Source organism: Sturnira hondurensis, unplaced genomic scaffold, assembly GCF_014824575.4.
Source record: "Sturnira hondurensis isolate 20B ecotype Veracruz unplaced genomic scaffold, ASM1482457v3 Scaffold0004501, whole genome shotgun sequence".
NCBI lineage: Eukaryota > Metazoa > Chordata > Mammalia > Chiroptera > Phyllostomidae > Sturnira > Sturnira hondurensis.
The window spans coordinates 95,443-651,797 of record NW_028077132.1 but is presented as its reverse complement, the minus strand read 5'-3'; the positions used below and the strand labels follow the sequence as shown (position 1 = coordinate 651,797).

The 556,355-nt window shown below is 39.2% G+C and overlaps 2 protein-coding genes, 1 non-coding gene and 3 pseudogenes across 8 annotated transcripts; 4 read left to right on the top strand and 2 right to left on the bottom strand.

Annotated features, from left to right (window-relative positions):
- The first annotated feature begins 143,142 nt into the window (after positions 1 to 143,142).
- On the top strand, positions 143,143 to 353,016 carry TMEM164 (transmembrane protein 164). Of its 5 annotated transcripts, none has more exons than XM_037045904.1 (7): positions 143,143 to 143,264; positions 143,925 to 144,594; positions 240,530 to 240,579; positions 291,182 to 291,248; positions 318,400 to 318,478; positions 346,565 to 346,665; positions 348,354 to 353,016. In XM_037045904.1, exons 2-7 carry the CDS (start codon positions 144,205 to 144,207, stop codon positions 348,558 to 348,560), a joined length of 894 nt encoding a protein of 297 aa, XP_036901799.1. In that variant the 5' UTR covers positions 143,143 to 143,264; positions 143,925 to 144,204; the 3' UTR covers positions 348,561 to 353,016. The 5 variants fall into 5 exon arrangements, with proteins under 5 accessions (XP_036901799.1, XP_036901803.1, XP_036901800.1 ...); XM_037045905.1 differs by lacking the exon at positions 143,143 to 143,264 and adding an exon at positions 143,458 to 143,628; XM_037045908.1 differs by lacking the exon at positions 143,925 to 144,594 and having other exon boundaries at positions 143,145 to 143,264.
- Positions 229,130 to 230,488, top strand: LOC118986841 (keratin, type I cytoskeletal 18-like; annotated as a pseudogene).
- Positions 247,813 to 247,917, bottom strand: LOC118986846 (U6 spliceosomal RNA). The gene has a single exon (XR_005066470.1). It is a non-coding gene; the product is annotated as a U6 spliceosomal RNA (small nuclear RNA).
- LOC118986844 (ADP/ATP translocase 2-like) lies at positions 289,593 to 290,470 on the top strand (annotated as a pseudogene).
- Positions 353,017 to 368,024: 15,008 nt separating the features above from the next.
- AMMECR1 (AMMECR nuclear protein 1) lies at positions 368,025 to 508,174 on the bottom strand. 2 transcript variants are annotated; one of them, XM_037045902.1, is made up of 7 exons: positions 507,876 to 507,948; positions 507,557 to 507,801; positions 439,186 to 439,296; positions 395,884 to 395,998; positions 375,817 to 375,907; positions 374,336 to 374,432; positions 368,025 to 372,373 (listed from the first exon to the last, which is right to left on the bottom strand). In XM_037045902.1, exons 2-7 carry the CDS (start codon positions 507,658 to 507,660, stop codon positions 372,259 to 372,261), a joined length of 633 nt encoding a protein of 210 aa, XP_036901797.1. In that variant the 5' UTR covers positions 507,661 to 507,801; positions 507,876 to 507,948; the 3' UTR covers positions 368,025 to 372,258. The 2 variants fall into 2 exon arrangements, with proteins under 2 accessions (XP_036901797.1, XP_036901796.1); XM_037045901.1 differs by having other exon boundaries at positions 507,557 to 508,174.
- On the top strand, positions 381,427 to 383,055 carry LOC118986845 (lupus La protein-like; annotated as a pseudogene).
- Positions 508,175 to 556,355: the final 48,181 nt, after the last annotated feature.

Below are 556,355 nucleotides of genomic sequence, written 5' to 3'. Positions count from 1 at the left end.
GGGAATAGAACAACTGTAATGGTATAATCAATAAAATATATTTTAAAAAATTTAAAAAAAAGAGCTGAAAGAGGTGAGAGAGGGAATTATGTTGAGGATAGACTCTAAGAAGCAAAAGACAGAAGCAAGGAGAATAGTTAGGGGATATGTTACATTGGATTATTCTTAATTTTTCATTCCATTCATGTTATAGTATTGTATATGCATCCTCTTATCATTTGACTTTGCAGTATGTTCTTTTAGAGCAAGCAGCATATATTTCCACACACATTGCTGCTGAACATGGCCACATGATTTGCTATGTCCAGTGGAAATTCAGTGGACATGATGCTAGCAGAGATTTTAAACGTGCTTGACTAATTTAGCTTGACCTGTTGTGCATCTACCATCTGCTGTGGAAAGAATATGTCTCAGCTGGCTACTGGCCCCACAATGAAGAAATACACAGAGAGGATATGAACTTGACTTTCAGCCCAAGGCAGAATCATTCCAACCACCCTACAGACCCAGGAGCAAGCAAAACAAATGTTGTAAGCAATTAACATTTTGGGGTTGTTTGTCAATATCATTATAGCAATAGTCCAAAGATGGAGAAGGTCATGATGATTCAGCCAAAAGAGGATGTTTTAGGCCAAGGTGATAGCAGTGGAGATGATAGTAAATGATCAGATTCTGCATATATTTTGAAAGCAGAAATGACAGTATTTGCTGATGAATTGTATGTGGGCTATCAGAAAGAGACAGAGATGGAATATTCCAGGACAATTCTAAGAATTTGGCTTGAGCAACTGGAAAGAGGTAGTTAGCATTTAATAAAACGGAAAAGGCTGAGGTGGAGAAGGTTTCGAGGGAAGGGGAATATCAGACTCAGCTTTGGTCATGATGAGTTTGGTGTGCCTAATAGATGCCTCATAGTTCAGTGTTTCTCCCACAGACTGTTCTTCACCTCCCTGAATTGTTTGGAAAACTCCAAAGCTCTCACCCCAGCTGGTCACGTCACAGCACTTCAATTGCCCACCTAGTGCCAGTTTTGAAATTTCTGTGTTGAAGGAGCTTAAAGAAGGCAACCTATTTGGGAGGGAGCTAGGGGACTTTCCTTGAAGCTGCCTTTGCATAAAGAGAAACGCGATTTTCATTTGGATTGAGTGCTACAAGGCAGTAAAAATAGCAACTTTCTGAAGCTGCTTTTGTTTACATATTACATAATATTGAGAAAATATTAATTTTCAACATCACAGAATACAAACAATGAGTAAACTTCTTATGACCAATCTCACATTACACATTAGAACAAATTTTCCCAGGAGCCAAGGGCTATGGGGGATCATTGATAGAATAATTCACTTTATGGAACCTTGCTAGGTGCTGAGATTGCAGTGGTGCAGCACATTGTATAACTGTTTAATTTTATTTGTAACCTATGTCTGAGTTTATACCCCCATCCTATTTAACTCAGGAGAGGCCATGAAACTTACTTTTACCAATGATATGTGTGTGTGACTATGCCACTTCCAAGCAGATGCTTTCAGAGCCATATGGTTTGTCTTATCTCTGACATGAGAACACTGATATCCCGCACAGGGGTACTCTGTGAATCTGAGTCACAGACTAAAGACACGTGGGATACAGCCATAACCAATCCACAACCAATATGTAATATGAGCAAGAAATCTTTCTTTGTTTTTTTCCCATCCCCCCCCACTGCTTATTTCCTTCAGCCCTGCACACCCCCTCCCGCCCGCATTCCACCCCTTCTCAGTTCATGTCCATGGGTCATACATATAAGTTCTTTGGCTTCTCCATTTCCCATAATACTCTTAACTTCCCCCTGTCTATTTTATGCCTACCATTTATGCCACTTATTCCCTGTACCTTTTCCCCCATTCTCCCATTACCCTTCCCTGCTGATAACACTCCATGTGATCTCCATTTCTGTGATTCTCTTCTGTTAGCCTTTTGTTCTAGTTGTTTGATTACTTCATTTTATTTTTTGAGTTTTTTTAGGTTCAGTTTTTTAAAAGATTTTATTTATTTATCTTTAGAGGGGAAGGGAAGGAGAGAGGGAGAGAGAGATCAATGTACGGTTGCCTCTCATGTGTCCCCTGCTGGGAACTGGCCTGCAACCCAGGCATGTGCCCTGACTGGGAATCGAACCGTGATTGTCTGGTTTGCAGGCTTGCGCTCAATCCACTGAGCTACACCAGCCAGGGCTAGGTTCAGTTTTTGATAGCTGTGTTTATTGTCATATTACTGTTCATAGTTTTGATCTTCTTTTTCTTAGATATGTTCCTTTAACATTTCATATAATAAGGGCTTAGTGATGACGAACTTCTTTAACTTGGCCTTCTGGGACACACTTTACCTACCCTTCCATTCTAAATGATAGCTTTGCTGGATAGAGTAATCTTGGATGTAGGTCATTGCTTTTTATGACTTTGAATACTTCTTTCCAGCCCCTTCCTGTGTGTAAGGTCTCTTTTGAGAAATCAGCTGAAAGTCTGATTGGAACTCTTTTGTAGGTAACTGTCTTTTTCTCTTGCTGCTTTTAAGATTCTGTCCTTATCTTTAGTCTTGGGTAGTATAATTATGACGTGTCTTGGTGTGTTCCTCCTTGGGTCCAACTTTTTGGGGACTCTCTGAGTTTCCTGGACTTCCTGGAAGTCTATTTCCTTTGCCAGGTTGGGGAATTTCTCCTTCATTATTTTTTCAAATAAGTTTTCAATTTCTTGCTTTTTCCTTCCCCTTCTGGCATCCCTATGATTCTGATGCTGGAGTGCTTAAAGTTGTCCCAGAGGTTCCTAAGCCTCTCCTCATTTTTTTTGAATTCTTTTTTCTTCATTCTCTTCTGGTTGAATGTTTATTTCTTCCTTCTGCTCCAAATCGTTGATTTGAGTTCCATCACTATTGGTTTCCTGTACATTTTCCTTTATTTCACCTAGCATAGCCTTCATTTTTTTCTCTAATTTGTGACCATATTCAACCAATTCTGTTAGCATCCTGATTACCAGTGTTTTGAATTGTACATCAGATAGGTTGGCTACCTCTTCATCGCCTAGTTGTATTTTTTTCCTGGAGTTTTGATCTGTTCTTTCATTTGGCCCACTTTTTTTTTTTTTGGTTTGGGCATGCCTGTTATGTAGTAAGGGGTGGAGCCTCAGGTATTCACCAGGGTGAGGCAACGCATGTTGCTGTGCTGTGGTGCTGTGCAGAGGGGAGGGGTCCAAGAGGGAACAATGAGGCTTGCTTAGCTCTCTGCCAGCTTTCAGTCTCCACTGTTGCTAACCACAATCAAATTGTGTTCTTTTGGCGGTAATCCCCAGGTGGGTGGTTTTGTGTACATTCTAGGACCCTGTGGGTCTCTCCAACAAACTCTCCTATGAGTCTGGGAGTTTCTCCCACCCCCACAATTACCACAGATTTTTACAGTCATAGGTCTTGAAGCTTTACCTTCCTGCACTGAAACCCTGGGTTGCATGAACTGTCTTGCTCCCCAGTTGTTTCCTGGTCTATCTGCATGCAAATGTGGGACTGCCCACTCCACCAGCTGCCACCTCACCCAGTCCTCCAGCCACCGCCTTCCATGAGTCCTTTCCACCCAGCTACCCATTTCCACCCCTCCTACCTTTCTGGATGAATGTTTCTTCTTTAACTCCTTGGTTGTCAGACTTCCTTCCATACAGTTCGATTTTGTGGCAGTTCTTGTAGTTTTCTGTTTTGAATTTTTTTTGTTGTCCTTCTTTTGGTTGTGTGAGGAGGTACAGTATATCCATCCATGCCTCCATCTTCAAAATCTTTGTTTTGGAGAGTCATTTGTTACTGCAGCAGAAGCTAACTTAAACTGAGTATTACAAGTTGTAAATGAGACGGATGTGGTCACTGTTGTCATGGAACTTACAATTCAATGAAGAAAGCAGTAATTAAGAAAGGAAAATTAGAGAGAGAGAAATAAAATTACTTCATGAAAAATTATGTATGAAAGTGATTAACTGTGTGTATGTGTGTAGACATACACAACATATGTGGCCAGGCAATTTAGGTTCCTGACCCTTGTCCAGTACAGTAAAAAGCCAATCTTTTCTCTCACCTCTCTTCTCCATTTTCTTCCTTTTCCCATCTCTTATCCCCTACCATCAAGTCTCATTTATTTCACCTGTCCCTTCCTGTCTATAACACTTTCTCCAGATTATGCCCATCCTTTCTTTCAATTCCCTACATTTGTGTACATGTGCATATAGGGACATACAAATGCATTCGCATGTACTGGCACACATGCACACATATGCACACACAGACAGTGTGTTTGATACTGAACTTGATAATCCTAATCTTGGGAGCCCTGCTTATCCTATCAGAACTTCCACACTGCTTTAATCACAGCCATTATTCACAACACCTCACACATTTTGTGTCTTGTTAACAGTATTTGGGAAGCAGCAGCTGCTTCTTACTTTCACATTCATTGCTACTGTTTTGCCTTGCAAGGGAATATTACATGTTACAGTTAAACGCAAATCTTCTTTAACACAGCTTCAGCTTCCAGCCATTCAAATCTCATGCCTCTTACTCAGCCAAGCTCTGCAGAGCATTTTCAGATTGGCTCCTCTGCTCAACTTATTTCAATATGTCTGGCTATGATTTTATTCCATCCCCCCTTTCAAATTCCCTGACACCTCTGCTACCTCTTCTACTGCCTTCTTCTCCTGTTTCCTTAAGTTGGTCTCAGGATGACCCACTTCTCCCAGGCCAACATTCTCTGAGTTTGTTCATGAATTCCATGTAGTTTTTTAAGGACTCTGGGAAAATCCTTGCCTTGTACCCTATCGCATTGCACCTGAAGTAACATAAATAGAAGTGCATTTCTTGACCTTAAGGTTTCCTGGCCAGTGGTTTTTCCATTTGTTTTAGGATCATGGACCCATTAACTGTCTAATCATATCTATGACTGCTCTCTTTAGAACAATGCACATACCCACAATATTTTCCATACAATTTCAGAGTATTCTTGGAATTCCTAAAACCCACTTATGCATCACCTCTTTATGAGTGAAAAAGTCCCAGATGAGGTAAGCTGATGAAAACACCAATCTCCCCGAAAAGGTCAGTATCCATCAGTGGGAATGAGTATTACATATTTATTCCAGAGATTTTAACAAATAGGGTAATACAAGGATGCAGAAAAATTTAAGTGACTTAAAAAGGGTTATCTAACCTCAATTCTGCCTTTTCCCCCACTCTCTGCTTTCTACAGTCCAACCTATGTTCAGGCTCTTTCCTCACTTCACTCTTTGCATAGAGGGCCTGATACCCAAAGGTATCTCCCCAAAGCACAAAGAACAAAGCACCAGGCCTGAGATTTTCCCATGTTTTTTTAAGTTCCAGACCATTTGTCAAGGCTGGCCCAAACACTGGCACTTTCCTTTAACCCATTTTTATAATTTCTAGACCTATAGAAAGCAAGTGCTTTCAATCTACACCTAGCCTGATGGTGTGGCAAGGCTGTCAATGGATACTGGCCTGTAGAATTTAACCTCTGAGTACATGTTTGCACAGTTTGGGTCCCATCCTGGCCAGTACTGGAAAACTGCTGATTTTTCTTTGTTACTTGTGATCTCTGAAAAATGAAAAAAAATAACAAATCAGATAGAAAATAGTGTGTTTCTTGCCCTTAAAGGCATTCTAGGGCTTCTCTTGATTTTCATGAATAAATAGGCAGACATGGAATAAAAGGGTAGATATGCAAAATTGCATCTGAGAGGCTGAACTTAATGGGAAAAAAGGAGGACTATTTTTATGGGACTTCACAAATATAAATAAAGTGTTGGAAAATCTGGGGGGCTGTGGTGAAAAAGGCACAGGATTTTAAGGCCTCCTCTTAGCTAAGTAAAATCTTAGCTCAGAGCTAAGGCTAGCCTCCTCTTAGCTCTGTAACCTTGGGACAGACACTTTCCCAGCCTGAGACTCAGTTTCCTGGATGTCAGAATCTGGAAGACTCCAAGCCCCTTTATCTCTATGTCATACATGTGCTTACTGAAACTATTCATCCTATGAAGCAAGTGGGGTAGTTTCCTTGTTCATAATTCCCCCTTCTCTTAGAAAAGCATCCTGATGAATTGGTTAAGAGCATGGGACCAGTGAATAGACTGTCCTGTTTCCCACCCCTAGTGGTGTGGGTTCAGGCAAATCCCATACAACCTCTCTGAGCCTTAGTTTTCCCATCTGTAACATGATAATGAGAGTATCCTCTCTTTAGTTTGTTGTGAGGCTTATATGAAATAATGCACATGAAATCCTTAGATCAGTTCCTGAAATGTAGTAAGCATCAAACATGTCTTATTCATCATCATTCCATGAGAAAGACCCCTTTGTACATAAAGTTGTACCCACCCCCAGTTTCCAGTTGCCAGTTGCCATGCCTATGCTAAGCAACACTGTCGTTAAGTGATAGCTGAATAGGTCTGGGATAGGTCTTTGGCTCAGATTGGGCCAATGGAATTCTCTCTCCAAGGAACACAAACTTTGAACGGAATAAGGCAGATTGGATAAATGCTTTGGAGAAGACTGAAGACATAATTTTAAAATTTGTTTCTTTATTTTGGCTCTTACAGTGTTTTTTTTTAATTTTTAATATGGATTATCAGCCAATATTTAAAAACCATACAATGTCACACAATAATCCACAATTCTAACTTTACTGGATCTGGCAGCACCGGGCCAAATTCCTTTAAAAAATATATATTACTGATTATGCTATTACAATTGTCCCAATTTTTCCCCCTGCGCCACCCTCTGCCAGGTACCTGCATTCCTTCCAGCAATGATCCCTTAGTTCATGCCCGTTGGTCATGCATATAGGTTCTTTAGGCTTCTCCATTTCCTATACTATTCTTGACATCCCCCTGTCTGTTTTGTACCTACCAATTTATGCTTCTTAATCTCTGTACCTTTTCCCCCATTCTCCCCCTCCCCCCTTCCAGCTGATAACCTTCCAAATGATCTCTATATTGATGATTCTGTCCCAGTTCTGGTTGTTTGCTTAGTTTGTTTCTTAGATTCAGTTGTTGATCATTGTGAATTTGTTGCTGTTTTACTGTCCATAGTTTTGATTTTCTTTTCTTTTTTTCTGTGTTTATCTGTTCATTTTATTTTATAACACTTTGTGTTATTGTCGTTCAATTACAGTCATCCCCATTCCCCCCCTTTACTCTCTGTTGTCCTACCCATCCCCACCTTCCACATTCAATTCTTCCCCCGTTGTCTTTGTCCAAGTCCCATTAACATTTAATATAATAAGGGCTTGGTGGTGATAAACTCCTTTAGCTTTACCTTGTCTGGGAAGAACTTTATCTGCCCTTCCATTCTAAATGGTAGCTTTGCTGGAAAAGTAATCTAAGTTGTAGGTCCTTGTTTTTCATCACTTTGAATACTTCTTGCCAGCCCCTTCTTGCTTGTAAGGTTTCTACTGAGAAATCAGCTGACACTCTTATGGGAAGTTCCTTGTAGGTAACTCTCTGCTTTTTTTCTTTTTTTAAAGATTCTCTTTTTATCTTTAACCTTTTGAGTTAGAGTTATGATGTGTCTTAGTGTGGTCCTCTTTGGGTCCAACTTGTTTGGGGCTCCCTGTGCTTTCTAGACTTGTATGCTTATTTCATTTGCCAAATTAGGGACGTTTTCTGTCATTATTTTTTCAAATAAGTTTCCAATTTCTTGCTTTTCTTCTTCTTCTGGCATCCCTATGATTTGGTTGTTGGCATGTTTAGAGATGACCTACAGGCTCCTTAGACTATCCTAATTTTTAAAAATTCTTCTTTCTTCTTGATATTCTGATTGAACGCTTTTTCTCTTCCTTATGTTCCAAATCACTGATTTGAATCTTTACTTCATCTCTGCCACTGTTAGGTCCCTGTAGATTTTTATTTAATCACTTAATGTAACCTTAATTTCTTCCTGGGTCTTTTTTACATTGTTACAGTACTCAATGGGTTATTTGAGTATCCTTATAACAAGTTATTGGAACCCTGCATCTGATAGGTTTGCTATCTCCATTTCATTTCATTTTTTTTCTGGAGTCTTGTCCTGTTTTTTTTATTTGGACCACATTTCTTTGTCTCCTCCATTTGGGAGCCTTCCCATGTTTGTTTCTGTGTATTAGTTAGAGCTTCTTTGACTCCCTGTCTAATTAGCATAGCCTATTGTAGAAAAAGTTCCTGTCAGGATGAATGTGACATCTTTAAATACTTGGCTGTTGGACTTCCATACAGATTGATTTTCTGATGGTTCTGGGTAGTATTTGTTTTGTGGTCTAGCTGTAATTTTTTTCTGTAGTTGTGTGAGGAGGAGAATTTTGTTTGACTATGTTTCCATTTTGACTGGAAGTCCTCCAAACTCCTACATTGCAATAATTGCCTACAGGGAAGTAGCAAATGCCAGATCACTACAGTTTACTTCAACTCTGCTTGAACCCTAGAGTTTGTGATCATTATTCTTTGAGGATATGCTACCAATGTGCCCTTGTTTCTGCTATTCCTGGGCCTTCACTGTTTTACTTCACCTTTGGTTCTTTGAGGTGGGAGATCCCATAAAATGTTCCCCTCGACACTTTATACTCCCCTGAGCTACCTAGAATGTCTCTTACAGTCAAAAGATGCAAAAGATAGCAGAACAGCTGGCTCAAAGGGAACAGTCTCCAAATGAGCTCTCAACATGACTGGTTCCAAAGAGCCAGTAAATGTCACGGAGCAGTCTTAATACATACTGATTTAGTTTTATGATTATCAAGGATTATAATAATAAATTCTCTACCTAGAGTTTCTACATACTAATCTCTAAGAGAATATGTATAATGACCTGATTTTCCCAAACAAATTCCAATTCAAACACTTGGGTCTATTAGTCCAAAAGTTACAGTTGTATTTTTTCAGTTCACGTGTCATAATTTGAGGGTGGAAAAATATACTCGCCATCTACTTCAAATCCTAATATACTTTTTAATCATTTGAAGCAGCTCTGAAAATTAAAAGAGAGCATAATGAAACCACTTGAAATTAATTTTAAAATATTTTAAAGCTCTATTTAAAGGTATTCAGTAGATATCTTCTTAGATATGTATATCATGTTATTTCTGCCTAGAATGCACTATGCCCTTTCTTCTTATGCAAAAATCCTACACAGACTTCAAGGCTATCTGAAAAGGTACTTCTAGATAAACTTTCTCATACATACTTAGGAATACTAATAATTTCCAGCAGTGTGTTCCATAGCACTTCATATACCCTTTGATTATGGCATTTATCACATGGTACTATGAATATTGTCTTGTTTGTCTCTATCTTATCTGTGAGTCCCTTGAGGTTAAAATATGTCTTAGTCATCTTTGTATCTCCAGTACCTAACTCATAGTAGATACATCACCAGTACTCACTATATAGACGTTTATTGTTGAATGAATTAAAATTAGAGTAGAGGAAATTTCTGAGAACAATGTTTTCAAAGTGTTAATATGTATTACAAATACTGAATGGTAGTGAATACTGGAATATTTGCTGTTATCTTGATATGAAAAACAAATGGCACACATCACAAATACCTGAGGTTTTATGCACTATGAATATAGATTAAGGAAATGGCATAACTGTTAGAAAAGACAGATGGGTTCCAGCCAAGATGGAGACATAGGTACAAACTCTTCACTTCCTCGCACAACAAAAAGAAGGATAACAGCCCATTTAAAAACAGAAAACAAACAAAAATGCCAGAAAATCAAACTGCATGGAACTCTGCCCAAACAAGGAGTTAAACACACGTGTATCCACAGCAGTAAAAGTGGTAGAGACAGGAGATAGGCAGTCAAGCTGAAAGGATGTGCAACAAGGCAGCAGGCCATGCAGGTGAAGCAGGGCTAGCTGAAAAGTAAATTAAAAACTCAAAACCTGTAGCTATAAAATACTGTGGGGTTTGCAATGTCAGGAGAAACTCCTAGTCTCACAGGAAAATTTGTTAGAAAGTGGGGCTAGAGTGGAGTGAGCAAGCAGCATTGTTCCCTCTCTGACCCCTCCACCACAGACAGCACCACAATGCAGCAAGGAGGGTTGCCCTGCCCTGGAAAATACCTATGTCTCAACCCCCTTACAACATAACAGGTGCACCAAAACAAAGAAATTGGCCCAAAGGAAAGAAAAAATCAAAATTCCAGAAAAAGAGCTAAATGATGAGGAGATAGACAACCTATCTGATGCAGAGTTCAAAACACTGGTAATCAAGATGCTCACTGAATTGGTTGAGCTTGGTCATGAAATGAAGGAAGAAATTAAGGGACCAAAACTGAAATAAAGCTAAATATATAGGGAACCAACAGTGAGGGGAAGAAAACCGAGACTCAAATTAATGATTTGGTACAAAAGGAAGAAATAAACACCCAACTGAAACAAATGAAGAAACAAGAATTCAAATAAATGAGGAGATTCCTCTAAATCCCTCCCTTATTTCCCCTGAAATTCCCACCCCTCTCCCCTCTGGTCACTGTCAGCCTGAGGATGGGGGGTGGGATGGGATGGGAGTAATAGACAGAAAACTGTACTTGAAAAATAATTAAATAAAAAGATTGGGAATAAAAGGAAAAAAAAACACATATAAATAGCCCTGGCTGGTGTAGCTCAGTGGATTGAGTGCCAGACTGCAAACCAAAGGGTTGCCAATAGGAGTCCCAGTCAGGGCACATGCCTGGGTTTCGGGCCAGGTTGGGCCCCCAGTAGGGGGTGAGTGAGAGGCAATCCCACATTGATGTTTCTCTCCCTCTCTTTCTCCTTCCATTCCCCTCTCTCTAAAAATAAATAAAGTATTTTTAAAAAATAAAAATACATATAAATAAAAATTCTTTTAAAAAAAGGTTGTTATAAGCTTTTGTGGACAAGCCTTTGTGCGGATAAATGTTTTTATTTCTCTTGGATAAAACAACCAGAAATGTGATTCTGGGTTATGTAAGTGTATATTTAACTTTATAAGAAGCTTAGAATAACAATAATTAAAAAAAACTTTAAAAGAAAAAAAAACAAATAAATGAGGAGAGGCTTTGGAACCTCTGGGACAACTTTAAGCACTACAACATCAGAATCATAGGGGTGCTAGATCCTGGGTGTGCTAGATTCTAGATTCTAGGGTGCTAGAATCACCTAGGGGTGCTAGAAGGAAAAGAACAAGAGCAAGAAATTGAAAATTTGTTTGAACAAATAATGAAGGAAAACTTCCCCAATCTGGTAAAGGAAATAGACTTCCAGGAAGTCCACAAAGCCCAGGGTCCCAAAGAAGTTGTACTCAAGGAGGAACACACCAAGTTGCATTACAATTAAGTAACCCAAGATTAAAGGTGAGGAGACAACCTGAAAAATAGCAAGAAAAAAGGAGACAATTATCTACAAAGGAGTTCCTCTGAGGTTATCAGGTGATTTCTCAAAAGAAACTTTGCAGGCAAGAAGGAACTGAAATAAGTATTCAAAGTCATGAAAGGCAAGGACCTGCATCCAAGATTATTCTACCCAGCAAAGCTATCATTTAGAATGGAAGGACAGATAAAGAGCTTTCCAGATAAGGTCAAGCTAAAGGGGTTCATCACCACCAAGCCCTTATCATGTGAAATGTTAAAGGAGCCCTGGCTGGTGTAGCTCAGTGGATTGAGTGCGGGCCTGTGAACCAGAGTATCATGGCTCAATTCCCAGTCAGGGCACATGCCTGGGTTGCAGGACAGTTCCCAGCAGGGGACAAGCGGGAGGCAAACATACATTGATATTTCTCTCCCTCTCTCCTTCCCATCCCCTCTAAAGATAAATAAATAAAATCTTTAAAAAAAGAAATGTTAAAGGGACTTATCTAAGAAATAGGAGAAGATCAAAACTATGAACAGTAAAATGACAATAAACTCATAACTGTCAATAACTCAACCTAAAAAATAAAGACAAAAAATAAGCAAACAACTAGAACAGGAACATAACCACAGAAATGAAGGGTTATCAGGGGAGGGGCCAGGGGAGAATGGGGGAAAAGGTACAGGGAATAAGAAGCATATATGGTAGTCATAAAATAGACAGGGACAGGTTAAGAATGGTATAGGAAACTGAGAAGCCAAAGAACTTATATGTACAGCCCATGGACATGAACTAAGAGAGGGGGAATGCTGAAGGGTAAGGGGGTGCAGGGGATAAAGGGGGTAAAGGAGAGAAAAAAATTGGGAAAATTATAATAGCATAATCAATAAAATCTACTTGTCAAATACAAGAAAAATGTCAATATTTCCAAAGTATAGATTTTTATGAAAATATTAAATCAAAAAAATTAGGGGGGAAGTTGGTGATGGAGTAGGATGGAACGGATTCTATCTCCCCCTACACCTGGGAGAAAAACCTGGCTGATCTATGGAGGAACAGAGCAAATACCCAACAGTTCCCCAGCATATATGAAAATAAGAGACCAGAAATTGTAGCGAACACTGAAAAACCAGACGGTAAGGAGATGGCTGCAGGACAGTAGGGTCTCAAGGACTGGAGCAAAGACAGGAGCAGCGGCAGCCTTGGCCTGTGCCCGGCACCTGGTGGGTCTACCATGGACTCTTTAGGAGCCCAGGCCTGCCACAGGGTCCTTGGGAAAGAGCTGGGTCATCAGCTCCCTCCCTCCCCAGCCAAGCAAGGTGTGTGCAACACTGGAAGAGACCTCGTTGTTTGAGGTTGCAGAGAGAGGAATAAGGACAAGGAGTCTGTGGTCACCAGCGTGGGAGAACTGAGAGTCACAGTGTCGGGCTCTGACTGATAGTCACTGATCTGGCTGGAGCATTGGGCTGTGCTGGGCAGGCTTGAGTGGAAGGAATCTCTTGAAAAGTAAACTGTTTGGGAGATCCTCTTGCAGCAGCTGCTTGGCTTACTCCCCACCCAGCCTGGCAGTGATTCTGAGGTTGGGCGGAAGGCCTTGCGTTCCCCCATAGCACTGGGAAGGGTCTGCAACCAAACCTGCAGGACCCAGGCAGCCTGGCTGAGCGGGCGCCCACACCCCAGCCCTCGGCAATGACTCCTAGGGAAAGCATGCTCTAAAGAGGACGTAGAACCCTTGTACGGGGTGCTGGGGAGAGGCTCCAGGCTAGCTCTTGGGAGAATGCTCAGGAGAAAGGCTGAGTACACACTGAGAAGGGAGAAAGGCCTTCAACTTGCTGCAGCCAGCCAGACCAGAAGAACCCGTTTGCCCAGCTGGAAACCAACAAGAGGTGGGTTTTTTAAAAAGTAATCTTTTACTTTTTAATTTTCTTATTGTTTTATCTTTCAATATTTTCCTCTCTTTCCTTCTTTCTTGTTTTATTTCTTTGTCCTTTCTTTGCAAACTTATCACTTCTTCCTCCCTTCTCCTCCCTTTTTTTCCTTACCCACAAGGGAGACCAAAAACTTGGAACTGCAAAAAGACCAGAGTTGGACCCAGAGAGGGGGCATCCCAACAGTAGAAACAGAGAGACAAATCTCACTTGACTATAGCAGAGAAACTACAAGTTACAGCATATTTGTATTATTATTTATTTTTATTTTTCTTACATCTTTTATTTTAATAGTTTCTTTGTATTCCTCCTCTTTCTGTATAGGCTTCTTTGCCTTGGCTGGTTATATTGTATCATTTGACAGGTTTTCCCTGATCTCTCCTCCACAGAGTATTGCTAACTTTCCATACTTCATATAACTTGTTTTCCTTTAGCACACTACTCAAAGTTCTATAGCCCCTATTCATGTTATCCAGATCACATAGATTCTGTCATATGACTGTTACTCTAATATTATTCTAAATAACATCTGTTCTATACAACTGTAAATACTTCACAACACATCTCCAAGATCTTAGTCCACTTCACACTTTCCTGAATTCAATTGCTGTAGTGATTAACTCTATTTGCTCACACGCTGCACCTATTTACTGTTCTTTACTCTCACTTTACCTCAAAATCTGATCACCTGCAACCTCACTGCTTCCTACATCCAACTCACAAGACTTCCCTACCCAACAAGAGACTTATCTTTTGTCCATCCTTTCTTAAAAGTGGCAAGGTGGGTTGAAGATTATGGTTAACACTATATATAGCCTAAATATCTTCTATCTCTTCTCTACCGGCTGTGAATGTAAATATCATAAAATACTCTCCTGCTGTCATAAACCATTTGCCGTCCCCTCCAAATGATCACCAAAAAAAAAAAAAAAAGAGTAGGTGAGAGCAGTGAACACCAGGATACCCACTGGAAGAGGAAACCCAACAACAAAGGAACCACCAACAGATAACAACAGAAGAAGGTGAAGGAGGGAGTAGAAACCACACAAACCTCAATCCAGAAACTATCTGGAAAAACAACTAAATAGCAGACAAACCTACCCAGCACACACAACTGAATAAGAGCAAAAGAGAATCCTCAGAACCTTGTACACATAGAAGCACTAGGTTCAAAACAACCTGCCCTCACCAATACAACAAATTAAAACAGGTGCTGAACACAGGGACCATCAGTTAACCAGCTGGTGGGAAGACCCCACAAAACAAAGACCAGAGAACAACCAAAACCCAAAGACAAACACAGAGCCAAATTAAAGGACAGCCCAGGTTGAGTGACCTTGGGGGATCAAGGAAACTACACAACCAAATCTCACAGGTACTGTACCACAGAAGCTGACACCATAAACCCAAAAAGCCAGAACAAATCAATTTAAGAAGCTGAAGCTAACAAGAAGAATCTCAAAAACACTGGGAAGACAAAGAAACAACCCCTCAATGAAAGGAAAGAAGGAAGCCTCAGAAAGAATGCTAGATGAAATAGAGACAAGTCAACTATCAGATATTGAATTCAAAGCACTGGTTATCAGGAAGTTCAAAGAGCTAACAATGACCTACCAGAAACTACAGGGGGACTATAATGAGCTCACTGCAAACTATATCACCACGAAAAAGGTAACAGAAACTATCAGCAAGAGAAAGGAAAAAATTAAGAATACAATTTCTGAATTGAAAAACACAGTAGAAGGAATCAAATTAGTATCCATGAAGCAAAGATCGGATCAGTGAGTTGGAGGACAAAGAAAAAAAAAACCCTCCCAGAAAGATCAAGAAAAGGAAAAGAGACTCAGAAAGAATGAAGAGGGATTAAGAGAAATGCAAGACAATATGAAACATAATAATATCCAAATAATAGGGATACCAGAGGGAGAAGAACAACAAGGCATAGAAAACCTGTCTGAAAAAGTAATGATGGAAAACTTCCCTAATTTGATAAGAGAAAACACACACAAATCCAGGAATCACAGTCTCAATCAAGAGGAATGCAAAGAGGCCCACTTCAAGACACATCACCATTGAAATGGCAAAATTCCAAGACAAAGAGAGAATCTTAAAGGCAGCAAGGGAGAAAAAGGAAGTAACATACAAGGGAGCCCCAATAAGATTAGCTACTGACTTCTCAATGAAAACACTCAAAGCAAGAAGAGAATGGCAAGAAATATTCCAAGTAATGAGAACCAGAGGCCTGCAACCAAGGCTACTTTACCCAGCAAGGGTCTCAGTCAAGATAGAAGGCCAAATAAAGAGCTTCCAAATGAAAGAAGTCTAAAAGAATATGTCTCCACCAAACCAGCTGTACAAGAGATGCTAAAAGGACTGCTTTAAGGAAAGAAAGGAAAAGAGAGACAGAGAGGAACACAGGTACAAACATGGAAATGAATAAGTACCTGTCAATAATAACCTTAAATGTAAATGGATTAATGCTCCAATCTAAAGACATAGAATAGCTGAATGGATAAGAAAGAATGACCCACACATATGCTGCCTACAAGAGACCCATCTCAGGACAAAAGACCTACACGAGCTGAAAGTGAAGGGCTGGAAACAAATTTTCCAAGCAAACAAACAGAAAAAAAAGCCAGGGTAGCAATACTCATGTCAGACAAAATAGACTTCAGAAAAATGGACATAAAAAGAGACCCAGAAGGTCACTTCATAATACTCAAGACAAGAATCCTCCAAAAAGAAATAAACACTGTAAATATATATACACCCAACATAAAAGCACCCAAATATATAAAGAAAGTCTTGGAGGACTTCAAGAAAGATATTGACAGCAACACAGTTATAGTAGGGGATTTTAACACCCCACTGTCAAAAATGGACAGATCTTCCAAACAAAATATCAACAAACATATTGTGGCATGAACAACACTTTACATGAAATGGACTTAACTGATATATATAAAGTCCTTCGTCCCAAAGAAGCTAAATACACATTCTTTTCAAATGCACATGGAATATTTTCAAAGATAGACCACATGATAGAACACAAAACAAGCCTCAACAAATTCAAGAAACTTAAAATTATATCAAGTATTTTCTCTGACCACAAGGGACGTAAACTGGAAACAAACCCCAAAGGAAAAAAACCCAAACACTCAAAATCATGGAGATTGAATGGCATGCTATTAAACAATGAATGGGTCAAGAATGAAATTAGGGAAGAAATCAAAAAGTTTCTGGAAACAAATGAAAATGAACTCACCATAACTCAAAACGTATGGGACACAGTGAATGCAGTTGAAAGAGGGAAGTTCATAGTGATACAGGCCTACCTAAAAAAGATAGAAACTTCACAAAAAAACAACCTAACCCTATGCCTACAAGAACTCAAGGAACAACAACAAAGATAGCCTAGAGCAAGTAGAAGAAAGGAAATAACCAAGATCTGAGCAAAATTAAATAACATAGAGACTAAAAGCACAATTCTAAGGATCAATGAAATCAGGAGCCAGTACCTTGAAAACATAAACAAACCCGACAGGCCTTTAAGCAGACTCATCAAGCAAAAAAGACAGAGGACCCAAATAAACACAATCAGAAATGTAAGGAGAGTTTACAACTGACACCACAGAGATACAAAGGTTTGTAAGAAATTACTATAAAGAAATGTATGCCAAGAAATTTGAAAACATAGGTGAAATGGACAAAATTCTAGAAAAACATAATCTTCCAAAACTGAATGAAGAAGAAGCAGAAAGTCTGAGCAGACCAATAACTGCAGATGAAATTGAAGCAGTAGTAAAAAAACTCCCGTCACACAAAAGCCCTGGACCAGATGGTTTCACAGGAGAATTCCACAAAGCATTTAATGAAGAGCTAACCCCTATTTTCACAGACTATTCCAAAACTCCAAAATGATGGAAGACTCCCAAATTCTTTTTATGAAGCCAGCATCATCCTAATTCCAAAACCAGATAGAGACACAACAAAGAAAGAAAACTTCAGGCCAATATCACTGATGAACATAGATGCTAAAATCCTCAACAAAATATTGGCAAACCACATCCAACAATACATTAAAGAGATCATACAACATGACCAAGTGGGATTCATCCCAGGGATGCTAGGATGGTCAAATATTCACAAACCAGTAAATGTAATACATCACATAAACAAAAGCTGAGATAAAAATCACAAGGTCCCATAAATAGATGCAGAAAAAGCTATTTGTAAGGTACAATATGCATTTATGATAAAAAACACTCAGCTAAGTGAAAATAGAGGGAGCATTCCTCAATATAATAAAGGCTATATATGAGAGACCTACAGCGAACATTATACTCAATGGCCAAAATCTAAAATCTTTTCCACAAAAGATCAGGAACAAGACAAGGTTGTCCACTTTCACCACTTCTATTCAATATCGTATTGGAAGTTTTAGCCACAGCGATTGGACAAGAAAATAAAATAAAAGGCATCTGAATTGGAAAGGAGGAAACAAAACTGTCATTGTTTGAAGATGACATGTTAGTGTACATAGAAAATCCTGTAGACTCTACCCAAACACTGCTCGACCTAATGAATAAATTTGGCAAAACAGCAGGATACATAGGCAATATCTCGGAATCAAAGGCATTTTTGTATATCGACAATGAAACAACAGAAGCAGAAATCAAAAAAAAAATCCCACTCCATATAGCAAAAAGAAAAATAAAATATCTGGGAATAAACCTAACCAAGGAGGTGAAAATACCTGTATGCAGAAAACTACACAACACTGAGGAAAGAATTCAAGGAAGACACAAACAAATGGAAACATATACCATGTTCATGGATTGGAAGAATTAGCATCATCAAAATGTCCAATCTACCAAAAGCTATTTACAGATTCAATGCAATACCTATTAGAGTACCAATGGCATATTTCACAGACATAGAACAAACACTTCAAAAATTTATATGGAACCATAAACCACCCTGAATAGCAGCTTCAATTTTGAGAAAGAAGAACAAAGTAGGAGGGATCACAATCCCTGATACCAAACTCTATTACAAGGCCATTATAACCAAAACAGCTTGGTACTGGCATAAAAACAGGCACATAGACCAATGGAACAGAACAGAAAGCCTGGAAATAAACCCAAGTCCCACAGGCAATTAATATTCAACAAGGGAGGGAGTAACATAACATGGAGTAAAAATAGCCTCTTCAACAAATGGTGTTGGGAGAAGTGAACAGCTACGTGCAAAAAAAAAAAAAATGACACTCGAGCACCAACTTACACCATACACAAAAATAAATTCAAGGTAGATAAAGGACTTAAATATAAGCTGTGACACCATTAAAGTCCTAGAGGACAACATTGGCAGGAAAATCTCAGATATTTCATGCAGCAACATTTTCACTGATATGTCCCTGAGAGCAAGAGACATAAAGGAAAAATAAAAAATGGGGTCTCATCAAAATTAAAAGCTTTTGCACAGCTAAAGAAAACAGTATTAAAATGAAAAGAGAACCAACTGTATGGGAAAACATATTTGCCAATGATACCTCAGACAAAGGTTTAATCTCCAAAATATAAAGAGAACTCACACAACTCCAGTCCAAGAAGACAAGCAACCCATTTAAAAAAAATGGGCAGAGGACTTGAACAGACACTTCTCCAAGGAGGACATACAGAGGATCCAGAGACACATGAAAAGACACTCAATATCACTAGAGAGATGCAAATGAAAACCACAATGAGATACCACTTCACACCAGTCAGAATGGCCATCATAAACAAAGCAACAAACAACAAGTGTTGGAGAGGTTGTGGAAAAAAGGGGATCCTAGTTTACTATTGGTGGGATTGCAGACTGGTACAACCACTGTGGAAAACAGTGTGGAATTTTCTGAGAAAACTAAAAATGAATCTACCTTTCAACCCAGAAATCCCACTGCTAGGAGTATATCCTAAGAACCCTGAAACACAATTCCAAAAGAACCTATCACCCCAATGTTCATAGCAGCACAATTTACAATAGCCAAGAGTTGGAAGCAACCAAGGTGCCCATCAGTAAATGAGTGGATCAAAAAAGTATGATACCTTTACACAATGGAATTCTATGTAGCAGAAAGAAACAAGGAGCTCCTACCATTTGCAACAGTGTGGATGGAGCTGGAGAGCATTGTGCTGAGTGAAATAAGCAAGGCGGTGAGAGACAAATACCATATGATCTCAACTTTAACAGGAAGCTAAACAACAAAACAAACAAGCAAGCAAAATATAACCAGACACTGAAGTAGACAACAGGCTGACAGGGACCAGAGGGGAAAAGGGAGGGAATTTTAGGGGAAAAAGGGAGGATTTACAGGAACAAGTAGAAAGGACACATGGACAAAAACTAGGGGGGGGGGTGAAATGGGAGGGAGGTTGTGAGCCCTGGGGAGTGGTGCACTGAGATGGGACTAAAAGACAAAAGACTGTAGTTGAACAATAATTCAATAAAAAAAACAAATAAAAAATTTTATTTTTATGGAATCGTACCTTTGCCCTCAGTTGAAGTTGACTGGTTGAGAAAGTTATAGATTGTTAAAGCATATGAGAATAATATATAAATCAGTAATGAAGGTTGTCTTGGAACAAGGCATAGAAGCTTTCAGAAACACCTTCAGAGTGTGAAAACTTAGCTCAGAGGGAAAATGGAGACATGGATAGTCTGAAAGTCCCATAGTGTAATCCTTTTTCCTGGAGGCTGGGTCAAAACTAGATCCAAATACCTCTGTGTACTGAAACCAACTGAATAAGCAAGTTGAAGCTCTGAAAGAAAGACACTTGTGAGCAGCTAGAGATTTTATAATTGCCCTTCCTTGGAGCCTCAGAGTTGAGGACAACTTAGGAGAATTTGGATACATTAAGTTAAAAGACAGTCAGAAGTCAGAAGCGAAATCGAGGTTTGAATTAAGCAGTGCTGAGCAATAGGTAAAGGAATGATAAAACCTTATATTTTATTATTTATTTGCCCAGGTTACAGCCCAAAATAGCATGTCCAAACTCTACAGAATTATATTCAACAAAGGACGCAGCAACATAAAATAGAGTAAAAATAGTCTCTTCAACAAATTGTGTTGGGAGAACTGGACAACTACATACAAAAAAATAAAACTTGAGCACCAACTTACACCATACACAAAAATAAACCCCAGGTGGATAAAAGATTTAAATTTAAGTCATGACACCATTAAAGTCCTAGAAGAGAACATAGGCAGGAAAATCTCAAGATATTTCAAGCAGCAACATTTTCACTGATATGTCCCCTAGAGCAAGAGACATAAAGGAAAGAATAAACAAATGGGGTCTCATCAAAATTAAAAGCTTCTGCACAGCTGAAGAAAGCAGTATTAAGATAAAAAGAGAACCAACCATATGGGAAAACATATTTGCCAATGATACCTCAGACAAAGGTTTAATCTCCAAAATAAAGAACTTACACAACTCCACTCTAAGAAGACAAGCAACCCAATTTAAAAAATGGGCAAAGGACTTGAACAGACACTTCTCCAAGGAGGACATACAGAGGATCCAGAGACACATGAAAAGATGCTCAATATTGCTAGCTATTAGAGAGATGTGAATTAAAACCACAATGAAATACCACTTCACACCAGTCAGAGTAGCCATCATAAACAAAGCAACAGACAAGTGTTGGAGAAGTTGTGGAGAAAAAGAATCTTAGTTCACTGTTGGTGGGATTCCAGACTGGTACAACCACCATGGAAAACAGTACAGAATTTTCTCAGAAAACTAAAAATGGATCTGCCTTTTGGCCCAGCAATTACACTGCTAGGAGTATATCCTAAGAACTCTGAAACATGAATCCAAAAGAACCTATACATCTCAATGTTCATAGCAGCACAATTTACAATAGCCAAGAGTTGGAAGCAACATAGGTGCCCATCAGTAAATGAATGGATCCAAAATCTATGGTACATTTACACAATGGAATTCTATGCAGCGGAAAGAAAGAAGGAGCTCCTACACTTTGCAACATCATGGATGGAACTGGAAAGCATTATGCTGAGTGAAATAAGCAAGGCAGTGAAAGACCAATACCATGTGATCTCACCTTTAATAGGAAGCTAAACAATAAAACAAACAAGCAAGCAAAAGATAACCAAAAACACTGAAATAGAGAACAGGCTGACAGTGACCAGAGGGCAGAGGGGAGGGAATTTCAGGGGAAGGGGGGAAAGATTTGAAGGAAGTATTATAAAGGAGGTATGGAGAATAACAAGGGGGGGTGGATATGGGAGGGAGGTGGGGAGGGCTGGAGCAGGTGGGCTGGGATGGGGGTAAAGGGCAGAAAACTGTACTTGAACAACAATTAAAATAAAATTTTAAAAAACTCTGCAGAATTAGTACGCTAGTCACCTCCAAAGCATATATTTGCATATGTTGGTATGCATAGTGGAAATTTTAGAATGGAGGAGGCAGGAGCCTCAGAAGAGATGAGGAGAATAAAGGAAATAATAGTGTATGAGTTATTTATTGTTCTATAACAAATTACTATAAACCTTGTTACTAAAAATAGCACACATTTATTATTTCAGTTTCCTCTAGGTAGAAATTTGGGTAAGGCTTAGATAAGTCTCTTGCAAGGCTGAAATCAAGGCATCACCTAAGGCTGGGGTCTCATTGGTGGGCTTGAGTGCTGAAGGTTTCAATTCCAAGTTCACATGTTTCTTGGTGTGATTCAGTTCTTCACAGGCTGTTCAATAGAGAGCTTCAGTTTCCTCCTGGCTATTGGCTAAAGGCCTCACTCTTTCTTCTTCTTTTATTTGGTAAGGCTTTAGACTTTATTGTGAGGGGATGGGGAACCACAAAGAATTTTTAACAAAGAGATAACACGGCCATTTTGGGTTTTTTTTTTAGCTCACTTTGGAATAAAACAGAATGTAAAGCAGTGTACATAATATCCCTTTTATGAGTAGACAATGAATCCATACTTGCTTTAATGCTTTATTTCTCATAGCAGCTGAGATAATTAAAACATATCATTTGTTCAAAACCCTCCAGTTCTTCCCATCTCACTCAGAATGACATTTACATGATCTTTTCCAGCATCCTCTAACCCATCTTTGGTTTTTCCCCTCCATCTTTTCACTCCAGCTCACACTGGGGTCCTAGACATTCCCTGACAGATGAAGCACTTTCCTGCCTCAGGCCCTTTACATTGCAGTTCCCTCAGCATGGAATGGTTTTCCTGCAAATTACTCCTTAACTCACTCCAGGGTTTATTTCAGATATTTGTTCAAATATCACCTTGTCCTAAAGGTTTTTCTTAACCACGCCTTATAAAATAACACTAGCACCCACTTCCCTTCCCTCCCTTCTCCATTTTATTTCTTGTTTTCTTTTAGTATGGCCATTTTCTTTTTTGTATTTTATAACTTTCTTTTTTTAAATTGTATTGTTTATGGTATTACAGTTGTCCAAATTTTAGCCCTTTACCTCCCACCACACAGTACCCCCACTCTCTCAGGCAATCCCCACACCCCTGTCCATGTACATGGGTCATACATATACATATGAGGTCTGTAAAGGAAAGGTTCAGCTATTATTAATATAATGAGAATGATTCATGCAACATCAGTGTAACCTGGCAGCTAACGAGAGTGGACAGGAATGTGCATTCATGAACAGTGACTACTTCACTGTATTAATCAGTGAGGGCAGTAGATGCCATTGAGTGAACTTGTGTAATCTGTGACAATAGCATTCAAAATGACTAAGCAAGTAGAGCAAAAAATCTGCATCAAATTTTGCATTAAGCTTGAACCTTCCTCCACAGAAACTATTGGGATGATTCAGAAAGCCACAACAAAGGGCAACTAGTGATTGGCAGCTTCATCACAACAGCATGTCCACTCATGCATCATGTCTTGTGTAGAGATGGCAAAACTTCAAATCATCCAGTTGACTTAGCAGCCCAGATTTGGTGCCCTGTGACTTGCGCTTTTCCCAAAACTAAAATCACCTATGAAAGAGAAGAGATTTCAGACCATTGATGAGATTCAGGAACATATGACAGGGAAGCTGATGGTGATTAAGAGAACTGTGTGAGGTCCCAAGGTACCTACTTTGAAGAGGACTGAGGTGTCATTGTCCTATGTACAATGTTTCTTATATCCTGTATTTTCTTCAATAAATGTCTCTATTTCTCATAATATATGGCTGTATACATTCTGGACAGACCTTGTAGTCTTTGGCTACTAATTTCTTATGCTGTCCTTTAGATCCCCATGACTTTTCTGTAACTACTGATTTGTACTTCTTAATCCTTTCACCTTTTCCCACCTATCTTCCTAATACCACAACCATCTGGTAACCATCAAAATGTTCTCTGTATCTATGATTCTGTTTTTGTTCTGCTTGTTCATTTATTTCATTTTTCAGATTAATTTCTTGATAGATGTGTATTTATTGTTCATATTTTTATCACTTCTTCTTACAGAAGGCCCTTTAAAATTCATATAATTCTGGTTTGGTGGTGATGGACTCTTTTAACTCTACCTTATCAGAGAAGCTCTTTTTAAAAAAGATTTTATTTATTCTTAGAGGTAGGAAAAGGGAGGAAGGAAGGAAGAGAAATATCAATGTGTGGTTTCCTCTAGCATACTCCCTACTGGGGATCTGGCCTACAACCCAGGCATGTGTCCTGATTGGGAATTGAACCAGCAACCCTTTGGTTTGTAGGCCAGCCTGCAACCCACTGAGCCATACCAGTCAGGGCTCAAGGAAGCTCTTTATCCATCCTTCAATTCTAAATAAAAGCTTTGCCGGGTTGAATAATCTTGGTTGTAGGTTCTTGCTTTTCATAATTTTAAATATTTCTTGCTAATCCCTTCTAACCTGCATAGTTTCTTTTGAGAAATCAGATGACAGTCTTATGGAGGGGGGGGGGGTCCTCGTAGTTAACTAACTGCTTTTTTCTTGTTGCTTTTAAGATTTATTCTTTGTCTTTAACCTTTGATATTCTAATTATGATGTGTCTTGGTGTGTGCCTCTTTGGATTCATCTTGTTTGGGATCCTCTGTGCTTCCTAGATTTGTATGTTTATTTCCTTCATTAAGTTGGGGGAGTTTTCTGTCATTTTTTTCCCATAGGTTTCCAACTTCCTACTCTCTCTCTTCTCCTTCTGGCACACCCATGTTGTGAATATTAGTACTCTTGAAGTTGTCCTAGAGTCTCCTTATACTATCCTCATTTTTTAAAATTCTTTTTTCTTCTTGTTTTTCTAATTGGGTGTTTTTTGCTTCCTTATATGCCAGATTGCTGATTTGAACCTCAGCTTCATCCACTCTACTGTCAATTCCCTATAATTGTTCTTCATTTCAGTTACTGTATCCTTAATTTCTGATGGGTTTATTTTTATGGTTTCCATGTCCTTTTTTATGCTGCTGAAATTCTCACTAAGTTCCTTGGGCATCCTTATAACCAATGTTTTGAACTCTGCATCTAATATATTGCTTGTGCCATTTTGTTTAAGTCTTTTTCTGGAGTTTTGTTCTATTCTTTCCTTTGAGCCATGCTTCTTTGTCTCCTCATTTTGGTAGCCTCCCTGTGATTGTTTCTATATATTAGGTAGAGCTGTTACAACTCCCTAGCTTGGTAGTGTGGACTAATATATTTGGTACCCTGTAGGGTCCAGTGGTACAGCCTTCCCTTTCACCCAACCTGGGTACTTGAGGTGCAGTCACCATGTGGGCTGTATATACTCTCTTGTAGTTGAGCCTTGATTATTGCTGGCAGGTCAATGGGAGGAATTTACCCTGGTCAATCAACTTCAAGCCTGGCTATGAGCACTGTCCATCATCCTCCAACCACCATGGAGGTTCAGCTCTGCAGGGGCCCAGCACACAGGGCAGAACTTACTTCATCAGTGTTCCAAGTGCCCACTGAGTCCACCCTTTCAGTGTGTCACTTGTGGAAGTGGTTTGGTGGTGGTGCTCTGATGTGGTCTTGAGCTGTCTACTGGGTGCACATCTCTGGGGCTTCCCAGAAGGCGTAGGCCAAGGTCATCCACTGCCTGTGTTCTGTCCAGTGCAACCAGGCATGAGCTATAAAGTGACCCATAGATGACTGCTACTTTTCCTGGGGTTGAAAGTGCCCAAGTGAGGCCAAGCTGTGAACCAAGACTGGCTGCTGCAGGCCCGGGGCCACTTACCAAGAGGTACAGGGCTTGCTGAGGCCAGATGCTGTTTGAAAGAATTTAGGAAATCTGAAGCATGGGCTAACACAAGCCAAATGTATGGAAAAGCTATGGGAAACAACGTGGGTGAGCCTGAAATTTGGGTGAGGTAGGCTCTCTGGAAATCACCAGGGTAAGTCAAACAGTGTGAGCCAGGGAATGGAAGGGATCAGAAAAGGAGCATTAGACTCTGCCAGCACTTCTGTCTGGGAGAAAGCTTTCCCAAGCTCTTGCCCTGATACCAGATAATTCAGCACCCCCCCCCCTCCACGCCACCAATGGTGCTGGTGCCTTTCAATCTGCTGCCCCTATGCTGGAGATCAGAAGGAGTGAATCCAAGTAAGTGTGTAGGGGAGCACTTTAAGAGGGACTTCCTTGCAAGCCAGAAGTTTCTGTCTTCCACAGCCATCAATCTCCACTGGTTTTTACAGTCAGAAGTTATCGAGATGTATTTTCATGTCACTGAAAGCCTGGGCTGGAGAGTTTAGTGTGGAGCTGAGACCCTTCACTCCCAAGATATCCCTCCTGATTTTTATCTGCCACACATGGGTGTAGGACTAGCTCATTACATGTCTCTTCCCTGCCTAACAGTTTCAGGTGGCTTCTTTATTTCCATAGCTGTAGGACTTCCATTCAGCTCAATTTCTGATGCTTCTAAATGATGGTTGTTTTGTAGTTTAGTTGTAATTTTGATGTGGTTTTGTGAGGAGGCAAGTACTGTGTTTACCTACACCACCATCTCATTTTCATCTTCACTATGTTATTTCCCTCACTCATTTCTTTACCACAGGCTTCTTGCTCCGTCAAAGCATGTAATACATGAAGGCAATAGAAAGAACCAGCTAACAAGACAGTTAAAATTTTATGTAACACGATCACAAAAGGAAATTCCCACTACCTTTGCCATAGTCTATTGGTGAGAAGCAAGTTGCTAAGCCAGCCCACACTCAAGGGAAGGGGATTACACAAGGACGTGCCAGGAGATGGGAATTATTAAGGGTCATATTAAAGTCTGTTCACCACAATTACTGGGTCTTTGCTCTAGTAGTTTCAAAGAGATTGAGTCCAGTTAGCACCAGATGGTAGAAAAGCCATATATCTTGGATGATTCTGGGAATAAGGTGTGCTGCTTTGTGGCTCAGGTGACAAAGTGAGTCACAAAGTTGGGGAAATAACCAGCCCTTTCCCTGGCTACCACTCTCCTGTAGACAACAGTACTGTTAAGTTGACCTCCAGAAGAGGACAGCTTTGCATGATCCAGGCTGTTCTCATAGGGGCAGAAACTATGACAAGAGGCCTTGAAAAGGAAGCTAGGGTGAAAGCACATGAAAGGGTATGTTTCTAAGCATAATGTGAAATGCCCATGGGGACTCACAAAAGTAACTGGGGGAGTCTTTGAGGTAAGGCTAAATTCATCCCTATGCAAATGTCTTTGAGAGCATGCATTTGGTGTTGTTTCAGCATTAAATATTCATGTAATCTCCTGATGAAGTTTCTGGTCATATTTAAAACTGACTTCATTAACTTTCCTCTCAAACCATCTCTTCCTCTGGCTTCCCTATTTATGATAATGGTCATTCAGGTGCAGAACTTTGGAATAGTCTTCAACTCACTTGTGCTTTTTTAGAGTCACTGCTTCGAAACTTTGATCAATGAGGCTGTTATTCCAATATGGTATGTCAATGATCCCTTTTATCATATAGGTTATCATATAGGTCCAGCTGCAAGTGACAGAACACCAAAGATGACAATGGCTGAAACAAGGTGTTAAGTTTTTGCAAATGTTAATGTAGGGAGTCCAGGACTAATGACTCCACAATCACTGGGATCCAGAGTTCTTTATCTTGTTTCTCTGAACATCTCGACATACAGCTTCCATGCATGGGTCAATGTCACATCATGACCAAACTCAAAATGTTTGATCCAGCCATCATGTCTGCATTCTTGCCAGGAGAAAAAAAGAAACCCAGAAGTACCCTCCTTTGAAGGTCACTTCCTGAAAGTTTTATCTGCCACCAAAATATAGCTTATAGCCCCTTGTCCAGAACTATAGCCATGCATAGTTCCAATATAAATTTTGAAATTTATATAGGAAATGTAAAGGCTGAAAATATCAGTTTTATTCTAGCAGCTGTATTACTAGCTAAAAATTGTGAACTATACCAAGAAAGAACTGAATCTGGGAGACAATTATTCTCTGTCTTCGAATATAAAACTGAACTCATTTTAAACTTTCTCAATTCTGATTTAATTATGATTTTAGAGCTAAAAGGGGTACCTTAGAGATCATGTGGCAAATCTTTATTTTACAGAAGAGGAACCTGAGTCAGAAATGAAGTAACTTGCCCATAGTGAGTTAGTAGCAAACTTGAGGTTAGAACCTGGCAAGGTCATCTTCCTAGTCTCTAAATATTGTTAAGAAGAGTAAGAGTTTAAAGCCAGGGACTGGAGATTTAAGAAAGCTGGATTCATTTCAGCCATGCCATCAACAAGTTGTGTCAACAGTCTTGTAATTCACTTTCTGTCATAATCATATTCTCCATAAAATGAGGGAATTGGATTATGTATATGCTGTATAGTGTTTATTTTAGCATTACAATTCTATATGATTCTATGATTTCTTGTTGTCACCCCACTGCTACCATTTTTTCAATGGTGGTGCTTCACCTGCTATATTTAGGTGTTTGAGGCCCTCCATGATCAATCTTCAATCTATCACTCCTGATACGTCCCCCATTCCCCTCTGCACAGCACACACTTCTTATATCCTGAACACACGCTATACTTACCTTTCAGTCCTTTGCTCATGGTGTCCACTCTGTAAAATAGACTCGCCAATACCCTTTTTGGCTGTTAATAATCTCCCCCATGTGTCAAGACCCATTTTTAGATAAATACTTACATAAATACATAAACATTGTTAAGTACTTACTATGAGTTAGGCTTACTCTAAGAAATTTACATGTATTAAATTGTTTAATTCTTACACTAAGCCTATGCTATTGTTATCATCTCCATTTTTTTTTCAGAAAAGCAGACTAAAACAAGGAAGTTAAGTAACTTGTTGTGGCACAAAATATGCTATATGCTACCAAATCTGTTTCATCTTTCTCTTCCTGTACACACATTTCCCATGTTCCCTTGCAATTAGGCTAAGACCACATGACACTTCTGACCAACATAATGAGGGAAGGAATAATATAAGCACTTCTAGTCCTGTTCCTTAAAAGCATCCCAGGAATCTCTTCTATCTTTTATTCTTCTGCAGCATCTTCAAATGTCATATGTTGATATGGTGGCATCACAAGATGGGGAACCCTCCTTCAGCCGAGGTTCCTTCTACCCTGACTAGTCATTTGCCTAAAGGCAAAAAGTTTTTAAAAGTAGAGACGGAATATGAAGCAAGGCTATGTGACTCCAGAGCTCCTATTCTGGACTTCTAGGCAATATTATAATGTTTTCTCCTCTTACTTTTGTCATTTACAAAATTTAATTTATTTTTAGAGAGCGACGGGAAGGGAAGGAGAGAGGGAAACATCGATGTTAAAGACAAACATTAATCAGTTGCCTCTCATACACTGACCAGGAACTAAATGGCAACCCAGAAATGTGCCCTGAAATGGGAATCAAACTGATGACCTTTCACTTTCTGGGACAGTGCCCAACCAACTGATCTATATGGGTCATGGTTACTTTTGTAACTTTTTATTTTATTTTATTTAAAAAAAACTTTATTTTTTAAGGATTTTCTTTATATTTAGAGATGGGGAAGGGAGGGAGAAAGAGAGGGAGACAAATGTCAGTGTGTGGTTGCCTCGTACTTGCCTACTAGTGGGGACCTCGCCTGCAACCCAGGCATGTGCCCTGGCTGAGAATCAAACAGGTAACCCTTTGGTTCACAGGCTGGTGCACAATGCACTGAGCTATACCAACCAGGGCTACTTTTGTAACTTTTAAATAAAATATTTCAAACATTTACAGATGTTGAAAGAATAGTTCGATGCATTGTAATTTGCCCATCATTCAGATTGAGATATTACCAACTCATGGCCAACCTCATTTCATCTATAGTTCCACTCCCTCAATATTATTATGTTTAATTTCTTTTAATTGTTGTACAAGTACAGTTTTCTGTCTTTTACTCCCATCCCAGCTAACTCCCCCCAGTGCTCCCCACCTCCCCCCCATTTCCACCCCCCTTAGTTTTTGTCCATGTGTCCTTTATAATTATTTCTGTAAACTGTTCTTCCCCCTTTCCCCTGAAATTCCCTACCCTCTCCCCTCTGGTCCCTGTCAGCCTGTTCTCTATTTTAGTGTCTTTGGTTGTCTTTTGCTTGCTTGTTTGTTTTGTTGTTTAGCTTCCTATTAAAGGTGAAATCATATGGTATTTGTCTTTCACTGCCTCGCTTATTTCACTCAGCATAATGCTTTCCAGTTTTATCCATGCTGTTCCAAAGGGTAGGAGCTCCTTCTTTCTTTCTGCTGCATAGAATCCCATTGTATAAATGTACCATAATTTTTTGATCCATTCATTTACTGACAGGCACCTAGGTTGCTTCCAGTACTTGGCTATTGTAAATTGTGCTGCTATGAACATTGGGTTGTATAGGTTCTTTTGGATTGGTGTTTCAGGTTTCTTAGGCTATCCTAGCAGTGTAATTGCTGGGTCAAAAGGCATATCCATTTTTAGTTTTCTGAGAAAATTCTGTACTGTTTTCCATAGTGGTTGTACCAGTCTGGAATCCCACCAACAGTGAACTAAGATTCTTTTTCTCCACAACTTCTCCAACACTTGTTTGTTGCTTTGTTTATTATGGCCATTCTGTAAGGAGATACTATGTTTGAAGACAAAAAATATCCAGGTTCTAGCCTTGGGTCCTTGACTTGCTGTCTAACTAACTTAATCCTTTGCTTTCCTCATATTTGGCAGAAATGTACAAATCCAGACCTTTCCCTGCTTCACAGGAACGTGCACAAGATAAATAAGAATATACACTGAGGCTCTTTGCAATCTTGCTGATATATAAATTCAAAATATAATTACCATCATTAAATCTTAACTAATGGGAAAATACTGCTTTCACAAAGAAAGCCATTTAGAAGTGCCTATCAGGTACATACTAAGAAAAAAATTAAAACTTCAGTAACAGCACAAAAAATAAGGTTTTGTTTTGGGGGTGAGCTAACTCTAAACGGAACCTGATAATATTAAACCTTTTACTTAAAATCTACAAAGTCAGCCCTGGCTGGTGTAGTTCAGTGGATTGAGCACAGGCCTGCGAACTACATGATCACGGTTCAATTCCCAGTCAGGGCACATGCCTGGGTTGCAGGCCAGTTCCCAGCAGGGGACTCATGAGAGGCAACCTTACATTGATATTTCTCTCCTCTCTCCTTCCCTTCACCTCTAAAGATAAATAAATAAAATCTTTAAAAAATCTACAAAGTCAAGTTCAACAGTAACAAATCACTACTTGAGCTTCCAAATTTACACTCTCCCTTAATTCTATTAACAACTACTAGTGGAGAAATATTTTTTTGGCTTGTCATCCTTAGCTGCCACTTACTCTGTCATCACAAACTCAGTTTGGCATTAGTTGGCCATTTAAATCACGAAGCAGTCAGGCAGTTGTCTTTTTCCCCAGGGTTCCAAGAAAGGTCTATGGTTAAATGTCACAGGCTCAGGCAAAGTCAAAAACTTTCCTTGGCAAACTGGGCAAAGCAGGGGACTCTTTGGGCCTTGGGCTGCTCACTCCACCCTTGACATAGCCTGGGAAAGTCTGGCAGGATGGCAATATCACATAGTTAGTTGAAAGAAGGGAGAGATAGGCATCCAGGACACCTGGGTTGTATTTGTTTGCCTAGCTTGGATTAGTCATGCCATTTCTTTAGGCTTCAGATTTCTTTTTTGGAACTGAAAGGATATCAGTCACTCACCTCTACATTTTCTTCTAGTGTATTAATATTTTTTTTAATTTTTTTATTTAATTATTTTTCAAGTACAGTTTTCTGTCTATTACTCCCATCCCATCCCACCCCCCATCCTCCCCCCTCCCTCCCATTTCCACCCTTCTCAGTTGTTGTCCATGTATCCTTTATATAGGTTCCTCTAAATCCCTCCCTTATTTCCCCTGAAATTCCCTCCCCTCTCCCCTCTGGTCACTATCAGCCTGTTCTCTATTTCAGTGTCTTTGGTTATATTTTGCTTGCTTCTTGAAAATAATTGGGATTGTTGGTGTGAAAGAACTGGCCTTATGAATTTAGACTACAGTTTGGAATCCTGGATATCTAGCTCATTTGCCTTTTAAGTATCTACACCATGCTGGAGTAACACAGGAATTTATTTGTTGAATTGAGACATAGACCCATTCATTTCAGGCTAAGCTAGTCACAGGCACATAGATAGAAGACCCAACATCTTTCTGGGGAGGCTCATTTATACTGGTTGTATTTCCTTACATCCTTTGTTATCATTGTGTCTAGAGAATGTGTATCAAGGGCCACTATATTCCAGATAATGTGTGCAAACTGGTATTTTATAGCTAAATTCTCATAGGAAATATATATTTCACAGGGGAAAAGGGGAAGGACTCACATGAACAAGTATAAAGAACACATGGAGATAATGGGAGGGAGGGGGGAGGATGGGGGGTGGGATGGGATGGGAGTAATAGACAGAAAACTGTACTTGAAAAATAATTAAATAAAAAAATTAAACAAACAAACAAACAAAAAAGAACACATGGATAATAACTAAGGTGGGGGGCAGAGATGGGAGGGAGGTGGGGAGCACGGGGTGGGGCAGGGCTGGGAATACAAGAAAGAAAACTGTACTTGAACAAGAGTTAAATAAAAATTTAAAAAATAAAATAAATAATAAATATATATATATATATTTCAAATATTAGAATGCACAAATGTACATCCTTTGATTGTTGCAGGAATTGAATATTGCAAGAAATATTCTAAGTCTATAATGTTGAATTAACATGAAAGCATTAACTTTGTTTCATGAATTAATATTTGAATATGAAAGTAAGTGAACAAATAAAACCTGAAATCAGACAGACAGGGGTTCAATTCATTGCCAGTGATGAGTTTGGTTAACCTCAGGCAAGTGGTTTAACCTCTCAGAGTCCATTTTCTCATGTGTGATTGATAGGTTATTGGTAGTATCTACCTTGCAAGGTGTCTGTCAAGTAAGTCACTCAACAACCGTTTGCTTTATGGATATTCCCGCTTTCCAATTCCCAATATTCTTGTTGTGATCCTAAGGCAGAAATCAAATATACACCAAGTGCATCAAGGGGGCCAATTTTTTGTTGAATACTATTTCATTTCTATATCCTCAGGTGAAAGTGACATCCTGTCTCACAACAACATAGCAGGAGAGTTATTAGAAACTACATGTTTTCTTGCAGAGGAGGAAGAAAAAAGGAAATAAAGGAGAGAGAGAGAGAGAGAGAGAGAGAGAGAGAAGTGAGCATCTGATATACCTACAATTGATTTGGGGATGTGGGCAAGCTAGTAGTTTGTAGTTTCTCTTTTCCTGATGTACGATGCTGTCAGAGATCAATATGCTGAAAGCAGTTTTGGAGAGCCATCTTGGGAACCCCTGGAGGATTCTAAGATCTGTTGCTCCACCCATTCTAACTGTAGGCAAGTCCCCCACCCTAACCTGTTACTCTATTTGTAAGATAAACACTCAGTGCACTACCTCCTCCATTACAGTGAAGATAAAGCTATCTGGCCTCTGGGGTGAAGGTGGAGGCCAAGAACTTTGATTCATTGTTCTAGCAGTGGAGTCAGACAAGGAAGAGAAAATAGATTTTGTTTGACTTTAGCTCCCACTGGTAATAAATTGGAAGGGCAAGTTTCCAAGAAAGATCTGTCTAAATGCCTCTTGCCCAGAGTCTCATATGACCTGTGGCTTGTTCTTGCGAAATGACTAACAAGGTCTGGAGGACCAATTTCAGGACAGGAACAGTATTCTGCTGTTTGGAACTGGGGAGTTGAGAAGAAAAGGAGCCACACAGGATTTGGGCCCAGGACCTCAGCCTCATGATCACAACACTTGAATCATCTGAGCATTAGGTTATAACTCCTACCTTTAAAGATGGGTAGGCATTTCTTTTACTTGCTGTTTCAAATCATGAAGTGATTTGGCTCTTTCAAGGACTCATTTGGAATAGCTAGCATGTACTTTCAAAACACTTGGGGACTGAATATCTTCAGAGCCATTCTCTCTTGGATGGCATTCTCTGGGTAGTGACTGATTTGTTTCTAAGGAAACAGACTGAAAAAAACAGAGGAATGAGAGACAGGAATCCTCATTTTACCCTTGGATTCATGCCCCTAGCATGTGAATCATATATATACTCTAGGGATCCAAAAATATTTTATACTCCAATTCATAAATTTATCTCCACACCAGCCTCTTTCCAGAGCTTCTCCCACTTGACACAACGCTTTGTGGAAGAGCCTTAAGTTCAGGGTCACTTTCTGCTCCCTTCCTTCATCTCTTCTCTTTATCAACCTTCCATCTGTCCTTTCATCCACATTTTATTTCCTGATGTCCTTCCACTGTGAAGAATATGCAACATGGCATTTATGTGACCCATACAACTCCTGATATGCTATTATCCCACAACACAGATGTAGATTCCATTCCTTTCAATATTTGATATTTTCTTTACTCTGGTTTACAACAGTTTTTGGGAACTGTACATACAGAATGGTCCAATTTCATCAAGGCAGGTGATTAAGATGTAGTGACTACAGGAGACTGAGATGGAAGTTTCCATTTTCTCCTTCAAAATGAGCCATCTCTGACAGTCTATTCCCTATCACATTTCCTGGTTCTTCAGGAGTTGTACACCATAATGCTATATGAACTTAATCATGTATTAATAGATGAAGAATGAAGAGACTGACTAAAGTAAAATCTAAGTATAGTACAGTATACTGTACTATAAAAGTATAGTATACATAGTACAGCATAGTGCCTCTAGTTGATAATACTGTGTTGAATACTTAAAGTTTGCTAAGAGGGTAGCTCTTCTGTTAAGTGTCCTCATCACAAAAATAAATAAAGAAAGAAGTCAAGAAGAAAAGTGTGGATGTGGTGGATATGTTCATGGCATTGATTGTGGTGATGATTTAATGAGTATGTACTTATCTCCAAACTCATCAAGTTGTATATATTAAATATTTACAGCTTTTTTATGCCAATCATACCTCAATAAAGTGTTTTTTTAAGAAAGCATGACTGGGTAATGAGAACACAGGATTTTTCTGTATTGTTTCTTACAATTGCATGTGAATCTATAACCATCTAAATTAAAGAGTTTAATTTTGAAAAATCAAGTAGAAGATCTTTATATACAGGATTTAGTCTGGAATTTCTAAGAGAAAGTGGTTAATCATGTCTAAAATGTTCTGTTTCCCTCAAAGATTAAAGGACCAATTCTGAGTGCAGAAACCATGTCCTTATTAATATTTAATTATTTTAAGATAAAAAAAACAAAATACGGTGAGAAGAATAAGATATTTTTTATTGTGTTCTCACTTCTCTTTTTTTGCCCTCAATGTGATTTGTTGGGTCCACTGCAATAAGTAAAGCTTACTTTAACCCAGACACATTACCTGATTGGGATGATTATGTAATTTTACACAGAAGGGAGCTCTTCCAAATGGTGATTTTACAAAAAAGGGCTTATCAACCTTCTAATGTCATTCATATCCTCTAGGGTTCTCCCAACCCTGCACATCTCTCTCTCTCTCTCCCTCTCTTCCTCTCTCTCCCCCTCTCTCTTGTTCATCACATCATCCAAATATTGAATGTCATCCTGTTTCCTATAGGAGACAGACCTGAAAAAAATCCCTGGAGAGATTAGACTGACTAATTCTCATTTCCAGTATCTAAAGGCAGAGGACTGGATTAAGAAATACATAACATAATACTGTGCTCCAATTGCACTTCATGAGCTCTAATACATGGCATTTTTAATAGATGCCAGGCAACATAGTTCTTAGAAGCAAATGGTCAGTACTACATTGATCAAAAGTCCTGTACACCTAGGAAGAGAACAAGAGGCATAGCTAAGATTTAGAGTAGAGAAATTCTTTCTGGTCTTTCTTCTTGCTATGACATACGACATTCAGTGTCATAAATCTCATAAATCTCTTAAATATCTTCAGTGTCATATTGAAGTGTGTGTCTTGGGGGAAGTCCAAAATCTGGACTCTGGATGTCCCCCCTTCTCTCATAATAGGGGCTTTGCTCAGGACAGACTAAAGGGGAAGATTTTGAAGAGAAGACAGACTAAAAGGGACATGAAGAAAGAGAAGAAATAACAACAGATAGCACAGAAATACAAAGGCTTGTAAGACAATACTTTGAACAACTATATGCTAAGAAATTAGACAACATGAGCAAAATAGATAAATTTCTAGAATCGTACAATCTCAAAATTTTGAATCACAAAGAAACAGAATACCTAAATAGACTGATAACAATGAAATAGACTGATAGACTAATGAAATTGAACCAGTAGTCAAAAAACTCCCAGCAAACACAAGTCCTGAACCAGATGGCTTCACAGGCAAATTTTACCAATCATTCAAAGAACAACACCTACCCTTCTCAAACTGTTTCAAAAAATTCAAGGAGAAGGAAGACTCCCAAACTCATTTTACAAGGCCAGTATCATCCTAATTCCAAACCTAGGTAAAGACACAACAAAGAAAGAAAACTATAGGCCAATATCCCTGATGAATACTGATGCTATAATCCTCAACAAAATACTAGCAAAGCAGATCCAACAACACATTAGAAACATCACACACCATGATTAAGTGGAATTTGTCCCTGGGATGGAAGGTTGATACAGTATTTGCAAATTAATAATTTCACTTTTTTTCACATAAAAAGTGAAAGATAAATACCACATGATTATGTCAATAGTTGAAGAAAAAGCATGTAGTAAAATCCAGCACCTATTTATGATGAAAACTCTCAGCAAAGTGGGAACAGAGGGATTAAAGGCCATGTTTGGAAAACCTACAGTCAACATCATACACAATGGGCAAAAACTAAAAACATTTCCTCTAAGATTAGGAATAAGTCAGGGATGACCTCTTTCACCACTCTTATTAAACATAGTATTGGAAGTGCTAGCCACAGTGGTCAGGCAAAAAGAAGAAATAAAAGGCATTCAAATTAGAAAGGAAGAAGTAAAACTGTCATTATTCACAGACAACATGACACTGTACACAGAAAACCATATATGCTCCACCAAAAAACTACTAAACCTAATAAATGAATTTGGCAAAGTACAGCGTACAAATTCAATATTCAGAAATCGATTGCATTTCTATACACCAATAATGAATTATCAGAAAGAAAAAGTAAGAAAACAATCCCATATACTATTGCAACAACAACAAAAAATGAGGTTCCTAGGAATAAATTTAACCAAGGAGATAAAAGGCCTGTATTGAAAAACTATAAGACATTGAAGAAAGAAATCGAGGAAGATACAAACAAGTGGAAGCATATACTATGTTCATGGATTAGAAGAATTAACATTATTAAAATGTCCACACTACCCAATGCAATCTATAGATTCAATAAAATTCCTCTTAAAATGGCATATTACCCAGTCTAGAAGAAATATTCTAAAAACTTATATGGAACCAAAAAAAAAAAAACCAAATAGCCTCAGCAATCTTGAAAAGGAATTAAAAAATTGGAGGATTCACAATACCTGATATCAAACTATACTATAAGGCAACTGTAATCAAAACAGTCTGGTACTGGCATAAGAACAGACAAATATATCAATGGAACAGAATAGAGAACCCAGAAATAAACCCACACCTTTATGGTCAATTAATATTTGACAAAGGAGGCAAGAGCATACAATTGAGTAAAGGCATTCTGTTCAATAAATGGTGTTGATAGAACTGGACTAGTACTTGCAAAAAAATGAAACTAGACCACCAACTTCTACCATACACTAGAATAAACTCAAAATGGGTAAAAGGTTAAATATAAGTTGTCATACTATAAAAATTCTAGAAGAAAACATATGCCGTAAAGTTTCAGATATCTCACATAGCAAAATTTTTGCCAATATATTCCTAGGGAGAGGGAAACAAAGAAAAAAAACAAATGAAATAACATCAAATTAAAAAGCTTCTGTACAGTTAAAGAACCCATTAGCAAAATGAAAAGGGAACCCACTGTATGGTAATACATATTTTTTAAAGATTTTTTATTTATTTATCTTAGAGGGGAAGGGAAGGAGAGAGAGAAATATCAATGTATGGTTGCCTCTCATGTGTCCCCTGCCAGGAACCAGGAACTGGCCTGCAACCCAGGCATGTGCCCTGACCGGGAATTGAACCACAATTGTGTGGTTCGCAGGCCCGCACTCAATCCACTGAGCTACACCAGCCAGGGCTGGTAATACATATTTTTAAATGATACATTGGACAAGGGTTTATTCTCCAAAATATATAAAGAACTCATATCACTGAACACCAGGAAAACAAACAAAAAAATGGTCAAAGGATCTGAATAGACACTTCTTCAAGGAGGACATACAGACAGCCCATGGATATATGAAAAAATGCTCAACGTCAGTGGCAATCAGAAAGATGCAACTTAAAACTACATGAGATGCCACCTCACATCTGCAAAAATGGTTATTACTAAATCAACAAGCAACAATTGCTGTCGAGGATGTGGAGAAAAGAGAACCCTAGTGCACTGTTGGTGAGAATGCACACTGGTACAAACATTCTGGAAAACAGTATGAAATCTCCTCACAAAATTAAAAATGGAACTGACTTTTTATCCAGCAATTCCACTTTGGAAATATATCCAAAGAATCCCAAAACACCAATTGCACCCCTATGTTCATAGTGGTGTTACTTAAAATAGCCAAGATTTGGAAACAGCCTAAGTGCCCATCAGTAGATGAGTGGATAAAAAAAATCTGTGGTACATCTATACAATGTAATACTGTGCAGCAGTAAAAGAAGAAGGAATTATTATCTTTTGTGACAGTGTGAATGAGACTAGAGACTATTATGCTAAGTGAAATAAGCCAGGCAATGAAAGACAGATACCATATGATCTCACTTACAACTGGAATCTAAGGGAAAAAATAAACAAATGAGCAAAATAGAATCAGAGGCACAGAAACAAGGAACACACTGTTAGCTGTAATAGGGGAGAGGGGAGTTTAGGACTGGTGAAGAGATTAGAAAAAGAACATGTATGCATGACCCATGGTCATGAAAATGGTGTGGGGATTGACCATGGGAAGTGGTGGCTGAGGGTAAGGAGGAAAAAGGGAGAAATTGGGACAACTGTAATAGCATAAACAACAAAAAGATTAAAATAAGTAAATAAAAATAATACCCAAACAAACAAAAAACCCAAAACTCTTATTCTCAATTACCCTGCTACAATCCATGCTACAGTGCTTCCCAGACAATACCCATTAAATATATACAGGAACTTTAATTAGGGAAATAGATAAATCAGTGAAATGTGATTTTTGCTTCTCTTCTGAATCCCTAAAGCCTTTCCCTTCTCCCTTCTGATTTTATTTCTCACTGCAGGAAGAAAAGGGAATCCATAAAAGAGGCCAGTGACTGCTTGGTCTTGTTTGTAATACTAGTCTAGTGGGCAGAGAATACTTTTTCTCTCCCTCCTATTTTTCTTCTCTCAATTTCTATAGACTTCTAATGTTTTTCTCACTGGTTGTTATAACAACCCAAGAAGCAATAGTCATTTTTTCAGGTGCTTCCTCACCTGCCCAAAGGAATGAGTGAAACTCTTGGCAGGCGGGAGTGAGAAGGGGGTTGGGAAGCAGGGAACTGTCAGAATCACCCTGTTGCAAATATGCTCCTCTGTGGGCCTTGAAGAATAGCCAAAGAAGTCCCCTTAGCAGAGGCAAACATTCTCCCCACCTTTCTTCCACTATTCACAAGGCATCCAGATTCGGTTGTGTTACTTCTGTGAGCCATTCAAGGTGGCTGAGATGTCTTCTGCCAGAGATGTAAGCTGATCCAGAGCAGGTGGGGCTGATGATGAGAGGTTCACCAAAATACTTGCCAAGTTTCCCAGTCAGGTGGCACTATTTGGACATTTTTCTAGCTTTAGTTGAGAGCACATATAATTTTCTGGGCTGGAGGAAAGGAGAGGTGGAACATGACAGGATAGAGCAGAGAAAGAAGGTAAAAACAAGAAGGAAAAAAAGTGAAAGACATTTGGAGGAGGGTCAGAAGGAATAGTAAGTGAAAACCCAGGCCAGTCCTGCTTAATGCTAGTTATTTGCTCCCTTTAACAATAGGTACTAACTATAACAAAATAGTATTTCTGCTCTCCCACCCCCAAGACAACCCTAGTTGTCTTCAATGTGTCCCTTTTAGTCTGTCTTCTCTTCAAACTGTCCCTTTAGTCTGTCCTGAGCAAAGCCCCTATTATGAGAGAAGGGGGACACCCAGAGTCCAGATTTTGGGTGTGCTGGAAACTGGGAGGGCATTCCTAGGCTCTCCCATGATGGGGAAATGCCAGTCTAGGTCCCAGAAAAGTGTATGGAATGGCCATGCTCTAAACCAGCCTCTTCACTGCTCTGAGTACCTATTCTGCTGTCCCCTCAGCAGGGGATAAGATGCAGGTTGGGGGAAAGTAAGAAAGAAATAAAACAATTTTAAAATAAAAAATATTTTTTAAAAGGATGTGGGGTGGGGTGAGCAGGATTTCAGAAGTTGGGCAAGCAGGATTCCAGAGAATGGGAATAGGAAGCTTCTAGGGGGTAGGCAAGCAGTTTCCCACAGGGTAAAATAATTGTTTCCCCCTGAGAGGGGCTTGCTCTTCTCAACAAAAATGGGTGCTGCATTATGGCATTATATCCTAGCACTGGGAAGCCAGCAGCCAGTCCCCCAAGCCTCCCACTTCAGACTCTCCTTGTGTGACTCAAGACCATGCGGCCCTCCTTTTACCCACGCCAAGACAAATGGCTGGGAATGCAAAACCTGTGTATAGACCTCTTAGAAAAAAAAGAAAGGGGAAAAAAGAAAAAAAGATGGCCTTTTTCCCAGTGGGCTCTGCCTTTCTCCAGCAGGCAAAAATCCATGGCCTTTCACCACTGGGTGCTGCTTGGGAGATCAAGAAGGTAGCGGGTGATCCCAAACTGGTGCTCTGTGCTTGGGAGTCCAGTCTGAGGTCCAGGTTTCATTCCTCTCCAGGGGAGCACCCACAATCCTGCGGTCCCCACGCCCACTGCCATTGAAAGTAGTATCAGCCCCTTTCGTGGCCCTACCCTTTCTACCCATCTCGAGGTGGTTTTTGGACATCCTTGATTAAGTATGTCCTCACCTCTTCAGGTAGTCTTCAGTTGTTTATTTCAGTTGGGTGTTCTCCTCTTTATTTTTATTTTCAGCTTGGTTCTATGAGCTGTGGCATGATGAAGTCTCCTACTTTGCTGCCACCTTGCCACCTTGAGAATAAAAGTCTTTATTTTTTTTAAATCATTTTATTGTTGTTCAATTACAGTTGTCTGATCATATGATATTACAAAGGTAATATCTGATCATATAATTACAAAGGTCAGATCATATGATATTTGTCCCTCGCCACCTGGCTTATTTCACTTAGCATAATGTTCTCCAGTTCCACCCATGCTGTCACAATGGGTAGGAGCTCAGAAGGAGAGAATCTTAAGAGCAGCAAGAGAAAAGGAGACAGTTACCAACAAAAGAGTTCCCATAAGACTATCAACTAATTTCTCAAAAGAAACCTTACAGGCAAGAAGGGGCTGAAAAGAAGTATTCAAAGTCATGAAAGGCAAGGACCTACATCCAAGATTACTCTATGCAGCAAAGCTATAAAAGTCTTTAAAGTAAGGGAGATCTGGTTCAAATACTGGCTCCTTCACTTACTAGCTGAATTTGTGCCTGTAAGAACCTGCTTAAGAACATTGTTCCCCAAATTCTCACTTCTCTATTGCACCAATAATTTATTTCTCTCTACATGTTGCAGTATCTACCAAATAAAGTCCTCCATATATCCCACATCCCTTTCTAACTTCTGTCCCATTTCTCTTCTCCCTCTTGCAGCAAATTCTTTGACAAAGCTATCTATATTCAGTGTTTCTATTTCCTTTCCACTTCCCTCTTGAATTATCTACAATCAGGATTTCATCTCTATTACCTCATCAAAATACCTCATCCCAAGGTTACAAATAAACGTCCGTTTTGTCAAATCAAGTATGATCATTTCTGAGTTCTCATCTTGCTTGACATTACATCAGCATGCTGCTCCAATCAGACTGATCTCCTGGTGTTCCTTAAACATGCCACACATGTTTCCACTTTGGGACCATTAAATAGTTGTGCTTCTGCCTGGAAAACTCTTTCTGGATATCAACATGGATTACCCCTTGGCTTCCCACAGCTCTCTGCTCACATGCTCTCTCCTCAGAGAACCCTTACTCACTTTTTGTTTCCTTGACAAATATCTCTATCTGCTATATTATAATTTTATTTGACTAATGTCTGTCTCTTTCTAATGTCAACTTCTTGAGAACAGGGAATTTGTTTTAGAATAGAGTCTAGCCCATAATATTCAATTAATATTTGCTAAATGAATTAGTAAATGAATGAATGAGTCTGTCTTAGAAGACTCCTACAAACAGATGGTGTCATATATAACAAGCCCTTTGTAATGTTTAGACAAAGTGTCTGAAAAATACTAGCTTGCCCCAAAACAAAACAGATACACATCTCAGTGAAGAGTAACCTTCATATCAGAATAAATATGGACAACTCTGCATGTGTTTTTTATGCCCGATTCTCATAACTGGAAGTAAGAATAAGAATATTTTCTTTAAAATATTTTATTTATTTATTTTTAGAGTGAGTGGAAATGAGGGAGAAAGAGGGAGAGAGAAACATTGATTGATTGCCTCTTGTATGCTCCCCTACCAGGGACTAAACCTGAAACCCAGGCGTGTGCTCTGACTGGGAATTGAACTGACAACCCCTTGCTTTGCTAGATGACACCCAACCGACTTGAGCTACACTAGTCAGGGCAAGAAGTAAGAATCTTTATTTTACAGATAAGGAAAATGATGAGGCTCAGGGAACTTAAGTAATTTTTTCAAGGCCACATAGTGGGTAAAACTCATACTTTCATTTGCTAATTTTTTCAACAATATGTATTGAGTACTTACCATTTGCCAAGCACAGCTCTGGACACTGGAAATATAGAAGTGAAAAAGACACATAAAATTTCTGCCTTTCATGGAGCTTAAACTTCAATGGAGTAAGTAAACCTGTGAACAAAAGGCACTTAAATGCTGCTAAATGATCAGTTGATACCACTGGAACAGATCTTTTTAAAATGCAGATTCCTATCTAGTAGGTCTGTGTGGGGCCTAATTTTCTGCATTTCTAAAAAATTCCTAGTTTCTGCTGGTGCTCCTGGTCCAGGAACTACACTTTGAATAAGGTCTTAGTGTAAAATGCACTGTCAAGGAAATAGGAACATATATTTGGCCCCTGTCCTTTCATATAACACATTCCAGACAGATGGATTAATACAGAACTTGGAATTTCCTGACAGGTGTGTTAAACTGGGCATTAGGAACTCTGAAGCAGCTGGTGCTCAGGGATGCAGCTGTGCAAGCAGTGCCAAGGAAATAAGTCACAGGTTGCAAAGCTTCAGTCATTAGAGAATTTCAATTCCTGGGGAGGAGGAGGAAAAGGACTGGAAATAACAGACCAGACTCCCAGTTATAGAGAATTATCAAGGTCCAAACAGAAGCTCAGGAACAAAAGGCCAGAATCAGAACAGAGAGAAGAGAGGGTCTTGGACTTGGGATGAAGGTTGAAGTCATCACCACAGTGTCATGGTGAAACTTGTTTGGAACTAGAGGCCCTTAAATTGCTGAAGGGCAGGATTGGTACCACAGATGGGACAGAGCCACTGGGCCTGTAGGTCAGGGGTCAAGTGGCTCCAACAGGGAACTGTGGAAAGAGGAGGACTTTGGGACAGGGAACCAAGCAGATTCCACACTCCTCCTATCAGAAGTTCTTAGAACTAGACTGTCCAAGAGGCAGAAAGTGTGTTGGGCTTTGTTGTGAATGGCATGGTCCAAAAAGGGGAAATTTAATGATTATTGGTCAGAGATAATGAAAAAACCCAGTGATCTCTCTGTTATCTGTCAGGCTAGAAAGCACTTGGATATGAAGAGTATTAGACTAATATTGGAAAGGAAGACATAGCAGAGAGATCTGTTGAGAATGAACTGATGGGAAAAAAAGACTGAAAAAAGAGGACAAAGGCAATCTGGTATTTATAAACCATGCCCTTGATGAGATAAGAGGAAATGCAGGACGAATCTGAGAAAGCCAGATTTTTACACTTTAAATGTTGTAACAGTAGGTGTGCTCCAAGTGACCTTCACAAAGAAGAGTGACTAAGACCTGGGTAACTGTAAATTCATTGAGTAGAGTGACCACAAGAGTCTTACATCTCTCAAAATATGCCAGAAAAGGCAGGATAACCCTGCTGACTCAGAGTTGTACAACAGAAATAGCACTGGTTATGAAGATGGCTTCTAGAACCAGATGGGCACAGGTCCAAATTCCAGCTCTGCCACTTAACTTCTCTGGGCCTCAGTTTCCTCATCTGTAAACAGGATGATAACAAAATTACCTACATCACAGAATTATGGTGAGAATTAAGTTACTCCATGCACATAAAGTGTTTAGAACAATGCCTGACATATAATTAATGCTCAAAAGGTATTAGTTGTTACTTTTGTTACAACAAAAAAGAGCTGGAAGGGACATGAGAGTCAAACCCACTCATTTGCTAGAAAAGGAACATAATGTCTGAAGAAAAGTAGGGAATTGCTCTGGGTCACCAGGACGCTCATTGCAGGGTTAAGACAGAAACCAGGTCTCCTCAGCTCGATGCTTTTCCCACCATATAACATTAATTTTTCAGAGGAGTGGCTTTCCTATGTAGAATACAAATACATTTTATACTGCAGCCTATACACATATACACACATGTAGATAATGACACAAAATTTTCATAAAATAATAATTTGGCATACTATAGTCACTCTAATATTTCCTTTTTATTCTTACAAACAAAAATAATATTAATAACTGGGGATAAAACCCATCAGGGTCAGGAACCAAGAGCAGAAACTGAACAAAGCCAGGAGAATATTACACCTGTGAGGAGTGACGCACATAAAAGCCTATGAGAGGCACTTGGCTGTCTATCAGACAGAGGACATAGAGGCCAAATCTGCCCTACTTACACTAAATAACCCTACCCCTTTCTTCTAATCACACCACACTCCACGATTCCTGGAGAAACTAGAAGCATTAGGGGAGAAGGACTGAAGAACAGACAGAACCCAAGTCTCTCTGGCCATAGGGCATGTCTGAACTGAGGGGCATGGGAAAACACTCTACATCAGAAATAAGATTGATTATTTCGATTAGAACAAAACTAGATTGAACATGATGTGATATAAAATTGGCTAGAAAACCAAGAATGCTGCCCATATGCCATCATTCAAAGAAAGGAAAGGATATTTGAGCTAATTTAAAATTTTAACTGGAGAAGAAAATATTTCATGTTTGTCTTGTGTTCAAACTGCTCAATAACCTCTTTACATTTACAGTGGTACATATAAATATATACATACAAAGAGAAACAATGTTTTTTAAAACAGAAAATAGATAATTACCATAGACCAGTATGATGGATTACTATGACTTGGTTGAAAAGTATAGAGAATAGTGGCACATGGTGGTGGAAAATCTCAATAATATATTTTTCTTGACAAAAGAAAAATATAGAGGAGTGTCTATGGCTTTGATTATGCTCGAAATTTCTTATAAACAGTACCATGCAATATGTGATGTTTTATGTTTGGCTTCTTTCACTCAATGTTTTTCAATGTCTGCCTATATTGCAGCATATATCAGTATGTCATTCCTTTTTATGCTGAAATAATATTCCATTTTGTTAATGCATTCATAAATTGATGGATATCTTGGTTATTTCCAACTTTTGGCCATTGGGAGTAATACTGCTAAGAATATTCACACAAAACCCTTTGTGTAGACATATATTTTCAATTCTCTTGGGTATATACTTAGGGGTAGATTTGTTTTGCCACATAGTAAGTCTGTATTTAATTTGTTGAAGAACTGCCAAACTGTTTTCCAAAGTGATTGTACATTCCCAACAGAAATGTATGAAGGTTCTGATTTCTCCAAGTTTACATCAATACTTGCTATTATCTTTTAAATTATAGCCGTCCTAGTGGATGTGAAGTGGTACATCATTATGATTTTCAGTTCCATTTCCTTAGTGCTAGTTATATTAAGCATCTTTTCATGTGTTTATTTGCCACTGGTATTTTTTTTTTCAGAAATGTTCATTCAAATCCTTTGCTCATTGTCCTGACCAGTGTGGCTCACTTGACTGGGTATCATTCCAAGAAGCGAAAACTCAGCAGTTGGATTCCAAGTCAGGGCACATGCCTGGATTGTGGGTTCAGTCCCCAATCAGGGTACTTATGAGAGGCAACCAATCAAGGTTTCTCTCTCACATCAGTGTTTCTCTCCCTCTCTTTTTCTCCCTCTTCCCTGTATCTAAAAATAAATAAGTAAAATCTTTTAAAAATCATTTGCTCATTGGAAAAATACATTGTACACAACCCCAATGATGTTATTTGCAGAACATTTTAAAATATATTTTATTGATTATACCATTACAGTTTTTCTATTCCTCCCTTCATTCCCTTCCACCCTACACCCCCCCCGCCCCACCCTTCCCCCCTTTAGTTTATGACCACGTGTCTCAAGTTCTTTAGATTCTATATTTCCCCTACTATTCTTGCCCTCCCCCTATCTATTTTCTACCTACCATCTATGCTACTTATTTTCTGTCTCTTCTCCCCCCTTCTCCTCCTCCCACTCCCCTGTTGCTAACCCTCCATGTGTTCTTCATTTCTATGGTTCAGCTCCTGATCTAGCTGTCCTCTTGGTTTGCTTTTGTCTTAGGTGTGGTTGTTAGTAAGTGTGAGTTGCTGTGCTTTCACTGTTCCTATTTTCTATCTTCTTTTTCTTAGATAAGTCCCTTTAACATTTCATATAATAAGGGCTTGGTGATGATGAACTCCTTGAATTTGATCTTATCTGAGAAGCACTTTATCTGCCCTTCCATTCTAAATGAAAGCTTTGCTGGGTAGAGCAGTCTTGGATGTAGGTCTTTGGATTTCATGACTTGGAATACTTCCTTCCAGCCCCTTCTTGCCTGTAAGGTCTCTTTTGAGAAATCCGCTGACAGTCTGCTGGGAACTCCTTTGTAGGTGACTGTCCCCTTTTCTCTTGCTGCTTCTAGGATTCTCTCCTTCATTTTCATCTTGGCTAATGTAATTAAGATGTGCCTTCATGTGTTCCTTCTTGGGTCCAACTTCTTTGGCACTCTCTGAGCTTCCTGGATTTCCTGGAAGTCTATTTCCTTTGCCAGACTGGGGAAGTTCTCCTTTATTATTTGTTCAAATAAATTTTCCACTCATGGCTGTTTCTTTCCCCCTTTTGGTACCCCTATAATTTGGATGTTGGAACATTTAAAGATGTCCTGGAGGTTCCTAAGCCTCTCCTCATTTTTTTGAATTCTTGTAACTTTACTTTTTCCTGTTTGGTCATTTCTTTCTTCCTTCTGGTCCACCCCCTTGATTTGAGTCCCAGTTTCCTTGCCATCACTATTGGTCTCCTGTGCATTTCCCTTCATTTCAATTAGTTTAGCCTTCATATGTTCCTCTAATTTGTGACTATAATCAACCAGTTCTGTGAGCATCCTGATCACCAGTGTCTTGAATTGTGCATCTGAGAGTTTCACTATTTCCTGGTCACTTAGAGTTATGGGCTCTGGGGCTTTGAGTTCTTCTTGAGCCATATTTTGGATTGTTCATGCCTGTTACGTATGAGGAGCAGAGCCCTAGGTGTTCACCAGGGCCGGGCGACCCAGCAACTGGGTTGTGACGCTGTATGTGGGGGCGGGGCCAAAGGAAGGCAATGGCAAGCACCCTTTGCTTCCTCCCACCGCCACCTTGGGCTGCAGGATTTGTCACACTGCTCTCGAATGTGCGACCTCGATCAGCCACTGCTGGGTTTGTTGCTGGGGGCTGCGCGGTCCGTCTCACTTCTCATTCCCGCAGTCCCAAGCCCTCACTGGGTCCGCCGGTTCTACCCCAGATGCCTGGGTGCCTGGGGTTGGGGGATCCTTCCTGCCAGACCCTGCTCCGCTGCTGGCTCCGCCCCTCTTACCCGTCCGGTAGAATGGTTTGTTGTTGTTGGACTTCCGTATAGTTCAATTTTCTGTTCTTTGGCTGCGTCTTTGTTCTCCAAACCTTTGTTGTATTCAAACTTGGTTGTGGGAGAAGGCACAGTGTTTCCACCTACGCCTCCATCTTGGTGGAAGTGCAGAACATTTTTTAAAAACCCAATTATTCTTATGGAATTTCTAGTGACTTGAATAGCCAAAACAATCTTGAAAAAGAAGAAGGACTAGAGGAAGGCTAGAGGACTCACACTTACAGATTTTAAAATTACTACAAAGCTATAGTAATCAAAACCATGTGGAACTGAAAATATAAAATGTTAGGGTATGAAAAGGCTTTTCAGCAATAATTCCAAAACATTTACCAAAGCTTGTAGAAATTTTATTTCATAATCATAAGGACCAAAACCAAACCAAAACCAACCAACTGACTAACAAAAACCAGTGTGGTAGTGTAATAAAGACAGGTATATACTGATTGAATAAAATAGAGAAAGCTCAGAAATAAACCCTTACATATATGGTCAAATAATTAGCACCAAGATAAATCAATGAAGGACAGTCTTTTCAACAAATAGGTGCCAGGAAAACTGAAGATACACACCCAAAAGAATGAAGCTGGAACTTTAACACCAGAAAGCCAATTAATTATCCATTAATGGGACAAATTACCAAGTAATAAAAAAGTTTACATTAATACAAATATTAAAAGGAAAATGAGAAAATATTAGGAATACCTTTATTCCTAAAAACTCAACACCTTAGATAAAATGCACAAATTTTCAAAAGATACAATCTATGAAAACCCATTCAAAAATAGGTAATTTAAAGAGCACCATATCTATTAAAGAAATTAAATTTGTAGTTATAAACTTTTCCACAAGGAAAATCCAGGCCCAGATTACTTGGCTAGTAAATTCTTCCAAACATTAAAGGAAGAAATACAAATTCTACCCAAATCCTACAGAATTACCAAAGTTGGTACAAGAAAAGAAAGCTACATCTGGATTTCTGGACAAGATGGAGGCATAAGTAGACACACTGTGCCTCCTTGCACAACCAGAAGAAGGATTACAACCAATTAAAAAAAAACAGAACTGAAAACCAAGGAGTTAAAGATAAAACATTCATCCAGACCAGTATGAGGGGTGGAGACAGGCATCAGGATGGGGAGGACTTGCAGCAAGGTGGTGGCTAGAGAACTGACCAGTCCAACATTTGCATGCAGATAAACTGGGAGGAACAACTGGGGAGCAAGATACACCATGCAACCCAAGGTTCCAGTGTGGGGAAATAAAGCCTCAAACCTCAGACTGAAAAACCTATGAGGGTTATGATGGCAGTGGGAGAAACTCCTAGTTTCACAGGAAAGTTTGTTGGAGAGACCCACAGTATACTAGAATGTACACAAACCCACTTACACAATAACCAGCATCAGAAGGACCCAATTTGCTCCTGGGTAACAGGGAAGTGACTGAAAACAGGGAGAGAGTGAGTAAATGGCATCGTTCCTTCTTGGACCCCTCTTCCACATACAGCATCACAACACAATAACTTGGGTTGCCCCTCCCTGGTAAATACTTAAGGCTCCATCCCTTACTACCTAACAGGTATGTTGAGACAAAAAATATATATATGGCCAAAAATGAAAGAACGGATTAAAGCTCCAGAAAAAAAAATACAACTAAGCAACAAAGAGATAGCTAACCTATCACATGCACAGTTCAAAACACTGGTGATTAAGATGCTCAGAGAATTGCTTGAATATGGTTGCAAACTAGAGGAAAAAAAATGAAAGCAATGAACAGCAAAAGAAAGGAAAATATACAGGGAACCAACAATGATGGGAAGGAAACTGGAACTCAAATCAACGATTGGGAGCAGAAGGAAGAAATAAACAGTTAACCAGAAGTGAATGAAGAAAGAAGAATTCAAAAGAATGAGGAGAGGCTTAGAAACTTCCAGGACATCTTTAAATGTTCCAACATCTGAATCATAGGGGTGCCAGAAGGAAAAGAGGAAGAACAAGAAATTGAAAAATTATTTAAAAAATTAATGGAGAACCTCTTCACTCTAGCAGAGGAAACAGACTTCAAGGAAGTCCAGAAAGTTCAAAGAGTCCTCAAGAAGGTGGACCCAAGGAGGAACACACGAAGGCACATTGTAATTACATTAGCCAAGACTAAAGAGAAGGAGAGAATCTTACAAGCAGCAAGAGATTAGGAGAAAGGTACCTACAAAGGAGTGCCTATAAGACTCTCAGCTGATTTCTCAAAAGAAATCTTGCAGGCAAAAAGGACCTGGAAAGAAGTCTCCAAAGTCATGAAAGTCAAGGACCTATATCCAAGATTACTCTATCCATCAAAGCTATCATTTAGAATGGAAGGGCAGGTAAACTGCTTCCCAGATAAGGTCAAGTTAAAGGAGTTCATCATCACCAAGCCCTTATTATATGAAATGTTAAAGGGGCTTTTCTAAATAAAAGAAGATAAAAATATGAACAATAAAAGGACAACAAACTCACAATTATCAACTACTGAACCTAAAAAAAAAAACAGAAACAAAAGTAAACTAAGCAAACAACTAGAACTGGAACAGAATGACAAAAATGGAAATCACATGGAGGTTTATCAGCGGGGGAGTGAGAGGGAGAGAGAGGGGAGAAAGTTAAAAAGAATAACCAGCATATATGGTAGGTAGAAAATAGGCTGGAGAAGGTTAAGAATAGTATAAGAAATGGAGAAGCCAAAGAACTTATATGTATAACCCATGGACATGAACAAAAGAGTGGGAATGTGAGTGGGAGGGGTGTGCAGGAAGGAGGGGAATAAAGGGGGGAAATGGACAACTGCAATAGCATAATTAATAAAATATATTTTTAAAAAAGAAAGCTACATCAAATGCACATGGGACATTTTCAAAGACAGAGCACATGATAGGACACAAAGCAAGCCTCAACAAATGCAGAAAATTTAAATCATATGAAGCATTTTCTCTGACCACAAGGGATTGACACTTGAAACCAACCTGAAAGAAAAAACTCAAAACATTCAAACTCATGGGAACTGGATAGCATGTTATTAAATAATGAATGGGTCAAGAATGAGATTAAGGAAGAAATCAAAAACTTTATGGAAACAAATGAAAATGAACTTCACAACAACCCAGAACTTATGGGAAACTGTGAAGGCTGCCCTGAGAGGGAAGTTCATAGCAATACAGGCTTGCCTAAAAACAATAGAAACATTTTAAATAAACAACCTAACACTACACCTATAAGAACTGGAGGAAGAACAACAAAGAGTCCAGAGCAAGTAGAAAGAAGAAAATAACCAAGATGAGAGCAAAATTAAATGACATACAGACTAAAATCACAACTCCAAGGATCAATAAATCCAGGAGCTTCTATTTTGAAAAGATAAACAAAATCAAAAAGCCTTTAAGCAGACTCTCAAGAAAAAGAGAGAGGACCCAAATAAACACAATCAGAAATGAAAGAGGAGAGATTACAACTGATACCATAGAAATACAAAGGATTTTAAGAGATAACTATGAAGAACTATATTCCAAGAAATTAGAAAAGCTTAGTAAAATGGACAAATTTCTAGAAAAATATAATCTTTCAAAACTTAATGAAGAAGGAGAAAGCCTGAACACACCAATAACAGCTGACAAAATTGAATCAGTAATCAAAAAACTTCCAGACACAAAAGCCCTGGACCAGACAGTTTCACAGGAGAATTCTACAAAGCATTTAAGGAAGAGCTAACTTCTATCCTTCACAGACTATTTCAAAAAATCCAAGAAGATGGAAGACTCCCAAGCTCTTTTTATGAAGCCAGCATCATCCTAATGCCAAAACCAAATAAAGACATAACAAACAAACAAAACTTAGACCAACATAGCCGATAAACACAGATGCTAAAATCCACAACAAAATGTTGGCAAACCAAATCCAGCAATACATGAAAAAGATTATACACCATGATTAAGTGGGATTTATCCCAGAGATGCAGGGATGGTACAATATTCACAAATCAATAAACGTAATACATCACATAAACAAAACGAAAGACCAAAACAACGTGATCATATCAATAGATGCAGAAAAATCATTTGAGAAGGTACAGCATCCAATTATGATCAAAACACATAGCAAAGTGGGAATAGAGGGAGCATTCCTCAACATAATAAAGGCCATATAGGAGAGACCTACAGCCACTACCATACTCAATGGGCAAAAACTAAAGGCTTTCACACTAAGATCAGGAACAAAACAGGATGTCTGCTTTCACCACTCCTATTCAACACAGTATTAGAAGTCCTGCCCACAGCAATCAGACAGGAAAAGGAAATAAAAGACGTCCAAATTGGAAAGAAGGAAGCAAGACTGTCATTGTTTGCAAATGACATGATTGTGTACATAGAATATCCCATATATGCCATGAAAAAACTACTCAACTGAATAAATGAATTTGGCAAAAGAGCATCATACAAAGTCAATATTCAGAAATCAAAGGCATTTTTGTACACCAACAATGAAGTATCAGAAACAGAAATCAGGAACAAAATCCCATTTGATATAGCAACGAGAACAATAAAGTATCTAGGAAAAAAAACCAACAAAGGAGGTAAAAGGCCTGTATTCAGGAAAGTAAAGAACACTGAAGAAAGAAATTAAGAAACACGCAGACAAATGGAAGCATGTACTGTGCTCATGGATTAGAAAAATTGACAACATCAAAATGTCCATACTACCCAAACCAATTTATAGATTCGATGCAATTTCTTTTAAAGTACCAATGACATATTTCACAGAAATAGAATAAACACTTCAAAAATTTATAAGCATCATAAATGACCCAGAATTGCTGCAGCAATTTTGAGAAAGAAGAACAAAGTAAGATGGATTACAATATCTGATATCAAACTGTATTACAAGGCTACTGTAATGAAAGTAGCCTGGTACTGGCACAAGAACAGACACATAGACCAATGGAACAGAATAGGGAGCCTGAAAACGAACCCAATTCTCGACAGTCAAATAATATTTGACAAAGGGAGCAGAAGCATAAAATGGAGTAAAAATAGCCTATCCAACAAATGGTGTTGAGAGATCTGGACAACTACATGCAAAACAAAAAACAAAAAAAAAAACAAAAAACTTGATCTCCAATTTACACCATACAGAAAAATATATTCAAGGTGGATAAAAGACTTAAATATAAGTCATGACGCCATAAAAGTCCTAGAAAAAAACATTGGCAGGAAAATCTCATACATTCCACACAGCAAAATATTCACCAACATGTCCCCTAAAGTTAGGGACATAAAGGAAAGAATAAACAAATAGGACCTCATCAAATTAAAAAGCTTCTGCATAGCTAAAGAAAACAGCATTAAAATTAAAAGAGAACCAACTATATGGAAAAACATATTTTCAAATGATACCTCAGAGAAGGGTTTGATCCCCAAAATATATAAAGAACTCACATGACTCCACTCTAGGAAGGAAAAAAAAACAATTTAAAAATGGGCAAAAGACTTGAACAAACACTTCTCAGAGGGGGACATACAAAGGGCCCAGAAATATGAAAAGATGCTCAGCATCACTAGCCATGAGAAAGATGCAAAATAAAACCACAATGAGGTACCACTTCACACCAGTCAGAATGGTCATCATAAACAAATCAACAAACAAGTAAGTGTTAGAGAGGATGTGGAGAAAAGGGAACCCTAGTGTGTTTTTGGTGGGAATGTAGACTGGTGCAGCCACTGTTGAAACAATTCCACTGCTGGGATTATACCAACCCAAAAGAACCTATGCACCCCAATGTTCATAGCAGCACAATTTACAAAAGCCAAGTGGTGGAAGCAATTTAAGTGCCTGTCAGTAAATTAATAGATAAAAAAACTATGGTACATTTACATGATGGAATACTATGCAGCAGAAAGAAAGAAGGAGCTCCTACCCTTTGCAACAGCATGGATGGAACTGGAGAGCATTATGCTACATGAAATAAACCAGGTAGTGAAAGACAAATATCATATGATCTCATCTATAAGTGGAACCTAATTAACAAAAGAAACAAGCAAGCAAAATATAACCAGAGACATTGAAATGAAGAACACATGGACAGTAACCAGAGGGGAGGTGGAAGGGGATAATAGGGGGACAGGGGAAGGGTTTTCAGCAACAACTATAAAGGATACATGGACAAAACCAAGGGTGGGTGGAAGCAGGGGAGAGAGGTGAGAATGGCTGGGGTGGAGGGGAGTGGTGGGGGGTAAATGCAGAGAACCGTACTTGAACAACAATAAAATAATTTTAAAAAGAAAGAAAGGAAAGAAACCTACAGCCCTAGCTGATGTGGCTCAGTGGACTGAGTGCCAGCCTGGGAACTTAAGGGCTACCAGTTGGATTCCCAATCAGGGCACACGCTTGGGTTGAAGGACAGGTCCTTGGTTTGGGGGGTGAGACAGACAACCACACCTTAATATTTCTCTCCCTCTCTTTCTCTCTCCCCTCCCCTCACTCTGAAAATAAAAATATTTTTTAAAAAAGAAAAGAAAGCTACAGACCAAGATCCCACATGAACCTCAATGCAAATATTCTAAATCACATTTTAGCAAAATAAATCCATTAATAAGAAGAAAGGATAATACATTATGGCCATCTAAAGCTCATCTCAGAAATGTAATCTTTGTTTAATATTTTTAAACCAGTCATTGTAGCTCAACATATTAATTATCAAAAGCTGCAAAATCATCTGAGCACCTCAATAGATGCAGAAAAAAATTGACAGAATTCCAACATCCATTTCTGATAAACATGCAAAGCAAACTAGAAATAGATGGGAACTTCCTCAATTTGATAAAGAACATATACAGTAACTTCACAACTTACATGAAAGGTTAAAGTTCCATTCCATAGGCAGAAACTCTTTTAAAAAATCTTAATTCTACTCTAAGGCCTTTCAACTGATTGAATTAGGCCCACCAAGATTATCTAGGACAATCTCCTTTACTAAGCATATACTGATTATAAACAGCTTCAAAATATCTCTACAGCGGTAACTAGGTTAATGGTTCACTGAATAATAAAAGACTGTAGCCTAAAACTCACCATCACACAACCCAAGTTTTCATCAACAGGTGAATGGGCAAATTGTTCTGTATCCATTCATTGGAATACAATTTATCAGCAAAAAGGAATGAACCATTTATACATATAACAACAAATATGAATCTAAAACTAATTATGCCTAGTGGATAACTTATTACTTTATTTACATAGAATTCTAGCAAATGCAAATTAATCTATAGTGACAGAAAGTGGATCAGTGTTTGCCTGAGCCTGGAGAGAGCAGGATGAGAAAGGAGCAAGGGATTACCCAGAGGCTTAAAGAAATTTGGTGGAAGGTAGGTGATATGTTAATTATGTTTATTGTATTGATACTTTTAAAGATATATACACACATCAAAGCCTATCAAACATTATACTTTAAATATGTGCCATTATTTGAATTATCTATATAAAGCTATTAAAAATTAAACCAAAAAGCTAATTGGACACCCACAAAATTAATCTTACAGCTCACCAATGTGCTACCACTCGCAATATGCAAAACACTGCGTGTGAGGTTCTAAAGAACATTGCTTTGCTTATTAATTTACTTGTTTGCTATTCACCATTCATTCTCTTCCTAATTGAAGGGAAATTTCCCAAGATGTGTGTTATTGGTGGAACACAGTAATTTGCCTCAACTACAGTGGCTGAAGGATAGAGATGGTCCTCTCCTCTATCCCTTCTAGAACAAAAAGTCTGGACAGGTTTGTGTGCTTCCCTGTGGACCCTGGGACCATTTTGGTTTATGTCATCTTTTGAGCTTGGCCCTACAAACTCCCCTTGATTTTTGAATCCCCCCCAACCCCAGCATCCTTTCAGTAATTTTCTTTTTTGCTTGCTTAGATTAGCTGTAATTTCTTTCTGCTGTTTGCAGTCAAGAACTCTGACAAAACAGAGAAGAAAGAAAATCGTTGCCCCAGCTGGTGTTGCTCAGTGGATTGCATGCAGGCCTGTGAACCAAATGGTCACCAGTTTGATTCCCAGTTGGGGCACACTCCTGAGTTGCAGGCCAGGTCCCTGGTGGGTCCTGCATGATAGGGAACCACACATTGATGTTTCTCTCCCTCTCGTCCTTCCTCCCTCCCCACCCCTGAAAATAAATAAATAAAATCTTTAAAAAGAAAGAAGAGACTTCCAGTCAAGATGGAAGCATAGATAAACACACTTCACCTCATCATATGACTACAGCAAAAATTACAACTATACTACAAAACAATATTACCCAAAATTTTTTCAGAAAAATTGAGCTGTATGGAAGTCTGACAACCAAGGATTTAAAGAAGCCACATTCATCCAGATGGCCACATCCCCAGATGGATAGCCCCAGATGAATAGGAGATGCAGAGAAGCACAGAGAGGGGTAGAAATTTGGAATAGGTGGTCCCACACTTGTGTGTGGTGGATAATAATTGGGACAGATACCTTGGGAGTGAGGTCATCCCAGCCCCCAGCCTCAGATTAGACCACTCAACACAGGGTTCCAGCACCGGGAAGATAAATCCCCATAACTTCTGATTGTAAAAACCAGTGGGGTTTCTGGTGGCAGAAATTCTCATGAGGCTCCTCTTAAAGGGCCCACAGTAGTCTTAAGATTTATGCAGACCCATCCTCCATCCCCTTTGGGATTCAGCACCAGCAACAGCTGGAAGGGCACCAGTGGCATACAGGGAAAATGTGAAGTGACAAGCAACAGGGCAAGTGCCGGGAGACAGCTTTCTCCTAAGCAAATCTCCAGAGGCCCAGCAGTGCACTGTCCCCTCTCTGAACACTCTCCCACACAGAGCCCAGAGTGGTGACATGGGTTGCCCTGCCCCGGCGATTACCTAAGGCTCCACCCCATACAATTTACAAGTGCACTTTTCCACAGTAGGCCACACTACTAAGTGTGGGAGTCAAAGCAACCCTAACTAACATAGAGAAACAAACACAGGGAAGCTGCCAAAATGAGGAGACAAAGAAAGATGGGACAAGTGAAAGAACAGAACAAAACTCCAGATAAACAAAATAGACATAAGCAACCTATCAGATGTGGCATCCAAAACACTGGTTATTAGGATGCTCAAATAAATCACTGGGTATGGCAACAGCATAGAAAAAGGCCCAGGCAGAAATGAAGGTTACATTAAGTTAAATAAAGAAAAATCTACATGGAACCCTCAGTGGAGGGGATAAAGTCGAGAGTCAAAAAAAAAAAAAAACAATTTGAAATATCAGGGAGAGAAAAAAGCATCCAATCAGAACAGCAAGAAGAAAACAGAATTCAAAAAAAAAAAATGAGGAAACCTGGCTGGTATAGCTCAGTAGATTGAGCGTGGGCCTACAGACCAGACAATCGTGGTTTGATTCCCAGTCAGGGCACATGCCTGGGTTGCAGGCCAGTTCCCAGAAGGGGACACATGAGAGGCAACCATACATTGATATTTCTTTCCCTCTCTCCTTCCCTTCCCTTCTAAAGATAAGTAAATAAATTTTTTAAAAAAGGAGGAAAGACTAAGGAGTCTGTGGGACATCTCCAAAGAAATTGAAAATTTATTTGAAAAATAAGTTTCCTTCCAATAATGAAAGGAAACTTCCCTAATTTGGTGAAGAAAATAGACATACAAGTCCAGGAACCGCAGAGAGCCCCAAACAAATTGAACCCAAAGAGGACCACATGAAGACACAACATAATTAAAATGCCAAAGGTTAAAGATAGAGAAAGAATCTTAAAAGCAGCAAAAGAAAGGCAGAGTTACCTACAAAGGAGTTATGTTAAGACTATCAGCTGATTTCTCAAAAGAAACTTTGCAGGGTAGAAGGTACTGGCAAGAAGTATTCAAAGTGATGAAAAGCAAGGACCTACAACTGAGATTACTCTATCCAGTAAAGCTATCATTTAAAATAGAAGGGCAGATAGAGTGCTTTTTAGAAACAGTAAAGCTAAAGGAGTTTATCATCATCAAGCCATTATTACATGAAATGTTAAAGGGACTTATTTAAGAAAAAGAAGATCAAAACTATGAACTTATAAAATGGCAACAAATTCACAAGTATCAACAACTGAATCTAAAAAAAACAAACTAAGCGAACAATAAGAACCAGAACACACTCATAGATATGGAAATCTTTGGAGGGTTATCAGTTGGGAGGGGAAGGGGAAGAATGGGAGAAAAGATGCAGGGATTAAGAAGCATAAATTGGCCAGTACAGAATAGACAGGGGGATGTTCAGAAGAAGTATAGAAAATGGAGTAGCCAAAGGACTTGTATGCATGACCAATGGACATGAACTAATGGGGGGGGATTGCTGGAGGGAATGAGGGTACCAGCTGAGGGGGTCAAAGGGGGAAAAATTGAGACAACTGTAATTGCATAATCCATAAAATACATTTTTTAAAAAAGAAGACAGTTATAAAGAGAAAATTGTGGAAAACCCCACCAAACCTCAATCAAGGGAGAAAACCCCACCAAACCTCAACCCCATCAACCTCAATCAACCAAACCAAATACCTATTTTGTTTAATAAGATACGACACTTCTGACATGAAACCCTAAGGTACCTTTACTTAGAGTTAAGGAAAAAGAAAGCGTATAGAGCATTCTATTTTTATCCTCATCCAAGAACATGCCCATTGACTTTAGAGAGAGGAAAAAAGAAGGTTAGAGAGAGGGAGAGAAACATTGATGCAAGGGAGAAACATTGATCAGTTGCCTCCTGCATGCACCCTGACTAAAGACCAAGCCCACAACCCAGGCATGTGTCCTGACTGGGAATTGAACCCATGATTTTTTGTCTTACAGGAAAATGCTCCAACCAATTGAACCACACTGGCCAAGGCTATTCTACAATTTTTATACAATAAATAAAGCCTGTGCTAGTTTATTCCAGATACCAAACTTCGATGCCATCTTTAAAGATTTTCCCACAGGGTTGGATTAAGTAGATGGTCACTGAGTTTTCTTTTTCCTTTCTCTTGTCAGTAGAGACCAGGTTGAGTTTATACAGAGTGGAGAGAGTGGCAGTAGTTGTCTGCCATCATTAGGTAGTGGGAAAGATGGCAGAGGGACCTTGGATTTGGAATTTCCTCATTGTGACTCAGGGATTAGGCAACTGTACCCTAATCCAGGTTTCTTTATCCTTTTCTCTGACAGTGGCACATGCTTCCAAATCCCTACCCAACAATATGGCTTCTGGGAAATCTAAAGCATTGCTTCCTTTTGCAAGGCATGGCAAGCATAGCAAATGGCGATATTTATATAGCATGCTGTGAGAAACAAACAGGCCACTTGCAGGTCCAGATGACTGGCATGAGAATTCCTGGTAATCTTAGCACACAGGTTAGGAAGCTCTGAGCTAAAACGGTCAGAACCAAATTCTCCATCTATCCACTCAAGGTCCCCTCGGGCTGTCCCAGGTTGCTGTTCTTCCATTGTTACCTGTCTATTCCCCACAATGGAACCAAGTCTTACTCACTCTAGTCCACTGATTTTCAAACTGTAATTCCAAAAATGTTCTAGAGAGAGTTCCAGCAAAGATGGAGGCATAGGCAGAAACCCTTCACTTCCTTGTGCAACCAAAAGGAGGATAACAACCAATCTAAAATCAATAAACAAGTCAAAGTGCCAGAAAATCAAACTGCATGGAACTTTGACAACCAAGGAATTAAAGAAAAAATTAACCAGAACAACCAGACCAATGCACCAAGATAAAAAAATATGGCCCAAATGAAAGAATAGAGCAAAACTTCAAAAAGAGAGCTAAGTGATGAGATACCCAACCTATCTGATGGAGAATTTAAAGCCTTCATAATCAAAATGCTCACAGAACTGATTGAGCTTAGCAAAAAACAAAAAAAAAAACAAAAACAAATGAAAGATGCCCAAAATTAAATAAAGCAAAATATTCAGGGATCCAGCAGTGACAGGAAGGAAACCAGGACTCAAAGCAGTGATTTGGAACAAAAGAGAAAAGTAAACATCCAACCAGAACAGAATGAAGAGATAAGAATGCAAAAAAGTGAAAAGATGCTTACGAACCTCTGGGACAACCTGAAATGTTCCAATACCTGAATCATAGGGGTGCCAGATGAGAAGAACAACAGCAAGAAATTGAAAAGTTATTTGAACAAATAATGAAGGAACACTTCCCTAATCTGGTGAAGGAAATAGACTTCTAAGAAGTCCAGGAAGCTCAGAGAGCACCAAAAAAGTTGGACCCAAAGAGGAACACACCAAAGCACATCATCATTAAGTTACCCAGGATTAAAGATAAGGAGAGAATCTAAAAAGCAGCAAGAGAAAAGGAGACAGTTACCTGCAAAGGAGTTCCCATAAGGCTATCAGCTGATTTTTCAAAAGAAACCTTGCAGGCAAGAAGGGGCTGGAAAGAAGAATTCAAAGTCATGGAAGGCAAGGACCTACATCCAAGATTACTTTATCCAGCAAAGCTTTCATTTAGAATGGAAAGACAGATAAAGTGCTTCCCAGATAAGGTCAAGTTAAAGGAGTTCATCATCACCAAGCTCTTATTCTGTGAAATGTTAAAGGGACTTTTCTAAATAAAAGAAGAGGATAAAAAATATGAACAGTAAAATGACAACAAACTCACAATTATCAACAAATAAATCTAAAAGGAAAAAAACAGTGAAAACAAAAACTAAGCAAATAAATGAAACAGGAACTAGGACAGGAACAGAATTAGAGAAATGGACATCACATGGAGGGATATCAGTGGGTAGGGGAAAGAGAGGAATAGTTGGGGAAAGATACAGGGAAGAAGAAGCATAATTAGTAGGCATAAAATAGACGGGAAAAGATTAAAATGGTATAGGAAACAGAGAACTCAAAGAACTTACATGTACAACCCATGGACATGAACTAAGGCAGGGGGAATGCTGGAGGGTTGAGGGGTCAGGGAAGAGGGGAGAAAGGAGGGGAATGGGAAAACTATAATAGCATAATCAATAAAAGTACTTAAAAGAAGAAAGGAAAGTAATAATAAATATTTACTGGAAACACACACAAAAGTGCTCTAGAGTTTGATGAAAGTGAGACACAAGCCACAAAAGTTTCAAAAAACACCAATGCAATTCTGAGACACAATAATCTCTTTTTCCTGTGACCTTTTCATCTCTCGTTTGTTATGAATCCCATTGAGATTTATATTTAACATTTTATAAGTTATATCTTGTTTTGGCTTCCCAGTGAGATTGGAAGTTTTTGGAAGGCACAGCACCTAGCTCATTTCTAGCAATTAATAAATATTAATTGAGTGAAGTAATTAATGCATGAATAAAAAAGAATTAACATTTATTGATTACTATTTGCCAGGTACCGTGCTAAGCAGTTTGCATGCATGATTTCATTCAATCCTCACAACAAACCTATGAAGTATGTATTGTTAGTATACTCACCTCACAATTGAGGAAAAGTGACATTCAGAAGATGGTAGGAAATTATACAAGGTCGCACAGCCAGTAAATGACTGGATGGCATTTAAAATACTACTAATGTCAGAGGTAGCATGGTTCAGAGAGGGACATATTAAGGACTTTGAAGACATACAGTTCTGAGATACCAGATGTTCTCTGACAGATGTGTCAGGTGAAGTATTAAAAAAGCAGGGAAAACTCAGTGAACTGAGTTTTATTGAAGGAAGAAGGAAATGGAAACTATCATAAAATTAGAGTCATTGGTTTACTCTGTCCTGGTACCCTCACCCCATCCAAGTCCTTTGCCAAACACCTAGAAAGTATTCTGCTCTCCATTAAGTGAGAGCAGTAACCCATATTCTTTCACAACGCCTTAATAAAGCAACTACAACTGATCCTTGAACAATGCGAGGGTTAAGGGTGCTAAGGCCCATTCAGTTGAAAGTCCATGTATAACTTCCGACTCCTCCAAAACTTAACTACAAATATAGCCTACTGTTGACCAGAGCCCTAACAATAATACAAAGAAGTTAACACATATTTTGTATGTTATATATATTGTATATTCTTACAGTAAAGTAAGCTAAAGAAAAGAAAATGTTGTTAAGAAAATCATAAGGAAGACATTTGGTTACAGTATTTATTTAAAAATACCTGTGTCTAAGTGAACCCATGCAGTTCAAACCTGCGTTGTTCAACGGTAAACTGTATTTATTCAGGAGGTTTCTATGTCTCCCATATATTAAAAAATGTACATGTGAACCAGCTATTTATGTAGAAGCTAGCAGAGTGCCTGGCACATGCAAAATAGGCACTTAATAAATGAATAGGCACCTAACACCAGGCACTTACTGCTGTTGTTAAAAATAAAAAATATTTTTAGTGCCTAAGATGTGCAATATTTTGGGCAATTTCATAGTTCCTGAGTCACATAATACTCACAACCATCTTTAAATTAGATTATTTTACCCCATTTTAACATGTGAAGAAACTAAATCTTAGAGTGTTTAAGATTTCCTTAAAGCCACACTAATCTGATACCAAAACCCATGCTCTTAATAATGCGTAATACCAATAAATAACATGTACATTGATACAAATAAATGGACCAAAACTAAAAACTAGTTCTTACCAATACCCTGGAAATAATGCCTATGGTTTGAATTCAGCTGAAAGATGAAATTCATTCAAACATATTGGTGTCCCCCTCCAGCAGCTCAATCAGACTTTAAAGAAGATAGCATTTTGGAGAACAGATATTCTACCTTTCCAGAAGCTAAAGTCCACTTGAAGTTGGCCCCTGGCTTATTTCACCACTGGCCCTGTGACTCTGTTATATCCCTTTTATCAAGAACCTTCTCTATTTTTTAAATTTTTATTGAATTTACTGGGGTGACATTGGTTATTAAAATAATATGGGCTTCAAGTGTACAATTGTATAATATAGCATTTGTATATTGTATTTTGTGTTTATCACCCAAAGTCAAGAACTTTCTATCTTGGTTATACCCAGTGAAGAACAGCCAGTGAACCAAGGAGTCTTTGGGGAAAAAGAGATAAACAAAGTCATTCATTTATAATAGAGTGCTTTGGTAGAGACTGCTTGCTGACTCCCTACAATCTCTATCCTCACATTTCCCTATAGTGATAGGAGCTTTAACTACACATGATAATCCAGGTAAAGATCACCTTTTCCAACATATCTTGCAGCTAGATGTGGCCAAGTAACATGGTTCTTAGCCAACAGGACTCTAGTAGAAGTGATCTGTGCAGCTTCCGAGTCGTACCCTTAAAAGAAAGAAGCATGTTTTGCACTGTTCGTGCTCTTTCTTCATATGAGTTAGAATGTTAACAGGGTGGGGAGTAACAAGTTAAAAGAAGCTTGTGCCCTTAATATCTTTAAACCTCCATACCAGCTCTGGACCACCTGCTTGAACTCTTAAATGAGTGAAAAATAAACTTCTCTCTTCTTTCAACCACAATATTTTAGGGTCTCTTGTTAGAGCAGTTGAGCATGTAACTGACTAATAGGAGTACTAATGGGGAGATTGTACTAGAAGGTTGGCTATTTTGGATGTTTTGTTCTAAATATTTAGAGATAGAAAGACCTTTTATATGTCATCTAATCCAAGGTCCTGCTCTTTCAGATGAGACCAAAAGATGAGTCAAAGACTGCCCACTTAATTGGAGTTACCATCTGTTAACATCTACATAGGCAGTACTCTTTATATAGTTGGCCTTATTAGAGGTCAGCAATAAATGCCCATTCTAAAAATTACAAACTCAACTTGTCCTTGTTTACAGATAGGCAAGTTTCTGAAAGCAGATCTGCTGCAGCCCCTTGAAGGCCAGTATGCTAGTGGACTGGTGGATGATGTTTTCAGAAAGCAACCATATTATGAAGTGATCATTTGAACTGCAAAATAGTGACCCAAAGTTTTTTTAAACATAAGAGTTTTTAGTTACATTTTTCTGAGAATCAATATAAATGTACAATCGAATATTTAGCACTGACTTTGTAAAAGTGGAGAGTTACAGAATTTGGCTAAAGGAAACATTGACTTGGCAAGGTTGGTAGTTGTGTGATTGTCATTTAGAGTGAGACATTCAAGAGGTAATATAGACATGTGCATTCATGCATCTATTACACAAAAACATGCTTTGAATAAACTCATTTTTTTTGTAACAGAGCATCAACCCAAACAAATATCAGTGTCTAGAATACCAAGAGGTCAGGTAAGCAGAAGAGTCAGGTTTACCTTCAGAAAGCAGCAGTGAGTGTCAAAGATAAAATATGAAGATAAAGAAAGATTTGAAATAAAGATCTGTTAAGACAAATACCATATGATCTCACCTTTAACTGGAACCTAATCAACAGAATAAACAAGCAAGCAAAATGTAAGTAGAGACATTGAAATTAAGAACAAACTAACAGTAACCAGAGGGGAGGTGGGAAGGGACAATGGGGGGGAAAGGGTGAAAGGTTTATAGGAACAACTATAAAGGACACATGGACAAAAACAAGGGGGGTAGAAACAGGGGAGGGAGGGAGGGATGGCTGGGGTGGTGAGGAAGGATGGGGGGAAAAGGCAGCAAACGTACTTGAACAACAATTAAATACAGAAGTATTTAATTTTAAAAATCTAGAAAAAAAAAGAAAGATCTGTTGACAAAATGAAGTTACAGATATGTCACATTTCTCCATAACTGTGCCAACTCCTCATCTTGACATTTTGTGGTGTCCCTTAAGAGTTACTAAGTACTGTTAGAACCAGCTTTTAAGTGATTGCTGGAGGCAATGTGTAGTAATGGCTCAGGTCATAGCTTTTGGATATGGATAGATCTGAGTTCAATTACCAGTCCTGCCACTTACTAGGTACTTTTTATTCACTTCTTCAAGGTTTGATTTCCATATCTGTGAGATATGATAATATACCATACCTCAGTTGGTAATCGCAAGGATTAAAAGTGCAATAGAAATGTCCAAAGCACTTAGCAGAGTGGCTGGAACATAGTAAGTGCTCGGTTAACATGCTCTGCCATTATCATGGTGTTTATATGTGATTTCAACACTGGAATCTATTTGAACAGGAGTAGGAATCACCAAACAAAGGCTCATACTAGTAAGGGCAGGAGTTCTTGTCATTCATGGTATAACAGATTTGTAATTGAGGAAAATTCAGATGCCTGGGTTCCACTGCCAGAGATTCTGATTTAGTAGTCTCAGGTAAAGTATTTTTAACAAGCTTTCCATATGATTCTGATAGACATGTTCCAAGGACTGTACTTTGAGAAAGACTGGTATAGGCCCCTTGCCCCCCGCCCAAAAAAAGCTGTTAGATGAATTCAACAATCAAGCAATTCTTGGCTTAACACTGCGATACTGACAAAATCATATTTCACCCTCTTGCTTGGAAATGGGGGTGAGGGGTTCCTAGCTTTGAGCTGTCTCCATTCCATTAAACCAAATGATTCAGAGTTAAAGAATAAAAATGTGCTGTTTAATTTTCTTTGATTATTTTTACTTGCTACTTTCTAAAGGCTCTCTCTCTCTCTCTCATTCCCCCTCTCTCAGGAGACATAAGTAATTGTTGACCATACAAAAGAGAGGCTGTGATAGTTATGGTTAATTAGGATGTAAAGTAAGGAGCATCCCACTTAACAATAGTCTAGTTCTCATCAAAATTAGAACTGTGGAGTGACTGGTGATGGGATGAAGGCTGCATCTTCCTTCTCTGGGTGGTACACACAGCCCCTGCAGTTCAAAACCCCAAGCTCTCTTGATGCCTGTCTGAATACTTCAATTAAGATATTTCCTCCTTTTATTCTGAGGTCAGATATTAGGACAAGACACAAATGCTGCCTCTTTGCACAAGACCCAACAAAATGATTCACCTGTTTTTAAACACACACACATGCACACACACACACACACACACACACACCCCTTCCCCTTTATCTAGCTAAGGTAGTGAGAATAAGGTCAAAAGGACCTGTAAAGCTTTAAGACTGATGTTTGCTTTGACACCATCCCACCTTACCTCCACGATAAATAAAAGCTGAGAGAGTCAGCAAGCTTCCTATGGTGGCCTAACTGAAAAGTCTCTTATATTAGAGAAGAGATTCTAGAGTAGAAGGGCTTTTTTATATTTAGTAGAAGTGAAGCATCTGTTTATTTGCATTAAAATATATTATTTATGAAGTATCCTCTTGAGTTTATGTGATCATAAGCTTTTAGCATGCCACATCTTTGCATCAAACACCATATTCTTTTTACTTTACTTTTGTTGAGGGGAGTGAGGGTACAGGAGACCTCAATTTGCACAAGGAGGCATTCTCTACATTGTGAAATGAATCTACAGAATAAGAACTGTTTCTCCACTGAGAATTCCCAACCCCAAGTCACTTTCCTTAGTTTGGTCTTTAGTAATAAGTCACTAGTTACACCTTACCTTCTCTAGCAAGCCTATTAAAGACACATGGACAAAGCCAAAGGGCAGGTAGGTCAAGGATCAGAGGTCGGGATGGCTGGGGTAGGCAGGGGTGGTTGGGGGAAAATGGAGACAATTTTACTTGAACAACAATAAAATAATAATAATAATAAAGAAAAATAGAAAAATCAAACTTAAAATTTTAAAATTGATTGAATACAATTAGCTGTCAGATAACTTTACTGTATTGTTCTTAAACCTTGTAATTTGCCACGGACCAATGATAGGTTTATCAATAATTGATACCTACTCAGCCCATCTTAAAGAAATAAGAAATATTTCATTCCTGTTACCAAATATTTCTACTTTACTTCTTATGGGCCCGTGTTAGGATTTTACTTCCCCTCCACCCACTTTTAAAGTTAGGCATAGCTATGTAACTTACTTTGGTTAATTAAATGTGAGCAGAAGTGAAAAAAAAAGAAGCCACACAAAATCCCAACGGCTTTGTTTTTTGCTGAATTTGGGTTAACTTAATTGAATAGAGGCTATTGGCCTTTCTCCATTCTGTTGAAAAGAGGTCACTGGTTCAGAACAGTTTATAAAACACTTTGCCTATTTCATTTTGATATTTCTGATAGTCTACCATTCCATAACTGCAGAGATCTGACATTTTGCACGAGTTCCATTGCGTTATCTTTCCAGTGTTTGCCCTATCTGATCTAGCTAGAGACCACAGTACACTGCAAAGAGCACAATACATTGTTTTGCTGATGATAACCACAGGCAGCAAAGCACTGGCCTAGGAATAAGGAGATTTTTGTTCCAGCCTTGGGTCTGCTACCAACATGTTTTGTAACCTTGAGCAAGTTCCTTCCCCATCACAGAATCAATTTTCTCATCTGTAAAATGAGCAATATCTCTGAGAAAAGTTTACACCTGCTCTGCTATTCAATGGGTCTTTATATAAAGTCTTAGTCAAATGCAAATTAGTCCTATCACATCAGCAATCCTGAAACTAGTAATTCCTAAATTCTGGTGTGTGTCAACATCAGCCAGAGAAGAAACTAGTTTTGGAAATTTATCCTATATCTGAAAAATGATGAGTGTACAAGGTAATCCATTGCATCCACTGACTGTATTAGCAGAAGATTGGAAACAAGGCATGTGTCCATCAAAAAGTGGTTCTGGCTGGCGTGGCTTAGTTGATTGGGTGTCATCCCTCAAACTGAGAAGTCACTGGTTTAATTCCTGGTCAGGGCAGTTGCTTGGGTTGCAGGCTCTGTGCTCCATCCCTGGTTGGGGCACCTGCAGAAGGCAACCAAATGATGTTTCTCTCTCACATCAATATTTTCTCCCTCTCTTTCTCCCTCCCTCCCTCTTTCTCTGAAATAAAAAAATCAAAGAGTAACTGGTGAAATAAAGGCTGACACAGCCACATAATGGACTACTATCCAGCTGTGAGAACTAGTAATGAAATTCTCTATTACAGATATGGAAATATGTTTCAGTTATATATATATACATTACATAATTTACATATCATATGATATTATAATATATATATTCCAGATGCAGAACAGTGTGCGAAGAGTGCTACCTTTTGTGGGGGTGGGAATAATATATATCTTCATTTGCCTGTATTTGATAAGGAAACTGAAAAGATTCATAAAGGGGATGGACTCACATGAACAAGTATAAAGGCCACATGGACAATAACTAAGGGTGGGGGTGGAAATGGGAGGGAGGTGGGGAGCATGGGGCAGGGAGCGGGCAGGGTTTGGGAATATAAGACAGAAAGCTGTAATTGAACAAGAATTAAATAAAAAAGAGAGAGTATAGTGGACATTGAATGACCAGAGGTTGAGGAGAGGACACGGACCTCAGATCAGCAAGGTACGAGGGAACAGCACAGAGGCTTTGGGCCCTTCACCGGCAGTGCCAGGGCCCTGGCAGGGCCTCCCTGATCTCTGAGAGCCGAGGGAGGGCAACAACGACAACCCTATGAGAGAACTAGTCACCGGCATCCTCTCTAACCAGCAGGGTGCAGATTGGAAAACACCAGGAGAGATGGGTTTGCCTGTAGTGGTAGAGAGAGGAGTGGGCATTGGGAAGCAAACCAGAGAACTCTGATAACCCCTGGCGTCAGGCTGTGTTTGCCAGTTTGGGGAACTGAGGGGCCCCGACATTCCCAGTAGCCTGAGCCAGTGCTCCCACAGTCTCAGGGGAGCTTCGGGATACGGTCAGTGCCCCTGGAAGAGCACCAGTCACCAGCTCCCTCCCTACCCAGCCGGGCGCAGGCTGAGAAGCACCGGAAGGCAGGCTGTAGTTGCTGGCTTGGAGGTCTGGGTGGCGCGCATTCCCAGAGGTGCGCATTCCCGATACCGGGGGACTCCAGCCGGGGACTCCAGCGGGTGCTCATGCAGCATCGGGCGCTGCGAGCGACTTACGGGGCCCCTGGGGAAGCGCCAATTGCCAGATCCATCCCTACCCAGCTGGGCTCAGACTGAGAAGCACCGGGAGTCAGGCTGTGGTTGCCGGCTTGGAAGAATTGTGAGTTGCCCAGTGTGCGCAGCCACAGCACTGGGAAAGGTCCAAGCCCAAGCCTGCAAGACCAGGAAAGCCTGGCTGGGAGCCTGCGCCCTCACCCTAGACCAGGGCTGAAAAGCCTGGGGAAAAACCAGCTCTCAGCAGGGCACGGGAGAGCAGCGCCATTCTGGATCTTGGGAGGGCACTGGCGAGACCAGCTAAGTTCACCGAGAGGAGAGAAAGGCCACACTAATAGCCCCTCAGGCTGCTGCAGCTACGGAGACCAGAAGAAAAGGTTTGACCAGCTGGAAGCCAAAAAGAGGAGTAGGTGGAAGTGGAGAACACCAAAATACCTGCAGGAGACTGCACCACTGATTCTCACAGGCATCTTACCACAGAAGTTCACACCATAAATCCAGGAACCCAGAACAGACCACTTTAAGAAGCTGAAGCCAACAAGAAGAGCAACACAAACAATGGGAGACAAAGAAACAACCCCCAAATGAAAGAAAAGGAGGAAGTCTCAGAAAGAACGTTAGATGAAATAGAGGCAAGCCAACTACCAGATATTGAATTCAAAGCACTGGTTATCAGGAAATTCAAAGAGCTTACAACTAGCTACCAGAAACTACAGGGGAGCTACAGTGAGCTCTCTGCAAACTACACCAACATGAAAAAGGAAATGGAAACCCTTAGTAAAGGCCAAGAGGAAATGAAGAATACAATTTCTGAACTGAAGAACACAGTAGAAGGTATGAAGAATAGAATCGATATGGCGGAAGATCGCATAAGTGAGACAGAAGACAGGATAGAAAGAATCTCCCAGACAGACCAAATAATGGAAAAGAGAATCAGAAAAAATGAGGAGAATTTAAGAGAAATGCAAGACAACATGAAACGTAATAATATCCGAATAATAGGAATACCAGAAGGAGAGGAAGAAGAACAAGGGATAGAAAACCTCCTTGAAAGAGTAATTACGGAAAATTTTCCTAAGTTGAGGAGAGAGAAAGTCACACGGATTCAGGAATCGCAGAGAGTCCCAAACAGGTGGAACCCAAAGAGGCCTACTGCAAGACACATCATCATTAAAATGGCAAACCTCCAAGACAAAGAGAAAATCCTAAAGGCAGCAAGGGAGAAAAAGGAAATAACATACAAGGGGGTCCCAATAAGGTTGGCTACTGACTTCTCAACGGAAACATTCCAAGCAAGAAGAGAATGGCAGGAAATATTCCAAGTAATGAGAAACAGAGGCCTACAACCAAGGCTATTGTACCCAGCAAGGCTCTCAATCAAGATAGAAGGCCAAATAAAGAGCTTCCAAGACAAAAGAAGTCTAAAAGAATACGCCTCCACCAAACCAGCTCTACAAGAATTACTAAAAGGACTGCTTTAGGAAAGGAAGGAAAAGAGAGAGATAGAGAGGAACACAGGTACACAAATGGCAATGAATAAGTACCTTTCAATAATAACCTTAAACGTAAATGGATTAAATGCACCAATTAAAAGACATAGAATAGCTGAATGGATAAGAAAGCATGACCCACACATATGCTGCCTACAAGAGACCCACCTCAGGTCAAAGGACCACCACAGACTAAAAGTGAAAGGATGGAACCAAATTTTCCAAGCAAATGGACAAGAAAAAAAAGCCGGGGTAGCAATTCTCATATCAGACAAAATAGACTTCAAAAGAAGGGCCATAAAGAGAGACCCAGAAGGTCACTTCATAATACTCAAAGGGAGAATCCACCAAGAAGACATTAACATCGTAAATATATATGCACCCAACATAGGAGCACCCAAATATATAAAGAAAATTCTGGAGGACCTCAAGAAAGAAATTGACAGCAACACAATTATAGTAGGAGATTTTAACACCCCACTGTCTAAATTGGACAAATCTTCCAAACAAAATATCAACAAAGATATTGCAGCATTAAATGACACCCTAAACGAAATGGACCTAATTGATATATATAGAGCCCTCCATCCCAAAGAAGCTAAATACACTTTCTTTTCAAACGCACATGGAACATTTTCAAAGATAGATCACATGATAGGACACAAAACGAGTCTCAATAAATTCAAGAAAATAGAAATCATACCAAGCATTTTCTCTGATCACAAGGGACTGAAATTGGAAACCGACCCCAATGAAAAAAACCCAAAACACCCAAAATCATGGAGACTGAATGGTAGGCTATTAAACAACGAATGGGTCAAGATTGAAATTAGGGAAGAAATCAGAAAGCTTCTGGAAACAAATGAAAATGAACTCACAACAACCCAAAACCTATGGGACACAGTGAAGGCAGTCCTGAGAGGGAAGTTCATAGCAATACAGGCCTACCTAAAGAAGATAGAAACATTTCAAACAAACAACCTAACCCGACGCCTGCAAGAACTCGAGGAACAACAACAAAGACAGCCCAGAGCAAGTAGAAGGAAGGAAATAACCAAGATCAGAGCAGAACTAAATGACATAGAGACTAAAAGCACAATTCTAAGGATCAATGAATCCAGGAGTTGGTTTTTTGAAAAGATAAACAAAATAGACAAACCTTTAAGTAGGCTCATCAAGAAAAGAAGAGAGAGGACCCAAATAAACACAATCAGAAATGAAAGAGGAGAGATTACAACTGATACCACAGAAATAGAAGGGATTGTAAGAAATTACTATGCAGAACTGTATGCCAAGAAATTTGAAAACCTAGGTGAAATGGACAAATTTCTAGAAAAATATAATCTTCCAAAACTCAATGAAAAAGAAGCAGAAAACCTGAACAGGCCAATAACAGCAAATGAAATTGAAGAAGTAATCAAAAAACTCCCATCACACAAAAGCCCTGGACCAGATGGTTTCACAGGAGAATTCTACAAAGCTTTTAAGGAAGAGCTAACCCCTATTCTTCACAGACTATTCCAAAAAATCCAAAAGGAGGGAAAACTCCCCAACTCTTTCTATGAAGCCAGCATCACCCTAATTCCAAAGCCAGATAGAGACACAACAAAGAAAGAAAATTACAGGCCAATATCACTGATGAACATAGATGCTAAAATCCTCAACAAAATATTGGCAAATCGCATCCAACAATACATCAAAAAGATCATACACCACGACCAAGTGGGATTCATCCCAGGGATGCAAGGATGGTTCAATATACGCAAATCAATAAATGTAATACACCAAATAAACAAAAGCAAAGACAAAAACCACATGGTCATATCAATAGATGCGGAAAAAGCTTTTGATAAGGTACAACACCCATTTATGATAAAGGTACTCAGCAAGGTGGGAATAGAGGGAACATTCCTCAATATAATAAAGGCCATATATGAAAGACCTACAGCCAACATCATACTCAATGGGCAAAAACTAAAAGCTTTTCCACTAAGATCAGGTACAAGACAAGGTTGCCCACTTTCACCACTTCTATTCAATATAGTATTAGAAGTTCTAGCTGCAGCGATCAGACAAGAAAAGGAAATAAAAGGCATCCAAATCGGAAAGGAGGAAACAAAACTGGCATTGTTTGCAGATGACATGATAGTGTACATGGAAAACCCTATAGCCTCTACCAAAAAACTGCTGGAACTAATAAATGAATTTGGCATAACAGCGGGATACAAAGTTAATATCCAGAAATCAAAGGCATTTTTGTATACCAACAATGAAGCAGCAGAAGCAGAAATCAGGAAAAAAATCCCATTCGATATAGCAAAAAGAAAAATAAAATATCTGGGAATAAACCTAACCAAGGAGGTAAAAGACCTGTATGCAGAAAACTACACAACACTGAAGAAAGAAATCAAGGAAGACACAAATAAATGGAAACATATACCGTGTTCATGGATTGGAAGAATTAACATCATCAAAATGTCCATACTACCCAAAGCAATTTACAGATTCAATGCAATACCTATTAAAGTACCAATGGCGTATTTCACAGACATAGAACAAACACTTCAAAAATTTATATGGAACCAGAAAAGACCCCGAATAGCTGCTGCAATTTTGAGAAAGAAGAACAAAGTAGGAGGGATCACAATACCTGATATCAAACTGTATTACAAGGCCACTGTAATCAAAACAGCCTGGTACTGGCACAAAAACAGGCACATAGACCAATGGAATAGAACAGAGAGCCCAGAAATAAACCCAACTCTCTACAGTCAATTAATATTCGACAAAGGGGGCAATAACATAAAATGGAGTAAAGACAGCCTTTTCAACAAATGGTGTTGGGAGAACTGGACAGCTACATGCAAAAAAATGAAACTTGAGCACCAACTTACACCATACACCAAAATAAATTCAAGGTGGATAAAAGACTTAAATATAAGCCGTGAAACCATTAAAACCCTAGAGGAGAGCCTTGGCAAGAAAATCTCAGATATTCCACGCAGCAATATTTTTACTGATACGTCCCCTAGAGCAAGGAACATAAAGGAAAGAATAAACAAATGGGATCTCATCAAAATTAAAAGCTTCTGCATGGCTAAGGAAAACAGTATCAAGATACAAAGAGAAGCAACAGCTTGGGAAAACATATTTGCCAATGATACCTCAGATAAGGGTTTAATCTCCAAAATATACAAAGAACTCATTCGGCTCCACTCAAAGAAGACAAGCAACCCAATCAAAAAATGGGCAGAGGACTTGAACAGACATTTCTCCAAGGAGGACATACAGAGAATCCAGAGACACATGAAAAGATGCTCGATATCACTAGCTATCAGAGAGATGCAAATTAAAACCGCAATGAGATACCACTTAACACCAGTCAGATTGGCTATCATAAACAAAGAAACAAACAACAAGTGCTGGAGAGGTTGTGGGGAAAAGGGGACTCTAGTTCACTGTTGGTGGGATTGCAGACTGGTACAACCACTATGGAAAACAGTATGGAATTTTCTAAGAAAACTAAAAATGGACGTACCTTTTGACCCAGCAATTCCACTCTTAGGAGTATATCCTAAGAATCCTGAAACACCAATCCAAAAGAACCTATGCACCCCAATGTTCATAGCAGCACAATTCACGATAGCCAAGAGTTGGAAGCAACCTAGATGCCCATCGGTCAATGACTGGATCACAAAACTATGGTACATTTACACAATGGAATTCTATGCCGCAGAAAGGAAGAAGGAACTACTACCCTTTGCAACATCATGGATGGAACTGGAAAGCATTATGCTGAGTGAAATAAGCCAGGCAGTGAAAGACAAATACCATATGATATCACCATTAACAGGAATCTAAACAACAAAACAAACAAGCAAGCAAAATACGACAAATGACACTCAAATATGGAACAGGCTGACAGGGTCCAGAGGGGAGAGGGGAGAGAATCATAGGGGAAAAGGGAATGGACTCACATGAACAAGTATAAAGGACATATGGACAATAACTAAGGGTGGGGGGTGGAAAGGGGAGGGAGGCGGGGAGCATGGGGTGGGGGGCAGGCAGGGTTGGGAATATAAGACAGAAACCTGTACTTGAACAAGAATTAAATAAAAATTATATTTAAAAAAAATAAATAAACTAAATAAGTTAAGACACACACACACACAAAAAGAATTAAATAAAAAAATATTTAAAAAAAAAAGAAATCAATAGCAGTGGTTGCCTAGGTTTGCATGGCAAATGGGGGTGGGATAAAGTGGGAACTTGGCACCTGAGGACAGGAATGGGAGAGATCTTCACTCTATACATTTTTATATTTTTAAACTTTTGTGTCATGTGAACATATCATCTATGTAAAAATTGTATAATAAAATATAATTACAGAATCTCCTGAAGAGCTAGTTAAAAACACTGACATTAATGAGACACAACTCCATGGGTCAACAATCTACATTTTTAGCTACTTCCTCTAGTAGATTCTAATGTAAATGGTGAGAAAAGTATACTTAGAAAAACACTTGCCTAAACACTTTGTAAAACAGGAAGAATGGCAAAATGCCTGTGGTGTAAGTTAGGGCCTTCTCTTTAACAATGTCTCTACCAAGCAGCCCCATATCAGTTTGAAATTATAAGGTTCCCAAATCCATCTGTTACCTTTCTACCTTCTTGCATCTTCCAGTGATGTGACCAAGTCTTCTTTAGAAAGTCTTGATATTTCTTGACAGTAGAAAATATTAAGCCTCTAGCACCTATGTTTGTATGGCTTTTTTCTTTCATAGTATCAGGCTAGTAGGACCTGCTCATTTGGAGGAGTAAGGGTTTTGGGAAAGAGAAAAAAACACCCAAAAAACAATTCCAAGAGTCACTTCACTTGCCTTACACTTCTGTTGCCAGCTGGTCTGAACAGTGCTGCCTTTTGCAGAGCCAGCCACAGGAGCTGCAGTAGCAGGAGTACAACCACTGTCTCCTATTAAGGGGAACTACTTATGCATTTTGAGTCAGGGTGGGAACAATATTAAGGTTTTGCCTGGAACTGGCTTACACTTACTCTTTTCCTGAGCCAATTTGATGCCCTTTAAAAAGTAATATTAGCCCTAGCTGGTGTGGTTCAGTGGATTGGGTGCTGGCCTGGAAACCAAAAGGTTGCCAGTTGGATTCCCGTCACAGCGCATGCCTAGGTTGTGGGCAGGGTCCCCAGTGGCGACCACATTTTGATGTTTCCCTCCCTCTCTTTCTCCTTCCCTTCCCCTCTTTAAAAATAAGTAAAATCTTTTTAAAAAGTATAAGTAATATTAAGTGATATTTATTGCTGATATGTTAAGCATTTACCACGTGATCTTATGTTTTCAACCCTGCAAAGTAAGTACTGCAGTGTTTTTATCTCCATTTTGCAGATATAGAAAATGAAGCTTAAGTAGGTTAAGTGATTAGTTGCAGGCCACATAGCTAATAAGCAGCACACTTGGGATTTAAACTCTGGCAGTCTGATGCTAGAGCTTGTCATAACCATTTCACCACACTGCCTCTCTTTGGTGGTGGGAGAGGGTTATTCCTACTGAAAGACAAGGTCAACTCACCCAATGGAAAGTTTTTGCAATTTTTTTCCCAAGAGCTCAGGGAATCTCCAGAGGCCCTGTCTTTGATTCACAGTCCTTATCTGTCTGCTTGATTGCTCTGGTCAGCTGTACATGGTTTTCTCTGGAAAAGCCCAGATTCTCTCCCATTGAGATTGGCACTTCATTGAAGGACTATCTGCCTGAATTTAACTTTCAGCTTCTCCCTTGATTACTGGCTTTCAGATCACCTTTGGCTTCAATCTCTGAAGCCTCCAAGCAAGTCTAACCCCAAATTTAATCCAGATTCCCAGCCCAGGCACCCAGTGACTGCCCTGTACTGACACCATCCTCAAAGACTAAATATACCCACCTCACTCTTTATTTTAGTCTATGAAGAAATACATGAGACTTTATTCAGTTTTTTCCTGAAGCTGGTTTTAATCCCAGTATATATAATCTCTTGTGAGAATAGCGGAATTGTGAAAATCATGGACTATTGCCAGACTACTTGGCCCTACATATTAGTCATGTAACCTTGCACAAGTTATTTAATCTGTCTCTGTCAAAGTCTCCTCTGTCATATTAATATGACAATGTTAGTGGTATCTACTTCACAGGTTTGTTATGAGGATTAAATTAGCCAATACATGTAATCTATTAGGAATAGTGTCTGGCTCATAGTAAGTGTGAATATGTGTTAAGTATTGCTATTGTTGCAGCTTATGTGTTTGATACTTTTTGTAGGTACACTAGGTTTTCCTTTTCTTCCTACTAACACAACCTCTTCATACTCTGAGGAGTACCAATCTCAATTTTCTTTTTTTTAAATATTTTTTATTTATTTATCTTTAGAGGGGAAGGGAAGGAGAGAAAGAGAGGAGAGAAATATCAATGTATGGTTGCCTCTCGTGAGTCCCCTGCTAGGAAACTGGCCTGCAACCCAGGCATGTGCCCTGATTGGGAATCGAACTGCAATCGTGTGGTTCACAGGCCTGTGCTCAATCCACTGAGCTACACCAGCCAGGGCTTCCAATCTCAATTTTCTTATTTCAGGATTTAGATATTAAGCCAATTAGACAATGGTTATCATATATCACTTAGGTTCCAGATTCTGTGCTAAACAGTTTACATATAAATTTCATTTACTCCTCAAAATCAAATTCTAATAGTCCTTTTAAATTGAGGAGCCCTGGCTGGTGTAGCTCAGTGGATTGAGCATGGGCCTGCAAACCAGAGGATTGCGGTTTGATTCCCAGTCAGGGCACATGCCTGGGTTGCAGGCCAGTTCTCAGCAGGGAATGTATGAGAGTCAACCATACATTGATATTTCCCTTCCTCTCTCCTTCCCTTCCCCTCTAAAGATAAAAAATTTAAAAATTGAGGAAACTGAGAGCCAGAGAAATTATGTAATAGTAGACTGAATATGTCAACAGACAATGGCCACACCATATATAAAAACAGAACTCTGACCACATCCTGCAGCTAACACCCAGAAAGCCAACCCTTTATTACAATCACGAGACCAGAAAGGCAGCCTGCTATAAGTCAGATTTGTAGAGGGTCAGATTGCTATCTCTAATAATCCAGGAAGCCAAATAATACTCCTTGTAACAATGAGTCCAAAATGCTCCATAGCTGATTAATAAGTGATAGCTTCCCTAATTTTATCCTTGCTTCCAACTTGGGATTAATCAGAGAAGGCTCAATATGCACTTCTCACAGAATGTATAAGATATGCTGCTTCCAGTTAACTTGCATCAGAGAGAAATTTTCCTCTACTCTTCTAGGTTCTTCTGGATAGTCTAAGAATTACATTGACATGTCACAGATTAACAGGAAAAATACAATTAAATTTAATATGTCTGGATGTTATTCATGAAAATGTGAGCTCAAGGACAAATCAGGCAGTTGAGACTTATATGTGTTCTTGAGCTAAGGAGAAAAGGGTAGTAGTGGTTTGGAACTTCAAAAGGGAGGAAGGCAATTCAATGATGATGTAAAAAAATGTTTACTGGGCCATGCAGAGAAAATGGGACATGGAGTAGACTTTGATATCTAGGCCCTGCCTAGTCTGTCCTACCACACTTAGCCCATATTCTTTGTAGATATCTATGGTGATAGCTCTATTCTGAGAAAAGGTCCTTTATCTAAAATCTTCTAGGCAGTGAAGAGGGAAGTAACAAGAATAACTTCCAAAGTCTTCTGTTTCTTAAAAAATATCTAGTCTAAATTAATGCTTATGACAAAGATACATTTTTAAGGTGGCAAATTCTGCTCCCATGCACATGCCTACAGCTTCCCATTGTAACAGCAACCTATTAGGGCATACCTAGAGACTTTTCTTTTTTCACTATAAAGCTTTTCCACTCCTCTGTCTGCCTTTGAGTATCTACCTAATTCTGGTGACAGTGGCTGACTCTCTCGCTACAGCAAGCTAGGAATGAAATAGTCTTTGTTTCTTCTCACTTGACTGGTCTTTGTTTATTTCCACAGTGGCATCCTAAGGGTTACAAAGCTATTAAGTGGCATAGGTAGGATTCAAACCCTGGTTTAGCAGACTCCAGAGTCCCAAGTCCTTAACCAATATGATATACTGTCCCCCCATACATATTTTCAGGATGTTCTTGAATTATATATTTTGATGGCATCTTCCTCACCTTTCCCACTGAAAAGAAGTCATCTGTTTAACATTCTCATATGCAGCAGCCCCTGTCTCCAAAATAACTGGAAACTCCCTGTCTTTACCTTCTTTAACTAATTGCACAAATGCAGGTGCAAACTACATATCATAATTATAGGGCTGGCAGCACCCAAGGTAAAAATACAGGTATGTGTTTTCTTCAGGGCTGGCACTTTGAGTAGGAAATAAAAGATAATCAAAATAAAGATATAACATTTGTGCTCCGGCTGGTGTAGCTCAGTGGACTGAGCGCGGGCTGCGAACCAAAGGGTCGCCGGTTCGATTCCCACTCAGGGCGCAAGCCTGGGTTGCAGGCCAAGTCCCCATTGGGGGACACATGGGGGGCAACCACACACTGATGTTTCTCTAACTCTCTCCCTCTCTTCTCCTCTGTCTAAAAATAAATAAAATATTTTTAAAAAGATATAACATTTGTTGAGTATTTACTATGTGCCAAGCACCATTCTAAATAGTTTATATGCACTAATTATCATATTTAATCTTCAGAACAAATCTAGGAATATAATTCTATTATTTCTATGTACAGATGATAAATCAGAGGAAGAGAGAGCTCCAGAAATAGTGGTATGACTTCAGAGATGGAGAAAATTTCTTTCTTCCCCAGAACACTTCTGGGTAACTCTCTTCCTGCCTGAATCCCCATTTTTATTTTTTATTTATTTTTAAAGATTTTATTTATTTATGTTTAGAGAGGGAAACAGAGGTAGAGAGAGAGGAAGAGAAACATCAATGTGCGGTGGCCTCTTGAGCATCCCCCAGTGGGGACCTGGCCTGCAACCCAGGCATGTGCCCTGACTGGGAATCAAACTGGTGAGTCTTTGGTTCACAGTCCAGTGCTCAATCCTCTGAGCCACACCAGGCAGGGCTTGAATCCCCATTTTTAAAGAAGTGCTGGTTTTATCAAAGCACAAATCTCTCTAAAGAGGTAGAACATTGTCTTCCCAGCCCTTCAGTTGGAAGTTTATTTTTTTTTAATTTCTAGATTTGAGGAGAGAGATATTTGCTTTTCCACTTATTTATGCATTTATTGGTTGATTCTTATATGTGCCTGACCAGGGATTGAACCTGCAATCTCGTTGTATTGGAACTATGCCCTAACCAACTGAGCAGCTCAGCTAGGTGGAAGTTTCATTTCTTAAACCTAGTTTTGACAGGTAGAAAAGTAAAGAAAGCAAGCACACACTCAGTGAGGGAGTAGAGTTTGGGGCACTCAACTGAGGCATATAATTCAGGTGTCAGAGAGCTGGCTCTGGGTTCTGTTTCATTTCTAGTATCCTTCCTAAGAACAGTGTCTGAGGCCTTCTCATTTCTATTTTACAAGCTTTTCTTTTAAGCTCTGGATAAGGTCATTCCCTCCCCTTATCATGAAAATTAGGTTATGAAACCTTTCCCTTAAAGCCCCTTTGAATTATTACTTACCCCACGTGGCCTTCTTTGTTAAGGTTAGATCTGTTTTCCTGAGCAAAACAGTGCCAAAGCTTTTAGTTTAGCCTGACCATTCAGTTCTTATTACCTAAGGCATACTGCAAGTTCCAATCTGTGTATTAATGGACCTTCACAAAGCCCACAAGGCAACTGGGTGGGACTGGTTTCAATATAATTTGGTTGTCTTATGTAGTCAGAGTGTAAATCATTACCCTATTTTCATCCTTCAGTCCATTCCATCTCCATTCCTCTTTTTAAAAAGTTTCCAAATTGGTGATTTGGAGAAATTAGCTACCACCTACACAAAGCAATAGAAAAGAAAGAGAAAAACTAATAAATGAACATTCTGTACCCACTGTTAGCTAAGCCTTTTATCTGTGGTCCAGAAATCATTCCTAAATTGGTGTTTTTATGATAGCTGGCTTCCTATGTTTCTGCCTAAACCAGGTGAGGGAAAAGGAGAAAGGAGGCTGGAGAGAAAGGAGAAGACATGTCAAAAAATTCTCCCTATATGTCCCATCCTACACCATCTGTATCACAAACCCCAACCATCAACTGAAAATGGAATTAGACAATTGAAGGTGGCTCTGGGTTGGAAGGGAACAGTAGCTTTTTCAATTCAGCCTGAGACTTAGTGACACTCTTATGGACCACACAACTTCTTTTACATGTGCTTAAATATATAATTTCAAGCATATGATTTCTCATATTGACTCCACTCTCACAAATATACACCCAGAAATACACAGTTTTATGGCTTTGTGTATCATAAAAAGATGACTAGGCCTAGGAAATGTATTTAAGTTTGCTTTCCCATGCTCCTGCTCTTTTTTTTCCTGCCAGTACTGGCTTCCTTTCAGCTCTCTCTGTGTGTATGTGTGTGTTTGGTGGGGAGGGGGTGCTCAGTGGAGGTAAGGGAGGAGAAAGAAAGAGGAAGAGGAAGGCACCAGTCACTAATTTACGATCAGCTCTAGGAGTGGTCTAAACCAGGAGTCTATAAGTGACAAGAAAGTAAATATTTTAGGCTTTGCCGGCCATACAGTCTCTGTTGCAGCTACACAAACTCTGCCATTTTAGCATGAAAACAGACATATATAATATGTAAATGAATGAGTAAGGATATGTTCTAATAAAGCTTTACTTATAAAAACAAGTAGTGAGCTGGATTTGGCCTGTAGGCTGTGGTTTGAAGACTCCTGATCCAAAATAATGAGAAGGCTGCAGATCACAACTATATGACCATTGTTTGAGTCTATTGAGTTGAATGCCTTGCAACTTCACAGGTCATAATTTTGAACACCACTGATTACTACTCGGACATGGAAGTAAAAGTCATGGTACAGAAGGATGTAAAAGGATTAGGCTCAGGGTGGCCTGCCTCAAGACATAGTCTGGGTGTGCTGTTTTAATACAGAAATCCCAAAAGGAACTGGCTCCCTGTCTATTTCTACTACTTCCTGAAAATATAATGTGTATTTTGTGCATTAGGGGGTAGGAGTTAGGAGAAGGATATGGAGGTTTCCATAACTTGAGATTCTGATGAATTGGGTTCCAATTAACTAAGTTCTCTCTATCTCCAAGTTAGCAGCACAGCGAGCTTGCTCACCAGTCAGGCCTTAGCACTGACAGGGCCAATGGATTTACCCAACAGTATCCAAGGTTCACATATGGCTTGATCATAACTCTTGCAGACCTACACTATGCCTGGGTCTCAATGCTCCTTGGAGGGCTTTTGCAATATGCTGGCAGGGTATACTTGCTCAGAGGATATGAATCCACTCAAGACCTGGGGAGAGAAATAGGGTTTGCTTTCTCTGCCAGTACCAGCTGGTTGGTAAGTAGCTGCTGCCTTTTGAGAGTGATTTTGATACCTGCTATGGGCGTAAGAGGAGAGGAGGAAGTATAAAGGTACCAACTCTGCTCCAAGTCTGGCAAACTATGATGGATATCTAAGAAATGCAGACTTATTTGCTGACTCTTAATTTGCTAGTGACTGGCTGGCCAATGAGAGACATTCCTTCAAACATCTGAGTAAATCAAGTGACTCAATGGGAAGTTGGTCCATTCAGGGCCTATTTTTGTGGCTATGACCTGTGGCACAATCTAGAGCACACACTCCTTCCCAGGGTGTCCTGTAAGGAGGGCTGTGTTGGCTTTTCATCACCTATATTCATTGTGCTAGCACTGAGGGGTGTGATTTGAGATGGGAATGAGAAGGTCCTAGCCACTGAGGTTTTTTCAATCTACTGGAAAAAACTAATATGCAAATTAGTATCTAAACAATAAAGCAGATTGAAATGCATTCTGTAAAAACAGATTAAAGAAAATGATGTGGGAGCACAGGGGAAAAAAAGGAATTTTAACTCAGAGGAGATAGGGTTGGGACTTGCAAAGGGAGATTAGAGAAGTTCCATTGGAAGAGCTAGCCTATGAACCAGGCCTCAAAAGGGATGTTGATTTTAAGGTGCAGAGAGGATGGTGAAGACCTGCTTACATAAAGGTCTCCTTGCCTGTGGTCCAGTGGCATTCAATGTTATTTATACCCCACCATACCTGAACAATATGATATATCCCATCCATTCATCTGTCAAATTTTTGAGTACCTATGTGTAGTGTGTCTGATTGTCAGCCAAAGGCTGCAGTAGGGTGTCCTAGCCTCTTTCCTAGGGGACTATGCTTCTCAGCAGGGTATCTCCACTCCAGCTTTCCATCATGGCAACCCATATTCCCACTGAGACCAGAGCCTGCCTGCTTGCTTTCATTTAAAATTTTTATAATCTTATTTATTTTAATAGAAAATGCATGCACATGCTCCTCTAAATGCAAAAGGGTATAAATAAACCCTGTCTTATCTAACTATTGTTAACAGTTCCTTATGTATTGTTCATGAAAGAATCCATATAAACACAAGCAAATACGGACATGCTCTCATCAAAAATGACAGCATATCATACACATTGTTCAGAATCTTGCTTTTTTACACAACCATGCAGCTTGCAATACTTTCCATAAGCACATAAAACAATGAGCCATTTTTTGGATGCATACTACTCCTTTGTGCAGATTACCATGAATTATTTAACCACTGTCCTATCAAAAGATATTTAAGTTTTCCATAATCTTTTGATACTGAATAATCTTTACACATGTGAGAGTATATTTGTATTATAAATTACAGAAAGTGGAATTGCTGCATCAAATGTTGTGACCATTTGTAACTTTTACATATATATTGCCAAATTGTCCTCCATAAAGATGGCCCAATGTATGCATCCAACAACCCATTGTGTTTCCAAACTTTTTCATATTCTTTAACCTATTAGATGAAAAATGAGATCTCATTGCAATATAAAATTTTATTTCTCTTATTATGAGTTACATTGATCATATTTTTATATACTTGAATCATTTTTACTTTCTGTTTTATAATTTTTATTTATAATTTTTAAATTGTCATTCAAGTGCAGTTGTCTACATTTTCTCCCCACCACTCCCTCAACCCCAGCCATCCCCACCTCCCACTTCTAATCCTACCTGCATTAGTTTTGTCCCTGTGCCCTTTATAGATGCTCCTGAAAACCCTTCCTCCCTTTCCCCCCATTATCCTCTCCCACTTTCCCTGTGGTTACTGTCAGTTAGTTCCTAATTTCAATGTCTCTAGTTATATTTTGCTTGCTTTTTTTGTTGTTGATTAGGTTCTACTTATAGGTGAGATCATATAGTATTTGTCTTTCACTGCCTGGTTTATTTCACATAACATAATGTTCTCTACTTCCATCCATGCTGTCACAGAGGGTAGGAACTCCTTTTTTTTCTGCTATGTGTTATTCTATTGTGCAAATGTACCATGTTTTTTTAATCTTCTTGTTTACCAATGGGCACTTAAGTTGCTTCCTGCACTTGGCTATTGTAAATTGTGCTCAAATATTCCATGCAGCAATATTTTTGCTGATATGTCCCCTAGAGCAAGGGGCATAAAAGAAGAATAAACAAATAGGGCCTCATCAAATTAAAAAGCTTCTGCATGGCTAAAGAAAACAGCATTAAAATGAAAAGAGAACCAACTATATGAGAAACGTATTTGCCAATGATACCTCAGACAAGAGTTTAATCTCCAAAATACATAAAGAACTCACACAACTCCACTCCAGGAAGACAAACATCCCAATTAAAAAATGGGCAAAGGACTTAACAGACATTTCTCCAAGGAGGACATACAGAGGGCCCAGAGGAATATAAAAAGATGCTCAGCAGCACTAGCCATCAGAGAGATGCAAATTAAAACCACAATGAGATACCACTTCACACTGGTGAGAATGGCCATCATAAACAAATCAACAAACAACAAGTGTTGAAGAGGATGTGGAGAAAAGGGAACCCTAGTGCACTCTTGGTGGGAATGCAGACTGGTGCCACCACTGTGGAAAACAGTATGGAATTTACTCAGAAAACTAAAGATGGAACTGCCTTTTGACCCAGCAATTCCACTGCTGGGATTATACCCTAAGAACCCTGAAACACCAATCCAAAAGAATCTATGCACCCCAATGTTCATAGCAAAACAACTTGTATTTTCTTTTCTATGAACTGTTTGTTCATGTCTGTTGCCCATTTTTCTATTGGCTTAGTGGACTTTCCTTTATTAATTTGCAACAGCTCTTTATATAGTAGAAAATTAGCTATTTGGGATGTAAATTGCAAATATGTTTCCTAGGTTACAGATTGTTCACTGTAGTAGTGATACTTCTCATAATTTCTCCCATTTCTCACTCAGAGGAGGCAGTAAAGTAACTTTATTGAGGATTAATTCCTGCATCTACATATAGCCTAAGAAAGCTCCTCTCCTTTTGCCTGACCCCTATGTTCTAGATCCTATTTTTACTTTCTTGCTAAAATATTACCTGGCTAGTAATTATCTGCCTTTTTCAAGTCAAAGACTCTTTAATAATCTGATTGGAAGATCCAAGATGGCTATAGAGTAGGTGGAAGTTACAGTCATCTCCTCCCAGCACCAAACTGGAATTACAACTAAATTATAGAAAAATCATCCTGAATAAACCAATTGAAGAGAAGTCCTATAACAAATGATTTGCAGAAGAAACCACATCAAAATTGGTAGGAAGGGCAGAAATATAAAAAGGTCTGGTCCTGTTCACATGGGTGATAGCTGAGATTCTGGAGGGATATCTCAGCTGCAAAAGTTCCCCCCAAGAAGTGTGGGGTCTCAACTTTATGTCAGCTACCCAGTCCAGATCACCACTCCTGGTAATAAGTGCCCACATAACATCTGAGAGTAAAAATCAGCAGGGATTCTGTCCACCAAGAAGAGACAGAGTCTGCTAGAGACCCAGATGCCATTGTAAAGGACCAGCATATAAAATCTCATTCATAGCCACTCATCCTAGGCTCTGGAAGAGGTAGGGCAGAGTGGACTAGAGTCATGTGAGGAAAGACTGAGGTTTGTGGCTCTTGTGAGAGAGTTGAAGTGACAGCCACCAGGATCCCTAGGCTGAGCCCTTCTTCCACACTGCTGATGCCATCTTTCTTGGATGGAACACTTCCCTCTACATGGCATCAGCCTGGAGAATGCAATAAACCCACCCTGCTTAATCCCTGTCCCCCACCCTGTGGATCTCACACTCTGCAGAGGAATCAGCTGCATGGGTCCCTAGTGTAAAGCTACAGGCACACTCAGGGGGTTTCAGTGACCAAGTTGTGTAGTTCTGTAGAAGAGGCATTCCCCTGACCTTCCCATGAGCCATAACAGTGTCTCTCCCTTTCAGAAGAACCACTAGGGCCACCCTCACAACCTCTGGCAGCCACCCTCATTCACCTTCCTGAGCTTGGGCTCTCCAGAAGGTCTGGGAAGAATTCAGCAGAGACAGAATTGTGTGGTTCTAGCACAAGGGCCATTTTTCCCTTACCTGCCTGACCAGTGAAGAGCCTTACATTCACATGGCCAAATCGTAGTCTGTTTGGGCTTGATAAACTCTGATGACCTCACCCTGACTACTCCCTGAGACCTGACCCTACCACAAAGGTCTGTGGGCACCTGGTAGGTGACATCTAGTCTTGGTGTATCCTGGAACACTTGCTGAGTGGCCTCATACCCAACAATGACACAAAGTTTGAACCTGTATAAATCTGGTGAACACCACTTATCCCTACCTGGTGACTCACTGAGAATCTACTTCATGCAACTCAAGTACCAACAGAAGCTCTTTCAGTGACTGAGCCAAATAAGCATCTGGCAGGTGGAGGTAGGCAGAGGTTGATCTTGGGGTGCCTTGGGCCTTTTGCTGACCTGCCACTGAGCCCAGTGCTGGTAAAGGCCAGCCTTGGTGCACAGCTTGGTCCCTTCCACACACACCCAGGCCCTGCAAAGACAGCCATAAACTGTGGATCACTTTGTGGCTGCAAACAGGTTGCCCAGGGCCAGTCACAGGAAGCATCCAACATGGAGTTGCTGCAGAGTACCTTCCAAGAGCCCCCAGAACCAACATACCCAGTGGCCAGCTTCAGACAACATCAGAGAAGGATCCAATAAGCTTCACAAGTGACATATTCAAAAGGAGATCTTGGCAGGCCCCAGACCCTCCAGAGGCAAATTATGCTCCATGTGGTCAGCAGCTTGTACATTGTGGATAAGATTGATCCTCACAGTCAGACAGCCTGAGGGTAGTACCCATGCACAAATGGACCAATAGCAATCAAGATTCAATTACAATGGGAGGACTACATAACCCACATAAGACACATTCTTGGAGCTCCAGCTAAGGTGATCAAGGAGATTGTTTCACTGGGTCCCACAGGATACCTACTACATAAAGCCACCTTACTAGCACTGGGCTACATAGCAGATATACCTAATACATAGAAACGAACACAAAAAGGCAGCCAAAATGGGAAGACACAAAAACACACTCAAAATTAAAGAACAGGAGAAATCTCCAGAAAAAGAGCTAAATTAAGTGGAGACAAATAATATACCAGATATGGAATTAGAAAAAGGGTTATAAGAATGCTCAGGAAACTTAGTGAAGACTTCAACAGCATGAAAAACAACACAGAAGCTATAAAAATAACCCTTTTCAGAAATGAAGAATTCAATCTAAAATGAAGAATACATAGAAGGAATATACAATAGGTTAGATGAAGCAGAGGACTGAATCAGTGATTTGGAAGACAAGGGAGAAAAAAATCACCCAATCATAACAGCAAAAAGAAAAAAGAATTTAAAAAAGAGGATAGTTTAAGGGACCTTTGGAACAACATGAAACATAACAACATCTGCATCATAAGGGTACCAGAAAGGAAAGAGAAAGAGCAAGGGATTGAAAAGGTATTTGAAAAAAATAACAACTGAAAATTTCCCTAACCTGGTGAAGGAAAAAGACACACAAGTCCAGGAAGCACAAAACATCCCTAACAAGATGAACCTAAAGATGCACACATTAAGATATATTATAATTAAAATGGTAGGACTTCTGCCAAGATGGAGGCATAGGTGAAAATACTGTGCCTTCTCCCACAACCAAGTTTGAATACAACAAAGGTTTGGAGAACAAAGACACAGCCAAAGAATAGAAAATTGAATTATACGGATGTCCAATAACAACGAACCGTTCAACTTGGACGGTAAGAGGGGTGGAGCCAGCAGCAGAGCAGGGTTAGGCAGGACAGATCCCCCGACCTAGGCGCTCAGGCAGCCCGGAACCACTCCAGGTGCAGGGCAGACTAACCTTGGTCACACATTCTCGCACAGTGAGACGGACCGCACAGGCCCCAGCGGTGAACCCAGTGGTGGAGGGCTGACGGCGGTGGCACATTCAAGTGTGGGGAGATGAAGCGCTTGGACCCCCGTGGCGGTGGCAGCTGCGGCACCTGTGGTGGTGGCAGCCGGAGGCAGCAGACGGGACCGGCATTGCTCTTCTTTGACCCCTCCCCGACATACAGCGTCGCAACCCAGCGACTGAGTTGCTCTGCTCTGGTGAACACCTAGGGCACATGACAGGCACGAACAGTTCAAAAGATAGCTCAAGAAGAACTCAAAGCCCCAGAGCCCATAACTCTAAGTGACCAAGAGATTGCCAGCCTCTCAGATGCACAGTTCAAAACACTGGTCATCAGGATGCTCACAGAACTGGTTGATTATAGTCACAAATTAGAGGAACATATGAAGGCTAAACTAATTGAAATGAAGGGAGATGCACAGGAAACCAATAGCGATGGAAAGGAAACTGGGACTCAAATCAATGGAATGGACCAGAAGGAAGAACAAAATATCCAACCAGAAAAGAATGAAGAAATGAGAATTCAAAAAAATGAGGAGAGGCTTAGGAACCTTAAGGATATCTTCAAACATTCCAAAATCCTAATTATAGGGGTACCAGAAGGGGAAAAGAAACAGCCACAAGTGGAAAACTTATTTGAACAAATAATAAAGGAGAACTTTCCCAGTCTGGCAAAGGAAATAGACTTCCAGGAAATCCAGGAAGCTCAGAGAGTCCCAAACAAGTTGGACCCAAGAAGAAACACACCAAGGCACATCATAATTACATTAGCCAAGATTCAAATGAAGGAGAGAATCCTAGAAGCAGCAAGAGATAAGGGGACAGTCACCTACAAAGGAGTACCCATCAGAATGTCAGCGGATTTCTCAAAAGAGACATTACAGGCAAGAAGGGGCTGGAAAGAAGTATTCCAAGTCATGAAATCCAAAGACCTACAGCCAAGATTGCTTTATCCAGCAAACCTTTCATTTAGAATGGAAGGACAGATAAAGTGCTTCTCAGATAAGGTCAAGTTCAAGAAGTTCATCATCACCAAGCCCTTATTATATGAAATGTTAAAGGGACTTATCTAAGAAAAAGAAGATAAAAAATATGAACCATGAAAGGACAGCAAACTCACAGTTTTTAACAACCACACCTAAAACAAAAGCAAACTAAAAGGACAGCTAGATCAGGAGTGGAACCATAGAAATGAAAAACACATGGAGGGTTAGCAATAGGGGAGTGGAAGGAGGAGAAGGGGGGAGAAGAGACAGAAAATAAGTAGCATAGATGGTAGGTAGAAAATAGATAGGGAGGAGGGCAAGAATAGTAGGGGAAATATAGAATCTAAAGAACTTGAGACACGTGGTTATAAACTAAGAGGGGGAGAATGGTGGGGGAGGGAGAGTGCCGGTGGAAGGGAATGAAGGGGGGGGAATAGAACAACTGTAATGGTATAATCAATAAAATATATAAAAAATAAAAAATAAAATGGTAAAGGATAAAGATATAGAGAGAATCTTAAAAGCAACAAGAGAAAAACAGTAAATTACCTACAAAAGAGCTCAAATAGGATGATTTCTCAACAGAAACATTTTAAGCCAGGAGAGATTGGCACAAAATATTCAAAGTAATGAAAAAGAAGGACCTACAACAAGACTGCTTTACCCAGCAAGGCTATCATTTAAAATTGAAGCAGAAAAAAAGAGCTTTTCAGAGAAGAAAAAGTTAAGGAGTTTATTACCATCAAACCAATATTGCCAGAAATATTCAAAGGTCTTCTTTAAGAAGGGGAAGATGAAGAAAAGAAGGAACACAGTTATAAAGAATAAAATTACAATAAATATATACCTATCAATAATCACTTTAAATGTAAATGGCTTAAATGCTCTGATCGAAAGACATAGGGTAGGCCCTGGCTGGTGTAGCTCAGTGAATTGAGCATGGGCCTGTGAAACAAAGGGTCACCAGTTCGATTCCCAGTCAGGGCACATGCTTGGGTTGCAGGCCAGGTCCCCAGTAGGGGACACATGAGAGGCAACCACACATTGATGTTTCTCTCCCCCTCTTTCTCCTTCCTTTCCCTCTATCTAAAAACAAATAAATAAAATGTTTTTAAAAAAGACATAGGGTAGCTTATTTGAAAGAATATTTGCCCCCTTATGTTCATTGCAGCACTATTTACAATAGCCACAATTTGGAAATAGCACTATTTACAGCAGCCACAATTTGAAAATACCCATCAGTAGATAAGTAGATAAAAAAAAGTTGTGCTACATTTACATAATAGAATATTATTCATCTATAATAAACTATGAAATTTTACCTTTAAAACAGCATGGAAGTATCTGGGGAGTGTTATGCTAAATAAAATAAGTCAGAGAAAGACAAATACCATATGATTTGGCTTATATGTGGAATCTAATAAACAAAATAGAAACAGACTCATAGATATAGAGATCAGACTGAGAGATATCAGAAGGGTGGGGATTTGGGGAGCTGGCTGAAACAGGTGAAAGGATTAAGGAAAAAAAAGAAAAACACATGGATACAGACATGAGTATGTTGACTTGATTACCAGAGGGAAAGTGTGTGTGGGGCAAATATAAGAGGGTAAAGGGGGAATAAATGATGACAGAAGGACATTTGACTTTGGGTAGTGAACACACAATACAATATACAGATGATGTATTATAGAATTGTACACTTGAAATCTATGTAATTTTATTAGCCAATGTCACCCCAAGAAATTCAATAAAATTAATTTTAAAAAATGCAACAACTCTAATAGCATAGTCAATAAAATATATTTAAACATAAAAATAACTTAGTCAAAGCTATGCACCCAATTTAAAGAAATATACTCTCATATAACACACCTACAATTTTGTATTTACTTTTAGGGAGGTCATAACCCTTTTGAAGAGCAGTGTTGTTGTTGTTGTTTTTTATCCTCAACCCAGAACAAATTTTTTTCATTGCTTTTAGAGGGAGAGGAAGCTGGGGGAGGGAGAGAGCAGAGAAGCATTGATGTGAGAAAGAAACATTGATTGCCTTCTCGTAAGGGCCCCAAATGGGCATCGAACATGCAATCTGGGTATGTGCCTTGACTGGGAATCGAACCCATGACCATTCAGTCTATGGGATAATGCTCCAACCAACTGAGCCACAGTGGCCAGGGCTAGGGTAGTGTTTCTTGAAGTGTGACTTAAGGACAACCTATATCAGAATCTCTTGGGAACCTTGTTATAATGCAGGTCCCTGAGCCACTCCTTAAGGTGAAGGAACCACACTCTTTGCAAATGAATGGAGTCATGGAATTGTATTTAAGTGCATTCTGGTAACTATGATAAACAAAAAAGCCTCCCACAACTTAGGGGCACCCATGAATCTAGGTCTAGAACCCCTGATTTAAGCCTCAATCCCCAGTTAGAGTATTTGAATTCTGATAGAAAAATTTAAAAGGAGAAAATCCTCAGGATTCAAGATTCAAATGAAGCTGTACAGGTAGAGTGACTGATGGGGAAAATGACTCTTGTTCAGAGATTTCTTAAATTATACCATGTTGTCAGTCAATTATAATAGCACATGTGTGTGTATGTGAAGAAAAGGGAGAATCACGTGTGAGGCTATCTTTATCTTTGTTGATATGTATATTAAAATGATCTTTTCAATATTTTCTCTCTTTCTCCTCCCCAATTCCCCTTTGTCTCATTTTTCATTAAATTGCAAGCAAAGCATTTCCTTACTCCAAGAGGTAAAGGTGTTGTTAAACGATAAAGTGGTTTATGGGCAAAGCAGGTTTTAGTAGCAGCCTGAATAATGCTAGAAGATACTGTTGATAAGGGCGATTTGACCAGAATTTGATCTTCTCACAGAAGAGTGTGCTAAGGAGAATAGTCACTTGGTTGTCAAGACCTCAGCTCTTGCTCTCTGTGGGCCACAGGACCATTCTTTCATGTTGGTGGCACTTTCCTATCCTATAAGCAGTCTCTCCCAGGTTACCCATTAGCCTTCTTTGTTGAGCAGTATTTTCTATTCTCATGAAATACATAGTGTGATCTCTTATAGTAGAGCATCTTAATTTTGTGGGCCTCTACCTGGGCAAAAGCACCAAGCACACAATTTTTGTAAAGTGCCAGGGGTCCATGAACTTACTGAAGCCCATCCATGAGCTCCCTAGGGCACTTCTTCATAAACTCTAGTCCTAAACATCTGAACATCTGGAGCACTCCAGGGCCTTGGTAGAAATCCCAGAGCCTACACTTCATTCCAGACCTACTGAACCAGAATTTTCTGGGCAAGCTCCCCAGACAGTTCTGATACACACTGAAATGTGGGATATGTGGGGTCTGAGTTAAGAACCCTGCGAGAGGGTTCTTTCTTGTGGTAACTAGTGGGATACTTCAGTTCCCATGGGAATTTCTCCAAGGGAAATTAATGAGTTCAGGGGAGTAAAAGACACTGGGGATCATCAAATGGTTCTACCATGTGAGTCTTCAAGAAATGAGGCCAATGCACTGATTTTGTTTCCTTCCCAGATCAGATTCTATCGGGAGCATGCTGGGAGGCCGAGTATGTTTGGGAGATGAGAAAATAAAATAGTCCAGCCTAAGAGGTATTCAGTGATTCTCTTTACAGATAGTCAATATAAACCCTCTATACTGTAAGCATGGACTTGAAAATTGAGGTGCACAGCCTGCTGCTGCTCAGCAAGGACAGAAGCCTCAGGTGGACCAAATCCTAGTTAATAATAGAGCACCTGGCTATGGCAGCCCGCCTTGCTTCTGGCAGCCTGAGAGTGTCTAGAGTGAGGTGAGGAGAAAGGCATCCTCTCCCCAGCTCCGTTCCCCACATATGCCCCTCTAGCTCCTTTGATGGACTCAGACAGGGGACACTCTCTGGAGAGCTCTCTGACTCTCCAGTGTATCCCCACTTCTGACTTGCTAACTTCCTGCTAATAAACAGTCTTTGAAAAGATGAAGTGGGCAGCCCTCCTGGAGGGCTACACATGCTCATGTTATATGGCAGGAGAAGCCACAACAGCAGGAAGGAAGCAGTAATGGCCAGGCTTCTTTGAGTGCAAACAGGGGATTTAAGATTCCACCCAACAGCCGCTGCCAGATGTTGTGGCAAAAGAAGCACATTATAGTTTATTTCTTGAAAGAGAAGTGTACTTTAAGGTGGTCATCTTTTTTTTTTATTTTATTTATTTATCTTTAGAGAGGAAGGGAAAGAGAGAAGGAGAGAAATATCAATGTACGGTTGCCTCTCGTGAGTCCCCTGCTGGGAACCGGCCTGCAGCCCAGGCATGTGCCCTGACTGGGAATCGAACCATGATCATGTGATTTGCAGGCCCGCATTCAATCCAGTGAGCTACACCAGCCAGGGCTAAGGTGGTCATCTTTAATGTGGGGCCTACTCTGCCACCAAACTCAATTCAACTCTCAGTTCCCAGAGGAACCATTGGGTCTCAATGGAACAAACCAAGGATAAATAAATAAGTACAGAAGGCTAATTTCCAAACCCAGCCTCCAATTTCTTAAGTAGCACTGACAGTTCTATCTTCAGCAACAATATATTCCCTTCTTGAGTTGGTTTGGGTAGGGGGTAAACTTCTCCCAGCTCCCAAATCTAAAACATCTCACAATGGGCTCTATCTTTTGCCTAAAATCTCCAACTTTGTAGGTGCTACTTTTCATTAGGGCATGCATTCTCAATATAGCAATATCACCCCAAAAGGGACAAAAACAGTTCTTAGGGATGGAGGGATCTTAGATATTACAATGGCGTGAGGCCTTCCAAAGGGCAACAGTGCACAAACAGATACACATAGAACTGTGGTATTAAAATTTCATGAGGAGAAAGGGAATAGGGCATAAAATGCCTAAAAAGGCTCCTTAGTGGCACAATAATACAAACAAATTAGTTGAGAAGCACTGGTCTAGGGGAAGGTACACAACCTGTAATACCAGGGCCCATTGCTCTGCTTATTTTCAGCCTGCTTATTTAATGTGCTGTTTCTTTGGTCATTGCTGTAGTAAGTTGTTGCAGACCCCGTCCAGCAGAGTCTGCCTGTTGTGGAATGCACAGGCGACAACAATCCTGTGTAGAAAAAGGGAACAGACACAACTACTCTCTCAAGGGGAGAGTGCCTATGGTGCCTCGGCCACTCCCTCAAGAGGGGAGTGCCCCGACCTTTGCCTAGACAGGCTTTTATTGTTTTCCTGGGGTCTTACATCATAGAAAGATTATCACATAGAACATTATTGTCTACATTTTAGGTACAATCAAGGAAATAAAAATAACATGCTGAGGGGGATGGCAATGGGCTGATTAACTCTGTCCTTGGGAGAGTTCACACAGGCTTTGGAAGTTACCTTGAAGATAAATAATATACATTTGTTGCTTTAGACCAGGGTGATGGAGTTTTAGCAAGAGCAAGCCATAACAGTCTGTAAGTATTTTCTAGGCCTGATTCCCACAGGAAAACTCGGTTTGAAGATCTGGCTCCTGCCCACCACTTAGCTTCTGTAGGTTTTCCATACAGAGCTGAGTCACATTTGCTAGGCCAAGACAAACCGGTCCCCTACAGTAAGTGAGTAAATAATGTTTTCTTGGGCAGGCTGCCCTAGGTGAGTCATTTCGAGGGAAGAGGTAAGTTGAAGGACAAACAGCTGTTGAAGATATGTGCAGAGTGCCTGACTAATAATTTGATTGGACTTTCAAAGACTAAAGCTTAAACCCTAAATTAATTTCAAAAAGCACCTTATCTTTCTAACACTAATCTTAGAATTCTCAGAATTTATAGTGTCTCTTTCTACCTCAAATTAGATAAGGGTTCTCTAAATCAGAGAAAGGCCCTGAGTGATCTTTGCTATAAGTCAATAATCCCAGATGGCAAAATTCATCCCCATCACTTGACTCAGACATCAGTCTTCTCACCCAGTGTTCTTTACCCCTGATAATTAACTGAAACCTTATTTTCTGAGCAGGCCTTTCTAGCGAAGTTGGCTCTTTCCGTCCCAACTTAGCAACTGCTAGGCCAGCACATGGAGTGAGTGTCATTGCTCCACAGTGATGCTTCCAGATCACTTTCCCTCCACCTTCATGTCAAAAACTCTACTCCTTCGAAGTTCCTCTAGCCAGCAATACCATATTTTCCCCTTGTGCATTATGGCCATCTTCTAAATTCCCCATTATTCAAAGAATACATAGGCACCTGCCTCTCTGTCTTCCTCTCTATCCCAAGTTCTACCATCTTTCTGGAACTCCCCTCAGTACTTTGGAAATTCAGTTTACATTCTCCCTACAGCAGACAAAGTGATATTTTAAAATATAAATTGAATCATGTCTTTCATCTCTTTATACCCACTAGTTGGCTTCCCATTGCTCCTAGGATGAAGCTTGCACAGCTATGTGCTGCTTAACCATGTGAATAACTTCTCAGAAATCCACCATTAGGTGATATTGTCATTGTGTGAACATCATAGAGTTTCCTTACAAAACCTAGAAAGTATACCCTACTACTCACCTAGGTTGTGTGGCATAGCCTATTTCTCCTAGGCTCCAAGCCAATACAGCCTATTATTGTACAAAATAACACAAGATTAAATCAAACATGAGAGAAAGTGATGTGATCGAGAGTTGTTGTAAATATGCCTCTTGTAGAGTGAATACACACTAAAATAGTAATTAAAAAGAGAAATATGGACATGGACATGGAAAACAGTGTGGTAACTGTGTGTGTGGGGGGGAGTGGAAATAAAGAGGGGATGGGAGATAAATGGTGATGGAAAAATAAATAAATAGTCCCCTAAAGCAAGGGGCATAAAGGAAAGAATAAACAAATGGGACCTCATCAAATTAAAAACTTCTTCATGGCTAAAGAAAAAAACATAAAAATGAAAAGAGAATGAACCATATGGGAAAACATATTTGCCAATGACATCTCTGACAAGGCTTTGATCTAAAAAAGATATAAAGAACTCACATGACTCCACTCTAGGAAGACAAGAAACCCAATTAAAAATGGACAAAAGACTCGAACAGACACTTCTCCAAGCAGGACATACAGAGGGCCCAGAGGCATATGAAGACATGCTCAGCATCACTAGTCATCAGAGAGATGCAAATTAAAACCACAATGAGATACCACTTCACACTGGTGAGAATGGCCATCATAAACAAATCAACAAACAACAAGTATTGAAGAGGATGTGGAGAAAAGGGAACCCTAGGTGCATTCTCGGTGGGAATGCTGACTGGTGCCGCCACTGTGGAAAACAGTACGGAATTTACTCAGAAAACTAAAAATGGACCTGCCTTTTGACCCAGCAATTCCACTGCTGGGATTATACCATAAGAACCCTGAAACACCAATCCAAAAAAACCTATGCACCTCAATATTCATAGCAGCACAATTTACAATAGTCAAGTACTGGAAGCAACCTAGGTACCCATCAGTAAATGAGTGGATAAAAAAACTATGCTGCATTTGCACAATGGACTACTACACAGCAGAGAGAAAGAAGGAGCACCTACCCTTTGCAACAGCATGGATGGAACTGGAGAGCATTATGCTAAGTGACATAATCCAGGTGGTGAGAGACAAATACCATATGATCTCACTTTTAACAGGAACCTAATCAACAAAAGAAACAAGCAACCAAAATATAACCAGACACATTGAAATTAAGAACAATCTGACAGTAACCAGAGGGGAGGTGGGAGGGGATGACTGGGGGAAAGGTTTTAAGGAAGAACTATAAAGGACACATGGACAAAACCAAGGGCAGGGGTGGAAGCAAGGGAGGGAGGTGGGTTTTGCTGGGGTGTGGGGGAGTGGTGGGGGATAAATGAAGACACCTCTAATTGAACAATAATAAACTAATTAAAAAATAAAATAGCCCTGGCTGGTGTGGCTCAGTGGATTGAGCGCGGGCCTGCAAACCACATGATCGTGGTTCGGTTCCCAGTCAGGGCACATGCCTGGGTTGCAGGCCAGTTCCCAGCAGGGGACTCACCAGAGGCAACCATACATTGATACTTCTCTCCCTCTCTCCTTCCCTTCCCTCTAAAAATAAATAAATAAAATCTTTTAAATAAATAAATAAATAAATAAATAAAATAAAAGTAGCTACAAAAATTAAAATTAAAATATATTTAAAAACAAAAAATAAAATAATAAAAAGTATAGTAAATTCATAAACCAGTAACATAGTCATTTATTATCATTACCAAGTATTATATACTATACATAGATTTGCTTTACTTTTATAGGACTGGTAGTCCAGTAGGTTTCACCAAACCAACATCACCACAAACATGAGAGTAATGTGTTATGCCATGATGTCACAATGTTACATCACGAGGCAACAGAAATTTTTCAGCTCTGTATGATCTTATGGGACAACCATCACATATGCAGTCCATGATTGACCAAAACATCGCTATGTGGTCATGATTGTATTTCTCACAAGGCCTTGTGAGATATGACTCCCACCAAATTCTGGTCTTTTTTCTGGGGTTCTTGGGTTCTCTCACTCTGCTCTAGCCACATGAACTCACTGAGCTCATTTCTGAAATCTCTTACATTTGCTCTTCCCTCTTCCTGGCAAGTTTTTCTCCCACATTTTTGCATGGATTTAGAAAAATTTTGCATTTCTCCCAAATTCCTCATCCTCTCAGCTAAAATGGCCACCCATATAAAATAACCCCCTACCACCACCCCATCCAGTTACTTGCTTTCATATTATCCTATTCTATTATTTTCATAGCGTATAATCATGTTCTTAAATGATCTTGTCTGTTTTTTTCTGCCACCTTCAATTTGAATGTATTAACAAAAAAAGGCTTTTGTCTCTCTTGTTCACTGCTGTATCTTTAGCACCTAAAATATTGCCCTGTGCATAGCAACTGTGGTAGGCAGTTTCTAAGATGGCTCCCATGATTCCATTTTCTTTTTATTCATACCCTCGTGTAATCCCCTCTCCTTGAGTGTGGCCTAAACTCTGACTCTCATCTAGCAAATAAAATACAACAGAGTTGACAGATGTCACGTCAGAGATTATGTTACAAAAGACTGTGGCTTCTGACTTGAATGCTCTCTGTCACTCTTTTGCTCACTCACCCTGAGAAAAGCCACCTGCCATGGATTGCTCTGGGAGAGTTTCTCTGTGGAAAGACTCACTTGGTAAGGAACTGACACCTCTGATAAAGAGCCACAGAGGCCCTAAGGCCTGCCAGCTATCATGTGAGTGACCTTGGGAGGGAATTGGAAGTAGATCCTCAGTAAAGACTTGAGGTGCAGCCCTGGTCAACACTTTTACTGCAGTCTGCAGGAAACACTGAGATAGAAGTAATTAACTAAGCTATACTCAAATTCCTGCCTCACAGACAATGTGAGATAATAAATGTTTGTTGTGTTAAGCCTCTAGCCTTTAGGGTAATTTGTTGCACAAAAATAAATAGTTAATACAGTAGATCCTCAATAAATGCCTGTTGGATTGCTGAATTCTTGGTGACCTCAATACCCATGTAATTTCCTCATCCTCAATGACCCTGCCTTTCATCCCACTTCATCCACCCACTGTCTTGACCACACCCTTTGTCACCATTCAGAACTGCTCCATCTCTAAAATCAGGAATTATAACATGCCACACTGTGACCACTTCCATCTATCCTTCCAATTCACTCATTGTTCCCAGTATACTAGGTCTTCAATGTCACTGGGACACATGCCACCGGTTGGTTTCCCCAAGAAGCAAACTCTCAGAGGGGGTTTGGTGTGCAGAATGTTCATTAAGAAGAGCCCGTGGGATTAATACCTGTAAAAAGTAGAGAAGGAAGCAAAATTGTGCAGAAGTTAGAATGCAATGCAGGCCCAGCAACAGCCTTGGTCAGTCCCATATGGAAGCTATGAAACTACAGTGGTCCTTAAGTGTTCTGAGTGGGCCATGATGACAAGGGATTCCTACCCATGTCTCAATGAGTCATTGGATGTGGGTGAAAAGGAAAAGGGTGTGACTTTGGTTAAGGCAGCTACCTCTCTGCAGCTGTGAAAGAGCTAAAGGCCCTGGTAGCACAATTTGAAGGCAGCCTGTGAAGGCATTCCCAACTATTGAGGCAAAAGTCCTTCACTTAAAAGTGGTCAGTGTGTATCACACTTCAATATGTTAACCTCCTTTCTGTCCTCGTTTCCTTCCCTATTCAGCTTATGTGCCATTGTTCATCATTCCAACTATACTGAAGTAAATATCCTCAAACCCTTGTTTCATCTCTGTTACCTGCCTAGCCAAAATCTCCAACCTTAAGTAAATTCAAGTAACCTTCTTCTCCATTACTGTAGCTGCACTGCTGAATATAGAGAAAATCAAATTACTGTACATGCTGGTGTTTCCAGAAATCTGTAGTCCCAAATTCAACTGAGTCCTCAATGTCATCTATCAGTCCTAATGTTTCCTTTGTCAGCATTGTCCCACTCACAACTCCAGCTATTTCAAGCCTTCTCCGTGTCCTTTAAACCACTAAACTCCTCTAAACAGATGACCTAACCCCTTCTTCAAAGAGAACATTGTTATCAGAAGAGTTTTTACAACTTCTTTCTTTGGTTCGCAGGCTGGTGCTCAATCCACTGAGCCACACCAGCCAGGGATCTTACTTCTTTCTAACAAATATCCAGGTAGACAAAATCTGTTGATTCTACCTCTAACTTTCAAACCTGTTTTCTTACCACCTGTACAACCATCCCTAGTTAAAGTTACTACCCTTTTACATTTGAATGGCTGCAGTTCCCTCCTAACTGGTATTCTCAACTTCAGATTTTTTCCCTCCCATCATGCTTATTTTCTTCTCTCTACCTTCACACATAAGTTTCTCTGTGTCCAGAATACTTTACATTCTATATCTATCCCTACATCCTGGTTAATGCCTGCTTTCTGTTGAGGTCTCAGTTTAACTGACCCTCAGTAAGAACTTATTTGACTTTTGAAAATTGACTAAGATCTTCTGATGTATGTTTTCACAGTACCCTGTAGTTTTTTTTTCATAGTACTTATATACCTTATATTAGCTATCTATTGCTATGTAACAAATTACCCCAAATCATAGAGGCTTGAAACAAGTATTTATTATTTCACAGTTTCTGTGGTCAGGAGTATCTTAGCTGGATGATTCTGACTTAGGATCTCACATGAGATTGTAGATAAGGTGCAGTCTGAGATTGTAGTCACCTGAAACCTTAACTGGTGTTGGAAGATCTACGTAAAAGAGGGCTCACTCACATGGTTTTTGGCAGGAGCCCTCCGTTTTTTACTATATAGACCTTTCTTTAGGGCTTTTTGAGTGTTATCACTATATGGCAGTGATTTGTCCCAGAGTAAGTGTTCCAAAAAAGGGAGAAAGGAGGAAACTGCAATGCCTCTATGATCAAGTCCTGGAAGTCATACATTGTTACTTCTACCAGATTATAAGTCTCACTTATAACCATTTATTATAAGTGAGACTATAAGTCCAATCCACATTCAAGAGGAGAGAAATTAAGTTCCACCTCTTAAAAAATAATGTATAAAAGAATTTGTGGACATATTGTAAAACCCCCATATATCTCTTCATAAATGTGTGTTTGTTTGTCTTCACTGGACTGCAAGCTCCATTAGTGCTGGTACCATATCTGTCCATTTCACTCCTGTGTCTCCAACATCTAGCACAGTGTCCAGAGCATAATGGACATTCAATAAATATTTGCTGAGTGAAGAAAATAATTAATGAGTAAATGGCTCTTATTAGAATGGGAAAGGAAAAACTACACAACAATGTTTTATAAATCAATAACCTCTAAAATCAAATTAGTGTGTCAGATTAACTTTAGAAAGAATGGAGTTCACATGAGTTGAAGTTATAAGAGTAGAAAACCTTGATGGAGGCAGTGCTAACTCTGCATCCAAAGCTGAGAAGTTGTTTTCTAAAGATCCTGAACCTTAGAAATAGTTCCTGAAGAGCCACATAGGATGATGGAGCTCTTTTTTACTTTCTTTTTGATAGGGAAATAAATGGTAGAAGCAAAAAATGCATTTTTCATTCTTAGGACCTGCCAAATTCTCTCTTCTATAATTGACCATATTCTGATTCATTAGACCACAATGAGATAAAATTGTCAGGACAATTGTAAAAAAAAAAAATCAAATGCAAGAGTCTCTAAGCAATCTTTAGATAGCAGTACTGCTTCCAGCCCTCTGACTGAAGGTGGAAATCACCAGGAATTCAAATAATGTGAACAGTGGCACCTAATTCTTAGAGTTGATTTTGTTGATGTTAGTGGTAGAAGCGATCTCTTAACCAGGTTAAGTCCATGGTATGGTTTTGAATACTGTTCCTTACTTCTTTGTTTCAAGCCTTGCTCTCTATCCCCTCCCAAATATTATGTAAACTACTTTATTTTTTAATATTTTATTTATTTATTTTTTAGACAGAGGGGAAGGGTGTTGGGAACCATCTGCCTGGTTTCAGAAGCTGTAACCCTTCCCCCACCCCCATGGCTAAGGCTAAGTAAAAAGACCTTGGAACTAGAAGCCACTAAGGAGACAAAGCTTATCTTCCGGGCAGGGATGCCACCTCTGCCCCCTTTATTTCACCCTGCTTGGCCCCGGGTTGGATGACTGGTTAGCTAATGATGGTTAAGAATCCTCAAGGGAGGTACAACCTAAGACAGGCACAGTTGTGATGGAGCCATCAGGGAAGGACTTGGGGGACTATAGAAAAATGGGGTGATTGACCCTCACTCCTTGGCTTTGACATAGCCTGAGTCCACATTCTGTCTATAAGAAGTCTCCTAATCTCTTGGCTGCCTTACGTCCCCTGCCTGACTTAAGTCTGAAACAATACTGGAGAGCAGTACAATAATGGGTGGTTTCCAGAGCAATCAGGCCTGAGAAGAGAATGCATAAAATCCTGTGAAACCTGCTTTGTTAAGAATGCCCTCAATAGGTGGGGCACTCTGCTGGACAAAGCTCCCCCATAGCAGGGAGGGAGAAAGAGAGGGAGAGCAACAGAAATGTGTGGTTGCCTCTTGTGTGTCCCCTCCTGGGGGCCTGGTCTGCAACCCAGGCATGTACCCTGACTGGGAATCAGACCAGTGACCCTTTGGTTTGCAGGCCTGCATTCAATCCACTGAGCCATACCAGGAGGGTGCAAACTACTTTAAATAAACCTATTTCTTCTTAAATTAACTATCCTCAGCTTCTGTTGCATGCAACTTAGCACCCAACTAATATGGAGAAGTCAAATGATTTGCCCAAAGTTATTCAGACAATGAACAAAAATGTTGCTTCAAACATAGGTGTGTCTGACTCCAGGGCCTAGAGTCCTAATATTCTTCAGACTTCCTTCCTGGGCAAGACTTCTTTTCAAACTGCAAGTCTCCCCACTCTGTCAGGGAAACCTATAGCTCAAATGCCATCCTGAAATCAGCATATCAAGAGTCTGACAAAAAGTATGAAGTTCCTATTTTTTAAAATATAAATCTAGGTTCTTGGAATGAAGGTGGAAGATCACATGAAGATGAAAAAGGTATTTTTTCTTCTTTCGGGAAAGCCAGTATACACTCATACATTAAAAGCCAAGTAGGGTAGCCCTGGCTGGTGTGGCTCAGTGGATTGAGTGCAGGCCTGCAAACTAAAGGGTCACCGGTTCAGTTCCCAGTCAGGGCACATTCCTGGGTTGTGGGCCAGGTCCCCAGAAGGGTTTGTGCAAGAGGTAATCACACATCGCTGTTTCTCTCCCTTTCTTTCTCCCTCCCTTGCCCTGTCTAAAAATAAAATAAATAAAATCTTTAAAAAATGTTTTTAAACCTAGTAGGCTAAAATAAATGCTATTAAAGGGCTAGAAGTTGCTGTGGAGAACAGAGTTCCTAGAAGGAAGAGATGATATCCAGTTAGGAAAACCAAGACTAGCACCAGTGTGGTATTCATCTAAAGTACGGTAAACTCCACAAGACAGACAACACATTTTCTTCAAGAAATAAATTAAAGAAGAAAAAGGAGAGGTATCTAGAAATTAGTAGATATTAAGAGATTTTTCAAAGATACCATTTCTAATCATTAGGAAAATGCAAATCAAAAGAACAATGAAATATCACCTCATCCCTGTTAGATTGACTATCAAACATAATGTATTATTTTCTTTACCCATTCATTTGTCAATGGACACGTAGGTTGTTTCCATATCTTAGCCATTGTTAATAATGCTGCAATGAATGTGGAGGTGCACATACCTCTTTAAGGTAGTGATTTCATTTCCTTCAGAAACATACCCAGAAATGAGATTGCTGGATCATATGGCACATATTTAAAAATTTTTGAGGAACACACATACACATGCATGAACATTATTTGGCCATAAAAAGAAAGAAATTCTGCCTTATTTAACAATATACATGGAACTACTTGAGGGTATTATGCTAAGTGGAATAAGTTAAACAGAGATAAACAAATATTATTTGATCTTATTTATATGTGATACCTTTAAAAAAGAAGCCAATATCATAGAAACAGAGAGTAGAATGGTGGATGCCAGGTGCTGGATATGGGGGCGGCTTCCCGCGAGTCCCCCCATGTGCCACGGATGAGAATGAATCATGACCAGTACATGAAGTGATCTGCTTAGGGTGGAGAGGTGGCCATTTTCCCTGCTGGGAAAAAGCCGTGGGCTGGTGGCCAGTTTCTCCGAGGAGAAAAAGGCCTCAAGCCCCCTCTTCCATAGCCTGTTATTGGGTTCTAATACATAGGAATACAGGGCGGCAAGGATCAAACAGTAGATAACATTTCAAAGAAATCTGAGGGCTTCAGAGTCTGTCAGGAACAGAGTTTTAGGGTTTCCTGCTAGAACTTTTAACATATGAATGAAAGCACTCTCAGCAGAGCAGATTTCACAGGTTTATCAGGAAGTCTTTGTGATGCCAGATTTTTCCCCAGGACACACTTTAGCAAGGCAAGGAAGTGCACCTCTCCCCATCAGGTATTCAGGCTTAAGGGGATTAGAGCCAGGAAGCACTTCTCCTAGAGAACATGGGGACTTGGGCTATGTCAAAACCAGTATTGGAGGGGGAGGGGGAGGCGAGAGTCCATTGCTCTTTGTGGCAGCTCCCTGAGTCCTCCATGAAGGCCTCCCAAGTGATTGAGTCTAGCTTAGGTTGCCCCCCGCTGTGAGGGGTCTTACCCTTCATTGACTTCCGACTAAGCTTTGGGGGCAGGGAGAGGAAACTGAGGCAGCATTTGCTACCAGAGACAGGCTTTGTCTCCTGCAGCTGGTACTCCAAAGGTCAGCCCTCACCATTAGCCACAAGGGGTTGAGATACAATTCCTAAAACCAGGCAGAGCGGTCTATAACAGCTGGAAGTTGGGGAAAATGGAGAGATGCTGGTCAAAGAGAAAAAACTACTAGTTACAAGATAAATTAGTTTTGGGGCTCTAATGTAGAACATGGTGACCATGGTTAACAATATTGCATTATACTTGAAAGTTGCTAGGAGAATAAATCTTAAACGTTTTCAGGACAAAAAATAAAAGTGATGTAATGGATGTGTTAGCTAAATTTATTGTAATAATGATTTTGCAACTATACATGTATCAAATCATAATGTTGTATGCCTTAAATTTATACAGTATTTCTTCATAAGGTTCCACATATAAGTAGATCATATAATTTGTCTTTCTTCATCTGACTGATTTCACTAAACATAATGCCCTAAAAGTTGTTAAAAATGGCAATATTTTATTATTTTTATGGCTGAAAATATTACTTTGTATGTATACATCACATTTTCTTTATCCCTTCATCAGTGAATAAACACTTGAGATTGTTTCCATATCTCAACTAATGTAGATAATGCTGCAATGAATACAAGGATGCATATCTTTACAATTGTGTGTTTTAATTTTCTTTGGACAAATACCCAGAAGTATGATCGCTAGATCATATGGTAGTTCTATTTTTAATTTTTGAGGAAGTTCCATACTATTTTCCATAGTGGCTCCACAATTTACATTCCCGATAACAGTACACAAGAGTTCCCTTTTCTCCACATCCTCAGCAGCACTCGTTATTTCTTGTTTTATTGATCATAGACACTTCAAAAGGTGTGAGGTAATATTTCATTGTGTTTTTGATTTGCATTTCCCTGATGATGAGTGATGTTGAGAACCTTTTCATGTACCTGCTGCCATTGGTATGCCTTCTCTGGGAAAATGTTTATTCAGATCCTCTGCCCATTTTTTAACTGGATTGGTTTTCTGTTTTTTACTATTGAGTTTTGTGTGTTCTTTGTATATTTTGGATATTAACCTGTTGAGGGCAAAGGGGAACTAGCCAGAACATAGCTGTAAGGAAGCAAAAGGTGTTTTACTAACTAACGCAAAGAGGCTCCAGGACACACCCAAAGAGCAGGGTGTGTTCCAGGATGTGGTGTAAGAGCAACAAGGTTAGTCAGGCAGATAGCCATCTGGACAGTTACTAGGGAGGGAAATTTTACCCCTGTGCACAAGCTCAACTGACCAATCAAGTAAAGGAGCACAAGCCAGTGCACGAGTTAACTCGCCAATAATCAGTAACCCTATTGTGCCTCTGAGCCAACCACTAACCACCACATCTGCTTCTGTATCCAGCTTGCTTGCGCGCCTCCATAAAATCCTAAGCCTGTAAGCGTTTGGTGCGACTCTCATTTGCAGCCCTTGCGGGCACCGTGTCTCTGGACACTTTGGAGAGTTCACCCCTGCACAGGTTAAACTTGGCCAATAAAGTAACATCTTTGGAACCCTGAAAGTCTCCGACATTTGTTCTCGTGGTTGGTGAATGCAACATTTGGAGGCCCCAGCGAGATATCCCTTTGCGGAGTTTCGGTTCGGAAGACTGGATGGGCAGCCCGGGCTGAGTAAGTATTTGCGAGGATCCTCTTTTGGTTTTGGGAGGTCTAGACCATTTGGCCCTGAGGTGGTAGGTGAGACATTGCCAGTAGTCCACCCAGGGGCTCCCAAGGAGGGGATGCCCTCGGGAGTTGTGACTAGGTCACATTTGGTATTATTTTCGATTTTGCGCTTGCTTCCGGTTTGCGCTGCGCCGCGCCGCGACCGTCTGAGAGTGATCATATGCCTGAGAACCGTGGTTCGCTTTTGTGTGGGTGTGAGAGACGAGTGTGTGTTTTGGCAACTGGTTTCTTAACTCTTTTGATTTCAGCTCTCATTTTCGAGATCCCGAAGGTCATCCAATATATAAAGATGGGCCAGAGAGAGTCCGTGCCTGGGAACCCCCTTGACTGCTTGCTAAAGAATTTTTCTGAGTTCCAGAGGCGGGCAAGCGGCTACGGGGGACCTCTGCCGGACCCAGAGTTCCTCTGAACCCTTTGCCAGCTCGAGTGGCCCACCTTTAATGTTGGCTGGCCCACGGAGGGCACCTTTGATCTGCCCACCCTGTTTGCCGTCCGGGCAACGGTTTATAGGGTGCCCCACCCAGACCAATATTTTTACATAGATGTCTGGGTGGATATTGCCACTGAGCGCCCAGGTTATATTAGAAGATGCATGCAGACAAACAGGAGGGATAGGAGAGCAATATGTGTTACTTCTAAGCCCAGGCCAGGAGGGTGGGGGGAATCTGGCAATGGTCATGCCCTGAGGAAACCACTGGGTAAGCCCAGGCTTTACCTGGTGCTCCCAGGGCAGCCAGAAGACCCACTTGATCCTGTTAATGTTCCACCTCCCTACCCTCTCCCAGAAAAACCAGATTCCACCCACCCGGGAGGGGATAGAGTATTAAGTCCACCACATACCTGCGGAGGCACACATTATGGGGAAGGCGCCATAACCTCGGGTGGGGTGCACGGCCCTCCGGCGGGAGATAACGCTGCCTCCACCATTTTGTTTCCGCGGGAAGTGCCGGCCATTTTGCCGCTGCGAGAGGCGCCCCCAGCCCCGGATGCGCCACCGCGCTCCTCCCCGGCTAATATATGTACCCTTTTCCACTAGTGACTTATATAATTGGAAGCACCAAAACCCCCCATTTTCAGAAAAGTCTCAAGGGTTAATCTCCCTCCTTGAGACCATTTTTAGAACCCACCAGCCCACATGGGATGACTGTCAGCAAATCCTGCAGACCCTCTTCACATCAGAAGAAAGGGACAGGATTATTAGAGAGGCTGCAAAAGCTGTCATGGGAGAGAAGGGCGGCACAGCAGCGGGGAGGAGGGAGCTAGAAGATATCCTCCCCTCTCAGCCACCCGATTGGGACACCAGTTCCAGTGGGGGAAGGGACGCGCTCCTCCAATATTGCCGGGTTCTACTCAAGGGACTAAAAGCTGCAGCTAGGAAGCCCACCAACTTCAGCAAAATCAGTGAGGTCATACAAGGACGAGAGGAATCCCCTGCTGCCTTCTTAGAAAGACTTATGGAGGCTTATAGGGTATACACCCCCTTAGATCCAGAAGCTCAAGAAAATAGAAGACTTGTCAATATAGCATTTGTATCTCAGGCAGCATCAGACATTAGAAAGAAATTGCAGAAACTAGAAGGCTTTGAGGGAGAGAATATAAGTAAACTCTTGGAGATAGCCCAAAAGGTATACATCAATAGGGATGATCCGGAGGTTGGCAGGGCGAAGGAAGTTGCCAAGATTTTAATTGCCGCACAGAAGCCTTCCCCAAAAGGAAAAGGGGGACAACAGAGGGGCCAGAGGCAGCGGCTGGATAAAAACCAATGTGCCTATTGCAAAGAGAAGGGACACTGGAAGTGGGACTGCCCAGCCCGCAAGCGGCGGGAGGAGTCACCTGACAGTCAGACAGTCCCAACGGCGCCAGACCCTAATGTATTAGCCCTCGCTGGGTTCAGCCAAGACTGAGGAGGTCCGGGCTCCATTGTGCTTAGTCCCCAGGAGCCCATAGTCAGAGTAAAAGTCGGGGGCCAGGACATTGACTTTAAGGTAGACACCGGAGTGGAACACTCAGTAGTCACCGTCCCGGTCGGACACCCCACCAGGAAGGAGGTCTTAGTACAAGGGGCCACCGGGCTCTCAGCCAGCCTGCAAATCCAAGACTACAAACCCTGGAAAAGGCCAGTAGCCTACCTGTGTAAACAATTAGACAACGTCGCAGCAGAGTGTCCCGGCAGTGGGTCCTTAAGGAAACCAGATACCTCCCGGGAGCAGGGAGCCACCAGATTGCCGAAGCAGAGGAACCAAGAGTAAAAAAAGAATGATAGGTAAATCTAGATAAGTAGAAATATGTATAAAGGATGTGAAAGTTTTAAACCTGGAGTAAAAAAAAAAAAAACTTCAACTACTTGTTTTCTGGTTTCATGGGAAAAGAGCAAATTTCTCACATGTGGTTCTGTTTCTGATCAGAAACCTGTATTGTAAGACCTAGGAAAGGTTGCCTGTAGCCAGTTGGGGAAAATACCTTTGCCACCTGGGACCCAGGAAGGGTCAATTGGGGCTGACGAGTGCTTCAGCCTGAGGCAAAGCGGCATGTCTCTGTGAGGCACCAGTGGACACACTGGTGCAAGAGAATGCCTGTGTGTTATTTTGGAACTCTGTGTTTTGGATTTTGTTCTGTATCCGTATCTGAAAGGGAAGAGAAAAAGCCCACTGGCAGGCAACAAAGACCAGAGTTACAGGCACCTACAGCCCTCAGCCTAGCTGGCTTAGACCCAGACCAGATTGCCACAGGGCTTCAGAAACCCTGCCACTCCCCTCAGAGAGGCCCTGGCCAGAGATCAAAAATCATTTACTGAAAAGGAGATTGGATGACCTTGGACAGATTTGTTGCCGCTGGCACTGCTTAGAATTAGGAATGCCCCTAAGTCTTCAGGAGACCTCCTCCCATCCTCAGGATAGATAAAGGGGGAAATGAAGCAAGAGACCTGTTTAGACAAGCCCAGACAAGTCAGAGAGACTGGGTCCATTTGCTGAGCCACTAAGATAAGGAGGGGTAAACAACTAAGTAACTAAGGAGTAAGAACAAAAGAACATTACCCTATCAGTAGCCCTGCTTTCTCGCTTCTGTAAACCTGCTTAGCTGTGTGCTGCTGCTGTGTGGACCCTGCAGCAGTCAAAATTCTCTGTTTAACTGGTTGTGATAAGAATGGCTCTAGTTTTGAAGGTCATGAGCTGAGATCCAAGGCTGGCCATCTGATTTATAAGGTGTTTACAAGGTCTAAGCTTCAAAAAGGTGAAAAAATGTCCCTGCAAATCTAGGGACTTTTAGCTGCCAGATACATGAGTTTAAGTACAGTCCTTCCCAGTGTGGGAAAGGAACAGGGATTAAAAGAGAATTATGGATAAATCTGGATAGGTAAAAAGGCTATAGAAGGTTTATAAATAGTGTAGAAAGTCTGTGGGAAGTTATAAAAATAAATAGAAATGTGAAAGTTTTGGAAATTATGTGGTGTTAGTAATAGAAGGTATAAGGCATAGAGATGCATCTTGATAGGTATTAAGAGAAAGATTTTCCTTCAAGCTTTGTGTTTTTCTCCCTACCTGATCCCTCCAGAATTTGGCATTCTGAAGGAATAAATGATAACATAAGGTTTCTTTGCATAAAACCAATAAGACCAGTCATTAATAGTGGTTTTGTTAACCAGGACTTTGACTGGAATGTCACGCCTGAAGGAGGCATGTATGGGTTCTGGTCATTACCAGAGAGCTCAGAGGAACTGGGATTGACCTGTGAAGCTAGCAAAAGCCCACGAGAAAAGTCTGGTACATTGGTTGGTTGTGCGGTTCATGCCAGTCTTTCCGGGGAAGGAATGAAGGTTGCCTTCCTGAAAGATGGCTAAAAGGAACCTATAGGCACAATAGAGGCTCAAGGATTTGAGTAAAATGACTGGTACAGGCGAAGCCAGATGGAGGATGTGTGGCTCTGCTTCTGTGCCCTGAGGGGCAGACTGAGAAGTCAATCTGAAGGTTCCCTGTGTGAGTTCCAGCAAAGCGGACTTGAAGATCATAAGTGATCCAGGCTGCTCTTGGTGTGTTTATGCAAATAAACAGTCAAAATCAAAAGTGGAACCTAAAGTAGTCCTTATAATAACAGTGAGGGTGATCTTAAGGAGAAAAATTACAGTTCTAGGAAAATCACTATGCTCAGTATTAGATATCAGAATGGCGCAGCTAACTGTCTTAAATTTTCATTTAAGAGTTGAAACCAGGTTTGTGATGTCACCAAAGATGTACAATTTACAGGTGCAAAGGACCTGTCAAATTGCCACTGTTAAATGTCATTTCAGGAAGGACCTTGCAATAGAATGTCATCCCAAAAGACAGTCTCACAGGCACAGCAACTGGTTTGGGGAATTAACCTGTGTGTTCTTCTGTTTACATAGGCCATATGCCTATGACCTGCCTCCAGAATATGACCTGATCAGAAGGCCAACAGTCCAGTAATGCCAGCCTTTGGACACCAAGCCTGCGGCTTCCTGGTGACAGCCAACTGACCAGGACCCTGTAAGGTCGTTCCCCTTGCAGGAAGGACTCCCTCTGTGCTGCACCCACCTCCTCCTCTTTCAGGGTACCCCTGACCCAAGGGTAGGTAGGACGACGTCCATGTCCAGCCTGAAGTAGTTATAAGAAGATGAGACCTTTGTCCATTGTCCTTTATATGATTCCAGAAAGAGAAAGGAATCTCAGAACCCCTCCTAATAGTTAATCACAAGAGGAGAAAAATAATAAAAGTGGCTTAGTTGAAGAAAACTTACAATGCATAAATAGACTTGACTATGGCCCAGGGCCAGGACAGGAGCGTCCTCCTAGTGGCAGGACACTCTTCTCTCCTTCCTAGCCCCCGTCCTAGGACCCCTGATCATGCCAAATAAAGAAAAGTCAAAGGTTTGACATACCCCCAAAGGAAATGGGGAAATGTTGAGGGCAAAGGGGAACTAGCCAGAACATAGCTGTAAGGAAGCAAAAGGTGTTTTACTAACTAACGCAAAGAGGCTCCAGGACACACCCGAAGAGCAGGGTGTGTTCCAGGATGTGGTGTAAGAGCAACAAGGTTAGTCAGGCAGATAGCCATCTGGACAGTTACTAGGGAGGGAAATTTTACCCCTGTGCACAAGCTCAACTGACCAATCAAGTAAAGGAGCACAAGCCAGTGCACGAGTTAACTCACCAATAATCAGTAACCCTATTGTGCCCCTGAGCCAACCGCTAACCACCACATCTGCTTCTGTATCCAGCTTGCTTGCGCGCCTCCATAAAACCCTAAGCCTGTAAGCGTTTGGTGCGACTCTCATTTGCAGCCCTTGCGGGCACCGTGTCTCTGGACACTTTGGAGAGTTCACCCCTGCACAGGTTAAACTTGGCCAATAAAGTAACATCTTTGGAACCCTGAAAGTCTCCGACATTTGTTCTCGCAGTTCGTGAATGCAACAAACCCATTATCTGATACATAATTTGCAAATATTTTCTACCATTCGGTATGTTGACCTTTTAGTTTATTGATGGACACAATGTTAAATGTCCATTATATCTTAATAAATCTGAAAAAAGTTTGAGAAGTGTTTTAAAAAGAGATATTTCAACCAATTGCAATATGTAGATTTTATATTTCTTGATTCAAACAAGCTATTAAAACTACAAATTAATCATACATACACTAGATCATGATATTTAAGTAATTTATGCTTATATTTTTAGTGAGATAACATGGTCATTTTAAAAAAAGAGTTCTTATAGAAATATATAGTCAAATAGCTACAGATAAAAATCATATCATTTGCTTCAAAATAATATTGAGGGGAGGTTGGAAGATGGTGAGGTAGTAGGAGAGAGCAGATTCCACTTCCCTCTACACACAGGAGAAAAACCTGGCCAATCTATGGAGGAACAGAGCAAATAGCCAATAGTACCCCAGCAAATATGAAAATTAGAGACTAGAAATAGTAGCACACACTGAAAAGCCAGAAGGGAAGGAGACTACTGCAGGACAATAAGGTCCCAGGGACCAGCATGGGAACATGGCTGTAGCCCCAGGCCCAGTGCCTGGTACCTGGCACTGGGTCTACCACAGACTCTATGGGAGCTGAGAGCCTGCCACAGAGTCATTGGGAGAGAGCCAGGTCAACTGCTCCCTCCCTTCCCAGCCAAGCAGGGTTTGAGCAGCACCAGGAGAGACCTTGTTGCTTGAAGTTGCAGAGAGGGGGATAAGGACAAAGAGGCAAACACACAAGGGCTGTGATCACCCACAGAGTCTGTGGTACTGGGCTGGGAAGAGTTGAGAGCCTTGCAGTGACCCGCGCTGACTCTGATAGTCACCGGTCTAGCTGGAGAATTGGGATGTACTGAGCGGCAGGATTGAGTAGGAGGAATTCTGTTTGGGGGGGATTCTGTTTGGGGGATTCTCCTGCGACAGCCACTCAGGGTACTCCCCACCCAGTCGGGCAGCAATCCCGAGGTTGTACAGAAGTCCCTGAGTTTCCACATAGCACTGGGAAGGGTTCATGGCCAAGCACATAGGACCCAGGCAGCCTGGCCAGTGCATGCCCTTGTGTGCCCAGCCGCACCCCAGCCTAGGCAATGACCCCAGAGGAAACAGCACTCTAAAGAAAACCCGGATCCCCCGCCTGGGGCACCAGGCAGAGGTGCCTGATTAGCTCTTGGGAGAGTACTTGGAAGACTGGCTGAGTACACAAGAAAGGCCACACCAAATACCCCTCAGCCTGCAGCAACCAGCCAGACCAGAAATTCCGGTTTGGCCAGCTTGAAACCAACAAAGGTTGTTGGTTTTTTTTTTTTTTTGTAATCTTTTATTTAAAATTTTTTTCCTTGTTTTGTCTTTCAATACCCTTACCTCTCTTTCCTTCTTTCTTGTTTTATTCCTCCTTCCTTTCTTTCCAATTTTATCTCTTCTTTCTCTCTTCTCATGCCTTTTTTTTTTTTTGTATACTTAAAAGTGAGACAAAAAACTTGGAACTGTAAAAGGACCAGAGTTGGACCCGAGGGGGCATCCCAACAGTAGAGACACAGGGACAAATTTTACTTTGCTATTGCAGAGAAACTACAAGTTACTGCATATTTATATTATTATTTTTCATTTTTCTTACATCTGTTATTTTAATAGTGTTTTTGTATTCCTCTTCTTTCTGTACAGTGTCCTTTGCTTGGCTGGTTATATTGTATCATTTGACAGGTTTCCCCTGTTCTCTCTTCCACAGTGCACTGATAATTTACTACCCTTCACATCACTTGTGTTCCTTTAACACACTACTCAAAGTTCTATACCCCCTATTCACGTTATCCAGATCACATAGATTCTGTCATATGATTGATGCTCTAAAATTATTGTAAATAATAGCTGTTCCATACAATTGTAAATACTTCACATCTCCCCTCGTGGATCTTAGACCACTTCACAGTTTCCCGAATTCTATTACTGCACTGGTTAACTCTATTCTCTAACACACTACACCTATTTACTATCCTCTACTCTCACCTTACCTCAGATTATGACCTTCCACAACCTCACTGCTTTTTAGATTTAACTCACAAGCCTTCCCTCCCCAACAAGACTCTTATCTTCATTCAATCCTTTCTTAAAAGTGGCTAGTTGTGTTGAAGATAATGCTTAACACTCTTCATAGCCAAAGAATCTCCTATCTCTTCTATACTGGCTGCTACTGTAAATATCATAGAATACTCTCCTGCTGTCATAAATGATTTGCCTCCCCCTTCAACTGATCACACAAAAAAAGAGTAGGTGAAAGTGGTGAACACCAGGATACCCAGTGGAAGAGGAAACCCGACAACAAAAGAACCACCATCAGATAATAACAGAAGAAGGTGAAGGAGGGAGTGGAAACCACACAAACCTCAATCCAGGAACTATCTGGAAATACAATTAATAGTGGAGAAAATACCCAGTACAAACAACTGAACAAGAGCAAAAGAGAATCCTCAAAACCTTGTACACATAGAAGCACTAGGTTCAACACAACCTGCCCTCAGCAGTACAACAAATTACAAGAGGTGGTGGAAAGAGTGACCATCAGTTAACCAGCTGGTGGGAAGGACCCACAAAATAAAGACCCAAAAACAATGAAAAATCAAAGACAAACACAGAGCCAACTTAAAGGATAGGCCAAGACCAGCGAGCTTGAGAGAACAAGAAGACCACACCACTAACTCTCACAGGTATTCTACCACAGAAGGTCATACCATAAACCCAGGGAGCCAGAACAAATCAATTTAAGGAGCTGAAGCTAACAAGAAGAGTCTCAAAAACAATGGGAAGACAGAGAAACAATCTCCAAATGAAAGGAAAGGAAAAAGCCTCAGAAAGAATGTTAGATGAAATAGAGGCAAGTCAGCTGTCAGATATTGAATTCAAATCACTGGTTATCAGGTGGTTCAAAGAGCTAACAATGAGCTACCGGAAACTACAGGGGAATTACAATGAACTCACTGCAAAATATATCAACATGAAAAGGGAAATAGAAACTATCAGCAAGGGCCAAGGGGAAATAAAGAATACAATTTCTGAACTGAAGAACACAGTGGAAGGAATCCAAAGAAGGATCGATGAAGCAGAAGATTCAATCAGCAAGCTGGAGGACAAAGTAGAAAAAAACACCCAGAAAGAGCAAGAAAATGAAAAGAGGCTCAGAATAAATGAAGAGGGATTAAGAGAAATACAGACAATATGAAATGCAATAATATCTGAATAATAGGGATACCAGAAGAAGGAGAAGAAGAAGAGCAAGGGATAGAAAAACTATCTGAGAAAGTAATGATGGAAAACTTCCCTAATCTGATGAAAGGAAAAATCACAAAAATCCAGGAAACACAGAGAGTCCCAATCAATAGGAGTCCAAAAAGGTCCATTTCAAGACACATCATCATCAAAATGGCATAATTCCAAGATAAAGAGAGAATCTTAAAGGCAGCAAGGGAGAAAAAAGAAGTAACATACAAGGGAGACCCAATAAGGTTACCTGCTGGCTTCTCAATGCAAACAATCCAAGCAAGAAAAGAATGGCAAAAAATATTCCAAGTAATGAGAAACAGAAGCCTGCAAACAAGGATACTTTACCCAGCAAGACTCTCAATGAAGAAAGAAGGCCAGGAGGGAGGTGGGGAGCACTGGTAGGGGCAGGGCTGGGAATATAAGACAGAAAACTGTACTTGAACAAGAATTAAATAAAAAAATAAATAAAAGAAGGCCAAATAAAGAGCATCCAAGACAAAAGAAGTCTAAAAGAATACACCTCCACCAAACCAGCTCTGCAAGACACGCTAAAGGGACTGCTTTAAGGAAAGGAAGGAAAAGAGAGAGACAGAGAGGAACACAGGTACAAAAATGGCAATTAATTAATACCTACCAATAATAACCTTAAGCATAAATGGATTAAATGCTCCAGTCAAAAGACAAAGAATAGCTGAATGGATGAGAAAGCGTGACCCATATATATGCTGCCTACAAGAGACCCACCTCAGGACAAAAGACCTACAAAAACTGAAAGTGAAGGGCGGGAAACAAATTTTTCAAGGAAATCGACAAGAAAAAACCTGGGGTAGCAATACTCATATCAGACAAAATAGACTTCAGAAAAAGGGCCATAAAAAGAGATCCAGAAAGTCACTTCATAATACTCAGGGGAAGAATCCACCAAGAAGACATAAACATAGTAAATATATATGCACCCAACATAGGAGCATCCAAATAAATAAAGAAAATCTTGGAGGACTTCAAGAAAGACATTGACAGCAACACAATTACAGTAGGGGATTTTAACACCCCTCTGTCAAAAATGGACAGATCTTCCAAACAAAATATCAACAAACATATTGTGGCATTGAACAATGTCCTAGATGAAATGGACTTCACTGATATATATAGAGTCCTTCATCCCAAAGAAGCTAAACAGACATTCTTTTCAAATGCACATGGAACATTTTCAAAGATATACCATATGATAGGGCACAAAACAAGCCTCAATAAATTCCAGAAAATTAAAACCATACCAAGCATTTTCTCTGACCACAAGGGTCTGAAACTAGAAAACAACCTCAAGGAAAAAAAAATCCCAAACACTCAAAATCATGGAGATTGATTTTGATAATAATACCAGGCTATTAAACAATGAATGAGTCAAGAATGAAATTAGGGAAGAAATGAAAAACTTTCAGAAAACAAATGAAAATGAATTCACGACAACCCAAAACTTATGGGACACAGTGAACACCGTCCTAAGAGGGAAGTTCATAGTGATACAGGCCTACCTAAAAAAGATAGAAACTTTACAAACAAACAACTTAACCCTACACCTACAAGAACTCGAGGAACAACAACAAAGACAGCCCAGAGCAAGTAGAAGGAAGGAAATAACCAAGATCTGAGCAAAATTAAATAACATAGAGACTAAAAGCACAATTCTAAGGATCAATGAATTCGGGAGCCAGTTCTTTGAAAAGATGAACAAAACCGACAGGCCTTTAAGCAGACTCATCAAGCAAAAAAGACAGAGGACCCAAATAAACACAATCAGAAATGAAAGGAAAGGTTATAACTGACACCACAAAAATACAAAGGTTTGTAAGAAATTACTATAAAAAACTATATGCCAAGAAATTTGAAAACCTAGGTGAAATGGATAAATTTCTAGAAAAATATAATTTTCTAAAACTCAATGAAGAAGAAGCAGAAAGCCTGAACAGATCAATAACAGCAGAAGAAATTGAAGCAGTAATCAAAAAACTCCCATCACACAAAAACCCGGACCAGATGGTTTCACAGGAGAATTCTACAAAGTTTTTAAGGGAGAGCTAACTCCTTTCCTTCACAGACTATTCCAAAAAATTCAAAATGATGAAAAACTCCCATATTCTTTTTATAAAGCCAGCATCGTCCTAATTCCAAAACCAGATAGAGGCACAACAAAGAAAGAAAACTTCAGGGCAATATCATTAATAATCATAGACGCTAAAATCCTCAACAAAATATTGGCAAACCACATCCAACAATACATTAAAAAGATCATACACCATGACCAAGTGGGATTCATCCCAGGGATGCAAGGGTGGTTCAATATTCACAAATCAGTAAATTTAATACATCACATAAACAAAAGCAGAGACAATAATTATGTGATCATATAAATAGATGTGGAAAAAGCATTTGATAAGATACATCACCCAATTATGATAAAAAACACTCAGCAAAGTGGGAATAGAGGGCGCATTCTTCAACCTAATAAAAGCCATATACGAGAGACCTACAGCCAACATCATACTCAATGTGCAAAAACTAAAGGTTTTTTCACTAATTTCAGGAACAACACAAAGTTGTCCACTTTCACCACTGCTATTCAATATAGTATTGGGAGTTTTAGCCATGGCGATCAGACAAGAAAAGGAAATAAAAGGCATCCAAATCAGAAAGGAGGAAACAAAACTGTCACTGTTTGTAGATCACATGATAGTGCACATAGAAAATCCTATAGACACCACCCAAAACTTCTCAACCTAATAAATGAATTTGGCAAAACAGCAGGATACAAAGTCAATATCCAAAAATCAAAGGCATTTTTGTATACCAACAATGAAACTGCAGAAGCAGAAATCAAGATAAAACTTCCCATTTGATATAGCAAAAAGGAAAATAAAATACCTAGGAATAAACCTAACCAAGGAGGTAAAAAGACCTGTATGCAGAAAACTACACAACACTGAAGAAAGAAATCAAGAAAGACAGAAACAAATGGAAACATATACCCTATTCATGGGTTGGAAGTATTAACATCATCTAAATATCCATATTACCCAAAGCAATTTACAGATTCAATGCAATACCTATTAAAATACCAATGGCATATTTCACAGACATAGAGCAAACACTTAAAAATTCATATGGAACTACAAAGGTCCATAAATAATAGCTGCAATTTTAAGAAAGAAGAACAAAGTAGGAAGGATCGTAATACCTGATATCAAACTTTATTACAAAGCCACTGTAATAAAAACAGCCTGGTACTAGCATAAAAACAGGCACATAGACCAATGGTACAGAACAGAGAGCCCAGAAATAAAAACCAAGTCTCTACGTTCAATTAATATGTGACAAAGGGGGCAGCAACATAAAATAGCCTCTTCAAGAAATGGTGTTGGGAGAACTGAACAGCTATGTGCAAAAAAAAATGAAATTCAAAAACAAAGTTACATACACAAAAATAAATTCAAGGTGGATAAAAGGCCTAAATATAAGCTATGACACCATTAAAGTCCTAGAGAAGAACATTGGCAGGAAAATCTCAGATATTTCTTGCAGCAATATTTTTACTGATACATCCCCTAGAGCAAGAGACATAAAGGAAAGAATAAACAAATGGAATCTCATCAAAATAAAACAAACTTCTGCACAGCTGAAGAAAACAGTATTAAAATAAAAAGAGAACCAACCATATGGGAAAAAGTATTTGCCAATGATACCTCAGAAAAGGGTTTAATCTCCAAAATATACAAAGAACTTACATGACTTCACTCTGAGAAGACAAGCAACCCAATTAAAAAGTGGACAAAGGACTTGAACAGACACTTCTCCAAGGAGGACATACAGAGGATCCAGAGACACATGAAAAGATGTTCAATATTGCTAGCTATCAGAGAGACGCAAATAAAACCACAATGAAAAACCACTTCACACCAGTCAGAATAGTTATCGAGGGATACTGTGGGGAGCAAGTAAAAATTGCTGCTAGAGAGATCAAGTAGGTTAGAAGTTAGAGAGCCAAACAATGAAGAAAACAAACAAAAAATCCACTAGATACTAGGGTACCATATGGAAACGTTAGATTAATGTCTGGAGACTACAGTAAATTTACAAGTGAAGTACAAAAGGGAAAGTTAAAGATTACAGGAAGGAAACCCTTAAAAGAAAGCCAGGAAATAGAACACAAGGATTGTGAGTCTGTCATGTACAGCTCTGGTTGGAAAACTCTATACATTGAGTGAGCTCAAGGTATCTTTTGCCTCATCCTGGAGACTCTTGAATGAATGGAGAGAGAGAGATTAAATCTGTGCCCATATGAGTAAACCCATTCAAAATGGTTATATGAATTCTATATGAGAAGAGCTAACATATAGCAATGGTCTTAGAAAATGTAGAATTTTGGAACTGCCTACATAATACAATAGCTGAACACAAGAGGCTGGCATTAGCTTGGGGTGAAAGGATGATGGAAGTAGAGGAAAATGGCTGGGTATAATTTGTGTTATTTTGGGGTCAGCCATGGCTTTCTGGGATCAGCTCTTATGGGAAATATAGTGGAATATGAGAAGTTACTTGAACTTTCCTAAGGTGAGGTTTCACCAGAAATGCTCTCGCCACCTCCTGCCAAATATTAATCATGCTTTTTGGCAGCTTTCTGAAACTGGGAGGACAAGAAGTCCAGGATTCCAGGAGGCCAAGTTCGTTGCAGCACTCCAGGAAGCCGGCTTCTGCTGCTTCCCACATTGTACACGGTTAATGTGTAGCAAGTGTCTCAAATAGTTCAGTAAAAAATTGGCATGGGGGCCCCATTAATAATAGCTGTAGGAGCATGGCTAGAACTATAGTGACAGGGTGGGAAAGAGCTTCCCAACAATGGTAGTTCCCAGCTCTGCAATTAAAGCCCTGAGCCCTGGTAGGTCCTGAGTCTAATTGATTTTGCATCTCCTAGATTCTTAGTATTCATTGTCTGACATAAGAAGTGATCTTATGAAACTCACAGACAGAATAGTGAACAAAATAAACCAGATGCACTAGAGTATATGCTGTATGATTCCACTTATAGGGCATTCAAGAATAGATGAAACTAATCTATGATGATAGAAATTAGAATGACGAATGCCTCTTGAGTTGGGGATCAACTGAGAGTGGGAAAGAGGATCTGGGTGGTGATTACAGAAATTTATACATTTGTCAAACTCATGGAAATGTACACTTAAGACTAATTTTAGTGTATGTAAGTTAGCCCTCAATAAAAAACAAAGGTCCTTTAAAAGCAGTGATTTCTTCATTAACAGCCAACTCATCCATCAGAAGTCTCTGCCTGTGCTTCCATAGTTACATGCTTGGCTGACAGGTAATATTGTGTATGGAGTGAGCTGACTCACTGCCTTTGTGGCTAACAGATCTAGGATAAAGTTCCAGTTTTGATACTTACAGGCAGTATATCTTGAGCCTCTATCTTCTTATCTGTGAAGTGAGGATCACAACAATAGTACCTATCTCTTAGGATTATTTGTCATGAGACTTAAATGACGTAATATATACAAGAGCCTTTGACCACTTACTACTGTTCAAACAGCCTTAGATTTTTTTGCCATAGGGATCAGACCCAAGCAGTTCTCAATTCTGGTTTTAAAAAAAACACCCATACTGGAAAAGAAGATGGCGGCATAGGTGAAGGTGGTACTTGGAACCTCCCACAACCACATCAAAATTAGAATTAAACTAAAGAACAACCACCAGTGAGAATGGCCAGAAATCTAGCTGAATATAAATCCTATAACTAAGGATATAGAGAAGAAGCCACATTGAGATAAGGTAGGAGGGGCAGAGATGCAGAACAGGATGGTCCCACACACATGTGTGGCAGATAAAAATCTAAAAGGAAATCTCAGCTGTGGAGGTTCCTCTTGAGGAGCAGGAGTCTGAGCCTCACATCAGAAATCTTAGCCCAGGGTTCCAGTGCCAGGAAGAGAAGTCCCCATAACTTCTGGCTATAAAAACCAGTGGGGATTGTGTCTGAGACAGAGGGTTTCTGGAGTCCTGGGCAGTTCCTCTTATACAGCCTGTGCACATAGTCAAATTCATTCCCTCTGAGCTCCAGCACTTGAGCAGCAACATGAAAGGTATAGAGGAGGAACTGAATTGTCTGAGATTGGGTCAATTACTAGAGAGGAGTTTTCTCTCAAGTAGAAATATCACAAGGTAAGTCAGACCAGAGATCACCAGAGAACAGTGGAGACCCCAGTCTAGAGGAACTCCAATCTAGCACAAGAGGGTGCTCACCCTCCTGCCAGGAGAAGGCAACCTGTGGGGAAAGCTGCTGAGGTGGCAGCTGAGGTGACCTGCCTTCTCCAAAGCAGGGGCCACTAGAGCAGAAAGACTACCTGAGGCAAACTGTAAACAAGCCAGCATGGGTTGCCAGAGGCAGTTGAGCAACTCGTTGCCAGAGGCAGTTGAGCAACTCGTTGCCAGAGGCAGTTGAGTAACTCCCCTCTACAGAAGGGAGCTTGTACAAAGCATGCATGACTGGAGATTTTGTTCTATTACTAAACATGGTGGCTGGAAGAGGGGCAAAGACATATATGGCCAACACTGACCCTCATTGGTTGGAAGCTGAACACTCAACTGGCTTCCAAAATGCATGGGATTCTGGGACAGGACCTTTAGCAGCAGATGGGCAGAGGCTCATTCATTCTCTCTCTCTCTCTCTCTCTCTCTCCTTCTTTGGCTCCTGATAGACGGGAGTGCTCATGGGACTGAAAGATGCCAGGCCCACTTGGGGCTTAAGCACAACATGGTTGGAAGTCAGCTCTCCAGAGGCAGGGTCCCACGCTGGGATGTGTGCCTCACCAGGCTCCAGCCTTTGGGACACTATGACCAAATGCCTCATGGCTCATGGGTCCTGAAAAGCTTCCTCTCTCTTGCCCTGAGAGCAGTACACTAAGACTGACAACAGCACATGGAGGCATGAGCTGGGAAGTTTCTCATGAATGGAGCTTCTCCTGCGCAAGCATCTGGAATAACCTGGCAGTGCACCCCAGACCCTGAGAGAAAGAGAGAGAGCTCCTACAAGATGATGGTGACTCTGAAATCCATGACTATATACTCCAGAGAGGATGGAGACCTATTTGCATGGCTGCCTTAAGCTCCAAAAAGACACATAAACAATAATGGAGGACTTCTGGGCATGACTTTGGTTTACAGTCATTTTGAGAGCAAGGGAGGTTCTGCGTTTGTAGAAGAGAAGGGTTCAGAATATGAACACTCCCAACCCCTCCAAATTGGATACCCTTTTAATAAAAAAAAAACAATTTCCTACCACACAAATTTTTGTGTTATATGTATATGAGGTCTCTCCAGAAAAAATCCAGCCATTTTAATATAATGAGAATGGTTTGCATGACATCGATCTAACCTGGCAGCCAAGGAGAGTGGATTGGAATGCACATGTGTAAATAATGATGATGTCACTCTAGTAGTCAGTGGGGGCGTTAGACACTGTTGAGAGATCATGTGTACTGTGTGGCCATTGCATTCAAAATGACTGAGTGAGTAGAGCAACAAATCTGCATCAAATTTTGCGTTAAACTTGACCATTTCTCCCTGGAAACTACTCGGATGATTCAGAAGGCCATACCTATTGGAAACTGGTGATTGGCGGCTTCATTACAACAATGCACCTGCTTATACATCATGTCTCGTATAGTGTTTTTTTGTGAAACATCAAATCACTCAAGTGACTCAGCCCCCTACAGCCCAGATGTGGTGTCCTGCAACTTCTGGCCTTTCCTAAAACTAAAATCACCTTTGACAGGGAAGAGATTTCAGACCATTGATGAGATTCAGGGAAATACGGTGGGGCAGCTAATTGCAATTGGGAAAACTGTGTGAGGTCCCAAGGTGCCTACTTTGAAGGGGACTGAAGTGTCATTGTCCTATGTGCAATGTTTCCTGTATCTTCTTCAATAAATGTTTCTATTTTTCATATGACATGGCTGGATACCTTCTGGACCGACCTCATACATGGTAATACATGGCTGGACCCCATGCATGCTGCCCTATTACAGAAGTGCTGGCAGAGGCCTTTGTTCCTTTCCTGAGCCCTTCCCCACAAAGAGCTGGAAAATAGGCACTATATCTGAGTCTCCATCAAGCTGGCTCAGACTGTTTACTTTACCCTATGATTCTCCAAGGCCCAACCCCACCCAACTGATGGGCCCACCCAAGCTGCTACCAGTGGTTTTTCCATACTAACTGCCTGTTTTGGTTCATGCCAAAACAGACAGTTAGTACGGACTTTCCTAAAACCTCTAATAAGCAGTATCTGGCCTCTGTGTATCCTGAACCTCTGGATAAATGGCTCCAGACCTAGCACTAGAGGTAGCCAGCCTCAGTTCACACCTTGGCCTCTATGGGGTACCTCTAAGCTCAGCACAAGTAACAGCCATCTGCAGATCACTCTGTAACTCATTCTCAGTAGTCCTAGGCAGGGCACAGGCAGTGGATGCCCTATACCTCCTGGGAGGTGGCAGAACCAGTGCACCTAGTAGTCAGCTTCAGACCATGCCAGATTACAACCCAACCATCTTCATGACTGATATACTCAAGTGATGGATTTGGTGAACACCAATGCCCCACTGAATCAAGTACTGCTTAGGGGGATCAGTCGCTGCGCAACAGCTCCTCCTCTGTAGTTGCATTAGGTCTTCACAGGTAGTTGGTGGGTAATTCCTACCAGTGAGGCCAAGAGCAATGAAGGCTCAACTGTAACAGGACACAGTGCACACAGCCCACATGGTGGGGGTGTGCTCATCCAGAACACCCAGCTCAGGAGGCTGTGAGGCTGTGCCATTGGACATTACAGAAAAGGCCACTCTACCAAGTCTGGGAGACATATCCACTCTACCTAATACATAGAAACAAACACAGGAAGAATGCCAAAATGAGAAGACAAAGAAACATGTCCTAAATAAAAGAAAAGGATAATGTCAAAAATAAATAAATGAAAGGGAGGTGAACAAACTACCAGATACAAAGTTCAAAACAATGATGATAAGGTTGCTCAAGGAATTTAGTGAAAACTTAACAGAATAAAAAAGGACATGGAAGCCATTTTAAAAAACAGTCAGAAATGAAGGATACACTAACTGAAATGAAGAATACATTACATAGCATGAACTATAGAGTAGATGAAGCAGAGAATCAAATCTGTGATTTGGAATATGAGAAAGCAGAAAATACCTAATTAGAACAACAACAATAAAAATTAAAATTAAAAAATGAGGATCACGTATGGAGCCTCTGGGATAACTTGAAGCATACCAACATTCACATCATGGGCATGGCAGAAAAAGAGAGAAAGCAAGACATTGAAAACCTATTTGAAAAAATGACAGAAAGCTTCTCTAATCTGGTGAAGGAAATAGATATACAAGTCTGGGAACTGCAGAGTTCCAAACAAGATGAACCAAAAGATGCCCATACCAAGACATGTAATATTACAATGTCAAAGGTTAAAGACAAAGAGAGAGACTTAAAAGCAGCAAGAGAAAGGCAGCTAGTTACCTACAAGGAGCCCCCATAAGACCGTCAGATGATTTCTCAATAGATATATTGCAGACCAGAAAAGAATGGAAAGAAATATCCAAAGTGATCAAATGCAAGGACCTACAACCAAAACTACTCTACCCAGCAAAGCTATCATTTAGAATTGAAGGACAGATAAAGAGCTTTCCAGATTAAAAAAAAATAGGTAAAGAAATTTATCATCACCAAAGCAGCATTACAAGAAATGTTAAAAGGTCTTCCTTATGAAGAAGAAAATATAATAAAAATATGAATAATAAAATGGCAAGAAATACATATTTATCAACAATTACTTTAAATGCAAATGGTTAAATAACTGAATGGATGAGAAAACAAGACCCTTACATATGTTGTCTTCAAGAGACTCACTCCCAATCAAAAGACATACATAGATTGAAAGTAAAGGGATGTAAAAATATTTCATGAAAATGGAAACAAAACAAAACAAAAAAGCTAGGGTAGCAATACTTATACCAGGCAAAATTGACTTTAAAACAAAGGCTATAACAAGAGACAAACAAGGACACGGCCTTTCCATTTCTGGGTATTTATCCAAAGAAACCCAAAACACTAAATCAAAAAGACATATGCACCATATATTTATTGCAGCATTATGCTATGAAAGAATCTTGTGTATCCATTAATAGATGAGTGGATATATACGAAGTCGTGCATATATACAATGGCATATAGTTCATTCACAAAAAATAATAAAATCTTTTCTAAAAGACTACTTTTTAAAAAAGATTAGTTTTCTTAAAAGATTTTATTTATGTATTTTTAGAGAGGGGAAGGAAGGAAGGAGAGGGAGAGAAACATCACTGTGTGGTTGCCTCTTGTGTGCCCCCTACTGGGAACCTGGCCTGTAATCCAAGCATGCGCCTCGACTGAAAGTTGAACCAGTGTCCCCCTGATTCACAGAGCAGCACTCAATGCACTGAGCCACATAACCCAGGGCAGGAATAAAATCTTTACATTGGCAACAACATGGATGGATGTAGAGGGTGTTATGCGGGGTGAAATTGGTCAGACAAAGAAGGAAAAATGCCAGATGATTTCATTTATACATGGAATGAAAAACAGAAATAAACTAACAACCAAACAGAAACAGACTCATAGGTACAGAGAACATTTTGATGGTTGTTGGATTGGAGAGGGGTTGGGAGGCTAAGAAAATAGTCAATAATATTATAGCAACTGTATATGGTGTGAGAAGGATACTAGATTTATCTGAGTGATCACTTCTTAAGTTATATAAATGTCAAATCATGAGGTGTACACCTGAAACTAATATTGTATGTCAACTATTATTTTTTTAAAAAAATAAATATGCATACTAAGGTCCTGTTTCCAGACCTTCTGATTTTGTTGGTATAGGGTGAATCACAAGAATCAGTATTTAAAAAAAATATTCATAGATTTTTAGAGAGAAAGAGAGGGAGAGAAACATTGATGTGAGAGAGAAATATCAATCGTCTTTTGCAGTACTCCAATTGGGGAGGAAACCCACAACCCAGGCATGTGCCCCAACGAGGAATTGAACCAGCAATGTTTCATCTTGCAGGATCACACGCAACCAACTAAGCCTCATTGGTCAGAAAAATTAGCGGTTTATTTATTTATTTTTTATTGTCTGATGCCTTTGTTACTGTAACTTCATTTTTTATTAAATATATTGTTCTATTATAGTTGTCCCAATTTTTCCCTTTGCTGTCTTCTGCCCAGCCCACCCCTGCTTGCACAGTAAATCCCCACCCTGTTGTCAGTGTTAACAGGTCATTCATACATGTTCCTTGACTAGTCCCTTACTCTTCTTTCCACCATTATCTCCCTCCATCCTTCCCTCTGGTTGCTGTGAGTCTGTTCCTTGTTTCCATGCCTCTGGTTATACTTTGCACATTTGCATGTTTTGTTGATTAGGTTCCTGTTATAGGTGAAATCATATGGTATTTGTCCCTCACTGCCTGGTTTATTTCACTTACCATGTTATTTTCTAGTTCTATCCATGCTGTCACAAAGGGTAGAGGTTCCTTCTTTTTGCTGTGAATTATTTCACTGAGTAAATGTACCACAGATTTTTTGATCCACTCATTTACTGATGGGCACTTAGGTTGCTTCCAGCACTTGGCTGTTGTAAATTGTGCTGCTATGAACATTGGGGTGTATAGGTTCTTTTGAATTGGTATCTCAGGATTCTTGGGATATAAACCCAGCAGTGGAATTGCTGGGTTAAAAGTGCCATTTTTTTCGTTTTTCAGAACATTCCATACTGTTTTTCACAGTGACTGTACCATTCTGCATTCCCACCAACAATACACTGGGGTTCCCTTTTCTCTGCATCCTGTCCAACACTTGTTTGTTGATTTGTTTATGATGGCCATTCTGACTGGTGTGAAGTGGTATCTCATTGTAGTTTTAATTTGCATTTCTCTGATGGCTAGTGATGCCAAGCATCCTTTCAGATGTCTCTGGGCCCTCTGTATGTCCTCCTTGGAGAAGTGTCTGTTCAGGTCCTTTGTCCATTTTTTAATTGGATTGTTTGTCTTCCTGGTGTTCAGTCATGAGTACTTTATATATTTTGGACATTAAACCCTGCTCTGAGGTATCATTGACAAATATGTTTTCCCAAACAGTTGGTTCCCTTTTCATTTTCATGATGGTTTCTTTTGCTGTACATAAGCCTTTTAATTTGGTGTACTCCCATTTGTTTATTTTTTCCTTTATTTTTCTTGTTGTAGGAAACATTGGCAAACATATTGCTGAGTGGGCTATCTAAAATTTTACTGCCTGTGTTTTACTCTAGAACTTTTATGGTGTCAGAAATTACATTTAAGTCTTTTATCTATCTTGAGTTTATTCTGGTGTATGGTATAAATTAATGGTCTAGTTTCATTTTTTTTGCATATACCTGTCCAGATCTCCCAACACCATTTATTGAAGAGGCTAATTTTACTTCATACTATGCTTCTGCTCCCTTTGTCAAATATTAATTAACCATAGAGACTTGGGTTTATTTCTAGGCTTTCTATTCTGTTCTATTGATCTATGTGTCTGTTTTTATGCCATTGCCACTTTGTTTTGATTACTTGTAGTATAGTTTGATATCAAGTATTGTGATCCCTCCTACTTTGTTATTTCTCAAGATAACTGAGGCTATTCAGGGTCATTTTTGGTCCCATATAGATACTTGAAATATTTGTTCTAGATCAGTGAAATATGCCATTGGTACTTTAATAGGGATTGTGTTTAATCTATAGATTGCTTTGTGTGATATGGTCATTTTGATGTTGTTAATTCTTCCAATCCATGAACATGGTATATGCTTCCATTTATTTGTATATTCCTTAATTTCTTTCTTCAGTGTTCTGTAGTTTTCTGAGTACAGGTCTTTTATCTCCTTGGTTAAATTTATTCCAAAGTACTTTCTTTTTCTTGTTGCTATAGTGAATAGGATTTTTCCCTAGTTTCAGTTCCTGATATTTCATTGTTAGTGTACAAAACTGCCTTTGATTTCTGAATATTGACTTTGGTTCCCACTACATGCGAAACTCACTTATTAGGTCAAGTTGTTTCTTGGTGGAATTATAGAGTTTTCTATGTACACTATCATATCATGTGCAGATAATGACAGCTTTACTACCTCCTTTCCAATTTGGATGCCTTTTATTTCTTTCTCTTGTCTGATTGCTGTGGCTAGAACTTGTAATATAATGTTGAATAAAAGGGTGAAAGTGGACATCCTTGTCTTGCTCCTATCTTAGGGGGAAAGCTGAAAGCTTTTAGTTTTTGCTCATTGAGTGTGATGTTGTCTATAGGATTCTCATATAGGGCCTTTATTATGTTGAGGTATGCTCCCTCTATTTCCACTTTGCTGAGGGTTTTTATCATTAATGGGTTCTGGATTTTATAAAATGCTTTTCCGGCATCTACTGATATGATCATGTGATTTTTGTCTGTTATTTGGTTTATGTGGTGTATTGCATTTATTGATTTGCAAATACTGTGCCATCCTTGCATCCTTGGGATGAATCCCACTTGATCATGGTGTATAATCTTTTGAATTTATTGCTAGATCAGGGTTGCCTTATTTTGTTGAGGATTTTAGCATCTATGTTCATCACAGATATTGGCCTGTAGTTTTTTTTCTTTGTTGTGTCCTTACCTGGTTTTTGAAATTAGGGCAATATTGGCCTCGTAAAAAGAGTTTGGGAGTCCTCCCTCTTCTTGATATTTTTGGAATAGTTTGAGGATAGGAGTTAATTCTTCTTTAAATGTTTGATAAAATTCACCTGTGAAGCCATTGGGCCCAGGCCTTTTGTGTGTCAGGAACTTTTGATTACTGCTTAAATTTCACTAACTGTTATCAGTCTATTCAGGTTTTCTGCTTCTTCTTGATTCAGTTTTGGAAGATTGTATGTTTCTAGAAACTTGTCCACTTCACCGAGGTTGCCCAATTTATTAGCATATAATTCTTCATAGTAATTCCTTACAATCCTTTGTATTTCTGTGGCATCAGTTGTAATCTCTCCTCTTTCATTTCTGATTATGTTTATTTGGGTCCTCTCTTTTTTTTTTCTTGATGATTCTGGTTAAAGGCTTGTCAATTTTGTTTATCTTTTCAAAGAACCAGATCCTGGGTTTATTGATCCTTTCAATTTCCTTTTAGTCTCTATGTCATTTAATTCTGCTCTGATCTGGATTATTTCCTCCCTCATACTTGCTCTGGGCTTTGTTTTTTGTTGTTCCTTTAGGTTTTTTTTTTTTTTTTTTTTTGTAGAGGTAGTGTTAGGTTGTTTATTTGAGATTTTTTTTCTTTACGTAGGCCTGTATTGCTATGAACTTCCCTCTCAGGACTGCCTTCACTGTGTCCCATTGGTTTTGGACTGTTGTGTGTTTTCATTTGTTTCCAAAAACTTTTAAAATTTCTTCCTTGATCTCACTGCTAACCCATTCATTATTTAATAGCATGTTATGCAGCCTCCATGTATTTGAATGTTTTTGAGTTTTTTCCTTGAGTTTGGTTTCTAGTTTCAAGCCATTGTGATCTGAGAAGATGCTTGATATTATTTGAATTTCTTGAATTAGTTGAGGCTTGTTTTGTGTCCTATCATATGGTCTATCTTTGAAACTGTTCCATGTCCATTTGAAAAGAACGTATATTTTTCTTCTTTGGGGTGAAAGGTTCTGTATATATCAATTTAGTCCAATTGATCTGGAGTGTTGTTCAGTGCCACAGTATTCTTGTTGAGCCTTTATTTGGAAGATCTGTCCATTGTTGACAATGGGGTGTTATAATCCCCTATTATGAGTGTGTTGCTGTCAATATATTTCTTGCTGCCTGTAAGATTTTCCTTGTATATTAAGTGCTCCTATATTAGGTCCATATATGTTTACAAGGGTCATATTTTCTTGATAGACTATTCCCTTAAGTATTATGTAGTGACATTCTTTGTCTCTTTTAGTGGCATTTGGTTTGAACTCCATTTTGTCCAAAGTAAGTATTGCTACTCCACCTTTTCATGTTCATTTGCTTGGAACATTTCTCTTTTTTCTGTCCTTTCACTTTCAGTCTGTGTAGATCTTTTGTTCTGAGGTGTGCATCTTGTAGACAACATATATGCCAGTCATGTTTTCTTATCCATTAAGGTACCTTTTGTCATTTGTTTGTAGCATTTAATACATTTTAACTTAAGTTTATTATTGATAGGTACTTATTCATTACCACTTTTCCTCTTTTACCTGTATTCTTCTCTTTCTCTCTTTTTTTCTTCATCTTCTTATAGCAGTTGTTTTAGCATCTCTCGCAGTGCTGGTTTGGTGGAGTTGTATTCTTTTAGCCTTTTGTGTGTGTGTGTGTGCGTGTGTGTGTGTGTGTGTGTGTGTGTGTAAATCCTTATTTTTCCTTTCATTTTAAATGAGAGCCTTACTGGGTAGTGGAGTCTTGTTTACAGGCCTTTGCTTTCCACTAATTTTCATTCCCTTCTGGCTTATAGTGTTTCTGTTGAGAAATCAGCCATAGCCTTATCGGAGCTCTGTTGTGTGTTACTAGCTGTTTCTCCCTTTGTGCCTTTATGATTCTCTCCTTGGCTTTAACTTTTACAATTTTAATTATGATGTGTCTTGGACCTCTTTAGGTTCATCTTGATTGGAACCCACTGTGCTTCCTGGACTTGCATGATATTTTTCCCCTCATCAAATCAGGAAAGTTTTTAGTTACTACTTTTGTCAGACAGGTTTTCTAACCTTTGATCCACTTCTTCTCTTTCTGGTATCTGTATGATATGAATATTATTACATTTCATGTTGTCCTTCAGCTCCCTTTAACCATCTTCATTCTTTATGAGTCTTTTTTCATTTTGTTGCTCTGTCTGGGAGTTTTTTTCTAACAGGTACTCCAACTTGCTGATTTGATCCTATGCTTCATCTAGCCTGCTTTAATTACTTCTAGTGTATTCTTCATTTCATCTATTGTATTCTTCACTTCTTCCTGGCTCATATTAATAGTTTCAATGTCCTTTTTCATGCTGATGTAGTTCCCAGCAAATTCCTTGTAGCTTCTACAGAGTTCCTTGTAGTTCTTGCTGAGATTCTTGAGCATCCTAATAAGCATTATTTTGAACTCAGTGTCTGATAGATTGCTTGCCTAATTTCATTTAACATGCCTTCTGGGAATTCCTTGTTTTCTTTTGGTTGGGGATTGTTTCTTTGCATCCCCACGTTATGTGACTCTTCTTTTTTGTTTCTGCATATTAGATTCATGTGTTTTTGACTCCCTGTCTTTGTGATGTGATCTTCTATAGTAGGAGACCCGTGGGACTCAGTGGTGCAGTCTCCTTGATCTCCTGAACAGGATGCTCTTGGGATGCCCTTTATGCTGTTTATGTGGGCTCTTTTATTGCAATTGAGTTTTGGTTCTTGTTGGGTCATTCTTTGGTGGGCTCTTCCCTCCCACTAACTGTCTGAGAGTCATACCAACTACCACATCTTGTATGCTGTTGTAAAGGTGCTCCCAGAACAAAACAACCCAGGAAGCACAACCCACACTCATGGTAGTAGTCCCCACCCACACTCACAGTATCAAAAACAAATGAGCATATTAATAAAGGTGTAAAGACATTAAGAGTATTATAATACAGGAAAAATGAATATGAGATAATAAACTACAGAAAAGTGATTTTGAGATGGTAGAGGGAGGGGAAATAATAAGAATACAGAATAGAAACAAGGTGAAGAAAGAAAGAAAAAGAATTTCCATCCTAATTTTAGAAGGGGGTATGGGAAGGAAGAAGGCAATATGGAGTAAGAAAATGGAAGAAAAAATTTTAACAGTAGTGAAAAAATTAGGAACCAAATTGGAAGAGAAGATCCACCACTGCAATATCAATAATAAATGAGTAAGATTAATACCAGTGGAATGGGAATAAGAATGCAAAGAAAAAAGAAAGAAAAACTTATCAGATGTCTAGAGGAAAGAAGTGATTTTGAGAGGACAGAGGGGGAAGAATGATTCATATTGAGGAATGAAAACCAGGCTAAGACAGGGAAAAGTTAAAATTTAAAACAACAAAAAAAGGAAGGGCAGGAGGAAGCAAAAATGGAGTAGGAGAGAGGAATGGTAAAATTTGAGATTTGAAATACCAAAATAGTGAAGATCTAGGAATAAAATTGAAGAAATGCAATAAGAACCACCACATCAGGGTCCAGAGGGGAGAGGGGAGAGAATCATAGGGGAAAAGGGGAGGGACTCACATGAACAAGTATAAAGGACACATGGACAATAACTAAGGTGGAGGGTGGAAATGGGAGGGAGGTGGGGAGCACTGGGGGAGCAGGGCTGGGAATATAAGACAGAAAACTGTACTTGAACAAGAATTAAATAAAAATTAAAATAAAAAAAAACCCACCACATCAACCAGCAACAAGTAAAGACTGATGACGGTGGAGATGGAATAAGGGTATTTTAAGACCTAGAAAAGGAATGTGAGGTGGCTAATTACAAGAAAAATGGTTTTGAGAGGCTGGGGTAGGGAGAATAGTAGGAATGCATAATAGAAACAAGTTGTAGCAAATATACACATATATATATATATATATATATAGTTTATTTATTCATTTTAAAGATTTTATTTATTTTTAGAGAGAGGAAAAGGGAAAGAGAAAGAGAGGAATAGAAACATCAATGTTTTCATGTTTCCATGTGCCACCTGCTGGGGACCCCGCCCACAACCTAGGCATGTGCCCTGACTGGGAATAGAGCCAGTGACCCTTTGGTTCACAGGCCAGCACTCAATCCACTGAGCCACACCAACCAGGGCAGGAAAAAAATAAAATTTGCAACAAAAATAAGAAGAGGAAAAAAGAAGGTAAAGTGGAATAAGAGAAGGGAGGAGCAAAATATGAGATTTGAAATAAACTAAAATATAAAAACTAGTGAAAATAATAAGCAGAAACTTGAAGGAAAAGAAACAAACATTAAAACACTATGCAGGAGAGAAAATAACACAAATAATGAAGCAGACACTGGTAGCATTCATCTCAGTAGAATTCAGTGTTACTACTATCTTCTATTTCTGGATCTGCACCTGGTAAAGTCAGATGGTGTCCTATCTGGCCCTAGACTACAAGCAATCCACAGTCTGTGGCTGTCTCCTTCAGATTTGGCTGTTCCCCACTGTTCCACTCTGTCAGCATTCCATCAGCCCAGGGCCCAGGAGTAGTTCATTTAATGCCCTGAGAGGACTGCCAGTACCTTCTCTACTTGCCCCCAGAGGGGGCCTTTGATGTACTGGAAGGGTGGGTACCCTCGATCACCCTTGGGGGGCATTGTTCAAACTTCAGGGAAGTTGGCAGGAATTTTGCCCTACCCTCTTGCCACTCATCTTGGTCTGTCCCAGATTCTTTCCAATAATGAATGGTTTCTGGTGAATTAGTCTATTTCCTGTGAGTGGCCAGTCCATGTAAAAGGGGCCACTCTTTCCTCCTGGTGCTGACAGCAGCTCTGTCTAGGTGCAGAGGCTGAGCAGGGCCTTGAACAACCTTGTTGCACCTGTCTCTAATCTCCCTGCTCTGCTGCTTTCAGTGGATCAGGGCCCAAGGAGCAGTGTAGCTCACAGTGTCTGGTAAAAAGGGCCCTTTCAGAGATTTTAGCTTTTCCCTGTGGATATGTGCCCAGGTGGAGAGTCTTGGGCCTGGCCTCAATGATCTGCAGAGCCTGTAGTCCCACACATGGGGGGTTAGGCATGTCTGCATGTGATGGGACCTGCCTGGCTACAATGAATCTCAGGTATTCATTTTCTGGCCTTTCTCGCAAGGAATCACAGCGTCCCTGCTGAGTTTCCTGTTTCACCTGTGCTCCTGTTTTAAAAGAGCTTCTTTGTGGCCCCCTCTCTGCAGCACCAAGCCCTGGAAGGGCCTGTTCTTTATGCACTTCCCCTTCCCAAAAAGCCCAAAGTCTCTCAGTCAGGGCTGGCCACAGCCTGCCAAAGCCTCTGATAATTTTAGATAAAGTTTCTCTCTGGATCTCTCCCAGATGGTGCTCGGAAGAGTCCCACAGCATGATGTGGGGCAGTGGTGGGGCACTCTTGCAACTCCCTCCGGTGATTCTTAGCCTCTGGCGGGCCTGTTCCCACCACGCTGTTTCTGCAGCCAGTACTGCCCCCTCCCCCACCGTCTCTCTCCGCCCCCCTGAGCTCTCTGCTCCTGAGCTAGTCCACAACCTTCTCAGTCAGATTCTGTCCTGTTTGCAGTTACCGTGGAGCCTGGGTCAGGGAGGCAACAGCCCCTTCCTCAGTAACTACTGTAGTCCCTGGATTCTGGCTCCTGGCAGCGGTGGGGTGTGCGGCCTTGCCAGGGAAGAGGGCACAGAGACACTCCTGGGTGCTGAGGTGTGGGCTGTCTGGAGGCTTGTTCCCAATGGGGATATTTAAAAATTCTTCAAAATGGCTCCCACCCCAAATCTGTGCAGCCAGAAGTGCTGGGATGGGCAGCAGCAACAGCAGTGGCAGCTGCTCTGCTAGGCTCTTTCCCACTCACGCACACATCCTGCACACTGGCCCTTGTACACACTCACTCACACACACTCTCACTCACTCTCGGCAGGATTTTCAAGTCGATTGCTCTGTCATTTAGCTGCAAGACTGGTCCAGGTCTGGGAGCAAGTGGACAGAGCTTCCAGCTGCTCTGCAGCCATCTTGGATCCTCCAAAAATTAGTGTTATTAAAAAGCTACCCAGCTGATTCTAAATTGTAGTTAGAGATGAAAACCCCTGGGCTGGATTTACTTACATCCCCAAACACCACTGCTTCCTCCCCAAAGATTCTCTTGATGACAAGAGAAAAATTCTAAGATGTCTGAAATTAAATTACAGTGGGTCACAGAGTGAAAGAAAGAGATGAGAGTAATTAACCAGTTAATAGCAGTGGGCCACCTGACAAAAGACTGGGTAATTATCATCATTATTGTTAATAGAACATTGATCAAAACAGCTTAAATATATAATTTTGATTAATAATTATTAAACATTAAAATTAAATGTACTATTTGGAATGTAGTTTTAACGATTTAAAGTTATGTATATGCATTAATATTACATATTGTGAAATGAGACAGTTCATCAAACCTATAATTCTTATGCATTAACTTTCAGAACTGTGTACCTGTCCTAGAACTGCCACCCCACTTTACCTTTTATCTGTAGCCAATGTAAACTCTTCAAAACAACTTGTATCTTTCTTTCCTAAAACATAATGTATAAAATTGCTAAACAAATCCAGGATGGTGAGCATGTTTAGCTTTTCCACCTAGTTCTATTGTTGGTGATTTAGACTTCATGCCTCCGGACCTGATCTTTTTCTGGTGAGCATTTGTCTCAATAAACCCTTTCTTGCATAAAAGATTTCTGCCCTAAAAGGTTTTTTTTTAAATTGGACACTGACAATTCCAACTGCAGCTGTTTTCTCTCTTCTCTGAACTTTTTAATAAATTGAGATATAACTGCTATATGGTAAAGTGCAAAACTTTGAAGTGTACAGGTCTATGAATGTTCATGAATGTGTGCATCCATGTAAGACCACCGAGATCAAGGTACAGTGTGCTGCCAAGACTCCAGAAGGCTTCCTCCTTTTCCTTCCCTGTCAGTAGCCCATAAGGAGTAACTGTTGTGGGGGAGAAAAAAATAATTTTCCCTCTACCTTGTTAGGTTCCTGGTGGAAACCCCACACCTATAATAAAAGACAGATTAGCAGCAGAAAACTAAAAAGAAGTTTAATAATATGTACATGTCCCGTATACATGGGAGACAGCCAGGAAAACTAATTCCCTGAAATTGTTACAGAACAGACCTGGGGGGGATGAATGATAAACTATTACTGAAAGGGCCCCCCTTTTTTCTCTGGGGCTCCCCACTACTAGGTTTGCTATGCTGCTGCCAGAGGAAATGTTGTGGACTGCTCTGCCTAGTTTTAGGAATTGTAACTGGACCCCCTGTGGCTAAGGATGAGTGAGCGACCTCTGGAGTGACCTCTGGAATTTGAGCCGAAGGAGACAAGGCTTGTTTCTGGTAGCAAATGCTGCCTCAGTTTCCTCCCTGCCCCCAAAGCATGGTCAGAAGTCCTTGACGGCTAAGACCACTCAGAGGACGGGCAACCTAGGCCAGAAACAATCACTTGGGAGGCCATCATGGAAGGACTTGGGGGTGCTGCAACAAAGAGCAATGGACTCTTGCCCCCCCCACCCCGGCTTTGAGATAGCCAGAGTCCCCAGGTACTCCGGGAGAAGGGTTTCCTGGCTCTAATCCCCTTAAGCCTGAATACCTGATGGGGAGTGGTGCAGCTCCTTGCCTTGCTAGAGCATGTCCTGGGGAAAAATCTGGCATCACAAAGACTTCCTGATAAACCTGTGAAATCTGCTCTGCTAAGAGTGCTTTCATTCATATTTTAAGGGTTTGAGCAGGAAACCCTAAAAACTCTCTTCCTGACAGACATTGATTCAGACTAAGCCCTCAGATTTCTTTGAAATGTTATCTACTGTTTGGTCCTTGCTTCCCTGTATTCCTGTCTATTACAACCTGATAAAAGCTCCTGGAGGAGGGGGCTCAATGCCTTTTTCCCCTGAGAAACTGGCCACCTCTCCTCCCCAAGCAGATCACATCATGTCTCAGTCTTGTTTACTTTCAACCGTGGCACACAGGGGGACTTGCGAGGGAAGTCGCCCCACAAGGAAAAACATCTCTCAATGCCAGAGATTGGTGAAAAGGAAAGGGATTATTTATTTAAAAGCTATACAGACTTAGAATAGTGAATTAATGTCTTCATTAAAATACTAAAGTTCTTTAGAATACCCACAGATGCACACAGTCCTTCCTTCTCTCTCTGCCCTAGTCTGAGGTACCCTATCTCAGGAAAAGAAGTAGAATTCCATGATTCAGGCTCCTGGCACCATCAGCTGTGTTGACACCACAATCTCCAGTTAATCCAAAGCCATGTGGCACCTTCTCATGGCCCACCAGCAAGAGCCCTTTCACTCCTTTTCTCCCAGTCAAAGTCTCTCCTGCTTCCTAAGCCATGTGGCAAAAGGGAGCACCCCAAAGCTGCTCCCTTGCGGGGACACAGGCCAGAGGCTTCTTGTCTCCAAACAGTAACCAGAGAAAGTTAGCTTTGCTTTTTAAGTACAGCCTTGAAGCACACCATGAATGAAGAACCTGGAACCCAGGCTCCATTCAGTGAGACCTTGGGGAAAAGTATCTCCCTTGCTGCTCAAATCATTCCTATGCACATAATAGAGGCCCAGTAAATATTTGTGAATAAATGCTAATGTTGAATGATTATGTGGAAAAAAGAAGAAGTAAGCAGATATATCAAGACAAAGGCTTCTCTCTTCATTCTCCTCCATATACATGCAGTTTATTTTTACTGATAATACTTGATATAATATCAGAATTATGCATTTTTTTGCTTGTGGATGATCATGCACACATTTGACTTTTAGGTCAGATTGTGGGTAGAGGGACAGGATTGGATTCAAAAGATATGAAACACAGGAGGAGAAAAGGTCACATGGCTGAGTCAAAGAGCAAGCTCATGCTGTTGAACCCCAAATTCCAGTCCTCACTCTGCCACCAACTTGTGTGACCTTAGGCAAATCACTTTACTTCTCTGAACCTCAGTTTGTCTGTGATAATAATTTTGACACTTTTTACTTCACAGGAGGTCAGCTGAACTTATAGCTGGGAAGGTATTTTGGACAAAGGAATTTAGGATATTGTCTTAATGGGGAAAGGGGAGCTTAGACCACCAAGTCAGGTAGACCAGCTTTCTAAAGTTTTAAGATTCAAACATGACTTGGATTAAAAGGTGGAAAGGTTGAGTTCCTAGAATCATAAAATATTAGAGCCAGTAGGTATCTTAGTAACCATTCTATTTCAAGCTCTTCATTTTATCTGGGTACACTGAAACACAGAGAGATACTTTTCCCCAAGGTCTCACTGAATGGAGCTTGGGTTCCAAGTTCCTTATTCATGGTGTGCTTCAAGGCTGTACTTAAAAAGCAAAGCTAATTTGCTCTGGTTACTCTTTAGAGACAGGAAGCCTCTGGCCTGTGTCCCAGCAAGAAAATGATCAGGACATTGTGTGAAGCTCTTTGAGTTTCTAAAAATTGACACACTGTTTCGGTTCAATTACGAGGACAATGATCTCCTAGTTGTCTACTGCTTACTGTCTTTGCCACTCTACTAGGTGCTGTGGTGGGGGGCGGGGAGAAAAGATTAAGACCCATCCCCTCTGTCAAAGATCTTAGTGTGGGAGACAGGACTCGAATAAGAAAACAATAGAAGGCAGTATGTGATTCAGAATAAAATGAGTAGCGCAGGACATACTGGCTACAGAAATTCAGAGGAGGGACAGAGCTCTGGGAGCTGTGGGTGGGGTTTGGGAGAGTACAATTTCACTTGGGATTTGAAGGATGGCTAGGATTGTTTATACACATGTGGGAGAGGGCACTGAATTTGTGTGTGTCACGCACAGATGCAGAACTGGGTAAAAATAATGGGTAATATTTACTGAGCACTTTCTATGCCCCAGATACTACATGATATTCTACATAATTCAACTCGAATGTGCAGAATCCTAGGAATTGGATGATAATAACCCTTCAATTAATAGATGGAAATTGAGGCACAGATAGGTTGAATAAATTGCAGCAAGTAAAAAAAAAGAAATAAATGAAATTGGAATCCAGGTCCTAAAAACACTTGGCTACTCTATGAAAAAGAATCTGTGGCTCCAGTGATGAAGTTGGCCTGGCTACAGTCATTAAAGATGGTCAATTTGCAAACACAAGGAGTCTCTAGGCCAAATTCTTGACTGAAGTTAAGCATGGAAATTGGAGGGATTAATGAAGCCATTTATTCTGTTGTTCTAATCCATTAACCTAAAATAAAAAGCCAAATGAGAGGCAACAATCATTTATTTGAGATCCAAAAGTATAGATATTCAGGAAGCACTGATTCAAGCAGAAATCCAAATAGCATTCTGAATAGAAGGTGAATGTGAGGGACATTTATGAGAAAGGGAAGGGTAACAACTACAGAAATAAATAGAATGAAAGCATTTCTGTAAGTGCAGGTAAATTAATGTAGTGATGTTAATTCCAAAACTCTGTAATTGTCAGTGCCATATTGATAAATGTCTGCTTTCTTGTTATCTTAGCAAACAGTTGTTTGGAATACAGTGCTGCTTTAGACACACTCAAAGGTTACTTTGCCCAGTTTTAACATTCCAAAAATCTGAAGAGTAAGATGTGAAAGGAAGCTCCTCTGGGAAGAAAGCTCCAACTCCTTTCTATTTTTTATTGTTTAAAGATTTCATTTATTTATTTTTAGAGGGGAAGGGAGGTAGACAGATAGGGAGAGAAATATCAGTGTGTGGTTCTCTCTCATGTGCCCCCTACTGGCAACCTGGCCTGCAACCCAGGCAAGTGCCCTTACGGGAGATTGAACCAGCGACCTTTTGCTTCACAGGCCAGCACTCAATCCACTGAGCCACACCAGCCAGGGATATTTTTATTTTATTTAAATTTATTTTCAGAAAGAGGGGAGGAAGAAAGAAGGAGAGAAGCAGCAACACATGAGACACACATTCATCAGCTGCCTCTTGCAGGGCCCCGACTGAGGATCTGGCCCGCAACCCAGACAAGTACCCTGATCGGGCATTTTTATTTAAGTATATTTTATTGATTATGTTATTACAGTTATCACATTTTCCCTCCTTTGCTTCTTCTACCCAGCATGCCCATTCCTTCCAGGGATCCCCGCCCCCTTAGTTCATGTCCATGGGTCATAAATATAAGTTGTTTGGCTTCTCTATTTCCTATACTGTTCTTAACATCTCCTTCTCTATTTTGTACTTACCATTTATGCTTCTAAATCCCTGTGCCTTTTCCCCTATTCTCCCCCTCCCTGCTGATAACTCTCCAAATAATCTCCATATCTATGATTGTGTTCCAGTTATTGTTTGCTTAGTTTGTTTTTTTAGATTCAGTTGTTGATACTTGTAAATTTGTTGACTTTTTAAAAATCTTTCTTAAAGATTTTATTTATTTATCTTAGAGGGGAAGGGAAGGAGAGAGAGAGAAATATCAATGTATGGTTGCCTTTCGTGCGTCCCCTGCCAGGAACCGGGAACTGGCCTGCAACCCAGGCATGTGCCTTGACTGGGAATTGAACCTCGATCGTGTGGTTCACAGGCCTGCGCTCAATCCACTGAGCTACACCAGCCAGGTGCTGACATTTTATAAGCTCATCATTTTGATCTTCTTTTTCTTAAATAAGTGCCTGTAACATTTCCTGTAATAATGGCTTGGTGATGATAAACTCCTTCAGCTTTACCACGTCTGGTAAGCACTTTATCTGCCCTTCCACTGTAAATGATAGCTTTACTGGATAGAGTAATCTCGATTGTAGGTCCTTGCTTTTCATCACTTTGAATACTTCTTGCCAGTACCTTTTAGCCTGCAAAGTTTCTTTTGAGAAATCAGCTGATAGTCTGATGGGAAATCCTTTGTAGGACATTTTCTGCTTTTCTCTTGCTGCTTTTAAGAGTCTCTATGTTTAACCTTTGACATTTTAATTATGATGTGTCTTGGTGTGTTCCTCTTTGGGTCCAACTTGTTTGGGACTTTCTGTGTTTCCCAGACTTGTATGTTTATTTCCTTCACCAAATTAGGGAAGCTTTCTTCCATTATTTTTTCAAACAAGTTTTCAATTTGTTGCTCCTCCTCTTCTCCTTCTGGCACTCCTATGATTCAGATGTTGGTACTTTTGGAGATGTCCTAGAGTCTTCTCATACTTTTCTCATTTTTTTGAATTCTTGTTTCTTTATTCTGTTCTGGTTTAATGTTTATTTCTTCCTTATGTTCCAAATCGTTGATTTGAATCTGGGCTTCCCTCCCTTCCCTGTTGGTTTCCTGCGGATTTTTCTTTATTTCCCTTAGTGTAACCTTCGTTTCTTCCCTTATGCTGTTGCCATACTCAGTGAATTCTGTGAGCATCCTGATCACCAGTGTTTTGAACTCTGCATCTAATAGGTTGGTTATCTGCATTTCGTTTAGTTCTTTTTCTGGGGTTTTGTTCTGTTCTTTCATTTGGGCTATATTTCTTTGTTTCCTCAATTTGGCAGCATCCATCTGTTTCTGTGTATTAGGTAGAAATGCTTTGATTCCCTGTCTTAGTGTACCTATTAAGTTGTAAGGGGCAGAGACTTAGGTATTTGCCAGGGTAGGGCAACCCACTTCACAGGTTTGTGGTGCTATGTGGGAGAGATGGGTCAAAAAGGGGACTACGCTGTTGCCTGGCTTCTGGAAGCTTCCCTGGCACTCAGTCCATCATTTCACCTACTTGCCTATGTGACTGGCACCCTCCTGGCTGTTGTCCTAGTGGTAATTCCCAGAGTGGGAGGGTTTGCATACGTTTTAGGTGCCAGTGGCCCTTTAAACAGACTCTTCTGAGTAACCAGCAGTTTCTTCTGCCACTCCAACCCTCACTGTTTTTTACTGCCAGAAGTTATGAGGCTGTATCTTCCCAACTCTAGAACCCTTGGCTGTGGCTGGGATTGCTTGCTCCCAAGATATTCCTCCCAATTTTTATCCACCACATGTGAATGTGGGAACACCCCATCTGCCACTGCTGCCACCATCTCTTTGCACCACACTGCATCCTCTCTGCCCTGGCTCCATGACTCCATCCCTCCTGTCCATCTGGATGTATGTGGCTTCTTTTAATCCTTGGTTGTCAGATTCCCATACAGTTCAATTTTCTGGCAGTTGTGGATGTTTTTGTTTTGAGGTTAGTTGTGATTCCTGTTGTAGTTGTGTGAGGATGTGAAGCATATCTACCTATGACTCCCTTCTGACCTGAAGTCCTTCCAACTCCATTTTAAAGGGGCTCCATTTATATTGTTTTTCACACCACATTGTTACTTCCTTGAACATAGGAACTTGAGGTCTTCAGATGCTGTATGTCATTTCCAGGAGCTCTACAGCTTTATCCTTCATGTTCCTGGTTATGTTGCAGAGAATTTAACAAACACCCAAGGAGAATGAGTGAGTAAGCCTCTGTATCAAGTCTTGATTGTAGTTGTTCTTTATTAATTAGCACTTAAAGAGCATTGGACCTATGGTACAGGCTGTACAGAAGCTTGGGATTAAACAAGGCTCTTGGCTCTGAGGCTGTAATTTGTTGTGAAAACAAGACTTGTAAAGGATGGAAGAACAATGGCTTGATAATACAGTATACAGTATTTTATACTTTGAGTCTGGCTTGCAGCCAACACTCAGAAGTGTTTCCTAGGCAAGGTGCCTAACTGTTTTTGTGAATACTGTCCTAACTCATTGTGAGTCTTCAATAAATATTAGAGCAACATGCGATAGATTTTAAGGAAGTTTTTTTCTGTTTCCTTGTCCCAAGAAAAGCAAAGCACAGCCTGTGGGTAGAAAGCAGCAGGGAAGGGAGGAACCTATTTTAACCAGCTGTCTTTATGCAATTTTTGGGTAAGTCCATAAGCACATTGTCCTGGTTGGCCTTTCAGTGTTAGGACCCCTTGCCAAGTGCGGATTGGGAAGCAGCAGCTACCTTGCAAGGAGGAGAGTGAAAGAGATCAGGAGAAGTTTGTTTTGGTCCAGTCAGTCTCTGATTGAAGGCATAATAGCAGAAAGGGGAGAAAGAGGGCTTGGAGAGGAAGTGGCAGGGGTGGGCTGTGTAGACTAAGGTAAAGAGAGAAAAATACCCTATTCAAGCAGGAGGAGGAAGAGCAGGGAAAAGGACTAGAGGCCTTTATGTTAGGCACTGAAGTGTGAGGAGTGGGGTGTGGGTAGCAAGGTGAGAGAAAGTGCCATCCTGGTCTTGCACGAGTGTAGTATTCCAGGTCAAAAAGGAGGAGTGTCTGGGAGCAGAAGGCCAGACCCAACCAACACCCGGAAGCAAAGCTGGGCCAGCTGCTCAGCAACAGACTTCAGTGTCTCCCACCCCCGCCCTGCCCAGAGAACTCAGTCAGAGCCGGCTGAGTGCCTACAAGGTGTCCGGTGTAGAAAGAAGTGCCCTAGAGAATCGAGTCGCAGGATGTTAAGTCAGTCAAAAGGCTTCACCAAAGAGGCACCTTCAGCACACGTAGGGGAAGGAAGGTGGATGTGCCCGCATGCAAGCTCCAAGAATGCAGAATTACGAGGCAGGCTAGGAAGGAGGGGGAGGAGGTGAAGGAGGCGGAGACTGAACTCGGAGGAAGGAGAGGGCATGGAGAGCCGAAAACAGGCAAGGTGGGAGGTGTGACTGGGGGCAGCGGTGGTGGGAGCGAGGTGTCCCGAAGAGAGAAGGAGGCGAGGTGGGATAGTCTTGGGCCTCCGAGCTTGGGGGAACAAGGTTTAGTGGAACGGGAGGAGGCGGGGGGACCGAGGGGGATGGAGAGGAGGGGGAGGAGAGAGGGAGGGGAAGGAGGAGGAAGCGAGCGCGGTGGCTGCAGGGGGGGGAGGAAGACAGGAGGAGGAGCCTCGTGAGGCGGCGGCGGCGGCGGCAGCGGCTGTGGCCGCCTGGGCAACGAGCGCCACGGTGCGGGGAGCGCGTGAGCCGAGAGGTGGCCTGAGTGCGGGTGGCGGGCCGAGCTGCCGGTGAGTGGAACCCCAAGGGATGAGGCGGTGGTTCCTGCAGCCGGGCGTGAGGTGTGGGAAGATGCGGCGCTGCGGAGGGAGGGGGCGGGCCCATAGCCCAGCCCCTGGCCGGCCCGGCCTTCCTCCTTTCCTCTCTCCCTCCCTTTCTCCCTGCGGGCTTCCTCCCGCCGCTGCCCGCGCTAAGGGGCCCGGTCCCGGGCGGGCTGCGGGTTGGGGGAGGTGTTGTCCAGAGGGTGGGAGCCGGAGGCTGGTGGCTGGACCTGCGCGGCTCCAAATTGGCCGGAGGGACACGACGCCGGCGAAGTTGCTAGCTGGGGGCAGAGGGGGCCAGGCGTTTGGAGGAGTAAGCGATTCTCTGTGACGAGTGCGTGAGAGGAGGAGTCCGGCGTCCCAGCCATCCTCGCCGCCAGCCCGACTACCCAGCCCCGCTAGTTCCTTCCCGTGTGCCCTCCCTCTCATCCCTTTACCCCTGGTTCGCTCCGGCGGCACGGCTGGGTCCCCTCGGTCCTGAACCACTCGGCCTCCGGCTTCCCCTGACCCCTGCTTACTTCGCCACTGTCCCGGTTCCCTGTCTCTTCCTTCGCTAGTTACCCTTCCCTGCTTCGTAATTCCGATGCAATTGCCTCTTTGAGACCTTTTTTTTTTCTCCTCTCCTTTTAGATTGGCCAACGGCTCATTTCAACCCTGCCTCGTTGGTGGCCACTGGAGAAACGCGGGGGGCTCCCCAGACAGCCGTGGGGACAAGTTAGAGCCAGCACTTAACCCCAGGCCTCGAATGTAGCTTCCCTTCCCCTGCTTTCGGTGCCCTCGTGTCTGAAGTGAAGTGCGGGTGTGGGGGTGTGCCCTCCGTACAGGTCCCACCACCCGAGCAACTCTCTGAGCTTGTGTTCCATCTCACTCTTGTTTCCTGCACGGTGGTTGAGGGGAACCGCTTCCTATCATGTCCCGGTATACCTACCAAAGTCTTCTGGACTGGCTCTATGGGGGCGTGGACCCCAGCTTTGCAGGCAATGGGGGCCCCGACTGTGCTGCCTTCCTCTCTTGGCAGCAGCGGCTGCTGGAAAGTGTGGTGGTCCTGACCGTGGCTCTGTTGGAGATCCTGGTGGCCCTGCGGCACATCCTGAGGCAGACGAAGGAGGACGGTAGGGATGGCCGTGGCTGCCAGCCAGAGCAGGTGACCCAGCGGCCAGAGGAAGGCAAGGAGACGCTGAGCAAGAATCTGCTCTTAGTAGCCCTGTGCCTGACCTTCGGGGTGGAGGTGGGCTTTAAGTTCGCCACCAAGACCGTCATCTACCTGCTCAACCCCTGTCACCTGGTCACCATGATGCATGTGAGTTTGTTGAATTTTTCCTGGGCAGCCTTAGTGATAAGTCACTTCTGTACTCAAGACACTCAGCAGTGTAGAGCACCTCATCCCTGTGGAAAGGGGGAGTCTTAAAACTGATTTTCCAAAGATCTATTTTTGTACATATCTCAGATTTTGCTTTCTTTCACCTCTGAACAATGCGTTAGTCTCACACTGGAGAGGAGGAACATAGTGCCAGAGCCAACTTGTTCTCAGGCTGGCTGCCTGTCCCTACCCAGCCCTGCTGCGGCTTTTCACAATCAGGAAGTCCAACCCTAGTCAGGTGCCCTTTCTGAATCACATCTGGAGAGTATGGCCCAGCCCCCCTGTCCTCTGTCATAGTTAATTCCCAGATACCTGGTGACATTTCTTTCCTGGAGGTGATCAAATAACATTCCTTGTCTCCATGACAGTACTTTGGAGAAATACTTGTGCAGGTTTCCCTTAATTATTCTTTCATTTTGGAGTTTAGGCTATTAGGGTGAAGTCTGCCTTTGAATTATGAGGGTTGGAAGAGCACAAAGCTCTAAGTGCACTCTGAAACAGGCCCCAGGCTGACTCGCGAACTTTAGGTTGTTGGTTTCTATCCATGATGAGATGGTATTTATTATTTTTTTGCAAACCTTTCTATCTTACCACTCTTATTCTGTCTCCTGTGGTCATGGTCCAGGAGCACTCAGAGAGCTGATTTCTTTACCTTTCAATACCTATGCTAAGAAAAACAACTGGAAAAGGAAAGTGCCAGATACGTAAAAAGGATTCAAAAGGAAAGTGCCAGATACGTAAAAATAATCTGGTTGAGGACCAAGAGTGAGACTGTCTTTCTGTAACTCTGTGTGAGGAGATGTTCTAAAACTATAAAATCCTGAAGGAGAAGGAAGAGGAAAAAGGGCAACAAACCTTTTTTAAATTTCAGGTGGTGGAAAACATGGTGTCTTTTATTCAGGGATAATTTTGAAACCTGTCATTAGAATCTTTATCGCTTTTATATTTGTAGGTTGTTCTCAGGAGACTTGTGACAGCCCTGTGTGGGGCAGCACATTAAGGTTATTGTCTCCATTTTGCAGGCTTGCTGGGGGCCCAGGGATAGCAAAGTAACTTGTCTGTGGCCAAAAGATGAATTATCTGGGTAGGAAAGGTAACCTACCCTCTTTGGACTTGCAAGCTGTCAGTGGAATGGCAGGGCAGCCTCTGTGGGGAGGCTGAGGCTGATTAGCATGGCAATGACTACTTGTGGCCTGCCTGCTTGCTACCTCTGTGTTCTAGGAGCTCCTTTGACTGCAGGTTCCTGGCGTCAGTTTCCCAATCTGTAAAAGGTGGTAAGTGGCATCAAGCCCTCCCATTTTGTAGATGTGCCAAGAGATGCAGATAGCTTTGGAATAAGAGGCTGCTATTAATTCAGTGGCTCTCATCATCAAGAAGGGTTGGAAGGGGCAGGAATTTTTTTTAAAGAGAGGGCTTCTTGGGAAGTGATGCCATTCACAGGAAGGAAATCCAGGGTTCTCCCAGCTAGACCTTCTGTGTTAAATTTGAGCCAGTTCTCTTTCTTCTTTTTTTAAATGAATGCCCTTTTTGTTAATGAGAGGAAACAACACATCTCAGCTGCTGCTGCATGAGGCTTTTGGGACAGGAGTGCTTTTTTTGGATGGCAGGTGGTCAGGGTCAGAGGGTGCCTCTTCCACAAAGGGGTCTTGAGGCCTCTGGCAGCCACATATCTAGAAGGTTAACAAAAGATTAAATTCAGCCAAACTGGGGCTCCTGCTGCTGTAATGATGTCAAACCTGGCAGGACCATGGTTTTTAGTGGAAATGTTTTGAGAGGTTTTTAGAAGTCTCTGGAGACTTAGTTCTGGCATTAATTAGTTGTGTGACTTAGGGGAAAATACCTGTTCCTGGACCTCAGTCTGATCATCTGCAAAATGAAGCAGAGTTTCACTTCTAGCTTTTTTTAAAAATTTTTTTAAAGATTTTTTAAATTTATTTTTCTTAGAGGGGAAGGGAAGGAGAGAGAGAGAGAGAGAAACATCAATGTATGGTTGCCTCTCATTTGTCCCCTGCCGGGAACTGGGAACTGGCCTGCAGCCCAGGCATGTGCCCCTACTGGGAATCGAACCGCGATTGTGTGGTTCGCAGGCCCCGCTCTCAATCCACTGAGCTACACCAGCCAGGGCTCACTTCTAGCTTTTGACAGCCCATATTCTGTGAGTCTTTTCTCCTTTAAGCAGTGGCTGGGGATGCAACAGATAACTATTTTAGAAATGATTTAGGCGTTTTCGGTGGAAAAAGGAAACTTGTTTCTTCTCTACTGAAGTCAGGTACACTTGTTCATCTTGCATCCTTATTCATCTTTTGCTGCTACTTCTGTTTCCCCAGAGAAGTTAACCTGACCAGGTTACCCTTGGGGGTATGTGTAGAAGATTAGGGCACTTAGAGCTGTTTGCTGCAGAGAGATGGATGTTTAGGGGGCTATGGACAGATTCCTGTCACCTGTGTATTTTCTGTTGTCCTGTGCTTAGTTCAAGCTCTGAATAGAGTTATGCTTAGGAATCCTTGAGCTAACTCAGAATTAGACTCCTATCCTTTACTTCTAAGTCCCTGTTTTGTATCATTTAAATAGTAATCTCTAACCTATTGGGGGACTTAGTCTTTGATGACTCCAGTGTTCCATAACCTACCAATGGCTCCTCCTGGGAAGCATAAATGTGTGGATTTTAAAAAGTTGATGTGAGTCCTTAAAAATTCACAACAGATGGTGGGAAACAGTTTTCTCACTTGGTTGCAGCAATGAGTAATGATAGTAAGTATTGTTAATATTACCTTACATTGATTTAGTACTTTACTGTTTATTTTGAGGTATTTTAGCATGCATTTTCTTATTAAGGTTAAGAAAAGGTTCTTAGAAAGGCTTGAGCCTGGACAAAGAGATGTTAAATGTTTCCTGCGACTGTATATTCCAAAGGGGATATACTAAGTATCAAGAAATGCTTTGGCAAGTCAGTTAGCTGAATTAATTAGGCTACATTATGCCAGTAAATTCGATGGACATCATAGGTCCTGATAAGGAAAGGGAGACATTGGCTGAAATAAAAGGGAAAGCTTAGCAGAAACATTTCTCATGTGTGTTTCCCAACAGGATGACTCAATTTTGGCTTTATAGAAAGGTCTTGTTCCTCAGAGTCAGTGTAGGTTTGTCTATAACAAGGATGGTATTGCTTTAGGCCAGGAAATAGACGAGTTGGAGGGCAGTTGGTTAATCTCCCCATCTCCCATTTTATAGTCTGTAAAACATTTAATTCTCAAAACCTTGTCACACAGACCCTCCCCTTACCTACGTTGCCAGCTTTAGAAGCATTAGGAAGGACAGTTTTTGTGCCCAAGTTCTGTTCTTGATTAATATTCCTAGTGTCAGGTTTCTTTTTGGTCTTGTTTGACTTCTCAAAGACCTGTGACTGTAGACTGATACAGGTTTGTATGATGAACCAGCATCACCTCACATCTAAATTCAAGCTGGATCCTCAAGCAGGATCAGTAAGCAGCAACATCGTTAAACTCCTTGCTGAATATCAGTAGCATTTACCAATTACACCCATAAGTATTTCTTCAAGCATGAGTAGCCCTCTTATGCACATTAGTTTGGCAGGTGTGAGTGACATGAAATGAATTTACTGAGTGGTCATGCTGTTTACCAAAAATCACACAGCCAAGTTAATGGCAGAGGTGGCTTAAGAACTGAGCTGCTGCAGTGGGAATTGGGGCTTTAGCAGAAAGAGATTCTCATAGCGATTTAAGCCCTAAAATTTACAGTTTCCCAGTAGAAGGGCTAAAATGTCAGACAGTTTGACTGATTGTATCTGTAAGGACCAGTGGTCTTAGTGGCCCTTTATCTCTCTTCTGTACATACAGTTATATTGTCTCTGCCTTAGAAACTTAACAGAAAAAAATCCCATTTTGATCGTGTTGTCTAATTGTCCAATTCCTGCTGTTTCTGTCTGTGTTTGTGTCAATATCTCCTGATGGGGCAATGAACTTAGTGAGGCACAGTACGTACATTTAACCCTCAAGGTTGTATGTACAGAAGTCAGGCTGAGTTAGGCTGGCCATTTGGCAAATAATAATTGATGCTGTCATTTGCATAACCCCAGGCCACTGGTTTTTAGCTAGTAGTATTGAGTGAGCTCCATTCTTTTTTAGAGTTGTCATTTGCTATTTGATTTTCTGTCTTCTTTACAATATATTAGAAGTCTGACTTGCACCAAGTATTACCTGCTTTTGGTTCATCATTTGATTTCCTTACTTCCTCCCTCCTTGCTGAAAGTATAGAATGGCATATAATCAAAACAGTCCTGATCTTTTTGTGACACCTTTTGGAAGTAGTTGAATATACACCAGTGTGCTCCATTTGCTCTGTGATGGATTTGTTTTACAGAAAACCTCATGGATTTGAGAACAAGTATTTTTTTGTGTGTGTCCACCCCTTCTTCTTGATTTCAGACCAGCCATACCTCCTCTTCCCCATCTGTTGTCTGGAGCATGGATAACGGCTTCTGCTTGGAATTTACATTGGTGGGTAATAGGTACAATGAGGGATCTAGCCATCTGCTGACAGCTTATCAAATGGACTGTATCCTGTGTCATCAGTCTAGGGGGGCACAAAGGGATGATGTTTATATGGGCCTCAGCCGTGAGGCTTGGCATTCTTTAGTTTCTTTAATTTTTCTCACATGGAAATTTGCAGAGAATTTTTACATCTTTCATTGTTGTGGTCTTTTGGGGGCATGCTTAAGAGAAATGTTGTGAATTGGTGCATTAAACAGCCCATAGACAGCCCTGGGATTTAAAATTAGTATGCTAGTTGAACTCATTGCCTGCTAGGGAACCTGGGCAAATTATTTAACCTTATCCTATCCCCCTCTTTGAAAGGGACCTGGAGCAAACAAAGCATTTTAATCCCCTGAATAACTATTCGGTCACTTAAACAGAGAAACTGGACAAAGCTGATCAAAGCTGGCAGATGACTAATATGTTTTGACCTCAGACTCAGAAACTGACAAACCTCAATTCCTTTTCAGTTTTATTTTTTTAAAAAAATATTTTATTTAGTTTTAGAGAAAGGGGAGGGGAGGAAGAAGGAGAGGGAGAGGAACATTGATTGTGAGAGAAACATGAATCAGTTGCCTCTCACACACCCCCAACTAGAAACTTGGCCCACAACCCAGGCTGTGCCCTGATTGGGAGTGAAACTGGAGACCTTTCAGTTTTGGGGAAAAGTGCCCAACTCACTGATCCACATCAGCCAGGGCTCACCTTTCTTGGTAACCATTAGAATCCATTCCTCTAATCCTTTTTGTTGCTTTTCTCTGGATCTTGGCCTTGACCTTGGCCCTGACCCCAACTCCAGTTATTCAATTTTATTTTTTAAATGTATTTATTTTTAGACAGAAACATCAATGTGTGACTGCATCTCGTGTGTCCCCTACTGGAGACCTGGCCCTAGGCATGTACCCTGACTGGGAATCAAACCAGCGATCCTTTGGTTTGCAGGCTGGTGCTCAGTCCATTGAGCCACAGCAGCCAGGACTGTTACAGTCATTTTAGTAACATCTTTTGTCTTCCTTTCCAAACTATCCGAACATTCTTCAGACTTTTGGCTCTTTAAAGTATACCTTTGTATACAGGCAGGTAATTCTGAGTTTTACTAGGTTGCTTGTTTTTGCGTGTTCGTTCAGTCTCCACTATTAGCAGGAACACGTTTTTAAAAAATATATTTTATTGATTATATTATTACAGTATTTCCATTTTACCCCCTTCACTCCCCCCACCCTGCCCCCCTCCTGCCCACATTCCACCCCTTTAGTGCATGCCCATCTGTTATACTTCTAAGTTCTTTAGCTCCTACATTTCCCATACTATTCTTACTCCCCCCCCTTGTCTATTTTCTACCTACCATCTATGCTACTTATTCTCTGTACCTTTTCCCCCCTCTCCCCCTCCCACTCCCCTGTTGATAACCCTCCATGTGATCTCCATTTCTGCGGTTCTGTTCCTGTTCTACTTGTTTGCTTTGTTTGTGTTTGTTTTTGTTTTATGTGTGGTTGTTAATAACTGTGAGTTTGCTGTCCTTTCACTGTTCATATTTTTTATCTTCTTTTTTTTTTAGAGAAGTCCCTTTAACATTTCATATAATAAGGGCTTGGTGATGCTTAACTCCTTTAACTTGACCTTATCTGAGAAACACTTTATCTGCCCTTCCATTCTAAATGAAAGCTTTCCTGGATAGAGCAATCTTGGATGTAGGTCCTTGCCTTTCATGACTTGGAATACTTCTTTCCAGCCCCTTCTTGCCTGTAAGTTCTCTTTTGAGAAATCAGCTGACAGTCTGATGGAAACTCCTCTGTAGGTGACTGTCCCCTTATCTCTTGCTGCTTCTAGAATTCTCTCCTTCATTTTAATCTTGGCTAATGTAATTATGATGTGCCTTGGTGTGTTCCTCCTTGGGTCCAACTTCTTTAGGACTCTCTGAGCTTCCTGGATTTCCTGGAAGTCTATTTCCTTTGCCAGACTGGGGAACTTCTTCATTATTTGTTCTAATAAGTTTTCAATTTGTTGCTCTTCCTCTTCTCCTTTTGGTACCCCTATAATTCAGATGTTGGAATGTTTAAAGATGTCCTGGAGGTTCCTAAGCCTCTCCTTATTTTTTTTTGAATTCTTGTTTCTTCATTCTTTTGTGATTGGATATTTCTTTCTTCCTTTTGGTCCACTCCATTGATTTGAGTCCCAGTTTCCTTCCCATCACTTTGTTTCCCAGTACATTTTCCTTTATTTCCCTTAGCATAGCCTTCATTTTTTCATCTAATTTGCGACCAAATTCAACCCATTCTGTGAGCATCCTGATCACCAGTGTTTTCAACTGTGCCTCTGACAGGTCGGCTATCTCTTTGTTGCTTACTTGTATTTTTTCTGGAGCTTTGATCTGTTCTTTTATTTGGGCCATTTTTTTTTGTCTCAGCGCACCTGTTACATAGTGAGGGGTGGACCCTTAGGTGTTCATCAGGGTGGGGCAACCCACAAGGCTGGGTTGTGATGCTATATGTTGGGGAGGGGTCTGAGAGGGCACAATGGTGCTTGCTCTGCTCTCTGTTGGATTTCAGTCACTGTCCCTGCTTCCCCCAAGCAAACTGGGCCCTTCTGAGGATGATTCCCATGTGGGTGGGTTTGTGTACATTCTAGGACCCTTTGGGTCTCTCTAACGAACTCTCCTGTGAGGCTAGGAGTCTCTCCTGGCACCTCAACCCCCACAGGTGTTTTTAATCGGTGTTTTGAGGCTTTATGTCCCTGCGCTGGGATCCTGTGTTGCATGGTCTCTCTTCCCAGTTTTGCGTGGTTTATCTGTGTGCGAATGTGGGACTGCTGGTCTGCCAGCCATCTTGTGTGCTGCACCCCTCCACAATCTGCCGCCTCGCTGGGTCTACCTGCTGCTGCCTTGCAAGCCCAGGGTCCACTAGCTACTGCTTTGCCACGACCCCTTTCTGCCAAGCTGCCCCTCCTACCAGTCTGGATGAATCTTTCTTGTTTAACTCCTTGGTTGTTGAACTTTCATACAGTTCAATTTTCTGTTGGTACTGGTTGTTTTTTGTTTCTAAATTGTTGTCCTTATTTTGGTTGTGTGAGGAGGCATAGTATGTCTACCTACGTCTCCATCTTGACCAGAAGTCCCCTACTTTTTTGTTTTTTATTGGAAAGGAATAGTGTGTTTTTTTCTTTGTAATCCCCTGCAGAACTTAATACAATAGCATACATGCACATTCATTGTTTAATTTGTGTCTAGATAGTGGTGACTGACTGACTGACTGACTGACATAGCTGACTTTATTATTCCTTTTTTTATTTTCTCTCTCTTGACCCTGTCTGTGTTCCTGTGAGGTCCCATGGGCATGGTTCCTATGTCTCCTTGTGCCCATTAGGAGAACCTCCTGTCTTTTTTTTGAAATAACCAAAGGAGAGAGGCAGTTTTTGGCTCCAGCTCACACACCTTTTTGCTGAATTTCCATCACAAAGAGCTGGTTATTAGAACTGTGGCCCACCCATTTTCTGCCCAAAGTATTCTCTCCCTATCATCCTAATGAGGAAATTATGCTGTAGGATGTTGGTATTAATTCCTTTGTAGACATCTGGACATAATCTACTTTCTTTTTGTCCTTCTTTAAATTTTTTGATTTAAAATATTTTAAAATTGTTGTTTAATTATAGTTATTCCCATTTACCCCCCACCATTACTCTCCCCTGCACTACTAAAGCTTTTAAAAAACATTTTAGCCCTGGCTGGTGTAGCTCAGTGGATTGAGCACAGGCCTGTGAACCAGAGGATCATGGTTCAATTCCCAGTCAGGGCACATGCCTGGGTTGCAGGCCAGTTCCCTGCAGGCCCACTCCCAACAGGGGATGCACGAAAGGCAACCATACATTGATGTTTCTCTCCCTCTCTCTTTCCCCTCTAAAGATAAATAAATACATAAAATCTAAAAACAAACAAAGATTTTATTTATTTATTTATTTATTTATTTATAGAGAAAGGGAACAAGGAAGGAGAGAGAGAAAGATATATCAATGTGTAGTTGCCTCTCACACAGCCGCCACTGGAGTCCTGGCCCACAACCCAGGCATGCGCCCTGACTGGGAATTGAACCAGTGACCCTTTGATTCATAGCCCATAGTCAATCCACTGAGCCACAGCAGCCAGGACTCAAATTTTTAAAAAAGTGTTCTTAGGCCAGTGATTCACTTTCCATCAATCTTCCCTTCAGTATTTTTCACTGGGTACCTGGTTGCCATCATGCCTCAATAAAATACCTTCTGCAAGAACAGCCAACTTTCTCCACTTCTCCTGGTCTTTCATGTCTTTTAAAAATTTTTGCTTTATTTTTTCAGCTTTATTGAGTTATAATTAACAAAGGGGATTGTGAGATTATTTAAAGGGTACAACAAGATGGTTTATTATAGGTATACATTGTGAAAGGATCCTCCTCCCATTGAGCTCTAAGACATCTATGATCTTTCATGTGGTTTGTTAAATGGAGGTGCTTGTCTCAGGTGCTCCTCTTCTGCCAGTAACTGGCTGAGAGGATATGAAGAGACTATGGGTGTGGAGAGCAGTGATTCTTGAATTTCCTTTGTGAAAGATTCCCTTCGAAGCTTGTTATAATGCAGATGCCTGACTCTCTACACAGAGTCTGAGCAGGTGTAGGGCAAAGATGGATCTACATTTATTATAAGCTCCTGAGTAATTCTGGTGCTGGTGAACTTTGGACCCTGCTTTGAGACATATTATTTAGTAGTTAATGTTTTAGGTGGAAAGTTGGTTCACATTCTCATCCTGTCTGGCGTAACTGCCCTGTGGGCCAGGCATTTAGTCTTCTGGCAGTACTTCAGTGTTTATATAGGTGTTACATTATGTGACTGACATTAGAGGTTGAGGGCCTCAAGTTATTGTGATATGGCTTTACAGTTCCAGTGGCTTGTTTGGTGACTGGGTGTTATGTCACTGGAGTATTTCAGCCAGGTCTCCTTCAGCACCTTCTAGTCCTTCTACATTCCTTCTTCTTCCTTCCAACCTCTAAGATCTTCAGGAACTAACAATAGAAAATATTGACACATAATTGTTGCATGTTCACTCTGTTTGTAGGACTCTTAAATGCTCATGGGAATTTATTCATTTTTGTCTCCATTCAGTGAAAATTTATCCAGTGCTATTATATGTCAAACATTGTGTCAGGCACTGGAGATTCAAAGATAAATACGAAACATTCTTTGTCCTCATGTTGTCCAGTTTAGATGAGACAGGCAAAAAAAAAAAAAAGACCAACTAAATTGCAGTGCAACAAATACAGTAACAGATTTTAACAAAGCATAGGGGGGGAGAAGGTTTTTTTTCTTTTCTAGTGTGATTAAGAAAATTTTCCTAGAGTGGATGACATTTTAGCTGGATCATGAAAGAGACACATTAGTTCCATAAGAGGAGAGATCCTTGTGTGTCTTGTTTTCTATTCTAGTACCTCTAATAGGGTTCAGTGAACATGTGTGAATGAATGAGTAGGAGTTCACTGGATGTTGCGGGAAGGAAGGCAATTCATGGCATAGGAAATATGTGAAAAGGCAAAGTTACTTTGTCTTTCACAGGAAAGTGTCTCAAGTGTAACTTGGAATTATTTGAGTATTATTATCAGGGGCAGGTAATATTTTTCCCCTGATAAATCAAGTAAAACTGTAGGAACACTGTTGTTTCTTGGCTGTTAATAAGACAACTGCAGTTGTCCATGAATCCTTCGAACAATGTAAGGGCTTATGAGATAGTGTTCTCTGTTGTCCGAAAGAGGGCTCACACTGTTAAGGATAGACACACACAACATTGATGAGAGTGAGCAGACATTAAGTACAAAAAAATAAGATAGCAGTCATCCAACCTCTGATCAGAAGACAATTTTTAGTGGCTCATTGAGTGCTTGATGCACCCACTGAAATCTGCAGCAGAAGTAAAGAAATGTGATGCTATCCTTTCTTTTTTCCTGTTATTTCTTCCCTGCTTTCAAGTCCCTTCCACCACCTACCCCATGCAAGCTTGCCTCCATCCAGAGTACTCCAAGCTCCAAAACAATTTATTCTACAATTTAAAATGCCCAGTGCATCAGAAAAGGTGATGTCTAAGATGGAACTAGAAGAAAGCATTTCCATTTAAGAGATTCATACCGAAGTATGAATGGTCCGTAGACCCAATTGTGCATGGGGGAGGGAATGCATTTTAAAAAGGGCCTCGTTATCCTGATTTGATCTCCAAATGGTGAGGTGTATCCCATTGTTTTTGAGCTGATGCCTTTGTTTCCTGCCCGGTGTTTGGCCTCTTCCCCAGCTTGCCCCATTCAGAGAACTGGGGTGTCTTGCCACCCTACTTGCTGACCCCCCCAGGATAAGTTTGCCTGTAAGGTACTTGGGCTCAGTGATTAAATATGAAATCTTGGAGAGGACTCTTCCTCATCTTGGTGCCAGTCAGTACTCTTTGCTTACTCAGGTCTCTGCCAGCTAAATAGGGCATGGCTTGAATATCTGGCAGTGCCTGGTATGCCAAGGGACTTAGACCTGCTGCCAGCCTGAACTCCTAAAGGGGAAGTATTTGGGGGATGTCTTGGCTCTGGTTCCTTTCCAGTAGCTGCTAGAGGAAATGTCTGAGAGAAGGAGGGATGAGTCTTGTCCTGGGCTGGGTAGTTTTTTGGGAAGGGAATAGATGGCAGGAGCCAGGAGGTTAGAAAGGATTGGCCTGTTGATAGAAATGGTCCAAATTATGTCCTGTGGGCAGATGTTTAGGTGGGCCGAAGAGGGAGAAGCAACATTATCTGGAGGAGGAAGGGAGCATTAACCCATTCTAATTCCATCCTTATGCCTTCAGTCTCCCTGTCTCCATTACACACCACCATTGGCATAGACTCAGAGTATATTTTGCCTCTGATTGCCCTTGCTAGTGGATGAGCTGTGTTTGCAGAAAGACCCTGGCCAACTGTGCTTTGGCTGTTGCTAGCAAAAAAAGACATTTTATTCACGTGCTGATTAAATAAGATGCAGAGCTGGATTGCACATTAAGGCCCTTAACTATGACTCTGGGAGCCATGGGTAAACACTTATTAGATGTTCTGGGCAGAGCATTATCAGAGACTGCTGGAAATGAGGTACTTTCTTCAGAAGTCAGGTTGAGGGGAAAAGAGATGATGAGAGACTTTTAGAGTTGTGACCATCTTCCTAGATTAAGCAGATCTGAGTTGTTGGCTTGTACACAGAAGGGTTAAACAGGTTTCAAAGGGAGAATCTGGCATTGACTGCCAGATTCTCGCTGGGACCCTGTAGGTTTGGACTGGGATACAGCTGAGAGTCTGACTAAGTAGGGCAGTAAAAGTGCCTCTTTTTCCTAATGTAAGGTCAGCTTAGTGGGTTAACATTTTGGACCCTATTTTCTGTATTTGTTATTGACTTTCATCACCACATGATTTTAGGCATGTCACTTAATAGCTCTCAACCTCAATTTCACTCATCTATAAAATGGGAATAGTAATAGTTCCTACTTAAATAGGGTTACTGTGAGGATTAAATGAAATGATTTAAATCAAGCATGTAGCAGAAGCTCTGTCTCACTGTGAGCACTCAAAAAATGTCAGCAGTTCTTCATGGTAGTAGTATCACTACTATGTATTTCAAGACAGTGGTGGCACACTGGATAACAGTACAGACTCTAGGGTGGGAAAGGCCTGGGTTCAAATCCTACCATTAGCTGTGTAACCCTGGGAAATTTACTTAACCTCTCTGAGCCCAAGTTTCCATATTTGTAAAATGGGATAATAACCATACCTATCCTGAAGGGCTGCTGTGAGGATTAAATGAAAAATTACTAGTAAAGCACTTAAGATAGTATCTGGCACAGAGTAAACATTCAGTAAATTTAGCTGTGATAATGGTTATAATCATCATTATTATGGTGGTAGTGGCTGCTTCTGTGAACTTGGGTGCTTGAGGTTGGGATAAGATAATAGGGATTGGCTATAGGAAGGCAGTTTTAAGAACCTCACCCAAGAAAAGCTGCTTGGCATCTTTGTTTTATGTAGTGGGCAAAAATATTGGTTGTGTGAAGTTGATACCCAAGTAATCTCTATGGGACAGGGTGGTTTGGCTGCTTGAGACCTAGGGACAGTTTTGTGACTAATGTGAGTGTTACTTTAAATTGTGCGGTACTAGCTGAATAATTTGGAGGAAGGCTCTCACTGGTGGGAAGCTTGGCCTCCCAGGGACCTCTTGGCTTAATTATTCCTGCTTTTCATCAATGGGCTGGCTCCATGGTGCAAACTATTTTGAGTTTGGTAGCCTAGGAATCTGATGAGTCCATGACAGAAGTATGAAAAGTGTGGTTTGGAGGTGGGTGGGCAGAGACAGGTGCATGGATTTATTTTTTACTTTTTTATTATATTTCATTTGGTTGAGGGGAGTGTGACTTTTAAAAGTGCCACCTGTTACCAGGGTTAGGTAATTTTTGAAGAGCTGTTCCCAGAGCTCCTAGGAAAAGGAAGACTTTTAAATGCGTTAGTATCTTCACTGAAGGAGAAGCACAGTGGTGGAAAATGTGTTCCTCGGGAGAGATTTTTCATTGTGCTTTGACTTACACATCAGCAGATAGATAGAAAAAAATCCTCGATAAAAAAATACTAATGTCTCCAGCGTATGGTAAACCTCTCTTGTTTTCAAGACCAGCTACTCTCTTTTGGAGCTGAGTTGGCTCTGGCACCGAAACCACCAGTTACTAGAGGAAGCCTTCTGGGGGTTGAGACCTTGGTCATGTAACTTAACAGGCTTGGGGTAGGGGTTGCCCCATTCCACCAGGGCCATTGTAAGGCCTCTGTGCATACCCTCTGGCATTGTGGGTAAATATACAGTTCTTTAGTCTCAGAATTGAGAGAAATGCGAAGGCTAAGGTCATATTTTCTGTGATTTATCTGGGTCTTTGGGAGGGGCTGGCTTTGAGGGCATTTATAAAACAAATAGCAACCCAAAGAAACAACAGCTTTTAGAAGTTAGCTGTGAAAGGTCACTGTTCCAAGAGCTAGGGGAGATGGTAACAAAGGGTGCTCTTCATATCATCACTTTTTCCTCATCAGTTTGCATTTGTGAAGAGTTTCCTTTTTAAGTTCCAGGCACTTGAGCATGTACATGCCTGTCACTGCATTTTATTCTCTACACCCTTCAGGAATGTGGCTGAGGGTCGTGTGCATAAGTGCCTTATTATCTTCAGCATTTTTACATCCAACCCCTCTGCTACCAGCTGCTACTTCACGTGGGCATTTCCCCCTATTTCCTGGGCTCCCAGTCCCAAGAAGAGTATCAAGCTACCCTGAGGAAAGGGACTGCTTTTACCTTTGGATTTCTACTCCACTGCACAGCTGCTCACTGGACTTGCCACTTCAGCTTTCTTCAGAATAGCCTTGTAAGCCAGCACCAAGACACAGTCAAGGGTCAAGTTTCTGTGTTTGCTTGTGAGGCTTCTGGCCCCTGAGTGAAGAGAACAGATTAATGCCCCATACCCCACCAGCTGTCCTGGGCGGGGTGCTCAGGGGGTTGTTGCCTTGGGCAAGGAGGTCAGAGTTGACCTTCAGGCCAAGGCTGCATTAGATTTGTGGAGAAGAATGTGAAGCCTGCAGCAGCACCTGGGCTCCTGACTGGTTGTGTGGTGTTTGGCCATACCTCACAGCCATTGCTGTGTTATCTCAGATGGACTCATGTCTAAGATCATCTTTCCAAATTTCTTACTCCCTGCTTTGGGGATATCCTGAAAACAATTTGCAAAGTACACTGTGATCTTCACCTGTTGTCTTTTTTTATCCCTACTTTCCATAGTCAGTTTGCAGTGAACTAAGAATTAATTCTGGCTCCTTATATTTGTTTGCTTGTTACCTTTTGGGGGGTTGGGTTCTCGCTTTCCAGTCATAACTGTCCATTGCCATTAAGGACAGTTGGTGCTACTGGTCATTTAGGTCAAAAGGTCCCCTTGGACCTTTTAAACACTATAAAACTGAAACAGTGTCAGATGGGCAAAAAATAATTTAGGATGAAGAATTCAGTGTAAATGTTGGTTATATCTGTACACTCTCTGAAAAGTGAGGAGTAACAAAATTACTTGTAACATTTTTGAGCAGATATTATGCTTCAGGGATTATGCTTAGTATACTGCCTATATACAACCTCATTTGTGGCCTTCTGCAAAGGTCATTTTTTTTTAATCTAATTTTTCCTTCCCTTGGGTCTAGCTGATTTTGCCTTTGGTTGACTATTGATACTGGATGAAGTATTATAGGAATACTTTCTGAAGGTTGTTGGAATAGAGTGACACAAACTCAAAGCTGAGAGAAACCCCAGAGATCATCTAGTTTGACTTCTCCTTCAGTTTCCTGGATGAGTAAACTGAGACCCGGAGAGGTGAAGTTACTTGCCCAAAGTCACAGCTAGATAGTAATAGTTCTGGGTCTTCTGACTCCTGGTTCATTATGTCTCCAGAATACCACACATGGTCTCCTTCTATCCTTAATCATTCCATCATAAAAGTACCAGGACTTTTGTTTTGCTCACTAGTAGAGAAGTAAAAATCTTGTATTTTTTTAAACATCATTATCTATTGCAGCCTGGAACATGAGGATTTCATGACAGCAGGTAACCTCTGTACCTGATGGCAAAAGCAACTGCTTTTTCCATGTGGTTTTCTGTCCTTGCTTCCTCTCTGTCACAGAGGAGTCTGGCCTCAGTGCCCCCATTGCTGGCTGCTTGCCCTGGACAGTTAGTCCAGTGAGACATGTGTTCAATGAGCCTGTGTGTAGAGCCAGTCTGTTCTGCCACGAGATAGTGGTTGTTTGGAATAGGAACCATTCACTTTGAGGTATAACTGAGTTCTTGACTTCCTTCTTCCAAATAGAAGCCTGCATCGATTCCTAGTGAACAGTTGTATGAGGCTTCTGGGCAAGGGACCAGATCAGCATTCAGAAAGTTTGTCTAGTGGAGGTGACAAAGGCCAAAGAGAAAAAAGGTCAAAATAATTTCCTGGGTCAATAGGAGAGAGGTCAGTTCCTTTTGGTAAACAATGAAGAGTAATAGAAAAGATCACTGGATTCAGTGCCAGCCAGACATGGGCCTTGGTTATAGGTTTCATCACTGACTAGTTGACAGAACCTAGTTTTTTGGCTAATCAGGAGACTCTATGTGCCTCATTCTTCCTGTATAATAAGGCACATAGTGTGGCAGTTAAGAATATAGGTTCTGCAACATCTCATTGACATCATGGCCCTGTCATTTCTGAGCTAGGTAACCTTGGGAAAATCTCTTCATTCTCTCTGCCTTATTTTCTTCATATGTAAAGTGAAATGACAACAGTACCTGCACCTTGTAGGGTTGTTGTCAGCAACAGCTCTTGGCACTTAGTAAGTGGGATATATGTGTAGGCTACTATGATTAAAGACGAAATTTATTTTGATTAGTGTGGAGAACAACAAAATAAAAGTAGATTCCTGGTATGGCTTCAGTATATTCACATACATGGCCATGTCTTCTACTGGATTCTGTCAATGCAGAAGTGACAATAAAAATAACCACATGAACATCAAAGATGATACCAGTCCCCAAAAGTGGTGATAGCAGTTGGCACCTTATATAATAGAAAGCCCCACCTTCACACAGGCATTAGTGCAAAGAATCCCTCCAGATGGGGTCAGAACCTGGATACCAGATAGCCTGGGTCATGTGATAAAACTGGGGAATGGGACTGGTGAATGAGGGTAACATGGATCTTCTAGTTAGAATATAAAGTCTACTTTTGAGTCAAGCAAAATGTTACGAGTTCACCAAGCTTTAAGATGTGATCAACCTTCTAATAGTAAGAGCTTCAATTTCTTAAAACATAAAATATGCATTCCAATTATGCCATTTGGATATGTTTAATTGTAATTTCCAGCTTTAAAAGGCCTACAGATTTGATGTGATTAAAAATGGTTTTCTTCCTTATAATTCAGGGCTAATCATATCTGCTTTGTGGGCTTCTTGTGAGAATTAAATGCATGGCTACATGTAAAGTATTTAGAAGTGTGTCTAGTGTGTAGTAACTGCTTAGTAAATATGACTTACAGCTTTTATCTGTAAGATAGAGATGATCTTTGTTCTCCCTCACTCATGGGGTAAGGCTGAGAATCAATGGAAATAAGGGGAGCTGTAGCTAAATGTGAAGAATGATGTTTTAAGAGCATGAACATTCAAAGGTTTATTAACCCATTGTTTCTAGGATCATATATTCATGGATATTTCTTTGGTGACCTGGTAAGAAGGAAGAACAGTAAGTTTATATGTAATATAAACACTGAGGTCATCAATTAATGTGTGTCATGCTTTTCCCCATCCAGTGTTCCAGTGTACTCAAGGGTACTTAAAAGCCTTGAAGCTACACATCCCAAGTAAAGTGGTTGAAGGATTTGAAATGAAAACCAATAATACTCTTCCTTCAGTGCTTCTTTCTTAGCTAAGGACACTGCAGTCCATCTCGTGACTCAGGTTAAATACCTTGACACATTTCCATTTCCCCCTTCCTTTTCATCTCCATAGTCTGAGTCATCTTGATTCTGTCATTCTTGTCGTCTTCCATCTTTTTCTTCCTTTTTTTCTTTGCTTCCTCTGCCCTAATTCATCTGCTTGTTAATCATCATCATCATCCATCATCATCATCTGGCTTATTAGAGTAGCCTCCTTACTAAGCTTCCCTTCCCTAGTTGTCTTCCTACATTGCTGCTGCCAGAATAGTACTAGTAAAACACATGTGGGTCATGCCATTCCCTTGCTCCAAAAACTTCTATAGCTACCTGATAGCTCCCATTGCCTTATACCATATGCATATACAGCAGGTCTCCAAATAACATTGTTTTGTTCAGTGTTACTTTCTTATAATATGATGATGTGCCATAGGAACTTAAATCTTGTTTATATTAATTAGCCTGGTGTAACAATGGTTTCCTTATGCATTATTTCACTGCAGTTCTAAGAACCTATTGTCGACATTAAGTAAGGACTTACTGTGCCTTATGTAGCCCCAGAACAACTTTGCTAATCACTTGAACCCATCCTTTCCCAATGAGTCTCCATTCGAGTTCATAATCTTTCTTGGCATAGCATTTTAGGCAGCTACCATCTATTAGTCATTTGGAATTATCACATAGGCTATGGCAAGTGGATCAACCCATTACAGAAAGCCTGAACTCCTGATAATAAGATTCAGGATTTTCTATGATGTTGGTCTTAACTATTCTTTCCAGCCTTGTCCTCTAGTACATTTTTCCATAGGTGTGCCATGCACTTCCATGCTTCTCTTGAGTTTATATTTTTGTTCATGCTGTACCCTCAGCCAGAAATATTTTTTCTTTTATCTTCCTATTGAAATGCTAGGCATCAGTTAAGGCTCAGCCCAGATATTCCCTCTTGTGAAGCTTTCTTCAAGCCTCCATGCCAAATTTAGGCATTTGTGTCTATTTTAGCATTTTTCTACCTTGTATTACATAAATGTTTATGTATTTTCCCAACTCCTTATATTGTATGTCCCCTGAATGCAAGGTCTGTGTTTTTATTAATTTTCCTATCCCCACAGCATCTAGTGCATACTGCAATCCTAATAAAAAAAAATGAGCCCTAGCTCATGCAGCTCAGTGGATTGAGCATGGGCCTGGGAAGCAAAGGATCGCAGTTGGATTCCCAGTCAGGGCACATACCTGGGTTGCAGGCCAGTTCCCAGCAGGGGACGTACAAGAGGCAACCATACATTGATATTTCCCTCCCCCCTCTTTCCCTCTAAAGATAAATAAATAAAATCTTTTAAAAAATGAGTCTGATCCAGGCCCTTTGTTTTTTAAGATGAGGAAACTGAGGCTTAGAGGAAAAGGTCATAAGTTCATTTGGGGGTGTATTGAGTTTTAGATGTCTGAGACATTGATGCTGGAATGTCTGCCAGGCAATTGAGATATGGCTAAGGCTAGGAGGAATGTTGATTTAGGAGGCATTTGTTTAGAGAAGAGAAAGGAGAAGGTGAGGACATTGTGCAGACTAGGAAAGAGAATGAAGAAAAGTATTCTGTGTACTTTTGGAGGCAGAAAAAAAACCACTCAGTGATGTAGTCATCCAGGAAGTGGAAGAAGGCACAAGAAAGGAAGGAGTTTCAGGAAGCTTGAGTATGTCCTATGTGTCATGTGATGCAGAGAGTTTGGGACCAAGGTTGACTTGAGAAAAGGCCATTGGAATTGGCAAGCACAGGCTAGGTCTATGGCCAGCCACCCATCCACTTCTAAATAGTTACTCTGGAAATGTTTATGTGTGAAGAGTTGCATACAAGAAGATTTATGGCATCAAAATTGGTAAATGTTGTTGAGAAAGAGCCCACTAGTAGCAGAATGAAAAATCTGGCCAGTGGAATATTGTGTAGCTTTTATGAGTACAAAGGTTGATCTCTATATTCACTTTAAAATAATTTTACAATATATTGTTATAATTAAAAACAAGTTGTAGATCATTGTGTATGACAGAAACCTATTCTTCTAAGAAATAAAACTTCTATATGTGCATTTTTCTGGACACATTGCAAAAATCTACAATAATATACTGTTGAACAACATGGGTTTGAACTGTGCATGTCCACTTATATACAGCTATTTTTCAACAAATATGCAGTTAGCCCGCTATATCCCCAGGTTTTGCATGCATGGATTTAACTAACTGCTGATGGGAAACAGTATTTTCAATCTGTGGTTGGGAATCTGCGATTTTGCAGGACTGACTATATGCATTGTTTCATACCATTTGTATAAGATTTAAGCATCCATGGATTTTGCTATCTTCAGTGGGGTCCTGGAACCAATCCCCAATGGATACTGAGGGACAGCTGAGTTTTGGCGGGGAGTCAAAAGTTAAACATGGATTTTTGACTGTGTGTGGGGTTTGGCTGCATTGTTCAAGGGTCAACTGTATACCAAATAGTATTTACTCCTGAGTGATTAGGGTAAGAGAACACTCACTTTTTACTTTACACGTTTCTGTATTGTTTCAATTTGGTATAATTCCACATTTCTTTAGTAATTAAGAAAAAAATTGCCCTGGCTGGTGTAGCTCAGTGGATTGAGTGCAGGCCTGGGAACCACACGATCGCGGTTCAATTCCCAGTCAGGGCACTTGCCTGGGTTGCAGGCCAGTTCCCAGCAGGGGACTCACGAGAAGCAACCATACATTGATATTTCTCTCCTTCTCTCCTTCCCTTCTGCTCTAAAGATAAATAGATAAAATCTTTAATTAAAAAAAAGAAAAAAATTATTTCCTGAATGAAAGAACAAAAAGATGATTGGGAACCCAGGAGAACAGTGTCTGCAGAAGACATTCAATGGATGAAGGAAGCCAACTCATAAGAGATCTGGCAACTGAGAAAACATGTGTTTGGAGGCTGTGTTTATAGGAACTTTGCTGCCTATGTGGCCGCTGGAGGTGAGGCAGGGGGCATGGAAAGTGGACTGCTGGAATGAGGCAGCCACCCCAGATCCAGGAGGTTCAGTGGAAAGAGGATGGGATAAGTAGAAGAGGAAGAAAGTGGCTAAGAGGCAGAGGAAGTGCAGTCGGGACAGGATTGACTGGGTGCTAAACTGCAGAGAGGATGGAGAGCGTTTATAGCTGTAAGGAAAATGGGTATGAGGCACAGAGGTAGGGCAGTTGAGAAAGGACAAATACCAATTTTAGGAGTAGAAAATCTTCCCCCCAAAGGATGAGATCTCAGGCCGATTAGTAAATGGAATGGCTGGGGCATAGGCTGGTGTACCTAATTGCCTTCTCTGACTAACTGGGGGTTAAGGAAGCCCCTTTTCTGTCTAGGTTTTGGTTGCCCCTACTGTTTGTGCAGTGGTGGACTTACCATAATGGCTCAGAGAATAGTCTTGTGAGTGACCAAAATCGAATTTTTATGGCTCTTGCATGCTTGCGAGTTGTCTATTGGGTCTGTCCCTAAGTTTACAACTAGAAGTGGAAATGGAGAAGGTGGAAGCCAGGAATCCTCAACCCTGGCTGCATCTTATAGTCACTGAGGACTACTGTCTGTTTCTTCCACCTCATTCTTAAACAGTTGTCTTGGCTTGGGCCTGGGCATCAGCATTTAAAAAAAATTCCTGAAGTGATTCAAAAGTGCAACCAGGATTAGAAAACACTAGTGTGGAAAGGTTGGATTAAATGTGTTCTGAGCCTAAACTGGCCCTTGGATGCTTGAGTATATGTGTGTGTACACGTATTTTCTCCTCTGTATTCCAAGAGCCTTTGGGTAGGTTACTATTAGTGAAGTGCTCATCCAGTTGCATGCTAGTCAGTTACTAGTCTATTGGGAGAGATCTGATATCTAAAATGTAATAGCAACTGTACTTACTGGGCCTCACACTAAGCTTGGTTAACTGACTCACCCTGACTCATATAGCTTATAGGACAGGTGCCAGCAGTAGGCCAAGTCTGTCCCTTTTCCAGTACAGAGCAGAGCTCCTGGCACCTAGGTTGTATAATCATTGTCACATGAGGTGACAGGGAGCTTTGTCTTTTTGTGCAATTTTTCTTTTTATTAAAAGCTCATGAATGGTAATACCTGACATATTTGAAAAGTCTGGTGCAAGAGAGGTTTTTCAAGAGAACAGCCTGGCACATGAAAACTTATGATAAGCCAGGCCCTATGCAGTGAATCTATATAATACAACATTTATTATCAATTACTCTAGGCCTAGCATCATTCTAGGGACTGTGAGATACACAAGAAATATCAAAGATGGTTTCTGCTACCCAAGGAGCCTATCATCAAGGATCATTTATAGTCTAATTACTGCATTTTTAGGTGGCAGTTTATCTGCAGAACTTCTGACAAGAATATGCTAGACATCAGTGGGCCTTTTGAATTCCTGTAGTTCAGTCCGTTCATTTTGCAGTGGGGCCCACAGTGGGGCAAGCTACTTGCCCAAGGTCACACCACTGGGAATGGCCAAGGCAAGACTGGCATGCCAGGCTGCCTCCCCTTGAAGTCCCACTACACTGTTCTGTCAATCAGCTGAAGGGCAAGGGAACCTAATTGTTCATGTTAAAATTTTAACAAGAATTCAATTTTGTGCTTTATGCTCCAAGGCTTCCTTATGGTTGAGGGAGGGTGGTTTGAATTATAGTCTTTCTTAAAAACTTGCTTGGGGAGGGCCAGTCCTGGTCACAACTGGAATTATAGCTCAGGCTCAAGAGGTCTAAAGATGGCTAATTTCCCCTTGACAGAAACAGCCATTAACTCTAGGCCCTGTGTCTTTAATTATGGTACTTTTCTTCTTTTTTGAAAGGATTTTACCCTGCTTAAGAGGGTTTATGAATTTTCTGCCTCAGTCACTCTTTAAAAAAAACAACAACCTTTGAGAAATTTATCTTAGAGGCAGGAGGTACCTGGACATATGTGTGGCCCTGAGAATTAGTGCAGTGGGGTCAGTTCCAAGTGTTGCCAGCATAGGGTGGTTTTTTTAGCCCTGTTCCCTGTCGGTCCCTAAGTCAGAAATTCATCTCCAGGTCTGAGGATTTCTTTAACAGTCAGGTGTAACTCAAGGTTGAGATACTGGGTTATTCTTCCCAAAGTCTTCTCCCTATACACATAGGATTAGGGACTATACCTTTTGGTTTGCCAGCTTGATCTTAATATTTGTATGTTATTGTTGAGGTATATGGCTGTGTGTGTTCTTGAACCTGGAGGCCCTTAATTTTGAGTGGCTCTCATATCAGCTTGTATCAGGCAGACTTTTGAGGGCCGCACCCAAAGTCAGGCTCTTGTCTCCTCTTCTGCCCATTCAGATTAACTACCAACAGGAGGAACAAAATCATTTACCTGGAGACAGGGAGGGGAAGCCCTGACAGGTGGGCTATGATGGTAGTGATACTTGGCACATAGTACTGTACAACTGTTAGCCTTCTGCTCACCACTTAAATCCTTTGGATACTCATCACTTGTGAACTACCAAGTCAGTTTGCCCAGCAGTGTTGCCATACAGCAAGACTTAAGATCCTCGTGACATGAAAACCCAAGAAGAACACCCTGCTCTTCAGCTATCAACCCTGTACCACAAACTGATTTTATCTTATTCCTACCCAGGTCTGAGTAGGCTCATATAAATGAATGTTGTACCCATGAATATCCCAGGCTTCACAAAGAATGAATGAAATAAGGCCACATAGTGGCAATAGTCTTGTGGGATTTTTAAAAATATTGCTCAGTCATTTCAAGAAATAGCAACAATATTATATCTGGCTACATCACAAGTACTAACTTGCATATCATGCTGTATTGCTTTCATTCTTCTTTTCATATGATAGTGTGCATTCCCATTCTCAATTTCACTTCTGGTCTCAGAAGGAAAATTGAAATTCATAGCTTTAGCCCTGGCTGGATAGCTCAGTTGGTTAAAGCATCATCCCAATTTGCTAAGGTTATGGATTTGATCTCTGATCAGGGCACATACAAGAGGCAACCAGTGAATGCATAAATAAGTGGAACAACAAATCAATCCTCTTCACCCCCCCATCAATAAATAAAAATTCTCAAAAAAAGGAGAAATACATACCTTTTATACATGCGGTACCATTTCCTTCTTTTCAGGAACTAATCCCTTTATTTTATTTTTTTCTTGTCTTCTAGCTTGGTGTAGGTCTTTGGAGTCAGACAGATCTGGAATTGAAGCTAATTTCTGTCACTCATGACCTGTGTGCCTTTAAGCAAGCCACCTAATAACTGTCACCCTGTTTCTCATTTGTAAAATTGGGCTAAGAATTCTACCTATGCCATCAGGTTATAGAGAGTATTAAATGAATTAATATTTGTGAAGTTGTGAGAAAAGTACATGGTACATAATAGGAGTTCAGAAATATTAGTTACTGTCTTCTTCCTTCCCCTTAAGAAGTGGAGCCAGCGACAAAACCTTTTTTAAAAATTGTTTTATTGATTATGCTATTACAGTTGTCCCAGTTTTCCCCCTTTGCCCCCCTCCACCCAGCACCCCCACTCCCTCAGGCAGTCCCCCCACTATTATTATGTCCATGGGTCATACATATAAGTGCTTTGGTTACTCCATTTCCTATCCTGTACTTTACATCTCCATGGCAATTCTGTAACTACCTATTTCTACTTCTTAATCCCCTAACCTCACCTCTTCACACATTCCCCCTCACCCCATCTGGTGACAAAAGCCTTTCTTTTACTACCTCACTGCAGCTCTCCTGTCATTAGCTTTCACGAAGGGGCTGAGGTTTGCCTTTTCTTTTGATGATGAAGGGGAGCTGTTGAGAACTCTGGATTTTATACTCACCAGAAGCTTGAAGTTGTTGACTTGCTGCCAGTTAAAGTGTTGATAAGATTGGGTCAGAAATCTCCAGAGAAAGGGTGTGTGCTTCTGGTAATTTCTTTGTAGACAGAAGTGTATGTAGGTAATGAGCTATATGATCAGTGTGGGAGTTCAGTGCCCAACCTTAGGGAAAAGATGGATGAGTTACATTGGCTCCTGTGACAGGTAGCTCCCTGACTTTTTCTTCTTGAGATGCCTTGGAGTCCAATGGTTGGAACCTTGGAACTCTGGGTAGTAAGCCTATTACCTACTTCTTCACAGCAATAATAAAATCTTGTATTTATTTAGTTCTCAATTTGTGCCAGGCCCTTGTTTAAGTATTTTACCTGTACTAACTCATTTAATCCTCATAAGAACTCTAAAAGGTGGGGTACAGAACAATCAAGAAGCTTGCCTAAAGTCACATAGCTAGTGGTGCAGTTGGGCTTAGAAACTAGGCAGCTTGATACCAGAGCCCAAGGGTTTAGCCTACTGCCCTATACAGTCTCTAGTAGTTTTTCTTTCTTTTTTTAACATACATCTTGTAATTGTTAGTTGCAGATGTCCAGAAATACAGTGGAATTTTGTATCTAACAACCTGGCTAAATGTTTTTTGAATTAATTATAGTTGATTTATCTGAGGATATTTTTGGATTCTTTGTGTTGATGTCCATAATTTGCAAATGATGACACTTTTGTCTTTTCCTTTGCAAACATTATATATTTTTTCTTTTTAAATTAAATTTATTGGTGTGACATTGGTTAACAGGATCACACAGTTTTAAAGTGTACATCTCTGCATATTGAATTGTGTGTCTGTTACCCAAAGGAAAAATCATCTTCCATCACCATATATTTGGCCCTCTTTACCCTTTACTACGCCCAACCCCCTCTCCCTCTGACAACCACCATACTGTTATCTGTGTCTACAAATCTCAGTTTTATATGCCACATAGAGTGAAATCATAGGATTCATAGCTTTTTCTGACTGACTCATTTCACTTAGCAAAACACTCTTAAGGTCTATCCATGTTGTAACAAATGGCAGTATTTCTTTTTTTCTTTTTAAAGATTTTATTTATTTTTAGAGAAGGGGAAGGGAGGGAGAAAGAGAGGGAGAGAAACATCAAGGTATGGTTGCCTCTCAGGCTCCCCCTACTGGGGACCTGGCCTGCAACCCGGGCATGTGCCCTGACTGGGAATCGAACCAGTGACCCTTTGGTTTGCAGGCCAGCACTCAATCCACTGAGCCACACCAGCCAGGGCACAAATGGCAGTATTTCATCTTTTCTTTTGGCTCAGTAGTATTCCATAGTATGTATTTACCACATCTTCTTTACCCAATCCTCTACAGAAGGACACCGGTTGTTTCCTTGTCTTGGCCATTGTAAATAATGCTGCAGTGAACATAGGGGTGCATATTCAAAGTTTTCGAGTAGATACCCAGAAGAGGGGTTGCTGAGTTGTTAAGATCTGTTGTACAATGTTTAATAGAAGTGACAATATTGGTTACCCTTATCTTGTTCCTTGTGTTAAAGGCTATGCTTTCAGTGTTTCACCATTAAGCATGATGTTTGCCATAGAGTTTTTAGTTGATATCTCTTATCAGACTATAGAAGTTCCCTTCTATTCTGAGTTTGCTAAGTTGTTTTTTTAAAATCATGAATGGATGTTAACATTTTATCCAAGACTTTTTTCATCTATTTAGATGATCACATTGCTTTTGTTCTTTAATCTTTCAATGTAGCAAATTATGGTGATTGCTTTTTGTAATAGTTGTCAAGGTATTTTAATGTAGATCACCTTTTAAAATGTTTTATTTATTTATTTAAAATAATATTTTATGTATTATACTCTTACAATTGTCCCAATTTTCTCCACTTTGCCCTACTCCACCCAGTACCCACACTCTCTCAGGCAATCCCCACACCATTGTTAATGTAAATATGTCATACACATAAATTCCTGGCTACTCCCTTTCCTATACTGTACTGTACATCCCCATGGCTATCCTGTAAATACCTATTTGTACTTCTTAATCCCCTCACATCTTCATCTATTCCCCTGCAGCCCCCTCCCATCTCACAGCCATCAAAACTCTCTATCCATGATTATGTCTCTGTTCTTTTTGTTTGCTGAGTTTGTTTTTTAGAATCAATAGTTAATAGGTATGTACTTTTTGCCCTTTTAGTGTTCATAGTTTTGATTTTCCTTAAATAAGTCCCTTTAACATTTCATGTAATAATGGTTTGGTGATGATGAACTCCTTTAGTTTTTTTTGTGTCTGGGTAGCTCTTTATCTGCCCTTCAATTCTAAATGATAGCTTTGCTGGGTAGTGCAGTCTTGGCTGTAGGTCCCTGCTTTCCATGACTGAATATTTCTTGCCAGTCCCTTTTAGCCTGAAAAGTGTGCTTTGACAAATCAGCTGTAGTCTTATAGGAACTCCTCTATAAGTAACTAACTGCCTTTTTCTTGCTGCTTTTAAGATTCTCTCTTTATCTTTAACCTTCGGCATTTTAGTTTTGATATGTCTTGGAGTGGGCCTCTTTGTATCCATCTTGTTTGGGATTCTCTGTGCTTCCTGCACTTGTATGACTCTTTCCTTCAACAAATTAGGAAAGTTTTCTTTTAGTAGTTTTTCAAATAGATTTTCAATTTCTTGCTCTTTCTCTTCTCCTTTTGGAACCCCTATGATGCAAATGTTTGACTTCTTGAAGTTGTCCCAGAGTCTGCTTGTATTATCCTCATTTTGGGGGGTTCTTTTTCTTCTTGTTGTTCTGATTGGGTGTTTTTTGCTTCCTTATGTTGCAAATCATTGATTTGATTCCCAGCTTCATCCACTGTACTGTTGTTTCCTTGTAAATTGTTCTTTCTTTTAATTAGTGTATCCTTTGTTTCTGACTGGATCTTTTTTATGCTGTTGAGGTTCTCGCTAAGTTCCTTGAGCATCCTTATAACCAGTGTTTTGAACTCTGCATCTCATAGATTGCTTACCTCCAATTTGTTTAGTTCTTTTTCTGCAGTTTTGATCTGTCCTTTTATTTGGATCGTGTTTCTTTGTCTCCTCATTTTGTCAGCCTCCCTGTGTTTGTTTCTATGTATTAGGTAGAGCTGCTATGACTCCCTGTCTTGGTAGCATTGGCCTAATGTATCAGGTGTCCTGCAGGGTCCAGTGGCACAGCCTGCCCTATCACTCAGTGTGCACCCTCCATGTGAGCTGAGTACACCCTCTTGTAGTTGAGCCTTGATTGCTGTTGGCAGGTCAATGGGAGGAATTTACCTAGGCCAGTCAGCTGCAAGGACTGGCTGTGACCACTGACCACCAACCTCTGCACTTCATGGAAGATCAGCGTGCAGGGGCCCACTCCACAGAGCAGGACTTACTTTAGCAGGGCTCTGGAGCCCAGTGAGTCCACCCCTTGAATGTGTCACTTGTGGAGGTGGTTGGGTGGTGGTGCTCATGTGGTTTGTAGCTGTCTACTGGGTGTGCTGGCTCTAGGGTTTCCCAGGTGGTGCAGGCCAAGGCCAGACACTACCTGTTTTATGTCTGGGGCCACTTTGCCTACGCTATAAAGTGTTCTGTAGATTGCTGCTACTTGTGCTGGGCTTGGAGTTAGGCAAGTGAGGCTAGACTATGAACCAAGGCCAGCTGCTGCTAGTTCCAGGCCTGTGGTCACTTAGCAAGAGGTACAGGAGTTGGGGGCTTGCTGAGGCCCACTGTTCTTATTTGAGAGGATTTAGGAAATTCTGAAGCTTGAGCCAAGACAAGCTGTTCATATTTAAAAAGCCACTGTTAACAGTTTGGGTGTGCCTGTAAGTTGGGTGGGGCAGAGCCTCAGGGGATCTCCAGGGTGGGACAGTCAGTGTGAGCCAGGTTGATGGAGTTTCAGGTATGACCCTGCCTGCTGGCTTTGTGGCTCTGTGGTAGGTAGGCTTAGAAAAGGAACAGTGGCCTCTGTCCACCTTTTTGCATGAAGGAGAGCTGTCCCCCGACTCTTGCTTTGATGCCACAGAGTTGGCATCACTCTACTTCCTCCCTGTATGCCACTGGTACCTTTCAAGCTGATACCCCAGTGCTGGAGCTCAGAGGGAATGAGTCTCAGTAAGTCCTTGTGTGTAGGTTCTTTAAGAGGAACTGCTTGGGACTCCAGAGATTCTTCCACAGCCTGAATGCCTGCTGGTTTTTACAGCCAGTAGTTATGAGGACTTATCTTCCTGGCATTGGTACCCTGGGTTGGGGTACCTGGTGTGGGACTGGGGCCCCTCACTCCTGAGATATCCCTCCTGAATTCTTATACAGTACATGTAGATGTGAGACCAGCCTGTTCTGCATCTCCACATCTCCTCCCCTCTTACCAGTCTGAATGGATGTGATTTCTTAAATGTATAGTTGTTGGACTTCCATCTAATTTGGTTTCTGATGGTTCTGAGTGTTGGTTGTTCTATAGTTTAGTTGTAGTTTTGATGTGGTTTTGTAAGGAAGTGAGACATGTTTATTTATACCTCCATCTTGACTGAAAGTCTTCATGGATTTCCCTGTTTGCTTTTTTAAATATTAAACTAACCTTAAATTGCTGGAATTAAATCACCTTGGTAATGATCCATTATATTTCTTATTCCTGGATATGGTTTGTTAGTATTTGATTTGGTATTTTTACAGGTATATTTTGAATGAATTTGGCTCTAGTTTTTATTTTCACATTGTCTCTGTCAGGTTTCTGTATTAAGTTTATGCTAGGTTTATAAAAAGGTTTGGGTAGTACTTCATCTTTTTCTAAATTCTGGAAAAGTTTGCATGAGGTTGGAGTTACTTGTTTCTTGAATGCTTGACAGAATCTGCTTTGATATCTTTTCGTGGGAAGATTTTGGACTACTGATTTGATTTATTTAATGATCATGGGAATTTTCAAGTATTGTATTTATTCTTTACTCAGTGTTGGTAGTTTATATTTTTCTAGGAATGTGACTGTTTTCTACATTTTCAAATTTACTGGTTTAAAATTGTAATAGATTCTTAACAATAGAAAGTACAGAAAATGCCACAAAAGTACAAAAGCACTAATTTGAAAAGATATGTGAAGCATTATTTACAATAGCCAACATATAGAAACAAACCTTAATGTCCATCTGTGGATATAGTAGAGTATTATGTAGCCATAACAAAGAATGAAATTTGGTGTGGCTGGTGTAGCTCAGTGGATTGAGTGCCGGCCTGTGATCCAGAGGGTTATTTCCCAGTCAATGCATATACTTTGGTTGTCGTCTGGGACCCCAGTGGGGGCATGCGAGAGGTAACTATACATTGATGTTTCTTTCCCTCTATTTCTCCTTTCCTTCCCCTCTGTCTAAAATTAATAACTAAATAAATTTAAAAAATGAAATCTTGTCTTTGAGACAAGATAGATGAACCCTGGAGGCATTGTGCTAAGTGAAGTAAGTCAGAGAAGGACAGATACCATATGATCTCTCCTATATGTGGAATATTAAAACAGAAAGAAAACCATCTAAGTTCATAGATATAAAGAACAGGTTGGTGGTTGCCAGAGGTGTGTGTGTGTGGGAGGGGTAGGTGAAATGTTTTTGTTTGTGTTTATTTTAAATTTAAATAAGACTTATTTCAAATATGAAATACTACAGATATTAAAAAGATATTGTTTTCATCCATAATGTCATTTATTTTTTAACAGCCATTCTCACCATAAGTTTATAAGCATTTTTATCTTTTATTCTTTTTATTTTTTAAATTTTTTAAAAACTTATTTCATTATTTTTCAAGTACAGTTTTCTGTCTATTACTCCCATCCCATCCCACCCCCCATGCTCCCCACCTCCCTCCCATTTGCACCCTTCTCAGTTGTTGTCCATGTATCCTTTATATATGTTCTTCTAAATCCCTCCCCTATTTCCTCTGAAATTCCCTCCCCTCTTCCCTCTGGTCACTGTCAGCCTGTTCTCTATTTCAGTGTCTTTGGTTATATTTTGCTTGCTTGTTTTGTTGTTTAGCTTCCTGTTAAAGGTGAGATCATATGGTATTTGTCCTTCAACACCTGGCTTATTTCACTCAGCATAATGCTTTCCAGTTCCATCCATGATGTTGCAAAAGGTAGGAGCTCCTTCTTTCTTTTTGCAGCGTAAAATTCCATTGTGTATATGTACCATAGTTTTTTGATCCATTCATTTCCTGACGGGCACCTAGGTTGCTTCCAAGTCTTGGCTATTGTAAATTGTGCTGCTCTGAACATTGGGGTGCATATGTTCTTTGGGATTGGAGTTTTAGGGTTCTTAGGATACAATCCTAGCAGTGGAATTGCTGGGTCAGAAGGCAGGTCCAATTTTAGTTTTCTGAGAAAATTCCATACTGTTTTCCATAATGGTTGTACCAGTCTGCAATCCCACCAGGAAGCAATTTGAGCTTGTTAATCCTCCTTGAAGTATGTTAGTTTTCTATTTTGTTAGTTTTGCTAATTTTAAAAATGGTTTTATCCTTTATATTGAGTTTTATTGCTTGTTCTTTTTTTTCAACCTAAGTTGGATACTTAAGCTCATTCATTTTCAGAATTTCTTATTTGACTGTAATCATTAAAGGCTAATAATAATTTTGTGCTTTATACTACTTTAGCTAGATCCCACAGATTTTGATATGTAGTATTTTGTTAGGTTGGTCAGTTCCAAGTATTTTGTAATTGCCATTGTGATTTTTTAACCCATGGGTTGTTGAGAAAGATTCTTAAAAAATTCTAAACATTTCCTCAGTTATATTTTTGTTATCAATTTCTAACTTAATGACAATGTGATCAGAGAATGTGGTCTGTGTAGTCAGTCTCTGAAATTTGTTGAGACTTGTGTTGTAGACCAGTATGAAACCAATGTCAACAAGATCAACCTTGTTAATTGTGCTGATCTTTGACAGCCTTACACAGTTTTTTTTTTGTCTACATACTCTTATCAATTATTGGGAGAGTTGTTAAAATTTACCATGACAAATGTGGATTTATCTATTTCTGCTTTTAGTACTGTCAACTTTTACTTTATATATATTTAAATATATTTTATTGATTTTGCCATTGCAGTTGTCCTATTCCCCCCCTCATTCCCCTCCACCCTGAGCACCCCCTCCCCTACCATTTCCCCCCTTTAGTTTCTGTCCATGTGTCTCAAGTTCTTTAGATTCTATATTTCCCCTACTAGTCTTGCCCTCCCCCCTATCTATTTTCTACCTACCGTCTATGCTACCATCTATTCTGTGTGCCTTCTCCCCCCTTCTCCTCATCCCACTCCCCTGTTGCTAACCCTCCATGTGGTTTTCATTTCTATGGTTTTGCTCCTGATCTAGCTGTCCTTTTAGTTTGCTTTTGTTTTAGGTGTGGTTGTTAATAACTGTGAGTTTGCTGTCCTTTCATGGTTCATATTTTTTATCTTCTTTTTCTTAGATAAGTCCCTTTAACATTTCATATAATAAGGGCTTGGTGATGATGAACTCCTTGAACTTGACCTTATCTGAGAAGCTCTTTATCTGCCCTTCCATTCTAAATGAAAGGTTTGCTGGATAGAGCAATCTTGGGTGTAGGTCCTTGCCTTTCATGACTTGGAATACTTCTTTCCAGCCCTTTCTTGCCTGTAAGTTCTCTTTTGAGAAATCCGCTGACAGTCTGATGGGAACTCCTTTGTAGGTGACTGTCCCCTTATCTCTTGCTGCTTCTAGGATTCTCTCCTTCATTTTAATCTTGGTTAATGTAATTATGATGTGCCTTGGTGTGTTCCTCCTTGGGTCCAACTTCTTTGGGACTCTCTGAGCTTCTTGGACTTCCTGGAAGTCTATTTCCTTTGGCAGACTGGGGAAGTTCTTCTTTATTATTTGTTCAAATAATAAAGAAGTTTTCTACTTGTCGCTCTTCCTCTTCCCCTTCTGGTACCCCAATAATTCGGATGTTGGAACGTTTAAAAGATGTCCTGGAGGTTCCTAAGCCTCTCATCATTTTTTAAAATTTTTGTTTCTTCATTCTTTTCTGTTTGGTCATTTTTTTCTTCCTTCTGGTCCACTCCCTTGATTTGAGTCTCAGTTTCCTTTGCATCACTCTTGGTTTCCTGTGCATTTCCCTTCATTTCAATTAGTTTAGCCTTCATTTGTCCCTCTAATTTGTGACTAAAATCAGCCAGTTCTGTGAGCATCCTGATCACCAGTGTTTTGAACTGTGCATCTGATAGGTTGGCTATTTCTTGGTCACTGAGAGTTACTGGCTCTGGGGCTTTGAATTCTTCTTGAGCCATAATGTTTTGGTCTGTTCGCGCCTGTTACATATGAGGAGCAGAGCCCTAGGTGTTCACCAGGTGGGGCAACTCAGTTGCTGAGTTGTGACATTGTATGTAGGGGTGGGGTCAAAGAGGGGTAATAGCGGTCTCCTCTGCTGCTTCCTGCCACTGGGGCCTGCGTGTTCTGTCTCACTTCACTGCTCACTCCTTCGCCTGGTTTATTGGTCTGGCTGAACGGCTCATTGTTGTCGGACTTCCGTATAGTTCAATTTTCTGTCTTTTGGTTGCGTTTTTGTTACTAAAACTTTGTTGTCTTTAAACTTGGTTGTGCGAGGAGGCACAGTGTTTCCACCTACGCCTCCATCTTGGCTGGAAGTCCTACTTTATATATTTTGAAGGTTTGCTATTAGCTGTAGCAAGTTACTTTTTACACTTCTTTGTTACATCCATTGATCAAATGTTTAATATAGCATTTCCCATTGCAACTTAGCCTGTGGATAGATTAATAAGGGTTACTTGGTTAAAGCAAAAGTATCCCTGTAGGTGGCCTGGGTAAATTGGGTTTTGAGCTCCAGGGAAGAAACACATTTAAAAGGAGGATTGCCCCTTCCCAGTTACCAACTAAATTCTTAAAGCAATTTGACTTTGCCAAACAAAATTAACACCTTCTCATCCTCAAGTGCCAGAGGCTTTTGTTGTCATTAAAGCAGTTTTGAAAGCTGTATTCCTTTTGGGTTAGGTGAGAGGTTGGGAAGGGGAGCTTTGTTTTTCCTGGGCCTTATAGACAGTACTCTTGGTTAGTGAGACAGGTTTCAGACCCTTAGGCATTGTTCTTTCTGTTGGCTAGCATTATCTGTGGGACCTGACCCAAATCCTGTTAGCTCTCTGCCTTTTAGATTCAATGGCTGTAATACTGTGGGTAGTACTCTTTCCCCTTCCACCTGACAGGGGTGAGGTGTGCAGAAATTGAGATAATAGTTGCATAGGGCTCTAAATAATTCATCATATCCTCTGCTCACCCTGCAGAAAGAAAATAAAGGCTGTAGGAGACAAGTGCTCAAAAGGACAAAGTAACAAATTATGTCAATGACTACATGTTTTATTAGATTTTAAAATAGAATTAGACTACAGATGCTGGAAATCATAAGGAAAGGTAAATTACATTTGGTCACACTTGGGTGGGAATGGAACTTTTGAGCTCTAGCTTTGGAGACTACATAGTACTGTGAAATCTAATTTTTTGGCTGTGTCAGGGCAGATCCTGATTCTGCTTGTGTCTCCTAAATAAGCATGCTGAGGTGGTCCTCTTCACCAGTACCTCCATCCCTCCCAGCGAGTTTCAAAGAAATGGTTCAGGTGACATATTTAGGACCTCTGTTTTTGGCTGCCCTTTCCTTTAAATGGATCCATACTCCTCTTTCTCCCTCTCTGATTAAAAAAAATAAGCTATTATTTTCTATTTTAGAAATAACATAAATTAAAAAAATTATGAAAGTATAGCAATGTGTAAAGAAAAAGTGAGAGATCCTAGGAATCTATATCCTTGCCCCCATTCTCTTCTTTTTTTAAAATTGACTTTAGAGAGAGGGAAGGGGAGAAGAGAAAGAGGGAGTGGCAAGGGAGGGAGGGAGAGAGAGAGAGAATGAATGAATTTGTTGTTCCACTTATTTTTCCATTTGTTGGTTGCTTGTATGTACCCTGATGAAGATTGAACCCACAACCTTGGTGTATGGGGAGGATGATCTAACCAAGTGAGCTTCCCAGCTAGTGTCCCATTCTCTTCTTTTGAAAAACCTGGGCTAATATCAAAGAATATCTCCTCCCCATTCTTTGATTCTTCCTTCAAATTTTCCTTTTTTACAAAAGTGTGGTGTAAAAGAAATTCCAGCCTAACAGGGGGTGGGGAGTTAGGGGTTATAGATTTTACAGAACATGGCTGCATGAAATAAAGATTAAGGTTTGAAGGAACTGGATTTGGAGATACCAACTATTCATACTTATTTAAAATAGATAAATTAGGCCCTGGCTGGCGTAGCTCAGCGGATTGAGTGCGGGCCTGCGAACCAGGCGATCGCGGTTCGATTCCCAGCCAGGGCACATGCCTGGGTTGCAGATCGGTTCCTTGCAGGCTAACTACCAGCAGGGGATGCACAAAAGGCAACCATACATTGATGTTTCTCTCCCTCTCTCCTTCCCCTCTAAAGATATATAAATAAATAAAATATTTTTAAAAAATAGATAAATTATAAGGCAGGGAATAAGACTTTAGGTCCACATGCCCTGATCCAGTTGTGTTTATGTGTTTTGGTGGTGGGGGCTAGGGGGCCGTGAGTGGATAAGAGACATAGTTCAAATTAGATCATTTTTGTGAAACTGCTTTGTAAACTGAATCGTGCCCTATAAATATGAGTTTAGCATTAATATTGGTGCTGACTCTGGGTGTGACTCTCATGGATTTGTCTAAATAGTATCCTGTGACTCTGTTGTTACTTGTTTATAATTCCAAAAGTTTAATTGCCCTTATTAGCTTAATATACACCACATCAAAAGGGTAGAAGAGCAGAACTCAACCTTAGAGAAGAAAGAGCAGAACAAATGTAATTTATTACTGATATACATAGTTAAATAACCCATCAGACGTAGGCAATTATATATATATATATATATATATATATATATATATATATATATTATTTTATTTTTCTTTAGAGGGGAAGGGAAGGATAGGAGAGAAATATCAATGTATGGTTGCCTCTCCTGAGTCCCCTGCTGGGAACTGGCCTGCAACCCAGGCATGTGCCCTGACTGGGAATCGAACCTCGATCGTGTGGTTCGCAGGCCCGCGCTCAATCCACTGAACTATACCAGCCAGGGAAGAAGTATATTATTAATAGCTTTACCCAGCACTGCCTTAAATACAATGAAGTGGGTGACAACTCTGTCAACTCTATCAACTTTATCTATTTAGAGTTGATAGAGTTGACAACACTATCAACTCTAAAGCTGGGTAATAATGCAAAAAGGATTGTTGTCATCATGACTATGAGAGATTGGTTGTCATCCAGCAGCTTGGCTGTGATATGCTTCCAGGCAGTTCCAGAGGGGTCCTGTAAGCTCCTTTCCTGTACAAGTGCTAAAAAGTGCCTCAGAAATACCGTCCCCGTCCCCTGATAACCGTAAAAGCCAGGCAGCTAATCATAACAAGACATTTGTCAAGAAGATAGAAGATAATGACCAGTTTTTGCTAGACAGATGAAACAAATCCTGTATTGAACTATTTTAGAGTGGGAAGAGGCATTGCTATGACAACAAATTACTTATATTTGATTTAGAAGAAAAAGAGCAGTGCAGCTTAATGGTTCAGAAACCTTGTGAGAACAATTGTTGGCACTTGGTGTATGTTAAAATATAAAATGTTAAGTATGATCTATTAAATAATTGAGCCCTTTGGTGTATTTGTATCTGTATCATCTCTTTTGAACCAGTAAAAGCAATATAAATACATGTGGATTATTTTGTTTTATTAAGGTGCCTCAAATGAAATTCACAAGTTTAACTTGCAAGCATCCAAAAAATGTCATGTGTTTAAAGGAAAACAAAAGGGATACCTATTCACTGTATTTTTTATTCCTTCCAGCCATGGAATTATGGTAGTTTGGAGTTTTTCATTCTGTAATGATTGATTAATCTTTGTGATGGGTAGTGTGTTCATTTGAAAGGAAACTACTCTCCAGACCATTTCCATCCTTTCACTATGTTCATGCCTGAGAGAATGAGACAAGAAAAGTCCGTGTGATCTGGTCTTTTACAGTGTATATGGGCAAGTAGGCCTGAGGCAGGTGGTGAAGGCTTGCAGAACCTGGAGAAAGCCTGTGAATAGAGAGAGGTTTCTCTTACAGAGACAATCTTTTCCTTCCTAAATATAAAACCAAACAGATGGCATATGTTCCCTGTGGATAGATTTTGGGGTCTTCTTAAACAGGTTCGAAGGGTAGGTAGATGTGGGGGGCATCTCAAGGACTCTTGAAATAGAAGCTTGAAATACTTTCTATTCTCTCCCTCTGTGCCTTTCCCTGCCCTCCTCCTTTACACAAGGTCATTTCCCTGTGTACTTCTAGAACAGGAAAATAAGGTAGGAGGCAGGGAAAAGCTTGGGAAACAAACTGGCTTCAAGAAGAGACAAATATCACCCTCAACTTTCAAACTGCTTCTCCAGGGAAAAGCCACAAATTTCCATGTGTCCTCTCCCTTTCTTTCAGTGGCCAAATTTGATTGGTTATTGCCCTGGCTGGTGTAGCTCAGTGGATTGTGTGCGGGCCTGCGAACCACACAATCCAGTTTCGATTCCCAGTCAGGGCACATGCCTGGGCTGCAGGCCAGTTCCCAGCAGGGGACTCACAAGAGGCAACCATACATTGATATTTCTCTCCTCTCCTTCCCTTCCCCTCTAAAGATAAATAAATAAAATCTTTAAAAAATGATTGGTTATTACTACAGGGAGGAGGCCATTTCATAGGCTTTATTCAGGAGAGTAAGGTTGACAATAAAAAAAAACAAATCTTAGGCTCACCTTTCCCTTTAAATGAGGAGTGGCACAGAATCACAGCTGTTGATGAATCACAGACTTGGCCTGGCATACAGTTTAAATTTCATCTTCTTAGATGATCTGGTGTTCTGTGGGCATCATGCCAGATCATGCTCTACCCTACTGAGAAACTTTTAGTGTACCTGGTTACAAAATAACATCTGAAGTTGTTAGCCTGTTCCTTGCCCTTCACAATGTGGAAATAGACCTTTTAGAAGAAGATTGCAAAAGAAATGCATACTCATTATAGAAAACTTGGAAAATACAATGGTTGCCAATGTTTTTTCTGTAAAGGCCAGATAGTAAATGTTTTTGGCTTTGTGGGCTGTATTGTCTCTGCCATTATAGCACAAAATCAGCTGTGAACAGTGACAATACAGAAGTGAATGCGTGCATTTGTGTTCCAATAGTACTTTACATACAAATCAGTTCTATATGGGCCAGATTTGGTTTGTGGGATATAATTTCCTGAGTCCCGTTATAGAGAATAAAACCCACCCATGCCCTGGCTGCGTGGCTCAGTTGGTTGGAGTGTCCTCCCACACACCAAAATGTTGCGGGCTCGGTCCCTGTCAGAGGACATACCTAGGTTGTGGATTTGATCCTCAGTCTATTGGGTTGTGTGCAGGAGGCAACCAATGGATGTTTGTCTCTCACATCTATGTTTCTCTCTCTCCCCTCACTTTCCTTCTCCTCCCTCCTTCTCCCCCCCCTTCCTTCTTCTCTCTCTAAAATCAGTAAACATTCTTTGGGTGAGTATTAAAATAACACCCATAATCTTGTTACCAAAATGTTACCATTTTTTCTTCCTTCTATTCATATTGTTTTAAATGGTTATGACTATATACTGTATACCACCAATTCTGTGCTCTGATTTTTTCATTTACTGTCATAAACATTTCACATATCATTTAAAACTTACCATAAGTATAATTTTAATGGCTATATAATACCCTCTCCTATAACATCATAATTTACCTAATCATTTCCTCTTGTTTTCTTGGTTATAAATAACATTGCAAAAAACTGTTTGTGCGTAAATCTTTGTATTTTTTTGTAGGACGTTTTCCTTGAAGTGGAATTATCAGGTTAGGGGGTATGAAGGGTTTTAAGGAGCTTAATATTGCCTTTCCAAAAAGGTGGCACTCATTTACATGCCCATCAGCAGTGTAGAAGAGAGCCCACTTCACTTCTTCCTTGCCAACAGATACACTCACTAAATGCAGATTTTTACAATGCTGTCTAGGTAAATATGTAATTATTTGATTATTGGGGTAGTTGGAAAAATTCAAATTGTTTTTGATCATTTGTCATATTCCTTCTTTGGCTTGCTCATTCACAAATGCACCCTGAGCCCAAATTCCCTCTCCATTTTGCTCATGCAGTTTCCTCCTTTCATCCTTTGAGTTTCTTGTGTCAAAATTTTCTCATCCTCTAAGACTTGGTTCAGATCTGAATTCATTTCCCTGTTCATGTAGTCCTCCAATGTTCTTCACGCTCATCTGACCTCTGCCTGTACTACTTTTCTTCTGGTCTTTATTTTTCTCCCTGATTTATAATTTACTGTGTGGGGGCTTTCTCCCCAGGGCAAGGACTCTGGGGTCGTGTTAATCTGCACTGGCTGCCAGAATTTAGAAGAAAGCTTAGTATACAGTTAGTGCTCTGTTGAAAGGTTCCTGAGGTTTGCTGCGTGTGACTTTAAAACAAATGTGATGTTGCAGTTACCTGTTATGTTTACAGAACTGGTTAGGATCACAGATAACAATACTTTGATGGTTACTTAAGATGGGCTGGTCTATGGCCATACCACCCTGAACACGCCCGATCTTGTCTGATCTTGGAAGCTAAGCAGGGTCGGGCCTGGTTCGTACTTGAATGGAAGATGGGCTGTATCCCTAAATTTTATGCACTCCTTTTTGTGAAATCTGGATCTACAACTTTTCTGATTAATGATAAACAATTTAGGCTACTCCTCTCTTACATATAATAGTATAGCACTGTAGAAGTTTCTGTGATGATGGAAATGTTTTATATCTGCACTCTCAATATAGTAGCCACTAGCCAGCTGTGGGTACTGTGTACTTGATAGGTGGTTACTGTGACTTAGGAAGTGATTTTCTTAATTAAACACTTTTAATTGAAATAACCACAAGTAGTAGTGGCTACCATAGGAGACAGTGTAGGATCATATAGAATATTTGAAGGCAAAGTCCCTTTTTTATGGCTAAGAGAAGTTCAGTATGTATAGTAATCTACAGTATCACTGACATTGTGGTTGCCTGGAATTTTGGAGAGGCTGTCAGATCCTGGTAGAGTCATGGAGAAAGTGGAAGCAGTGAGTTTATTTCAAAATGAAAACTGCCTCTATTGAAAGGTGTGCGTTTGGCGAAGAGGGAGATTATGCTAGATTGGTAGGGTGCAGGCAGAGTGTCACAAGCTGGAATACAAAGAGGAAACGTTTGCACTTTATACATTTGGAGATAGGGAGCTATTAAAATTTCATGAGAAGAGGAGTAATGAGTGAGAGTGGTGTTGTAAGGTTACCTCTGCTGGGGTGGGCAAGTGGCTGGGAGTGGATGTGAGTTATTAGCTCCTTCTTTATTAGATAGGGCTGGGCAGTAGTGATTCACCAAAATGCAGACACATCTAAACACACAAATTATTTATTTTTGCATTGGCTTCCAGTTATTATGTGCCTTCCTGTGGTTCAGATACATAGCAGTGTTGAGTGCTAAGTTGTGAGGTGGGAGAGAATGACTGCCTATATGAGGAAAGGCAGTGTTGTTTAGTCACAGACAGAACTGCCCTCTGTGGTCCTTATGCCTTGAAAGAGTGTCTTGGATGGCTCACTGATCTTTCAGACAACCTGGGAGCCCACCTGTTCATGTTGTTCTCACTTGTCTGCTTCCTTTAAGGGCCAGTTGCAAATTATGAGTAGCTACTAATAATACAATTATGATTTAAACTATCAGAGTAAATCACAGAAATATTCAGAAACAAATATTCATATAATTTAGATTTATATGTGAAGTGATTTTAGATGTGATAGCTATATACAGGAAGATTATTCATTTTTGGATATACTGTTCAACCTAAGTATTCCAAGTTCACGTGTACTTTAAATGCAAATCAAAATAAACTTGGTGAAAATATTTCAAAGAAGGTAAACATTTGTTTCTTCCTACTAACTGCTCCTTACTTCTTCCACTGTGTCCCTTATTATATTGATTATATTTTTATAACCCTGTTGTGACCTTAGCACATGGGCTTAATAATTAACTGTTATTGTTCTAGAGATCTGCCTCTGGACTCATTTTGAGGAAAAAGAAAATCACTGTCAAATGCACCCCCTTCTCTTTTCACTGTCCCCAATGTGCTCAGCTGACCCAGCCACTCCCATTTTCTATCCTACCTAGACTCCCAACCCCTAGGAGTTGGTTCTCTCTGAACCCCAACTTGGTTCAGTGAGATAACCTAGCTTAGAAACAACCTCCCTTTTGGGAAAATACATTCTGGTTAAGTCAGACCTAGAAGTCTTCAGAAACCATAGACTCAGGTGGGGCTTTGGGAGACAGACAGTGAAATTTCCATGTGTCAGCAGGCCTTGCAATTGAGAATGGAATCTCCCAATTCACTGAATTGACAAGGCCAGTTGTTGAGAGAAAAGGTGGCCCAGTGTGGGCCTCACCTTATCTCCTGCTCTTGAGATAGGCAGAATAACTGTAACCCTTCTCTCTCTTGGCATAGTGAAGCAGCTTCCTTGTTGTTGCCTAATTAAAGGAAAGAGACAAGTTCTTGTCTTGAGTTGCCATTGGAAGCAGAAAAAATTTTAAAACGTTAACTTGAGCTATACATTTAAGAGTTTTGCAAAAATCAATGATCTTTTGGATGTGGCAGAGTTTAAGGGGTAAGAACATGGATTTTTGCAATGTGTATGAGGGGGACCTCAAAAAATTGAAATTATCTTCTGGAGTACAGGCCCCTTGTAGTACAGGCTTTCTCTGCCTGCTAGGTGAGTGTTCAAAGAACCCATCTGTATCAGTATACCAGCTGGTGTTATTGTGAGAGGCTGTGTTCAGCTTCAGTGAATGTTTTTTGAAGACTATTTCATTGCATTTGCTCATTGCTTGATAGGTAATTTACAAGTACACTTTCCCACACTGCACTGAGTGTTCAGTAGTTTTTGACCAAAAATGGCATGATCCCCATGCCCCATCCTTCCTATTCATTTGATCTGGCCCTGACTGACATTTTTGTTTTGTTTTCCCTGGCTGGAAAAAGTCCTCAAAGGGAAACATTTTGCTGATGTGGAAGAGGTGAGACAAAACATGGCAGGAGCTCTAAAAGGCATCAAACACTCTTTTGAGCAGTGGAAAAAGCATCTCAATAGGTATATTGCATCAAATGGAGAATACTTGGAAGGCAACTAAATTTAATTGTGTAAGAATAAATACACATTTTTAAATAAATCTGTTTTGGAGAGATCCCCCCTTGTATTTACTTAGCTTGTACTGTCTGCCAGTAAATCTGCTAGATACTAGAATCAGACACTAGTGGGTTACAATTTTGGTTCTGCCAGTTGTTAGCTCTTTGAGCTTGGGCAATTTTTTTTAAAACTTCATTTGACCTGTTTGTAAAAGAGGAGTAATAATGCTTACCTTGCGTGGTTTTGTGAGGATTAGAGTATCTATACAGTGCAATTCTTGGGACATAGTAAGGAATCAATAAAAGGTAGTTGTTATTGGAAGACTTCTGACCAAGATGGAGGCGTAGGTAGATACATTGTGCCTCCTCACACAACCAAAAGGACAACAACAATTTAAAAACAAAAACCAACCAGAACTGACAGAAAATCGAACTGTATGGAAGTCTAACAACCAAGGAGTTAAAGAAGACACATTCATCCAGACCAGTAGGAGGGGTGGAGATAGGCAGCCGGGCAGAGAGGGCTCGCAGTGAGGTAGCAGCTGGCAGACCCAGTGAAGCAATGGCTGATGGAGCAGGCAGTCCCACATTTGCATGCAGATAAACTGGGAAAAACAACTGGGGAGCGAGACAGAGCACGCAACCCAGGGCCTTAGCGCAGGGAAATAAAGCCTCAAACCACTTGTTGAAAACACCTGTGGGGGTTAAGGTGCCAGGAGAGACTCCCAGCCTCCCAGGAAAGTTTGTTGGAGAAATCCACGGGGTCCTAGAATGCACACAAACCCACACACCTTGGAATCAGGACCAGAAGGGCCCAATTTGCTTGCAGGAAGCAGGGGAAGTGACTGAAATCCGGCAGAGAGCGGAACAGGTGCCATTGTTCCCTCTTGGACCCTCCCCCACATACAGCATCACAACCAAGCCATGCGGGTTTCCCTGCCCTGGTGAAATCCTAAGGCTCTGCCTCTTGCTATGTAAGGGCAGAGAGGAGTCAAAGCAAGGTGGCGGCTGGCAGACTGGTGCAGGCAAGGTGGTGGCTGGCTGACAAGGCAGCAGTTGGCAGACCTGGTGAGGTGGTGGCTGGTGGAGCGGGTGGTCCCATATTCACATGTAGATAAACCAAGAGGAACAGCAGTGGAGCGAAATAGACCTTGCAACTCAGAGCTTCAGAGGGAGGAAATAAAGCTTCAGACCTCTGATTGAAAACATCTGTGGGGGTTGAGGCGGCAGCAGAAGAAACTCCCAGCCTCAGAGGAGAGTTCTTTGAAGAGACCCACAGGGTCCTAGAATGTACACAAACCCACACACCTGGGAATTAGCACCAGAAGGGCCCAATTTGCTTGTGGGTAGCTGGAGAAGTGACTGAAAGCAGGCAGAGAGCAGAGCAAGCCCCCTTGTTCCCTGTCAAACCCCTTCCTCACATACAGTGTCACAACAGCGATTTGGGTTACCTTGCCCTGGTGAACACCTAAGTCTCTGCCCCTTACTATGTAACAGGTGCGCTGAGACAAAGAAAAATGGCCCAAATTGGAAAAAAAACAGATCAAAGTTCCATAAAAGATACAAGTAAGTGATAAAAGAGATAGCCAACCTATCAGATGCACAGTTCAAAACACTGGTAATCAGGAGGCTCACAGAATTCGTTGAACTTGGTTGCAAATTAGATGAAAAAATGAAGGCCACACTAAGTGAAATAAAGGAAAATGTACAGGGAACCAATAGTGATGGGAAGGAAACTGGGACTCAAATCAATGGTATGGACCAGAAGGAAGAAGAAAACATTTAATCAGAAAAGAATGAAGAAACGAGAATCCAAAAAACTGGGGAGAGGCTTAGGAACCTCCAGGACATCTTTAAATGTTCCAACATCCAAATTATAGGGGTCCCAGAAGGGGAAGAGGAAGAGCAACAAGTGGGAAAGTTATTTGAACAACTAATAAAGGAGAACTTCCCCAATCTGGCAAAGGAAATAGACTTCCAGGAAGTCCAGGAAGCTCAGAGAGTCCCAAAGAAGGTGGACCCAAGGAGGAACACACCAAGGCATATCATAATTACATTACCCAAGATTACAATGAAGGAGAAAATCCTAGAAGCAGCAAGAGAAAAGAAGACAATTACCTACAAAGGAGTTCCCATCAGACTGTCAGCTGATTACTCGAAAAAGACCTTACCGACAAGAAGGGGCTGGAAAGAAGTATTCCCAGTCATGAAATCCAAAGACCTACATCTAAGATTGCTCTATCCAGCAAAGCTTTCATTTAGAATGGAAGGGCAGATAAAGTGCTTCCCAGATAAGGTCAAGTTAAAGGAGTTCATCATTACCCAGCCCTTATTATATGAAATGTTAAAGGGACTAATGTGAGAAAAAGAAGATTAAAAATATGAACAGTAAAATGACAGCAAACTCACAATTATTACCACACCTAAAACAAAAACAAAAGCAAACTAAGCAAATGACTAGAACAGGAACAGAACCACAGAAATGGAGATCCCATGGAGGGTTATCAATAGGGGAGTGGGAGGGGGGGAGAGGGAGAAAAGGTACCGAGAATAAGTAGCATAGATGGTAGGTAGAAAATAGAAAGGGGGAGGGTAAGAATAGTATAGGAAATGTAGAAGCTAAAGAATTTGTATGTATGACCTACGGACATGAACTAAAGGGGAAAAATGTGGTAACGAGGGGGTGTGCAGGGAGGATGGGAGTGAGGGGGGAACATAGGACAACTGTAATCGCATAATCAATAAAATACACTTTTTAAAAGTTAGTTGTTATTAAAGCAGTTTGTTTATGTTTGTAATAACCTCAAGTTTAAACCCTTGACCCAATGTCCTTTTTCCTCATTCCTCATGCTTGCTTTTGTATTCATGAAGCTCCATATCCTCAAAGTAAGAGACATTTGGTGTGACAGATTTAATAAGAAAGATTTTCTTGACTGAAAGGGTTCCTAGATACCAGGTGAGTGAGGAAATCTCTAAAGCTGCCTTTGGTAATGAACCTAAGGTGATTGCCACCTGTCTTAGAGGTTTCTGATCTGTCTGAGAGGGGGTGGGGATTGATGAAAGTGTCTCTTCCTGCCTTTTTCAAGAGTAAGTTCATGGGAAAATGATACCTCTACTTTCTGCATTGGAGTGGGTGGGTGGTAGAGGATATTAATTTTGAATCAGGGAAACCTGGTGTATCATACTTGGGGGTCATGGTCTCTGAACCTCAATTAAGATGCTCTGTTAACTTGGCTTTTCTTTTCTTAAGAAAGCTTTCCCATTGATTTCTTAAGAAATAACATTGGAAATCAGTTATCATATCACTTCCAATAGAAAACTGCCTTTCACTTCGCTGAGTTGTATTCTGGGCATTCGGTGGGTCTAGATTATGACTTTCTGGACCAGAATTTCTGAGAGTGATACATGCTATATGTGGATTGAGGGATTAGGGTTGGCTCAGAAAGTGAGAGTTATATAGTGGTAATATTGAAATCCGTGAGGAAGCCTGAGGGGTTTCCATGGCTACTGCCTTAACAGGGGGCCCTAGCAAACAAGAACATGCTGGATCACTGACCATCTCAAAGACTATTCATGGATATCAAAATTAAATGTTAAGAGGACTTCCCTGTAAGAGCCAACAATGTACTGTCTTTCACATTTACTGATCTCTGTTGCTATCTGTTTTGTGTAAGAATAAGAAGGAATATATGCTTGAAAAATTGTTTGTGATACAAATCCATGTGTTAAATTCAACTTTAAGTTCTAAGGGGGGCAGCTTGCCTCTCTATTCCAAGGAATTCCATGTAGAACCTCTTAAAAAGATCCCTTGGTAATGTGAATTATAGTCTTCAAATTTCTTGGTTGTTGAATCTTAATTTTAATGTATTGGCTTGGCTTCAAGTGCTTGAAGGCTACAACCTTCATTTTAGTGAAACAACTGGGTATGTTCCTTTCATAAAATACTCAGGGAAATGGCACCAATGTTAGTTCTCTCTTGATCTAGCTCCCCAGAGATCTCAGAGCTGTAGCAGCAACTCTGTTAGTTCAGTTAGTATTTGGGTTCCCAGCAGCTTCTCCATACAGAATGTTAAGAAGTTGTGTACAATCACTTTTCATGATGATGACAGAATACAGAGTAATGTCATTAAAAAAAAAGAACTGGATAACTCTTTGCTTACTTCCTTCTGCTGGCCTTTGCCTTCTCTTGTATCAGTGTACCTCCTTCCCCGCTATGCTCATCCATGCTCTGAGGTTGGACTCTGAGCGAGTCTTGAGGCTCAGAGGCAACTAACCACATGGCCTCTGAGACCAGGGGACACACCTGAGACTGATGCTTGTGTCCTAACTCTCAGCTTGATTTAAAGAAATGCCACTGTTAAATGTTCTTTTGTTTCTACATCCATGTTGTGAAGTTTGACTCTGGCCCTTTGCATAAAACACCTAGGTGAGCAACAGGTTAAATGGAAAATCTTTCCATGAAATAAATCCATTTAATTGTATTATAGTAGTCACCGCTTATCCATGGCTTCACTTTCCATGGTTTCAGTTACCACGTTCAACTGTCATGTGAATATATTAAATGGGAAATTCCTGAAAACAATTCATGAGTTTTAAATTATGTGTTGTTCTGAGCAGCGTGAGGAAGTCTTGTACTGTTCTGCTCCATCCTGCCTGGCACTTGAATCATCCCTTTGTCCAGCGTCTTCACACTATGGTACACTATCTGCCCTTTAGTCACTTAGGGCAGTAACTATCTGTCTGGGTTATTACATTGACTATTGCTGTATTGCAGTGTTGTATTCAAGCGCTATTGTAGCGTACTGCTCTGTCCCAATGCCTACATCATTCACAGTACTTCATCTCATCACATAAGCATTGTATCATCTCACATCATCTCATGAAGAAGGGTGAGTACAGGACAATAAAGTATTTTGAGAGAACAAGCCCACATTTATTAAAGTATATTGTTATAATTGTTCTCTTTTATTATTAGTTATTTTTATTAACCTCTTCCTGTGTCTAATTTATAAATTAAATTTTATCGTAGTTATGTATATAGAGAAAAAAACATAGTATATCTAAGGTTCAATATTATCTGAAGTTTCAGGCATTCACTAGGGGTCTTGGAACTTATGCCCCATAGATAGAGGGGGACTGCTGTACCTGTAAATAAGTACCGTACATGAAAAACTCCCATTTCCTCATCCCTGCTAGCCACACAGCCAAAGCAGGAAAGTAGAGTTGTCCGTTTTTTTAAAACCCATGATACAGTGAAGCTGCAATAAGTGAACCATGATACACTGAGGGATGACTGTATACTTCACTGGTGACTACCCATATAGAATTTTATATGTTGTTAAAATTACATAGGTTTAACAGTGTAGAAAGTGTTTAAGAGCATATGAAGTGTTTATAAGAGTGTGGGAAAGGTTTTAAAGGAGTGTGGGAAGGGTTTATAAAGCTTTCAAATATATATAAATAATAAAATAAATATAATGCCGCTACTTCATGGATTTTCACCTATTGCGGGAGTCTCTGGAATGTAACTCCCATGAGAGGTGAGGGATCACTGTAGATCTATTTTATTTCATCAATTTTGGTTTTACTTAAAGTGGATTCTCAGTTTGGATGCATTCCTGTTTGTATAGAAGTCCAAGAAATGTTTCTCACAAATTGATCTAGTAGGCCAGTTTGGTTGTCCACAGTTATTAGATTTTATTTTGGTGGGTGTCACTGATCTCCAATAGTTTGAGGTAGACAAAGGCTGTAGGTTTCCTCCCCACAATTCATGTATTACAGTGAAAGTAATGCAGATCAAATTCTGCCACATATACATTAATAACCAGACACAACATAGTTATATAGCCTAATTTGTATGCCCAGAGTCAATCGATGTCTTATTTTTTCCACCCATTGTCTTACATGAAAGTTTACTGGAGACAGATATGACAATATTTTCATGGTAGGATGCAGCTTACCTTCTAATCAGAGGGCACACCTTAGTCCTTCATAAAGTTTCCAAACATAAGATTTGTTGGGACTCCTGAGCCTAAGGTGCATTCCAAGGGGTGAAGGACATTGGGCCAACCAGAGTCTTATTCATGCAAGGATTGGAGTGCCTGACTAATATTCCTAACTTATCCCTGCCTTGGTGTGGAACACCAAGAGGTTCCCCCATAAATATCTTTTGTAGTATCCATTGTTCTAATTAAAATGAACAAACCACTTGAGTGTGGCTTTTTCTTCTATTTTAAATAATAAGGTATATTTTAATACAGTAAAGTTAACCTTTTTAAGGATACCATCTTGTGAGTTTTGACAAGTGTATACACCAAAATCAAGACAGAGAATGTTCTGTCACCCCCCCCCCAAACCCCTCCACAATATGCTTGTAGGCTTTTAAAAAGAAACCCAGCCCTGGCTGTTGTGGCTTACTTGGTTGGAGCATTGTCATGTACACCAGAAAGTTGTGGTTTGAATTCCGATAAGGGTACATGCCTGGGTTGTAAGTTCACTCCCCGGTCAGGTCGTGTATGGGGGGGAGCTGGTCATGTAATGGGATGGTGTTTCTCACATTGATGTTTCTCTCTCTGCCTCTCTCTTCCTTCCTGTCTGCCTAAAAAATCAATAAGCATTAAGACAGATTTTTTGAGATATAATTCATACCATAGTGTTCACCTATTTAAAGAATACAATTCATTGGTTTTGGTATATTACATCATTAATTTTTTTAAATGTAGAATATAAAATTTGCTATTTTCACTATTTTTAAGTATATAGTTCAGTAGCACTAATTATATTCATAATGTTTGCCAACTATTATCACTATCTACATTATTTGCGAAACTTTTTCATCACCCGAAACAAATTATGTACCCATTAAACATTAAGCAATAACTCCATATTCCCTCCTCTTCTAGCCCTTGGAAATGGCTGTTCTACTTCCTATCTCTGTGAATGTGCCTATCTAGGTACCTCATATAAGTAGAATCATGCAAGCCCTGGCTGGTGTATATAGCTCAGTGGATTGGGCGTGGGCCTGAGAACCAAAGGATCGAGGTTCAACTCCCAGTCAGGGCACATGCCTGGGTTGCAGGCCAGTTCCCAGGAGGGGATGCATGAGAGGCAACCATACATTGATGTTTCTCTCCCTCTCTCCTTCCCTTCCCCTCTAAAGATAAATAAACAAAAAATCTTTAAAAAAACCCTTTCAAATAAGTAGAATCATGCAATATTTGTCCTTTTATGTTTGGCATCTTTCACTTAGCTTAATGTTTTTAAGGTTCACCCATGCTGTAGCATATATTGGTACTTTATCCATTCATCTATTCATGGACACTTGGGTTGTTTCCCAATGGCTATTGTGAATAGTGCTGTAATGAACGTTGGCTTACAAGCATCTGTTTGAGTCCTTTGTATCAGTTCTTTTGAGTATACAACTAGCAGTGGAATGGCTGGGTCATATGGTAAATCTGTGTTTAGATTTTTGAGGAACTGCAGAACTGTTCCACAAAAGGTAAGCCATTTTATACTCTCACCAGCAATGGACAAGAATACCAATTTCTCCATATCTTCTCAGGCACTTATTTTCCACTTTAAAAATTATAGTGCTCTAATTCTACTGCTGGTGTTATATCCTAAGAACCCTGAAACACCAATCCAAAAGAACCTGTGCCACCCCAGTGTTCATAACAGCACAATTTACAATAGCCTAGAGCTGGAAGCAACCTAAGTGCCCGTTAGGAAATGAGTGGATCAAAAAACTGTGGTACATTTACACAATGGAATATTACACAACAGAAGAAAGAAGGAGCTCCTACCCTTCCTGACAGCATGGGTGGAACTGGAGAGCATTATGCTAAGTGAAATAAGCCAGGTGGTGAAAGAGAGACCATATGACCATATGACCTCACCTATAAGTGGAACCTAATCTACGAAACAAAAAAGCAAGCAAAACAGAACCAGAGACATGGAAATAAAGAACAAACTGACAGTGACCAGAGGGGAGGGGGGAGGGTATAATGGCAGGAAAATGGGAGAAGGTTCATCAAGGAACATGTATAAAGGACACGTAGATGGGAGAATTGAATGTGGGAGGTGGGAGGTGGGTAGGGCAGGGGAGAGTAGTGGGGGAAAAATGGGACAACTGTAATTGGACAACAATAAAAAAATTATAGCTATCCTAGTAGGTGTGAAATGGTATCTCATTGTGGTTTTCTTTTGTGTTTTCCTGATGACTAATGATGTTGAGTACCTTTTTATATGTCTGTTGGTCATTTGTGTATGTTCTTTGGAGAAATGTTTGTTTATGTTCTTTGTCTATTTTGTAAAAACAGGTTTTTTTGTTGTTGAATTTTTTATTGTGGGCTTTGATTAGAGATTATAGTTGCTAACTGATCACCCCTGGAGTGTGTATTCTTAATTAGGGTCCTTCAGCTGTTAACAGTGATATGCTGGAAAATGATTAAAGCACTGATTTATAGCATTTGCCATTTTCCATAGTGGTTTTCAAGTTACCCATCTGCCCACATTAAAGTAAAAAAGAGTTGGGAAGTGATGTGCACAATCAAATTTTACTAGCCAGTGCTGTTGGGCTTCCAGCACACTACTGAATGTTAATTAACCACATTACTGAGTAGAAAAAAAGGTAACACATACACATGTATCACACTGTGTATGCTGAAAGTAAATTGGAGACATTATAACTGAAAGTAAAAGAAAATGATTTCTAATTACAGTACTTTAAACTTCCTCATTGAAAATAACTCTAGCTACTATTTGTTGAACTCATTATATGCTAGAGATGTTTCAAGTGTTTCATACAGATTAGTAAACAGAGGAAGAAGCTTAAAACAAGGTAGTAGTAGGCTGAGACTTGAACCCAGACTGCAGAGCCCTGTGTTTGACCTCTGTGCCATAGTACCTTCTGTCACATTCATTCATGCCATTTACTTACTGAGTGCCAACTATCATAAACAGAGTGAACAACTTTCTTGTAATCCCAGACATGCTTCTTTGTTAGCCTTTCTGCCTTTGTTAGCCTCTTGCCTTTCTGAAACCTATGCAAATTAGAAGAGAAAACCAAAGGTGTGGGGATACCACCTGTTGATGAACTGGAGGGGTTTAAAAACATCCTTTTCTTTTTTTTTCCAATTTTTTTATTTAATTATTTTTCAAGTACAGTTTTCTATTACTCCCATCCCATCCCACCCCCCATGGTTCCCCCCTCCCTCCCATTTCCACCCTTCTCAGTTGTTGTCCATGTATCCTTTATATAGGTTCCTCTAAATCCCTCCCCTATTTCCCCTGAAATTCCCTCCCCTCTCCCTTCTGGTCACTGTCAGCCTGTTCTCTATTTCAGTGTCTTTGGTTATATTTTGCTTGCTTGTTTGTTTTGTTGTTTAGCTTCCTGTTAAAGGTGAGATCATATGGTATTTGTCCTTCAACACCTGGCTTATTTCACTCGGCATAATGCTTTCCAGTTCCATCCATGATGTTGCAAAAGGTAGGAGCTCCTTCTTTCTTTCTGCAGCATAAAATTCCATTGGGTATATGTACCATAGTTTTTTGATCCATTCATTTCCTGACGGGCACCTAGGTTGCTTCCAAGTCTTGGCTATTGTAAATTGTGCTGCTCTGAACATTGGGTTGCATATGTTCTTTGGGATTGGAGTTTTAGGGTTCTTAGGATACAATCCTAGCAGTGGAATTGCTGGGTCAAAAGGCAAGTCCAATTTTAGAAAAACATCCTTTTCTTTACTGCAAAAAAAAAATGTTTAAGCAAGACATAAATGGCAAAAATAAAAAGTGAAAATCGTCCATATTCCATTCACCACAGATAATCATTATTAACAGCTAGCATTTATTCTTTCACATCTTTTTCTTTACACATATTTTTTACAGAAATGAGATGGTTACTTATAATTGGAAACTTTTCACTTGACAATATATTTGGATGCCAGTGCATATAGTACTACTTTCTTCCTTTTAATAGCTACATGATATCCCTTGTGTGCACAAAGTGAAAGGGATTTTGAAGGGCTATTTTGAAGAAGGCATGATAGGTGGCACTTGGGACAAAATGATTGTTAATTCCAGGTGGGTACCAACAGAGCACCGTTCTGTCCACTCTCCACTGCAGACCTGCTGTAACTTACTTACTTACTTGGAATGGTAAGATAGATAAAGATCTATGTTGTTAAGAGTTGCAAGAAAACTCTTAAACTAAGCTATTCAGGGATAATTGTGAGATAATACATGTCAAATTCTTTTACATTTCTTTAGGGCTTTGCAGGAGCTGTGGTCTTTGAAACCTGTTTGGAATTTCTTCAATTACAGTAGGTCCTGCTCTGAGCTTGTAAAACACTGTTTTCAAGGCAGTGCAACCTTTCAATTTCTCTTCATCTGTAACTCTTTGTGAGATGGGTTCTCAATGGTTGTTAGTGTTCTTTGTTTCCTCCTCTGCCCAGCCAGTTGTCAGTAGCAAACCTCTTATTGACTGTATCAGGTGTGGCATTTATTGTTGTTGAAACAGGGAGTTGATAAGGGAAAAGGTTATCTAGTGGAAAGTTAAATTGAGAAGTAGTACAAGTGTCTGACAGTAGTTATTAGGTGGCTGTCAAAATAGCATGCTTTACTCTCCTGCATGTATAACTCCATGGAATAAAATAATGCAAGAATGATAAACCCTCAATAGCCATCTGTAGGATTGTGATGCTGCTTCCCTTCTTCTAGCTAACATCGAACCCTGGCCTCACATGGTACTGTACAAACTTAGAAGATGAGGTGAGCATAGTGTGTAAAGCAAACTGACAGACTGCCTGCTGAGGGATGACTTTAAGGCTAGTGCTGTCAGTTTTTCAGGATTTGTCCATCTCCTGCTCTCTTCTCCTTTTGTCTTTACCTCAGGGAGTTGGTTGTAAGACTAAGAGCTTCGGGTTGGGGGTCAGATGCTATCTTTACTCTTAATTAAGAAAGTAAGAACAAGGGTGTTTGAAGCTCATGAATGGACATGTCATTATCTTTCAAGTTACATACTAAGCATCAGGTTTATACATATATATCTTACTATGCCTTTTGGTTCACATCTCCTTTGAAGGCACCACTCCATGCAAGCTGTGCTGAGTTGCAGCAGTCATGAACTGTGCCAGACATGTTGTCTCCCTGGCTTGTGTTGATGAAAAGTGGCCACCTGTCCTCAAAACAGCCCATCTATCACCTGGCTAGCAACATGGGCCTGACAAGTTGAGCTATACCATTTGTATTCCTCTCTTACAAAATTAGAATTGGGAAACTGAGAGACTAAATAAAACCATCTGCAACAGGGACAAGAGCCAAAAGATGATGGGGAGAAGAGCAGTTACGACATGCCATGTATAAGCTGGTGTTATGAAGAGAAAGAAACCATGAGTCAACAGGGGAAACTAGTAATGAGGAACAGAGATACCCTGAGAGACAGATAAGCTATTCTCCATACCCACCTTGAACCCAGAACCACCTTCCACTTCGCCTGAGGCCCACCTTTATCCTGCACTAGGATTTTCATAGAATACTTATTTTCTTTCAAAAAATAACCCTCCCTTTTCTTAAGCCACATGAGTAGGACTTATTTTTGTACAATAAAGATGGTCACACCAACATTTGTTACCTTTTGTTTTTTGATAATAGCAAAAGAAAATAAAAGATAAATATGTTGGTGAGGTTTAGAAAATTTGGAATCTTGGTACACTGTCATTGGGAATGTAAAATGTTATAGCCACTGGAAGGCAGTATGGAGAGTCCTCAGAAATTAAAAATAGAACCAGCATATGACATAGCAATCCCAGTCCTTGGTATGTATCTAAAAATAGTGAAATCAGAATCTTAAAGGGGTATTTGTCCCCAGTGTTCATTGTAGCACTATTCACAGCCAAGATATAGAAGCAACCTAAATGACCATGAATAGATGAATAAATAAAACATAAGTATTGAATACATACAATGGAATATTATTCAGCCTTAAAAAGGAGGAAATCTTGTCATATGCTTTGATGGAGATGAACCTTGAGGATATTATGTTAAGTGAAATAAGCCAGTCACAGAGAATAAATGCTGCATAATTCTCCTGATATGAGGTATTTGCATAGTCAAACACATAGAATCAGAGTAGAATGGCAATTACTAGGTGCTGGGAGGGAGGGGTCACCAGGGGCTGGCAAATTACTAATCAATGGGCATAAAGTTTCAATTATACAAGATGAACAAATTCTAGAGATCTGTTGTACAATATTGTACCTATAGCTAACAATATTGTATTATAGACTGAAATTTTTGTTAAAAGGGTTGATCTCAAGTTAAATGTTTTTATCAGAATAAAATAATTGTCAGACCATATCTAACCCCTACTTTTACAGTTTTGGGCTGAATTGGTAACACTTTAACATATAGGGTTAACATTAGGTGCTGAATACTGTTCTAGGATTAGAAACAGTGGCAAAACACAGATACCCGATTATTTCTCTTAAGCTCAGTGCAGACATTATGGACTTTAAATCTGTGTCCCTGGCAAACAGTGAGAATGAAAGCAGGCAGGGATCCTGACTGTTCATTTATCAGCTCACAGCTGTCAACCAGCAGGGATTCCCTTTATCCTGTTGAACTTCTCAGTATGTTACTGAACAGGGGTCCAAGGCTGGGGGCAATATTTGGCCCACCGAGGGATGCCAAAAACTGCTACAGAACAACAGAGGCCCCTCCCAAGGATGGTATACTGATACCTACTGGGCTTGTCTGTCTGCGGCCAGAGGAAAGACATCTCTCAATGCCAGAGATTTGTGAAAAGGAAAGGTTTACTTAAAGCTCTACAGACTTAAAGTAGTGACCCAATGTCCCCATTAAAATATCAAAGTCTTTTGGGATAACCATAGATGCCCACAGTGCTGCCTTCCCCTCTGCCCTAATTTGAGGTACTGTATCTCAGGAAAAGAAGCACACATCTGTGTTTCGGGTTGCTGCCACCATCCAGTGGGTCGCTGTCCAGGTAGGATCTCCAGTTAATCCAAAGTCATGTGGCACCTTCTGGCAAGAGTTCTTTGTACCCATTTTTACAGGCAAAGTCTCTCCTGCTTCCCAGGCCACACAGCCAAAGGGAGCATCCCAAAGCCGTGTGGGCCTCTTTTACCAAAGCTGCAGGGGTCCTCACTCTGCCAAAAGTGCGTGGCTTTCTTCTTCACCTGGTTGTAGGGGTCTCCATTCTGGCAAAGCTGCATGGTTTTCCCTTTCACCCGGAAGAGAGGGGGTCTGTACTCTGCCAAAACCATGTGGCTCTCTCTTTCACCTGCAAGAGGGTGTCCTAACTCTGCCCCAAACCACATGGCTCTCTCTTTCACCTCACCAAGAGGGGGTCCTCACTCTGCCCAAAACTGTATGGCTCTCCCAGTTGGGCAAGAGGGGGGTGCTCACTCTGCCCCCAAACTGCATGGCTCTCCTCTCCTGGCTGCAGGGGTCTACATTTTTCCAAAACCTCGTGGCTCTCTCCCCAATGGCTGTCATGTCTCAGTTTAAATCCTTGCGCCAGTCCTCCTTTGCAGCCCCATTTCTGACTCCTATAATCAGTGACACCTGCCAGGACTCCCATACCCTCCCAGCTTTACTTGGCTGCCATAGTGAGTCTGGGCAGGTGTGGTCCCATGGCGTGGCGCTAATCAACTCCAAGCTCTCACGCAGGCACTGAAACTCAGGGGACCAGCCCCAGTTACATCCTGGGTAGAAACCACTCCCTTCTCCCTGGCTCAAAGCATGACCACAGCTATTTAACATATCTATGAAACAAGTTAAAGGTTATAGATATGTTAAATGACCATTCCAGAGTCAGCTGCAAAACTGTTGCTATGCAAAACAGCTCTTAATGGCCCTGCTCCATTTGTCCCTTCCCCCTTGGGGGTGGGTGAGGGCATCTTAATATTTCCTGGACACCCTGAGCTCTGGACCCCATCCCAAATCTTTTTCTGGGGGCCCCCTCTTGGCTGCACCCTGTTACAAGTAGAATATTTGCCTTTCATTTATTCCTCTTTCCAGTAAACTCTTGATTATTTATGTAGTAGAGGAAAGCATTAATGTGAATAATAGACTGTCCCAACTTGGCCTCTCTTCCTTGCCACAGCAGCACTGAGTTCCAGTAATGGAAACCAACTAGCAGAAGCAGTAAGGAAGCTGAAAAATGTGGGATGGGGCCAAGCAAGTTAACATTGTTTCTTCTCCCACAGCTATCTCTTCCTTCTAAATAGTCCCTGTTGAGTTCCTTTTCTGGTGTCAGTAGGAGATTGCAGCAAAGGCAATGCCATCTGTACGATTAAAGTAAAAATATGGAATTTTTAAAAACTAAAAGATAGTTGGGGGAGAGTTGACTGGGATGCTGTCTTTTCCTCCCATTTATTTTACCCTTTGTCAGTGTGACAGCATATCAAAGCCACTCAGCTAGCTAAAATATCTACAGTGGGGTTTCTCATAGTTTGATTCTTATGCTGATTGTATCAGAGCACCTTGGTTGCTTATTAAAAATGGTGACTCCTGGGCTCTAACTCAGACCTATTGAGTCCAGATTTGGGGGAGGAGATTGACCTGGGAATATGAATTTTAACCCACCCATCTCCAGGTGATATTTATGCATATTCCAACTTCGAGCCTAACTACTCTGTAAAATGATCTGAGGGGATCTGGAAGGTAGTTCTGGGAAATCATGAATACTTCTATTTCCCTCTCTGTTAGTAGAGCAAGTGAATGGGTGGTAAAAATGTGGTATTCCAGGTGTCAGAGGATATTTTTTCTGAGTGCAAATAGATTGGGGTTCTCTATTGATAGAAAGGTGGAGATGCCACCGTGCAAAATGAAATGGGCCTTAGCATTTAAATATGTGTTCAATTACTGCCTCAGTAATTGAGAGCTGTTTGGGTAGGGCCACAGGAAGATTGTGCCATTAACACACTTGGTTTGCATCGTGTTTCCTTCTAAAGAGAGCACACTCTTCTCCATTTCTTCATTGTCTTTATTTAGAGTGAAAATAGCCAGTCTTCTCCAACATATTTGAGATTTTGTGGTAATTGAAGTATATACATAGGCACTACATGATGCCACTCAATGGTTGTGCCTAAATATAACCCTGGTAATCAAAATGAGGATACTGTGTTTGTTTTAAGACAGTGGTTATAATGTTCAGTCTATTTTTCAAACATTGGCTCTATGGAATAAAGCAAGATCCTGTGTTTTATTGCTTGTCAGGCATTCTCCAACACCGCTGTGGGATTTTGTTCCAAAACTCTCTTTGAAAATCTGTTTAGAATACAGATTGCATTTTTCCATGGATACAATATGCTTGGAGATCAGGTTCTCAGACAAGCTGGCAATAGCCTATTTAATCTGAAGCAGAATGTAAATACAGTACCCCAGTCCCTAACAGGATTCCTAGCAGTGCATTTATGGGAAAAAAAAAGGTTTTAGATCCATGATTCCAGGAACACATTTCAGTTTTACCCTCTGAGCAGTTGTAGGGATTTATTGTTGGTGGGAATAATTCAAACTCCTTCACATGGTTTCCTAGGCCTTGCTTAGTGATCTCACTTCTGCTCAGCTCTTCAGAATCATTTCTTATCGTGTTTCCCCTGGCTGTCTCTATTATCCAGGCAAAAGGAGCTACTTTGAGTTCCCTAGACATGTCTTTATAACCTCTGGGCCATTGAAGCCTTTACCCATGCTCTTCCCTCTGCCTGGAACATCTTCCCCTTCTTGCTGATCAATTGGTGGCTCTGTTACAGGGTCTCAACACTCATAACAATTTTTATGATATTGTGATTTGCATGTTTCATGTCATTTCTCTTTCCTCTTGCCATACTGAATTATTGCAAAAGCAAAGACCATGTCTTTGTTACTCACTGTGATATCCCCAGAACACTTGGACTTATCCCAGAGGCTCCTTACACTATCCTCATTTTTGGGGGGATTCTTTTTTCTTCATGCTGTTCTGATTGGTTGTTTTTTGTTTCCTTATATTGCAAATCACTGATTTGATACTTGGCTTCATCTATTCTACTGTTGATTCCCTGTAATTTGTTCTTTATTTCAGCTAGTGTATCCTTTATTTTGACTGGTTATTTTTCATGGTGTTGAAGTTCTCACTAAGTTCCTTGAGTCTCATTATAACCAGTGTTTTAAACTCTGCATCTCAGCGATTGCTTATCTTCATTTCATTTATCTCTTTTTGGGGAGTTTTGTTCTGTTTTTTTCATTTGGGTAATGTTTCTTTGTGTCCTCATTTGGCAGCCGCCCTGTGTGTTTTTCTGTGTATTAAGTAGAGCTGCTATTTCTCCCAGGTTTGTAGTGTGGCCTAATGTAGCAGGTATCCTGTGCAGTCTAGTGACACAGCTTTCTCATTCACCCAATCTGAGTACTCAAGGTGCGCCTCACGTGTGTGCTCTGTACACCCTCCTGTTGTAGTTGAGCCTTGATTGCTGTTGACTTGTCAATGGGAGGAATTTACCCTTAGGCCAATCAGCTGCAGGGACTGGCTGAGACTACTAACTAGACCACTGACCACCAACCTCTGACCACTGTGAAGGATCAGTTGTGCAGGTGCCCACTCCGGAGAGTAGGACTGACTTTAGCAGGGGTGTAGTGTCCACTGAGTCTGCTCTTTGAGTGTGTCACTCGTGGAAGTGGCTGGGTGCTGGTGCTTCAGTATGGCCTGAAGCTGTCCACTGGGTATGCTGGCTCTGGGGTCCCCCAGGAAGTGCAGGCCAAGGTCATCCACCACCTGTGTTCTGCCTGGGGCCACCTAGCATGGGCTACAAAGGGAGCTACAGATGGCTGCTACTTGTGCTGGGCTTGGAGGTGCTGGCCTAGTCAAGTGAGGCCAAGCTGCAAAACAAGGCCGGCTGCTGCTAGTGCCAGGCCTGGGGCCACTTAGCCAGAGGTATGGAGCACACTGAGGCCAGATGCTGCTTGTTTAAGAGATAATTAGGATAATCTGAAGCATGAGCCAGGACAGGCCATTCACGTGGAAAAGCCACTGGAAACAGCTTGGGTGGACCCAAAAGTTGGGTGGGGTGGGGCCTTAGGGAACCACCAAGGGGGGGCAAATAGTATGAACCAGGTTGATGGAGTCTCAAGGATGGCATTTGCATGCTGGCTCTATGTGGGGAGGACTCAGAAAGGAACAATGGCGGCACTTCTGTCTGGGAGAAAGCTCTCTCCTCAGCTCTCACCCTGATGATGGTGGACAATCTAGTTCCTCCCTGTATGCCTCTGGTGCCTTTCAAGCTGTTGCCTCTGTGCTGGAGCTGAGAGCAAGTGATTTTGAGCGAGTCTATGCATAGCCCTTCAAGAGGAACTGCCTGGGTCTCTAGATGCTTTCATCTGCTACAGCCTCAACCTCTGCTGGGTTTTACAGCCAGAGTTATGGGGTCTTCTCCTCCTGGCACTAGAACCCTGAGCTGGACAGGCAGTTCTGTATATGCTTGTTCTATAGTTTAGTTGTAATTTTGATGTATTGTATGAGGAGGCAAGTACTAAGTTTATCGGCACTGCCATATTGACCAGAAGTCACCCTGTAATTTAATTTTGCTCCATGATTCAAGAAAGCATAATGAATCATTTGCCTCATCTTTCACCTGGTGAACATACTTCTGGGCTGCTAAACCATGCTGAGAAGTATTAATCTGGTCCAACCCTTTTCCCCTCTTTTACAGATCTAGGTTCCAAGATTTAGAGAGGGAAGTTTTTTTCTTTCTCTTTTTTAAGATTTTATTTACTTATTTTTAGAGAGAGGGGAAAGGAAGGAGAGAGGGAGAGAAACACCAATGTGTGGTTGCCTCTCATGTGCCCCCTGCTGGGGACCTGGCTTACAGCCCAGGCATGTGCTCTGGACTGGGAATTTAACCAACAACCCTTAGGTTTGCAGGCCCGTGCTCAATCCACTGAGCTACACCAGCCAGGGTGAGGGAAGTTTTTTTCAAGTACATAATTTAATTAGCAGATGTTCTGGGATTAGAACCTAGGATTCTGACTCCGAGGACATTGTAGTTTCTTCCAGAGGTACACATTCCATTTATAAAGCCTGCATGCATTGAAACAGCTTATTCTTCTGTGGACTTCAAGACAGTCTCAAATCACTTGACCCAGGTCACTGCCGATGATGGATTGGGGAAACAGAAAGGTGAAGTATTACAGAAAGTACATTCTGTAACTTAGGTTTGGTTCATTAATGCTGGGCCTGGAGGAGAGCTAAGGAAGTACAGCTTACATAAGTCACTGCTTACAGAATTGAGACATAACAAATGGCTTTTTATTACTCTAGGATTCCACATCTGTAGACAGTTTAGAACGTGACTGAATGCTCAGTGGGTATTTCTTGATTATGCTATTTGCTGAAATCACTCTACTGATGTGATTTTTTTACCCCATAGATCAGTTAATTGGTAAGCATGTGGTTTTATAAGTGATAGTGTTGTTACTATTATTAGCTTCATGTATTTCCTACAGCTCTAGGAGGAGGGTTTAGGTCATTTGGTTTGGAGCTGTGCCTCAGCTATTAAAAATTACATGGTAGCTTAAGTACCTATTGTTTAATGTTATTTGCATGTCTTGTCTTGACTGCCGTGGGTTTCTTTTGCTCATAACAGAATCTGCCAGAAGACTGAATTAGAGGATATAGCATAATGGGTCACCTGAGTAAAGTTTAAAGGCATTTAGGAGAGAGGCCAATTTGTAAACTGTGGAAAGGAAGGGACAACACTGCTTTTGCAGGTGTAAGCCTGTGACCCAGAGTTGGATTCTTGTGGAAGGTATGTGACTCACTGAAAAGGATCACATAGCTTTTTTCTCTACATGCCTTCCAGTAGAACACACTGCAGGAGTCCCACACCAGGCTGGTTATTTCTCCCTGTGGTGAGGAAAAGAGCCAGCAGGTGGCTAATTAAAAAGATCATAAGCCCAAAAGTCAACCTCAAAGGCTTGGGAGAGCCAAGCATCCTTCTACTGGGCCACCTGAAGTCCTCTTGAGACTGGTGGGGCAATATCATAATAATAAAGGAGAGCACCATTCATTGCATTCTTTTAAGAGAAGATAATGTATGGCTTTGGATTTCCTCAAACTACCAGCAGTTTGCTTCATTGGAGATTTGTTTGTGTGCCCCTTCCCTATCACTGTGAATAAACTCTTGGCTGTCTGGACTGAGGGAAATAGAATGAGCCTAGAATGGCTGTTCTTGAAGTCATCTATTTCCTTCTCCCTCCCAAACCACCAAATTTTGGGTCATTTGCATCTGCCTCAATTTTTCTTCATAATGTGTGGCAAAAGTGTTTTGCTTCTAAGTACAATGCAAAACTTCCTGGGGTGAACCAAGTGTGGAAAATGCTGTAATTTGAAGTAGTTTTCAGGAAAAATTTCGTCTGGTAAAGAAATACCCATTTTCTTTCCTGTTTTTTTTTTTTTTTCCCATTTATGCCTCATCACATCTTATCCAATTTCAGCTCATTGCAGGCTGAATTTTCCTTTCCATGTCTGCTTTCCAGAATAGTCCCTCCCTGAGAAAGAGGACAAAAGGCCATCTCCATAGCTTTTACTTTGCAGTGCCTTAGTCCTTTTATCCATCTCAGTGCTTCCCTAGTGGGGAACAGAACTTGAGCTCCAGGGTTAAAGCACATATGGAGGAAGAGAGCTTTTTAAAAATCCAAGCACGTGTGGATTTCATGTTTCATTGTCATTCTGCTGTGCTAAGTGGGCAGGTGGAGGTGTGAAAAGAGAGAGGGCTTAGAGGAAAAAAAATTGCTTTGTAGCCTTCACAATAGCAGACATTCCCACGCCCCCCAGAAAGTTGACTAGGAAAGCATGTTTTTAAGGGTTTAATTTGCTAATTCCTGGTTGCTACCCATCTTTAGGGAATCTGGGTCAAGGTACTAAGTTTGGAAAATGGACCCAGGAGTTTGATGTACTAACATCCAGGCTCTCTCACAGACATCATGCATTTCTTCTCTAGTTTCCTGTCTATTTCTTAGTCTCTGTGTTCAGACTTCTCTACTTTTTCTCTCCTGCTTCATTTGGTTTCAAATCACAGAGACCTATCTCTCTGTGTTCATAGCCTGTCCTGGTTACAGACTTCTTTGGCCTCCATTTTTTGAGGGGAATATACTGTTTAAAGAAGAACTTAAAAAATAGGAACTGAGCATTCTTTCTCTGAGGATACTGGGGTATTCAGCAGTGGGTACAAGTGTGGTTTTTTAAAAAATATATTTTATTGATTATACCATTACAGTTGTTCTATTCCCCCCTCTTCATTCCCCTCCACCCGCACCCTCCCTCCCCCACCATTCTCCCCCCCTTAGTTTATAACCACGTGTCTCAAGTTCTTTGGATTCTATATTTCCCCCACTATTCTCGCCCTCCCCCCTATCTATTTTCTACCTACCATCTATGCTATTTTCTGTGCCTTCTCCCCCCTTCTCCCCCTCCCACCCCCCTGTTGCTAACCCTCCATGTGTTCTTCATTTCTATGGTTCCAATCCTGATCTAGCTGTCCTCTTGGTTTGCTTTTGTTTTAGGTGTGGTTGTTAATAACTGTGTGTTTGCTGTCCTTTCACTGTTCATATTTTTCATCTTCTTTTTCTTAGATAAGTCCCTTTACCATTTCATATAATAAGGGCTTGGTGAAGATGAACCCCTTGAACTTGACCTTATCTGAGAAGCACTTTATCTGCCCTTCCATTCTAAATGAAAGCTTTGCTGGATAAAGCAATCTTGGCTGTAGGTCTTTGGATTTCATGACTTGGAATACTTCTTTTCAGCCCCTTCTTGCCTGTAAGGTCTCTTTTGAGAAATCCGCTGACAGTCTGATGGGTACTCCTTTGTAGGTGACTGTCCCCTTATCCCTTGCTGCTTCTAGGATTCTCTCCTTCATTTTGGTCTTGGCTAATGTAATTATGATGTGCCTTGGTGTGTTCCTTCTTGGGTCCAACTTCTTTGGGACTCTCTGAGCTTCCTGGATTTCCTGGAAGTCTATTTCCTTTGCCAGACTGGGGAAGTTCTCCTTTATTATTTGTTCAAATAAGTTTTCCACTCGTGGCTGTTTCTTTCCCCCTTCTGGTACCCCTATAATCCGGATGTTGGAACGTTTAAAGATGTCCTGGAGGCTCCTAAGCCTCTCCTCATTTTTTTGAATTCTCATTTCTTCATTCCTTTCTGGCGGGATGTTTTGTTCTTCCTTCTGTTCCATTCCATTGATTTGAGTCCCAGTTTCCTTTCCATCACTATTGGCTTCCTGTGCATTTCCTTTCATTTCAATTAGTTTAGCCTTCATATGTTCCTCTAATTTGTGACTATAATCTACCAGTTCTGTGAGCATCCTGATAAATAGTGTCTTGAATTGTGCTTCTGAGAGGCTGGCAATTTCTTGGTCGCTTAGAGTTATTGGCTCTGGGACTTTGAGTTCTTCTTGCACCATCTTTTGGGCTGTCCGTGCCTGTTCCATAGCAGGATCAGAGCCCTAAAGTGTTCACTAGAACAGGGCAACTAAGTCGCTGGGTTGTGACGTTGTATGTGGGGGCGGGGTCAAAGAGGGAGAATGGCTCTCACCGGTATCCCAGGGCAACTAAGTCTCTGGGTTGTGAAGCTGTATGTGGGGGCGGGGTCAAAGAGGGACTATGGCGTCCTGTCTGCCGCCTGCCGCCGCGGCCCTCACCGGTGCCGCAGTTGCTGCCGTCACTGGGCCCACGCATTTCGTCCCACTGCACGTGAGTGTGCCACCGCTGTCAGCCCTCGCCCCCTGGGGCCTGCGTGGTCCGTCTCACTGTGCGCGAATGTGCGCCGCGGTTAGTCTGCCCTGCACCCCAACTGGTTCTGGGCTGCCTGAGCGCCTGGGTCGGGGGACCTGTCCTGCCCGACCCTGCTTGCTGCTGGCTCCGTCCCTCTTACCGTCCCTGTTGAACGGTTAGATGTAGTTGGACTTCCGTATAATTCAATTTTCTGTCCTTTGGTTGTGTCTTTGTTTCTCCAAATCTTTGTTGTATTCAAAGTTGGTTGTGGGAGAAGGCACAGTGTTTCCACCTATGCCTCCATCTTGGCGGAAGTCACAAGTGTGGTTTTCAAACCTGGCCGTACATTGAAATCACCTGGGAAACTCTGACGTGCTGCTGTCCAGGTCCCAGACCTGAGCAGTTGAGTCAGGAGTGGGCCTCAGGATTAGTATTTTATTTTAAATGAACTACCTAGGTGATTCTAATGTGTGTTCAGCATTATTGCATTTTAGCAGCAGAAGCCAAACAGCTAGATTCTGGGCTGTTTGAGACAGCTGAGGGAGCTATAATTAACTTTTTCACACCTTAGCTTTTCTTGCCTAGTATAGGGTACTAGTAAAGCTTGAGGAGTTAAGAAGCCCACGGTCACATACCTGTCATTACTATCACATACAAAAGGAAGGGACCTTCCCTCCCCCCAAATATCTAGCTGACTTGATGTCTGGGCTGTAATTGTGCCATCAGGCAGTCTCAGGGATTAAAATAAACATTTACAGTTGCTTGAAGAAAGAGCTTACCTGTGGGGAGGAACAGCAGTGTCACTTTCCTTGTTACAGTCTGGATTGAGCTTTCTGGGTTTTTGAACCTGTCCCAAGTTGTATTTGATTCCATTCCTATACACTAAGTGGTTAACAGCATATTTCTATTCTTTGAGAAATTGCATTTTTAATCGCGTTTTTCTGCCATAAAAGCAATACTTGCTCATGATCCAAACCGGAAACATAACAAGTATATGACACATAGCAAATAAATATTCCCTAGAAGTCTATCACCTAGCGATAACCACTGTAAGTCTATTTTTCATTCACATTTTATGTTTTTAAAAAATATTTACTTATTTATTTTTAGAGAGGGGGAAGGGAGGGAGAAAGAGAGGGAGAAAAATATTGATGTGAAAGAGAAACATTGATTGGTTGCCCCTCGTATACACCCTGACCTGGGACCAAACCCACAACCCAGGCATGTGCCCTGACCAGGAATTGAAGTGGCGATCATTCACTTTGTGGGACAGTGCCCACCCAACTGAGCCACGCAAGTCATGTTTGATTGGTTATTAAAGACTCAAACAATTTGAAAGAATAAAATAGGATATATGCTCCCCTCCAACCCCTGAATCCTACTCTACTATTTCTTCTCCCCAGAAAGAAACCACCATTACCAGTTTCTTGGATATCTAAGAGGAACTCTATGCATAAACAAGGTTTGCATATTTTAAATTGCTTTTGATTAATTAATCAAGTTTGCTTCATTTGTTTATTCAATAAGTATCTGATGAGCATCTTGTATATTCCCAGCACTGTGTTAGCTTCTGGATCAGGACCACAGCCATTGCCCTCCAAGAGCTTACAGTCTAGCAGGGATGGTTGCTGTTTAACAAAAACACACCTACTAGAAAATGAGAAATGGTGACGAGTGTTGTGAATGAAAAGAACAGAGTTCACATGTATCATTTCCAAAATAGTGGCTGATAGAGTCTCCTTCCCCAATTTTCTAGTACAGAAGCATGGATGTGATATTGGAAGCAAAAATATAACCTTCAATCTTTATTCTTGCCAGCAGTTTTCTCCTTTTCCACCAGAATTTTCACTGACAAAATGGGCTGCTGAAAGTTAGTGTAATCTATCAGCCAGCTTTATCATTGGTTGACCGAGTCAGAGAGACTTGTCAGAGAGACTGTGAGCTTCTTGCAGACAGGAATCACATCCTGTACCTCTTTTTTAAAAAATATATTTTATTAATTATGCCATTACAGTTGTCCTATTTCCCCCCTTCATTCCCCTCCACCCAGCGCACCCCCTCCCCCACCATTCCCCCCTTTAGTTTATGTCCATGTGTCTCAAGTTCTTTAGATTCTATATTTCCATTTCTGTATTTACTATTTCTTGTCCTTCCCCTATCTATTTTCTACCTACTGTCTATGGTATTTTCTGTATGTTCTCCCCCCTTCTCCTGCTCCCACTCCCCTGTTGCTAACCCTCCATGTGTTCTTCATTTCTATGGTTCCAATCCTGATCTAGCTGTCCTCTTGGTTTGCTTTTGTTTTAGGTGTGGTTGTTAATAACTGTGAGTTTGCTGTCCTTTCACTGTTCATATTTTTCATCTTCTTTTTCTTAGATAAGTCCCTTTAACATTTCATATAATAAGGGCTTGGTGATGATGAACTCCTTGAATTTGACCTTATCTGAGAAGCACTTTATCTGCCCTTCCATTCTAAATGAAAGCTTTGCTGGATAAAGCAATCTTGGCTGTAGGTCTTTGGATTTCATGACTTGGAATACTTCTTTTCAGCCCCTTCTTGCCTGTAAGGTCTCTTTTGAGAAATCAGCTGACAGTCTGATGGGAACTCCTTTGTAGGTGACTGTCCCCTTATCCCTTGCTGCTTCTAGGATTCTCTCCTTCATTTTAATCTTGGCTAATGTAATTATGATGTGCCTTGGTGTGTTCCTTCTTGGGTCCACCTTCTTTGGGACTCTCTGAGCTTCCTGGACTTCCTGGAAGTCTATTTCCTTTGCCAGACTGGGGAAGTTCTCCTTTATTATTTGTTCAAATAAGTTTTCCACTTGTGGCTGTTCCTCTTCCCCTTCTGGTACCCCAATAATTTGGATGTTGGAACGTTTAAAAAATGTCCTGGAGGTTCCTAAGCCTCTCGTCATTTTTTTGAATTCTTGTTTCTTCCTTCTTTTCTGTTTGGTCATTTTTTTCTTCCTTCTGGTTCACTCCCTTGATTTGAGTCCCAGTTTCCTTTGCATCACTCTTGGTTTCCTGTGCATTTCCCTTCATTTCAATTAGTTTAGCCTTCACTTGTTCCTCTAATTTGTGACTAAAATCAGCCATTTCTGTGAGCATCCTGATCACCAGTGTTTTGGACTGTGCATCTGATAGGTTGGCTATTTCTTGGTCGCTCAGAGTTATTGTCTCTGGGTCTTTGAGTTCTTCTTGAGCCATAATATTTTGGTCTGTTTGAGCCTGTTACATATGAGGAGCAGAGCCCTAGGTGTTCACCAGGGTGTGGCAACTCAGTTGCTGGGTTGTGACTTTGTATGTAGGGACGAGGTCAAAGAGGGGTAATGGCGGTCCCCCTGCTGCTTCCCGCAGCTGGAGCTTGAGCGGTGTGTCTCACTGCTCGCCCCTTCACCTGGTTTATCTGTGTGCCAGTGCATGACTGCGGTCAGCCTGCCACCTTGTGCCCTCACTGGGTCTTCCCATTGCAACCCCACGCCTGGGATCTTCCAACCACTGCCCACCCACCTGGATTGGTCTGGCCGAGTTTTTTTGCGTGACCCTGCTCTCCCAGTCGCTGGCTCCGCCCCTCTTACTGATCCGGCTAAATGGTTCGTTGTTGTTGGACTTTCGTACAGTTCAATTTTCTGTGTTTTGGCTGCATTTTTGTTACTAAAATTTGTTGTCTTTAAACTTGGTTGTGCAAGGAGGCAGTGTTTCCACCTATGCCTCCATCTTGGCTGGAAGTCCCCTGTACCTCTTTTGTGCCCAACCCGTGCAAGTACAAACTCATGTGGGCACTGGGTGTTTGGGTCTTCTATACATTTTTATTTTATACTTTGGCAGCATCGCGGGTGATAGGCATTCTTATTCCTATTTGTAAAGATGAGAAAACAGATTTAAAGAGGTGTAAAAAAAACCTTCCTCTTTAAAAATACTTCTATCCCCTCCCATTCTCCCCAAATTCTTGACCATAGTCACATGGCTTCATGGTGGCAGAGTTCTGCAAACATTTGCTGGCACACTATGTGACCCCGACACAGTTGGTCTCTTTCCTGCAGGGAACTGGACAGACAACTGGGTACCATTCATTCTTCCCATTGGTTAGCCTAGGCTCTGTTCCTTAAGAGCTATCTGGAAGAGTTTTAAGATAACCAGGTCATTCATTCTAAATATTTTTTCTGGGTTTGAGGTCAAGACAGCAGCTTGTGACCCTGGTAAATGAGTCAGAGGAGGACTCCTGTGGCTCCCTGAAAGTTTGAGCCTCTCTGTACTCACTGCCTCTCTGCCCTTCTTTTCCTGCTTGTATGAGCTGAGGTCTGGCCAGGAAGCAGAGTCACACTTGCACATGTTCCCTAGGAAACTTCTGTGTCTGACAGTGTATTAGGCATCATGGATAATATAGACAAAGGAGACCTTTTAAAAGACAAATTATCATGAGGGAGACAAAAGGTAGTATTGGCTACAAACACTATCTTTGGGATCAGTTCTGGGTATAGGGACTGACTTTCACTTACTCATTATTTCTATGACCTTAGGCAAGTTACTTAAACTTTCCTCATATATAAAAAGGGAGGGTTAGGGTAGGGAAATACTACTTTTCTTGTAGGATTACCATGAGAATACATGAAATGATATATAAAAGATGCTGAATACAGTGCCAGGCATATAGTAAAGCACTCAATAAAGAACACCATACTTTTCAGACTATAAGATACACTCCCCCCAAATTTGGGAGTAAAAGGGAAAATGGGGGTGTGTCTTATAGTCTGAATGTAGCTTACCTGGCTCACTGTGGGTGGGGAACAGCGGGGTCAGAGGAGGCAGGGGCAGGGTCGCCACTGCATTTTCCTCCCAATCTTGGGGTGGGGAACAAGTGTGTCTTATAGTCTGAAAGTACAATACTTGCTGCCATTACTACTACTGTTACTTTTATTATTATTAACAATAGTAGGAGACTAATGGAACAATATGTTTGTAGTACCACTAAGTACCGATGGAGTTCAGGAAAGGAATAATCAATTTGGGTGGGTTACCCAGGAAATTACTGGAGGAGAAGAGGTGAAATGAAATATGCTAGGTAGAGCAAATATGAAAGTGGGAGGCTCAGCTGAACTGTAGTGGGGGCAAAAAGAAGGAACAAACCCAATATCTGGTATACTTAGACTCTACTACCAGCTCATCTGTCTTCACAGCTAGTATGCCTCCCCACTTTGAAGAGTCCTGCATTACTGCCTGAAGTTTAGTGGTGGTAGTCAGGGTGGGGGTACTTGTTGAATGACTGCTCTGGCTGAGGGTTAGAGGGTCTCTGCCTTGATGGAAGTGACATAGGTCCTAATTATGCAACTTGACTATGGGTTCTGAACCTAACTTTTTTCACCTTACCCAGGGGTGTTGGTTTTATACTCCTCAAGCTTACAAAAGACTCCTTGATGAACCACAAGGCAGATGAATGGATTGATGATGGGAGAGAGACCTATATAGAAACATAAAACCTGTGTCTTTCAGCTAGGTCATATCCTTCCAGATAGCAATATTCTTGAAAACAAATTAAACAGGGGCTTGTTTGATAACTCCAAATCAGAATGTAATGGACTTGAAAGTTTTCGTGAGAGAAACCATATAGGTACATCATACTTTCCTATATCCTTTTCTCTCTCTACTCCTGGAAACACATCAATGACAGTTTTTCCCTTAGATACTCCTGGTTTCTAATTCCATGCAAACACTGTGTGATTACTATGACCATGTTATGACTATGTTATTCTTTTGAGTTTCTTTTTATCTTGATGAGATTTGGCAAATACCCACTTCTGAAGAGCAATAGAGTTATAGTGGTTCTCTCACTGAGTGCAGCACTGATTTTGGCTTTGTTCCTAGATTCTACTGATGTTTCCAATCAGGGCTGCCATGAATGATGATGATTATGCACTGCACAACCCTAGGAGATTGTGCCATTCACATAGACAATAATTGAATGGTGCCATTAGGGTTGTGCGGTACCCAACCTACACAACTATACTTGGCCTTCCTTGCATAATGTAATATCAGTGCTTTATTCATCAAGGGAATGGTTTTGGGAGAGGGAGAGACTAGTAGTTTGGAAACACTCTCAAGGACTTAATAAGGGAGCTGAGGCAGTGAGCTGCTGCTGTGACCAGGTAAGGAAGAGAAACGTGTAGTTGTGGCTTTGAGAGGATTATTCTCTGGCAGTAGCAACCATGACATTTGAGGACTACTTACTTTCATTCTTTCAGTGAATAATTTTTTGAGGGCCTATTATATGAAGATTGAAGAACATAGAAGGGTTTGCAGAGGAGAGGGCATTTGAACTAGGTCTTGTGAAAGAAACAGGATATAAAAATGTAAAGACAAGTAAAGATAAATTATAAGGAGAAAGTTGCAGGGGAAAGGAATAGCAAGAGGAAAGACAAAGATAAAAAACTGCATGGGGCATATGGGTAATTGTGAATAATTCATTTTGGTTTGATAAGAAGCATGTGAAAAAGTAGTGAACAATAATAATGCTGGCTGGGGGCTCAAATGACGATGGGTGAGGGAAGGAGTTGTATGACCAATTTAGGAGTTTGGACTTTTTCAGTAAGCAATAAGGAGCCATTGATGTTTTATAAACTAGTTTATTGAGCTATAACTCAGGGTACTATTCTTCTCTTTAAAGTACTTAATCAGTGGTTTTTATTATATTGACAGGTATGTGTAGCCATCGCCATAGTCAATTTAGTCCTATTATCACTTCCATAAGAAGCTCCATACCATTTACCTATCACTCCCCATCTGTTCTTCCTAGCTCTAAGCATTAACTAATCTACTTTTTGTCTCTATAGATTTGCCTATTCTGAACACTCCATATAGATGAAATGATATAATATATAGTCTGTTTTGACTGGATTCTTTCATTAACCATATTGTTTTTAAGTCCATGTTATAGCATGTATCACTACTTCATTCCTTTTTGTGACCAAATAATACTCCATTGTAAACATATGCCATATTTTGTTTAGTCATCCATCCATTGATGGGTATTTGGATCTTTTCTGCCTTCTGGCTATTATGAATAATTCTGATATAAACATCCATGTGTAAATTTTTATGTGGACATTTCTTTTGGAGATATACACATGCACAAACATGTATGGAATTGCCGGGTCATATGATAACTGTATGTTTAAACTTTCTAGGAACTGCCATACTGTTTTCCAATGCTGCAGCATCATCTTATATCCATACTAGCAGTTTATGAAGTTTCCATTTTCTCCATCTCATCACAAACATCTGTGATTGTCTTTCCTATTTTTGCCTTGCTTATAGTTGTGAAGTAGTACCTCACTGTGGACTTGATTTGCATTTCCCTGATGATTAATGATATTGAGCATCTTTTCATATGCATACTGGCCATTTGTACATCTTCTTTGGAGAAATTCTATTAAATCCTTAGCCCACTTTTTAATTGGGGTATTTGTCTTTTTTGTTGAGTTTAAGAACTATATGTGTATTATGAATACTAGACCCTTATCAGAGATAGGATTTGCAAAATTTTCTCTCATTCTTTATATTGTCCTTTTAAGCACGGAAGATTTTAATTTTTGTGAAGTCCAGTTTCTGTTTTTTTCTTTTGTCACTTGTGCTTTTGGTGTTACATCTAAGAATCCATTGCCAAATTTGAACTCATAAAAATTTACCATACATATTTTTTAAAATTTTTATTTATTTATCTTTAGAGGGGAAGGAAAGGAGAGAGGGAGAGAAATATCAATGTATGGTTGCCTCTCATGAATCCCCTGCTGGGAACTGGCCTGCAACCCAGACCTGTGCCCTGACTGGGAATCGAACTGCGATCATGTGGTTCGCAGGCCCGCACTCAATCCACTGAGCTACACCAACCAGGGCTAATTTACCATATATTTATTTTTTAGAGTATTTTTAATTTTATTGTTTAATTGTTATTCTATTACAGTTGTCCCAGTTTTTTTCTCTTTGCCCTCTTCTGCCCAGCTCATGCTCCACTTCCACAGTCAATTCCCACCCTGTTGTCCATGTCCATGAGTTATTCACACATGTTCTTTGACTGGTCCCTTCCCCTTCTTTCTACCATAACTCCCTCCACTCCCACCTCCCCTCTGGCCATTGTCAGTCTGTTCCATGTTTCTGTGTCTCTGGTTCTATTTTGCTTGTTGGTTTATTTTGTTTACTATATCCCTCTTTAAGTGAGATTATATGGAGTTTATGTGGTATTTGTCTTTCACCAATGGCTTATTTCACTTAGCATAATGCTCTTCAGATCCATTCATGCTGTCATGAAGGTAGGAGCTCTATTTTTCTTTCTGTTGTGTAATATTCCATTGTGTAAATGTACCTCGGTTTTCTATCTAATTTTTTACTGATTGGCACTTAGGCTGCTTCCAGCACTTGGCTATTGTAAATAGCACTGCTGTGAACATAGTGGTGCACGTTATATTGCCAGCAGTGGAATTGCTGGGTCAAAAGGCAGTTCCATTTTTAGTTTTCTGAGGAAATTCCATACTGTTTTCCACAGTGGCTGCACCAGTCTTCATTCCCACCAACAGTGAACTAGGGTTCCCCATTCTCCACATCCTCCCTAACAACAAACAACAAACTTGTTTGTTGATTTATGAATAATAGCCATTCTGATAGGTGTGAGGTGATATGTCATAATGGTTTAAATTTTCATTTATCTGATGGCTACTGATATTAAGCTTCTTTTCAAAGGTCTCTGGGCCCTCTGTATGTCCTCCTTGGAGAAGTATCTGTTCAGGTCCTTTGCCCAGTTTTTAATGGGATGGTTTCTCTTCCTGGTAATGAATCATATGAATTCTTTATATATTTCGGAGATTAAACATTTGTCCCACATATTATTGACAAATATGTTCTCCCATATGGTTGGTAACCTTTTCATTTTGATGATAGTTTCTTTAGCCATGCAGAAGCTCTTTATTTATTTATTTATTTATTATTTTTATTTAATTGTTGTTCAAGTACAATTTTCAGTTTTTACTCCCATCCCAGCCCACCCCCCAGGTGCTCCACACCTTCCTGCCATTTCCACCCCCTGAGTTGTTATCCATGTGTCCTTTATACTAGTTCCTGTAAATACTTCCCATTTTTCCCCTGAAATTCCCTCCCCTCTCCTCTCTGGTCACTGTCCCCCTGTTCTATATTTTAGTGTCGTTGGTTATGCTTGTTTGTTTGTTTTGTTGTTTAGGTTCCTGTTAAAGGTGAAATCATATAGTATTTGTCTTTCAACACCTGGCTTATTTCACTCAGCATAATGTTTTTTATTTCCATCCATGCTGTTGCAAAGAGTAGGAGCTCCTTCTTCCTTTCTGCTGCAAAAAATCCCATTGTGTATATGTACCATAATTTTTTGATCCATCCATTTACCGACGGGCACCTAGGTTGCTTCTAACTCTTGCTTATTGTAAATTGTGCTGCTATGAACATTGGTGTGCATAGGTTCTTTTGGACTGGTATTTCAGGGTTCTTAGGATATAATCCCAGCAGTGGAATTGCGGGGTCCAAAGGCAGGTCCATTTTTAGTTTTCTGAGAAAATTCCATACTGTTTTCCATAGTGGTTGTACCAGTCTGCAATGCCACCAACAGTGGATTAGGGTCCTCTTTCCCCCACAAACTCTCCAACACACGTTGCTTGTTGCTTTGTTTATAATGGCCATTCTGACAGGTGTAAAGTGGTATCTCATAGTGGTTTTAATTTGCATCTCTCTGATAGCTAGGGATATCGAGCATCTTTTCATGTGCCTCTGGATTCTCTCTATGTCCTCCTTGGAGAAGTGTCTGTTCAAGTCCTTTGCCCACTTTTTAATTGGGTTGCTTGTCTTCTTATATTGGAGTCATGTAAGTTCTTTCTATATTTTGAAGATTAAACCCTTCTGAGGTATCATTGCCAATATATTTTCTCATATAGTTGGTTCTCCTTTTATTTTAATATTGTTTTCTTTATCCATGCAAAAGCTTTTAATTTTGATGAGATCCCATTTGTTTATTCTTTCCTTTATTTCCCTTGCACTGGGGACATACCAGTAAAAATGTTGCTGTGTGAAACATCTGAGATTTTCCTGCCAATGTTCTCCTCTAGGACTTTAATGGTGTCATGGGTTATATTTAAGTCTTTTATCCACCTTGAATTTATTTTGGTGTATGGTGTAAGTTGGTGCTCGAGTGACATTTTTTTGCACGTAGCTGTCTACTTCTCCCAACACCATTTGTTGAAAAGGCTATTATTAGTCAATTTTATGTTGCTGCCCCCTTTATTGAAGATTAATTGACCTTAGAGACTTGGGTTTATTTCTGTGCTCTCCGTTCTGTTCCATTTGTCTGTGTGCTTGTTTTTATGCCAGTACCAGGCTGTTTTGATTACAGTGGCCTTGTAATACAGTTTGATATCAGGTATTGTGATCCCTCCTACTTTCTTCTTCTTTCTCAAAATTGCAGCTGCTATTCAGGATCATTTGTGGTTCCATATAAATTTTTGAAGTGTTTGCTCTATGTGTTTGAAGTATGTCATTGGTACTTTAATAGGTATTGCATTGAATCTGTAAATTGCTTTGGGTAGTGTAGACATTTTGATGATGTTAATACTTCTAATCCATGAACATGGTATATGTTTTCATTTGTTTGTGTTTCCTTGATTTCTTTCTTCAGTGTTGTGTAGTTTTCTGCATACAGGTCTTTTACCTCCTTGGTTATGTTTATTCCTAGGTATTTTATTTTTGTTTTTGCTATATTGAATGGGATTTGTTTCTTGAATTCTCCTTCTGCTGTTTCATTATTGGTATACAAAAATGCCTTTGATTTCTGGATATTCACTTTGTATCCTGCTGTTTTGCCAAATTCATTTATTAGATTGAGCAGTTTTTTGGTAGAGTCTATAGGATTTTCCATATACACTATCATGTCCTCTGCAAACAGTGACAGTTCTGTTTCCTCCTTTCAATTTTGATGCCTTTTATTTCCTTTTCTTGTGTTATTGCTGTGGCTAAAACTTCCAATACTGTATTGAATAGTAGTGGTGAAACTGGACAACTTTGTCTTGTTCTTGGTCTTAGTGGAAAAGATTTGTTTTTGCCCATTGAGTATGATGTTGGCTGTCATATATGGCCTTTATTATATTGAGGAATGCTCCCCCTATTCCCACTTTTTGAATACCTTTATCATAAATGGGTGTTGTACCTTATCAAAAGCTTTTTTCACATCTATTGATATGATCATGTGGTTTTTGTCTTTGCTTTTGTTTATGTGGTGTATTATATTTACTGATTTGCGAATATTGAACCATCCTTGCATCCCTGGGACGAATCCCTCTTGGTCATGGTGTATGATCTTTTTAATGTATTGTTGGATGCAATTCGCCAATATTTTGTTGAGGATTTTAGCATCTATATTCATCGGTGATATTGGCCTAAAGTTTTCTTTCTTTGTTGTATCTTTATCCGGTTTTGGGATTAGGATGATGCTGGTTTCATAAAAAAAGTTTGGGGGTCTTCCATCATTCTGGAAATTTTGGAATAATCTGTGAAGAGTAGGGGTTAGCTCTTCCTTAAATGCTTTGTAGAATTTTCCTGTGAAATCATCTGGTCCAGGGCTTTTGTGTGATGGGAGTTTTTTGATTACTGGTTCAATTTCATCTGCTGTTATTGGTCTGTTCAGGCTTTCTACTTCTGCTTCATTGAGTTTTTGAAGATTATATTTTTCTAGAAATTTGTCCATTTCACCTAGGTTTTCAAATTTCTTGGCGTAGAGTTCTTCATAGTAATTTCTTACAATCTCTTCTATTTCTGTTTTATCAGTTGTAATTTCTCCTCTTTAATTTCTGATTGTGTTTATTTGTGTCGTCTCTCTTGTTTTCTTGATGTGCATAAAGGCTTGTCTATATTGTTTTTCTTTTTAAATAACCAACTCTTGGATTCATTGATCCTTAGAATTGTGCTTTTAGTCTCTGTGTCATTTAATTCGGCTCTGATCTTGGTTATTTCCTTCATTCTACTTGCTCTGGGCTGTCTTTGTTGTTGTTCCTCGAGTTCTTGCAGGCGTTGGGTTATGTAGTTGTTTGAAATGTTTCTATCTTCTTTAGGTAGGCCTGTATTGCTATGAACTTCCCTCTCAGGACTGCCTTCGCTGTGTCCTGTAAGCTTTGGGTTATCGTGAGTTCATTTTCATTTGTTTCCAGAAACTTTTTGATTTCTTCCCTAATTTCATTCTTGACCCATTTATTGTTTAATAGCCTGCTATTCAATCTCCATGATCTTGAGTGTTTTGGGTCTTTTCCCTTGTGGTTGATTTCCAGTTTCAGTCTTTTGTAGCCAGAGAAAATGCTTGGGATGATTACAATTTTCTTGAAATTGTTCAGGATTCTTTTGTGTCCTATCATGTGGTCTATCTTTGAAAATGTGCCATGTGCATTTGAAAAGAATGTGTATTTAGGTTCTTTGGGCTTAGGGCTCTATATATGTCAGTTAAGTCCATTTTATCTAGGATGTTGTTCAATTCCACAGTATCTTTGTTGATATATTTTTTTTGAAGATCTGTCCATTTTTTACAGTGGGATGTTAAAATCCCCAACTATAATTGTGTTGCTGTCAATATCTTCCTGAAGTCCTCTAAGGTTTTCTTTACATATCTGGGCAAAGAAAATCTGGGGACCTTGCCTGCTCCTATTTTGGGTGCATATATATTTACAATTTTTATGTTTTGGTGGATTCTTGCCTTGATTATTCTGAAGTGATCTCTGGGTCTCTTTTTATGGCCGTTTTTTGGAAGACTCTTTTGTCTCATATGAGTATTGCCACCCCGGCTTTTTTTTCTTGTCATTTACTTGGAAAATTTGTTTCCAGCCCTTGACTTTCAGCTTGTGTAGGTCTTTTGTCCTGAGGTGGGTCTCTTATAGGTAGTAAATGTGTGGGTCATACTTTGTTATCCATTCAGGTATTCTATGCCTTTTGATTGGAGCATTTAATCCATTTACGTTGAAGGGTGTTATTGATAGGTACTTATTCATTGTCATTTTTATACCTGTGCTTCTCATTGTCTCTCTCTTTTCCTTCCTTTCCTTAAATCAGACCTTTTAGTATTTCTTTCAGAGTTGGTTTGGTGGAGGTGTATTCTTTCAGACATCTTTTTTCTTGGAAGCTCTTTATTTGGCCTTCCATCTTGATTGAGATCCTACCTGGATAAAGTAATCTTGGTTGAAGGCCTCTGGTTCTCATTATTTGGAATATTTCTTGCTGTTCTCTTCTTGCTTGGAGTGTTTCCACTGAGAAGGCAGCAGCTAACCTTATTGGGCCTCCCTTATATGTTACTTCCTTTTTTCCCTTGCTGCCTTTAAGATTCTCTCTTGGTCTTGAAATTTTGCCATTTGAATGATGATGTGTCTTGAAGTGGGCATTTTTGGGTTCCTCTTGAGTGGGACTCTGTGTTTCCTGGATTTTTGTGACTTTTTCTCTCATCAAATTAGGAAAGTTTTCAATCATTTCTTTTTCAAATAGATTTTCTATCCCTTGCTCTTCTTCTTCTCCTTCTGGTATCTCTATTATTTGGATATTATTATGTTTCATATTGTCTTGCATTTCTCTTAATCCCTCTTCATTCTTTCTGAGCCTCTTTTCTTTTTCTTGCATTTTCTGGGAATTTTTTTCTACTTTGTCCTCCAACTCGCTGATCCGATCTTCTGCTTCATTGATGTTCTGCTTTTGATTCCTTCTCCTCTGTTCTTCAGTTCAGAAATTGTATTCTTCATTTCCTCTTGGCCCTTGCTGATAGTTTCTATTTCCTTTTTTCATGTTGATATAGTTTGCAGTGAGTTCATTGTAGCTTTTCTGTAGTTTCTGACAATTCACTGTGAGCTTCTTGAACTTCCTGATAAGCAGTCCTTTGAATTCAATATCTGATAGCTGATTTGCCTCTATTTCATCTAGCATTCTTTCTGAGGCTTCCTCCATTCCTTTCATTGGAGGGTTGTTTCTTTGTCTTCCCATTGTTTGTGAGACTCTTCTTGTTAGCTTCAGCTTCTTAAATTGATTTGTTCTGGCTTCCTGGGTTTATGTTGTGAACTTCTGTGGTAGAATACCTGTGAAATTCAGTGTTGTAGTCTCCTTGATCTCCCCAGTTCACTGGTCTTGGGCTGTCCTTCTTGTTGGCTCTGCGTTTGTCTTTGGGTTTTTGTTGTTTTGGGGTCTTTTTTTTGTTGGTCCTCCCCACCAACTGGTGAATTGATGGTCCCTCTGTGTACCATCTGTTTTAATTTGTTGTGCTGGTGAGGTCGGGTTGTGTTGAAGCCAGTTTTTCTGCCTGTATGATGTTTTGAGGATTCTCTTTTGCTCTTGTTCAGTTGTTATCTTTGTGTAGTTTCTCCACTGTTTAGTTGTATTTCCAGATAGGTCTTGGGTTGAGGTTTGTATGGTTTCCACTCTCTCTTTCACCTTCTTCTGTTGTTATCTGTTGGTGGTTCCTTTGTTGTTGGGTTTCGTCTTCCAGTAGGTATCCTGGTGTTCACCTCTTCCACCTCCTCTTTAATTTTTGTGTGATCAATTGGAGGAGAAGGCAAAATGGTTTATGACAGCAGGAGAGTATTCTATTATATTCACAGTCCAGCCGGTAGAGAAGAGATAGGAGATCCCCTGGCTATGTACAGTGATGACTGTAATCTTCAGCTCAGCTAGCCACTTTTTAGAAAGGATGGAAAGAAGATAAGGCTCTTGTTGTTGATGGAAGGTTTTGTGAGTTGGATCTAGAAAGCAGTGAAGTTGAGTGAGGTCTGATTCTAAGGTAAGATGAGAATAAAGGATGGTTAATAGATGTAGTGTGAGAGAAAATAGAGGTATCCACTACAGTATTATAGTTCAGGCAACAATGAAGTGGGCTAAGATCGGGGGGGGGGTTGTTGTGTGGTATTTACAATAGTATTTAACATCTAATATTTACAATAATATTAGAGCAACAATCGTATGACAGAATCTATGATATACCAAGATTAGGGAGTATTGGTCATTCAATAGTTTGCTAAATGGGCAAGAGGATGTAAAGGACAGTAAATTAGCAATACACTATGATTGAGGTGACAGGGGAAACCTGTCATGTGATAAAATATATCCAGCCAAGGTAAAGGAGATTATACAGAAAGAGGAGGAATACAAAGATACTATTAAAATAAAAGATGTGAGAATAATGAAAAAATACAAAAATGCAGGAACTTACAATTTTTCTGGTACAGCAAATTGAAATTTGTCTGTCTGTCTGTACTGTTGTGATGCCCCCTCTTTGAGTCCAACTCTGCTCTTTTCACCATTCCAAGTTTTTTGTCTCACATGTGGGAGGAAGCGAAAAGAAAAAAAAAGGCAGCAGAAGGGAGGAAAAAGCAGTAAGTTTGGAAAGAAAGGAAGAAGGAATAAAACAAGAAAGAAGAAGAGAGAGGGTAAAAGTATTGATAGATAAGACAATAATAAAGGTAAAAAATAAAAGATTATTTAAAAAACCAAACAAAAACCAACAACAACAAGAAAAAAAAACTCTTGTTTCCAGCTGGCCAAACCATTTTTTCTGGTCACACTGGCTGCAGCAGTCTGAGGAGCGATTGGTGTGGCCTTTCTCCCTTCTCCATGTACTCAGCTGGTCTCAGGAGTGCTCTCCTAAGATCTGCACAGGCGCCTATCCTCAGCGCCCTGCTGAGAGCAGACTTTCCCCAGGAGTCACAGTCCTGGGCTGGGGTGCAGCGGCCAGGGTTTGCTTGTCCCGTAGGCTTGGGCATGAACCTTTCCCAGTGCTATGGAGAAATGCAAGGGTCAATCTCAGTTCTCCCAAGCTGGGGACCAGAGACTCCACAGGTGCTCAAGGCCCCCTTGTTTGCATCCTCATGCCCATTCCTCTCTCTGACACTTTAGGCAAACAGATCTCTCCTGGCATTTTTCAAACTGTGCCTGGCCAGGTAGGGTGGGAGCTGATGGCCTGGTTCTCCTAAGGACCTTGCTGCCAGCCCTGGGCTCCGAAAGAGTTTGTGGCAGACCCGGCTGGGCCCTGGAGTGGTCCGTCAGAGGTGGCAGCCTCGGCCTTCGGCCTCTGCACTGTTCCCTCGGACCTTATTGACCTGTAGCCGTCTCCTCACCATCTGGTCAGTCAGTGTCTGCTACAATTTCTGGACTCCTATTTGCCTATCTATATGCTGGGGCACTGTTGGCTATTCGCTGTGTTCCTTAACAGACCAGCCGGGTTTTGCTCCCTTGTGTGGGGGGAAGCAGAATCCTTTGTCCTACTCCGCCTATCTACTCTCTATTTTTTAATCACATTATTATTGTTCAATTACAGTTGTCAGCATTTTCCCCCCACCCCAGGCAGTCTCACTTCCCTTTCTTGTTTTTACCCTCCCCCTTTTTAAATTGATGTAGTCCCATTTGTTTATTTTTTCCTTTATATCCTTTGTCGTAGGAGATGTATCAGGAAAAATATTTCTATGTGGTATATCTGAAAATTTATTGCCTATATTTTCCACTAGGACTTTTATGGTATCATGACTTATATTTAAGTCTTTAATCCATTTTGATTTTATTCTGGTGTATGGTGTAAGTTGGTGGTCTGGTTTAATTTTTTTTCATGTACCCATCCAGTTCTCACAACACTATTTATTGAAGAGACTATTTTTACTCTATTGTATGCTTTTGCCACCTTTTAGAATTATTAATTGAACATAGAAACATGGGTTTATTTCTAAGCTTCATATTCTGTTCCATTGATCTGTGTCTGTTCTTATGCCAGTACCAAGTTGCTTTGATTACAGTGGCCTTGTAGTATAGTTTGATATCTGATAAATTGATCCCTCCAACTTTATTCTTCTTTCTCATGATTGCTGAAGCTATTTGGGGTCTATTTTGGTTCCATAAAAATTTTTGTAGTGTATTCTAGATCAGTGAGATAGGCCATTGGTACTTTAATAGTGATTGCATTGAATGTATAGATTGCTTTTGGTGGTATGGACATTTTGATAATATTAATGCTTCTAATCCATGAACATGGTATGTATATGCTTCCATCTATTTGTATATTATTCAGCTTCTTTCTTTTGTCTTCTATAGTTTTGTGAGTATAGGTCTTTTACCTCCTTGGTTAAATTTATTCCTAGGTACTTTTATTATTTTGCTGCTAATAGTAAATGAATTCTTTTTCTAGATTCTCTTTCTGATAGTTCATTTTTGGTGTACAAAAATGTCATCCATTTCTAAATATTGACTTTGCATACTGCTACTTTGCCAAATTCATTTATTAGTTTGAGCAGTTTTTGGGTAGAGCCCATAGGATTTTCCATGTACACTATCATGTCATCTGCAAACAATGACAGTTTTGTTTCCTCACTTCTAATATGGATGCCTTTTATTTCCTTACCTTGTCTGATGGCTGTGGCTAAAACTTCCAATACTATGTTGAATAGAAGTGGTGAAAGTGGACAACCTTGTCTCGTTCCTGATCTTAGTGGAAAAGATTTTAGTTTTTGCTCATTGAGTGTGATATTGGCTGTAGGTCTCTCATATATGGACTTTATTATATTGAGGAATACTCCCTGTATTCCCACTTTGCTGAGGGTTTTTTAAAAATCATAAATGGGTTCTCTATTTTATCAAATACCTTTTCTGTATTTATCGATATGAACATATGACTTTTGTTTTCTTTTTTTTATGTGATGTATTATGTTTCTTGGTTTACAAATATTGTACCACCCTTGCATCCCTGGGATGAATCCCACTTGACCATGGTGTATGATCTTTTTAATGTATTGCTGGATGTGGTTTGCCAATATTTTTTTGAAGATTTTAGCATCCATATTCATCAGAGATAGTGGCCTGTAATTTTCTTTTTTTGTTGTCTTCCCCTGGTTTTGGATTAGGGTGACACTGACCTTGTATAAAGAGTTTGGGAGTCTTCCTTCTTCTTGGATTTTTTTGGCATAGTTTGAGAGGAATAGGAGTTAGTTCTTCTTTGAATGTTTGATAAAATTTGCCTGTGAAGCCATGTAGTCCAGGCATTTTGTTTGGTGGAAGTTTTTTGATTACTGCTTCAATATTGGTAGTTGTTATTGGTCTATTCAGGCTTTCTGCTTCTTCTTGATTCTGTTTTGGAAAATTGTATGTTTCTAGAAATATGCCCATTTAGTTCAAGTTGTCCGCTTTCTTGGCATATAGTTGCTCATTGTAATCTCTTTCAGTCTTTCGTATTTCTATGGTATTGGTTGTAACTTGCCACTTTTGTTTCTTATTTTATTTATTTGGGTCATCTTTCTTTTTTTCTTGATGAGTCTGGTTAAGGGTTTGTCGATTTTGTTTATATTTTCAAAGAACTAGCTCCTGCATTAATTGATATTTTGAATTTTTAGTCTTCTAAAAGTATTTTATTTATTTTTAGACAGAGGGGAAAGGAGAGAGAAAGAGAAGGAGAGAAACATCAATGTGTGGTTGTGTCTTCTGTGTCCCCTACTAGGAGTCTGGCCTGCATCCCAGGCATATGCCCTGACTGGGAATCTAACTGGTGACCCTTTGGTTCGCAGGCCAGTGCTCAAGCCACTGAGCCAAAGGAGCCAGGGCTGTTTTTTATGTCATTTAATTATGCTCTGGTCTTGTTTATTTCCTTTCTTCACTGGCTCTGGGCTTCCTTTGCTGTTGTTTGTATAGTTCTTTTAGATGTAGGAATAGGTTGTTCATTTGAGATTTTTTTCTATCTTCTTAAGTTAGGCCTGTGCTGCTATGAATTTCCCTCTCTGGACCGCCTCTGCTGTGTCCCAGAGGTTTTGGGTTGTTTTGTGTTCCTTTTCTATTTTTTTAGAAGTTTTTCTGTTATAGTTTTTTAAAAGCTTTTATTTATTAATTTTTAGAGAGAAGGAGAGGGAAGGAGAAAGAGAGGGAGAGAAACGTGTTGTTGCTTCTCATGTGCCGCCCACTGGGGACCTTGCCTGCAACCTAGGCATGTACCCTGACTGGGAACGGAACCAGCAACTCTTTGGTTCACAGGTTGGCACTTGATCCACTGAATCATACCAGCCAAGGCTGTTTTGTTTTCATTTTCATTTGTTTCCAGGTACTTTTTGATTTCTACCTTGATCTCATTGTTAATCCACTCATTATTTAATAACGTGTTATTCAGTGTCCATGCGTTTGCCTGTTTCTGAGTCTTTTTCTTGAGATTGGATTCTAGTTTTAGTCCATTGTGAACCTAGAAGATACTTGATATAATTTTGATTTTCTTGAATTGTTGAGGCTTGTTTTCTGTCCTAACATGTGGTCTGTCTTTGAAAATGAACCATGTGCATTTGAAAAGAATTAATATTTTCCTTTTTGGGGGGTGAAATGCTCTGTAAATATCAATTAAGTCAATTTGGTCTCTGGTGTTTTTTCATGTCACAATATCCTTGTTAATTTTTTGTTTGGATGATCTATCCATTTTTGATAGTGAGGTGTTAAAATCCCCTACAATGACTATATTGCTATTGATCTCCTTAAAGTTTTCCAAGATTTTCCTTATGTACTTAGGTGCTCCTGTGTTGGTTTCATATATGTTTACAAGGGTTATATCTACTTGTTGGACAACTCCCTTAGGTACATATAGTGACCTTCTTTATCTCTTGTTATGGCCTTTGTTTTGAAGTCTATTTTGTCTGATATAAGTATTGTTTTGTTTTTAAGATTTTATTTATTTATCTTTAGAGAGGAAAGGAAGGAGAGAAACATCAATGTATGGTTGCCTCTCGTGAGTCCCCTGCTGGGAACTGGCCCGCAACCCAGGCATGTGCCCTAACTGGGAATCGAACCGTGATCGTGTGGTTCGCAGGCCTGCACTCAATCCACTGAGCTACACCAGCCAGGGCTGATATAAGTATTGTTATTCCAGCTTTTTTTTTTCTTTCATGTCCGTTTGCTTGGAATGTTTTTTTCCAACTCTTCAATTTCAGTTTGTGTAGGTCTTTTGTTCTGAGGTGGGTCTCTTTTAGGTAGTATTTATGTGGGTCATTTTTTTCTTATCCACTTAGCTATCATATGTCTTTTGATGAAAACACTTAATCCATTTACATTTAAGGTTATTATTGATTAGGTATTTAGTCATTGTCTTTCCCCCCTTTGTCCCTGTGTTTCTTTCTTTCTTTTTCTTTATGTATTTTTTATTGCTGTACAACAAGTACAGTTGCCTCCATTTACCCCAACCAATACCCCATGCCCCACCCTTGATCCTGTCCCCTTTGGCTTTGTCCATGGGTTCTTTATACATGTTCCTTGACTTGATCCTTCCCCTTCTTTTCCTTGTTATCCCCTCTCTTCTGTGGTGACTGTCAGATTGTTCTTTGTTTCCATGTCTCTGGTTCTATTTTGCTTACTTGTTTGTCTTCTTGATTAGGTTCCTGTTAATGGTAAGGCCATATGCTATTTGTCTTTCACTCCCTGGCTCATTTCATGTAGCATAATGCTCTCCAGTTCCACCCATGCTGTTGTGAAGGGTAGGAGTTCCTTCTTTCTTTCTGCTGCATAGTATTCCATGGTGCAAATGTACCACAGGTTTTTTATCCACTCATTTACTGATGGGTATTTGTCTATTGTAAATAATGCTGCTATGAACATTGGGGTACATAGGTTCTTTTGGATTGGTGTTTCAGGATTCTTAGGGTAAAATCTCAGCAGTGGAATGGCCAGGTCAAATGGCCATTCCATTTTTCATTTTTGGAGGAAATTCCCTACTGTTTTCCACAGTGGCTGCACCAGTCTATATTCCCACCAGCACTGCACTAGGGTTCATTTTTCTCCACATCCTCACCAGCACTTGTTGTTTGTTGATTTGGTTATGATGGTCACTCTGACTGGTGTGAAGTGGTATCTCATTGTGGTTTTAATTTCTGTCTCTCTGATGGCTAGTGATGCTGAGCATCCTTTCATGTCTCTGGGCCCTCTGTATATCCTCCTTGGAGAAGTGTCTGTTCAGGTCCTTTGCCCGTTTTTTAATTAGGTTGTTTGTCTTCTTGGAGTGGCGTCATGTGAATTCTTTATATATTTTGGAGATCCAAACCTTGTCCAAGGTGTAATTGGCAAATATGTTTTCTTATACGGTTGATTCCCTTTTCATTTTAATGCTGTTTTCTTTAGCCATGCAGAAGGTTTTTAATTTGATATAGTCCTATTTTTTTCATTCTTTCCTTTATATCCCTTGCTCTAGGGGACATATTGGTGATAATATTGCTGAGTGGAATATCTGAAATTTTCCTGACTATGTTCTCCTCTAGGACTTTTATGGTGTCATGACATATTTTTTCTTAGACCTTTAAGATGTTACGTTAGGTTGTTTAGTTGGGATTTCTCTTGTTTCTTGATATAGCCTCTAATGACATAAACTTCCCTCTTATTACTGCTTTCACTGCCTCCCAGAACTTCTGATATGTCCTATTGTCATTCTCATTTGTCTCTCTCTCTATGTTGGTCTCTTATTTTATTTTTTTGACCCAGTCATTTTTTAATAGTATATTGTTTAACCTCCACATATTTGTGGGTTTCTCTACTTTCTTTTTGTTGTTGATTTCTAATTTCAAGAATTTGGTCAGCTTCAACCTGAGTCTCAGCTTTTCACCTACCTCTCTGAACAACATGAGCTTCAGCACAGGCTCCAGCTTCTCCACAAGCTACTGGACCCTGGCCTCCGTGCAGTCGCCCAGCTACTGGGTCTGGCAGGCTAGAGGTGTGGCTGACATTTATGCAGATTCTGGGGGCTCAGACTCCCATATCTCAGTGTCCCACTCCACCAGTGTGTGGGGCAGCTGGGGATCTGGGGGCGTGGCTGCAGGGATGGTCATGAGTCTGGTGGGTATAGGGGCCATCAAGAGTGAGAAGGAGTCTGTGCAATGCCTGAATGACTTCCTGGCCTCCAGACTACCTAGAGAGGGGAAGAATCCTGGAGGATGATAATCAGAGACTGGAGAGCAAAATCCGGGGATACTTTGAGAAGGAGGGACCCCAGGCCAGAGACTGGGGGCATTATTTCAAGACCATTGAGGACCTGAGGGCTCAGATCTTTGCAAATTCTGTAGACAATGCCATCATTGTTCTGCAGATTGACAATAGTCATCTTGCTGCTGATGACTCAGAGTCAAGTATGAGACAGAGTTGACCATGCGCTAGTCTGTGGAGAAGGACATCAATGGACACCAATATCACTCAGCTGCAGCTGGAAACAGAGATAGAGTTTTTCAAGGAGGAGCTTCTCTTCATGTAGAAGAACCACAGGAGAAAGTAAATGGTCTACAAAACCAGATTGTCGATTCTGGGTTGACTGTGAAGTTGGATGCCCCCAAATCTCAGGACTTCGGCAAAATCATGGCAAACATCTGGGACCAGTGTGATGAGCTGTCTTGGAAGAACCAAGAGAAACTAGACAAGTACTTGTCCCATCAGATTGAAGAGAGCACTAGAGTGGTCACCTTGGAGACTGCTGAGATAGGTGCTGCTGAGATGACACTTACAGAGCTGAGATGTACAGTCCAGTCATTGGAGACTGACCTGGTCTCAATGAAGAATCTGAAGGTAAGTTTAGAGAACAGCCTGAGGGAAGTGGAAATGCACTATACAAGGCAGATGGAACAGCTTAATGGGATCCTGCTGTGCCCGGAGTTAGAGCTGGCCCAGACCTGGGCAGAGGGGCAGCCCCAGGCTCAGGAGTATGAGGCTCTGCTGAACATCAAGGTCAAGCTAGAGGCTGAGATTGCCACCTACCACAGCCTACTGGAAGAAGGGGAGGACTTCAGTCTTGTTGACGTCCTAGACAAGAACCCCTCCTTACAAACCACCCAAGAGACCATGACCTGCAGGATTGTGGACCGCAGAGTGGTATCTGAGGTCAATGACATCAAAGTTTTGAGGCATTAAAGGCAGCAGAGTGGGACATCCCATGGCAGGGCAGAAGGCCAATAAAAAGTTCATTGAAAGGTTTAAAAAAAGACATTGTGGTCAGAAAATATGCTTGGTACAATTTCAATAATTTTCAATTTGTTGAGGATAGTTTTCTGGCCCAACATATGATCTATCTTAAGAATGATCCATGTACACTGGAGAATAATGTATAATCTGATATTCTGGGATGAAAGGTTCTGTATATGTCAATTACATACATTTGGTCTAAGACCTTTATTTCTCCCCCCCGCCCCATATATCTTTATTGATCTTCTCTTTGAGTGACCTATCTAGAGCTGTCAATGGAGTATTAAGTTTCCCAACTATATTTGTGTTTTGGTCTGTTGTTTTTGTTTGGTGGTATCCATGTTTCTTTCCTCTGTTCCCTCTTTTTTTTATAAAGTTATGTTTCTCAGTTTTGAGGGTTTTGTATGTGGTTGCCATTAGGTTTATAAAAAAGAACATTGCATATATACAGTAGCTTTTTTCCTTTTGAGTGTATCTGATCTCCATCATCCTTTGCCAGTTCACACCTTTGATCCCTCACCTTTTGTTTTCGTTGTCTCTTATAAAGTTGTGACCTTTTGCTCTTTCTTTCAGGTAGAATACCCCCCCTTGAGTATTTCCTGAAGTGGAGCTTTCCTGGTGGTAAATTCCCTCAGCACCTGTATGTCTGGAGAGGTCTTTATTTCTCCTTCATATTTAAAGGATAATTTTGCTGAATATATTATCCTTGGCTGGTAATCTCTCTTTCAGTATTTTGAATATTTGGCTCCACTCTCTTCTGGCTTATGGAATTTCTGCTGAGAAGTCCAATGATACCTGATGGGCATTCTTTTGTAGGCCACTTTCTTTTTTTTTTTTTTCCTGGATGCTTTAAGAATTTTTTTCTTTGTCATTGATTTTTGACAGTTTTAATACAATGTGCCTTGGAGAGGGCTCTTTAGATTAAGGTAACTAGGTATTCTGTTTGCTTCTTGGATTCGATGATCTAATTCTTTCCATAGGTTTGGAAGTTCTCATCCACTATTTGTTTGAGTAAGCTTTCCATTCACTTCTCTTCTTCTGGAATACCTGTAATTCTTTTTTTAAAAAATATTTTATTTATTTATCTTTAGAGGGGAAGGGAAGGAGAGAGGAAGAGAAACATCAATGTATGGTTGCTTCTTGTGCATCCCCTGCTGGGAACTGGCCCCTGCCGGGAACTGGCCTGCAACCCAGGCATGTGCCCTGACTTGGAATCGAACTGCGATCGTCTGGTTCACAGGCCCGTGCTCAATCCACTGAGCTACACCAGCCAGTGCTGGAATACCTATAATTCTTATATTGCTTTTTCTGATGGAGTCAGATAGTTCTTATAGAGCTCTTTCTTTCTCTCTCTTTTTTTTTAATGTTTAGGTCTGTCTTCTTCCCATTGCGTTATTTCTGGATTCTTATCTTTGATATTGCTAATTCTTTCCTCCATCTGGTCAGCTCCATTTCCTACTCTCAATAGTTCATTCCTGATCTTCTTTATTGAATTCTTCATTTCCAGGATTTCTGTTTGTTTGTTTTTTAAAGTTTCAGTTTCATTAGTAAAATCCTTGTTTTGTTAATTAATTAATTTTATTTTATTTATTTTTAGAGAGAGGGGAAGGGAAGGAGAAAGAGAGGGAGAGAAACATCAATATGTGATTGCCTCTCACATGCCCCCTACTGGGTTCCTGGCCTGCAACCCGCTTGCATGTGCCCTGATTGGGAATTGAACCAGTGATGCTTTGGTTTGCAGGCTCACACTCAATCTACCAGCCAGGGCCATTAATTTGTTTTTTGAGCACATCAAATTATCTGTCTGTATTTTCTCACATCTTGTTGAGTATTTTCAGAACTGTAATATTGAATTCTTTGTCATTTACATCACATATTTTCATGTTTCTGGTTATTTTTCATTTCCTTTCTGAGCTGCCTTGCTACCTTGGTTATTCATGGTATTCAGTAGGTGATGCTCAATAACAAGTTTTTAAGCTCTGTGAAATCCCAAATCTCACCTCTGCTGATACTGTCAGTATATCCATGTATAATTGTGATGTTTAGGGGTAGAGTTTGTTTTGCCCTCTTGGTGATAGCAACCGTAGACCTCCATGCGGGTCCCCTGCCATGTGCCACAACTGGAGGTTAGTCATAGAGGGAAATAGCAATTCTGACATAAAAGTTCTTGGATTTGAAGATAATGTGCTCTGAAACCCAATACCAAAGGCCACAGGAGGAGAGTTTTAGGAGTCTAAAAGGCATCAGGACTCTGTAGCTCTGTTTCTTTGTTTGGAACCTTGACCGCCTAATAGCCAACAGTCCCAGCAGAACCCCTGTGCTGTGTCCTTGCTGGCTCAGCTGCAGTGGCAGTTTGTGCTGCTCACTCCTGCATGAGTGCCCACTGAGCCTCTTTTTTCCTCCCAGCCGAAGAAAGTGCTGGTCGCAGTTGACTTCCTCCCCTCCGTGAGTGGAGCCCACCATGAATTCTAGGCTGTAAGGCTGCATCAGTGGCCCTCTGAGCTATCCTTCCTTCTATCTTCCCTTTGTTGTTCCCGTTTGCCTACCTTTAGTTGCTTAAATGTGCAGATCTCTCAGGTGTGCCTATATGTTGAGGAGGGAATCATTTGTTGAGTTATAGCTGATCAACTTGTTGAAATTTCAGGGGGAGACACCAAGGAGATTTCTCATGTTGCCACACTGCTGATGTCACTTGCCCATGCACTTTTGTGTTGAGCTGGGCAAATTTAAAAAACAAATTTATTTTTAGAGAGAGGAGAATGGAAGGAGAGAGGGAAATATCAGTATGTGGTTGCCCCTTATTCATCCCCACTGGGGACCTGGCCCGCAACCCAGGCATGTATTTTTACTGGGAATTGAACCAGTGACCCTTTGATTCATAGGCCCATGCTCAATCCACTGAGCTACACCAGCAAGGGCTGAGCTGGGCAAATTTTGACATGAATACGTAAGTGCCAGGTTGGTGCCGGATATGCTCAGATGCATTTTAATTTTCCTATTGTCCTTGTTTGCCCTTCCAAATGACTTTTACCCCCACACTTTCTACAGCTGAAAGGAAACTTAGCTTTCTGTTTACTTGTTTAAAACATGTACGAACAAAATTTGGAGTGTTTGGCAGCTAACCAAGGAAGAAAGCAGGTATATTCAGGCAAAGGCTGGGGGCATTTAGACCTCTGAATTTAAATGTTATTTGCCCATAGCTCCTGTGGTTAATTGTGATTATGGATATGGCTCCAGCACGACAGAGTGGAAAGGTTAATGTTATAAAACTTTGAAGTTGCTAAAGGAGGTCATTGTTAAACAAAAAACCTTGAGGCTGAAAGTTTTTCTGAAAGAAAGGGTTTATTGAGCTACATGCTAGACAGTGAACGGACCACGTCCTGGGACATGCCATCTAAACCATCGGCAGCAGAGCTAGATGGAGAAGACAGCATGCTCACTATCCTGGGTTGTTTGGATTCATTTATACAATGAGTTTGGAGAAGAAAGATGTGAATTGTTTTGAAAGAATTTACATTGGCTATAGATAAATGGTTTAGGGGGCAGTTAAGTGGAGAAAGTTCTAGGATGGCTGCATAGTCTGAAAGGAAGAAGTATTTGGTACTTTTGGATTGGTTGTGGGCAAAAGTCTGGAAAGTTCATGTGTAAGCAAGATGTGGTGGCATCTAGTGGTCAGCTAAAATTGTTACCTAGAGGTTGACTAAAGTTTTAACATATATTCAGAAATGAGAGAAGTTTTCTGTTGGTTCTGATAACTGATTAACCTCTCTTATCTCTTCCTTCCACCCTTTCATCTGCTGTAATTTAATTTAGGACATCTCAGAATTTTTCCTTGTCATGCGTTTACTGAAAATGGAGTATGATGAATTGGGGGCTCTTTTTCAAATCTGCTGATCTGAAATGTGTATAAACATCTGATTTAAAGATTGCTTGAAAAAGATTCCCTCCATCCTGGTTTTGAGAATATACAGCCAAGATGAGAAAGGCCAAGATGCCAGTTGGAATTGTTAATAGCAAATGCAGAGTTAGACCTTGGTCCTTGAGTTTGGCTAAGACAATTGAGAGCCAAGAACTCTAATGCAAGAAGTTTACTTAGAAAGTCACATAAGTAGAAGTTATGAGCCAGCTGAGCTGTGTGGGCTCAGGAAACAAGTTACAGAGGCAAAGGAAGGGCTCTTAGAGCTTAGGAGAAAGAAAGCAAAAATAACATGCCTGGGGGAAGAATAGGGGGAAAGGTGTGGGCATGCTCCAGAGAGAAGGGGGGTGTAGGGAAAAGCATGAATGTGACAGACAGACAGACAGACAGAGAGAGAGAGAGAAGAGGGAGTGCACACCTTAGGAAAGAATGTGGTGGGGAGAGGTATGGGCATGCTCAGGGGAGAGAGAGCACGTGGCACTGGGTTCTTTGTCTTAGGCTTTTTATCTGTTTTTCCAAAGGTGGAGATTTTAGAGGAGGTCTTGGGGGATGATCTCAATAGAATATTCATTAGCTTTCCAGGACAGGGTCTCTACTGATTGGTTGGCACTAGGGTAGAGAAAGTCATTAGTCATTTCACCTGGTCCTGATGTCATCAATCATGTTGCTTTATCTGGTTTTGCTGCTTTTCTGGGCCTGGAGCTGAAACACAATGGAGGTCTAAATGTCAGCTCTAGTTGGACCAAAATTCCCTCTCTGTGGTCAACAGACACAAGGCTTTGTTTCTAAGATTATTTGATGTTGATCTGAGCCTTATTGTTCTGGGGACTTAATGCTTAAGGGAGTGGTCATGTAAGGGCTTGTATGGAAGCCATATGAAGCTGTTCTCTGGCTTCCTTTTTCCTCCACCCAGGGTGTCTCAGCCACACAACCAGCAATATAAAAAGGTCAAGGGGACTAAACCACATGTCTAGCGACATGCTGGGTAGAAAAGGTCACCTTGTGGACAAGGTTATAGCCTGCTGGTGTCTCAGTTTTACCTGTTACTAGGCACTCAGGACTTTCTGCTCTGGTGACATTCCGTACCTGGTCTATGGTTCCTGCTCTGCTTGAGCCTGTCTAACTGCCTGCTCTATCAGAATGATGTGACCACATGAAAGTCAACTGTTGGAAAAATAACTTAGAGTCAAGAGTAGATTCATTGCCTCAAAAGGACTTAGATCCATGATTGAATTGAGGATAACATGGCACCCTATTGGGTTGAAATGCGAGGCTTCCTCCCTTTAGTACCTTTCTGGGCTTCTGGCATAGTGCTGTCATGGATGAGAACCAGCTAAATCTAGCAGCTATAGGGAAGTCTGTTCCCAAGATTCTACTCCTCTCTTTTTGGCTGTGAGTGTAGAAAATTAAGAGTTAACTATTGGATCCAATGGTATATTTTGCTTTTTTGTTTAGCATGTTAGAAGTATCATGGATACTGTGAAAAGCGCAGGAAGGCTGCTGGCATAGCTCTTAGGAGACTCTAGAAGTACTGAGGACCTTTCCAAGGTGGTTGGGTGCCCCTCTCTGCTCTGTATACTGTAGCTTCTGAGTATAGCCTGTGATGGGCCAGATGTTGGGTAACTATGTGAAGCCTCTAACTTGGTTCCTTAACTAAGGTGAGTAACTTTACTTCTGGGTTGGTGGTAAAGAATAGTAGCTTTGTTTTGTTCTTTCTTGGACTTCCCCCAAGGGTTGGGATGGGGATAAGTTCATGTTTGAGTGATTGAATTGCAAATCAACAATCCTTATCACAAACCATTAAGGTCATACGTATTTCGTAAGTCAAAATTTTTGAATGTTAGAAAGGCAATACAGTGCATGTAGAGTATTGTAAGTATACTGCCAGTGGGGTTTGAGGTAGCACCCTGTAATCAAAATACATTATTTTTATGGAAAAATGCATGAATATTCACCATAAGTGTGTTAAACCAAGTCTGTTAATTGCCTCAGCTCAGTTCAAGTCATATTTTCCTACCAAATTAGCTTTGAAAAAAACTGACTTTGAGAGCTTTTCTGATTTGGTGATTGCCTATAAAGGACCGTGGACCTGTAATTGTCATTAGTTTTTTACCTTTAATCAAATTGATCCATAGAGGGAAAGGCACATTCTCAATGGATATTTCCTTGGAGGGTTCTCTGATGAGGTATTGTGCAGGTGATGGGCTCCTGCCTGTGTTTGTTTCCTATTCGTTTGTCTTCTTCTTTGCAGGGATTCAAGTGGGTGTCTTTATATTGTTTTTCCTTATAGTATCCTTTCCTTCTAAATGTGTACTCTGAGAGAACTGAAGAAGCAAATGCTAAAGAATATACACATGACAAAGCCAAACAAGTCTGTAATGTGGATAATCTGTATTAATAAATTCTCACAAGATAGGGAAATATATTGATTATATTATTAACTACACCATTAAATCACTGTAGGTGAAAGAACTCCAAAAACATGCATTCATTTTTTATCAGTCCTTAGTCCTGCTGAATGTCTCTGACTTCATGCCAAGGTCAAACATTCAGCATATCTGGCTGCCAGGAGCAGTTGAATTTCCTGGGTGTTAAATGTGCAGTTTCCTGAAGTCTCAGACTTCTGGAATCAGCATATGTACTGGAGGAGCCCAGCAATTCTCATGTTCAATAAATGATCTGCAGGCATTTCTTTGTCCCTCTGGAGAACCAGCGCTTGAGTAAAGGTCAACCTGCCACAGCTCTGAAGGCTGTAATCCAGGCCTAGATCAAATGAAGTAGCATTGGACTGATTTGTCTCTTAGGACAAAGTTCTTTTTGTTTGGTTTGACCTGGATGGAGAATAGAAGGAAAAAACTACTCAGTCATGCTTAGAAACAAACCAATTCAATGTGGGGGAGGAAAAATAATTTTCTTTCTACCCTTCTAGGTTTTCACCTGAGATGCCCTTATTATAAAAGATATATTTACAAAAGAAAAAAAAATAGGTGTTGAATAAAATATATACCTGTGCTGTGCATGGGAGAGACACATTGGAACAGAGTAACTACTTGAAGTGGTTTAAGCCATCTCCTTAAATACCATCTCCAGCTAAAGATAAAGGAAGATGTTGGGGAGGGAGGAGTGAGTTATGGGAGATGACTAAGAAAAAGCACAATAAATAACAGTAAGGTTGTTACACAGATTTAATTAAGTCCTTGCCTTCTACATGGAAGAGTTGCTAGAGATTTAGTCATCCTCGTCTTCCTGGTACTCAGAGGGAAACACCCATACAAGTGGAGTTTCCTTTATTAATGTAAATGTCCCTTACAAAAGGATAACTTCTACTCAGTTTTCAGAGCTTTTCCTGTCTGCTGTTTCTTAAAAATAGTCAGCCTAATATAATCTTTAGGCCAAAGAGACAGATTTTTGCAAAATCTGTCTTTCAAAATCAAAGGGAGGTAGAGAGCCTAGGAGTGACAATATTGATTGGGCTGCCAGATAAAATACAGGATGACTAGTTAAATGTTAATTTTAGCTAAGCATTGAATAATGTTCTAATATAAATATATCCTAAATATTGCATATAACATAAATATACTAAAACATTATTCTTTGTTTATATGAAGTTCATGTTTAACTGAGTATCCGGCATTTTTATTTGCTAAATGTGAATGCTGGGTATTAATTAACTCACAATCCCCATAGGAGGCAAACCAGGTGACATTTGTGTACTTGTTCTTTTATTTAAAATATATTTTATTTCACTGATTATGTCATTATAGTTGTTCCATTTTTTTATCCTCTTTATTTCCCTCCACCCTGTATACCCCTCCCACCATCATTCCCCCACCTTAGTTCATGTCTATGGGTCATACATGTAAGTACTTTGGCTTCTCCATTTCCCATACTATTCTTAACCTCCCCTGTCTATTTTGTGCCTACCATTTCTGCTACTTATTCCCTGTGTCTTTCCCTCTATTCTTTCCCCTCCCCCTCCCCACTGATAACCCTCCATGTGATCTCTATTTCTGTGTTTCTGTTCCTGTTCTAGTTGTTTGCTTAGTTTGTTTTCATTTTTTACTTTTTTTTAGGTTTGGTTATTGAAAGTTGTTGAAAGTCGTGAGTTTGTTGTCATTTTACTATTCATATTTTTGATCTTCTTCTTTATCTTAGATAAGTCCCTTTAACATTTCAATATAATAAGGACTTGTTGATGAACTCTTTTAATTTTAACTTATGCAGGAAACACTTTATCTACCCTTCCATTCTAAGTTATAGCTTTGCTGGGTAGAGTAATCTTGGATGTAGGTCCTTGCCTTTCATGACTTGGAATTCTTCTTTCCAGCCCCTTCTTGCCTGCAAGATTTCTTTTGAGAAAGGAGCTGATAGTCTTATGGGAACTCCTTTGTAGGTAACTGTCTCCTTTTCTCTTGCTGCTTTTCAGATTCTCTCCTCTTTAATCTTGAGTAATGTAATTATTATGTGCCTTGGTGTGTGCTTCCTTGGGTCCAACTTCTTGGGACTCTGAGCTTCCTGAACTTCCTTGGAAGTCTATTTCCTTTGCCAGACTGGGGAAGTTCTCCTTCATTACCTTTTCAAATAAGTTTCCCATTTCTTGCTCTTCCTCTTTTCCTTCTGGCACCCCTGTGATTCAGATGTTGGAACATTTAAGGTTGCCCCAGAGGTTCCTAAGCCTCTCCTCATTTTTCTGAATTCTTGTTTCTTCATTCTGTTCTGATTGAATATTTTATTTCTTTTTTGTGGTCCAAATTGTTGATTTGAGTTCTGGTTTCCTTCTGGTCACTGTTGGATCCCTGTATATTTTCCTTTATTTCACTCTTCATAGCCTGTATTTTTTCCTCTGTTTTGTGACCACACTCAATTATTTCTGTGAGCATCCTAATTACCAGTGTTTTGAACTATGCATCTGATAGGTTGGCTGTCTCCTCATTGTTTAGTTGTATTTTACCTGGAGCTTTTATCTTTTCTCTCATTTGGGCCATATTTTTTTGTGTTGGCATGCCTGTTACATAGTTATGGGGTGGAGCCTTAGGTGTTCAACAGGGCAGGGCAACCCACTTGGCTGCATGTGAGGGAGGGATCCAAGAGGGAACAATGCTGCTTGTTCAACTCTCTGCAGACTTTCAGGCACTTCCTCTGCTACCCCCAAGCAGATTGGATCCTTCTGGTGCTGATTCCCAGGTGAGTGGGTTTGTGTACGTTCTAGGACCCTGCGAGTCTCTCCAAGGAACTCTCCTGTGAGGCTGGGAGTTTCTCCTACCTCAACCCTCACAGGTTTTTTTTCAGTCAGAGGTTTTCAGGCTTTATTTCCCCACGCTGCAATCCTGGGTTGCATGGTCTGTCTCACACCCCACTTGTTCCTCTCGATGTATCTGCATGGAAATGTGGGACTGCCTACTCTGCTAGTCCTGCCTTGCCACTGGTCCTCTCCAGGTGGCTCTGGTCTTCGCCCCTCCTAGCAGTCTGGTTGAATGTTTCTCCTTTACACCTTGGTTGTCAGACTTCCGTACAGTTCAATTTTCTATCAGTCTGTTTTTAAATTTGTTGTTGTCCTTTTTCTGGTTGTGCTAGGAGGCAAAGTGTATATACCTATGCCTCCATCTTGGCCAGAAGTCTGTGTACTTGTTCTATGTTCAAAGTCTCTTTGTATTTGTCTTGGTTTTGAAAGATCTCTGACTGGCTACTTATGTCCTATTGAAGTGTTGAAAATTGAGTCTTGTTTTAGAGGTTAAGAGGAAGTGTTCCTCAGTTTAAGAGGGCCTAAGAAAGGTTTCTTCATCTCCTTCCCTTACTATCCTTCTCTGTCTCTCTCCCTCTCATTGCACGCACATACACATTCAGACATACACACATTTAGATGCATTTGCAAACATAAACGTGTTTGGAAAACTACCTGCTTGTATTTTTAATTTTTATATTACATTTTCTGTGTTAGAATTTGGTGGTTGTTGTTATTGTTATTATTTATTGTTATTGTTATTGTTATTGTTATTGTTATTATTAAAGTATCATTGTCTCACTGGATCTAGCATTTCTTTTAAATACTTATGCTTAATTCATTTTCCATTGCAGATTTTTCTTCTGGCCTGCCCTCCATGTCCGGGAGCTATCGTCATCTTCAAGTAAGGGAAAATTGTTTTTTACACTGTTGCCACTGCTATTCAGGCTACTTTGTCTGTTTGATAACCCAGGGTGATGGGCTCATTGCTGTGAACGCTGTGGGCCTGCACCGCTTTGTGCATCCCAAGGGACAAAAGTCTGTGAGGTCTCAGTGAAACAGGGAACTATTGTATGTGGAGATCTGGCTTTTGTCAAGCCCTGACAAATTCTTTTTGGCTATTCCTTGTGGTAGTGGTTTATCACTAAGGCCTGCTCCCTTGGAAGTTTTCTGCCTTGTTAAACTTCCACTTGAGAGCAAGCTGGGGACAAGACATTTTATTTCATCTCAAGATTCTTTTCTTTATGGTTCTGTCACTCCAGTGAGGATATGTCTTCACTTTGAAGGTCTTTGTTGTTATGTTTTATGTTTTTTCCCTTTAAAGTGAGGAGAGAAAAGTATCAGCTTATTACAAGTTCTGGCTTTCTTAAAAATAGCAGGCATTAAATACATTAAAGTGAATTTCAGGCAAATTGTATTTATCTGAAGGCAAATTTGCTTAAATAAAATTCTTAAGAGTCCTGGAACTGTCATTGTAACCACGAGTTGTGACCATCTCATTTATTAAGCCTTTCATTAGAGTTGCTAATGGGAAGCCAAATTGACCAAATTAATGTCATCTCTTTTCTCCTTCCCTGACCCCATTTTGGAGCTCTTCCTGACCAGTGAAATGGTCACAGGCCAGGGGGAGTGGACAAGAAGTAAAGAGCCCAGAAATTCTTGGATAATTGAGAGTGATGTAAATGGCTTTCTGATATACATAAATCATTAAAGCGTTAGATAGGGGAACATATACTATATTTGCTGCTTCAAATAGCTTCTTGCAGTAGCCACTCAGTCTCTTGGCTTTGGTGAGTAACTTTCTGCTGAATGAGGAGTAATGGAACTTGATTTCATGTATCTCCCACTTGGACAGTTCCTGAGTCAAAGAGATATTTTAACACTGTTTCCTTCCTTGATTTTCCAAAATGAGCTCTATTTTTTAGTGTGATGTTTTCAAAATAACATGTATTCATTTTATTTCTTTATTATGAAAGTAAAATCCTCATTATAGAAAATGCAGGGACACATAAAGAAGAAAATAAACATCACCCTTAATCCTATCATTAAGAGATAATTTTTGTTATTTTATTTCTTCATAAGGAGAGAACCTCTTTAGGATTTTTACTGTATCTTTTCTAAACTTATTTCATTTTATATATACCATATTTTGCTGTGTATAATGTGCACTTTTTTCACTCAAATTATTGAGGGAAAAATAAGGATGTGCATTATATATAGGCAGTACTGATTCTGTATATAAAAGTTTTTACTTTTTATGTATGCTTATGTGTCAAAAGTGGAACTCTAGAAAGCAATAATGATATCCATATGCAGAATAATACCCTGGAATATAATAATCAGTTTTGTTTCTAAATATAAATAAGTAAATAATTAAATTAAAAATTAAAACAAAAGATATTTTCCCTGAAAGTTTGGGCCAAAAATGTGGGTGTGCATGATCCTTGGCAAAAATATGGTACATTTTATATATAAAATATATAAATATGACTGCTGGATTTATTTTTTATAGTTGCCTTTTTTTCCTTTCCCTTGTTTTATTTGGCTCCTCTATCTTTCCATGACATCCTTGTATATTAGCAAACAAGTATGTATCCTTCCATATTTTTTCATGTTCATATGTGTATTCAGACACATACACAATTACACAGGTTTTTGTTCATTATTTTACAAATATATAATTTTATATATATAATTTAATACATTTTGCTTTTTCACTCAACAGTATCTCATTGAATTATATTGAAGTCTATTGGTATAGATCTTACTCTTAAGACAAGGGTTCAGAATATTTTATAGAGGTGCAACAACCTATTTAGCCATCCTCCTATTAATGAACACTTACATTCATTCTTTCCATATTTCTGCCACTGTAATCAATGCTGAAATATACATCATTGTGCACATTCCCTTATATACTGGTACTATATACAAACATTTATATGTACACACATACACACATGTGAATTTTTATATATAAATGTATATATATTTGTGACATATTTGTCCATATTGATTTATAAAAACAAGCTATTATAATTTACTTTCACTTTTTGTATGTAATATGTGAGATTATTCTTTTCTTCATATCCTTACCAGCATAAGATGTTATAGTTCTTTTATAATTTTATAATTTACTGTATGAATTTCCTTGATTACTAATGCATTTCATTATTATCTTATACTTTTTTGTCCAATTAAATTTGTTTTTTGAATTTTCTGTTCATATTATCTGTCCACTTTTATGGGTTTTTATATTTTTCTTAATTTGTAACACCTCTTTGCATATTTTAGTTATTGGCTCTTTGTCTGTCATTGTTATAGATAATCTCTCCCAAGTCTGTATGTGTCGACTTTGCTAATGGTATCTTTTTCCACATTTTTTTTTTACTTTTTCATATCCAAATATGAGTCTTTTATAATGTAAGTTCTGGTTTCCAGTCTTGGTTAAGGCTGTTTTCTTAAAGGTGGATAGCCAGTTATAGTAGCATAAGATTTTAAATAATCCCTACTATTCCCTGTGAACTGAACTACCATCTATGTCATCTCATGAACTTTGTAAAATTCAATTTATTGGGGTGACATTGGCTAATAAAATTGTATAGCTTTCTGATGTAGAATTCTATAATACATCACCTGTATATTGTATGGTGTGTTCATTATCCAAAGCCAATCTCCTTCCACCATCATAAATTCACCCTTCTCCTTCTTCTATCTCCCCTACATTTTTCCCCTACCTCTTTCCCATGGTAATCACCATACTGTTGTCTGTATGAGGTTTTTTTTGTTTGTTTAATCTCTTCACCTTTTCCCCCCAGCCCTCTAATCCCCACCCCTCTAATGGCTCTCAGTCTCTCCTCTGATTCTGAGTCTATTTATATTTTGTTAGTTTATTTTGTTCATTAGATTTCACATATAAGTGAAATCATATGATGTTTGTCTTTCTCTGACTGGCTTATTTCACTTAGCATAATACTCTTCAGGTCCATCTATGCTGTGGCAAAAGGTAAGATTTCTTTCTTTTTTATGGCTGAGTAGTATTCCATTGTGTGAATGTACCCATGCTTTTTTATACACTAATATCCTGATGGAAACATGGGCTACTTCCAAATCTTGGCTATTGTAAATACTGCTGCAAAGAACATAAGATGTATATATTCTTTTGAATTAGTGTTTTGGGGTTTCTTTGTATATAGTCCAGAATTAATATTGCTGGGTCATAAGATAGTTCCAATTTTTTTCCTTTTTTCTTATTGTTGTTCAATTACAACTGTCCTCATTATTTCCCCATTACTCCCCTCCACCCTACCATCCTCCACCTCCCACATTTAATCTTATCTCCCCATTGTCTTTGCCCATGGGTCCTTCATACATGTTCCTTGTCAACCTTTCCCCTTCTTTTCCTTATTATCCCCCTCCTGCCACTCCTCTGATCACTGTCAATTCTTTATTTCCATGTCTCTGGTTCTATTTTGCTTGCTTGTCTGTTTTGTTGATTACGTTTCATTATAGATGGGTTCATATGGTATTTGTCTTTCATGGCCTGGCATACTTCACTTAGTATAATGCTCTCCAGATAGTTCCATTTTTAAATGTTGAGGAAACTCCATACTCTTTTCCACAGTGGCTGCACAAGTCTGCATTCCCACCAACAGTGCATGAGGGTTCTCTTTTTCCCCCATCTGTGCCAACACTTGTTGTTTATTGATTTATTGATGATAGGCAGTCTGACAAATGTGAGTTGATATCTCATTGTGGTTTTAACTTGTATTTCTCTGATGATTAGTGATTTTGAGCATCTTTTTATATGTGTATTGGCCATCTGTATGTCCTCTTTCGAGAAGTGTCTATTCAGGTCTTTTTTTTTTTAAATATTTTATTTATTTATCTTTAGAGGGGAAGGGAAGGAGAGAGGAGGAAACATCAATGTATGGTTGCTTCTCGTGCATCCCCTGCAGGGAACTGGCCCCTGCTGGAAACTGGCCTGCAACCCAGGCATGTGCCCTGACTGGGAATCGAACCTCGATCGTCTGGTTCGCAGGCCCGTGCTCTATCCACTGAGCTACACCAGCCAGGGCTATTCAGGTCTTTTGACCATTTTTTAATTAGATTGTTTGTTTTTTGGTGTTGAGTTATATAAGTTCTTTATAAACTTTGGATGTTAACCCCTTATGATTTGAATCATTGGTGTAGAAGTTCTCCCATTTAGTAGATTTTATTTTCATTTTGTTGATGATTTCCTTTCCTGTGCTAAACCTTTTTAGTTTGATGTAGTCCCATTTATTTATTTTATCTTTTGTTTACCTTGCCTGAGGGGATATATCAGAAAAAAATGTTGGTATGAGAAATGTCCAAGATTTTACTGCTTATCTTTTCTTTTAAGATTTTTATGGGTTTGAGTCTAATATTTAAGTCTTTAATCCACTTTGAATTTATTCTTGTGTATCGTGTATAAGAAAGTGGTGTAGTTCCTTTCTTCTTTCATGTATCTGTCCAATTTTCTCAACAATTTATTGATTAGTATTTTGTTACACCATTGTATCTTCCTGCCTCCTCTGTCAAATATTAATTGACTATAAAGGTGCGAGTTTACCTCAGGGCTCTCTATTCAGTTCCATTGGTCTATGTGTCTGTTCTTATGCTATTACCAGGCTCTTGTGATTAGTATAGACTTGTAGTACAGTTTGATATCAGGTAACATGATTCCTCCAACTGTTCCACCTAAAATTTTGAAGCATTTGTTCTATTTTTGTAAAGATATGTCCTATCAAGATTCCACTGTGTCATTGGAATCTTGATAGGAATTGCATTCCATCTATAGATTGCTTTTGGTAGCATGGGCATTTTAATGATGTTAATTTTTCCTATCTATGAACACAGTATATGCTTCCACTTATTTGTATCTTCTTCATTTTCTTTATTTAGTGTCTCATAATTTTTCAAGTACAGGTTTTTTGTGTTCCTCATTAAATTTATTGCTAGATATTTTTTGAAGCAATTGTAAATGGGATTGTTTCTGCTAGTTTATTATCAGTGTATAGAAATGCAACTGATTTTTGGATATTTATTTTGTATCCTGCTACTTTACTGAATCCATTTATCAGTTGTAGTAGTTTTTTAGTGAAATCTTTAGGGTTGTCTATATACAGTATCATATCATCTGCAACTAATGACAGTTTTACTTCTTTCTTTCCAATTTGGGTGCCTTTTACTTCTTGTGACTGCTGTGGCTAGGACTTCTAGTACTATGTTGAATAAGGAGAGATGAAAGTGGACATCCCTGTCTTTTTCTGATCTTTAGGAGAATGCTTGTAGTTTTTGCCCATCAACTATGGTTTTGGCTGTGGGTTTGTCATATATGGCCTTTATAATGTTTAACTATGGTCTCTCTATTCCCACTTTGATGAGAGTTTTTTAAATCATAAATGGGTGCTGGATTTTATCACATGCTTTCTCTACAGCTTTGATATGACCACGTGATTTTCATAGTTCATTTTTATGTGGCATATCACAGTTATTGATTTGTAATACTATACCAGCATTGCATCCCCAGAATAAATCGCAAGTATCATGGTGCATGATATTTTTAATGTATTCCTGGATTGGTTTGCTAATATTTTGTTGAGGACTTCAGCATTTGTGTTCATCAGGGATATTGGACTATAATTTTATTTTTTTGTAGTGTCCTTATCTGCTTTTGGAAATGTGATAATGCTGAACTCATAAATGAACTTGGAAGCCTTCCCTCTTCTTGAATTTTTTTGGAATAGTTTGAGAAAGAAAGTTGTTAGTTCTTCTTTGAATGTTTGATAAAATGTACCCATAAAGCCATCTGGTATAGGACTTTTGATTGTTTAGAGATTTTTTATTAGTACTTCAATTTCATCAGTTTTAATTGATCTATTCCAATTTTCTGCTTCTTACTGATTCAGTTTTGGAAGATTGTATGTTTCTAGGAATTTATCATTTTGTCCAGACTCTCCAGATTGTTGGTATATAGTTGTTCATAATATTTTTCTCACAATCCTTTGTATTTCTGTGGTGTTAGTTGTTACTTTTCCCCTTCATTTCTTGCTTATCTTTTCACAGAACCAGCTTTGGTTTCATTGATTTTTTATATTGTTTTTCTTAGAGTCTATTCTATTTATTTCTGTTCTGGCATTTATTATTTTTTCTTCCTACTCAATTGGCCTTTGTTGTGCCTTTTCTAGGTTCTTTAAATGTAAAATTAGATGGCTTATTTGAGATTTTTCTTGTTCCTTGAGGTAAGCCTATAATGCTATGAATTTCATTTTTAGATATGCTTTCACTGTGTCACATTAATTTTGGGTTGTTGTATCCTCATTTTCATTTGTTTCAAGGTATCTTTTGATTTTTTTCCTTAATTTCATTGTTAACCCATTCATTGTTTACTAACAGGTTATTTAGCCTCCATGTATTTCTGTGATTTTCATTTTTTTTCTTTGCTTGATTTCTTGTTTAATACCATCATGGTCCAGGAATATGCTTGTTATTACTTCAGACTTCTTAATTTATTGAGACTTGTTTTGTGTCCTAACATGTGTTCTATCCTAGAATATGTTCCAGGAGTACTTGAAAGGAATGTATATTCTATTGTTTGAGTTTAAATTCTCTGAATGTATCAATTAAATCCACCTTATGTAGTGTGTCATTTTTTTGTTTGTGTGTTGATTTTCTGTCTAGAAGATCTATCCATTGAAGTCAATGCAGTGTTACAATCTACTACTATGACTGTATTACTGTTGATTTCTCCTTTTATGTCCATTGAGATTTTCTTTATGTATTTAAGTGCTTCTATTTTGGATGAATAAGTGTTTACAAGAGTTACATCGTCTTGTTGGAGTGTTCCATTTATCACTGTGTAATGTCCTTTGTCTCATAGTATAGCCTTTGATTTAAAATCTATTTTTTCAGATATAATATTGCTACCCCAGGGTTTTTTTCATTTCCATTTACTTTCATTTATCTTTTGTTCTGAGGTGAGTCTCTTATCCATTCAGCTACCCTATTTCTTTTGATTGGAGAATTTAAACCATTTATATTTAAAGTGCATATTGATAGGTGTGTATTATTATTGTCATTTTATTATTTTAACTGTATTCTTTTTTTCTTGTTTTTAAATATGGAATGCTTCACAGATTTTCCTTTCATCCTTGTGCAGGGGCCATGCTAATCTTCTCTGTATCATTCCAATTTTAGTATATGTGCTGCTGGTGTGAGCCTTTTCTTCTTCCTCTTGTAAAGAAGATCTTTTAACATTTCTCTTAATACTGGTTTGGTAGTAAAGAACTCCTTTAGGTTTTTCTTGTATGGGAAGCCACTTATTTCTCCTTCAATTTTAAACAATAGCCATGCTGGGTAATGTGGTTTTGGTTGTTGGCCCTTGCTTTTCATCACTGTTAATATTTCTTGCTAGTCTTTTTTTTGGCCTCAGGTGTTTCTTTTGAGGAATCAGGTGACAGTCTTATGGGAGCTCCCTTGTTGGTTAACTGTCATTCTCTTGCTGGTTTTCAGATTCTCTCTTTCTCTTTAACCTTTGTTGTTATGGTTTGTCTTATTGGGTTCATCTTGTTTGGGACTCTCTGCACTTCCTGGACCTGTTTGTCTTTTTCCTTCAGTATGGTAGGGAAGTTTTCAGTCATTATTTCTTTAAATAGATTCTCATTTCTTTGCTTGCTCTCTTCTCCTTCTGTTACCCCTATGATGTGGATGTTTATATGCTTTATGTTGTCCCAAATATCCCTTAAACTATTCTCATTATTTAAAATTTTGTTTTGTTTTGGCTACTCTGGTTTTCTTTGTCTTCCAGATCACTGATTGAATCCTCTGCTTCTTTTAACTTACTATTTGTTCCTTCTAGTGTATTCTTCATTTCTGATATTGTAGTCTTTATTTGTGATTGTTTTTTCTAGTTTCTGTGTCCTTTTTCATGTTGTTGTAATTCTCATTAAGATCTTTGATATATTTTATAACCATTTTCTAAACTCTGTATCTGACAAATTGCTTACTTCCATTTCATGTAGCTCTTTTTCTGGAGCTTTCTGCTGTTCTTTCATTTAGGGCCTGTTTCTTTGTCTCCCCATTTGGCTGCCTCATTATGTTTGTTTCTATGTATTAGGTAGATATGCTATGACTGACTCCCAGTCTTGATAGCATGGCTTTATGTCATAGGTGTCCTGTAGGACCCAGTGGTACACTCTCCTTTATCACCTGAGCTGGGTGCTCCAAGAATGTTCCTTGTGGGCATTATGTGGGTCCTCCTGCTGTAATTTCATCTTGATTGCTATTGGCCCACTCATGCATGGTGTCTACCCTCAGGCTGGTTGAATGTGAAGATCAACTGTGACCACAGTGTAGAAGCTGCTATGCAGGTACTGACCACAAGGAGCAGAATTTGCCTCAGCAGCATCTGGTGATTGCTGGGATCTCTCTTTGGATATGCAGCCTGTGAATCTATATGCATCCCGCTCTAACGTTGTCTGAAGCTTCTCACTATATGTGTTGTTTCTGGGGCCTCTCAGGAGGGACTCTGCTGCAGGCCTATGTCAGATACTTCCTATGACTGATCCTGGCTAACCTAGTTGGGGCTACAAAGCAATCCACATTTTTTGTTCTCCTTTGGGCCTGGGAATACTGGGGAATCATTAAACTGTGCATCATGGCTGGCTTTACCAGCACCAGGCCTTTGGGTAGGTCATCAAATGTCCCAAGGAATCCCAAGATCTGCCTCTGGTTGTATTCAGGTTCCATGAGGTAGATTCTTATTGAGTCACCAGGTAGGGCTGATCCGTGTTCACCAAATCTATACAGTTTGAGGTTTAGTCCCAGTGCTGGTTCTGAGGCCACTCAGCAAATGTCCCCAGGCATACCATGTCTAGCTACCACCTGCTGGATGCTTGCATACCTTTGTGGTGGGGTGAGGTCTCAAGGGACTTTTTAAGGTGAGTCTAGCAGAGTGTATCAGGTCCAAACAACAAAATTTGGCCATTTGAAGGGAAGCGTCTACACCAGTTAGGCATTTCCCCCATCATAAAGCCACACAACTCAGTCTGTCTCAGATTCTTCCAGGAGTCTGATCTTAGCAGGGCAGGGTCACTGGGAGTCAGGAGAGGGGGAGATGTGGTAAAGTTTGGGGGAAGCCATGGAGATACACAACTCAGTCAGCCCCGTAATCTGCCCAGATTTTGTAAGGTGGAGTGAGCATGAGAAGGGAGGGTGTGGCTGCTAGTAGCCCAGAGAGTGGGCATAATAGATTTCCTGTGAGGGGTGTGACCAGTCAGGTTCATGGGAAAGATGGGGAAATGGCCCTATCCCCAAAACCATACTACTCAATCACTGACATCCACTTGGTGTGTCTAAAACTGTATAGCCCAGGCTGTTAATTCAGCATGGCACAAACTCCACAGGGTGGTGGGATAGGTAGCCCATAGGCTGGGGCTTTTGCATTCCCCCAGCCTGATGCCACAGGGAGGGGAGTGTTCCATCCCAGATGGCATCTGCAGTGTGGGAGAGGGACTCAGAACAGGGATCCTGGTGGCTGTCCTTTCAGTTTGTTCCCCAGAGCCACAGACCTCAGTTTCTCTTTACACAACTCTAGTCTACTCTGACCTCATCATGCCAGAGCCCAGGGTAAGTAATTGTGTATGAGATTTTGAGTGCTGGCTCTTCATGAGGCTGCCTGTGTCTCTAGCAGACTTTCTCTCCCTGGCAGATAGAATTCCCTCTGATTTTCATAGCCAGATGTTATGTGGATACCTCTTCCCAGCTCTGGTACTTTGGGCTGGGGAATCATGTTTGGGGTTGAGACAACACACTTCTCAGGGGGAACCCCCACATCTGAGATACCATCCAGAATCTCAGCCACTGCCTGTGTGGGTGGGGCCTGCTCTTTTTCTGTCTCCACCCTTCCTACTAGTCTCGATGTGGCTTCTTCTGTAAATTCTTTGTTATAAGACTTCTCTTCAGCTACTCTTCAGTTGTTATTCAGGTTGCTTGCTCTATATTTTAGTTGTAATTCCGGTTTTGTTCTGGGAGGATTTTAGGGTGATATCTCCCTACTATGGTGCCATCATGCATCCTCCTCATGAAATTTTTATATACTAGTATAGATTTATGAATTCTCTACTCTGTTTCATCTATCTATTTGTATACTATGTACCGAAGACATATTGGTTTATTACATTCATATAAAATATTTCTCTTGGCTATTCCTTGGCACTTTTATATGTAAATTTTCATATCACTTTTATTCAACCCTTACCTTCATTTGGAGTCTAATTAATATTGCCTAAATATTTATATTTCAGTTCAATGAGCATTGATTTTTAAAAATGATATAGCCATTTTATCAAAGAAATGATAATTTCCCTATCTGTTTAGATCTTGTCTTTCAATTATATCCATCATATACACACACATAAACACACACACATACACACACACACACACACACACACATATATATATATATATATATATATATATATATATATATATATGCTGCATACTTCTCTTGATATAGTTTTTCTTAAAGAATTAGTGGCTCTTTTTCATTGTTCATTATAAGTGGAATATTTTTGTTCTTTCCATTTTTTGTTTTGTTTTTATTTATTCTTGTTTATTCTATTATAGTTGTCCCAGTTTTTCCCCTTTTGCCCTCCTCTGTCCAGCCCTCCCCTGACAGTCCATCCCCACAGTGTTGTCCATGTCCATGGTCATTCATACATATTCTTTGACTACTCCTTTCTCCTTTTATCCACCATTCCCTCCCACCCCCTTTCCTCTGGCAGCTTTCAGTCTGTTCCCTTTTTCCATGCCTTTGGTTCTGTTTTGCTCCTTAGTTTATTTTGTTCATTAAATTCCTCTTATAAGTGAAATTGTATGGTACTTGTTTTTCACCTAGCGTAATACTTAGCTTATGCTTATTTCACTTAGCATAATACTCTCCAGTTCCATCTGTGCTGTTGCAAAAGGTAGGAGTTCCTTCCCTCTTTCTGCTGCATTGTATTCTATTGTGCAAATGTACCACGGTTTTTTTAACCACTCATTTACTGATGGGCAGTTAGGATGATTGTGACACTTTGCTACTGTATAAAAACTGCTATGAACACAGGGGTGCATAGGTTTGAATTGGTGTTTCGGGATTCTTAGGGTATAATCCCATCAGCGGAATCGCTGGATCAAAAGGAAGTTCCATTTTTAATTTTTTGAGAAAATTCCATACTGTTTTCCACAGTGGCTGCACCAGTCTGCATTCCCACCAACAGTGCACTAGGGTTCCCTTTTCTTCACTTTCTCACCAGTACTTCTTATTTGTTTATTTATTAATGATAGTCATTCTGGCAGGTGTGAGGTGATATCTCATTGTGGTTTTAATTTGCATTTATCTGATGGCTAGTGATGTTCAGCTTATTTTCAAAGGTTTATGGGCCCTCTGTATGTCCTTCTTGGAGAAGTGTCTGTTCAGGTCCTTAGCTCATTTTTTAATGAGATGGTTTGTCTTCCTGGTGTTGAATCATAGGGGTTCATTATATATTTTTGGTCATCAAACCCTACTCTGAGGTATCATTGACAAATATGTTTCCCATGAAGTTGGTTCTCTTTTCATTTTGATGGTTTCTTTAGCCATGCATAAGCTTTTAAATTTGATGTAGTCCTGTTTATTTTTTCCTTTATTTTCCTTGCCCTAGGAGATATATCAGCAAAAATATTGCTATCTGAGATATGTGATATTCTACTGCCTATGTTTTCCACTAGGACTTTAATGATATTATGACTTATGTTTAAATCTTCTATCCATTTTGAGTTAATTCTGATGTATGGTGTAAGTTGGTGGTCTAGTTTCATTTTTTGCATGTACCAGTCCAGTTCTCCCATCACCATCTATTGAATAGGCTATTTTACTCTATTTTATGCTTGTGCCACCTTTTAGAAATATTAATTGACCATGGAGACATGGGTTCATTCTGAACTTTCTGTTCTGCTCCATTGATCTATGTGTCTGTTATTATGTCAGTACCAGGCTGCTTTGATTACAGTAGCCTTGTAGTATAGTTTGATATCAAGTGTTATGATCCCTCCAACTTTATTCTTCTTTCTTAAGATTGCTGAGGCTATTCAGGGTCCTTTTTGGTTCCATATAAATTTTTCAAGTATTTGTTCTAGATCTTTAAAATATGCTATTGGTACTTTAATAGTGATTGCATTGAATTTATAGATTGCTTTGAGTAGTATGGACATTGTAGTGATGCTAGTTCTTCCAATACATGAACAGGGTATACGCTCCAGTTATTTGTATTTTACTCAATTTCTTTCTTCAGTGTCCTATAGTTTTCTGAGTATAGGTCTTTTACTTCATTTGTTAAAGTAATACCTAGGTACTTTATTATTTTTTTCTATAGTAAAATGGATTTTTTTCTTAGTTTCTCTTTCTGGTAGTTTATTGTTGGTGTACAAAAATGCCATCAATTTCTGAATATTGACTTTCTATACTGCTGTGTTGCCAAATTCACTTATTAGGTTGACTAGCTTTTTCGTGGAGCATATAGGGTTTTCTGTGTACATTATCATGACATCTGCAAATAATGAGTTTTACTTCCTTCTTCCCATTTTGGATGCCTTTCATTTCTGCTTCTTATCTTATTGTTGTGTCTAGGACCTTCAGTACTATGTTGAATAAGAGTGGTAAAAGTAGATACCCTTGTCTTGTTCCTGATCTTGAAGGAAATGCTTTTAATTTTTGGGCATTGAGTATGATGTTGGAATAGCTTTTTTGTATATGGTTGTAATTATGTTGGGGTATGCTCCCTCTATTCCCACTATGATTGTTTTCATCTTATATTGGTGCTGGATTTTATCAAATGCTTTTTCTGCATCTATTGATATCATCATTTGATTTTGTCTTTCATTTTGTTTATGTGATGAGTCACATTTATTGATTTGGGAACATTACACCAGCCTTGCATCCCTTGGATGAATCCCACTTGATCATGGTGTATGGTCTTTTTAATGTATTATTGCATCCAGTTTGATAGTATTTTGTTGAGGATTTTCACATCTTTGTTCATTAGAGATATTGGCCTGAAATTTTCTTTCTTTGTTATGCCTTTATCTGGTTTTGGAGTTAGGATAATACTGGATTCATAAAAAGAGGGAGTCTTCCCTCTTCTTGAATTTTTTGGAATAGATTGAGAAGGATAGGTGTTAGTTCTTCTTTGAATGTTTGGTAAAATTCTCCTGTGAAGCCATCTGGTCCAGGGCTTTTGTTTGGCGGTGGTCTTTTGTTTACTGCTTCAATTTTGTTGGTTTTCATTGGTCTATTCAGGTTTTCTGCTTCTTCCTGATTCAGTTTTGAAAGACTGTATGTCTAGAAATTCACATGTTTTACCCAGGTTGTCCAATTTCTTGGCACATAGATGTTCATAGTAATTTCTTACAATCCTTTGTATTTCCCTTTTTTTGTGTTTTTAATTAATTAATTAATTAAATTACTTTGTTGTTGTTCAATTACAGTTGTCTGCATTTTCTTCCCACCACTCCCCCTCATCCCAGCCAAACCCACCTCCCTCCCTTGCTTCCACTCTCCCCCTTGGTTTTGTCTATGTGTCATTTACAGTAGTTCCTGAAAACCCTTCTCCGCACTGTCCCCTCTCCTCTCCCCACTGGCTATTGTAGGTTGTTCTTAATTTATATGTCTCTGGTATTTCTGTGGTATCAGTTGTTACTTCTCCCCTTTCATTTCTGATTTTATTTATTTGGGTCATCTCTCTTTTTTTCTTGATGAGTCTGGTTAATGGTTTGTTGATTTTGTTTATCTTTGCAAAGAACCAGATCCTGGGTTCACTAATCCTTTCAATTTTGTTTTAGTCTCTGTGTCATTTAATTCTGCTCTGATCTTGATTGTTTCCTTCCCTCTGCTTGCTCTGGGCTTTGTTAGTTTTTGTACCTCTGCTTCTCGTAGATGTAGGGTTAGGCTGTTTATTTGAGATGTCTTTATCTATTTAGGTAGGGCCTTTATTGCTATGAACTTCCCTCTCACAACTGCCTTTACTATGTCCCATATGTTTTGGGTTGTTTTGTGTTCATTTTAATTTGTTTCCTGATACTTTTTGATTTCTTTCTTGATCTCACTGTTAACCCACTCATTATTTAATAACTTACTGTTCAGTCTCCATGTGTTTGAATATTTTTGAGTTTTTTCTTGAGTTTGGTTCCTAGTTTCAAGCCTTTTTGATCTAAGAAGATGCTTGATATGATTTCAGTTTTCTTGGATTTGTTGTCTTGTTTTGTGTCCTACTATGTCGTCTCTTTTTGGGAATGATCCGTGTGTGTTTGAAAGAATGTGTATTTTGCTTCTTTGGGGTGAAATCTTCTGTAAATATTAATTAAGTCCATTTGATCCAGGGTATTGTTCATTTCTGCAATATTTTTATTTATTTTTTTATTGGAAGATCTATCTGTTGTTGACAGTGGGGTGTTAAAATCCCCTTCAGTGACTGTATTTCTTTCTGTCTCTTTCTTAAAGTTCTCCAATATTTTCTTTATATATTTAGGTGACCTTGTATTTGGAGCATATATGTTTACATTAGTTATATACTCTTGTTGGACTACTCCCTTAAGTATTATGTAGTGACCTTGTTTCTTGTTATGGCCTTTGTTTTGAAGTCTATTTTGTCTGATATAAATACTGCTATCCCAGCTTTTTTTTTTTTTTGATGCCCATTTGCTTGGAATATTTTTTCCATCCCTTTGCTTTCAGCCTATGTAGATCTTTTGATCTGAGGCAGGTCTCTTGTAGACAGCATATATGTAGGTCCTGTTTTCTGATAAGAAGAGATACTACACTTGATTTTAGGCAAAAGGCAGAGAAGCATTGCAGGTCATGTTTTATTATCCATTCAGCTACCTATGTTTTCCTATTGGAGCATTTAATCTATTTACATTTAAGGTTATTATTGATAGGTACTTATTGCCATTTTTTCCTTCTGTACTGGTGGCCCTCTCTATCTTTCTGCATATTTATTCTTATTAAAGTAGTCCCTTTAGCATCTCTTGCAGTACTAGCTTGGTGAAGATTTTCTCTGTTAGCCCTCTTTTGTCCGGGAGCTCTTTATTACACCTTCCATTTTTAATTGAGAGCCTTGCTGGATAAAGTAGTCTTGGTGGCAGGTCCTTTTTTCCCATCATTTGGAATATTTTGTGCTAATACGTTTTGGCTTGTAGTATTGCCATGAGTTTAGTTGAACAACATGTGCAACCAGCATGTATCTCAGTATCTTCTTATCTCATAATTTAAAAATCTATATTTTTACCTATAGCCATATGTTGTTTCTTGTTCTTAATCTTGTAAGGTTTTTTTCTCTTACATTTATTTTAATAAGCACATTATCTATTTTTGGCTACTTTGTAAAACCTGATTTTGGATATACTTATTTTTATACTTTATTATTTATATATTTTTTTCTTAATTTGAGCTTTTTAATCTTTTTTTCTAGTAAGATCATTTTCTGATTTACTTTTTATTTTTTTTTAGATTGCGTAGGCTTAGATTTTATTTTTTTTTAATTTTATATTGGATGTACTATTACAGTTGTCCCAATTTTTGCCCCTTTGTCTTCCTCCACCCAACCCCCCACTCCCTAAGACAATCCCCACACTATAGTCCATGTCCATGTCCGTGAGTCATACCTGTATGTTTTTCAGTTACTCTGTTCCCATGGGGTACTTTACACTCCCATGACTATTCTGTAACAACCAATTTGTACTTCTTTTTTTTAAATTTTTTATTTATTTTTATCTTTTAGAGGGGAAGGGAAGGAGAGGGGGAGAGAAATATCAATGTATGGTTGCCTTTCATGCGTCCCCTGCTGGGAACTGGCCTGCAACCCAGGTGTGTGCCCTGACTGGGAATCGAACCGTGATCGTCTGGTTCACAGGCCCATGCTCAATCCACTGAGCTACACCAGCCAGGGCCCAATTTGTACTTCTTATTCCCTTCACCTTTTTCACACATCTCCCCAACTCCCCTACCCTCTGGCAGCCATCAAAATGTTTTGTGTATCAATGATTCTGTTTCTGTTCTGCTTGCTTATTTTGTAATTTAGATTCAATTGTTGATTAATATGTATTTATTACCATTTTATTGCTCATATTTTTGATTTTCTCTTCTTAAAGGAGACTCTTTAAAATTTTATGAAATATTGGTTTGGTGGTGACAAATTCCTTTACTATTTTGTTGTCTGGGAAGCTCTTTATCTCTCCTTCTGTTCTAAATGATAACTTTGCTAGGTAGAGTAATCTTAATTGTAGGTCCTTGCTTTTTATCTCCTTGAATATTTCTTGCCAATCTCTTCTAGACTTCATAGTTTATTTTTAAAGAAATCAGCTGCTAGTCTTGTGGGAGCTCCCTTGTAGGTAACTAAGTGCTTTTCTCTTGCTATTTTTAAGATCCTCTCTTTACCTTTAACCTTTGGCATTTTAATTATGAGGTATCTCACTGTAGGCCTCTTTGGGTTTATCTTGTTTATGACTCTTCACAGTGTCTGGACTTGTATGTCTATTTGTTTCACCACATTAGTGAAGTTTTCTGCCATTATTTTTTCAAATAGTTTTTAAACTTCTTGTTCTCTCTGTTCTCTGTCTGGCATTTCCATGATGCAAATGTAGTATGCTTCAAGTTGTCCCAGAGGCTCCACACACTATCCTCATATTTTTGGATTCTTTTTTCTTCTTCTGTTCTGATTGGTTAGTTTTTGCTTTCTTATATCCCAAATTACTGATTTGATTTTTGGCTGTATCCTCCTCTCTACTGTTGATTCTATGTAAATTGCTCTTTATTTCAATTAGTGTATTGTTCACTTCTGACTGTATTTTATTTTAATGCTCTTGATGTTGTCTTTAAGTTCCTTGTGCATCTCTATAACCAGTGTTTTGAACTCCACATCTTGTAGATTGCTTATCTCCATTTTGTTTAGCTCTTTTTCTGGAGTTTTGATCTGCTCTTTCATTTGGGCCATGTTTCTTTGTCTCCTTGTTTTGGCAGCCTCCCTGTGTTTGTTTCTATCTATTAGGTAGAGCTGCTACATCTCCCAGGCTTGGTAGAATGGCATAATGTAGTAGGTGTCCTGTGGGTCCAGTGGCACAGTCTCCCCTAGTACCCAAGCTGGACATTCAAGGTGCTCCCCCCATGTGCGCTGTGTACACCTTTGTGTTGTAGTTGAGCCTTGATCACTGTTGTCACATACAAAGTCAGCCACCAATTGTGCTCTGTCCCAGTTAGCCAGATGCTGCTTGTTTTAGAGAATTAGGGAAATTTGAAGTTTGAGCCAATACAAACCATTTGTGTGGAAAAGCAGTTTGGGTGGATCCAACCGTTGGGTATGGCAGGGCCTCAGGGAATCACCAGGGTGGGGCAAATAGTATGAGCCAGGTTGATGGGAGTCCCAGATATGGTGCTCATCTGCTGGCTCTGTGGCTCTGTCAGGGGAGGGCTCAGAAATGGAACAATGGCCTTTGCCAGCACTTCCATCTTGGAGAAAGGTGCCCCCAGCTCTTGTCCTGGTCTGAACAATTCACTTTCTCCCTGTATGTCTTTGATGTCTTTCAATCTGTTGCCCTATCACTGGAGCTCAGAGGGAGTGAATCCAAATAACTTTGTGTACAGGCTCTTTAAGAGGAACCACCTGAGACTTCAGCAATTTTTTTCTTTCATAGGCTCAATCTCTACTGGTTTTTACAGACAGAGGTTATGGGGGATTATCTTGCTGGCACTAGAACCCTAGGCTGGGGAGCCTAGTGTGGGGCTGCGATCTGTCACTCCTGAGTTTTATCTACCACACATGGGTGTATGATCTGCCAGTTCCATATCTCCGCCCTTCCTACCAGTCTCTATGTGCTTTCTTCTTTAATTTCATAATTGTAGGACTCTCATTTGCCTCAGTTTCCTATGGTTCTGAATGATGGTCTTGTATAGTTTAGTTGTAGTTTTGATGTGGTTGTGTGAGGAGGTGAGCTGTGCTTATCTACCTTAGCCTTTTTTAATCTTTATCAACTTTAACTTCCTATTTTTTCTTATCTCTTAAGATGTGTATTTATTCCTTTATTTTTGCCTTCATTAATTACAGTTCTCTATTCTGCTTTGTTCACTTAATGATGTCTTCCCCATTTTATTATAAACATATCATGCACATCATTTTCAAATTAGGCTTTATATTTTGAAATAATTATATAGCATAAATATATTATATAATATCATATCATAGTATAGATTTAGTTATAAGCAAAATATGCAAAGGGCCCCTGTATCTTTTTGCTAATTTCCTCCAGTGGTAACCTCTTCCAACACTTGAGTACAATATCACAAGCAGGGTAGTGACAGTGATGTAGTCAAGGTACTGAACAGTTCCATCAGCATATGAGTCTCTCCTGTTGCACTTTTATAGCCACACCCACCTATCCTTGTCCCTAGCCCCTGGCAACTAATCTGTTCTTGTCTATAAATTTGTCATGTCAAAGACATTATATGAATGGAACCATATAGTATGTCACCTTTGAGATTGCCTTTTTAAATCTTATCATAATTCCTTGGAGATTCATGTAAGTTTTTACCACGCACATTATTTTTGTGGGTGCACATTATTCCATTGTATAGGTGTGCCACACACAATGTGAAGTTAAAAATATCACTATTTTAAGATGGAGGTGTAGGTGAAAACACTGTGCCTAATCATACAACCAAAGTTAAGAACAACAAAGATTTAGAAACAAAAACACAATGAGAACAGACAGAAAATTGAACTGTACAGAAGTCCGACAACGAACCATTCATCCAGACTGGTAAGGGGGGCGGAGTCGGCAGCTGGCAGAGAGGGGTCGCAGCAGGAAAAAGCGGTGGTAGGCAGACCCGGGCATGCAGGCAGCATGGGGCTAGCAGACCCTGGGGTCATGGAGGAAATGAGCAGACCCAGTGAGGCATGCAAGGTGGTGGGCTGACTGTGGACACATATTTGTGTGCAGATAAATCGGGCAAAAACTGGCGGTGAGACAGACTGCACAACCCAGGACCCCAGTGACGGGAAATAAAGCCTAAAAGCACCGATTGAAAAAACTTGTGGGGGTTGTGGTGCTAGGGAGAGACTCTCAGCCTCACAGGAGAGTTCCTTAGAGAAACCTACAGGGTCCTAGAATGTACATTAGCCCACCCACCTGGAAACCAGCACCAGAAGAGCCCAAATGCCTTGTGAGAAGTGGCAGAGGGGACTGAAATCTGAGAGAGAGCAGAACAAGCACCATTGTTCCCTCTTTGACCCCGCCCCCACATACAGTATCACCAACCCAGCAACTGGGTTGCTTCGCTCTGGTGAACACCTAAGGCTCTGCCCCTCATACATAACAGGTGCAAACAAACCGAAAAATTATGGCTCAAACAGAAGAACAAATCGAAGCCCCAGAACCAGTACTTTTAAGTGACCAGGAGATAGCCAACCTATCAGATGCACAGTTCAAAATATTGGTGATTAGGATGCTCACAGAACTGGTTGATTTTGGTTGCAGATTAGATGAAAAAAATGAAGGCTATACTAAATGAAATGAAGTAAAATGCACAGGGAACCAATAGTGATGGAAACAAAACTGGGACTCAAATCAAGGGAGTGGACCAGAAGGAAGAAAGAAACAAACAAACAGAAAAGAATGAAGAAATAAGAATTCAAAAAAATGAGGAGAGGCTTAGGAACCTCCAGGACATCTTTAAACATTTCAACATCTGAATTATAGGGGTACTAGAAGGGGAAGAGGAACAGCCACGAGTGGGAGAGTTATTTGAACAAATAATAAAGGAGAACTTCCCCAGTCAGGCAAAGGAAATAGACTTCCAGGAAGTCCAGGAAGCTCAGAGAGTCCCAAAGAAGGTGGACCCAAGAAGGAACACACCAAGGCACATCATAATTACATTAGCCAAGATTAAAATGGAGGAGGGACTTCCGCCAAGATGGAGGCATAGGTGGAAACACTGTGCCTTCTCCCACAACCAAGTTTGAACACAACAAAGGTTTGGAGAACTAGGACACACCCAAAGACCAGAAAACAGAATTATACGGAAATCCGACAACTACGAACCCTTCAACGGGGACTGTAAGAGAGGCAGAGCCAGCAGCGGAGCTGGGTCGGGCAGGACATATGCCCCGACCTAGGCGCGCAGGCAGCCCGGAATCAGTTGGGGTGTGGGGCAGACTGACCGAGGTCACACATTCGCGCGCAGTGAGACAGACCACGCAGGCCCCAGGGGACGAACCCAGTGGTGGAGGGCTGATGGCGGTTGCACACTCACGTGCAGTGGGACGAAATGCGTGGGCTTGGTGACGGTGGTGGCTGCGGTGCTGGTGGGGGCCACGGTGGCAGACGGGAAGCCATTGTCCCTCTTTGACCCCGCCCCCACATACAACATCACAACCCAGCGACTTAGTTGCCCTGTTCTAGTGAAGACTTTAGGGCTCTGATCCTGCTATGGAACAGGCACGGACAGCCCAAAAGATGGTGCAAGAAGAACTCAAAGTCCCAGAGCCAATAACTCTAAGCGACCAAGAAATTGCCAGCCTCTCAGAAGCACAATTCAAGACACTATTTATCAGGATGCTCACAGAACTGGTAGATTATAGTCACAAATTAGAGGAATATAGTCATAAATTAGAGGAACATATGAAGGCTAAACTAATTGAAATGAAGGGAGATGCACAGGAAACCAATAGTGATGGAAAGGAAACTGGGACTCAAATCAATGGAATGGACCAGAAGGAAGAACAAAACATCCAACCAGAAAGGAATGAAGAAATGAGAATTCAAAAAAATGAGGAGAGGCTTAGGAACCTCCAGGACATCTTTAAACGTTCCAACATCCGAATTATAGGGGTACCAGAAGGGGGAAAGAAACAGCCACGAGTGGAAAACGTATTTGAACAAATAATAAAGGAGAACTTCCCCAGTCTGGCAAAGGAAATAGACTTCCAGGAAATCCAGGAAGCTCAGAGAGTCCCAAAGAAGTTGGACCCAAGAAGGAACACACCAAGGCACATCATAATTACATTAGCCAAGACCAAAATGAAGGAGAGAATCCTAGAAGCAGCAAGGGATAAGGGGACAGTCACCTACAAAGGAGTACCCATCAGACTGTCAGCGGATTTCTCAAAAGAGACCTTACAGGCAAGAAGGGGCTGGAAAGAAGTATTCCAAGTCATGAAATCCAAAGACCTACAGCCAAGATTGCTTTATCCAGCAAAACTTTCATTTAGAATGGAAGGACAGATAAAGTGCTTCTCAGATAAGGTCAAGTTCAAGGAGTTCATCATCACCAAGCCCTTATTATATGAAATGCTAAAGGGACTTATATAAGAAAAAGAAGATGAAAAATATGAACAGTGAAAGGACAGCAAACACACAGTTATTAACAACCACACCTAAAACAAAAGCAAACCAAGAGGACAGCTAGATCAGGAGTGGAACCATAGAAATGAAGAACACATGGAGGGTTAGAAAGAGGGGGGTGGGAGGGGGAGAAGGGGAGAGAAGGCACAGAAAATAGCATAGATGGTAGGTAGAAAGTAGGGGGGAGGGCGAGAATAGTGGGGGAAATATAGAATCTTAACTTGAGACACGTGGTTATAAACTAAGGGGGGGAGAATGGTGGGGGAGGGAGTGTGTGGGTGGAGGGGAATGAAGGGGGGGAATAGAACAACTGTAATGGTATAATCAATAAAATATATTTAAAAAAAGATTAAAATGGAGTAGAGAATTCTAGAAGCAGCAAGAGATAAGGGGACAGTCACCTACAAAGGAGTTCCCAGCAGACTGTCAGCTGATTTCTCAAGAGACCTTAGAGTTAAGAAGGGGCTGGAAAGAAGTATTCCAAGTCATGAAATGCAAGGACCTACATCCAAGATTGCTCTATCCAGCAGGGCTATCATTTAGAATGGAGGGACAGCTATAGTGCTTCCCAGATAAGGTCAAGTTCAAGGAGTTCATCATCACCAAGCCTTATTGTATGAAATGTTAAAGGGACTTATCTAAGAAAAAGAAGATAAAAAATACGAACAGTGAAAGGACAGCAAACTCACAGTTATTAACAACCACGCTTAAAACAAAAGCAAACTAAGCAGACAGCTAAAACAAGAGCGGAGCCACAGAAATGGAGATCACATGGAGGGTTATCAACAGGGGAGTAGTAGGAGGAGAGTGGGGAAGAAGGTACAGAGAATAAGTAGCATGGATGGTGGGGAGAAAATAGACAGGGGGAGAGGAAGAGTAGTGTGGGAAATGTAGAAGCTAAAGAACTTATCACACATGGACATGAACTAAAGGAGGGTTTGGGGGGGGTGCAGGGTGGTGAGGATGAGATGACTAATGTCATAATCAATAAAATATATTTTTTAAAAACCACTATTTTAGAATGTAGCTCTAAATATAACTCCACCTTACATTAGTGTACCTTTTTACTGTTTTTAATGTACTTTGTCTTAAATGTTCTAATCCTTCAAATAATGCTGTGAGTTACAGAATACATATCCACATTATAAAAGATGTCTTGGGGCCAAGAGATATTAAATAACCTGGCTAAAATTACATAGTGGCAGAGTGAGGATACTACTCATTCTTCCTTTTCCTGCTAATGTTCATAATCAGGTTTACTGTGTCCCTAGGAACAGTGAGAGTCACTTAATGTGTATTATCTCATGTAATCCTTCCAACAGACCCATGTGGGAGGTACAAATAATATCCCTAGTTAGATCAAGGAAAAAGATTCAGAGAGTTTTAGTGACTTATTTGGCTAGTAAGCGATGCAGGTTGGATTTGATGCAATGTCTCTGTGACTTCAGAGCCAGTGCTCCTAATTACTACCTTAAGTTGATTAAGTGAATATTTTCTGCTATTCTTTTATTATTTAAGGGGTTAAAACCACAAAAACATCTTATTTAAAATTTCCTAAATCTCAAGGTACACAGGTGGGCATTGCTATGGTCTATGTCATTATGTTCTGTTGGTTCACTGATGTTCACTGTATACTTGTGTCTTGGTTTCTTTTTTCCTGTTGGCTCTTTACTATCTGCTTCCCAGCTAAGCAGGGGCTGCCATGTTCTTCATAGTGGCATGCCCATTCACTGCAGGAAAATGGTGTGATGTACCCAGCAGGCTTCACACCCCATGCTGGGTGTGGGCTGGCAGTTCTCTTTGGAGTGGGGAAGGGGTAGGATTCTCTACGGGGGTTCCCTTGGTACTCTTGACAAGAGGGAATGACTATTCCCCAGTGTTCTGACTGGTACTAGAGTGCTTCATTTCTGTGTCTCTTAGTTGACATGTGACTTGCTAAGTCTGTTGCAAGACATTGTGCTTCAGTGGAAAGCATGCATTCAGAACATGGACCTAAGATTGGAAGGGGTTCTACCTGGTCTGCAACTACAGCAATCAAGGGCATGGTGTTTTTTTTGTTTTCTGAAAAATTTTATTCATTTATCTTTAGAGGGGAGGGGAAGGAGAGAGGGAGAGAAACATCAATGTATGGTTGCCTCCAGTGCGTTCCCTGCTGGGAATTGGCCTGCAACCAGTCAGGCACATGCCCTGACTGGGAATCGAACCATGATCCCTTACTTCACAGGCCCGCGCTCAATCCACTGTGCCACACCAGCCAGGGAGGCATGGTGTTTTTTTAATTGTAATAGCTCCAACTCTTAGAATTCCAGCCTGGCTGCCTTTGACCTTCAAGGCTTCTTATCCTTCCTGTTCCTGGCTCTTCCTTTGTAGATGCTCATATAATAGCATCCGAATTGCTTGTTTTATTGTGTCTGTACATGCAGTGCTATTCTGTGTCTTTTTGAATATGAGCCATCTTCTTTTATTCATTTGGCTGTTTTGAGTGGTTCCTTACTGAAAACCTATCTACCAGTACCTTAAATATCCAAGCCACAGAATTATTTACCTCACTTAGGTTTGAATAAAACAAATACCATATTTTGCCATGTATAATGTGCACAAAAATGTGGGTGTGCATTATACCCAGCAATATATGGCATACTCTTAGAGACCATTGGGTGCTCACTAATCCTTCTATTAGCTTTGAAAAAAAGTTACCTAATACAATTTCTTTAGATATTGGGCATGCATTTAGGATAACATGTAGCATATTAAATGGAAAGAGATTAATAATGGTAGAAGTGCAGTCTAGGTAGAGATCCTATATCTTTGATCAACCTGAAAATTTTAGCTAAAAGTGGCTTTATTGGACTAGACCTAATCATAATAGATTAGAGCATGTATTAGATGTTATTATTATTTTTAAATTGTTGATGTTATTTAATGCGTGGAACATTTTATTGATGGATGAAAGCATAATGTAATTTGTATTTAATCGTTCTGGTTTAGACATTATGTTTATGCTTTAAGATTCATTTCAAAATGGAAATCTATTCTTCTTAAATTTTAACTAAAGGCGGACAAAGATAGAAGAAAAGAACTCAATTTGCTTTGCACATTTAAACATTTTATTTGACATTAACTGGATATTTGAGGAGAAAGCAACTCTGAAAATTGTAGGAGTCAGAGATAGAGAGATCAGAGATGCCACTGATTTGAAGAACTAGACCACCCTGATACCCTGATAAAACAAGGCAGGGCATCCAGGCACTATGATCAGTACATGTTTTCAGTGGGCTAATTCAGCACATCCAAGAGGGTCCTAAGACTTTTCTTATTTCTGAGCATCTTAGAAACATTGTGATACTTAGTATCCAAGTAAAATTGAACACTTCTTCAGAGATTAAAAAAAAAAACTTAACTGTCTCAGTTACCTTTAGGAGGCATATCCAGTCCCATAATATGAACTGTCATGCCTCATGGGTTCTTAATGAATAAGATTCCCTTTTGCAAACCTAAGGGAGAGGAAAGAAGGTAGTGTTGCAGTGTGAACAGGTACTCCTTAGTTTCCCTATCATCTCCCTTGTATCTTTTCTTTTTTTTCTCTCGCTTTTTCGCCCAGTTTTTTCCCTTCACATTTTATTATAAAAAATCCAAACAAATATGTACTATCCTTTTATTCATTATATATTTTAATTTGTGAACTGGCACTTCATGTTCTCAGCCTAGTTTTTGTACAGGGGTGTTTCTCTTTTTGTTGACCTGCATGAGATGTCCATATGTAAAGAGCATTACTTCTTTATCACCTTTGCAGTAAATGTTTTCCCCAGAAGGCCTTTTAGTTGTTGACAATGCTTTCAATGTATATTTTATGTTTTACTGGTTGGTTTCCAAAGTGCCTTCATATTATGCTAACTTTTTTCAGTGCTTTTATGGTTGAAGACTTTTAAGACTTTTTCCATTCTAAGATCAGATGATGATCTAGTTTTTTAAATCATTTAAAAATATGTAGCTGTCAGTTTATCTAAAATTCATTTTGTGAATAGTTTAAGGGATTGATATATCATATTTCCCCAAATTTTTATTTATTCGAGCACTGTTTGTTGAATAACTATTTCCCTATGCATATTGCTGTTACCTTTTTATCATACAAATTCTTATATGTGCTAAGATTTATTGTGGGGAGGGGCTTGCTGTGCTAGTACATTGATATCTCTGTTGGGTTGTTCACCAGTTGCATGCTCTCATTTTTGCAACAACTAGCAGACCAGCTTTCTCTCTGACATTCTCCCCAGCTTATTACTTGACCCACACTTTTTTTTTCTTAGCCAGTCTGAATTTTTTCTTGTCAAATGAATTTAGAATGTCTTTGTCACATTCTCCACCCAAAATCCTATTAGTTATGATCAGAATTGTTTAAACCTAAAATTTCATAAGTATCATTACAATAATCTCTCCATCCCCCCAAAAGACACAGTCTTTTAATTAAATTTTTTTTATTGATTGATTTCTTTTTTAGAAAGAGAGGAAGGGAAGGAGGGAGGAGGGAGAGATGACAAGAGAGAGCAACATCTATTTGTTGTTCCACTTACTATGCATTCATTTGTTGATTCTTATATGTACCCTGATGAGAGACTGAACCCACATCTTGTATTGGGTTGATACTTTAACCAACTGAGCTACTCAACCAAGGCATGACATAATATATTTCTTAATTTATTCAAGTTTTCTTTTATGTTCTTTAGGGGTATGCGTGTGTGTGTGTGTGTTCCACATATTTCTCATCAAAGTCATTCCTGGACAGTTTATAATTTACGATGCCATCTATTTATTATATTTTCAACCTAATTATTACTAGTATATAGGGAAGATTTTTATTTTTTATGTTTATTTAATATTTGGCCACAGTGTTTAATACTTCTAACAGTTTTTCACTTTCTTGACTTGGATTATATTGGAAATTAATAGTATCAATTCCTATGTGATAATTTTATCTCATTTTAAAGAGCAAAGCTCCGCCACCCTTGTTTCAAGCCTGATTATCTTGGCTAGGACTTCCAGAACAATGGTAAATAATAGTGGCACTGGAAGGAATTCTTGCCTTAATTCTCATTTTCATTGAAATGTTTCTAGTGTTTCACTGTTGACTCTGATGTTGGTTGTTGGTTTACATTAGATGGCCTCTATAATGTTAAGGAATTCTTATTCTTAAATTCCACTCATTTTTAAAAAAAAAATCACGAATGGTTGTTGAATTTATCTAATGTTTTAGATATCCAACAAAGATTTCTAAGATCAGCTTTTCTTTTTTCTGCATGCTTGGGAGAGATTCAGATTTGGCTTCCATGCTATAAATTTCATTGATTTTGCTTTGTCATCTCCAATGTGAATTTTAATTCTGCTGCTATAATATTAATTTCTTTGTAATTCCTCCTTGCTTTGCTGAGGTCTCTTTTTACCCCAGTTTGTTGTCTTTCCTTTTCTTTTTTAAAAAAAGTTTTATCTTTAAAAAGAGATTTCTTTTGGCAACCGCGAAGCTGATGTGGCTGCTGGTAAAAATGAGTTTGACACCCATGTCCTACATGAATTGGTACCTAAGTTTTGCTTGTGAGATCCCCCACTACCACAATACAATATGACAACATGAATGCCATCACATCAGCCCTTCTGATTTGTGGGAGTAGGAGTCTCCAAATGGATGGAAACTGGTTTGGAGAATTGCTGACTTCCTTTGCAAGCAAAGTAGTAGTAGCCCTGTAGTAGAGATCCGGCTGTCCAGTTTGCTAGTTACTAGATGATGAGCTCTTGATTTCTGAGCTATGAGCCTGACAGTGGTTGAAAAACTGTGTCTTTCTATCTTGTTTCAAATTATCCCTGCATGAATGGACTACACATTGCTCTTTTCTAATATCAGCATTAGCCTTATTGTTAATGGAGATTTCTTCCAGATTCTCATAATAGATGACTGTCAATCTAAATTTTCAGTGATTTGGGGAGTTTTGTCTTTTCCTATATCATCTAGGTATTTTAGTGGAAAGCTGGCTGTGTTAGTGGCTGTTAGCTAAGTGTTGTTTTAAACTAGAAGTCTAGTGTATATTTTTGTTTACAGTAGAGGTCGGCAACCTTTTTCTGTAAAGGACCAGATAGTAAATATTTTGGAATGTGGGTCATATGACCTCTGTTTTAACTAAGTAACTGTTGTAACATGAAAGCAGCGTGAATAATACATAAAAGAATGAGTTTGGCTGTGTTCTAATAAAAACTTTATTTGTAAAAACAGGAGGACCAGATGAAAAAGTTCTGGAGCTGGATGATGGTGACTGTTGTACAAAAATATGAATGTGCCTAATGCCACTATACTAATATGTAAAAACTGTTAAGATGATAAATTTTATGTTATATATATTTTGTCACCACCACCCCTAAAATATGTAACAGGAAAACTATATTCTGCTGATCCTGAGTTTATTTTTTATTTTTTCGGGTTTTATTTATTTATCCTTAGAGGGGAAGGGAAGGAAAAAGGGAGAGAAATATCAATGTATGCGTCCTCTGCTGGCAACTGGCCTGCAACCCAGGCATGTGCCCTGACTGGGAATCGAACTGTGGCGGTTTGGTTTGCAGACCTGTGCTCAATCCACTGAGCTACACCAGCCAGAGCTGACCCTGAGTTTAGAGAATTAAATCTAGCCAAAAGAGAGTGGGGGGAGATGTGAGGAAGGAAGGAGGAAGGAGGAGATTACATGAATACAATACAGAGACTTTGTTAATAATTTCAAAGGTAGTGGGAGAGATTTCTCAAGTATTTAAAAAGAATACCTTAGTGGGAGTGTGGTGGGGTGATTCTGGAAAGCTGCAATTCATCTTGTTGACATGGATTTTAGGGATAGAGATACTCTGAGTTCATAGTCACACTTTTTTGCATGAGGATCAGAGCAGGAATTTTCTACTCCCCAGGTTGGGGAAACCTTTGCATCTGTCAGAAGTGTTCATATCAGATGTAAATTAAAAGCCAGACAGCCCTTCCTTCTTGCTGACGAGTGACACTTTCTGTAGATGATATGATCTCTTGTCAAGGTTTGAAAATCCTAGCTTTTTAGTTAGTAACCACAACAGAGACACTGAATGAAAAAGAACAGCTGCTAGTCTGAGTCAGCTGTTTTTGTACCTCCTTGCCAAGATTCTTGTGCCATCAGGACTCCTTGTCAACTGAAGACCTGGGGCCTTCACATTTGGAAACAATGCTGCTTTCTGGACCCCAAGTGTTTCTCTCAGTGGGATGGAGAGGATTCTCTTAATTTCCACCTCTAGCCTTTGTAACTCTCAGCTTAACCAAGATCTTGAAAGAGCCTAAAGTCCAAATCCCTTATGCTGAGAGAATGGGCCTCTGGTGTCTTTAATACTGTTCTTGGAGTACAGTTAGCATACCTGGGTCCATTTATATTACATCCCCCATCCAAAGATGAACCTGGAGGAAAGCTAAGATCTCTTTTACAGGCAATAAGTGGGGCTAGGGCTGAAGACACCACTTCATGTGAATTGCAGGGTTGTCTGCTGTGTCTGGGAATGGCTTTGGGCAGTAGGCATTGTTTGGAGTTCCTAGATCTCTCCCTGGGTTGGTTATTAGGCTGAGGTTGGGTGTCGTCATCATGGTAGCATACACTCACTCACCCTTCCCAGTCACTATGAATCCTACCACCATAAAAAGCTCTGTGTATGGTAAACCTCTTAGTTTTCAGCTTTCTCTTTGGCATCGTGGCTGCTATTTTAGAAGATGGTGAAATTCTTGGTTTCACAAAGGGCTGGGAGTCTTTTAGAGAAGCTAGCCTTTTGGAACTCTCTCTTTCTGAGCTGGGATATTTTGAAGGAATAGATGAAGGAAATTGGAATGGGTATTATGATTTCCCCAGCTTTATATTATTATCAGACAGTTTACCTGTCTGGTGAATACCCACTGCTTAATGTTCCTGGTTGTCCAAGTGTGTGCTCCCAAGGTGAGGGGGACTCATGGAATAGGTCACTGACCTGTGTAGCTTGAATGGCAAAGGAATCTTTCCCCACCTCACACTAGTAAGAAAAGTAAATAGTAGAGAGGGAATGAACATCCTCTGTCTCAGGGAAGTGTATGGTCCCCTCCCCAAGAACATTGAAACTCTTAAATTTGCCTATTTTCATGTACACATGGAGAGAAGTGGATCTGTGATGCAAGTTGGATTATTTGGTAATGATTATCTATTGACTCAGTCTGAAGAGGCATTTGAAAGACATGAGATGAAATTTCAACTGTGTTGAAGTCAGCAGGGAGTGTGCATTGCTAGACAGAGAAAGGACTGTAGACTGGTGTGAGCCAAGGTAGAGGCAGGAAGCAGGGGGGCTTGGGAAGGGGAATTACAACAACCTGACATGTGATCTTGGCATTGCAAGATTGATAACATGTAAGCCTCTGAGCCACATGGTATTACAAGAGTTCAGTACCCCTGTGACCTCTTTCTAGATACTCTTTATTAAAATTGTCAGTTTTTTAAAAATATTTTATTCATTTATCTTTAGAGGGGAAGGGAAGGAGAGAGGAAGAGAAACATCAATGTATGGTTGCTTCTTGTGCATCCCCTGCTGGGAACTGGCCCCTGCCGGGAACTGGCCTGCAACCCAGGAATGTGCCCTGACTGGGAATCGAACCTTGATTGTCTGGTTCGCAGGCCCGCGCTCAATCCACTGAGCTACACCAGCCAGGGTTTTAAAATTGTCAGTTTTTTATTTTTATTTTTTCACATTTTTGTTGCTGTTCAGTTACAAGTTGTGCTCCCTCCCCACCATTGTTCTTCCCTGCCCTGTCCATCCCCCATGCCCCTTTTCATTGTCCATCTCCATGAGTTATTTGTACATGTTCCCCTTCTTTCCCTTATTAGCCCCCTCTGGTCCCTGTCAGTTTGTCCTTTATTTCCACATCTGTGTTTCTATTTTCCTTGTTTGTTTATTTCATTGATAAGGTTCAATTTATAGATGAGATTGTATGCTATTTGTCTTTCAATTCCTGGCTTATTTCACTTAGCATAATGCTCTCCAGTTCTATCCATATTGTCCCAAAGGGTAGNGCACAGTTTTCCCTCCCCCCCCCCCCCCCCCCCCCCCCCCCCCCCCCCCCCGTGCTCCCCACCTCGCTCCCATTTCCACCCCTCCTTAGTTGTTCCCCGTGTCCTTTATACTAGTTTCAGTGAATCCTTCCCCTTTTCCCCTGAAATTTTCTTCCCTCTCCCCTCTGGTCCCTGTCAGCCTGTTCTGAATTTCAGTGTCTTTGGTCATATTTTGCTTGCTTTGTTCTTTAGGTTTCTGTGAAAGGTGAGATCATATGGTATTTGTCTTTCACCACCTGGCTTAGTTCATTCAGTATAATGCTTTCCAGTTCCACCCATGCTGTTGAAAAGGGTAGGAGCTCCTTCTTACTTTCTGTTGCATAGAATTCCATTGTGTAAATGTAACATAGCTTTTTGATCGATTCATTTACTGATGGGCATCTAGGTTGCTTCCAACTCTTGGCTATTGTAAATTGTGCTGCTATGAATATTGGTGTGCATAGGTTCTTTTGGATTGGTACTTTAGGGTTCTTAGGATAGACTCCCAGCAGTGGAATTGCTGGGTCCAAAGGCAGGTCCATTTTTAGTTTTTTGAGAAAATTCCTTACTGTTTTCCATAGGGGTCGTACCAGTCTGCAATCCCACCAACAGTGAACTAGGGTCCCCTTTTCCCCGCAACCTCTCCAACATTTGTTGTTTGTTGCTTTGTTTATGATGGCCATCCTCAGCAGTGTAAAGTGGTATCCCATTGTGGTTTTAATTTGCATCTCTCTGATAGCTGGCGATATTGAGCATCTCTTCATGTGTCTCTGGATCCTCTATATGTCCTCCTTGGAGAAGTGTTTGTTCAAGTCCTTTGCCCACTTTTAATTGGGTTGCTTGTCTTCTTAGAGTGTAGTTGAGTAAGCTCTTTGTATATGTTGGAGATTAAACCTTTGTCTTAGGTATCATTGGCAAATATGTTTTCCCAAACAGTTGGTTCTCTTTTTATCTTAATACTGTTTTCTTTAGCTGTGCAGAAGCTTTTAATTTTGATGAGATCCCATTTATTTATTCTTTCCTTCATGTCCCTTGCTCTAGGGGACATATCGGTAAAAATGTTGCTGCATGAAGTATCTGAGATTTTCCTGTGAATGTTCTCCTCTAGGACTTTAATGGTTTCTTGGCTTATATTTAAGTCTTTTATCCAGGTTGAATTTATTTTCGTGTATGGTGTAAGTTGGTGCTCAAGTTTAATTTTTTTGCACGTTGCTGTCCAGTTCTCCCAGCACCATTTGTCAAAGAGGCTATTTTTACTCCATTTTATGTCAGTGCACCCTTTGAAGAATATTAATTGATTGTAGAGAGTTGGGTTTAATTCTAGGCTCTCTGTTCTGTTTCATTGGTCTATGTGCCTCTTTTTATGCCAGTACCAGGCTGTTTTGATTACATTGGCCTTGTAATACAGTTGATGTCAGGTATTGTGATCCTTCCTACTTTGTTCTTCTTTCTCAAAATAGTGGCTGTTATTCAAGATCATTTATGGTTCCATATAAATTTTTGAAGTGTTTGTCCTATGTCTGAGAAATATGCCATTGGTACTTTAATAGGTATTGCATTGAATCTGTAAATTGCTTTGGGTAGTATGGACATTTTGATGATGTTATTTCTGCCAGTCCATGAACATGGTATTCGTTTCCATTTGTTTGTGTCTTCGTTGATTTCTTTCTTCAGTGTTGTGTAGTTTTCTGCATACAGGTCTTTTACCTCCTTGGTTAGGTTTATTCCCAGAAATTTTATTTTTGTTTTTGCTGTATCGAATGGGATTTTTTTTCTTGATTTCTGCTTCTGCTGATTCATTGTTAGTATATAAAAATGCCTTTGATTTATGAATATTGACTTTGTATCCGGCTGTTTTGCCAAAGTCATTTATTAGGTCAAGCAGTTTTAGGGTAGAATCTATAGGATTTTCCATGTACACTATCATGTCATCTGCAAACAATGACAGTTTTGTTTCCTCCTTTCGAATTTTGATGCCTTTTGTTTCCTTTTCTTGTCTGACTGCTGTGGCTAAAACTTCCAATACGATATTGAATAGAAGTGGTGAAAGTGGACAACCTTGTCTTGTTCTTTATCTTAGTGGAAAAGATTTTACTTTTTGCCCATTGAGTATAATGTTGGCTGTAGGTCTCTCATATATAGCCTTTATTATATTGAGTATTCCCTGTATTCCCACTTTGCTGAGTGTTTTTATCATAAATGGGTGTTGTATCTTATCAAAAGCTTTTTCTGCATCTATTGATACGATCATGTGGTTTTTGTCTTTGCTTTTGTTTATGTGATGTATTGCATTTACTGATTTGCAAATAATGAACCATCCTTGCATCCCTGGGATGAAGCCCACTTGGTCATGGTGTATGATGTTTAAAATGTGTTGTTTGATGCGATTTGCCAATATTTTGTTGAGGATTTTAGCGTGTATGTTCATCAACGATATTGGCCTGAAGTTTTCTTTATTTGCCGTGTCTCTATCTGGTTTTGGAATTAGGACGATGCTGGCTTCATAAAAAGAGTTTGGATGTCTTCTATCTATTTGGATTTTTTGGAATAGCCTGTGAAGAGTAGGGGTTAGCTCTTCCTTAAATGTTTTGTAGAATTCTCCTGTGAAACCATCTCGTCCGGGGCTTTTGTGCTTCGGGAGTTTTTCGATTACTGCTTCAATTTCATGTGCTGTTATTGGTGTGCTCAGGCTTTCTGCTTCTTCTTCATTGAGTTTTAGATGATTATATTTTTGTAGAAATATGCCCATTTCACCAAAGTTTTCAAATTTCTTGGCATACAGGTCTTCATAGTAATTTCTTACAATCCTTTGTATTTCTGTGGTATCAGTTGTAATCTCTCCTCTTTCACTTCTGGTTGTGTTTATTTGGGTCCTCTGTCTTCTTTTTTTGGTGAACCTGCCTAAATGCTCGTCGATTTTGTTTATCTTTTCAAAGAACCAGCTCCTGGATTCATTGATCCTTAGACTTGTGCTTTTAGTCTCTATGTCATTTAGTTGTTCTCTGATCTTGGTTATTTCCTTCCTTCTACTTGGTCAGGGCTGTCTTTGTTGTTCTTCCTCAAGTTCTTGTAGGTATAGGGTTATGTAGTTGTTCGAAATGTTTCAGTCTTTTTTAGGTAGGCCTGTATTGCTATGAACTTCCCTCTCAGGACTGCCTTTGCTGTGTCCCATAAGTTTTGGGTTGTTGTGAGTTCATTTTCATTTTTTTCCAGAAACTTTTTGATTTATTCCTTAATTTCATTCTTGACCCATTAATTGTTTAATAGCATGCCATTCAATCTCCATGATTTTGAGTGTTTGGGGTTTTTTCCTTTGGGGTTTGTTTCCAGTTTCAGTCCCTTGTGGTTGGAGAAAATACTTGGTATGATTTCCATTTTCTTGAATTTGTTGAGGCTCATTTAGTGCCTTATCATGTCATCTATGTTTGAAAATGTTCTGTGTGCATTTGAAAAGAATGTGTGTATATTTAGCTTCTTTGGGATGAAGGGCTCTATATATATCAGTTAACTCCATTTCATCTAGTCCAATGTTCAATGCCACAATATGTTTGTTTATATTTTTTTGGAAGATTTGTCCATTTTTGACAGTGGGGTATTAAAATCCCCTACTCTAATTGTGTTGCTGTCAATATCTTTCTTGAAGTCCTCCAAGATTTTCTTTATATATTTGGGTGCTCCTATGTTGCGTGCATATATATTTATGATGTTTATGTCTTCTTGGTGGATTCTTCCCTCGAGTATTAGGAAGTGATCTTCTGGGTCTCTCTTCATGGCCCCTTTTTTGAAGTCTATTTGGTCTGATATGAGTATTGCCACCCTGCCTTTTTTTTCTTGTCCGTTTGCTTGGAAAATTTGTTTTCAGCCCTTCACTTTTAGTTTGTGTAGGTCTTTTGTCCTGAAGTGGGTCTCTTGTAGGCAGCATATGTGTGGGTCATTCTTTCTTATCCATTCAGCTATTCTGTGCCTTTTCATTGGAGCATTTAATCCATTTATGTTTAAGGTTATTATTGATAGGTTCTTATTCATTTCCTTTTTTGTACCTGTGTTCCTCTCTGTCTCTCTCTTTTCCTCCCTTTCCTTCGAGCAGTCCTTTTAGCATCTCTTGCAGAGCTCGTTTGGTGGAGGCGTATTCTTTTAGACTTCTTTTGTTATGGAAGCTCTTTATTTGGCCTTCTATCTTGATTGAGAGCCTTGCTGGGTATAGTAGCCTTGGTTGCAGGGCTCTGGTTCTCATTACTTGGAATATTTCTTGCTATCTCTTCTTGCTTGGAGTGTTTCCATTGAGAATTCAGTAGCTAACCTTATTTGGGCTCCATTGTATGTTACTTCCCTTTTCTCCCTTGCTGCCTTTAAGATCATCTCTTTGTCTTGGAATTTTGCCATTTTAATGATGATGTGTCTTTAAGTGGTCCTCTTTGGGTTCCTCTTGATTGGGACTTTCTGTGATTCCTGGATTTGTGTGACTTTTTCTCTCATCAAATTAGGGAAATTTTCCATCATTACTTTTTCAGATAGGTTTTCTATCCCTTGTTCTTCTTTTTCTCCTTCCGGTATCCCTATTGTTCAGATATTACTATGTTTCATATTGTCTTGCATTTCTCTTAATCCCTCTTCATTCTTTCTGAGCCTCTTTTCCTCTTCTTGCTCTTTCTGGGAGTTTTTTCTACTTTGTTCTCCAACTCACTGATCCGATGTTCTGCTTCCTCGATCCTGCTTTTGATTCCTTCTCCTGTGTTCTTCAGTTTAGAAATTGTATTCTTCATTTCCTCTTGGCCTTTGTTGATAATTTCTATTTCCTTTTTCATGTTGATATAGTCTGCGGTGAGTTCGTTGTAGCTCCTCGGTAGTTTCTGGTAGCTCATTGTGAGCTCTTTAAACTTCCTGATAACCAGTGCTTTGAATTCAATATCTGATAGTTGACTTACCTGTATTTTATCTAACATTCTTTCAGAGGCTTCCACCTTTTCTTTCATTTGGGAGTTGTTTTTTGTCTTTCCTTTGTTTGTGAGCCTCTTCTTGTTATCCTCAGCTTTTAAATTGATCTGTTCTGACTCCTTGAATTTATGGTGTGATCTTATGTGGTGGATTGCCTGTGAAATGGCATGGTGCTGTCTGTGGTGCAGACTCCTTCGGTTATTCAGGCATTCTGTGTTTCCACCTACTCCTTTTTTCTTTGTGCCTGTGTAATCAGTTGGAGGGGGAGGCAAAGTGGTTTATGACAGCAGGAGAGTATTCTGTGATATTTACAGTAACAGGAGGTAGAAAAGAGATAGGTGATCCCCTGGCTATGTACAGTGATAACCGTAACCTTCAATCCCACTAGACACTTTTTAGAAAGAATGGAAGGAAGATAAGGCTCTTGTTGGTGAAGGAAGTTTTGTGATTTGGATCTAGAAAGGACTGAGGTTGAGGGAGGTCAGATTCTGAGGTAAAGGGAGAATAAAGTATGGTAAATAGGTGTAGTGTTAGAGAGAATAGAGTTAATCACTACAGTGTTATAGTTCAGGCAACAATGAAGTGGGCTAAGATTTGGGGGGGTGTTGTGTAGTATTTACAATAGTATGTAATAGCTGTTATTTACAATAATATTAGAGCAACAATCATATGACAGAATTTATGATATACCAAGTTTGGGGAGTATTGGACCTTCAATAGTGTGCTAGCTGGGCAAGGGAAATTAAAGGACAGTAAATTAACAATACACCATGATTGAGGGGACAGGGAAAACCTGTAAAATGATACAATATGTCCAGCCAAGGTAAAGAAGACTATACAGAAAGAGGGGGAATACAGAGATACTATTAAAATAAAAGATTTAAGAATAATGACAAAATAATGAAAAAAAACAAATATGCAGTAACTTGTAGTTTTTCTGTTATAGCAAAGTGAATTTTGTGTCTCTGTTTCTACTGCTGGGATGCCCCCTCTTTGAGTCCAACTTTGGTCTTTTCGCTCTTCCAAATCTTTTTTCTCACTTGGTGGGGAGAGGGGCCAAAGGAAAGAAAAAGGAAAAAAAGGGGGGAAAGGGGGGGGTAGCAGATGGGAGGAAAACGTGGGAGGTTTTGAAAGAAAGGAAGAAGGAATAAAATAAGAAAGAAGAAGAGAGAGCGTAAAAGTATTGAAAGATAAAAGAATAATAAAGTTAAAGGAATAAAAGTTTATTTAAAAACAAACAATACAAAGAAAAAGAAACAAACAAAAAACACCTGTTGTTGGTTTCCAGCTGATCTAACCTTTTCTTCTGGTCACACTAGCTGCAGCAGCCTGAGGGGCTACTGGTGTGGCCTTCCTTCCTTCTCGTTGAACTCAGCTGGTCTCACCAGTGCCCTCCCAAGATCCAGACTGGCGCCACTCTCCAGCTCCCCACTGAGAGCAGATTTTCCCCAGGATTCACAGTCCTTGCCTGGGGTGGTGGCATGCACTCCCGGCCAGGCTTTCCTGGTCCCACAGGCTTGGGCGCGGACCTTTCCCAGTGCTATTGCAGAGTGCACAGGACGACTCTCAGTTCTTCCAAGCCAGCAACCACAGCCTGATTCCATGGGTGATCAAAACTCTGGTTTGCTTCCTAGTGCCCACTCCTCTCTCTGCCACTCCAAGCAAACCAATCTCTCCTGGCGTTTTTCAATCTGCGCCCCGTCAGATAGGGAGGGAGCTCGTGACTGGCTCTCTTCCAGGGCCCTTGGTGTCGGCCTGCAGCTCCCAGAGTCCCCGGCAGACCTGGCTCAGGCCTGGTGCAATGGGTAATGTACACGTACACATACGGGCCACTCTCGATTCTCCCAAGCTGGCAACCACAGACTTACTCCACAGGTTATCAGAGCTCTCTGGCTTGCTTCCTAATGCCCACTCCTCTCTCTAACACTACTGGCAAACTGATTTCTCCTGGCGTTTTTTCAATCTGTGCCCCGCTGGGTAGAGAGGGTGCTGATGACTGGCTCTCTCCCAGGGTCTTTGCTGCCAGCCCTGGGCTCCCAGAGACCAAAGCAGACCGGCCAGGGCCCTGGCGCAGCCCTTCAGAGGGCCTGCAGCCTCTGCACTGTTCCCTTGAACCTTGTTGACCTGCAGTCTTCTCCTGTCCTCACTGTCTGGTCATTCAGTGTCCACTACACTTTCTGGAGTCCTATCTTCCTATATGCTGGGTCCCTGTTGGCTATCTGCTGTGCTCCTTTGCAGATCAGCCTGGTTTTACTCCGGCACATGAGGGGAAGCAAAATCCTTTGTCCTACTCCACCGCCATCTTCCCGAAATCCCAGTGTTGATTTATTTATGATGGCCATTCTGACTGGTGTGAAGTGGTGTCTCATTGTGGTTTTTATTTGCATCTTGCTGATAGCTAGTGATGTTGAACTGTCAAATTTTTAAAGAGCAGAACTTTCCCAAGGGAGACTCATATTTCTGGGACCATTCTGAGTTCAGGAAATGGGCTGAGGCTGAACCAGTTGTGTCTTAAATATCTCAAAATGGTTTTACCATATCACCACCCTCTTTCCCAGTGCTGGACAGATCAGCCACTCTGGAAACTTAAAAGGAGCTGCTTTTTAACTTAGTTTTGGAATCATTACTGATAAAGGTGTTTGGGAGACTGCTTCTGACCTAAGAGGCTTTATTAAGACTCTGGTCTTGGCGAGGGAGAGTAAGTCCTACATATGAATGCTGCAGATTTGAAAGGAACCTAGGAACCAAGGAAATACCTAGTGAACCTAGGAACCTAGGAAATACATAGTGAGTAAGCAGCAATTCAAGACTAACTTCCCTTCTCATGCAAAATGCTGCTCAGGTGTCTGCTTTCCCAGGAATCATCTGTCATGTTGTTGCCTGGAATCCATACATATTCTTTTCTTATGCTTAGAAGAAGGAAGAAGCTTTCAGGTTGTTCAAAGGTCTCTTCTCCTGATACATAGACAGGGACCTGTTTTCTTCCCGTGTGTATATGTTCAATTTAGTACTCTCCTAGGGAACTTAGCTTCTACAGTCTTGGCCCACATTTTGTGACTTAATATTTTCATTTCCCAAATCCTCTCCTGGAAGTCTCACTGAAGGTTCCTGGAACAGGGCTTGCTCTTTGCTTCCTCTTGGGCTTCTCTGTTCTAAACATGTGTTTGGATGTATATCATTTCTTGGTAAAAGGAATGTTGAAGATTTAGATAACTGTTCCCATCTGAGCAAGCATGTGAAGCAGTACAGAGTAGAGGAATGTGGACTGGTACTTTTTGGCCTCTTACTTTGTCAACCCACTCAGTCCTCACAGCAGCCAAGAGAGGAATCTACTATGCTATATATTGGGCAAAAACAATTCCAGAAAAAAAATCAGTACAACATAATAGATAAGGTTTGGGCAAGATATATAGCAGCTGTGCAGTAGCTAATGAAAATGTAGAAATGTTTTGTTCTCACTATAAAAGTAACCCATGATCACTGAAGGAAAACATGGTACATTACAGAAAACAATAAACAAGAAAATAAGGATAACTGATAATTTTTTAATAAATATGTTGGTATAATTTCCTCCCTGTTTTATTAGTATATATAGCCATTCTAAAAACAAAATTGGGATTACCTCTGGACACAACGGAGGTGTAGGTAGATATACTTGCCTCCTTGCACAAACGAAGGACAACAACAAATTTAAAAACAAAAAATAACAAGAACGGCCAGAAAATTGAACCGTATGAAAGTCCAACAATCAAGGAGTTAAAAAAGAAACATTCATCCCAACCGGTAAGAGGGGCAGAGACCTGCAGTTAGGGTGGAAGCTGGTAGACCAGGCAGACATGGCAGTGGCTGGTGGACTGGGGCAGGCAAGGTGAAAGCTGGCAGTCCAAGTGGTCCCATTCTTGCATGCAGATAAACTGAGGGGAACAACGGGGGAGTGAGAGAGATTGTGCAACCCATGCTCCAGCCAGGTAAATAAAGCCTCCAAACCTCTGGCTGTAAAAGCCTGTGGGGATTGCAGTAGTGGGAGAAACTCCCAGCCTCATAGGAAAGTTTGTTGGAGAGACCTACAGGGTCCTAGAATGTGCACAAAGCCACCCACTCAGGAATCAGCAGCAGAAGCACCCAATTTGCTTGTATGTAGTAGGGGAAGTGTTTGCAAGCTGGTTGAGAGCTGAGCAAGTGGCATTGTTCCCTCTCTGATCCCTCCCCTACACACAGCATCACAAGACAGCTATGTGGATTGCTTCACCCTGGCAAATACCCTAAGGCTCTGCCCCTTCCAACATAACAGCTGCTCCAACACAAAGAAATATGGCCCAAATAAAAGGACAGATCAAAACTCCAAAAATAGAACTAAGTGATGAAGAGATCGCCACCCTATCAGATGCAGAGTTCAAAATACAGATAATCAGGATGCTCACAGAAATGGTTGAGTATGGTCCAAATATAGAGGGGGGAAATGAAAGCTATTCAAAGTAAACTAAAGGAAAATGTATAGGGAACCAACAGTAAAAGGAAGGAAACTGAGACTCAAATCAATGATTTGGAGCATAAGGAAGAAAGAAACATTCAACCAGAACAGAATGAAGAAACAAGAATTCAAAAAAATGAGGAGAGGCTTAGGAACCCTGGGACAACTTTAAACATTTCAACACCTGAATGGTAGGGATGCCAGAAGAGGAAGAGGAAGAGCAAGAGCAAGAAATTGAAAACTTATTTGAAGAAAATATGAAAGAGAACTTCCTCAATCTGGAAAAGCAAATAGACTTCCAGGAAGTCCAGGAAGCTCAGAGAGTCCCAAGGAAGTTGGACCCAAGGAAGCACACACTGTGGCACATCATAATTACATTACCCAAGATTAAAAATAAGGAGAGAACTTTTAAAACAGCAAGGGAAAAGGAGACAGTTACCTACAAGGGAATTGCCATAAGACTGTCAGCTGATTTCTCAAAAGTCACCTTGCAGGCAAGAAGGGGCTGGAAAGAAGTATCCAAGTCATGAAAGTAAAGACCTACATTCAAGATTCCTCTACCCAGCAAAGCTTTCATTTAGAATGGAAGGGCAGATGAAGTGCTTCTCAGATAAGTTCAAATTCAAGGAGCTCATCATCACTAAGCCCTTATTATATGAAATGTGACAGGAACTTACCTAAGAAAAAAGATGATCAAAACTATGAACAGTAAAATGATGTCAAACTCATAACTTTCAACAACGGAACCTAGAAACAAAAACAAAAGCAAACAACTAGAACAGGAAGAGAATCACAGAAATGGAGATCACATGGAGGGCTATCATTGGGGAGTCGGGGAATGGGGGAAAAGGTACAGGGAATAAGAAGCATAATAGGTAGGCACAAAATGGACAGGGGGAGGCTAAGAACAGTATAGGAAATGGAGAAGCCAGAGAACTTATATGTACGACCCATGGACATGAACTAAGGGGGAGGATGCTCGAGTGAGGGTGGTCTGGGCGGAGGGGAGTAAAAGGGAGAAAAAAATGGGACAACTCTAATAGCATAATTAATAAAATGTATTAAGAAATGAAAAGAAATAATTTCCATTTCTCTTGTACTTTTTAGATCTAGAGTTTGGTTTTTGGTTTCTTTTTAGGTTTTCCATCTCTTCATTGACATTTCCATTTTCTTCATACATCATTAAAAATATTTTATTGATTATGCTATTACAGTTGTCCTATTTTCCCCCTTTTAATTCCCTTCTGCCGTACACACCCCCTCCCACCTGCATCTGCCCCGCCCGGCTTTAGTTCATGTCCATGGGTCATACATATAAGTTCTTTGGCTCCTACATTTCCAATAAATACTATTCTTAACCTCCCCCTGTCTATTTTATACCTATCATTTATGCTACTTATTCCCTGTACCTTCTCTCTCTCCCCTTCCCCTTCCACCGTTTACCTGATAACCCCCCATGTGATCTCCATTTTTGTGATTGTGTTCCTGTTCTAGTTGCTTGCTTAGTTTGTTTTTGTTTTTGTGTTAGGTTCGATTGTTAATAGCTGTGAGTTTGTTGTCATTTTATTGTTCATATTTTTTATCTTCTTTTTCTTAGATGAGTCCCTTTGACATTTTATATAATAAGGGCTTGGTAATGATGAAGTTCTTTAACTTGACCTTATCTGGGACGCACTTTATCTGCTTTTCCATTCTAAATGATAGCTTTGCTGCTGAATAGAGTCCTCTTGGTTGTAGATCCTTGCCTTTCATGATTTTGAATTCTTTCCATCCCCTTCTTGCCTGCAAGTTTGCTTTTAAGAAATCAGGTGATAGTCTTATGGGAACTCCTTTGTAGGTACCTATTTCCTTTTTTCTTGTTGCTTTTAAGATCCTCTCTTTCTCTTTAATCTTGGGTGATGTAATTATGATGTGCCTTGGTGTGTTCCTCCTTGGGTCCAACTTCTTTGGGACTCTCTGAGCTTCTGGACTTCCTAGAAGTCCATCTCTTTTGCCAGGTTGGAGAAGTTCTCCTTCATTATTTTTTCAAATATGTTTTCCATTTCTTCCTCTCCCTCTTCTAGCACCCCTATGATTCAGATGTTGGAATGTTTAAAGATGTCCTGGAGGTTCCTAAGCCTCTCCTCATTGTTTTGAATTCTTGTTTCTTCATTCTGTTCTCATTCAATGTTTCTTTCATCCTTCTGGTCCACATCATTGATTTGAGTTCTGGATTCCTTCTTGTCATTGTTGGTTCCCTGTATATATTTTCCTTTATTTCGCTTAGCATAGCCTTCATTTTTTCCTCTAATTTGCGACCATATTCAACCAGTTCTGTGAACATCATGATTATCAGTGTTTTGAATTGTGCATCTGATAAGTTGGGTATGTATTCATCGCTTAGTTGTATTTTTTCTGGAGCTTTGATTGGTTCTTTCCTTTGGGCCATTTTTTTTTTGTCTTGGCATGACTGTGACATAGTAAGGAGTGGAGCCTTAGGTGTTCACCAGGGTGGGGCAACCCAGGTTGCTGCATTCTGATGCAGTAGGGTGAGGAGGGATCTGAAAGGGAATGGTGCTGCCTGTTCAACTCTGTGCCAGTTTTCAGTCACTTCCCCTGCTACCCACAATCAAATTGGTCTATTCTGGTGCTGATTCCCAGGTGGGTTGGTTTGTGTACATTCTAGGACCCTGGGGTTTCTCCAATGAACTCTCCTGTGAGGCTGGGAGTTTCTCCGACTTCCCCCTCAACCCCCACAGGTGTTTTCAGGCAGAGAGTTTGAGGCTTTTTTTCCCTGTGCTGGAATCCTGGATTGTGCAGTTTGTCTGGTTCCCCAGCTGCTCCTCCCAGTTTATCTGCACATGATTGTGGGACCACCCTGTCTGCCAGCTGCTGCCTTGCCACGAGTTCTCTCTTCCCAGCTGCCCATCTCCACCCCTCCTGCTGGTCTGGATGAATGTTTCTTCTTTAACTCCTCGGTTGTCGGACTTCCATACAGTTCTATTTTCTGTCAGTTCTAGTTGTTTTTGTTTTTAAATTTGTTGTCCTTCTTTTGGTTGTGTGAGGAGACACAGTGTGTCTACCTATGCCTCCATCTTGGCTGGAAGTCTCCACATTTCCTTATTTTGCCCATGTTTTCCTTTAGTTCTTTGAGCACCTCTCAGTCACATGTTTTAAAAACTTTATTTGGTTGGTCTGCTATCTCGTCATTCTTTGGGAAAATTCTTATTGGCATATATTTTTTCCTTTTCAGTGAGACATACATTCCTAGCTCTTGTGTGCCTTATGATTTTTGTTGTTGTCATTTTTGATAACTGGAACATTGAATCTAATTATATGCTAATTCTGGAAGTCTGATTGTTTTCCAATTAACTCTGGAAATCTGATTTTTCCTCATTCCCCAGAATTTGATGGGCTCTCTTTTTTATCATTGTAGCTTGTCTCCAAGCTGAGGATCAGTTTGAGATGTAAATTTAAGATCTCCTCCTAAGGGTGTCTTTTGTGAAACTGCTACTTTGCCTCAGCTTGGACAGTGATTTTATCATTTCTCCAGTATGTGCAGGTGCTTTTGAATATACTAATCTTCAATTTCTCACTCATAAAAGGAGAAAAAGAGAACAATGAATAGGAGAAATATGGTTGTCCTTTATGTCCCCTAGAAGTCACATCAACTTGATAGGGAGGGGCATTTAACAATCGGTGTGTGTAACAGTGGCTGCTCCTTCTGTGCCAGTAACTTTGTTGTGATCAGAAGTAGCAATCAGAGCAGAGATCCCTAATTTTTGGGGGACAGTGTTTTATTGTTCACGTAGGCCTCCACAAGCTGCATGTAAATTGCTCCAGAGTATGTTGGGCAACTGTGGATATGACCCTGGAGCAGTTTAGTGGAACTACCATCAAAATCAGGGTATAGAATAGTTCCATTACTTGTAAAAATTCTTCATGTTGTCACTTCAGAGTGACACCCTCCCACATCCCTAAGTGTTGGCAATCACTATTTGGCTGTCCATCAGTATAGTTTTGTTTAGATAATGCCATCTAAATGGAACCCTACAGTATGTAACCTGTTGAGTCTGGCTTTGTTAACTTGGCACAATGCCTTTGAGATTTATTCAAGTTGTTACATGTATCAATTATTGATTCATTTTATGGCCAAGTGGCTTTCACTGATATGTAGGTACTACAGTTTGTTTATTCATTCACCCATTGAAGGGTATCTGGGCTGATTCCAGATTTGGCTACTATAAACAGGGTTGCTATGAACATCTGTGTAAGGGTTTTTGTGTAAACCTTAGTTTTCATCTCAGTAGGGTAAATATCCAGGAACAGGGTTTTTGGATCACGTTAAGAATATTTTTTAGAGATTTTATTTATTTGTTTTCAAAGAGAGGGGAGGGAAGGGGTAAAGGGAGGGAGAGAAACATTGATGAGTGAGAGAAATGTCCATTGGTTGCCCCTCATCCACCCCCAACTGTGGGGACCTGTCACACAACCCGGGCATGTGTCCTAACCAGGAGTTCAAACTGGAGACCTTTTGGTTCGCAGACTGATGCTCAGTCTACTGAGCCATACCAACAGTGGTGATAAGGGTAATTTTTACTTTTAAAACTTCTAATAAGTTTTAGAAGAAACTGCTTTCACAAATTGTTTTCACATTCATAACAATGTAATATGAGAGTTCCAGTTTCTTGACAGTCACCAACATTTGCTTTTGCTAGTGTTTTTATTTTATTAATTCTAATTGGTGAGGAGTTGTATCTTATCTTGGTTTCAGTTTGCATTATCCTAATGGTATAAAATATTTTTATGTGCTTATTTGCCATTTTTTATCTTTTTGGTGAGGGTTCTGTTTATGTTTTGTAACTCATCTTTAAATTGGTTTGTTTGTTTTCTTATTGTTGAGTATGAATATTATTTATATATTCTGAATAAAGGTCATTTTTTTGGATATGTGACTTGGAAATATTTTCTCTCGTTCTATAGCTTGCTTTTTATTTTCTTCAAAGTGTCTTTCACAGAGCAAAATTTAAAAATTCTAATTACATTCAACTTATTTTAAAAATATACAAGGGTGGAAATGGGAGGGAGTGGGGAGCATGGGGGGTGAGATGGGATGGGAGTAATAGACAGAAAACTGTACTTGAAAAATAATTAAATAAAAAATTGGAGAAAAAATACAGTAAGTCCTCACTTAACATTGTCTATAGATTCTATAACTTTAGGAAAAATGAGATATAATGAAATTATATTACATAATGAAATTATACTGTAGGCTTAATTGATATAAACATGAGTCAAGTTTCTATGGTAACTCATCAATGTTATAATGAAATAACATTATTTGAGGACCTGCTGTTTTTTTGGTGTCATGTTTAAGAACTATTTGCCTAACTAAAGGTTATGAAGAACTGCTCCCATATTTTCTTCAAAGTTTTATAATTTGATATATTCTATTTAGATATATGACTTAGCTTTTATGTAAGTCATTAGGTTTAGGTTGAGTGTGTTATATTATATATAGTGTCCAATTGTTCTATTACCATCCTTTGAAAAGGCTCTGCCTTTTCCACTGAATTGCTTTTGCACTATTGTGAAAAGTCAAATGAGTTATATTAGTGTGGCTTTATTTTTGGATTATTCTTTTTCATTATTCTTTCTTTTCTTGGCTGGTATTGCATTGTTTAGATTGCTGTAACTTTGCATTGTAAACCTTATAAACAGGTAGTGCGATTTCTTCATCTTTCTTCCCTGTTTTTGAAATTATTTTAGCTATTCTACTTTTCTTGCTCTTATACATTTTGGTATCACTTTACCTGTATCTAAAAAATATCCTGACAGGATTTTGGTCATAATTGCATTGAATCAATAGATCATTTTGGTAAGAGTTGACATTTTCCTATGTTGAAACTTTTGATCCTTGAACATGGTATGGCTTTCTATTTATTTAGGTTTTCTATGATTTACTTCATCAACATATTGCAGTTCTTGTTTTATAGATTGTATGCATATTTTGTTGGATGTATATTTTTTGGATATAAAATATTTATATTTGTTGGATATATATATTTATTTATTTCAGTTAGGGGATATATTGTAAACACTGTTCTTTAAAATTTCTTTTCCAATTTTACACTAGTTTATATAGAAATGTTCTTGATGTTTGTGTGTTAACCTTGCAATCCTGTAACCTTGCTACAATCACATATTAGTTCTAGGAGCTGTTAGGTTCCTTGTAATTTTCTACACATATAACCATGTTCTTTGCAAATAGGGATGGTTTTATTTCTTCCTTTCCACACTCCATGATTTTTTAAAAAGATTTTGTTTATTTTTAGAGAGAGGAAGGGAAGAAGAAAGAGAGGGAGAGAAACGTCAATGTGTGGTTGCCTCTCATGGACCCATGACTGGGGACCTGGCCTGCAACCCAGGCATGTGCCCTGACCGGGAATCAAACTGGTGACCCTTTGATTCCCAGGCCAGCACTCAATAATCCACTAAGCCACACCAGCCAAGGCCAAACTCCATTATTTTTGTTGCCTTATTGCATTGGCTAAAATTACCAGTATTTTGTTGAATTGGAGGGCTGAGAGGAGGCACCCTTGTCATTTTCTTATGTTAGTGGCGGAAGCATTTAGTCTTTCATCAGTATAATGTTCGGGCATGTAGTATTTTTTAGATGCCCTCTATCAAGTTGAGGGAGTTCCCTACTATTTCCAGTTTTTTATCTTTTTATCATGAATTGATGTTGAATTTTGACAGAACCCTTTTCTATGTCAATTGATATGATCATGTACTTCTTATTCTTTAAATTGTTAATTTGGAGGATTTAATTAATTCAGTTTCAAATACTGAGTCAACCTTTTATTACCATGACACCCAGTTAGTGATGGAATATTTATTATTTTTATATTGCTACATTAGACTTGCTAACATTTTATAGAGTAAACATTTGAAATAAATGTACTAGAAAATGTTACTAAATTTTAAAAAATCAAAAAACACAACATTTTTGTGTGTGCTTTCATGACAGACATTAGCTTAGTCTTAGTTTTCTTTCTCCTCCTCCTTTTTTTCTTTTTTAAAGATTTTATTCATTTATCTTTAGAAGGGAAGGGAAGGAGAGAGGGAGAGAAATGTTAATGTATGGCTGCCTCTCTTGCATCCCCTCCTGGGAACTGGTCAGAAACCCAGGCATGTGCCCTGATTGGGAATCGAACCATGATCATCTAGTTCACAGGCCCACGCTCAGTCCACTGAGCTACACCAGCCAGGGCTCTACTCCTCCTTTTTTGGTACCTTCTCTCTTCCTGTTTTGGTAACTGGGTAATAATAGTCTCATAAAGTAAGTTGAGAAATGTTTCCCTCTCTTCTCTTTTCTGGCCAAAATTTTATAAATATTTGGTAGAACTGATCGCTGAAACTATCTAGTTCTGGAGATTTCTTATTTATTTGTTTATTTATTTTAAAGATTTTATTTATTTATCTTAGAGGGAAAGGGAAGGAAGGAGAGAGAGAAATATCAATGTATGGTTGCCTCTCATGTGTCCCCTGCTGGGAACTGGGAACTGGCCTGCAACCCAGGCATGTGCCCTGACTGGGAATCGAATCAAGATCGTGTGGTTCGCAGGCCCGCACTCAGTCCACTGAGCTACACCAGCCAGGGCTTTGATGTTGGTTTTATCTTCTTTATCTTTGGCATTCCACAGCTCTGGGAATCAATTCCATCATCCTCAAGATTTAACTTTTGATGCCCCAGTTTCTAATTGGCCTTGTGTAAATGCCAACATTTAAAGCAAATGACAAAGATGGCACCACAGTCTCTTATGTTGATAGAATTACGCAGAGGTTTATGCTGTGGCTATAACATAGGAGGGGAAGACAGTCTAGACTGTACTTCACCTGAGTCTTGGAATTTCTGTTAATGACCCCTTCTCTAGGCACTGAGGCTTAAGCCTGAGTTTTCAGCCGTCAGTTTGTTAGAGCAGTGAGTATCCCCACGAGTGACACTGTTGTAAAAGCATTGGTAACCTGGCCAGCCTGGGGAGGTTGGAGTGTCATTGAATTGGTGTATCTCCTCCCTTTGATGGACCAAGCAAAGTTCTGTTAAAACTGTCAGTTAGTGATGGCCTGCCATGACTTAAGAGCATTCTCCTCTGGACATTCCCTGAAAGCATATTAAAAGTTTCTGAGAGCGGATGATGGAGGTGGTAGAAAGAACCCTACAGGCAAAAGTAAAGAAAAAACAGTGTCCCTGACTCTACCTGAGGTCATTCTTGCAAGTGGCCATGGCAGGGAGGCTCTGATAGAAGACCTCAAGAGGGATGTAAGAGTTTTGGGGCTGGAGTCACATAAACCTGCATTTTAATCTTGTCTCTTAAGTGTGCTGTTGATCAGGTCACTTTGCTTCTTTAAACCTGGTTTTTTCATCAACAAAATGTGAAAAGTACCTATCTGATAAGATTGCTATAAAAATTAAATGATAGTGTTTATGTAAAGCAATTAAGATATACCATCCTCATGGCACTGATGAGAAGAGCATTGCTAAGAAATACACTGGCAAGAATGAAAAGCAGCCTTGGTGATAATGTGCTATTCCATTGGTCTTGTAAATTTTCTTAATCTTAGGCACATATCTGTGAGCTCCAAGAGAAGAGCTCAAGTCCTGAGGGTTTCCAGGGTATGAATTGCTTTCCTATCTCTGGTATAGGAGAAATCCTGGTATCTCAGGGTTGCTGTGTTAGTGTACATATAAGAGATTAAGAGTAAGAGAGCTAGAGCAAGAGGGATTTACTTGAGGTCTAGGGGGCATCTTGACTTAGCAGTGATTGTTCATGACCCATCAAATCAGCTATTCTTTAGGAGGTAAAGCCTGTCATTCTTTGCTTCTCTCTTAGTAGTAAGGGGCCATTTGTCTTTAATCATAAAGAAAGATGCTTGCTACTGCCTCGAGTCCCAACTGTTTATGAGCCCAGTTCCACAGTCACGTACTTCTTTCCTTTCTACATGACAAATGCTGCTGTGTCCTTTGCCAAGGCCTTCTGGCAGGTGGAGTGGCTGTGGCTATTACCAAGATAGCTGTAGTGCCCATTGAGTGGGTCAGGCTGCTTCTGCAGGTGCAGCATGCCAGCAAGCAAATCACCACAAATAAATAATACTAGGGCATTATAAATTACATACTGTATCTCCAAGGAGCAGGGAGCAGGTTACTTCTGGTTCAGTAACCTAGCCAATGTCATCAGCTACTTCCCCACCCAGGCTCTCAACTTTGCCTTCAAAGATAAATACAAGATCTTCCTAGGTGTGCGCAGAAGAACCCAGTTTTGGTGCTACTTTGAAGGAAATCTGGCATTGGTGCCGCTGGGGCCACCTCACTGTTTGTTGTGTATCCTCTTGATTTTGCCCATACCCGTCTAGCAGCTGATGTAAGCAGAGCTGGAGCTGAAAGGGAATTCAAAGGCCTCAGTGACTGCCTGATTAAGTTCTACAAATCTGATCGGATCAGGGGCTTGTACCAAGGCTTGAATGTGTCTGTTCAGGGTATCATCATCTACCCAGCTGCCTACTTCTCTATGACACTGTAAAGGGAATGCTTCCAGATCCAAAGAATACTCACATCTTCATCAGCTGGATGTCTGCACAGTTCATCACAGCAGTGGCTGGGTTGACTTCCTAGCCATTTGACACAATGTCATCTCATGGTGATGCAGTTAGGGTGCAAAGGAACTGATATAATTTCCACAGCCACACCGAACTGTTGGAGTAAGATTGCTCCTGATGAAGGTTGCAAAGCTTTTTCCAGGGGTGCATGGTATAGTGTTCTCAGAGGTATGGGTGATGCTTTCATGCTTGTTTTGTGTGATAAAATCAAGAGGTTCACATAAGTTATTTCCTAGTCTTCCCTCCCCTATCCCCCACCTCCCACTCCCATAAACAGGCTTGTAGTATTATGTAACATACCTTGAGCATTCTTGACAGACTGTTGTCTATCAGTGGCAACTATTCACTGGTTGAAAATAGCAAGCAATAATATTCATCTGATCAGGTTTCTCTTAAAGCCTTTCCATGACGATGATGGGACTCAATATATTTTTTATTTCAGTCACTCCTGATAAAAAAAATAAGTTTGAAGAGATAAAAAACATTTGCCATGTATAAAAAAAGAAAGCTGCTTAAATCCCTGCTAAGAGCCCTCACAAGTAGTTTGTTTCTGATTTGTTCTCAACTTATAAGGGGTTTCTAGTATGTGTTTTAACCAGTGTGGTATTAGGAAACAGTATTACTACAGGATGCTGGGGCCACCACTTTTCTCCCCACCACATCTTCCTTTAAAGTCACAGAGCCCATTATGTAATGAAGTGTTGTAACCAAGGTGTGTTCCAGATGTGTTTGGAAGATTTTGAGGTAGTGATGATGCTCTTCAGAATGTTATAGTTAATACAATAATGCAGCTTTTTATTTATTATCGAGCATCGTTTTCCAGGGAGCCACTTGTTTACATGTTCTCTTGTAAGACATGATAACCTGACACATTTTTGTGTGCCCATCTATCAGAGTCTGAGTGTGACCTAGACTTTATCTTTCTTCCTCTCCAGGCTACAGATGCACATGTTGAATGGAGCTCTTCTAGCCTTGCTGTTTCCTGTGGTAAATACCCGACTGGTAAGTAGCCTCTTCTAGGAACATACCAGCAACATACAAAACAGCATTTTTCTCACGATTTCATTATCCATTGCTAGTTCTCATACTTAGCTCATGTGCATATGTGAATGTTAAAATATACACACACACACACACACTTTACCCTTGAACAACATGGATTTGAACTACATGGGTACAATTATATGTAGATTTTTAAAAAATTAATACATATAGGACTGTACATGTAGTTTCTTTTCCTTATGATTTTGTTAATAACATTTTCTTTCTGTAGCTTATTTATTATAAGCTTTGAGAATACAGGGTATCCATAAAACATATAAAATATGTGTCAATCAACAGTTTATGTTATTGGTAAGGCCTCTGGTTAATAGTAAGTTATTAACAGTTAAGTTTTTTAAAAATATATTTTATTTATTATGCCATTACAGTTGTTCCATTTCCCCATTCATTCCCCTCCACCCTGCACAGCCCCTTCGCCCCATTCTCCCCCTTTAGTTCATGTCCATGTGTCACAAGTTCTTTAGCTTCTACATTTCCCACACTACTCTGGCCCTCCCCCTGTCTATTTTCTACCTATCATCTATGCTACTTATTCTCTGTACCTTCTCCCCCCTTCTCCTCCTCCCACTCCCCTGTTGTTAACCCTCCTTGTGATCTCCATTTTTATGGTTCTGCTCCTGATCTAGCTGTCAACTTAGTTTGCTTTTGTTTTAGGTGTAGTTGTTAATAATTGTGAGTTTGCTTTCCTTTCACTGTTCATCTTTTTTATCTTCTTTTTCTTAGATAAGTCCCTTTAACATTTCATATAATAAGGGCTTGGTGATGATGAACTCCTTGAACTTGACCTTATCTGGGAAGCACTTTATCTGCCCTTCCATTCTAAATGAAAGCTTTGCTGGATAGAGCAATCTTGGATGTAGGTCCTTGCCTTTCATGACTTGGAATACTTCTTTCCAGCCCCTTCTTGCCTATAAGGCCTCTTTTGAGAAATCAGCTGACAGTCTGATGGGAACTCCTTTGTAGGTGACTGTCCCCTTATCTCTTGCTGCTTCTAGGATTCTCTCCTTCATTTTAATCTTGGCTAATGTAATTATGATGTGCCTTGGTGTGTTCCTCCTTGGATCCACCTTCTTTGGGACTCTCTGAGCTTCCTGGACTTCCTGGAAGTCTATTTCCTTTGCCAGATTGGGGAAGTTCTCCTTTATTATTTGTTCAAATAACTTTTCCACTTGTTGCTCTTCCTCTTTTCCTTCTGGTACCCCTATAATTCAGATGTTCGAATGTTTAAAGATGTCCTGGAGGTTCCTAAGCCTCTCATCATTTTTTTAAATTCTTGTTTCTTCATTCTTTTCTGTTTGGTCATTTTTTTCTTCCTTCTGGTCCACTCCCTTGATTTGAGTCCCAGTTTTCTTTCCATCACTTTTGGTTCCCTGTGCATTTTCCTTCATTTCACTTAGCATAGCCTTCATTTTTTAATCTAATTTGTGACTAAAGTCAACCAGTTCTGTGAGCATCCTAATCAGCAGTGTTTTGAACTGTGCATCTGGTAGGTTGGCTATTGGTTGCTTAGAAGTATTGGCTCTCAGGCTTTGATTTGTTCTTCTGCTTGAGCCATAATGTTTTGGTCTGTTTGCACCTGTTACATATGAGAGGCAAAGCTTAGGTGTTCACTGGGGTGGGTCAGCCCAGTTTCTGGGTTGTGTCTGGGGGCGGGGTCAGAGAGGGAGCTATGGCGTTTTTTTCTGCTCTCTAGGATTTTGGTTCCCTCTGCTGCTTCCCACAAGCAAATTGGGCCCTTCTGGTGTTGGTTCTTGGGGAAGGGGCTTGTGTTCATTCTAGGACCCTGTGGGTCTCTCCAGTGAACTCTCCTGTGGGGCTAGGAGCCTCTCCTGGCACCTCAGTCCCCAAAAGGTTTTCCAATTGGTGCTTTTAGGCTTTATTTCTGGTCGATGGGGCCCTGGGTTGCGCAGTCTGTCTCACTGACCGTTTTTAAACCTGCCTGTTTTCTCTGCATGCAAATGTGTGTTTGCGGTCAGCCAGCCAGCCGCCTGGGGAGCCTTACTGGGTTTCCATCTGCACCCGCCTGGGTCGCCAATCACCACCTCCTCCTGCTGGGTCCCCTCTCCGATGCTGCTGACTCTGCCCCTCCTACCCGTCTGGATGAATGATTCATTGTTGTTGGACTTCGGTACAGTTTACTTTTTTGTCTGTTTGGTTGTGTTTTTGTGTCTAAATCTTTGTTGTCTTTAAATTTGGTTGTGCGAGGAGGCACAGTGTTTCTACCTACGCCTCCGTCTTGGCCAGTCTCAGTCCTTCCAATTTTTGACTATTATGAATAATGCTGCTGTGAACTTACATATACAACTTTTTGTGCTGACATTTTTTTTATGTCTTGGTATATATGAGTGTATATGCTGTGAAAGAGGGTTATAATTTCATTCTTGTGCATGTGGACCTTGTAACATTGTTAACTATTCATCACCCTCAACTTATGTGCTTGTATTGTCATGTATTTTAATTATTTCTTGCTTTAGCTTTTCTTTTAAATATAATACAAGACATAATTATTTTATATAATCCCTGCTTTTTAAGATTTACCTATGCAATTACTGCTTTCTTTTTTCAATATATTTTATTGATTATGCTGTTACAGTGTCCCGTTTTTCCCCTTTATTCCCCTCCATCCTGTACCCCCCTCCCACCTGCACTCTATCCCCTTACTTCATGTCCGTGGGTCATACCTGTAAGTTCTTTGGCTTCTCCATTTTCCATACTATTCTTAACCTTCCCCTGTCTGTTTTATACCAACCATTTATGCTTCTCATTTCCTGGATTTTTCCCCCTACTTTCCCTCTCCCCCTCCCCCTCCCTGCTGATAACCCTGCAGGTGATCTCTCTATTTCTGTGAATCTTGTCCTGTTCTAGTTGCTTGCTTATTTCATTTTTGTTTTTGTTTTTCTTTTCTTTTCTTTTTTTTTAGGTTAGGTTGTTGATAGTTGTGAGTTTGTTGTCATTTTACTGTTCGGTATTTGAGCTTCTTTTTCTTAGATAAGTCCCTGTAACATTTCATATAATAAGGGCTTAGTGATGATGAACTCCTTTAGCTTGACCTAATCTGGGAAGCACCTTATCTGCCCTTCCACTCTAAATGAAAGCTTTGTTGGATAGAGTAATCTTGGATGTAGGTCTTTGCCCTTCATGATGTTGAATACTTTTTTCCAGCCCCTTCTTGCCTGTAAGGTTTCTTTTGAGATACCAGCTGACAGTCTTATGGGCATTCTCTTGCTGCTTTTAAGGTTCTCTCATTATATTTAGTCTTGGTGAAAGTAATTTGGTGTGTCTTGGTGTGTGCTTCCTTGGGTCCAACTTCTTTGGGACTCTCTGAGATTCCTGGAGTTCCTGGAAGTCTTTTTTTTTTTTTTTGCCAGGTTAGGGAAGTTCTCCTTTATTTTGTTTTCAAATAACTTTTTAATTTCTTGCTCTTCCTATTCTACTTCTGGCACCCCTATAATTCAGATGTTGGAATGTTTCAAGTTGTCCCAGAGTTTCCTAAGCCTCTCCTCATTATTTTGAATTCTTGTTACTTCATTTTGTTCTGATTGGATGTTATTTATTTCTTCCTTCTGCTCCAAACCATTGATTTGAATCCCGGTTTCCTTCCCTTCATTGTTGGTTCCCTGTACATTTTCCTTTATTTCAGTTTGCATAGTCTTCACTTTTTCCTCTATTTTGCAACCATACTCAACCAATTCTGTGATTACCAGTGTTTTGAACTGTGCATCTGATGGGTTGGCTATCTCTTCAACATTTACTTGTATTTTTTTCTGGACCTTTGATCTTTTGTTTCATTTGGGTCATACATTTGTTTGTCTCAGTGCAACTGCTGTGTATAAGGGGCAGAGCCTTAGGTATTCACTAGTTCAGGGCAACCCACTTTGCTGCATTGTGGTACTGTATGTGGTGGAAGGGTCCAAGAGGTATCAGTGCTGCTTATTCAGCTCTCTGCAACCTCTCAGTTACTTTCTCTGCTACCCACAGACAAATTGGGCCCTCGTGGTGCTGATTTTCAGGTGGGTGGTTTTGTTCTAGGACCTGTGGGTTTCTCCAAGAAACTGTCCTGTGAGGCTGGGAGTTTCTCCTGCTGCCTCAACCCCTACAGGTCTTTTTATTCAGAGGCTTTGAGGCTTTATTTCCCTGTGCTGGAAACATGGTTTGCGTGATCTGTCTTGCTCCCTAGTTGTTTATCCCAGTTTATCCGCACACAAATGTGGGACCTTATACTCCACCAGCCACTGTGCCACCCAGTTCTTAAGGTGCCACCTTGCCGTGCATCCTCTCTGCCCTCGCTGCCTGTCTCTACCCCTCCTACTGCTCTGGATGAATGTTTCTTCTTAAACTCCTTGGTTGTCGGATTTTCATACAGTTTGGTTTTCTGGAAGTTCTGGTTATGTTTTGTTTTTAAATTTGTTATTGTCCTTCCTTTGGTTGTGTGAGGAGGCAATATGTATTTACCTATGCCTTCATCTTGTCCATAAGTCTCAATTACCACCTTCTTTGCTCATTATTTTTTATTGTATCTCAGACCTTCTATTAGATATTAGTTTGCCTTTGCTGTAGGTGTATCCTTTAAAATTCCCGTTAGAGGCAATCTGCTGATGGCATGTTTTCTTGGTTTATCTTTGTATAAAATGTTTGTGTTTCTTCATTCTTGAAAGATTTTTTTCTGGGTATAAAATTCTAGGTTTATAACTATTTTTCTCCCAGCACAATGAAGATGTGATTTTACTATTTTCAGTTTTCCATTGTTGCTTTGAGCAGTCAGTGGTCAGTCTTAACTTGCACTCCTTTAAAAGTAATTCTCTTTTCTTTCTGTTTGTTTTTATGAGCTGTTTGTCTTTGGCATTCTGAAATTTTAGTAGGATATGTTTCAGTGTTTATTTGTTTTTCATTATTCTATTTGAGAGTGTTTGAGTTTTTTTGCATTTGTGCATATATGTGTATTTCATCAGGTTTATGAACATTCTCAGTTAGTATACCTCCAAATATATTGCCTCCGTCTCATCTCTTTTCCAAATCTTCCAGTCTTTCATATTTTCTAGTTCTTTGTCTAGTGTGCTGCATTTTGGAAAATTTCTTCAGCTTTGTATTTCAGTTAATGATCTCTTTAGTTGTACCTAATCAGCAACTACACCTGTCTATTAAAACTATCAATAGAGTTTTTACTGAATTTATTATAGTGACATTGGTTAATGAAATTATATAGGTTTCAGATGTATAATTCTGTAATGTATCATCCATGTATTGGAATGTGTGTTGACCACCCAAAGTTATGTCTCCTTCCATCACCATTTATCCCCCCTATATCCTCTTCTACTTCTCCCTCCCTCCTTTCCCTCTGGTAATTGCCATACTGTTGTCTGTGTCTGTGAGGGCAACTTTTTCACCTAGCCCTGCAAACCCCTCCCCTTTGACAACTGTCCGTCTGTTTTAAATTTCAATTATTTTTTTATTTTTCAAATATATTAAACATAATCTTTAGGTAATGGTTGTACTCTGAAAGCTCTGTTTTCACTGGTTCATGGCTTAATTCCTTATGTGTTTAGGTTTGTTTCAATATTACTGTTGTTGTTATTGTTTGTTTACTGTACATTGGTATTTTCCTCGAGATTTTATTTGTGGGAATTTTTGAGTCCTGGGTTCCTGTAGAGAGATTGAGGGGAGGGGCAGTTAAGTGATTTTTTTTTTTACAACAGAAAACATTTTCATTTGGTCCATTGGCTGGTGAGTCTGGGAAGACCGATGGAGAATCATCCACTGGATGATGGGAGGGGTAACTGATAAAATCATCTCAGCATCAGAAGAGCTGGCCATATGTACAGGATTAAAAATATTCATAGCTCAGAGAAAAAGGATGGAATAGCATTTCTTTTTGTTCTTGTCAAGTACTTAAAGGTTGCAGTACATATTCCTGAAAACTGCCTGTCATTTTTGAGAAGCTGTTCTGATTCCACACCTACCATTTAGACTTTTGGAGCCTGGCCTACTTTAGTATTTCTCCAAATATATGTTAAGCACTTCTGCATCCAGATTATATTAGGGACCATTATTAAAATACACAGTGGTGAGCATCATCCCAGTGGGTCAAAAGAAGATTTTTTTAAAAATCTGTGATGAAATCACATTCTTTGGATGTTGGATTAGCCACAAGCTGCAGGAAGTTTAAGTTTATCATCCTTCAGAGATGATAGAAAACTTTCAAGCAGACCTGGGACATCGGAAGATATACAGAATAGGAGAGTTAAACCAAGAAGAAAAGAAATAGAAAAAAAGTGATCAGAGTCTACTCATGTCAGGAGGTTCAGCACCAGGAGGTCTCAAGGGGACATGTGATATTTGCCTTCCTGTGATTTAGGGATTCATGAGTCTGGCACCAGCTTGTAGCTGAGGTGATGGACCTTGTTCAAGGGAGATGTTAGAGGCAATAGAATAGTGAGGCCTGCCTTACAAATGGCTGCCTGTCCTTCTGGTTGCCTTAAGTTAAGGTCCCTGAAGGAGCAGAAGATTAATCATATTTCCTGTTAGGTTGTTGAGAGTTAATGGGCTGGATGCTGAGTGCCCTTGAGCTGTTTTGACTGGGCTGAGAGCTAAGTTTCAGATGTTTTTGCCACTTTCTTTGCTCTAGTGCTAATGTGGGGTTGCCCGTATTTCAAGTTATCTGATGCTCATGTTCTTTGAAGGCACTAAAATATAAACAATTGGTATCACAGACTGCCTGGGCTATTGAGGGACTGTGAGTTTAGTACCTTTCCTCTCATATCTCCCACTCTGCATGGTTTATATTTTCTGTAACCTGAGGCAGGGGAGAATGGTGTCTTGGTCCTGTCAGTGTGTAATAGGCCCTCATGGAGCCTCTTGTCCCACCACTTAACCAGGAAGACCAGCCCTGGGTAAGTCATCCTGCAGGTACTGTTTGGTCTCTGCACACAAGCTAATTGTCTTTTTCACTTGCAGCTGCCTTGGTTCTCCTGTAGGCCTTTAAAACAATGTCTGTCATTAGCCTTTGGAAGGACATCTGTCATTAGACTTTCCCCTGAGTTCTGTAGAGGGAGCCACACAAATAATATTTATTTTTCTCTCCTTGCTAAAAACTCAAATAATGTGTTCAGGGCTGCACTTCTAAGTCCTGAAGTACCTTCTTGTCTACTCAAAGCTTCTCTCATTTTTACACAAAGAAGTTGAGCTTTTGGCCCAGTCTTAAGAAGTGGTAAGTCAGAATTTAGTGAATTTGGAGATCCTGGGTCCACTTTGATGGCTAGTGCATATATTGTGGTAGCCAGGTAGTGTAGGCCTTCAGGTTTCATAGTAGACCCTATTTCTTTTTCCATCAGGGTAATAGTCTGGAGTATTGAACAGACATCGGTGGTTAAGATCACGCATACTGGACCCAGGTTTCCTGGGTTCACACAATGGCTCAGACATTCAAGAAAGCCTGGAGACCTCAGACAAGTTTTTTAAATGAACCTCACCTTTGTGTGTGTGTCTGAACAGACCTTGGTTGCACACTTATGAGGTAATCATATTTATAATCCTCAATTTACAATGAACTCTACCATTAGTCTGCATTTGGCATGCTTTAATTTCATTCATGAGTGCATTTATTTTTTTTATTTTATTATTATTTTAATCTTTTAAAAATTTAATTGTTGTTCAAGTACAGTTTTCTGTCTTTTGACAGAAACTGCCCCCAGCCAACCGCCCCAGCCCTCCACACTTCCCTCTCATTTCCACCCCCCCTAGTTTTTGTCCATGTGTCCTTTATACTTGTCCCTGCAAACCTCCATCCTTTCTCCCTGAAATCCCCTCCCCTCTCCCCTCTGGTCACTGTCAGCCTGTTCTCAACTTCACTGTCTTTGGTTATATTTTCCTTGCTTCTTTATTTTGTTGATTAGGTTCCTGTTAAAGGTGGGATCATATGGTATTTTTCTTTCACCACCTGGTTTATTTCACTTAGCATACTGCTTTCCAGTTCCATCCATGCTGTCAAAAAGGGTAGGAGCTCCTTTCTGCTGCATAGAATTCCACTGTGTAAATGTACCATAGTTTTTTGATCCATTCATTTACTGATGGGCACCTAGGTTGCTGCCAACTCTTGGCTATTGTAAATTGTGCTGCTATGAACATTGGTGTGCATAGGTTCTTTTGGATTGGTGTTTCAGGATTCTTAGGACATAATTCTAACAGTAGAATTGCTGGGTCAAAAGGCAGATCCATTTTTAGTTTTCTGAGGAAATTCCATACTGTTTTCCACAGTGGCCGCACCAGTCTGCAATCCCACCAACAGTGCACTAGGGTTCCCTTTTCTCCATAATCTCTCCAACACTTGTTTGTTGCTTTGCTTATGCTGGCCATTCTGACTGCTGTGAAGTGGTATGTCATAGTGCTTTTAATATCTCTCTGATAGCTAGTGATATCGAGCATCTTTTCATGTGTCTCTGGATCCTCTGTGTGTCCTCCTTAGAGAAGTGTCTGTTCAAGTCCTTTGCCCATTTTTTAATTGGGTTCCTTGTATTTTTATAATGGAGTTGTGTAAGTTCTTTATTTTGGAGATTAAACCCTTTTCTGAGGTATCATTGGCAAATATGTTTTCCCATATGGTTGGTTCTCTTTTTATTTTAATAATGTTTTCTTTAGCTGTGCAGAAGCTTTTTCTTTTGATGAGATCCTGTTTGTTTATTCTTTCTTTTATTTCCCTTGCTCTAGGGGACATATCAGTAAAAACGTTGCTGCATGAAATATCTGAGATTTTCCTGCCTATGTTCTCCTGTAGGACTTTAATGGTGTCACAGCTTATATTTAAGTCTTTTATCCACCTTGAATTTATTTTGGTGTATGGTGTAAATTGGTGCTCCAGTTTCATTTTTTTTTCAAGTAGCTGTCCAGTTCTCCCAACACAGTTTGTTGAAGAGACTATTTTTACTCCATTTTAGGTTGCTGCCTCCTTTGTTGAATGTCAATTGACCGTAGAGACTTGGGTTTATTTCTGGGCTCTCTGTTTTGTTCCATTGGTCTATGTGCCTATTTTTATGCCAATACTAGGCTGTTTGATTACTGTGGTCTTGTAATACAGTTTGGTATCAGGTATTGTGATCCCTCCTACTTTGCTCTTTTTTCTCAAAATTGCAGCAGCTATTTGGGCTTGTTTATGGTTCCATAGAAATTTTCGAAGTGTTTTTTTCTATGTCTGTGAAATAGGCCATTGGTACTTTAATAGGTTTGCATTGAATCTGTAAATTGCTTTGAGTAGTATGGATATTTCGATGATGTTAATTCTTCTAATCCATGAACACGGTATATATTTCCATTTGTTTGTGTCTTCGTTGATTTCTTTCTTCAGTGTTGTGTAGTTTTCTGCATACAGGTCTTTCACCTCCTTGGTTAGATTTATTCCCAAATATTTTATTTTTGTTTTTGCTATATTGAATGAGATTTTTTTCTTGATTTCTGCTTCTGCTGTTTCACTGTTGGTATGCAAAAACGCCTTTGGTTTCTGGATATTGACTTTGTGTCTCACTGTTTTGCCAAATTCAATTACTAGGTTGAGCAATTTTCTGGCCGAATCTATAGGATTTTCTATGTACACTATCATGTCATCTGCAAACAATGGCAGTTTTGTTTCCTCCTTTTCAATTTGGATGCCTTTTATTTCCTTTTCTTGTCTGATCACTGTGGCTAAAACTTCTAATACTATATGGAATAGAAGTGGTGAAAGTAGAAAACCTTGTCTTATTCCTGATCTTACTGGAAAAGAGTCTATGTTCATCAGGGATATTGGCCTGAGATTTTCTTTCTTCCTTGTGTCTTTATCTGGTTTTGGGATTAGGATGATGCTGGCTTCATAAAAAGAGTTTGGACCCTGGCTGGTGTAGCTCAGTGGATTGAGCATGGGCCTGCGAATCACACGATTGCAGTTTGATTTCCAATGAAGGCACATGCCTGGGTTGCAGGCCAGTTCCTGGTGGGTGACTCACCACAGGCAACCATACATTGATATTTCTCTCCTTCTCTCCTTACCTTCCCCTCTAAAGATAAATAAATAAAATCTTTTAAAAAGTTTGGAGGTCTTCCATCATTTTGGGTTTTTGTTATAGTCTGTGAAGCATAGGTGTTAGCTCTTTCTTAAATGCTTTGTGGAATTCTCCCGTGAAACCACTGGTCCAGGGCTTTTGTGTGTTGTTATTATTATTTTTTATATTTTTTATCTTTACCTGAGGACATGCTTATTGATTTTAGAGAGAGGTAAAGGGAGGTAGAAAGAAAGGGAGGGAAATATTGATTTGAGAGAAAAACATCAATCGGTTGGTTCTCATACGTGCCCCAACCAGGGACCAAACCCACAACCCAGGTATGTGCCCTAGGATACCACTGGGAATTGAACCTGTGACTTTTCAGTTTATGGGATGACACTCCAACCAACTAAGTTACACTGGTCAGGATGCACTAATTTCTTTATAGATAACAAAGTAATTGACTATGATGAACCCAACCCAAGAGGTAGCTACGTTGATAATAACTTATGTTTGCCTATGTGTATCTACATCTGGCTATCTACTTCCTTTCCTATCTAGATGAAACCACTAGCGTGAATTTTGGTAATGATTCCCCTTGCTCTTTTTTAGAATAGTTCTCTCTCTCTCTCTCTGTTGTATCTCTGTTTGTGTATTCTTAAATAAGATATTGTTTAAAATTTAGTTGTTTTTGGCTCTTATAAAAAAGAATTATGCTGTATGCAATCTTCTGGGCTTTGCTTATTTTATTCAACATTATACTACTAATATTTATCACTCTTATTGAGTATAACTATAGTTAGATTTTTACTGTGGTATAAAATTGTATCATATAAATATACTACAATGTCTTTCTCCGTTCTCCTTGAGATGGGCATTTGCTCTTGTCTAGTGTTATACAACTACAAAAACTTCTGTGCCTTTTGTGCCTCAGTTCTCTCATCTTAAAATTGGAGAATAACAATCAGAGCTACCTCCTAACTGTGTTATGAAGATGAATGAAATTAATAGTTGTAAATGTCTTAGTACAGGATCTAACTCAATAGTATGTGGTTGGTCAGTGTGTTAATTTGTTTGGGCTGTCATAACAAAATACTATAGACTGTGTGGCTTAAACATTAGAAACTTATTTTTTTCACAATTTTAGAGGCTAGGAGTCTAAGATAAAAATGTTACTAGAATTGGTTTCTTCCAAGGCCTCTCTCTCTTTATCCTGTAGATGGTCATCTTCCACTATCTTCACATGATCCTTCTGTGTTTCTCTGTGTCCTACTCCTATTCTTATAAAGACACCAGTCATATTACACTAGCACCTAGCCATAGGACCTCATTTTATCTAAATTTCCTCTTTAAAGGCCCTATCTTCAAATACAGTCACATTCTCAGGTACTAGTAGTTAAGACTTCAACATACAGATTTTGGGGGTATATGAGGTCTGTCTAAAAAATATCCAGCCATGTCATGAAGAAGAGAGGCATTTATTTAAGAAGATACAACATACAAGTAACATTGTACACAGGAGAATGATGCCTCAGTCCCCTTCCAAGTAGGCACCTTTGGACTTCACACAGTTCTCTCAATTGCTATCAGCTGCTCTGTCATGTTTTCCTGAATCTCAACAACAGTCTGAAATCTCTTCCCTTGCAAAGGTGATTTTAGTTTTGGGAAAAGCCAGAAGTTGCAGGGCACCAAATCTGGGCTGTAGTGGGGCTGAGTCATCTGGGTGATTTGATGTTTCAGTAAAAAACTGCATGAGGCATGATGCGTGAGCAAGCCTCTTGTCACAATGAAGCTGCCAGTCACCAGTTGCCCAGAACTGTGTCCCTCTGAATCATCCATATAGTTTCCACAGAGGAATGGTCAAGCTTAACACAAAATTTGATGCAGATTTGTTGCTCTATTTGCTCAGTCATTTTGAATGCGACAGCCCCACAGTACACATGCCCCACTGGCTAGTACCCTGAAATCTTCATTGTTCATGCAAGCCCATTCCAGCCCACTCTCATTTGCTACTGGGTTACATCAATGTTGCACAAACTATTCTCCTATTGTTATATTAACAATGGCTTGATTTTTTTCTGGATAGACCTCATACAATTCAGCCCATAAGAATCAGTAAGTATAAGCCATTCTGGTAATCATTATCTTTTCATTCCTGTTTGTTACATTTCTGGAAAATGAACCAGAATTCATTATGACATTTGCCCTAGGAACATTCAAATATTAGTTCTTCTTATTAGGTGGTCAGAACACCAGAACTTACTTTCTTGCCCTTTTAGAAAAGACTGTTGATAATAGCAATAATACTAAAAGGTGGCACTTGAAGGTTTCCAGGATGACAGGCAGCTAGCACTAAGTCTATTAGAGGTGGGAGGAGAGGAACGCAGAATTTTCATTTTAATTTAGTTAAAGGAGACAGTTAAGCATGGTAACATATCCCAAGGCTGGCTGACCCTAAATTGCCACTCATTAAAGTTCTATGGGCTGGCCTGGTCAAGACCGGCAAATCTGGGCTGCCATATCTTTCACACCAGGAAATACACTCGCACAGGTAGCTGCATTATTAGAGCAAATAACATCTTTTGTGGGATCAAAATACTTTGTTATGACATTATGGAGCTGGCTGGGGGCTACAAGATGACAAGCACAAGTCTGTCCTCCAGTGTCTTTTGAGGGCTTTGCATACTAAGGACGTAGGCCTAACAGGGTTTGCACTCCAAAAGGAAGGGCCTTTCTCCACCAAGCTTGTCACTTACCACTCCATCTTTCTAAATCAGACCATGAGAATAACATGGAGTATCATGTGCCTGGTAGGGCCATGGGCATCTGTCCTTACTGGGTGTGGGGGCAGGGTCATAAAGGAGGATAAAATGAAAACAAGAGGTTTGGGGGTTTATAGACTCCCCTTTACATGTTATTTTCTTTACATGCTGAGATATTCTGAGGGAGTTCTTTTTGTTTATGATATTTTTAAAATTTATTTTTAAAGAAAGGGAGAATGAGAGGGGGAGAAAAATCAATGTGTGATTGCCTCTCGCAAGCACCCTACTGGGGACCTGCCCTGCAACCCAGGCATGTGCCCTGAATGTGGATGGAACCGACATCCTTTTGGTTTGTAATCCTGTGCTCAATCCACTGAGCCACACCAGCCAGGGCAAGAGAGGTAGTTCTTAAAACAAGAATAATTCACACTAATCTTTAATAGCTCAATACATTTTCTTGGTTAAGGATTCCTGCCGCATAGAGATAGGAAGAATATACCATGAGAGTTCTCTCCTCCCACTCCCCAGAGGTGATTGCTGCTAACAGTTTGGGACATTCCTCGTTTGACCTCTTTCTTTGACTTTTAAAATCTTTCAGCTACATGATTAATAAATAAGTACATTCATTTGTTGTAAAAATCCATCTATAAAAGTATATAGGATTCGAAGTCAAGGTCTCTCTTTTCCTATCCTGACCTCTCCTTCCCAGTCCTGCTCCCCAGCCCAGTTGGTATAAATATAAGCTCAGTTCTTTCTTTTAAAATATTTTTATTGATTATGCTATTACAGTTTTCCCATTCCCCCCTTTCTCCCCTCTGCCCTGCCCCCCCAACCCTCCAGCATTCCCCCGCTCTTAGTTCATGGCCATGGGTTGTACATATAAGTTCTTTGAGTTTTCTGTTTCCTATACCATTTTTAATCTCTCCCCATATACCTTATGCCAACTAACCATGCTCCTCCTTCCCTGTACCTTTTTCCCCCTATTTCTCCCTTCCCCCTCCCCACTGAAATCCCTCCATGTGATGTCCATTTCCCTCATTCTGTTCCTGTTCTGGTTGTTTGCTTAGTTTTTGTTTTGATTTTCTTTTCTTTTAGGTTCATTTGTTGATAGTTGCGGGTTTGTTGTCATTTTACTGTTCAGTTTTTGATCTTCTTTTTCTTAGATAAGTCCCTGTAACATTTCATATAATAAGGGCTTGGTGATGATAAACTCCTTTAACTTGACCTTATATGGCAAGCACTTTAACTACCCTTCCAGTCTAAATGAGAGCTTTGCTGGATAGAGTAATCTTGGATGTAGGTTCTTGCCTTTCATAACTTGAAATACTTCTTTTCAGCCCCTTGTTGCCTGCAAGGTTTCTTTTGAGAAATCAACTGATAGTCTAATGGGAACTCCTTTTTAGGTAACTGTCTCCTTTTCTCTTGCTGCTTTTAAGATTCTCCTCTTTAATCTTGGCTAATGTAATTATGATGTGCCTTGGTGTGTTCCTCCTTGGGTCCACCTTCTTTGGGACTCTCTGAGCTTCCTGAACTTCCTGGAAGTCTATTTCCTTTGCCAGACTGGAGAAGTTCTCCTTCATTATTTTTTCAAATAAGTTTTCAATTTCTTGCTCTTCCTCTTCTCCTTCTGGCACCCCTATAATTCAGATATTGGAACTTTCAGGTTGTCCCAGAGGTTTATAATAGTCTCTTCACTTTTTTGAATTGTTGTTTCTTCATTTTGATGGATATTTATTTTTTTCTTTTGTTCCAAATCATTGCTTTGAGTCCTGGTTTCCTTCCTGTCACTGTTGGTTCCCTGAACATTCTGCTTTATTTCACTTTGGGTATCCTTCATTTGATTTTTCCTTTTTTGACCAAGCTCAGTCAGATCTATGAGCATTTTGATTACCAGGGATTTAAATTCTCCATCAGATAGGTTGGTGATCTCCTCCTTGCTTAGCTCTCTTTCTGAGGCTTTGCTCTGTTCTTTCATTTGGGTCATATTTCTTTGTCTTGGTGCACCTGATAAATTGTAAGGGGATGGGGCCTTAGGTATTCACCCCTGCAGGGCAACCTGTTTGCTGCAGCTGTGGCTTTGCCTGTGGGGGGAGGGGCCAGAGAGGAACAGTGTGGCTGGCCTGCTCCTCTCTAGCGCACTTTCCGATGGACTCTCATGTGAGACTGGGAGTATCTCCCACAGTGGCAATCCCAGCCGTAGCCCACAGCCAACTCTGAGTCCCCTTAAGTCAGCCCCTCCTGTGCAGACCGCCCAGCTCCCAAGATCCCCATGGTTTTTCTGAGTCCATCGCCTTACCAGTCTGGTTGTACCGGTTGATTTTTTCTTTTCTTTTTTTTAAACTTTTTTTTTTTAATTTAACTCTTGTTCAAGTACAGTTTTCTTTCTTGTATTCCCAGCCCTGCCCCCCCCAGTGCTCCCCACCTCCCTCCCATCTCTGCCCTCCACCTTAGTTATTGTCCATGTGTCCTTTATAATTGTTCATGTGAGTCCTTCCCCTTTTCCCCTGTGATTCTCTCCCCTCTCTCCTCTGGACCCTGTCAGCACGTTCTGTATTTCAGTGTCTTTGGTTACATTTTGCTTGCTCGTTTGTTTTGTTGTTTAGATTCCTGTTAAAGGTGGTATCATATGGTATTTGTCTTTCACCGCATGGCTTATTTCGCTCAGCATAATGCTTTCCAGTTCCATCCATGATGTTGCAAAGGGTAGGAGCTCCTTCTTCCTTTCTGCAGCATAGAATTCCATTGTGTAAATGTACCATAGTTTTTTGATCCAGTCATTGACCGATGGGCACCTAGGTTGCTTCCAACTTGTGACTGTCGTAAATTGTGCTGCTATGAACATTGGGGTGCATAGGTTCTTTTGGATTGGTGTTTCAGGGTTCTTAGGATATACTCCTAGCAGTGAAATTGCTGGGTCAAAACGCACATCCATTTTTAGTTTTCTTAGAAAATTCCATACTGCTTTCCATAGTGGTTGTACCAGTCTGCAATCCCACCAACAGTGAACTAGAGTCCCCCTTTCCCCACAACCTCTCCAACACTTGTTGTTTGTTTCTTTGTTTATGGTAGCCATTCTGACTGGTGTTAAGTGGTATCTCATTGTGGTTTTGATTTGCATCTCTCTGATAGCTAGTGATATCGAGCATCTTTTCATGTGTCTCTGGATCCTCTGTATGTCCTCCTTGGCGAAGTGTCTGTTCAAGTCCTTTGCGCATTTTATAATTGGGTTGCCCATCTTCTTAGATTGGAGTCGTGTGAGTTCTTTGTATATTTTGGAGATTAAACCTTTGTCTGAGGTGTCATTGGCAAATATGTTTTCCCAAACTGTTGCTTCTCTTTGTATCTTGATACTGTTTTCCTTGGCCATGCAGAAGCTTTTAAGTTTGATGAGATCCCATTTGTTTATTCTTTCTGTTATGTCCCTTGTTCTAGGGGACGTATCAGTAAAAATATTGCTGCGTGGAATATCTGAGATTTTCCTGCCAATGCTCTCATCTAGGGCTTTAATGGTTTCCCAGCTTATATTTAAGTCTTTTATCCACCTTGAATTTATTTTGGTGTATGGTGTAAGTTGGTGCTCAAGCTTCATTTTTTTGTATGTAGTTGTCCAGTTCTCCCAACACCATTTGTTGAAAAGGCTGTCTTTACTCCATTTTATGTTACTGCCCCCTTTGTTGAATATTAATTGACTGTAGAGATTTGGGTTTATTTCTGGGCTCTCTGTTCTATTCCATTGGTCTATGTGCCTGTTTTTTCTTTAATGCCTTTGTTGTTGGAGTTCCCTGCAGTTAGATTTTCTCTGCTTTTGGTTGTTTATTGATTTCAGATTGGTTGTTATCCACATTTTGGTTGTACCAAGAAAGTGAACGGTCTGTACCTATGCCTCTGTCTTGTAAGAAACTTACTAATCTCAGTACTTTTTTTATGCATTTACATGCATCTAAAAATACAAATACTAATTTGTCCCTTTTTTTTCCTACAAAAAGGATGATGGTTTGTACAATATAGATTTACCTACAAATGGTTGTACCTCCCTTTTTGTAACTGGTTACCTAATTAGTCTTCCCAATATTTTTTCATGACTCTCCTACTAATGGCCATTTATTTTGTTTTGTTTTGTTTTTGTTATTACAAATAATGTAGCAATGGCCATCTTTACACATATAGTTTCATATGTATGCAAGTATCTCTGTTAGTATAAATCCCTAGAAGTTAAATTAATGAGTTAAAGTGAATGGGTATTTGTTTTTGGTATTTAAAAATTTTGATAAATATTGACACATTGTCCAAAATGAGCACACCTTGTGTTTCCTTCCAGTTAATATTTTTTAGAATTTTGCTATATTAGTTCAGTTTTACCTCATTTAAATTCATTTAATATTTTTGACATTACCAACTTTTATTATAAAAGTTTTCAAACATACTAAAGAGTTGAAATAATAGTATAACAAATGACCAGATACCCTCTGGCTAGATTCAACAATTAACTTTTTTCCATATCTACTTTCTAAGTCCATTTCTCTTTCTATGTAAGTTTTGTGAGTCATTTCAAAAAAAAAGTTGCAGATATCTTGACACTTCAGTTCTAAGTACTTCAGCCTGAAGTTCCTGAGAAAACAACACTGTCTTTTACAAGCACAATTTCTCACACTCAAGAAAATTATCAACAATTGTATAAAGCTGTCTAGTTTATCTAATAATCAGTTTGTATTAAAATTTCCCAAACTCTTCAAAAAAGTCTTTTTTCATTTTTTTTATTGTAATTGTTGTTCAAGTAGAGTTTTCTGCCTTTTACCCCCATCTCAGTCCACCACCCCCACTCTCCCCACCTCCCTCCCATTTCCACCCCTGCCCTTCTTATTGTCCATGTGTCCTTTTTTAAATCTTTTTTCCCAACCCTGCTTAACCCACACCACCCTGTGCTCCCCACCTCCCTCCCATTTCCACCCATCTTAGTTTTTGTCCATGTGTCCTTTATACTTATTCCTGTAAACTCTTCTTCCCCTTTTTCCCTGAAAGTCCCTCCCCTCTCCCCTCTGGTCCCTGTCAGCCTATTCTCTGTTTCAGTGTCTTTGGTTATATTTTTGGTTGCTTGTTTGTTTTGTTGTTTAGGGTCCTGTTAAAGGTGGGATCATATGGTATTTGTCTTTCACCATCTGGCTTATTTCACTCAGCATAATGCTTTCCGGTTCCATCCATGCTGTTGCAAAGGGTAGGAGCTCCTTCTTTCTTTCTGCTGAATAGAATTCCATTGTATAAATGTACCATAGTTTTTTCATCCATTCATTTACTGATGGGCACCTAGGTTGCTTCTAGCACTTGGCTATTATAAATTGTGCTGCTATGAACATCGGGGTGCATAGGTTCTTTTGGATTGGTGTTTCAGGGTTCTTAGGATATACTCCTAACAGTGGAATTGCTGGGTCAAAAGGCAGGTCTGTTTTTAGTTTCCTGAGAAAATTCCATACTGTTTTCCACAGAAGCTGCACCAGTTTGCATTCCCACCAACAGTGCACTAGGGTTCCCTTTTCTCCACAACCCCTCCAGTGTTTATGGTTTGTTGATTTGTTTATGATGGCCATTCTGACCTGTGTAAAGTGGTATCTCACAATGGTTTTAATTTGCATCTCTCTGATGGCTAGTGATGCTGAGCATCTTTTCATATGTCTCTGGACCCTCTGTATGTCCTCCTTGGAGAAATGTCTGTTCAAGTCCTTTGCCCACTTTTTAATTGGGTTGCTTGTTTTCTTAGAGTGGAGTCGTACGAATTCTTTATATATCTTGGAGATCAAACTCTTGTCTGAGGTATTATTGGCAAATATGTTTTCCCATATGGTTGATTCTCTTTTTATTTTAATACTGTTTTCTTTACCTGTGTAGAAGCTTTTTATTTTGATGAAGTAGCATTTGTTTATTCTTTCCTTTATGTTCCTTGCTCTAGGGGACATATCAGTGAAAATAATCCTGCACGAAATATGATATTTTCCTGCTTATGTTCTCTTCTAGGACTTTAGTGGTGCCACAACTTATATTTAAATCCTTGATCTACCTTGAATTTATTTTTGTGTATAGTGCAAGTTGGTGCATGAGTTTATTTTTTTGCACGTAGCTGTCCAGTTTTCCCAACACCATTTGTTGAAGAGGCTATTTTTACTCCATTTTATGTTGCTGCCCCCTTTGTCGAATATTAATTGACCTTAGAGACTTCGGTTTATTTCTGGGCTCTCTGTTTTGTTCCATTGGTCTGTATGTGTCTGTTTTTATGCCAGTACCAGGCTGTTTTGATTACAGTGGCCAAAAATGTCTTTTAAACTAAGAAAAAAAATAGAATTCCGTCAAGTTTTAAAATTCGTTTGATTGTTCTCTCTTCAGTTTTTTTTATCCTAAAAGAGCCCTTCCACCTCCTTCATTTACAGCATTGAAATTTTGATGACTCTACGCCAGTTGTTTTGCAGAAAGTCCCACATTCCGTATTTGTCTGAGTGTTTCTTCATGGCACCTTGTTGTTTCTAATAGCAACCTGGCATTCTGTTTTCTGAATGTATTGTGGTTAATTTTAACTTACAGGCATTTCTTTTGTGGCTCCTCTAAGGAGGTGGTATTTATTCCCAAGGAGTTTGTGGCACCAGTAGACCACAGTAAAAGTCTGTGGTCAGTTAATGAAGATATAGTGTTCCAAAGCCAGACTTAGTTGGCAGGAACATTGGTGCCAAAGGCAGAAGTAAGAGTGGGTTATATATCCTTTGCCTTTCCTTTCCCTTGTAAGGGAGATGAATTATTGTTTTAATCTGCTCAGGCTTCTTTTTTTACAAAGGATTTTATTTATTTATTTTTAGACAGAGGGGAAGGGAAGGAGAAAGAGAGGGAGAGGAACATCAACATGTGCTTGCATCTAGTGTGCCCCCTACTGGGGCCCTGGCCTGCAACCCAGGCATGTGCTCTGACTGGGAATCAAACCAGCAACCCTTTGGTTTGCAGGCTGGCATTCAGTCCACTGAGCCACACCAGCCAGGGCTGCTCAGGCTTAACAAAATACCATAGACTGGGTGGTTGATGAGCAACAGAAATCTTTCTCACAGTTCCGGGTGCCAGCATGGTCCAATGAGGGCATTTTCCAGGTCATAAACTTTTCATTGTGTCTTCACAGGGCAGAAAGGGCTAGGGAGCTTTCTGGGGCCTCTTTTATATGTACATTGATCCTCTTTATGAGGGTTTTATCCTAGTGACTTAATAAGACCCCACCTCCAAATACCATCACATTGAGCATGAATTTGGCAGGGTGCACACACATTCAGACCATATCAATTATCTTTTCCTATTCTTTTTTTTTCCAAGAGGTTGCCATCTGGGGCTAAGTTGACACCAGTGTTCTCTCTTTATAACCACATCTCTCTTTATATCCTCACTTTGTACCTCATCATCAGCCATGGACTCTTTTGGTAATGCCAAATTTCCTGCCACATAGTGTGAACTCCTTAAGTATTGAGCTCTCTCAGTTTCTAGCATGCTTCTCCCTTTAGCAGTTATTCTCACTTCAGCTTGTATTTTGCTGCTCACCTCCTGGAGCCCAAGCAAATCTCTCTCTTTGTGTTCTGGGTCCTATCCCATGGCTGCTTCAGGTTCTCTCACCACCCAGTGCTTCTTGTACCTCTTTAGCCTCTCCTTCTCTGCTGACTCTTTCTATCAGCCTATAAGTATGTTCATGTCTCTTCCATTCTTTATAATTATTTTTCTTTATTGATACTACCCTTGATGTATGTCTTTCCTCTTTCTCCAATAGTTGACTCCTCTTGAAAGGAGTACTGTGGAGGAGGTGTCTGAGAAGTATAGTGCATAAGATATTCTGTTGGGCTGATTAAACAAAATACTAGCATTTCCATGCATTTCAGAATTTCATGCTTTTAGTTTTCCATGCTTGTGTCTTATAATGTGTGTGTGTATATAGTATAGTTATACATGTACATCACTTGCCATGCAACTCTTAATCCTCTCCAGATGCATATTCCCACTGGTTTATGAACATCCTACCGGGTTATCACCCTAGCCTTACAAACTCAGCATGGTCCTAGCTTCTTTTCTTATACCCCACCTTCTCCAAACTGCTTCCTTCTCTATGGGCTCCAACTTAGGAAGAAGTTTCAACATCCCACTATCCACCTAGGCTATAAGCCTGAAGATTATTTTTGACATCTTTCTTCTACTTACTCCTGCATAACTACTATGCAATCAATTACTTAGTCCTAGTGATGCAGTGTTCTTGCCTTCTCTCAGATCTGTCCATCCTCACTTCTCTTGTTGCCTCTGCCTTAAGCTTGACTTAAATGTTGCTGCTGCTAGTCTCTTAACTAGTGCCCCTGCCTCCATTAGCATCCCATTAACCCAGTCCCTTTAAGAGCTCTATACAACTGTGCATCATACAGGACTGTCCCTGACTTTCAAGGAAAAACCAAACCAAATTCAGTGCCTGATCCACTGGAACTTACATGATTTTTTGTTGCGTAGACATTATCCCTTTATCTGTTAACTCCCTCAACTGGACTATGGACTCCTGTAGGGTAGGGACTGTGTCTTCATTATTGCTGTATACCCAGAGCCAGGTACATATATTACCTTGCATCTACTCATGTCTCAATAAGTGTTATTGTTTTGTTGATTGGAGGAGAGGAAGAATAGTATTGTCATGGGTAAGAAGAGGAGAGCAGTGTTGAAGTTCCTTTGAGAAACATGGGCTCCAGGGATAAACTTGCCTAGAGATGGGGCATAAGAATGGATTGAATTGGGAAGATAAGTTACCCTGGTAGTTATCTGATAAGTATACTGACATGTGACTTAGAGCTGTTGGGCAGGCCCAGTTGCCACCATCTCTTGCTGGAGGCTCTTGCTAAGGCAGAGTCATGATGACACTCCTACTTTTCACTCAGAGAGAACTGACATTAAGTCTTGTTGGCTGGGATTGAAATCATGGCTTTACCACTTAGTGACTGATTGATGTTGAAGAGGAGGATGATAACAGCCAATGTTTATTGGGGATATATTGAATGCCAGCACTGAGCCATACATCATGTTACTGAATTTTCCCACAGCTTAATGAGATACATTCTATTATTCCCATTTTAACAATGAGTCAAGTGAAGCAAAGGAAGATTAAACAATTTTCCCAAAGGTTCATAGCAACTAAATGATGGAGCTAGAGTTTCCATCTTAGCAGCCTGACTCTAAATGAGAGATATTCATTGTGGAGTCATAGTATATAGATGACATTTAGAGCCAGGAAACCGAAAAGGTTATTTTGTGAATGAGAGTAGATGGAAAAGAGATCCAAGGAATTGGCTCTTGCCCCCTCCAATATTAAAAAGTAAGGAACATAAGGAAGATTTAGCAAAGAAGACTGAGAATGGGAAACATTGAGGCAGGGGAAGAACAGAGAGTGATAACCTGGATACCCAGTGCAAAAAGTGTTTTAAGGATGAGAGAATGATCAGCTGCATCACATGCTGCTGATGGGTCAAATTAGAAGAGACCCAAAATTGACACCCTGGCAAGGGGATGAAGAAGGGGCAGCTATTTAAAATTCACACAAAGATGCTATGGGGGCTGGCTTCCATCCTCATTACCCATTGGAATTAGGAACATGGAGGTCATTGGTAACCTCAGTAAAAACAATGTAGGGGGAGTGGTGGGTGTGAAAATTTGATTGGAGTTGATAGAAGGATAATTAGGGAAGAGGCAATGATGGCAATGAGGAGAGACAAATGTTCTGAGGAGTTTTGCTATAAAGGGAAGCAGAGATACGGGGGTGATACCTAGAAGGGATAGTAGGATCAAGAGTTTTTGTCTCATTTGTTCTTTTTTTTTAAAATCTTCACCCGAGGACATGCTCATTGATTTTAGAGACAGTGGAAGGGAGAGAGAGGGGGGGGGGAGAGAGAAACATCAGTTGGTTGCCTCTTTATGAGCCCTGACTAGGCGCTGAACCTACAACCCAGGCATGTGCTCTGACTGGACATTGAGCCCATAGCCTTTTGGTTTATGGGAGGGTGGTCAAACTAACTGAGCCACACTAGTGAGGACAAGAGTTTTTGTCCCTTTAAATGAAAAATATTGTAATTTGTTTGTTACAGTATTTTTATAATATTGTCTCAATATTACAAAATGCCTCAATTTCTCATCTATAAAAGGGTGATATTTGGAACAGTGTAGTAAGTCCTCACTTAACCTCATCAGTAGGTAACTTTAAGCAAAACAACATATTACAAAACCAGTTTTATCACAGGCTAATTGATATAAACAAGAGTTAAATTCCTAGAGCTTCTCATTAATTTTATAACAAAACAACATGGAAGGAAACAATGTTATTTGAATACCTGCTGCTCAGTTGTTACAAGGATTGTGTGGATTAATAGTTAACTAAGTGGCCCTGACTGATATAGGTCAGTGAATTGAGCATGGGCCTGTGAAACAAAGCATCGCTGGTTCAATTCCCAGTCAGGGCACATGCCTGGGTTGCAGGCCAGGTCCCCAGCAGGGGACACATGAGAGGCAACCACACATTGATGTTTCTCTCCCACTCTTTCTCCATCCCTTCCCCTCTTTCTAAAAATAAATAAATAAAATATTAAAAAATAGTTAACTAAGTGGTTATAATAGTTTCTGGCACATAATAAGTACTATATAAATGATTGTTGTATTTTTAAAAATTAGAAATCTTACAATAATCTTATAACAACCACAGTTATCTCCATTTTACTGAGGTGGAGAGGTTAAGTGACTTACCTGAGACCATAGGGCTGTTAAGTGGCAGAATCAAATCTAGAACACATGTTTGACAGACTCCAAAGTCCTTACTTGCAGCCACAGTGCTAAGATGGACATGCAGGTGGGCAGATTGCTTCCTAGGAGGGCTGTCAAGTAGGGAGAAGGAAGTGGGTACTGTGAATACAGTGAGGTAAATCGAGTCTGAAAGGCTAACACAGATACTGTTTGACAGTGTAGCTGGGACCATGGTCTGCAGGTCCTTCTACCTGGTTCTGTGCTTCTTGCTATTTAAGAGCAGTTTGGGTTCTCAGGACCATTTCAGGGGGATGCCAAGTCCCTTAGGTACCTGAAAATTCAGATTACAGCCAGAGCACTGAACCTTCCTGGGTCCTTTTCCTCATTGCCTGTTTTCTGGGTGACTACTGTCAAGCCAGTTAACTCTTTTCCATCTTGGTTTCCTCATCTGTCAAATGATAATGATATTTACCCCATACTTCAGGACATTTTTGACAGGATTGAGTTGATGATGGATGTGAAAACATTTGAAAAAGCATGAATCAGGACTGAAATTTAAGATAGTAAGGTGATCCAAGACCACATTATTATGAGGGTACAGTGTGGGCCTCTCAAGCCTCCATAACTAACTCTTCCTTGTGATGCCCATTGTCAAACCCTGTGGTGTTTTTCCAGCTATTCCATTACGGTCTACAAAGGTGCTTGGAACCTATCTATTTCTCTGGGATTTTACATTTTCCTCTGTGAACATAAAATAAAAGTCGCGTGTCATCTGGATCCATGGGAAATTGCCCTTCTGCTTGAGTTTTTATTTTCAAGAACCAGAGCCAGTATCTGTTCAGGATCCACAGTTGTCCCAGCTACCATTCTGGTAGCTCTGCCATCTTTCAGTTTCAGCTCTTGGCACAGGGCAGGTGTGGGCTCCGGGGCCTGGGGAACCCATAAATGCTTCCTCTCATTAGCACGAAGCCTTGCTTCTGTGTATGTCCTGTAGGGAACAAGTAAGCAGCTGACCCTTCCCCTGGGTGTCCTTGTTTCTCTGGGCTTCCCCTTGAGAGGGGTGTTGAGGGCTGTGTAAACCTAGAAGCCAGGCCTCTTGCCAGTGGCTAGAATTGAGTTAGCCATTTCCATTCTCTTCCTGCTGCCAGGGTCTACAGCATGGTGCACGTGCTAGCTTGAAACTGTGCTCTGCCTTGGTAATCCAGGGCTTCTATTATGAGAGAGAGAGATGGGAAACAGGAGTGAATGAGTGAGCATGTAGGGTGGACGGAGATTGGGGATTACTTTTTGGCAACCTACAACAAAAAATATTAGCCCAGTTGCTTGGTCTTCACCCAAAAGTAGGGCTAACTCTGGACTGACCCCAAATATGCATTGGGGAAACTATTCTTGGATCTAGATGACATTGGCTCTAGCAAGCATTCTTTTTTGCATCTGGAAATTAGGAATAATAAATCCTATTCCATATGTTCTTCATGTCAAATGATAAATAAGCTTTTAAATAGCTTACCAGCTACTTACCAGGAACAGGAAGTGACATAAGATTGTGTTTCTTCCAGCATAATACTGTGTGTTATTTTTTAAAAGGCACTGGCTAACTAAGTTTGTAATACACTGGATCAACAATTCTAAGCAGATTTATTTTGTAATTGTAGAGACCACCCAGGTAATATCTTTTTAGATCATTTGTTATTTTTAAATCAGAGTTTATATACAATATTATATTAGTTTGATGTTTGCACTCCAGTGAGTAGACATTACATAACTTACTAAGTGATCATCCCAGTAAATCTTGTACCCATATAATACCATGCACAATTATTAGAATATTACTGACTATATTCCCTACGCTGTATTTTATATCCCCATGACTATTCTGTAACAACCAATGTGTATGTCTTAATCCCTTCATCTTTTTCACCCACCCCCTAACCCCCCTCTCATCTGACTACTGTCAAAATGTTTTCTGTATGTACGAGTCTGTTTTTGTTCTGCTGGTTCATTTATTTTTTTTGTTTAAATACAATTGTTGATATGTATGTGTTTATTGCCATTTTATTGTTCATATTTTTAATCTCTTATTTTTTCCTTTTCTTCTTACCCAAGACCATTTAACATTTCATGTAATACTAGTTGGGTGGTGATGAACTCCTTTAGCTTTGTCTTGTCTGGGAAGCTCTTTAACTGCTCTTTGATTCTAAATGATATCTCTGCTGGATAGAGCAATCTTGGCTGTAGGTCCTTGCTTTTCATCACTTTGAATATTTCATGCCAGTCCCTTCCCTGCAAAGTTATTGTTGAGAAATCAGCTGACAGTCTTATGGAGCCTCCCTTGTTGGTAACTGCTTTTCTCTTGCTCTTTTTCATAATCTGTTTTTAACCTTTGCATTTGAATTGTGGTATGTCTTCATGTGCATCTCTTTTTGGGGTTTATCTTGTTTGGGGCTGTCTGCACTTCCTGGAATTTCAAGTCTACTTCCTTAACCATGTTAGGGAAGTTTTTAATAATTATTTCTTTAAATAGGTTTTCAATTTCTTGCTCTCTGTCTCTTTTCCTTCTGGCACCCCATGATGCTAATATTGGTGAACTTGATATTATCCCAGAGCCTCCTTACACTTTGCTCATATTTTAAATTCATTTCCCTTTGTGCTGTTCTGATTCAGTGTTTTCTCTTACCTTCCAACTTGCCATTTGTATTGAAAAGCTGCTGGAAACAGCTTTGGTGGGACTGCAAGTTAGGTGGGGTGGGGTCTCAGGGAATCACCAGGGTGTGTTGAACAGTGTGAACCAGGTTGATGGAGACTCAGATGTGGCATCCAACTGCTGGCTCTGTTGGGGAATGGCTTATCTCAGGAAGGGAACAGTGGTGTCTGCCAGCACTTTTGTCTGGCAGAAAGCTACTCCCCCAGTTTTTGCCCTGATACCAGATAATTCAGTTCCTCCCATATATGCCTAGTTCCTTTCAAACTGCTGTCCCAGTGCTGGAGCTCAGAGGGAGTGAGTCTGAGTAAGTCTGTCTTCAGGCACTAGTTGGGGGATGGTTAGGGGGTAGAGGGATTGAGCAAAAAGGAAAAAGGAGTCTAGGACATGGAAAATAGGGTGGTCATTGTTGGGGGCAGGGGGGTATAAGGGAGTAAAAGGTAATGTAAAGAAACTTTAAAAAATGATTTAAAATAAATTAAAAAATTTAAAATGGAAAAGATATTCAATTTAAAAAACAAAAAAGAGGAACTGCTTAGTACTCCAGAAGCTCTCCATCTCTCTCAGCCACAATCCCTGCTGGTTTTATAGCCAGAAATTATGGGATAACCAACTTTCTTAGTGTAGCATTTTTCAAGTATCATCTCTGCAAAATATACTTTGGAAGATGCCAGCCTAGGTCATAAGTATATTCATTTTAGTCTTTTTTTTTGGTATGACTGTGAAGGTGGTGAACTGGTGAAATGCATGGGGTTGCTAAGATGTGGGCTGTAAAGAGCAAGGGCATTCAAATTCAGAATCTGTTGAAATGTGTGGTTCCTGCTCTAAAACACCTCTCCCTCGTGTCCTTGCAGCTCCCCTTTGAATTGGAGATTTACTACATTCAGCATGTTATGCTCTATGTGGTACCCATCTACCTGCTTTGGAAAGGAGGTAAGACCAGTGAACCATACCCCTGTCCTACCCTAAGACCTAAATGCTCCCTTCTGTTTTGGGGAGTCACAGCATCTTGGGTGCCTACCAGGATCTTTCAGTGCTGTCTGGCTTAGTTTCTGTAGCATTCTTTATGTCAGATACCAGGCAGTGGGAAATGAGCATGGATAGGGGCTTTTTAGAACCATCCTCTGTCAGTAAGGTTGGTGCTGATGACTGTCTGTACTAGGGCCTAGGCCTTGGACCCTTGACTGTGGTTGTGTGGGTTTGCATGGAACCTCCCACACTCTGCCACTCACTTGTGCTTGTGCCTTCCCATTGCCTCAGTGTAAAGTGTGGGATGGAGGGAGAGAAGGAAGCACTTGGCCCTCTCAATAGACAGACCTTGTGCTCTTGCTCACTATATTCATTCTCTCAGAACCAAAGAAAATACTGAAAGAGGCAAGCAGTCCAGGAACAATGGGGTTATAGGATTGAGGGAAGAGGCAGGTGAAAGCAGTGACCTTTACATAAAATACACTATAAAACCTTTATTTGGTCATACGGGAGAGATCACCAACCTGGGAGAGTTGGCAAACAAAGGAAGCTGATTTGTGATCTTATAATGCCCCTTAAATTATCCCCTCCCTCTATTGTATAGTAGACAAAAGGGAAGAGAAATTCATAACCTTTTTATACTGAATGTGAGAGCAGCTCCTTCTCTTTGTTCTTACCATCCTGTGTAAGGCATATACTTGGATAGCCTCTTCTGGTCTTAGCCATAAGCCCTTTTATGTTGGTTGCTGGGAGTTTTCTGGGAGATCAACCCTCCCTACCTCACCCCAGGCAGCAATGATTTTATTTCTATTGCATTAAAAATGATGTGAGGCCACATGGGCCCTTGAACCCACTGGAAGATGGTTTGGAAGTATGCTTCCTCTAACTCAGGAATTCTGGCAAATCTTAAGAACTTTTGTCATGGGGTAGTGTCAAGGACGAGTCAATCCAGGAGCATGATGGGAGATGGGCATTATTGCTGTCCATGATGGCTATTACCAGTCCAGCAATTTGTTCCTGTGCATGGTTTGTATCAATTAAGATTCTTAGGACTTATCTAAATATTCTTTCAGATAGTTTTTACCCTGTGCAGGCACTTGGAGTCTCACACTGTCAAAGAGATCTTAACTTCTAATTTGCTTTAAATTCACTACTTCTCCCTCTGAGGTTTAAGGGAAGTCTGAAGTTCCAATAGCTGGGAGACCTCTGTCATTTCCCTTATCTGTCCCCTGTGGCACAGGAAATAATTTCCTAATAATACTTTAGTCTTCGAGATAGACTCATTCTGAAGGGGACCAGCAGGCAGCTGTTCCAGAGCTCTAGGTCCCCACCACTCATTGCTGGTTTCTAAGGGGTGTGATGCAAATTCTAGCCAAAGCATGCTTGGCTATTAGTTAAACCTGTTTGTGCTCTGAGGTGCCTATAAAAATCTGTCAAGTAGCTGACCTAGACTGGTCTGACATAGAAAATACCAAGCAGGCCTTCCCTGCTCTTCCCTCCAACAAACAATGTGGGAAGCAGCACCTTCTAGACGTGGCTGATTCCACTGTGCCTTCTGCTGGATCTATTGCTGCACTGTTCAGGGAAACTGAGCTGAGGAAATAGGAATTCCAAGTCTTAATTTGTATTCATTTCCTACTGTTAGTGATTTCTCTCCTCTCTTTTGGTGCTGGACCCTGCGAAGAGGCTATAATAATAATAACAGTATGAATGTCAATGTTTCCTCTATATTATTTACTGTTTGTAAGGTAGTGTGTTAGGCATGTTTTAAGTATTTTCTCATCACAGCCAACCTGGTGAAAAATCTTCCTTCTATGAAGGAGAAAATCAAGGGTCAGAAATGTTAGGTACCTTGCTCACAGCTCAGATTCAAAGATGGCCTAGTTTCCCTCCCAAACCAGTACTGATTCCCCACACCAAGTTGTCCTAAAAGACAGATGTCTGTCTCCTAACCACATTAGACTGGGAGTCTTTCCTTCTCATCTATGGGAGAAGATGGACCATTGTAATACAACATCGTAAGAGCTATAATACAACATCATACCATGAGAGCATGGTGTGATTTGAGAAGGCTAGTTCATTTTCCCTTCTTCACTATTTCTGGGTTCTTGTATGGGTTCAGCTTCCTTTTTGGCTCTTTGCTGCCCTTTGCTGTTCACTTGGTAGAAATTATGGGCATTTTGACAATACTCTGGATTTCCTCTGGCTGGTTTGACCTTCAGTTGGAGCCTTGGTCCTAGGCCTTGCAGAGGGAAAATGGAATCTGGAGTGAGCAATGGGAAGATTATTCCCTGTAAACCAAAAAAGCTGGGGGTTTGGGGCTTCTCTTCCCTAGAAGTCTCTTTTAATTTTCCCCAAAATAACTAGCTCAGGGATTTTTTTTTTTTTTTACCCATGGCAAGGCAGCTCTCCTATAGACACCTCTTGTTCCCAGGAACTCTGTTTTCTTAAAAGGCACAGTCCTGCTTCTTCCTGTGGTTTGGAGGTGACTGAGTGGTGCTTAGCAGGAACCCCATTCCACCCTTGTCCCTTGAGCCCTTTGGCACCACTATCTTTGTCCACAGTATTCTTTTCTTCCTCCAGACTGGCTCTTGATTTCTGTTTCTTTTCCTCCCAACTCTTTGCGTTTGGACCTTTGGAAGTATATTTTAGTATAACCCTCCCAGCCCTGCCCCAGCTCTTTACAGAACACCAAGCAAGTCCTACCTCTTGCTTGAAGCTCCCTCTAATGGAGACTGCTCTTTCTGCCCAGCCCCATGTGCTGCCTGACTGCACACTGTCTCTTCTGGGCTACTATTTCATCTCTACCTTATGTGAAAATGCTTCTCCTTTATCATTCTCTTGACTTCATTTTTTCATCTCCACCACTACCTAACTTCTTGGTCACTTGCCCCACATTCCTAGATATCTTTGGGCCAGGGGCTCTCAAATTTTCCATTACAGTGCTAGCCAGCATGCTGACAGGCTGCCAGTGAGGACTGCTCATTTTATCCCCAGCCTTTCAAGGTTTGGATTTCTTAATTCAGTGACTTTTGCATCCCCTTCTCTTCAGCCACCTGGACCTTGCCTTCCTCCTACCCCTAAAACTCTTCTGTCTGAGATTATCAGCCTCTGTGTCCCTTTATTTGACTCAAATCTCTACTCCTTTCAGCCTCCTCCTTTAGCCAATCAGCTTGTAACACTATAACCAATTACTGAGACTTTCCTTTTACCACCACCTGAAAGTGTCTCACTCCCTTGCCTCTTGCACTGAACAAGTGTCCAATCCCTGTGCCTAGTTCTGGCCCTACCAGAGAAAATCTGTCAAGTCATTCAGACTTATGCCACTAAAATTTCATGGTTTCTATTATGATTGTGCTCTTAACACCTCATGAGGTGATTTCAGGGGGTAGAGAAAGAATATTTTTTAAAAAGTTATATATTTAATATATATTAAAATAGGTACCCAGTGTAGTGAATCCAGGATTTCATGGATAATACAAATTTTTCTTATAAACAAATATACTTTATGAAAAATATCAATAGATTTAAGGACATATGTTATATACATAATAATACAAGTGGTTACATGGATAAGGCTCTGCTCTAAGGGCTTCCACAATCTTCTCCTCTCTTGGCTTGCCTACTTCGCTGACCATGTCTTTTGTCTTCTTTAGTTCTTTTTTCCTCTGTCCTCCAAGATGTTGATTTCCCCAATGTTCTGTTCTGGACTCACCTTTCGCTTGCTGCTCCCAGCGTGGTCTCATGAGCTTATACTGTTTAACCAGCAGTCTATACAGTGATGACCACCACATTCCTATCTGCAGCCCAGACCTAGGAAGTTCAGTTTCATATTGTTCCTCAACATGTCCACCTGAATGGCTCAAGCACACCTCAACTCAACCTGTCCATGTTGCCCTCGTATATTCCCCATCGGCTATGCTTCTCTTCTGTGGCTTTTTGAGAGATGGCACCACGCAGTCACCCCAACTAAAACCTGGGAGTCACCCCAGTCCCATATCTGATTTATCCATTTATCTAACACATGGCTTAGCCTATTCAGGCTGCTATAATAACATAACACTGAGTGGGTAGCTTATATAAATGTAAGTTTATTTCTCATGATTTGGAATCTTGGAAGTCCAAATCAAGGTGGTCACCTTCTTGTAAGGACCCTCTGCCTGGTTCATAGCTAGCACTTTCTGTGTTCTCACATGGTGGAAGGGGGGAGCAGTCCCTATGAAGCCTGTTTTCTTTTTTTAAATATATTTTATTGATTATTCTATTACAGTTGTCCCATTCCCCCCCTCCTTATTCCCCTCCACCCTGCATACCCCCTGCCACACGCATTCCCCCACTTTAGTTCATGTCCGTGAGTCATACGTACCAGTTCTTTGGCTTCTACATTTCCTATACTATTCTTGCCCTCCCCCTGTCTATTTTCTACCTACCATTTATGCTACTTATTCCCCGTACCTTTTCTCCTTTCTCCCCCGCCCCCACTGATAACCCTCCACGTGATCTCCATTTCTGTGATTCTCTTCCTGTTCTAGTTGTTTGCTTAGTTTGTTTTTGTTTTTGTTTTAGGTTCAGTTGTTAATAACTGTGAGTTTGTTGTCATTTTACTGTTCATATTTCTTATCTGCTTTTTCTTAGATAAGCCCCTTTAGCATTTCATATAATAAGGGCATAGTGATGATGAACTCTTTTAACTTGACCTTCTGGAAAGCACTTTATCTGCCTTTTTATTCTAAATGAAAGCTTTGCTAGATAGACTAATGTTGGATGTAGGTCTTTTCCTTTCATGACTTCAAATACTTCTTTCCATTCCCCTCTTGCCCATAAGGTTTCTTTTCAGAAATCAGCTGACAGCCTTATGGGCACTCCTTTGTAGGTAACTGTCTCCTTTTCTCTTGCTGCTTCTAGGATTCTCTCCTTCATTTTAATCTTGGCTAATGTAATTATGATGTGCCTTGGTGTGTTCCTCCTTGGATCCAACTTCTTTGGGGCTCTCTGAGTGAAGCCTGTTTTCTAAGGCCCTAATCCCATTCATGAGGGCTCCACCTTCATGACCTAAGTGCCTCCCAGACACCCCACCTCCTAATATGATGATCTTTTGGTGTTACGATTGCACCATATGAATTTGGGAGGACACAAACATTCAAACCATAGCAACATATTTGCATCTGCCTTTTTTTTTGCCAGGCTCTGCACTGACCACTGGTGTATCCTGATGAGGGAAAAATCAGATACCGCCCTTTCTCTCATAGAACTGATATTGTAGTGGGGGAAGATAGAAAAGAATCAAATAATCACACAAATGAATGTGTACAGGGTGGGGTGAAAGTAGGTTTACAGTTGTAAGTATGCAAAAACAGTTTATTCTTGTACTATTATTAATTATCATATTATTTTTCATATAAACAAATACAAACTTACTTTTGCTGTGCTCTGTGTAACTGAGGTAAGTACTCTGAAGGAAAGGAACATTCATTTCCAAGGGCTTACAACAACACAAGCTGACCTGGGTTGCAGGTTTGGGGGAGAGTTCCCCAAGGAGGTGACATTTCATCTGAAAGCTGCAGGATAAGTAAAGGAGTTTACGAGGGAAGTGTAGGATTAGGAGAGGAAATTCCTATAGCCAGACAAAACAGCATGTGTAGCAGCACTGCAGCAGGATAGGGGGTCAGGGGAAGAGGGGTGACACTGGACCTGAGGGGCAGGTGGGGGTCAGGTAAGAAGGGCTTTTTGGCCATGGTCAGGGGTTTGGCCTTTATTCTAAGAGCTGTAGAAAACCAGTGAAAGCTTTAAAAAAGAGTGTAAAGTGAGTCTCATTTTTCCATTGATTCTTTTCTTACATAATTCATTGATATAGAGATATTCCTCAACTTGCAGTGGGGTTATGTCCCAATAAACTCATCGTGAGTTGAAAATTCTGTAAGTTGAAAGTGCATTGAATATATCTAACCTATCAAACAAACATCATAGCTTGCCCTAACCTACCTTAAACATGCTCAGGACACTTGTGTTAGCCTCCAGTTGGGCAAAATCATCTAATAATGAATGTGCTGTAGAGTATCAGTTGTTTACCTCCATGATCACGTGGCTGACTGGGGGCTGTGGGTTCAGTGCCGCTGTCATGTGAGAGTATCCTACTGCATATCACCAGCCTGGGAGAAGATCCAAATTTGAAAATTGAGGTATGGTTTCCACTGAATATATATTGCTTTTACACTATTTCAAACCCTAAAAATCATGTCAATAACCATTGTAAGTTGGGGACCATCTGTACTTCAAAATATAAGATACAAATAGTCATTCTGTGAAAAATCACCTTCCCACCCCTTCCTTCCATCCACACAGCCCCTCCTACAACTCCACAAGTAAACACCTTTTTTTGCTTTTGCATATCTCCCAAAAGTTTGGTTTAAATATGTAAGTAAATTTTTAAAGTAGTTTATTTTCCTCCTTAAAACACACATCTCAAAGTAGCATACTACTACACAGTTGTTTTGTTGCTGCTGTTACTGTTTTGCTTAGCAGTATTTCTTAGCTAGCTTTCTATGTAAGCCCATAGGAAGCTTCTGCATTCTTTTCCATAGCAGGATGTGTTCCATTGCATGGGTGGCAAAGTACAGTATAATAAAAATGGTAACACTTTATATAGCACTATGATATGCCACAAGATGTTGTTGCAAGCTCTTTAGACATACTAACTCATTTAATCCCCAGTACAGTCCTTGTAGGTAGATGTTACTATTATCTTCCTTTTAAATGAGGAAACTGACACTCAGAAACTAAGTGGAAGATCCAGGATTTATGTTGTTAGGCATAACACAAGGCTGCAGCACTATACCATACGTAATTTATACTGCCTCCTATTGATAGAAATTTAGGTTGCTTCAAATGTTTTGGTAATATAAATAACACCACACTGAACGACCTTGTATTGATGCCATATTGCACATGTCCAAGTGTACCTATAGGATGAATCACCCTAAGTGGAATTTCTGAATGTAAGAATGTGAGTGTTTGCAATTTTGATGGGTATTTCTCAATCCCGAAAGTTATACCAATTTAAATGCTCACTGGCAATGTGTAAGAGTTCCTGTTCACACACAGCCTTACCAAAAGAATGTATTTTCAACCTTTTAAAGTTTTGCCTAACTGATAAGTAAAAATAATGGCATATCAATTCAGTTTTAATTTGAATTACTCTTATTTTGAGTATCACAACGGTCTTATCTAGTTGTTAAATCTGTGTATCGCCACTAGGTGGCAGTAGTTTCCTATTTTCATCTTTTCAAGAACCCAGACTATACAATTAAGACCATTTAAAAAATCTTAAATTAATAATAAATAATTAAATTCTTGGTATGTATTGTAATTAAGATGCTATGAGAATTATGGAAAAGGCAACATCTGTGAGGCCCTAGGATTTTTGCCTGGGTGGCTGAGTGGGGTGGGGGTGGGAGGGATAGGGTGCTACTAAATGGAGAGGGAGCACAGAAGGAAGGAGCATGTTTTAGGGGAGGAGGTGATTTGACTTGGCTTTTAGGTTCTTTAAGGCTATTCAGGTTGAGATGTCCGAGAGGCAGTTGGGTGGAATAATCTGGAGCTGCTCAGGGGAGTTTAGGTTACAGGCTGACTGCATTATCATTGCTGTAAAGGTGGTGGATACAAACATGGAAGTAGATGAGGTGGTCTAGGCTGACTATGTAGGTGGGGAAGAAATAGAACTTGGAAAAAGGTTGAAGAGTGTCAACCTATAAATAATAGACAGAGGAAGGAGAGTGTAAGGAGATTGCAGGGATGGTCAGAGGAATAAGAGTGGTTGGTTGTCCTGGAAACTAAGACAACAGGAATGTTCTTCAAGGTCATAGTGCTCAAGAGTTCCACACTGTTTCAGAGAATTCCAGGAAGGTGAGGCTGTTGGAGAAGTGGGGTTGGGAAGGAAGAGGAAGTTAAGAGTGTCACAGAAGGAGGAGTTAAGGGAGTTATAGAGCCAATGGAGGGATTTTTCTCCCCACTTTCCTTTCTCTATGTTGCCCTTACTCTCTTTCCAATACTCCCCTCTCCCCTCTTTCCCAGGCTGGGCATGTTAAGGTGCTAAGATGAAGGCCAGTAGAGAGAGGGAAAATTGAAGGTACTAGGGAGAAAAGGGAGTGGATAAATTACAGAGTAATTACAGCTTCTGAGAATGAAAGGCGTTTATGGAAGATTGAGAAGGGTAATGACAATAGGAGCAAGTGCTGTGGGAATGGGGAGGAGGTAATTGTAGGGTGCTTTGGTACTACTGTCCAATAGAATTCTCTATGACGATGGTGATACTGTTTATCTGCTTTGTTCAGTATGGTAGCCACTAGCTACACATGGCTCCTGAGATGAAATGTGGCTTAGTGCAACTAAGGAACTAGGACTGAGGAATTTCTAAATTGATTTAAATTTATTGAAATTGAATTGAAATGGAAATAGCCACCTACTTTTAGTAGGTACTACAGTTGGCCCTGGAGCAACACAGGTTTGAACTGCACAGATCCACTTACAGGCAGACCATATATTTATTTTTCAATAAAATAAACATATGGCCCTCTAAATACGTGGGCTTCACATTCATGTAATCAACTAATCACAGGTTGAACAAAGTATTTTCAGTCCACAGCATTGCTTTATGCCATTTTATATAAAGGGCTTGCATGTCCACAAATTTTGGTATCTGCTCTGGTCCTGGCACCAATCCCCCATGGATGCCAAGGGATGGCTGGAAGGCTAAGTTTATAGTCAGATTTTGTACTTCCTGAGGGTTGGTGTTCCTGCCCCTTGTTGTTCAAGTGTCAACAGTGTATTGGACAGTGTAGTAGTAGAACTTTGGTGGGTAGTCCTGAGGGGATCCACCTGAAACAAATTTCTATGCATTTTCCCCACACTGCTCTGTACACTCACCCCATTTTCTCCAGGATGGCTCAGCAGCCTGTGTGAAGGAGCAAAACATCTGGCTTGAGATGTCCATTCAAGCTGGGGACTTTGTAAGTAGGGTCAATGATGTGGGAGATACAGAAAGTGAGGGATGTTCAAGGTTTGGGACAGAGTTTGGTAAGACTGCCATCCACATTCCTCCTGTAGGGTTTACACCCAAGGCAGGTCACCCAGGAACAGTCAGGAACTGGAAACAGAATGCCACTTTATTCTGAAATGAGCAGGCACCCAGTACCTCCTTCAATACAGGCAGGGTTCCTCTGGCAGTTTTGGTATGGACACCTAAATGAACTTCCTGCTCCAAATGTACCCTGAGAATCTAAGGTGGCCAGATCTGTAGAGTGGTCCTAAACTTATTTCCCACCCAGTCAAAGGAACTGGGAAGTTAGAGTAGAGAGGAAGGTGAATGGATCTAGCTGCCCGGAGACAAATTTTTCTGAGATGTGTATGATGTGGTTTCAAATCCTGGTTCTGTCACTTCCTAGCCTTGTGACCTTGGACAAGTTCTTTAACTTCTCTGTTATTTAATTTCCTCATCTGTAAAATAAGAATAATAGTACTTCTTCAGAGGGTTATAGTGAGCATTAAATGTATTTGTGTATTTATGTGTATAGAATGCTTAAAATAGGGTCTGTCACTTAGCTCACACAATATAAATTTACCCTTGTTAGTGTGGTGTCTGCTTGCTAATGTACCATGAGTCTGCCTATTAATGTAATACAATGTGGTCTGAGCAGTTTCTTATGTTCTTACCTTTAGCAGGCCACCCCTTGGGGATAAACTAGTGAGGGGGGCGATGGAAATGTGGGGCAGGAGGGATGAAGAGTGTCCTCTGACCATGAGGGAGTTGAGGGTGCTACTGTGAGAATTCAAGTAATTGGTCATGGGATCCCAGGTCGTGCAGATAGAAGTGAGGCTAGGAGAGAGCTGTAGACCAAGGAGGAAATCCATAGGGGTGGCAAGGGTCTCCAAGGTGTCAGAAGCCACAAAGACATCTCTGGGCATGTACATGGTAGGAATGAGGATATAGGATGTCCGACCACAGTCAGATAATCATAACTGCGGCAGGGTGATTGTGAGTGCTGACTGAAACTGGTTGTAGGTGGGGAGGTGGAGTAGAAGTTGCAGATCTGTAGAGATGAGGAGGTTCGAGAGGCTTTGAGGTGAGAGTGGTAGAAATGGTGCCTGCGTGGGTGTTGAACTGGCCGAGAATGCTGGCAGAAAAAGGCCTAATGTAGACTGATCTGGGATGAATCTGGTAGTGACCTGGAGGACAGTGGGTGGTAGTGATGAGGAAGAGAAACTGAAACTTGAAAGGATAAAACAGAAGAGCAAACACCTAAAAGCAGTAATGGAGGGTTTGAGGAATCTTCAATTCCCCTTCCCCTCAAAACATCTTTCAGTGAAAACAGGAGGACGAGAAAGAGGAGCGTCTGCTTAGAGCAGCCAGAGGAAGAAACAGTGTCCTCAGGGCAGAGCCGGGTTTCCTTAGGGGGTGGAGGTGAACAGGCCATTCTGTGCAGACTTGGAAGGTATAGAAGGATTTGCTGATGGTGCCACAGGGTATGGAGGCAAGTCAGCCATGTGCTGGGTATAGGACAGTGCCTGCACAGTTTCAGCTCCTGTTGGGCTGGTGACACAATCCCATCCCTGACCACCCAAACTCCCTTTTCTTCATCTTTGTGGGGAATTTTTGTTGCTGGTGGTGGTTTGCAGGTCTTTTTATTTAGGCAGGGTTTATTAATATAGTATCCACAAGGGTCTGCCAACTTAGATGGGGAAACAAAATCACATCTCTTCACTAATGTCTAGCAGAACTGTAGCCCATGAATGTAGGCAACGAGCACACCTGTGCCTTTGTTGTCAGTAGCAATCACAGATGGCTTCCTATCATATTACAGAGGTTGCAGACAGATCAGAATACTGTTTAGCTCACCACTGCTTTGAAATTATGGTAGTAATTAGACTTGCGGCTAGATCTTATTATTAAACACATTAATAAAGAAACACAGAAGGACTATATTTCAAATCTGTTTACATACTTTCATAATCTTTAATATCATTGGCTTATTTTATAACCCTGTCCCTTTTATTTTATGCATTTAAAACATTGTTCTCAGAAGGGATTTGTCCATGTTCCCACCTGCCAGAGGAGGTCCCAGTCTGGAGGGGAGGAGGGTTAAGGAGCCCTGCCGTCAGGCTGCTTGGGAAGCCCTTTCAGTTTCACTAGAGGGAGCTCCTGTTTCAGAATCAGGAAGCAGTGGCTCGTAAGGCTTCATGACTGGGTAAAAAGGTTGCTTTAAAGTACAGGCAAATTGCATCGTCTTTAGGGACTTTTCTAGAAACTGGCGTGTAAGAACCCCAGCTTTGGTTGATTCCTTTTCTCTCTTCAGTGGGCTTTAAGCTTGTCTCATGGAGGATGGGGGTTGAAATACTGTCTCTGTGCTAGCTTCTCAGACACTTAAAGCTGAAGCACTTTAGCCAGTGTTGACTTGAAAATTGGCCCCAAGGTCCTATTAGCCCTAGTTTCATGTTTTCCTGCCTATTTTCCTCCCTCCACCCCCCACCTTCCCAATTAGCCCAATGCCTCTCTTGCCTAGCTAGTGTCAGGATGCTGAGAAAGTTTCCTCTTTCACTGGCTTTGCACTTCTTTTATTGATCTGCGATAAAGACATTGATTTGCTATTCCACTTCTTTATGCATTCATTGGTTACTTCTTGTATGTACCCTGACCAGGGATCAAACCCACAGCCTTGGCTCATGGAAATGAATCTCTAACCAGCTGAACTACCTGGCCTGGGCTGGCATTCCTCTCTTACTTTGCTGGTCAGGTGAGGGGCAGGGGAAAGGATAAGGGACTCACATAGATTCTGAAGGCTCTTGAGGGCATAGTGGGTGAGAGGAGAGCTGGGGAATTTGAAAAATTGACTAAGGCCCGAGCCTTCTGCAGGATGATAGGTAAGTGCCTTTCTGAAGACCTCTCTGCTGAGGAGGAGGTAACTGGGGCTCAGGAGCACTATGTAGGGGCAGAGGATTAAGTATTTCCCACCTTAATTTTATCAGCATCCAGGAGGCACTCCTCCTTACCTTTGGCCTGATTGTGGCTTCTTTACTTGTAGCTGTTCCCAGGCCTCTTGGTATGTCTTCCAACTCCATGATTTCCCCCTAAGTCAGTGTTTCTCCTGTGAGGTCAGAAGACCAAGACCACTGCTTATTACTAAAATGAAAATTCCAGGGCCCACTCACATCCCCTGGATTTAAGTCTCTGGGGCAAGGCCCAGGAATCTGCATTTCCACACATCCTCTAGGACAGGAGTTCTTAACGTGCAGTCCTTGGACCATCAGCAGCAGCAGCAGCCCAACCAGGGAACCTGTTAGAAATACAAATTCTCAGATTCTTGATTCTAGGCCCTGCCTTGGACCTACTGAATCAGAAATTTGGGGGTAGGCCCCAGTTAGCTGTCTTTTAATAAGTCCTCTAGGGGATTCTAATACAGAATGAAGGTTAAGTCTCATTGTCTCAAATGATCAAAGAATTGACCCCCCTTGCTGAAAGCTCATCAGAGGCACAGCTAATACTAACTGCAGAACTGTGCGAAGCATAATGGTATATTATGTTTAAATAGCACTTTTTTCTAAAGTATTTCCGTGCTCCTTTAGCTTTTGTATCCTTATAGTGCTCCTGAAATGTAGGTAGGCGAGGTCTGAGATTCTCCTGTGAGAGGTACACCAATGCTTAGAGGGTTTTTTATCCACACCGATGGTTACACAGCAACTTGGTAAGAGTAGAAGCTAGAACCTGGGGCTCTGGACTCCATTGGTGATTCTGCTAGGCTAAGTTTTCCTGATGCATTTGTTGCCAGCTCAGGGCCCCCTCACTTTGTGTGCAGCTGGCAGAGGGCTGGCTCTCTGATCTTCATGGATGAAGTAGGGTTTGTAAGTGACCTTACCCACAGGCTTGGTGGCTCTGTCAGCCTCCACCAGGCAATTTAAGGGTGAAGCCTGGCCTAAGTGGGCTTTCCAGCATCTCAGGATAGGAGTTCAACAAGATGGACATTCCACATGGACACCAACTCAGGACAGACTTGGACCTTAAATAGTTCATTTATTTAAATACCTGGGTGAAGGGTAACCTGACTTAAGCTTGTACTCAGTGGCTCAGAAAATGATAAATCACATATCCATGGTCACCTTGAGATGGTGCCACCTAGAAATATATCTTTTGGGCAACTAATTAATTGTAAAAGCTAGAAATGGAGGTGTCTCTTTTAGAAGGCACCAAAGATGGAATGATATTGTTGTCAGAAACTGAAAACTTGTCATTCTCTTCCCTGTCCTCAAATCTACACCTTCTTTAATATTCCTCATCCCATTGAGTAGTACCATCATGCATTCATTACCCAGGCCAGAAATCTAAATATGATCACTGGCCCTTCACTGTTCTCCTTTCCCAATCCTACCACATCCAGTCAGTCACCAAATCCTATCCATTTGACCTCCTGATCTTCTCTAAATTCATTTCCAGTACTCCTATTTATGCTCAGATTACATCATGCCTGACGTGGTCTGTTGCAACAGGCTCAACACTGGTCTCTCTGCCTGTACTCTCACCCTATTTCGATTAGCATCCAGACTGCAAGCTGCATCTCTCACTATTCAAAGTATGGTCTCAGGACCCCCAGCACCTGGGACAGACTCTCAGGTCCCACCACAGACCTACTTCACCAGAATCTAACTTTTAATAACATCTCAAGGTGATTTCTAAAATCCGAAATATGTAATATAGCAAACAATTCTTTATGAACTGCCTCTTATTTCCTGTTTTATTCCTCTTTCCCACATGACAGTTCAATAATACTGAACTATATGAAATTCTTTTTTTTTACAATGGTTGAGGGATTTTTTGTTTTACTTATTTTTCTTTTTTAATTTAATTATTGTTCAAGTATACTTTTCTGTCTTTTACTCCCATCCAAGCTCACCTGCCCAGTGCTCCCCACCGCCCTCCCATTTCCACCCCTGTTAGTTTTTGTCCATGTGTCCTTTATACTTGTTCCTGTGAATCCTTCCCCTTTTCCCCTGAAATAACCTCCCCTCTCCCCTATGGTCCCTGTCACCCTGTTCTGTACTTCAATGTCTTTGGTTATATTTTGCCTGCTTGTTTGTTTTGTTGTTTAGCTTCCTGTTAAAGGTGAGATCATATGGTATTTGTATTTCACCACCTGGCTTATTTCACTTAGCATAATGTTTTCCAGTTCCATCCATGCTGTTGCAAAGGGTAGGAGCTCCTTCTTCCTGCTGCATAGAATTCCATTCTGTAAATGTACCATTGTTTTTTGTTTTGTTTTTTTCCAATATTTTTATTTAATTATTTTTCAAGTACAGTTTTCTGTCTATTACTCCCATCCCATCCCACCCCCCATGCTCCCCCTCCCTCCCATTTCCACCCTTCTCAGTTGTTGTCCATGTATCCTTTATATAGGTTCCTCTAAATCCCTCCCTTATTTCCCCTGAAATTCCCTCCCCTCTCCCCTCTGGTCACTGTCAGCCTGTTCTCTATTTCAGTGTCTTTGGTTATATTTTGCTTGCTTGTTTGTTTTGTTGTTTAGCTTCCTGTTAAAGGTGCCATTGTTTTTTGATTCATTCATTTACTGATGGGCACCTACGTTGCTTCCACTTCTTGGCTATTGTAAATTGTGCTGCTATGAACGCTGGGGTGCATAGGTTCTTTTGGATTGGTGTTTTAGGCTTCTTAGGATATATACTCCTAGCAGTGGAATTGCTGGGTCAAAAGGCAGATCCATGTTTAGTTTCTTGAGGAAATTCCATACTGTTTTTCATCGTGGTTGTAGCAGTCTGCAATCCCACCAGCAGTGCACTAGGGTCCCCTTTTCTCCACAACCTCTCCAACATTTGTTGTTTGTTGCTTTGTTTATGATGGTCATTCTCAGCAGTGTAAAGTGGTATCCCATTGTGGTTTTAATTTGCATCTCTCTGATAGCTAGCGATATCTTTTCATGTGCCTCTGGATCCTCTGTACGTCCTCCTTGGAGAAGTGTCTGTTCAACTCCTTTGCCCATTTTTAATTGGGTTGCTTGTCTTCTTAGAGTGGAGTCGTATAAGTTCTTTGTATATTTTGGAGATTAAACCCTTGTGTGAGGTATCATTGGCAAATATGTTTTCCCATAAGGTTGATTCTCTTTTTATTTTAATACTGTTTTCTTTAGTCATGCAGAAGCTTTTCATTTTGATGAGGTTCCATTTCTTTATTCTTTCCTTTATGTCTCTTGCTCTAGGGGACATATCAGTAAAAATGTTGCTGCATGAAATATCTGAGATTTCCCTGCCTAGGTTCTCCTCTAGGACTTTAATGATGTCACAGCTTATATTTAAGTCTTTTATCCACCTTGAATTTATTTTGGTGTATGGTGTAAATTGGTGCTCGAGTTTCATTTTTCTGCATGTAGCTGTCCAGTTCTCACAACACCATTTGTTGAAGAGGCTATTATTAGTCCATTTTATGTTACTGCCCCCTTTGTCAAATATTAATTGACCGTAGAGACTTGGGTTTATTTCTGGGCTCTCTGTTCTGTTCCACTGGTTCATGTGTCTGTTTTTATGCCAGTACCAGGATGTTTTGGTTACAGTGGCCTTGTAGTGCAGTTTGGTATCAGGTATTGTGATCCCTCCTACTTTGTCCTTCTTTCTCAAAATTGCAGCTGCTATTCAGGGTTGTTTCTGGTTCCATGTAAGTTTTTGAGGTGTTTGTTCTATGTCTGTGAAGTATGTCATTGGTACTTTAATAGGAATTGCATTGAATCTGTAAATTGCTTTGGGTAGTATGGACATTTTGATGATGTTAATTCTTCCGATCCATGAACACGGTATATGTTTCCATTTGTTTGTGTCTTCCTTGATTTCTTTCTTCAGTGTTGTGTAGTTTTCTGCATACAGGTCTTTTTACCTCCTTGGTTAGGTTTATTCCTAGGTATTTCATTTTTGTTTTTGCTATATTGAGTGGAACTTTTTCTTGATTTCTGCTTTTGCTGTTTCATTGTTGGTATACAAAAATGCCTTTGACTTCTGGATATTGACTTTGTATCCCGCTGTTTTATCAAATTCTTTTATTAGGTGGAACAGCTTTGGGTGGAGTCTATAGGGTTTTCTATGCACACTATCATGTCATCTGTAAACAATGACAGTTTTGTTTCCTCCTTTTCAACTTGGATGCCTTTTATTTCCTTTTTTTGTCTGACCGCTGTGGCTAAAACTTCCAATACCATATTGAATGGAAGTGGTGAAAGTGGACAACCTTGTCTTGTTCCTGATCTTAGTAGAAAAGATTTTAGTTTTTCCCCATTGAGTATGATGTTGGCTGTAGGTCTCTCATATATGGCCTTTATTATGTTGAGGAATATTTCCTATATTCCCATTTGGCTGAGTGGTTTTATCATAAATGGGTGTTGTACCTTATCAAAAGCTTTTTCCCAATCTATTGATATGATCGTTTGGTTTTTGTCTTTGCTTTTGTTTATGTGGTGTATTACATTTACTGATTTGTAAATATTGAACCATCCTTGAATCCATGGGATGATTCCCACTTGGTTGTGGTGTGTGTTCTTTTTAATATATTGTTGGATATATGCAGCAACTTGTGGTTTCTCTGCTATGGCAAAGTGCAATTTGTCTCTCTGTCTCTACTGTTGGGATGCCCCCTCTTTGGGTCCAACTCTGGTCTTTTCGCAGTTCCAAGTTGTTTGTGTCACTTGTGGGTAAAAGAAGAAAAAAGGCATAAGAAGGGAGGATAAAGTGATAAGTTTGGAAGGAAAGGAAGAAGGAATAAAATAGGAAAGAATAAAAGAGAGGAAAAAATATTGAAAGAGAAAACAATAATAAAATTAAAAACATAAAAGATTTCTTAAAAAAAGAACAAAAAACAGACATACAAAAAACAAAACAAACAAACAGAAAAAACGATCTCCTGTTGGTTCCAAACTGGCGAAACAGGTTTTTCTGGCTGCAGCAGGCTGAGGGGCAATTGGTGTGGTCTTTCTGAGAGCCCTCTCCCCAGAGCCAACCAGGCATGTCTTCCCAGCACCCTATGAAGGGCATCTAGGTCTTCCTTGTAGCACTCTTTCCCCTGGGGTCATCACCTAGTGCTGAGTTGCAAGGTGAGCATGTGTGGGCCACACCAGCCTGCCTGGGTCAGGTGCAGACCCATCCCAGTTCTGTGGGGGAACTCCAGGCCCTCTGCCCAACCTTGGTTGGGTTTGCTGCCAGGCTGGCAGGCCAAGGGACTGTCACAGGAAAATCCTTCAGTTTACTTTCCAAAAACATTCTCCTTTAGAAAGCCTGCCTCTCAGCACAGCCTAATCCCCCAGCCAGACCAGTGACTATCGGAGTCAGAGCCCGACACTGCACCTCTCAATTCTCCTGAGCTGGCAACCACAGAGTCAACAATTGATCTCAGCCCTTTGTCCGTAGTACCCTCTCTGCAAACTCAAGCAAACACGTCTCTCCCGGGTCCCAACCTTGCTTGGCAGGGGAGGGAGGGAGCTGATAACCCAGCTCTCTCCAAAGGACCCTTTGGCAGGCCTGGGGCTCCCGAAGAGTCCCCAGTAGATGTACCAGGAGCCCAGAGGCGGGCACTGGGCTCTGGGTGCTGGCCCAGGCCACTGCTGCTCCTGTCTTTTCTCCATCCCTGAGACTCTACTGTCCTGCAGCCATCTCCTTGCCTTTCTGGCTTTTCCATGACCATTATGATTTCTGGTCTCTTATTTTCATATATGCTGGGGAACTGTTCTCTGTTTGCTCTGTTCCTCCATAGATCATGGATTGGCCAGGATTTCCTCCCATGTGTACTGGGAAATGGAATCCGCTCTGTCCTACTCCGCCAACCATCTTGGAATTCCCTGAACTATACAAAATTCTTGAACATGTTGGGCTGCTCGCTTTATTCTTTCAGAAAACATTTTTTGAATTTCTGCTCTGTGTCAGGCACTGGGAATAAAGAAGGCAGTGACCAAAGCAGATACACATCGTTGCTTTCATGGAACTTACATTCTTGTGGTAGGAGACAGTAAATAAGTAAAATATATAGTAAGTAAGATAATGTTGAGTGCCATAGGGGAAGAACAAAAGCAGAATAAAGGTCATAGTGCTGTTGAATGGGTGAAGAGGGCTGAAATTTTAAATGAGGTGGTTTTATTTAAAGGAAATGGCTCACCAAAAATGTGACGTTTGAGGAAAGACTGGCAGGCAAGGGAATGAGCCAGTGAATATCTAGTGGAAGAATGTGCTAATCAGGAAATAAGTATAAAGGCCCTAAGACAGGAAGGTTTCTAGAATATTCCATCAACAGCAAGTAGGTCAGTATGTCTAGAGCCATGTTAAGGAAGGGGAAAGTAGTAGGAGATGAGGTTAGAGTGGTGATGTAGGTGAAGGGGCAGCTCATATATGGGGCCTCATAGATCATTGTAAGGACTAGGTATTTTGTTCTTAGGCATATGGATGGCCATTGGAAGGTTTTGAGCAGAGGACTAACGTGATCTGAGTTAATTTTTCCAAGGATTACCCAGTTGCTATGCTGAAAAAAGACTAGGGGACAGGGATAGAAGTAGGAAAACTTGTGTGTGGTATTTGTAATAATCCAGAGAGGAGATGATAGAGGATTGGCCTAGGATACTAACACTAAGCATGAAGAAAAGTCATCAAATTCTGGATACATACTGAAGGTATAGCCAACAGGATTTGCTGATGGGACAGATGTGGGGTATGAGAGAAAGGTTGGGATCAAAGATGGCTCTAAAATTTTTGATTCTTAGATACATGGACATTTATTGAGAAGAGGAAAACTAGGACAAGGGGTTTTCTGCTTGTTTATTGTTTTTTTTGGGGGGGGGGTGAGGGGAAGTGCTCTTTCCATTATCTATTGTTGTATAACAAATATTCCCAAAACTTAGTGGCTTAAGTCAATGACTTACTTTTCTCACAACTGTATGTATGTTGACTGGATTGTTCTTTGTTATAGCCTGAATATTTGTGTTCCCCAAATCTCATATGTTGAAGTCTTCACTTCAGTGGAGATGGGGGCCTTTAGGAGATACTTAGGGTTAGATATGGTTATGATGGTAGGGCTTTCATGAAGGATTAGCACCCTTATAAGGAGAGGCCAGAGAGATCCCTAGCCCTTTCTATCATGTGAGGACACAGCAAGAAGGTCATCTGTGAACTAGGGAGTAGCCTCTCAGCAGTCCCTGAATCTGCTAGTGCGTTGATCTAGTGAGGAAATAAATTTCTGTTGTTTAAGCCAGCCAGTCCATGGTATTTTGTTATGGCAGCCCAAGCTGACTAAGACATTTTTGTACTGGTTTTGCCTGGGCTCAGCTAAAATGGCTAAGATGGTTGGGCTTCTCTGTCCACCTGGCATTTTGTTGTAGGGGGAGCTCTTAGGACAGCATTCCAAGAGGGAGTGTACAGGTTTTTATCAAGCCTCTGCATCTTTTTTGGTGATTTTCCATTGGAAAAAGCAAGTTATATGGCTGAGTCATGTGAGCCACAGGGTTAAATCAGTGTGGGAGGGAATACATAAGGGTGTGGATACTGTGATAGTATGATTCACTATGAGCTAGTACTGTATCAATCTATCATAGGAGCCAAGCTTAGAAGTTGGGTTTCAGAGTGAGATGCCCTCTAGATATATAAGTATAATATTGAGTAGTCTGTGAGCTATGTGGAGCTGATGTTCAAGGCAGAGGTCCAGGCTGAGATATGATGGTTGGTGTCATCAGCACATAGATTCTATTAAAGCCATAAGATTGGTTGAAGTCACCTAGGGAATGGAAGTATATAGAGAAAAAACTCTTCTACAGCCTGATCCACCCTATCATTTTAGAGGTCAGAGTGATGAGGGGGAACCAGTAAAGCAGACTGACAAGAAGCAGGTTAAACATCAGAAAGAGAATTGAAAGAGCAGTAACCCTGAAGCCGAGTGAAGAATGTTTCAAGAACAAAAGGGAACATAAGATGAGGCCTAAGAATTGATCATTGGATTTAGCAATGAAAACGTTATGTGTGATCTTGCTGGGAGCTGTTTTGGTGAAAGCCTAATTTGAGTGAGTTAAGAGAGAATTGGAAGAGAGGAATTCTCGACGGGGAGTATAGACTAGTGCTGTCTAATAAAACCATGTAAGCTGCATATGTAATGTCAAATGTTCTAGTAGTCACATTTTAAAAAAGGTAAAGAGAAACAGGTGAAATTATTTTTTTTCCATTTATTTATCTTTAGAGGGTGAGGGAAGGAGAGAAATATCAATGTATGGTTGCCTCTCATGAGTCCCCTGCTGGAAACTGGCCTGCAACCCAGGCATGTGCCCTGACTGGGAATTGAACCGTGATTGTGTGGTTCACAGGCCCGTGCTCAATCCACTGAGCTACACCAGCCAGGGCTTGAAATTATTTGTAATAATATATCTTATATCTTATTTCACTCAATATATTCAAAGTATTATCATTCCAATATGATTAATATAAAAGTATTACCAGGACATTTTACATCATTGGACATCCAGTGTGTATTTTACACTAACACTTCTTCTCAATTCAAACTAGCCATATCTCAGGGGCTCAATAGCCACACATGACCAGTAGCTACCATATTGGACAGTATAGTTATATACAGCACTTTCAAGGAGTTTTGCTATTAAAGGGGAGAAGAGGAATGAGGCAGTTGCAGCAGCAAGTGAGGTCAAGTTACTGTTTTAGAATGGAAGCTAGTATAATATAGTTTATATGCTATTAGGAATAATCTAGTAAAGAAGAAGAAATTGCTGATATAAGAGAAAAAAGAAAGCTGCTGGAGTGATATTGAGTGGGCAAGAAGGAAGAGGATCTGGATGCAAATGGTAGGGCCAGCATTGGCCAGGAACCTGAGCAGTTCATCTGTGGTAACGGGGTAAAGGCTGAGCATATCAGGTCCCCATACAGATACGATGTTAGATGCAATCATGGGAGTTTATGGAACATTTTTACCTGATTTTTTTTTCTTACCGAAGTAAGAAGCAAAGTCATCATCTGCCATCGAGGATGGGATAAAAGTATTAAACATCTGAGAAGAGAGGAGAAAATACTAAATTGTGACATGAGAGAGTGAATGGATTGGGGAAGTGTAGTTGCCTGGCAACATGAAGGATGCTCTTAAGGTTTGTCATCACAAATTTGAAGTGAGAACAGTCAGTGCAGTATTGTTGTTTTTCTCCAGCCACATTCAACTTTGTAGGTACCAGCAGGGAGGAAAGAAGATTGGAACTTAACCAGATTTGGATTTTTTTCCAAGATGACTACAATAATGAGAGGCTCAATGGAGTCCAGATTGTATGCCAGAGATAATTAGAATTTAAGGCATGAATTTAATGGAAGAAATTTAGAAAATTAGAATTTAAGGAGGAAAGAGGGAGCCATGAGGGATAGCAGAAACATAGAACCAATGGACTGCAGATTCTGGTGAGGTCAAAGAAATGATGGGGTCAAGGTTAGAAAGATTAAGGTGTAAATAGGGAATGCTTGATTTATGGAAGGGATACAGATATTCATAATTAAAAGGTCTCAGACATGACTATGACAATGAGTGGTTGAGGTGTGATAGAGGGCAGTACAGTTAGAGAAGAGGCCAAGAAACTGAGAGGTCAGGATAGTGGAAGATTCAACTAGAGATATGTTGAAATTATCAAGAAGTACAAGAATAGTTTTGGAGAAAGGGGTGGCAAGCCAGTTACTAATATCCTCAAGGAATATTGAGGGCCATGATCCATATGTTTTTAGACAAGTGTAAGAAGAAAGGGTAGTGGATGGTACAGTATGGTGGTTGTGAGGTTTTAGGGAAAAAGGAAGGACCAGTGGTCAGGAAACAGTGAAGCAAAGAAAGAAGTTACCTACTGTAGCTATGTGGGCCACAGGACCAAAACCAGTGTCTTTAGAGGGCTAGAGATGAGGCAGATTTCCATGGGGAGAGGTAGGTGGGGTAAGAATAACAGAATAAAGAAGACATTCAAAGATGTTATTGAAATATTGGGAATTTGGCTAAAGATTTCTCTGTGATTGCATGTCCTATTCCCTTTCCCTGGAATTCCCTTCCTTACCTTGTACACCTAGAAAACTTTTCTTCATCTAGAAAGAGAAAACTTTCTCCAGCTTCCCTTCCTTAGTGACCCCTTTACTTACTGTTCTTAACTCATTGCACCATCTCATTGTTCACTTGTAAGCTGCAGGGTTATTTTCAATTGCAGGGGCTATCTTTGCTTCCTTATTCTCACCACCTACTGTGGAGTCTAGTGCCCAGTGTATACTCGGGATGTTGAGTGAATGTGTAACATGTAGAAGTGAATGAGTTGAAGGTAGCAGGAAGAAAATTGGAGAAGGGAATATTACAGTGCCCAGTCTCATCTCCTTGGTGTAAGTCCTTTCTGGGTGGGATTATAGAATGAGCAAAAGGGACCTTGGGAGCCTCTCTGGGGGTAGGTCTTCACTGCTGGTGGTACAATTGAATTCTTTCCCAGCACTCATAAAGCTTCTTTCTGGCAGAAATCCATTTCAGAAAAAGCTATTATCTAGGTTTTCCCCTACCTTTAGTGCTGAAATGCTTGTATCCTCCTGGGACAGAAGATGCTAGCAGAAAATATCACATTTTTTTCTTAGAATAGAAAACAGTTTTTTGTGTTTAATATTTCTGAAAGTGCTTAACTTTCTGTTTTCCTTTAGAAGAAAACTGATTTTTTTGTGGATTATCCTAGGGCTACATCCAGGTACAGGATATAAAAAAAAAAGAATGGTGTGTGTTTGCATATAATTTGCATATACCTATGTGGATTGGGTCATCTATTCTCAGGGTGTTTTTGTTTTTGTTTTGTTTTTTGTTTTTCAAATAAATTGAATATTTGATCATCTTTGCAATGAAAACAACAAACAGCAGTAAAAAGGCAGCGGAGACCACAGTCAAAGTCTCTCTTCCTAGAGAAGATCACCTTTTTTAAGATTCCCTCTCTTCTAGTCTTTTATGAGATTCTGGATGCCTGTGGTGGACATGGTAAAAATAGCAGCTGCTGTCTGTCTGTATGCCAGACTAGCTGCTGTATTTACTTTTCTATATGTTCTACTCTGCAGCCTTGAAAGGGAGAGGTTAACTTCAGTCTACATAGGGAAAACAGGATTAGAGGGATAGCACAATTTTCCCAAGGTCACCCTTGTGGGTAGTGGCAGAGACAAGATAAACCTAAAGTTGTCTAACCCCAAACCCTTTGTTTTGAACTACTAAGCTGCATTTTCCATCATTGATGTACTGCTTGGTGTTCTGTCTTTTACACTTGCCATTACTAGCCAGGGACTTAGTTTGTCACTCTGTCATTTGAATGACAGTGGACTGTTACACAATATTGATTAACTTAACGTATTTCTCCATTTGCTTTGTTTCTAGTTTCTCAAGATTATAGGCAGTGCAGATGTAAACATCTTTGTGCAAATAAGAGTGGTTTCTTGGGTTTTTGTTTTTTAGGTATTTGATGGTAGTCCTAAAAGTAGGATTGTTGAGCCAGAAAGTCTGTGCCCTTCATTCACCCATTCAGTGGTCATGTTCTGAGTGCTTACTGGAGTGCTGAGTGCTGGAGGTAAAGAGGTCATTCAGAAACGGCCCCTCCCTCAGGGAACTAACAGTCTTGTGTAGCACAGATGATGTAATACAGAGGGAATGATACTAAAGTGGGGATTTGGGCAAGAATCAGTGAGAACACTGAGGAACATGGCCTCTGACAGTGTCTGGATGTTCCTTTTCCCCCATGTAACAGGGCAGAGCAGAGAGGAGCACAATGAGAGGAGGCTGCCCAGCAGTTGAGTCCTTATCCCAGCTTTTCCCAGGTCTGTGGCTCAGCTGGCTCCTGGATGAGGATACTTTCCCATCTGTCCCTTTCCTGCAGCTACCATTACTGCCCAGGTACACTAGGTGCAGCCAAGTAGAAGGTAGAGAGCAGAGACATGTAGGGAAAATGGCTTGGGGCTTGAGGAGTCATATGTATGAATGGCAGTCCTCCAGGTCCCCTCTTCTTCCCTTTTATACAAGCCCCCAGAAGCCACAGTGACAACATGGTGACCTGTTCCCACTCATTTAGCAAATAAGAAAGTGCATGAAGCATAAATAAGTACATAAGGTCAATGTGTTAAAAAACCGAGTAGTGCTAGGTGCTAGGAACACAGAAATGAATTTCACATGGCCCTTGAACCCAAGGCACTGGTCTAGGTGGTTAGGCAGACAAAGAAAGAAATGGTACAACTTGGTGTGATGGAAGTCTGTGGGAATAGCAAGGGGCGTTTGAGCAGTGAGTGCCCTGGAAGTGTCTGAAAGCCTAGTGCTCTGCAATTGTGACTTTGGCTGTGGTGCTGCCCATCTCCCAGACCCATTTTCCCCCTATAAAATAGAGGGATGAGTTTGATACCCTCAAGCAGCCTTCCGACTCAGTTGTGCTGTGACTCTGCCTCTTGTCAGAGAGCAAGGCTGACCTGCTCCCGCAGAAGACACAACTTGGCTTTAGCCACTCCATCTTGCTCATCTTTTCCCCTCCAACCTCAGCCCCACCCCACCCCATAGAGTTCTTCGGTGTTCTGCTTCCAGCCTTCTTCTTCTCTTGGTCTACATATACTCCTGTGATTTTGGTTAGCATTATGCGCTGATGACACCTCTATTTGGATATTCAGTCCATCCTCTTCACTAACTTTGTGATTCATATACAGGCATACCTTGCTTTATTGAACTTTTCAGATGTTGTGTTTTCATCAACCTTGAGGCAAAGCCCTCCACCAGCAAAAAGTTTACAACTCACTGTAGGCTCATATGATGGTTAGCATTTTTTAGCAATACATTTTCTTAAATTAAGGTATGTACATTGTTTTTAAAGATATAATGCTATTGCATACTTAATTAACTACAGTATGATTTAAACATATACTGAGAAATCACAAAAATAATTGTGTGGCTCGCTTTAATGCAAGTAACCAAAGTTGCAATATTTCCAAGGTATGCCTATAATAACAAAAATAATCAGTATCTGTTAAACCCCAGATTTGATACTACAATAATTACTTAAATTATCTCACATCATCTACCCAACAATCTTGTGAAGTGGGCAGTGGTACCACATTTTATAGATGACTGAAACTGAATTCAAGAGATACTCAGGCTTGCTCAAGACCCTGGAGTTAATAAATGACAAGACCCAGGATTTGAAAACCTGTCTGCCAGGATCTGACATTCACACTGTTAGCCATCACACCATATATCCCAGAATTCATCCAGGCACCAAAGAGATATTTCTGCTAAGATATTCCACAGGCACCTGAATTTCAACACATCTAAAATTGGCCTCATTATTTTCCTGCTTTCTCCATCTCAGTAAATGGTTTAACCCAATGACACCCAAACTAGAGCCTTATTAGATCCTTCCTCACCCTTTCTTCCAATATCCAATCTTCTGTGACTTCCTGCTGATTCCCTCCACGTTTCTCCATCCCTACTGCTATTCAAGGCCATCCATACTCTTCCCTTTTTGGGTTCCTGCAGCAATCTCTTTATCAGTCTCCTAGTCTCTATGCCTTCTGCCCCAAGCCATCCTCCCCACAGTAGTGGGCCAGGGTGATCCTTCTCAAGCACACATCTAGTGTCATCACTTTCCAGCTTCAAATCTTGCAGTGTTTTCTATGGCTCAGCAGTAGAGCTCAAAGCTGTTCCACCCATGGGCAGAAATCTATCTAAGAAGAAATGTTTTGTTCAGTCCATTAAGCATGCTTAAAATATTTTGAATCATTTGCCAGCACTTAGAAATCAGGAAACTCCACATGAAAGGTTTATTTCTGGCTTCTCTTGCAAAAGCAATAAAACTGGCAACTCTGGGCCCACGGCTGTGCAGATCAATGATTGGATCGAGATGAGTGGTGGTTGCCCTCTTTAGAAGGAGCATGGGCTTTCTAGTTGGCCAGTCTCTAGTATCCCTAATGTTTCTTTGTCCCTGATCAGTCCCCTGCTCCCAGTTACCTGCCTGAGTCTTGAGGCATTTGGGCTCATGATCCTGCAGCACAGGGTGGAGTCCAGAGGCCTCAGCCTGGCCCCTAAAGTCCTGTGTGGCCCAGCTCGGAGCAGACCAGCTTTGCCAACCTCTTAAGTTTTATTTCAGCTCTCTACCCCAGCGCACTCTCCTCTGTGGCCCCAACTCTTATACAACTATGGACCCACTGAACCAAGAGGTAGTTCATGTTTCCACACTTGCCCCACAAAGCTGAGTTTTGTCCTTCCATAATACAGGGACAAACAAAAGTAGGTTCACAGTTGTTCATGCAGAAAATAATACAATGAGTAATAAAGAATAATAAAAGAATCAAACTCTGTTTTTCCTACTCACAGCTGCAAACCTACATTTGCCCACCCTCTATGTGGTACAGACCTTGGTCTCCGCACCCATTGTACTGGTTCATAATTGTTGACTGGCATGTCTTCCTCCTTTGCCTGACTGTGAATCTGAGATTGTAGGGAGCATTTCTTTTTTATTTTCCTATCCCCAAAGCTTTGCACAGGCCTTAGAACAGGAGTGTCAAACTCATTTTCACCAGGGGCCATATCAGCCTCGTGGTTGCCTTCAGAGGGCTGAAATAATTTTAGGACTGTATAAATGTAACTACTCCTTAACTGTTAAGGAGTTGAAATAACATTCAACCCTTTGACAGTAACCACGAGGCTGATGTGGCCCCCGGTGAAAATGAGTTTGACACCCCTGCCTTAGAATATAATAGGTGCCTAATAACTGATGAATGGATGGATGAATCAGTGAAAGACTCACTTGAAAAAATTTACTCCAGGATGTGTAATAATTTTGCCACCTACTTGCTTGGGGTAGAGGGTTCTAGGTTCCCTTCATTCTGGACCACTCCTTTCTAAGGCTCCACTCAGAGTGACAGTCACAACATTTATAAGCCTACTGGGATGGTGGTTCTTAGTGATGGTAAAGGGAAAATAATATTATTTGTGATGTACTAGGGGAGGGAGTTGTCTTGCAGTTGGGACATGGCACCACCATTGTATGTGGCACCTTCTTTAGTTATTTGAATAATAATAATGGTATAGTAATTATAGTATCTAACACACACTGTACATTTACATTGTATAAGATCTTGTTCTAACAGCTCTCAATATATTATGTCCTTTACTTCTCATAACAATTTTAAGAAGTAAGTAGGACTGTTATGCCCATTTCACAGAAAACTCAGCTGAGATTTGGGGAGCTTAAACAACTTTTCCAGGGTCACACAGCCAGTAAGTGATAAAATACAGGTTTAAAACCAAGTCTGTCTGTCATCACAGTTAACATTCTCAACCACCATGCTATACCCAATAATTGACATTTCTCTTCTGAAACTTGAGGGAATACACACACACACACACACACACACACACACACACATATACATTCCTAGTAATAATTAAAAGCAAAAGAAAAGGAACTCCAAAGGCATAAAGAGCCAAGGAGATACACCCATGGGCTAGCAGTAGTTGCATTTGGGTAATAGAGTTGGGGATGATTTTCTTCTTTTCTTCCATCTTGTTTCTACTCTTTAACATTTTCTAAATTCCCTTTAGTGAGCATGTTTTACTCTTCTAAATTAAGTTTAAGTGTCTTATTTAATCAAAAGATTATCATTTCAACATGTAATCAATATAAAATTAACATATTTTACATTCTTGTCCATAAGCAAAATTTGTATATTTTGCACTTACAGTGTATTTCTATTTTAGTCACATTCTATTTTATGTTATTACTTTTACACTAAGTAAAAGCTCTCTCTTTGTAATGGTCTCAGCATTACATGGCAGAACAGAGGTTGGGAGGGGGCTGATTGGAGTACCCAGGTAATCAGTAGGGCTGTGTCTTAGGTAGCTGTCACTGAGCACTGAAAGGGGGTAATCTGCAGGCAGCAGCTGTGGCCTCAGCACCTGCACCTTGTGTGGCAAAGGAGGAGAAGTGCGTCATTAACCCTACTACCTCACCATCTCCCCTTTTTCTTCAGGTGCTTACACCCCAGAGCCCCTCAGCTGTTTCCAGTGGGCACTTCTCTCAACTGGCCTCATGTTCTTTTATCACTTCAGCATCTTACAGATCCTGGGCCTGGTAAGTTTGGTTCTAACCCCTTCCATCCCCTCTGTTTGAAGTTTCTTCATAAATCTTGATAATCCTGGTTGGCACTGGTGCATTGTTTTGTATTGAAAATACAAGATGCCAAAGGCCAGGACATCAGATTGTTGTGTCTGGGTTGCTGATTTATGGTTTGCAGCCATGGCTTCACTAAGCAGTTTTCTGAGTCCTTTAGTAATGGCTGTTTCTTTCATCCTTTGGGAGGCAAGGATGCCACCTTTCAGTCATAGCCACTTGGGTCAGAAACAGTGAGCTACAATTAGAAAGTGGTTTGCTGTGGATCCCATGGTAGGCATGGCCATAACCCTTACTCTGGGCCTGAGTAGACCTTTGGGCCTACTCCCAGACCCTGAGTTGTGTGGCCAGTGGAAGTACAGTGTTGGGAATTCTGGGGTGTTCAGATCTGCTGAGAGCTTGGATGATGGCTGGACTCAGTATTTGAATTATCCAGAACTGAAGAATACTGAGTATATGGATGCCTGTTGGTGGTAAAGTGAATAGGAAAAGCTCAGGGCTGGGGCTTGGGGGGGGCCGGTCAGGAGACCCAATTTCAAGTCCTGGTTCTGCCACCTCATCCTCAAGGGTGAGTCACCTCATCCTCAAGGGTGGAGAGCTCTGTGCCCCTCAGTGACATGGTACAAAACCCCTAACCTCCCCAACAGGTCGTGAGGACTGGTTTTTAACGTGAATGGGTTTGAAGGAGGAAGGTGTAGTGGCTGTCCTTGGGGCAGGAGTGGCATGTCTGGATTTGTGTGTGAGCAGAAGTAATGTAGTATTTTCCATGTGGAGCCTTGCAGGATCTGGCAGGATTAGGGTGTATAATCAATGTCAGCAGTGCCTTTATAGAAGCAATTACCTTCTTTTCCCTACCCTAGCATATTGTTCTACTCTGGTTTACCTTGGGGTGTGGTTTGAGCTCCTTGCCGAAAGTGTGCATGCTTCCTGACAATAGGGATGAAGTAGTATGACCTTCACACCTTTATTTGCACTGCTCTCTATTGGGCCTCCTTGATTCCAGAAGAGTCAGTGTCCTTATGTCACCATCCATACCATACTTGATCCCACTTCCGGGCTGGTTTAAGCCGCACCTCCTACAAGGAAGGCTCTGCTTACTCCATTCTTCGCCGTGACCACCATTCATCCTTCATGAGTCCATTCAGGTGCCACTTCCTTCATGAAATCTTACCTGAACACTTTGTCCCCATTCTGTACATTATGTGGGTCTGGTGAGGCAGACCCGGTGAGCTCCATCTGGTCTAAGGTCGGATGTGGTAGACAGATCACCCTAACTTGATTGGTTGCCAATTATGTGGAGGCAGGGACCATGCTGTTAACTGTTCTTTTCTCCCATAACACCTTTCCAGGGACTAGGCACATAGTAGATGCTTAGGAATAACAACAGGCCCTATGCTCGACATAGAATGCAAGATGGAGCAAAACCAAACAGATCTTCCAGTGGACGATGGCCTTCCCCATCACCTCCAGAGGGCTCTAGCTTTGACTCACTCATGAAACCTAGGGGAGAAAAATCCTATTATGAACAGGTGGGGATTTGTTAATCCCTACTTGTCTAGTTTCCCTTTAGGTAGAGATGGCTGAACTGGCAGAAGCCAGAGAAAGCCTAAGGATGGTGAACGCTCACTTTACCTCCCTTGTCCCTGCAGGTCACCGAAGTGAATTTGAACAACATGCTGTGTCCGGCCATCTCAGACCCATTCTACGGCCCCTGGTATCGCATCTGGGCCTCGGGACACCAGACTCTCATGACCATGACCCACGGGAAGCTGGTCATCCTGTTCTCATATATGGTTGGGCCCTTGTGTAAATATCTGCTGGATTTGCTCCGGCTTCCAGCCAAGAAAATAGACTGAAGGTGGTTTTTTTCTCTCCCTGAGGAAATAAGTCCTGACTTGATTTTAAAGAACACCCAGTTCTTAATGACATCTTGGGAGAGGGCAGTACAATGTTTGGTGTATTTCTTTTTTCCTCCTTTCTGTCCCTTTCTTCCACCACTCTTCCTTTCCCGGCTCTTCCTCCCAGGACATTGCCTGGAATGTGGGTGTAGTGCTGAGGGCTGAATCTGTTCTTCATCCCCTGCTCCTTCTTCTTGCTCCCAGTGGCCTTACATAGGGAGACAGTAGTCAGTAGCTTTCACTCTGCTTGTTGGTGCTCTAACAACAGCTGGTTGAGGAGAAAGGAAACAACAAGCAGTAGTTACTTGGGCATAGAAGTGATAAGATTGGTTGTGTTTCATTTCTCTACTGCCAGGGACCTACAGATTTGTGCTGGGGTCCCCTTTGTCTCCAGCAAAACCCCCATTGTAAGGGGACTGAGACCTTGTTTCTATACCAGCAGGAGGCCAAGAGCCATGGGATTTCCCAACTCATGGCCAAAATAGAACTGGCCAGATTCTTACCATTGGTGTCTCATGACTCAAAGCAAACAACCGACCAGCCATACTCTCCAAGAGGCTGCCTGCCATGGGACATGGGATACTACCCGGTCCGAGGCTTGATTGCATTGAAGAGGATAGAGAGCTGCTGCAATGGCAGATCTGAAGTGAACAACATTTAAATGTCCACAAGTAATTCTAGGCAGGACTCTGGGCACATTCTGCCTGTGAGAGCTGAGGACTAGCCCACATCCCAAGCAAAAGTGAGTCTAGAAATTAATCAACAGAAGTGGTAACTTGAGAAAACAAAAAACAGACTTGACTCATATGTTCCATTTCAGTGTCATGTTGGTAAGAGATGCCAGTTGAATCTTGAGTGCCCCTTAAAGGTTCTCTCTCTCTTTGGTTTTTGTTTGTTTGCCTTTTTTGCTTTTTGGCTTTCATTTGCTTGCTCATTTGTTTTTGGATGTTTGAGTCTGGAGAATCCTTGCACCAGGGCGTCTCTCTGGAAGGGCTCTCGCCAGTGCATTTTGTGGCTTCACAGGATATGTCAGTGTCTTGGGTTTCAGAAGATACAGATCCTGCTGGTGTTGTGTCCCTAGGGCCAGGTATCGTCACTGTAGCCAGACACAGTACTGAATTGTTTATCATGGGAGGCATCATATGCTTCCCACTCTGCCTACTCCTAAACCCATGTCTAGGTTGAAAGGGAGGTACAAAGGAATTAAATCCTCATGGGTGGAGATGCAGCTGCTCCAAATGGAAGACCTTTTGTTGAAAGACTAGGTAAGACACTCATGGATCTCAAGAAGGGAGACAGTGGCTGGGCTTTTGCTCATTTCTTGTTAGCTTGTATTGAGGAGATTTGCCTAAGAACAGAAAAGATGGTTCAGTGACTTCCTGTGGTGGGCCTCCCCTCCCATCTTCCACTCTAGGCAACCCAGTTACCCTGGACCAGTTTCAGTATTTCAGGTGTTACTGTATGAGATGTAGATTGAGCTTTAGTGACTCAGTGGTTACAATTTTAACAAATGGACCTACAGGAGGTAGCAGAATGTAGGACAGTCTCTGAGCAAGGGGAGGCCCAGGGCAGCAACCATGGAACCGCCCTTTTGCAGATGCCTGCTGGCACTGACATTATCAACCCCCAGGGTGTAGGGCAACTAGAGGGAGAACACTGGGTACTCATAGTCCCCATGAGCTCTGAGAGACACGTAACCTTCATTTTCTGCTGTCTTTGAGGATATGAACAAGTTTTTCTTAGTGCCTTTCACTCTAGGGTTGTGTTCCAGAAGAGGAGCCTTTTGATTGGCAAGATTTGCCTTGCCCACCATCAAAGTGCTGCGTGGAGGATGGGCTGATAAGGAAATGTGCAAGGCCTCAGTGCTCCTCAGCCTCTTTACGAGAAGAAAAGTTGGAAGGAGGTCATGGGTGGAGCCCTTAGGGGCCTGTCCTGCCCCCTACCAGTGCATGGAATCTTTGTAGGCAGGTGATATGCCTCAGCTGGCAACAGGGCTATAAGTGACTCTGCAGAAGCTCTTTCTCCCTGTGTGGCATGGTACAGGTTGCCAGTCCACCCGAGTTTTTCCTACATTGGCATGCCTCTAAAGCTTGCCTTTGCTCTGGCTACAGCTCAGTGTCCCATTCTGGTTGGCACTTTGTGCTGCTTGGGAGGAAAGAAGAAAGTGAAAGCCATGTGTCTGCCCTGGCCAAGCCAAAGATGGATACACCTGTCAGAGAAGGGAATACGTGAAGGGGAGATGCAGGGGTTCTGAGGGCCAGGCTGGCTCAGAAACATGGAGGTGGGAGGAACAGAGAGGAACAGTGAACCTAGTCCAGAGGCTTCACAGGGCACCAGGGCCTCTGTTTGAGGTGTTAGGGAGCAGTGTGCATCTGAATTGGTCTGTACCTCACTTGCACCTTGGACCAAACCTGGCCAAAAACCTGGCAGCCTGCCTTGGAGAGAGGTGCCTTTACCAGTGGGTTTGAACTTCCCAGCTCCTCCTCAGGCCCTTCCTCTCAGTGCCAGGAGGCTCCCCAACCACTCTGGCCAAGTCTCCGTGGCATTAGCCAGCACTTGTGAGCTCTGTGTGTGTTTGAGAGAGTGTCTTAGGAGTAGACAGGTTCTTTCAAAATAGCCCTAAGAAGAGAAATGAGTGTTCCCTCAAGACCCTGGGTAGCTTTGGCCAAGGATCTGAGCCAATGAGAAGTCTGTTCAGCTGTCCAACTTGTGGCATCAGCTGAGAAGAGCAGGAATATGGTCATGCCTGCTTGTGGTCTTGGTATTTGGTTTTGGACACCAAAGATGGCCTGGCCTATTTTCTTCCCAGTGATGTGTAACTGTGAGCTTATGAGAAATGACCACAATGACTTTTCTCCACAAGTCAGTGCTCTCTCTTTCCCCTTGAACTTCTCAGCATTCACAGAAGCTGCTTGCAGAGTGGTTGGGATAAGCTGCGTGGGCAGTGCACTTTACCATCCAGTACCACAAGTCTAGGTATCAGATCATCTCTTTAGCTGCAGCCTTGGCCAGGGCTTTGCTATTTGTGCTGCTTGATAATTCAGTTTTCTGGGGAGTAGGCATAGCTACCCACAGATAACAAATTGTCAGCAGGTCTCCAGGTACTGGTATTGGGGCTGGGTGTTGCTGTGGGAGTAAGCCGAGTAGCTCACTAGGTGGTGGAAAGCCCTTTTTCCTGTTCCCCTGGCCAAAAAAGACTTCCCTGAATCTCTAGATGTTGATCCAGAGTCATATGTCCTCTTTGGGAGACTGAAGGGGAGGTATGGGAGGAAAAAAGATGGCCTGAGCCCCACCAGTGTGGTTCAGTTGCTTGGGTGACGTCCTGCAAACCGAAGGGTTACTGGCTCTATTCCTGGTCAAGACAAATGCCTGGGTTGTCAGTTTAGTCCCTGGTTGGGGCGCATATGGAAGGCAATGAATTCATGCTTCTCTTTCACATCGAAGTTTCTCTCCCTCTCTTTCTCCCTCCCTTCCCCTCTCTTTAAAACCCAAATTAAATATATATATATATATATATAAAGAAGGGCCACGCATGACATTGCAGGATAACATGCAGGTGCACTGCTGGTTTTTGGTGAATCTGGAGCGACATAAGAGGGGGGCCTGCAGCCCTTCTTGTGCTCCTTGGCAAGGCCCCAGACAGAAATGACCTTCCTCCTGCCTGCCCTACCCTGACCTGCCCTCTGGGTAGTGGGTAGAGTCCTGATTTGTCAGACAGGGAGTGAGCCTTATTTTTATGTATATAGATCAAGTCAGTTTGTGCTCAGGAAAACCTATTCATGTGTTGTTGCTCTTGTCTGTGACATTTTTGTACAGTGGTTTGCTGCTCAGTGACACAATAAGAAACGAAAGTCATTTTAAGCAAAGCTCTTGTTTTAGAAACTTCCAGTGTCAGTTTTGTTTATATTTTAAAGAATTATTCATTTCTATTGGTGTTTCTGTGGTGGAGAGAATAAGATAGTCTGATCTGTAATTACTTCTGCCAGGAAATTGACAAATGCGTCTGTCCCTCTTACACCTGACCCTCATCCTTCCTCATCCTGAGGGCTGACCCCTTCCTGTCACTGCTCCCCTCAATGGCTCCCTTTTAGACCAGTCTATATAGTCCCCCTAAAGAGTAGCATGGTGAATATTTTTGCCAAGCTGGTTCTTGGTCTTTCTGCTCCCATTAGTTTGTTCACTTCTTGGGGCATTTTGTAATGAGTTTTCTCTGTTTTCTAAAACCTTTTGATTGTACCAAGGTGGTTCTGCAGTCACCTTTGGAAATAAATGGTCATTAATTTATGTACTTAGCATTTTGAATTTTAGTCTTAGGTGTTTTTCTTGATGATCCCTGAATAAAAAAGAACCCTCACCATGGGACTTATTGTTACAATGTTTTCTTCATTTACTGTTATTAAAAGATTTATGAGAACACAGGAGTCTTGGCCTTGCTTCCTAGACCCTCCCAGAAGGCCCCCTGCTTTGAAAAGGAGACAGAAGGGGGCTGCTGGTCCACCACACCATGGAGCAGAGCACCAGAGGCACTCTCTGCAAAGCTTTGCCCTGGGAGCTGTGTGGCAGGATGTGTGGCTTTAAATTCCCACATGCTGCCTGCTTCTGCTAGGGACCCAGGGAGTCTTTTGCTCTTAGCAGCGCTTGTCTGCTGAGGACATTTGCTGCACTCGCTGGGCCCATGTTGCATGGAGCCGGGCTGGATGACTGAGTTAGACAAGGCAATGTTGAAACCAACATGTTCAGACTCAGTCATTCCAAGTTCCCTGAGGGCTGGCTCTGTGCCAGCACTGTTCAACTTGGGCCCTGTGCCCAACACAAGTCAGAATATACTGTGGGGAGAAGTGGAGAAGATAACTCTACTTTGGGTGCAGTCAGACCTGTCTGCCCAAGGCTTCCCACTGAACAGCCCATGGTGAGCATGATTAGGCCAGCTTGACATTACATCAAACAGGCCTTCTTTGGTGTTTTACTGGTGCTGCTGCTTCTTCTAGAAGGGACACAGCTAGCCGAAGTGGCCTGCAGTGCTGCTGGATGTCCTCATTGGTCAGTAGTTGAGCACCCAGCATAGCAAGGAAGCAGGGGCCTGCGACCCTGGGCCACAAAACCACCACGTAGGGCAAGTCCTTTGATCTCTTGCCACGAGATTCTGCATCTACAAAGCAGTAAGTACAGCCGTGTGCCAGGTATGATGCTAAGTCCCTCCACACACAGTACTTCATGTGAATCCCACAAAAAGAGTTGACTGGCAATGCTGTTGCCACCTAACAGAGCTAGTAAATGGAGAAGTGAAACCAATTTTAGAGAGTGTTTTACACTCACGCCCAGACTCTATGATCTGTTTGGGCTGCTGGCGTTCCTGAGCAAATCTGAAAGAGAAGGGAGGAAATCCAGGAGGAGAGCTGGAAAATGACGTGGCAGGCAAGAGAGACGAAAATGAGACCCATGACTGCATGACTGAAATAGTCAAGCCCGTTTTGTTTTGTTTTGTGCTGCCTGCAGGCTTGAGTGGCGAGGCTCAAAGCAGAGCTGAAAGGTATAGGAGTGGGGGTAGGGGAAGGGGCACAAGGGTCTAGGTAGAGCTGGCCCAGGTGGAAGGATGGAAAAAGAAGCTGTTGGATGGATGGGACAAAAGTTGGGCACATGACCTTTCCATGTGTCTCACTTTTCAGGAATTGCTAAATACCAGTGACCTAGGCCATGCCCTCCTCTTGCCTGGGCTAGTGCTTCTGCCTTTGTCTCTGCTCCAGTCTTCTCCCTACTGTGGGCAACTTTTTCAAATACAAATCTGACTGCTTCATTTCCCTGGGCCCTGGAAACATCTAGGTTTCATCTCCTCCCCAGGCCCCCCAGGAACCATACACAGGGGGAGATCGCTTGATCCAGGCATATCATACTCCGTTTATTTGTGCCATTACCTTTACCCACTTCTTTGCCTTTCTCATTGTGCTGTGTTCTTAGCTCTCCACTCTCCCTTCTTGTCCAAAGCTCGAACCTGAGCTCCAGTGTCAGTTCCTGTGCACTGTCTTCCCTGAGCCCCAATCCACATTAGATTCTTCTCTGCTTGGCTTCCACAGCACGTAGTGCTCACTCCTGGGCTGCAATTTGCCCCATGTTGTGTAATCCCTTAAAGCTCACTCATGGCTGTTGAGCTCCTTGAGGGCAGGGTAGGGTCTGATTTTCCCTCCAGCCCCTGGCACCTGGGACCTGCTCCATAGAAGGTGATAAATGAACAGTGATCTTTCTTGGAGTCCTGCAGGCACCATCGTCACCTGAGGGAGAATCCTTGGCCCCGAAGCAGGAGCTATCACCCATCCTGTGAGCTCGGCTGCATGGGATATGTGCTTTTGTTTGTCAAGACACTTCAAGCTCCAGATTGTGGGCCTCCTTGCTCAGGGGCCCATCCTGCTTCTCTGCAGGGCTCTCTGTGGTTGGGATCTTGGATGAGGTGCTGGTGTTGGGATGGAAGAGAACTGAGACAATATTTGTTCACCTGACTCTAACCCAGACCTCTGGGTAAAAGGTGAGGAAGGCATCATCGATCTGCTTTGCCATATCCCTGGCTCATCCTCACCAGGTTCATCCCCATCAGAGTCACCCCTCTGTTTCCAGGGCACACAGACTCGGTGTTTGCATAGTGAAAGCCCAACCAGCCCATGGAATGCATCACCTACACCTTGGAGGGGTACGAAGCAGCTCGGGATGGTTACCATCTGAGCGCCTAGTGAGTTTTCCCCTTATTCCGGTCCACCAAAACCAGTGGAGGAACAGAGATGCACAGGTGTCACTTTAACAAATGGCAATGGCTTTTTCAAAGGATATGTGGTATGCTAACCTTGGCAACAAGCAAGGTTGGCCTAATCTACAGTCAAGGACTCTGTCACTGCCTGGTCCGTCCTCTCTCCCAGGCAGCATTTTCCCAGCATCTAGATTTCATATCCAGAATATCTGAACTGTTTGTTTGTTAAAGGGGTTTAAGTATCTCCCAGGGAGGCAGTAGGGAAGGCTGCTCCTGTTGCTAGTGGATGACCCAAAGGGCTTTGCCCTTCACAGCTGATTTCTTAACTATTGTGCAGCTTTTCCTACATCAAAGCCCACAATGAGGCAGGTCTTAGCAAGGAGGGTGATGCTTTCTTGAGGTATCTGTAATGGGTGACAGGAACCAATAGCATAGCCCCATGGCTGTTCTCCCTTCCAGGGACCCATCCCCAGCCATACCTCTCTGCTCCAAAGACCAATTGTCCCTCATCTTCTGCCTCCCCTCTGTCTATCCAAGGGGCCCGCAGAGATGCTGCCTGCTTTTGCTGTCCCTTCAGCTATGCCTTCCTCTTCCCTTGTTCCTAGGCCTCTCAATCACTTTGATATTATTTTTTTAGAAAGACCCTGGGCTCTCCAGTATTCTTCTCTCTGAGAATGGAGGGGCCTTCCTGTGTACTCCAGGACATACCCTGCTAAGATAACACTCATACAGGGCCTTATAAATTTTCTTGCATATCAGAATTACCCGAGGAGTTTCAAAGACAGTTTTCAATGGTCAGGCTTCACCCAGCTAATAATTCAAAGCAAACTTTTTTTTTGGTTTTACTCTAAGTTTCCAGGTTGTGAGTCATGTGTTTGAATTGACCATCTATACCAGTGTTTTTTAAATGAAAGTTTAAGATGTAACAAAAGGGATAAAAATAATATCTAAGGGATGGGATGGGAGTAATAGACAGAAAACTGTACTTGAAAAATAATTACATAAATTTTAAAAAATATCTAAGTTCAGCCCAAGAAAAAGAATGTTACCAACAAAGTTGAAGCCCCCTTACTCCACAGGTTAGGAAATTGTTCCTTAGAGCTTCAAGGAGGCTGGGAGGTGCCTTAGAGGCCACTTGGGATGTGGGATGGATGAAGGCAGAGTGGTTGGGCTTCTGGCCATTCCCCTTGCTTCACCCACAACAAAACCAATTTTATTCTGTTGTACATTGAGGGTGTGTAAATGATTTAATTGGGAAAAGGGTTAAAAAGCCACTTATTTACATTCTCACTAGTTCTGTCTCTACCTTTTGTACATAGAGATCATAGTATAGTAGTTGAAACAGTATGATGTAGGAGTCATCAGAAGGGGCCTGCAGTTCCAGTTCTCTGTCCCCTCTAAAGTCCTGGATGCCCTTGCTCAAGTCATACGTCTCTGAATTCCAGAGAAGCTGTGAGGCATCTAGTGAGATAAAAGGGTGTGAAAAGGTTTTCTAAACAAAGTTGTGTCCAGTGTAAGGGGGTTCTATATCCAGACAGTGTGGTTACTGTGCTTGTTCTCAGAGCTCAGAGGTTAGTTGTGATTTTCACCACTGTTTCCATGTGGGTATGGAGGGGAGATTGTACCTCACTTTTAAGAAATATTTCTATATTTTATTGAGCCTAAGACTTTTTCCCACATTTTAACATCTCTAAATTTGGGATGCATAAGCAATGGCATGACATACTTTCATCAGCAACTTCTTAAAGAAGAGGGTATTTGACAGTCTGAGGTGTCTTAGAGTCACTGTAATTCCATGATTATTAACTTTGTTTCCTTTTCCCCATGAGAGCCACCCACCTGGCTAGAGAAAACCCCTTTGGAAAAACTCTGGTTTCTTTATTTCCCAACCACAGCCTGGCCAGACAGCTCAGCCTTCTTCCCCAGGGAGCTCCCAGAGCCAGTCATTGCCAGAGGTGAGCTACAAGGGGTGGGGTGGGGGGATGAGCCCAGCTTACTGCGAACTCCCTGGGTTGATGTGAGCAGCTGTCTGGCCCACACAGAGGAAGACAATAATTTCTTCATCTCTTCCAGTAAAGTGGTAGAAGGGTTAGTTAGTGGGCCTTTCAAAGAAAAGTAGCACCTTAACCAAAAGTAACCTAAGCCTTGGACATTCACCGCACTTGGAAATTACCAAGCTTCCCTCAGTCCTGGCAGCCACTCTAATTAAGCTTGGCCCTTGCAGCCTTTATGTCAAGCTCTATCCAGAAGGGGAAAGAGTAATTCCAGTGAAATCCCTGTACACTTGGGAACAGGAAACAGTTTTTGGACACTGCTCCCCCAGAAGACCCAACTTGGCTTCAGTCATTCCATCTTGCTCATCTTCTCCACCCTCTCCCCACCCCGCCAAGAGTTTAGCAAGACATGATCAGCCCAGATTACAGCTGCCCTCATATAACTGGGTTAAAGTGTTGGCCTACTTAGGCCCCTCATGCAGGGGCCTCCTTCAAAGCTGATGAGGCCGATTATGGGGCTATTTCTGAACCTTAGTTGTGTATTCAGAAGCCTGGGGCAGTCCTCTTGTGACAAGAAAGACAGTAACTAAGGCTGGACAACCAAGGGCAGAGTCTGCTGCCCTTGAGAGCAGAGCTATCAGACCTCATGTGCCCTTATGGAAGAAATAGTCAAATAACAAGTTTAAGTCTCTGGATTTTAAACCTCAACACTTGAACCAACCAGTTTACAGGGAAAGACCCTATCCTATGTCTTTGTATCACAGCTCAACGGAGAGATAGTGGATGGTCAAAATGAAGTGTTAAGTGACAGTCACTAGCCTCCACTGAGTAGATTCTGTGCATTTGAGAAATATTGTCATTTAACCTCTCTGAGCATCAGTTTGCTCATCTAAAAAATGCTAATAATAATAGTACCAAATTCATAGAACTGTTGTGAGGATTAATTACATAAGGTCCTTGGCACAGTGCTTGGCACATTGTAAGAAGTTTACATAAATGTTAGATAGCACCACTACTGCCATTATCACCACCACCTTTACCATCATTGTCGCCATTGTCCTCCTCCTATCAAGACTACTAGTAGAGTGAATTATTTTTAAAAAACTCAGTCTCTGGAGCCTGACAAACTTGGTTTGAATCCTGCCTCTACCACTTTGCAGCTAGGTGGCCTTCAATAACTGATGACCTCTTTGAATTCAATTCTTGTTCTATAAAATGAGAAATTCATTAAATACTGTTCAAAAGTGTATAACATGGTCCTTAGCTCACATATGCACTAACTAAATGTTATCTATTAGAATTATTTAAAATAGGTGATCAAGATCACTGGTTGCCAAGGCTGGTGTGGAGGGAAGGATGATTAGGTGAAGCACAGATAATTTTTAGGGCAGTGAAACTACTCTATGATATTATAATGATGAATACATTTCATTATACATTTGTCAAAACCCTTAAAGTGTACAATATCAAGGATAAACTAATGTAAACCATGGATTTGGGATGATAATGATGTATCAATGCAGGTTGATTGATTGCTAGAAATGTACAACCCTGGCATGGGGTGTTAATAGTAGTGGGAGGAGGCTGTGTGGGGAGAGGCAGGGTGGCAGGGAGTATATGTAAACTACTTTTTGCTCAACTTTGCTGTAAATGTAAAAGTGCTCTAAAATTACAGTGTTTTTAAAATGAAGAGAAAGAAGAAAAGCAAATGGTGGTCAAAGTAAGCTGTTAGAAATTTAGGATGTTAATTACAGACCCCATGGTAACCACTAAGAAAATAAAAAAAATATATAGAAAAAGGAAACGAAGAGGGAATCAAAATGGTATATTAGCCAAAAAAATCCAACAAACACAAAGGAATGCACTATTAAAGGACTTGAAGAAAAAAATGATGTACATTATAGAAAACAAATAGCACAATGGCAGATAAAAACTTTTATTATAAGTAACCACTTTAAATGTAAATGGGTTAGACTAATAAATTAAAAGACAGATATTAGCAAAATTGGTATTAAAAAAGGTATGATTTAACTATATGCTGTTTATAAGAGACTCAATTTAGACACAAATAGGTTGCAAGTGAAAGGATAGAAAGACGTATTCTATACAAACAGTAACCAAAAGACAGCTGGGATGGCTAAATAATACCAGACAAATAGGTTTTAAGTGAAAAAAATTGTTATAGGAGACCAAGGTATTTTTATTAATAAAAGGATCAATTTATCAAGAAGATATAACAGTTGGAAACATATGAACACCAAACAACACAGCCTAAAAGATCTGAATGAAATATTGACAGAATTGAAGACAGAAATAGTTCTACTATAGTAGGTGGAGACTTGTATATCTCACTTTAAATAATGGACAGAACACTTACACAATATGATCAATAAGAAATAGAAGGCTTAAACAAAACTATAAACTAACCAGACCTAAAAGACATATGCAGGATACTCTACCCAACAAGAGCAGAGCACACATTCTTCTCAAGTGTATTCTCAGGATACATCATATGTTAGACCATAAAACAATTGTAAATAATTTTTAAAGATTTGAACCATTCAAAGTATTTTCTCTGAACACATGGAATGAAGCTAGAAATAAATAACAGATAGAAAACTAAAAACAAATTTCAGTATGAGGAAATTTAAAAACATAATCTTAAAAAAATAATTGGAAATAATAAGAAAGCACTAGAAAACTATAAAATACTTTGGGATTAATAATAATGAAAATACAATATACCAACACTTATGAGATACAATGAAATCACTGTTCAGAGTTAAATTTATAGCTGTGAACACTTACATTAAAGGAGAAGCTCTGAAATCAACACCTTAACTCTACACCTTCAGGAACTAAAAAAAGAAGCACAGACAAACCTAAAGCCAACAGAAAGAAGGAAACAATCATGATTAGAGCAGAGATAAATGAAATAGAAAAAAAAAATAGAATCATTGAAACAAATAGTTCTTTAAGATTAACAAAATGTAAGGATCTTTAGACTCATTAAGAAAAAAAAGATACAAATGACTAAAATTGGAAATGAGAGCAGGGATGTTACCACCATCCTTACAAAAATTAAAAGAATAATAAGAGAATGTTATAAGTAGTTGTATGGCAACAAATTAGATAGTATTGATGAAATGGACAAGTTCCTAAAAACACACAAATTACCAAAACTGACTCCAGGCAATAGAAAATCTGAACAGACCTATAACAAGAGATTGAATCAGTAGTCAAAATTCTCCCAACAGGCTTCATTGGTGAATTCTAGCAAACATGTAAAGATTTAACACCAGGTCTATTCAGAAAGGCATCGTTACATGATACCAAAGCCAAAGATAAAAGAAAAAACCACTGACCAGTATCCTTTATGTCTATAGACACAAAGGTCCTCCATAAAGCATCAGCAAACTGAATACAGCAGCACATTAAAAGGATTATACATCATGGCCAAGTGGGATTTGTCCCAGAAATATAAGGGTGGTTGGTTCAACAGAAGATAATCAACTAATGCACACAGAGGGAAATTAATTATTAATCAATTAATAGAACACACAGGGAAAATGATCTTTTCAATAGACACAGAAAAATAATTGGACAAGTGAACACCCTTTCATGATGAAATCTTTAGCAAGCTGGGAATAGAAGACAAGTTCCTTGCTGTGATAAAAGGCATATATGTAAAATCCACAGCTAACATAATCATTGGTGAAAGACTGTAAGTTTTCTCCCTAGATCAGAAACAAGACAAGGATGCCTGCGTTCCTCTGCTATTCATCACTGGAAGTCCTAGCTAGAGCAATTAGGCAAGAGAAAGAAATCAAAGGTATCCAAAAAGTAAAATTATATTCATAGATCATTGGGGGAGTGACAAAAGTAGGTTTACTATTGTGAGTATGCAAAACAGTTTCTTCTTATATTGTTATTGTATTTATATATATAAACAACTGTAAACCTACTTTTTCCCACACCTGTGTGTGTGTATCTCCTTTACATGCACGCACAAAAACTACTAGAGCTAATAAATAATAAAGAAAAGAAGAAAAAGAAAAAAAGGAAGGAAGGAAGAAGGGAGGGAGGGGAGGATGGGAGGAAGGAGAAAGAAAGTTAGTTTTAGGGTATAAAATCAACAAATAAAAATCAGTTGTGTTTCTCTATGCCAATAATGAGCAATCTGAAGAGGAAGCTAAGAAAACACTCCTATTTAGAACAGCATCCAAAAGAATAAAATAACCTAGGAATAAATTTAGCATGGGAGGTAAAAGGCTTATACATTGAAAATTACAAAATATTCCTGAAAGAAATTAGACTTAGGTAAATTGTAAGGCATCTCATACCCATAGATTGGAGGATATAATATTGTTAATATGCTAATGCAGGTATGTGCTGCATATTTGACATTTTGGTCAATGATGGATTGCATATACACAAGTGGTGTACCATATACCCTTGGTGTATAGTAGGCTACACAATGTAGAGTTTTGTAAGTGCACTCTATGATGTTTGTACCATGATGAAATGGCCTAATGACAGGTTTGTCAGAACATGTCCCCATTGTTAAGCAGTTTGTGACTATAGTCCCTAACATGATCTACAGATTCAATACAATCTCTATAAAAATGCCAAAAACATTTTTTTGCTGAAATGGAAAAGCCAATCCTCAAATTTATAAGGAATTTCAAATATCTTTAAGTAGCCCAGACAGTAGTGAAAAAAGAAAAGAATTCATATTTCCCAATTTCGAAACTTATTACAAGCTGTTGTACCGGCATAAGGATAGACATATAGACCAATGAAATAGAATTGAGTCCAGAAATAAACCCAAACCTCTATGGTCAATTGATTTTCAACCAGAGTAACAAGACAATTCAGTGGGAGAAAGAACAGTCTTTTCAACAAATGATATTAAGACAAATGATTAATCACATCTTTAAAAAATTAAGTTGGACTTCACCACATACAAAAATTATCTCAAGCCCTGGCTGATGTGGTTCAGTGGATTGAGAGCAGGCCTGAGACCCAAAGGGTCACTGGTTTAATTCCTGGTCAGGGCACATACCTGGATTGCAAGCCGGGTCCCCAGTGGGGAGCATGTGAGAGGCAACCACACACTGATGTTTCTTTCCTTCTCTTTCTCCCTCCCATCTGCTCTATCTAAAATAAATAAAATCTTTAAAACATCAATTCAAAATAGATCAACCACCTAAATATTATAAGGGCTAAACCTACTAGAAAAAAACATAGGGTAAATCTGCATGATCTAGGACTTGGCAATGGATTCTCAGATTTGATACCTAGAACAAAAGCAACAAAAGAAAAAATAGATAAATTAGACTTTACAAAAATTAAAAATTTTTGTTCATCACAGGACATTATCAAGCATGTGAAAAAGACTAACTACAGAATGGGAGAAAATATTTTCAAGTCATTTACCCGATAAGGGTTTAATGTCTTGCATATATAAAAATTTCTTACAACAAAACAAAAAGACAGACAACCCAGTAAAAAATGATCAGAGGACTTGAATAGACATTTCTTCAAAAGACCAATAAACACATAAGACATTCAACATCACCGGTCATTAAAGAAATGCAATTCAAAACCCCAGTGAGATTCTACTTCACACCCAGTAGGGTGACTATAACCAAAAAGACAGATAATAATGAGTATTGGTGAGGATATGGAGAAATTGGGAACTTCATACATTATTGGTGGAATGTAAAATGTTGCATGCAGTCCTTGTGGAAACAGTTTGATGGTTCCTTAGAAAAAACATGCATAGAATTTCCATTTGATCCAGCAATTCCATGCCTAAGAGGAATGAAAACATATCCATACAGACACTTAGACACGTATATAGTAGCATCATTTAAAAATCAAGCGGTTGAAACAGCCCAGTGTCCACCAGTGGCTGAACGGATAAACAAATTGTGGTATATACATAAGATGAAATATTCAGCCATAAAAAGAAACAAAGGACTAAAATATGCTACAACTTGGATGAACCCTGAAAAACATTATGCTAAGTAAAAGAAGCCTGTGACAGGAGATCACACATTGTATGACTCCAATTATATGATATATCCAGATTAAGCAAATTCAGGGAGACCGGAAGATTAGAGGTTACTTATGGGATGGACAAGGGAGGAATGGGGAGCAGCTTTTTAATGGTGGAGATGGGATGTTTTCATGGAGTGATGAAAAAGTTTTAAAACCAGAGAGAGCCACTGGTTGTACAACATTGTGAATACACCCAATACCAGTGAATTGTATACTTTAAAGTGGTTAATTGTATGTCATATGACTTTCACCTCAGTAAAGGAAAGTGTCAAAAAAAAGGAGGTGGAAAGGAAGGAGTTTCTTTTTAACTTTCAAGTGTCCTGTGCATCCTGTTTACAGGAATCACTGTGTAACCTGTAGCCAAAAGGGTGTTGCCTGCCTTTTCTCAGCCTAGTCCTGAATCTTAGCAATTTCTCTTTGACCTTTTTCAAGACCACAGATTCTTCTGGAATGGTACAAACTCAAGTGGGGTAACCCCACAGGAACAATCCCATCCTGTTTGAATAACCAGATTAACACCTTATTCCCCTTTTAAATTCCATCATTTATAATGAAGCATATATGCTAGGCAAGATAAACAAGAATGAAGTCACCAAGGGGCATGATTTCATATGCAGAGGTCATTATTGCCATTCACTGTCCCTGACCACAATTCTGGGAAAGGGGCCATTGCTGAGGCTTATGCCAGCAGGGTGGCAATGTCTCCATGCAGAGTTCCTGGAATTCATTTGAGTATTTCAAGTAGAGAAAGTTTAGGGAAATGTTTGCATTACTCACACTTCAAAATAGATGGAGGTTTCCCAGTCTTTCCCTTCCACTATACGCTTTCTACTCTGCCAGGATTATGTGGGAGTCGGGAATGTGATTACCCCATCCAGCTCTCTGGCCAACTCTGTCTCCTACTCTGATAGGCACAAATCCACATATGTTGACATGCACAATGACCTTAGATGGATTGAGAATACCATTTACATGGAAATACTAATTTGATGAAAAGGGACTATAGCAACTCCTAGTGTCAAATCTGCCCGCTGTTCAGGTAATAGCTACAACTCTATGTGGCTTCCTGTCAGTTAAAATGTGATTTAAACATTCTATTGTGTGCTGGTTGTTTCCTGTCTTACAATACCATATTTAATACTGCCTTCCTATCCTTTCTTAGGTAGCAGGTGATTCAGAATTACTCTGATTTCCTTCTCTGGGTAGTCCACCCCTCCCACCCTGTCTCCTCTTACCCTATGAATGGATCTTTCCCCCTAAAGCACAAGTGGCAAACACAAGGCCCTCCATCCACTTTGTTTCTACCCGGCAGCAGCATGGAGCTCCTTCCTTGCCCCTAGTTAAGGAGTAGTTACATTTATACAGTCCTAAAATTACATTAGGCCCTTTGAAGGCAACTGCAAGGCTGATGCGGCCCCCGGTGAAAATGAGTTTGACACCCCTACCCTAAAGTGTCATTTTTCATCAAGTAGGCATGCTCTCCTCAGGCCTCAAGGCAGCTTCTTAGAGCAAATGGTCTGGTATCTACCTGTGCTGTTCTCTCTCTCCTGCTCATGGGAAAGGCGTGATGCATTTTACAGGGCAGCTCCTCAGTAAGAAACACAACTTTCAGCCACCAAAAACCATTCTGCATGTCCATAAATCTGTTGCTTATACAGTCACATAATTTCTCCCAGCCACCTTACACATTCCCACTAGTTAAGAAGCAAGACAGCCAGCCACACTGTGGGAACAGAAACAATCTCTTCCTCTAATCACCAATTCGTGACCATGCCCAGTACAGGGTGGCTTTTGCTGACATTTTGGAGGACCAAACAATTATGATTTCCCAAAAGGGGCAGCCATAAGCTCTGCTCTAATGCCACTCTGAAGTGGAAGCCATTTGGAGAAACCCTGTAAAGCCAGGCCGATATTGCCTGGGCTCTAAATGACTTTTCCCAACTAGACAAAACATGTGTGTCCCTCAGAATGTTTAGCTCAGAGTAGACTGTTTATCTTTATTGCAAAATGATATTATATTCATTCTGAAACCAAGCATGGTCCTATGCATCTGGGGACAAAATTTACTCAGGCACTCAGTAAATTTTGGTGGACCACATTGCCTGCCATTTTGGAGGAAAAGGCCAAAATGGAAAGGGTAATAAAATGACTGCTTGCCAAAGGCTCTCAAAATAACTGGGCATGTTGGGGCTCTAGCAATGGTTTTCAGATTGTCCTTGAGACCTGGTATTCTGTTGGAACTGACCCAAGTTTCCATAAAAACTTGATTCAAAAAATGCATGTGGCTTAAATGTCTAATATTGAAAAACTGTAATAACCCCCCCAAAAGAAAAACCTAACAGAAACACTGCATGTGTTACTTTCAGAACAGCAATTCAATTGAAGACCACCCATGGGTTACTTAGCAGGAGCCATCAGGTTGACATGTTTCTGTTCAAACCTCAGGAGTGATGCTTCTCTTGCCTAAACTTCTTGTAGGCCTTCTCAGGTTTCACTCAGGAGATTGTGAGTGCACTGAAATTTCACAATTTGGGCCTATGCATATGTATCTGCTCTCATAAAACTATACAAATAAGATATCACCTCTTATCTGTGCAAACCAGGACCTTCTTGCTGTTGTGCAGCCAAAAGAGAAGAGAGAAATTAATGTAGCTATAATTGCAGTTGTCACCTGTCACCCCAATTACAACTTTTTATAGTCATCAACATAGCCTCATCATTCTCAAGAACTTTCTAAGTAACTGTTGTACATTTGCACTTTATAACAATGAGATACTGCTTTCAATCTCTTATTTTTAACATATTGAGGGGCCAGGTTAAGACTCTGATTAAATAGCAGAGGATCTTTCACCATGGAGGGCAACTAAAGGCTGAACAAGTTTATAGTCCCTGTGATTTGCCTGTTGAGAGCGTCGGCTCAAGGACACCAGGGCTGGCAGTGAGTGCAGAGGCATGTAATGCAGCCACTACCCAGCCGCCCAGCACATGCTCTAGACTTAGAGCATCCTACATCTAACCTCTTTCGAACTAATGTGATTATCTGTCATGACGGCAATCAGCAGGTGCAGGTCAGTGTTTGTCTATATGAAGTACATGCCCTCTGGATCAGTCCGTTTAAACAATTTGAAATATAGTCAATATATACCCCGAACAAAATATATTGAGTCATTTTAAACACAGGTGTAATCAAGTTCTTGGGATGAAGAAATAGGGTAGCTTCAGAATAGTGCTTACCAGTTAAGGCAGTTTCCTCTGATTCTTGAAAGCTTTCTTTGAATAAGCCTGGGGTTTGGAATAGGAGAATGTATCATGGGCTATAGGATCACAAAAGGCTTTTTAATGTAGTGGCTAAAGCAGTATGCCCAAGGCCTGCTTCAGTTGTGTCCTCCTGCTAAACCACTCCACTTGCAAGTGAAAAGCTTGAGCAAAGAGATGGGAAGCCATCAACACTTAGCCCAAATCCTCATTTGTCTCTGCCTGTGCAGTCAGAGCTGCACAAAGTGGGAGAACCCATTCACTGACTCTCCTGACTGGCAGCTCTGCACCCAGGTGTGATTTCCTTGCAGCAGACTTTCCCCAGCTCACACTGACACGATGGTATTTTCCATCAACACAGAGCAACCATCTCATCCCACATAGCCATGCTTGCCCTCTGGAGCAGTGAGCTATTTGAAAGGTGCCCAGTGGGGCATGAAATCTAAAGAGGAAATGCTGAAACTCTGGGGAGAATTTAGGTAGGTACAGTGTGATCACTGAAGCCGAAATCTGTCCGGACCACTGAGTTCACCACTGATGCTGTAAAAATGAAAGCCCTGGGCTCATTAAATAACTTCACTCTATCTGAACCTATTAATATCATCTAAATCACTTTAAAAATACTACGTGCCACTTATATTGAATGATAAATCTGGGTAAACATTGAGCAGATGGCTGCCTTAGTGGACCACTATTCAAACCACATATCTTCTCTGGCCCTTGAAAGTCAGGAGCACCAGTTGTCCTGCCATATATACTCAGACATTTTCCCCAAGCTCAAGTTGGGAAGACTTCATCTCATCCCACTCTGAAACTGGAAAAGCAACAGGTGATAAGTACAAGTGTATGATATGTCAAGTATGTGTATGAATTTGTACCAGCTTTCTCAGATTCTATCCTGTACTGAGAAAATGTCAAAGACTTGATGGCAAAAGAAAAGCTTTCGACATCATAGGATAGTTTCACTGGATGGCATGGCTATGGCTGTGAACCAGTTTACAAAGGGGAAAGACCCAAAAACATGAGGATCTGGAAGACATTTGGAATGGGCTTAAGCATAGCTAAGCTGCCCCAGAAATTCAAGTCAAATGCTTCTCTCAGATCCATGACCAGGGTAGACTGTGCAATAAAGGCTAGACTACCTCAACAGTCTAGGGTTCAGGGCTAGGCAAGATGATGATGCAAGCAAATCATATGGTAGACAGCAGCTGCAGGTAGGTGAGATGTTCAAAGTGCTAGTTTGGAAAGAAATCAATGCCAGTTCCAAAGTATATTATTTCAAAGTCTTCATCTGTGAATGTTTTAGTAAGAGGTACCCACAAGACCAACAGCCTATGATGAGGCAGGTTAAAGAAAGAAACAACAAATGGTAACTCAGTTTTAACATTTTATTGGGTAAATGATATTAAAGGTAATAACAATAGTGTCAAAACTACTGCAATATCTTTCCACAGCCATACCTACCAGACCCACATAAACCTTCTCATTTTTCCTTTGCTCATTTTTAATATTTTAAAGCCATACATGTCATATAAAATGCCCATTTCCAATAGTTTCATCAAACTATTAAGCAATTAATGTGGAAGAAGTATCTAGTTATACTCGAAGGGGGTTCAGGTAATCTGTGATGTCATACTGTAATCAAAACCAGGTTCCTAAGAAAGAAGGAAAAAGCTACTCCAGGTAGCTTTTGCTCATTACAAGTCTGACCATGACATCACCAAATATTCATTATGCTGGTGACCAATTCAAAGTGATTTCGGGGAACATATAAAACACTAAAATAACTTAGAAACTAGATCCGAATATTTCAAAAGTAATCAACTTTGATATACAAAAACAGTCAGAGGTGGTTACAAAAGTTTTTTCTCAGTGCTTCTATGTACCAGCGCAGTTACTGGATCTAGAGCAAAATAAAAGGTTTATTTTCTTCTGAAACAGTAATAAAAAACAAGAAAACATATCTTTGTATATAAAGGATAAATGCTGGTCTTAAGAATAATGTAATCAGAAACCCTTAAATCGAGAGGCACACAATGGGTTTCTGCTTATAAAAAATAAAAGGAAAGTCACCAGTTTATTTAAATGAAGGAGGTGTTCCCACCCCCAAATAAACTTAATTCAATTTAACACCACTAGCAAAAATCACTTAGAAACTGTACAAAAATAAAAAAGTTAACACATTTAATCCTGCAAGGTTTTTGTAAGGACTGGAAGGCAGGCTCTTGGAGCAGCATTTGGGCATGGCTGGGGGCTTCTTTGGTTTGATCTAACACACACAAGAGATGGAACCTATTCCAGGTGACAGTTTCAAATTTCCTGCACATTTGAAGACATAAAAAGAGGCCAGTATACAAATTCCTGGTGTGCTGGGCATTGGGACTGTATGCACGGGTCTGAAAATCTTATAACTGCTTTAAGTGGGGTGGGGGAAAAGAGCAAACCTTGCACTTCTCCATCAATTACATGGACCTTTCATGGTAAAGGGGAATGGAAAGAGTAGTAGCACATTCTCGTGCAGTCAGAAGGCCACTTAATGGGGGGGGGGATTGTTCTTATAGAATCTGGTACCTGGCTGACCTTGTTTAAGAACAAGAAAACCCTTCCAGAAATGGAAGCCTTTTGCTACATATCAAAGTAAAATGCATACTATTTTCCAAGAGGAAAAATACCCAGTTGCATTTGAAAATGGAAAACATAAATGGAACTAATTAACATTTAAAAGGGGGGCTATGTAAACTTTGTGCTACTCAAATGAAGTTCAAGTATTACTTCTGAGCTGTTTAAAGATCACTGAACTTATACAATATACTGGTGATGAGTGCAATTCACATTTGTGTTTCTGAACAAATAAACCACAACTGGCTAGAACACAACCTGTGCAATTAGAATCTTTGTCGGAGTTAAAAACACATGCTACATATTTCAACATGTTCAAAGGTAATTCAAAAACACTTATTTAACATTTTATAATATACAACAAAGGTGAATGTCTAGCATTTGTTTGAAGCACGCTGTTAGTTTGTAGAACACCCTTTACACTACAAAAATCTTTTAGTCAACAGCTACTTAGAGACAAAAATGCACTGTGCATTAATTTGAATACAAAAGGAGACAAAACTATCCTTTTCCCCCAAGCCATGGTGGGAAATATTGCTGACCTCATCCTCTGAAGCCTGCAGGATGGTTATTTCTTCAGTATAACATTATTACACTGGTAAGAAAAATCTGTATAACATCTGCATATATCAAGAAATTTTAAAAATCTGATATGATTTTAGAGTCTGCATGACCAGTCACGTGACCTGCTCAAGATTGATTAGCACCGTTAAATACATAAACACACATATGTATGTATGTATGTATGTGTAAGTATATGTATACACATATATGTATGTAATAGATCTTTTCTTTAGAAAAAACTTCTAACCATGAGCTCAACCAGGATGAGGAGCCTGTTGAACTGATGAGATGATGGATAAGATGGATCAATATTGGTCTATTTTGTCTCTCCTCAGTTTGTTTTACTTTTTTTTTGCAGCAGACAATATCATTCAGCTTGTGCTCAGTTTCCCTAAAAGGGCAAGAAAAAGTTTCCATCAGGTAGCCACTTGTTTTTATACTGAAAGACTAATCTGCTCCAAAATGCTCCCATGTAGAAATGAAAGGACTCAAAATTCCCTTCTAAAATCCAACAGCTAGCATTGTCTGACTGATCTCTACGTTCAATGGAACTGGCTACCGAGATTGCATTTCAGGCTAACAACTGGCTTCTTAGTTAAGGCATCACAACTGAAGATGGTTGTTTTGATAACAGATGCTGTGGATGAAGGAATACCAACAAACTTCTAAGAACTCTCACCAAAAGCTAAAGTAATTTGCTTTGCCACAATGGCAAGCAAAAGGAATTTAGCCAATTACCTCACAAACTACAAAAGGGTTTTGGAATTCTGAACTAGCAGTCTGTCACTTGTCACAGCAACGATATGTATAAGATGCCATTTGATAGTCAGTGACATCTCATACTTTTAAATTATATATTCTGCACAATACTTATATTCATCACTTGATATATTGGTTTCCTGCTTGAAAAAAAATGTGTACACACACATACACACACACATATATTTACTACCATAAATTGAAGGTAATCTTTCTCCAAGATCCTCTGTCATTTTTCCTGGGGATATACATACAGACCTCCTACGGACACTAGGAAGTTCTCTTTGAATGCGTCATGGGAAGCCTAGCCCTGCAAATGATCTCGGCACTAACAACTACATCACATTTAAATGCCAACTCCATTTTTATAGGTATAACATAAAATCAATGTAGTAAATGTGTTTCTATCAAAAGTATGTAGTGCAGAAAGAGATTCAAGCTATTTTATAGTACTTCTAAAACTCCAGTATTGTCCCCATTATAAACATCTGAAATCATGGCATATATGAACTTTTGTTTCACTAGATTATCTTTACCATTCCTTTACATGGTAGCTAAAATTGTCTCTGGCCAATCATGACTTACTGAAACCTAAAGCTAACAAATTGAAATCAATACACAATAGACACATGTCTCTTTTTGGTTATTTGCTCAAAATAATTTTTTCAGCTTAAAAAAATATGTAAGAGAAAGAAATTTGTCTAATCTGTTGTTTCACAATATAGAAACAGTAAGAGTTTACAAGAATATTTCTCTAAATTGCCTTTTTTTCTAGTCCCTCTTAATTCCATTTAATTATATTCTTCTCAAAGGCACTAAATTCTGTATCTGCTCTCTTCCTGATATTTGCTGCTTTTCAAAATGATTCCTACACATATTTGAAAGGTAGCTTGTACTTTCTTAAGACAGTGTTTCAGTTTGTAAGTTGGTTCTAATAAAGAGATGAGGCAGTCTGTCCTCTGCTAACCAGCCCAATGGCATAAATGATTTCCCACGCTCTGTGACGAGCTCTATCATGAACCTTCGAATGTCTTACACTGTAACTAAAGTTCATATATTTTAACCATGGTAAAAACATATACTTAAGGAGTGAAGATCCACATACTAAGCTCTCATAACAAAATTAATTTTCAAAAAATTCAAGAGGGACATACAAATACCTGAATTTCATATGAATTACTCCCAAATTCATCTATGAAAAATTATCCTACTAAGGAAAATTAAAGAAAAACCTAAGCAAAATCCTTAAAAACTGCACAATTTCATCCATCCACAGTCAAAAAAAAAAAAAGTGGGGGGTGAAGAGAGGCAAGAAAGAACGAAGGAAAGAAGACTGGAAATGAAGGCAAGATGAACAGAAAAATAGAAATCTGATTGACATAGCAAAGCAAACTTCTATATAATATGGTAAGGAAAGAAACCCCCCAAAGTGATATATGCTGCAAAAAAAATGATCTAAAATAATAAAAGTCGATCTTCTTAATGAATGCCATTTTCCTACCCGTTACCATGATGATCTTAAGTGACTATGTCGAAGTTTCACCATGGCAACGGAAACTATCATCATAAAATGGTACAGTAAAAGAGATAGCTAGACCAAGAAGGGGTAGGATCTCCTGGGAAGAGGTCTGCAGAGAGGCCCAGTGACTGGTTGTGCGGCTCAGTGTCAGGAATAATGGTTGTACGGTGGAAGGGGATGCCCAATGCCATTTTGGAAATGATGATGCTGGCGATGAGCAAGGTATTCAGCATAGCTCAGGGTCATCTTTTCACTACGGTACCTGAAAGAAAGTCAGGGAAGAGACAAAGTTAACATCAAGAAATAGGTGACATGACAGTGTCAGAGCAAGGAGGGACCTTGGAGATAATTTTATAGGTTATTTTATAGGTCTTCCATGGATGCTGCTCTTTGAGAAGGCCACTCCTCCTGCTGCTGACATCTTCATGGTCCTGCTCAGTACCTGCTTTGTGAAGTTCTCTCCTGCCATGGGTTCTGCAACTCCACACACTCCTGGTCCTTTCCCTGCCTCTCAGACTGCTCCTTATGACTACTCACCCTATCCCTGCCTTGTATGATTTTCCTACATTTCTACCTTCAGTCCTTTTGACCCTGTGCTCTGTCCCTGTTCAATGAACCCTATCCTCACAGCTTCAACTATGTACTCTTTACAGATGATCCCTAATCACCATCTCCGTCCATGAACTGTGCACACACATTCAGTAACATACTGGATATTAACATACAGATATCCCAGACTACACCTCAAATCCAGAATCAATGCATAAATATCACTCTCCTCCTATGGGTCCTCTCTTGGTTAAAGGGATCGCCTTGGTCCCTTTTATGTAGAGTAAAGCTTTGATTTGTTCTTCTTTCCTACTTCTGAATAATAACTAAGTCCTTCCATTTCTTTCACAATATTTTCTTATCCGTTTCCTCCTTTCTTCCAATCTGACTGCCACAACTCTTATTAAGGCTCCCATTTTGCCCCCTTGGGATTGCTGGCAGAGATTCTTAGATAATGACAAAGTCTTCTATCTCATTTTCTGCTTCCAATTCCAATCTTACAATTCTAGTCTTACAGTTCTAGTCTTACAATTCTAAACCTCCCTAAATCCATCTGTTTTTAAAACCCTCCAATGGCCACCAACTGCCTATAGAATCAGGTCTAAACTTCTTAGTCTGGAACTCAAAAGCCTTATGATCTGATCCAATTTACCTTCTTTTCCATATACTCTTCTAATGACCACTTTTATACATACACTGAAAGACCGGCCAAATCACACTATTGAACATTCCTCAGAACCTGCTCAGTATTGGTTCTAGGCCACCTACATGCATTGACTCACAAAGTTTTCTTTTAGGTAATCCTTTTCCTCCCCCACACTTTGCCTGTCAAATATTCCACCTCTTTTTGAAGTCTAGGTTCAAATCTACTTCCTCCTTGAAATTGTTCTGTTACCCCCAACCCTCCTGGACTTCCTCCTCCCCCACTTTATGAACTCATGTCATCCATCATATTCTGTCATATTAAAAATCACTTTTGTACATGCCCTTCTATTATACTGTGGACTCAGGGAGTGCAGAGATGGAGGCACTTTCAAATTTGTAACTACTCAGAACTGAGGAGAGTTCATTTTTAGATGGCAGGCACTCAATGTGGTTTTATGGAACTAAAATAAATGGAAACCACAACCCATTTTTCTTAAAATGTTTGATATTTTCCTTTTAAAATAAGTATCTCTATTATCCCATGCAGAAATTTATTTAGCATTTGTGAGTCTAGCCTAATTGTATATTTCGGCAAGCTTTCATAGGAAACTTCTATCACTGCCAAAATTCTAAGCTTAAATTCAAATTTGAGGACTGCTTATCAGAATCCTGGGGTTCTGCTGAGCCATGTCAAAAGCTAGGCAATAGCTAATTCAGGTAACTTTCTTCAATAATGTAGTGTAGAGGCTGAAAGGATTTGCTCGTATAAAGTCAGAGTAATCACACAGAGCTAAAATAAAGATGGGAAGGTTGGGCTCATACATTGTACAGGCTTTACTGCCAAGAACAGTTGCATTGTATCCACCCTCAGGAAGGCCCTGCTATGCATTTCCACCCTGTTTCAGAAAAGAGAATCAAGTATAGTTAGATAAACACACACACACACACACACAATACCCACATCAAAGGCTTATAAGCATATGTGTCAAAATGTACTGGTTATCCTTGCATTAGAAAATGCCTTCTGTACCTGGTCAGTTTAATGGTTTTCCTAAATTCATTAGTAATCGGAGCTTTGTATCCTCCTTTCCTCAGTAAGGAGTCTATGGTCTGAATATGGTCCCATCCTGCGGAGAGTAGATCAGATAAAATACAGTCAAGCACATGTAAAAAACACCTTTTGTTAAATGCAAAATGACTTTCGAGAAAGTCTGCTATCACTGTCACCAAATGCCGTCATCTCCTTTGGTCCTAAAAGCCACACGGAAGAGCTAAGATTTCATTCTGTACAGAATCAGGTTCACCACCACACACCTTAAATTCTAGCTATCCATGATGGCTATAGTGGGTAACAGCAACGGCTTCTTTATCTCAACCACGTTTGAAGGCAAAGAAGCTGGCAGTAACTGCTCAGTCACATCTCAGTAACAAACCACAAACATTGTACTCTCCTCTAAAAACATCTTTAAAAGGAAGGGAAAAGTCAAAATGTCATTGTGCCAACTCAGTAGTCTTTAGGACTCCCACATGGTAACTGCTATTCCTAAAGGTATCTTTTGTTGTCAATCAAGTGTATTTGGGTATAATCAAGGGAATTTTTTATTGGTTCTGACATGGCATGGCATACTAATGTCCAAGGCCCTCTATCTGTTATGTATGCTTTATGAAGTCAATGAAACTACAGGATTAAGACATTTTTAAAGTAACTCAAACAAATCTTCAGATAGCTGCCTTCAAGATTAATTCTAGTTTGTGGGGGTGTTGCTGTTATGTATCTGACATATTTATGATCTGAACATGGGAAAATGAAATTACAAATACTTTCTGATGAGAAAAAAGCCCCATAAAGTAAAGAAGAAATATTCATTTCAATGAACATGAAACTAGAATTTAGTACTGGCTACAAAGGACAAAATATTAGAGTGAAGAGTTATTTTGTGTTACAATGGTGGTTCATAAAGGTTTGTGTTTTTTCTGCACAACAGAAAAATGGTGATTAGGAAGTACAGACCAAATATATAAAACACTACTTCATATATTCTCAATGTTCCTAACCTTAATGGGAAACCTATAATCTTAAAAATAGCAGGATGAGTAATGACAACCACCTAAGAATGAAGTGTTTGATGCTGACAATGAATTGTGTGCCTGACTGTCAAACAAAAGGCTTATACCATACAAGGGTATGGCACACAATGGAATAAGGGAAAATGGCTCTTCAATTTGTAGCAAACTATTGCCTAAGATAACACCCAACTTTTTATAGATCTTTGCTTTTTGGAAAGTATACATTGGTCCATTTTTTCTGTCAAACTTTAGTGCAGAAATTCAACTTCTGTGTAATTTACCGATTTCATCTAGACATTGCAGTGGCAGTGATGGAAGAGTCATTTCTTATAATTTGACATTGATCAATTATCATACATAACTGCAAGGTCAGATATTGCATTTCAATTTGTGTATTTGTTTAAATTCTTCACCAGATCATATGAAATAAAGTACAACAATGACCTTGCTCCTTTGCAACCTCCGGTAGGTAGGTGGCGGTGCGTTTTGATCCTTTTTCATTGATGAATTCTATTCTAATGCCATGTACACCCACCTGAAAGAAATTGGCAGTTTTATTAGTACAGTGTTCTTCATAGAAATAGAAAGAAAAAGTTATACTTTAACTTTCAAGAGAATGCAGTTCTTCCTTTCCCCCTTGTTTTTGGAAGGGCACATCAGTTTTCTCTTTCCAAAGTACTGAGTTTGGGTTTAAACAACATTATGATGGCCATGGAGACTGAAAACATTGATTTGTATGTACCAAATACACACTGGGCTACGCTATTCTGTTTAGAACCAGAACAACCATTCTGATGTTGTGTGTAGATTAAGACAGTCGATGGCAAGAATCCTGCCCCCACTTCTAAATTATGACTCACGACAATAAGGAATTTGACCAAGGGAACTGACTTTAGAGAAATCAGCAAACAGCTATTCTGTTTTCAGGAACAATCACCAATTCAAATTAAGTTCTGAAACTTCTGGAGCTACTGACTCCCTTCCCAAGTTGCCTCATCCTTTAAAGAGACAAGAGTATCATAATTCAAGTATTTGATTTGGGTTTGAAAGTCATAATGATAGCCATGGAGACTGAAAGCATTGACTTGTATATGCCAGCATGTGCCCATCTTTGCTATTCTTGTGGGACCAGAACAACCATTCTGGGGTTATGTGTAGAATAAGAATATATAACCTTAAATTATATGTAGATAAGCAACACAGATCAGATTGAAAAACAACAACCAGATGTTACATGATCACTCATTACATATAGGTTTTCTTAAAACAATGTGTTATGGCTTAAAGTGGGCCAGTGACAAATCGTCTCTACCTGCATCACTGCCCTCACACCCTATTGCTAAACTTAAGAGCAGTAACGGTTTCTGCTACTTAGAACAGGGAATTTGTGCAGTTTCTTATATAACTTTTTTTACGTGAAACAAACTTTTGGTGATGCCCTAAAAAAGATGGTCTTCTAAGGCAGTGTGGGCAATTACTTGCCAATGTTTTTAAAAAGTAATGCACTTTTTCTTTGATTAGTGTCCAATCAAAAAGAACCTGTCCTTTCTACATATATTTGACATAGAATAGTACATATAGAGCTGAAGATCATAAAAAGTACAATGCTTGTAAAGACTGATAATAAAAATGAAATTTCAAGAGCTTAACAATTCCATTCTGTTCTCCCAAATATATGACTGCTTTAGATCAATGGTGCCCAAGTGCAAGGTCATCCAAGGTACTAGATGGAAGATGTGAGGCCAGATAAACCTTTTTACCCAGGAAAGAGGCTTCTTTTCAGAGCAGATGACTGAAATCAGACCTTTACTCTTTCTGTCTGCATGGTTGTGAAGGTCTAGAAGAGGAAAGGAAGTCCATAAAAACTTCTTTTGCTGCTTCTGCCCTTAGGCTGAAAATTTCCAATCTTCCAGGGAATAAAAAGTCCTCTGGAAAATCCATTTCATTTCTCCCCCAGGTTTTAATCCACCCATCCATTAGAGTCTGTCAGATCTGAGCAGTTTATGTTTTTCATTCAAGCCTATCTCTTCTATCTCTTTGGCTATTTCTTCTATCTATTTAATATCAGTATTCTCATGAATCTCCTTTTGCTGAAAATGCAATCAGGGCAGGTGTTTAAAAACTAACACAAACAGGCCTCCCATGCCCTGTGGGAAATGACTGTGAACAAGCTAAGAGGAAATATGAATACTTAGCTATCAGGCATTTCCAGGATAAAGGACATCTACTAATCTCCCCAGTGCCTAACACAGTATTGAGACAGTAACAAATTTGCAATAGTTTCTATATACCGACTTTCTGGTCAGTGAGTTTGAAATCTTTCCTTTGACATTATCACATCCTTCATAATTTGTTTTTAAAACTATCCAGCATAAGTAATTTCTGCTCCCATCATTCACTCAAGTGAATTTTGCATCTCCAGCTTAATTTATAAAAATCTATCATGTTACAATTGAAAAAGAATTTTGGTGCTTATTGAGGTTTCTAATAAAAATTGTGAGAGGACGAATGTTTCCCTATCCATGGAAGGAGAGTGTTAGACTATGTCAGTGGTGTTTAACCAGTATGGGGTGGGAATGAGGGACGGGACTGCAAAGCTTATCAAAATTTTAGGAAGTTTCATGTTTCAGCAAGTATATAGTTTGAAAAAGGAAAACTCCCCACTGATTTTTATTCTAGGTTAACTAGATAACTTGTACTAATCAGTTGAGATCTGACAAACTGTAGCTGTGTATTGAAAAAAAGTGATTTAGGCAAATTGAAGGTGATTTAGAAACATAAATCTTTTCTCCAACAAAAATTTCAGAGATTTTAACGCCTAGTAATTTAACAATTAAAAGTTTAAGACCAATTTTATGGTATGTGAATAATATCTCACTAAGACCAAACTGGAAAGCTATTTTCACCAAAATAGAAATTGACTTATTCACAAATAAAATTGAGTCACTATTGTATTTTGAGAAGGCCCCCATTATTAAATTTGATATGAAAAAAATCAGATTTCTCCCATTTTGAATTAGTGCCACATTTACAATTTTAAGTTCTATTCTGTGTTCCTATGATTCTGAACAATTGAAAGCTCCTGTAAATTGAACTGCAAGTATGCTGATTTTAAAGTGAATCCTTTGTGAGAAATAACATATTTCACAGGTAAAAAATATATTCTGCAAAGGTATAAAGCCCTAACCAGAGTCAGTCTCTTTTTTCAACTACTGGAATCAGGACAATGGTAATAACACTGTAAACGAAATCAAAGTATTATAACTTTTTGTCACCTGTTGAACAACAGCATTTTCCTTACTCCTAGGACACAGATGCCACCAAATAGTCATACTGTGTAATCAAGACAGGAGAGCGGAAAATTGCCTGCTAGGGAGACTGACCAAATCTAGCCAACCTGTGGAAATCACTGGCTTTGCAATTTAAGTCATCTCCACTGAAATGAGCACCAAAACTAATTCCCTATTTTTTGAGAGAGGCATCTGTCTGTCACAGCTGCAACTCCAAAATATAACCCTATGTGTAATAACTGAATCTTCCCTTAGAAAGATTGGGAGATCCTTAAGCCCAGCAACATCCCAAGAAGCAAAGGCTGTAGTTGTAATTATCAGCTGGATAAGAGATCGGCTAACTAGGGAATTGGGATTCCCTGAAGCAAACGTGCTCTAAAACTCTATCAACAGTAACTTTCCATTTCTCAGGATGAATAAGGAGGTAACATATGGGAAAACTACATCACCAAACATACCCCTAACTACCACTGCCCAAAGGACTGCTAGGTGGGTAAGAAGTGGAAACTTGCAAACCTAGTTTTACCAGAGTCTGCGGTCATTTTCAAAATTATTAGAAGGTCTTGGAAAAAAATGCTTTCAAGGTCCATCAGCTATGATAATATCCTTTTAATCAAGACTACACTTTTGCTAAGCAAAGCTATAAATCAACTAGAATGGTAGTAAATTAAATGTAGGACTTATAGATAAGAGGATATGGAATTAAACAGAGCTGTATCTGTGTGTGCTGAGGGAACATTAAGACCAGTTCAATAGATTCATATGTCATGCTAAAAAGAAAGCCATATTTATTCCAAACCATTCCATAGCAAATGATGTTTTCATTAATGCTATTTATTATACAGTCTTTTGTTTTTAACATCACCCAGAATGATTAAACATCGAGATTAATGTTAGGGCCCTAAAATTATGTTGACTATTCTGGGGTTCATTATTCAGTTGGGGGATTATACATCCCCAATTCTGCGTGGCCTCAGCCCTATCCCCTTTCTTCTCCTGTCTATTTTTTCTGTTTGTTCACTCCTGTATCAGAGAGCATGTGGGCACAGGGAGAAGAGATATATGCAAATTAACCAATTTTGCTACACACACAAAAAAGGTTTGGTAGGAGAAGAGATTATAAATAATGGCTAAAATGAAGCTACAGACTGCAGATTTCATTTATCTTCATTATCTGGTCCCTTGTTAGAAATGCAGCTTCATTTAAAACTATTATCCTCTAATGCAGTGACTCTCAACACAGGAGCATCAAAAACTGCTCTCCTCCCACACCATTATAATACATGGTCCATTTTATGCTCCTCACAACTGCAAAGTTTAATATACCCTAGTCTGTCTATAAGGCAAGTCTTAGTCCTATAATCCACTAGCAGCACTACTAAGGGGTATCACTTTTACTCAGAAACCTAATCAGCAAGACAATGAACAATCTGGATACACTGAAACATGAAACAGAGTTATCTGTATAAAAGCATTAATGATGCCCTGGCTGGTGTAGCTCAGTGGATTGAGCACAAGCCTGTGAAACAAAGGGTTGCTGGTTCAATTCTCAGTCAGGGCACATGCCTGGGTTGTAGGCCAGGTCCCCAGTAGGGGCTGTGGGAGACACAACCACACACTGATGTTTCTCTCCCTCTCTCTTTCCCTTACCCTCTCTATAAAAAATAAATTAAATTTAAAAAATAAATAAATAAAAGCATCAATGACTATGAAATGTGTTCTGGCTAAGTCAAATACGCTCCACCCAAACCTTGGATCATTTGGTTCCAAAATTACCTCCACAGTCCTGACCCTCAAAGCTAAATCTTCCCCTGGTCACATCCTGGACAATAAAACCAATTTACTTCCTCAAGTTCATCACATCTTAGCAAATGCCACAGTTAGTTACACATTTCCCCATTTTCAGAACCAAGTGTTGGGTTTTCCTTGTAACAATATGGCCATAGCTCATTCCACTGATTTTCAGTAAGTTCACCTTGAAAAAAAATATCAGGAGGAAGAAGTTGTTGGAAATGTCTTTGTTGATGATATTTTGCAAAATATGCTTTACAACTAACAAAGCAGTCACCAATCAGTCATTCACTTAAGACCAGCCTGCGAAGCTCCATATACCAGTTCCATCCATTGAATGAAAGGACGCTGTTCCTAATGAGAATAGCTCAGGATGTTTGACACACTCCCTAACATTTAGAGGCTGGAATCATAGAAGATATGCATGCTTTTTTATAAAACATCCTGTGGTACCACGGACAGAAAAAAATCACTGCACTGAACAGTCCACGGGTCTGATCCAGAGTCTGACATTTTTTTAAAGATTTTATTTATCTTTGGAGGGGGAAGGGAAGGAGAGAGGGAAAGAAATATCAATGTGTGGTTGCCTCTCATGCATTCCCTGCTGGGAACTGGCCTGCAACCCAGGCATGTGCCCTAACTAGGAATTGAACCATGGTTGTTTGGTTCGCAGGCCTGTGCTCAATACACTGAGCTACACCAGCCAGGCAGAGTCTGACATTTCTTATATTCTTAGGAGGAAAAAGCCATATGTGGCATTTCTCCTAAAAGCACAAAAACCACAGTGCAGCATGGTCCACTCTTTCACGCATGGCCCCACAGTAGCTTCTGCCCCATTCCCAACTCAGCCTTCTGAAGACAGTGACTCTTCCTTCTCTTTACCAATAAAAGCAAATTTAACATAGGGGAGGAAAATATTCCAAATGTGAGCCTACTCCAAGTTTATCCTCCTGAATGATTCACATGTGGGCAAGAAAAATTAAGATTTTAATCATAAAGGCTGATGACACTTTGTGCACATTCTAATGAATCACTTTCCCCTCTTCGGATACTATCCCCCCCAAAATGTAGACTACATATTGGCCATATCTGCTCATCAAATCCTCAAAGTTGTGATTTTTGCATTGCTTGAATCCATCTACCAATTTCAGAAGTCAGTCTGCTGTTTTGAAGGTTCCCATCTGATTAACAATTAACACTTAACATCTAACAATTGTTCATAAAGAACACCTCAGATTCTGGATAGATAATAAATTTTAAAAACAGTGTTGTAAGGTAAGCTGGCAGCGTTGAGAAGAGGAGACACCCTTAGTTATCCTTTGGCCCGGGTCTGCTGGACCGGGACCTGAAAAATAGCCACAATGACTGAAAATGGCAATGAAAAAATTGCTGCTCTGAGGCCAAAATCAGTCATCGAATTAAGCATTATTTTGGTGACTTTAATTTGCCGTGGGACAAATTTTTAAAGGAACAAATCAAACTGGATGAAGGCTTGGCACCCATGGAAATAATGGTAAAATTCAATAGGTTAAACCACCGAACAACAACTTTAATGTAACAGCAGAATCACTGAGCAAATCAAAGGCAGAACTCATGGAAATAAGTTAGCATAAAACCAAAATCAAAAGATCCCCAAACAAACCCCTTCCTGAAGTGACTGAGGAGTATAAAAATGATGTAAAAAACAGATCTGTTTATATTAAAGGCTTTCCTATTGATGCAACCCCTGATGACATAAAAGAATGGTTAGAAGATAAAGGTCAAGTGCTAAATATTCAGATGAGAAGAACATTGCGCAAAGCATTTAAAGGATCAGTATTTGCTGTGTTTGATAGCATGAGTCTGCTAAAGAGTTTGTGGAGAACCCTGGGCAAAAATATAGACAGATCTGCTAATAGTCTACAAGGAAGATTACTTTGCAAAAAAAATGAAGATGGAAAGCAAAATAAAGTGGAAGCTAAATTACAAGCTAGACAAGAGAAAGAAGAAAAACAAAAGTAGGAAATACTGAAGTCAAATCTTGAGAAGAAAAGATTGGCTGCTTGCTGAAATTTTGGGGGGACCTAGATGATCAGACCTATAGAGAAGATTTGCACATCCTGTTCTCAAATCATGGTGATATAAATTAGATAGGCTTTGCCGGAGGAGCAAAAGAAGGAATAATTCTATTCAAAGAAAAAGCTAAGGAAGAACTGGATAAAGCCAAAGATGCCAACAATGGTAACCTACAACTAAGGAACAAAGAACTCGTATGGGAAGTACTAGATGGAGAGCTGGAAAAAGAAGCATTGAAAACACCATAGAAGATCAACAGGAATCCCTAAACAAATGGAAGTCAAAAGGTTGAAGATTTAAAGGAAAACAAAAGGGAAATAAAGCTGCTCAGACTGGGTCTGCTAAAGGAAAAGTACAGTTTCAGGGCAAGAAAATGAAATTTGACAGTGATGATGAACTTGATGAATATGGTGCATGTGGACCAGTAAAAAGAGTGAGAGAAGAACCAGACAAAGAAGAACCTTTATCAGAACGGCAGAAAACAGAAAATGGTGCCATGCCAGAAACCAGTAGTTTAGTGAATGAATTGTTTATTCATTTTAATTAGGTTTTCTGCTGCTTTTGTCTTTGGGGACTGTTAAAAAGAAAACCAAATTAGGTGCACTGCAATGTCCACCTGTAAGAAAGGAAAAATTTTTGTTGTTTAGCTTGTATGTTTTTTGTTATCCAAATGAGGATAATTTTTGATGTACAGTTCCATATTATTTCAGGTAATTCAAATATCAAAAGAAGGATTCTGGTACTAAATTGCTTTTGTAATATGAGAATTTATTAGTACAAACTAATAAAACATACTATATTAATAGAGCAAAAACTGAGTTTATATTTTCTTTTTCTGCCCAAAGTATTTGAGAAAGAGTTTATCTTAGACCAGAGTATTCGCTGTTGATTATAGGCCATTCCATAATCTGTTTCCCAGTCTGGCTTTCTGTGTTTACTTGGGTGACTTGATAACATTAGAAATAATTACTTATTGTAAAAGTTCAAGAGACTTACTGATTTTTAAATGAAATCTGTATGATACTGGCAGGCCGTATCACAGCTCTATAAAACAAAAAAAGCTACCTAAGAATAAAAATTTTATTTCCAAGCATTTTCAGCCTTAACTAAAAACCACCCCATGAATTAAAAAAGCACTAAATGCTGGTAAACTGAACATTCTAGACCTATCACTGTAACCGGGTATCCAAGGACTGCTATGATGTATCCCCAAGATTAGCCATGGCAAATTGAGTCTGGCATTTCTGCTATTTTGGTCACTTATACCACAATTTTAAAAAAGATTTATTTCTTTCTTTATTTATCTTTAGAGGGGAAGGGAAGGAGAGAGGAAGAGAAATATCAATGGATGGTTGCCTCTCATGGGTCCCCTGCTGGGAACCGGCCCACAACCCAGGCATGTGCCCTGACTGGGAATCAAACCACCATCGGCTGGTTCACAGGCTTGCGCTCAATCCACTGAGCTACACCAGCCAGGGCACTTATACCATAATTTGAGGTTATGGGGAAGAGTTTAGAAGGATAACAAATGGACAAAAAAGTATGCCAATGAAAATGATAGTTCCTATTTTTAATTTCCCAACAAATAGCTAGGAATCTCATAATTAAGTGTGCTTTAAATTTTTGTCTGGATTTCAGTAGTGATAGTAAGTAGCTAATTATTTTCCTACTAAGCTCTCACATGAAAATCCATTTTTTCATATTATTTCTTTCTAAAGAATAATGTAAGTTCTCCTAACTTACTACTGATCCATTTCAGAGGGATGGCAATGAGTCTACCTATCCTGTCATATTTGACAACATAAATTCTAACTCTAGGTCGCAGCTCTCAAATTTTAATGTGCAGTCAAATTGCCTTCAAATAAAATCTTGTTGAGGTGCGGGATATGATTCAGTAGTTTTGGGTGGAGACCAAAATTCTGCAAGTCTGACAAGCTCCCAAGAGATGTCAACACTGATGTTCTAAGGACCATACTTGCAGTACTACGGCCCTGGTATACTACTGGATCTGTTCTAAGGTGCTCCGTATTGCACATTCTTATACCTTAAACTACATAAGGAGTGACAATACTGAACATAATAGGAAAACTGACCTTTTACACAGTAATAATTATTAAGAACAGTAATAGATCTAGTTAAATGGTAATACCATAGTACTAACTCCTAGTTTATTATTGTGTAAAAAACATTTCCCCTTTGTTATACTCTTATTTCAGACTTATCAAAATAATTTGGATTACAGTTAGCTTCTCATTGTATGTTTTCCCCATTTTGATGTTTGTGAATATTATCAAAGTTACCAATAAAAATGTAATAAGCCCTGGCTGGTGTAGCTCAGTGGATTGAGCATGGGCTGTGAACCAAACAGTCACTAGTTCAATTCCAAGTCAGGGCACATGCCTGGGTTGCAGGCCAGGTCCCCAGTGGGGGACACTTGAGAGGCAACCACACATTGATGTTTCTCTCCCTCTCTTTCTACCTCCCCTCACTAAAAATAAATAAAATCTTTAAAAAATAAAAGAAAAAATGTAATAAGCATGAAAAAACAGTGTTTTGGCAATTGTTTTGAACTCAGTAATTTTTACTTTTAAAAATATATATTTTATTTATTTATCTTTAGAGGGGAAGGGAAGGAGAGAGGAAGACAAACATCAATGTATAGTTGCTTCTTGTGCATCCCCTGCTGGGAACTGGCCCCTGCCGGGAACTGGCCTGCAACCCAGGAATGTGCCCTGACTGGGAATCGAACCATGATTGTCTGGTTCACAGGCCTGTGCTCAATCCACTGAGCTACACCAGCCAGGGCTACCAATTTTTACTTTTGTAAACCTTAACAATTGTAAACATGAACTACATTTTTGTTTATAAAAATAGTACATGCACATTACCAAAAATTTCCTTTAGAAGAGTATAAAAAATGATCTGGAATTCTAGTCCACCTAGGGACAACTCTTGCTTTTGTTATTTAAAAAATAATCTCCTGAAGGAACTGAGATGTTGCAAAGGAATAAATATATATAGTTAGGCTGATTTTATCTATGATCTGATCAGTTCCTTGTAGCTGTCCTTGCTTTCAAATCTCCTTTTAGTGAGATACTTTTAGAAGCAGAAAAAAATAATATAAAAATAAATTTAAAATACTAGAAAAATGAATGTAAAATGATAATTGATTGCAAAGCCATCGCTTGGGTCTAAGTAACTTTTTAATATAGTTTACTGTAAAAACTGTTTCATCATCTACCTTAGATGAGATTATATTTTTCTGTTGTTATTTGGTGCAAAATAAGAGTAAAGCCCTCCTTGACAAATATACATACGTGTTGCTCCTCTCTAAAATCCTTTGCAAATTAGTTACCTTGAGCTTGGAAAGCAGTTTAGTCTCCATGGACCAATTCTTGGCCTTGCCACAGCTTACTTAACCAAGGATCAATTACTGCCAATTTTGATTCATGTAGGAGAGTTAGACATCTTGCTTGTCAGGAACACAACAAGCCTGCCAATTTATTTCACAAAGGCTACAGAACAGCTATCTGATAACATTTATTTTAACTAATAGTACACACACAGCTCTAAAATACCTGAACTAGGTAATAGTCACCCCCATGAACTTATAAAGAATTAGTTAAGACTTTAAATAAAACATGGCTAATGAAGAAGTGCTTTGAAAAGCTATGAAGCCAAACATGTTTTTTTAATATTTTATTTATTTATTTTTAGAGGGGAAGGGAAGGAGAGAAGGAGAGAAATATCAATGTATGGTTGCCTCTCATGAGTCCCCTGCTGGGAACTGGCCTGCAACCCAGGCATGTGCCTTGACCGGGAATCGAACCTCGATCGTGTGGTTTGCAGGCCCGCGCTCAATCCACTGAGCTACACCAGCCAGGGCCCAAACATGTTTAAATATTATTTTCAATGAAAGAAACTGTTCTTACATTATGGATTTGCAGAGAACCTGTGACAACTCAAGAGTGCAATTAAGGGGGGGGAAGCCATTTCTCTGTAATGATTAATTATAATGAACATTCCTTAAAAATTGAATGTCCTGAAGCTTTCCAAGGAAAGTTCAGGCAACACAGGTGACCTTTAAATGAAAAAGCCTGCTTTTAATCAAAAGTTAGAAAAGTGTACTCCTAACTTTTTATTAAGGGGATGTGAATTTATAGACAAGGAAACTAAAGTTTTAAAATTTTCTTAAAATCCAGAAATGTGAATTACTTTGTTTTTCAAAGGCTGAGGGTGAAAAACACCTCTTGGCAAATGTACCTAATATAAAATAATATTGCCTGCCTGATAAGAAACTAAGACAAATTTTATTCAGATTAGAACTGTACATTGATTATCTGACTCAATATGGTTTTACTCAGTCTACAAAAGAGATCTGTTCCTAAAAACTTACATATGAGTTGAATTTATGTAAACTTAGTTATGAAGAAGACAATAAAGCAACCCTATAGTGAATCTTTCTACAAAGCAAAATGTCTAATTGTAAAGTGAATAATCAATCTCTAATTGATTTGCTTAATTTAGGTTTATACATATAATGTTGCCTTAAAACAGGGATGGTACAGTAATAAAATAGAACTATGTATGGTTTAGAATGGAGTATTTTTCTTCCTAAAGAAAATTATTTTGTGAAAAAGAAATCTAGAATGTGTAATTTCAAAAACTGAACTTTTTTTCACTTTTGTTGCCTTCATTTTAGGTAGTAATAACTAATTTAACTTAAGGACCTCTTATTACTACTCAACATTTAGTGGTGATTCATTCTCTGAGAGTAAAATGAAACAGAAGTAATTTTTAAAAGGAGATTTACAGTATTACACTCTGTCAGCACCCAAATGACCCTGGGTATTATGCAGTCCAACTTTTCTAGCATTCTGATGAGTAAACAGAGACCCAGAAAGGTTACCAAGCTGGTTAGTGGCAGTCAGGAAGAGAACCCAAATCTCCTTATTCCCAAAAGGTAGGACTCTTTTTTATTAAGTGCAGGAGACACACACACACACACAGAGGCAGACTATACAGGAAAGAAGGCTATAATGCAACTACTAAGGAAAGGGCTAGAAGAGTTGATAGAGTCACAGGAAACAGGAAAACATCCTTCTCCCACCACCAAACAACACACTGCAATAAAGCAGGAAGCAACTGGAGGAGGCCTAAGAATGAACAACACAGCCCATTTCACTAAGAGTACCAATAGCTAATGGAAATTTGTATTCCTTAAATGACCCTCTAGATGTTACTTTACTTTGTTTAGCTTGCTTCCTCACTAGGCTTCTGATATACTAACTTGTTGGTTCACAGCAAATTCTTTCTAGGTGGCCAGGAAGCGTGAAGCAGTCCTTTCCCAGTGTCTCACAGCACTTGAAAAACATTTAGAGTAGAGCATCAGGACAAAGGCTAAATTATTGTTAAGGATAGTGACATCTTATATAAAAATCTCAAGCTCCTTAAGAGTACGCTGAAAGTCATTTTCCTAGATATATAAAGTGCACACGTGTGTGTGTATATATATACACATACATACATATATGAGAACATATAAAGCCTATATGTCTGTATGTATATATAGATATAAAGATATAGTCTATATATAGATATATTAGATCTATATGAGCTTAGATGGATATGTGATATATAGGCTTCATATCTCTATATCTATATAGATTTACAAGAGGAGACCTAAAAACCCCAGAATTATCTTGTAGAGGGCAGGGCCTTTGTAGTACAGGATTCCCCTGCAAGATTAGTGTTCCAGGAACCCATCTGTATCACTGTACCAGCTGGTGTTATTGTGAGAGTCTGCATTTGGCTTCAGGGAATTTTTTCGAAGACTCTTTCAACATATTTGCCCATTTCATGATGGCTGATTTATGAGCGCACCTGCCCACACTGCGAAAGCCAGTGTTCAGCAGTTTTTGATAAAAAACTTTGAGTGTTCAGCAGTTTTTGATAAAAAAATGCCATGATCCCTGTTCCCCCCTTTCTCTATTCACCTGTTCCCATCCCCAGTGACATTTTTGGTTGTTTCCCTGGATGGGACTGTCCTAAAAGGGTAACGTTTTGCTGATGTGGAAGAGGTGAAACAAAAAACAGTGGAAACACTAAAAGGCATCAAAATCAACAAATTCAAAAACTGTTCTGAGCAATGGGAAAAATGTCTCAATTAGGTGTACTGTATCAAGTAGAGAGTACTTTGAAGGTGACTGAAGTTTAAAGATATAAGAATAAATACACAGTTTTAATAAACAAATTTTGGTTTTTCAGGTCCACTCCCCCCACCCCGTGTGTGTGTATAGGCTTCATACAGATATAGGCTCCATACATCTAGGAAATATATATATGTATATAGATAAATAGATTTCTGGATATACATATATCAGAAACATATATCTATATATCTATAACAAACATATTTATATGTCTATTATAGGTAAGTATATGTATACTTATATATCTATAAATATTGATATTGATATCAATATACATATATAGGTTTTTAAGGCCAGAATCTTAAGTTAGAAGAGAAGCAAGACATGGTATATATCATAGTTGGGGAAAATAAGTAAGGGGGTAAGACAGAACATATACATTATACATACAACTAGAAGACATTTCACTTGGTGACTTAGTGAGTCATGCTAACCGTCTGTGTATGAATGGGAGGGAACATTGTTTTCAGTTGTAATTAAGAGGAGCCAGAAAAATGTAAATCTCTAAGGGAAGAGGGAAGATGAAAAGGACAACATGAACTTCTAAAATAAATGAGAGATAATTATGGTAGCCAATTTATTCCTTTCATCTGTTTACTCTCATGAAGGTTGTTACAAGCATGATATTATTAACTGCAACAAAATACTTCAGGAATGACCTGTGATCACTCAAGAGGTGTGCTGTGAGATTGCTTTTAAAGTGAAGTGCAGCTCTTTCAGTACCGGAGTCCAACAAACTCATGTACAGTGACAGATGCTTTGGTACTTTAGGGACAGAGTGGGACAAAGGTTGTAGTCTACCTCTAAAATTCTGGGACAGATTTAAAAAAAGCTTTTTGATACCCCTTCCCTTTTGCCTGCCTCCACCCAGCCCCTGCCCCCCACCACACTGTTGTCTGTGTCTAAGAATGATACACATATATTCTTTGGCTAATCCCTTCACCTTCTTTTATCCAGTCTCCCCACCCTCCTACCCTCTGACAGCTGTCAGTCTGTTTCGTGTATACATGCATCTGGCTTGTCAGTTTATTTTGTTCATTAGATTCCACATAAAAGTGAGACCATTTGTCTTTTTCTGACTGGCTCATTTTGCTTAGCATAATAATCTGCAGGTCCATCCAAGCTGTCGGAAAGGGTAAGAGTTCCTTCTTTTTTACAGCAGGAACAGATTTTTGACATCACACAATAATCATGCTGGCCAGCCCCACCCAGCACTGGGTGATTCAATCTAAGTATTGGGTGTTAAAAATGTTTTGCCCAAGTGATAGTGTTATGTACAGGTGAGACAGCAGTGATCCAGGAGCTGGATATCTCAAAAAATGCCCTAGGCTTTGTGAAAATGTTATTAATCTATTGAAATATAACTATTGGTCTACATTAGAATATAGAAACTGTTTGTTCCTCATACCTTCGAAATGATCATGTCTGTAAACACTGAAATAAAAGATGCCTGACTATATACATTTTAGAAAATGTTTTGTCTTGTGTCAGCAAATTGCTACAGGAGCTTTCCACAAGATCAGTGGTAGGATACTTGCTATATACAAGTTCTTCTACCAACAAAAAGCTTATTCATTTATATAATCTTGAAAATGAGCAGCTACAAGATGACATACCCAGAATTGTCCCTCAAGTTAAACTCTAGCTATTATAATATCATTGGTTTTATGTCCTTTCGAGTCTTTAAAATTAAGAGACATGGCTCCCAAATAGTGTAACTATACAAGTTAAAGGCTATATATCATATTAGAGGATTCCAACATGCTCCATGAGCTTTTCTTTGCTTTTAAAGCACCGTGTCTGTCAATCATCCTGTCATTCAGAATTAAGAGAATGCTATTAATTGAAGAACACAGAACAACGGTAATAAATTGTTTTCAAACACAAGGCAGAACACTTCAGATTTGTCCCTAGGGAAGCAATTTTGTTCACTTAACAACCATTTTTAGCCCTGTAGGTAGACATTTCAATTTATCAGTTAATGATTTTTCCCTCAAAATCATTCACTATTCATTCTTCTCACACCTACCAGAGCAATTAAACAGATCATGGTGCTAGCAATGATCAACCATTCTTAGAAAGAGGAAACCACTATTCCAATTTGTCTTTACAGCCTTCTGTGGATGGTTTTGCTGTTTTTAATGCCTACCTAGGCTCCTTGAGAAGCTACATATAGACACTCACTTTAAATGTGATAATTACTGTTTTGAGGAAATAATAACATATGGAAACATTACTGATCATTCTGTCAATTCAACAATGACCTGAAATTAATTACGCCCACTTTTGAAACCATTTTACACATTCCTTACATTATCAAATAGAAGCATATAAAATACAAGCATTCTAGTTTCTAAAACAAAGTCTGATGTAAATCTTACTTTCCTACTAAGTGCCATTATAAAATTAGAGACATGTTACAAAAAGAGCATTCCGAAATAGGCTGTTAAAAAGCTTGGATGAAGAAGAGAGTGAGATAGTAGCCAGCCTTGTGGCAGTTCACTTGCTTGCTGATCATTTGAAAATTAGGTAGCTATTAGTACTGGTCACATCCCTCATCCTCATGACCACAGGGGTGTCTCTCTTGTTATCTAAGTTACCTACCTCTGAGCTTCAGGACTTTTAAACATTGCCCTCACTCTGCTTTGATCTGGGCATTTTTGTCTCTTTAACTAGGAATTCTGCTGCAGTAACACGCTTTGCCAGTGGGGGTCAACTCTCAAATGGTACTTCCACCAGAAAAAGCCCCATGTTAAAGGCTTCTGCTTAAGTAAAACATACTCATTCCTGATCTTTGACTTAAAAATTCCCTATTAAAATTCTGTAATCATCTCCTGTTCCCCTCTCTGGCATAAACATATATAGCACTTTGCATTTCAGATTAAAATTAGATACTTATGATATACAGGATATTTCATTCTTGGAAGAAAAATTGTAGCTGTTTAACAGTGTGATAGCTCTCAAAATCAAATGTGTATTTTCATAATATGGACAAACTTCTTATACAAAGATAAACCATAAAAAAGACTTCCCCATAATCCTCTTTTTAATAGAGACTGCATATTCAATATAATTTGTTATATAAACAAATATACAGATTTATAGATACAATGACACAGAAAAATAATTGGAAGAGACATTCCAAATTGTTAAAACTGGTTACCTCAGAGTCATGTAATTATGAATGCCTTGCATTTCTTTCTTTATATTTTTTGAATTTTAAGTTTTCATCTTCAGTAAATTATATTATTATAAAATATTATTATAATATATTATTATAAAAATAGATTTAAATACATCTATGCATATGCATATATCCTTTTTTATTGTGGTAAAATACACATAACACCAAACTTTCTATTTTAAAGTGTACAATTCAGTGGCATCAAGTACATTCACAATGCTGTATACCATCACAACTATCCAGTTCCAGAACTTTTTTTTTAAGATTTTATTTATTTATCTTTAGAGGGGAAGGGAAGGAGAGAAGGAGAGAAATATCAATGGATGGTTGCCTCTCATGTGCGCTGGGGACTGGCCTGCAACCCAGGCATGTGCCCTAACTGGGAATCGAACCACGATCGTGTGGTTCGCAGGCTCGCGCTCAATCCACTGAGCTACACCAGCCAGGGCTAGTTCCAGAACTTTTTTATCACCCCAAACAGAAACCCTGTACCCATTAAGCAGCACCTCCCATTCACCCCCTCCCCTCATCTCCTGGAAACCCTAATATGCTACTAACCTCTACAGATTCTCCCATTCTAGATATTTCATATAAACAGAATCATGCAGTATGTGGCCTTTTCTGTCTGGCTTCTTTAACTTGAATCATGTTGTTAAGGTTCATTCACACTGTAGCATGTATTAGTACTTTACTTCTATTTATGGCTGAATAATATTAAATTGTGTAGATATACCATATTTTATCTCTTAATCTGTTCATAGACATAAGGTGTTTCCACCCTTTGGCTTTTGTGAATATGGCTGCTATGAACATCCATTTACAAGTTTTTGTTTCAGTATCTGTTTTCATTTCTTTTGGGTATATATGCAGGACTTGAATTATATTGACATATACTTTTAAACAATGCCTTTACAGAATTATTAAGGATGACCCTTATAACATCATTCCACAATAATACTGTTCTATTTTCAATCATAATCACTGGCCATGGTACAGTTTTTTAAACCCCAAATCACATTCTTATACTTTAAAAGATAATTTTTACCCTTACTCTTTGGGAACAAATTTCCCTTATGCTAAAATACCTTAAATTATGATAACTAACTGAAAAGTACAGTCTTTTCCTTTTAGCATAGCCATTGTAGCAGTACACCTAATTCACTTACAAGTGCTTATATATTTAAAGTACTAAATAGTTTGTATTTTTTGTTGATATTTTAACAGGAAAGGATCACTAAATAGACACCACTAAGGCTTAATATTTAAGCCTTAAAGAATGTATTAAATATATAACACCAGGTAGAAGCAATAGAGAATCTTCCTGAAATTGAAACCAGACAGGATGAATAAACCCTGAATGAGTACACAGTACTGATTCTTAAGTGCTTGACCTCCCGCCTTCCTATCACAAAGCTGATACATGTCATGAACATAAACCACCAACAATATCAAGGTTAACTTTAGCTGTATGTAGACAGTGCTTGAAGAGGGCTACAGAAGATGATGATGGAATAGACTCTGTGATTACCCAAATCTATTTAAAAACTGTTGGATTCTCCCAGTGTTCCCTCCTGCCAAACACATGCACACACCTTTATGTAATATACATTCATTCACATGCACATATCTGAACTACACTTCCAACTTAGTGGCTGCTGTTAAGGATAAAAGTGTTTTTGTAGCTCAGTCATTCCCTAGATATCAGGCTTCCCCTACCCCTGTTATTATTCCTACCCTCACTATAACATAGCACCTTGAAATTCAGAAAGCAGAAATAAAATTCTAGCTAGAGAAGAAGGAACAGCCTCAAACAGTAAAAGAACTCCCCAAACTATAATATTAATTGATAGGCGATATGATTTGTGATCATTTAAAAGTAAGTAGTGTGCAATATTTCTATAATATTGGTAGACTTCTATTTAAGAGAAATTCAGCCCTGGCTGGTGTAGTTCAGTGGATTGAGTGCGGGCCTGTGAACCAGAGTATCATGGTTCGATTCCCAGTCAGGGCACATGCCTGGGTTGCAAGCCAGTTCCCAGCAGGGGACCCACGAGAGGCAACCATACATTGATATTTCTCTCCCTCTCTCCTTCCTTTCCCCTCTAAAGATAAATAAATAAAATCTTTAAAAAAAGAAAAATTCAAATAGGAACAATAAATTTATAGCAAAAAACAATTAATGATGTTTAATTTTATAAAAGGTTTTACATATTCTAACTTTTCTGGGATCAACACTATCAATTAGTTTTATTTTTTCCTTTATAAAAAAATCTTAAGATGTGCTCATATTCTGATAATGCTCAAAAAAACCTTACAACAAACCCAGAAGGAACTCTTTTACCCTACTCTCTGCAGAATTTTTAGAATACCTCTGGCCTGGCTGATGTGGCTCAGTGGTTTGAGCACTGGCCTGCAAACCAAAGCATCACCAGTTGATACCCAGTCAGGGCACATGCCTGGGCTGCAGGCCAGGTGGGAGCCTGTGAGAGGCAACCACAAACTGATGTTTCTCTCCCTGTTTCTCCCTACCTTCCCCTCTCTAAAAATAAATAAAATCTTTAAAAATAAAAAAAATACTTCTGATATAGCAACAATAATTTCTATCATAGAAGTTATTCAAATGAAGACTAAGAACTTTATAAAAGTCTTATTTTGTATGTGGAAAAACTGAATGGCAATGGAAAAAGTTGTCTAAAGTCTCACTAAGAGTCAGGACAATGCTAAAAATAAAACTCAAATCCAATTAACTATCAAGACAGTTATTGGTCCACAAGGCAAAATGTTTCAGTTATCATGGGGGATAGGCATTCTAAAAGGTAGCAGAATTAAAACATGTTATATCATAATGATACAATCATGCCACTTATGAGTGTGTGTGCAAGAGAATGCTATGTATATCACTGAACTCCCTAAGTTTCATTCTTACATATTACTTATTATTACTTTTATTCACTTATTTTTTGTGCTTTCTGTATACTCCCTTTCTCTGCAATTAGACTATAAGATGGTTTATGGTGGGGACCAAATCTTAATACTTTTATACATGTAGCATAGTGCCTTAACAATAATAGGCATTCAATGTGAGCATGCCTGTATGTAAAGATTCATAGACACACATTTCATTATCGTCACCTAACCACCAAAGCAAGTTATTGCGAGAATCTTTGGACTTCCTTTAAAAAAATCTATCCCCACATATTAAAGAAAAAATATTATCAATATAGACTACTCCAATAATGGCAATGCACAGAGACACCCAAGACATAACCTTAAAGGTGGCCAAGAATTAATTAGCATAATTTAACTCTAATTAACTAACACCCTATCATTATCTACAAGTTGGTATATTTCCTCAGGTGGTGTGTTATCCTAACTTTTTTGCTCCTTGACACTTAGATGTATCTTCTGACCACCCAACTGTGTGGTGGCAGTTACACCAGAGAGCATCAGGATGTAAGAAAGAGGAGAAATAAATTCTAGTCAGTCTTCTTTATTACCTATTAACAGCTTTTATGAGGCTCTCTGAGCAGTAATAAGACAAAATGAAGCGAAGTTTCAGTTTGGGATTAAAACAACACATGGAACTTTGCCTTAAAAGCCAAAAAACCAAAAACAAAAAACAAAACAAAAAAAAACAGCTGCCAATCGAAAGGTCCCTGTTTCTATTCCCAGTCAGGGCACATGCCTGGCCTGTGGGCCAGGTCCCCAGTAGGGGGCATGAGAGAGGCAATGGATTGCACACCATGTTTCTATCCCTCTTTCGTCCTCCCTTCCCCTCTCTCTAAAAATAAATAAATAATAAAATCTTTAAAAAAATCCTTCATATGTCATTGATCAGCTCTGAGGTTTATTTATCCATGTTACTCTCTATCTTCACTATAGTAGAGAATGGGCTGAAAGAGTTATTTTCTGGGCCTAATTTTAAACAATTACTCACAAGTTACTTTCCATTCTCTTTAAAATTTTTCTATAGTCTTACCTCCCAGTCCAAATAATCACAGACATCTTCAAAGTTAGTGAGCAGAGACACTGAGCAGAAGAGCCGTGGCAATTCATCCCTTGTCATTGGGGGAAAACGGCTATCTTTAAGGGCACTGTTGAAAACAAAGCAAATATTAAAACAATCACTAGATATGAGACTTCCTAATTTCAAATGCAGACAATCATTTGAAAAAGAGATTAAAAATATCAGTAAGGTGCCAAAAGTGCCAATAATCTTCAAATGTATTCAAAGGCCCCAAAGATTTTACTTGTCATCTTTTAATTCAAGAGACTGTATTTACTAGTCAATCTTGTGACCAATTCAATTATAAAGAATGAATGATCAATCATATTTCCTCTACAGCCATTTCCTAGTGTACTTTCCTGTTACTCATAGAATCTGAAAATGTTTTATTTTACTTTTGAGGAGAATAAAAATCATACTAGTGGAAACTTATGGGAAGACTTCTGGATCTAGTGCTAGTGGAAGAAAAATGTATATACATATTTATTTATTTCACGTTATTTAAAAAAATTCACCCTGGCTGGTGTAGCTCAGGGGATTGAGCTCGGGCCTGCAAACCACATGATAGCGGTTCGATTCCCAGTCAGGGCACATGCCTAGGTTGCAGGCCAGTTCCCAGAAGAGGACTCACGAGAGGCAACCATACATTGATATTTCTTTCCCTCTTTCCCTCTAAAGATAAATACATTTAAAAAATTTAAAAAAATTCATACTAGGATGGCCAGTTACCATAGAATAGCATTCAGAGTTCGAAAAAATCAAACTTCCGTTTTCTTTAAGCTAAAAAGGAAATCAAAGAAAATGAAAGAAATAATGTAAATTATAGGCTAAACATACAAGGATTTCAGATCCTCTATAAAGGATAATACAAGCCCTGGCTGGTGTGGCTCAGTGGATTGAGCACCAGCCTGCAAACCAAAGGGTCACTGGTTCAATTCCCAGTCAAGACACATGCCTGGGTTGTGGGCCAGGTTCCTGGTAGGGGGTGTATAAGAGGCAACTTGTTTCTCTTATACATCAATATTTCTTTCCCTCTCTCTCTCCTTCCCCTCCCTTCCCATCTCTCTAAAAATAAATAAATAAAATCTAGAAAATAAAGTAGTTCATTAGAAAAGGATAATTCAAGATATGACTCAAGTGAGACTAAAAGAAATAAGGCATAGCTAAGAAAAACAGTATGATTAGGAAACCATTAATCATATCAATGGATTTCTGAGTACAGCAACTTTGACTGGATCCTGTAATCAAAGGCAGTATACCACAATGTCAAACTGTAGAAAAACCCAACTGTAAAGGACAAAAATGTAAGATCATAATTCTTCCTGCAACAATAGGAAAATAGACAGACACAAATATGTACACAGGTACTGTGGGTTCCTTGTACTTTGAAAAGAAACCACTTCCTCGTCAAGAAAAACAAACACACTTCTGATTGTACACTATATTAATGGCACTGCTGGCATTTGCACATTGATCCTCAAACATGTTGTATAGATCTTGTATAGCAGCTAGACTTAGACATGTTTCCACAGATTAATCCTTAGAGGTTACAAATTTAGAGCCTACAGACTGTTTGAGGTCATAAGAAAAATTTCCATCACCTTTCGAAATAATTTAACTCCTTATTCAGTGGGTCCCTCATTGCTGGATTTTTTTTCATTTTCCATTCTGAAACTCACCCACTGTATTATATGAATATACATCTAAGTTTGTATTTTGAATGCATTTTGGTGGTTATTCTATCCTGCTATGCAAAAGAAAATGCTCATAGAAAGATACAGAGTGTTCTATATACAATATAAATGATTTTTCCCAATCAAAAAAGAAGGCAAGATTAACCAATAAGGAAATCTGTGATAATTCATAATCTGAGAATAGCATTTCAGTATTTTATAATTTAACAACATAAATTTCCTTCAGTCTGACTTCTTTTTATTTCTTATTGGCAAATAAAGTTTTTAGTCAACTTCAAGGAGTTCATCATCACCAAGCCCTTATTATATGAAATGTTAAAGGGACTTATCTAAGAAAAAGAAGATAAAAAATATGAACAGTAAAAAGACAGCAAACTCATCAACAACCATACCTAAAACAAAAGCAAACTAAGCAAACAATTAGAACAGGAGTGGAACCACAGAAATGGAGATCACATGGAGGGTTAGCAACAGGGGAGTGGGAGGAGGAAAAGCAGGGAGAAGGTACAGAGAATAAGCAGAATGGATGGTAGGTAGAAAATAGACAGAGGGAGGGCAAGAGTAGTGTGGGAAATGTAGAAGCTAAAGAACGTATGACACATGGACATGAACTAAAGGGGGGGAATGGTGGGGGAGGGGGTATGCAGGGTAGAGGGGAATGAAGGGGGGAATGGGACAACTGTAATGGCATAATCAATAAAATATATTATTGAAAAAAGTATTTTTAAGTTCTCATTTACAGCCAAGATAAAGACATCTATCTGTCTGTGCATAAACTCCACCTTTCCCACCAACACATACTACACATACTGGAGGGAAGTTCTAAAACACAGACCAGAAGAATCTCATGCATAAAAATCAAAAGGTCAATCACATTTCCAGTTTTCCTGCTAAAAAGAAGAAAAGCCTTACACATTAGAATAATATAATGTGTAATTTGGGCAGTTATGGATTTTTTATTGTGGTAAAATATAGTAACATAAAATTTACCATTTTAACCATTTTTAAGTGTACAGTGCTGTGAGATTAAGTACATTCACACTGCTGTGCAACAATCACCACCATCTATCTCCAGAACAGTTTTTCATCTCGCTGAAATGAAACAACATGATACCCATTAAATACTAACTACCTATTACCCCTTCCTCTTAGCCCATGGCCAAAATTTAATTTAAATACATTTTTATAATTTCAGGTAATTATAACATTTTAAGTATATAACAGCTTTATTTGGATATACATGGTCTGTCCCGGAAAAGTCCAGCCATTCTTAATATAACTAGAAGGGTTTGCAAGACAAGGATGTAACCTGGCAGCCAAGGAGAGTGGGCTGGAATGCACATGTGTGTACAATGACGAATTCACTGTACTAGTCAGTGGGGGGGCGGATACACACTGATGAGTGAGCATGTACTGTGTGGCTGTTCCATTCAAAATGTCTGAGTGAATGAATCAATGAATCTACATCAAATTTTGCATTAAGCTTGAACATTCCTCCACGGAAACTATTTGGATGATTCAGAGGGCCACAGCTCTGGGCAACTGGTGATTGGCAGCTTCACCACAACAACATGCCTGCTCATGCATCACGTCTCACGCAGAGTTTTTGGCAAAACACCAAATCACCCAGGTGACTCAGCCCCCACTACAGCCCAGATTTGGTGCCCTGCCACTTCTGCCTATTCCCAAAACTAAAATCACATTTGAAAGGGAAGAGATATCAGACTGTGAATAAGATTCAGGAAAATACAAGAGGGGCAGCTGATGGTGATTGGGAGAATGTGTGAGGTCCCAAGGTGCCTACTATGAAGGGGACTGAGGCATCACTGTCCCATGTACAATGTTTCTTGTATCTTCTTCAATACATGTCTCCTTTTTTCATATTACATGGCTGAATATCTTCTGCATAGCCCTCATAATTCACATATCCTAAAATTCATACCGTGTAAGTATACAATTCAATAGTTTTAGTATTGGGGTGGCCAAAAAGTTCACTTACTTTTTTCTGTAAAATAAAAGACACATTTTTTATTTTCACTAGTAACTATTGGTTTTAATATTTTGAGTATGTTGGCTATGTCCCACATTGTATAACATTAATTGTTCTCCATTAATGTCTCAATTTGATTGCTATCAATGTCAACTGATCTACCCGATTGTGGAGCATCATCCAGTGAGAAATCTCCAGCACAAAATTTTAAAAACCATTTTTGACATGTTGTATTAGTCACAGCACCTTCTCCACACACTGAACAAATCTTTTTGTGTTTCAGTTGTGTTTTTATGTTTCTTGAAATAATAAAGCATAATATGCTGAAAATGTTGCACATATTCTTCCATCTTCAATATTAAAATACCTACACAAAAATTCACCAATTTTGATAAGTATTTTTAGTGCATGCTGATATGACAGCTGTCACAAAAAAATCTAACAAAATTGCTTCAAATGAAATTAAAGACAACCAAGCACTACTATAGCCATCTTATGGGGGAAAAAAAAGTGAACTTTTTGGCCCATCCAATATATTCACAGATTTGTACAATTGTCACCATTATCCAATAATATTTTTATCACACCCAAAAGAAAGCCCACACCCATTAGCGGTCACTCTATATTTTTCCCTTCCCGCCCACTCTTACAAACCAATAACCTTTCTATTCCTATAGAATTTGCCTATTCTGGACATTTCATACACGCAGGGTCATATACCATGCGGCCTTCTGTATCTGAATTCTTTCACAGAGCATAATGTTTTTGAGGTTTCATTCATGTTGTAGCACACATATCAGTACTTCATCATTTTTATTGCCTAATGATATTTAATTATCTGGATACATCACATTTTGTTGTTCATTTTACCTGCTGATGGATGTTTGGCTTGTTTCTAGTTTTTGGCTATTATGAATAAGACTGCTATGAACACTCATTTTTGAGTTTTTGTGCGGATATATGTTTTCATTTCTCTTGGCCAGATACCTAGGAGTTGGATTTGTTGGATCATATGATAATTCTATGTTTAATTTTTTGAGGAGCCACCAAACTGTTTCCCACAGCAACTGTATCACTGCATGTTCTTACCAGCAATGTATGAAGGTTTTTTCCAATGCCCCATATCCTTGCCAACACTTCTTGTTGTCTGCCTTTTTAATTACAGTGCTAGGCCTACTTTAATGAGGAATATTTTGTATCTAGCTCTAGCTTTTACATTAAAATAATACACATGCTGACACTGCCATACTATTAATTTATCTATAATCTGAAGCAAGTTATCACTTTGTTTACTGTATGTTGTAGCAAAACAATGAACTTGAGTTCAGTGCATTTCAAACTCAAATTAAGGAAATTCTTAAAAAATGTAACTGAGGATCAGGTTAGCAAGCTTTCCTTGTTGCTCAGTCATTCTGGGCTTTAAAAAATTAATGTTCAGATGAAGTAGGTAGGAGAATGAATGCTACAAGGCTAATAATAAGAGAAACTGACAATCATGCCTTGCTATACAAAGACTCAAAAACTTCAACATTCTGAAATAGTGAAGGTGTATTAGTCATGACGGAAACAGTCTGATTTTACAAAAACACTCAAACAAGATTTTTAATTTTCATATTTTTCAGCAAGTCTAACTTTTCATTAAATTCATGAACACAGAAAAATTCCAAACAGTAGGAAGCCCTCAATATCTCCAAATGCAAATTCCTAGGGAAATGAACTAGCTCACAATGAAAGCCTAGCAAGTATTTAAAAGATTATTTTAAAAGGTGAAAAATGAAACTGGAGACTGACATTGGATCTACCAGATTTGTGTGGATAGCTGATAAACAAGAAAATTCAGCTTCCTTCAGCCCTACTCTCTTTTGTATAAAGAACATGCAGTATAGAAGCAAAGCCTTATTCAGTCCAGAATTGGGTAGTGACTTATTCAAGGTGACCCGGCTAGTTAGTAATACAGGTGGGAATGTAACCCAGATTCTTGACTCAAGTCTAAAATTCTTTCTACTATCTATACTTTAGTTGCTACCTTTGAATGATTATTTTAATTTTTTAAATATTTTATTTATTTATCTTTAGAGGGGAAGGGAGGAGAGAGGAAGAGAAACATCAATGTATGGTTGCCTCTCATGAGTCCCCTGCTGGGAACTGGCCAGCAACCCAGGCATGTGCCCTGACTGGGAATCGAACCGGGATCGTCTGGTTCACAGGCCCATGCTCAATCCACTGAGCTACACCAGCCAGGGCTTATTTTCTTAATTTTAAAATTAATGCTTGCCTTACTTGGCAGTTCTGATGTCATATCTTCAATGGCTCTGCTTAAAGAAGGTAAATCATAATTTAAGAGCATTCATTAGTAGACAAGGGGTAAATAAACAGAGCTAGATTTTCTGTCTAGTAGAAATCTGCAGGAGAGAAAGGGATTTTAAAATATTAATATTGCCAATGGAAAACATTTCATACCAAAGTAGTATCTGCCTATTTAAATTCTAGGTAGCCTAAAAAGCACAAACAATGAGATCCTGTAGCAAATTCATATCAAATTCTCTTTGCTACAATAGGAGTCCATTTTTTAATGTTTGAATAGTGCTATGGGAAAAAACTCCACTTATGTACAAAACCCAGCTAGCTGCTTCATGACCCATACGATGGATGAGTAGGTTTAAACAACAGTTTAATTCACATACCAAATTCAAATATAGTCAATTCAAATTGGCACCTTCCCAAGAATATATTTCTTCTAATTGATAAGAAGCATTAACATTTTTTAAAGTTAATATCTAATGTTAAATAGCACTTTAATGAAATGAACATTTTTTAAAAGTAATTAAGAATTTAGCTATCAAAGAATCAAAGTGTTTGTGACAGTGCCTAGAAACTGTAACAAAAAAACAGCTGAAAAGAGACAAAAACCTTAGATATTATAAGGCTCATCATAGACAATACAGCATTTGGTAGAAATGATGTAAGTGAATCTATCTAGGTAGCCAGCCATTCACTCACTCACTCACTCACTCACTCACTTATTCCTTCACTTTCTAAAACATTGACAATATTGATCAGTTAAACAGTGGAAAGTTACCGAACTGAGAAGAGCTTTATAATACAAGCAATCATTTTTTCAGGACAAGGAAGTAATTAAAACCAGAATTAAAAATCCCTGTTTGGATAGGTGAAGAAAAGCAAATCAATCATACATTAGTCTAAAGTAAACAACAGATTTTTCATGAGTGGTTTCAATCATCTAGAAGTTCTGTTACTCTTCATCAGAGCTTCTGGAACAGAATGCACATGTGGCATGTCTGAACTCCAGAAACTTAAGAGTACTAGAATTATTCATAACCTTTCTTTCACATTAAGTACCAATTTTAGCTTCCCAATTATTAAAGAAAATAACAGACATAAAACACAATGTAAAAAAGCGACTATTCACCAAATTTAAGGGTAGAGAGAAGTGACAAAAACATGATAATAGTAAAGGAAGGGACGAAGGAACCTTATTTTGGTGAGGGCTGTGACTGAAAAGGAGATTTTCCATCATTAAGCTATGATATATGTAAACCGTTACCAAGTTGGGAGATTTTTTTTCCTTTAGAGTAATAAATACAACCCATTTGCTGCTCAGTGAACATTAATGGTTATTAATTTAAATATACAGATTTTTAATGTGATATGATGGGTGATTAATGGGGAATGGAGGAAAGAACTAAGGGAAGAGAAAGCATAAGAGAGGGAAAGAAAAAGAAGATATACATTCATGTGTGTGTGTATATATATATATATATATATATATATATATATATATATATATATGAAGAAAAAGATTGAGAGGAAGAGAAAACAAGAAGCAGGAAAAGGAAGTGGGAAGTAAAGAAAGTAAACAAATAGGGACACACAAAAGGGACAGAGAGAAAGCAAGGAAGGAGGAGTGGAAGGGTAAGAGGGAAAGGGAGGTAGAGTGTGACAGGTTCTGTAGGTTTCCATATATATTACTTGGCTCCTAGCTTACAGGATTTACTTAGGATTTAGAGTGTTTAGTGCTACTGATTAGCTTAAAGTTCTTGCATGGCTCTAATTTAGAATTCCTAAAAACCTCTACTCTCTGAGATAGCTACTGGTGCCCGCTAGGAGGGAAAAGTACTCTCTGGGCTGCATGCTGTGATAATGACCAGAGGAATATTGTCAAGAATTTGCCTCCCAGGCACGAGTTCCTCACCTCTAAATTAGGAGACTAGGTTGTGAATTTGACTCAACGGAGCAAAACTAAAACTGGAGGGAAAAAATACATAGAAAAACAGATGGCTAAAAGTTTGGTTTATACAGCAGGTATTCCTCATTTTCCTCCATGTAATGTCCACATAATGCTCTCCCTGCAGAGATTTAGGATTTACTCTATCCTGTTTTTGGAAATAAATTATGAGAAATGGTGTCTTGTTTTAATTATTTTTTGATGAAAATCTTTTAAAATATATTCTGTCCAAGAATAATGAACATAATTTAATTTTCTCTTTGTGATTCAGGCTCATCTTTAAGGTTTAATATGACTTTGGGTCATTCATTACTATACAATCAATATTAGAACAGCGCTCTCAATGGTCTTGGCAAAAAACAAAAACAAAAACAAAAAACGTGGGTCTGGAAAGGAGATTACAGTATGACCACCAATAATTTTCATCTTGGGAAATTTGAAAATGTGAGGTTATTTCTGCTTTTAAAAGAATGTAACACAAAGTAACCTGACATAGACTTTCAAAGTTTCCAGGAATCTCATTCTTCTGTTATCTGAGTTAGGACACTATAAACTGAACTCAAGTCAGACTGAACGCAAATTTTATTAACTTCTGGAATTTAGAAACCTCTACAACCCCGACCAAATATCATTTCCCCAGGGTTATTAAAAGCATGTCTCCAAGGTATAACAACAGTTCCCTGTGACTTACTGCCCCAGCCCCTAAAATGTAAAAATGAAGCCATAATTAATACATGAGCACTATTTCACAGTCCCATAGAACATAGAATATAGCACAGTAGAATGGCCAAGAATTTGGATTCTGGAATCAGACATACCTCCATTTGGATCTTGGCTGTGTGACATCTAAATAAGTCTCTTAACCTGTGTCGCCCTCCATTACCTCATCTATAAAATGGGAATAATAATAGTACCTACAGAAGTAGGTATTATTATAAAATAATAAAATAAATAACACCTGCATAAGTGTCTTGCATACACTAGGTGCTTAATAAGCAGTGGCTATAAAAGCACTTTGATCATCAGCACATTTATTAAGTTGATGCCCACAGGGCTGGCCCATGTCATGGCTCTGCTAAAAGGAAGGGAACCACAGGACTAAGATTGACCCTTCAAGCTTGATATGGAAGATCTCAATAAGTTATCTTCTGTAGGAATTAAATGTGGGCATCTCTGGGTATACCGGCTACCTTTTCTGGGTTTTTCTGAGAAGGCTTCATTTTCTTTAATTTTCAAAATATTTCTTAAGCACCTGCACTATATCTTTTATTACACGAAGAGTCATTGAGTACATAAGAATAGTAGATTACAAAATAATATATGGATATATTGGGATGGGCAAAAAGTTTTTCCCTAAGATGACTCTAGTAGCGTTGTCTTTAACTTCATTTGAAACAAGTGTGTTAGATTGTATTGTGACAGCTGCCATATCAGTGTACATTTAAAAAAACTTATCAAAATTGGTGAATTTTTGTGTAGCCATTTTAATACTGAAGATGAAAGAAAATATACAACTTTTTGGCATAGTGTACTTTATTATTTCAAGAAAGGTAAAAATGCAACTGACATGCAAAAACAATCCGTGCAGTGTGTGGAGAAGGTACTGGCACTGATAGAATGTGTTAAAAGTGGTTTGTGAAGTTTCTTGGTACTACTGACATTTTTGGCCAAATGCTGTGAGGCTGTCTTATGTATTCCAAGATGTTTAGCAGCACCCCTGGCCTCTACCCACTAGAAGCCAATAGCAGGAGATAGCCAACATACTCAAAATATCCAAATCAATAAAATTATTGGTGAAAATGAAAAATGAATCTTTTACTTTACAGAAAAAAAAAACAGACTTTTTGGCCAACCCAATATAAAAGACTTCTTAAAATTGCATATGATAGGAATGCTGAGAGGAGTGGTCAGACAAGGGTAACTTCTTTTCTGGAAGGATCTGTTTTATACTCGCTGCTACTAGTTTGCTAGTTACCAAGTGACACAGAATTTGCAGGAAAATTTACAGAAATTAAATGTATTCACATTTTTTTCTCTAGTAACAAATCTACTCCATCAAGTAAGGTGCCTCTTTATCATGAAGGTCCATCATCTCTCAGGAGTGCATTCATATATTGCTTTGTTATGCTTTCTTAGTTTTTGTAAGCTAGATGTTTAAAAATCTCCAGGGCAGGGACTGTTTTTTACTTACACACAAGAATTGTTTACACAGAAATGTAATGCAGTGCCATGAATTACATATGTTTGACTTCTCTTCAATGGATTGAGATATTATTCTATATCCCAGTGGTTATGCTATAGCAACATCTTTAGCAAAACAAGACCAAACTCTATAGGCAGCAGAGAATGAGAGATGAGAAGGTCTAAGCTTTCCTTATCTAAACTGGTGGTCTCCAAATTGCTTATATTCAGCATTCTTAGCAAGTTTGAGCACTTATCTCCAATATATATATTTATTTATAAAGTATATGCATATACTACTATCAGTAGTTAATATAACTGAAGCGAAATATATATGTACTTAGATTAAACTTTGTTCTCAAAGACAGCAGGTATAAATATATATTTCAAATAACATCCTTGATAATTTCTCTTGTGGGTTGATATCTTGTTAGATCTGATTAGATTACCTTAGTTTTTACTTTATAGCTTGGCCAACCAGGTTATGAGCTAACTTAGAAGTGCCAGCTAGATAAGTGCTTGTATTCCTCCTGTGGTATTTTTGGCTCTAGCTGCTTCATCAATAGGTGGGAGCTGTAAACACCAGTACACCTGCTGGAAGACAAAACTCACAAAGGAACCACCAACAGATAAGAAGAGAAGAAAGTGAAGGAGGGAGTGGAAACCACACTAACATCCACCCAGGACCAATCTGGAAATACAACTAAATGGTGGAGTAATTATCCAAAACAAACAACTGAACAATAGTGAGAGAGAAGCCTCAAAATCTCATACAGAAAGAAGAACCAGCTTCAACACAACCTGTCCATACCTGCAAAACAGAATACAAGACGTGGTGGACAGAGTGATCCTCAGTTAACCAGCTGGAGGGAAGGACCCACCAAAGAAATACCCAAGAACAATCAAACCCAAAGACATACAGAGAGCCAACATAAACAACAGCCCAAGATCAGTGACCTCAGGACATCAAGGAGACTGCAGCACTGAATCTCACAAGTCTTCTACTATAGAAGTTCACACCATAAATCTAGGGAGTCAGAAAAGACCAATTTAAGAAGCAGAGACTAACAAGAAGAGTCTCACAAACAATGGGAAGACAAACAAACAATTCCCAAATGAAAGGAGGAAGCCTCAGAAAGAATGCTAAATGAAACAGAGGCAACTCAACTGTCAGATATTGAGTTCAAAGCAGTGGTTATCAGGAAGCTAAATGAGCTCCCAATGAACTAGTAGAAATTACAGGGAAAATACAATTAACTCACTGCAAATTAATCAACAATAAAAAGGAAATAGAAACTATCAACAAGGGTCAAGAGGTAATGAAGAATACAATTTCTGAACTGAAGAACACAGTAGAAGGCACCAAAAGCAGGGTAGATGAAGGAGAGGATTTGATCAAGTGAGCTAGAGGGCAAGGTAGAACAAAACACCCAGAAAGAGCAAGAAAAGGAAAAAAGACTCAGAAAGAATGAACGAAGAGGTATTATGGGAGCTGCATGACAACATGAAACAAAGTAATATCCATATAATAGAAATACCAGAGGGAGAAGAAGGGATAGAATGGATAGAAAACCTGTTTCACAAAGTAATGATGGCAAAATTCCGTCATTTGATGACAGAAGAAATCACACAAATCCAGGAAACACATAGTCCCAATCAAGAGGAACCCAAACAGGCCCACTTCAACACACATCATAATTAAAGTGGCAAAATTCTACTGGGGGAGGGTGGGTAGGGCAGGGAATATAAGACAGAAAACTGTACTTGAACAACAATTAAATTAAAAAAAATAAAAATAAAAAGGCATTAAAAATAAAGTGGCAAAATTCCAAGACAAAGAGATAATCTTAAAGGCAGCAAGGGAGAAATACAAAGTAACATACAAGGGAGCCCCAATAAGACTAGCAGCTGACTTCTCAATGGAAACACTCCAAGCCAGACGAGAATAGCAAGAAATATTCTAAGTAATGAAAATTAGAGGCCTACAACCAAGACTACTTTATCCACCAAGGCTCTCAATTAATTGAGGGTGAAATAAGAAGCTTCCCAGACAAAAGAAGCCTCAAAGAATATACCTCCTCCAAACCAGCTCTACAGGAGATGCTAAAGGGTCTGCTTTAAGAACAGAAAGAAAAATACTGAAAGAGGGTAACACAGGTACAAAAATAATGGCAACAAATAAATACTAGTCACTAATAACCTTAAATGTAAATGTATTAAATGCTTCAATCAAAAGACATAGAGCAGTTGAACTGATAAGAAATCATGACCCACACGTATACTGCCTACATGAGACCCACCTCAGAAAAAAAGACCTTCACAGACTGAAAGTGGAAACAAATATTCCCAGCAAATAAACAGGAAAAAAAGCCAGGGTAGCAATACTCATATCAGACAAAATAGTCTTCAAAAAAATGGCCATAAAAAGAGACCCAGAAGGTTACTTCATAATACTCATGGGAAGAATCCACCAAGAAGACATAAACATTGTAAATATATATGCACCCAACATAGGGGCATCCAAATACATTTAAAAAATCTTGGAAGACTTCAAGAAAGATATTGACAGCAACACAATTACAGTAGGGGATTTTAACACCCCACTGTCAAAAATGGACAGATCTTCCAAACAAAATATCAACAAAGATATTGTGGCATTGAACAATACCCTAGATCAAATGGACTTAACTGATATATATAACCCTTCATCCCAAAGAAGCAACATACACATTCTTTTCAAATGTACATGGAACATTTTCAAAGATAGACCACATGATAGGATGCAAAACAAGCCTCAACAAATTCAAGAAAGTTGAAATCATACCAAGCATTGTCTCCAACCACAAGGGACTGAAACTAGAAACCAACCTCAAGGAAAAACCCCAAAACACTCAAACTCATGGAGATTGAATAGCATTGTATTAAACAATAAATGGGTAAAGAAAGAGATTAAGGAAGAAATAAAAAAGTTTCTGGAAACAAATGAAAACGAACTTACAACATTCTAAAACTAATGAGATACAGCAAAGGCAGTCTTGACAGGGAAGTGCATAACTATACAGGCCTACTTAAAAAAGATAAAAACATTTCAAATAAATAACCTAACCCTACACCTACAAGAACTGGAGGAACAAAAACAAAGAGCCCAGAGCAAGTAGAAGGAAGGAAATAACTAAGATCACAGCAGAATTAAACAACATAGAGACTAAAAGCACAATTCTAAGGATCAATAAATCTAGGAGCTGGTTCTTTGAAAAGATAAACAAAATCAACAAGCCTTTAAGCAGGCTCATCAAGAAAAAAAAGAGGACTCAAATAAACACAATCAGAAATGAAAGAGGAGAGATTACAACTGATACCACAGAAATACAAAGGATTGTAAGAAATTACTAAAAAGAACTGTATGCCAAGAAATTTGAAAACCTAGGTGAAATGGACGAATTTCTAGAAAAATATAATCTTCCAAAACTCAATGAAGAAGAAGCAGAAAGCCTGAACAGCCCAATAACAGCAGAAGAAATTGAAGCAGTAATAAAAAAACCTCCTGAGACACAAAAGCCCTGGACCAGATGGTTTTACAGAAGAATTCTCAAAGCATTTATAGAAGAGCTAACCCCTATCCTTCACAGACTATTCAAAAAAATTCAGAAGATGGAAGACTCTCAAAGTTTTTTTATGAAGCCAGCAGCATCCTAATACCCAAACCAGATAAAGACATAACAAAGAAAGGAAACATCAGGCCAATATTGCTGATAAACACAGACTAAAATCCTCAACAAAGTATTCACAAACTGCATACAGCAATATGTTAAAAAGATCACACACCATGATCAAGTGGCATTCATCCCAGGGACACAAGGATGGTATAATATTCCCAAATCAATAAACATAATACATCACATAAAGAAAAGAGAAAAATCACCAGATCATATCAATAGATATGGAAAAAGCATTTGATAAGTTATAGCACTGATTTATGATGAAAACACTTGGCAAAGTGGGAATAGAGGGAACATTCCTCAACATAATAAAGGCCATATAGGAGAGACCTACAGTCAACAGCATACTGTGCAAAAACTTAGAGCTTTTCCACTAAGATCAGGAACAAGACAAGGTTGCCGTTTTCACCATTCTATTCGACACAGTATTGGAAGTCCTAGACACACAAATCAGACAAGAAAAAGAAATAAAAGGCATCCAAATTGGAAAGGAGAAAGCAAAACTATCATTATTTGCAGACAACATGATAGTGTATACAGGAAAACCTATAGACTCCACCAAAAAACTGCTTGGCCTAATAAGTGAATTTGGCAAAACAGCACAATATGAAGTCAATATTCAAAAATCAAAGGCATTTTTGTATACCAATAATGAAATATCAGAAACAGAAATCAGGGAAAAAATCCCATCTGATAGAGCAACAAGAAAAATAAAGTACCTAGGAATAAACCTAACCAAGTAGGTAAAAGACCTGTAGTCAGAAAACTACACAACACTGAGGAAAGAAATTAAGGAAGACACAAAGAAGTGGGAGCATGTACCATGCTCATGGTTTGGAAGAATTAACATCATCAAAATGTCCATACTACCCAAAGCAAAGAAGAATAAAGTAGGAGGGATTACAACACCTGATATCAAACTGTATTACAAAGCCACTCTAATCAAAACTGCCAGGTACTGGTATAAGAACAGACAAATAGACCAATGGAACCTAACAGAGAGCCCAGAAATACACTCAAGTCTCTATGGTCAATCAATATTTGACAAAGGGAACAGAAGCATATAATCAAGTAAAAATAGCTTCTTTAACAAATGGTGTTGGGAGATCTGGACAGGTACATTAAAAAATGAAACTCAATCACCAACTTATACCATACACAAAAATAAATTCAAGCTGGATAAAAGACTTAAATATAAGTTGTGACACCATAAAAGTCCTAGACGAAAATATCGGCAGGAAAATCTCAGACATTCCATGCAGCAGTATGTTCCCTGAGATATCCCCTAAAGCAAGGGACATAAGGGAAAGAATAAACAAATGACCTGGCTGGTGTAGCTCAGTGGATTGAGTGCAGGCCTGCAAAGCAAAGGAATGTGGTTCAATTCCCAGTGAGGGCACATGCCTGGGCTGCAGACCAGTTCCTGGCAGGAGATGCATGAGAGGCAACCATACATTGATTATTTCTCTCCTTCTCTCCTTCCCTTTCCCTCTAAAGATAAATAAATAAAACATTAAAAAAAGAATAAACAAATGAGAACTCATCAAATTAACAAGCTTCTGCATGGATAAAGAAAACAGCATAAAAATGAAAAGAGAGCAAACTATATGGAAAAACATATTTGCCAATGATACCTCAGACAGGGTTTGATCCCCAAAATATATAAAAAACTCACACAGCTCCACTCCAGGAAGACAAATAACCCAATTAAAAAAATGAGCAAATGACTTGAGTAGACACTTCTCCAAGGTGGACATGCCCAGGGCCCAGAGACATATGAAAAGATGCTAAGTATCACTAGCCATCAGAGAGATGCAAGTTAAAACCACAATGAGATACCACTTTACACTGGTCAGAATGATGATCATACACAAATCAACAAACAACAAGTGTTGGAGAGGATGTAAAGAAAAGGTTAACCCTAGTGCAGTGTTGGTGGGAATGTAGACTGGTGCGGCCACTGTGGAAAACAGTATGGAATTTCCTCAGAAAACTAAAAATGGAACTGCTTTTGACCCAGCAATTCCAGTGCTGGGATTAGGTTCTAACTACCCAGAAACACCAATCCAAAAGAACCTATACACCCCAATGTTTATAGAAGCACAATTTACAATAGTCAAGTGCTGGAAGCAACTTAGGTGCCTATCAGTAAATGAGTGAATACATTTACTATGATGCATTTACACAATGGAATACAATGCAGCAGAGAGAAAGGGGTTCCTATCCTTTGCGACAGCATGGATGGAAATGGAGAGCATTATGCTAAGTGAAGTAAGCCAGGCGATGAGGGACTAATACCATATGATCTCACCTTTAACTGGAACATAATCAAGAAAAGAAAAAGGAAGCAAAATATAACCAGAGACATTGAAATTAAGAACCATCTGACAGTAACCAGAGGGGAGGAGGGTCAGGATGATGGGGAGAAGAGTTTTCAGGGACAAGTATAAAGGAAACATGGACAAAACCAATGGGGGTGTGGAAGCAAGGGAGGGAGGTGGGTTTGGCTGGGGTGCTGGGGAGTGATGGGATGAAAATGCAGAAAACTGTATTTGAACAACAATAAAATAATTTAAAAAAAAGAAGTGCCAGCTAGTGTCACCATTTTCTAATCCTTGCTTTGGGCTTGTATTATTATTTTTACCATCAATCCATTGTTCCCTTGCTAGAATCCTCTTAAGCCACTTGTCTATCCTGCATGGGTTATTTTATCTAGCTTTAGCTAACCTACCTGTAATGGTCAAGTGGCTTAAGAAGAGTCCTGCAAAGAAACCACAGGTTGAAGATAATAAGAACCATGAATTTACTTAACCAGGCACATGTAAACTGAAATGCTATGATGCATTATGCTGCAAGTAAATGAAGGGAATGTGCCACTATCAACTCCCAGCAAATAAGGAATCTCATTATTTCCTCGGTGGTATGTGACAGTGTCCCTCTGATGTAGAACAAATGAGATCACCAGGGCCAATCCATATATTAAACAATAGTGGGCTATAAGAATATTCTTATATTTCAGATTTCAAGATCATGAGTAAAACTTTTAATCTTTTCTTTTCACCCCATAATGGGTCATCTGGGTATATCCCTCTTTGGAGACTGCTAATCTACAACTCTTATATTCTAGGAGAGTGGTTCTAATATACTTAGACATGATACTATGCATAAAAGCAGCTTTAAATATAAAAGAGCCAGTATCTGTTGAGCACCTACTCTGAGTCAAGTGCTATACCTGCATTCTCTTAAGTCTTCAAAAACAACCCATTTTGTAGATAAGACTGAGTTTGAGTGAGTTCAGTGAGATTAAGCAAATTGACAAATGTCATACAAACATACAAAAGCTGCCTTTTGAACTCAGAGCTGGCTGTCTCTAGAACCCAGTCTCTTTTGACAGTACCATTTCTGGAATGTTAGCAAATCAGCATAATGTATACCCATTTAATCAGTTTTAAGGAATTTTTCCCCAATTAATACTTCCTCTCCTGGGGTTTAACTGAATGCTTTAGGTATAAAAAGTGTACAGGTTCTGAAACTGAGATAAGCAGTGCTTTTTTAGTGAAAGTATTACCTTGTTTTTGTTCTCTTCTTTCTCCATTTTGATCTCGGTGATTCAGAGCTGCTGCCATTGAAAAACATCTGTTTTATCTAAATTTAATGAGCTCTATTAGTCAGTTACTAAGCCTTCCTTTATCCTGAAGCCTTTCCATAATTTGAAATTCAATCTGCTGGCAGTCATAATAAGAGTTACCAAAGTACTAGTTGTGGACATATCTAGGCGGTTGGGCCTGTTTCTGATTTTTAACTTTACTTTTCCAATCTGAATGAATAAGCTTCTCATACTCACCACAAGAGTCATGTCTTTTTTTTTCTATCCCTCTTTCCATGGTAATCAAATCTATAAATTGAAGTGTATAAACTGCAAAATATATGTTGTCATTGTAATTTATGAGCCATGTTATGGTGATTTGGTCTTGCCCACTGGTTTACTGTCCTTTTTAAAACTACTGCCAGTCCTAGATGGCACAGGTCTGCTGAGAGCTAGCATGCTGGTTCTCAGTGTGGACTGCCTACAATTTTTCAGATGTCACTGTCAGGGAACTAAAGGTAACAAAGGAAGAGAATTACATCAGTCTTAAAGATTAGGTGCACAATAAACTTATCCACGTGGTCACACTGTAGAAGACAGAAAGAGGCATCCGGCCTTCTCCATTGCCTCACTGAGATTTATTTTTCCTTGATTTTCCTTCCATTTTCCTCTTTCTACCTCAGTAAGGTGAGGAAGCATGAATAGTAAAATAGCTCAAGAAGGAGATGAAAGAAAAGAATGAGGATGAAGGAAGAATTAAAGCACTACTAACACAAAGACCTATAGCTGCTGCCTGCACAGGATAAATATAAGATGCCATTGGGTAAGGCAGTCACATTGTCATGCTCCACCACTGGGTCAGGATGAGCCGCTCCCTTCTGTACTGGTTTTAATGTTTTATATCAACCTCGGGGGAGTAGATGGGTGATGGTGACAGAGAAACATATACAATCCATCCCCCATTTATTTCTAGTTTTTTTTAAGGTAACCTTGAAAAGCAAAAGGCAGGTTGGAGAAAAAATGTGTCTCAATGCCCTCCACCACCTAGCAACCTAGCTGCTTAACCAGGCAATGATTATCGAGTCACTTCCTTGATTTCTATACTTAGCAATCACATATTTTCCTACAGAGAAGCATAACTACTTGTTTTTAAGGCCTCTGTAACTTGCCTTACATTCATTTAAACAGAACTATTTTAATTTTTATACTGTGTGATATCTTTGGGGGAAAAGTTTCTTTCAAATCACTTGTATCATCATCTTTGTATATGATTCTTCATAGAATGTTCACATCTTTCATCATAGGTGACCCTCAAAAGAGCCCCATAAGTAGCAAAGTTAATGCTATATTATATTAAAAACCATAACAGGTTTTTTCCTCCAAGAACAAGGCCCTATAGTCATAGAGTCACCAAATGTCACAGCTAAAAGCATTTAGGGATCATCTAGTCAACACCTTTCATTTGACACCTGGGGGCACTAGAGCAGTGATGTGTCCAAAGACACAGCTACTGAGGAGTTGGGACCATATGCTCTATATCCCGACTTCCCTTTCCCTTCATCTTCTGATCTTTCTATTAATCTTTGACATATTTGTTGACTGACTCTCTACTCTGTCTTAGTCCAGTAACACTCTACAATGGACGTTCAATGAACAAAGAACAAAGTGATCACGAAGGTACCAGGGAAGAGCTAGAACAATACAGCAATGAGCTTCCAAGAAAAACTCAACACTGCCAGGCACCTGACACTTGTCACCATGCCAAAGTCATGCAGAATCTAGAAACTGAACAGATGCAGGTGGGAGCACCAATACTGTGAGGGTAGCAAATGTAGTCTTCACTATGGCCCTCCTTTCCATTTCTAACCCTCTGCCCCTTCATCTCACTTTATTCTTACACACTCCTAGTAGGTGCCACTATCTCCTTATCATGTTTTTCCCATGCTTTTTACCTTGTAGTATAGCCATTCCATCCCTTCATTTCTCCCTACCTGCTGAGCTGCAAAGAAGGATTATTCAACAGAAAAGTTATACATTTTTAAAACACGGTATCTAGTTCCCTTTTATCAAGTTCTAACAACAAGAGAACTACTGCAAATGCCACTGTATGTTCTGGTTTTGTGTGTTTAAATATGTCAGGGCAAGGTAACCTTAACACCCATTTTTCAAGTAAATATCAATGTGTTATGTGGAGATTTAGCTTGGGAGAACTAAGTGGTTCCTAGTATACTGCTAAAGTTCTTAGACTTGAATCCAACTACCTTCTAATCTCTTACCTTGGAACAGATTTTACTTTATTCCCTTCAATATATGTGTTGAGCCTGATCAAACAGAAATGGATATTTTAAATCCTCATCTTTTGTTTTGTTTATAGCTTCATAAACCTAAACCTAATTTTAAAAGGCAAAGAAAAATTTTACTTGTATAGTTTTCCATTCTGTTACCATTAAAAATTACTTAATTACCCCATTGAAAAGTTTCTACTTTTTGTTTCCATGAAACAAGCATATCAGCTAGGAAAATATGTTGGAAAATCTTCACAATGTGCTGCTGAAATAATGACAATTGCTGAATCTGCACTATAGTACATATTAGGAAAACCAAAACAGATACTACGAGGAAACAGTATCATTTGGGGTTGGAAAAAATGCAATGGATAAAGGCCATGCAATTTAAATGACAGTCATATCTCACAGATAGAGAGCAAGATGACAGCTCCATGTTGGGGGTTACAGGGTGGAGGGATCAAGCAAATAGGAAAAAGGACAACAGAGTGGGGAGTGCAGGGGGTGGGAGTATAAGGGAGATAAATGGTGATGGAAAAATACAATAAAAAATTGTAAGTTAAAAAAATAAATTACAGTCATGTCATAATAGTTCTGTCCCCACAAGCAGCAAAACCTGCCATGAATAAGTAGCAGTCCTAACAGTTACTGATGGAAGAGAATGTCTATGAATGTGAATTAATTTACCAAATATTTATTGAGTGCCTGCTATGTGCCAAGGACAAGTATACATATAGTGGCATAGTATGTTCAACTGCAGTCCTGTGGAACAGCTTGCTTTGTAGAAGTTTCGCTATACTACTCTAATATGATTGGCATTTATATGAGCAACTCAGACCACCTAAAGATACTTAAAAATCTAATAAACTAAGTCACATTTTAGAGATAAAAAAAAGTGGAAGACACCTAAACTTACGAGGCTTTACTGCCTTTTAATTTATGGATACTACCATATTTGTAGGAAATATACTAGGCTAAGCAAGTACCCTACAGAAATATTAAATTAAAAAGTACATTTTGACCATTTATTCCCATGTACGTTTTATATATAACTTCATTAGACCATAAACTCCATGAGTATGGGGACTGTGATCATATTTGGTCACCACTGTATGCCCCGTGCCTAGCATTCAGTACCTTGTGAGTAAATTTTCAATGAGTGAGTGAAAGAATATAGGAATATAGTTGCATACTTAATAACTATTTATTGGCAATATAATAAACATTAAACGGCCCTACTGGTTATACCTTATTAAACATTCAACATTCCCCTATACTCTACATATCCTTTTATTCAATACATAAAAACTGTCCACCAAAGTGTGTTTTCCAGTGTTTAATATCTATTAAATGCTGTTCATTTAGAAGGTGTAAATGGTCTTTTTGGTCTTTAGTTCAATTACTGTGCATTCACAATACAGCAGTTTAGCAACGTTTTTGTTACTGAATTCCATAGACTGCTATAAATAGAGAATAATCTACTTCCATGATAGAGTTACAGAGCTGCTTTGATCTCACAGGCTTTTTTTCCCTGAGGAAAACACAGATGCTTTGCATCCTGAAGGAACTTAACAGCCTCTTATGTTTGTGGGGTGATTATTACTACTATTCTGTTGCAGTTTAAAACACATAGGGACTCATAATACTAGTCTATTTTTAATGCCTTTCACACCTTCATATAAATGAACATCTTATGAACTGGATGAATCACAAGTCAGCAAAGCAGTCAGAGAAAAACAAAGCACGAGATAATGGTCTCTCTAAACGAACATGGGCCTGAAGGAAATCAGACATAAGTTCACAAACATAAAATCCTTTCAAAAAATCCTCTGCCCACTCTTCTGGTTCTCAGTGGGATTTCAGGTGAGTAAGCTTCCAAGAGGGAAAGTGAGCTTGTTGAAAAAACAATCCTCTAAAGCAATGAGAACAATCTAGTGGGAGAAGGCTGACTCTTGGAAAGATGAGTGGCCCTCTGGTGCATTTCTGGAGGGGCTGTCAGAATGTTCCTTCACTAAGAGGTTGTTACAACTTACCAGGTTGATAGGGGTTAAAGTATTAGTATGCACCAGCCATATTCTCTCAATCACATTAGACTTTAAGATCCCCAGATGTGGTTTGCCTTTTACAAGGAATAATATTGGTTTAGAATTCTGCTCACAGCCTGCTCCACAAATCTGAGAGACCTAGTTATAGCACATCATTTTCCTTTCCTTCCCTGCCATGTCCTGTCCCTCCCACATGTAACTCAAAGCCACTTCTTAGATTTTGGTAAACAACATTAAGGAAAGTGAGAGAATATTTTCTGTGGACTTAACTTTCCTGGGAATAATTATCAGTAATGGAAAACAAACTCTTTGTCAGAGAATAAAACATCATGGATTCGAGCTCCATTTATTCAAGATGTGCTAATTGAAACATACCTGGGATGAATGGAAAAGAAGGGTCTGCTACACTAAGGAAATCAAGTTTGTAATTAAGGTTGTAAGAGAAGTACAGAAATTGCTGAAAGAGAAACTATTTTCAGGACTACATGCTCTGCAACATCATAATTACAAATCTATGTGGACATGACAAGATAGGGTTCTAAAAAACACTTCTACTTGACAACACTCTGTTAGCCCATTTTGAGTTATCCGTGTCAATAAAACCAGCAAAACTATTTTTATGGTAAACATTTCATTCATTCTTTATTGATGATAATAGACTTCCTTAAATTATTTTGAATTTGAGTGTTTTTACTTCCACTTTGGTATTCCTGGCTACCCACCTACAGTTATGTTCATACTCGAGGACCTGTAAGTACAAGTCTAATGGTCGGTCATGAGTAACTCAATCAGATATACAACCCAACTGCTTGCTTACTGTCTGTCCTAAAGAGGTTACTAACTTGTCATACCTTGGGTTACATCTAGCTGTAAAATACAGGGAGGAGGGCGGGGGAAGCTTATATCCCTGAGGTTATAGACTTACACACTAGAACAGGGGTGTCAAACTCATCTTCACCGAGGGCCACATCAGCTTTGCAGTTGCCTTCAAAGGGCCCAATGTAATTTTAGGACTGTATAAATGTAACTACTCCTTAACTAGGGGCAAGAAGCTCAGCACTGCCGCCGGGTAGAAACAAGATGCCGGGCTGGATAAAACAAGAGGGAGGGCCAGATTCGACCCACAGGCCTGGTGTTTGCCACCTGTCCACTAGCACAAACAAAATAAAAGACAAAGCAACAAAGTCCTTGGAAAACATATACGTTAAGTACAAAATACTCAGTCATCATGAATCACTTATCAAATGCAAAAGTAGTATCACTCTCCAAAGGAAGCATTTCTGCAGGTTGTTACTCCTCACACCTCCACATTGGCTCTCACTTCACTAGCTCAGGGCACTCTTCCAGCTCCCCGCATCCATTCCTTCTGTGAGCCTGGCTCAATGCCTTTAGAGGCCTAGTTACCTTGTCACGTGGACAGGTCTGACCACTCTAATCGCACAGTAAACTCCTGGATTCGTACAGATTTCCCTTAAGCATAAGACACAGAACTAGCACATCATGGATGGGTACTCCACTAATTTCACTTGGTTTGAGGTGATGACACAAGCTCTTCATATACAGAATTGTAAATCAGAGCAATAAGATTTAAAAAAAGGCTCTGAGATTCCTAGTTTCTATAGAAACCTTGAAAATACCAGAACCAGCAAATGTGTTTGCTTAAGAAATTTGGGACACTAAAATTGATAGGTATCACACAAGAATATTGAACAAAATCATCATAGCTCAATGTTCTGACAAACATGAAAGGCTGGCCAGTATATCTGGTAGGGAAAAAAAATCTTCACAGTGGTTTTGGACAATAAATTCTATAGACTCTTTCAAAACATGACTCTTTACCTACTGGGCTGATGATCTGTGTCATTTCTGTATCATCAGTGTTAATTGCGAGGAACAAGAGGACTCACAGTCCAACAATCATCTACAACTGAACATCATAAGCTTGTGACTCTTTTTAAATGAGAATTTTTCTTTTTAAATTATGCCTGGCTTGGGCAAATATTTAAGGTAGCCAGGAAACAGGACACAGACCCACAACTAGGCAGACTTAGGCAGCTCATACTTTTTTCTGGTTTGGGAGGGTTTTTCTACAGAACATCATAAAAGACATAATCCATACCTGGGTAAAACATAGTGGTGATTATTAATTTTCTAAATAAATATTAAGAAAAAAATGTGGTCATACTTCAAATTGGACACTTGTCTAAAGTGTGCTCACTACTTAATGCTAGACTATTACAATATATTAGCATTAAAATAAATGTTTGCAATCTTTTATCTGAAAATGATTCTTGGCCCTGCCTAGGTAGTTCAGTCAGTTGGAGTGTTGTCCTGATACATCAGGTTGCAGGTTCAATCCCCGGTTAGGGCACATACAGGAGTCAACTAATGAATGCATAAATGATTCGATTCAATGTTCCTCTTTCTCTATCTTTCTACTTTTCTCTCTCTGAAATCAGTTTTTTTGTAAAAAAGAAAATGATTCTTTTGACAATGTGTGTAACAGCAACCATCCTGTCCTTTACACTAAATTTCAGGGCTTCTCTTTCTTTCAGACAATATGACATCTGTACCTAAAGAACCATCTAAATCATCTTGTGGTGCTAGCTGTTCATTTTTACTGCATTATATGCACTTCGCTCAAAATCTAGATCCCAGCAGATACCTGGAAATGTTATTGTCTTTGTTAATGGAAATTACTGCAGTAGGGGCCGGATTCTTTGACTCTAAGAAACTGCCCCCACAGGCAGCTTTGAGAGTCTAAGCAAGACAAGGAAGCCAAAGTGTCATGGGGCACTCCTACACACATTACAGAAGACCCCTTGGCTAGAATTACATGAGTGTAAGAGTTTCAGAATTAGGACATCACTCGGCTACAATATAAAAACAACTCATAAATTGGAATCATGTTCACAAAACATCTGGGAGGTTCCCCAGAGGAAAAAAACATTACCCCAAAGTATTGCAAAATACATGGAAGAGAAGGTGCTAACTTTTATCATAATACAAAATTCAGTTTCCATTGTTCTAGATAAATCATCAGATGTGATGTTTACCTTTAAAGAAGCCTGGAATCTATCTTCATTCAACCTTGAAACCCAGACATTCTTAGGTTATAAGTACAGATATTTAAATTCCGTAACAACCACCCAGTGTTTATAAACATTTATTTCTTTATAGATGTCTCATCCACAAAATGTATATTTGGTTAGAAAGAGGAATTTTCAGGGTTCAGCTGTACTTTAACAAATGTTACACAACAATGTTTCTTTAAGCAAGAGGCAGCCCATAAAAATTATGTTTTATTTTCTAAGCTTTGCTTTGTGGCATGGGCTAAAAGAAAATAATGGCATCAAGGATCTTTTCCCTCTAGTCTCTTTATTGTACTTTTATATAATATGTTAAATAATAATACTAATATGATAACATATTAGACAGTATACTCCACTCTACTGTATCTTGAAACACTTTTCAATAAGTTCTTAATTTAAAAAATTTCCAGTATTCAAATTCAGAAAAAGTACCCTAAGATTAAAGTAAAATTACTTTGATGTCAAGACATGTACCTCTCCCTCTGTTGCTTATCACTTTTAATTGTGTCATATCCCCATCATGTAAGAAGGAAACATTGGGACCATCTTCAGTTCTCCCCTTTACCTTATTCCCCATATAGAGTCTCATCTTGTTCTATTATTACCATGTCTCTGTTACATATCTCTTTATATCCTTCCTGCTACTAATCTAATTCATGAATCTGCATCTCTCATTTGGAATATTTAAAATTAGCCTCCTAACTGGTCTCTCGTCTCTATCCTTTCCATTTCATCTTATATACAAGCAGCCAGAGTCATCCCTGGTGACTTTTCACTCTGCTTAAAATCTTTCAATGGAAGTTCGATACCTTAAAAGAAGTCCTGTCCCTGTCTATCATTTTATCTCCCACTGTCCGCACTAGAGCTCAAATCACACACAGGATTACTTGCAGTTCTCCCCTGCCCCAAACAACATACACTATTTTTTGCCTTGCATTTGGCTCAGGGAGTTTCTCGGGCACATAATGCTTACCTTCTCCACATCCTCACTTTTCAATGTTGAACCTGAGTCTTAGATGTCCATAGAGGTTCAGCTGCAATGTCAGTACCTCTGTAAACTTTTTCCAGTCTATCCAACCAGAGCTAATTTCCCTCACTTCCAATAGTGTTTTTTATACATCTCATGTAGCACTACATTCTTCCTTATAGTTCTTTTGTGTGTATGTTGATCTCTCCTACAAGACTATGAGCTCACTGAGGGTAGATATTATGTATTCATCTCTGTTGCTCCACAGTACCTAGTGCAGTACCTTGCTCAGAGTAAATGTGGAACTGAACTAAATAAAACTTATTTCAGCCTGACACAATTAAGAAGCAAGACCGTCAGGATTTATAACAAATCCTATCCTTAATGACAGCTGTGTTATTATAATTGCTGCTTATTTAGAGAAAATACTGAATGCATCTTTCAATCAAGCTTTGAAACTACACTGACTATTCTAAGTTTGAATTACATTATTAAGAAAATAAGAACTGCAAGAACGCTGAAATCTGTAACATAATGATGCCAATGAAGAAAGATCTTTTATAGTAGATTCAGCTGTACAAGTTCAATGAATAAACCACAAAGGTAGTTTCCCGCCCCCCCCCCGAATATAAAAAGGGCAATATTAAACATATTAATGAAAACTAGCTAGGAGACACTGGGTAGAGCGTCAGTTCTCAATCGGTAACTGCTTCTTGCTGCAGCTGGATTTGGATCTTCTCCCATGGAAGGGCTGAGTAGATCTGATCCACTAAATTTCTAAGTCTGACAAAATCACAGCTTGGAAGTAGCCTGACTATTGGCAATTGTCAAGCACAGTAAATCCCTTCTTCTGTAACCCCCTCAAATGTCCTGCATTCACAACTTTTCTTATACCAGATGTTTTGTTGAAATTTACACATTCCTAGCAAATGCATATCAAAAGGATTTCTTCCCACTGCAACTGAACTTTATTATATTTAGCATTCTATTTAATTTCTAAACCATTTATTTGTTACACAAATAGTTTTGCATAGTATTTATTGCAGGGGGAATGACAATAAAAATCAGGCTCAGAATAGGGTGGGATCCATTGCAGAGCAAATATTCCTACAGTTGGTAATTGCAGACAAGAGCCATTAGAGGCTAATATCTCTCAAAAGGAGGTTTTTGACCTTGCTAAATAAAATGATCAACAACATGTTGCAATCCCTGGCCCAAATCTTCCTTGGGAAAAAGGGGCGAGATACTGTTTTGTTTGTTGAATTCAATTTTATTGCTATGTTACACACAGCCTCTTTATGTGGTTTCATCCATTAACAGAATCAAGCACAATTAACTAGATATTAATAAATAGCACAGTAGGAAGACATAACCTGATTGATTGCTCACCTGAAACTCTGGTCTGCCCAAGGTGTTTGGCCATTACAGAAAAATGATTTCTGACTACTCACCCAACATTTTAAAGACTAGGATCTACATGTAAAATTTACCAGAAATGGCTCTCTCTCTCTCATGAGGATTTTTTAAAAAGACATGGACACTAGTGCCACTGTGAATAAAATGTTCTTCATGAAACAATTCTATTTTAATAAACAGTTTTGTGGCACAAAATGCTTGTAAACTGTAATTGTGTGCTACAGGTAATATATAAGATATTAAATATCACTCTCATTTCTTTTCTTCAGGCAATTTGTTTCTCATTCATCTTATTTGTAGAATTAGTATATATTGGATTTTCCATGGGAACACATTTAAAAATTTTATTTCAATTGTTGCATTTTTCTAAGAGAGGAACTTTAACAGCAGCAACTGGGATATCTAAATATTTTGTCTGCCTAAAGTCTCCTATAGGATTTAAGTATTACCATTCTTTATTAAAAGACAACTGGTACAGTTAAAAATTCCTTGATGTAAAATTATAAATAAATAATTTTGTGAATTAAATTTTTGTGATAAAAATTATTTGATTTAACAGATAAAAATTATCTATTTTGTGAATAGATCATTTTTGTGAATTTTCACTTATTTGCAAATTAGTGAAAAATTCCTTGATGTAAAATTATAAATAGAAAACAAAATACAGGTATGTCTGACCTTAGTTTATGTCTAGGTTCCTAAAGATAAAAGTAAATTGTTTTTATTTTCCAATGATCTACACTTTCAGAGATGTTTTAATCTTCATTTCTCACTTCCCTTGCACAGTCTCTGGCTTCTAATAATTTATTTAATTGCCTTATCCACCTAGTAAACAACATACTATAGGAACTCACTCTAATTAAAATATTTATTTTGATCTGTGTTTAATCCCTCACAGCTACTTAAGGGATACAAAGATATGAAAATTCTGGCTAAGGTCCTCAAGGGACTACCACTCTAAGTAGGGAAGATAGTCATGTAAAAAACCGTGTACAATGCAAAGCAAGATAAAGCAAATATTGTAACAGGTACCAGTAGTGTGTGATGAGCACACAAAGAAAGAAAAAAAACCCAGTAACTCCGCAGGTATGTGGAAATCCCTGGGTGAATCATTTGGGAAACAGAGGAACTCTGTAATGTGAAATTGTAGGGCTATGAGCATTTGCTGATTTATTTGCTTTGAAATATTCTATTTTCTTTCTGGAAGGGTTTCTTAGTCTTAAACTTAAAATAAGATGCATCCCAGGCAAGAGATAGAACAGCAGCAATCAAATGTGATATGCAGTTATTTGGCAGAATTATTGCTCTACCAGGCCCTATTACCCTCTCCTCCCACCACTTCCTCCTATGACGAAAGCCTTCAAATGACATTATAAGTGCATTGTTTAGCCTCACTGACATTCCACAGACTAAAAATGTTACTAATTTCTGGGCTAGCACTTCCAGCCATTTGCTGGTTTCTCTTCCACTGCATCATTAATTTGCCAGGTTGCCACGATGAATCTCTAGTATATGGAACTTGTGTGTGCGAAATGACAACTTTCACTGGCAAAAATTCTTTGAAATCCTATTAAGAAACATGTGACATGGACAACTAGCACTGCTATTAATTTTATAATAATTCACAGCCAATATATGAATAAAAATTTGAAAGGTAATTTTCCTGTCAAATTTTAAAATACCCATCCTGGAAACAGACTTCTAATGATGTACTATTTCTTTCAGACAAAGAAAAGTTTTAAAACTGATTGGGGCAAAACAGATGTTCACAGTGCCTTTGGTTCTAAAGTTTTCATTATTGTTTACTCAAAATTAAAAAAAAATAATGTAGCCATAAAAGACTTATATAAAATTTAACATACACTTAAAAATATTCTGTTTTTCCAATACTCATATTCTGAAATTCCAGATGCAGTATACAATCTGGATAATTTTATTATTTTTTCAAAACCCTATAATTGTAAGAAATCTAAGTATGGTAAAATGGACATAATCCATGTTCAATACAGTTCCTTCATGAATTTCCTTTAAAAAAGATTTTAGTAAGAAAAATGTCAGTCATGGATATATTTGTCTTTCATTTATATAGATGTTTCTTGTTTTATGATAAGTTGTTCTAAGGAACTTTTGAACTGTAATAATGTGAACTAAGGCATACATTTGTTCTAAATTACTTGGGCATTTGAAATTTGTTTCCTGAATTATAACTTCTAAGGATCACTTGAACTTCTTAGCCCTGAAATGCTGTCTCCCTTTTGACCAGTTGTAAAGGAGAGCAGGGCTTTTATCTACTGTTCCTTTATGGTGAAGCCTCCTCTAAGCCCAAAAGTCATACAGTAGTTCCCCATTATCCATAGGGAAACTACATTCCAAGATGCCCAGTGGATGCCTGAAACTGTGGATAATACCAAATTCTGTATTTTTCCTATACATATATACATACCTTTTCACTTACTTTTCACAGAAGCTCTCTGTGGCTTCTCTTTGGCATACCAGAACTGCCGGCATCACTACCTTTGCGCTTCGGGACCATTATTAAGTAAAATAAGGGTTACCTGAACACAAGCCCTGCCATACCATGACAGTCAACCTGACAACCCAGACAGCTACTAAGGGACTAAAGGGTGGGGCAGTGTACACAGTAGGAATACACTGGACAAAAGGATGAGTTACACTCCAGGTAGGTGGACAGAGCGGGACTGCATAAGATTTCATCGTGATACTCAGAAAGGCATGCAATTTAAAACTCATAAACTGTTTATTTCTTATTAAACCTATTAAAATATTAAATTTTCCATTTAATATTTTCAGATTGTGGTTGACTATGGGTAACTGACATCATGGAAAGCAAAACCATATATGGGGGGAGGTTTATTATAGATTTCAGATGGTTGCCTAACTAGATACCTGAAGACTGAACTAGTACTCCATGTAAACTTTCTGGTGTTAAATGAAAATGTTGCACACAAAAAAATCAAAGCTTGGGGAGCATGTGTTCCTGAGAAAATGATCAATTCTAATGTGACCATGGGAGTTCAAAACATCAAACCAGACTGAGAGGACAGTTGTGAAGAAAAAAGTACACAAGGGAGACAGTGTGTTGTAGGATTCTAAAAGGAAAGTGAACCCAGAAGTTGAGTAAGACTGGAATTAACAGAGGGTGGGTGTGTAAGGGAGATTTTGGAATACTGAATTAGGAAACTGAGTACCTAAATCAAAAGTTACTCAATGTTTGAGTTTTGTTTGTTTTTCCTCTGAGCTGAGACCAGGAGATACCAGTTGAGTTAATGCTGTGGAGGTTGTGGCCCATCTGAGGGATATAAATTCTTTTCTCAAATATTGTTACATTTATTGGGTGCATAGGTTCAAGGTCATGACTAGCTGCATGTTTATATGTGACTAATATTAAGCTATAACACTTAATCCATCAGGTTCATTATAGTCCGTGTTTTGTAAGGCTGTATGATATTTGATAATAAATTGTATCTGAGAGATACTGTGATTTCAGTCAGTGTTGTGCTGGGGTTTTTTTTCCATTTACCACTGAAAATGGCTGGAAAAATACATTGATTTGGTAATTCAAGTGATGTTGAAGAACTTCAGTGGATGCTACTCAAGTCACTTATCAAAATATTTTTGCAAGTGTTGTGTAAAGTATGTGTGCCTTAACCACAGCAATATTGTTTGCAATGACTGTTACAAATGTTTTGCAAAGCCAATTATTGATGATTCTGATTAATGTTAAAGATATATTTGGTTGTATTTATGCATGCTTCCTTTTAGCAATATGCACGTTTCCTTTATTTGAAAATTTTTTACTATTTATGTTTTTATATTTGTTTTTACTAGACTGTAATTGAAATAATGTATTTCATTATGTAAGTATTATAAATGCAAATTTGCAGTGTTTTAATTTTTTTCACATTTCAGCACATAGTAGTAATAAATGTATCTCTCAGTTACATGCAACCTATGCTATAATTTTTTGACTGCGACCTCCATAGGAATAATAAGACTTATAGCTATAAGAACCTTTTGACGGAGTAAAGGGAGTAGTGTTACTGGAGGAGAGCAGTATACATAGTGGTTTGGCACACAGACTTTGGAATAAGACAGAATCAGGTTCAAATTCAGGTGCTGCCATATACTAGCTATTATTCAGCAAGTTACTTAACCTCTCTAAGCCCTGGTTTTTCCTAGTTGTAATATAAGTGAAATACCTTCAACTTCACATAGTTGTTGAAAAAGTTAAATGAAGTAACTTATATAAAATACTAGGACAGGCCTAGCACATACAAAAAAAGAAATTATTGTGATTAGAAATACAACTAGAAGTATGTTGGAGGCATGTTTGAAGAAGGATGTGATGTAAGATAAAAATTTTCTGTGTGTATTTGGGTTTTGCTTTGGGCTTCTCTAATACTAATATTCTGTTACCCTTGTAGTTTTGGTTGAATAGCTATAAGGGCATTCCTCATTTTATGGAAATATGCCCAAAACTTGACCCAAGGCAGATAACTTGAGAGCAAGACTTTACACTGATAAATGATTATTTTATTATAGGGTGCCTTGAAACTGTGGGTTTCTTAATGTAAAACTAAAATGAATACACTTATATACATTTCTGGACCCCTTCTATTGGGAAAGTGAAGTGACAATTCCAGGCAATGACAGAAGACCTGTATTCTAACTCTCATTCCAGCTTTGTGTAATAAATTTCTTGGGGTTACTAAAAGATCTAGTACCAGTTATGGCTCAAAATCTATGGATTCTCTGACTCAATCAATTCCAGGAGTCTAATGTAGGCAGTGAGAGAAGATGTGGTGACAGCAGCTTTAAAGATTTCAATAATAAGGGGCCAGTTAAAATTGTTATGGATGGATGGGAGTCAGTTGAAAAGCTGTGTCATCTTACCACTCCTAAACTTCTAAAGACTCAGACATTACTCAGAGGGTAAGTTAAACCACTGCTGGTTACCGTGGCTTTCTATAAAGAATAAAGTGCCAAATACAGGCAATCTTTGACTCTGGCATTTCAACTAAGCTATGTGGTTAGTGGAGTTATGGGATTGGGTTTAGAGGTGATTAAAAATAAATGGCTACTTAAAAGGTGGTCACTGCCAAGTCAGTGCAGATGTTGAGATAGAAGTTCAATGCCCATTTCTTGGGAGAGTTTAAAAGAGACTAATATATCTGATAGGGGTTGGATGACTTCTAAGGATTCCTTCCAGCTATATGGTCCCATAGCAAGCCTCAATTCACACTGTGCTTCTTCAACCACTCCTAACCCTTGTAAGAAGAGCCCAACCTTATGTTAAGAAAAGGTAACAAACCTAAGTTAACAGAAGCAGACAGAAAGCAGACAGAAAGAGTAGAAATGGCTGTCAGGATCAAGTAAGGACACCAGAAACTGATGAGACTGGTTTCTGTTTATTTGCTTTGATGTAGCTTGATAAACTACTGCTGAGGGCGATTTCAAAAGGGAGAAACAAACACGTAAAGTTAATCATTAGAATTCAATGTGTTAAATGTTATAATAGAGGCCTGAATAAAGTGCTGTGAGGACACACAGACTGACCAGTTTTGCTGGGAACCATCAAATAAATGTTATATACAGAGGAGGTAATGAGTTAGCTGAGTCTTGAAGGATGAGTAAGAGTTGACTGGGTGGAAATGGAGAGAGGCATGGTTGTCAAAGAAAAAAATATGGTTCAATGCCATACAGGCACAAAAGACTACATTTGGGCAGTAGTTAATAACTGGACATGGCTGGAGTGTGAGGTTAGGGCTTCATATGCTATGCTTCTTAACAAGGATAGGAGTAAGAGGTGAAGGGGAGAGGCAGAGCAAGACCGAGGACGGTGGCATTGTAGAACATTAACTTTACTGTGGGTGAAATACACATTTTGGAATGACTTTGGTGTTTACCCCAGGCAAGATGTGTAGACATGGAAGGGGGCTTCTTGCGTCAAATATAAGGGTTAGCAATTACCAACAAAAGTCTAGTACTGCCAATAGGTACATTTGAGTCCATTTTAGCTAATGGGGTAAGTGTGATGCTCTGAGCAATAATAAAAGCTAGGAAAAGGACAATGCAATAGCATGGGAAAGCACATATGCCTAGACAATAGACACACACCCTAGTGAGCTGATTCATGAGGCACAGGAGCATCTCAATATACTATCAATGCCAACTTTAAAATGCTGCCTTTAAAAAAGGAGCAATGGCACTTAATTACATGTATTTAAACTTGTGAATTTAAAATTTTTTTAACCTATTTATTTTTAGAGATAGAGAAAGGGAAGAAGAAACAGAGAGAAGAACATTGCCTCTTGTACCTACCCTGACTGGGGACTGAACCTGCAACCTAGGCATGTGGCCTGACTGGGAACTGAACTGGCAACCTTCTTGCTTTGCAGGATGCTACCCAACCGAGCCACCGGTCAGAGCAGAAACTTGTGAATTTAAGTCATTCTTTCATCACTGAAGTACTAAGGGTCACTTCAGCTGAAATCCACTATTATCTGAGATGACTCCCATTTCTAGCCACTACTCTTAACTAGAGGTGGAAACTGAGGAAAGGGGAACTAATAAACAATTTCTTTTCTGAGGCCAGGTATCCAATCAGAAATCTCCCTTTGTTCATAGTATTTTCAGGCATGTTGAAGCCTAACTTGTATTCTCAGTTCTACAGCCACTCCAAAGAGTTTTTCCTCCCATTTTCACAGTGGCTCTCCTCAGAGGGCTTTTGAAAAAAATTAACATTTTAAAATATTCTCATTTGTGTAGTTTCAATACATTATTATTGGAATTATTCACTGTTCATGAGTTAGCTAAGTGTTGGTTACTCCAAATGTAGCATGTTTCATATGCTGAGATGGTGCTGAACACTGGGTACCATACTGAATCTTCCACATACTTTTGACTGAGCCCCCCTATAATCAACTGCCTAGGGTGTAGGGTGCACTCTGTGATACCGAGCAAAACAAAGCAAAGTAGCCCAAAAGGGGATTGGACCTATGACCTCATTAGCACCACAGTTTAGTCAGCAATGTATGGTTATTTACTGTTCTTCATATGCAACATGCATTTCAAAGGCTCAGCACACTTCTCCAGACCTGGGTAAACAAATCAATCCCCCTTGCCAGGGAGCAACAGAAGGTCCTCATAGAAGAATGCCTTCGGTTTAAGGCAGCCTGAAGAATTTGAAAGAGATTCTTTCCTCCCATCCTCAGTGAAGTGGCAATAGTTGGAAACTTTGAAGTGAACTTGGTGGAACATATAAAGCAGTCCTGAAAGTACTTGGGTATAGCAATAGGAAGTTGACTTCTGGGTAATTCCTTTAATTAAAGCTTCTGAAGAATTTATTTTATGGCTTTTAAAATCTTCTCTTTCACCACTAGGAAGGATACAAAAGTTAGCATTTTAATGTATACATTTAAAAAATGAGGGATAAAAATGTTATTAGACAATAACATATTAATCTAGTTTGAATGATGAAGCCTACAGCTTCCATGTTTATTTACAGGATAATTTTGTCAGCTGAAGTAAAATTGTAAAATCTTTCTGAACATTTGTAAATGTAAAATTGTACAGGTTAATTGTATATCTGTATTTTATAAATCTATTTTCTTCACTTTTAAGTTTCAAACTACTGATACTGTACAGTTGATATAAATAATCAGAACTTCATTCTCAATAGAATATAGTAGACAGCATTTTCATCTTTAAGAATTCTTAGAACCTATAAAACTCTTAATGCAATAGAACTTTTCAAAAACTTAACATTTGCTCACGTCAATTTTATTTGTTATATAGCATGGGTCTTCCATTTTTTGCTGTTGCTGTTAAGAAGCAGCTCAAATAATGTAGCTCTTCAGGACAAGCCTTTTGTATACAGAATGTGTGCTTTCTATTTAAAAGGTGAGAATTTAAAAATGGGGAAAAAATCTGGAAATTGTTTCTAAGATAAAATTATTTATAATGGAAGATAAAAGGCTAATAACAGTAAGTGTTTAGCCTTTAAAGAACACTAAACTTTTAACAATAACAAAATGGAAAAGTTTTCAAGGGCTACTACTTTGAATGTTCACATTTGAGGTAAAGTTTGAGGGAAGGGCAAAGATCATGGAGAGGGGCTTTGTTTCTTTGCCTTTTAAGGAAATCTTTTAAAAAGTATTTTCTCATGCTCATAAAAGAATAATTAAAAACATTAAATTAAATTGCTGCACAAAAACTTCAACATTAAATTATACTAAAATACTCAAATTACTAGCAACATTGTCCTCTAGAAGTGGTAAGAGCACATTATTTTCATGATATTCTAGACAGGAATAATCACCTTGAGCATACACCGGTGTTAAGTGTCTTATGAATACCTAAGACACAAATCTGTTCTCTTGTTTGTTCAGGTGCTAATGACTCATACTTTAGACACTTACATGCAGAATCTACATTTATTTTGTAAATGCTCAGAAAAAGTAAATTAATTGTTAAACACCTACAGTATAATTTTATTTTACTTTATTCATTTTTTAAAGATTTTATTTATTTATCTGTAGAGGGGAAGGGAAGGAGAGAGGGAGAGAAATATCAATGTATGGTTGCTTCTCCTGAGTCCCCTGCTGGGAACTGGCCTGCAACCCAGGCATGTGTCCTGACTGGGAATTGAACCATGATCCTTTGGTTCACAGGCCTGTGCTCAATCCACTGAGCTACACCAGCCAGGGCCCTACAATATAATTTTAGACCACATCTAATATAATAATGATTTCATACAATATTTGTATTCTAAATTATCTTCACCACTTTAGTCTTTCCTCTGGAAAAAAAAAAAGGTATCTCCAGCAATGATTCTCAGGAAAGAAGGTAGATATTGTGTACTGTAATGAAAGAAAATATGAAATTCATTTTAATAGAACAAGAGGAACTAGGAATCTAAACTATTTTTAATTTTCTGCACTTGCCAAATATCAGGGCTATACTCCTACTGGTACTAGCTACTCCTTGGTGAATGAACTATGTGTGTGTCCATGAGTATACACAACCTGTTAAGTGTCTATGTCTGAGATTTTTATTTTTTCATAGAAAATTCATTTTCCCCTTCAAATATGTGTTAGTAATCTCTCAAAGTTCTCAATGGTCACATATGTGGTCACTTTGATGATAACAATGTATACATATCCTTGTAATTTGGACATTTTTGTCCATGTAGAACATAAACAAGCCAGAAACTTGTATAAAGTTATTTGCTTTTACTCAAAGAGAACGATGAATTGAATGAAATAATTTCATTAACTGCTTTACATACATTTTTGCTTTTGTTGCAAATGTAGAGTATCATTCAGTATCATCATCACCTCCTCCGCCTCTCTGGCAAAAATCACTTTCTACCTAGGACTGTGATCATTTATATAACATCTTATCTCTCCTACTATATTATAAATTCCTAAGGCAAAATTTAGATGAGACCTGCAGGATGAACTGTTTAAACATGATTAAAGGGAGAAACTGCAACCTCCTAGTAGCATAATGATAAAGTTTAGTTAGATACAAGAACAGGGTCAAAGTAGCATGGGGATTCCAACGGAAGACTCTGAGTACCTGGTACATATGATAAGGAATTAGAATCTGATATACTCACTACACTTAATTCCTGTGGCAGTAGGTACTCTATGATTCAGATAATTTTCTATAATTCAGGGGCCATTACCCATACTGGGAATGGTCCTTACTCTTTAACTTCTCTTTCCACATTCTGCTGGACATTTTTTGGCCACATCATTGCACATTAGCACAACCATAGATAATGAAGGAGTACACTGAACTAGTGGCTAAAATTAAAATTCTAGAGTTCCACAAATTACATTTAACTGTCCGATCCTATGGATAATTTTGAGTAAAGGTTATATAACAATCTAGGTTCCAAACTGTACTTTAAATTAAATACATATCAAATCTGAGAAACAATTTCTCATTTGGTAATTCATATATTGAAACTAACAAGTTAGGTATAAGTTTTAGGAGTCAGACCATCCTGCCTTTTGTAAAAAGGCCACATGTACACTGTAAATTAAACTAATTAATTTTGCATAGTGTTTTTGATAATATCTAATTTACTTCTCAAAAAAGCATATTTTAGCTACAAGTCTTGCCAGACACCTGCCAAAAATAGTCTGGCCTTAACATCTCCAGAATTAGCTTCCATGGCAATAGTGTATAGTCAGAAGTGACTCATGTACAGCTTTTCTTTTCATAAGAAAAATCAAGCTGGGTGATTCTACTGTGAGGACTGATATTAAATTGGTGGTGAGGGGGCTGTACATGTTCACAATGAGCCAAGTTTAGAGACCTAAAATAACAGAGAATGAGGATGATCACAAAATAGTCCAACCTGAGGTGGGAAAATATGAATTATGCTACTTATAATGGTTTTAAACTCATACTGCTATAGAAAAATGACAGATCACAACACCAAAATATAAAAGCAAACAGGACCTTTGAAAGTAATAAAATAGATCTGTTAGCTATTTCTAATATTTCAAAAATCCTAATAATATTAGTAAGTGAATGGGTATAACGTGCGAATAATCAATTTCCCCCTACCCCCCTCACCCACACAAAACAAAACAAAACTCCAAAATAAAACATATCACCTTTTATGTGGTCATACCATTCCCTAAAAAAGAACAAACTTCCATTGCTAATTTCTCAGAATTAAGCAGTGGAAGAAGTAGCACAGTTCAGAATCAAGCTCCAGACACCTCCCACACCTGCATAATTATTTGACTGTGAAGAGGTCTACGTACAACATTGTAAACTAGACGAAAAGACAGTCTTTCAAGTGTGATGATAGACCACATTCTTCTCTTAAGAAAAAAGAACATATTTATCAATAACTTATATAAGTGTTATAATCACTTAGAATCCACATTCCTCTTCTACAAAATAAAAACACATCTATTACTTATATAAATGATTTTCATGCTAGAAAAATTACTACCAACTTGAATTTTCACAAAGAAATAAACCTACACTTGGCTAGAGAATTTATTAGCCAAAAATTTAAGGAATATTATTTGTGATATTTGTGTTAATTTATATAATTATAATTCTCTTATCTAATAAAAGTATACAATCTAAGTACTAAAATGGAGGAAATAAATTGTCTTTGCTTTCTAACATATAAAAGCCATAAATGCAATTAGCTTGATAAATACTAGAAATTCTTCTTCAACTTGGACAAGAATATTTCTACATTGAAGTTTTGACCATTAAAAAAATATAGTTATTTGTGGACATTAATTTGTCAACATGGATAAACTTCTATCAATGATTCTGAGTTCTCTCTCAAACCTGCTTCTTATTTACTATAGTCTTTCCTGCTTTTACCCAGAATCTACAAGGACAAGGATAAAACAACCTATTTAATAGTTCTATGTTGTAAATCTTACAAAGTTTGCCTGCTATCTACACAGAAATTATGCATTTTTACAATTGGGAGGAAATTTTCAGCCTATTTATAAGGTTTAACTTCAGTCTAAAATAAAAATTTGAACTAAGAGAACATACCCCTTGACTATGACAAGTGTCTTAATACTGTATGTTTATATATAAAAACTTAACCCAGGATAGGTATTTTATTTTAAAAGTATCTGGTCATTTTTAAGAGTTACCTTTTAAAGATTAAGGGACCACAAACAAACTACATCATTGTCTTCTATGAAATGGTTGGCTTTTTAAAAGAAAAAAAGGTACTCAAACAGGTTATTTGTATACCCATGCTTATAGCAACATTATCTGCAATAGACAAAAATTGGAAGCCACTCAAGTGTCCAGATGGATGAATGAATGAAATGTGGTAGATACATTCCATGGAATATTGTTCAGACTTAAAAGGGAAGGAAATTCTAATACATGCCACAACGTGGATGAATCCTAAAGACATTATGGTAAATGAACTAAGCCAGTCACAAAATGACAAACACTGTTTTTGAGGTACCTAGAAGAGTCATATTCATAGATACAGAAAGTAGAATGAACGTTGTCATGGGGGGAGGGAGAGATGGGGACTTAGTGTTTAGTGGATATAGAATTTCAGTTGGGAAAGACGAAATAGTTTTCAGGATGAATGGTAGTGATGATGCACATCAAATGAACTTGAGGCCATTGAACAATACATTGAAACTTGGTTAGATGGTAAATTTTATGTTATGTATACTTTATAATAAAAAAGGACACAGCTGAGAAACATTCTGAAATCTGTACAATAGTCTATTTAATCACAGTTGAAAACAGTGGAAAACCAGATATTATCTTTTTGTAAAGAGACCTATACCTAGTAAGCCTTTCATTTCATTGTTTATTTTTTGTCTTGGTTTTTTCTTCCATTTTATCTCTAATCTCCTACCTTCATTTTATTCCATTTGTAAATTTTGTGATTTACGGGTTTTTTAAGATTGGAAAAACAGACTCCAAGAATCACCAATTATTATGTTAAGAAAACTGTATTCTTTTTGGAATCTAGTTCATTATTTATATGTATCTGATGAACACAATTTCATACCATACAGTAATATATTTTTATATTTAGCATTATCCTTTTCTGCAATATTAATTCAAGTCAATTTTCTTCTGACTAGTCTACACAATTCCATCTATGGATTTCCTGAAATTGAAAATAACACTCTAAAATTTCAATCTTAACTACTAACTAGAATTTCTGAAGAATTATTGATCCATGATTTATACAACTTATATTAATATGCTTCCAAGTTTATTATATTCATGATGAAGCTGCAAAACATAAATCCTCAGAAAAATCTATGTTGTCTCATCTCAAATGTAGCAGTTAAGAGGAGAGTTTGGACTTTGTAGTGAGATGGCCTGGTTTGAATTCTGGTTCTACCACTTGCTATATGTGTGAATGGGTAAATTATTTATACGTATTCTGTAAATCTTAGTTTCCGGAGGGAAAGAGAGGTAGGGGAAGTAGAAGGTAAAGGGTGGATAAATGGTGATGGAAGGCTTGACTTTGGGGGGGTGAACACACAATACAATATACTAATGATGTATTATAAAACTGTATACCTAAAACATATATAGTAATTTTATTAATCAAAGTCACCCCTAGAAATTCAATAAATACAAAAATTTAAATGTGGACAATAATACCTAGGAATTGTTGTTAGAACCACGTATATAAAGCTCCATTGCAGTGTCTGACATGTAGTAAGATTCTTAATAAATGGGAGCTATTAACAATAACAACAACAGTAGCAATAGCAGCCACACATAGAAAGGGTAAGTGCCCCACTGGACTGGAAGACATCATATTGCAACTTTCAAAAATGACTCCACAAGATTGATATTAAAATGAAAACAGGAAAAAGGGCAACTGTATATTCTAAGACTTGCTTTTTTTGTTCATCTCTTCTAAATAACTTCATTCTTTTTTAAAAAAAGATTTTATTTATTTATTTTCAGAGGGGAAAGGAAGGAGAGAGAGAGAAATATCAATGCATTCCTCTGGTGCGCCCCCCACCAGGAACTGGCCTGCAACCCAGGCATGTGCCCTGACTGGGAATCGAACCGCAATTGTATGGTTCGCAGGCCCGCGCTCAATCCACTGAGCTACACCAGCCAGGCCCTAAATAACTTCATTCTTATTATCATATGAAGCAAAAGGAACTAAGCAAAACAAAACTAAGAAGGCTACATATCCCTCTAACATGACATACACAATTTCAGGAAGTTGCATTAAAAATGATGAAAAATGATGAAAAAGTTGAAAAGTAAACAGGAAGAGCTACAAACTATAATGAGGGTAACCACATATACAAATGTAGGAAAATTCCCAAGTTCAAGTATTTGAACAATTAATTCAGAATAACATTATCAGAAAAAATATACTGTAAATCTTCTAGTACCCTTGAAGACAGATCCACAAGTCCAGAAATTTTTTTTTATCCTTTCTTATCAGTGTAGGCAAAAATATCCTATTTTCTTTGAATAAAACCATATTGCAACTACAGATACAACTCCTAAAGATATCTTAAGTATATAATATTTGGTACTGGGCCATTTCATTAGAAAGCACAGAGGGTTTCCATAGACTCCCCAACTACAAATGAAAATAAATTTTTTAAAGAGAATTAATGTTTCTGAAAATATATTCCTTGGAACACTAATTGCATAAGACACTGGGGTAGTAGAATAAAAGGGTTGTATAGACAAAAAAAAAGTTGAAGTCTAGAAAGTGCTGCGTTCTTTCGCTCTTAGAGATGGACAGCACTGTGAACATAAAGGTTCTAAGAGTTACTGCAATGAGCAAGGGCTGTTTAAATTTATTTAACCAGTGCTTCCAAAGTACAAGGTCCAGCACAAATAATGTCCCTTTTTTATTACAGAATCTTTTATTACAAAATCATAAGCATGTATTCTGTAACATAACAATATTACACTCAAGGATACCATATGACATTTTAGGTGAAATTGTTCAAATTAAAACTATAAATTATTATACCCATATTATCACCCTACAAACCACATTCAAGCAGGAGTTACTTCTGCTGGACCCTGTATATTTGGCCATAGAATCCTTTTATCTTCAGGCAAAACCAAGGAAGCAGTCAGTGTTCCTCATAATAACTTATATTAGGAAATATATAATTAATTGCCTTGATTAGCTATTAAAAGTGTAATTCCATATGTACCTGTCCCAAAGAGGGAGTCACAGGCAGAATTTGCTCAAATCTCAAAATGAGTCATTGGTATTTCATGTCATAAAAATCTAACATGCCCACACTAGCATTTACACTATCTTTAGCTAGTTGTGGTTATATCCAGAATAAGTGTTTGGACCCCTTTACTGCCTGTATGTTATTTACTCAAGTCCAAACACCAAATTTCTAATACCTGTGAAAATCTAAGAATAAATGTGACCCTCCAAGCCTTTGGTTTTCTTTCTGGTCTTTATTGTAAGCTAAGTAAACCCTATAGCTCTGAGCTACACCTTAAAATAAAAAGAATACAGTTACCATCAATTTATTAACTGGTATTATGAGCTGGCTTTATGCAATCCTATAGTAAAACAATGAATGTTCCATACCGTTAATCATGAAGGAAAGTAGTGATTATTACTTCATTCCCCTAACACCTCCCTAACATCCCTATTATATATATATAGAACAAAATGCATACTGTAATCACTACTTTATCTATTGGAGAATAAGCAACTTTCCCCAAGTATCAGTGGTCACAAGGGACCAATTTCTTGTTGGATGGACATTTGTGCATATTGCAATTATATAAATTATATTAGATAATCACCCTAAAATGTGAACAAAAATGGGAGATTCCTTTACTAATACCTTATTATTTAAGGAATTTTCTTCTTTTGAAATATTTTGGAATGCAATTTGCTGTAAATCATAACTTAAACCAAAAAAAATCAGACGGCATACTAGACAACTTTTTATGAATTCAGAAATTAAGAACAAAGTCTTAAAAACATGTAATGAGGAATTCGTTATTTTGTCCTTGTGTTAGATAAAACAAAATAAGTATGCTACAATTAATTTTGGGTGAAGAATGAATGTGAATGATTATGTTGCTAGGCTGTGGCATCACTATTTTCCTAGGTTCTTGGTTCAATTTCAGAAATACATAAAAGTGTAAGAAAATGTGCAAGATGAAAACAAACATCAACAATTATTTAAAAGCCTAACAGAAAAAACACAAGGACTATTATTGTGGAAATAATACATTTTGGTAACCCATAGGTATTTGGTCATTGATTTTCAAGTTATACAAAATAGTCTGATATTGAAAGAAAAACACTTCAAAACATCTATGGCACAGTATTTTATATTATGATAGTATATATCAAAAACATGTTACTAGAGATATGGCAAATGGCTGAAGAAAAAAATAGAACATGAAAGGACTCAGTATGTTGACAATTTAGTAAAGAATACGAAATTAAAGAATCACGTTCAAATTTCATAAGTTTTTTTTTAATGTAGAAACAGAGGTAACAAAAATCATTCTTCACCTGGTAAGTGTGTACTCCCTGAGTCCAGAATGCAAATTCATTGCAGAAAAAGTACCTATGCATCCACGCAATCTTTTGTCTCGACCAATCTTCCATGTTACAAACAGTGGGCTGTAATGGAAGATAAAAATCAGGTAAATCAATCAATTCAACTTAAGCAAGTATTCATTGAGTTATTAATTATATGCAAGGTTAGATACCTGAGATATAAATACCAAATTGCAGGACCTCAAGGGGCTGTGTCTAGCCTAATAGGACTGCATTTAGCAATAATCACAGCTACATTGTTTTGAGCATATATTAGGTAACACAGTAAATGTTTTAAACAAATTCTGTATGTTATCCTCATCAACACATCTAGGAGGCTGGTGTTATTACTGACATTTCTATTTTAGATACGAGGCAGCCCCCCAGTTCATTCATAAAAAAGTAGGAAGTCAAACCTGGGCAATCTTGACTAGAGAGCCTTGGCTGACTACCTGATACCTTATTTAAACCTCAAGTTACTGATTGAGTCAAAAATCTAGTCTATAAAATTAGGGGAGCCCTGGCTGGTGTGACTCAGTGGATTGAGTGCCAGCCTGTGCCAGTTTGACCCCAGTCTTGGCACATGCCTGGGAATGGGCCAGGTCCCCAGTGGAGGAAACTCAAGAGGGAACAACACATTGATGTTTCTCTCCTTCACTTTCTCCTTCCCTCCCCGTCTCTCTGAAAATAAATAAATAAAAGTCCTTTTAAAAAAGCAAAAAAGAAAATCAGGGGTAAAACCACTAATTTCAATAGATACTTAATTGAATATATTGGGGCAAAATACTGTGGAAGGTGCTACAAGAAAGAGAGAGTTACCAAGACTTCTGGTCAAGATGCAGACATAGGTAGATGCACTTTGCCTCCTCATACTACCAAAAGAAGAACAACAACAAATTTAAAAAGAAGAAACAACCAGAACTAAGAAAATTGAACTGTGTGGAAGTCTGAAAATCAAGGAGTTAAAGAAGAAACATTCATCCAGACCGGTAGGAGGGGTGGAGATGGGCAGACCAGGTAGAGAGGGTGTGTGACAAGATAGCTGGTGAGGCAGCAGGGGGTGGACTAGGTAGTCCCAAATTTGTGTGCAGAAAAACTGGGAGGAATACTTTGGGAGCAAGACAAACCACACAACCCAGGATTCCAGCACAGGAAAAGAAAGCCTCCAAACCTCTGGCTGTAAAAATCTGTGGGGGTTGTGGCAGTGGGAGAAACTCCCAGCCCCACAACAAAGTTCATTGGAGAGACCCACAGGGTCCTAGAATGTACACAAACCCACCCGCCCAGGGATCAGTACCGTAAGTGCTCAATTTGCTTGTGGGTAGCAGGGAAGTGACTCAAAGCTGGCCCAGAGCCCAGCAAGAGGCATTATTCCCCCTTGTACCCCTCTTCCACATGTAGCATCACAACAGAGCAATGAGGGTTACCCTGCCCTAGTGAATACCTAAGGCTGTGCCCCTTACTACCAAATAGGCATGCACAGACAAAGAAATATGGCCCAAACGAAAGAACAGATTAAAGCTCTAGAAAAAATACAACTAAGCAACAAAGAGATAGCCAACCTATCAGATGTACAGTTCAAAACACTGATAATGAGGATGCTCACAGAAATTGTTGAGCCTGGTCACAAAGTAGAGGAAAAAGTGAAGGCTATGAAAAGTGATATAAAGGAAAGTGTACAGGGAACCAACAGTGACAGGAAGAAAACTGGGACTCAGATCAATGAGTTTGGACCAGAAGGAAGAAATAAACATGCAACCAGAACAGAATGAAGAAATAAGAATTCAAAAAAAATGAAGAGAGGCTTAGGAACCACCGAGACTTTAAATGTTCCAACATCTGAATTATAGGGATACCAGAAGGAAAGAGAGAATGCAACAAATGGAAAACTTATTTGAAAAAAGTAATGAAGGAGAACTTCCCCAATTTGGCAAAGGAAATGGACACAAGGAAGCACACACTGAGGCCCATCATAATTACATTACCCAAGATAAAAGGATAAGGAGAGAATCTTAAAAGCAGCAAGAGAAAAGGAGACAGTTACCTATAAAGGAATTCCCCTAAGATATCAGCTGATTTCTTGAAAGCAACCTTGCAGGCAAGAAGGGGCTGGAAAGAAGTATTTGAAGTCATAAAAGGCAAGGACCTACATCCTAGATTGCTCTATCCAGCAGGGCTAGCATTTAGAATGGAAAGGCAGATAAAGTACTTCCCAGATAAGGTCAAGTTGAAGTAGTTCGTCATCACCAAGCCCTTAGTATATGAAATGATAAAGGGACTTATCTAAGAAAAAGAAGATAAAAAATATGAACAGTAAAATGACAACAACCTCACAACTATCAACAACTGAAACTAAAAAAATGCAGAAATATAAACAAGCCAAGCAAACAACTAGAACAGGACAAGAATCACAGAAATGGAGATCACATGGAGGGTTATGGCGGCGGTGGTGGTGAAAATGGAGGAAAGTGTACAGGGAATATGAAGCATAAACGGTAGATACAAAATAGACAGGGGGAGGTTAAGAACAGTATAGGAAATGTAGAGGCCAAAGAATTTATGTATAGGACCAATGGACATGAACTAATGGGAGGGGGAATGCTGATGAAAGTAGAGTGCAGGGCAGAGGGGAATAAAGTGGATAAAAAAATTGGACAACTCTAGTAGCATAATCAATAAAATATAATTTAAAAAATAAAAAGAAAAAAGAAATAGTTACCTAAAACACAGTCCTTGCTCTCTAGCAGCAAGTACAGAAGGCCAATATGTTCACAGCAAATTAAGACAAGGTGATGGAAATGAGTACTATAAACTATTTCCAAAATGCCATAAATAAAACTACTGGGATAGAAGAAAATTTCATTAACTATGATCATCTTTAGCTTGGCCTATAAAAATTAGTAGGATTCAGATAGGTGAAGGACAATAGCAAACTTTAACAAAGTAATTCTCTGAAAACAGAAAATTTATTTAAAAATTTAGGTAAAATTATTGCCAATAAGTACAATCTATCAAAGTATCAACTTTGATATAATGGCATAAAGAAAGTAAGATAGTTTTAAATGAAGTTTAATGTAGAAAATGTTTGGATTCGGCTGCAAACTACTGACAACCTCAATTATTAGTTAAGTCTAAAAACAATTATTTTCATTAGAAGCAACTCTACATGTCATTTTTATGAAATTAATAAATTTACACATTTTGGGACATTTTGTAAAAAGATAAACACTCTACAGTTCAAGATGGTTAGTGTTAATGTGAATATTCATAGTATTATTAGTATAATAAAATAGTTTTCAGCTTTCTTTTTAAAAGAATTTTTGTTATTTATTTATTTTTAGACAGGGGGGAGTTGAGCGAGAAAGAGAGGCAGATAAACATCAATGTGTAGTTCCCCCTCATGCCCCCTACTGGGGACCTGGCCCACAAGTCAGGCATGTGCCCTAAGTAGGAATCAAACCAGTGACCCTTTGGTTTGCAGGCTGGCACTCAAAACAGAGCCAATAGCAACCAGGGTGATTTCAGCTTTCTAAAAATGTAAATCTTAGAAGAAACTTAGAAGTTAGCTGGTTCTCCAAATTTTCCCCAGTATAGGAGGAAAACTGTGCACAGCAAACCTATATGTTTCTAAAATACCAGAAAATAGGAAAATCATATTAATACTACACAATATTATGCAAGTGGACATAAGCACCACAATCTCTCCCTCCTCAAACAGATACCAGGACAAACTGGAAAGGCTGGATCAGCCAAAAATATTAGACCCAATCTAGTGGCTTCTATACTACTCCCATTAGAAGCTCATAACAAAACCTCCCAGGGTTTTTTTTTTTTTTTTTGGTTTGGTTGTTTTAAAGATTTATTTATTTTTAGAGAGAGGGGTGGGGAGGAAGAAAAAGAGGGAGAAAAACATCAATAGGTTCCCTCTTGTACACTCCCTGACCTAGGTCAATCTGCTAATACCTAGGCATGTGCACCAACCAGGAATCGAACCACTAACCCTTGGCTTTGTGGACAGATGCTCAATCAACTGAGCCACAGTGATCTTGGCAAAACCTACCAGTTTATTTTTGATTGGCTTCCCAGCACCCATCCTGACTCCTTCTCAATCTTATTGCTACATTTTTTCCTACTGTATATCCAGCCTTCTTCAAATTCAGGTGTTATAGAGAATATCTACAAATTTCCAACAAATCAAAATTTCCATTTATCATCTCATTGTTTAAGTAATTTGTATTACTTAATGAGGTTTTTAGTGAATGAATGAAAGAATGAATTATTACTGAATGAGTAAGACTTAGTTCCTGATTTCTGTTTCTGATATTTCAGAAAAAGAAATATTTTGTTGCTGTATAAAAATGCCTTTGATTTCTGAATATTAACTTTGTATCCCACTGTTTTGCCAAATTCACTTATTAGGTAGAGTAGGTTTTTTTTTGGTGGTATAACAACAATGAAATATCAGAAAGAGAAATCAGGGAAAAAATCCCATTTGATACAGCAACAAGACAAAAAAGTACCTAAGAATAAACATAACCAAAGAGGTAAAAGACCTATAGACAGAAAACTACACAACACTGAGGAAAGAAATTAAGGAAGACACAAAGAAATGGAAGCATGTACCATGCTCATGGATTGGAAGAATTAACATCATCAAAATGCCCACACTACCCAAAGCAATTTACAGATTCAATGCAATACCTATTAAAGTACCAATGACATATTTCACAGATATAGAACAAACATTTCAGAAATTTATATGGAACCATAAACAACCCCAAATAGATGCAAATATTTGAGAAAGAAGAACAAGGTAGGAGGGATCACAATTTCTGGTATCAAACTATATTATAAGGCCACTGTAATCAAAACAGTCTGATACTGGCATAAGAACAGACACATAGACCAATGGAATAGAATAGAGAACCCAGAAGTAAACCCAAGTCTCTATGGTCAATCAATATTTGACAAAGGGGACAGAAACATAAAATGGAGTAAAAATAGCTTCTTCAACAAATAGTGTTGGGAGACCTAGACAGCTACATGAAAAAAAGAAACTCAATCACCAATTTACACCATGTACAAAAATAAATTCAAGGTGGATAAAAGATTTAAATATAAGTTGTAACACCATAAAAGTCCTAGAGGAAAACATTGGGAGGAAAATCTCAAGACATTCCAAGCAGCAATATCTTCACTGCTATGTCTCCTAAAGCAAGGGACATAAAGGAAAAAATAAAGAAATGGGGCCTCATCAAATTAAAAAGCTTTTGCATGGATAAATAAAACAGCATAAAAATGAAGAGAGATCCAACTGTATGAGAAAACATATTTGTCAATGATACCTCGAACAAGGGTTTTATCTCCAAAATATGTAAAGAATGCACATGACTCCACTGCAGGAAGACAAACAACCCAATTAAAAATGGGCAAAAGACTTGAATAGACACTTCCTCAAGGAGGACATGCACAGGGCCCAGAGACATTTGAAAAGATGCTCAGCATTACTAGCCATCAGAGAGATGCAAATTAATCACAACGAGATAACCACTTCACACTGGTCAGAAAGGCCATCATAAACAAGTCAACAAACAAGTGTTGGAGAATTGGAGAGGATGTGGACAAAAGGGAACCCTAGTGAACAGTTGGTGGGAATGCAGACTGGTGCAGCCACTGGAGAAAACACTGTGGCATTTCCTCAGAAGACTAAAAAATGGAACTTCTTTTTGACTCAGCAATTCCAATGCTGGCATTATATCCTAAGAATCCTGAAACATCAATCCAAAAGAACCTATGCACCCCAATGTTCATTGCAGCACAATTTACAGTAGCTAAGTGCTAGAAGCAACCTAAGTGCCCATCAGTAAATGAGAGGATCCAAAAACTATGGTACATTTACACAATGGAATACTATGCAGGAAAGAGAAGGAAGGAGTTCTTACCCTTTGCCACAGCATGGATGGGAATGGAGAGCATTACGCTAAGGAAATAAGCCAGGGGGTGAGGGACAAATAGCATATGAGCTCACCTTTAACTGGAACCTAATCAATAAAGGAAAAAAGCAAGCAAAATATAACCAGAAACATTGAAATTAAGAACAATCTGACAGTAACCAGAGGGAAGATGAGAGGGGATAATGGGGGGAAGGGGGTAGAGTTTTCAGGAACAACTACAAAGAACACATGAACAATACCAAGGGGGCGTGGAAGAAAGGGAGGAAGGTGGGTTTGGCTGGGGTGGGGGGAATGGTGGGGGTAAATGCAGACAGCTGTAATAGAACAACAATAAAATAATTAATAATAAAAAAGACTTAACTCTTCCAGATAACTTGAAGTTGAAACTGATAGGAAGCCCTGAAAGGAGAGGAATAGAAAGGGGTAAATAGTGGGGGTGGGCGAAGGTAAGGTTCCAATGCATTTTACACTTTCTCAACCAATCTTTTACTGCAGATAAGGAAAACACACTAAATCACTATTATAACCTTATACCACACTCTTCCCTCCTACCTTTGTGAATAATCTGTATCTCATGGGCTCAGGAAAATAAGGAGATACTGCTTAGACAGACAGCATGCCTTAGTACAGAAAACAACAAATATGTGAAAGTGTGAATCAGGAACTACCAATCTTTCAGTACTTTTCTCTACCTGGTGTTCCCACAAATTCTATCATAGCAGCATTATGTTTTTTTAATCTGTTTTTATACTGTAATTTAACTAGCAAATGCCAGAGAAAGGGAGGTAGTCTAAAGTCTTACATATGACTGGGAAGGTTAAAAGTATGTGTGTGTCTTATAAATCAAGGATAATCACCACCAACATACAATCAGCCAAACCGCAAGCATACTTTAAAGGATTAGCTTGATTCTGCCAATTTTTTAAGTGAAAGAACCATTTCTTCCTTATAGCAAGACCAAATCAACAATTTTCAAAAAACTTTTTTAAAAATTCACTTCATTGGGTATTAACTTTAATATATGGTAGTATTGTAAGGATGAAATAAATACCCGTGTTTTTTTCTGACAACAGGAACAAACCACAAATCTTCATTATCTGAAAATCTAACTCATAAAATAAATTTTAAGTGACAAATTGCTATAGATTTCCCAAATTAAATAATTTCTATTTGGAATTCATAATCTGAAACCATTTCTTCAAAAAACTTGAAGGTTTGAGACTTAGCATTTACTGTGAAAGAATGAATTATTTTTATATACAAAACACAGCAAGCAAAAACAAATAATCTCTGCTAAAGTTTTAAGATTTTTCTAAACTCAATATAAGTAAAAGTAAGAGACAAGAGACTAGACTAACTGGATCCAGGAGTTTTAAGAAGGAATATTGATTGTATGGCATCTGTGGGGGGGGGGGGCAGGGTAGAGGGATCCAGCACAAAGGAAAAAGGACTCATGAACATGGACAAGAGCGTAGTGATTATGGGGGTGGGGAGGGGATTATAAGTGGATTAAGTGTTAATGGGAAAAATACAATTAAAAATATGAAAAAATGAATGAATATTGATTAATACAGTCAAGTCTTTTTATGCCATTAAAGACTTTTATGGAATGGTGTTTTGGTACTTCCATTTGATAATTTGTATGCTGGATGACCAGGGAGGGGGGATTCATAACACTTTAAACAAAACAATAGACATCTAAGGGACTTCTGTTATGTTTTGTTTTGGCTTGATTTGGTACCCATATTTTACCTCCCCAGCTAATGACCTACCTTCTATCATCTTGTCTTACTATGAGAACCCACTCAAACTACCAAAAAAAAAAATATGCTGATTGATTTAAACACCAACAAGAGCTGGAAAGTTATCCAGCTTCTTCCTTCTAGATTGTTCTTTCCCATTCCAAGGAGATCTGATGTGATGTGCCAGCTTAGTAAGAGCTGCAATAAAACTTTGATATATTTGTTTTTCACATGTTGACTGGGTTTAGAAGGTGACTCTTTTGATTTTAAGGTCCTGTATTGAATTACTTGCTCCTTTGGGAGAAAGATCTGGACAGACTCAGCTTTCTAGTGGGAATTAGCAAGCCCTTCTTTATGGGAAAGAAGAAAGGCAGGATGTAGTGACGAAGTGCTCAAGTGAGACCTTATTTTGTATCAGGGCTGCTTATGTTGCCTTTGCGTCCCTCCTCCTTTTACATTTCAAAAAACAGTTCAGTGGCTCAAGAACCTCTCCCTACTATTAAGTATCCAAAAGACTGAGGGTTTTTTTTTTCCCACATGGAATTGACATCCTCACCTCTAAAGTGCCTCTTTTTAAAAATCTTTATTAAAGTATAATTTATATAATAAAAGCACTTATTTTTAGTGTAAAACTCAATGGATTCTGATAAACATATACAATCATAACCTAAACCATAATCAAGGTATAGGAAATTTCCATCACCCACACAGTTTCTTCATGCTTCTTTGCCATCAATCCCCAACCCACACTCCTAGTACCTGGCAAACACTAACCTGCATTTGGTCACTATTATTGTGCCTTTTCTAGAATTTCATGTAAATAAAATCATCCAATATGCAGTCTTTTGTGCCTAGCTTCCTTCATTTAGAATAATGCTTTTGATGTTAACTCACGCTGTTCTGTCCTTTTTATTGCTGAGTAGTATTACACTGGATAAATATACAACTCATTTATATACATATCCACTGATGGATATCGCATTACTTCCAGTTTGGGCTTCTATAAATAGAGCTGCTAAGATAATATTTGCATTCAAGTTTTTGTGTGAACATAAGTTTTAATTTGTTAGGTGACTACCTATAAAGAGAAGTGCTTAGCCATGAGTAGGTGTATATTTAACCTTATATATAAACCACCAAGCTATTTTCCAATTGGCTGTACTAAATTCCAGTGGCTGTACCAATTACATTTCTACCAGCATTGTATTAGCATGCCAGTTGTCCACATCCTCACCAACACTTGGTCTTGTCTTCTTTTTTTAATTCAAGTTAATGTGTAGGGATATCTCACTGTAGTTTTAATTGCAGCTCTCTGATAACTAAGGATATTAAACAGCTCTCAAGTGGTTAATATTCACTCATGTGGTTATCCTTTAGGGAAGTACTTGTTCGACTCATTAACTCATGTTTAAGTTGGAGTGTCTTCTTTTGAGTTTTAGGTTTTTTAAAAGCTGGGGGGGAAAAAACCTCCTAGACACAGACAACAATATGATGATTGCTAGAGGGAAAGGGAGGTGAGGGAGGTAGAAGAGGGCATAAGGAGTTAAATGGTGGTGAAAGGACACTTAACTTGGGGTGGTGAGCACATGGAATTGTATACCTGAAACCTACATAATTGTATTAACCAATGTTACCCCAATAAATTCAACAAAAGTTAAATATTTCAGATGTCAATCTTTATCACATATATGTGTTGCAAATACATTTTTCTAGTCTGTAGTTTGCCTTTTCATTTTCTTAATGGTATCTTTTGAAGAACACACACTTTAAAATTTGATGGAGTTTAATTTTATCAATTTTTCTTTTCTGGCTCATGTTTTTTGTGTCCAATAGAAGACATTTTTAGCTGGAGGTCATGAAGCTTTTCTCCTGCAATCTTCCAGAAGATAAATAATTTAACTTTTACATTTAATTTTATGATACTTTATGAGTTATTTGTTTTGCGTGTATACTGTGAGAAAAAGGTTGAAGTCCATTTTTTTGTTAATATTTGGAGATGCATTTTTGTGTATATGTACATCAGGAATATTGGTCTTAGGTTTTTCTTCTGTCTTTTAATCCCATCCCAGCCCACCCCCAGGTGCTCCCAACCTCCTTCCCATTTCTACCCCCCTTAGTTGTTGTCTATGTGTCCTTTATACTAGTTCCTATAAATCCTCCCCCTTTTGCCTTTTCTTATAATATCTTTGTCAATTTTTTGGTATTTACAATGATGCCACAGTCATATAATGAGTTGGGAAGAATTGTATCCTCCTGTTTCCACAAATTTGGTTTATTTTTTCTGTATATATTTTACAGAATTCACCATTGCAGTCATTGGAGCTTAAGAGTTTAATTATGGGATGATTTTTTAATCTATTTTATTGATTATGCTATTACATTCCCCCCTTCACTCCCCTCTACCCTGTACAACCCCTCCCATGAACATTCCCATTTACTTCACGTCCATATGTCTTAAGTTCTTTAGCGTCTACATTTCCTATACTATTCTTACCTTCCCCCTCTCTATTTTCTACCTACCATCTATGCTACTTACTCTCTGTACTTCCCCCCCCCTCCTCCCACTTCCCTCCATGTGATCTCCATTTCTGTGGTTCTGTTCCTGTTCTAGTTGTTTCCTTAGTTTGTGTTTTTCTTTTAGGTGTGGTTAATAATTGAGTTTACTGTACATGTTTTTTTATCTTCCTTTTCTTAGGTAAGTCCCTTTAACATTTCATATAATAAGGGCTTGGTGATGATGAACTCCTTGAATTTGACCTTATCTGAGAAGCACTTTATCTGCCCTTCCATTCTAAATGAAAGCTTTGCTGGATAGAGCAATCTTGGATGTAGGTCCTTGCCTTTCATGACTTGGAATACTTCTTTCCAGCCCCTTCTTGCCTGTAAGGTCTCTTTTGAGAAATCAGCTGACAGTCTGATGGGAACTCCTTTGTAGGTAACTGATTCCTTATCTCTTGCTGTTTCTAGAATTCTCTCCTTCATTTTCATCTTGGGTGATATAATTATGGTATGCCTTGGTGTGTTCCTCCTTGGGTCCACCCTCTTTGGGACTTTCTGAGCTTCCTGGACTTCCTGGAAGTCTATTTCCTTTGCCAGATTGGGGAAGTTCTCCTTTATTATTTGTTCAAATAACTTTTTCCACTTGTTACTCTTCCCCTTCCCCTTCTAGTACCCCTAAAATTTGGATGTTGGAACATTTAAAGATGTCCTGAAGTTCCCTAAGCCTCTCCTCATTTTTTTGAATTCTTGTTTCTTCATTCTTTTCTGATTAGATGTTTCTTTCTTCCTTCTGGTCCACTCCATTGATCTGAGTCCCGTTTTCCTTCCCATCACTATTGGTTCCCTATACATTTTCCTTTATTTCACTTAGCATAGCCTTCATTTCTTCATCTAATTTGCAACCAAATTCAACCAATTCTGTGGGCATCCTGATTAACGGTGTTTTGAACTGTGCATCTGATAGGTTGGCTATCTCTTCATTGCTTAGGCATATTTTTTCTGGAGCTTTGCTCTGTCCTTTTGTTTGGGTAATTTTTTTGGTCTTGACACGCCTGTTACATAGTGAAGGGTGGAGCCTTAGGTGTTCATCCAGGAGGGGCAACCCAGTTGCTGGGTTGTGATACTGTTTGTGGGGCAGGGGTCCAAGAGGGAACAATGGTGCTTGCTCCCCTCTCTGCCAGATTTCAGTCACTTACCCTACTTCCCCCAAGCAAGTTGGGCCCTTCTGGTGCTGATTCCTGTGTGGGTGGGTTTGTGTACATTCTAAGATCCTGTGGGTCTCTCCAGCAAACTATCCTGTGAGGCTAGGAGTCTCCCTGGCACCTCAACCCCCACAAGTGTTTTCAATTGGTGTTTTGGGGGCCTTATTTCCCAGTGCGGGGACCCTGGGTTGCATGGTCTTCCTTGCTCCCCAGTTTCGCCTGGTAATTAGAATTTTAATTTAGTTAATAGATGTAAGTTTATTCAGTTTTCATAGTTTTTTTTTGAGTCAGTTTTGGTAATTTGTGTCTATCATGGAATTCTTTCAATTCCTCTAAATTGTAGAATTTGTTTGTTATTTACAATATTCCCTTACTACCCTTTTCTTTTTTAAAAAAGATTTTATTTATTTATCTTTAGAGGGGAAGAGGAGAGAAGGAGAGAAATATCAATGTATGGTTGCCTCTTGTGAGTCCCCTGCTGGGAACTGGCCTGCAACCCAGGCATGTGCCCTGACTGGGAATCGAACTGGGATCATGTGTTTCGCAGGCCCGTGCTCAGTCCACTGAGCTACACCAGCCAGGTCAATCCTTTTCATATTTATAGGATCCACAGAGATGCTCTTCTTTCCTTCCTGATATTGGTAATTCATGTTAATTTGTATCTTTTATCTCTTTTATCTTTACCAGTCTAGCTATAGCTTTATTAATTTTATTGATTTTTCAAAGAGCTGGCTACTGATTAAATTTATTTTTATTGTTAGTCTTCTATTTTATTGCTTTTTACTCTCTAATATTTTATTCCTCTTCCTTGGGGTTAATTTACTCATTTTCTTGCTTCTTAAGGTGCAATGTTAGACTACTGATTTTAGATCTTCCTTATTTTAAAGGTATAATTTTTCCTCTAAGCACTGTTAATGTATCCCACAAATTTCAATGTATTATGTTTACATTATTATTCAGTTCAAAATATTTTCTAGTTTCCTTTATAACTTTTTCTTTGACCCATGACTCATTTAAAGGCATACTGTGTAATTTACTAATATTTGAGAATTTCCCAGATAAGATTATCTTTTTGTTATTGATTTCCAGTTTAATTCCATTTTTATCAGAGAACATACTTTGTATTATTTCAATTATTCTGAATACACTGAGGCTTGTTTTATGTCTCAGAATGTTGTATATCCTAGTGAATGCACCACGTGAATTTTTTAAAAAGATATATTCTGATAGTGTTAAATCCAGCGCTTTATAAATGTCAATTAGGTATCATTGATTGGTAGTGTTGCTTAGGTTTTCTATCACCTCACTATTTTTTGTTTACTTGTTCTGCCAATTACTAAGAGTATTGAAGTATTCAACTCTAATTATGGTTTTGTCTATCCTTTCATTTTTATCTGCTTTTTTTCCATCTATTTTGAGTCTGTGTGAGGAGCATAGATTTAGGATTGTTGTCTTCCTGATGAATTGACCACTTTACCATTATGAAATATTCCCCTCATCCTGTTAATACCACTTGTCTTGAATTCCAATTTGTCTCATTAACATAGTCACTCCAGCTTTTTTATGATGAGTGCTGGCATGATATATCTTTTTCTTTTCTACTTTTCACCTATCTGTCATTATTACTCAAGTAGGTCTTTTAGAGCCAGCACATAGTTGGGTCTTAACATTTTTATGCAGCCTTTTAATTGGAGTATTTAGACTACTTATATTTAATATGTCTTTGATATGGTTGTTTGTCTGACATATTTATACTTGATATTTGTTTTTTATATTTCCTACCTGTTCTTTGTTTCTCTTTTTTCTTTCTTCTTTTGTATGAAATGAGTTTATTTTAGTATTTACTTTTACTGCCATTATTAGCTTGTTAGTTGTGCCTTTTTTGGTGTTTGTTCCAACTTGTATATGATGAATCGTTAACTTACTGCAAACTACCTTCAAGTAATATTACATCACTATACATATAACATAGGAACCTTAGCAACATACTTTCATTTCACTCCTCCCATCCCATGGGGCTACTGTCGTACCTTATATGACTTTCATGATAGATTAATTTTGTTTTAAATAATCAGTTACTTTTTAAAGAAATTTAAAAATGAGAAATGAAGTCTTTTTTATTTATTATACACTTACTGCACTTACATAGAACTCTTCATTACATTATAGAGATCCAATTTTCCAACTGGTATCATTTTCCTTCAGCCTAAAAAACTTCCTTTAATATTTCTTGTAGTACAAGTCTTCTGGTGACAATTCTTTCAGTTTTTGTTTGTCTGGAGAAAAATGTATTTCACCTTCATTTCTTTTTGGTTTTTTAAAGATATTTTCATTAGAGACAAGATTTGAGGTAGACAGTATTTTTTTTTTCTTTTGGCATGTCCAAGATCTCATTCCACTGTCTTCTTGCTTGCATTGCTTCTAATGAGTAATGAGATTTCTATCTGTTCTTCTGGAAGAATGTCTTTTTTTTCTCTAGCTTCTGTTTGAATGCTCCCTATATCACTGTTTGTTTTTTTTTTTTTTTAGCAATTTGATTATAATAACCTTAGCGTGGTTTTCTTTGTGGTTATCTCACTTAAGAGCTGGGCTTCTAAGGGTTTATAGTTTTCTTCATAATTGGAAAAATGTAGCCATTATTTCTTAAACTACTTTTTCTGCCTATTCCTCTTTCTCCTCCCCTTCTGGGATTCCAATTATATGTACATTAGTCTGCTTGATATCATCCTACAGTTCACTGCATCTTTCTTTTTTAAAAATAAAGATTTTATTTATTCATTTTTAGAGAGGAGAGAAAGGAGGGAGGATCGGGGGGGGGGGGAGACACATCAATGTGTGCTTGCCTCTCACATGTCCCCTACTGGGGACACGGCCTGCAACCCAGGCATGTGTCCTGATTGAGAATCAAATCGGCAACCCTATGGTTTACAGGCTGGCCCTCAATCCGCTGAGCCACACCAACCAGGGCTGCATCTTTCTGTTAAGCTTGTTTTTTCCATTCTCCATTGCAGAGTGGGTAATTTCTATTTTTATGTCTTCAAATTCATTGATCTTTTCTTCTGCAGTATTATCTACTATTAATCTCATCCAGTGACTTTCTCATTTCATATACTATATTTTTCAGCTCCAGAAGTTCTAACTGGTTCTTTACATGTCTTCAGTTTCTTTCCCCATTATATTTATGTTTTACTTTCAATTGTTCAACATATTTTATAGCTGTCTTAAAATCCTTTCCTGCTAATTCTATAGCCATCACTTATGATTCTGTTTCTATTGATTAACTTCTTCCTGGTTATGAATCACATGTTAGTAGAGTAACTGGTACAAGGGCTATTTCATTCTGCCCCACATCTACTCTGAACAACTAAGAAGTAGAAAAAAATGTGTGAAACAACTGTTTTCATACACTAGGGAACAGGTAGCACAGGACTGTGATTCCTGAGAAAAAGGGAACCAACAAAGTGAGCCCTACAAGTCATCCTAACTTTTTTTCCTGCAAACAATTTCTGGACCATATTGTGAAAGGGAATCCAAGCAGAGCCTGCCATCTTATTGAATTGATAAGACAAAATAGGAGCTGAAGGAAGCCTTGGTGGTAGGAATTTGTAAAGCAAAGTACTGGAAGGGGGAGCTACTCAAAGACATAGCTCCAGAAATCTGCATGAATGTCCCTTTAATCTTCTGCTGAATATGAATCTGAGCATATGTTGAGAGAAACACCGGGGGCTGGGCATAAAAAAATTGCTCTAAGCTGAAAACTTACCTGAACTCATACAGGACTGAGAGCCATTTGGCTCCTACAGCAAGAGTAGAGACATTTTGCTGAATACTTGGGGTCTTTGGTAGAGACCCCAGAAGGGTCATACGTTTAATGGGATAATATAGCTCCAGAGCAGCGGTGTCAAAATCATTTTCACTGGGGACTAAATAATCCTCATGGTTGCCTTCAAAGGGCTAAATGTAATTTCAACTCCTTAACAGTTAAGGAGTAGTTACATTTATACAGTAATAAAATTGTTTCAGCCTTTTGAAGGCAACCTGAAGGCTGATGTGGCCCCAAGTGAAAATGAGTTTCACACCCCTTCCCTAGGAGAAATGGTACTGTGCATCCAATCTAACAAAACTTAAAACCAAGTGTTGAAAAATATTTATGCACAAATGATTTTGATGAACAACAAAACAAACTTCAATACCCTTTGAAGGAAGACAGCAAAATCAAAACAATCAAGAATACTAAATGGAGCCCTGGCTGGTGTAGCTCAGTGGATTGAACGTGGGCCTGCAACCAAAAGATCGTGGTTCAATTCCCAGTCAGGGCACATGCTTGGGTTGCAGGCCAGTTCCCAATAGGGGACACATGAGAGGCAACCATACATGATATTTCTCTCCCTCTCCTTCCCTTCCCCTCTAAAGATAAATAAATAAAATCTTAAAAAAGAATACTAAATGGTTATAGTATCTGATATCCAAAAATTAATAAACATTCATAGAAGTACTAACATGTGACCCATAACCATGAGGAAGTCAGTCAATAGAAACAGAATCAGAAATGATGGTTATATAATTAGCAGACAAGGATTTTAAAACAGCTATGAAAATATGTTGAACAATTGAAAGTGGAAATGTCAAAGCCTTTGAACACTGAGCTAATTCAAGGGTCATACTCTGGTACATTTCACATGTTAAATGTGAAAAAAATATACCACAAATATTAGAAGACTACACCAAGCAGAAAAACAGTGCAGGAGGCAGAAAGTACAAGGGGCAGATCTCTTCAGCTTTGACAGTGAACTCACAAGAATATGAAGTGACTCAACCAATTTCAGGGGCAATGTACTGTTCAGAACCAAAAGGATAGAGATGTCATTCCTAAAAAATATCAAATCAAGAACTCTAAAATCTAAAGTAATGAAATTTTTAAAACATCAAAGTAGTCATGCAGAAACTGAATTTGACAAAAGTGTCACTTATCAGTCACACTGTTATTTCTTTATGTCCATGCCCAAAATAGCTTACTCCATTTAGTCTTCCTACATACAAGTTTTAAAAAAGTAAATACAATCTGAACATTTATTTACAACAGCTAAAAAATCTTGAGGAAGTTATCAATAATCATGAATGATGTCTGCTTTGCTATTGCTATTTTTAAAGGGCCATTTTTTTCAACTATGACCACTGAAATTATCTTATGGCACAGCAATTTACCCCACTACTATACTAAGGTAACACTGAGTTTACCATGGTCTTAATAGCAAAAATTTTGCAAGCACAGTGTCTTTAGATAGGTAGACCTAGGGCCAAGAATTCCACATTAACTAAACCAGGTAAGCAAAGTTATTTTATGATGGAAAAATAGAAAAATAGAAAAAATACTGTGATATGCAGCATTATATTATCATACCAAAATTATTTTTAAAATTTCCCACTAACACATCAGGCAACACCATTATAGTTCAATGTTCAGAAAGTAAATTGAGTCAGCCTGTAATCCGGGATTCACAGAATAACTTAACGTTTCCCCAGAAAATGAGGGCAGCAGTAAACAAGACAGTGAAGAGCCTATGAGAAAAAAAGGAAAAAATCCCTGAATGACATTGGATGAGAAACTGAGGCAGTAAGGTGGTAAAATGAGGATAATTGCTTATCTTCCAACTTTAAACATCTCTTTAGGTATAGTCCTATACAACTGCCTACTTCAAAGTTTGTAACTTTGTAAACAAATGAAGAAGCTAAACAAAAATACCAAACTCCATGGGAAGATGAGAGAGAACACAGCAGCCCTACCAACAACTTCCTCTGTATATTTAAATACTCTGGATTAAAAAGCCTCCAGCTGAACTGCTAGGTATATGGTAGACTGCAAATTAGCCAAAGATGATGTACAGGGTCTGTAAGTGACAGTGACCTAGTCAGCTTCAACACATCAATACAATAAGAAAGCAAAATTTGCCACCTGAGCTATTGAGTATGTTCATCCCTGAAAGCTATTTTTTCCCCAGAGAGTCCACCTAGTCCTCCTCTTTATACTTGATCTTAGCCAAATGACCAAGTGGTGATAGTAATTTCTTTAAAATCAGCAAGGACAATACCCCAAACCTTTGCTTTTTAGATAAATCACACAGATAAAAATAATTTAAACAGGAGCTCTCTCTCTAATTTCAGATCTGAAATGCATATATGGAACTTCATACTCAATCCAGGGTTTCTATGTAACTGTAGAAACAAAACCAGGGGGAAACTAATTCCCTATCAGACATAACTCTCCCACCCCTTCTTGGCATTAAATGCTAACCAGATTTCCAGTTGAAGATGCAGATATTGGGACTTTACATGTCTCAGTTGAATACTACTGGCCTAATGAAAAAAACTTCATTTGAAAAGAGTCTTTCAGTGAGTGATCAGCTTCATGCTTTCAAACTTGCCCAGTATCTTTCCTCATTTTGCCTACGTAAACATACCATAAAAGCACCTCTTCAAAGAAATAAAACTGAACGATGGCAAAATTATTGTATTTAGCAATAAACAAATAGTTAATCAACTAAATCCAAATTGTTTTCTATACAAATATATTTCTCATTTTGTCATGTAAGACAGCAAAATTACCAAATGACTGTTTTACTTATAAGTAACAAGTTCTCATATGGATTACAAAATTACATAATATATGTAAGTGTCTAACCCAGTGCATGATTCCACTAAATGGTACCTCTCTCTTCTCCTCAAATGTGTCTGGGAAGATCAGTCTGAATTACAGAAGGCTTCATTACAGAATTTAAATTAAAACAAATTTGTTTTATTACTCTGGTTTACATTCAAATTTACCTATACATCTCCCACCTTCTATACTCAAGTGGTACTTAATAAATTAGGTAAATAATTTAACAGAAGAGAATACTGGTAATTAATACATCAACCATGTATATGGATGTTCTTTTATACCTAGAACAAAGCCAGCCTTCATCCATCTGGCTCATATGAATGATCATCAATTCTAAAACTGGATAAAGAAAATATGATTGCAAAACAAATCAAAAGACTTCTACTGCCAAAATATGGGGACTCTAAAATGATTTCAAAGCACTAAAGGAAAACTAACTTAACTTCCACTCATGATGACAGCACAAGCAGATATGGTCTGCCCATTCACATAACCACTTCAAAATTACAACTAAAATACAGAACCACCATCACTCAGAGAAACATCAGAAATTGAGTTTAATGGAAGTCTGACAATGATGGAATTAAAGAAACCACATCCATCCAGACTGGTAGGACTGTTGCAGATATAGAACCAGCTGGTCCTATACCCATGGATGGTGGATAAAAATTTGGGAGTAATATCTCAGGAGTGAAGAGTCCCAGCCCCACACTAGGTCCCCCAGCCCAGGGTTCCAGTGCCAGGAAGATAAGTCTCCACAACTTCTGGTTGCAAAACCACTAGGGATTGAGTCAGTAGAGGAAACTTCTGGATCCCCAAGCAGTTTCTCCTAAAGAACCCACACATGGACTCACCTACTCAAACTCACACCCTCTGAGCTCTGGGGTAGCATCTTAAAAGGCAGCACTGACATATAGGGAGGGACTGACGGATCTGGCATCAAGGCAAGCAGAAGCCACTATCCCTTTTCTAAACCCTCCTCCTTCACAAAGCTGGTAAACTGGTGCCATATCTGAAACTCCATCAACCTGGCTAACACTGTTTGACCCTCCTAGGAGATCCCCAGAGACTCTGCCCCACCCAACTTAGAGCCCACCAAAGCTTCTTTTCGATATGAATGGTTGGGTCTTGCCTCATGCTGCACAACTTTCTAAATCCTCTCAGACAGGCAAGAGCTGACCTCAGTGAGCCCCCGGCCCACCACTAGCAGCAGCCATCTCAGATTGCTTCATAGCTCAGGCAGGGTACCCCAGGCAAAACACAGGTGGGGGCTGGCCTTGGCCTACACCACCCAGGAAAACCCAGGGCCAGCACACCCAGTGGACAGCTAGAGATTACATCTAAGTGCTAACCCCCTACCCCTCTGCCCCATCACAGCTGATCCTCCACAGAGGGCTGAGTTTGGTGGCCAGTGGTCACAGCCAGCTCTTGCACCTGAATGGCCTGGGTAAATCCATCCCATTGATCTGCCAACAACAACCAAGTTTCAACTACAAGAGGAGGGTGCACTCAGCCCACACAAAGGGTGCACCTTGAGTACCCAGCTTGGGTGATAGGGGAGGCTGTGCCACTGGGCCCTATAGAACACCTACTACATTAGGCCACACTATCAAGACATGGTGTCAAAGCAGCTCTACCTAATACATAGAAACAAACACAGGAAGGCTGCCAAAATGAGGAGACAAAGAAACACGGCCCAAATGAAAGAATAGATCAAAACTCCACGGGGGAAAAAAACAACTACAAACAAATGGAGATAAGCAATCTATCAGATTCAGAGTTCAAAACACTGGTTATAAGGTTGCTCAAGGAACTTAGTGAGGACCTTAACAGCACAAAAAAATCCAGTCAGAAATGAAGGATACACTAATTGAAATAAAGAACAATTTATGGGGAAACAACAGTACAGTGCATGAAGCCAAGAATGAGATTAATGATTTGGAACATAAGGAAGCAAAAAAAAAAACAAAAAACAAAAAAAAACAACAAGCAATCAGAACAACAAGAAGGAAAAAGAATCCAAATAGATGAGGAGAGTATAAGCAGTCTCTGGGACAACTGCTACAGGTCCAACCCTCACATCATAGGGTTGCCAGAAAGAAAAGACAGCAAGAAATTGGAAATCTATTTGAAAAAATAGTGAAAGAAACCTCCTCTAATTTGTTGAAGGAAAGAGTCATGAAAGTCGAGAAAGCACAGAGGGTTCCAAACAAGATGGATGCAAAGAGGGTCAGTTCCAAGACATATCATAATTGAAATGCCAAAGATTAAAGATAAAGAGAGAATTTTAAAAGCAGTAAGTAAAAAGAACTTAGTTACCTACAGGGGAGTTCCCCTAAGACTGTCAGCTGATTTCTCAAAAGAAACTTTGCAGGCTAGAAGGGATTGGCAAGAAATATTCAAAGTCATCAAAAGCAGGGACCTACAGGCAAGATTGCTCTACCCAGCAAAGCTATCATCTAGAATCAAAGGACAGATAAAGAGCTTCTCAGAGAAGAAAAAACTAAAGGAATTCATCATCACCAAAACATTATTATATGAAATGTTAAAGAGCTTTATTTAAGAAAAATATCAAAAGTGTAAACAATAAAATGGCAAAAAATACTTATCAACAATTGAATCTAAAAACAAACTATTCAAACAAGAAGAACAGAGACAGAATCATGGATATGGAGACTATTTTGATGGTTGCCAGATGGGAGGGAGTTGGGGAAAGAGGTGAGGGGATTAAGAAACACAAATAGGTGGTCATGAACTAGCCATGGGGATGTAAAGGAAATGGAGTAGCCAAAGAACTTATACGCATGACCCATGGATATGAACAATGGTGGGGGGATTGCCTGAAGGAATGAGGGTGCTAGGTGGAGGGGGGCAAAGGAAGGAAAATCAGGACAACTCTAATAGCATAACCAATAAAATATAATTTAAGAAAAAAGAATACTGAACACTAAAAAAAAGGAAAACTAACTCAAATTACCTAAGAATAAGACAAAAATTGTCATTTTAAAATCCCAACTACATAATAGTATAAAAGACACAAAACAAGCATTTACAAATGACCATGACAATATGTTCATGTATCTGTTTGTGTATATACACTACTTAAAATTAGATAACTTTTATGTCATATTTATATTTTGTATGTGCCAAGCTTTTTTCAAGTATTTACATTAATTGTTCTTTTAAACCCCTACTACAACCCTATGAGGTAGATACTATTATCCCCCATTTTCCATATAGAAAAACTGAGAATCAGAAAGAGCAATTAACTTGTCAGTTGTCACATAATTACTAAGTGGTGGGGCCATGATTTGGGCCCAGGCATTGTGGCTCCAGGCCTTACTCTCTCTACCACATACTGTGAATGTGCATGTGTTATTAATATAAACCACCTGAAAAATAGTGTTCCAATGTAACACTGAATTATTGGCTTTAAAGAAAAACACCTGGAAATCAGAGCTAGCACGAATAAAATTCTTGACACTGTGTATATCAAAAATTAAAATAAACAGAAGATTAAAAACGTAAAACTTCACTAGAAAGAAGAAATGCTCTCAAAATTAAAATACAGAAGAAATTATGCATAATAATATAAATGAACTAGGTATTTTTAATAAAAAGTATCCTATAGAAATGATCAAAACACATATGCCATTTTTATTCGCTATAAATATAACATATGTTCACTGTAAACAATTTTTGGAAAACAAAGTATATAGAAATAACAAATGAAAAATCACACAATCTCACAACCCAAAGAAAATTAAAGTTTACAGTGTTTCCTGTCTTTTCCTACAGAAATAGTCTCACATAGTTAAGATCATACTGTATGATTTTGTATAGTTTATTTTTCAACTGAATTGCATAAACATTTTCCTACATGGCTAAGATTCTTCAAAAATAATTTAATGGGCCCTGGCTGGTGTAGCTCAGTGGATTGAGCAAACCAAAGGATTGTGGTTCGATTCCCAGTCAGGGCACATGCCTGGGTTGCAGGCCAGTTCCCAGCAGGAGGCGCATGAGAGGCAACCATACATTGATATTTCTCTCCCTCTCTCCTTCCCTTCCCCTCTAAAGATAAATAAATAAAATCTTTAATAATAATAATAATAATAATAATAATAATTTAATGGTTCCATGATATTTCATCATATGAGTGTATCATAATTTGAGGAATCATTTCCTTCTTTTAAAGCTTTGGGGGAACATCTCTGTGCATCTCAGATTTATTTTCTAGGGATTATTACAAACATAATTATCAGATCAAAGTGAGTGAACATTTATAAAGCTCTTCATGCATTTTACCAAATTGCTTTCCAGAAAGACAGTGCCACCAATTTTTTAAAATGACTTTATTGAGTTAAAACTTCAGGAATATTTATTTACAACCAGCATTTATGAATCATTTTAATTGTTTTCAGCTGCTTTAAATGTTCTCATTGTTCAACCAGTGAAACACCACAATGGAAACAGACTGTCTTAATTTAAGGTCAAACAGCAGTTATAGTTTAAAAATTAAACTCCAGTATATTTGCCTTGTGGTAATAATGGCTCCTTTCCAAGTTGCAGACTCCCTGTTCTTTGAAACTTTTTAAACACTTATGTCAAAAACAACTTGCTCTACAGTGTTATGCCGTAAAACTAGAAGCATCTGAGGCGGTGGATTTTTTTCTTGAGGAAGCTGTTTTAATATTGTTTTGTTAAACATAGCATAGTTGAATCGATTCTTTAAAATCTGTCTTCAGTGTTCTTCATGTAACATACTATAAGGCACAACATTACATTTAAAGAATAAAGGATAAACATAACTTTAAAGTAGTTGTGAGATTGTTTCTCTAAAGGTGTTTGATATACAGCAGCCTTCCTCTTCAGTCTGTGTTAAGTGCTTGGCCATGTGCTTAGTATCCAACTCTATCAGAGTTGCTCACAAACATACAAGAACGCAAGGTCTGAGTCCAAAGAATGGAAAGGAAGGTAGGAACTGCTAAGGGATGTGAGAGACAATGCTTTCCAATAACTAATTCTTTTAGAGATTATATCAAGGGTTACTAGTAGCTATTGTAATTTTACTGATCTCATTGCTTGAGCAAAATCTAAGTGTTTTATTTCCATTCACAGCACATATCCCTATCTATTCGTTTACTGTCTACCCACTAGATTATAAATTCCAAGAAATCTGTTTTGGCATGGCTGTATCCCCAGTCCCTGGAACACAGAGTAAGGGCTAAACATGTTTGTTGAATAAGTAAAATAATTTAATCTAAAAGATTGAATGAGAATCACACTAAAAGGTAATTCTGTTGTGGGTCTACTAGGCCCAAGAAATACTGTTTTCAAATGTACAACCATGTCTAACTGTGGCACACAGAACTTATACCAAAGGCATAAACAGCTAAATCAAGCTACTAGGTAGAATTTGAAACTCTCACACTTTAGAGATATCTCCTAGGGAGATAAATGTCCCAGGAATAAAATCAAGGGAAAAACCTGAGAAATGTTTTGTTCTTAGAATTCTAGTGATTGGATAAATCATGTACCAAAACCTCAATGCAATACAGTAGGATAAAGTGCTGGATAATAGGGTGGGAAAGGGATAGAAAGAGGGATGGGACATCCAAAGACATAGTCCCAAGGCTCAACTCCATCATTTATTAGTCAGAAGACCATGAAAGAGTCATACAATTCCCTTCATCTTCAGACATGGATATGTAACATCGGGACAAGTGCACTGTCTGCTTCATGGGCTGCTACAGACATCCAAGGATGCTAGCCACTTAAAAGGTCCTGGAAACTGTGATTTATTATAATGCCATATCAATAATGTGTAATTATTAAGGTTATTACCATTTTCACCAATGTGACCTCTACTTTAAGTAGCCCTTCAATAATTAATTTCTTTCCTTTAACACTTGGAAGAAGTACAGATACTCTGAGTATTATAATTTATTTTTAATCATATAATTTGTATAATAAGTATTCTAATTTCACAGGTGGTTCTTGAATGGATTTCATATCTAGGGAAATGGAAGATTATGGTGTGATGGGTACCTTGCTCAATCAAATGGTTCAGGACTCTAAGAACATTAAGGAGGAAAGTGAGAGTTAATATTCAAGAAGAGCATACTATGAGTCAAATACAATTAGGTGCTTTCACATGCATTTCACTCTTCACAGTAACTCTATTTTGAAAAAGGTTTTTACACAGGAGAAAAAATGAGGCTAAGAGGTTGGTTTACTTAACCCTAAAACACTACTAGTATAAGGCACACCTGATTTTATTAACAGGGCTATTTAACTCCCAAGCCACAGAAAAGGTTTATCATCTCCAGGTATGGGTGGGCTTACACACCATTTTATTCTTTTTGTCATTTCACTAATTTTTATGGTTTTTTAAAAAAAGATGGTTCACTCCCAAGGGCGTTCAACCCTTTAGTGTCTCTAGGCCACACTTGGAAGAAGGGTTGTCTTGGGCCACACATTACACAGAGATGTCAACATGGTATCACAAAAAAATCTCATAACGTTTAAAGTAAATTTATGATTTTGTGTTCGGCCACATTCATAGCCATCCTGGAATGCATGTGGCCCATGGGCCACAGGTTGTACACCCCTGCCAAGAACCAAATTAACAATAATAAAATTCTGAATCCATAGGAAAAAGGCAATTCTTAATCTAGGTAAAGTAGTTAAATCTGGCCCCTAGGTGCAGCTACTTAGAGAGACACCAGAGCCCATTAAGCATGCACTGGAAAACTATTTTTTTTTAATTCTTAAATAAACTCAGGATATCCTTGGCAACCAGAAAAGTCATTTTCCAGTATTCCCCATCTGATAAACATACTCTGGTCCTGGCTGATGTGCTTCATCAAACCAAAGGGTCTCCTGTTCAATTCCCAATTGAGGCAAATGTCTGAGTTGAGAGGGCTACGTCCCCAGTAGGGGACACGCATGAGAGGCAATCACACACTGTTTCTCTCCCTCTCTTTCCCCCTCCCATCCCTTCTCTAAAAACAACAAACAAACAAACAAATAAATAAGATCTTTAAAAAACATACTCTGGGGGATTTATAGAAAGGTAACTAAAGAAGTCTGTTCTCCAAACAAAGTATACTAAAGCCAAAAGAAAGGCTCTGAGAAATACCAGGTGAAAGTCCCTGGTAAAAGTTAACCTCTATAGGAACAGAACACCAAATGAAATGTTTAATCAAAAGAAAATAAAAGTGGACATCTAGGAAATGGTTCCAGAGGCAGGAGGGTTCCAAACAAAAACTACTTGATAATTAAATCATGGCAGGGCAGATCTCGAGCAAAAAAAGAGTAAGGCACCAAACTTTAAGGCTCAAAATCTGACGGCAAAAGATAAGGACATCTGGGAACAAAATCATTATCAAATATTAGTATTTTTTCCAGGTTTGGTCAACACAACTAGAATCAAGATTTAGTTTTGCATTGCTCTGATAACTTTCTGGAAAGTAGAAAGTATCTTCTTAGACTGCAAGTTGGGGAATCTTCTTTAAAGAAACCCAGTATCAGGGTAGCTACAGAGTTCTGTGGATTCTTTTACTGCCACCCCTTTTCTGGGCAAATTTACCAACTGGCATGACAGAATCTTAAAATGTCACTGATAAATAGTTATAAGGTGAAGGCAGTCACCATGAATAGTAGACTCATAGGCCAAATCCTTGGTATATATTCTTCTCAAGTCATCAGACACCATGGAATGTGACCTAGATGGAGCCAGAAGACAAAATTAGCCTACCCGGCAAATTCCTCTGAACCCTGTATCTATATTGGGTAGGGGGAGATTCAGGTGGAGAGGAGGCAAATAGTCATAGAGGAAGTGTGCAATCAAGTTTGGCCAAGGCCACAGAAAGTGCCAAGGGATGAGTTTCCCAGAGGTCAGCCTGAAATTCATGGAGTTCTCCCAAGGCAGTCAACACCAGTCATGGCAACAGATGTTGTACTTGAGAAAAGCCAACCCTCAAAGTCTTAAACTCTTCACATCCTCTAAGTCTTAGACTAAATATCAGCTTCTCAAAGAGACACTCAACCTATCTAAAGTAGAGAATAGGAACTGTTATTCTCTATGTTGATTTGTTTACTTATCTCAAATAAGATTACTTCAGTCCTCTGTTTCCCCCACTAAATTATAAGCTTTGAGAACAAAAACCTGTCTGCCCTTTTCACTAATATATTTACCAATTCCTAGCAGAGCGCCTATAACACAGTTAAGTTCTGAATAATCATTCATTGAATAAAAATGATTAGACTATAACAGTGATTCTCAGTGTGGCCCATGGACCATCAATATTGGGTCACCTTGGAACTTGTTAGAAATTCAAATTCAGGCCCCACCCCAAAACAACTGAATCAGAACCTCTGGGAGAGAGGGCCAGCAACCTGTGTTTCAACAAGCCCTCAAAGTAATTTTCACACATGCTGAAGTTTGAGGACCACTGGTATACAATAAGATGTGTAAAAATTCACCTATCATGAGTACAAAAATATAATTTCCTGGTATCAGGAAGTATAAAGATTAAAGATCTCCTCTAATATGGGGCTGGAATGCTTGGTCAGGTCATCCGCAATTTTGAGTTTGGTATTCACACAAGCAATATCTTACCTGGAATGTAGTGAGTATTTCCAAATGGAGAATACTATGTAGGGATCTTGAACAACTTATTTAATCTTTCTAAGCATGTTTCCTTATCTGTGGGAAGGGAATTTACCAAGCTCACAGGTTGTAATGATTAAATGAGATTTAAAAAATATTTTAACCGATGTTCTAGTGCATGGTATACAATAAATGGTAGTGGTGGTGCTGCTTCTTAATGAATTTGTTTTGGAGACCTGTAAAGATAAGCATCTCACAGGAATAGTTTTCAACTTCCAAGAAAGTCCTGGGAAGAAAGTGTGCTATTTTTCAAAATGGTATCACCCAAATGCTTGGATACAATTAGCTTTGTGAAAGTATAAGGGTATATATACCATTTGCTGGACCCCAAAGCAAAAGTATGTCAAAAAAAGAAGTTAACTCATGAAGGGTTAAGGTCAGGAGAGGAAACAACATGGGAACAGAATTAGAGATTGCTGGCAGTGGATGAGAATTGCTGGCAGTGAGAATGGCAAGGCTGAGTATCCTAGATCAGCTACTACTTCATTTAATACAGTTCAAGGGTTCTTTTGGAATATTTCACTACCTTCTATGGTAAAGAAGGACATAGGGTCCTTCAGTACTATATCATGTTCATGATTTAATATTCTTGAGATCCAATGGACAGCTAAGCAGAATTTTATGAATACTAGTTATAAAATGAAGCTGGCTAGAAGAGTTAAAGGCCTCCTGCCACTGATTTTGGCAGTTATAAGACCTGCTGCGCCCTGGCTGGTATAGCTCAGTGGATTGAGCACGGGCCTGCGAACCACATGATCTCGGTTCAATTCCCAGTCAGGGCACATGCCTGGGTTGCAGGCCAGTTCCCGGCAGGGGACACACCAGAGGCAACCATACATTGATATTTCTCTCCCTCTCTCCTTCCCTTCACCTCTAAAGATAAATAAATAAAAAATATTTTAAAAAAAGATCTGCTGCTGTTAAGTTAGTCAAAGCTGGTGAGTTTGATCAATTTCCCTTCCTGGTGAAGGGTGCAAGTTCAAGAAAGGTAGAAGAAGTCTATTTACAGGACTTCAAGAGCAGGGTCTCAAAAGAAGTAGATGAAGGATCAAGTAGCTCTTACTGTTATGTCAATTCTCCTTACAGGGATGTATTTCTCAAATAAAAATAAAAATGTAAAGACACACTAACAGGTGTAGTCATCTAACTGTGATGGAGACTGAAGAGGCGTTGTTGAATCAGAGGATCTGCTACTTTAGGGAAATGGCTATGTCAATAGACGTAGTTGAGTAAGAACTTTAAAGTCATTCTGCTTTCCTCTTCAACTCTAGAAAAGAAAGGCCACCTTGTTGTTGTAGTTGGAGAGAACACAGCCAACTATCAGGGCTGTCAGAGTTACAGTAATTAGCATGATTTGATCTAATCTGAATCTGGAGCAGTTTAAACCTCCTTAGGTAACCAAGGCTCCCTGGTGTCCTGGTTGTCCTCATTCTAGGGAATAAGTTAGTGTGTATACTGCTGCTCAGAATTACTCACCTCAACCATATCTTAGACCTCAGACTCCCATATTACTAGTATATATGGCACTGTGTGGTATGACTTGGAACTGGGGATACTAAATCCTTGGAAGACTGTCTGCTACCTAGAGGTGAGACAGAACTAGGTACTCAGGGCATACAGATGTCTGGATTAAGAGAGACTACAAAGAAAGCTAGAAGTTTTCCTTCCACCATAGTTTTCTCAATAGAAACAATGGGTTAGCCTTGATTGGTATGGCTCAATGGGTTGAGTGTTGCTTCACAAAGGTTTCAGGTTTGATTCCCAGTCAGGGCACATGCCTGGGTTGTGGGTCAGGTCCCCAGTTGGGGGCATGCAAGAGGCAAATGACTGATGTTTCTCTCATATATCAATGTTTCTCCTCTTCCCTCTTTATTCCTCCCCTCCCCTCTCTTTAAAAAAATAATTTTTTATCAAGTATGGGTTACAGAATGTACAGGAACATCCTACAAGGATAAACAAGATGAAAAGCCAAACTGCAGTGGATAGGGTCAATTTAGTACAACAAACCATTATGAAACTGAACATTCCTACTCATTTGCAGCTTCTAGTCTAGTAAGTGAAGGCAAGAAACTCACAAATAGAATTTAATATAAAGAGAAAAATAAGAACGTAGCTATGAATGACTAGTGATGGGGCATAGAGGAAGGCCACTTAATGTGGGAGTTAAGGGAAGTAAGGAAGAAAAGGACCACAACTAGCTCAAGGTTCTGGGGCTTAGAACCAACCAGACAACATAAATCAAAGATAGAATAAAAATCCAAGATGGCAGTGGAGTGAGTAGAAGATATACTAACCTCCTCCCAGGACCAATCTGGAATTACAACTACATTATGGAGAAATCATCCAGAACAAACAACTGAGCAATAGCAGTCAAGAAGCCTTATAACCACAGACAGGTGGAAGAAACAGCTTCACCACAACATGATGATTACAAAATGCAGAGGAGATGTGAGAGAGCTGGCTGCACTCCCACAGGCAGCAGCTAAAGTGCTAGAGGAATATTTCAGTAACTGGCAATATCCCCCTGAGAAGGGTAGAGTCTACTCCCCAGCCCACAGAACCAGAGCATGAAAAGTAGCCAGATAAGAAAAAACTACAAAAACTGGCAGGGTTTCTCTCTGCCAGGGATAGATGGAGATGCAGAGAGCTGCTTAAAGGGCCAATGCATATATTTTCATTTGGAGCCACTTACCCTGGGCTCCAGCAAAGATGAAGCCAAAAGGACTAGAGATGCCTGAGGAAAGACTGTGGCCAGTGGCTTTGGGCAGAGAACTAAGAGAGCAGCCACCAGGATCCTGGTGCTGAGTCATCTCCCATACTTCAGGAGCTATCTTGTGCAGGCATACCACCCACCTCCTAGTGGAATCAGCCTAAGAGGAAGCAGCAGCCCCACCCACAAAAATTACTCTCCCCTACCCAGTGATGCTTAAGCTGGACTGCTGATTACAAACTGACTAGATTAACAACTGAAGGAATCAGCCACAGATGGAAGATCCCTGGTAGTCTCAAACAGGCTGCCTAAGGCCAGATGGAGTCACCATCTGGCATCACCAGAGGAAGATCCAGAAATAACAACAACAACAACAACAAAAAGAGTGAACCTGCACAACAGCATACAAGACATGGTAGGCAGAGTGACTCTCAATCAGCCAGCTGGAGGGAAGGATCCAGCAAAGAATGACCCAACAACAATTAAAACCCAATTACAACCACAGAGCCAACATAAACAGCATAAAGAGCATCCCTAAAGCATCAAGTTCAGGAGATAAAGGAGAATGCACTGCTGAGTCCCATAGGTCTCCTACAATAGAAGGTCACATCACAAACACAGGGAGTCAATGCAGATCAACTTAAGCAGCAAAAAGAAACAAGAAAAGTCTCCCCTAAAATGAGGAGACAAAAAAACAACCCCCACTGAAAAGAAAAGAAGAATCTCCAGAGAGAGTGCTAAATGAAATAGAGGTGAGTAAATTATCAGATGCTGACTTCAATACAATGGTTATAAGGAAGCTCAATGAGCTCAGTGAAAACAACAAAGAACAATGGGAAGCTACAAGGAACTTGCTGAGAACTATATCAGCATGAAAAAGGACATAGAAACTATCAATAAGAGCCAGGAAGAAATGAAGAATACAATATCTGAATTAAAGAAAATGTAAAAGAAATTAAAAGCAGGCTAGATAAAGCAGAGGATCAAATCTGCAAAATGGAGGACAAGGTAGAAAAAAATTCCCAGACAGAGCAAGAAAGTGAAAAAAGACTAAAAAAGAATGGAGAGGGATTAAGAGAGCTGCAGGACAACATGAAATGTAATAATATCTGTACCACAGGAATACCAAAAGAGAAGAAGAGCAAGGTATAGAAAATCTGTTTGAAGAAGTCTTGACAGAAAACTTCCCAAACTTGATGAAAGAAAAACTCATAGAAGTCGAGGAAGCATGGAGGATCCCAATCAAGATGAATCCAAAGAGGCCCACTCCAAGACACATCATAATAAAAATGGCAAAAAATAAAGGCAAAGAGAGAATATTCAGGGCAGCAAGGGAAAAAAAAACAACTAGTAACACACAAGGGAGATCCATTAAGGCTAGCAGCTAATATGTCAACAGAAATACTATAAGCCAGGAGGGAATGGCAAGAAACATTCCAAGTTTTGAAAAGCAAAGACCCACAACCAAGACTGTTTTACCCAGCAAGACTCTCATTTAAAATAGAAAGTGAAATGAGGGGCTTCTCAGACACAAAAATAAAATTAAAAAGGCTAAAAGAACACCTCTCCAACAAACCAACATTCCAAGAGAAGCTAAAGGGACTGCTTCAAGAATATGAAGAGAGGAACATAAAACCAAAGGGGAAAAATGGCAATGAGTAAAGTACCTATCGATAATAACCTTAAATGTAAATGGATTAAATGTTCCAATCAAAAGACATAGGATAGCTGAATGGATGAGAAAGCATGACCCACATATATGCTGCCTACAAGAGACCCACCTCAGAAGAAAACACCTACACAGACTGAAAGTGAAGAGATAGAAAAAACATTCCAAGCAAATGGACCTGAAAAAAAGCTGGGGTAGCAATACTCATATCAGACAAAACAGATTTCAAAACAAAGTCCATAAAAAGAGACAAAGGATGACACTATGTAATACTTAAGGGAACAATCCATCAAGAAGATATAACCCTAGTAAACATATATACACCCAACACAGAAGCATCTAAATAATCTAGGAAAATCTAGGAGGACTTCAAGAAAGATATCAACAGCAACTGACTCATAGTAGGGGATTTTAACACCCCATTATCAACAATGGATAGATCTTCCAATCAAAGAATCAGCAAGGATATTGTGGCACTGAACAACAGTCTAGATGAAATGGGTTTAGTTGATATAGACAGAATCTTTCAGCCCCCAAAAAGCAAAATAGACATTCTTTTCAAATGCACATGGAACAGTTTCAAAGAAACACCACATGATAGATCATGAAACAAGCTGTGACAAGCTCAAGAAAAATGAAATCATATCTTCTCAGATCACAACTGCTTGAAACTAGAAACCAACCTCAAGGAAAAATAATAAAAAACATTCAAATTCATGTAGATTGAATAATAAGCTATTAAATAATGAATGGGTTAACAATGAGATCAAGGAAGAAATCAAAAAGTTTCTGGAAGCAAATGAAAATGAACACACAAGAACCCAAAACCTATGGGACCCATTAAGGCAGTCTGAGAGGGAAGTTATTAGCAATAAAGGCCTACCTAAAAAAATTGAAACATTTCAAATAAACAATCTAACCCTACAACTACAAGAACTAGAGGAACAACAACAAACAAAGCTCAGAGTGAGTAGAAGGAAGGAAAAAATAAATATCAGAGCACAATTAAATGACATAGAGACTAAAAGACCAGTTCAAAGGATCAATAAACTCAGGAGGCGGTTCATTGAAAGGATAAACAAAATCAACAAGCCTTTAACCAGATTCTACAATAAGAAAGAGAAAGGACCCAAATAAATAAAACCACAAATGAAAGAGAATTTACAACTGATACCAAAGAAATACAAAGGGTTGTAAGAAATTACTACGAATAACTATATGCCAAGAAATTTGACAAATGATGGGCAAAATGGACAAATTTCTAAAAACACAAAATCTTACAAAACAGAATCAAGAAGCAGAAAGCTGTAACAGACCAATAACAATCAGTGAAACTGAAGCAGTAATCAAAAAACTCCCAGCACACAAGAGCCCTGGACTACATGGCTTCAGAGGAGAATTTTACAAAATATTAGGGAAGAGCTAACTCCTGTCGTTCTTAGACAATTTTGAAAAATTCAAGAAGAGGGAAGATTCTCAAATTCTTTTTATGAGGCCTTTATTACCCTAATTCTAAAATCAGGCAAACACACAAAAAATAGAGAAAATTACAGGCCAATATTGGTGATGATCATAGATGCAAAAATCCTCAAATACTGGCAAACCAGATTCTGCAATACATTAAAAAGATCATACACCATGATCAAGTGGGGTTCATCCCAGTGATGCAAGGATGTTAATAATATTCACAAATTATTAAACATAATGAACCACATAAACAAAATAAAGGATAAAAATCTCATGGTGATATCATTACACACTGAAAAAGCATTTGATAAAGTACAGCACCCGTTTGCAATAAAAACACACAGCAAACTGGGATAGAGGGAGCATTCCTAATAATAAAGGCCATATACAAGAGACTACAGTCAATGTCATATTCAACGGGAAAGAGCTATAATCTTTCCCACTAAGATCAGGAACAAGACAAAGATGTCCACTCTCACCACTACTATTCAATGCAGTATTGGAAATTCTAGGCACAGCAATGTGACAAGAAAAAGAAGTAAAAGGCATCCAAATGGAAAAGGAGGAAAACTGTCATTGTTTGCAGATGACATGACAGTATACATAGAAAATCCTATAGACTCTGCCAGAACTACTTGATGTAATAAGTTAGTTTGGCAAAACAGTGGGATACAAAGTCAATACTCAGAAATCAAAGGCATTTTTGTACATCAACAAATATCATAAACAGAAACTAGGAAAAAAATCCCACTTGCTATAGCAACAAGGAAAATAATGTACCTAAGAATAAACTTAACCAAGCAGGCAAAAGACGTGTACTCAGAAAACTATGGAACACTGAAGAAAGAAATTAAGCAAGATACAAATAAATAGAAGCATATACTGTGTTCATGGACTGGAAGAATCAATACAATTGAAATGTCCATACTGCCCAAAGCAACATATAGATTCAACACAATCCCTACCAAAATACCAATGACATATTTTGCAGATTTAGAACAAATATTGCAAAAATTCCTATGGAGGACTTCCAGCCAAGATGGAAGCACAGGTAGACACACTGTGCCTCCTTGCACAACCAAAATTAAGGACAACAAAAATTTAGAAACAAACAAAAAAAACAACCAGAACTGACAGAAAATTGAACTGTACAGAAGTCCAACACCATTTATCCAGACTGGTAAGGTCAGAGTCGGTGGCCAGCACAGAGGGGTTTCGGCAGGAAAAACCAGTGGTTGGTGGTCCTGGGAGCACAAGCAGTGGCTGGCAGAACCCGGGCACGGGGAGGCAACAAGCAGACCAAGTGAGGTGCACAACATGGCTGGCTGACCAGGCATTCCCACATTCATGTGCAAATAAACTAGGCAAATAGGGGGAGTGAGGCCAACCATGCAACCCAGGGCCCCAACACTGGCAAATAGAACCATCCAAAAAACAAATAAAAACACTTGTAGAGTTGAGGTGGCAAGAGAGACTCCCAGCCTCATAAGAGAGTTCATTGGAGAGATGCAGAGGGTCCTAGAATGTACACAAGCCCACTCACCCAGGAACCAGCACCAGACGAACCCAGTTTGCTTTTGGGAAGTGGCAGAAGGAACTAAAATCTGAGAAAGCAGCGCAAGTGCCATTGTTCCCTCTCTGATCCCGCCACCCACATACAGCATCACAACCCAGCAACTGGGTTGCCATTCCCTGGTGACCACCTAAGGCCCCACCCTCCTACATAACAGGCATGTCAAGATAAAAAAAATTGCCCCCACAAAAGAACAGATTAAAGCCCCAGAGCCAATACTTTTAAGTGACCAAGAGATAGCCAACCTATCAGATGCACAGTTCACAGCACTTGTGATCAAGATGCTCACAGAACTGGTTGATTTTGGTCACAAATTGATGAAAAACTGAATGCTATGCTAAGTGAAATGAAGGAAAATGCACAGGGAACCAATAGTGATGGAAAGAAAACTGGGACTCAAATCAGTGGAGTGGACCAGAAAGAAGAAAGAAATATTCAACCAGAACAGAATGAAGAAACGAGAATTCAAAAGATGAAGAGAGTCTTAGGAACCTGCAGGACATGTTTAAATGTTCCAACATCTGAGTTATAGGGGTACCAGAAGGGGAAGAGGAAGAGCAACAAGTGGAAAACTTATTTGAACAAATAATAAAGGAGAACTTCCCCAGTCTGGCAAAGGAAATAGACTTCCAGGAAGCTCAGAGAGTCCCAAACAAGGTAGACCCAAGGAGGAACACACCAAGGCACATCATAATTTAATTACACAAGATTAAAATGAAGGAGAGAATCCTAGAAGCAGCAAGAGATAAGGGGACAGTCACCTACAAAGGAGTTCCCATCAGACTGTCAGCTGATTTCTCAAAAGAGACCTTACGGGCAGGAAGGGCCTGGAAAGAAGTATTCCAAGTCATGAAAGACAAGGACCTACATCCAAGATTACTCTATCCAGCAAAGCTTTCATTTAGAATGGAAGGTCAGATAAAGTGCTTCCCAGATAAGGTCAAATTCAAGGAGTTCATCATCACCAAGCCCTTATTATATGAAATGTTAAAGGGACTTATCTAAGAAAAAGAAGATAAAAAATATGAACAGTGAAAGGACAGCAAACTCACAGTTATTAACAACCACACCTAAAACAAAAGCAAACTAAGAGGACAGCTAGATTGGGAGCGGAAGCATAGAAATGGAGATCACATGGAAGGTTAGCAACAGGGGAGTGAGAGGAGGAGAAGGGGGGAGAAGGTACAGAGAATAAGTAGCATAGGTGGTAGATAGAAAACAGACAGGAGGGAGGGCAAGAATACTATGGGAAATACAGAATGTAAAGAACTTGTGACACATGGACATAAACTAAAGAGGGGGAATGATGGGGGAGGGGTGTGCAGGGTAGAGGGGAATGAAGGGGGGAATAGGACAACTGTAATGGCATAATCAATAAAATATAATAAAAAATAAAAAACAACAGTATTTTTGTATACCAACAATGAAACAGCAGAAGCAGAAATCAAGAAAAATATCCCATTTGATATAAGAAAAATAAAAATAAAATACCTAGGAATAAACCTAACCAAGGAGGTAAAGCACCTGTATTCAGAAAACTACACAACACTGAAGAAAGAAATCAAGGAAGAGACAAACAAATAGAAACATATACCATGTTCATGGATTGGAAGAATTAACATCATCAAAATGTCCATACTACCCAACATTATTGCTCTTGATTTCTCCCCAGAAGCTCTACCTGAATCTAGCAATCAGATGGTGCACTCTCCATAGTTAATAAAAAAACAGAAATCTCCAAAGTACTCCTTGGAGGCAAAAACACAGAAGTTACTCTGCAGGGCTTTGCCGGTATATGGTGACAGAACTCTCTCCAAAATCCAATGGGTCATGCCATAGCCCTTCTCTTCGAATGAATATTGTGAGCCTAACATGAACTTCTAGATCACCACCCACATTATTCAGTAAAATGCCAAACTCTACCATTTCTCTCCTGTGCTATTATTTGTACCTATTATTTTCCCTCAAACCTAACTTCACACCTATTCTTTATGTAGACCAGAGTTCTCTCCGGGCTAAACTATTCCAGAATTTTCTTCAACAAAGATTCTATTTTAAATGTAACCAATCTGCCACTCTGATTCAACCACATAACTCCTACACCAGTATTTCCCAATAGGTCAGAAAATCAAGTCAAAATGAATGAAAACATTCTTTAATTTCAAACCTTTCCACTCTTCCCCCTCTCCTGATTCAAAATTTCTCAGATAATTTTCTTTCCTGATATTTCCCTGATCACCACTGCTCAATCAAATCTGCTTATGATCTTCACTAATTTATCCTTCCGAAAATCAAATTCTAAATCATTATGATTTGGAACATAATCAAAATATTCCATGAATCTTTTGGCCAACAAATAAGTTCATTAACTTCAAAATGAGTAATGTGCCTCTTCCATTCTCATGTATAATTATGAATATCCAACGCCCCATTTATCCACCTGTGGCTGTTTCCCCAGTTTAAGTTACCAGCTTGGGGTAAAGACACTACAAATGTAGGCACTGAAGTAAAGTAGGGAAGGCACACACAAACAGCTCACAGGATGAGGGAAAAAGTCAAGAAAAAGAGACAAGAAAAGTAATATTTTGCACCACTTGCATCAGAGTTCTTTTGAGAAACAGGGATAATAAGAGGTGATTAGATATATACGTAAAATTTAATTATGGCAATTTATATTAAAAGTTAAAACATACATTCCAGCCACAGAAATAACCACCTGTATTAGTTAAGTATTGTATAAAAGACAGATTACTTATGTATGTCCTAGTGAAAGAGCAAGTTGGTGAATTATTCTATGTATACTGGAAGTTTACAGACTGAGATAAATATAAAATGTGTATTGTGTATAAACACACAAGGTAAATATGTCCATCCCATACATACCTATAAGAAAGCTTGCCTCACCAAACTATTCTTTATTGTGTTAATCTTCATCCAAGGATATGTTTATTGATTTTAGAGAGAAGGGAAGGGGGGAGAGAGGAAGATAGACAGAGAGACATCAATGTGAGAGAGAAACATCAACTGTTGCCTCCTGAACATGCCCTGACCAGGGACTGAACCTGCTACCTAGGTATGTGCCCTGATGAGGGATCAAACCCACAACTTTTTTGGTGAATGGGACAATACTCCAACTGATTGAGCCACCCAGCCAGGGTCCAAACTATTTAAACTCCTTTTAGTCTGAAGTAAACTGTCAGATACACAGATTCAAGTGGTAGTTGACAGTGATCTTCAATACTAGCTGAATGAAAATCTATCCAGCCAAGTTCAGGAGAAAATTAAATCATAAAACCACTCAAGAAAAGGATCCTGTATGTTACAGCATTCTTATAATTACACTGAAAGATATACTGTAATTTACTTAGTATAACCAAGAATTTATAGAACTATGATTCAGAGTTGCACACAAGCTGATTTAAGCACTAAAGCTAGAAAAGAAAACCTAATGGAATCAATCCAACTTGCTTTATTTCCTGGAATGCAGGTAAAAACTCCTTATACTTAACATCAGGATAACAGAGCCTTTCTATAACAATCCTCAATCTCATAATGAATCTACAATAGTTTGTTAAGTTGGTTACAAAAATTATTTACAGCAAATAAACAAAGAAAGCAAATGTTTTCTTTAATTGTCTTCCAGTAAGTCACTCCTTTTAATGAAAAAATATTTATGTGCTGCTAGCAAAGCAAAACTCATTTGATAACTCACTGTGAACATTAAATATGAAGAGATTTCCCTGGAGGGAATTTCCCTATCCTTTACCTCCTTAAATATTACACACAAGCAAACATTATCTAATAGAGGGCAAATCTTCAGAATCAAGCTATTTTTGCAGCTACTGTTATCTATTTTAATTTATTTGTATAAGATTTATTCCAAATAGGTTAATCTCCTAATTTTATTTAGTTACACTGGTCACATAAATTCTACTCAATAGAAGATGCAGTAAAGAAACAATACATTCCATGCTTCTTTATGGAACATATGGTTCCAATGATGTAAGTTTTAGTCAAATATTTACTGTAATTAAAATTCATAAAACATTTCCAGTGCTTAACAATAATGAAAAGGCCACTGGTAAAAAATGAATAATTTTCATCCTAAACCAATGGCATGATTTAAAATGGAAATTACATATTTTAGGGCACAAGATTTATGCAACTCCTCAGAATTGAACATATGCATACAATACATATAAAATATTTCAGGTTTTTTGTGAATAGAGCTTTACAATGCTTTATTTTACCTGTAACAGTATATACTTTTTATATATATTATGAGTTCTTAAAACATCTTTATGAAATATTCTTATTCCTATGTTTTAATATTCAGTGGAACAAAAACTAAGTGGCTGCCTTACAATTTCATAAGTTCAGCTACTCTATTTTCTTCCTTTCAATAGTATAGTACCTAATGTTTTTGAAATTGCAGTACCCCATTATTAGTTGATTGACTTCATGATACATTCATTTTCATTCCTACAAAGGTGGTGTGTGGGGGTATCTTATTTCAAAATAATTTTGGTTTAAAAACTTCAGGATACCTTTTAAGTATTGAAAGGCAGATTTAAAAATTCCCTGCTCTTAACGTCCCTGCCTTAAAGGTTTTTAAACAAAAATTTACTCAATACTTTCATATAAAACAATATTCTATCTAGGTAGGTAATAGCGGAGTGAGGAGGGAAAGGGAAGTGGGTTACAAAGATGAAAACACAGGTCTCTGCTGTCAAAGGAGCTTACCATCCAATGTGGGAGACAGACATGTATACAAAAACATGTTCAATGACTGAGGTATTGGGAAGGGGTGGTGGGGATTACAGGTGGGGTCAGGAGTGGGAAGATGTGACAAGTCTGGAAGAAGACAAATTCAAGGTTTCAAACTGAAACACTGGTATCATGATGCACATTTTAAATTACACTCTATCATCCCACATATGTATTCACACCTTTGTGCAAAAGGATGTATGTGGAGGTGCTAAATGCAGTTACCCAGGTTGCATTATGCTTTCCAAGTCATGTGCCTATCTAGGGTGCAGTATCCACCCAGAGAGGGCACTTTTTCTCTAATTCACACAAAGGCTATGTATGTACTAGCAGTGGTCCTGTAATATATATTGTCTCCTATATTTCCCTATTATCAGCAATGCTACCATCTAAATATGCACTGATAAAGAACTAGTTAAATAAACTATGGTACATCCATACAGTGGAATATCTTGCAGGGAATAAAAGAAAGCAGGCACTGTAGTCTAGTTAATTTTATTGTGGCAACTGCTTTCTCAGTATTGATAATACACTAGTTATGTAATAACTAGCACCAGTGAGGGAAGCTGGGTGATGGGTATATGGGATATCTCTGTACTATTTTTGTAACATCTTGTGAATCTATAACCATTTCAAAAGAAAAAGTTAAGAGAAAAAGTAGAAGAACTAGACACTTCTAGATGGGCTAATATAGAAATATCTCCAAGATTGACTCTTAGGTACAAAAAAGGTGCAGAAAAGCATGTATAGTACACTACTCTTTGTGCAAAACAAAAGGGAATGTTTTCATACATAAATGCTAGCCTATACATAGACTATGTCTGTAGTTAAGATACACAAGAAACTGGTGGCAGCAACAGTTGCCTCTAGGAGGGGAACTGGGTAGCTGAGAGACAAGGGTGGGAGGGAGATCTACATCTTATTGTTCTCTTATGATATTAAAATTTTATACCATGAGCACATAACACCTCTTCAAAAACTTCATTCCAGGGCACAGGTTCCTGCAGGAAGGTTTTAAATATCCCTTCCATCTGGTGTATTCCCCTTCACCCAGTTTACAAGGCCTAGGGATTATGGGATGGAATTTAAAGATAGGTTTTTCGCTTGATCCCGCATTCTGGGTTCTCTTGCAAGACCATGAGCTAGTACCGAAGGGTCAGAGATAATTAACATTAGCTGTACTGGGCACAATGTGTGGCATATTGAAGGACACTGATTTTCTTATTACCCTGGCTCTTCTTTTAAAACTACTCTTAAAACCCAGACCCAGAATAGTTCTTTACCATTGCTTCTACCCCTGAAACAATGTTTTTAAAATTAACTTTTTTAATTGTATTTTTCCATTACCATTTACCCCCCTATACCTTCTTCTCCATAATCACCATACTGTTGTTCATGTCCATGAGTCCTTTCTCATTTTTGCTTGAACCTTCTGATCTCTAACCCCCCTCCAAGAGCTATCAAACTGCTTTCTATCTATGAATCTGTCTTTATTTTGATTGTTAGTTCAGTTGGTTCATTAGATTCCACATGAGTGAAATCATATGCTATTTGTCTTTCGCTGACTGGATTATTTCACTCAGCACAATGTTCTCCATGTTGATCCATGCTGTCTCAAAAAGTAAAATTTTCTTTTTTAAGGCCAAGTATTATTCCATTGTGTAAATAACTCATAGTTGTTTTATCCACTCATCTACTGATAGACACTTGGCTGCTTTCATATCTTGGGGATTGTAAGAAATAAATACCCACCTTAATACTCAATTAATATTTGACAGAGGAAATAAGCACATAAAATGGGCTAAAGATAGCTTATTCAATAAATGGTGTTACAAAAATTGGACAGATATGTGCAGAAAAATGAACCTAGACCACCTTCTTATGCCATACACAGGAATAAATTCAAAAGGGATTAAAGACAAATGTTAGACCAGAAACCACAAAAATCCTAGAAGAAAGCATAGCAGTAAAATCTTGGACATTGGTCACAGCAATATTTTATCTGGTATGTCTCCTCAAGCAAGGGAAACAAAATAAAAAATAAACAAATAAGAATATATCAAATTAGAAAGTTTTTGCATGGCAAAGGAAACCATCAACAAAATAAAAAGTCAACCCATGGAATGGGAGAATATATTCTCACATACAACTGATAAGGGGTTAATATCCAAAATTTATGAAGAATTTATACAATGCAACACCAAAAACCCCCCAATCCAATTAAAAAATGGGCAATAGACCTGAATATACAGTTCTCCAAAGACATGCAGATGGCCAATTAACGTATCAAAACAAACTCAATGTCATTAATCATCAGAGAAGTGCAAATTAAAACCACAATGAGGTACCACCTCACACCAGTCAGAATGGCTATCATCAAGAAATCAACAAACAACAAGTTCTGGCAGGGATGTGGAGAAAGGGGAAACCTTTTGCACTGTTACTGGGAATGCAGACCAGTGCAGCCACTGTGGAAAGCAGTATGGAGATGCCTCAAAAAATTACAAATGGAAATTATGCTATCATAATTAATAAGCCTCATCCCTTGCTCTGACTTCATGGAGGTGAAACCAGCACCTTCTTTATGTACTGGAAGTGCATTGTTTCTTCCCCCAACCACATACAGTTTGCTTCTAAGATGAAATGGTACTACAAAATTGTTAAGCTACTCTCTTGTTAAACTTGGGAAATAAATACTGAATCCCTAGAGAGTCATAAGATGTCAGGCCCTTCTGAGAGAACCAGTTCAATAGCTTCCTATCTACAAGGAATCCTGCTTTGTCTGCTGGACATCCCTGATCCTGACAGCCATCTCCCAGAAGCAGTACAGTCCTTGTTTCATGCTACTAGCAGCCAGTTCAAGATCCATTCAAAACTGTTCAGAGCTTTTAATCATTTTGTTGGTCACATTATTTCTTTCTTCAACAAACACAACTGAAACCAAGTCAAAATCAGAGCTAATTTTCTCCCCACAGGAACAAATAACCAGTAACTATAACACAAGTTATAATGCAATTTATTATCTAGACTTTGTTAATTCTGTACTTCATTCATCACATAAAGTTATGTAAGTTCCAAAAGGTTAGGTAATTATAAAACTCTATTACAATTCTTCTTTATTATTTTTAAACATTCATATAAAAGGACATCTTTTTTCATCATATTATAACACTTCACAATTGTCCTCAACAGTAAGCCTTGATGAGTGCAGGCATCACATCTTATCTTTGAATTTCCCACAGTGCCTTAGATATAGTAAATTCTTAAAAATATATTTATTTGAATTAACTTTCTCAAGGATGCATTTAATCTGTATATTGACATATAGCTCACTCTAAAATTTAGAAATTTCTATAAAAATGGTTCATCTCTTTAAAGATTTTATTTATTTATTTTTAGAGAGAGAGGAATGGAGGGAGAAAGAGAGGGAGAAAAACATCAATACAAGAGAGAAACATCTATCAGTTGCCTCTTGCACATGTTCCAACCAGGAACAAAATTTGCGAGCCAGGCATGTGCCCTGACTGGGAACTGAACCGGTGACTTTTCACTTTGTGGGAGATGCCCAACCAAGTGACCCACACTGGTCAGGGCTATAAAAAATGATTTATCTTTTATTGATGTGTCATACTCATTTCAGAAATATTTTTCCAGTCTCTTGAGGAACTCAACCTGAACTTAAAACAACTTTCTGAGCAATAGATACACACATTTTGTGATAGACACTGCACATCAGACTGAAGGTGTCTTGGAATTAGTTCTGGAAGAGAAGCAAGCAAGTTCAGAGAGATTTTTAACTGTCTTTGGTTTCATAAGGGGTGTCATAAAATTCTTAAATATACTAATTTTAATGTTAAAAATAAATATATGCCATTGAGCTCTTTTAGGAGGAGGGATATGTTACAAAAGGCTTGAGTACTGTAACTCTCACAATGTTAGAAATCATACTTAAAAGAAACAGGAAAGGCTTAAATTCTCTTTGGTACAGTTTTCTCATCTTAAAAACTAGAAAAAAAATTCTTAGTATATGAGAATGTTCTGAGAACTGATGATGAGGAAAGCTTTGTAGTATTTTATTAAGGGTTATTTAGAAAAAGCACAAAATATTCTATGTAGGCAATATAATTGTACCTGTTTACAGCTTATGAAAGAAATTGCCAAATAAAACAACTTTGAAAATAACATATAGGACTTCCGGTCAAGATGGAGGCATAGGTAGACACACTGTGCCTTTTCAAACAACCAAAATAAGGACAAGAACAATTCAGAAACAAAGTAACCACCAAAACTGAAAAAAAAATTGAACTATATGGAAGTCTGACAACCAAGGAGTTAAAATAGACACATTCATCCAGACCGGTAGGTGGGCAGAGTTGGGCAGCTGAGTGGAGAGGGGTTTCGGCACAGGAAGGGGTGACACCGGGCCGCAAGACATCCCAGGCACGCAAGGAGGCACTGGGCAGACCCTGGGCACCCAGGCGGTGGCTGGCAGATCCCGGGCATGGGATGGCAATGGGCAGACCCAGCGAGGCAGCGATTGAGAAGCAGGGCACTGTGCGCAAGGTGGCTGACTGACCAGGCAGCAGTCCCACATTTGCATGCAGATAACTGGGGAGCAAGACAGATTGTGTAACCCAGGGTCCTAGCGTCAAGAAATACAGCCTCAAAACACCTATTGAAGACATTTGTGGGGGTTGAGGTGCAGGAAAAGACTCCAACCCTCACAGAAAAGTTCGTTGGAGAGACCCACAGGGTCCTAGAATGAACACAAGCCCACCCACATGGGAATCATCACCAGAAAGACCCAGTTCGTTTGAGGGAAGCAGCGGAAGGGACTGAGGTGCAACAGAGAGTGAAGCAAAGCACCATTTTTTCCCCTCTCCGACCCCACCCCCACATACAGCATCACAACCCAGTGACTTGGGTTTCTCTGCCTGGGTGAACACCTAAGGCTCTGCCCCTCATACGTAACAGTTGAAAACAGACCAAAACATTATGGCTCAAGCAGAAAAATGGCTCAAGCAGAAAAACAGCTTAAAGCCTCAGATCCAATACTTCTAAGCAACAAAGAGATAGCCAACCTATCAAATGCACAGTTCAAAACACTAGTGATTAGGATGCTCACAGAACTGATTTTAGTCACAAATTAGAGGAACAAATGAAGGCCAAACTAAGTGAAATGAAGGGAAATGCACAGGGAACCAATAGTGATGGAAAGGAAACTGGGACTCAAATCAAGGGAGTGGACCAGAAGGAAGAAAGAAACATTCAACCAGAACAGAATGAAGAAACAAGAATTCAAAAAAATGAAGAGAGGCTTAGGAACCTACAGGACATCTTTAAACGTTCCAACATCCAAATTATAGGGGTACTAGAACGGAAAGAGGAAGAACAAGTGGAAAACTTATTTGATCAAATAATAAAGGAGAACTTCCCCAATCTGGCAAAGGAAATAGACTTCCAGGAAATCCAGGAAGCTCAGAGAGTCCCAAAGAAGGTGGGCCCAAGAAGGAACACACCAAGGCACATCCTAATTACATTAGCCAAGATGAAAATAAAGGAGAGAATCCTAGAAGCAGCAAAAGATAAGGAGACAGTCACCTACAAAGGAGTTCCCATCAGACTGTCACCTGATTTCTCAAAAGAGACCTTATAGGCAAGAAGGGGCTGGAAAGAAGTATTCCAAGTCATGAAAGACAAGGACCTACATCCAAGATTGCTCTATCCAGAAAAGCTTTCATTTAGAACAGAAGAACAGGTAACGTGCTTTTCAGATAAGGTCAAGTTGAAGAAGTTCATCATCATCAAGCCCTTATTATATGAAATGTTAAAGGGACTTATCTAAGAAAAAGAATATAAAAACATGTATATTAAAATGACAGCAAACTCACATTTACTAACAATCACACCTAAAATAAAAACAAACTAAGGGAACAACTAGAGCAGGAACAGAACCACAGAAATGGAGGTCCCATGCAGGGTTAGCAATAAGGTGGGGGGGGAAGGTACAGAGAATAAGTAGCATAGGTGGTGGGTAGAAAATAGACAGGGGAAGGGCAAGAATAGTATGGGAAATGTAAAAGCTAAAGAACTTGAGACACATGGACATGAACTAAAGGTGGGGGAATGTGGGAGGGAGAAGGTGTGCAGGGTGGAGGGGAATGAAGGGGGGAAATGGGACAACTGTAATAACATAATCGATAAAATATATTTTTCAAAAAAGAAAATAACATATAATCTCACTCCCAAAATCTAGCCAACCTGTCAAAGCACTGAGATTTCTAAAACTGCCTACCAATTCTTTATCATAGTTTGAGTCATTTTCTTAATGATTGCCCTAAAAATTGTAATTAGTATCTTAACCTTAAAAAATTAGTTCAAATTGATACCAATTTTAGTTGTTGAAATTTTAAACTCCAGATTTTCAATTTGTTTTTAAAAATAATTTCCATCTCTTTATTGATATTTATTTGGTGAGATGTTAATATACTTTTCTTTAATTCTTTAAACATGATTTCCTTTGAATTATTTATAATAGCTCATTTAAAGTTTTGTCTGGTAAGCACAGTATCTGGGCTTCCTCAGGGAGTTTATGTTGACTGCATTTTTCCTTGTATATGTGCCATATCTGTTTCTTTGATTGTATTTTTTTTTGCTAAAAACTAGATATTTTAAATAATATAATGTAGCAAGTTTAGAAATTGCATCCCTCCCCTAGGTTTGTTGTAGCTATTGCTGTTTGTTTGTGACTTGCCTGGACTAATTCCTGTCAAGTGCAGCCACTTGAATTCTCTGTTCAGTTAGCTTAGGGGTCAGGTAATGGGTGGATAGAAAATTCATAAAAAGTCTTTAACCAACAGATATTTCATCCTTTGCCAAGGTAATCTGTTTATGTGCTGGGCCATGCCTTTAATTCTCCAGCAGCTTATAACACCACCTTAGTCTTCATTTCTCACTTCTGTAGATGCTCAAGGTCAGCCACAGGTTGGCCAGTAGGGCCTTGTCAAGTCTTTCCTGGGCAGGCACACAGCTCTCAACAAGCTTACGGCCTTTTAGATACCCCAGAATATCTTGGAGCATTTTAAAGCCCCCTATCTCATCCTCATATTGTCCTTTTAAGTTTTTTGGCCAACCTCTTCTTGATTCTTTTAGTATCTGTATCACTACCTCAGGCAGATGTAATGTTAAATAATTGCCCCTGATTGTTTTGAACAAATGCCCTCAAGATAAGGCTTTTCCATTGAGTAATAATAAGCCAGGTCAAATAAAGGCAAACCTGTGAATGGGGCCTTTCTAGGCAGCTGCCAGGCTATTCAAATCCTGAGAATTTTCTGAGGATGGGGATATTTGGTAAGCTTGATCCCGCCTGTAGCTGCTGCTTACTATAGTTACTGTGGGTGCAAGGTTGCTGCTTTCCTTGTGGAGCTAGGGAAAGGGAGACAGAACTGGGGCAAGTTAAAAACCAAACAAAGGTCACACATAAAAAAACAGCTGTTTTTTTTATTGTTCAAGTACAGTTATCTCCTTTTTCATCCCATCAATCCCCCTATCCCACCCATCCCTGCCTCCCACCCTTGAGTCTACCCCCTTTGGCTTTGTCCATGTGTCCTTTAAAGATGTTCCTTGATGGCTGTTCCCCTATTATCCCCATTATCCGTCTCCCCTCTGGTTACTGTCAGTTTGTTCTTAACTTCCATGTCCCTGGTTGTTATTTTGCTTGCTTGTTGGTTTTGTTGATTAGTTTCCACTTATAGGTGAGATCATATGGTATTTGTCCCCCACCGCCTGGCTTATTTCACTTAGCATAATGCTTTCCAGTTCCATCCATGCTGTTGCAAAGGGTGGGAGCTCCTTCTTTCTTTCTGCTGCACAGTGTTCCATTGTGTAAATGTACCACAGTTTTTTGATCCACTTATTTACTGATGTGCACTTAGGTTACTTCTAGCACTTGGCTATTGTAAATTGTGCTGCTATGAACATTGGGGTGTATAGGTCCTTCTGAATTGGTGTTTCAGGATTCTTAAGGTATAATCCCAGCAGTGGGATCACTGGATCAAAAGGCAGTTCCATTTTTAGTTTTCTGAGGAAATTCCATACGGTTTTCCACAGTGGCTGCACCAGTCTGCATTTCCACCAATGGTGCACTAGGGTTCCCTTTTCTCCACAACCTGACCAGCACTTTTTTGTTGATTTGGTTATGATGGCCATTGTGACTGGTATGATGTGGTATCTCATTGTGGTTTTAATTTGCATCTCTCTGATGGCTAGTGATGCTGAGCATCTTTTCATATGTCTCTAGGCCCTCTGTATGTCCTCCTTGGAGAAGTGTCTGTTTAGGTCCATTGTCCATTTTTTAATTGGGTTTTCTGTCTTCCTGGAGTGGAGTCATGTGAGTTCTTTATATATTTTGAAGATCAGACCCTTCTCCAAGGTATCATTGGCAAATATATTTTCCCATACAGTTGGTTCCCTTTTCATTTTGCTGATGTTTTCTTTAGCTGTTGCAGAAGCTTTTTATTTTGATGAAGTCCCACTTGTTTACTCTTTCCTTTATATCCTTTACTATAGGGGACATATCAGTGAAAATACTGCTCCATGGAATATATGAGATTTTCCTGCCTATGTTCTCCTATAGGACTTTTATGGTGTCGTGACTTATATTTGTTTTATCCACCTTGATATTATTTTTGGGTATGGTGCAATTTGGCGGTTGAGTTTCAGTTTTTTTGGTGTGTAGCTGTCCAATCTCCCAACACCATTTGTTAAAGAGGCTTTTTTACTCTATTTTATGCCTCTGCTCCCCTTATCAAATATTAATTCACCATAGAGACTTGGGTTTATTTCCAGGGAAAATCAGCTGTTTTTAATGAATAAATGCTCTTCAGGTTGTTGAAAGTCTTTAGCTAATTTCCGGAATTCTGATAAAGGTGGTTTTAAAAATGTTTCTGTGTTCATGTTGCTTTTATGGAGGAGTACATTTTCTGATGTCTTTACTTAATATTCTGGAAATTCCTACTTTGAGTTTGAAAATCATTCTGGAATTAGTGTCTTCTAAAAGAAATGTAAACTTCAGCTCTTAAAATTGCTCAGCAAAATATGTATGATCCCTGGTGATATTTACATATAAATTGCTAGGCTAAAGTATTCAGGAAATTAGAAAAGAGAAAATATGATCAGCATAAACTTACATTCCATTGTACCTTTGATGACTATAATAAATGTGTTTTCTTAGAAGAGATCCAATTTAAAAAAGCATTTATTGTTACCAACATTTAGCTGCATTTGAAGTATTTTAAAAATATTGTTTCATTTTAAATACTCACATATTTTAATTTTAAAGAAAAGAACATGAGAGAATATAACTTATCTGAGTCATGATGGAACTGAGAGCATAGCATCTTGTTCGATGCCTACAGTCATAACAGATAAAAGGTCACTAACGAAAGGTTCAAGTGTATTTCTTAGATGAAATGAGGAAGATGGTGATTATAACCTCTAAGTCTTGACTTTAATAAAGAATCATGAACACTAAAAAAAACATTTTAATAGAACACTTACTATTTTATCACACACAATTGATAATTCATTATAATGCTGCTAAACCAAATTACAAATTACGAAAACATCTGATATTACTCTAATACAAAATTAGGAGTTTTCAAACATATTATTCATTTGGAGAGTTCTGGGGCTCCTGAATGAGTTGAGTTGTAGGTATGATATGAAAGCAACCTACTTATACCTTTGTGAGAGAGAGGGAAACAGGTGGGGGTGATGAACACATAAAGCTTTCCATGTAACTGCCATGCTCCTCTTAAAGTAGCACCTAGAATTCCCCGAGTTTGGAGGTCATGCTGCAGGGCACAGTGTCATGTTGCAAGAAGAAAAATGATGAGAATCACTGACTTAATGTTTAAAACACTGTAAGGCTGATTACAAAGTCATTATGATCTTTTCTGAGAAAACCAATTTAAAAGAAGCAGATCCTGCCCTGACCAGTGTGGCTCAGTTGGGTTAAGCATTGTCCCGCAAGGCAAAGTGATGCTGGTTTCATTCCTGGTCAGGGCACATGACTGAATTGCATGCCAGGTCCACAGTTGGGGCATGTGCGAGAGGCAACCAATCAATGTTTCTCTCACATATTGATGTTTCTCTCCTCTGTCTTCCTCCCTTCCCCTTTCTCTAAGAATAAATAAATTTTTTTAAAAAAATAAATGAAATGAACAGATCCTTAACTTGCAGGAAATTGCTCATAAAAATCAACAGTAATAATCTCATTGATATTTATACTATTATTCATCTGGAGTTTCACTGTTCTATTCCATATATATTTTTAAAACCCAGCATGAGCATACAGTAAAGCATTCACTACTGTGTATCTTTAGAATTTATGGATTTAAAATCTGCAATTTCAGGAATTTATGAGTAACCATTAAATTAATGATTAAATAATTTTTCATTTTGCTGAGACATTATTTGAAGAATGTGAATCTTGTGTAAAGGCTAATATGTGCGAAGGAGTTGCTAAGTTAGCAAGTCTATCCTAATATCAACTATATTTAGATGTTTTGTTTGCATTGTAAACTACACAACAACTCAGGAAGTGATAAAATTGTTTTAAAAAATGATCCTCCTTTCAAATAAAGCAAATTTCCACTACTGGTAATTAATATAAGGAAATTATTTAAGAGTCATAAAGCAGTGTTGGTTCTTAGTCAGAACATTTTAATTTTGGATAAGTTAAAAACTAATGTGTTGAATTCAGCTTTCACTCAGATCGATGACATAAACAAGTCCGCAATAAAACATTATATGAGGGAATTACATGCTAAAATATTATTTGTGTTTTCTGGAAAATTTATAATTCCCTGGGTAAGGCTTTTTGAAATCTGTTCTTCTTCATCCAAATTATATTAATGTGAGAATAGACACGTTAAGAATTTCCATAAAAACAAATAAAGGTATTCCTTTTGCTCACCAAATGTAAAATATTCAGTGTGTTTGCTAAACCTCTAAAATCAATTCTTAAACAACCAATTAAAAATTCCTAACTGTAGAAATATCAGAAAATGAAAAAGCATTTATTTAAACATATGGGAACCTATAGTTTAAAACAAAACAGTAGAAAAAGAATTACAAAATAGTACCAAATAGCTTCCCAAGCACTCCAATCCCCTATAGGAATGGAATCATAGAGTAAAAGATAAGCAGGCAATTAAAGCTTATACCATACCTCCTTCAGAACCATAAAAAATGTTTTTACCTTCCTGCATATAGTTACATATATAGCCAGGTCGGCCCCCAAATAACAAATAATATCAAACCCACAAAGACCTTACAGTCTCCATTATACACATAGAAGAAAAGATACCCAGTTCCAGGTAAAACACTGGAAAGAACACAGTGGAGTATCCCACTCATTTTCTGCTTTAAAACCTCCTTTGAAAAACTTTTAGAAACCTTTGAAATCTAGCACTGCCCTGAATTCAAAGCCAAGCCAGTTAAACAGTGTTTATACATTCCTTTAGATGTTCAAATCCATTGTTTGAAAAAACCTGCAGTTATAAATTTACAACCTCTCTGCTTTTGTCATTCTACCATCTGCCCAAACTGAAAAAGTAGAGGTATCAGTAAATAATTTTCTGGATAATACAAGTAGGCAAACACTGTTAAAAATTAATTGGTAAAAATTCTGTAATGCAGTTGCTACCAATCCTTCAAATACTCAAGACTGCTGCTCTCAAAAATGACAAAGCTCAAGAAACAAATTATATTGATGAAGAGGAAGAGAAGCATCTTTTTAGATTCATACTTCAATTTTGGGGTGAGAAAGACTGGGAGTCAACAATACAATTCTAAGAACAGGAGAGCAAAAGTAGCCCTGCTGCACTGGTGCAAATTAGTTTAGTAAAGGGTTAATGAATGGTTATTATAGGATGGTGAATAATTATAATTTCCTGAAAGTGAAAGAAACCTTCAAGACTTACACTTCTGTAGAGACTAAATCTCTCTAGACTGAACTGAAATAAATACAGCAAAGTTTCTAAGAGGAGCCAAATGGAGATGGGAACCAAGACCCTTTGGACCCACACCCATTTTTTTCCACTTTAACATGGGATTTGCTTGTTCTCTTGACTCAGCTAAACCGGAAACACCACTGACTATTTTTTTTACTTTATTGTGTTCCACACTATAGAGTTCATTGCCTGTTTAAAATACCTATTGTTTGAAGCCTGTGAAAATTAAATTGGCCTCTAAATGGTTCAACCATGTATAAGCAAAATTATCTCTCTGTATTCTAATGACGACATTCACATTTATTCATAAAGATTTTAAGCATATTGAGACTGATCAGGGACGTTTGTGTGGTCTAAGAACCACTGGATTCCATTTGGCTTCCTACCCAATTATGAGACAGGGGTATACAATCATCTTCATAGGTCGAAATCCATTATACTATTTGAAAAAAATTGATTAAAAAATATTTGATTACCACTATTTTCTTTAACATCTGGCATTTCATCATGTCACAGATAATTCATAATTCAAAGCTATAATATGAGGGAGTCCTCATTTACTTATAAACAAAATCTGACTACAGAGAGAACACTATTAATGAGCATCATGTTAGTGTTGTTTTTAACTTCCTGAGTACACTGGCACAACTTTCATGATTATGTGGCTAAAACCTGTCAAAGATCAGCCTTATAGGTGAGAAATAATTCCCTTTTTGAAATGCTCTGGAAAATGAAAGAGAGTTACTAAAATAAAATAGAAATTTACAGTGATCACAAAGGAACCCTCATTCACTGCTGGTGGGAATGTAAACTAGTACAGTCACTAGAGAAAACCAGTGTGGAAGCTCAAAAAAAATTAATAATAGAGTTACCATATAACCCAGAAACCCCTCCTTTGGGTATCTACCCCCCAAAATTAAAAGTATTTATTCACAAAGATATATGTACCCCTGTGTTCATGGCAGCATTACTCAAGGTGGCCAAGACATGGAAACAACCAAAGTGTCCTTCGCTAGAGAACTGTAGAGAACTGGATAAAGAGGATGTGGTATGTATGTATGTATGTATGTGTGTGTGTGTATATATATATATATATATATATATATATATATAATAGCCATATAATGTAATTCTATACATATAATTATATACATAACCATATATATATGGCTATTACTTAGCTGTAAGAAGAGATGAAATACTGCCATTTGTAACTACATGGATGGCTCTTGAGAATAACATGCTAAGCAAAACAAGTCAGATAAAAAAGTTAACCACATGATTTCACTCACATGTGGAATATAAAACAGAAAGCAACAAATGAACAAAAAAGAAAAACAGACAAAAATGTATAGACACAGACAACAGTATGGTGGTTACCAGAGGGAAGGGGGTGGGGGATATTAAAGGGTAAAATGGGTCAAATAAATGGTAATAGAAGATGATTTGTCTTTGGATGGTGGGCACACAGTGAAATATACAGATAATGTTTCATAGAAATCTATACTTGAAACTTATATATCTTATTAACCAATATCACCCCAATACATTTAATTTTAAAAAAATGATAATTCAGCCTCCAAATAAGCAAGGAACACATTACTCAGCATTAGTTCACAGGCTTACTCTTCTAGTTTATTATTCCCTCTTCATTTCTTTGACCTAAAGAGTGTTTTTCTATCTCAGAAAAAAATTTACACTGATTACAAGTTTGGGTTTAAACTTATGCCTTAGTATAATTAAAGACAAATCATCAACAAAAGACTGAGAATTTTGGATGTTTTTCTTCAAAGGGTAATTGTTGTTCAACATAAAATATGTAGTTCTATTGTAATTCAGAAAATTATTTTAGAATTTTGATTCTAAATAATGTTATAAAACCTTTATTTTGCTTCTATAGTTTACATCTTAGAGTTGTAGCATTCTTGAATAGGGCATGTTACGAACACACCCAGAAACTGGGGAACTTCCAGTCAAGATGGAGGCATAGGTAAACACAGCTCATCTCCTCACACAACCACAGCAAAAATTACAACTAAATTACAAAACAACTACCACCCAGAATCACCAGAAAATCAAGGTGTGTGGAGGTCCAACAAACAAGGAATTAAAGAAGTCACATTCATCCAAGCAGCTACGAGGGGCAGATACCTGAAATGGATGGTCCCACTTCCATGTGTAGTGAATAAAAATGGGGAGGGATGCCTCAGGAGCAAGAAATCCCAGCAACACCAGACCACCAAGCCTGGGGTTCCAGTGCCAGGAAGATAAGTCCCCATAACTTCGGTCTATAAAAACCAGTAGGGTTTGGGGCAGCAAAAGAAACTGGAATTATTAGGCATCTCGTCTTACAGGATCCACATAGTCTTAGGACTTACACAGACTCACTCCCTCTGGGCTTCAAAACCGGGCAAGCAGCTGGAGGGGCACCAGTGGTATACAGGAGAAATTAAAGTATATGGCATCAGAGCAAGTGCCAGAGCACATCTTCCTCCCAGAAAAAGCTCCAGAGGCCAGGCAGCAACATTGTCCCTCTCCTGAGTCCTCCCCCACATAGAGCCACAGAGCTGCAACACCATATCTGAGACTCTGGCAACCTGTTTCACAGAGGTTGCCCCACCCTGGCAATTCACTAAGGCTCCACCCCATCCAACTAACCAGTGCGTTTTTCTACAATAGGCCATGCTACTAAGATAGGGAGTGAAAGCAGCTCTACATAACACCTAGAAACAAATACAGGGAGGCTGCCCAAATGAGGACACAAAGAAATATGGCCCAAATGAAAGTACAGAACAAATCTCCAGAAAAAGAACTAAACAAAATGGAGATAAGCAATCTATCAGATGCAGAGTTCAAAACACTGGCTATAAGAACACTCAAGGAACTCAATACATACTTCCACAGCATAAAAAAGACCGAGGAAAAAATGAAGGTTACACTAAGTGATATAAAGAAAAATTTATAGGCAAGCAACAATGGAGTGGATGAAGCTGAGAATCAAATCAACTGAACTCCTTTAGCTTAACTTGTCTGGGAAGCGCTTTATCTGTCCTTCCATTCTAAATCATAGCTTTTGAATCAAATCAATGATTTGGAACTTAAGAAAGAAAAAAACATTCAACAAGAACAGCAAGAAGAAAAAAGAATCCACCCCCCCCCCAAAAAAAAAACAACCAAGGATAGGTTAAGGAGCCTCTGGGACATATCCAAACATACCAACATTCAAATCATAGGGGTGCCAGATGGAGAAGAGAAAGAGCAAGAAAATGAGAACTTCTTTGAAAAAATAATGAAAGAAAACTTCCCTAATTTGGTGAAGGAAATAGACATACACGTCCAGAGAGTCCCAAACAAGATCAATGCAAAGAGGACCACACCAAGACATCTCATAGTTAAAATGCCAAAGGTTAAAGACAAAAAGACAATCTTAAAAGTGACAAAAGAAAAGCAGATGGGTACCTACAAAGGAGTTCCCATAAGACTGTCAGCTGATTTATCAAGGGAAACTTTGCAGGCAGGCAGAGACTGGCAAGAAGCATTCAAAGTGATGAAAAGCAAGGACCTACAACCAAGATTACTCTACCCAGAAAAGCTATGATTTAGAATGGAAGGACAGATAAAGCGCTTCCCAGACAAGTTAAGCTAAAGGAGTTCATCATCACCAAGCCATTATTATATGAAATATTAAAGGAACTTATTTAAGAAAAAGATCAAAGCTATGAACATTAAAATGGCAATAAATTCACAACTATCAACAACTGAATCTAAAAAACACACTAAGCAAACGAGCAGAACAGAAATAGAATCATAGATATGGAGATCATTTAGAGGGTTATCAATTGGGAGGGGTAAGGGCAAGAACTGGGGAAAAGGTACAGGGAATAAGAAGTACAAATTGGTAGGTACGGAGAGGCAGGAGGATGTTAAGAACAGTAGAGGAAATGAAATAGCTAAAGAACTCATATGCACGGCACATGGACATGAACTAAGGGGGGGGACTGCCAGAGGGAATGGAAAGTAGTGAGTAGAAGAGGGCCAATGGCAAAAAATTGGGACAACTGTAATAGTGTAATCAATAAAATATATCAAAAATGGTGAAAAAAGAACACACCTACTAGACTAAACTATTTTAAGCTAATTTAATAAATGACATCATTCAACAGTTAATAATCTATCCCCCTACAGTTATTGTAATTCCTAGTACCCACCTTATGTGGGTTATATTTGCAACATCCAAGTAAAATTTTTTCAATATTTGGAAGGGAAGAAGTGGTTTAGAGCCATTTATTTATTCTATAGTAATTAGGATAGTTTCATTTTTTTTAGAGATTTTATTTATTTATTTTTAGAGAGAGAGGAAGGGTGGGAGAAAAAGAAGGAGAGAAACATCAATATGTGGTTGCCTCTTGAGTGCTCTCTACTGTGGAGCTGGCCCATAACCCAGGCACTGGCCTGACTGGGAATTGATTCAGGACCCTTTGGTTCACAGGCCAGCACTCCATCCACTTAGCCACATCAGCCAGAGCAGGGTAGTTTCATTTTTGAATTACATAATCTTTATAGTTTCTCACTTTCCCCAAACTCATGTTTGATACACTGAAGATTAGAAGAAAAACAATGAGTTTTGAAGGCACTCAGGCAAAGGATGACATAACCAATGTTAATCTGACTTATGCTGAAAGTCTACTGACAAATAAAAGTACTTTGTCTATACAGCAGACTGCTGCTTGTGTTATTTACCAGTCTCTTGTCCAGGTTTCATGACATTCATGACATTAAAGGAGCTCCTGAGGTATAATTAACTGTCAAAATGGAAACTTTACCAAGAAAGATACAATTCAGCAACTCACAGGCCATTAATAATTTAAAATCAACTGGCAGACCTTCATTTCCCAATGTCTGAATTCTAGCAACAGTCTCCTGACAGGTTCCCCTCCTTGCTGGGATTCTCCCCTCCACTCCAGCAGTCAATCTACCTTTGATTGGTACCCATGGACTACTATATAATGCTCCTATTAACCTCTGTGTCTTTAAGCTGTTTCCATGTTTAGAATGCTTTTTTCATCTATGAAAGCTCTACCAGGCCAAATCCTATTCTGTCCATGAAGCCCTCCTCTATAACTCTAGCCCACATTAGTCTTTATCTAAATGCTTACAGACTTCATTGTCTTCATCACTCTTTGGCCTTTAAATCATGTGTGACATCATCGTTTCATGAATCTTATCTCCTTAATATGACTGCAAAGTTTCTAATGGTAGGCAGCATGTCTTATGCCTATCTTACAGACCTTTCACCCACACCCTAAAAGGAGCCTAGCACAATGGCCCACAACAGCAATATTACTTGTTGAATGGAAGTATTAGAATTTACTACACTATGAAGAGCTGTAGTAGCTTAGAATGAGATGGGTTTTGATGTAAAACACACTGTCTTAAGATAATGCTGACAAATAAATCTTTAAGCTTAAATAAATATTCACTTTTAAATGTCTATAAGCAAAGGGATAACCATGGTGGAAATTCTAATTTCCTCTTTAGAATTGCAAAGTCATCTCGAAATGGAAGAAGAGAGAAACTGTTCCAAAATCCAAATTAATACATTACAATGTAGTAATATGTCTGTACCTCTGCTAATGATAAAGAACTTCATACTTGTTGTGTAGACATGGGGCAAATAAACAACTTTCAAGACCCATGACGATCGTAAGTAATATTTCACAAATGTCACTACTACTTTTAGATGTGAACTTTTCATTAGAAGCAAGTGTGTGCACTTTAAGAAACAATTTCAAGAAGTACTTGACTAAAGTGGTTTTTATATAGATATATGAAATTAAACTTACTTAAAATATCCTAATAGGCAAGGTGTCTTCCAATTTTCCATCTCTTTAGAAAACACATTTCCTCAGAAATATCAGGTTCTACTGTCAAAACCAATGTTCACCCTTAATGCCTAGGTCCTTCCAGTGTTAGAAATGGGTGAATAAGGGTAAAGATTCTACCTATCAAAGACATTTCCTTATATTATTACTAGAAAATTCATTAGAAAGCTCTAAAGAACAAGGGACAAAAATGACAACTTAAAAGGTAAGCTAGAAAATAAGTTCTTTTCATAACAAGGAGTTGGTATTATGTATACCAATAAAGTAAATGATAATTGCCAGGCTAAATACTAAGAGGCTACAAAGTTCAAAATATTTTTAATGGATACTTCTGATGCCAATGCATTTAATCTAGTTTATGAATAATTTTCAATAAGTTTGGAAAAGTAAGTACCTCAATGCCTAAATAAGTAAATAAATAAACCTCAAGGTTCTCCTGTAAATGAGCTTTGTGCATCTCTAATACGTTTGTGAATCATTTTCCAGAAGATGATTTGACACACAGGCACACACACACACAAATAGTAATAAAAATAAAAATAACAACAACAGCAATAATGATGATGATGCTTGTAAAAATAATTTTTAAAAGATTCCCCAAATTCCTATGAAACAATAATTTGTTTAAGTAGCACCAGTATTATGTACCTTTAAAAAACATGAACATGGTTCTTATACTTAACAGTACTGTATTATACAAAAGGTATAATTTTGATTCATTCACACCAGCCAGCTATTGTTGTATTGGCTGTTCTCATTTTTTATTTGACAATCTAAGGGAAAAGAGGTCAGTGCCTCTGACTAAATAGTAAGGTATTGTATGCTTTAAAAATTCTTGTGGCATACCAGTTGAAAATCACTGATCTACTGACTAAAGAGAAATTGATTAACTAAAAATAGCTAATACTCCAGTTATCTGTGACAATGTAATTTGCAAATCAGACTGACCATAGCATGTCCTGTCAAGAAATGCAGATGACAAGGTACAGAGAAATATATATGCTCAACAGGATGCATTCTTGTGATTGCATTCTGAAATGAGAAATTATAGCTGGATCTATCCTTTAATTCCATACTCTTTGTTATGGAAAAATAACTATGAGCAAGCTATACAAAAGGAAATCCATACATCTAAGTAGCTATTAATACCTAAATACACAGGCCTAAAAATAAGATACATCTGAATACCTGAGGATTTATAACTATGCTCAAAGCCAAGTCAAGAAAAAAATTTTTTAAAGGATAATGTCCGAAGAGTGGCTACATTCATCCATTTGGAGTATGCTTAGGCTACTTGTTCAACAGCTCCCAAGCTTACCTAGAGATCTCTTTCTGTGAACACTCTAGAAGTAATTTTCAACGTGGCCTCTTGGAAGCAGTCAAGGGACCCATATGTAAGTCCTCTTATTAAACTTCATGCTGTACATCTGTTTCTGATAAGAATATGTTTTTAACAAGAATGCCATGTCATTGGTTCTAAAGGAGGAATTATCTAAGTTTGTATAATGTAAAATTTGTTTCTTGGAGCATTACTACTCCAGATCATGCACTCAAGTCTCCTTTTTCTGCCCTGCATCCAGGTTTTGCCTCACTTAGCTACAATCTCATTTTTCTCCCTCCCTGATTCCTACGTGCTCTCTATTCCTGCCTCCAGCCTGTGTGACACTCTTTCTCCACAGAGCCATTACTTTCAGTGCGGAAGAGTAGACTTTTGGAAATCAACTTGCCAAAACAACACAATGGTTAGAGGAGTTTGTGGAGTAAAGTACACCACAAACCAAGTATCATCTTATTAGTGTCAGAGAAACAGAAGCAGTACCATTCCCATTTGTTCTTTTAAGGGTTTTTTGAATTGATAAGAGTGTGGGGTACATGGATCCATGAACTGAACAAAAAAAATTTACCAATGACTGTAGGGCACCTATTCTTAACATCAAAGAAAGAGCTATTCCCCAAATCAAGTACCTGGCCAACCTAGGGGCAAGTTTTTTTGTTTGTAATGGGAAAGAAGCAGAGTAAGCTTCTGTTTGACTGGTTAGTTGGTTTAATTATGGAGAACTTTGTAAAATACACCGAGAGCAATACTCTAACGTGGAAAAAAAGGCCAGAATCACAAGATTCTTCTCTAGTGAATAAATCACTAACATCATCTTCCACTTATCATATTTTTAAAAGGATGTAAAAAAGAACCCATCATCTAAACACTTACCTCGCCATTGTTCAAAATCCAGATACAAAGGGTATTTGTCTAACAACAATGATACACGCACGCGCGCGCACATACACACACACACACACTGAGGTCCAAGTTTTACCAGCTACATAATTTATCCACACCCCAAACCACCTATATCCAACTATGTGGTTGTTTGACTACCTATGTGGCTGTTTGAATATTAATGGCACAGAGAAGAAGCACACTGATGTGACTCATACATGAGGATTTCTTTGAGGCAGACACAGTGGGAACTCTATGATGACAGCACCAAGACCAGTTTTTCATAGATTGCACTCTATGAGAATAGATGAAAGTTCCACTAATACCTGAAGCAAAGCTCAGAATCTGGTGCTACACAACCTTGCAGCAATCCAAGATCTCAATCTAAGATATGTTACTAGAGCCCTGGCTGGTATGGCTCAGTGTTTTGAGCACCGGCCTGTGAATCAAAAGGGTACCAGTTCAACCCATGGTTACAGAGCAGATACCTGGGTTGCAGGCCAAGTCTCCAGTTGGGGGCATGCAAGAGGCAACTGACCAATGTGTCTCTTGTACATTGATATTTCTCTCCCTTACTTTCTCCTTTCCTTCCCCTCACTCTAAAATAAATAAAATATTTTTTAAAAAAGATGTCACTAGAATTGTCATATGCTTACAGAAATTATATGGAATGGCAAGGCAAGCTGTATAGGCTGTCAAGTCAATCTCACTATTTTCCATTACTAGAGATCTGGTCAGCATCTTTTGGCAGGACATCACATACCACAGTCAACTGTAAATCTCCCAGCACTGTATGTGGCTTTGGGTCACAAAGTGGATTATCTGTAAAATGAAAGTGATAGGGATGGGGATAGGCAAGAATCACCAAGACTATCACAGACCTTATTTTAAAAACTAATACTAGTAGGCCTGGACTCAACAGACCTTTTCACATTTGCACATCCAGTGAAGATCGCAAAGATCATAAAGCAATAAGGCTGATCCTGTCCATTCACTGTTGAGCAAAGCTGCAAAACAGATCCAGCTTGATTCCTTACTTTCTAAGTTTGATGACATGGGATCTAGAATCTATACCAGACAGTACTCGCAATCCTTCATTAAATTCTTTAATCCAACATCTGAAACTACAATTCCTGACATGGTCCTCCATGAGGCTCCAGTTTGCTGAAGGCTGTGCCATGATATTCACACATAAGAAAATATAAGAATTCCTGACTGCTTTAAAAATTACTAAGCCCAGAGACTGAGAAAAATGTATAAATCTACATTAGGGAAACCAAACATTCTGTCAGATGTCTTTATTAGCAATACAAAGCTAAAAAGTATCATTGAGCTCTACTCATATGAGCAGTTCAAAGTCACAATTGCGGAGGTAGAGAGGAGGCAGGAGATATACCAAGAGACAAACTAAATCGTTGCTTCTCTGTGGTTCTGCTAATTAAAAAGAAATGACATTTGTTAACTGCCAACACTTGAAATACACATATTAAGGAATCTAATTTCACTTGACCAACTATTTGTTTCTTCCTATCTATTGCCCCATCTGTCTTCCATATTTTTTAGTGGCACCATCCTCCTCCTGGTTCCTCAGGCTTATAAACTGAATTTTGTCCAAAGCCTCTCTCACTTTTCCCAGCAGTGGGAATTTGGTAGGCTTTTTTCCCCTGCAAAGTCTCTTTACTCACATGCAATCACCTAACTTCAGGTCCTCATCCAAAAGCTATCTCAGCTATTTTTATACTTGATTCAAATTCTATAAACCAACATCTTCTCCTTTCTCTCAAATTAGATACAGTTGAGAATAGGGGGTTCTTACACTTGTGATCAAATTTCATAGCCATTCCAACAGAGCTGTTGAACAAACTTTTTCTGAGCACAAGAATAGCCAGGCACAGAGCCAAAAAAAAAAAAAAAAAGAAAAAAAAGAGGCAATGATGGAAGTCAAAAAACAGGTGAGCTGCAATCTTTCCACTCCTACACAAAACCTGGCCCTGGAGTGCAAGTTCCTACATATGCTGATAACTTCTTCCAATTCTTGATTTTGTAACATTCCTATATTCACACAATTTCTTCTACTTCTTGATTTTATAACATTCCTATATTCACAAACTCTGCCCCTTGGGTGACTTCCCCATTTTTTCAATGCCAGTTTTCCTACTGCCCTCATATATTTAAGCCCAGCTGATCTCCCCTACCTTGAGACTCTTCTTCTTCCAACCCATCTTACATTCTAGAGGACTCTTCTGAAAATACTGTTCTCTTACTAATAATTATAAAAACAATAACAAGATCCAGTATCTCTTATCCAGCTTTCTCAAAGGGTTCCAAAGACAACAGGCTATTTTAATTTCCTTGAAGTTTATGAGCTTTGAGACTGGAGCAAGGGGAGTGGTATGGAGAATGTTGAGAGTGCAAGTTGCTGACTAAAGACAGCTGCTGGGAATCCCCAATTACTGTGTGGTGGTGACAGCAACTGGTTTGAGAACAACCAAGTAAGACTTCAAGATCTACTGGTATAGAGACTCTTCGCCAATAATTTTAAATGGCCTTTGCCATTTAAAAACTTGGCTCAAAAGTTATCCTCTCTCAAAAACCTTCTACCTGACCACTCCTTTATTCCATGTCATTACCATGCTTATGTACCATATTTTTCATGTATCGATCTCATCTACAGTTATGTATATATTGTGTTGTAAGCATTTTAAGTGCCTTTGATATTTCTATTATATCTTGAGCAACACTGTAAGCTTGGTGAGGGTAGAACTAGCTCTTCTATTTCTCTGGTTTCCAACCATGAAACTGAGCATAATGTATACGCAGGGGGGAAAAACAGGTTTTCTCCCAGTGACATATAATTTCCACTCAGCTATTCAACACTAACATTTTTTTAAGGTTGAGTAAGTTTGAAAGTATGGTACATTAAGAGCTGTACAAAATATACCCACACTTCATAGAAAAGATGCCACTTAGAGTTGGACCTAACAAAAATTATGCTCCACCAAACCAAATATACTATTACACCGAACTTATTCCTTTGGAGTCTTTTCTTTTTACTACATAAGCTTGTGGCTCCACTTTGCTCTTAGCAACCCTGTAACTATAGAAGCTCAACTCTAAACAAGTTTACTGTTGGGAAACTTACTCTTCCCACCTACACAACCACCGGCTTCCCACACTGTCTCCAGTGTCCGGTGAGCAACTATTACTGTGTGGAAAGACAGCTTACACATTGAGTGTCCATTCTTGGCAGACCCTGGCTTTTACTGCTGGTCCTTACTTAGCTTAATTGACTCAGAACAGTATCAAAAAGAGACACTATTATACAAGTTCACAAAAACAGCCATTTAAGAAAATTTAAATATAAAAACCCTGGTCATTGTTCTGCATTAAAACAGGCAAGCATGTGTGACACCCAGAGAACAGAATAATGCCTATTGAAATAGTGAACTCTGAGTAATCTCACTGCACAAGTTTTAGTGTTTCACACATATACATTCTCAAAAATTACAATGATCTATAAATGGGAAGCCTAACTGGCTTCAAAATTATTGCCCTGGCTGGTGTAGCTCAGTGGATTGAGCGTGGGCCTGTGAACCACACGATTGTGGTTGATTCCCAGTCAGGGCACATGCCTGGGTTGCAGGCCAGTTCCCAGCAGGGGACCCATGAGAGGCAACCATACATTGATATTTCTCTCCCTCTCTCCTTCCCTTCCACTCTAAAGATAAATAAATAAAATCTTTAAAAAATTATAATCCATTACAGTAATAAGTGATAGTGTTTTACACAAACATAATTTCAAAAACTGTACATCTTTTTAAAGACAATAATGTGAATGTTAGAATGTGTTTATAACAAACAACTAATGCATGGGCTAACAGAGCATTTTTCACTTTCTTAGTAGTAGTCTTTCTTTCCATTGGATCCCAGCAGAGATTCCTTCTTAGCTGTCATGCACTAACTGAGGCCTGACCACAGCACAAACAAAATTCATAAGCAAGAAAGACTATGAGCAAGATTATTACTCCCTCTGGCCATATGGGGGAGAAGGTTAAATAAGCATTGTCTTTTCATTTAACTAAATATACCTTGCTTTACATATACCTTTATGTATGTATGTGTGTGTGTGTGTGTATATATATATATATATATATATAAATAATTTTGTAATTTATATTTCCATATATGCTTTTATTCAAGTGACTGATGGTCTTTACAGAATTAATGATAACTGGGCAGGGTGAGGGAGTGTGCCTGCTTTCTTTCTTATCAGTAAGATAGGACACCAGATTGTCTCCCAATGGAAATTAACAGTATTGAAAAGAACCCATATTATACCAAACATTCTATTTTTCAGACAATTTTTAAGAAAATCTAGACTTTATGACCACTATGCTAGCATGAATAAGGAAATCTGTAATAGCCTAGTATCATCATCTGCAATAGACATACACACCTTCCAGCAATTCTGGTCAGTTTTCATTAAAAAAGATATAATAGAAATGTAATAGCCTGTGTTTAAAATGTTGATTTAATATCACTTTGACCTGAACTGCATTATCAAGGCATTTTTTCACTGATGTGCAATAGGATAGTTACTGTTGTAGTGAAACAGAGTGCCTGCTTCACCTCCCTAACACAAAGTAATCCCTCCGAAGCAGGCTAAAAAACAGTAATTGGACTATTGTGCCAAGACAATCAAGAGTTAACTGTTCAAAACACCTGATCAGAGTGTCTTAAAATAGGCATGAGCAGATTTGTAAAAAAAATAAAATAAAAAGTAATAATAATAATTCATTGTAATGGAAAACCACACTTATTGATGTTTAATAGTAAAGTCTCTTTTATTTGCTATGGTCTATACAAAATGTAGAACTGCATTAACTTCAAAGGCGGTAAGATTAAAATTAAAATTAATGGGACATGAGATGCAACACAGCTTTAAAGATATAAAACTAAACAATCCCAGTGCCTTAGCAGGGTCCTTTTACATTTCTTTGTTAATAGGGGAAATTCTTAAAATGCAATCCAGCAAGCATAAGTGTAAGTAAAGCTTTTAAAATCTTACCACAACAGCTTACTTAGTAAGCTAATCACCAAAGCTTTTCTTATGGTAACAGAAGGGGGCTTTACTTATTAAAATCAATACAGCTCACTGTGAGATATCATATCTGTGCTGTTTTTAACTCCTAAAATGTGCCCCTGGCATTTAACAAAATCTCTGGAAAATAAAATCAAATCACACTACAGGTTTTCAAGAGTCGCTCTCTCCACTCTTCAAACCATCCTAAGAACCTTGTACTCCTGTTATGATCAAGGCAGCATTCAATCTTCCTGGTGCTAAACTGGAAAGAAGATGGTAAAGGACAGTGACATGGGGGCAGGAAGTTTTACACTGGAAAGTGGCATTGAAAACTGCCAGCCCCTTATAGTGGTTCAGGTAGTATTCAGGTCCCCACTACTCTAACCTAGAGGGGCTCACTTGTGGTTCTGGGAACTGTAGGAGCAGCATCACCAGGGAACTTGTTAGACATGCTAATTCACTGCCCCACCCCAGACCCACTGAATCAGAAAATCTGGGAATGGGGCCCAGCAATTTGTGTTTTAACAAGCACTACAGGAGATTATGATGTACGTTCAAGAACCACTCCTCCTCAGACTTTAATGTGCATAAGAATCATCTGGGGAACTTGTTAAAATGCAGATTCGAACTCAGCAGGTCTGAAGTAGGGCCTTAGAGCCATCATTTCCAACAAGTTCCCAGGTGATGTCTTCTGCAGACCATATTGCAAGTGTTTCCCAAACCAGCTATTTAACAAAATTACCCAGGGTGCTCATAAAATATGGGTTCCAAGGTACCACCCCAGACCAAATTAATCCAAATCTCTGGGGTCAGACTTAGTCGAATACAACCAGTATTCTGCTTCAACCGCACATTAAAATTACCTGGGGAACTTTTAATAATCCTGATGCCTAGGCCCCATCCAAGTCCAATTAAACCAGAACCTCTGGGGTTGGAACCCAGGCATCCATATTTTTAATAATTCCCCAGTGATCTGAAGTGTGGCCAAGGTTGAGAATGACTGCTGTACAGTTTAACTGGCTCAACACCTGGCAGGCACAGTGGATCCCTTTATAGTAGCAAATGGTTTTCTATAACATGGCTAACTGGGTTCCCACATATAAATCTAGGAGAAATGACTTGGAATAGTTAAGTGCAGGTCAAGTCACATTTTTACCATGTCTTGAACATTACTTCTGTGGGCAGATGTGTGCCTGTTACAACTGAAACTGAGGATTTAGTAATGTACAAACGTTATCTGTCTTCCACTAAACAAGTTTCTACCATAGTCCCAAGCTCTAGCTACTGCTACCTCTCTGCAGTGAGGTGAGCAATCCAAGAAAACAGCAGCGATGGTGAAGAATTTGTATCCATACGGCTCGTTCATATACTGACATCCCCATCCATCCCCCAAACCTAAAACAGATAGATCGCTGAAAATTTGTCATAGCCTTTCAGAGTGGAAGGAAAACTGATGCATCTAGGACTTCTATACCCACAAAAGGCAGATTTCACCAGTTACAGACACTTTTCACAGTAAGGTCCTGGGAAGGGATGAAAAGGTGTGCTTTTTACACAAAAGAATCTCAAACTGTTGAAAGCACATCTTCTGGTGGACAAGGACAGGACCTGAAATACCACTGCTCATGACACAATACTAGTAACTCTGAGGGGAAAACAAGCAATATGTCTATTTGTCTTAGGGCCCCCACCACAAAACCGAACTAATGAGTACACAATGCTGTTAACTACAGGGTGTGGCAAAAGTAGGTTTACAAGTTTTGAGTACATGAGACACAGAATTTGTTATTATTTATTAATTATTGTATTGTTCTCCATATGAGCAACTGTAAACCTACTTTGCCCCTTGTATGTAAAAGAGAAAAAAACGTGTGCTGGTTACTAAGGCACTGTCAAGTGATTATAGTTATTTTGCTCCCAAAATCAAACACTACTTGTAAGCAAGTTTCCTGAATTTCCCACAGTACACCTCAAAAATGACTTTAAGATAAATGAAAATAAGATGTAGTCCTCCTTCCACTTAAGTGAACTTTCATTCTGCCCTTGTTCGTGTTGTGTCTTTTCTAAATTAGTTGTTCTGTAGAATACATGACACATTCAAAGACAGCTAAATGATAATAGTTACTATTCTTCTATTTCAACTTATCCACAATAATCAAAATTGTGTTATATTTTATCAGTTTAACTTTATGAAAAAGAATTCCAGTGAATAGGGTATTAGAAGAGAAACAATACCTCAGTACATGTTCAAAGTAGCTACTGCTAAAGTACATTTTCAAAAGCATTTTTTATATGAACTGGTCAAGCTCACTTTCCTTTTAAAATTCTTGTTAGTCATTCAGTTAACTCAAACTCACTTTAAAATGTGTGAAAATAGCACCTTCTGAAAGTGTGTTCTCATATGCTTTGGAGCAATGGAGCATGAATAGTAAAACAGCCTTTGCCAAACTTCTAACTACACAGCAATGAATTTTTGCAGTCCCATGACTTTGTAGAACCAACCTATGTATCATCCCAGGACTGCCTCTAATACATCACAGACACCCAGGAGAAGGCAAAAAAGCCACAAATAAGTGACTCATGCTAATAAATATTTCATAATTTTTTTCACCTGGCAGTCTTTTCAAAATGAATTTTACTTTTTAATCAAAGAACAAATTGGCAAAGTAAAGGTGTAGCTTTAGCATTTAAGCTCCTAGAATTAAAAGTATGATATTTATAAAGATACTGAATTGATTTGACAGTGTCAGTCTGGATGCCATTTCATGTATTTCTTATGAACAAATGCCCAAAGATGAACAAAGTCTGGAAGAAAATGCACAGAACACAGAGGAGTCAAACAAAATTAAATACAGTTAAAGTATCAAAGCCAAAGAAAACAAATGATACAAAATTACAATTTCCAGGACACTTTATTGCAATTTCCACTTTACATAATAATTTAATATCTTTTTAGTCTAGGCATAAGTGTTTGTACTTATTCAATTGCAGTATAATCCCTAATCTCCCAAAGTGAAAAGAAGCGGTTATAAAGAACATCGATTCAGGTATTTATGATATGGGGACAAGGGACACCTGTCATCAATAGCAAAAGGGTTGATGCTTTTCTGTATAAACTTCTTTGAAAATTTTCTCTATTATTTTTCTTGTTGATGCTAAGTACTCATAATAAAAACAATCGCCTTCTTTGTCATTCTGCCCTTCCTTGGGCTTTACATTATGTCTAGCATTTAATTCAGAAAGTCAGGTTACACTCACTTTACACACAAAAAATATATGTCCCATCTCCCACACATCTAAGTGGACAAGAATCAGAATTAACGTGGCTTTCAGCTGTAACAGTGCTATTTTAAACAATTTCAACCACATACCTGAAGGATAAAGTAACTAAAAAGTACAAAACTAAAGGACACCATAAAAATTCCTACACACTGCAGCGATCGCCTATTTCTAAAATCGTCAAGTCTAACATAGATTTCTTAAAAGTGAAATCGACACAAAAGCGAATGCACACTTAATGTACAAAATGACAGTGGCTCTATGGGGACAGCTCTCTGAATGAGCTATTACCCAGACGGTAGAATTTAAAAAAAGGTCTCACTCCTCAAACGTTAGAGAGCTGGAGGTGTGCTTCACTAGAAACACGTTTTAATGGGTTTGCTCACGGATAAAAATAGGTAGCAAGGGGAAACGAGTTTTTGACAAACCTCCTCCCTTCCCAGGACACAAGGAAACACAAACTTAACTCTGGTGGTAAGTTCCATCACCAACAGAAGTTGGATAGTTGCTATTTTTCACCCTGCAACGGGATAGCAAGTTTCTAAGCTCAAGGCGGGAATACTGGTGGGACTTTCACCGGGTTTAAAGAAAGAAGAAGAGGTCAACACCTTGAGTAATCCAGATCCTCAAAACCCAGGCGGTGGGGACGCGGGATGTCGAAAGAGAGAAGGAAAGGGTCAGAACTCCTCAAAGTTATTGTAAAAAGAAAGCGAACACCTCTGGGAGCCAGCGACCCATCTCTTGAAGCGGCACCCTGCTCCAAGTGTGGGATGCCTACCTCAGAGGGCAAAAAGCACAGGGTGCCCTGATTTATGTCTACTGGCTTTGGGGACCGGGTTAGGGAGAAGGGCAGGAGCAGCCGTTGGCGGGGAGGCAGACTGGTACTTTACCTCAACTATGAGTCCCATCCCGAGCGCAAGGGAGAGGGCGGCGGAGGACGCAGTACTCACTAGGGCTCATTGGTGAACCGGGGCGTCCGGGGCTGCTGGTATCCGTACAGGTGACAGTAGAGCACATCGAAGCAAAAGCAGCACATCTCCGCTGACACCACCATCTTCCGGGAGCTGGGCGATGAGGACGAGGCGGAGGACGAGGAGGAGGGCGAGGAAGAGGTGGCGGCCGAGGTGGAAAGTAGGGTCCCCACTCCGCAGCTCGTAGGTGGTGACAGGGAAATCCCCCCGCCACCGCCGCAGCCCTGGGGGGGAGAGAGGGTACAGCCGCTGCCGCTACCTCCCCCAGTGAGACCTCCCAGCCCGTTGAGCCGCGTACCGGCGCCTCCTAGTCCCAGCTCCCCAGCTCGACACTGGCTCTCTCCGCTGCAGTGGGAGGAGGAGGAGGCGCCACCACCGCCACCCGAGCCAGAGGGGGGCGAACTGGACAGTTTCTGCTTCTTCACCCCGCAGCAACCGGCCGCCATCTTGGAACAGTCTCCCCCACGCACGGTTTCCGACCCATAAGTGAGGCGAGCTGGCGGCGGGGGCGAGCACGCTGCGGCCCCGGCCGTCGGCCGTCGGGGGCGCGCCAGGAGCTCGTGAGGCGCGCGCGCCGCTCCCAGTCCGGTGGCCCGGCCACGAGGCGGCCGGTTGTGTACCCCAGCCTGGGCGCGTGCCCCGTGCTTTCGCAGCTCTGCCCTTCGGGCCAGTCCTGCAGGCTTCGTGCCTCCTATCTGTAGTCTCGGCCCTGGGGCTCACAGAGGATAAAAGACGGGAAGCCCAATGGAAAGGAAGAAGGAAACAAGGAAAAAGCGAAGAGTGGGAGCGAAGGGAGGAGGTGGGCACTACCAGAGAGGAAGGAGGAAAAGGGAAACAAGTTGGGGCGGGGAAGGGGGGGGCGGAGGAGAAGAAAGTCCGAAGTATCCAAATCCCAAAGCACACTCGATGACCGGAGCTGCACGTAGTGTTAGTGACACTTGAGCCGAGTTACGTGGAACCTGAGCCACCTGCCTCAAACACGCTGGTTGCTGAACTGCTGGAGTGTGAGTATGCAGGTGCTCAGACCTCCACACCTGAGACCGTTCCTATAAAGTATGTTCAAAGTATCGGGGAAATGGCCACAGGGCGATGGCTTTGATACCAACTTAAACACGCACCAGGCGTTTTCCGAGATAATGGTAAAATAGCAATGCTGTTTGCTTGTGGATAAATATGCACGTGCAATGCAAGCTATACATGCATTACTTGTTCTGCAACTATCCCACCTTGATCCGTGAAAATGTTTAAAAGCAAAAGGTAAAGTCCTAACTAACACCTCACTGGTTCGAAGATGTATGTAACTTGTGCCTGGAACCTGTGGTGGTGGATTATGGGTGTGTGTGTGTGTGTTTGGCTTGGAAACAAAGCAATCAGAAATACGTCTTTAGTCAGCATAGATCTTACAGGTAAATAGGGTATGTAGTGTAATGAGTCATAAGTTGAAAGATTTTGTTCAGGTATGTTATTAGACAGTTCTTAGTATTCATTGTTTTTAAATTTCTCAAAGAGAGCTTGGGTGGATGAAGAGTCGTATAATTATGTCAGTCCCATTCTGAACACCTAAGACAATAATAAAATGTTAAAATTCATAGAAATGAATGTGGTAGAAAGTATAAGTTATTTGCATTGTCTCTACACCATGCCAAAATATATGGACAAAGTGGGGACATCATAGAATTGATTGATTTAGTCCTTTTTGAGCTAAATGTGTGGGATCGTGTGAACAGCTGAGGGCTGCTCACTCAGGAAAAAAAGAGGCAGATGCATAAGCCTCATATTGAATGAATATTTATTCATTCAATAAACATTGAGCCTCTGCGCTATACTATGTGCACGACACTGTACTTACATTTACATCTAAGAAGTATGCTTTTCATTCAGAGTTTATGATTTAACTTATATCTGGGTACATAATAAGATAAATACCTAATATCCGTGGAGCACTTGTTGGGTGCTAAGTACCATGCTTCATCTTATCCCATAGTCCTTCAAAATAATATAGTATCTCACTTGATGTTCACAGTAACTCTCCTCTGAGGTTGCTCATTTATAGATGAGTAAATTGAACCTTAGAAGCAACTTGTCAAATGTCACACACCTAGAAAGTGACAACCAGGATTTGAATGCAGGTATGTGTGTTTCTAGAAACCATGCCATTGTGCAAACTGCCTCTTGTTATGTGACAGCAGTGTTAGTAGTGATGGATAAAAGATGGTGACATTAAACTAGAGCAGGAGAACAGAAGTTAAACAAAAATAAGAACTTACTATTTGTGGAAAGAAACACTAAAATATGTTTCAGGATAAGATTAAGATTATTCTTTTAAAAAGACTTTATGAAGTAGATTAACTGTCTAGAATGGTTGCATGCAACCTAAAGACAAAAGGGGTGGGTTAACTGGTTTCTAATATGTGCTCTCAGCCTCTCAAATTGTATCATCACTCTTAGAACTATCCTGTTTGAGGCAAATAACAATTAATTGCCAAGAATTAGCAGAGTAAAAAAAAAAAAGCATCAATTCTTTTTTGTCTATGTTGCAGAAGGGAAAGCAGATTGGTTTCAAAAAATGTTTCACAAGCTAAAAATAAATAAATAAACTGAAATTCATGTTTTTTTTAACCCTCACCTAAGGACTTTTTATTGCTTTTAGAGAGAGAGGGCTGGAGAGAGGAAAACATTGATGCAAGAGAGAAGCATCAATTGGTTACCTCCCATAAGTACCCCAACGGGGGGGGTTGTATGCCTGGTAACTGAGACCGAACCTGCAACCTAGGTATGTGCCATGAGTGGTAGTCAAACCCACAATATTTTGTTTATGACATGATACTCCAACAAATTGAGCCACACTGGCCATGGCTGAAATTTGCGTTTTATTTCCAAAACAGTGCTCCACAAAAACTAGTACATTCTTAGGCTGTTTTGTTTTATTTTACACTTTATTCTTATCAGAGCCTACCTTTTGATTTATTTGAAACTGGATTGAATATCAGACAATAGGTACCAATTTACTCACCACTCTACTAAGAAGTAAACAATTGTACAGTACAAAACTGGTGCCATTTAATGACATCACACTACAGTTTAGCACAGGAAGCCAAGTAGGATACTGTGGATGGCTGCTTCTGCTAGGGGAATTTAGGAAGCAGAATGTAATCTCCTGATTTAGAATCTGGCCAGTAGACATGAGTCTAACACCCCTACTCTTGTGAACATAGCAGAGAATCTTAAATGAGCACCAGTATCCATGCCCTTAGTTCTGCATTATATCTAAAAGGCAATGCACTATCATGGCTATCGTACCAGGTTAAGGCACTGATGCAATGAGAAACTCTAAGACAAGCGCATTGCAGCTAAATTACAAAAACAGCTTTTCCCCCCAAGGATTTTAAACTCCAATTCCAACCCTTACAATCATAATGGGGATAGACAAACCCAAACATGAACACTGAAGAACATAATTCATTACCTGACCACTAGGAGTTACTATCTGAAGTACTTTGTTGTATTGGCTGGCAAAAAGTCGGGGGAGGTGTGAATACTCCCACCTTTTTCTCAGTGTTAACTTCTGAGCCTGGCTCATCTCCCATACTAACTTTGTGCCTCAAGATGCTTTGTAAATTCCCTGGCAAGTACTGGTGGTGGTAGTAATGCCTTCTTTTAGACTTTGAGGAAATGTCTCTCCTGGCCTTGTTTTCTTGCGAAGTCACAGCATAGAAATAAATGTATTTCATTCAAATAACAATGAAATTCTCAAATCCAATTCTGTGAAAATGTTCTTTTACATCTACACAAAGTGCACACTGGATGCGAAAATTGACCTTGCTCAGGATTCATTTGACTTGAAGTATAAAGGTCAAAGTATGATAGAGCACATGTGTTTCTTCTACCCACTGTTGATTCTGGAGTGCAGTGATAATACCCTCCACAGGAAACATTAAGGTGCCTTCTGCTTTTTGTAACTGACTGTCAAGCTGGGAGCTAAAAATTCCACATTTTAAAAAAATAAATAAATAGGTCATAGTCTCCTTGTCAACAGAGCACATTTGAAGTGTAAGCATTTCTGCTTCTGCATCTGCCTCTAAATTGTTATGAAGTAACTTATGTCAAATGGTTTGTTTAAAACTGTGAAAAACTACTTGAACAAAGGTTATACACATTATTTGCTAGATGATAAAACTGGGATTGGAATTAAGCCCAATAGTTATTGGTTGTCTTATCATTACCTCAATTTGTTCTTGTGTTTACAATAGTTATTTTTCATTTCAATAAAATATAATTATAATTTGATGAGGTGGTGAACACTTGTTAATGTCAAATTATTTTCTTAGGTTCCTAGGGCTGTGGGTGACATGAGGAACATTCACATAGTCCAATGAAAAGAAACTTCCATTTATGCCCAAACAAGTGTTATTTTTATCCTCTGTCATCAAACTTTCTCAACTGTCATCCTTGAACAACTGCAGAATGTAATATTATTAGCTACCACTTTGATCTAACTTTGTACACATATAACACATGATTGTGGTGGTGGAGGTTGCCATCACTTCACTTTTTTATTTCCATGTGTATGTGAATAAATACTGAAATGTTTAACCTACTTCTCAATTCAAGTTGATAGATCAGCTTTTGTTTTTCTCATCGTAAAACAGATCCTTCCCTCCTGAATCGTTTCTTTATGCAATGAAGACCATTAATTGACTATGTTTTTATATTTTTTCCTTAAAGATTTCATCAACTGTCCTCTATGCATGTAATGGGGTGTGAAAATGTATGTACCATAATGTGCCCCACCTCCACATTTAATTATAAACATGTAGTCTTTTTCTATAACTAATCTCACCATGCCCTGGAATACTTACTCTAGTTGCCTGGAGATACAGGTTGGACAGAGTGAAGATTAACACTGTTGAGTAAAGTATAAAAGTGTGTTCAGAATTAAAAGTCTCTTGTGCAAATACAGGTTTCTCCCATTATCCAAAGTAGAGCATTTCCATGCAACCTTTTGGTAAGCATAAGTGGTGAAAAGTGAGGAAGCAATTGCTGTTAATGTGGAAAAACTTTTGAGTGTTCCAGATCCAAAATAATAACCTACTAAATCATACCGAATAACACACAAAAGTCAAAATAACACTAATGCAGAGTGTTAACAAAAGAAGGGTGTGATAAATACACATGATGCTTTGTACACCCATCAATCCACTCAAGCAATAGACTTTCCACTTTATGTATTATTGAATGCCGACTAGAAGAGAATACTACTAGCAGAACCACATCCAGTTTTACACTAAGTATAACAAACACCCTTATAGGCTGTCTCAGGCTTTTCTGATACCTTAGGACACATCTTGCTAATGGATGCATAGAATTAATTGAGAAAAAACATAAATGCTCACAGACACAGTTCAAAGTTTTGATAGTCTGGTGCTAAAATGCCAAGTGCAGTTCCCAGGGGAGGAGCTGGGCAGTACCACTCTGGCTGCTCCTGGTGCACACTCCTTCTATATTGGTTGCTCCAAAACAAACACTGAACTCTATTATCACTTTTGACTTCTTTTGTAAAAGTGAAAATCCCCTTCAGATTTCTTTCTGTTAGTGAAAGTGGGTATTCATATAGTTCTTTTGTAAAAACGCAGTGACTTAATGAAAAGTTTTAAAAAGTAGGGTATACCTGTATTCGATCTAAAGTTCAAACTCATTTATGGCAGTAAGTGAACCCCATAACCTCTGCTATATCCTAGTTGAAATTTATCTCATTTTGCCTCACTTGTGGTGTCTTTGTCTGGTTTTGGTTTCAGGATAGTACTGACCTCAAAAATTGAGTTGTGAACTTTTCTTCCTCTTCTATATTTTGGATAAGTTTGAGAAAAATTAGAAATTCTTCTTTAAAAGTGTGGTAGGGCTCACCAGGGAAGCCATCTGCTCCTGGGGTTTTGTTCTTTATTGAGAGATTTTTTAAAAATTACTGACTCGATTGTGTTGCTTGTTATGTGTCTATTATCCTTTTCATTATTTTGAGTCAGTTTTTGTAGTTTATGTGTTTGTAGGAATTTGCCCATAGCAACTTGGTTATCTAATTTGTTGGCATACAATTTTTTATAATATTCTTTTATAATTGTTTATTTCTGTAAATTTTGTAGTAATTTCCCCCTTTTCATTTATTTTTTCAATTAAATATATTGGGGTGACATTGATTAATAAGATCATATAGGTTTCAAGTGTACATTTCTATGACATGTGATCTGTATATTACACAAACCAAATTCAGATCATCTTCTGTCACCGTGTATTTGGCTACTTTTACTGGTTACATTTCTCATTTTAGTAATTTGATTCTTATTCTCCTTCTTTTTTGGTCAGTCTTACTAAAGGCTTGCCAATTTTGCTGTTCTTTCAAACAAACAACTTCTGTTTCATTAATTTTCTCTATTGTTTTTCTATTCTCATTTCATTCATTTCTGCTCTAATTTTTATTATTTACTTTCCTATATTTGCCTTGGGTTTAGTTTGCCCTTCTGTCCTAGTTCTTTAAAGTGGAAATTTAGGGTACTGATTTGAGATATTTCTTCTTTTTTAAAAAAGTTCTTACAGCTATAAATTTCTCTTTAAACCCTGCTTTAGCTGTATCCCATAAGTTTTGGTATGTTGTGGTTTTGCTTTCATTCATTTCAAATATTTTCTAATTTATCTTGTGATTTTTTTCTTTGACCGTCAGTTATTTAGAAGTGTTTTGTTTCATTTCCACATATTTGTGAATTTCCAAACCCTCATTCTGTTATTTATTTCTAATTTATTTGTGGTAGAGAGTATAACTTGTATGATTTCAATCATTTTAAATATGTTGAGGCGTATTTTTTGGCCTAACATAGAGTCTGCCCTAGAGAATGTTCCACATATACTTGGAAAGATTATGTCTCTACTGTTATTGTGGCTCATGCATAACCAAGATAAAGAAATTGGCTTTTATTCAAGGAGCCAAATGGGAAGCCATTGAAGGGTTTAATCAGATCACTCAAGACACTTCCATAATTTAGGTTAGGCCTGGACCTAGGTAGTATCAGTTATGATGAACTGAAGGGAGATATTCTGCATAAATTTTAGATAGAGTCAATAAGACTTACTTACAGATATGTTGTTGGGGTGAGCAAAAGGAAGGAATTAAGTATGATGCCTAGATTTCTGGATTAAGTAACTGCATAAGTGTTTGGTGACATACTGAGATAGAGAATATAGGGAAAAGAGCTGGTGGGGGGGATATCAAGAGTTCTTGACTTAATAAATTTAAGGTATATGTTATAGATATCCAAATGAAAATGTCAGGTAGAGAGCCAAACATGCATGTTATGAGCTCAAATGAGAGTCTTTACTGGAGAAATAAATTTGGAAGTTATCAGCATATAGGTGGTAGTAGAAGCCATGGTCTGGATGAGATGACATAGAGAGGAATATAAAGAAAGAAGAGAAGGCCCAGGATTGAGTTCTGATGTATCACAATATTAGAAGAAATCTTCAAAGAAGACTAAACAAGAACAGGCAGTGAGGTGGGCATGGCACTGGGAACAGCAGTGTTGTATCACAATATCCAAAGGAAAATGTTCAAAAATAAAGGGAATGGTTAACTGTGTCAAATATGAAGGGAGTTTAAGTAAGATGTAGATCAAAAAGCATCTATTGGATTTGGCAATATAGAGGATGATTGTTGCAATAACATAAATAGTTTCATTGAAATGGAGGGGCCATAAGCCAGATGAGAGTGAATTGAAAAGTGAATAGGGAGATAAGGTATTGCAGATAGGTTAGACAGACAATTCTGTTGAAACATAAGGTTCCCAAGAGGAATAGAGAAATGAAGGGTTAATGAAGGGGAAGCCAGAGAGGAATGTTTAGTCAATTAAGGGCTTTCTTTCATTAAGGATAGTTTTAAAAGCCATTTTAAGTAGTAGTTGTTATTGTTATTTATTTTTTATTTACAAAAATTTAAATGTGTTTATTGATTTTACAGAGAGAGGAAGGGGGATAAAGAGAAAAAAAACATTGATATGAAAGAGTAACATCAGTTGGTTGCCTCCCATTCACTTCCCCAACCAGGGATTGAACCTGCAACCTAGGTATGTGCCCCGACTGGGAATCAAACCCCCAGCCTTTCGGTGCACACAGTGATGCTCTAACCAACTGATTCACAGTGGTCAAGGCTAGTATTATTTCTTTGATTACAAAGTCTTCAGTGAAGTATAGCTACAAGTAATTCTTACAGATATGGATTAACCCAAAAACACTTCTTTCCTGAAAAGCACAGATACTGAGATCTCAAAACATCAATTTTTTTTTTACAGTTCTAGTCTTGTAAATAGGGAGATTGATAAGATAGAGGATCCACCAGGGAACAGGGAAGACTGAGCTAGATGGAAATGATGAGCACAGGGAGAAGACAACCAGCAAAATGCCTAGGCTTTGGTGGTGGCTGAAGTATGAGGGGGTGAGAGAAGTAGACAGTTGAGGGGCATTTTATAAACCAGCCTTGGGTTTCCAGTGGAATTTTTATGTTGTGGTGTTTTTACTGCTTTAGCGAAGTTTTGCTCACCAGCCCTTGCCAGTGTGGCTCAGTTAGTTAGAGTGTCATCTCATACATCAAAAAAGTTGGGGGTTCAATTCCAGGTCAGGGCACATACCTATGTTGCAGGTTCACTTCCAGGTTGGGAGGCAACCAATTGATGTTTTTCTCTCCCATCTCCATCTCTCTCTCTCTCTCTCTCATCAATAAACATCTTTTTAATTTTTTTCTCACCAGAATCCTAATAAGGCCTAGCAGTTGTTATCGGCATACATTGTCTGGGACTGTAGTAAACATCTACTCTCAGGCCTTTAGCACAGCACATGTTCATTTATTGTACAACTTCAACCAAGTTGCTTAACTTCACTTTCCTTATCTCTTGAATTACATATCAGTATGTACTTCATAAAATTATTGTAAGGATTAAATAATTTGTGTGTAATGCTTAGCACAGTGTCTATATTAAGGTTGACAAGCATTTGTTAAGCATCCGCTGTGTTCCAGACCCCATAACAGGGATACAGAGATGAGTAAGGAAGTTTCCTATCCTTTAAGGTCTTACAAAACTAGTGCAGATAAATAAAGACCTATGAAAACATAATTAAGCAATCCATTTTAGCATTTTAGCAACCCACTTACATCACCACATGCCAAATAGCTTCTTCATTTAGAACAGTTTGATATAGAATATATTTAACATTAAAATTCCATGCTTATCAAAAACTCCCATCTATTTACTCCTTTACTCATATTGTGATCTCATATCTTTGTGACCTCATGCCCATAGACCCATCACTATTTTTCAGTCTTACTGACACCTACTCCTGGCCCCACTATTACTTTACCCCCTATTTTCTCAGCTTGATAACCATTATAAATAATTTTGACCACACTTTCACTAGCTTCCTCAATTTCTTTATATTTATTACCTTCACCCACATTTGCTCTGCCAGCCTCTGATCCTGAATCAACTTCACCACATTTTCTTTCCTTTTATTTTCTTCGTGTTTATTTTCTTGTTATTTTTTATCTGGATCCTTATGATAGAGGCCTAGCTCTTTCATTTTCATCCTTTATTTCTTTTCAAATATAAGTATTTCAGGCCATAGATTTCTTTCTATGCATTGCTTTAGTTGCAGCCCACAAGTTTTATTTGTATTATTTTCACTTTAATTCAGTTCAAAATATTTTACAATTTCCAATATGATTTCTTTTTTGACCCATGTTTTTTTTTAAAGATTTTATTTATTTATCTTTAGAAAGGAAGGGAAGGAGAGAAGTATCAATGTATGGTTGCCTCTCATGAGTCCCCTGCTGGGAACTGGCCTGCAACCCAGGCATGTGCCCTGACTGGGAATCGAACCGTGATCATGTGGTTTGCAGGCCCACCCTCAATCCACTGAGCTACACCATCCAGGGTGACCCATGTTTTTTTTAAGGTAGGTTTTTAAATTGTAAAATATATGTGGTTTTTCTCATCATCATTTTGTTGATTTCTAGCTTAATTGTATTGTGATTTTAGAATGTCATTTGTATTATTTTAATCCTTTGCACCACAACCTAGTATATGGTGGTATCAGTTACTTCAAGCAGTTTTGATTAATGTTCTAAGTGCGCTTGAAAAGAATACATATTCTGCAATTGTTGAGATCAGTATTCTATACAATATTAAATCAGTTTTGTTGTGTTATTCAAATCTTATAATATGTTATTTTGGGGGGGTCTATTCTATCAATGATGGAGAGAGGTGTGTTAAACTCTCACAGTATGGTATGGATTTATCTATTTCTCCTAAGGCTATTCATGCAAATTTTACAATCCTGTTAGATTGCCTTATATTTAAAAAAAGAAATGACTATATCTTTAATAGTGCTTCTTTTTTTTGCCTTAAAACCTAATTTGTATTTGATACTAATATAGCAGTACCAGCTTTCTTTTGATATTTGTGTGAAATGTTTTTCCACCCTTTTACTATCAGTCTTTTTGTATTTTATGTTTTAAATGTAGCTATTGAAATGGCATATGGTTGGTCTTTTAAAATTTAGTCTTTTAACACGGCATTTAGCCCATTTTTTTGTCATTGGTATTTTATTTATTTATTTGTTTATTTCCAGAGGTTTTTTTAAATTTAATTATTGTTCAAGTACAGTTGTCTGTCTTATATTCCCAGCCCTGCACCCCCACCCCCAGTGCTCCCCATCTCCCTTCCATTTCCACCCCCCACCTTAGTTACTGTCCATGTGTCCTTTATACTTGTTCCTGTGAATCCCTCCTCTTATCCCCTGTGATTCTCTCCCCTCTCCCCTCTGGTCCCTCTTAGCCTGTTCTGTATTTCAGGGTCTTTGGTCATATTTTGCTTGGTTGTTTGTTTTGTTGTTTAGGTTCCTGTTAAAGGTGAGATCATGTGGTATTTGTCTTTCACTGCCTGGCTTATTTCACTCAGCATAATGCTTTCCAGTTCCATCCATGATGTTGCAAAGGGTAGGAGATCCTTCTTTCTTTCTGCTGCATAGAATTCCATTGTGTAAATGTACCATAGTTTTTTTGATCCATTCATTTACTGATGGGCATCTAGGTTGCTTCCAACTCTTAGCTATTGTAAATTGTGCTGCAATGAACATTGGTGTGCATAGTTTCTTTTGGGTTGGTGTTTCAGGGTTCTTAGGATATACTCCTAACAGTGGAATTACTGGGTCAAAAGGCATATTCATTTTTAGTTTACTTAGAAAATTCCATACTGTTTTCCATAGTGGTTGTACCAGCCTGCAATCCCACCAACAGTGAACTAGGGTCCCCTTTTCCCCACATCCCCTCCAACATTTGTCGTTTGTTGCTTTGTTTATGATGGCCAAAAACTAAAATCTTTTGCACTAAGATCAGGAACAAGACAAGGTTGTCCACTTTTACCACTTCTATTCAGTGTAGTATTGCAAGTTTTAGCCATAGTGATCAGACAAGAAAAGGAAATAAAAGGCATCCAAATCGGAAAGGAGGAAACAAAACTGTCATTGTTCTCAGATGCCATGATGGTGTACTTGGAAGATCCTATAGACTCTACCAAAAAACTGCTCGAACTAATAAATGAATTTGAAAAAACAGTGGGTTACAAAGTCAATATCCAGAAAACAAAGGCATTTTTGCATACTAACAATGAATCAGCAGAAGCAGAAATCAAGAAAAAATCCCATTCAATACAGCAAAAGCATTTAGCCCATTTTTATTTAAATATAATTACTTACATATTTGGATTCAAATATTTCTCATTTGAATTTCCTATTTCTCTTACATATGGTACCTTGTTTTTTTGTATACTAAGTGTTTTTTAATTAGATCTACTTATTTCTGGAAAAATTGTGGAATTACCTTGAGATTTAGGATGAGGGCAGGTTCTTGCAGAGGATTTGCATTCTGCCAGGTACCTGTTGGCACCATCATTCTAGTTCTACTTTAAACTACATTTAGAGCTTGTGGTATTTTGGAGCACCTGGAAATGTGAATTTAACCAGCAAATTATTATCAGACAATATTGTGTTTACAACCTGTCACACAGGTGCCTCCTCCTCCACTCAGAACTAGGTTGCTTTCCTCAAAGTCTTTTTTTTTTAATTTTTAAAAATTTTTTTAAATATAATTTTTATTTAATTCTTGTTCACATACAGGTTTCTGTCTTATATTCCCAACCCTGCCCACCCCCCACCCCATGCTCTCCGCCTCCCTCCCCTTTCCACCCCCCACCCTTAGTTATTGTCCATGTGTCCTTTATACTTGTTCATGTGAGTCCATTCCCTTTTCCCCTATGATTCTCTCCCCTCTCCCCTCTGGACCCTGTCAGCCTGTTCCATATTTGAGTGTCATTATGTGTATTTATAGGGGGTTATTTCTCATTCACTGGTACACTGATGTTTTAGCTCTTTGTCATTCCAGTTTTTTTCTGGAGAGGAACCTTATTAGACTCTCCACTTTGGGTGGGCCCTTGGCTTTATGTTTTCACATCACTTATGGCTAGTTCTGTGAAGTTTAAATTATGTTCAGCAAATGTCCTCAAAGAAGTAAGTTCATCAATCTGCCTTTACTTAGATCTGGGCTCATCATTTCTTACTAATGTTCCAGCTCTTTTAAGGAGATGTTGCATTTTATTGAATATTTTTAGTTGTTTTGTGTGGGAGAGTAGGTTTGAATACCTGTTGACCATATTACTAGAACCCCACCATATGTTTTTTCACCCTGTTCTGAGACTGCAAAACTGCTAGGGAAAATCACAAAATTGAACTCCATAATAAATTTATGATTTCCAGCCCCAACTAGCCCTTCTCTCTATTATTTTACAATTCCTTTATTCATTTTTATTCATTTCTATTTGTTGTTTCCCATAGCAGTTATTTTAACCCATTACTATACTCCTTCAGTCCTCCCACCCCATCCCCTGCACCCTTTTCACATTTCTGAAAGTCAGGCTTCTTACTTCATAACACACACACACACACACACACACACACACACAAAATGATCTTCAAGTGGGAAGATCAACTTGAATTTTTAACTCCCCTCAACTCCCCTTCATCCCACACCTAAGTGTTGTCTCTATTCTTCCATCCTTTCTTGCTTCCTTCCTCTTTCTTGAAAAGAGAATTTTATCCTGTGATCCAGAATAGTTTCGGTGAAAATATAGTGGTGGACCCCTTCCAGTCCTCAAACTGTTTCATACTGATCCATAACATGAATACTAAAATTAAGACTAAAAATTTAGAAACTTTTATAGCAACTTGATAAAGTAATTATGTTTATTAGATGTAATAATGAAAAATTGGGACATATATTTTGAATTTCTTTGTACTGAACTAGAACTCATACACCCCTGACTTGTCTGAGGCTCAACTCCATGCATTAGCCTTCTCTTCTCAGAGCTCTCCTTTCACTCTCCATAAACATCCTCCCACATTAATCTTTCTTTTAACTTTGAGTTCTGTGTGGCCATCTTATTTCTCTCTTTCCATTTACTGCCAGCCTTCTTGAAAGAATAAGTCTCATGTGCTATTTCCTTCTGCATTACCTCCTCTTAAACCCTCAAACCATAATAATCTGGTTTATGTTCCTACTATACTCCAGCAAAAGTCACATCCAAACTACCCAATTCATGGTGGCCCTTTCGGTACTTGTCTAATCTGACCTCTACTCTGAATTTCTTACACAACACTACCCCTCCCTTCTAGGACCTCTCATCTCCTGTGTCTTCTAGGACACCTTTCTCTTCCATCCTTCATCTGATTGCTGCTTCTCTCAGTCTCTTTCGGGTTCTTCTCTTACTCTAGCCACTATCTAGTCCACTCTATCTCTCAAGCCCCTATCCACAGCTTTTTCTTTTGTTTTATATTCATTGACATCAGTCTATTCAGTACCTGTATCCTGACGACTTCCAAATCTTTAACTCCAACCTTGATTTCACTAACCAAGTTGCAGGCTGACTTTCCAATGGGCTCATTTAGGTAGTTTCATCCAGATACTTCAAATACACCTGAAATTCAATATATCTAAAAGGTAGCTCATACACAATACCCACTCTCTTGGGTATTCCCTGTTTTGGCTAATATCATCTCCATCTATCTGATTACTCAGGGCTAGGAGTCATCTTTATCTCTCATTTATGTCTTACCCTTTAATGCATCACTATTATCTTAAATCCATTTTCTACTTCCATTACCTTATTTCATTAAGTAAGGTCATTAACTTTCACTAGGTGCTGTGTAGTTACTCTCTCTGTATCCAGTCTCATCCTTTTACAATCCATCCTTGATACTTCTGGCATAAGGAGAACTAAAAAAAAAATGCTGTTCTCATTTTGTCACTTGCTTACTTGAACTGTTGGTTTAAGTTTCTCATTCCCTTTCTATTTGCCTTTAAGAAGAATCCCAAACTCATTATCATTGTATATAGGAACATTTTCAATCATATCCTAGACCAGCTTGCTAGCCTTGTCTTTTACCATTATACCAAATAGATTTTGTATACTAGTAAGATTACTGATAGTTCCTTGAGTGTGTTATGTCCTTTCACTTCCCTATTTTTCTTTTAGGGAATTTTTCTTCTTTGGCCATGCTATTACTTCTTTTTTATTCTTACCTAAACTATTTTTTTTCATTTTTATTGCTATTTTATTATACTTGCCCCCATTTTCCCCCCTTTGCCCTCCTCCACCCATCCCACCCCCTGCTCCCACAGTCAATTCCCATACTGTTGCCCATGTCCATGGGCCATCCATACATGTTCTTTCAATACTCTCTTCCCCTTAATTCCACTATTATTACCCTCCCTCCTTCCCTCAGGTCAGTGTCAGTCTGTTCCATGTTTCCACCCCAGTGGTTCTATATTGCTTGTTAGTTTATTTTGTTCATTAATTTTCTCATATAGGTGACTTAATATGCTGTTTGTATATCACCTGACTGGCTTATTTCACTTAGCATAATGCTCTCCACTTCCATGTATGCTGTCATGAAAGGTAGAAGCTCCATCTTTCTTTTTGCCATGTAATATTCCATTATATAAATGTACCACAATTTTTTGATCCATTCATTTACTGATGGTCACTTAGGCTGCTTACAGCATTTGGCTATTGTAAATAGCCACTGCTATGAATATAGGGATATATAACTTGTTTTGAATTGGTGTTTCAGGATTCTTAACAGTGTCATCACAGTAGTGGCATTGCTGGGTCAAAGGCACTTCCATTTTTAGTCTTTTGAGGAAATTCCATACTGTTTTCCATAGTGGTTGTACCAGTATGCAATCCCACCAACAATGGATTAGAGTCCCCTCTTCTCCACATCTTCTCCAACAGTTGTTTGTTGCTTTGTGGTTTTTTTAAAATATTTTCTTTATTTATCTTTAGAGGGGAAGGGGAGGAGAGAGGAAGGAAACATCAATGTATGGTTGCTTCTTGTGCATCCCCTGCAGAGAACTGGCCCCTGCCGGAAACTGGCCTGCAACCCAAGCATGTGCCCTGACTGGGAATCAAACCGCGATAGTCTGGTTCGCAGGCCCACGCTCAATCCACTGAGCTACACCAGCCAGGGCTTGTTGCTTTGTTTATGATGGCCATTTTGGCCACTGTGAAGTGGTATCTCATTGTAGTATTAATTTTCATCTCTCTGATGGCTAGTGATGCTTAGCATCTTTTCATATGTCTCTGGATATTCCATATGTCCTCCTAGGAGAAATGTCTGTTCAAGTCCTGCACCCACTTTTTAATTGGGTTCCTTGTCTTCTTAGAGTGGAATTGGGTGAGTTCTTTGTATATTTTGGTAGATTAAACCTTTGTTTGAGGTATCATTTGCAAATATGTTTTCCCATACAGTTGGTTCTATTTGTATTTTAATACTGTTTTTTAAGCTGTGCAGAAGCTTTTAATTTTAATGAGATCCCATTTGTTTATTCTTTCCTTTAAGTCCCTTGCTCAAGGGGACATATCAGTAAAATAGTTGCTATGTGAAATATCTGAGATTTTCCTGCCTAGGTTCTCCTCTAAGACTTTAATGATGTCACAGCTTATTTTTAAATCTTTTATCCACCTTGAATTTATTTTGGTGTATGGTATAAGTTGGTGCTCGAGTTTCATTTTTTTGCACATAACTGTCCAGTTCTCCCAACACCATTTGTTGAAGAGACTATTTTTACTCCATTTTATGTTGCTGCCCCTTTTGTCAAATATTAATTGACCATAGAGACTTGGGTTTATTTCTGGGCTCACTGTTCTGTTCCACTGGTCCATGTGTCTGTTTTTATGCCAATACTAGGATGTTTTGATTACAGTGGCCCTGTAATACAGTTTAGTATCAGGTATTGTGATCCCTCCTACTTTTCTCTTCTTTCTCAAAATTGCAGCAGCTTTTCAAGGTCATTTATGATTCTGTATAAATTTTTGAAGTGTTTGTTCTAGGTCTGTGAAATATGCCATTGGTACTTTAATTGGGATAGTATTGAATCTGTAGATTGCTTTGGGTAGTATGGATATTCTGATGATATTAATTCTTCCAATCCATGAACACAGTATATGTTTCAATTTGTTTGTGTCTTCCTTGATTTCTTTCTTCAGTGTTGTGTAGTTTTCTACATACAGGTCTTTTACCTCCTTGGTTAGGTTTATTCCTAGGTATTTTATTTTTCTTTTTGCTATATCAAATGGAATTTTTTTCTTGATTTCAGCTTCTTCTGTTTCACTGTTGATATACAAAAATGCCTTTGATTTCTGGATATTGACATTGTATCCCACTGTTTTACCAAATTTATTTATTAGGTTGAGCAGTTTTTGGGTGGAGTCTCTAGGATTTTCCATGTACACTATCATGTCATCTGCAAACAATGACAGTTTTACTTCCTCCTTTCAAATTTGGGTGCCTTTTATTTCCTTTTCTTGTCTGATCTCTGTGGTTAAAACTTCTAATACTATGTTGAATAGAAGTGGTAAAAGTGGACAACTTTGTCTTGTTCCTGACCTTAGTGGAAAAGCTTTTTGTTTTTGCCCATTGAGTATTATGTTGGCTGTAGGTCTCTCATATATGGCTTTTATAATGTTGAGGAATGCTCCCTCTATTACCACTTTGTTGAGTGTTTTTATCATAAATGGGTACTGTACCTTATCAAATGCTTTTTATGCATCTATTGATTGGATTATGTGATTTTTGTTTTTGCTTTGTTTATGTGATGTATTACATTTACTGATTTTTGAATATTGAACCATCCTTGCATCCCTGGGATGAATCCCACTTGGTTATGGTGTATGATCTTTTTGATGTATTTTTGGATGCGATTTGCCAATGTTTTGATGAGGATTTTAGCATGTATGTTCATCAGTGATATTGGCCTGAAGTTTTCTTTCTTTGTTGTGTCTTTATCTGGTTTTGGGATTAGGATGATGCTGGCTTCATAAAACGAGTTTGGGAGTCTTCCATTATTTTGGATTTTTTGGAATAGTCTGTGAAGGATAGGGGTTAGCTCTTCCTTAAATGCTTTGTAGAATTCTGTGAAACCTTGTGGTCCAGGCCTTTTGTGTGATGGGAGTTTTTTGATTACTGCTTCAATTTCATCTGTTGTTACTGGTCTGTTCAGGCTTTCTGCTTCTTCTTCATTGAGTTTTGGAAGATTATATTTTTGTAGAAATTTGTCCATTTCACTTAGGTTTTTCAAATTTCTGGGCATACAGTTCTTCATGGTAATTTCTTACAATCCTTTGTATTTCTCTGGTGTCAGTTGTAATCTCTCCTCTTTCATTTCTGATTGTGTTTATTTGGGTCCTCTCTCTTCTTTTCTTGATGAGCCTACTTAAAGACTTGTCTGTTTTGTTTATCTCTTCAAAAAACCTACCTTGGATTCATTGATCCTTAGAATTGTGCTTTTAGTCTCTACATCATTTAATTCTGCTCTGATCTTGGTTATTTCCTTACTTCTATTTGCTCTGGGCTGTCTTTATTGTTGTTTCTGGAGTTATTGCAGGCATAGGGTTAGGTTGTTTGTTTGAAATGTTTCTATTTTTTTTTTTAGGTAAGCCTGTATTGCTATGAACTTCCCTCTCAGAACTGCCTTCACTGTGTCCCATAAGTTTTGGGTTGTTGTGAGTGATATTCATTTATTTTCAGAAACTTTTTGATTTTTTTCCCAATCTCATTCTTGACCCATTCATTGTTTAATAGCATGCTATTCAATCTTCATAATTTTGAATGTTTGGGGTTTTTTTTTCTTGGGGTTGGCTTGTTTTTTCAGTCCCTTGTGGTTGGAGAAAGTGCTTGGTATGATTTCAATTTTCTTGAATTTCTTGAGGCTTGTTTTGTGTCCTATCATGTGGTCTATCTTTGAAAATGTGGCATGTGCATTTGAAAAAATGTGTATTTCGCTTCTTTGGGATGAAGGGCTCTCAATATATATCAGTTAGTCCATTTCACCTAGGGCATTGTTCAATGCCACAATACCTATCTTTGGTGATATTTTGTTTAGAAGATCTGTCCATTTTTTACAGTAAGGTGTTAAAATCTCCTACTATAATTATGTTGCTTTCAATATCTTTCTTGACATCCTCTAAGATTTTCTTTATGTATTTGGGTGCTCCTATGTTGGGCACATATATATTTACAATGTCTATGTCTTCTTGATGGATTCTTCCCATGAGTGTCATGAAGTGACTTTCTGGGTCTCTCTTTATGGCCCCTTTTTTTAAGTCTCTTTTGTCTGATATGAGTATTGCTACTGTGGCTTTTTTCCCCTGTCTGTTTGCTTGGAAAACTTGTTTCCTAGCCCTTCAGTTTCAGTCTGTGTAGGTCTTTTGTCCTGAGGCAGGTCTCTTTAGGCAGCATATCTGTGGATATCATTGTAGTTTCCCTGTAGTTTCTGATAATTCACTGTGAGCTCATTGAAATTCCTGATAACCATTGCTTTGAACTCAAAATCTGATTGTTGAGTTGCCTGTATATCATTTAGCATTCTTTCTGACGTTTCCTCCTTTCCTTTCATTTGGGGATTGTTTCTTTGTCTTCCCATTGTTTGTGAGACTCTTCTTGTCAGCCTCATCTTCTTCAATTGATCTGTTCTGGCTCCCTGGGTTTATGGTGTCAACTTCTGTGGTAGAATACCTGTCTGATTCAGTGGTGCCATCTCCCTGATCTCCTGAGCTCACTGGTCTTGGGCTGTCATTTAAGTTGGCTTTGTGTTTGTCTTTGGGTTTTGATTGTCGTTGGGTCTTTCTTTGGTGGGTCCTTCCCACCAGCTGGTTAACTAAGGGTCACTCTGTCCACCACCTCTTGTATTTTGTTGTGCTGCTGAGGGCAGGTTGTGCTGAAGCTGGTTATTCCATGTGTACAAGGTTTTTAGGATTCTACCTTGCTCTTGTTCAGTTGTTTGTTCTGGGTAATTTCTCCACTATTTAGTTGTATTTCCAGGTAGGCCCTGGGTTGAGTTTAGTGTGGCTTCCACTCCCTCCTTCATCTTCTTCTGTTGTTATCTGTTGGTGGTTTTTTTGTTGTTGGGTTTCCTCTTCCAGCAGGTATCCTTGTGTTCACAGCTTCCACCTACTCTTGGACCAGCCTGTGACCTGGGTGATGACTCTCAAGCAGACCACCAGGCTGATAAGCAGGAGGGCTAGAGAAGCCTTCTCTCTGGAGAGCATGATCACTGGATCTTCTGAGAGATAATCAACATTTTAATGATGTTAATTTTTCTAGTCCATGAACATGATGTATGCTTCCATTCACTTGTATATTCCTTTATTTCTGTCTTCAGTGTTCTATAGTTTTCCAAGTATAGGTCTTTTACCTCCTTGATTAAATTTATTCCCAGATACTTTATTTTATTGTAGCTATAGTAAATGGGCCTTTTTTCCTAGTATTTCTTTATGATATATCACTTTCTGTGTACAAAAATGCCATGGATTTCTGAGTTTTAACTTTGTATCCCTCTGTTTTGCCAAAGTCACTTATTCAATCAAGTAGTTTTTTGGTGGAGTCTATAGGGTTTTCTATGTACCCTATCATGTCATCTGCACACAATGGCAGTTTTACTTCCTCCTTTCCAATTTCAGTGCCTTCTTTAAAATATTGTATTGATTATATTACAATCGTCATGATTTTTCCCCCTTTGCCCTCTCCAACCAGCATCCCTTACACCCCCAGGCAATCCCCCCACCATTGTTCATGCCCATGGGTCATGTGTAGAAGTTCTTTGGCTACTCTGTTTCCTATACTGTACTGTACATCCCCATGGCTATTCTCTAACTGCCTATTTGTACTTCTTAATCTCCTCCCCTCTTCACCTGTTCCCCCACAGGCCCCTCCCATATGGCAACCATCAAAATACTCTCTGTATCCATGATTCTGTCTCTGTACTTCTTGTTTGCTTAGCTTGTTTTTCAGATTCAATTGTCGATAGATAAGTATTTTTGCCATTTTAGTGTTCATAATTTTTATCTTTTTCTTAAATAAAGCCCTTTAACATTTCACATAATAATGCTTTGGTGATGATGAATTCCTTTAGTTTTTTCTTCTCCGGGAAGCTGTTTATCGACCCTTTGATTCTAAATGATAGCTTTGCTGGGTAAAGCAATCTTGACTATAGGTCCCTACTTTTCATGACTTTGAATATTTCTTGCCAATCTTTTCTAGCCTGCAAAGTTTCTTTTAAGAAATCGGCTGACAGTCTTAGGGAAACTACCCTGTAGGTAACTAACTTCCTTTCACTTGCTGCTTTTAAGATTCTCTCTTTATCTTTCACCTTTGGCATTTTAATTATGATGTATCCTGGAGTGGGCCTCTTTGCATCCATCTTGTTTAGGACTCTCTGTGCTTCCTGGACTTGCATGTCAATTTCCTTCACCAAACTAGAGAAGTTTTCTTTCACTATTTTTTCAAATAGATTTGCAATTTCTTGCTCTTTCTTTTTTTTCCTTCTGGCACCCCCACAATGCGAATGTTTGACCTCTTAATGTCATACCAGAGGCTGCTAATTCTATCATCATTTTTTGGATTCTTTTTCTTCTTGTTGCTCTAATTGGTTGGTTTTTGCTCCCTTATATTCTGTATCATTGCATTGATTCTTGGTTTCATACACTACTATTGTTTCCCTATAAATTCTTCTTTATTTCAATTAGTGTATTCTTCATTTCTGACTGGCTCTTTCTTAAGCTGCTGAATCTCTCTAAGTTCCTTGAGCATCCTTACAACCGGTGTTTTGAACTCTGCATCTGATAGGTTGCTTATCTCTATTTCATTTAGTTCTTTTTCTATAGTTCTGATCTGTTCTTTCGTTTGGGCCGTGTTTCTTTGTCTCCTTGCTTTGGCAGCCTCCCTGTGTTTGTTTCTATGTATTAGGTAGAGCTTCTTTGACTCTGTGTCTTTGTAGTGTGGCCTAAGTGCTTAGACATGGTCTGTAGCTGTTTACTGGGTGCACTGTCCCTGGGTTTCTGTGGTATTATAGGCCAAAGTCAGTCCCCACCTCTATTTTTACTGGGGCCACCCTGCCTGATCTTTAAAGCAATCTGAGATGGCTGCTACTTGTGCTGAGCCTGTATATTCTCAGGCAAGGCCAAGCTTTGAATCTAGGCTTGCTCCTGCTAGTGCCAGGCCTGGGGCTCACTGAGTCCAGCTGTTGCTTGGTTGAGAGGATTTAGGAAGTTGTGAAGCCTGGGCCCAGAGCAGTCATTCATATGAAAAAGCAGTTGGGTGGGCCTATAAGTTATTTGGGGCAGGCTCTCTGGGGATCACCATGGAGGGTCAAATAGTTTTATGCAGGTTGATGGAGTCTCCAATAATGCACTCGCTTGCTGTCTCTCTGGCTTTGTGGGGGGATGGTTTAGAAAAGGAACAATGGCCTCTTCTCACCTTGATGTTTGACATTTCAGTTCCTCCCTGCATGCCACTGGTGCCCTTCAAGCTGGTACCACAGTGCTGGAGCTCAGAGGGAGTGAGTCTAAGTAAGTGAGTCTGTGTGTGGGTTCTTTAAGAGGAACTGCTAGGGGCTCTGGCAGTTTCTTCCACTGACTCAAAGCCTACTGGTTTTTTGCAGCAAGAAATTGTGGCGACTTATCTTCCTTACACTGGAATCCTGGGCTGGGGGGCCTGGTGTGGGAATGGGATTCCTTGCTCCAGAGATATCCCTCCTGAATTTTTAACCACCACAAATGGGTATGGAACCAGTGAATTCCAAGTCTGCACACCTCCTACAAGTCTGGAGGGATGTGGTTTCTTTAATTCTTTAGTTGTCAGACTTCCATTCAACTTGATTTCTGATAGTTCTGAGCAATGTTCTATATTTTAGTTATAATTTTGATGTGATTGTGCAAAGAAACAAGCTGTTCTACCTACACTGCCATCTTGACCAGAAGTCTAATTTGGATGCCTTTTATTTCTTTTTCTTTTCTGATCACTGTGGCTCAAACTTCCAGTACTATGTAATACAAGTGGTGAAAGCAGACACCCTTGTCTTCTTCCTCATCTTAAGGGGACAGTTTTTAGTTTTTGCTCATCGAGTATAAGACTGGCTGTAGGTTTCTCATGTATGTCTTTTATTATGTTAAGGTATGCTCCCTCTATTCCCACCTTGCTGACTGTTTTTATCATAAATGGGTGCTGGATTTTTATCAAATGCTTTTGCAGCATCTATTGATATGATCATGTGATTTTTGTCCTTCCTTTTGTGTATATGGTATATTACATTTATTGACTTTCAAATATTGTGCCATCTTTGAATCCTTGAGATGAATCGTCCTGGGTGATGGTGTATGATCTTTTTAATGTATTGCTGAATGCAAATTGCCAATATTTTGTTGAGGATTTTAACATCTATGTTCATCAGAGATATTGGTCTGCAGTTTTCTTTGTTGTATCTTTACCTGGTTTTGGAATTCGGATGTTACTGACCTCATAAAAGTAGTTTGAGAGTCTTCTCTCTTCTTGATTTCTTTTGGAATAGTTTGAGAAGGATAGGAGTTAAGTTTTCCAAACTTAAATGTTTGGAGAAATTCACCTGTGAAGCCATCCAGTACAGGGTTTTTGTGTGCTGGGAGTTTTTTTTTTTTTATTACTGCTTCAATTTCACTAGTTGATTGGTCTAGTCAGGCTTTGTGCTTGTTATTGAATCCATTTTTGGGAGACTGTATGTTTCTATAAGTTTTTCCATTTTGCCCAGGTTGTACAATTTCTTGGTGTATAGTTGTTCATAGTAATTTTGCAATCCTTTGTATTTCTGTGGTGTCAGTTGTAACTTCTCATTCATTTCTGAATTTATTTATTTGGGTCCTCTCTCTTTTATATTGGTGAGTCTGGTTAAACATTTGTCGACTTTGCTTATCTTCTGAAAGAACCAGCTCCTGGATTTATTGATCCTTTTAATTGTTCTTTTAGTCTCTATGTCATTTAATTCTGCTCTGATCTTAAATTATTTTCCTCCTTCTACTTGCTCTGAGCTCTGTTTGTTGTTGTTCCACTCATTCTTTTACATGTAGTGTTAGGTTGTTTATTTGAGATTTTTCTTCTTCAGGTAGTCCTGTATCGCTATAAACTTCCTTCTCAGGACTGCCTTTGCTGTGTCACATAGGTTTTGGGTTGTTGTGTGTTCATTTTCGTATGTTCCCCAATACTTTCTGATTTCTTCCTTGATCTCTTGTTGACCCATTCATTATTTAATTTTATGTTATTCAGTCTCCATGTTTTTGAGTATTTTTGAGTTTTTTCCTTGAGATTGCTTTCTAGTTTCAATCCATTGTGATCTGAGTATATGCTTGATATGATTTCAATTTTCTTGAATTTGTTGAGGCTTGTTTTGTGCCCTACCATGTGGTCTATGTTTGAAACTGTTTCATGTGCATTTTAAAAGCATGTGTATTTTGCTTCTTTGGGGTGAAAGTTTCTATGCATATTAATTAAATATGCCCTGACCTAGAATTGAACCAGCGACCTTTTGATTCATAGATCGGTGCTCAGTCCACTGAGACATACCAGCCAGAACCCATGCTATTACTTCTTTGTGTAATTTGCCTCCCCATTTTTTTCTGGTAAACTCCAACTCATCCTTTATGTCATTAATTAAATATTGCCTCCTGTATCAGGTCACTCTGATACTGTAAGTCTATTCTCTTCCTCCACTGAGCTTCTACTTCTTGAGGGCAAGGGCAGTGTTATCTTTTTAAATCCTAGTCCCCATGACTAGCATATAATTATTCTTGAGTGAAAGCAATGAGGATAAAAAAAAAGAAAATAAAGTACTTTCCATAAAGGGCATAATCTGTAGAATAGAAAATCCAAGCTGCTTGGGTAGTGGAATATAAAAATTACCAGCAACAGACTGTCAAAGACATATTGTAGATTCATTTTCTTAGATTTCCAAGGCACAGATCATACTTTTTTTCCTTACACATGCCATAAGAGCATAGTATAGTTGTAGGAGCATTGTGTGTATTCAATAAATGTACCAAATTGAAATCAACTGCAAAACTGTAGGTACATAGTTAGTGCTGACTTACAAATAGCATGCTTAAAACAAAACAAAACTACTAATAATAACTGTAATAACGTTTGTGACAGGGTTATTTAAAGAGATATTATTTTTTTAATAATTTGTTTTTGTTATTGTATGTTTTTTCCTCTCCTCCCAAATCAAAACATAGCCAAGTGTTTCTGTACCCTGTGTTGGGAGCTTTTGCTTTCAAGGTTGAAAGTAGAAGTTACCAGTCACCTAGAAAATCAATTGAATCCAGAGCTTTTGGTTTCAAAAGCCTAGGCTCATTGAGGGAAATTATGCTGGGTTGTCTCAGAGGGTTAAGTGGTGAGAACTTTTGAGTAGAGGTAGCAGAAGCTGTCTAGAAGTTATAGGAAACTAAGACTAAAAAGGAGATTGGAGTAATGGCAAATTCTTTCAGCAGCAATAACTGTTTTTGTTCGTTTTTAGTGTCCCCCAAAATGGCAAGATCTCAAAGGAGAATGGCTGCATGGTACACTAAAGAGACTGGATACTAGGTCATGAGGTTGCCCCCAGGAGCACAGGCACCCCCACCAATGTCCAAGGGTGGCAGGGTGGCACAGAAGCAGATGACACATTTATCTGCAAGGCACCTTGAGCAGTTGAATGATAAACATATCAGTATGGACAAGAAGTAGAGAGCCTGCCCTAAAAGTCCTGGTGTCTATATGATTTGCTACTGCTTTCAACAACCTTAGCTGAGGGATGGCTTCTGAAAACCATCAGTTTTGTATTTTTACCATCAGAAATTGTATATTTAGCCAGCTGGAAAAGTAGAAAGCTTAGAGCAGTTTTTATTTGTGGTAGGGATATTAAAAATGTGCCATTTTGAACCCTGGTGGTATGAACCAAATTTCACTACTTTAGTTTTAATTTGGTGTTCTTGGTAATTTACTCATCCTCTTTGTACCTTTTTTATACTTTTATAAAACAAAGATAATCTCTTTTTTCCTCTACTTTACAAGGTTTTTATGAGATCAAAGTAAAGGTAAGAAAAAATGCTTGGAAAAGACACTAACAGATAAGTATATTTTAGTAAAATGTAGAATCTGTGTGAAAACAAAACATATTTTAGAGCTTTTGGTTCTATAGTGAACTAAAGGATGTATTATGATAAAAGTGATAGCACAAATATACTATCTTAGTCTGACTTGCCTATATTGAGGTGTGATTTTACTATTCTCTCTACAAATGCACTGGCTGTTTTGCACAGTTTTTCCTTAATTGCTCTGTGTTTAATCATTTTCAAAGGGATGCAGTTCAGATACATGATATCTGTCCATAAAGTATCTAGCCATGTAATATGAAAAATAGAGACATTTATTGAACAAGATACAAGAAACATTGTGCATTGGACAATGATACCCCAGTCCCCTTCAAAGTAGGCAACTTCTCAATCAAAAAAAATACAGTTAATGTGGTTTTGATTTTGCAGCAACTTTGCTGCATCTTCTTCAGGCATGGAGAACCAGGCAACTTCTACTGGAGTGACTGGGCCTTCATTTCTGGATCATAGTCATAGACCCATGATTCATCTCTGGTTATGACCTTCTTGAGGAAATCTGGATCATTGGTAGCAGTTTGAATCAAGTCATCAGCCACTACAATACGATGTACCTTCTGCTCTGGTAGGAGAATCCACAGAATGAAATTTGCCACAACATGCTTCGTGCCAAGATCCTGCATCAAATGCTCAGACACAGTAGTTTTTAGTATTCCCAGATCAGTGTCTAGTTCTTGCACTGTCAGTTGCTGATATTTGTTGACTGCAGCCTGTACACATTCAGTATTCTCAGCTGTTCTGCTTATTGCAGGCCTTCCAGACCATGGATCCCTTTCAACAGATTCTCGACCAACTTTGAAGCATTTGTGTCACATTTTTATTTGTGCTGCACCCATTGCATCATCCCATAAGCCTTCTGAATCATCCCTATGCTTTCCATGAAGAAATATTCAAGCTTAATGCAAAATTTGATGCAGATTCATTGCTCTACTCGTGTAGTCATTTTGAATGTGATGGCCACACAGTACACACATTCACTCAATGGCATCTACTGCCCCCACTGACTAGTGCAGTGAAGTCATCATTGTTCACACATGCACTTTCCAATCCACTCTCCCTGGTTGCCAGGTTACATCCATATCACACAAACTGTCCTTGTTATATTAACAAATGGCTGAACTTTTTCCACACAGACCTCGTATACTGTTTTCTTCTTGAACTGTATCTTCAATATTTTGATCTTTACTGAGAGCCAGTGTTATTCTTAGAGTGTAATGAACCATAGTCACTACTCCATAACATATATGTACTGGTGTCTTATATTCTGGATCACACAGGCAAATATTGAAACATTTCTACCTACCTCATTGCCGGCTCCTCAAGCAAACCCCATACCTGAGTGTATAGATTGCCAGAATCTTCACAGCTAGGTTTCCTAAGTGAAGGGAGGCTTTATATAATATCAGAGGCACCATTACACACTCATGGTTAAGGACAATGACTCTTGATGGTCATTGCATTGCACAACTGAGGGGACACCATGCCTAGCTTTGAATGCACTCTACCACATAACTACTACATGGCATTGGGCAAGTCATTTAATCTCAGTGAGCCTTGGTTTCCTCTTATATAACATGAAGTTAATAATTTCTTATTTGTGGGGTTATTAAAGTATTCTATAATATAATGCATTTAAAGCCTTCGGCACTGTGTCTGACACATAATACATTCTCAGTAAATGGATGGTAGCTGCTATAAATATGATAGGGTCAGGGCAGATGATTTTAGAATCACCTTGGGAGCAAAGATCTGGTTTTGCTAGAAAGGTCAAGTGTCACTAGGCAATACTATCTGAGGAAAAAGACTGTATAAAGATATGTGCCTGATACTGTTTTGACCCTTACTAGAGAGAGGGCTGGATGTTTGTGTTGCTTACTGCTATATCCCAGCAAAGAATAGTGTTTGACATATAGTAGTCATTCAGTAAACATAAGTTACATGAATGAACTGGGAATTACCAATGACATAGGTCCCACAGCTCAATAGTAGCCAGTCCACAAGGGTGAGCTTAGTATGATGCCCTGAACATAGTAAGTACTCAAGAAATAATGAGTGATGCAAGTGCTCAGTTTTATACCTTCCCAGGTCATTGCTCACTTTGCCTTGTTGGATAAATTACATCACCCAAATTTCTGCTTTTCTTATGTTGCCTGTTTCATCAAATCCACAGCCCTACCCTAACTTTCAAATCCCTGGTTTATCATCTGCATTTATTTGACAGATACTTCTTGAGCACTTAACTATATGCCAGGCATTATGCTAAACTCCAGGGACCTGGAGCTTGTGATTTAGTGGGGGGACAGGCAGTATACAAATAAAAAACCAGACAAGATTTCAATTAGTGGTAAGTGATCAGAGAAAAATAGGACAGGGTAAAATTCTAAGTGGTTACTGTAGATTGGGTGGTCAGAAAATTTCTCTAAGGAAGTGACACCTAAGCTAGATATTGAAGATTGGTAATTGTGGAAATAGGAGCAGCTAGTTCTCTTAGAAGTGCCCAGTTTCTTCTGAAAAGCTGTGAAAAATCTCTCAGAAGATGGGGGACAGTTAAGCAGAGACTGCACTGTGGTGGGAAGGATTGGCAAGTTGCCATCCTGCTCAAACCCATCTCAAACTTTTTGAGCTATTTTTAGAGATTAAGTGTTACTTAATTAAGGTCACTTAGATTAAGGTCACTTAGATATCATCCAGATCAGTATTTTCATATATGTGGTATATATCCCCCTGGTGGTATATGAGATAATTGTACATGATCAGACATGAACATTAATTTAATGTGTATTTAAAAATACAGCTAACATCCAACCCATGGCTTCATGATTACTATTGTTTAAGATGAGGTTAAAATAGGTAGAGCCATGGCAGTTCACTATCTAGAGACCGACTTGGTTGGCCACCAGTGGATCCTGGGTAGGTTTATGGGGGTGAGGCTAAGGTAAGGAAGGCTGCCACCTCCATCCCAAGGGAATGAGAGAGCAGGCCTAAACACCCTGTCTGTAATTTATGTTGTCATTACATTCAGCAAAAATTGTGCAGCTCATACACAGATGAGAAAACTGATTTGGTAACCTACCTTCGAATTTCTTCTAAAAAAATTGTTGAGAGCCTAAATATCTAAGATAAAGGCAGGATTCCTTGGTGGCCAAGAAAAAGGCCCTCAGAACTAGAGTTTCAAACCAGAACTGGATTTAAATTCCAACTCTACCATGTAATTGGTATATGAACTTGGGAAAGTAGTCTAAACCTCACTATGCCTTAGATTCCTCATGTAGTTTTAGGAATTCTAGAACTTACCTCTTAAGGTTTTTGAAATTATTAAATAAGATAATATGCATGGGAAGTACTTTCCCTAGTGCCTGGCATATAGTAAGTGATCAAAATACATGATAGCTTTAATTATCCAAGTTTTCTGGTGCAGTTCTGATTTCACATATTTTGCTCCATTTTCATACTATGTTTTCCCTTTTGAAATTCCAAAATGTGATCACTGTGCATTTCTCTTCAGCCTTTTAAGGAGGCTTTGTTTTTTCGGGCATCAACACATAAAACTGCCTCCACTCCCTACACTTGATTTAAAATCTTCAGTCAGAGACATTTTATTAAGACCCAGTTAAGACTTGTGCCCATGAAAAATTGGCAGAGGGGGGAGGAAGAGGTGTGATCTTGAACCCAGAAGTACTTAGTCAATTAAGTTTTCAGTTTTCCACAGAAGTACACACAATGAGTGGACAAATGAGAAGCCAGGGTTAGGGAGTCTTTTCACCAGTTGTGTCATTCATTTACAATTCTGTTTGAAGGTTTTGATTTGATAAGACAAAGGTTATCTGAATAAAACTTTTGACTCAGAAAAAAAAATAATGCAGAGGTGAAGTTCAGATTGTAGATGGCCTGACATTGGTCACAATCAGTCATTTTTCTAAATTATCCAAACTTCATTTTAATTATACATACGAATGGTTTGTAATGAAACTGCATTATAACTACACAACTGTCAACATCAGTGTTCAACCTGCAGGGTACAGCTGCCCTCTCACATTCATTATAATCAGGTTCTACCTGTTTACAAATAGCAGTGTGAGGAAACCCACCAAATGGCTTTTGCTCTGGAACCTGTATGCCCTCTAGAGTCAGCTTAAATTCATAGGAAATTGTCTTTCAATATTTGAACCAGTATGAATGTATCTAAACTATACCCTCCTTCTTAATCAACTCTTGAGTTCTACATATCATCCAGAAAAATGGGTTAGAGTCACCGTGCCTCCATAGCTTTGTGAGATAAGAGATAAAGCAATGGGCCAGCCAGGCAAGAGCCTTGGTGCCAATTTTTTTAAAGATTTTATTTATTTATTTTTAGAGATATGGGAAAAGAGGGACAAAAAAGGGGAGAGACATTGACCAGTTGCTTCTCTCATGCCCCCAGCTGGAGACCTGGCTCGCAATCCAAGCATGTGCCCTGACTGAGAATCAAACCAGCAACCTTTCATTTTGCAGGCTGCCACTCAATCCACTGAGCCACACCAGCCAGGGCTTAGGTGCCAATTTAAAAGAGGTGTTAAAAATATCTCTGGGATTAATTATAAACATGGTTCCAACTACCTTGGGTTTCTGCCAGTGCTTCCTAAAGTAATTGGTGAAATGGAAATTGGCCCCCTCTCTTGCTAAAGAGGTACCCTTGAGTGAAAAATCAAAAGCAAAAATAAACCAGTCCTCACTGGTGCCGGCCACAGCATTTTTGTGATGAGCATGTGCAAGTTAAAGGGTGTGCCACCAACTCTGGGATTAACAAGCTCAGAATTGCTTCAAGTGAGCAACTCTTCACAATCAGCTGAGATTGTGAAACAAAATATTGCATGCCACAGTGTTGTTTATCGGGAATGAGGGGTTTATATTCTTATCTACATTTTAAATCCTCTGATATAACTTCCTGAAAGTTGCCTGGTTTGCAAAGTTGCAAAAGGGAATTAAAGACAAAAACAACTACAGAAGAGTAGGACATGGTTTGTTATCAAGAAAACAGAAAATCAAGGGGAAAAAAATCTAAAATCGTGTTTTTTAAAGATTTTATTTATTTATTTCTAGAGAGAGGGAAGGGAAGGAGAAAGAGAGAGAAACATCAATGTGTGGTTGCCTCTCATGTGCCCCCCACCCGAGACCTGGCCTGCAACCCAGGCATGTGCCCTGACTGGGAATCGAACCAGTGACCCTTTGGTTTGCAGGCCGGCACTCAATCTACTGAGACACACCAGTCAGGGAGAAAAATCTAAAATCTTTTAAATGTGACTTTATAATTATATCTTATAAATGAATTCTGTTGTGAGCCTTTTTGGGACTAAAGATATTTTAAACTATATTATTAGAAAGGCTCAGGAAATAAGGCATTCCTACACATAGCTGATGTAAACTTTCTATATGGCTATCAGTACCTGGCATATAGCATACTCTCAATAAATATTTCTTCAATGAATAAATGATTTTGTTACTGGCATTGGAATATATTTTCAGACATCCATGGAACTCTTGAGTAGACAAATTAACCAAAACCTGGAGACAGAGTTAATGAATTACTATTTATGTGAGTGCCCACTTTTGGAACACACAGAAAACTACGCACTTCAATATAACTGTTTAGATGGTGTGCCTTGGTGCAATTTTCTGAATTTATAAGAACTACCACTGAATCTGTATAATGTATCAGTATTTTCATCATTGGCTCCCAAACTTGTGGAAATTTATCACACACTGCACTTGTTAGCTTGATTTTATGCCATCTTCCACCTTTCCTAAAAATGTTATATGGCATAATATTTTAAATTAATCTACCTTGCATCTAATTTTGCTTTGAGAAGTTTTCAAAGGCTTGCTATGATCCTCGGGAAAATTAGAGACACCCTAGAGGGTGACATATTTAGAACTGGAAATCACTGTTTAGCAGCCATTTGTATGATACTCTTCAACAGCTTTTCACTAGTTCTGCCATGTACTCTTCTCACAATGTGAACATATTTTCTCTGTCAGTAAGGAAAGCATAATTTTATTAATGATAGGTAAGCATCTTATTATCTGTATTTGGCAGGCTTAGAAGTATTGCTGTCTTTGGGGGGAAAACAGCTGTTTCCAGATGTCATTAAAGCAGGCATTACCACTGACAAAGCTTTCTCAGAGTATCTTCCAACAGTTCTGTCTGCTGTCAGAGCTGCTTGAACTAAAAATTCCGTGAGAGTTTAGGGCCCTGTACTTTGTAATTGCTAATTGCTTTGATTGCAACCCCTGCTCAGACATTACGGTGAGTGACATTTCCATGATTCCACCTATACACATTTCTACTCTTACAACCACATTGCTTCAGCATTATGACACATTTGAACTTTGTGAATACTTTCCCAGAATTCTGAAATCTCCATCAGCAGCACATAGACATTTGGGGATTGCTGGAAATTGACACTATATTTTAGTTATTCTGGAAGCATTAATTTTAGTTTCTCCCTCACAGATTTATTTATATAAATATAATCGCTTTGAATTAATGGCTATCATTTTTGACATTTCTCAAATGTTTGGGCTAGATTTTCATCCAAAGGAGTAGTTATTATAGTAATTTCTCAGTACAAATGATTAATTATTATAGTTACTTCAGTGTTTTATCTATTAGAGTTTGTTGAATTTACTGATTTTCTCCACTACAGTCTTCTTATACTTTTAGTCTCTCAATATTAGAAATCACCAGGAAAAACAAAAATTCAAAACCTGGTAATAATTTGAATGACTTGTTTTTCCTTCTCATGTATCTCAAGAAATTCTTTTCTGCATGAATGCTTAGTTTTCCATTCTGTTTAAAGCAAATTCTCTAAAACTGAGAATTTAACAAAACACTCAGGATCCATGCAAACTATGAATTTGCTTTAAACTGCATATTTACATGCTACATTGTTGCATACAGGCTTTGAGAAAGAAGTACACTGCAATTGAAGACTCATGATGCTATCCTGAGAACAATGGTTGAAGATTTTAAAAAGTAAGCCACTGACATATCCATCCTATGGATTACTGAGATTAAGAAAAATGTGGTAAGTCCCTATGTACTCAAATGGAAAAATGTCAAAGACATACTGTTGAGTAAAATTAGAAAGTCACAGAGCATACAAGTATATAGTAAGGTATAATTTATGTAGCAATATACATGTGTAGATGCATTCTCATGTTTATATTCATGTGCATAGAAGTACATAGATGAAGGTCTGGATGGAGACACAAAACTGTTGTTATAGCTTTTCTCTAGGAGAATTGAAATGGGTGGGGAAATGGATGTAAAAAGAGATTTTTACTTTTCATTATATGCTTTTGTAAAATTTATGTTTTTACAAGTACATGTTACTTTTATAATTTTAGAAATATTTTTTTGTAAACTAAAGCCTCCAATGAGATTTTCCCTTACTAGCTCCAGGCTTGAACTATTAAATGAGCAGAAATTCAGTGACAGGATCTCATTAGCCATGAATTATCTAATTTGTTCCTCCTAATAATCCTGTAAGGTAGATTCTATTTCCTATTTGGAATGCAAAAACTAAGGCTCAGAGAGATGAAGTAATTTGTCAGAAAACACATAGCTAGTAAAAGTATTTGAGCAGGGGTTTCAACTGGGATTTATCTGGCTCTTGAACTTAGTTTTTGCCACTGGTTACCATTGCTTAAGTGCAAGTATGTAGAATTTACTTTAGTGGAACTAAAGTAATATATTTATACATAACTCATTTATTCCTCACAACAGCTTTATAAGGTAGGTACTATTATTATCATTATGTTCATTATTATTTTCATCATCCTTATTTTTCAAATGAAGAAACTGAAGTTACATAACTTGAAAAAGTATGAGTGACAGAGCGAGTATTTGAACCCAGTCAGTCTTATCATATATGCCACTACTTCTCTAGGCATCAAGTATAAGAGAATCCTCTATGGTCTCCCCCTATACCCATTGTCCCATCAACAAAAAGATGAGACGTACTGAAAGAACCCAGAATTCATCAAACCAAATAAAGTCATAGCTCACAGAAAGCTGCTGTCTTATGTTTTACATATTACTAAATATCTATGAATTCTTATGGGGCTGTATTTCAAAATATTTCCCACTGAAGTGAAATGTTCCCAGTTTGAAACCCAGAATAAGGTATGAATCTGTCCTTTCAAGCATATTCCCCCTGTTTGGAGGATATGAAGAAGAATTGTGCCATACCAGAAAAGAGAAAATACAACTGGATCTGAGATGTTTATCACTGGTGACAGTCTTCCAGCTTCAAATAAAGTTTACCTTATTCCTCATCCTGACAGAGGGCATCCACAGATAACAGCATATTCAATGGTGAAAGACTAAGGACTTTCCTGCTAAGATCAGAAACAAGACAAGGATGTATACTCTCACAACTTCTTGTTTTTAAGATTTTATCATTTATTTTCAGAGAGAGGGGGAGGGAGAAAGAGAGGGAGAGAAACATCAGTGTGTGCTTGCCTCTCATGTGCCCCCCACCAGGGACCTGGACTGAAACCCACGCATGTGGCTGGACTGGGAATTGAACCAAAGACCCTTTGGTTCCCAGGCCAGCACTCAATCCATTGAGCCACTACAGCCAGGGCTGCTTTCACAACTTCTATTCAACATTGTACTAGTTATTCTCACCAAGGCAATTGGGGGGAAAAAAGAAAAAACTAGCATCAGGGTTGGAAAAGAAGAAATAAAACAATATTTGCAGCCCTGGCTGGTGTAGCTCAGTAGATGGAGTGTGGACTGTGAACCAGAGGGTCACCAGTTCGATTCCCAGTCAGGGCACATGCCTAAGTTGCAGGCCAGGTCCCTAGGGTGGGCCACATGAGAGGCAGCCACACATTGATGTTTCTCTTCCTCTCTTTCTCCCTCCCTTCCCATCTCTCTAAAAATAAATTAAATTAAAAAATATTTAGAAAACTATATTTCCAAATCCTCAAGGACCTATAACCAAGACTACTCTATCCAGCAAAGCTATCATTTGGAATTGAAGGGCAGATAAAAATACTTCCCAGACAAGGTAAAACTAAAGGAGTTCATAATCACCATGCCATAATTACATGAAATGTTAAAAGGTCTTATTTAAGAAAAAGATCAAAACCATGAACATGAAAAAGACAACAAATTCACAACTATCAACAACCGAATCTAAAAATCAAAAACAAACTAAGCAAACAACTAGAACAGGAAGAGAGTCATAGATATGGAGATTGTTTGGGAAGTTATCTGCTGGGAGGGGAAAAGGGGAAAGGGGGAAATGTACAGGGATTTAGAAGCAAAATTGGGTAGGCACAAAATAGGCAAGGGGATGTTATGAACAGTATTGGAAATGGAGAAGCCAAAAAACTTGTATGCATGACCCATGGACATGAACTAAGAGGCAAGGGGGATTGCTGGAGGTAAGGCAGCTATGAGGCAGAGAGGGGCAAAGAGGGGGAAATTGGGACAACTGTAATAGCATAATCAATAAAATATACTTTAAAAAAAGGAGTTCAGCAAAGTTGCAGCATCATTATACAAAAATTAATTGTGTTTCAGTATACTAGCAATGACTAATCTAAAAATGAAATGAAGAAAACAATTCCATGGAACCATAAATGACCCTGAATAGCCTCAGCAATTTTGAGAAAGAAGAACAAAGTAAGAGGAATCACAATACCTGATATCAAACTATGTTACAAGGCCACTGTAATCAAAACAGTATAGTATTGGAATAAGAACAGACACACAAACCAATGGAACAGAGTAGACAGCCCAGAAATATACCCATGTCAGTATGGTCAGTTAATATTTGACAAAGGGGGCAGGAGAATAAAGTGGAGTAAAAATAGCCTCTTCAATAAATGCTGCTGGGAGATCTGGACTGTTGCATGCAAAAAAATGAAACTAGACCATCAACTTACACCATACACCAAAATAAACTCAAGATGGATAAAATACTTAAATATGAGTTGTGCCCCCATAAAATTCCTAGAGAAAAGCATAGGCGGGAAAACTTCTGATACCCCATGCAGCATTATTTTCACCAGTACATCCCCTAGGGCAAGGGATATAAAGGAAAGAATAAACAAATGGGGCTACATCAAACTGAGAGCTTCTGCATGGCTAAGGAAAACATTGACAAAATGGAAAGGGAACCAACCATATGGGAAAACATATTTGCCAATGATACCTCAGATAAGGGTTTGATCTCCAAATTATATAAATAACTCACATGACTCCACAGCAGGAAGACAGACAATCCAATTTAAAAAATGGGCAAATGACCTGAACAGACACTTCCCAAAGGTGGACATACAGAGGGCCCATAGACATATGAAAAGATGCTCAGCATAACTAGCCATCAGAGAGGTGCAAATTAAAACCACAATGAGATACCATTTCACACTGGTCACAATGGCCATCATTAATAAATCAACAAACAAGAAGTGCTGGCAAGGTTGTGGAGAAAAGAGAACCCTAGTATACTGTTGGTGGGAATGCAGACTGATGTAGCCAGTATGGAAAAGAGTAAGGAATTTCCTCAAAAACCGAAAGATAGAAGTGCCTTTCGATCCAGTGATCCCACTGCTGGGACTGTAGGAATCCTGAAACACCAATTTAAAAGAACCTGTGCATCCCAATGTTCATAGCAGCTTTATTTACAATGGCCAGTGTGCTGGAAGTAACCTAAGTGCCCATCAGTAAATGAGTGGATCAAAAAACTATGGTACATTTACACAGTGAAATACTATGCAGCAGTTAGAAGGAACTCCTACCCTTCGAGACACCATGGATGGAACTGGAGAGTATTATGCTAAGTGAAATAAGCCAGGCAGTAAAAGACAAATACCATATGATCTCACCTATAAGAGGAACCTAAGCAACAGAACAAACAAATGAGCAAAATAAAACCAGAGAGTAGGAAGTAAAGAACAAACTGACAGTGAACAGAGGGGACACGGGAGAGGGATAATGGGGGAAAGAAGTGGAAGGGGCAAGAAAAGGAACATGAACAGAGGACTCATGGGCATGGAAATGAGGAGATATTAACTGTGGAAGTAGGGGTTATGGGGTAAGGGTGAGTGATGGGGAAAAGGTGGGACAACTGTAACTGAACAACAATAAAAATGTTAAAAAAAAGAATTCCATTAAATCAAATAGTATCAGAATAAAATGGTTAGGTATAAATTTAATCCCAGGTAGTATAAAACTTGTGCACTGAAAACTACAAAACACTGTTGAATGGCATTTACAAGATAAACATAAGTATATTGATAGAAATCTCACAGATCTATCTCATTGATAGATCACATGACTCAGGAGAAAACATTGTTAAGGTAGCAATACTCTACTAACTATTCTATTCAGTCAACACAATCCCTATGAAAATCCCAGCTGACTGACCTGGCTGGGTGGCTAGGTTGGTTGGAGTGTTATCCCATACACCAAAAGGTTGTGAGTTTGATTACCATTCAGGACACATACCTGGGTTTCAGGTTTTATCACTGGTCAAGGTATGTTTGGGAGGCAACCAATCAATGTTTCTCTCTTACATCAGTGTTTCTGCTCTCTCTCCTAAAATTGATATGGAAATGAAAAGGACCCAGAATACTCAAAATCTTAAAAAACACAGTTGAAGGATGCACACTTCCCAATTTCATAACTTACTACCAATCTACAGCAACCAGTGTGGTATTGGCATAAGGTTAGGCATGTCCATCAATGGGGTAGAATTGAGAGCTCAGAAATAAACCCTTACATTTATATTTGATTGATTTTTAACAAGGGTGTCAAGACATTTCAATGAAGAAGAAAGAGTATTTTTAACAAATGGTTCTTGGACAATTAGATATTCACACGTGAAAGAATGAGTTTAGACCCCAGCCTTACACTATATACAATCATTAACTCAAAATATATCAAAGACCCAAATCTAAGAGCTAATCCAGAGAACTCTTAAGAGGAAAGAAATATAGGTGTAAATCTCATGACCTTGAATTAAGCAATAATTATTAAATGTGACACCAAAAGCATAAACAACCAAACAAAAAAATGGTGAGTTGACTGGATCAAAATAAAAAACTTATGTAAATCAGCCCTGGCTGGTGTAGCTCAGTGGATTGAGCGCACTCCTGTGAACCAGATGATCACAGTTCAATTCCCATTCAGGGCACATGCCTGGGTTGCAGGCCAGTTCCCAGTGGGGGAACACAAGAGGCAACCATACATTGATATTTCTTTCCCTCTCTGCTTCCCTTCCCCTCTAAAAATAAATAAATAAAATCTTTAAAAAAACTTATGTAAATCAAAAGAAATGAAAAGATAACAGAATGGGATAATAGAAAATATTTGCAAACATTAAGTCTGATAAGAGACTTGTATCTAGAATATACTTTTTGCTATTCAATAGTAAAAACACAACCCAGTTAAAAATGGGCAAGGCAAAAGATCTGAATGCACATTTGTATGATGAATATATATTAGCAGCCATAAGAACATAAAAGGATGGTCAGTATAATTAGTTATCAGGGAAATGCAAATCAAAACCACAACGACATACTATTTTACACTACTATGCCTAAAATAAAAAAGAGAACAAGTATTGGCAAGCATGTGGACAAATTGGAACACTCATACACTGCTTGTGGGATGTACAATGTTGCAACTGCTGTTAAGGTAGCAGGAAATTTGTCTGGCATTTCCTCAAAAACTTAAACATAGAATTATCATAGAACTCAGCAGTCTCACTCCTGGGTATGTACACAAGAGAAATAAAAACATTTCCACATAAAAACTTGTACACAAACTTGTACACTTGAACACTTATAACAGCAGTGTTCATAATAAACAAAAAGTGAAAACAACTCTAATGTCCATCAACTAATGAATGGATAACCCAAAGTGGTATATCCATACAATGGAATGTTATTCAGTCATGAAAATGAATGAAGTACTGATACATGCTGCAACATGTATGACATTTGAAAACATTGTGCTAAATGAGAGAAACCATCACAAGGAACCACTTCTTCTATGAGTCTATAAGAAATGTCTAGGATTGGAAAATCCATTAAGGCAGAAACTATATTGGTCGTACCCTGTGGCCTAAGGGGGAGGGCTTGAGAGTTAATGGGGAGTGAGTGTTAATAGGTATGAAATTTCCTTTTTGAGTGATGATAATATTGTAAAATTGATTATTGTGATGGTTGCACAATTCTGAATGTACTGAAACCTATTTTATTGTATACTTTAAATAGGGGAATTATATCTCAATAAACCTCTTATTAAAAATTTACCTTGAGTTACTTGTGCAGCTGTCAAATGTGATCAGAAGCAATAGCAAAATCAGTAGATAGCCCCCCTAGGCTTTTGGATATCTGTCACATAAATCAATTCACCCAGCAAATATTTATGGAATACTCACTACGTTAGATACTGGAAATCCAATAGAGAAGATGGGAAACAAACTGCCACCATCTACAAGAAGTCGGCATTCTTGTAGAAAGGGTAACAAAATCTCAACATTTATTAAACACCTACTAGTGCCAGACAGTGTCTTTAATATTTTACATGTATTATCTCATTCAATCTTCCCTTTGACACTAAGACATGGGTGCTATTTATTCTTACTTTGCAGACAAGCAAACTGAACTTCAAACAAATGAAGTAACTTGCCCAAGGTCACATAGTAAGCAAGAGGTTGTAAGAAAATCAGAATCAGTTTTACCTGATTTTTCAGTTTGTACACCTAACTACACAATAAATTTTGCATCCTTTATTGACATATTGAAGCCAGTAGCTCCATGATTTTAGTAGTTCTTACTGAAGTATTATTTTGCAAAAGTATTTCTTTCTTTTACTGTAGTTCATTAGCAAAAATTTTGCTACTAGAAAAATGAGAACCATCTATTTATATATTAATATAGATCACACATATGAAAAATGATATTCTATTTTTGAAAGATTTAAATAAAAACTTATTTTAATTTTTTCAGATATTATATGGGAAATGTCTAAGGTTTTGGTGGACCTTCAAAGTAATGTAGTTGCATCTAACCTCTATATTTATATATTTTAAAATTATTATAAAAATAAACTATATTTATATTATATTTATACATTATATTTATAAATGAACGATATATGATTATTTATATAAAATATACATTTATGCGTTGATATTAAGGCTATATAAATGTATTATATATATAAATAGTTGGTATGAAATATATAAGATGGTGAACGTAAAACTGCTCTAAAATATAAAGTCCATTTAAAAAATCAACAATAAATATTTCAGAGTGGAACTTTCGGCCAAGATGGAGGCATAGGTAGACACACTGTGCCTCCTCACACAACCAAAAGAAGGACAACAACAAATTAAAAGAAAAAACAGAACTGACAGAAAATCAAACTGCATGGAAGTTCGAAAACCAAGGAGTTAAGAACAAACATTCATCCAGACTAGTAGGAGGGGTGGAGATGGGCAGCCAGGTGGAGAGGACTCACATGACAAGGCAGTGGTTGGTGGAGCTGTTGGTCCCACATTCGCATGCAGATAAATCTGGAAGAACAACTAGGGAGTGAAACAAACCTCGAAACCCAGAGTTATCACCCCAGGGTTCCACAGTGGGTAAATAAAGCCTCAGAGCCTCTAACTGAAAACACCTGTGAGGGTTGAGCGGCCAGTAGGAGAAACTCCCAGCCTCATAGGAGAGTTCATTGGAGAGACCCACAGTGTCCTACAATGTACACAACCCCATCCACCAGGGAATCAGCACCAGAACAGCCCAATTTAATTGTGGGTAGTGGGGAAGTGACTGAGAACCAGCAGAGAGCACAGCAAGTGGCATTGTTTCCCTCTCATCCCCTCCCCCACATACAGTGTCACAATGCAGCACCGTGGATTGCTCCGCCCTGATAAACACCTAAGGGTCCACCCCTTAATACATAACAGGTGTGCTGAGACAAAAAAAATGGCCCAAATGAAAGAACAGATCAAAGCTCCAGAAAAAATACAACTAAGCAACGAAGACATAGCCAATCTATCAGATGCAAAGTTCAAAATATTGGTAATCAGGCTGCTCACAGAATTGATTGAATATGGTCTCACATTAGAGGAAAAAATGAAGGCTATGAAAACTGAAATAAAGGAAAATATACAGGGAACCAATAGTTACGGGAAGGAAACCAGGACTCAAATCAATGGTTTGGAGGAGAAGAAAAAAATAAAATATTTGATCAGAACAGAATGAAGAAATGAGAATTCAGGAAAATGAGGAGAGGCTTAGGAACCTCCAGGACATCCTTAAATGTTCCAACATCTGAATCAGGGGTGCCAGAAGGAGAAAAGGAAGAGCAAGAAATTGAAATCTTATTTGAAAAAATAATGAAGGAGAACTTCCCCAGTCTGGCAAAGGAAATAGACTTGCAGGAAGTTCAGGAAGCTCAGTCCCAAAGAAGGTGGACTCAAGGAGGAACACACCAAGGCACATCATAATTACATTAGCCAAGATTAAAGAGGAGAATCTTAAAAGCAGCAAGAGAAAAGGAGACAGTTACCTAAAAAGGAGTTCCCATTAGACTATCAGTTGATTTCTCAAAAGAAACCTTGCAGGCAACAAGGGGCTAGAAAGAAGTCTTCCAAGTCATGAAAAGCAAGGACCTACATCCAAGATTGCTCCTATCCAGCAAAGCTATCATTTAGAATGGAAGGGCAGATAAAGTGCTTCCCAGATAATGTCAAGTTCAAGGAGTTCATCATCACCCAGCCCTTATTATAAGAAATGTCAAAGGGACTTATCTAAGAAAAAGAAGATAAAAAATATGAACAGTAAAAAGACAGCAAACTCACAGTTAACAACCGAACTTAAAAACAAAAACAAAAACTAAGCAAACAACTAGAACAGGAACAGAATCACACAATTGGAGATCACATGGAGGGTTATCAGCAGGGTAGTGGGTTGAGGAGAGAAGGGGAAATATACAGGGAATAAGAAGCATAAATGGTAGGTAGAAAATATACAGGGGTAGGTTAAGAACAGTATAGGGAATGTAGAAGCCAAAGAACTTATATGTATGACCCATAGACATGAACTAAAGGGGGGGAATGTGGGTTGGAGGGTGTATGTAGGGCAGAGGGGAAGAAAGAGGGGAAAATGGGACAACTGTAATAGCATAATCAATAAAATATACTTAAAATTTTAAAAATTAATATTTCAAACTAAAATTCATAATTTACTAAGTTCATATATATGAGGGAATAAAAAGTAAGACCTTCATAAATTATTTCTTATATTTTTGTTTTACAGTTTTATTTTGAAAACTAAGTTTTTATTTTATTTGGTTAAAACCATTTCAGAGACTGATTCCTTGATTTCAAATACCAGCACACTCAGTGATCATAGTCAAGGCCAAACAGTTTTTGCCAGCAAACAATTAGCTTTGGGAACAGATGTATGAACAAAAAAATAATTGAATTGTTTGGTAATCTTTTTTCTTGCTTTAGACACTAATTAGCATTTTATCTTTAGGCATAATGTACATATATTTAATCCAGTCATGAAATACATGTATTCTCACTGAACACAATTCTCCAATTGGTATGTAAAGGATGATGCTTGTATAAAGAGGTAAGTCCTCTGTAATTAATGCATGGAAGAGAAAACACTAAGCTCTCTCCCAGTGGATACAGAGTATGTTTCTACATATATATTTTGTGTGGGAGGGAGAATGGTTATACCTGCCCTTCTTGGATCTTTTTCTCAAAGTGAGGCTTTGATCTTTTTCCCCAAACTTACTTCCCAGTCCCCCTCTGAGAGTAGAGGTGCTTACCAGACAGATCACTTGCATAACTTTTTGCAAACCATGCTCACCCAATTACTTGTCTCCCCACTGGAGATTTGTTTAAATAGGAGAATTGTTTTTAGGGTAAATCAGAGTATTAGCATTTTGAAAACAATTCACTTCCCATTTTACAAGAATAATATATTTAAAGAAATTAAAAATTGGTGATTTTGATGTCCACCCTAGGCTGAGAGCACCCCACTGTCTTTGAGGCATTCACTGACATGTTTTTATTGTTGACACCAATACAGATGTCCCCCATTTTCCCCCTTTTCCTCCCTCTACCAAGCCCCCCCCACTATCTTCACTACATGGTTGTCTGTGTCCATGAACTTTTCATATATACATAAATGTTCTTTGGATAACCTTTTCCAGACCTCCCAATCCCCGCCCCCGAGATCTATTAGTCTGTTCCAAGTGTTCATGCCTCTGATTTTATTTTTTGTCTGTTGATTTTGTTCGTTAGAGTCTACATATGAGTGAGATCATACAGTATTTTTCTTTCTCTGACTGGCTTATTTCATTGAGCATAATATTCTCTAGGTCCATCTATGCTATCACAAAAGGCAAGAGTTCCTTTTTTTTTTTTACAACCATGTAGAATACCATTTAGAATACCATTGTTTAAATGTACTACATCTTTCTTATTAGCTCATCTAGTGATGAGCACTTGGATTGTTTTCAGACCTTGGCCATTGTAAATAATGCTGCTATGAACATAGGGTGCACACATTTTTTTGTGATTAGTGTTTCAGGATTCTTAGTATATAATTGCTGGGTCAAAAGGCAGTTCCATTCTTAATTTTTTGAGATACCTCCGTACTGTTTTCCACAATGGCTGCACCAGTCTGCACTCCCACCAACAATACATGAGGGTCCCTTTTTCTCCACATCCTCGCCAGCACTTGCTGTTTGTTGACTTACTGATAGACATTCTGGTAGGTGTGAGGTGATATGTCATTTTAGTTTGCATCTCTCTGATAATTAGTGACATTGAACTTTTTTTCATATATCTATTGACCATCTGTATGTACTCTTTGGAAAAGTGTTTATTCAGGTCCTTTCCCTGTTTTTTTAATTGCATTGTTTGTCTTATTGGTGTTGAGTTGTATAAATTCTTTATAAATTTGGTTATCAATCTCTTATCAGATGTATCATTGGCAAATGTATTCTCCCATGCAGTGGGTTTCCTTTTTATTTTGTTGATGGTTTCATTTGCTGTGCAAAAGATTTTTAATTTGATGTAGTCTCATTTGTTTATTTTTTATTTCCCTTGCCCTGGAAAAATAAATAACTAAACAAATGGGGCTGCAGACATATTGAAATCTGTAGCATAGTTAGAATTTTTGTTTCTTTGTCCATAATTGTTTTGAACTGGGCATAAAATTCAAGTGAAGTATAAAATGAAGAGAGAGTATTCTCAACTTACTGGTGCCAAGAGAACTTTTTGTACCATTTTAGTTTGGAAGGGGGAAACTGGGATAACAGAGCAATAATGGATGGGAACTATAGTACTATTAAATTATATTCTAGAGCTGGGAAATTTGAGACCCATAATTCTAGGAATTATAAATTATAATTAATAATTAATAATTAATAATAATTCTTTTAAAATGCATACCATGTGCCAGGCCCTGTGCTGAATGTTTCATATCCATTTTTTTCATTTGATACTGACAACAACCTGTGAGGCTTATTCAACAGTGAACAGTTAGGCTCAGTGAGGTTGATTTGTCCAAGGTCGTCCAGTTAGTTATTTGTAGAGCCCTGATTCAAACTCACATTAGCTTGATTGCAAAGCCATTATTCTTAAAGATTATACTCTTCTAATTCTATTTGCTTTGGGGAACTTATGGAATCTACTCCAGTCTGCCCTCACAATAAATTCTATTGATTTTTTTAAAAGTCTGAAGAATGGGGAAAAAAACACGTAGGCTGGAAACCTAGTGAAAGTGGCCAGTGTCCTATGAACAGTGAAACAGGCGAGGCTTAGACGACTGGGTCCTGGAATGCAGAAAGCAGACATGCCCACTGGGGAGCAACTCTAAACTTCTGTGGACCCAGCTTTCAGATTCAATGATGAAGTCCTAGCCATGGGTGTTGAAATACTGCTTGGTAAGGAGAAGCAAGGCCATTGCTTTATCTAACCCACCCTTCTACGGTGCTCTACATGCAAGGCAGTGGTCAATACTCCTCTAAGCACTTTATAAACATTACCTTATCTAAGTCTCACAAGTCCCTGGAAATACATGCTATTATTATTCACATATGATAGATGAGTAAACTAAAGTTCAGAGATGTTAAATAACTTATCCAAGGTAACACAGGTGGTAAGTGCCAGAACCAGGCTTTGAACCTAAGCAATCTGTATCTAATGGCTGTATCTAAGCAGTCTGTATCTATGTTGCCTCTCAACAGAGAACTTTGATTTTTCTGTCTCTTGTGCTTACCACTCCCTTTCAACCATTCATGGGCAAGTTTACTTTGCCAGCAAATTTCCCTACCCCATTATTGGCTTTTCCTCCACCTACAAATTTCTTCAGTGTGCTTCACAAGCTCCTTCTTCATCTTCCACACTACTACTTTTTGGCATTACTCATGAACTACATGTACTTTTCACCTGCCAAATATTTTTCCTATAAATTATCTCATCTTAACTTGGAAGTGAGGATGGAAAGTATTGTTCCTATTCTGTGAATGAAGGAACCAAAGCAAACAACTTGCCTAATGTCTCGTACAACCATCTAGTGGCAAAGTGGACTGGAATCCATGTTCTTTGACTCTTAATCCAATAACCTTTTCCATTATACCATTTGATGGATTTCACAAACCCATTCACTCATTCATTTATCTACTTGTCCATTCATTCATATTATAATCTATTAAGTGCCTAGTATATGCTAAGGCAGTGTGTGGGAAGAAAGATTGGTATAAAAATCCTTGCTTTTAAGGATCTGAAAATAGTTGAAATAAGGTGTCACTATAAAAAATTGAGTAACAGAGTTAGAAATACTAAGGTACAAAGGAGAGGTCTAGTTAGGTCATACAACAATTTTGAGGGTGAGTATGTAGCATCAAAGACAGGTAGGTGTTATAAAAAAGGTAGGTGTTGAACTTGGCATAAAAGGGCACTTAGGACTTATAGAAGAAGATGAAGCAGCACTTTCTAGGACTGGGAAATATGCAATAAGTCAGTGCTTCTCAATCCTTATTATATCATGGCACACATACACACAAAAAACATAGTATTTATAAAGCACATAAAGCCTATTGGGGTGAACAGAGGAAGCAGCTTCAGTCCCGAGGCAAGTGGCATAGGAGTTTCAATTGCACTATATCTGGCTCAGGGTTCATAGCCTTAGACTGTTGTACAATAATACTCTTAGGAAGGCCTGCAGTAAGGTACTGGGGCACATTGGTGATGGTGGGTCTAAAGGCCATCGACAAAGTTACAAGCCTGAAGTGGAGTAAACTCCCAGAAGAATCATGGTAGATATCAATAGAGAGAAAAGCTATGGCCATATGATGAAAAATCTTTGAGTTTTATTCTGTGGACCTACAAAATACATAGGCAAAGCCCAAATAGTATTGTTTTAGAAAGATCCCACTGACAACAGTCTGAAGGATAGATTGGAGGGAAAGAAAAGTTAGGAGGCTCTTACAAATCTCCATGTGAAAGATGATGGCATCTTTGACTATAGTAGGAAGAACTGAGTTATATTTTAGAGGTATACAAGACAGGGTTTTGGTAATGCATTGCATGTAGAACATAAGGGAGATGGAGGAGACGAGGATGATTTTCATGTTTCAAACTTGAACAAATAGGTGTGAATGGTGGTGCCATTATTTAAGATGGGGAGCCCGGGAGAAGTAGAAAGAATTTTGGGAGAGAGGGACAGACGGGATAATGAGTTTCAAGTTGACATTTAAAGGCAAGGAAATCAGTTGGGAGGCTATTGCAAAAGGCCATGTGAGACAGAATGAGATCCTGGACTAATGTAGTAGCAAAGAAATTGGAAATAAAATGTTGGAGTAATATATAAAGGAAGGATTGCTACGATACTGTCATGGACTGAATCTGGAATTCAGAGGTAGATGAAGGCTTGAAAACTTAGATCTTTTCTATTCTTTGTCTTCTTGGTGATGCTTCCATTCTCATGGCTTCAAATACTATATGTGTGCTGATGATTTCTAAATGTGTGTCTCCAGCCTGGCCTCTTTCATACTTTTATTTTTTAATATTTTATTTATTTATCTATAGAGGGGAAGGGAAGGAGAGAGGAAGAGAAACATCAATGTATGGTTGCTTCTTAGGCATCCCCTGCCAGGAACTGGCCTGCAAGCCAGGAATGTGCCCTGACTGGGAATCGAACTGCAATGGTCTGATTCACAGCCCGTGTTCAACCCACTGAGCTACAGCAGCCAGGGCCTCTTTCATACTTTTTTTTTTTCCAAAATTTTTTATATAATTATTTTTCAAGTACAGTTTTCTGTCTATTACTCCCATCCCACTCCACCCCCGTGCTCCCCCCTCCCTCCCATTTCCACCCTTTTCAGTTGATGTCCATGTATCCTTTATATATGATCCTTTATTTTTTATTTTTTTTGTTTATTTCATTTTATTTTTATTTTTTATGTATATATTTTTATTTAATTATTTTTCAAGTACAGTTTTCTGTCTATTACTCCCATCCCATCCCAACCCTGTGGTCCCCCCTCCCTCCCATTTCCATCCTTCTCAGTTGTTGTCCGTGTATCCTTTATGTATGTTCCTCTAAATCCCTCCCCTATTTCCCCTGAAATTCCCTCCCCTCTCCCCTCTGATCACAGTCAGCCTGTTCTCTATTTCAGTGTCTTTGGTTATATTTTGCTTGCTTGTTTGTTTTGTTGTTTAGCTTCCTGTTAAAGGTGAGATCATATGTGATCCTTCAACACCTGGCTTATTTCACTCAGCATAATGCTTTCCAGTTCCATCCATGATGTTGCAAAAGGTAGGAGCTCCTTTTTTCTTTGTGCAGCATAAAATTCCATTTTGTATATGTACCATAGTTTTTTGATCCATTCATTTACTGACGAGCACCTAGGTTGCTTCCAACTCTTGGCTACTGTAAATTGTGCTGCTATGAACATTGGAGTGCATATGTTCTTTGGGACTAGTGTTTTAGGGTTCTTAGGATACAATCATAGCAGTGGAATTGCTGGGTCAAAAGGCAAGTCCAATTTTAGTTTTCTGAGAAAATTCCATACTGTTTTCCATAATGGTTGTACCAGTCTGCAATCCCACCAACAGTGGACCAGAGTCCCCTTTTCCCCACACCCTCTCCAACATTTGTTTATGGCTTTTGTTTATTGCATTTGTTCATTGCTTTGTTTATGACAGCCATTCTGACTGGTATAAAGTGGTATCTCATTGTGGTTTAAATTTGCATCTCTCTGATAGCAAGCGATATTGAGCATCTCTTCATGTGTCTCTGGATCCTCTGTATGTCCTCCTTGCAGAAGTGTCTGTTCAAGTCCTTTCCCCATTGTTTAATTGGGTTAGTTGTCTTCGTAGACTGAAGTTGTGTGAGATCTTTGTATATTTTGGAGATTAAGCCTTTGTCTGAGGTATCATTGGCAAATATGTTTTCCCATACAGTTGGTTGTCTTTTTATTTTAATGCTGTCTTCTTTAGCTGCGCAGAAGCTTTTTATTTTGATGAGATCCCATTTGTTTATTCTTTCCTTTATATTCCTTCCTCTAGAGGACATATCAGTAAAAATGTTGCTGCGTGAAATATCAGATATTTTCCTGCCAATGTTCTCCTCTAGGACTTTAATGGTGTCACAGCTTCTATTTAAGTCTTTTATCCACCTTGAATTTATTTCAGTGAATGGTGTAAGTTGGTGCTCAAGTTTCATTTTTTTGCATGTAGCTGTCCAGTTCTCCCAACACCATTTGTTGAAGAGGCTATCTTTACCCCATTTTATGTTACTGCCCCCTTTGTCGAATATTAATCGACTGTAGAGAGTTGGGTTTATTTCTGGGTTCTCTATTCTGTTCCATTGGTCTATGTGCCTGTTTTTATGCCAGTACCAGGCTGTTTTGATTACAGTGGCCTTGTAATACAGTTTGATATCAGGTATTGTGATCCCTCCTACTTTGTTCTTCTTTCTTAACATTGCGGCTGCTATTCAGGGTCTTTTATGGTTCCATATAAATTTTTGAAGTGTTTGTTCTATGTCTGTGAAATATGCCATTGGTACTTTAATAGGTATTGCATTGAATCTGTAAATTGCTTTGGGCAGTATGGACATTTTGATGATGTTAATTCTTC

What these genes read in the sequence shown, in the direction of transcription:
- TMEM164 (XM_037045904.1), top strand. Translation starts at nt 144,205, where the DNA reads ATGTCCCGGTATACCTACCAAAGTCTTCTGGACTGGCTCTATGGGGGC. An exon ending in ACCTGGTCACCATGATGCAT is followed by an intron (nt 144,595 to 240,529) that starts GTGAGTTTGTTG and finishes TTTCCATTGCAG; the next exon opens with ATTTTTCTTCTGGCCTGCCC. An exon ending in CTGTGGTAAATACCCGACTG is followed by an intron (nt 291,249 to 318,399) that starts GTAAGTAGCCTC and finishes GTGTCCTTGCAG; the next exon opens with CTCCCCTTTGAATTGGAGAT.
- AMMECR1 (XM_037045901.1), bottom strand. Translation starts at nt 508,023, where the DNA reads ATGGCGGCCGGTTGCTGCGGGGTGAAGAAGCAGAAACTGTCCAGTTCG. An exon ending in AGGGAGTACACACTTACCAG is followed by an intron (nt 395,999 to 439,185) that starts GTGAAGAATGAT and finishes TGTTTTCAACAG; the next exon opens with TGCCCTTAAAGATAGCCGTT. An exon ending in AAAACCATTAAACTGACCAG is followed by an intron (nt 372,374 to 374,335) that starts GTACAGAAGGCA and finishes ACTTTCTTTCAG; the next exon opens with GTACCGTAGTGAAAAGATGA.